This window comes from Carcharhinus amblyrhynchos, chromosome 11 (assembly GCF_965287045.1).
Source record: "Carcharhinus amblyrhynchos chromosome 11, sCarAmb.v2.hapA, whole genome shotgun sequence".
Taxonomy (NCBI): Eukaryota; Metazoa; Chordata; class Chondrichthyes; order Carcharhiniformes; family Carcharhinidae; genus Carcharhinus; species Carcharhinus amblyrhynchos.
In genome coordinates, this window is record NC_137334.1 from 33,328,142 (window position 1) to 33,904,857 (window position 576,716).

The following is a 576,716-nucleotide window of genomic DNA, read 5'->3' on the forward strand; positions in this document are numbered from 1 at the left end:
GAGAAATTGGATTGAAATTGCACAAAATTATTCCTGTAGCCCTCCTACAGCGGGCACAGAGAGGACACCATCATTCCTTCAACATGTCGAGATGCAGATTCAACTCCAGGAGGTGAAATTGTTGTCCATCTTTTGTTGTTGCTAATAAGACTCTCAAAAGGAAACGGACACCTCAAGCTAAGTTTTCCCAGCCAAACCTTTTCCATTGGTGGCAACTTAACTCATATTCGCAGTATGAAAGGGTACTTTTAAGTTTATTTTGTTTTCATTAGTGCCAAAAGTAGGCTTATATTAAGAACGTTACTGTGAAAATCCCCTCGTCGCCACACTTTGGCATCTGTTTGGTTACACTGAGGGAGAATTTAACATGGCCAATGCACCTAATCAGCACATCTTTTGGAGGAAACCAGAACGCCTGGACGAAACCCATGCAGACACGGGGAGAAAGTGCAGACTTCGCACAGACAGTGACCCAAGCCAGGAATCGAACTCTGGTGCTGTGAGGCAGCTGTGCTAACCCAATAGAGATCTGATTCTTGTAATTTTAGTGCCTTTTTTTGGATCTCGGCTGTATAGTACAGACTAGTGAAAGCATTACAATTCAACTTAAAGTAGGATAACCCATTTATATTTCATAGATAACAAGTCTCACAAAAGCAAAACATGCAAATTAGTGTAGATCGAAACTAAAATGCTAACTGATGATTTAATATCACATTTTTATTTGACAATGTTTTTTACACTCATTTCATCCTGTATTGTCATGCTGCATTTTTAAGATCGTTCGGGTCTGCTTACTTTTAATGCTACATGTCTTGAACTAATATAATAATCCCCTCACTATTGATTTAGATGGCAACATTTCAATAGTGGTTTTGGCCATTTTTTCTTTCATTTCAAATAAGAGCAGAGAATAATAAAATGTTCTGTCTCAAATTATTTACTTTGAAACAGACCCAACATTTTGCCCAAGGTTGTTTTCTTTCAGTTCTACGCATGAGAAATTTAAATATGTTATTGTGTCAAGAATTTACTCAGTTAGTTCAATTTTTCACACATCAGTATGTTTTTTGGTTTTAAATATGACATTATTATTCATAATAAGATGGCCGGAGAGAGGATGAATAAACACGAATGAAAGCAGATAATTTCTTAAGTTCTCCTCCTGTTTCTTAGCAGCATTAGAACTAAAGGAATGGCATCAAAATCTTTTCCAAAATCTCTTGTATAAATACAAGTCGAGACACATTTATACTCTTAAAGTTGAGGTAGTTCTATAAATATTTTAGAAGGAGCCAACTGAGCTGTATAAATATTACCTACCCCCTTGTTAAAAGAAATCAATTAAAACACATTTATCCTGGCTTAGGTAAAGAATGTGCTTCAGAACAGTTACTGAGTTTGTGGTCTGTTTATTTTTTTGCTGATCTTTGCATTTACTGTCTGGACTTCAGACAATGCCACACGCTCATATGTTTTGACTTACTGGTGCTTCATCTCTATAATTGTTGCAAAGGAAGACATAGTAAAAACAAGCAAAGCAATGGACAGAAACTGTGGTTCATTTCTCACTACTTACGGATGGATTAGAAAGGGAGAAACATGTATTTATGAAGCATCTTTCACAACCTCAAAATGTCCCAACGCGCTTCAAAATCAGAAAGTATTTTCAAAGTGTTGTATTGTAGGAAATGCAGCAGCTAATTTGTACACTGCAAGGTCCCACAGACATCACTAAAATAATGACTGGGAAATTTGCATTAATGATAGAGTTTGAGGATGCTGGGCAGAATTTCAATGTTCTTTTTTGAAGTACTGCTGTGAATTCTTATACGTCGTCACTGGATATTTAGATGGAGTCTCGGTTTAATGTTTCCTCTGAAAGATTGTATCCCTGACAATGCAGCACCTCCCTCAGTACCCCACTGGATTGACACTTTACATTCTGGGTTCAAAGCACTGGATTGGATTCTTCATCTATGATCTTTTTAATTCAGGGGAAAGTGCTACCATGCAGCTATGGCTGACTCCCTGTTTAAAAATATATAGTATTGGCTTTTGGTTGACTTGTGTTTTATGCTAAAAGAAACGTATCACGCAAGATACTGCATAGATTGAAAATGAGAATTGTTCAGGAGGTCAGCAAGCAGAACATTAATTTTGTTTCTCACTCTGCAACTATTGTCCACCCTGCTGTGTATGTTCAGCACTTTCTGTTTTAATTTCATTTATCCGATCATGTTGTCCTCACATGGATTGGTAAAAAAGGGAGCAGCTGATAAGAATCTGAGACTGATTTTGGAAATGATAACTGATTTGTCAATGCATGACATAATGGAAGAGTAACAGTTCATGCCTAACTTCTCGATATAAAATCAACAATGAATGTTGCTTGGTTATCCGCTTGTTGGCAGCAACTTATTGACTTGGCTGAAGAATTGGTTAAGTAGAAGCCAGAAGGTAGGAATTATGTGTATTTACTCCTGTTAGCAGGATGTGTCTAGTAGTGACCCCCACCCTCCCAAGTGACCAGTATTGAGTGCTTCAACTTTTCACTACATTTATCAATGACTTACACAGGGAAGTTTATTGATGGTGCTAAGTTAGTTGGCCTAATGATTAGTGTAGCAAGTATCCAAAGGGACATTGATAGTTTAAGTGAATGGGCAAAATTGTGGTTGAAAGAAGTTTAACACGCACTTTGGTCGTAAGGAGGATAGATCAAAGTATTTTCTAAATTTTGGGAAACTAGGAACTGTGGAAGAGTGAAGATATTTACTGGTCCAATTGCAGAAATCTCTAACAGCCAGTGAATAGGAACAACATTCAATTTAAAATGTTTAATGGAATGGTAACTTTTATTCCAAGAAGGTTGGAATACAAGGAGCTGAAAATTTTGCCGTAGTCGTGTGACACTCTGGTTTGGCCACGTCTGCAGCCATGTGCAGGCTTGTATTCCCCGGACTTTGGATTATTGCGGGATGATCTGATTGAGGTATTTAAGGTCATTGATAGGCTAGACAGAAATAAACCATTTCCTCTTCTGGAGTCTAAAATAAGAAGGCATAAACTTAAAATTAGAATGAGGTCATTCTGGGAGCACTTCTTCACCCTAACAGCTGTGAAAATATGGAGTACACTCCTAAAATGTTCAGCCTAGATCTCTTGAGAATTTCAAACTTGCAATTGTAAGTTTTGTCAGGTAGTGTTTTAAGGGATATAGAACCAAAGAGGGTATGTGGAGTTGGAATATGGATTAGCCATCACTTAATTGAATAGCGGAACAGGTTTGAGGGCTGAATGGCCTTCTCTTTTTCGTATATTTCTTGGATGAATCCAACAGAATGCGATTCTGAGATATCGTCCATTTAATGAGAGATTGAGGGATGGAAAAGCGTGCTATGCCGAAGAGCCTTAACAAAGTGGAAAAAAAAGCTGATTATTTAAAGAGCAATGGTCATTATAGTCTAATAGAGCTCTTGTGATCGATTTTCCAATCCTCCCATTGAAGGTCATTTAAAATAAAAATAAACCTGAGGGAAAATAAGAACAGTTGCTTTTATACAGTATATGAACTCTACAGCACTGCTGTGCGTATCTTTATTTAAGTTGAGTGATAATGCGACATATATAATTATATAATTCATTTAAAGTACTCACAAGTTCTTTTAATGCTTTCCAGGCAATTAATTATTTTTGAAGCGCTGTTATTTTGTCAACAAATGTGGCTATTAAATTTCTCACAAGAGGATCCCAAAAAAGGCCAGTATATGAAGTAAGGGTCTGGCTAGTTGACTATTGAAGGTATAGTTTGAAGTATCTTACAAAGAAGTATCCTTCAGTAGAGACATAAGGTGGGAATTTCCGGCTACGTCGTCCCAGGATTGGAAAATCCCATCCGAGGTCAATGGACCTTTGCATAGTCCGTGTCCCACCTGCTAAGATTCCAGTGGTGGGAGCACAGGAAAATTCCATCCATGATCCAAAGCAGTGCATAAAGTAAATGTGGGCATCAAGTATTAAAAAGATAATTGTGTTTGGATTATAAAGAGAAATGTAGCATGCCATCCCTCAGATAGGTGTGTGTTCACTAAGAATGCAGCTGGGTGACATTAGAGTCCAGATGGTGCTTTGGGAAGTTTCCACAAGCTCTAGCCTGTTGGAATCCTGCAGTAATGTACAGATATGGTTGAAGAATAATTCATCAATCAGTATTTGATAGTTTGCATTTCCTTATCTGTCGAAACAAACTACAGCTCCCCAGGTATTTGCTGTCAGGGCAAATGTTTGATGTGTTCACCTACAAGTAGCTCAGCTTTGTTTGAGCATTTAAGTAATGAAATAAGATCTCCCTTTACAAATTTATGGAAAAATATAGTTATTGCTAAACGGTCAAATTGCCACTGGGTTAAATAATTACTATAGTGAGAGCAGGACAGCCTGGAAATGTTCCTCCTACACCCTTAAGCATCACAAGGCCAGAGTGGTTTGTTCAATTGACATGTTAAATTCATTCTGTTGCTATCTGAAGAGTGATCAATCTGAGATATTTTCAGAAAATTAAACAGAATCAGCAATGGAATTTGTATTAACTATATTAGATAGGAGAGTGTGCATTTGCTGACGTGAGTAATATTAGGGGGTGCAATTCACCCATTTTAATCTAAGTGCCCCTGCTGAAGGGACAGAGAGAGTGATTCGCACTTCTGCTGGCAGCAGAGTTCACAAGCCACTCTTGTCTATTAAATAGGCTAGTCCAGCCCCCATGTGAAACACATGGATTCTTTACTCCAGTGATGGCTCATTCGCTGAATGAGCAACCAGCGGGAGCAGCTTAGAAACACCCCCTGCACACCCCACAGCCACGTGACCAGGGAAGATAGCCAGGAGGAGAGCAGTGATCAAGGAGAGGAGAGCCACCCTGTTCCCCAGGAGACGACCTGCTAATGTAGTGGCAGAAACCTGCGAGGCGGTGGCTGAGACTGTCAGCAGCAGCAGCCTGACCCAGAGGAACACGGTGCAATGCAGGAAGAAAATTAACAACCACCTCAGAGCTGCAAGAGTGAGGACCCACTTATCCTCCCCCCTCTACTAAAACCGCCACCATGTTACAATAAGTCTTTCAACCGCCTATCCTACCAGGGTACACCCCATTTCCCCCACTTCTCAATAATCCCCATCATAACCCTCCTCATTGATCCCTATTATTCTCCCACCACTTATTCCCATCATTTTCAGTGCTGCACCGCACCCCACCCCACCCCATCTACGGAAGTAGGACCATCCAGGACAGCCAGCATTCAGTAACCAGCCGTCCCGAAGGCAGAAGTCGATCCTCAGGGAAAGCTCCTCCCATCACTGTTACAGATGCAGAATCAAAGCCATGTTTATCAGGGGAGAGTGTCCAGAACCTTCCTGCAAATGCAAGGTCATCTGGAGAAATCTACCAGCCTTCTGTTGCAGGAGATGGTGCCAGCATTGTGAACATAGAAAAACTACAGCACAAACAGGCCCTTCGGCCCACAAGTTGTACCAATGATATCCCTACCTACTAGGTTTACCTGTAACTCTCAGTTCTATTAAGTCCCATGTACTCATCCAGAAGTCTCTTAAAAGACCCTATCGAATTTGCCTCCACTGACACACCATTGTGTGTGCAACCCAGGGCAATACTGCAAAGGGGTGGCCTCAGAGGAGAGCCAGCGGAAAACCGTCCGAGCAGAGACCTAAGATTTCCAAGGCCTGGTTCACTGTACTCTCCATTGCTGAGGGCTAAGTCAGCATTTCCAACATTCTCATAGCATATCAAAGTTCCAGGTGGACATTGAAGCAGCACCTAAGAGCTTAGCCCAATCACACCAGACCACTGAGGATATCACCCACAATGATCAGGCTCCAGGACTGGCATCATTAGATGATGTTGAGGCATCTGGACCTCATTCCACTGCCCCTCCGTTCCATGGAGTGACCCAGGGGCCACTGGGCATCGCGAGTCAGGGGGAAGTGCTGGAGCACAGTGGGGCCTTCCGCCAGGAAATGCCAGGAAGTCTTGAGTCTTCTGAATTCTTATCTCCTTAGTTCAGCACATTTACTGGGGTTCAGGAAGAACACAATGATGTCACCATAGAGTCATAGAGGTTTACAGCATGGAAACAGCCCTTCGACCCAATTTGTCCATGCTACCAAGTTTTAACCATCAAGCTAATCCCAATTGCCTGCATTTGGCCCATATCCCTCTATACCCATCTTACCATGTAACTGCCTAAATGCTTTTAAATGGCAGAATTGTACCCGCCTCTAATACTACCTCTGGCAGCTCATTCCAAACACTCACCACCCTTTGTGTGATACAGTTGTATCTCTCTCCTCTCATCTTAATCCTATGCCCCCTAGTTTTAGACTTCCCTACCTTTGGGAAAAGATGTTGACCATCTACCTTATCTATGCCCCTCATTATTTTATAAACCTTGAAAGTTCACCCCTAAGTCTCCCACACTCCAGGGAAAGGACCACCAAGTCCTGGTGGCATCCTAGTAAATCTTTTCTGCATTCTTTCTAGTTTAATAATATCCTTTCTATAATAGGGTGACCAGAACTTATACACAGTATTCCAAGAGCGGCCTTACCAACGTCTTGTACAACTTCAACATCTGTATTCAATGTTTTGACCAATGAATCCGAGCAAGCCAAGTGCCTCCTTCACCACTCTGTTCACCTGTGACTCCACTTTCAAGGAGCTATGAACATGTACCTCTAGATCTCCTTGTTCTATGACTCTCCCCAATGCCCTACCATTAAGTGAGTAAATCCTACCCTGATTCCATCCACCAAAATGCATTACCTCACATTTATCTAAAATAAACTCCATCTGACATTCATCAATCCACTGGCCCAATTGATCAAGATCCCATAGCAATCCTCAATAATTTCTTTACTGTCCATTATGCCACCTTGGTGTCATCTGCAAACTTACTAACCATGCTTCCTAAATTCTCATCCAAATTATTAATATAAATTACAAATAACAATGGATCCAGCACTGACCCTTAAGGCACACCACTGGTCACAGGCCTCCAATCTGAACAATTGCCCTCTGTCTTCTGTCATCAAACCAATTTTGTATTCAACTGGCTATCTCATCCTGGATCCTATGAGATTTAACGTTATGCAACAACTTACCATGTGGCATCTTGTCAAAGGCCTTACTAAAGTCCATGTAGAGAATGTCAACTGCATTGTCCTCATTTACCTTCTTGGTTACTCCTTCAAAAAACTCAAATTCTAGAGAAATGATATTCCACTCACAGAGCCATGCTGACTGTCACTAATCACTCTTTGCCTCTCTAAATGCCTGTAGACCCTGTCTGTCAGAATACCTTTTAACAATTTACCCACTACAAATGTGAGGCTCACCAGCCTGTATTTCCCAGGCTTTTCCCTGTAGCCCTTCTTAAACAAAGGCACAACATTTGCCACCCTCCAATCTTCAGGCGCCTTACTTATGGCTGTTGAAGATTTCAATATTGCTGCTAGGGGACCTACAATATCCTCACTAGCCTCCCACAACGTCCTGGGATACACTTCATCAGGTTCCAGCTATTTATCTACCTTGATGCGCTCCAGACTTTTAGTATCTCCTCTGTAATATATATACTCTGAAGGCATCACTATTTATTTCCCCAAGTTCTCTAACATCCGTGCCTTTCTTGACAGTAAATACTGATGAGAAATATTAATTTAGGATCTCACCCATCTCTTGTGGCTCTGCACATAGATGATCTTTTGATCCTTAAGAGGCTTTATTCTCTCCCTAATTATTTACTTCCTCTTTATCTATTCGTAGAAGCTTTTAGGATTTGCCTTTGCCTTATCTGCCAAAGCAATCTTGCGTCCCCTTTTCGCCCTCCTGATTTCTCTCCTAACTCTATTCCAACACCCTTCATACTGTTCAACGGATCTGCTTGATCTTAGCTGCCTGCGCATGTCATATGCCTCCTTCTTTCTCATGACCAGAGCCTCAATTTCCCTAAGCACCCAGGTTCCCTACTCTTACCAGCCTACTTCACCAGTGACACCCGGAAGTCAGCTGGACCCCTCAGTTCCAGGCCCGCTAGTGACCGCCCACCAAGGGCATCACAGGCATAGAACACAGTGGGCTGCCTCCACTTCCGAGGTGCATTCTGGGGGAGCATCTAGAAGGAGCGGGAGACTGTGAGAATTGAAGAAGTTGCAGAATCACTGAGTTAGCACGGGTGAAATATAGAAGGGTTAGTTATGGGAAAGGGGGCACCGAACGTACATTTTCACCATTTAAACATTGTTCACCTTCAGCCTGAGTACCATTCACTTGGTGCAGTCACCCTCATTAGTGGGGGATGATGGGGCAGTGTTTCTCTCTCTGGCTCAGCACTCATCATCTCACAGGCCCAACGGACAAGTAGACGGCCATACGAACCAGAATTAGACATGCACCATGGCTTTCCTCACATCAAGTCATCATCAATCTCATGCCTTGCAACCAGACCCACTGACACTGCCAACCCAGGCCCAGCACCCTGAGGGGAGGGATAGGGACAAGGTTTGTGGGAGACAAGCATTGGGGGGGTTGGGGGGACAAGGGTTGGGGGGATAAAGAGTGGGGGGGGGCAACAGTGGGGTCAAGGGTTGGAAGACAAGGGGTTTGGGGGGACAAGGGGTTGGGAGGAACAGACAAGGTGTTGGGAGGAATGGACATGGGGTTGGGGGGACAGACAAGGAGTTGGAGGGGAGATGACAAAGAGATGGGGGGAGGACAAGGGGTGAGTGTTTCAGAGGAAGGCAGGGGAGGGCAATGGAGGGTCAAATCCATGAAAGATCTGCAGTCACAGCGGGTGGTGGGGATTGAGCTGCTGGACATGGCTCCTTTCAGGTGGCAAACTGGAGCCAATGAGAGCCTTCCTGGCCCTGTGGCCCTGTACATTCTGTCTGCCGCCTGTCCAGCATCCTCCTGGTACTCCTCCTCGGAGACTGCCTGTTCCTCCTCACTGTTTCATCCTGCTGCTGTGCAAGATTATGGAGCACGCAACAAGCATTCACAATCTTCACCACCATCTCTGGGCTGCACTGCAGAGCCCGTCAGACTGGTTCAGACATCTGAACCATATCATTAGAAGGCCAATGTACTGCTCAATAACACTCCTGATGGCAGAGTGATGGTCCCCTGCCCTGCTCCACGGACCCTGCAGAGACATCATTGACCACAACATCAGGGGCAGTTGTGACCCTCTGGGGAAGCTTTGCTGCACTGAGTGACACTGGTACTGGTTCCAATCTGATTTTTCCATTGTGCCCTTTGGTAAGACCCAATAAGTTTGTGGGAATGTTACTGCCATCCATTGGGATAAGGGTGAGACATGAGGGAGCAGCTAACTTGCAGGGGCAGTGAGCATCATCCTTTATGGAGTTTCTCCTCTGTGTCTCAGTGCTGAGACTATTTCTGTGATATGAGTTTTCTGGCAGCATTTCTTTCAGCTGCTTCTGGACTGCCTGACCCTTGCGTGCATTCACCTTTCCAATTCCCCTCCCTGATCTGGTGTGGGAGTGTGAAACGAAGGGGGTTCCATGAGGTGTGCCTATGTCCAGCGCTCATGTAGGGTTTGAAGGAAGAGAGGTCCTGGGTCAGTGACACTTGCTGTGCGTGAGGGGAGTTAAGTCAGGGCTGGCCTGGGTTTGGGGGTTTCTGCATGAGGACATGATTGTGCCAGACTGTGAGGGGTTAACAGGTCCAGGTATGTGGGAGTGCAGATGTCCTGGGTGCGTGGCTCCCATGGAGACAGCAGGTCAAAGTTGAGATTGGACACAGAGAGGAACCAACACTTTTGAAATTCAGATGTCAGTAGCTGATGTGGATCGAGTTAGCTGCAACACTTCAAAGAATCAATGGAAGTGGTCAGGCAAGGCTTCCCCATCCCAGAGGGGACCCCCTGAGATCACCCATTTCCCTCCAACTCAAAAATAGTTGCCCCTGTTGAGATGGACTCCCAAGCAAGACATACCTCCCAGCTCCTCCTCAGTGGCCTTGTTGCCACGTCCCCGCTTTTCAAGAGCAACACCAAATTATGCCCGTGTGCCACCTGGCAGCGAAGGTGGGTGAATATCACATGGCCGCTGCATCTGGTGTCAGTCACACGAATAGAGTCATAGGGGTTTACAGCATGGAAACAGGCCCTTCGGCCCAACTTGTCTGTCCCGCCCAGTTTTTACAACTAATTTAGTCCCAATGGCCTGCGTTTGGCCCATATCCCTCTAAACCCATCTTACCCATAGAACTCTCTAAATGCTTCTTAAAAGACAAAATTGTACCCACCTCTACAACTGCCACTGGTAACTTGTTCCAGACATTCACCACACTGAGTAAAAAAAATTGCCCTCTGGACCTTTTTGTATCTCTCCCTTCTCCCCATAAATCTATGCTCGCTAGTTTTAGATTCCCCTACCTTCAGGAAAAGATGTTGACTATCTAGCGGATCTGTGTCCCTCATTATTTTATAGACCTCTATAAGGTCACCCCTAAGCTTCCTATGTCCCAGAGAAAAAAATCCCAGTCTATTCAGCCTCTCCTTAAAACACAAACCATCAAGTCCTGATAGCATCCTAGTAAATCTAATGACATGGAGATGAAGGTACTTATATAATTTTCATGTTGCAGCCTGCTCAGGTGGGAACCCGAACAAGGCTGGCAGTGCAGGCCGGGTGAATCTCGATTGCCTTGTAGGTTGAAAATCCTAACTTTTGACCAACGCCCCATTCACCAGAGCATGGGGATTCCTGCTGGCCATTTGAGGAGGTCAGAGAATCATCCCCGGGGATTGTTAAACATAAATGAATTATGCCCAAAGCCACTAGCCTACTTGTTTCCTGTAATCTTTCAGGAAGGTTTCAGATTCCAATAGCCTAGATCAAGCCAAGGTGCCAGGTTAAATTTACACAATTACTCTGACTGTGCTGACTTGGGAATGTTCTTATTTACCTTCCTAGGCACACAGACACTAATAGATAGATTTTAAAACCTTATTTGTATCTAAATATATTTAGTTTATTAAGAAATTGATTACTGTACATCAATGAAACAGTTGATTTTTAAAAAGTCTATGACAAGTGATTTTATCCTGGGTTACTGGACATTTCTAATAAAAATACTTAGTTTTGCTGATAAACATATTTGGCAGTATTAATAAAACTGCACCAAATCAACACTCTACTCCTTTCACATCATCTAATGATAATTTCTGCTGATTGTTGCTGTGATTTTTGAGGTGTTCTCTGTGAAAGATGACTCACGAGGGAGTCGGGAGCATTCAGAGGATGAGGCCAGTACTGGAGATTTGAGGTCTCAGCCAGCCCATGTACACCTAGCAGAGCAAGTTAACATGGGTCTCATTGTTATTATAGTAGCAAAACTGCCCACAGTTCAATGTAATAGACACAACAACTGCACTGTTTCATTATGAGCTTATACAAAGATGTAACAAAGGTGTCAGATAAAACAAGTGTGGAATTATAACATCAGAATTTAATTATGTTTTCAGCTTAAGTTTACTTAATGACTTTTAGTGTCAAAATATATCACTCTATGAGGCTGAAAGGGCATGTGGGTGGTCTCCTGTCAGGTGCCTATATGTCACAGCACCCTTTAGAAAGTATGTAAGAGTAACCTGATAAAAGCTGTTCTACCCCAAACCTCCTGCCTCAGGCTTGCCCTCTCTCTCTCTATTTTGACATACCAGCAGGCTGACATCCTGGAACTGTATCTCAGCTTTCCGTAATAGTACAATTACAATAACGTTGAAACGCTCTGGTGTCCCAACACATTTTACCAGTGCAGTGGTCTTCATCTGATATCTTCACAACATGCATAATAATTGGCACTTATCCTGGTGTTAATATGAAAACAGTCAATGGAAATAAATTGCTTCAGCAGATGTTGGCTGAAGCTAAAGTGAGCCTTGCAATCGCCATCTTTACTGCATGTTTTTATGACTGGATTAAATTTGTGAGGTGAGAGCAAATGAAACTATTTTGAACAGATGAATAATATGGTGAAGTTCCAGACTGCTGCTTATCTGACTAAATTAACTTCTCTGATTTTAAAAACGCTGCCTGGACTGGAGCTGTTGATTAGGTTGGATATATTAATGTAACTTGAAAACCCACCCACAAATGTAGATTTATTCAGCCATTACCAGCATGAAGAGAATGTTATACTGCTTAATGAACAGTTTTTTTAAATATAATTTTTTTGAAATTTCAAACCATTTTCCTGAGACAGTATTTCATGTACTTGGCTCAATAATCTCAAATCAATACCACTTCCAGACCAGCTTGGTGAGTGCTTTTCCATATTTTCTGTACTTTGTAAATGGAAAATTATTAAAGCGTAACATAGTTGAAACCAACAACTGTAACTATGTACATAAATTTGGGTGAGATTATACTTGGCCAAGAGAAAATGGATTGAGCTTTATTCCAGATAGAAAAACAAGTTTCACATAACAGTCTATGCACCAGATGCATTTACCATTGAACTCTTCCAGCACTTTCTGTTTTTATTTCAGATTTCCAGCACCTGCAGTATTTTGCTTTTGAGATCAAGTGTAGTATCGACATGCTGCACTTGGTTGAAGTCATTAGGTTACATTTCAGCTTCATTTGAAGCAATTTTTTAAAGCGGCATCTCGGCCATTTGGCTAAGATGCAAATAAGATCAAGCCCTGGAGGAGGAGCTACACCTACTCCAGTCAGCTTGGATCATGTAGATCAAGCCCAAGACAGGAGGTGAGAGCCCTGTCTTGTCAGCTTGGATCGGGAATGTCCCAACTTGTTGGGACTCTGAATTGGGTTTAATTTGACTTGATTGGATTGGAATAAAGTTTAAAAAAAAATTTTGCTTTTGCGATTTTTTTTTTCTCTCTGCAGCTTGTGTGGAAAGCTTTGCTTGCTCACGGCGAAGAAAATCTTGTGTTTTCCTTATGTCTTTGGAAAGAAGTATGACACTAAAGGTCATTCGGAATTACAAACGATTGAATTTCAGAAGATTGGTAAATTCCCTCTGATCATGTTTCAAGACCAGTCCATTTTAATGTGCTCTGGATTAAAGTTGAGAAATTTGTTCAGCTGCATCTGTTGTATCCTTGCCTCCCCCCAGATGATTGTGCCAAACTTCCCCTAAAGATCTCCCTGCTCTAACTCTGAACTTGCACATTTCTTCATGGGCAGCATGACGGCACTGCTGCCTCACAGTGTCAGGGACCCAGGTTTGATTCCTGGCTTGGGTCACTGGTTGTGTGGAGTCTGCGTGTTCTCCTCGGGTTTGCATGGGTTTCCTCCAGGTGCTCCAGTTTCCTCCCATGGTCTGAAAGACATGCTGGTTAATTGCATTGACCATGCTAAATTCTCCCTCAGTGTACCCAAACAGGTGCTGGGCTGTGGCGAGGAGGGGATTTTCATAGTAACTTCAATGCAGTATGAATGTAAGCCTGCTTGTGACTATTAAATGCACTTTCTTCTCTCAGGTCTTCTCTAAGCTCACCTTTTCAATAAAATCCATCTCTTACTCCATAGATCCCATATCTCCTATACTAAATGATACTGTTAGTGGCTCTTTCACCTCAAGTACCCCCGTCTCCCCATCTTAAACCCTCCAAAAATAAACAAACATTGACGCTCTGTAATAATCTTACTGAGGCCAATCTTCCGTCACCAATCACCCTTTTATTTACAGTGACATCTGAACACCTTTCATCAGTGACAGAGTATTGCCGGCCTGAGTGGAACTAGCTGGTATTAAACCCTCCTGCTGCTCCTTCCCTATTGGACAAGCCTCCCACTCACCTAATAGGGGAGCTGAAATTCAATGAAGCCCATGGAGAAATCTGTTGACGATCTCCTGTGACATCATAACATCCCTCCCCCCTCGAGTCTGTTTCTTCCCCCTCACTCCCACCATGGGGAGGGCCTTCTCTGCCACACGTTGATCGGCCTGGGATTAATGGGAGGCAGGACCAGATCATGGGGTGTGAAGTGGATCGGAGACCTTCACTTCTGTAAAGTGATAGCTCTTCTTGAGGTCTCACTTTGGAAGGGGTGCTGGTTTCTTCCACTTCCATTTTGGAATCCCAATCCTCATCAGCTGGAGGGGCAGGCATAACTCCATTCGAAACCTATGGCTGATAAATGAGGCCTGCACTGGCATGGGCTCCCTACTTCAGGGAGCGCCTTAATAATGCTGCTTGGGCGATTCCAGTCACTGTCTGAGGAGTAGTCCTGTAGTCAGATAAAAATCGCACCAGTTTGGTCTCTATGGATGCTGCAGGTTGCTTCTTCATGCCAAGCTTTAAAAGTCTGCACCGCTCATTCAGTCAACCCATTCAATGACGGGTGATAGGGTGTTGTCCTAACACGCTTGATTCCATTGGAAAGCATGAGGGTGTGAAACTCAGCGCTTGTAAAGGCAGTGCCATTGTCAGGAACCAGAACTTCAGGAATCCTGTGTATGCAGAAACTTGTCATAGTTTCTCAGTGGTAGCAGGGGCGGAGGTAGACTTCATATGATGTATCTTCAACCAGTTGGGGTAAGCGTTGACTGTAATCAGGAAGATGGAGCCAAAAAGGGCCCAGTGAAGTCTTCATGCACTCACACTCAGGGACTATCAGGCCATTCCCATGGATGTAGGGAGCAGTTTTTGATATTCTTGACATGTCTCACACTGCCTAACCAAGTCAGTAATGCCTGTACAAGGCTGGGCCACCAGACATAGCTCCTGGCTACCGTTTTCATCTTCAGAATCTGGGGCTTGGTGTTCCAAAGGGTTAACCTTTGTATTCAGACTATGCAACGAGCCAGTAAATGGGAGGTTAACTGTTTGGGGCCACTGCGCATGCGCAGAGCTCCAGAACTGCCAAACTCTGGCGCGAATAGGCCCCGCCTCCTGGGTTTTTAATGAGATTCACGACTGGGATCTCTGCAGCGCACAGAGTGCGGAGATTGAGGTGAGGTGCTGAATTGACAGAACAGTTGCGATTTAGAATAGTTTTCTCACTAATCAGCACTTTTGGGAGAATCACCCCCCCCGCCCCACCACCATATTTCTTAACATGACATCTCTGTGCATCATGCAAAAAAAAGTGCCTTATGTTGTAAGTTCCTTAAGCTGTATTCTTTTTTCCTCAATGATCATAAATATCACAGTAGTCCATTAAAATTCTCGCACGCTTTATATTTATTATATCCTTTCAGAACAAATTTTTGAATGCACAGCCTTAGGCTTGTCTCATAATAATTTACATTTATGTATGTGCAGCACTTTTAACATAATAAAACATCCCAAGGCGCTTTGTAAGACATGACGAAACAAAGTAATAAAATGACACATAAGAGATGAATTATATCACAGAATTACAGAATTGTTGTGGTGTAGAAAGAGACCAATTTGGACTATTATGTTTACACTGACTCTTCAAATGAGCATCGTGACTTAGTGCCATTCTCCTGCCTATTTCCCATACCCCTGCACATTGTTTCTATTCAATAATCGTCAAATATTCTCTTGAATTGAACCTGCCTCCGCCACTCTTCCAGGCAGTACATTCCAGATCTGAACCACTTTGCATTTTGGTCGTTAGAACCAGGGCAGGACTTACTCAGTTAATGGTAGGGCATTGGGGAGAATTTCAGAACAAGGGGATCTAAGGGTAAATATTCATAGCTCCTTGAAAGTGGAGTCACAGGTGGACAGAGTGGTAAAGAAGGCATTTGGCATGCTTGGTTTCATCGGTCAGAACATTGAATATGGGAGTTGGGATGTCTTGTTGAAGTTGTACAAGACATTGGTAAGGCCACACTTGGAATACTGTGTGCAATTCTGGTCACCCTATTATAGAAAGGATATTATTAATCTAGAAAGAGTGCAGAAAAGATTTACTAGGATGCTACCAGGACTTGATAGATTGAGTTATAGGGGTCGATAAAATAATAAGGGGCACTGATCAGCTAGATAGTCAACATCTTTTCCCAGAGGTAGGGGAGTCTAAAATTAGAGGGCATAGCTTTAAGTTGAGAGGGGAGAGATACAAAAGTGTCCAGAGGGGCAATTTTTTCACACAAAGGGTGGTGAGTGTCTGGAACAAGCTGCCAGAGGTAGTAGTAGAGGCGGGTACAATTTTACCTTTTAAAAAGCATTTAGATAGTTACATGGGTACGATGGGTATAAAGGGAAATGAGCCAAATGCGGCAATTGGGATTAGTTTAGGGGTTTAAAAAAAAGGGCAACATGGACAAGTTGGGCCAAAGGGCCTGTTTCCATGCTGTAAACCTCTACGACTCTATGACTTGCTGTGTGAAAAAGATTTATCTCATATCACATTTGCTTCTTTTGCAAATCACTTTGAATCTGTGCCCTCTTATTCTCCATTCTCTTATGAGCAGGAACAGTTTCTCCCCATCTACTCTACCCAGCACCTTCTTGAAGGCTCCGATTAGCCTTTTCCTCTCCAAGGAGAATAATTCCAACTTCTCCAATCTCTCCTCATCTTTGAAGTTTCTCATCCCTGGGACCAATCTTCTAAACAACTTCTGCACTCTGTCTAATGTGTTCACACTCTTACAAAAGTATGGTGCCCAGAACTGTACACAAGGGGTGGGATTTTCCAGTTGTTCCTGCTGGATCTTCTGGTCTTACTGACAGCGCCCCATCGCTGCTGGCACCCTGGGTGTGAACTGGAAACTCCATTATGAGTGGAACCAGAAGATCCTGCCTTTGGCCAATGGAGGACTTCCACCCACACCACAAGGCATGTCACGGGAGCATGGAAAACCTGCCCAATATTCCAGTTGAGATCTAACTAGTGTCTTCTACAAATTGAGCATAATCTCCTTGCTCTTGTCCTCCATGCCCTGATTAATGGAGCTTAGGATACTGTAAGCGTTATTCACTGCTCTCTCTACCTGTCTTGCCACCTTTAATGATTTATACACATTTACACCCAGCTCCCTCTGCTCCTGCACATTCTTAAGAATTGTATCCCTTATTTTCTATTGTCTGTCCATGTTCTTTCTACTAAAGTGAATCACCTCACACTTTAGGGGGAGATGGTGGCCTAGTGGCATTAATGGTATTATCGCTGGACTATTAATTCAGAAACTCAGCTAAAGTTCTGGGGAGCTGGGTTCGAATCCTGCAGCCCCAGCAGATGGTGGAATTTGAATTCGGTAAAAAATATCTGGAATTAAGAACCTACTGATGAGCGTGAAACCATTGGTGATTCTGGGAAAAACCCATCTGGTTCACTAATGTCCTTCAGGGAAGGAAATCTGCCATCCTTACCTGGCCTGGCCTACATGTGGCTCCAGAGCCATAGCAATGTGGTTGATTCTCAACTGCCCTTGGGCAACTAGGGATGGGCAATAAATGCTGGCCAGCCAGTGACATCCACATCCCATGAATTAATTAGAAAAAAAGCTTCTCCATATTGAACTTCATCTGTCACCTATCTATCCCTTCGACCAACTTGCCTATGTTGCCCTGGAGCTCTGCACTGTCCTCCTCCCAGTTTACTTTGCTTCAACTGCAATCATCTGCAACTTCTGAAATTATTTTCTGCCCACCAAGATCTAAGTCATTAATACATATCTGGAAGAGCAAGGGTCCCAATACCAACTCCTGAGGAACCCACCCACAAACCTTCCTCCAGCCTGTGAAATATCCATTAACCACTTCTCTCTGCTTCCTACTACTTAATCAATTTTATACCCACATTGCTACTGCTCCTTTTATTCTATAAGCTTTGCTTAGAAGTCTATTGTGTGGCACTGTACTAAAGAAGTCCATGTACACCACATCAACATCATTGCCCTCGTCAACCCTTTCTGTCACCTCTTCAGAAATTCCAACAAGTTAGTTAACATGGTCCCCTCTTTTAAAATCCATGCTATCTGTTACCAATCAGTTCTCGCTTTCCCTGTGACGATTAATTTTATACCGAGCAATTGTTTCTAAAAGCTTTCCCACCACCAAAGTTAACCTGACTGGTTTGTAATTGCTGGGCCTATCTTTACAATCCTATTTAAAACAAACGGGTAACATCTGCAATTTTCCAGCCATCTGACACCTCCCTTGAGTGTAGGGAAGACTGAAAGATTATGACCAGTGCCCTTTCAATTTCCACACTCCTTCAATATTCTTGGATGTGTCCCACCTGATCCCTGCGTCTTATCAACTTTAAGTACTACAGTTTATTCAATACTTCCTGCTTATCAATTTTCAACCCTTCTTGTGATAGACTTCCCTCCCCTGCCACCATGACCTGGATAGTTTCCATTTGAGTAAAGACAGTTGCAAGGTATTCATTTAACACTTTAGCCATGTCCCTGTCTCCGTGTAAATCCCCTTTTTGGTCTGTAATCAACCTAACTTCCTTTTGGCCAGCCTTTAACTATTAATGTGCTGAAAGAAGACTTTTAGCAGTATAGAAGTCACCCAACTATTCTCCAGTGGTGGCAAATGTTTAGTATTGTTATTTCCATTCCTAGCGATACTGTTGTGGAAAGGTGCACCTTTGGCAGTCAGCCTGGTGAGGTGGAACTCAAATATGTTCTTTCCTTATGTTGGTTCCCTCACCACCTGCCACAGACCCAGTCTAGCAGCTATTCCCTCTAGGAGCTGGCCAGCTTGGTCCATACTGATGTACTGAGTCGCTCTTAGTGATGGATACTTAGTGATCCGCACCCAGAGTACATTCCGTACCCCTGGCACCCTAAGTGCCAGGGCATGGAGTAGTTCGACATGGAGCAGTACTGATTCATCGCTGAGAAGGGTTGGTATGCTTGCCCATGTTTGGCCAGGTGCCATGAGACTTCATGAGGTCCAGAATCGATGTTCAGTGTTCTTCTTATTGTATACCACTGTACCACCGTCTCTTGCTAGTGGGACCGGGCATATCCAGGAATGGTTACGGTGGTGTCTGGGGTGTTATCTGTAAGGTATGATGCTGTGAGAATGATTGTGTCAGGCTGTTGCTTGACTAATCTGTGAGACAGCTCTCTCAATTTTGGTACAAGCCTCCAGATGTAGTAAGGAGGACTTTACTGGTCAACGATGGGTTTGCCATTGTTGTTTCCAATCCCTAGGTTGATGCCGTGTGATTGTCCAGCTTCATTCATTTTGTTCCATTTGTAGCAATTGAATACAACTGTGTGGCTTGCGAGGTCATTTCAGAGGGCACTTTAGAGTGAATCGTATTGCTGTGGATCTCAAGTCATGTTTTGACCAGACCAGTCAAGGAGGGCAGATTTCCTTCCCTGAAAGACATTAGTGAACCAGATGGGTTTTTATGACAATTGACGATGGTCATCGGTAGACTTTTAATTCCAAATATTTTATTGAGTTTTTAAAAATCCCACCATCTGCAGTGGTGGAATTCGAACATGGGTCCCCTGAACATTTCTCTGGCTCCCTGGATTAATAGTCAAGTAATAATATAGTTGTGCTACTCTTCCCTGTGATCTTATGATTTTGCACTTCTTTGTCCAATTCACACAATAATGGAAATGTTGCACATTATTTGGTGCTTCATCAACTGACATGAGAAAAATAAATTCAAATTACAGAGACATCTAAAATCTCCTTGTATATTCAAGCAAAAATGTTATGGCTTGTTAACTGTCCTGGTTCAAATCCACCATTTCATAAGAGCTGGATGGTGGATAAAATTGAATGCCGAGAAGTTTATATGTTATAGAAGTGCATACTGGTAGGAAGAGGGAGGAGAGCCAATATGAACAAAATGATACAATTTTCATACAATCATAGAATCCCTCCAGTGCAGAAGGAGGCCATTCAGCCCATCAAGTCTGCACTGATCACAATCCCCCCCAGGCCCCTCATATTTATTCTGCTAATCCCCTGACACTAGGGTCAATTTAGTACGGCCAGTCAACACATCTTTGTGGGAGGAAACCAGAGAACCCACAGGAAACCCACACAGACACAGGGAGAATGTGCAAACTCCACACAGGCAGTGATCCGAGGCCAGAATTGAATCCAGGTCCCTGGCGCAATGCTAACCACTGTGCCGGCATGAAGGGGCAGAGGAATAGATCCACTTGGGATGAATATAAACAAATTTCTGAACATCTATGCAGGACATCTATGTTCATTAAAGAGGAATTTATTTCAGCATTTTAATAATTAGCTCAATTTGACAATTATTCTGTTCATAAAATTAAGCACAGCAATGGAATTATTACTTTGTGATATGCATTTAAAGATTATTTTCAATTCATAACCTTGTCTGGAACATTTGTGAGGTAAAAAGTATCAAAAATCTAGGAAATACCCGTCGCTCTTGCTTAATAATAGTTAATATTCATGATCATTGGAATAATTCTGGAATATTTAGCCAGTTATTGTTGCAGACAGGAGAGAGAGGCAACACTGACTTCTTCCCAGAGTCCAAATGAATATTTATCCCCCAACCAACATTCCTGAAGCCGATTATCAAATCATCAATTTCATTGCTGTTTTGGAGACTTGCTGTGTGCAAGTTGACTGCCGTGTTTCATACATTTACAACAGTGTTTGCACTTTCAAAATATTTGATGGCTGAGCAGCACTTTAGTGATGTCTTGAGCTTGTGAGCATATACCTTAGCATAAATACTGCCGATGGATATTGTTTGCACTAGAACATGAGACAAAATGGTTTGTTAGTGGAATGTCCTTCTACAATACCTTCACTGTAGCTGTTGACCACAAAAAATGTGTAATAACGTTCTCTAGCACAAATGTCACCACAATTGAGAACTAAGAATCATGCTCACTGGCTTTGGTATCGTAACTTAATATAAATGCTTTCTCCGAAACATTTTGAATGTCTGGTTGGAATTAAATGTGTTCCATAATTCATCAGAGCTTTATGTTCTAACTTGCTTACATTTAAACAATAATCCACAGATGGAGGATTATATTATTTTTGATTTATTTTAGTATGGAAGAATCCCTTCAGTGTAGAAGGGGGCCATTCGGCCCGTTGAGACTGTACTGACAATAGTCCCACCCACCCTGTAACCCCATGTATTTACCCAGCTAATCCCCCGACACAGTAAGGGTCAATTTAGCATGGCCAATCCAGCTAACCTATACATCTTTAGACTGTGGGAGGAAACCGGAGGCCAGAACTGAACCCGGGCCACAGTGCCATCATGCTGCTCTAAGAAGGGAGCACATTTTTCTTTGTAGAAAGGAATTTATGTTCATATAAATATTTCAGAATGGAATAGAGTTTAAGATGTTTTCAAGTTGACAAAGCATAGAGTAGTATTTGTTCTTAGCAGTTTAATATCTGATACGTCCCCTACTTGGAGGCCAAATATTAATTTTTGAAACAGGGCGGTGGGCACGGGGCTTGCTCCTTCCAACGCACGCATCGGCCTGGTTTTACAGTGCGTCCAAGAATGGTGCAGCCTCCTCTCTTTGGGTGGGCAGCATAGTGGCAGTGGGTGGCACAGTGGCACAGTGGTTAGTGCTGCTGCCTCACAGTTCCAGAGACCTGGCCTTGGGTGATTTTGTGGAGTTTGCAAGTTCTCCCCGTGTCTGCGTGGGTTTCCTCTGGGTGCTCCAGTTTCCTCCCACAATCCAAAGATGTGTGGGTTGGGTTGATTGGCCATGTGAAATTGACCCTCAATGCACTAACTAACCCTTTGAAATGCCATTTCTTGCGCAGCTTATTCTCACTAGGAGCATTGACTTCGGTTGGCGCAATCATATATCAGCTTTGTAGCTAGAAAACAAAACTCACAAGTATCACTGACAGTGGATTTTCCTTCAGAAGAGGTGTAATTTGTTTTATTTCTTGCTTGTGGAGGAAAGAGATTCAGAATAAACCTGAATAAGGGGCAACTTCTTTGGTGTGCCATCCTATCCCCAGTGTGACATCCCATGTGGCCATGACAAAGGTAAACTATCCCTGTCTTTATTGATCTGAATGCAGGCATTGACATTGTTGATGATGCCATCCATCTCCTACGACACTACCACTCTTATCCATCTGAGTGGAACATCACAAACTTGATTCCATTATCTCTTCAGTTGTAGCCAATGTAACCTGAAATGGCTTTTCTTCCAGCTTCTAATTTATATCCACATGCTGTCTCTTAAGGTCATCATCCAAAACACAGCATTGATTTCCTTTAGTTATAGCCTATTGAGTATCCCCGATTTTAATCACTGCACCATTGGTGTCTGTCTTCCTCTATCACAGCTTTGTATTTTGGAATCACCTTTCTGAACCTTTCTACCTCTTTCCTCCTTTAAAACACTCCTAAACACCTCCCATTCTTTTAGGCAGCTGCCCTCATTTCTCCTTACAAAGATGTGCGGGTTAGGTTGATTGGCCATGCTAAAATTGCCCCTTTAGTGCACTAGGATACTCAGGTTAGAGGGATTAGTGGGTAAAATATGTAGGGATATGGGGGTAGGGCCTGGGTGGGATTGTGGTCGGTGCAGACTCGATGGGCCGAAGGGCCTCTTTCTGCACTGTATGATTCTATGATTCTACGACTTGATGTCAAACGTTGCTTTATCATACTCCTGTGAAGCATTTGGGACGCTTTGTTCAGACAAGATATAAACATAAGTTGTTCATAAATTCATAAAATATAGGAGCAGGGTTAGGCCTTTTGGCCCATTGAGTCCGCTCTGCCATTTGATCATGGCTGATATGCTCCTCATCCTTATTTTCCTGCCCTCTTCCTATAACGTTTCAACCCATCACCAATTAAAAAGCTGTCTAACTCCTTCTTAAATTTACCCACTCTCCCAGCATTCACTTTGGGGTAGCGAATTCCACAGGTTCACAACCTTTTGGGAGAAGAAGTTTGTCCTCGACTCCATTTTAAATTTGCTAGCCCTTATCCTAAGACTATGATCTCTCCTCTTAGAATGCCTCACAAAAGGAAGCGTCTATTCCACATCGAACTTATCCCTACCTTTTATCATCTTGTATATCTCAATTTGATCTCCGCTCATTCTTCTAAATTCCAGAGAGTATAGGCCTGAACTCTTCAATCTCTCTTCATACAACTAACCCCTCGTCTCTGGAATCAATCTAGTGAACCTCTTCTGAATTACATCCAATGCCACTAGATCTTTCCTGAAACAAGGGAACCAAAATCATCCACAATACTCCAGGTGCTGCCTCACCAGTGCCTTGTACAGTTGCAATAAAACTTCCTTATCTTTATATTCTATTCCTTTAGCTATAGATGCCAGCATTCCATTCATTTTCTTTATTGTCTGCTGTATCTGCATGCTAGTTTTCTGTGACTCATGAACAAGGACACCCAGTTCCCTCTGCACTGGAGTACCCCAAAGTCTTTCCCCACTTAGATAATGATGTTCAGATATTATTTAGATGTTGGCCGGCAGCAACCACTACAGAAATTTTTCTATTCATTCATGAAACATGGGCAGAATTTATGGCCCGTTCCAAGTCACCCTTGAGCTGAATGGCTTGCTAAGCCATTTCAGAGGGCAGTTGAAATCAACCACATTGCTGTGGCTCTGATATCACATTTAGGCCAGACCAGGTAAAGATGGCATTTTCCTTCCCTAAAATAGTTGGGTTTTTCTGACAATCAACAATGGTTTCTTGGTCATCAGTAGAGATTCTTAATTCCAGATATTTTTTATTGAATTCAAGTTCCTGCCACGGTGGGATTTGAAACTAGGTCCACAGAACATAAGAGGCGATTCTCCCAAAAAAGTTCTAAGTGCAGAATTCAAGGGAAAACTGGTGTAAATTACGATTGTTTTCTCAGTGGGAGTTCACACTCAAATCTCCCACACTGTGCAATGCAGAAGTCCCAATTGTGAATATCATTAAAAACGCAATTGTGAATATCATGGGGTGGGGCCTATTCACGCCAGAAGCTGACAGTTCCCGGCCTCTGTGCATGTGCAGTGGCATCCTCCCAATCGCTGGCCAGCTCGATTGCTGGCCAGCCCAAGATCCCTACAGCGCTGCCTCTCCAACCACCACCCCCCATGGTCTGATCGCGGCCCCCACAAGCATTCCCGGGCCAGCCCCAATCCCCACCCTGTCCAGGAGTGCCCTAATTTCCAGTCGTCCACTCCGCCCCCCCCCGCAATAATGATCATCCCCACTCCCTCCACCCTGGCAGACCCCCCCACCCTGGCAGAGGCAGGCCCCGGGCAGACCACCCCCCTCCCCGCTCCCCCCAGTCTACCCCCATCGCTGGCCTCGTTCCAGTCCCGACCGATTCCCATGCAGAGTGGCAGCGGGATCCTCCATCCCTGCGGATCGCCCCCTAGCTCCTCTCCCAGCAGATCCCACCTGCTAGGTCCCACTCCCTTGGCACTGCCCCATGCCCAGTGGGCAGTGCCAAAGTGTCTCACGGGCATTGCCACTTTGCCCCTTGGGCAGTGCCAGGGGACAGACTGGCACTGCCAGGGTGCCCATGCCCAGGGGGCATCATCCCTCCACCACCCAATCGCTGGTGGGCCCCGATTGTCCCCTCTTCACTCCAGCGGGGTCTCCTGCTACTTCCCTGAAAATGAGGGGACGAGTTTAAATCCCACCGGAATGAGAAGTTATTGAGCCTGGAGAATTCAGTCCCGGGCCCAATAATCACATTAAAATAAGATTAAAGATAGATTCATGTCGTTAGTGTGCTTAAACTGGACCATCTCGAGGGCAACATGACAGCTCAGAGACTATCTCTGTTGCTGTGCGGACACATGGATTTGGGCCTGTGTCTGTGGGAGTTTGCACGTTCTCCCCGTGGTTGCGTGGGTTTCCTCCGGGTGCTCCGGTTTCCTCCCACATCCCCAAAGATGTGCTTTTAGGCTGATTGATTGGGTACTAAATTGTCCCTAAATTGGACCTCCCTGATCCTCGCACATTAGGCGTAGACTAAAATCATGAATAGGTCACTGAGACAGTGGGACGGCGGCGCGGGCTCGTTGGGCCGAAGGGCCTGTTTCCCATGCTGTGTTGTTCTTTGTTCTTTGTATTTAAATCACTTACTTGCTGTTCCTGCTGGTTTCCAGCATGGTCTCAATCACACCAGATATCAAGCACTAAGAGATGCGCATGTGGCAGGACCAAACATGTAAATCCGCGAATCAGCCCATATGCGATTCTCCTGGCCTGCCGCACTAAAATATTAGCACTACCGGATAGGAGATTTGCTCCCATGGAGTAATAGTCTAGCGATAATACCACCAAGTCTTCGCCACCCCCTAAATGCTTTTGTTTTGTAGTGACCTCAAGCTATGGAACTATGGCAATTAGAATTTGGTAATAATTTTAGCTCGAACACAGGTTAAATCTCACAGTGGAGTGCCTGTTTGTTTGCGTAATGGCACTGTTGTGTTAATCTGGCTGGTGGGTGGACACGCAGCTCAGGACTGGTGTTCATGCATGGTGAGGTAATTGTCACAGCGCAATGAGTCCAGGTGGACAGCTATCAATTTACATAGGCTGGGCACTTGAGTATAGTACTTCAGCATTAAGTACGCAATACTCTTCTTAAAATTTCATGGGTTACTGACTCCAACAGGACCAGAAAATTAAAACAAGAACTCTTGAGCAGTTTGAATAAAAACACTGACTCAAGCAGTCAAGGGAAATATTTGAGCTCTAACTTGTAAATAGTGGTTACATTGTTTTTTGTTACTGGAGACAGTTCTCGCGCCAATGGAAAGCCAATAAAAGTATAATATTTTCCTGTGGGAATAAGACAAAATCCTTTCCCTTTGTTGAATAAATGGTGGATTTTGCTTATTTTAAGAGTCAGTATGATGAAAAATACTTAATTGTATTGTACTACTACTTCAAAGCATTTCTCTGCACTTCATATAATTAATTACTTTTGAAGTACTGTGAATATTTGACCAAATATGGCAGCTATTTTGCACAATGAGTAGCTTCCAGACAGCAATGAATGATTAATTTCGAAAGATATCATGAAAGCAGGATAAAGATTATATTATTTCCTTTTTAAATAAATATAATTTACCACGGAAACAATTAATTGCAGAATGAGCTATTGATTTGTTTATTTATTAAAACTAAATACATCAAGACAAATTAGGCTTTCCAAACAGTAGTATGTAAATATTTAATGCAATTCTATGAAATATTATTTTCACGGCAGTACTAACATGCTTATTTTAAGAGATTGATTGCATGCACACTGAAAATGGGGGATGCAAGAATTTCTTATGATGTTGAAGGTTCATTCAGTGGATCCCATAAAATGGCAATTATTGCTAAACATAAGATGCCTACACCTTGGGTACCTGTCAAACTAAAATTGAAGCTATTGCATTTTATGCTATATGTTGGTTGTAAATGAAATTAATATTTAAAAAAAAATTATGTATTAGTGTCACAAATAGGCTTACATTAACACTGCAATGAAGATCCTGTGAAAATCTCTTAGTCATGACACTCCAGCACCTATTTGGTTACACTGAGGGAGAATTTAGCATGACCAATGCATCTAACCATCATGTCTTTCGGACTGTGGAAGGAAACCAGACTGCCCGGAGGAAACCCACACAGACACGGGGAGAACATGCAGACTCTGCACAGACAGTGAGCCAAGCCAGAAACTGAACTGTTAGGCTCTGTCTTTTCAGAGTTGAAATGTTGATTGCTACATGAGGCCTGGGGCACATACTATTTCCAATGTTTCATGCTTCTGGAGACACTTTCTTGATCATGACTTTTTATTTGGAGACTTAGCTGCTACCAAGAAATGTCAACAAGAAATCTATTCGTGGCCTTGCTTGTTTTGGAATGTCACGGCTTGTTGTGAAGCAGTGGTGTGTTGTATGAACTTTGTGTGCCAATTTAGAGGACCTGTGTTTTGAGGTTGGCTAGTCTGCTAAAACTTTCATAACCAATAATGTGTATATCTATCAAGGTGAAGTGTTAGGCTCATGCTTGTGAAAGCGTTTGTGCGTGGGTACATTTTAAATGCGAAGTGTACCATTCTGACAAATACCATGCAAATATAGCACAAGTTTAAATAATGGGGTACTGAAATAATGGCCGGAACCTCCCAACCTCACCCGTGGCTGAGATTCTCTGGTCCTGCTGCTGTGAATGGATATCTGTCTGAGCGCCAAATTTCCCGTTCTAGCTGGCAGCAGTGTCAGGACGTACAAGACTGGAGAATTCACCCAATTTCATTTGTAATTTGAAAAAGAAGCTTTTTTTTTATCAAGAGCCCACCCTGTTTCATGAATAATTAATGAATGTCACCCTGCTGTGGTGGTCAATATACATGTGGTACATTCTTGACACAGTGGCTGACTGAAACCATGTCATGGATTTTCTCCAGTTCCCTTCCTGAATTCATTCAAAACGTTGGCTTTGAGAAGTCAGATACCTTCAGTTTGTTACAGCCACTTGCAACCTTTGTAGTAATGGGAACACATTTTCTTAAGCGGTTATAACACCAAGAAATGTAGTTGCACGTATTGAAGTTCTCCACAACTTTTTACAATCTTTGGGGTGTAATTTATGAATGATGAATCTGTATGAACGTTATTTAGGGGTGGCACGGTGGCACAGTGGTTAGCACTGCTGCCTCACTGTGCCAAGAACCCAGGTTCAATTCCGGTCTCAGGTCATTGCCTGTGTGGAATTTGCATGTTCTCCCCGTGTTTGTTTGTTCTGGATACACCAGTTTCCTCCCACATTCCAAAGATGTGTGAGCTGGATTGATTGGCCATGGTAAATTGTTCCTTAGTGTCAGGGGGACTAGCAGGGTAAATACATGGTGTTAACGGTTAGGGCCTGGGTGGGATTGTGGTCGGTGCAGACTGGATGGGCCAAATGGCTTCGTTCTGCACTGTAGGGGTTCTATGATTTTTGGTGTAAAAGTCACAGATGGAATTTTTATACCCATGCGACTGAATCAATTTTTGTAGTTTTTAACCCTTTTTATACTGGTACATTTTAATTTTGTAACATATTTCGGAATGGTGCAAAGCATAATTAGAAACCTGACAGTCAATGAGAAGCCTTAAATGTATCCTGGTGTCTTGCTACCATAAATGTTTTGCTATGTTAATACTTCTATAGGTGATATATTGGAAAAAATTCTCAATTGTGGCTACTCGTTTTCAAAGTATGGGCAACTAAATTCAAACTCTTTTTTAATTTACCATCTTAAACCTGGAGCTGAATAGAATAAAGTCTCCTGACTTCAGTGGCTGACGTTGCAGAGTTGGAGGAAGCTGGAATATTCCCCCCTTGTGGGTGAGCAACCATTCCATTTTTATCGCAACGGATCATTTCCACTTGCCTGAGTGAGTGGGTGGGGGTGGGGTTGGAAGTGTTAGGTGCTGTGGTAAGGTCAATATTGAAGGACACTATCCTGGCACAATCACCAGGATTGCCGCCTGCGGCATTTCAGGGTGTGTTAATCTGAAACTGAAGTAGGAGCATTTTCATTGAAAGTAATGAACCCAGCCCGTATAAAGTGGGTCTCAAAATATAGCAAACCAGACTGAAACAGCATCTGGTATGTGTAAATGAGCTACGTGCATTTTATCACAGGGATGTGTTTTGTGGAGGCCTTCACAAGCTTTGGGAGCTTAATCTCCAGAAGTAACAATGTGAGTATTTCACAACATGGTATCTGTCTCAGGTCTCCTAAACATGGCATAAATTTATTTTTGGGTGAAGGCATGAATGTATTGGATGAACATGTCACAAAACAGTCCTGATTTGTTTTCAGCTTTGTATAATTAAATCAGTTTGCACATAAAAGTATGACTAAACTTGCATATATATCACGCTTTTCACAATCTCAGGATGCTTTCTAGCCAATGAAATAAATTGGAATGTGGCAGAATGTTTCTTTTGCTCATAATTTAAAAAGCTGCTAATTTTTATTATTGAATCATAGGTTAAATTGTAAGCCAAGTATTGTGAACATGTCAACACGATCCAATTATTAAAATATTATTAATTGCTCTCTTGTAAGTAGATAGTTTCTCTTAGCCTACTCCAGAACTCACACACCATGTGCTACCCCACAGGATATTCACACATTTTAGACAAAATGCCAGATGCTGTAGGGGAGTTGGAGACTGTAACATGATCTGTGTTTTACTGACAATTTACAATGATATCTGGTAACTCTGTCAATGGTATAAGACATTCCCTTTATACAGAGGAATGAATGACACTATTCACTAGGTATTAAATACAATACATATGATTATTGTCTTATTCCATTCAGGATTGGAAACGAGGATGGATCAGCCCAATTCATTCATGTTTAATAACCAGTGCACTGCAAAACTCATCAAGTAACTTAATACGTGCAACATAAAGTTAGTAACTTATGATGTGATTTTATCCAGCGTATGATCTAACAGAATCTCGAAAGCTGCCAAAGCAAAGGAAAATATCTTTTTATGGAAAATTTCTAAAGCAAAAAGTCTGTAGTCCCTGAGCATGTTCTAAACAGCAGGAAAAAGCACTTAGTTTCTTGAGTGTTTGCCACACACACTATTAAACGAGGAATCTGTCAGACTAAATCCCTTTCCACAGCTGGAAATTTAGGTTTACTTTATAGAATAGTTGTTTCTGTTAGTGGTTTGAATGACAAACTCTTTTCACCTGATTGGAATAAAACATCGCATTGAAAAGCTGAGTATTTTGTTCAGATCCTGCAAGATCCACTTTAACTAGACAGACTATTGTTTTCTTATCGCGTACATCCCAAACGTTCTGGTGGAATTAGGAATAGCTCTGTTTAGTTATCTGGATCCTTCAATTCAAACTATGACTGAGCCTAATATCCTGCTTTCAAATTTCTTTTTCCTGTTTGTTTTTCAAACTGCTGCTGGAAGCAATGACTGTCTCCCACATTTGTTGCTCAGCAACATCCTGCTGCACGGCAGAGATATGTGTCTCGTTTTTGGCATTCACTACTAATTGAAATCAGACATCTGGCTCCAGGAAGACTTCACCAAGTGTACAAACTCTTGCTTTTGTGCCACTGTGCTATGCAATGGGTGGCTCTGCGGCTGTTCACTCAAGGAGTGAAGGATAGGTCAGAGATACCTTTCAGTACAAGTAAGTCAGAAGAACCTCAGCCTGAAGATTTCATCCAGAATGTGCCCCATATTATTTAACAATTCCTCATGCAAACTGCCTTCCCAAACCTCAAGGCGATGAGAATGGACTGCAGTCAACAATCTCAAAAAGTTAATGACCATCTTTCTTTTAAGTAACTTTTATTTGGAGGTTGGCGATCAAATGCCACATTTGCTTCTTGGTATGTTTGATCCTGGTTATTTCGTGGTTACTTTTCCGTTTTTCATTTTTCATTTATGTTTATGGTCATTGACTAAGAATGAGGGGTCTGCATTTAAGACTCAGACGAGGGGAACGTTTTTCACTTGAGTGTTGTAAAGATTAGAATTCTCTACTTCAGAAGGCCGGTTATATTCTGTCATTGCATTTATTCAAGGTTTAGGTAGATGGATAGTAAAGGAGTCAAGCTGTAGGTGGATGGTGTGAGAAGATGGAGTTGAAGTGGGAGATCAGTTATGGACTTACTGAATGGTAGAACTGGCTTGAAGGGCATACAGGACTACTCCTGCTCCTATATCTTATCTTCTTAAGTTCATGCTGCAGTGTAAGGGGTTAATTCTAAGAGTTGGTGCAGACTCGATGGACCAACTCTTTCAGCCCTGTAGGGATTCCATGGATTCTAACTGTGTAATATGCTATGAAGAAACAGGATGGGTGGGATTTTACGGCCTCGTTCATCCCAAAATCTTGAAATCCTGCTCGAGGTCAACAGACTTTCCCTCTTCTGCCCCTCGCTCGCTATGATTCCCATGGCAGGCCGGACAGTAAAATTCCAGCCAATGTATCAACACATGAAATGATGCAACATCTCGTGACCTTGCTCTTTCTTGTTGAAACTTACAGTAAGACACAGCTCACAGTTAGAGATGTTACAATAAAGTTAACATTTTCCCTATGATAATAACTCCAGGAGTTGACTGTAAAGGAACAGTGCTTTATTGCACATAATAAAGTAAGGCAAAAACCATAAGCCTGTGGCGAACACAAACAGGTCCCAACCAAGACAATGGGTTAATGGACTTACTCAGTGGCCTCCTTTATACAGGGCTCGATATACAAGCTTCACCAGGTTAGTTAATTACCAGTCCCTGGGGATCCTGTATTCAAGGAATTCTACAGGGAGGTCAATAAGTGAATCCCCCTGCATATCACAGGAGTTATCACATTTACCTCAACAGAATCTGTACTCTGTGCTAGCACAATGAAACCAAGAATATCATACCGGCTTAACCCACATCTCACAACACTTCCCTCTATGGTGCGGTGAGAATCAAGATTATTTTGCATTGATATGAGGCAGCACTGGCAATGCTACCAGCTCACTTAAAAATTTACTGTATTCATAATAATAGGGGCTGGGGGGGCTGTGGGGAGGAGGAGGGTGGAAATGGGTGGCGTTCATTTGTTGCCAGAAGACATCCAGCATGATGGAAAATTCCACAAACATGTTGACCCCAATCACAAAAATGGTACAGGGGTGATTTTAGTGCCCCTGGCATCAAACAGTCACTTGAGAACAAGGATCAGAGATAATGTTATAACATGTTTGAGTTTATTCCACATTGTTGTACACCTAACTAGTGTTGAAAGGGAAACCTTTGACGATGATCCTCTTTGTATACAATTTAGTATGTGCTATATTTACACTGCATCTAGGAGTCATTGGCATACATGCTTTTTTGCAGGTCTGCTGTAAAAATACAATAATAATGCTTAATATCCTCTAGGAAGGGTTAGGCAGCAGCATCATCTTAGAAGGTTTCTTGCAAGGCCAATAAAAATATTTTATTTAAACATTCATCATTCCCAAAAGTAGTTTAAATGATTTTGTTACCCCTTATCTACGTTATACAAATACCTTTTTCAGTTTGTGAATTCATGGTATTGCCAAAGTCTGGTCAGATACATCTTAGAACCACAGATCATAGAATCCCTACAGTGCAGAAGGAGACCTTTCAGCCCATCGAGTGTGCACTGTCAACAATCCCACCCAGGCCCTATCCCCGTAACCCCATGTATTTACCTTACTACTCCCACTGATACTAAGAATCAATTTAAGCATGGCCAAGCTAACCTGCATATCTCGGGAGTAAACAGGTGCACCTGGAGGAAACCCACGCAGATATGAGGAGAATGTGCAAAGTCCACACAGTCACCTGAGGCCAGATCCAGGGTCCCTGGAGCTGTGAGGCAGCAGTGCTAACCACTGTGCCACCGTGCCACCTGCTGGCCTTTTTGGACTATTGGGAAAACTGCCTGGAAAGTAGTAGTGACTCTTGCTTATCAGACTAACCATCTGAAGTTTCCCTGGGATTATTTCTTGAAAGGGTACTCAACACTTACAATCAATCATTCCTTCAGAATTTTCCTGAGTGCCCAAAGATTGGGTTTTCTCGAGGCAGCCTGAGAAACACCACTTGCATAAACGTGAACATCGCCGTTCACATTCTCAACTAGAAACAAAGAAATGCAGCTTTGTTTTCATTTTAGTTTGGTGCAGGAATGTCACTGCAGTCCAGTAAAAGTCCATTTCCTGTGTAGGCTGCAGTTCCCTTGAGGGTATCGTCCGAAGCAGGGAGTGAATCATCATAAATCCTTCACGCCCCCATTTGAGGCCTGAAGATCTTAGAGTAACTTGAGGAAGCTCTTCTTCACGAGAATCTGTTCTTTTTCTTAACTCTCTCTGGAGTTGTAGACACAATCCTCATATCCGTTTTGAAGTCTATCAGGAGTTTAAATTCAGCAACAAGGCAAGCCTCGTTTTCATGGCATTGACGAGCAGAGCGCTGGGGCATTTTAAACATTTCATTTTCTAACTCTGTACAATTTGATTTGTCCTGAAACCTCTGCAAAATTTCTGACTTTGCAATTGCATCGCAAATTAAAATGTGAACTATTTTTTGTTTAAATAACTTGGCGAAAAGTTACCCAAGCTTTGTGGAATCCTCATAAATGCATGTTCGGTTTTCCATGGAATGTTTGTGTCAAGAACTCTACAAACTGTGCAAGCAAATTTGAAAACCTTTTCTCATTTCATTGCAATGTACTGTACAAATCATTGTGCCATGTACAGGAAGTCCTTGGTTTCCGGAAAATGCAGCATTATGCAAGACATCGTGATGTAAATCATTAGCGCAATATTATAAATGGGGTTACATTCCTGGGGCATGCTCTTGGAATGTACAATTCCAAACCAGCACATACATTATTTTAAAACTCAAAACGTAGAAAACTTCAATAATAAATTTATTCAAACATTTGAAAGCTGAGAAAAGCTGAAACATGAAGTTAGATACTTCCCAAGTGCAAAGGTTTGTCTCACGCTTAATTGTTACAGGAGAAGGGCTCTTGGAGGCTGGGTGGGCCTCTGGAGGGCTTATGGAAGTGCCTTTTTGAGGACTTGCTTTTCTGAGATATTGTTTATGTTCACTTAGGAACTGAGCCCTCTGTCATCTCTCTCTTTTGCTAAGTACATTCTTTGCAACATTCTTTGAAGGGTTCTTTACAGTGGGGGTTTAATCTTTTTCTCCAGTGACAGCTGTACTTCTGCTGTCTTTGTTTCCCTGTATTATGCTCTGTTTGCTCTTGAACTATGCTCTCTAGCAGGATCCTATATCGAAAATGGCCATTGCCTCTTCAAGCCCTATCAAGGCATCAACAAGTTATTTTGAGTGGCACAGCGGCGCAATGGTTAGCACTGCTGCCTCACAGCTCCAGGGACCCAGATTCAATTCTGGCCTTGGGGACTGTCTGTGCGGAGTCTGCACGTTTCCCCCATGTCTGTGTGGGTTTCCTTCCATTGTTCAAAGATAAGCAGGTTAGGTGGATTGGCCATGTTAAGTTGTCCCTTAGCGTTCAAAGATGTGTAGGTTAGGGGGATTAGACATGGTAACTGTGTCTGGTTATGGGGATAGACGGGGGGTGGTGGGGGTGGTGGGGAAGAGACGGGGAATGAGGGGGGGCAGTCAGGGTAAGGTACTGTGCCAGACAGTCAGTGCAGACTCAATAGGCCAAATGGCCTCCTGTACTGTAGTGATTCCATAATTCTATGTCCTGCTTAGCTGTTCTCGTTCATCCTCCTCCTCCTCTACTGCCCTCAGTTGTCTCATTTCCTTCAGGTCCTGTATGACAGGCGACACTGCAACATCCTCAGTTGCTTGCCTAGATCCACAATCATCTCTCGGATTTTTTTTCAATAGCTTTCTTTGATTCTAAAACAATCTGGCAACAATTCCCTCCATACTCCATGTAAGCTTATCCCTTGCCAGAAATGTTATCGATGGTGTGATGATAATGTAGTTATTCCAAAATTCCCTCAGGTTAGTAGCATCATTACCTTCAGTTTCCTTGATGCCTTGTCCTAAAGTTCTTCTGTGGTAATGAAATTTGCAATAAGCCCTTGATCTATATGTTGAGAAAGGGAGGTGACGCTAACTGGCAGGAAGATAATTTTAATATTATCATGTGGGTCTCCAGGGCCAGACAAGGTGCCAGGAGCATTGTGCAGATGGAACAATGTTTTCTTGGAAGATTATTTGCTGAACAGTAATCCCTGACAACAGGACCAAAGTAGGATGGAAACAAATCTTCAAAAATTGCTTGGGTTACCCTTGCCTACATGTTTGCCTTCCACACAACAGGTAGCCTGTTTTTTAAATAGCCCTTCATTTTGGGAATGGTATATAAGTGTCAGCTTCACATTAAAATCACGTGCTGCATTTCCATTAAACAGCAATATCAGATGGTCCTTTTCTTCTCTTGAAATGTCTCGCAAGTTCTCCTTTTCCAGGATCAACCTATCCCATCAACATTAACACTTGTTGAGACTGCCTTCACTCTCCTCACTTTGGCTGGAATTTTACCGTCCCACCTATCACGGGAATCGGAGCAGGTGAGGGGCGAAACATGGGAAAGTCCATTGATATCGGGTGTTTTGACAGTTTGGGGATGAGTGAGGCTACAAAATCCCATCCTTAATGTTTTAATGAAGGGTTCAGCTTCTTTCTCATCAGCACTGGCAACTTCCTCACTTAATACGATGTTATGCAAGTTAGCCTGCTTTTTGCCTCTTGCAAACCACCCACAATTAGCATTTAATGGTGCTATGTTTGAACTTCCAACATGTTTCTCTTAAAATCATTGTACAAACTCCAAGCCAACTCCAGGAAAGCGTCTCCGGAGCTGCGGTCTTCCCTACCTGGGCCTCCACTGACCAGACCTCTGTCTCAGGCGCTGAGGTTTTCTTCCGCCAGCTCCCACCAACCAGGACACCATTCCTGGGGTTGGGGCCTTCTCTTCCCTGGCCTCCACCAACCTCTCTGATGTGGAGAGCTGTGACCTTCTGTAGATTCCAAGCATTGCACCACCCCCCCCACCCCCCCACGCCAGTTCCAGAATAGCCTCACACTCCTTAAAATCAACTGCCACTGCCTAAAAATTACAAATATTGCCCTTTTACATTTACGTGCAGGTCTAGAGATCCTCCGACCTCTGAAGAAAGATGCCAACTTGACAGTGACCCTGAGGATCCCAACAGGCTTCTACAATCACCCCAATATCCTAAATATCAAATCCCAATGCCTAAAAATTACTAACGCAGGGGGCCACAATACATAGACTTGGCCATCAGCTCAATCGCGACCCCAGAGACGTCATCCACACACCGGCCTTCAACCTGCACATGCCGGCGTGTAGTCTAGATATCCTCTGATCTCCAAAGCTCAACCGCAGCCCGACTGCGACCCGGAACGCCTAACTGCGCAGACCCGTCAACTGATGTAGGAACTTCAAGCAAGGCAACAATTTCTCCATTCACACACTGGCCCGAGCGAACAACACCATTTGACACAACTATCCCCTGAGCACTGCAAACTACCCTCACCATCTCCCAGGTCCGAGAAGAAGCATTCACTCCAGGAAACATAGAAAATGTACAGATCTGCAGGTGAGAGTGAAACAGTGTGGTCTCAAGGCCCCTCTCCCTAGCTTACTTGTTGCAAATGTTCAATCTCTGGAAAACAAGCTAGGTGAACTTTTCAAAGAGAACTGAGGGACTGCTGTGTGCTCTGTTTCACAAAGAGACTGTATGTTTTCCCTGTGTCTGCATAGATTTCCTCTGGTGCTGCAATTTCCTCCCACAGTCCAAAAGATGAGCTGGTTAGGCGCATTGGCCATGCTAAAATTCTCCCTCAGTGTACCCAAACAGGCACTGGGGTCTGACAACTAGGGAATTTTCATGGTAACTTCATTGCAGTGTTAATGTAACCTTAAACTAAAGTTTCTCCAACCCCTGGTTCTGTGGTTACTGTAGTTGTGCATGCTTCCTTAATGGAAACCCGTCTCCCACAGTTTCATTAGTTATCTGTAGTGGGGAGAAGAAAAACCCCTCTAGAGACAAATGGGAGAAGAACATCCAGCAGAGGTGGCACAGAGACTTCACCAAGGAGCGTTCTGGGAGAAGTCACTGCAGTCACCCTGAGTGGGGGGAGGAAGAACTGGTGTCAAGGAGTGGGACAGATTTCCTTGAAGGGGGGGGGAACTTGCTAGAGAGGTTAGGGAGGACTTAACCTAATATGGCAGGGGGCTGGAAACATTTGCAAGGATTCAATGCAGGGGTAATTAAAAATAAGAGCAAATTAAGAACATTAAGGAAAATAAGGAAAGTGATAGGCAGAGAAATCAAGGGCCAAAGTCAGATAAGGATCGAGTAAAAAGAACAGTAGGAAAGAGAAAAGAAATGTTAAAAATGCCCACCTTAAGGTTTTGTACCTGAAAGCTTGGAGCATTTGAAACAAAATGGGTGAATTAGTTGCACAGATAGATCTAAAGAGGAATGATATAGTTGGCATTACTGAGATGTGGCTCCAAGATGAGCAAGAATGGGAACTGGAGGACTCTTTAGTGTTTAGGAAGGACAGACAGAAAGGAAAAGCTGGTGGAGTTACATTGTTGATTACAGATGATACTGTTATGACATTGAGGAAAGATATTAGCTTGGATGATGTGGAATCTGTATGGGTAGCGTTAAGAAACAGTAAGAGGGAAAAAGCATTGGTGGCTGGTATATGGATCACCAAACTGTAGTAGTCATTTTGGGAAAAGCATTAGACAGGAAATCAGAGACGCATGTGTTAAAGGAACATCTGTGATTTTAGGTGACTTCAATCTGCATATAGATTGGGATTAGTCACAATACAATACAGGAGGAATTTCTGAATGAATATGGGATGGTTTTCCGGAGCAATATGTTGAGGAACCAACAAGGAAGCAGGCGATCTTGGGCTGGGTGTTGTGCAATGAGGAAGTATTAGTTGGCAGTCTAGTTGTGAGAGAACCCTTGGGGACGAGTGACCATAATATGATAGAATTCTTTGTTAAGTTGGATAATGATGTAGTTGATTCTGAGATCAGTGTCCTGAATCTCAATAAAGGTAGCTGTGAATTGGCCATGATGGATTGGGAAATATTACTGAAAGGAAAATCAGTGGACAGGCAATGGTAAGCATTTAAAGAACAAATAGGTGAACTCCAGAAGTTGTTTATTTCTGTTTGGTGCAAAAGTTGTAAGGGAATTGTGACCAAACCATGGCTTAAAAGGGCAATTAGAGATTTTATCAGATTGAAGGAAGAAGCAGACATATTAGCAAAAAAAAGCAATAGGCCTGAGGATTGGGAGCAGTTTAAAGTTCAGCAAAGAAGGACCAAGGGATTGATTAAGAAGGGTAAAATAGAGCATGATAGTAAACTAGCGGGGAACATAAAAACTGACTGTAAATGTTTCTATAGATATGTAAAGAGAAAAAGATTGGCAAAAAACAAAAGTAGGCTCCTTACAGTCAGAAATGGGAGAATTCATAATGGGGAATAAAGAAATAGCTGAGGAATTACATTTGTACTTTGTTTCAGTCTTCACAAAGGAAGACATGAATAATGTACCAGAAGTGCTGAGAGAAACGTGTTTCAGTGAAGAGCTAAAGGAAATAAGCATTAGTAGGGAAATGGTTTTGGAGAAATTGATGGAATTGAAGGTGGATATATTTCCAGATCCTGATAATCTTCATCCCAAAGTATTTAAGGAAGTGCTGTGGAAATAGTAGATCCATTTGTGGTCATTTTCCAAAATCCATTGGACTCTGAAATGGTTCCTACAGATTGGAGTGTAGCCATTCAAAAAAGGAGGTAGAAGTAAAACAGAAACTATAGACCAGTGAGTTTAATGTTGATACAGGGGTAGTTGCTGGAGTCTATTATCAAGGATTTCATAACTCAGCATTTGGACCGCAGTGGTGTAATCAGACAAAGTCAGTGTGGATTTACAAAAGGGAAATCGTGCTTGATCAATCTATTGGAATTTTTGAGAGGTGTTCGAGGAGATGGATATGGTTTATTTAGATTTCAGAAGGCTTTCACTGAAGTCTCACATAACAGATGGCAGACCTCTTTACTATGTAAAGTTAGAGCACACGGAATTGCAGTTAATGTTTTGAGATGGATAGAAAGCTAGTTAGCAGATAGGAAGCAAAGAGTTGGCAAAAGTGAGTATCTTTCTGATTGGCAGTCAGTGACTAGTAGGGTTCTGCGGGGATCTGTGCTTGGACCCCAACTGTTCATATGATATATTAATGGTCTTAAAGAGGGAATAAGTGTATTATCTCCAAATTTGCAGATGATATAAAGTTGAATGTGAGGGTGAGCTGTGAGGAGGATGCAGAGGTGATTCAGTGTGATTTGGATAGGCTGAGTATGTGGGCGTATGCAAGGCAGATGCAGTATAATGTGGATCAATGTGATTATCCACTTTGGTAGCAATAATAGGAAGACATTATTACTTGGATGGGTGTAAATTGAGAGACATGGATATACAAAGAGACCTTGGAGTCCTTGTGCATCAGGCGCTGAAAGTAAGCGTGCAGGTACAGAAGGATCTAAAGAAGGCAAGGGTATGTTGGCTTTCATAGCAAGAGGATTTGTGTATAGGGATGTTTTGCTGCAATGCTATAGGGCATTGGTGAGGCCATATCTGGAATAATGTGTTCAATTTTGGTGTCCTTATTTGAGGAAGAATGCCCTTGCTTTGAGAGAGTACAGCAAAGGTTTGCCAGGCTGATTCTAGGGATGGCAGATCTGTCATACGAGGAAAGTCTAAGTCAATTAGGATTATTATTCACTGGAGTTTAGAAGAGTGAGAAGGGATCTCATAGAAACTTATAACATTCTAACAATGTTAGACAGAGTAGATTCGGAAAGAATGTTCCCAATGGTGGGGGAGTCCAGAACTAGGGATCATAGTTTGAGAATAAGGGATAAACCTTTTGGGACTGAGGTGAGGATAGACTTCTTCACCCAGAGAATTGTGAATGTGTGGAATTCACTACCACAAAATGCAGTTGAGGCCAAAACATTGTCTGATTTCAAGAAGAAATTAGATATAGCTCTTAGTGTTAAAGGGATCAAGGCATAGGGGAAATCAGGATATCTAATTTGATGATCAGCCATGATCAATATGAATGGCGGAGCAGGCTCGAAGGACCAAATGGCCTACTCCTGCTCCTAGTTTATATATTTCTATGTGGAGACGTGCCGGTGTGCTGTGACATACATCACGAATAAGCAGCATAGCAATACAAGTCAGGCTACTAACTTAAGAATGAAAATAACATGAAACAACATTGCACAGGATGATATTAAATGAAGATATCCTGTACTTAAGAACAAAAGAAGGCCCAATCAAAAGGTATGGTCACAAACTTCACGATTTTTGTCAAACATACTGCAGGCCTAGTGAAAGTTGGTGAACGATTTGGTTATTGACAAACTATGTTCTATAGAATTACTCCAAATTTCACTCTGGGGGTTGGACGGGTGTGGGGAAAGGGATGTGAATGACAGCGGAAGCAGATAGAGATGGCCATGGTGGGAGGCAAGTCCTCAGATGAGCTGCTTAGAAGGTCTGCCTTTGCTCCCTAGTACTTTGTCTGAATTATTTCAGAAGCTATTAGGCACTAGTCTTCATCGCCCATATCTGCCCACCCACCATCCATGGATGCCCTCTTACCCTCTATGCCATCTCATGCCACCACTCATATAATCTCTTATATGCTCCATGTCAATTCATAACCCCACCCACCCCCATGCTCCATTATACATCCATTTTACCTCCTTAGTCACTCAGTATCCACCAAGAAAAGCTTCTGGAACAATGTGGAGATGAAAAATAAATAAACTTCAAACAATCTAATGTGGATCTCATGCATGCATACTTCATAGTTAAAAACTGCCATTCATAAAATCCATTCAAAGCTTTTAAATCCCAAATGGCTAATCTCTTAAAGAAACAAACAAGCTTCCAATTAGATCCCATATGAATGGCAACTAATTCTTTAATGGTCTCTTTAAACTGTCAATCAAACTGTGCACTCTAAACCCTCTGTTAGATAAAAGAGCTTTTGGAACTCAGCCAAGCATTCATAATTATATAATTTTCTTGAGAAAATGTCAACAAAGTTCTACTGAAACTGCATGATGAGATGCTAGTGTTTTCTAACCTGTACCATATGGTCTTTTCCACTTGCCAAAATACAGTCCTGGGTGTTAAAATAATGTGCCTATCTTGATCACTGAGCCGACAATGAAACAGAATTTAGTTGGAGGTTACATTGTTCTTGATAGTAACGAAGAATAATGCAGATTTAGCTCTTGTTGGATCTGGTTGTTTATCTGTGTTTGGGTCAATCATTTCCCCCCGACAGATGAAATAGTGGGTCATATCTGGGAAATAATTCAATTACTGAGCGCAAGTATTGTTGAATCGTCGAAATAACCAAAGAAAAAAAGTGATGAAAGGAAGAAATAACTAAGTTACTGAATAAAGGATAGAAGTCTGGTCTGGAATTCTCTGGCTGTTCATGTCGGCAGGATTTTCCGTCCCCGTTGGCAGTGTAGTCCTGTCCGTTGGCTTTCTGTCTGCGTGGGGTGATGCCATTGAGAATTCCCATTGACAGTGGCGAGACCAGACCACCTTGTCACTAGCAAACAACACGCCACCTCTGCCAGCTTTAGAAAATGTGGCATTCTGTGAGGTGAACCCGAATATCTCATTAACTGCTGGAAATAAAAAAGACGCATTAGGAAAATCGGAATATGGGAACAGGAGTAGGCCATTCAGGGAGGCCAGAAATCTCAACCCTTACGTTTCCAGCAGCAATATTCCTCTGTCATAATTTAAATTTCAACTTAAACCAGCTGAGCTCAGCGGACTGTGTAGATAGACAGAAACTGATTTGACTTAATCCTTGAGTGACTCAGTAGAATTTAGTTTGACGAAAGCTCCAAAAAATCGCGCAAGCCACGCCAGAATGTTTGAATTTGAACGTCAGCGTTGGTTTGAAAATATATATGTTGTGTTTGTACTTTTCCATATCCTCTCACCTATTTATTCAGATTATATTCATTGGCTCAGGACGAAAAGCACACCAGTGAATGGGCCAAAACCTACAGGCATGTATTCAACGACAGAGATTGCGGTGAAACATCTGCAGCATATCTGGTTTGATTCGTGGTGAGGATGTTCCCTCCCAGTGCAGCTTCACATTTTTGCCAAAGATGGAATAAACAATTTTTAAATCCAGCGACAGACAGTTCAATTCTTCTAATCGTTTTGATTCTCGCAGAAGTCTCTATTTTTTTTCCCCTCATCCATTTACCATACCTCTTAACAGATGTTATGATTTGGAACATGAGTCAAGACCTCTTTGTAACGCTTAAGTTAGAGATCTCCGTTGCCTGTCAAACAGTTTTGCAATGAGTCATGCTATCCTATTACCGATCATAGATCATAGAACCCTACAGAGCAGAAAGAGGCCCTTCGGCCCATCGAGTCTGCACCGAACACAATCCCACCCAGGCCCTACCCCCATATCCTTACATATTATACCCACTAATCCCCTCTAACTTACACATCCCTGGACACTAAGGGGCAATTTCTTAGCATGGCCAATCAACCTAACCCGCACATCTTTGGGCTGTGGAAGGAAACCGGAGCACCCGGAGGAAACCCACGCAGACACGAGGAGAATGTGCAAACTCCACACAGATAGTGATCCAAGCCGGGACTGGAACCCAGGACCCTGGAGCTGTGAAGCAGCAGTGCTAACCACTGTGCTACCGTGCCGCCCATTTTTTTATCCTAACTTTTTTTCCATTGATGAAAAGTTATTCTCCTTATATCATATGTTTATGTAAAAATGTTTAAGGGCGCCTTTGAGTGTTCAGTTAGTTAGGGTTTCTTTTTGATCCTGCAGTTCTTGTGCCATTCACAGAGAGATGGCTTATGTAGCAATTTGTCAAATTGTACACTATTTATCAAACATTCAAGATGGAGTCACTGATGTTCCAAGTTTAAGCAGTAGTTCCAGCAGAGTGCTAGTAATTTAACAAATCTTAAGGCTAGTGCTGCAGTTTATTTACTGTACAAACCTTAATGGCTGACTTTTTCATATTGTTTCTGTGGGTGAGACTTCCCAGGTCCGCCTGCCCCGAGTCCAGAAATTCCTGCCTGAGGCCAACGCACTTTTCCATTAAATTTCCCACCCACTGACAATTCCCGCAGCAGACGGGACCAATTAATTTACCCCATGTCTGAGCCTGGGATGATATGGTCATCCAATGGTTCCTTCAGAAAATATGGCATTCTGTAACGTAAACTAGGACCATCACACGGTGGCACAGTGGTCAGCACTGCTGCCTCACAGCTCCAGGGACCCGGGTTCAGTTCCCGGCTTGTGTCACCGCCTGTGCAGAGTCTGCATGTTCTCCCTGTGTCTGCGTGGGCTTCCTCTGAGTGCTCTAGTTTCCTTCCCTATCCGAAAAACATGCTGATTAGATGCATTGGCCGTACGAAATTCTCCCTCACTGTACCCAAATAGGCACTGGAATGTGTCTCCAAGTGCTTGGGGGTCTGCCGCATTCTCCACTACCCTGGCTCTCTCCTCAAGGAACAGCCCTTCCAACCAATAACACCAGGTCTTTGATGAGGATCTTGGGCTGGGGGTGCTGGATAAGGTGAGGAAGAGGAGGAAAGGAGGAAGCATCTGGGACCCCCTCACTCTGTCAGGATGGCTGACTAAAACTCCATTCATCCAAAATCTTAACCCCACATCACAGTTACTGCCACAATTCTCCTAGTCTCGTCACCCTTATGGACCCTGATAGTGTCCTCTTGGTTAAATCCTAAAATAAATGACACCAGAGGAAATACCATTCCATATCATATTTATCCAACCACATTTCTGACATTGTATGGAAAACTGAACTAACCGCCTTTTACGGTTCTCTTAACTACCTGTCTTGCAGGTGCCCTCGCTGAGTAGTCCTAACCAGTGTTACCCTAATGCTCGCAGCACGGCTGGTGGGTGTCCTTACAAAACAGCCTTGAGTGACTCTAAGCTGAGAAGGCCTGGCTCCAACTTACACCATCTTGGAATGGGGGAGAAGGACAAGAGATCTGACAGAGTGGCAGTGGGAGGAGCATCAATGCAGCTATTCTGAGAGAGGTCAATGGAATCACTGCCCCTTTGATGGCATCTCAGTAATCTGCTGGATGGTTACAGACAGAGACCATTCATCCCACTTGCATACATGCTAGCTCTTTTTTAAATTCATTTGTGGGAATAGGCCCACCTCAGGCTGACCAACATTTATTGCCCATCCCTAGTTGCCCTTGAGAAGGTGGTGGTGAGCTGCCTTCTTGAATTGCTGCAGTCCATGTGTTGTGGATTGACCCACATTCCTATGAGGGAGGGAATTCCAGGATTTCGACCCAGTGATTGCAAAGGAAAGGTGATATATTTCCAAGTCAGGATGGTGCGTGGCTTGGAGGGGAACTTGCAGGTAGTGGCGTTCCCATGTATCTGCTGCCTTTGCCCTTTGGGATGGAAGTGGTTGTGAGTTTGGAAGGTGCTAACTAAAGATCTTTGGTGAATTTCTGCAGTGTATTTTGTAGACAGTAGTGTTTGTGGATGTGGTGCCAATCTCCCTGTTCTTACACTCAACCTTGGAACACCTAGATAACAAGGACACCTATGTCAGGCTCAGCCTTCAATTATTCCCACGAAACTCATCTCCAAACTCTGTGGCCTGGGCCTCAGCACCTCCTTCTATGCCTGGATCCTGAACTTCCTAACTTACAGACTACAATCAGTAAGGATAGATAACAACATCTCCTCCACAATCACCCTCAACACCGGTGCCCCACAAGGCTGTGTTCTCAACCCCCTACGATACTCCTTATACATCTATGACTGTGTGGCCAAATTCCCCTTCAATTTGATTTTCAAGTTTGCTGACGACACCACCATTGTGGGTTGGATCTCAAACAATGATGGGACAGATTACAGGAATGAGATAGAGAATCTGGTGAACTGGTATGGCAACAATAATCTTTCCTCTATAGCAACAAAATGAAGGAGATTGTCATCGACTTCAGGAAGTGTAAAGGAGAACATGCCCCTGTCTACATCAATGGGGACAAAGTAGAATAGGTCGAGAGCTTCAAGTTTTTAGGTGTCCAGATAACCAATAATCTGTCATGGTCCCCCCATGCTGACACTATAGTTAAGAAAGCCCACCAATGCCTCTACTTTCTCAGGAGACTAAAGAAATTTGGCATGTCAGCTACGACTCTCACCAACTTTTACAGATGCACCATAGAAATCATTCTTTCTGATTGTATCACAGCTTGGCATGACTCCTGCTCTGCCCAAGGCCACAACGAACTATAAAAGGTCATGAATGCAGCCCAATCCATCACGCAAACCAACCTCCCATCCATTGACTCTGTCTACACATCCCACTGCCTCAGCAAAGCAGCCAGCATAGTTAAGGGCTCCACGCACCCCGGACATTCTCTCTTCCACCTTCTTCCGTCGGGAAAAAGATATAAAAGTCTGAGGTCATGTACCAAATGACTCAAGAACAGCTTTCTCCCTGCTGATTTTTGAATGGACCCATCTTGCGTTAAGTTGATCTGTCTCTACATCCTAGCTATGACTGTAACATTACATTCTGCACTCTCTCGTTTCCTTCTCAATGAACAGTATGTTTTGTCTGTATGGCGTGCAAGAAACAATACTTTTCATTGTATGTTAATACATGTGACGATAATAAATTAAATCAAATCAAATTAAAGCAAATCAAATCAAGTGGGCTGCTTCGTCCTGGATGGTGTCAAGCTTCTTGAGTGTTATTGCACCCAGCCAGGCAAGTGGAGACCATTCCATCACACTCCTAAGTTGTGCCTTGCAGGTGGTGGACAGGCTTTGGGAGTCAGATGGCGAATTACTTGCTGCAGTATTCCTAGCCTCTCTGATGGAGTAACTCAGTCGATCACTCTCTGTAGCCTCACACTGGCAATCCAGCAAATTCATTTTTCTTTGGATAAATATTCAATGCTCTTTTGAAAGCCACAATTGAATTAGCATCCCTCACATTCTAGATCATACCTATTCACTGTGTAAAGACATTTCCCTTCATGCTGCCTGTTTCTCATTTGATAAATGTGTTCTGTGTTGCATCAGTTAACTTTTCTTTTGCATGTCTGTCAGGGAGGGGAATGATTTATATATATACAATCTCTGTTGATATCGTGGGAGATTTGTGTCTGATCTTGCCTGCATTCATCGATTTAGCCCAAATATGTTCTTATAATAAATTTCCCACATGGATTAGAAGCTTTAAGTAAAAAGGAGTATGTAAATTTCAAGAATAATTCTGCTAATTAAAGGACTTGTCACTTGAAAAAAAAAATCCTTGTCAGGCCTCATTTGGAGTATTGTGCGCAGTTCTGGTCGCCTCACTATAGGAAGGATGTAGAAGCTATTGAAAGGGTGCAGAGGAGATTTACAAGGATGTTGCCTGGACTGGGAGGCATGCCTTATGAAGTTAGGTTGAGGGAGCTGGGACTCTTTTCCCTGGAGAGACGAAGGTTGAGAGGCGACCTGATAGAAGTTTACAAAATGTTGAGAGGAATAGATAGGGTGGACTCTCAGAGGCTATTTCCCCGGTTTGAAATGGTCACTACGAGAGGACACAGATTTAAGGTGCGGGGAGGGAGGTTCAGAAGTGATGTTAGGGGTAAGTTTTTCACTCAGAGGGTGGTGAGTGAATGGAATCGGCTGCTGTCAGTGGTGGTGGAGGCGAACTCGCTGGGGTCTTTTAAAAGACTTCTGGATGAGTATATGGGGTTTAATGAGATTGAGGGTTATAGATAGGTCTGTAGGTTGGTAGGTGATGATGTGATCGGCGCAACTTGTGGGCCGAAGGGCCTGTTTGTGCTGTAGTGTTCTATGTTCTATGTTCTATGATTCTGCTGGAGGTCTGCCGGCTATGCGTGTCAGATCCTGGGAAGACATTTTCCTGTTCTTGGAATGTGCCAAATTCTCACGCTTCATGTTCAAACTATCTGAATTTGGAAAGCTGTCCGTGTTAATCCTTAACTCCTAGAAAACATCTCAAGGCGATGCTCGAAGAGAGAATGTCCGGGGTGCGTGGGGTCCTTAATTATGCTGGCTGCTTTGCTGAGGCAGTGGGACGTGAATACAGAGTCGATGATGGGAGGCTGGTTTGCGTGATGGATTGGGCTACATTCATGACTTTTTGTAGTTCCGCATGATCTTGGGCAGAGTAGGAGCCATACCAAACATCTGTCAAAGTATGAAGCAAGACTGATCGTGAGATGGGAAAACATTATTGGCCTTGGAACATTCTGATATCCTCATTTTAAATTGAACCAGGATGCTGCCCATTCCAAACTGGTGTCCTCAGGGAACACGTTGGTTTCAGGCCAATGTAATATTAGACAGAGACTGCCTGGCTAGGAGCAAGTTGCCTCTTGTGGGTGGCATTGATTGTGGACAGTGTGGGTCCTTGGTTCAGTGGCCAGGGTTATTTGTATGAAGAAAAATAATTTTTCTACCCACCTTTTTTAGGGCCCTTTTTTTTAGTAACAGGTTTTATTGGACAGAACTCCCATGGCCTGTACTTCACCTACTGGGCTGTGTGAATGCTTTTCTTCAGACACCAGAGTTCACATTTAACAACATATCAATAAGGCCCCTGTCAGGTAAAACCAGTGAAAGGGTGGAAAGCCCAATAAATCTACTGCTTCGAGTTAAGATTGCAGATTATCCGCTTATTGCCAAACGGGAGAGTGAAAGTCTTTTAGCTTGATATACTGAATTTAGAGTTGTATTTAATATCAAACATACTTCTTAAATCTCCATTAAACTTAAAATAAACGTTCAGGATGATTCAGAATCACCAGCATAATTTTAATGGAACACTTCAGCAGAATATACATGGAATACAACCTTACATTTCGAAAGTAATGAAAACCCTATAATGGATCCTAGGAGATGACAAATAATGCCACACCCCTTTTTCATCTGCTTGTCTATATTGTGATTATATAAATCGTGTTGAGGAATTATATCCCAGAAATATTTGGGGGAAATCTATTTTTTTCATAAAGATGTCTGAATGTGTGCATCTGTGTGAGCCCAATGTGTGATTGCAAATGAAGCAATTCACAACCATAGTCAACCAGAAGTGCCGAATGCATGTTTTATATCAGCCTTCCCCTGAGGTCCGCAGCATCAGAAATACCTGCCCCCAGCCGAAATAATTCACTCCACGTGCTGGAAACAACAACCGCTCTAGATCCTGGCACATCCCTGCTGAAGGCTTGTGCTGTGGAACTAGCCAAGCTCTTCCAGCTCAGCAATAGTACTGACTTCTATCTACCTCGGGTTAGAATTGCTCAGGTTATATATCTTGCCCACAATGGGACTGCCCAATTACCAACCCATCAACCTACTCTCAATCACCAACAAAGTGACGACAGGTGGGGTCAACATTGCTATTGGGTGGGATATAGTTCACAATGACCCGCTCGCTAATGCTGAGTTCTGCCAGGACCACTTGCCCCACTCATTCTTACAGCCTTGGTTTAAAAATGGGCAAAAGAACTGCATGCCGGACGTGAGGCGAACATAACTGTTCACCTCACATCTGACTTGGTGTGGCATCAAGGAACCTTGTAAAATTGAAGCCAATGGGATTCGGGGAAAAAAGCTTCACTGTTTGGAGTCATGCTTTGCATGTAGGAAGATGTCTGTGGTTGTTGGAGGCCAATCAGCTCAAATGCAGGACATTTTGATTTGGTTTGATTTATTAGTGTCACATGTATTAATAAACAGTGAAAGGTATTGTTCCTTGTGCGCTATATCACAGCATACCGTACATAGGGATGGTAAGGAGAACATAGAACATAGAACATAGAACATTACAGCGCGGAACAGGCCCTTCGGCCCACAATGTTGCGCCGACCAGTCTTATTTTTTAAAAAAAACATTGACCCTCTAATCTAAACCAATCCCTTTTCGTCCATAAACCTATCCACCAATCTCTTAAACGCCCCCAAACTAGGCGCATTTACAACTGCAGCAGACAGGGCATTCCAGTCCCTCACCACCCTCTGGGTAAAGAACCTGCCCCTGACATCCGTCCTATAACTACCCCCCCTTAATTTAAAGCCATGCCCCCTCGTGCTAGATTTCTCCATCCGAGGAAACAGGCTATCACCATCCACCCTATCTAAACCTCTAATCATCTTATATGCTTCTATAAGATCCCCTCTTAGCCGCCTTCTTTCCAGTGAAAACAACCCCAAATCCCTCAGTCTCTCCTCATAGGTCCTCCCCTGCATACCAGGCAACATCCTGGTAAACCTCCTCTGCACCCTCTCCAAAGCCTCCACATCCTTCCTGTAATGTGGGGACCAGAACTGCACACAGTACTCCAAGTGCGGCCGCACCAGAGTTGTGTACAGTTGCAACATGACGCTGTGACTCCTAAATTCAATCCCCCTACCAATAAACGCCAAGACACCGTACGCCTTCTTAACAACCTTATCTACTTGATTCCCAACTTTCAGGGATCTATGTACACATACACCTAGATCCCTCTGCTCCTCCACTCTATTCAAAGTTCTCCCGTTAGCCCTATACTCAACACATCTGTTATTCCTACCGAAATGGATTACCTCACACTTCTCCGCATTAAACTCCATCCGCCACCTCGTGGCCCAGCTCTGCAACCTATCCAAGTCACCCTGCAAACTTCGACACCCTTCCTCACAATCTACCACACCTCCGACTTTGGTGTCATCAGCAAACTTACTAATCCACCCAACTATACCCTCATCCAGATCATTAATAAAGATTACAAACAGCAGTGGCCCCAAAACAGATCCCTGAGGCACACCACTTGTAACCGAACTCCATGATGAATAATTACCATCAACCACCACCCTCTGTCTCCTATCTGCTAACCAATTCCTGATCCAAGTACCTAAATTACCACCAATCCCATACATCTGCATTTTCTGCAGAAGCATACCATGGTGAACCTTATCAAACGCCTTACTAAAATCCATATATACCACATCTACTGCTTTACCCCTATCCACCTCTTTGGTCACCTTCTCAAAGAACTCAATAAGGTTAGTAAGGCACGACCTTCCCACTACAAAACCATGCTGACTATCTCTAATCAATTCATTACTCTCCAAATAACTATAAATCCTATCCCTAATAATTCTTTCTAAAACCTTACCCACTACAGAAGTAAGACTCACTGGTCTGTAATTCCCAGGGAAGTCTCTGCTCCCCTTCTTAAACAATGGGACAACATTCGCTGTCCTCCAATCTTCCGGTACTATACCAGAGACCAACGACGACCTGAAGATCAGAGCCAGTGGCTCTGCAATCACCTCTCTTGCCTCCCATAGAATCCTAGGGTAAATCCCGTCCGGACCAGGGGACTTATCTATTTTCAACCCATCTAGAATATCCAACACATCCTCTGTATCAACTACAATACTTTCTATTTTACACCCCTTCACCCCAGTGACCTCCTCAGCTACATTCATATCATCCTGCGTGAACACCGAAGAGAAATAATGGTTCAATGCCTCTCCAATCTCTTCCGGTTCCACACACAACTTCCCCCTACCGTCTGTAACTGGCCCTAATCTTGCCCTAACCAACCTTCTGTTCTTGACATACCTATAGAACGCCTTAGGATTCTCCTTAATCCTATCAGCCAAAGTCATCTCATGCCCTCTTCTAGCCCTTCTTAACTCCCTCTTCAACTCCCTCCTAGCCAATCTAAAGCTTTCTACTGCACTACCCGAGCCCTCAAGCCTCATCCGAACATAAGCCTCCTTCTTCTTCCTAACCAACAAATCAACTTTTTTTGTGCACCACGGTTCCCTAGCCCTACCAATTCCTCCTTGCCTGACAGGGACATACCTATCACAGACCCACAGTAGCTGCTCCTTGAAAAAACTCCACATTTCAGATGTTCCTAGTCCCTGCAATCTCCTAGTCCAATCAATGCTTCCTAATTCTCTCCTAATGGCCTCATAATTACCCTTCCCCCAACTAAAACTACTGACCCGAGGTTCATGCCTATCCCTTTCCATCACTAAGGTGAACGTAACCGAATTGTGGTCACTATCACCAAAAAGCACACCAACTTCCAAGTCTAGCACCTGGTCTGGCTCATTGCCCAGCACCAAGTCCAATATAGCCTCACCTCTAGTTGGCCTATCTACATATTGAGTCAAAAAACCATCCTGCACACTTTGAACAAAAACTGACCCCTCTAACGAGCTAGAGCTATAGCAATTCCAATCAATGTTAGTAAAGTTAAAATCCCCCATAACAATTACCCTATTACTTTCACTCCTAACCAGGATCGTCTCTGCAGGATGCAGAATGTAGTGTTATAGTCATAGTTTTGGATGTAGAGAAAGGTCAACTTAGTATATGGTAGGTCCATTAAAAAGTCTGATGGCAGCAGGGAAAAGGCTGTTTTTGGTCCTCACTGCAGGGTTTCCACAGTGCTGTGTCCTGGGCACAAACATCCTCAGCTGCTTCATCAAAAACTTTCCCTCCATAATGTCAAAAAGGGGATGTTCCCAAATGTTTACATAGTGTTCAGTTCAATTTAAGATAACGAGGCACGTAGAATACTTTGTTAACAACTGAGCTAAACGAACTGTATATATGCAAACCTGTTCCTGGAGCCTGGCCAAACTTGCCACTGACAGATCCAGTCAGCAGGCAGCTGAGGGAGTTGTCCAGCCTGCCCCTCTACCAGGGCTATATTTACGGCCTAGTGTCCCCAGGGAGGGAGCACGCAGTATATATCGACACCATTGAGGCCTTCCTGGTGGGCATCGCAGGGACAGGATTGTATTCTCAACCCTGTTAATCACATTTCAGTTTGATGTTTTGATTCTCTGGTAATTTGTTTTTTTGTTTGATGCAGTGTCCCTTTAAAGGGCTGTGCTCTTGATTTGTCACAGACTTTGTTTCATTTAATTTAACCGTTTCAACCTAAAATAGTATTGTCCATGTAACTTAGGTTGTTGCACTTCTGGATCCTAGGTTCAGGAAGGCAAAACTGCTCATTACTTCCGTGTAGCCATAACTGTTTGATTAGAATCATAGAATCCCTACAGTGCAGAAGGAGGCCATTTGGCCCATCAAGTCTGCAGTGGCACAATCCCACTCAGGCCCTAATCCCCTTAATTTACTCATCAGAGATGCAATTTGTCATATTGGATTCTGAATTCTCTGCAAATGGTTGGTTTATTTGCTAATAATGTTTGAGGTGTGCATGTGTGGCTAATCCACTGTGGGGGGTGGTTACTGCTGCCTACGGAATCCTACCCAGCAAAACAAATTCAAAAACTGAACATCAGTCCATTAATACATTCATGCCACAAACCTGAGTCAGATGTAATTTTCCCAAATAATTTCTACTGTTAAGGTATTATTTCTTTAAATGATTCACGCAAAAAACGATAAAGAAAGTGCGCAAAATGCAATGCTGCCACATGTTGAAGCACAAGAGGGAACGGGAAATGTGGGTGAACATGAAATGGATCATGTCCTTCTGTCTTTGGCTCTGTTAACCCAGTCAGGATATGTCTTGTAGACTGCGTCACTAAAGTGGGAATTGTAACTTGATTCCATGATTTGCATTTTTGGCAATGTTTCAACACCATTTCTTTTGGACTATTTGTAACTTTGGTCTCCAAAGTCCAGTCTTGCACAACATCAGAATATTGGTGGCAGAAGTCAATGGATGTTACGTCTGCATCTTGGAGATAGTGGGCGTATTTTATCGTTTTGATTCTAAGTGCTGGGCGGATTTGAAATTGCGAGTGTTTCCGATCCAATTTTTAGATGCGCCCTCAAGCGCCCCCTGTACACACTCTGCCTGTAAAAATATCAGTGAGTCTGAACTGCGCTGCAGAAATCTGTGGATGGGGGTTCAATGGGCCCAAAACCCTGCAGCTCATGTTCCCCTGCCACATTGCTCCCAGGCTGGATAATACCTCCCCCTGGTCCCCACAGATATTGCACAACCCCACAACATTACTGACCCCCTTATATCTTACCCCCTCCGCCACCCAGATCAATCACCCCCTTTCCCCCTCCAATCTCAGGCAAAGTGAGAGCGGTTCTCCTTTCCCCCCCCATCGATCTCAGGCAGAGTGGCAGTAGACCTCCCCTTTCCCCCTCATTGATCACAGGCAGAGTGGCAGCAGAACCTCCCCTTCCCCCCCGCCCCCAACTTATCTAAGGCAGAGAGTTGTTAGACCCACCTTTCCCTCCCTCCCCCACCACCGATCTCAGGCAGAGAGCTGTCAGACGCTCGGCACTCACATCCTCACACTCAGGAGCGCCTGAATTAGGCTTTTGTGGAGCATATCTGTTTTGAGCTGATTCTGGATGGGCGAACGCGGTAGCAAAAGGGGAAAGTGCTGGTAAAGTCAGGCGTGTAGCCCATTAAGTCAATTTAAGTGCATGCAAATGCACTTCAATGGCCATCATGCTGTTTTGGGCACAGCCCTGATCGTGGCCATTTCTGGGCCTTGGTAAAGGGGGAACCAGCGCAGAGGCAGGCTCAGATCACACTACTCGCCTCACGTCTGACTTTTCCAGGTTATTCCGCCTGAAAATGGGCACAACTTGATGGTAAAATCGTGCTCAGTGAGTATAGCAACAGAATAAAAGGAAGCGATTTATATCAAGTGAAGGAAGAAATTGAGCTGGTGGTTTTGAGTAACTTCAATATATCAGGTAGCACCCGCCGTGGGATAGTCGAAAATCTATGGATTGTAATCGTGATGGTAACACTGGGATTGTGTCTTTGAGCATTGACCCTGCAGGACTTACTGTTTTAGTAAAATGGCACCAAATTAACATGGGCTGGGCTGATGTGAGGACCACATATCATCTGCTTTGATTGAAGTGAACACCTTGTAAAGCAAAGAATTTTCAATAAGCTGTGAGGCCTCTTGTGGTTGAATTCCCAGAAGGTTTACACCTTCTTTAGACTCACCCTTTTCTCCTTTACTTGTCCAGTTATCATTTCATTTTGCCTTGTGGAGCCACTCCTTTTGTTAGTTTTTACCCGATCACAGCCCTTCCTCGCTCTTCCTTCCCTAGTCTCTTTACATGTTTAAAATCTGTTACATCTCCAACATGTCAATGATGTATGAAGCATCAACTTTTATTTTTCTCCCTCGGGAGCTGCTGCCTGAACTGCTGGGTATTTCACACCTTTTCTGTCTTTATTTTGAATTTCCAGCACATGTAGCACTTTGAGCCCTCGCCAATATTTCAATTAATTCACACCATTAACAAAAAGTATTTGGCTATTATCCAGGTGCTGCAGCGAAATTGTCTGCTAAAATTCTTACAGCTGGTTGTAGAAAATCCTGCAGGAAAACAACATTAAAAGAAACCTGCAGCCTTAGCACTATTAAGGTTTGTGGCTAAGACTCCTTATTGCAGAAAGCGGAAAATTTTTGAAATAGTTTAATTACTACTGGGTGCTGTGTGCTGATTAGTTGCTGGGCTAAAAATATTTGTTGATAGAGCTGCTTTCACAGTGCAGTGTACCATCCTTACTTTTAGTCTTCCCCTTCAATCCAGTTCCGTTCTGGGAGATTCATAGAATCATAGCATCCCTACAGTGCAGAAGAAGGCCATTCAGCCCATCGAGTCTGCACCAGCAACCCAGGCCCTATTCTTGTAATCCCACATAATCCCCTTGATACGAAGGGGTAATCCCACCCAGACCTGTTCTCCGTAACCTCAAGTATTTACCTGGTAATCTCCTTAACCTAAACATCTTGGGACGCAAAGGGGCGATTTAGCATGGCCAATGCACCTAACCTGCACATCTATGGAATGTGGGAGGAAACCAAAGCACCTGAAAGAAACCCACGCAGACCCTGGGAGAATGTGCAAACTCTGCACAGACAGTGTCCCGAGGTTGGAGTTGAACCCGGGTCCCTGGCGCTGTGAGGCAGAAGTGCCAACCATTGTGCCACCTTGCCACCCTCATGATTGTGACAAGGTGCACCCATTCTTTGCATCCATTCATGTGGTCAATATGGTGGAGGCAATGGGGAGACAATGGCCTAGTGGTATAATCGCCAGAGTATTAATCTAGAAACTCAGCTAATGTTCTGGGGACTCAGGTTCGAATCTTGCTATGGCAGATAGTGGGATTTGAATTTAAGAACATAAGAACATAAGAAATAGGAGCAGGAGTAGGCCATCTAGCCCTTCGAGCCTGCCCCGCCATTCAATAAGATCATGGCTGATCTGTCGTGGCTCAGTTCCACTTTCCCGCCCTCTCCCCATAACCCTTAATCCCCTCACTTATCAAGAACGCATCAACCCGCGTCTTAAAAATATTTAGCGAGGCAGCCTCCACCACTTCAACGGGCAGAGAATTCCAGAGATTCACCACCCTTTGAGTGAAGAAGTTCCTCCTCAACTCCGTTCTAAACCGCCTCCCCTTTATCTTGAGGCTGTGCCCCCTAGTCCTACTGTCTTTTTTGAGCGGGAAGAGTCTCTCCACCTCTATCCTATCCATCCCATTCATCATCTTATACGTCTCAATGAGATCTCCCCTCATTCTTCTAAACTCTAACGAGTACAAGCCTAGTTTATTCAGCCTCTCCTCATAGCTCAATCCCCTCAACTCCGGTATCAGCCTAGTAAACCTCCTCTGCACTCCCTCCAGGGCCAAAATATCCTTGCGCAGGTGCGGCGCCCAAAACTGCACACAGTACTCCAGCTGCGGCCTCACCAATGCCCTATACAGCTGCAGCAAGACCTCCCTACTTTTATATTCAATCCCCCTCGCTATGAAGGCCAGCATCCCATTCGCCTTCCTGACCACCTGCTGCACCTGCAAGCTGGGTTTTTGCGACTCATGCACAAGGACCCCGAGGTCCCTCTGCACCGTCGCCTGCTGCAGTTTTTCGCCCCGTAAGTAATAGTCCTTCCTACCATTCTTCCTACCAAAGTGGACCACCTCACACTTGCCAACATTAAATTCCATTTGCCATTTCCTGGCCCATTCGCCCAGCCTATCTAGATCCTTCTGCAGACTCTCCACACCCTCCGCACAATTTGCCTTTCCCCCAATCTTGGTGTCATCAGCAAATTTCGACACCCTGCACTCGGTTCCCTCCTCCAGATCATCTATATAAATGGTAAAAAGCTGAGGCCCCAGCACCGACCCCTGGGGCACTCCACTAGTCACCATCCGCCAATCCGAATAGCACCCGTTGACCCCCACTCTCTGCCTCCTATTTGACAACCAATCCTCTATCCACGCTAACACCCTACCCCCAACTCCATGTCCCTCGACCTTCTGCAGTAACCTCTTGTGAGGCACTTTGTCAAACGCCTTCTGAAAATCTAGAAAGACCACATCCACCGGCTCTCCTCTATCCACCGCCCTAGACACATCCTCATAGAACTCCAGTAAATTTGTCAGACACGACTTCCCTTTAATGAAACCGTGCTGCGTCTGCTCTATCAAGCAATTCCCTTCAAGATGCCTCGCAATTTCCTCCTTAATGACAGATTCCAACATTTTACCTACCACAGACGTTAAACTAACCGGCCTATAATTCCCCGCCTTTTGCCTGGCACCCTTCTTAAACAACGGCGTAACATTAGCCGTTTTCCAATCATCCGGCACTTCCCCGGAATCCAGCGACGTCTGGAAAATAACCACCAAGGCATCCACTATCACCTCCGCCATTTCTTTCAGAACCCTCGGATGCATTCCATCCGGTCCTGGGGACTTGTCCACAATCAGCCCCTCCAGTCTGTCGAGCACCACCTCTCTAGTAACAGTAATGTCATTAAGACCCTCCAGTCCTACCACCTTTCCATTGCTAACACCCGGCAAATTATTCACGTCCTCCTCTGTGAAGACAGAAACAAAAAAGTTATTCAAGACCTTAGCCATATCCCCATCCCCTACCACTAGCTCCCCTTTTAATGGAAGATACCTGGAATCAAGAATCTACTGATGTCCATGAAACTTGTTGATTGTCGGAAAAACCCATTTGGTTCACTAACGTCTTTTAGGGAAGGAAATCTGCCCTCCTTACCTGGTCTGGCCTACCTGTAATTCTAGAGCCATAGCAGTGTGGTTGACTCTCAACCGCTCTCTGGCAACGAGGGATGGGCAATAAATGCTGGCCAACCAGCGATGCCCATGTCCCATGAATGAATAAAGAAAAAGATCACGACAAATGGGGTGAACATTCAAATTGTGTTGGACAACTGTCAAAGAACAATCTTGAGCTTTGGGGCCATTCAATGTAAATCATACTGTTGGGAAATACACTATATTTTAACAAGTGTTCTGTTTATCAATGTTATTTAAATCTTGCCAAATAAATCTCTGTGTATATCATGGAACAGAGTTCAACATTTGAAAAATGCAATCTGAACCATCAAAAATGCAGATTTACTGAAAAGGCAAGTTGTCTGTTTTATTTGTCTTTAGCTTTTGTGCGATTTGCATAGTTTTTAAGACACAGGATCAGAATTGTTTTCATTCCAAAGTGTTGCTCAAACTAAAAAAATGTCAAATCCCCGTGGATTATTGCCAGATGGCAAATAAATACCTTCTTCAGAAAATATAAGGGGAGCTTTTTATTTTTCATGTGTTTGCTCAGTAGGAGAGAAATCTTTTGCTGCTCCCTTCCCCCCCCACCCCCCCATGTTGTGTTTCGCAGCAGTGGGGGCATTCCACCATTGGCTGTCGGTGGGGTTTTCTGCTGTCAATGGGGTTTCCCGTTGTTCACACCCTTCATCCCTGGGGAACCCATGGTAGGTTTGGGGTGGGGAGGGGGACAGGGTTGGGGGGGGGGGGTCACTGTCGGTGGAATCGGAAGATCCTGCCGCCGGGAATGTCAGAAAAATCCTCATTTTTAAAACATCGCTTCCAGCTCACCTCACCCGTCTCTGGGTGTGATTCACCTGATTTGGCTCCAAGTGCCCATGCCAGTGGGAAAATGCTTCCCGCTGGCATTAGCAGAACCTGTGAGCTGGGATTCACCCACCCGATCGATGCGAATGTTTGCGTTGTGAGTAACGCGAGGGCCAGCCCAGCTTTTCAAAAATTGGAGTGCCTTCTAAAAACGGCTGGGTCGATCTCAGCATTCAGAGAGAGGCCCCCCGCTTTTTGCCCCACAACAGAAAAGGCTGCCCCGTCCCTCTCCCAGGAGAGAACTCCAACCCCTCAGCACAGCGGAGAACCATACCTCCCCCTCCACCGCAAAGGGAATGGGTCATGCCCCCCACCCCTCCCCCCATCTCCATGCCATGTAGTCATGGGGAAGACCCCAGTTTCCCCCCCAACAAAGACTCTGATAAAGGCTCCACTCAGGCCCCGAGCCCCTACGGACCCCCTCTAGATCCCCACCTCCAGGTCCTGCTCTTTGGCAATGCAAACTTTGCACTACCCCCTAGCACCCTAGCATTGGTACCTCATCAGTGACACCCTGATCTAGCTCGTTGGGCTCTGATGGAGATGAAGGAGGCATGTGGTAAGTTCTCTGTGCAAGTGCCCCTCAGCTGCTGCCTGGCTGCCGAGTGAGGGTTCCCCATAGGTCTTGGGTTTGGGGAAGCTCAGGCTGGGGGCAAAGGGTTGACCTTTTCAGTGATTTCAAAAGCAACACTGAATGAAAGAGTTCAGTATCATCTACATTCATTACAACAGAAACATTCATGCTCCAGTTTCATTACATATGTGGGAAATGACATCATCTTTGAATTATTTATAAAGAGATTTCAATGTTACCTCTCGTACCATTTAAAATGTTTGAATTTTTGAGTCAAAAGGCAGGATTTTCCAGCTGCATTGGTCCCAAAACGGAAAATCCTGCCTGTGGTCAACAGACCTGTGCATGGTCTGAGCCTCTGGCTGCTACGACTCCTGTGGTGGGTGAGGTGGGAAAATTTGGCGTATCAATGAATAACATTTTAAAAATCAGTTTAATAATGGCGTACAATCAACATGGTACCATTTTAAAGGTTACTACACTGGATAAGAGGTCTTGTTGTTAGGGTTGATATGTTAGAAAGAATGGGGGATTTGCCATTGAACACGTTCTTCAGATGCTGGCGTTGCTCAGACTGCCACACAACGTATCAGCGGGAGACACATCTCCACCGATGCTGGCTGCCCCGCATCTATTTAACATTTAATTGGGTGTTTAATTCGTTGTGTGTAAGACTTCCATCCCCATTGGGTGAGAAAGTCCCATCTTAGAGAGCTGCTGACAGCTCTGTGGACCCAGCAGTGTCAACTTACAGCAATGGGCACTCCAACCCTGCCAATTACCCCTTTAAAATGTAGTCATTCTGCACAGCCTGGTTTTTTTTTCATCTTATGGCACCTTTAATTATTTTAGCATGGACGCACACTTGCATTAATTATCACCAAACAAGGGCCAGATGGTATCTCTCACGTGAATGCTCACACAGCTTCCCAGGAACATTGCTTCATACGTCCATTGGAATGGAGGAGGACAAGACAATCTGACTCACCGTTTAACTTCTGTGATTTTAGTGTAGCCATGATCTAGAAGCATGATCTGAAGCTGAAGGTGCAGAGGGACCTCGGGGTCCTTGTGCATGAGTCGCAAAAACCCAGCCTGCAGGTGCAGCAGGTGGTCAGGAAGGCGAATGGGATGCTGGCCTTCATAGCGAGGGGGATTGAATATAAAAGTAGGGAGGTCTTGCTGCAGCTGTATAGGGCATTGGTGAGGCCGCAGCTGGAGTACTGTGTGCAGTTTTGGGCGCCGCACCTGCGCAAGGATATTTTGGCCTTGGAGGGAGTGCAGAGGAGGTTTACTAGGCTGATACCGGAGTTGAGGGGGTTGAACTATGAGGAGAGGCTGAATAAACTAGGCTTGTACTCGTTAGAGTTTAGAAGAATGAGGGGAGATCTCATTGAGACGTATAAGATGATGAATGGGATGGATAGGATAGAGGTGGAGAGACTTCCCGCTCAATAAAGACAGTAGGACTAGGGGGCATAGCCTCAAGATAAAGGGGGGGCGGTTTAAAACGGAGTTGAGGAGGAACTTCTTCACTCAAAGGGTGGTGAATCTCTGGAATTCTCTGCCCGTTGAAGTGGTGGAGGCTGCCTCGCTAAATATTTTTAAGAAGCGGGTTGATGGGTTTTTGATAAGAGAGGGGATTAAGGGTTATGGGGAGAGGGCGGGAAAGTGGAACTGAGCCACGACAGATCAGCCATGATCTTATTGAATGGCGGGGCAGGCTCGAAGGGCTAGATGGCCTACTCCTGCTCCTATTTCTTATGTTCTTATGTTCTTATGAAGCTGCCCTGTCCGTCTGTTCAGTGCAGGCATCCTCTGCACACTCCACAAGACTGAGTAGTGTTCTTTGGAAATTATATGCTCATGCAACCCCACCCCTCTCTCATAAAGAGCCCAGCCTTATAAAAGGGAATGTTTCAATAATGCACTGTGTGTGTTTTTCACCATTGAAGATGATCTTATTGCAGAGGAGAGGGTTCTAGGCTTTATATCACAATCTTGGATGCATTCTGCCAAGAGGAGGCCATGAAGATTACTGTGTATCTTCAGGGGTCAGGAAACTCTTTAGCCTGGCACTGTAAAGGGTGGTGAGGATACTGAATGCCCACAACATGGCACCATAAACATGACAGCACTACTGAAACATAGTTCACTGACGTCAATGGCTGGTTAAGGTGAGCGGATACATCTGAACAGCACATCCAAGATGCACCACATCACCCATATCTCACACAACAGCATACCCTGAAACTCAGGAATCATTCTTGCAACCCCATTCCCCCCAACACTAAACCATTCCATCATATCAGTCACACATACACCACTATTGCCTTGGCAATCCTTCCGTTAATCAGGTAGCCATTTCACCCAACCACATTGCCACATTCTACCCTCTCTCTGCAAGAGAAGGTCACCCACAATAGGCAGGAACGTCACAGGACCAAAGGTGATATCTTTCTCTGAGAATCATGGAACAGGCTGCTGGTGTGACTGATACCATCCTGGGTTAGAGTGAGTTGCTGCTTTGCGCACCTTCAACTTCCACTAACTCTTCAGCCTCAACCTGAAAGGCGCCTTGAAGTGGAAAATGAGGGAGATGCTGTGGTCTTCCTAATATCCTCACTACCTGCCTTCCCTCACCTCTACCCGCCAATCTACTTTTGTGCTGTCAGATTGTCCCAAACTGCCGATTCTTATTTATAGGAATAGTTTATAATTTATAGTTTATTTATTTTTATTTATAATTTATAGGAGTAGTTCCAAAAGGTGAGAGCAAGAAGAGAACTCAGAAGAAGACACATTATCATTTGACTTAACACACACAGCTGCAAGCTCAGATACTGGCGCCATGCACATGTTCGAAGCTGGCATAGATCCAGACCTGCGCATGGCATGTTACTGGGTATGAGTGGGCCGCAGCCAGGATAGGGGGATAGGTCACCTCTCATACAAACGCTGTGGAGGGTATGGCCAGGACTAAGTTCTGCTGCAGAGACTTGGATGAAGATGTCATTGGGGTGGATTACATGAAAACTTTAATGATGACGTACTCTGAGCTGCATGGTGCACTAACGGACAACCTTCCGTCACTGGGATGAAAATAAAATGCTGCGCACGCTGGAAATCTGAAATTAAAACAGAAAGTGGTGCTTGTGGCCATGTACCTGAATACGTCACCAGCAGGGGGCAGCAAAAATCAAAAATTTACTTCCTTCATTGGTGCTAATGACGTCGTGCTGGATGAAGATGTTGATTTAGTGTTTTTGCCGTTAATTTATATTGTGTGATATTTGAATTGTTTTATTTCCTGGGGATATACAGAGTTGATACACTCCAGATTGTGAGGGCAATTCTCCCAGCCTGCTGTGTTGCTCGGGCAGTGCAGCGGGCCGGGAGATGTCAGCGGTTTTACAGGATTTATGCTGGGTGCTATAGCTTCTATGCATCTCCCATGATAAGTCATCCGGTCTACGCTGATTTCCATCTGAATTTCCATATGATTAGCAGGCCAGGGATGGTATTCTCCGGGCCCGCTGGCACCTCCCGCACGCCGGGAGTAGTTCCCTCCAGCTACATTTCCAACTGCTTCCCATGAACAGGGAACAGGCCTCTGATTCTGCTAGAGGGAATAGAGGCCATTGAGGCCCCTCCAAGGGGGTTTGATATAAGGAGGGGGTGCCCCTTGGTGCCAGGCAGGCACTGCCTGCTGGACACCTTGGCAAAACCACTGGGCACCAGGAAGGGGTGGGATTAGAGGGGATGGGGCTAAGTGAGGGGCAGACCTAATGGGGCGGGTGATTATGGGGGGAGGGACCCGCTGCCATCTGCAAAAGGATCGGTGGGGGAGGGAGTGAGTGAGTGAGGGCTTTCAGGCCTGGCTACCGGGTTGAGGGTGTTGGGGAGTCGGGGCTGCTGATAGGGGGGGTGGGGTCAGGACTGCGGCAGGGTAGAGGGCAGCACTTACCCAGGGGGGCAGGGAGACAGGGACTGGGGGTGGTTGGAAGACCAGCGATCAGGGGCTTAAAGAGTTGGCCAGCAATCGAAGGCCAGTGGCCAGGAATGCCAACGATCATGAGACCAGCAATGGGGGGGGCCACTGCGCATGTGCTGATCTCTGTGCTGACAGATCAGTGCATGTGCAGTGGCCCACTCAGTAATACGCTGCTGGCTTCTCGGGCGAAGGTAAACCTCACTTCCTATGCAAATCTTGCTGAGACACTCTGCAAGTGCTCAGAGTGTTGGAGATTCACTCTGATAAGTACACTAAAAAAACTGACGGGAATTACTCCCATTTTCTCGCATGCTGGGTATTTAGGATTTTTTTTTGGTGAATCCCAGCCTATGTGTACACATTTTATTCAATGCCTGAGAACACGTGCTCCCTCAGGCTTACAGCAACTTGCCGACAGTTTAGTTTATTTTCCTAAGTGAACACTCCCAGGCTTAACTGGTTAGCACTGCTGCCTCACAGCTCCAGGGATCCAGGTTTGACTCCCAGCTTGAGTCACTGTCTGTGTGGAGTTTGTGTATTCTCCCAGTGTGTGTATGGGTTTTTTCCAGTTCTCCGGTTTCCCTCCCACAGTCCAAATGACATGTTGATTAAGTGCATTGACCATGCTAAATTGCCCCTTAGCATATCTGAACTGGCATCACAGTGTGGCGACTCGGGGATTTTTACAGTAACTTCATTGCAGTGTGAAGGTAAGCCCACTTGTGACACTAAGTACTTAAACAGTAAGCATTCAACAGACATACATAATCAAGCATTGAACAACTGAACATGACAATATTGACCAAGTGGGTGTTGTCTTGGAGTTTGGAGAGTTGGAAATGGATACACTATTAGGGAATATTGGTCCATGTAAGGGGAGGTGGGGACGGGGAAATTCATTTCACATTAAGTGAAGTCTTGCGATGCGCACCCTCTTCCTCTGTTCAGTTACATATGAGGCATGCCTCCCTTCCTCCTCCTCCTCCTCTTTCTCCTTCTCCTTGAATGCTTTTTGGATCCCAAGAGGTAATGGCTGAAGCCTCATCATTGCGAGGTTGTCGGGGATATGGTACCCTACCACAGGCATGGGAGCCTCTCAGGTGTGTGCTGCAGAGAATTCTGTGGCATTGTGTTTGATCCATTGCTCTTGAAGTCTTCCTAACCTTGGTGATGGAAAGGACCATGTGTGGAGTGAGCAGCCCTTGTCACTGAACAAGTATCTTATTATCTTAATTTGAAGACATCTGTATAGTAGGAAAAGTGGGAGAGGGATTTGAAATTAGTGAAAATGCTAACAACAGAGTTTAACTTTATTTTCCCAGTTATAAAGTTGGTTTAACTTGTCCTGATGTAAACATTTCATAGCAACCCTACAGTGCGGAAGGAGGCCATTTGGCCCATTAAGTATACACCAACCACAATCCCACCCAGTCCCTATCTCCGTAGCCCCACCTATTTACCCTGCTAGTCCCCCTGGTGCTACGGGGCAATTTAACATGGCCAGTCAACCTACCCACGCATCTTTGGAGTGTGGGAGGAAATTGGAGCACCTGAAGGAGACCCATACAGACACAAAGAGAATGTGTAAACTCCATACAAACAGTTACCCAAGCAGGGAATCAAACCCGAGTCCCTGGCGCTGTGAGGCAGCAGTGCTAACCACTGTGCTGTAATGCCACCTGCTAATGTCAGCAATAAGTGGCATTTTAATATACCAGGGAGTGAATACCAAATAAAATGCTAGGGAATAAATTGTACGATAGTAAGCTACTAGAAAAGCTGAGTGGAAAATTAACCACTTTTTGAGTAGGTTTGCTTGTTAGAAGTGAATGATGTGGAGTTGGGGGGAGGGGAGGGCATGGGGAAGGGAGATGCAAACTTTGTGCATTTATCTGGACAGTGTATAACCTACTTTTTGCTCCTAAAACTTGCACACCAATTTTTTTTAATACTACGGGAAAAATGGATAAAATTAGAACCCTAAAGTGAGAAGACAACCATGCAATTGCACCCAGTCTCATAATACCAACTGCTCATTTTATACATGCCAGGAATTTCATACAGGTCTCAGCCCTCAGTGAAGCAGCTTTTCCAAAGGTTGGAAATGGCAGAGGTTATCCCATTGCTAATCCTAGCACTGCTTGAAACACAATTCCTCTTTCTCTCTTTGTCATTCATTATTCCTTTTGAAAGTCTCTTTTCGAATTGTAAAATGCCAGATATTCTAGATAAATATTTTCCATGTTGATTTAGAATGGAAGGGTGGGGGCTGAGTGGGGTGGGGGGGGGCGTGCCCTCCTGCTACTTGAGTATATGTGCTTGAATCATTTTAGATAGCAAAGCCAGAGGAAATATATTTCACTGAAAGCCTAACATAAACATCTTGGGATCCAGCTCCAGTTTAGTCACTGCCCTTCAGAAAACACCCTTTGACACGTCATTTCAAAAGGGCGCACGACATGACACTTTCAGGATAAATGCACATCTCCCTTCACCACCCCCGTCCCCCAGCCCCTCCCCCACTCCACATCATTCACTTTTAACAATGTGTGGGGGAAGGTTTGATTGATCCTGTGGTGAATTATGTACAAGTTGAATGAGGCCTCATTAGATTAATAAACAGTTAAAAGGTCAAAGTCGGACTGAACTGCTAATTTTTTATGCTTGTGACTTAGATAAGCCTTTGACACTAAAGTTTGAAGTTTACAAGTAAGTTTACATTAGCACTGCAGTGAAGTTAAATATTGCCTTTCGTTCGAGGATTTAGTAAGTTTGAATGAATTTTTCAGATTTTGTGCATCTAGACTGGGTAATATGGGCCTTTATAATGAAAGGCTAAGAATGACAACAATCTGTACCTGACTTATTAAAAACAACCTTTCTTCTCACAGAAGCTGCAGTGTAACACACTCAGTCGCAATGAGATTCTACAAGACTTGAGCTCAGAAACTCACTTATACCATGAGAATTTTATCTTAAAAAGAGAATAATCAGATTTAAAAAGCATTGATCTAATCTATTCATTTCACTTGTGGCCATTATATTCAGGAGATTGAGAAGAGGTAAATTAAGAATTCTTTGGTAGAAGGAACAGTGCCATAGAGTCATAGAAGTTTACAGTGTGGAAATAAGCCCTTCAGCCCAACTTGTCCATGCTGCCCTTCTTTTTAACCACTAAGCTTTTCCCAATTGCCCACATTTAGTCCATATCCCTCAATACCAATCTTACCCATGTAACTGTCTAAATGCTTTTTAAAAGGCAAAATTGTACCTCCTCTACTACTACCTCTGTCAGCTTGTTCCAGACACTTACCCTCTCTGTACAAAAAAAAGTACCCTTTTGTATCTCTCCCCTCTCACCTTAAACCTTTGCCCTTTAGACTCTAGTTTTAGACTCCCCTACCTTTGGGAAAAGATATTAACTATCTAGCTGATCTATGCACCTCATTATTTAATAGACCTGTATAAGATAAGTCTCCTATGCTCCGGGGGAATAAGTCCCATCCTATCATGATCTCATACTCTATATTTTATGATGTTCTGTTATGCTCAAAGGAAACTCCTATGAATCCAAGTTAATATCCCCAAATCAACTTCTACTAAACTCGATTCCATTTTTGGATAGAACTTAAAATTAACAGGGTATGGGTACTTTTTAGGAAAGCAACATAAACTGAATACCTTGACCAAGTGTTCAAGTTTGGAATAGTCACCATAATACAGTTACGATTCTTTAAATAGATTGATTGGTCTTTGGGAGGCTTGAAGAATCTGAGGTGAACTGTGGTCATTTCCAACTGTGGTTATACTACAAGGCTGAGAGGTTTTCAACCAGTGCTTCTTTGTAAAGTTACTCAAAATATTAATTTAAAGCACTGTGGATTACTATATTCATCAGACATTTTCATATTCATCAAACAAGCTTTGGAGAGACTTTGGAAAAACAAGCTTGTTTCTAATCTGCATCTAAATCTATGAAATCTATAATTTTGGATATAGTTTGCCAAGAGTTATACTTCTTACAGAGTATTGTCCATCTTCCAGTATGTGGAAGCTGGACAATACGGGCAGGATTTTACAGCCTCACTCTTCCCAAAACTATAAAATCCCACCCATGGTCAATAGACCTTGCCATTGCCCGCCTCTTACCCTCTCCGATTCCATGGCAAGTGGGATGGTAAAATTCCGGCCCATATTTCAACAAGTGTACTTCGCTCAACACGGTAACAAGCAGGGAAGCAGTCGGTGAGAAACCAGCTTGTGATTTTTGGTTGAATATACTAAAGCTTGTAATGTAATGTTACAAAGTGCACTCAGAATCAAAGGTTGTTGGCTTCAATTGAACAGGCAGTACACTGATATGAGGGAGGAGGAGATAGCACCACTCCAATCTATCTTGCTTTTTGGCTCAAATAACCATGGATATCAAAACTGCAAAAAGTAATTGTGATTTTATAGAGCTTTTTACAACCTCAGGATATCCTAAGGAGCTTCATTGAAGTACACTTTGAAGTCTATTTGCTCTTGATGCTTTGGAAACACAGCAGCCAATTTGTGCACAGCAAGCTTCCATAATAGCATAGTGAGAATGGCCAGATAATCTGCTTTAGTTCTGTAGCCAAACAGGCCAACTAAAATGGCGTTCTGTAAAGCACTCTGGGACAACTGGGCAAGAAACTAAACCGACAGGCTGCAGTTTAAAGACAGACAAACAGGCTGCAACCCTGATGAGTGAATACACAGGATATGGGCCATCTCCAGGATGAAAGAGACTTTCTGATCACACTGGGTTGTGTGCCAGACGTAAAGGCACCGTGAATCCTTATTTAGGAGGAAGGTATGTGACCTATGTGCCTACAACACCTACAGGCACGGCCGCTGGGGACACACCCAGAGATCGGTGTGGTAGCACCTGATTGGACTCTTATCGATCAGGGTGATCAAGTCCTGATCGATTGATTGGCAATGGCCAAAAAAAGGGCATGAAACCAAACGGGGCATAAAGGATGCTGCACAACCAGGAATCTCTCTCTCTCTCTGACCCCACAAACAAGCTACAACGACGGAGAGCCACCACACCTGAGAAGGGAGGAAAGAAAGAAGACCAGAGCCAGGGTACCACACCAGACTAAAGGACCAGACTACGCAGACAACTACCAAGGCCAGTGCAGAGATAAAGGCCACTATCTGTTTGGGGACTTGTCAGTCACGCAAAGTTAAGTCAAGGTCTTGTATTGTACTTGAATTCTAGCATTTTCTATAAGATAACTTATTGTTGGTCGGGTGGTTGATTATTGATTGTGTGGGTTTAAATAAATATTGTTTGTACTAATAAGATGTCTACTCAAAGTTATTTGTCCATCGTATAAGGGTTAGAACAGGCTGATTTTTACAACAGTTCCTACAGAAAAGAGAAAAAAAAATCCTTTGGTGTGACTACCAGGAAAACTATTTGAAGATTATACCCAGTAACATTTATGGAAATGTGCACATTTGCTGAACAAATGGCTTGGCTGCGATGATGTAAACTGTTGTCGCAGCAAATTTATTCAGATCACAGCACGGTTGTAGAGATTTGTTTAAAAGCCTACTTTTTTTCTCAAACAGAAAGAGAAAGGACAACAGAATCACAGAATAAGAAAACATTTGACAGAGTGAGAAGGAGTGGGCCAGAGGAATGGAAACAAAAGAATAAATGGAGAGGGAGAGAGACAGACTTGGAGACTGAAACAAGCAGCAGAGAGACTTCAGCATTACATTTCTTTTTTCCTTTCCCGTCTGTGGTAAACTTCAGGAAACCAACTTATCGGATATAAAACATCTGAAAAATAACATTACAGCAGGAGCTTGCAGCAGAACGGTTTCTCAACACCATGGGAAAATGTGACAATACGTCAGGGAAAAAGAGTAGGAATATCACATATTCCAGTTTGTTACTGACAGAGTGAATTTTGGTTTCTAAAGTTTCATCAAGGAGGAAGCACTAATTCCACATGGGGTCATTGCTTTGGTAGCTAAATTACTCAGTGAGCATGGAAACTAAGGTTTAAACTTGAAACCATCTGAAGTGGTCTGTTCCTGAACCATTTGGAAATATGCAAGTTTAGCCCAGCTTAGGCTATGTTAGATATGAGCTATCTAGATATAAATAGATATATAGCCCATAGAGCTTGATGGTTTCCTGCTTGAATCTTTCTATATGGCATGCAATACAATTTCTTAAAAGTGTACTCAAGACTCGCCCCTGGTCTGGATCAGTGTCTGTATTCTTAGTAGTCGCTGTTTGAAAATAAATATTCATCTGTCAACAGCTTTCATTTAAAAAAAAAGTACTGTTGTCTGTTGGCAGTGAATCTGATCTTTGATCTCGTGGTATGTATGCATGCACTCCACAGAGGCCTTGAATGCTTCTGGGCCATTAGCAATTGAGGGGAGACTGTTTAGTTCACTGGCCAACATCAATATTTAATCTTTAGGTAGTCCTATAGTGAGGTTGCTGGGTGGTCTGAATGGTGTATCAAAATGGTAATGTCTTTGATAGTGATTTCAACTCTCTGACTGAGTTCCAGTGAGATAGCTGCTCTTATCTGGTTGGACATTCTGAAGTGTTTTGGACAATGTTAAATCTCCTCGTCGTGGTCATGGTTTGACTCATGAGACTGGTCCTAATTAAACACTTGAAAGTTTATGATATCGCTCAAAGGATAAATGATGTGGGAAATGAGAAGGTACACAGCTGCAAGGGAGCATGTGATTCAGAGGGTGTGACGGTTATATCAGAGGAGAGGGAGACTTACTCTGCGTCTGACCTGTCTTACTGATTATGGCTGTCAGGCCTCAGGCCTAATATCTAGATACTCCATCTCACGCACTATTCAGTATGTCCAGTCTCACATTCACCTCTCCCTCCTTCCACATGTCTCCAACTATTCGTCCATGCTAGGCGCAGCACCCAAATACAAACAATAATGTTTTCCATCTCTCTTACAACACAACAGGAAGAAGCAGGCAAGAAACAAAGGCAGACAGATGCACTTGGACCTTCTGAGCCCTATGGCCAAAAGGATGCTCCACATTTTGTGTAGCTCATTGTCACGGAGAATGTTCAAGTTGTGCGTCCCTGCTCTCTGCCCCTTCTCATAACCTAGTCCATGTACATCCTGCTATTTGGCGTGAAGAGATAGCTGCACGTGTTGTGAACACAAACCTCTTGCTTTCCACCTGACCCCCTTCCTCACCCAAATATTCCCCTTCTGCATTCCTGCTTTTGGACACTAACGGCCTGTTCTCTGGCTAGCCACTTGTAGCTTCTTGTGTAAGAGCAAGGACTGTCTCTGAGGAAGATGCATCTCTGCTTGATATGACAGACACAGCTACTGACACTGTGCGTACCTCAGAGGCGCATACAGAATCAGAATCTGCACATGGTTAGTCACTGGGCATAAGCAGGCAGCAAGCAGACCCGGGGATTTAGCTGTGTGTGTGCCAGCTTGTGGGAAGATGAGATGACAGATGAGTTCTGCAGCAGGGGACTCAGTTGAGGACATTTTCGGGATGGCTGTACAAGGGAATGCTGCTCAGGATGTACACTGAGATGTTTAGTGCATTGACAGGCCTGCCAAACAGTCTCCTGTCACTGCCCAAGAACATGGAGGAGTCCAACTCCAACATGGCAGAGGGAATTGAGCAGAGCTTGGAATCCACCTTTTCCATCATTGACGTGTGGCCAATCCCAGAATAGTAGTTGCAGTATCTGTTAGCTGATGTCTCAGTGTCTACTACAGCGCAGGCAGAAACCGTCTGCTGTCTTAGTAACTATGGTCGTGCTTGCGGTGGTGCAGGCACAGGCTACTGCCATCATGGTTACTAATCTTGGTGTTCTAAGGATCGTAAGAAGTCTCACAGCACCAGGTTAAAGTCTAACAGGTTTGTTTGATAGGAAACGACGCAAGCTTTCGGAATGCTGTTCCTTCGTCAGGTGAGTGGAGAGTTCTGATCAGAAACAGGGCATATGAAGGCACACATGAAGAATCTTGCCAGCCTCCACAGCAGTGGATAATCTGGATCTCTGAGGTGCCGTCCTGGACTAGTGGCACTCTGTTATGGAACACAAACCTGCTGTTCTCTCTCAGGGTGACAACATTCGAGGTTCACCCTTGCCATTTTGCCAGTCAGCCTGTCTAGGCTGTTGCCTCCCATGCTGGGTTGGTGGGGATCATAGCCAGGCCCTCAAGGGCCAGAGCACCCAGACCATTTACTGTCTCCCTGAGTGAAAGTTAACAGTCATCCACTGGCCATGCTCCATCCACTGGGGTAGCACTGCACAGGAGCAGGAGAATAGACAAAGATAAGCATTAAGGTGAGAGTTTCCGAAACTGTGGATCAAAACTTGCAGCAGGGTTGTGAGATGAGATTTTGGAGTTGTGAGCTCCAAGACAGCAATAACTCCTTTAAATGCCAGCATTTTTTTTGTTAGTGGGCATGGCATATTTTACTGCTATGAGGCTCACTTATGGCTACAACAAAAACCTGTAAGTGTTTGCTTTTTTTGGAGAAACCCTGCTTTTACATCAACTCCCACACTGAAATCCTACTTCCCCACCCTCCCTTGAAAAGATCTAACACCCTCTTGCCTAAGGACTGAAGCTTCCCTCCCCCACTCAATATGGTAGCATTTCCCTCCTGTTCAAACAACAATTCACAGGCGGAAAGTTCAGTACTCGATGTGTTGAATAAAATTGTTTTGGAAACGTGTGTGTCAGTGGCTTTTATTTCATTGCTTAGGCCAAGAGGACATTATTGATGGGATGTAGAGAATGGTTTAAAAGGTAGTGAATTGTGAGTGATGGTGACTATGGAATGTGCCTTTGAGAAAGTGGAAATTTAGTAGCCACTCATGGACAACCCACCTGGAGAAAGGGAGACCTGGATGTCTCTTCTCTTCCATATCCTCTTCTCAATATGGCTTCAGGAAGTCTGATGATATGGCTCCATCCAATAGTGAGGTTACGGTGGAGATGGAAGGGCACCATCAGCTGCTGGCGGGTTCCTCCTGAACAAGCCAGGCAGCGTAACCATTGCTGGAGGACGCTGATGGTTTGCTCCATGATGTAACTGGTGACAGCACCTTCTTATTCTAGGGGACATTGTCCTCTTGTGACTGGGTGGTGTCCTGCCATGTTTCTTAGCAGTACCCCTCATCTTCAATCAACCAGCCTCTGGTTCATCATGGTGGCACAAAGATTGCAGAAATGGCTGACTGCCTCAGGTGAAGGCCTCACTGCAGCTACCAAGATAGGCAGTCACCAACCTGAAGTTTGGTGGAGTGATATCTTTTGACATTGCTGTACCTATTACACATGGGGACCACAGGGCCATGTGCATGCAGTCAATGGTTCCCTTCATCATTGGGAATCCTGTCACCCTGGCAACACCATATACCTGCTTAATGTGCCTCTTTCTAGTTGGAGAGGGTTCCTTTCCCCTGGTAGGCAGGACCTCTGCTACTTCCCCAATGAAGGTTTGAAGGATAAACTGTATTGCTGGGAAACCTACCACAATGGAGAGGGGTCACATTTGTAGAACTGGAAGACCCTGCTGGTGGGAAGGGCTAGAAAGTGCTGGCCACAGCTTTAGAATTTGTAATATCTTCAAGCCTGTACTTGGCAGGATATTAGACTGTGACATCAAACATTATGAAGAATCGTAGCCACTCATGATCTCTGATCAATCATCTTCCCTTGGCCCTATCCCTGTAACCCTACATATTTAACCCTGCTAATCCCCCGAACACACAGTAAGGGTCAATTTAGCATGGCCAGTCCACCTAATCTGCACATCTTTGGACTGTGGGAGGAAACTGGAGCACCCGGAGGAAACCCACGCTGACACAATGAGAATGTGCAAACTCCACACAGACAGTGACCCGTGGCCAAAATTGAACCCCGGTCCCTGGCGCTGTGGGGCAGCAGTGCTAACCATTGTGTCACCGTGCTGCCCATTGGCCCACACATTTCCAGTCAGACATTGAAAGCATCTGAAACATGCACAAGAGATCCATTGGAAATTTTGATGTAAGCACAGACCTGGTTCTTACGTGGGACGTTTATCTTTCCAGTTGAAGGTTTTGCACAGATCCAATTGTTCTGTGATTGACCAAGGAGAGGTGGGCTGTTTGTGCTGTACTTACATGATTTTTAAGTGGGATTTCATAGCAAGTAAAAAGCCAGCAAAAGTTTAAGTAAATCTGCTGGAGTGTCAAAGCATGCGAGAATCCATTGCAGGTTCAGCCCCGCTCTCCACACCCACCCATTGATTCTTGCCTTGACCACCTAACCTCCCATTACCCGACACCACCACCCTCCAAATACTTCAACTGATCATCCGATCCCCCTGTTACCATTCCCAACCACTCAAACACCGCCACTCCTGGCCCATCCGAACCACTTACCTTCCACTCTTACTCTCTGTTAAAGTGGCTGCGACTTTTACACTGACCGATTTATAGCAGCAAAAGTCATAATACTTCCCTCAGAACTACTGCCCTGCACTGGAAGGAGTCCAGGAGCTGCTGTGCTGCATATTTCTCACCAGCCTAAATTGGAAGCCTCTGGGAGCTGAAGTGAGAAGTGTGCAGCTCCAGGCTAATTTATGTAACAAGGAGAAGAGCGGCATTCCAACTATAATTGCCACTTCACAGGCAATTTGGTCCAATTACCTTTCTGAAAGGCATTCAAAAGGTCATTTATATTGAATGGGGTCATTCAATTACTAATAATTTGTTAAAATAGTGAATGTAACTCCTTTATTTGAAAAGGAAGGGAGCTGGAAGTAGAAAATTGCAGGCTGGTTAGCCAATGGCAGGCCTCTTCTGCTGTGGCGTTAAACATATCATCGAGTGCAGAAACCTCGCCCATAAACTTTACCCACGACGCCATCCAGTGTCCAAGCTTCCGGCATGCACTGTATACCCATTTGAGTTCCTTTACCGTATGGTGCGGCATGTTCTAAGTTTCAAGTTTATTTATTAGTGTGACAAGTTGGCTTACTTTAGCATTGCAATGAAGTTATTGTGAAAATCCCCAAGCCGCCACACTCCAGCGCCTGTTTGGGTACACTGAGGGAAAATTTAGCACGGCCAATGCATCTAACTTTCGCACTGTGGGAGGAAACTGGAGCATCCGAAGGAAACCCACGCAGACACGGGCAGAACATGCAGACTCCACACAGACAGTGACCCAAGCTGGGAATCGAACGTGGGTCCCTGGCGCTGTGAGACAGCAGTGTTAACTACTGTGCCACCGAATGTTAGCCATGCCAGCAGCAGCCAGCATCAGTGCATCCAGCATTTTTGGAAACTCTATGCGATTGTGTTACGGAGCTGAATATTTCGGTTCTAGCTTATCTGCATATTTTAGATACAAAGGTCCTTCCACAATCCAACCAAACTTGACGCAAAAGTCAGCATTCGATCACACTTTTCACACCAGAGCAACCTGATTTTACTGAACAATATTGCAATTTTGTCAACCAATTTTATATTATTATGTGATAAGGAAATATCTGTGAAATATTTTAAAATAACATAATTGCATCAAATTCATTACAGCTTGTTTTTCCTTGTGATTTAAACATTCTGTTCAATTAACTGTTTAAACATTTCAGTCCCATATGAGTCAAAGTATCGAATTTGATATTTTCAGTCTCCAGTTGTATGAAGCTAGACCAGAAATGAAATTTGGTGGAATATTAAAGATGGAATTTAATACTTTATCAACTCAATTTTCAATATCTGACAAGAGCAGACTATCTCATAAAGACAATCACATGTCATTATGTCATGAACCCTATCCCGCAGATGTTTGTACTGCATTAGAACCCTATCCCACAGATGTTCGTAATGCATTTTTTACACCTCCTAATATATTAGAATGAGTAAATTTCATGTGTGCATATGTCATCGTTCGTCAATAAATGCAAAACTATAGGATTATTCTGAGTTGCTATCTGAAACTGGCCAGAACTTTCCAATCTGCAAATTTTTGTGAAGAACAATTTCATTCTGACCTGAGCCTATATCTGTTGAACAATAATTCGACTTTCCGACCATAAAGGGTCACATTTAGACCTCAGTAAAATACATTGCGTGTTCTGTGGTGAAACAATGCTATCATCTAGCACCATGGCTAATTCCCTAGTGACTCTGCTTAAATTATCTGAAATGTTATTGGAACACAACTCTGATTGAAGTCAGTTTGGGTTTTACCTAATGAACTGGAACAAACTTAGAACTGCAACTTTTTTTGAGGACTTTTGTTTTAGAACATCAAACAGTTATAAAAACGCACAGGCCGTGAAATTTCTACAAGGGGTACTGGAGAATGAATATGAATTCATTTGTCTGGAATTTCATGAAACATTAGTTTGGCATTAACCCCAAGTTCATACCTCCCACGGAAATAGCAAGAGATGAATTTCAAAGTGTTTGGCTAGGAATACCCCATGCTGTAAGTTCAGTGACATAAAGGATTAGTATTGATATATTGATATTCTCCAAGATGGAATTTGAATCATGATACTTAAAGTATCACATGAGTTTCTAATCTATCTTGCTTAAACAATTTGCGGAAATTTAAATCTGGAGCATTATTGATTAACTCAAAAATGAGCACATCAATATTAAATTTCAATCCTTTGACTCTATTTTGAAAGATAAAATCATAGAATCCCTACAGTACAGAAGTAGGCCATTCCCCCACAATCCCACCCAGTCCACATCACCCCATGCATTTACCCTAGCTAGTCCTCCCGACATTAAGGAGCAATTTACCATGGCCAATCCACCTAACCCACACATCTTTGGACTGGGGGAGGAAGCCAGAGCAGCTGGAGGAAACCCATACAGACATGGGGGGAATGTACGGACTCGGCACAGACAGTGACCCAAACTGGAAATTGAATCGTGTCCCTGGCGCTGTGAAGCAGCAATGCCAACCATTGTGCAACGGTGCCACCCCTAAATAGGGGAGGAATTTCTGTTTATGTCTGTGTCAGGCAGGTTTGATGACAAGAGTGGCAAATCAGCAGGAGGTCCAAACTGCCATTCATGCCGACATAAAGGCATGGTGTGATTGCCCCTGCACCCCGCACCCCTCTCCCTCCAGTGACATAATGGGAATCCTGATGTTCAATGTCAGGAAGCCCATTGCAATAAATTTCCATGTAATTATCAGGCCTCTGTGTCTGATAACCCCCCTTTGCCACATTACATAATCCATTCATGTTAGTGTGAGGGTATGTTGAAGTGAGCACCATATGTCTCTCACAGCGTGCACCCGGTGGGCAGACCTCACCAGCGGAGTTCAGGTTCATGCATTTCTCAGAGGGAGAGAGTCATGCCCAGGCACTGCCCCCTGCCACTGTAGAAGCACAAGTTTGTCCAACCTCTCCTCATAGTTAATACCCTCCAGACCGGGCAACATTTTCTGTACTCTCTCCAAAGTCCTTCTGGTAGTGTGGCAATCAGAACTGTATGCGTTATCCCAAATGTGCCCTAACTAAAGTTGTATACAGCTGCAACATGACTTGCCAGTTTTTATACTCTTATGCCCTAACTGATGAAGGCAAGTGAGCCATATGCCTTTTTGACCACCTAATCCGCTTATGTTGTCACTTTTAGGGAACTGTAGACTCTAGATTTCTCTGAATGTTAACATTTCTAAGCGTTCTATCATTTACTGTATACTTCCCTCCTGCGTTAGGCTTTCCAAAATGAATCACCTCGCATTTGTCCGGATTAGATTCCATCTGTCATTTCTCCAGCTTATGTCTATTCTGCTGTATCCTTTGGCAATCCTCCTCACTATCCAAAGCTCCCCAAATCTTGGTGTCATCTGCAAACTTACTAATCAGACTATCTATATCCTCCTCCAAAACAGATGATCGGGTTCCAGCATTGATCCCTGTGGAACAATAATGGTCACAGATCTCCAGTCAGAAAAGCATCTTGATTTACTTATTTAAAAGGCTTATTGTTTGTGTCACCACTTTTAGTGTTTTGTGTATTTACATTCTCAGAGCCCTTTATTCTCCACATTAGGGAGAGGCAGTGGTGTAATGGTATTGTCACTAGACTCGTAATCCAGAGACCAGGCTAATACTCTGGGGACCCAGGTTCATAATCCCACCATGACAGGATGGTGAAATTTGAATTCAATAAAAATCTGGAATTAAAAGTCTAATGAACACTATCAAATCATTGTTGATTGTTGCGAAACAAAACCCATCTGATTCACTAATGTCCTTTAGTGAAGGAAATCAGTCATCATAACCTGATCTGGCCTACACACAACTCCAGATCCACAGCAATGTGGTTGACTTGTAAATGCCCTCATGGATGGACAATAAATGCTGGAAGTAGGTGACGTTATTTTTCTAACCAAAGTACGATGCTTAACTGATGTTAGAACTCATTACCCAAATAAAGGCCCATTCTACAAATTCATTCATGTTCCAATACAGCTTTAACACTGGGATCTGCTTGACAATGCACAACATTGGCCAGGTATGCCCTGCCTACATAAAGCAGGGCAAATCAAATCTGGCCAAATATGACCTTATCAGACTACTCTCAGCAAAGTGGTAGGAGGATTTGTTGACAGTATTATTGAGTGGCAATGATGTGCAGTTTGGTTTCCAGTGGGCTATTCAGCTCAGGCCTCATGACAGCCTTGGTCCAGACATGAATGGAAGATCTGAATTCCAGAGTCGAGGTAGGAGTGACAACCCTTGCCATCAAGGCCACATTTGACTGAGTATGACATCAGGGAGATCTAGCTAAATTAAAGTCAATGTGAATCAGATGGAAAACTCTCCACCGAGTGGAATCATACCTAGCATAATAGAAAATGGTTGTTATTGTTGGAGGTCAATCAATTCAGGCCCTGGACATCGCTACAGGGATGGCCCTAGACCCAAACATCTTCAGCTATTGCATTAATGACTTTCCTTCCATCATAAGATCAGAGTGGAGATGATTGCTGGAGATTGCACATGCACAATACTATTTACATCTCCTCAGATACAGAACCAGTTGGTGCCCATGTGATGCAAACCTTGGACAATCATCAGTCCTGGAATGACAAGTGGTAAGAAACTCCTGTGCCACACAAGTGCCAGTCAACGACTATCACCAACAAGAGAGGATCTAACCATCTCCCTTGACACTAGATGGCATTATTGTTGCTGAATCCCCTACTATCGACATCCAGGAAGGGTTAATATTGACTGGAACAGCTATACTTTAGTTACAAGAACAGCTCAGAGGCTGGGAATTCTGCATTGTATAATTCACCTCCTGACTCTCCAAAGCATGCCCACCATCTTCAAGACACAAGTGTGATGGAATAATCTCCATTTATCTGGATGAATGCAGCACCAACAACGTTCAAGAAATTTGATCTCTTTTGATCTCAGCTACTTTCCACGGTAGCAAATTCCACTTGCTGACCACTCTCTGGGTGAAGAAGTTCCTCCTCATTGCTGTCCTAAATGGCCGATCCTACCTTCTCAGACTGTGACCCCGGGATCTAGACATCCCCCCATTGGGAACATCCTTCTTGCATCCATCCTGTCCAGTCCTGTTAGAATTTTATATGTTTTTATGAGATCCTCCCCTCATTCTTCTGAACTCCAATCCTAATCAACTCAACCTCTCCTCATATGTCAGTCCTGCCATCCCAAGAATCAGTCAGGTAAACTTTCTCTGCACTCGCTCCAGAGTGGTCCTCAGATAAGGAGACCAAAACTGTACACAATGCTCCAGCTATAGCCTCAATGAGGCCCGTATATTTGCAGCAAAGACATCCCTGCTTCTGTGGGGTCATATTAGCCACTCTCCAATCCGTAGGAACCGTTCCAGAGTCTATAGAATTTCGAAAGATGTCCACCAATGCATCCACTATTTCTCAGCACCTCAAGTACTCTGGGATGTAAATTATCAGGTCCGGCCATTTCTCTACTAATACTAATCTTTTTAGTTCCTCCCTCTCACTAAATCCTGCGTTCCACAGCATTTCTGGTAACTTATCCTTTTGCGAAGACAGAACCGAATTAAGTATTAAGCTGTCAACCTATACCTTGTTCTCCATTACAAATTCTCCTGTTTCTGACTGTAAGGGACTTCACCAATCTTTCTGTCCTCATTTACCTATAGAAACTTTTGCAATCAGTTTTCCCTGTAAACTTACCCTCGTACTCTATTTTCTCCTTCTTAATCCACCCCTTAGTCCTCCTTGGTCCTCCTACAAGATGAAGGCATGTAAAATCGCCAGCTCCAATGCACTCCTCCCTGATGAGCTCAATGCATTCTTCCTCCGTTTTGAATAAGACGTCAGTGAGAACATGCCCTCCACCTCGGAAACCTTGGATGTATCAATAAGGTCACCATTGCAGATGTCAAAGCAGCCTTCTCACAGGTCAATCCACTGAAAGTGATGGCTTTGTCTGTATGTTGTGCAAGAAACTGTACTTTTCACTGATATACTATTATATGTGACATAAATAAATCAAGTCAAATCAAATCCTTTGCTGAATTCTAAACTGTTCCCAATCCTCAGGTCTGTTGTTTCTCTTGGTCAGTTTGTATGCCTCTCTCTTGAATCTCACATTGGGCCCTATTTTGTTATTTTGATTCTCAGTGCTGGGCAAACTTGAAACTGGGAGTGTTTCAGATCTGACTTTTAGATCCGTTTTCAGGTGCCCCCACACTCACTCTGCCTGCAAAAACACCAGCAATTCCGAATCGCGTTGCACAAGCCTGTGGTGTGGCTTAACGCACCCGAAATCCTTCACCTCCAACTTTGCACGTGAGGGAAAGACAAGATAGTGTGCGGCTCCCATGCTACATCACTCCCGGGCCAGATAATGCCTCCTCCTGGCCCCCACACACATTGTCCCAGCCCCACAACATTACTGACCCCCTTATCCGCCCACCCCCTCTGTCACCCAGACCGATTGCGGGCCTATCCCTCCTTCCCCCTCACTGATTTTAGACAGAGAGGCACTGGACCCACCCTCCTTGTTCCTCACTGATTTCAGCAGACCCCACCTCCCCCGCCCCCCCCAACCCTCCAAACTCAAGCAGAGAACCATCAGACACTCGGCACTTACCTCCACACTAATAGGAGCGTCCGAATCAGACTTTTGTAGAGCATGTCTGTTTCGTGCTGATTCTGGGTGGACGAGACCAATGGCAAAGGGGGAACTGCTGATAAGGTTGGGCGTGCAGTCCATTGAGTCAATTTAAATGCACGCAAATGCATGCAAATGTGCCCAAAAATGGATGCAAGTTGATGGTAAAATCGGGCCCATTATCTTTAATTTCCCTTGTAATTCATGATTTGGTTACTTTTCCAATTTTACTTTTGCACCAGATAGGATTAACAATTGTAGTTCTATGTACTCCTTGAATGTTTGCCATTGCCTATCCACTGTCTTCCCTTTAAGTAAGGTTTCCCAATCTATCAGAACCAACTCGGACCTCATATCACCATAGTTTCCTTTATTAAGATTCAGGACCCTAGTCTCAGAATCAATTACATCACTCTCCATCTTGATGAATATATTACCATAGAACCATAGAACCCTACAGTGCAGAAAGAGGCCCTTCGGCCCATTGAGTCTGCACCGAACACAATCCCACCAAGGCCCTACCCCCATATCCCGACATATTATACCCACTAATCCCTCTAACTTACACATCCTTGGACACTAAGGGGCTATTTCTTAGCATGGCCAATCAACCTAACCTGCACATCTTTGGACTGTGGGAGGAAGCCGGAGTACCTGGAGGAAACCCATGCAGACATGAGGAGAATGTGCAAACTCTACACAGACAGTGACCCGAGCTGGGAATCGACCCAGGACCCTGGAGCTGTGAAGCAGCAGTGCTAACCACTGTGCTACCATGCCGCATATTCTAGCATTATGGTCATTCATCTCCAGGGGTCTTGCACAACTAGATTGTCAATTATTCATTTCTCACTACACAATGCTCAGTCCAGAATGCCTGCTCTCCAGTTGATTCCTCAATGTATTTGTCTAGAAAACTAGCCTGTACTCACTCCAGAAATTCTGCCTCTATGGTATTGTGACTAGTTTGATTTTCCCAATCTATATGCAGATTAAAGTCACCCATAATGACAGATGTTCCTTAATTGCATGCATCTCTAATTTTCTGTTTAATGCCTGTAGTAGGGCAGAATCCAGTATTGGGGCAAATGCAGGATACGTATGCAACAGCAGGAAAAGGAACGTTTAAGAAAGGGTTAAAACACAGGGTCCACTGTAACTGCAGGCAAACATATCCAATTAACATCTCAGATTACCAACACAGTTACTTCAGAGGTGAGATCATTTCAAGGCCTTAGTGAACAACGTAGGGTCGATACTCATCAGCAAGTCTCCACTGGGTCTAGAGAAGCCAATTTTCCTAGAAACTGGGGAGATGGGATGGTTATAACACCATCAAAACCTATTCATCACACACATTGTTTTGGCGTCACAGAACAGATAGACAAGGAAAGCAGGACACAACCGATTAACGTGAAGTACCCAGGGCAATAGACCTGCCTAATGTGATCAACTATAATTAATTCAAGCTATTCATATCAATGATATTTTGTATTACAATACTCTGGACCCCAGAGGACGGTATAAGTAATGTGTACAGCCTTTGCATCTTCAGAGTCAACCTAGATACAGATTGGACTTCACTGGGTCCGGGCTGGTTCTCCCTGATGCATACGGTAATAAAACTGTTTTACTGAAGTCTGGCACGGACTCAAAAACTCCTCGTTTTTCCCTCCTACAATGCCATTCCCAACATCACCACTACAGTTTGGGTGTCCATATACATTTCCTACTAACATTTTTTGCACCTTTGTATTTCTTTGCTCTATCCATATAAATTCCACATTGTCAGAGCTAATATCCTTTCTCAATATGCTGTTAATTTCCTCTTTAACCAGCAACTTGACTCCACCACCTTTAACTTCTTATCTGTCCTTCCTAAATACTGAACACACATGGATGTTCAGTTCTCATCCCTGGTTACCCTACAGCTATGTCTCTGTAACCTTGACTACATAATACCTGATTACACCTATTTGCATGATTAACTTATCCACTTTATTGTGAATGCTGTATGCATTAAGTCACAAATTCTTTAGGCTCATCTTTTTAACATTATTGGTCCCATATCCATTATTTTTCATTGAGGCTGTGTTTGAACCAGTGGTTTCTCTGCCTATCACTTTTCTTATTCCTATTTTTGTCTTTGGTTTTTGTCCTTGATTCCCCATCCTCTGACTCCTTGCACAGGTTTCCATCCATCTGCCATATTAATTTAAACACGTCCTAACCACTCTAGCAAATATCCCTCCTAAGACATCAGTTCTGGTCCTGCCCAGGTGTAACCCATCCAATTTGTACTGGTCCCATTTCCCCCAGAACCAGTCCCAGTGCCCCAGGAATCTGAAACCTTCCCACTCACACCATCTCTTCAGCCACATATTCATCCTATATATCCAACTATTTCTACTCTGGCACTGGTAGTAATCCTAAGATCATTACCTTTGAGGTCCAAGTTCTCAACTTTCTTCCTAACACCTTATATTCCGCTTTTAGGACCTCATCACATTAGTACCAATGTGTACTATGACTGCTCCCTCCAGAATGTCCTGTAACTGCTCGAGGCATCTTTGGCCCTAGCACCAGGGAGGTAACATATCCTCCTGGAGTCTCGTTTGCAGCCACGGAAACACCTATCCACTTACAACTGAATCGCCTATAACTATTGCATTCCACATTTTTTACTCCTCCCCTCTACAGCAGTACCAACCTTGGTACAATGAATTTGACTGTTGCAGCTTTCCTTTGCGAGGTCATTACACTCAACAGCATCCAAAATGGTATATCTATTTTTCAGAAGAATGAGATTCCTGCACTGCCTACCTCACCCTCTCGCTCTATCTGGTAGTCAACCATTCCTTTTCTATATAGGGAATCTTAGCCTGCGGTGTGACCACATCTTTGTATGTGCTTTCCGCGATACACTCCTCCTTGCAGACGCTCCACAGTATCCCTAGCCATCCTTCCAGCTCTGAAACCTGGGCTTTCAGGAGCTGCAGCTGGAGACGCTTCCTGTGCACATACTGGCCCTGGGCACTGGAAATATTCCTGGCTTCCCACATGGAGCATGAGGAGCACACCATGGCTTGGAGCTCTCTTGCTATGACTTACCCCTTTAAAGTAAACCTTTGAAAGATGCATGATATCAGATTATATTCAATTCTCTAGGATCCTTCTTTCTTGGTCTTTGTTACTACTGAATACAGCCTTAAAAATTATAAGCTACAAAAATCACCTCTGAAACTATAGGTGATAAAAATTTTAAATACCGACCAAACCTTTCCCATTATTTAGCAATTAGCCCTCTCCCATGTGTCCACCACGACTGCAGCAGGGTAAAACTACTCTTTCATGATTTGAAAATTAGAAAGTGAGGAGAAAAAGCCAAAAGAACTTCTTTCCCCTCTGCACCTAATTCCCACTCAGCTCCAAATTCTGATACGTACACTCATTCTGGCTGTGTCTCACTCCAGGCAAGTGTTCTCTCCCACTGCTTGTGTGCAAAGCTCACTCAGTTCTTTCAAGCTTCTTTCTTAAATAGAGCTGTGATGGGCTGAGATAACTCACGCACCGTTTAAACTTTGAAAGTATTCACATCTACTGAGGCCCTAATCAGGCGTCAGATGATTGATAATTAACTGCCACTCAGCTAGCTGGATCAGCTCGTCATTGACCTTTTAACTAGACTACTGAACTTACAAGGGAAGAGATAGGCCTACTAATTCAATTCAATTCCCGCTCAGCTCCAAGTTTCTGATACCCACATTCACTCTGTCTGTGTCTCACTTCCAATAGGTGTTCTCTCCCACTATTCGTGCATAAAGCTCATTGCAGACCACTTGATTGGCACTTCTTCCACAACTTTAAACGTTCATTGCCTCCAATATTGGAAGGAAGTAGCAGTAGTCTATACCATTGACGTAGATGGACCTTACTGGGGCAGCTTTCAGGGGGAGGCTAATGAACATGCACACAGAAATGTTGGGTGCATTTGCTGGCTTGTCAGGCGGCTTCCCATCACTGTCGATGAGTATGGAGGAATCTGTTCAAATTTTCCCTCTCTGCAGCCTCTGTTCTACATCCCTTTACTATAGTCCCATGCCTCTCGTGTGGGGATGCGATGGTGTAGAGATATTATCACTTGGCTATTAACTCAGCTAATGATTCGGGGACTGGGTTTGAATCCCACCACGGCAGATGGTGGAATTTGAATTCAATAAAAAATATCTGGAATTAAAAATCGTGATGACCATGAAGCCATTGTTGATTGCCAGGAAAAACCCATCTGGTTAGGGAAATAAATCTGCTGTTTTCACCCAGTCTGAGCGACATGTGACTCCAAAGCCATGGCAACGTGATTGACTTTCAACTGCTTTTGGGCAACTAGGGATGGGCAATAAATGCTGGCCAGCCTGTGACACCCGAGTCCCATGAATGAATATTGAAAAAAGTAGGTCATCAAGTGCTTTGCTTTTGCTAATGGGAATATAATTGCTTACTGCCAAATCAAGGAACTCATGAGAACATCTTCCAAAAACACTTCACAGTAATTTACCAGTAAATTGGTTGCCTGACCTTTTAAATAATGCTAGTGCTGGCCTTATTTCCAGCTGGGCATATGTTCTAAATTGAGTGATGTGTAAATATGGCGAATGGATATGAGTGCTCCACACTTGTGAATAAAGACCAAATTAGCTGGAGATTGAGTGACTTCATGATAACACTGGTTGCTAAGCTTCTAGCCCACACAGCGTATGTGAGAGCTTTTTCCAGAATTCGATTTGATTTATTATTGTCACATGTATTAGCATACAGTGAAAAGTATTGTTTCTTGCATGCTCTGCAGACAAAGCATACCATTCACAACGAAGGAAACTAGAGAGTGCAGAATGTAATGTTACAGTCATAGCTAGGGTGGAGAGAAAGATCAACTTAGTGCGAGGTAGGTCCATTCAAAAGACTGATGCCAGCAGGGAAGAAGCTGTTCTCGAGTCGGTTGGTACGTGACCTCAGACTTCTATATCTTTTTCCCAACAGAAGCAGGTGGGAGAGGGTATATCCGGGATGTGTGAGGTCCTTGATTATGCTGGCTGCTTTTCAGAGGCAGCGGGAAGTGTAGACAGAGTCAATGGATGGGAAGCTGATTTGATGGACTAAGCTATATTCGTGACCTTTTGCGGTTTCTTGCAGCCTTGGGCAGAGCAGGAGCCATACCAAGTTATGGTACAATCAGAAAGAATGCTTTCTATGATGCATCTGTAAAAGTTGGTGAGAGTCGAAGCTGACATGCCAAATTTCCTTAGTCTTCTGAGAAGGTAGAGGCGTTGGTGGGCTTTCTTAATTATAGTGTCACAATGGAGGGCCAGGACAGGTTGTTGGTGATCTGGACACCTCAAAACTTGAGACTTGAAGAATGGGATGCACCGTGTGCCACGACAGAAGGTACAGCGTGCCCCACTAGGAATGTCTTTGGCTCTTATAGCACATTGAGATGTGCTACGGATCCAAATTTTGCAGCATTTACCTTTGCAGCCAGAGGCAGAAATAGTTAAAAAATATGAAACAAAGTCATGTGAATGTTCAGTCTGTTTGCAAGTTTGACTTCTAAGGCCAGGTTTTTGGCAAACAGATGGTATGGTGTTTCTTGTCTGACCTCCACAATCATCAAAGGCCATTTTCCCTTTGTTCTAATCATATTGAAAAACCACTGCTTTATTTAGGAATTTGAAGTAGTTTAAAAAGCCCCCAAGTCGAAATACTTTCATATATTGTACCAATTAGCATATATTTCACCCAGCTTCCTATCCGAGCCAAATTCTTAAAGCAAGCTATAGTTTAAATCAATGCTAAATATATATCCCTGTATCTATCACAGATACAGATTGCTTTAAGGGTTTGTCTTGGACAGGAAGTGTGATAGCTTAGCACTTCTGGAACTTTCAGACGATGGGGAAACATCGTCTCAAACATCGCTGAGGTAAAAAATTTAATTTCAGTCTAAATTGGAAGAAACAAAATATATCGTAATAATTACAGAGTAAAACACGGCTTTGAAATAATTGTGAATTGCTGATTTAATGACGACAAAAATCACATTGTGCTATCCATCATTTCAAATGATAGGATCAATTGAGGTTAAATTTGAAGTGAAATTTGATGTTATACACAGCATATTAACTAATCTGATACCTTTTTGTATGTCGTCTAGTGTTGTGTGGTTTGGAAACAATCCAGACACTTATTTTCAAGGCCCCACCAAAAATATTCCCACAGCAAACTCTCGCATTCTGTGAACTTCACGCATAAAGTATCTGGAAGTGCAGCACAATAGTGATGAATAATACACACTTTCTGCTGCTTAGAAGGTCAGCGAAAACAGTAACTTGGACCCCTCCAACTGCTATATTGCGTTTCTGGGTTCACCAATCATGAATCAACTTCCTAAAGAAATAAAGTTAGTAGAAATATGGATTGGAAAGTTGTAGAAATAAGGAACAATTGTGCTTTGCTTATCTACAAAATACGGTTTGAAATAAAAATTGTTTGGAATCTTCAGCCATGTTTGAAACTTGGAACAAAGGCAGGCAATATCCCGTTTCCTGTAAAGCCAGATGTAACTCCAAGTTATTGGCAACACAGTATTATCTATCTGAAGAAAATCTTGCAAGACTCTGCGATGGGGCACATGATGGTGCTGGCTCTATTACAGTCATGCGATCATCATTAAACATATAACATAACTATGGACGAGGTAATTAACACTTACTCAGCTGTTCACTTGGACACAGTTGGTCTGGTGGTCTGATTCTTGCTTTGTGCACTGCAATTAAATAGTTCACAAGAGGTCCTGGGTTCAAATTCTGAATGTGGCCTTTTGCTCTTTTTCCGATTCATAGAATCTTAGAATCATAGAATCCCCACAGTGCAGAAAGAGGCCATTCAGCCCATTGAGACTTCACCGACAACAATCCCACCCAGACCCTATATCTGTAACCCTGCATATTTACCCTGCTAATCTCCCTGACACTCAAGGTCAATTTATCATGGCCAGTTGACCGAACCCGCACATCTTTGGACTCTGGGAGGAAACTGGAGCACCCAGAGGAAACCCACACAGACACGAAGAGAATGTGCAAACCACACAGACAGTAACCTTATTGCACGGAGTTTACTGGTCCATCATTTAAATAGTTGGTGATGTAGATTAAATCAAATACTGAAAGAAACACAACTGCAAAAGTATCTCGCAATAACCCAATTAAAGCAGCCAAAGCTTGCTAACATTTGGAAAAGAAATATTCAGAAAATGATTGTCCACAATTTGGAAAATAATGGGTGGGGTTAAGTGCCAAATTTGAATGAAAACTGGAGTAAATCCCGCTGGTTTTCTCAGTGGGATTTTCAAAGTGAATCTCGCACCCTCAGAATGCCATGTATCCCATTAGAAATCAGGGAACAGTGCCCATTCCCGCTGGAGAGGCCAGCAGCATAACCTCCCTTTGTCACTATTCCCAAAGTACAGGATGGCGGCAGGATTCCCCCAACCCCACCTATCTCCCCCAGAGGCTCCTACCCTATAGCCTCCAACCCTCTGGCCCTACCCTCCTGGCACTGTCTAATGCCTAGTGGGCAGTGCCAAGGTGCCTCCTGGGGCACTGCCAGGGGCCCAGGCTGACAGTGCCAGGCTGGCAATGCTCGGGGGGGGGCACTCCCTTATTCCCGACCCTCTGGGGGCTCGCCATGGCCCCCACTTTACTCCAGTGGGGTTGGGGCTCCAGCTGCCTGCTAGTGGGGAGCTGTTGTAAACCCCGCTGGAGTAAAACACTCCTGGTTGGGAAGGGGGGGTGGGTTGGGGGAGGGGCGGGGGAGATGCTAGTGGGCCTGGAGTCTTCAGTCCGGCCCCGCTAATGAACTGATGACGCCGGAAATCCGGCGACAGGAGGTGGTTGGAGACGAGCGGAGGCTGGGGCGCCCAATGGGAAGCCCTGTTTGACTCTCCTGGCCCGCTGCGCTGCTACAGCAGCACGGTGGGCTGGGAGAGCTGCCCCCAACATTCCCGATCCATCATAGAGGGTTAAATCAGTAGTGGCGTCTCTTTGATTGAGAAGACGCCCCCTCGGAGGTTCAACAGGGTCTGCTGAGGAATCTGTGAAAAAAGTAATCATACAGGCCATCCGGATAGAGTGGGTTTCATGATGCCAAATGACTTATATTGAATTACATTGTTGGTGTGTGAGAAATGATGAAATCCATTTCCAAGCACCCCTCAGAGAAATCATTCTCAAAGTGAATGTAGGTCAGACACAGGGAGTGATATTAATGCCCTGATTCTACTGCCCACATTAACCAGAGAAGAACATCCCGCTGGGAGCACAGGGGTGCTGGATTCACCTTTTAGTTTCGTGAGCTCTGTTTTCTTTCACTGCAGCCGAGTGTTTGTCGGGATTTCAGCTCCCAGTGACAAGGAGTTTTCTGAACTTTGTAAGCGACAACATTTATCACTGACATTCTGTAAACTATTGAAGGGAAGAATGCTTTTGCTGATCCACAGTTGTTTTTGAATAGGAGCCTTCGCTATTGGTGTCGTCATCAGTGGTAAGAAATGATAAAATCAACTTTATTTGAGAAATGAGAGATACTCATTCAATCTAACGTGTCTGTTGTGGTCACGTGCATTCCTATTTTATTCCCAACTCCAAATGTAGGGATATAGGAATTTGCCAACCTTCTGAAGGTAAAGGCCCTTGATGAATGGAAGGTTTTACTGGGAGCGGGTCTTTAGCATGGTCACGTGAGGCTCAGGTTGGTAGCATTCCGGCTTCTGTGTCACAAGGTAATGGCTTTCAGTCCCACGGCAGAGACATGAACATAACAATCGAATTTGACACTTCAGTGTGTGAGGATGATATGTTAAATTGAGACCCTGGGCCCGAGTTTACCATCAAGTGGGCGCAAAAACTTAGTAAAGTTGCTTGTGAGGTGAGTAGCATGATCCGCGCCAGTCTCCGTGCCAGTTCTCACTTTACCCCGATCAGGTCCATGCCCGAGTGGGCACAGTTGACTTCATGAGCTGCACGCCTAACTTTACCAGCACTTTCCCCTTTACCACCGCGTTTGCCCATCCAGAATTGACACAAAACAGACATGCTGCATAGAAGTCCGATTCGGGCGCTCCAGTTAGTGAGGAGGTGGGTGCCTAGTGTCCGATGGCTCTCTGCTTGAGATCAGTAGGGGGAATGGGGGAGATGGGTCCGTTGCCATTCTGCCAGAGATTAGTGGAGGGAAAGGAGGGTCCGCTGTCACTCTGCCTGAGATCGGTAGTGGGGAGAACGAGGGAGGGGCCCGTGAACAGTCTGGGTGGCAGGGGGTTGGGGGGGATAAGGGGGTCAGTAATGTTGTGAGGGTGAGGCAATGCCTGTGGGGGGGGCCAGGGGGAGGCCCAGAAGGGATGTGGCAGGGGAGCAGCATTCTATCTTTTTTCTCTGCACACGTGCAGTTGGAGACTCCGATCAGAGCTGCAGGATTTCGGGCATGTTAAGTAACGCCCATAGGCTTGTGCGACTTCATTTAGACTCGGTGATATTTTTGCAGGCAAAGTGTGTCGCCTGAGAACGGGTCTGAAAGTCGAGTCTTAAATATTCACAGTTGCAAGTCAGCACTTAGAATCAAAATGGTAAAATCGGGCCCTCTGTGTGGGATGCTCCAGCTGTGCGCATGCTGAGGGTTAACACAGCACGGCAAGTACTCAAATCCTTCAAGTTTTTAATTACTTGTACACTGGTGAGAACACAATGCATTGCAAGGTGTTCCGTTGATACATACAAACAATTTAACAGTTATAACAAATGAAGAATGAGCAACTTTCTAATCCTTCATTTGCATACATATCTACCAATTGTAGCATAGTCTTTTGCCCTCTGTTATCCAATAGAAAATTGTCTGCTGCTAACCCTTCATTAGCATAATATGTCTCCATTTCTTGCTATTTGGTATTTTTTTATGGAATTGTCTTGCTTCCCATCCTGTGGCCAAGGCTGGAAGCAAGATTTATGGAACTAACACAAGGTTTTAGATTGAGTCGATTATCCCGAGTACATAAGTGTGGCTTCACTGAAGGCCTCATACGCTGATAAGCATTTTCCACCACTTAACAGAGTTTTTTTGACAATTACCAAACTTTAATTTTCACAATTGTTGTAACCTAACATCCACACGCGCCCCAAGACCGGAAATTTTCACCCGAGCTCAAACTGAGCTTTAAATGGCCTGCCAAATTTCCTGTCTCAGCCACTATGGTCTCTGCAATGGGTGACACCGGAAAATTTTGGCTCGGTGGGTTCTTTCAGGCAGATGTAACTATCCCCTCATGCTATTGTGCAGAGGGGAAGGGGTCTTCCCCTTGTTGTACAGCCCAATATTTATCCCTCAATCGCTGTCAATAAATATATTGGGCAAAATCTTACCAAAAAATGGCAGTGTTAGTTCCGATGAGAAAAATCATGTGTTTCTTTCCTGATCTCGCCACACTCTGTCACAAAAATCAACTGGATGAGTTTCATGCTGTCAGGTAGAGAAGTGGGGCCTCAACACACTGCCAAAGCTGGCTGCACTGAGATCGAGGTGCCGTGTTTAAAGGGTGTCCTGATCAGAGCAAACAATGACCTCCATCTGCCAGGTCACCAAGGAAAGTTTTGGGACTCTCGGCACCCCACCCCCCATCCCCTGATCGAAGACCCTTCCCCCCCCCTTCACCAACCTGATCGGAGCCAGCAACACCCCCCAACCACCGCCCTCACCCTTCCGCTTGAATATCAAACACTTTGCTCCCCAAGCCCCCACCCATACAGTCAATGCTGGCACTCATCATTCCCCACCCCGCCCCCAACCACCTCTCCCCCTCCCCCAACCTTCTAAATGGCCATCACCAGCATCCCCAGCTACCATGTCTGCACCCCACCCCACCCCCCACCATCACAAATAAATAGATCCTCCCTTCTCCATGAGGCTCCTATTGAGGTCTGCCCTATTAATGCCCCTTGGCATATGTTGCTACAGCCAAATTGGCATGGGCATGGTGCCAACATGGCAGTGACAAGGAACAGTGCCTGTGGGCATGGCCAGGCCATTGCTTGGCTATTGCCCTCTTCCCTGGGGATTTTACTCACCTTTACACTCATGGGGGAATCTCTTGGCAGGTTCCTGTCTGGGTGAACCTGTTGTGAACCAATGTGATGTCGGGTCAATATTTGAAGGGGTTGGGGAGGGGGATTGGGGGCTGGCATGCTTAATAACATGTCTTGCTCTCTTTTCTACACTCTTTCTTCAGACTTGGTGGATTCCTGATATGTCACCTCTTGTTGTTGTTGGAAATCTGTTGTTTCGGAAAGGATGACTCTTGTTCCTGAACTCTAGTTGTCCTGGACATCCAGACATGGAATTGTTATTTTTTTAGGCAGGGTATAAAGCCACATTCACAGCTTTCTGCCCCATTAGCAGTTTAGACAGTGCTAATCCATATCGTTCTGGAGTGGACCTTTATGTTCAGAATGCCATTGGAAAATCTTTATTCTTCTTTAAAGAGGGTATGAATAGTATGGGGCCACTTCCTGACCTGCTATTGGATCGGGGATACTTGGGGGAATGAGTGAAATGTACAATCCATCATTCTGGGCAAAATGGTGAGTCCGTCATTGGCGAATAGTGGGCCATTATCAGAAACCACCCGGTCCTTAATACCGTGTGTTGCAAAGATTTTACTCAAAGCCAGAACAACCGACTCAGTTTATAAATTATTTATCAGCCATTATAAGGAAGGATTTCTCGTTGTAGATAAACAGATCCATTCCCAGCCATTCCCATGGTCAGGGAAGGAATTGAAGGGGGTTCCCCTCTGGTCAGGTCTATCCACTACCCACACCATTCAGAAATGATTTCTTCTGTAGATATCAATATTCCCAGTCCCACACAGCAGACTGGGCTCTACTTTTATTATGCCCATGTGGCCCTGCTGTATTCTTTCTGAAAACTCTGGCTGCTGTAAGACCGCAAACACTGGCCTCGCATCAGCCACCAACACATTATCAATTATATTAAAGTGCTTCCTTTGATTGAAGTAGGTTTACATCACTGTTCCGCCGGGACACTGCTGGGGCCAACCTTGCAATGCAGCACTGACAAATAGCAACGCAGTCCTCATCCTGCATCTGCTCCAGGCACATTTGTTGTAGCAATTGTGCTGCCACTGAGTACAGGACTTGATCTTGTTAAATAGGCTGATATCCTGTGGTAAGGGATGGTTCACAATGGCCCTGGACAATGTCTCCACAGTCAGCAACAGCTTGTCATCAACTTTGCTTTGTAAGCCAAACACACTAATCCCGAGTGGAATCTCTGGATTCTCGGAGGCATTCTGGTGAGTTCCTTTCCAACAATTAATGAGACTAATGGCTTGTGGCTCTTCTCATTTATGACTTTTAGTCTGATGATATGTCAGTGGATTTCTCATAAGCCATCGTGACTGCAAGTGCGTCGAATGCTTAACTGCATGTCTCCTTTCAGCTTCAGACAACACCCAAGATGTGTGACATGCCTGTCCATGGCACCCATATGATTATTCTTGAAACAGGATTGTTCCCAGTCCTGTGGGTGATGCAACTGCGGTGGGCAGTGATGGTTGTAATGAGATAAGAAGTGTGGTGAGAGGAGCATGTCTTTAACCTGAGAGAATTCCTTCTCCTGATTTCCCAACGCTATGCTTAATTCTTCATCAGTCTCTGTCTGAAAGGCTCAGTAACTTGCTTTACATTTGACAGGAACTTTGCCAGCTAATTGACCACACCAAGGAATTATTGAAGATTTGGGATGGATACTAGGGTTATTTATTAGTATATTTATGCCTTTGTTTGAATATGTACTGTTCTACTTCAGATTTCTTGTTTGTTATTCATTAATAGTTATATTAAAATATCGAGTGTTTTGAAGTTGAATAACACACCTGCAATAGTCTATGAAAAGTTTTATAAAAACGTTTATTCACTAAATTAAGAGAAGTTGAAGCAGCTGAACTTTGAAATCTGAAATTGTATGTACCTCAAATCTTTATCAAGCATTTTTAACTAAAATAAAATAATTTACTTAACCTTAAAACAGCAGTTCTTGTCTTAATTCAGAATGAAGGGTATGAGGGAAAGGGGAAGGTAGGAAGTTTGCAGATCTCAATTTAATAATGATCTAGCAGTCAAGTGTAGCAAGCAGGGGATCCCTAGCTGCCCTGGTGGTGGCTGGAGCCTATGTCCCCTCAGGTGCTCCATGAACTTGTCTGCATTCGGTCTACATTGCATTTCTCCACCTCCTCCATTTCTTGCATTAAGTCATCTTCAGGGTGAAAGGCCAGTCCAGCCTGGAGGGCAATGTTGTGCAATAGACAACGTGCTACTGTAATCTTGGCAATTCTTGCAGGTAAGCACTGTAAAATTCCCCCTGACCTGTCCATGCAACGCAAAAGTGATTTTATGATTCCTATTGCCCTCTTCACAACCTGTCGGACTGCTATATCTACACGCTTATTTTGTTTCTGTGTTTCATTGGTGGTCTCCTGAAATGATATCATAAGCCACGTTCTCAGTGAATTTACCCAGTGGCCATTTTTTAATCCCTGGTGATATCCTCACGATCTGGGGTAACCTTGAGTTCCCCAGGGTAAATGAACTGTGGGTCTTCTTGTTCCTCTTCTTGTTGAGATTTCTCAATTCCATTGATGGCCTCATGTGTGAAGATTCAAGCTGAGGTTTTAGTTCTGTACATCTTCCTGAATTGTCCAAACCCAGATGTCTGCATTCACGTTGAAGATCTTCCTTTGGGCACCACATGCTATGATTGCATTCAATGAATGGAATCCCTTCCCGGTTACAGGACAGACAGCCTCATCTATTGGTGCCTTGAAGGCAACACGCATTCTATCAACAACCCTAATCATTTTGAGGGAACCAGCAGTCTTGGGGAATGTGAGAGCCCTCTCCTGTATCCTCGCAGGGGCATGTCGAAACAAATGAGTTCTGAAGCCTGATGAAAAATTCCTTCCATTATCTGGTGAGTGCAGGTCCTCATCAGATAATGGAAGGACCTGCACTCCTGGGAAATATCACCCATGTCACCAGTTCTGTGTTGAAATGACCGCATATAAGTAAATTCAATGCTGTGGTGAGTTTCACTCTCACTGTTCAGGCGTGCAGCATTTTAAGCCTGGCTTCAGGTCATCCTTTGACATATCACAGAAGCATCCTTGCTGAAGCACAGTCTCCTGAAATACAACTCCTCGGACGTCATTTCATATGATATCCTTTGCCCGTACACTCTCTGGGGTGGGTTACTGATCTTCTTCATCAGTAGGTGGACATGTTGCCTGACTCATCTCTGATGGTCCCTATGCCTGCTTTGCGCCCTCAACATAAGTTTTACTTTTATTTATCAGAGTCACAAGTAACGTTACATTAACACTGCAATGAAGTTATTGTGAAAATCCCTAGTCGCTACACTCTGGCATCTGTTCGGGTACATTGAGGAAGAATTTAGCATGGCCAATGCATCTAGCCAGCACCTTTCAGACTGTGGGAGGAAACTGGAGCACCCAGAGGAAACCCATGCAAACATGGGGAGAACATGCAGACTCTGCACAGACAGTGACCCAAGCCAGGAATCAAACCCAGATCCCTGGCACTGTGAGGCAACAGTGCTAATCACTGTGCCACCGTGCCATCTCATAGTTGCAGTAAGTAACACGATTGCAGTAAGCAAAGAGCAGATTTTGAGATGCTTGGGGGTGAGCTTGTCTTCAGACCAAGATTGGGTTCTGCACTGGATTTGGTACTACCTGGTAAGGAGATAGTTCACATCAGTTTACAGGTGGCTTGCATATGTCATCTTAAACATTACACTTTTCGAGAGCATTCCAGCAGCTAAATGACATAAATAGATTTGTAACAGTAAATTATAAAATGCTGCAGCATTCCTTGCCACGAGTATCAGGTGTAACTTTTAAGAAGTTTCTAATGGTTAGCATTAGATTAAAGAAACTCCTAAAACTAAAATACGCTATGCCGTATTAAAATGCGTTCTAATCACATATATCACTAAATAACTTTAGCTGAAGCTTAGTTGAAGAGATTTTTGAAACTAGAACCCACTTGCTACATATGGAAGCAATTCTCTGAAGTATAAACAGCAGAAATTTGGAAAAAATAGGAGAAAAACATTTCTATCATTCTTACTTATTCTGCATAGTTACATAAAATTTGAACATTTATGTAACAGAAAAAAATAGTTTTCATCCACCTTCACACGGTACGGTAGCACAGTGGTTAGCACTGCGGCTTCACAGCTCCAGGGTCCTGGGTTCAATTCCTGGCTCGGGTCACTGTCTGTGTGGAGTTTGTACATTCTCCTCGTGTCTGCAAGGGTTTCCCCCGGGTACTCCGGTTTCCTCCCACAGTCCAAAGATGTGCGGGTTAGGTCGATTGGCCATGCTAAGAAATTGCTCCTTAGTGTCCAGGGATGTGTAGGTTAGAAGGGATTAGTGGGTATAATATGTAGGGATATGGGGGTAGGGCCTGGGTGGGTGTTCGGTGCAGACTCGATGGGCTGAAGGGCCTCTTTCTGCACTGTGGGACTCTATGTTCAATCTCTCCAACATCGCAGCTTTCTCTCTTCACTGCTGCTGGGGGGTGGGGTTTTTTTTTCCTTCCTGGAGATTAGGGCGCCCTTTATAAACGGCACTCCGATCTCTGGAAATCCGACATTGCAGCTCTTTCAGGCCCCACCTCATCTGTACAGACTGCATGGGACTTGCGTCCTAAGTGCAGCACAATATGGTGAGAAAGGTTAACAATTTGTGGTAATTTATAATTGACAGGCTGCTTTTCTTGCCTTGTCTGGCACTTCCCTGCCGAAATTTTCCAGCCCCTCCCACCACCAGGACATTCCACTCCCGCCGAAGCCAATGGTCATTTGAATGGCTTGCTACATCCACCGTAGGAAACTGATATGGTGGGAGCAAGGAAATCCCAGTCACAGACTCTCCAGAGAGGAATAAGTACTGATCACAGTCAAACATGCAAAGCAACAACAGATCCAGTGCTTACGGTAAGATGGCGTCTGTATTACATTTCAAACAGGTTGTCTGATAATGTGGTGAGAGATCTTAGTGAATTACAGGATGAACAGCCTATCTCCTGAATCAATGAGATTTAGAGATTGAAAAGGAAACAAGATGAATTAGAGACAAATAAATGCTCAGATAAAAAGGGAGGAAAAGGAAGATTAGATTAAGAGAGGGAGGAAAAAGAGATAGAAAGGAAAATTAATAATAAAACCTGAGAACGAATTTAATTTTAACAATTTCCTAGAATATTTCTCTACTTGCAGGAGTAAGTGAGAAGTCTCACAACACCAGGTTAAAGCCCAACTTTATGTGGAATCACAAGCTTTCGGAGTGCTGCTCCTTCATCAGGTGAGTGGAGAAGTTGGTTTCACAAATAATGCATATATTGACAAAGACACAATTGCAAGTTTTAATTGTTTCCTTAATGGGTTGGAGAATGAGTGATGTTTCAGGAGAACAAGTGTTGTCTTTAAAGGGTCCTTACCCTTCAATTGCAGTCTTAACTGTCTATGGGAAGTTTAATTCATAGAATCATACAGTGCAGAAGAGGCCCTTCAGCCCATTAATTCTGCACGAACACATGAGAAACATTTGCCCATTGCTTTGAGTGTTATGACATGCCAAGTTATCATACAGGTACATTTTAAAGGATGTGAGGCAACCCGCCTCTACCACCCTCATGAACACTTCCATGTAAAACTACTCCATCCAAACTGTATCACTTCACGCTTTTCAGGGTTAAATTCTATCTGCCACTTATCTAGTCACTTGACCACGTCATCAATATCTTCTTGTAGCCAAGACACTCAGCCTCACTCTTAACCACCCAGCCAATCATTGTGTCATCCGAAACTTACTAATCCTACCCCCACGTATAGTCATCAGTGTCGTTTATATAAATGACAAATGATAGGGGATCCAGCACAGGCCTCTGTGGTACACCACTGGACACTGATTTCCAGTTACTTCACACAGACAGTCACTCAAAGCTGGAATTAAACACCAGTCTCTGACACTGTAAGGCAGTAGTACTAACCAATGTGCCACCATCAAATCCAGATCATGCTTTGCCTCTCCAAGTGGAGAAAGATGCTCTCCTTCAGAATTTTCTCCAATAGTTTCCCTACCACTGATGTGAGACTCACTGGTCTGTAGTTCCCTGGCTTATCTTTATAACCTTTCTTAAATAGCAAAAACCACATTAGCTGTTCTCCAGTTGTCTTTGTTCAACACTCTACCAAGATCCTCTGACTGCACCCACAGATTTCCCTCTTGGTTCCTAATAGGCCCTATTCTTTCCCTGGTTATTCTCATCTCATTGATATAATTGATCATAATTATTTGACACTCACAGCAAGCAGGCAGTGAGTTCTGTTTTCTGATGCTAACAACAGAGTGGTAGAAATCATCCAACAACTTGTGGTGACTCACAGCTGACAGGACATCAGTTCACCACAAGCTGCTGGACAATTTACACGTTAATAATAGTGTGATCAATATAACAGCTCAGTATTCTGCCAACAAATTCTAGCACAATATTAACTTACTAATTTGCGGCGATGTAGTTATTTGCCACTTAGTAATATATCGTAAAGCTGCCCTTACTACATTTGGTATCTTTGTAAATAAGTGTGCACAAGAAAAATGCAATGATTAATTGTGACTGCCCACTCCCCTTGTCCTTAGGGCCCCCTTGACTGAGACTTGCAATTGACTGTTAATTATAATGCTGAATTATGGGTAGCTTGGTGTTATGAATTCATGTTCATTGGGTAGTAAACCAAGACATTTTTTAACCCATTTTATTTATGAGTCATCAAAGAAAGTCTGTGTTAGATTTGAACCCAAGCCCCAGATGTTAAAAGGACACCCTTCCACATCACGCAATCCTCTCTTTCTAAATGATCTTATCGGGGGATTTCATAATCTTAGTTCTGCCGACACAGTCTGCCTCCTGAACAATGTACCTCTATTCTAAATTAAGTATAAAGGCGCTCGTGTCAAAGGGGGAAAGTATGGTTCAGACTGTTCTTGAACATTGTTGACAAAATGTCATGTAGGAAACTAAAAACAGCATCTATAATTTCTACACCGCAAGCAGAATCACACGTAATTTTGGCATTGTCTAATAAAAGTTCACAAAATATTCTTTAATTTTAAGGGTATCATTTTGGTTCTGTTGCTTTTGAATTATAGTACTTTTCAAGGCAAACCTTACTAATTTTCTTTGGAACCAAAAAGAGTTAAGATGTGCCTGTTGGAAGTGTTCAAAATTATGAATGGTTTCAACCACCTAAGTCAGAAAAAAAAACAAGTCATTCAATTGCTGACTGCTTTTCCTCTGGCTTTTCCTATTTGTTTTGAGCACTGTTCATTGGCAACATCTTTAAGTTCCAAAGAAGTGCCCACATTCCCAAAACCTTGATGCGCCAGAAACACCCACTTTACAGATGCTGCCTGACTTGCCGAGTGTTTTCAACTTTTCTGTTTTTGTTTAAGCTAAATGCCCACTTGATTTTGGGCCAGGAAAAATTGAGGACTGTCCAACGTTACCTAACTAAATTTAACTCAAAGAAAGTGTTCGATTATTTTGCATTTCTCCCCCTCCCTAAGCTTACTTTTGTTGGCCAATCAACCTTTCAGAGGGAATTAAAAGTATTTCATTTTCTTTAAACATTTCTTTTATATCGAAGATAATGTTAATATTTTTAAAAATAATACCGTATAATCTAAACACTAATGCAGATTTTCACAGTAACTTCATTGTAGTGTGAATGTAAACCTACTTGTGATGGATAAATAAACTTTACTTTTGAATGTAGGGTACTCAGTCATGCACCTGAGAGGGATTACATCTGTTGCTATAACATTTGGCGAATTAACATGTAATTTGAAAAGTTCTAAAGCATATTAACAGGTAAGACATTCAAAGTTATTTATTGTAATTGTCTTTGGTGTATTCCTTCAAGGCTTCCCTTAGTTAATCAGTTATCACTTCCTAAAGGCTTAAGTTTATTTTGTTGTTTATGGTCTCGGTGGATTGCTCCAGCAAGCCTGTCCATTTGAAACTCATGGCTACAAACTCTGCTGGCAGAACTGAGCCTGACTTCAATAAGCAAAGCCATGCCTGAGGCAGGAGACACTTATGAAAAATAGAGACATTTATAAAGAATTGGGTTAGTTTTACATGACAGTACACCAGGAACTCATACATCAATCATTTACGATCCATATAATGGTGGGGAGATCAATCAACAACAAACAGCTCATATGGTCTTAATTTATACTGCAAGGATACTTCGATGGCATTCTCTACTTTTCCCTCAATTTACTAATTTGAAACAGAGTCATAAAATTAAAAAAAATACCTCTGCCCATATTTGTAGTCAGTCTGGTTTCATCAATTGGCAAAAACAAATATATCTCAAATTAAAATACCAACAATGGAACTGAGGAAGAGAAAAAGCAGTAACTAAAAAAAGTGTTAAACCAGTTTTATTAACATAATTATAGAGAACGCAATGAACAATTTATCAGGAGAAATCCTTTAATGAGTCTTATTGTATTAAAGTGAGGGCTTTTCTCAACAAATGGAGTGAGAAATGTCATTGCTATAACCAGCCGAAAACCGCAACAATGGTAGGACGCGGTTGGGATGTCAAACATTCGGGTGGCGAGAGTTCTTTATAAATTATTTAGAAGTCACTTTTGACAAAGAATACAAAGCTGAAGAGAAATTATGCTATATGCTACAGTGTTTTTGTGGAAGAAGTGCTTGCATTTATACAAAACTTGTAACATAGTGAAATATCCTTCAATGAGTTACTGTCTTTACGAAAAGTGTTGGTGAGAAATACTTTGTTGTTTCTTTATAGATGTGTAAATATAAAGTTATTGAAAAAAACCCCTTGTCCTTGTTCAAATAGGAGGTATGCTAATACTGTTACTTATATACAGTAGGAAAAGTGCACAATAAGATGTTTAATTTGGCTATCCATTCAATAGCCTCCTGAGATGCCAGGTTGTGGAATGAAGTAAAATGCATGCCCTGTGCAGATTTGGTTCACAGCACCAGGTTAAAGTCCAACAGGTTTATTTGGTAGCACAAGCCACAAGCTTTCAGAGCACTGCTCCTTCATCAGGTGGGTGGGAGTTCTGTTCACAAACAGGGCATATAAAAATACAAACTCAATTTACAAAATAATGCTTCCAAACCATTTAACCTGGTGTTGTGAAACTTCTTACTGTGCTTACCCCAGTCCAATGCTGGCATCTACACATCAGATCTGATTCAGCATAGAATCCCTACAGTGTAGAAGGAGGCCATTTGGCTCATTGAGTCTGTACTGACCCTCCAACAGAGCATCCCACACAGGTCCTATCCCCATAACCCCATATATTTACCCCTCTAATCCCCCTAACCTGCCCATCTTTAGACTGTGGGAGGAAAGTGGAGCACCCAGAGGAAACCCACACAGACACATGGAGAATGTGCAAACCCCACACAGGCAGTTACCCAAGGCCAGAATTGAACCCAGGTCTCTGACGCTGTGAGGCAGCAGTGCTAACCACTGTGCCACCGTGCCAGCCATTGCCCATTGTTTTTGAGCAAAGTCAAAGCAAGGGACCTCTGCTGTTGTGCCAGGCGTCAATTATGTCTCATGAAGCCTGTATCACTTTAAAAGCTTCCACAACTATTTAGCATTGGAGGATCAATACATTGATCTCACAAAAGAGTCTATATCAGGCAATGCTCTTTTACAATCCCTAGAATTATCAGTATTGATAAAATAGATTTTGTGGGGTTCTTTAAAATATTTATTCTGATTAATGTTGTGCCCCTACGATCACAGTAATAAAATAGTTTTCACTTTCTTTTAGGTTCTGTTTTCAATTCCACGCTCGATATTTTAATCAGGGCTGGCTTAAATGCTAATTGATGATGCCAGCCATAATATTAGTCATCATAATTTGAGGGAATACTCGGAACTATGCCAACACAAATTAATTATTCATAAATATAGCACTAACTGTTGAGTGGATTTGGATTCTCAAATTACATTGGAAACAAATATGGGGAATATCAAGGTGAAGTCAGCTTTATTGAATGAAGCTTTAAGGGGACTGCAGTTTGGGCTCAAAGCATTTTGTTCTGGGTTCAAAGTCACATCCAAGCATTCTGAATAGATGCTTGCCAGGTTTTTATTTTACTATATTGGAGGAAGTGGAAGGAAAGAGGAAATTAATTGGCATTTGCCCAACTACTCGATCGCAAGACGAAGTCTTGCTTGAATAGTAAATGATAAAGTGCTGAATTTAAATTGTAGATGAATACTTTGATTTCATTAAATAGTCGAGACTATGAGTTGACAAAATCAAACATGGTGTATTTTTAAACCAAAGCGTCAGATCTGCAAAGCAATTTCAATTTTCCAGAAAAATATTCAAAATACTCTTCGCTCAGTACAGAGGACAGATGTGGCCACAATCTTTAGTTTGTATTTTACTGAGCCTCGCAGCAAACTTTCAATTTGGGATCAGGCAGAAGATGCCCAAAAGATGCATAGAATGGCCTACATCTTAGTTTGTGTGCCAGATACAACCCGTTCCTGATCACCTCCACAACCAACTCCTCTATAATGAGCATGGTCAAAGTGATCTCCTATGAACTCCATATCATTCCAGGCTAGAGGTATCCCTGCAGTGTCCCTGCTTTACCCTTCCACCCCAGAGTTGGAAATTCGGGGCAGAAATCTCCTGGGCCCAAAGCACCTGCTGTTCTGACTCCCTTCCTTATCCAGGCTGGAAGGAGGCTAAAATAGATGCTGTGGCCTCCAAACAAAAATGGGCCTCACACCATAATGTGATCAGCTGGAGAATAACATTTCAGTCTCCAAGAAGGACCTGGGCATGAGGATTGCTACATTAGAATCCTGTTCCCTCTTATATGCGTAGACTTGAAAAAGGCTGCCAAAAGCTATACCCCACGGTCCAGGCCTAACAAGGTTCCCACTTAATTTCTTTCTGAGGAGAGATTCTGCTATCTTTCTTGGAATTTTAGATAATTGATGGAGCAGATCTATAACACTATATGGTACTGTCAACAGCTAAACAACTAGTTCGGTTAACAAATGTGTTACGGCCTCTGAACAGACAGATAACTTTTGAGAAGAGATCTGGGATGTGATCTTACCAGCTTACCATGCTGATCGATTAGTGCCGTGAGCCAGTTAGATAGGGCGAGAGGCGAAAAATCAAGTTCCCGTGCCTGGTTTCTCATCTCTCATCATCATCGTCAGCCCTGTTTTACCAGTGAAATCAGCCTCGCATCCAGAAAGGCCTGGGTGGTGAATAGCAGGGAGGCAATTAGAGGGGGCGGAAGGTGGGGGCCATGTACGTGGGGAGGGGGAACTGGCACAGGAAGCGATCAGTGGTCCTGATGTCCATGGGGGACTGGGTGACGTGGAGTGATAGGAGATCTCAAAAAAAAAAGTTACTGGGGGTAATCCAAGAAAATGCAGAGTCACATTAAAAGCACAATCGAGGGGTCAAAATGTTACAAGGCTCAAGAAGAGTAGCTGAGACTAAACACACTTATAAAAAATTTTGGTCCAGAACTTCTTGGCTCCCCAGTATCGGATCTGGGTGGTGCACCACAGATGCGGTGGGGAATCACTCTTGGACGTTCCCAGGTCAGGATTTGCCTGGCAAATGTCCAGAAGCACTAGCTTCCTCTGGACAATTGTTCTGGGCTGGGAACCATTTAATAAAATCACTCACTTTGAGTGATTCTGCCAGTCTTACACCAGTAATTAATCTGAAAGAGTTAAAGAGAACCACTTCTAACTTCAGTGTAACTATTTTAAAGACCCAGACTCGTCCCCTGGGGGGGACACCGCACACAATCCTGATCTCCCCCCCACCGAGGGCTTCCCCACACACTCCCAACACCCCCCCGCCAAACAAGGCACACCACCCCCACATATTCCACACCCCAGAAACCACACACCCATGTGGGATTCCCCATACCCCCTCGAACCAACATCCAACCTCAAAGCCCCCCCCACCCCCACTGACCTGATCCCAACCCAATCCCCACCCCACCGATCTGATCCAACCCATACCCCCCCAATATCCAATTCACACCACCTCTCACCATTCCAAAACACTCTGATGTTTGACCCCCCCACCCCTCCCCATTTCCCATGATGCCCGAACGATGTCTGGATAGATACTTCCCTTCTCTCTGGCCTGTTATTTACAGCGTGACATTTAATCTCACCCGCTTTACGCAACTAGTGCTGTAAAAAAGGGGGTGTGACCCCTTCACTTTTCTTTTGCTGGAGTCAGGGACATTCCTCACTGCTGGAATCCCGCCCAATCTCAGTCAGAAAGGTTGGACGAGACAGGCACTGAAGAATGTTAATGTGGTTAAGCTGGTACAGAGTGGCAAGCTATGGCTGGTTGACCCTCTGAGGAGGTTGTAGCCTATTCTTTCACTATCCTAGCAACAAGAGGGCCATCTGAGAAAACATGACCACCATAAGAGCCAAACATTGATTCAAAGCTGCATAAAATTATAACCATTACATGTATAGAATGTACAACTCAAAAACATACCATTCAGTCCAACCAGTCCCTGCCATTTATTCACCATTTGAACCGCCTCTCAAACATCCTCATTCCTCATAACTCTCAATTCCATTCTCTTTCATATGTTTATGTCATCTCTTCACCGTTCATTTCAATCATATCCTGCGATAGTCAATTCTACATTCTCGCCACTCTCTGGATAAAGAGGTTTCTCCTATAATCCTTATTGTCACACTTATGCCTTAAGAACCATAGGAGTTAAATCTGAAATTTTGATGTATAAACTCAAATGGACACTTTTCTGTTGAACAGAATGGAATTGAGATGTTAGGTGGCCTTAGTTTTCCTGCTAATACACATTGGACTGCCAAAACCCTGAATTACTCGGCACAGCTGGACAAGACTAAATGAAAACATTAATATGCAAACAACCTTTCCGGACATTCACATTCACACTCACCACACACACACACACACACACACACACACACACACACACATTCTCACTTACACACACACACACATTTACTGCCACACACACAGAAATCCTCACTCACACACACACACACACATTCTCACTCACACACACATTCTCACTCACACACACACACACATTTACTGCCGCACACACAGAAATCCTCACTCACACACACACACACACACACACACACAGACACACACACACACACACACACACTCATTCTCACTCACGCACATACACTCATACTCAGATACACACCCATTCTCACTCACACATGCACACCCATGCTCACTCACACACAAATCCATGCCTCACATATGCACACATTGACTCCTTTCTCAGATGCTCACCTCTCTCCAAGACCTGAACCCATCTCTGCTCCTTTCCTGAAGACCAAATACCCTCCATCCCATTCCCCCTGGCTCCATTCCAGAGGCTCAAAACCTTCTGGCAGGCTCTTATCTCCAATCCGTCACAAATCCAGCCCTCCTTCCCTGAGGCCTGAATCCACCTCCCCCCAAATTTCAGCTTCTTGTAAGCCCCACTCTCACTTGCTTGCAGGCCTCAGCCTCACCTCCTCGCAGGCCCCGCTTTCACCTCCTCGCAGGCCCCACTCTCACCTCCTCACAGGCCTCACTCTTCATCTCCTCACAGACTCTACTCTCACCTCTTCCCAGGCCTCACTCTTTCCTCCTCCCAGGCCTCGCTCTCTCCTCCTCCCAGGCCCCACTCTCACCTCCTCGTAGGCCCCACTCTCACTTTCTTACAGGCTCCACTCTCACTACCATGTAGGCCTCACTTTTACTTCTTGAAGAGTCATCCAGACTCAAAACTTTGGCCCTATTCTCTCTCCATAAATGCTGTTAAACCTGCTGAGATTTTCCAGCATTTTCCGTTTTGGGTTAAGATACGAGCTAAGCAGGAATCAAGCAATGAAATCTGGGAATTGCTTGTTGGAACTTAAATGTACTCCAACCATGACAGGTTGACTACTGGAACTTCAGGGGATTTATGAGTTTGAATTTTAATGTTCGTAATGTTAGGAGAAAGCAAAATCTCCAAGTCTCCTCTATTGTTAAGGAAAAAAAAATTCGGACTAATATTCTTATTTCCCCATTTTACTGATGTTCCATATTAAAGAATACAAGACCGGTTCAGACTGTTTCAGTGTTTTTTGCCTTCTGCATAAGGTTCTGTGCATTCGTCCAAGCACCCTAATCTGATCGCAAGACCCTTACCAGAGCAGAATTCACCCAAGACTGATTTATTCCAGTGTAACTCCAGCGTAACCAGAGCCTAATTTTGGCTGGTGCCAGGGAACTGGTTGAAGAAACTTATTTTAAATACATTCACGGGGTACATTTAAAAAAAACATCATTTTTTTGAATTCATTTCCAGGCTGCGATGGATTCTGGTGTGGTCTGTTTGTTTTTCAATAGTCATTGGAATTGGGGGTGGGGGGTGGGGTGTTGAGAGTGGGGGAGTGGGGGGATGTATAAGAATCTAGCTTTCTGTTTGCAATTCTAAACCCAAGATAACACTCCAGTAACACAGCGGATATTGAAGCTAAGAAATGATTGCATCTTATAATTAGCTAGGAATGAAAAATGCATGAATTGTATAAGGGAGTGACGCCTTACTAGTTAAGGATTCAGAATACAGTCTGGGTTTAAAGCTGACTTTCAAGCAGAGATCCATTTCGCTGCAAGAACATCTTCTGTTATCTTGAACCAGGTCATAAATATTTGAAAAATGCTGCGAGTCGCCAGCAGACTCCTGACACAAGAGAAACATTGGCGCAAAGGAGATAAATGGATGTGAAAGTACAGCTAGCTGTAGAAGGAAAAGGTGAATGTAGGTCACTAGTAACTAGAATGCTCTGATATTAAAGGGTCTGTGGACTCCATCTTTTATTTAATATTAAAACAGCTTTCTAATATCACGGCCTTAATTCTCTGATGTTGTATGCCCCACCGCCACTGTCAGCTAGGACTCAGCCAAATCTCCACTCAGAGCAGCGGGACTGGAGAATCCGAGCCGTAGACGAGATCAGAGACTCCCCGTCCGTGTTTCCAGCAGTAATTGATTCCGACACTCAGAGTGGGATTTTACTGGACGTGCTTGCCCCAAGGTTGGAAAATCCCACCTGAGGTCAAAGGAGCTTTGCATGGTCTGTGTCCCGCCCACTATAATTCCCGTGGTGTGCGAGATGATAAAATTCTGCCCTTAGTTTCAATCGTTGAACTTTACATACAGAGGAAACTATGAAGTGGAAAGGTTGTCGCAACTGCATGAGAAACCAAACAATGTACAAATCTAACTTGTGCTTAAACTTGAGGGAAATTGGGTTTGCCTGTGTGCAAACTTTATCAATTACAATTCCCAGAGAAATTGAACTGTTATACCGTTATGTTATTTCAATGTCATTTAGGAATTAAAAGTACATGCCTATGTATGCATGAGTAACCAAGAGCCACTTCACTCACTATTGCACTGCACTGTGCATTGAACTGACCTTATGTCAGCCCGCAACATATGGAGTGATCAGACAAATGTTTCTGATGAAGTTCCAGGGTTTGAGTTTAAAAATGAACTTTTAATAGAACAAACCCCTCAAACCTGGCACGTGCCTTTGGAATGAATTTGATCTGGCCCATAAAGGAACCTGCAATGTTGCAAGCCCTCCCACCAGTAAGCATGTTTACTCAGCTATTATGGCCAGGATTCTCCAACTTTGTCTCCAGCTGGGATTCTCCAGTCCCGCTGCTCTGAGTGCAGGTTTGGCTAATTACTTCCAGCTTCTGGGAGCCACAGGATTTAATCTGGTGGAGGCAGGTGTCTGTAACTTATAAACAAAATAAGCTCTGACTTAGATTGAGAAAAATCAACCCAAAATAGCGTCAGAGGGAAAGAAAAAAATTGAATGACTGGTGCATAACTAAAATAGCAACTGCTGCAGCAATGAACACATGTTTAAGGCTGGGATGGGCAGATATTTGTGCTAGAATTCTACTGCTCAGCACAACATGGAATCAGAGTGTCTGAGGGGCGGAAAGTGGAAATGTCCATTGACCTCTGGTGGGTTCTTGAGCAAGGCCATAAAATCCCACCCTTGGTCTCTGAGGGAATTAAGGGACATGGAGCATGGGTGGGAACATGGAGTTGTAGGCTAATATCAGCCACGATTGTATTAAATGTTGGAGCTGGCCTGATAGGCCATATAGCCTACTGCTGCTCCTATTTCTTCTGCTCTTGTGTTTATAGCTCTAACTCAGGATGAACTGGGGGGATGATGCAGTCATAGAGGCATTTGCACAGTTGAAGCAAAACATTTGACAGCTTTCCAAAAGATGCTAATGAAGAGGAATGTGTCGGCTACATGTCAACATGAGAGCAAAGTTTAGATTTGTTTAAAGCAAGGAAATAAGTGAAGGATGACAGTAAAATTAAAAACAGCATTTTTGAGAAATCCAGACAAATTCTTGGCCAAAATCAAATCATCAGATTTACTGATATGAATTTCAAAGCCAGAGGCTGGAACCAAGTGAGCCTCTTGACAATTTCTTCATGAGATTGAGGAATGTAGCAGCAAATCTAAATTCAGAACATAAGAACATAAGAACATAAGAAATAGGAGCAGGAGTAGGCCATCTAGCCCTTCGAGCCTGCCCCGCCATTCAATAAGATCATGGCTGATCTGTCGCTGCTCAGTTCCACTTTCCCGCCCTCTCCCCATAACCCTTAATCCCCTCTCTTATCAAAAACCCATCAACCCGCGTCTTAAAAATATTTAGCGAGGATTTCAAAATTCAAAGAAATTCAAAGAAATGAATGGAAAGCTGGGAGAACAGTTTATCTGGAGCCCTGCACACCTTTTTTTAAATTAATTTGTGGTACATAGGTGTCAATGGCTGGCCAACATTTATTGCCCATCCCTAGTTACCCTTGGAGGGCAATTGGGAGTCAACCACATTACTGTGGATCTGGCGTCACATGTAGGCCAGACCAGGTAAATGGACATCAGTGAACCAGATGGGTTTTTCTGACAATTGACAGCGGTTTCATGATCATCAATCGATTCTTAATTCCAGAAATTTTTTATTGAATTCAAATTCCACCACCTGCTGTGACAAAAGACTCTAATTTCCCAATCATTGGGAAAACACGTGCAGAAGAAAGAAAGAAGATGGTGAAGGAATTACCAGAAGCAGAGCAGCACGGGAAACGGGATTGAAAAGAAACCATGTATGCGTACCCTGGAAGGTGGTGATTAATTTGAAGATAGAATGGACATTGGACCACTATTACTACAAGAAAAGTGTGAACTGTCAGTTCTTCAGGAAAATAAATTTATACAACCATTCAGTTCAAGCAAAAGGTGAGAAGTTAGTTCAGAACCTTAAATCTTACGTTTTATATCAGAGCGCAGGGTAATGCTCAGACTATACCAGATTACCCTGAAACAACTGAAAGACAATGATTATCTAAAGAAAGATATCCAGAAACTGAGCAACCTGATGGCTTCTTGCAGAACTGAGCTTCGAAAACTAAGGTTGACCCAAATCAGAGAGACATGCAGAGGGAAAGACATTTATTGTGTATCACTGAAAAAGATGGTTCTGTTATCCTGGGTTGAATAGTTGTGACAGCCCGGGGCTGATCTTAGTAAAGCATGAGATAGAATCATAGAAACCTACAGTGCAGAAGGAGGCCAGTTGGCCCTTCAAGTCTGCATTGACAACAATCCCAACCAGGTCCTACCCCTATAACCCCACATATTTACCCTCCTAGTCCCCTCAACACTAAGGGACAATTTCACATGGCCAATCAACCTAACCCACACATCTTTGGAGTGTGGGAGGAAACAGGAGCACCAGAGGAAATCCACGCAGACATGAGGAGAGGGTGCAAACTCCACACACACAGTAATCCGCGGTCGGAATTGAATCCGGAAATCAGGTGCTGTAAGGCAGCAGTGCTAACCATATGAAGGAGGCGTGGCTGAGTGTTGAATGTTGTATGTCCATTGAAGAGCATCCTCTGATCAGGAGGAAGAAAATGACTGTCAGAATCGCAGAGCCTACAGATGAAATAAATTCCATCGTTCTGAGAGATTACGTGTAAAGCCAAATGAGTGGGTTGCAGTCAGATATTGAAATTGTCAATGTCAACATTGAAAGATATGAAAAGGTCTTGACAAGGTGAAGAGCTGATTGCAACAGTTCAAGCAGTTAAAGGAGATTTCCAGAAACGTTCCTCGTTCCAAGATCATGGGAGCGATCTTATCTTCTCGATTGCACAAGACACGAAAAACTGGGTTCGTGCCCAATTTCTCACCTCTCTAGATGGATTGCTCCCAAGAAGGAGGCGAGGTTAATTATAACGTTTAAATCAATTGAAATGTGGATTTAAATGTTATTAGTGAGCCTGGGTCACAATTTTGGGGCACACTTGCCTTAGCAGCCTCACCGATGAAGGTTCTCACTGGCGAAGATTATGTTTGGTTCCCAGCAATGGCACCTGTTCTGATGGCCTCATCAGTAGGAAGTCTCACAGTAGGACCAGAGGTCATTGAAGTCTCCTAGGTGGTTGGGGACGGGGAACTGCGCCCCTTCTCGGGACCCTGGCAGTGCCAGCTGACAACCTAGCACTGCCACCAGGCACTAGGCAGTGCTAATGGAAAGGGGCCTGAGGGCCAGGGCCTAAGGGGAGGGAACATGGCCTAAGTGGAGCCAGGCATAGGGCAATACACACTCTGCAATGGGGATTGACTGCAACTGGCAATTGACCGGGCTGGGCTGGGGGTGTCAGCAATCGACCAGGCCGGAAAGGGCGGTGGTGGGTGATCATTTGGGCTGTGGAGTGATATCCAGGAGTTGGGGGGGGTAATTGGCTGGGGAGGGAGGCAGCGATCCTGGGGTGGATGGGGGGGAGTGGTGGTACAAACCTAATCTGGAGGGGGGAGGTGACTGGCAGATTTCTCTGTTCTAAGTGAAAGACCAGGGGGAGCTGCGCATGTGAGCTTGTGCCCTCTACTGTAAGCAGCTGGCTTTCAGGTGCGCTTAGGCCCTGCCTGCTCTCCCTAATGGCGGGAAACAGATTGTGCGTCATTTTTTGCACTGGGTGGCATAAGATATAATTTATGACTTTGCTGGAAAAATAGTTCTGAAACTCTCCCATTTTCACACCCATTCGACGCTTAGAAGTTTCTTGGTATGATTCCTCGAAGTGTCAGAACCAGGGAATAAATTTGCTATTCTGGACAGACTGAAGGCTGAGCCAGACATAAGCTAGCAAGCTGAAGAAGAGACACTGCAAGCTGAACGGTCAGCAGAGAAGACGTCCAAGAGAGAGATCTGAATCTCAGCTTTAAAACTTTAACAGCACGTTTTTCAAATAGAACAACTGGAAAAAGGAGAGAATGACAGTGCTGAGTTCAGGCAGCGATTAGTGAACTCCAGATGCAGCTTTATCAGTTGGGGAATGATTGATTTACTTGGCAGCACTCGCAAACTGCGAGAGAAACGCTGGAGAGTGTGAAAGGGGAAATATGAAATGCAAGAATTCAAGCAGAGTAGGCACTGCAGGAAGCTGAAAACTGGTTGAAAACAGGCACAGGGGGTGATTGGAAGGGAAGCAGAATCATAACATAGAGAATGACATGGAGGCCAAGGACCAACTGCAGTGCGTTAGATAGCCTGGAAGAGGCACAAAATTTCACCACCTAAACTAGGCTGTAACTAATGGCTTTTACAATTAGAAATGAAGCTGAGAGTTTTAAAGTGTACCGTTTAAATATAAAATGCAATTGTTAATTTTCTTTGATTCAGGTATCATATATAAATAACATCAACGATTGGAACAATCACGTTGATATGTAGAGGCGTTATTTTTGAAAGAAAGAGAGATGTTATGTTGTTATATTATTCCAATCTGATTTCTCTTCTTAGGTCGCCCCTGGGATTGAGGATGTCTTGCTTCCGGTCCGGTTTGATAAATCAAGTGCACAATCTGCAGGCTCTGCCACATATAGGGCATGTGATGTTCTGAAGGGTCAGGCAGATGAGGTGTTTGGAAGTTTTATGCACCCTCTCTGACTCCTGGACGTCACTTCTGAGTGCTCCTACTGAAATCTCTGGATGTGTTCAGTGCTTCCTGAATAAATCTTCTCTATTTTAGTTGGGCATGAGCCAGGGGCTTCCATGAATCTGCAGGGATACTTGAGCTCTTCAGGGATGCTTTGAGTTCATTCCTAAAGTCTTTCTGTCATCCTCCTCAGTGTCTCCTGCCATGACTGATCTCTAAGGAGGATAATTGCTCTGGGAGTCTGGTGTTAGACATACAAATGGCATGTTCCAGCCAGTGGAGCTGGTTATGAGTGGTTAACACCTTAATGCTGGGCATGTTATCTGGGCAGTGGGCACTGCTGTTGGAATGCCTTTCTTGCCACTGCATTTGGAGGATCTTGAGAAGGCACTGTCAATGGCACTTCTCCAATTCTTTGAGGTGCCTGCTGTAAGTTGTCCAAGTTTCCAAAACATATGGGAACAGGGGGATCACTGCTGCCATGATTGTAGTCACAAGTCTGCGACCTGGTCCTCAAATACTCTTTTTTGTCCGTCAGCCAAAGGCTGAGCTGGCACTTTGGAGCCAAAGGTGAATTTTGATGTCTGCCTTTGTTGAGGGGAGGTTCCCAAATTGTAGACTGGAAACTTCAACACACCTCAAGCAGCATTCTCATAGGTAGATGAAGACTGTAGAACAGCATAAAACCTCTGACGTAATGGTGGGTAGAAAGAGCACAAGACATTCAACGACTCATGGACGTCAATGATGTATGCAGCTTCTTCAGCACTAGCAAAACAATCTCAAGGGCTCAAGGGCTGACCCCAGTGGGAGTCAAGTTTGAAAGGGAATGCATTAAGGACAGGGAGACAATTGGCATTCACTGGAGAGATCATTTTGAAGAACTCAACAGAGATTGTCTTTGACTTGAATGCCCTCAATTCCATTCTGTGGCTCCTTACTCATAGAACCACCGTAATCCCTATCTCTCTGAAGACTGGGATCAAAGAAGAGCATATCACTGCAGCGACTCTCTTCCCTGGAATGCAGCTTACTTATCGAATGGACAGTGAGCTATTTCATCTTTGACGACTCCAATCAAAATCTAAGACCTACTCAACCTCGGTCACTGAACTCCAATCCGGTGATGATGCCACTGTAAGCCTTGTGTTGGTTATGGATGTCCAGAGAATTGTCAACGCATTTACTGAGGCATACGAGAAATGACACTCAACATTCAGAAAACCAAAGTCCTCCCAGCTCCTTTGATTAGGATTCACCTAAAAAATATGGAACACTTCTAGCACCTTGGAGGTTGACATTGACAATGAGATCCAGCATCATCTGAAATCCACCAGTGCAGTCTTTGGCACTCGAGGAAGTGAGAGTTTGAAGATCAATAAATCATGGCCTGTGATGTGAAGATGATCCCTTCCTTACTGTGTGAGGCTGAAACATTGATAATGTATAGGAGGCACCTCATAACACTGGGTCTACCTGCAGAAGATCTTATATATGAAATGGGACAACAGTTACACCAGCATCAGTGTTTTCTCATAAGCAGACACCACGGACGCACAGGCTACGATCATCTGCCATCAGCTTTGTTGCGTTGGTCATACAGGTCGGGATTTGTGGCAAATGCAGCCATAAACAGTGATATGGATGCAAAATTCCATGAGAGACCAAAGCAAGATTCCCGCCAGTGGAATCTTGTGGCACAATTGTCCCTTCCCTCTGTCATTGATATAATGGGCTTCCCACCCTGGAAGTTCAAGAACCTCATTTTAATACATTGACATGCCTTTATAGGGCTTCCCCCCAAATTGGCATTTCCCTCGTCACGTTGACAAAGCTTAGAACAGCTCTAGAGCAATGTGAATTAGGTGACAAGACCACGCCAGGAGCACACAGGTAAGTACAACCCCCAGGGGGGAGAGGAAGATGGCCTGACACTTCCCCCTCACACGCTCCCCCTGGAATCCCTGTGTGCATGTGGGAGTGGGTTCGCCATTTTTGCTTTCCCAGTGATCAGGACTCCAGAAAGCCAACTTGGCTGGCTTTCTCAGGGCCCTCCCGATCATTGTGATGAAGTGGGGCACGCCGCGAGGAATTTCCTTCTTCAAAGTGCTGGACAATACGTTGAGGAAAACTGACTATGCAGTTGTCGAGCTACACTTTCCTTGCCTGGCACTTAGAAGAAAAATTGGACAACACTGCTCATTTTGATTTGATTTATTATTGTCACATATATTAATATACAGCAAAAAGTATTGTTTCTTTCATGCCACACAGACAAAGCATACCATTCATAGAGAAGGAAACAAGACAGTGCAGAATGTAGTGTTACAGTCATAGCTAGGGTGCAGAGACAGATCAACTTAATGCAAGGTAAGTCCATTCAAAAGTCTGACAGTAGCAGGGAAGAAGCTCTTCTTGAGTAGGCTGGTATGTGACATCAGATTTTTGTATCTTTTTCCCAAAGGAAGAAGGTGGAAGGGAAAATGCTCAGGGTACGTGGGGTCCTTAATTATGTTGGCTGCTTTGCCAAGGCTGGGAAGTGTAGTCAGGGTCAATGGATGGGAGGCTAGTTTGCGTGATGGACTGGGCTACACTCTTTTGCTACAACCTTTTGTAGTTCCTTGTGGTCTTGGGCAGAGCAGGAGCCATACCAAGCTGTGATACAACCAGAAAGCATACTTTCGATGGTACATCTGTAAAAGTTGGTGAGAGTCACAGCTGACATGCCAAATTTCCTTAGTCTTCTGAGAAAATAGAGGCATTGGTGGGCTTTCTTAACTATAGTCAGGGTCCATGTTCCCAAAGCAGGTTTTCTGTCTACATTTCTCATTGCTTTGGAAAAGCAGCTGCCATAATTAAGGACCCCATACACCCCAGACATTCTCCCTTCCATCTTCTTCCATCAGGAAAAAGATACAACAGTCTGAGGTCACGTACCAATCGACTGAGGAGCAGCTTCTTCCCTGCTGCCATCAGGCTTTTGCACTGAGGACCTACCTCGCATTAAGCTGATCTTTCGCTACACTTTTAACTATGACTGTAAAACTACATTCTGCACCCTCTCCTTTCCTTCTCTATGAATGGAATGCTTTGTCTCCTAGTAAGACTTGCTGAATACAAGCTCCCTGGTGATTGATAATTAACTAACCAGGTGGAGCTCGAATATCGAACCCTATATAAAGCAGGACTCTGAGTGAGTCCATTATCTTTTAGTCCTAATTGGGACCTGTTGTATTCACCACAGGCTTGTAGTTTTTGTTTATTTTGTTTTGTGCAATAAAAATACTCTTCCTTTACAGGCGATTCCTGGAGTTACAATAGGCACTGTATCCAGTCCCTCTGCACTAGACTCCTGGCATTAATCACCACATCTATCTGGTTCCATTGCCTTTGCAGCATTTGTCTGGAGGCATCCTGGCCAAGGATTTTATAGCATGCAAAAAACAATATTTTTCACTGTAGCACAGTAGCACAGTGGTTAGCACTGTTGCTTTACAGCTCCAGGGACTTGGGCTTGATTCCCGGCTTGGATCATTGTCTGCGTGGAGTTTGCACATTCTCCTTGTGTCTGCATGGGTTTCCTTCAGATGCTCCGGTTTCCCCCCACAGTCCAAAGATGTGCGGGTTAGGTTGATTGGCCATGCTAAAAATTGTGCTTGGTGTCCTGAGATGCGTAGGTTAGAGGGATTAGTGGGTAACATATGTAGGGCCTGAGTGGGATTGTGATCAGTGCAGTCTCGATGGGCTGAAGGGCCTCGTTCTGCACTGTAGGATTCTAAGATTCTATGGCTAATACGTGTGACAATAATAAATCAAATCTAATTAAATCGTCCCCAGCTCAGTCAGGGTGGACTCACTAGAGGAAGACAAAAGGAGCACTTCAAGGATGTGCTTGAAGCAACATGAAGTGCAACATTGACATCAACTCCGAGGAGACTAATAATTTGGATTGAATCAGGTGGCTGAAGTGTCCATGGGAGAGATTCCAGCATTTTAAGATCCAAACTGAAGAGGAAAAGCAGCAAAAAGAACACGTCGTGACCTGAACTGATAACAGACATTGCACATGGTAACAAATGCCCTGTGTGGAATAAGGTCTGCAGATCCCAAATATTCCTCATCTGCCATCTTCGGATTCATAGAAGCAATCATCCTCGCTAGCGAAGGATAGCTAATAACATTAGTTCACACAGGGAGCATCTGCTTGAACTATGCAATCTGCAAATGCCCTCTCTTAAACATACACAGCAGAACATTTCAGCAATAGGAAGGGCCACCCACCCACATCCAACAAACACTCGTGGAATTAGCAATGACTTCCAGGTTCTTGCTGAGTTTGTAGAAGTGGTTTATCAAAGTTATTTAAAATGGTCAGACACATGGGGAGCGATGTGACATATGCTGTAGGATATTGTCTTGGCTTAGAAGCTGTGATCGTTGAATGTGTGTGCAAACTGTGAGGTGTAGGTGTGAGGCCCCGCAGCAGTGTTAAGTACATGAGGGTGCGGCAAACAGATGAATGTTAGGTACGAGTCCCGACTAATAGAAGTTGTTAATAAATGTTTGATGTTGGTGTAGTGCATTGAACGTTGTGTGAGGCTAGTGATGCTGTTGGTGGGATACAACACTGGAAGAGAATTGACTGCCCCTGACTGTTCATGTGAGGGTGACTGAACTTCTTGTGGCACTGTGATAACCCGAATGACTTACATGGGGAAATCACTAATTAGTCTTCCAGTAGGACTTGCTGAATATAAGCTGCCTGGTGATTGCTAATTAACCAACCAGGTGGAGCTCATATATCGAGCCCTGTATAAAGCAGGACCCTGAGTGGGTCCATTATCTTGGGACCTGTTGTATTCACCACAGGCTTGTGGTTTTTGTTTATTTTACTCTTTCTTTACAGGCGATTCCTGGAGTTACATTAGGCACTGTATCTAGACCCTCTGAACTAGATTCCTGGCATTAACCACCACATCCATCTGGTTCCATTGCCTTTGCAGCATTTGTCCGGAGGGATCCTGGTCCAAGATAAATAGGTGACACAATTCCTCCTCTCTATCTCTTGCAGCAAGGCCTCTAGTGTGGCATCAGAAAATCTCGACGCACTTTTTCTGTCATGTTGTGCCAGGCTTGTGACTCCCATGACAAACTCATTTTAAGAATGACTTCCAGTTCTTGTTCCAGCCAAAATACACCTCCCCTTTCCATGGTGCAGATTAGCTTTAACTTGTGCTAGCCTTGTAACATACTAGACACGAAAAATCATTGGCCAGCAGGATTAAGGAAAATCCCAAGGCTTTTTACACATACATAAAGAGCAAGAGGACAGCCAGAGAGAGGGTTGGCCCACTCAAGGACAGGGGAGGGGATCTATGAGTGGAACCAGAGGAAATGGGCACGGTATTAAATGAGTACTTTGTGTCAGTATTCACCAAAGAGAAGGACTTGCTGGATGATGAGTCTGGAAGAGGATGTGTAGATAGTTTGAGTCATGTTGAGATCAAAAAGGAGGAGCTATTGGGGTTCTTGAGAAACATTAAGGCAGATAAGTCTCCAGGGCTTGATGAGATATACCCAGAATACTGAGAGAGGCAAGGGTGAAATTGCTGGGGCCTTGAGAGAAATCTTTGTATCCTCACTGGCTACACAAGAGGTCCCAGAGAATAACCAATTTTGTGCCTTTGTTTAAGAATGATCCAGGTAATTACAGGCCAGTGAACCTTACGTCAGTGGTAGGGAAATTATTGGAGAGGATTCTTTGAGACAGGATTTACTTCTACTTGGAAATAAATGGATATAATAGCGAGAGGCAACATGGTTTTGTGAAGGGGGTGTTGTGTCTCACAAACTAGATTGAGTTATTCGAGGAAGTGACAAAGATGATTGAGGGTAGGGTAGTGAATGTTGTCTACATGGACTTCAGTAAGGCCTTTGAAAAGGTCCCTCATGGCAGACTGGCGCAGAAGGTGAAGTCGCAGGGGATCAGAGGTAAGCTGGCAAGATGGATACAAAACTGGCTCGGTCATAGAAGACAGAGAGTAGCAGTGGAAGGGTATGTTTCTGAATGGAGGACTGAGACAAGTGGTGTTCCTCAGGGATTTGTGCAGGGACCTTGGGTGAAGAAATTTCTCTTCACCTCAGTAACAAAATAAAGCCCCTTATCAAATTATGGTCCCTAGTTCTAGATTCCCCATTCATCAGGAACTTTCTGAATGGGCAATTTAGCATGGCCAATCCACCTAACCTACAGAATTTTTGAATATCGTTGGACATTATTATCTTGAGTTTTGTAGATTGTGAGATGATCTTATTGAGGGTTTGTTAAATGACAAGTGAAAATCTTGAAATGGGGAGGACACCAGACCAGAGGGCATAATCTTAAGATTAGAGATGAGTTGTGATGTCAAGAATTATTTTTTCATGCAAAGAGGAATGGAAATTTGGAACTCTTCCTGAAAAACCTATGGACCCTGGGTGAAATGAATGTTTAAGACACAGCTCAGTCGGTGTTTGTGAGGTAAGAGTGTCAAGGGCGATCGATCAAATGAAGGTAAATGGGTACATATCTGCTGTCATCTGACTGTATGTCAGAGCAGGCTCAGGGAGTTGCATAATCTACTCCGTACTTTTTAAACAAAACCACACAATAAGCTGCCAATAGCCAGCAGCAGCTTGGAAAAAAATAATATTTCTTCAAGTATTTCTTGAAATGTTTTTGGCTTCCATCTTGCTTTCTCCACTAAACTGTATTGAAAATAAATAAAACTGCTCAGGGATAAAAAAAAAATTAAATACAGAGCTAAAGCCACATTTTCTTTTGCCTAAGGGTCACTTATTTATGGCTTTCACAGAACAATGGACAGCATCGTGTCAAAGCATCAGGAAAAACTGGATTTTCAATCGTTCAGTCTCATGAATGAGTGGCCTTGACTTTACCCCCTACAACACTAGTAATATCATTATTGTTATAAAACTGAATCCCAGCCTCAGCATGAGTAACACTGCCGGAGATTTGCAAATATTTATTTATGTAACTATAGTGTGTGAACCCTAATAATTATTTTCATCATATACCCAGCCAATGGGTGGAAAAAGCGCAATCTTCTTTCCAGGAAACAATAAAAATTATTTATTTCAGCTTCTTAACATTTTTCTCGCAAAGCTTCTGGCGAAGTCTGCTTGTGGAGATGAATGTCTTTCCCTCGCTCCCTCATCTCCCAAGAAACCTACCGTTTCGTTCAAGGTGGCAGGAGATGGGATCTTCCCGCCATTATCAGCAGAGGGTGGGAAGTGGACCAACCGCAGCATGGTTTGTGGTGGCAGAAGGTGGCAGGGTCTTATGGCCCTGCTGTTGTCAACAGGATTTCCCACTGAACGTACTCTTCGGTGCCGGGAAACTCATGGTGGAGGTGCGCTGTCCGTGGGACCGTAAGATCTTGTTGTCAGTGAGCGGCACATTGTCTCCTGCCACTGTGAACTACACCACGGAGGGGATCCCATTCAGCGAATCACTGTGAGTAAATCTGTCGGTGGCATGATAACTATCTCTATATCTTATATAATGTGCACCACAGGAAAGATCCCTGGTCCACGTGGAGGGTGCGGATTGCAGCCAGGGCTGTTGTGGGATCGCTATATTTAATACCAGATTTCACAGGACTGGGGAAAACAGGTGGGTTTTTCTTGTCCTGTTCACACATTCCTTGATCCCTGCCACAAATCCGTCTCCCCGGATAGGATTAGGCTTAGTTACGATGACTCCCATTGTCAAATAGCCTGCCAGCACCGCATGACGAACCGTAGCCTGGGCAAAGTGTCTGCGGAACTGACCCAACTCCCCACCCCCCGCCACCCGCTCTCCCCCTCAACTCCCCCCCCCTCCACTACTGTCCTCACCAGCATGAGATCCCAGTTTTACTGAGAGAGACGTATAAAAGAGAAATGAATAAAGTCAGCCCCCAGTTGTAGTTTACTTTTAGAAAACATTGTGAAAAGCAACTACCGTTGGATTTCCACCTATTAATTAATACACATCTGCAAAGCTAGCAAACAGCATCATGAACGGTCTAACTTCAGCTGAGCTCTGCTACCTGGCTCACATGAGAGAAATGAATGGGTGGGACCGCACCAGTTTCTACTTGAACAAAACTGTTCTTGTTTCAACAGGAAAACGCTCTCTTATTGCACTAACATGCTCGTTAATATATCTCCACCAGCCTACTGTAACTCAGCACAGCATTTCTGAGTTACTAACAACATGAGCATGGATATCAAACAGTTCTTTTACCCAATAACATTTGATGATGGATGAACCTTTTGATTTACTGCAGCTTCAGTGATGAAGGATTGAGTGCATGAAGGGGCTTCTGTTAAGGATAAACAACGCGTGCCTAGCAACCTGCTATCACCCTAAGGTGCTGTATTGTTCTTTCTTCAGTTAACGCCTCACTGTATTTCGCCTTACCCTGGATTAGACAGCACTGAAAGATTGAAGCATCCATATTGATTAATTTAATCTGATATATATGATGAGTTGAACTGTGGAAGTTGGCCAAGTTTCGTATTTGTTATAGTTGGCTAACTGATGAGCGTAGGGTTGAAAACGGGGCACGAATCTTAATGGTAAAACAATTCAAATTTCAAACATTCCATTCAGGAGAAATCATAATTTGTTTTCCTCAATTTTTCATGCGACATTAAAAAAAAATTGTTGCTAGTTAATACCCGCGTTTGATTTCTCCAGCAAAAGGAACTTGCTGCTTCATAAAGGAGTTGAAATAATTGATCCAATTAATTTATTTGCCAGTGAAACTGATTGGCTTCAAATACATTTGAAGGGCCACGGTGGCACAATGGTTAGCACTGCTGCATCACAGCGGACCGGGGTTCGATTCCTGGCTTGGGTCACCATCTGTGTAGAGTCTGCACATTCCCCTCGTGTCTACATGGGTTTCCTCCAAGTGCTCCGTTTCCTCCCACAGTCCGAAAGACGCGTTGGTTAGGTACGTTGGCCATGCTAAGTTCCCTCTCAGTGTATCTGAACAGGAGCCTGAGTGTGAGTACTAGGAGATTTTCACAGTAACTTCATTGCAAAGTTAATGTACAGTAAGAAGTCTCACAATAACAGGTTTATTTGGAATCACAAGCATTCAAAGCGCTTCTTCATCAGATTCACGTGATGAAGGAGTAGCATTCTAAAACCTCAGGATTTCAAATAAACCTGCTGACTTTAACCTAGTGTTGTGCCCACCACAGTCCAATGCCAGCATCTCCACCTCAGTGTTAATGTAAGCTTACTTGTGGCAATAAAAAAATAAACTTTGACATTGAACTCCTTCAGTACAGAGGAAGGTTGACTTTTTGAGCAATGATATAAGTAGAAGTAAACTTTACAACTGTACATGTGTGGCTGTGGCACATTATAAATAGATTTTTATGCTTTATTTAATTTGGTGGGGTTTTGCTTATTTGCAAAAACTCTGAAGATTTTGCTTGATTTTAATTCCATTAGATATCCTCACGGTGTGAGTTACAATCTTATCATTGTCAACAATTTATTTGATATAGTATACTTATAATTGTCAGGAGTTTCTTTAGAGTTTCTTCTGATGGACCACAGTAAGGTCGGCAGAAGGTAAACCATGGGATTGAGAAAAACAGGTCAGTTTTTCTCTTCCAGTTCAAGGATTCACATGATGGCCCAGTGGTATTACTGTTGGACTATTAACCCAGAAAGTCAGCTAATGTTCTCGGGATCTGGGTTCAAATTCTGCCATGGCAGGTGGTGAAATCTGAATTTAGCCATAAACATCTGGAATCAAGAATCTACTGATGACCAAGATACCATTGTCGATTGTTGGAAAAACCTATCTTGGTTTACTAATGTCCCTTGAGGCAAGGCAATCTGTTGTCCTTACCCGGTCGGGCCTACATGTGTCTCCAGAGCCACAGCAATGTGGTTGGCTCTCAACTGCCCTCTAAAATGGCCTAGCAAGCCGCTCAGTTCAAGGGCGCTTAGGGATGGGCAATAAATGCTGGCCAGCCAGTGATGCCCATGTCCCATGAATTAATTAAAAAAAAATTCATATTCTGGTGGGTGATTGACAGAAAACAAACTCTCCCAAAATAAATTTCCTGGGGAATGGCTCTGAAATTCTGGGATTGGGAAGGGCAGAGATTGACATTTGCATTTACAACTTGTCTTGAAATCTGCCATATTTGGTCAAAAATGCTCTCTGGTAGTTTTTTAAAAGATTCATTGGATGTGGGCATCGCTGGCTTATCCATCATTTATTGCCCATTACTTCAGAAGAGGTTGCTGTGGGCCTGGAGTCACATGTAGACCAGAACCTTGTTTTATTCCACTTTCCATCTTTTCTCCTTTACCACCATCTTTGCTCCCCCACCCCACCCCCACTAGGACCTGTTAGCAGTTCCAGGTTGCCCATTCACACACTGTTTACCTTTGTTCTGATGTGGGTATGCCAGCGTTGGACTGGCGTAAACACAGTAAAAAGTCTGACAACACCAGGTTTTATGCCAACCGATTTATTTGATAATAGACTCACAAGCTTTCGAGGCTTCCCTCTTCGTCTCTTCGTTTCGAGGGAAACCTCGAAAGCTCGTGAGTCTATTATCAAATAAATCGGTTGGACTAAAACCTGGTGTTGTCAGACTTTTTACTACCTTTGTTCTGCCATGAACACATTCTGATCTCTTAATTATTAGCACCCTTCTTAGCCACGATCATCACCATTTACGTTCTCTTTGCCCACGACATCTTTACAAATCTCTCCCTAGCCTCCACCTATCGTTGGCCCTCTATCGAGCCCCAACAGCTCTATTCCCAGTCCTCACCTCAACAATATACATCTCATCATATTTCTAGTTCACTATAGCTCTGATGAAGTCCTCCAGGCTTGAAATGTTGGGGATGATTTTGATCCCACACTCTCTGTCCGTCGGAATACTGCGTGCGCTCAATATCCAGACTCGGAAAGCGTGATTTGCACTGGCAAAATTCCCAGTTCTGATCTTTTAGCCTCCTTGCTGGCAGAGAAGAGTAAAACACATTGTGGGATCCCAGGAAGCTCACTTCATAATACTCCGCGCCATTTACAAAGGTTCACCCAGACATGAACCTGTCATGAGGGTCTATCTGAGGGCATAAAGGTAAGTATAGCCCCACCCAGGGGAGCGGGATGAGGCTAGGCAGTCCTGGCAATGCCCCCGGGCACTGCCAGATTGGCATCATGCCCATGCCAACCTGGCAATGCCAGCGTGTGCCAAGAGGCAGGCCCTAGTGGCAGTCTCATGGAGGAGGTGGAGGACTTCATTCAGATTTGGTTGTAGGCTGGGAGCGGATGGAGGAGCAGGGAATGCTGATGGTGAGGGGAGGGGAGTGTGAATGTGGCTGAGGGTGAGCGGCCAATGAGTGGGGGAAGGGGGCAAAGGGTGCGATGATCGGGGGCAGGAAGGGGCCAATGACTGGGGGGAGAGACCGATGATCAGGGAGGAAGTGTGGAGGTGGGGGAGACAAGTGCCCACTCTGATCGGGGTGGGGAGTGGAGCCTCTTGATGCCCTCTTGATTTTTTTAGGCAGAACATTTTAAGATCAGGCAAGAAGATGGGTACGTTTCTGTCCAGAGGAAAAGGTTGATTTTGTCATTGGAAACAGCACTCTGCCATTTTTTGGTAAGATTCCCCCCACCTTAGTTTGGTTTTCCACAGAAATTATTAGACCTGCTGAGATTTTCCAGAGTTTTCTGATCTGTTGAGGGTTGGATTGCTCATCCAGATTGCCTGCAGGTATCTGTGAAAGGCATGCACAGTGTTAATCGACAAGCATTTAGTTACATACACCATTACCTGTGGAAACACTTGCCCTAAAGAGAAATGAAGGGTTTTGTATCTGAAGGCTGCAAGGTGGGATTTCCATTGAGAATACCGGAGAAAGAGGAGAAATATCAGCAGCAAGAGATTGTAAGGAAAAACAAAGATGAATCAAGCACTCTATCTTTTTGATTCATACGTGGGCGTCGCTGGCTGGTCATCCTATTTATTGCCCATCCCTAGTTGCCCAAGGGCAGTTGAAAGTTAACCACATTGCTGTGGCCCTGGAGTCACATGTAGGCCATTTAAGGATGGCAGATTTCCTTCCCTAAAGGACATTAGTGAACCAGAGGAGCTTTTCCGACAATCAACATTGGTTTCATAGTCATCAGTAGATTCTTAATTCCAGATTTTTTTTAATGAATTCAAGTTCTACCGTCTGCCATGGCAGGATTGGAACCTGGGTCCCCAGAGCATTAGTTGAGTTTCAGGCTCAATAGTCTTAGCGATAATACCACTAAGCCATTGCCTCCTCTCGAGGACAGTAGTATCATTGAGTAATACACATCTCACAGGAAGTATTAACAAGGGGAACTTTCCAACATCTTTCTGGGGGGCTGTTTTACATGAAGCTGTGCTTCGTAAAGACATAGAAAGATTTACGATATAGAAGGAGGCCATTTGGCGATGTCAGTCAAATAAGAATTATTCAGCCTAATCCTACTTTCCAGCTCTTGGTCCATAGCTCTGTAGATTTTGGCACCACAAGTGCATGTCCCCGGGTTGGATTTTATGGCCCATCCCACTGCGATGTTGGGGGGGGAGGGGAGATTTTCTGTTCCCATCGAATTCAACAGAGTTTAGGACGGCTCTCTGCAATTTACAGCCCCACTCCCACAATGCAGACATCAAGTTCCACTACATATGAGTTTTTAAATGCAATGAGGGTTTCCATCACCATCACCCTTTCAGCCTATGAATTCCATACTGCCAAAAATCGCCCCTCAGATATCTCCTCATCATTGCAATTACTGCAAATCTGTACCTCCTGGTTACTGACCTCTCTGCTTGGGAAAATAATCTTTCCTATCCACTCTATCCAAGCCTTTTATACACTTCATTCAAATCTCCCCTAAGGATCCTCCGTTCCAAGGAAAACAGCCTCAGCTTGTCCAATTGTTCCTTAATGTTAAAATTCTTCATTCCTGGCACCATCTTGATAAATCTTCCCTGCATCTTCTATAACTTTGGAAGAGCTCTGCTTATTGCTGCAGGCAAATCTGCAATTGAACGTCTGCAGTACACACTCCGGCTGTGCAGGGAAAGTGACCACCACTCTCAACTTTTCCCTGCCAGGCTTACTTTAGGGAACCACGGGAGGTTTCTGTTAGATCAACCAATTAACTATAGATTCACATATGATGGAAGTCACTCTGTTTGCCAGGTCGTAATTGTTTCGGACAGAAAGTGGTTTCTCCTCTCACTATCTGTCTGTAAACGGGTATTTTTTAATGTTTTATAAATTGTAATTTTCCCAAATCTTAAACTATGAATAAGTTGCAAAGCAAATTTGAGGTACGATAAAACAAAAACATTTTTTTGATACACAGGCACATATGCAGGAGAGGGGTTTTGCAATGCCCACCCCTTTTGCATTATACAAAACAAAGTTAAAGTTTATTTGTTAGTGTCACAAGTGGGCTAACATTAACACTGCAATGAAGTCACTGTGAAAATCCTCTAGTTGCCATACTCCGGCAACTGTTCAGGCACACTGAGGGAGAAATTAGCATGGCCAATGCACCTAACCAGCATGTCTTTCGGACTACCTCCAGTGGAATAAAGCAAAGGAAGCAGGTTCAGGGCCTGACCACAATAAAATGCAAGTTATTGTTTTACAGGAGTCAAGAATAAGAATTCTAATGAAAGTTTCTTCAAAGGGGTGGTTGGTTTACTGTTGCAGGATAGTTTGTTTTTCCAGAAGTGAGACTTCCATGTTTGGAGAAGGCATGAACAGTTGAGTTTGTCTTAAAGGTACAAATTCCAATGTTCCATTGTTCATAGTTTTGGTGAGGGACCTGAGTTCTTTCTGCTGCACTGGATTGATGGTAACTTTGCGGACAGTGCAGGCTGCTTTCTTGAAGCAACTGTTTCATTAGGAGGTCGAACAGCAACTGACTATAAGACCCAAGAGCTGTAAAGGAGCTCAGACAGTTCAAGTCTTGGCCAGGTGATCCTGGTTTCAGGTTGTTAAACAAGGCCCTCTGATTGAAAACCATTGCGTGTTGGAACAGGTAACGTTTAGCCTGTTAGCACCAGAATGGAGACTAGGAGTTGTAAACTGCTGCCTTTGCTTACAGCTAGCTGAGGAGGATTTCACATTTCTGCTAAGTCATTGCGTTGGCTTGGTTGGAATGTGCATATAATGCGAGGAGAATTATATTCCAAGACTTTTGTTAGCTGTCAAACTGCTCAGAAACTTCCAGAAGCTAGCATGTAATCAGCAAAGCCATCTTGCCAGCCCAGCAGTTGTCTATTTTGAAGAACAGAGGAAAAGATAATAATTCTACCAAGTAGCCGGGCTGATTTCTCCCCATTTTGACTTTGCCTCAGCCGTGTATGGAAGAAAACAGCTGAGAAATAGACAGTTCCTCTATGTTAAGAATGCGTAAACAGGGTTCATGTTCAAATTAAATGTCACCTGTTGTCAGTGAAAAGAATCAACTTGGACAATGGACATTTCAGAGAAATCTTTAAAAACGTTCACACTCATAAGAACATAAAAACTAGGAGCGGGAGTAGACCATTTGGCCCCTCAAGCCTGTTCTGCATTCAGTAAGATCATGGCTGATCTTTTTGTGGGCTCAGCTTCACTTTCTTGCCTGCTCACCATAACCCTTAATTCCTTTACTGTTCAAAAATTTATCTATCCTTGCCAATTGAGGTAGCCTCAATTGCTTCACTGGGCTGGTAATTCCACAGATTCACAACCCTTTGTGTGAAGAAGTTCCTCCTCAACTCAGTCCTAAATCTGCTTCCCCTTATTTTGAGGCTATGCCCCCTAGCTCTAGTTTCACCTGCCAGTGGAAACAACTTCCCTTCTTCTATCTTACCTATTTCCTTTATAATCTTATCTGTTTCTATATGATCTCCCCTCATTCTTCTGAATTCCAATGAGTATAGCCTCAGTCTACTCAGTCTCTCCTCATAAGCCAACCCTCTCAACTCCAGAATCAACTTAGTAAATCTTCTCTGCACCCCCTCCAGTGCCGGTACATCTTTTCTCAAGTAAGGAGACTAAAATTGTACAGAGTACTCCAGGTGTGGCCTCACCAGCACCTTACACAGCTGCAACATAACCTAGTTGTTTTTAAACTCCATCCCTCTAGCAATGAAGGACAAAATTCCATTTGCCTTCTTAATTACCTGCTGCGCCTGCAAACCAATTCATTGAGATTCTTCCACAAGGACACCCAGGTCCCTCTGCACAGCAGCATGCTACAATTTTTTACCGTTTAAATAATAGTTCATTTTGCTGTTATTCCTACCAAAATGGATGACCTCACATTTACCAACATTGTACTCCACTTATCAGACTGTTGCCCACTCACTTAGACTATCTATATCCCTTTGCAGATTTTCAGCATCCTCTGCACACTTCGCTCTGCCACTCATCTTAGTGTCATTTGTGAGTTTTGACACACTACACTTGGTCCCCAACTCCAAATCATCTGTGTAAATCGTAAACAATTGCGGTCCCAACACTGATCCCTGAGGCACACCACGAGTCACTGGTCGCTAACCAGAATCAGCAAAAAAAAAGTCATTTAGCAACTGCCACACCACTGCCTGTAGACTTATGCAACACGAAGCAGCCATAGAAAGCAGAAAACATTTGGAGAATCATAGCAACAGCCAAAAGAAATCAGCCAGTATATAAGAACATAAGAACTTAGTTCTTAAATAGTGGCTGATTTCTTCTGGCTGTTGCTATGATTCTCCAAATGTTTTATGCTTTCTAATTCACCTGAAGCCAAGACTGATACTACATCCTCTCAATGAATTCTGCAGACTTGTGTATGAGACTGAATTTGCTGGATCAGCTGACACTGCCTCATGCGTTCTAAATGAATGTGCCTGATTTCCTTCCGGGTCATGGCCAATGACCTCGGACACGGGACATCCTGCCCTCCAGCACTGATTGGGCAGAATACTCACTCGCTTTAGGCCTTGAGGCTGCGAGACCTGTTTTCCAACCTGAATTTGTATAGTTGTTGTTTTTTATGGTCACGCTGTGGAGATGCTAGCGTTGGACTGGGGTGGGCACAGTAAGAAGTCTTACAACACCAGGTTAAATTTCCAACAGGTTTATTTGGAGTCACAAGCTTTCGGACCACTGCTCCTTCATCAGGTAAGTGGAGAGATATGTTTCACAAACAGGGTGCATATAGACAAAGACACAATTGCAAGATAATGGTTGGAATGTGAGTCCTTACAGGTACTCAGGTCTTTACAGGTACAGATAGTGTGAGTGGAAAAAGGGATAATCGAGGGTTAAAGATGTGTGAATTGTCTCAAGCCAGGACAGTTAGTAAGATTTTTCAAGCCCAGGTCAAATGGTGGAGGTCTAACCTTTGTCTATATATGCTGTGTTTGTGAAACTTACCTCTTCACTCAACTGATGAAGGAGTAGCGCTCCAAAAGCTCGTGATTCCAAATAATCCTGTTGGACTGGTGTTGTGAGACTTCTTACTGTTTTATATGGTGTTCTTAAATGGGGGGCAGAAGGCTGCCTGTTTCTGAGTACAAGTCCTGTCCATTGCGACTGACTACTTTATGCAGCCCAATGAATAGGCTTATCCCTCATTTTCCAAATGGAATATGGGTACATTTCCAAAATGGTACATCGTGTTTTGAATGGCAGTGACTTCCTCGCGTGGAATGGAATGTTCCTTGGGCAGTTCCTTGTGGTCAGAATGTTCCAGCCCTGGGCTCATGCTCTGGGAGAGATTCTGGCCTCAGTGCTCTTGGGCTGTTTGGTCTCTCACATCGGTTGCATTCTTGGACACGCATCTCCATCAAGGACGGTCACCTCAGCACTTCATTGTACTGCAAGCCCACGGATAACCTCACAATGCTCCTCTGCTCCAGCTTCCACCCTAAACATGTTAAAAAAGCCATCCCCTACAGACAAATGATTAGAAATCACTGGTGAATGATAGTTCTTTTATAATCTTATTGAGCCACAATACAACAATAAGTGCCAATTTAAACAAGTAAAATCTGAACAGCTAATAATAATAACAATTTTGAGAAAGTTATTTCTTTCTGACACCTTAACTTCTTTTTCTCAAAGCTCACAAATCAACTGTGTTTCAGGAATTTTCTTTTTGAATTTAAAAGTCGATGTTTGGTATTAAGCTGTTCCAGGAAGAAACTGCAAGATGTATGTTTTTCAAGCACTGGTAATAGGTAAAGGGTCACATTTAATTATTTTGTTTCTGTGGTCCCGTATATCTGATGCTAATTGAGGCATTGCATGATTAAATGCATGGGTTGGATCTCATTTTTTCCATAGATTTGTTCGGGATTTGCTCAGATGAGGAGGATCGCAACAGCCACCTTCAGACGCTGAAAGATGCCCTCATAAGAGTAGGATATGGCGCTCGACACATTGATCGACAGTTCCGACGCACCACAGCAAAAAACCGCATCGACCTCCTCAGAAGACAAACATGGGACATGGCGGACAGAGTACCCTTTGTTGTCCAGTATTTCCCCAGAGCAGAGAAGCTGTGATATCTTCTCCGGAGCCTTCAACATGTCATTGATGAAGACAAACATCTCGCCAAGGCCATCCCCACACCCCCACTTCTTGCCTTCAAATAACCGCACAACCTTAAATAGACCATTGCCCACAGCAAACTACCCAGCCTTCAGGAGAACAGTGACCACGACACCACACAGCCCTGCCACAGCAACCTCTGCAAGATGTGCTGGATCATTGATACGGATGCCATCATCTCCCATGAGAACACCATCCACCAGGTACATGGTACATACACTTGCAACTTGGCCAATACTGGCTGCCTGATACGCTGCAGGAAAGGATGTCCCAAGGCATAGTACATTGCAGACGCTACGACAACGGATGAATGAACACTGCTCGACAATCACGAGGCAAGACTGTTCTCTCCCTGTTGGGGAAAACTTCAGCAGTCACAGACATTCAGCCTCTGATCTTCGGGTAAGCATTCTTCGAGGTGGTCTTCACCACACACGACAATTCAGAGTCGCTGAGCAGAAACTGATAGCCAAGTTCCGCACACATGAGGACAGCCTCAACTGGGATCTTGGATTCATGTCACGCTATCTGTAACCCCCATGACTTGCCTGGGCTTGCAAAATCTCACTAACTGTCTTGTCTGGAGACAATACACATCTCTTTAACCTGTGCATAACGCTCTCTCCACTCACATTGTCTGTACCTTTAAGACTTGATTTCCTGTAAAAACTCACATTCCAACCATTATTTTGTAAAGTGAGTTTGTGTCTTTATACGCCTTGTTTGTGAACTGAAATCCCATTTGCCTGATGAAGGGGCAGTGCTCCAAAAGCTAGTGGCTTGTGCTACCAAATAAACCTGTTGGACTTTAACCTGGTGCTGTGAGACTTCTTACTGTGTTTACCCCAGTCCAACGCCGGCATCTCCACGTCATGGTCTCTCACACACGCAGAGAGAGGGAGCCGGGTTAGCGGGCAGTCACTCTCATCGCCCTTTACCGCTTAGAGTTTGTGTTCCATCTTACAAAGCACTGATTCATTCTGGGAAAGTGCCACTGGTTCAAAAGAGGGTGGCAGAACTTTGCTTTTGAGTGGAACATAAGAGGAATTCACAGGTGTGAGAGGAATTTCTTTTCCCCCCAAAAAATAGCATATTGATTTAATTGTTCCTGTCCATATGTGACCTCCTGAATACTTGTTCGCCAGGTGGAAATTCCGCCACCTTCTCTTCTAGTGAAATATCAGAAAGATTTCAAGGAAGCTGCTTTGAAATCTGATACAGTTTGATTTTTAAAAAACTTCCATGCCAAGCCACCCATTTTCCTTGATATCACTTCTGCCAACTTCTCTGTAGATTTCCAACAGAGTCAATATTCACAGGTATCAGATAGATGTCCTGCCTCATATCACTTTGCTCTGTCCATCCAGAACCTGGGAATTCCCTTATTTCCCTTTCTGAAGAAAAAGAGGTTATTATTTTTCAGTAAGGTCTAGTCCTGCCATATAATTCTATTATCAGGGGTACAGTAAATATAACAGCCTACAATTCCCTTTTCCTGTCATGTGATAGGCACAAAAACATTTGAACTGCGGTTACAAAGCTTCCAAGAACAATGCGTCAAATAGATACCATTTTGCTCCCCATTTTTGTACAATTGTACCTCCACCTGAAAAATGTGTGATTCGTATTTTTTTTATAGTTGTGAAACACCTTAATGGATAAGTTAAAGTCTTTTGTAACATTTGCTGAGTCAAATGCGGCATGTAACAGAAAGATATATTTAACATATACTCCGTGTATTTATGCAAAAGGAAACAGCTGTGTTGTTTGCTCTTTTTGAAACACCAGGTGATTTACTTGCCAGCCCGCTCCGTGGAGACACTAATTCAGTGGGTGGAAAAGTATTTATGATGTTGAAATGTTGCCACTAAAAGTAAATGGTGAGACAGTCAGCCAACACAAACACGTCTGTAGTTAACATCACGGCTAGCAGTTTTACTTCAATTCATGGGAAGGAAATAGTGATCCACTACAACTCTGGCTGTATCGAACCTGCCAAGGGTCCTGTCATCTGAGACTGTGGCCGTCTGTAGGCCCACTGGTTCAGCTAAAGCAGTGAATCACATTTGACTGATCATTCCTACCGAATATTTCTCACTTGTTTGAGGTCCAGTTTTGTACTTTTTTCTGTCCCAAACGTTTAATTTGCCATGAATAAAGAGATTGTCCGACCGACGGAAAGGTCATGAATAAACTTGTGCGCCGGCATTAATATTTGAAAACGACGTTCGCAAGAGAGCAAAAGTTATCCATAACAGCACTGTGGATGTACCTACACAACGTGGATGGCAGTGGTTCAAGAAAACAATTCAGCAGCACCTCTTTGAAGGCGATTAGGGATGGGTGACAAATACTGGCCTAGCCAGTGATCTTGTGAAAGAATAAAAAGTACCATAATCAAACTTTTGCAGTCATTACCTAACAGTCAATGCACTATGTCTTTGAAGCAAGACAACTTTTTTTATTATGAATTCAGGGGCTGTGGACATCGCAGGCAGGGCCAGTATTTATTGCCTGTCCCTAACTGCCCTCCACTTCAGAGGTATTTGAGAATCAACCAATTTTCTCTGAGTCTGGAGTCATATGTAGACCAGACTGGGTGAAGACGGCAGATTTCCTTCCCTAAAGGACTTAAGTGAACCAGATGAGTTTTTCCAACGATCGACAATTGTTTCATGGCCATCATTCGATTTTAATTCCAGATTTAAAAAAAAATTGAATCCAAATTTTACCATCTGCTGTGGCAGGATTCGAAACCAGGTCTCCAGAGCATTACTCTGGGGTCTCTGCATTACTAGTCCAGTGACAATATCACTACACCACTGCCTCTCTTATAGTTAACTAATTAATGCAATCAGGTTGATTCTTGGAAAATGAGAATAAGAACATCAGAACATAAGAAATAGGAGCAGGAGTAGGCCATCTAGCCCTTCGAGCCTGCCCCGCCATTCAATAAGATCATGGCTGATCTGTCGTGGCTCAGTTCCACATTCCCGCCCTCTCCCCATAACCCTTAATCCCCTCTCTTATCAAAAACCCATCAACCCGCGTCTTAAAAACGTTTAGCGAGGCAGCCTCCACCACTTCAACGGGCAGAGAATTCCAGAGATTCACCACCCTTTGAGTGAAGAAGTTCCTCCTCAACTCCATTCTAAACCGCCTCCCCTTTATCTTGAGGCTGTGCCCCCTAGTCCTACTGTCCTTTCTGAGCGGGAAGAGTCTCTCCACCTCTATCCTATCCATCCCATTCATCATCTTATACGTCTCAATGAGATCTCCCCTCATTCTTCTAAACTCTAACGAGTACAAGCCTAGTTTATTCAGCCTCTCCTCATAGCTCAACCCCCTCAACTCCGGTATCAGCCTAGTAAACCTCCTCTGCACTCCCTCCAAGGCCAAAATATCCTTGCGTAAGTACGGCGCCCAAAACTGCACACAGTACTCCAGCTGCGGCCTCACCAATGCCCTATACAGCTGCAGCAAGACCTCCCTACTTTTATATTCAATCCCCCTCGCGATGAAGGCCAGCATCCCATTCGCCTTCCTGACCACCTGCTGCACCTGCAAGCTGGGTTTTTGCGACTTATGCACAAGGACCCCGAGGTCCCTCTGTCAAGCAACCAGTCAGAAAAGTGCAGCACTGTTTATAGGGAACCTGGAGCCTGCGTGAACAGGCCGAGCAGCTGTTTATCTCCGTAACACATTAGATTAAAGTATTTTTAATGAGCAGCCTAAAGTCTGAATAAGTAATAATCATTTAGAATTAACGTCAATTCAGGTACAGATAGTGAAATAAAGTGAGTGTATGAAAAACTGGATTCAGATACCAGGATTTTATGCGACCCAGCTGGTAGGAGCAGGTGGGACAGGAAGTGAGCAGCGATGGCCCTCCTGCTCTGATTCCTATTTCCGGAGCCATATCTGGTTGGCTGGCCAACGAATGGTCTTAGATAGCTGGCTGGTCATTCATTAGTTGAAAGTGGGGACCTAGGCATTGGCCACAGTTGTCAGTTGACACAGTTGGATGTGCTGATACCATGTTTAAAGGGCTTTCTAAAACAACCTATTCAGTAGGCTGTGAACCTTCAGCTCATTTGCCTGTTGCACATCAGCCCATCAGTCTTAAAAGAAGTCGTGAGAATGGATGCACTTGTTGACATGGCAGACAAACGGTCAGCCCCATGGTTCAGTGATAACTCCACGTGTGTTTTCGAGGATACTCAGGCAAGACTGCGGGATCATCTTCCCCAGGGAAAGAAGGAGGAGACTTCCCTACTGTGTGCAGTTTTGGGCGCCGCACCTGCGCAAAGATATTTTGGCCTTGGAGGGAGTGCAGAGGAGGTTTACTAGGCTGATACCGGAGTTGAGGGGGTTGAGCTATGAAGAGAGGCTGAATAAACTAGGCTTGTACTCGTTGGAGTTTAGAAGAATGAGGGGAGATCTCATTGAGACGTATAAGATGATGAATGGGATGGATAGGATAGAGGTGGAGAGACTCTTCCCGCTCAAAAAAGACAGTAGGACTAGGGGGCACAGCCTCAAGATAAAGGGGGGGCGGTTTAGAACGGAGTTGAGGAGGAACTTCTTCACTCAAAGGGTGGTGAATCTCTGGAATTCTCTGCCCGTTGAAGTGGTGGAGGCTGCCTCGCTAAATATTTTTAAGACGCGGGTTGATGGGTTTTTGATAAGAGAGGGGATTAAGGGTTATGGGGAGAGGGCGGGAAAGTGGAACTGAGCAGCGACAGATCAGCCATTATCTTATTGAATGGCGGGGCAGGCTCGAAGGGCTAGATGGCCTACTCCTGCTCCTATTTCTTATGTTCTTATGTTCTTATGTTATTCAAGCAAGCCTGAACAGAGGTCGCAGATGAGGTCAGAAGCCATGAGGTCATCTGGAGAGTCTGGCTTCAGTACCACAAATGAATCAACTGTCTCTGATCTTCAAGGGCGTGTACCCCATACCTTGGGTCACTTGTGGAGTTTAACAACTGGAGAAATGTAAGGATGTGGTACTGGGCAGGGAGAGCCCAGCATGAAGTTGATAATGGGTTGAGATTGCAGTTCTCCCATAGGAAGGAATGGCTGCAGCTATAGCGAGGTGTGCAATGTCAAACACTACTGACCTTTGCAAGATGGTACAAAAATGGCCTCACGCCACCTGCATGCCACTGCAGGCAGAAGCTAGCCTGTAAGCCGTTTAGATGTTGTGCTTGCTCCAGTGCAGTTAATAATATTGCTCTTCCATATTCCCACACGACAAGAGGGCCCGAAATGTCAAGCAAGAGCTCAGATTGGCTGTGGAGACCTAATCCTTGCAATCCTGACATCCATGGTAGAGGAAGCTCTAGCGCTGGCAGGCCCGTGTCTCCATCACTGACAACGAAGTGAGGGTTCTGTTGCAAGAGAATGAGTAACCTCATAAGGGAGAATGAGGTGAACACGAGGGAGTTTTTTACAGCACATTATGTGTACGCTGACCTGAGCAGCAGTAGATTTATAGGCAAATGTCTGGAAGAACAAAAACATTGTTCTCTCATGCATCTAAAGCATAGGAAAAGAGAGTGTGAGGTTTGTGAAGACCTGGCTGAGATTCCAGAAGATACTCTTATCCTAGCTTGGACAGTGAAGAAATCATTGAAGAATTAAGTGTTGCCATTTCCCTCAGCTGCACACAATGGCCTGCTCCATTGAGAGATTGGTGATAACCCTGGAGAGCCCAATCAGTGACTGGCTGGAGATATGTGCAGACCTACAGGCCTTGTCCATGAGTTCAATGGCGAGAGGCGGACTAGATGTTTGGATTCTCCACCAACTCCTCGTCCCTCTCTGATCAGCAAGAAGGTAGAAGGCAGGAGGGACAGTTGCCTTCTGCATCAGTGGGCTCCTCTGAGTGTGCTCCGAGTTTGGATAGCATATCCTCAGCCCCTTGACAGACACCCTAGCTCCATTAGCCTTGTTGATGGAGAGGGAATCAGCATCTGTGCAGGAGTTGCTCATCATGGCGGAGTCTGAAATGCCTCAAGCAGTCTGAGGATGGCCAGCAAAGTTATCCCAGGCCGTGGGAGAAGCAAGATCGGCAGTCTGCTTCCTGCACAACTGACACCGTGTTGGAGCCAACAAGTGTAAAATAAGGTTTAAAAAAGCACGAGATGAACTTGGGCCTCATGGGTTACTCATGGTTTTACTGATAATGTTTAATAATGTATGTAATAACAGTCTTATATGCTTCCAGAAGGTTCTCACCTATTCTGGGTGGCTCTTTGGAACTACCGTGGCCCACCCTCCAAGTCTGTTTAGCATGTGTAACCATCTTTTGTCCATTGCAGAAGTACCAGATGACAGTGGGCGAGGGGTTTGAGATTGTAGCAAAGGCAAATGCCGAAAGTGTGGATGGCAGCAATGGGAAAGAATATCTAAATCAAACGTATATACACATTCCCTGAGCCTCCCTAGCACCAATATGATGGGCCACCTCATGTTGATCAGGATATTGAGGCATTGACTTCTAGCTCTGAAGAACAGTCCTAAGAACTCGAAATGTTAACTCTGGCTCTCTCTCCACAGATGCTGCCTGACTTGTTGAGTTTATCCAACATTTTCTGCCTTTATTTCAGATTTCCAGCGTCCACGGTATTTTACTTTTATCATCTTCCTCCTAATGGGAGGAAGCTTAGCATTCCACCGTACATCTTCAGCAACCAGAGACTCCTTATTCAGGTGCCAGGTTATGCAATAGGCGGCAGACCACCACAATCTAGGAAACCCTTGATAGAGCATATTAACGTGCCCCCCCAGAACGAGTCAGGCTTCTGAATATCAACGGCAGGAGACCAATGCCCTGATTGATGGTGGCTCAGGTTGGTGAGTGGTTCACGTTGTAGTGTTCCTCTATCTTAGCCCAAAGGTTTAGCACTGATATTTATAGACATCTCTTTAATGGGTAGTCTTTATTGCCAAGAATCTAGCCTTGCAGGTGTTTGAGGGGTGGGGAGAGTAGGAGATGAGCAACTTGGGCAGTTTGGAGTGCTTGAGTATGTAGGTGTCCAGGGTAATGTGTAAACACTGGCAATGATCACAGCCCAGTTACATGTTGGCAGAATGGAATCCCTTCCTGGTAATGAAGGCTGCTAGTTGGCTTGTGGAGTCTCGATGGTCCCAAGCAGGCAGTTAATCTATCACACCTTACACCTGGGGGAATCCAGTATAACTCTGACCCCTCTGGCTGTCTTGTCCTGACAGCCCACATCACTTCAGTAAAATATGTACTGATTGAGCTTCCTGAACAGGGAACCTGTCATGACTTTGGTGCATTGCTATATGGCTTATTGAGGGATGTTCCTTGTCTCCAATGACCCTGGAAATATCCAGATGCTTAGAAATTTAAGGCCTTGTTGGCCACTGGCCACCAATTCAATCAGAGCTCACCGCTCTGTCCACAAACCCTGGATATTCTTCTCTACAACAGCCGTCTGCTCACAATTTCATCGAGTCATAGAATCCATACAGTGCAGGAGGTGGCCATTCAGCCCATCGAGCCTGCAACAACAACAATCTGACCCAGGCTCTATCCCTGTAATGCCACATATTTACCTGCTAATCCCCCTGACAATAAAGGGAATATGTTCTATGTTCAATTTAGCATGGCCAATCAACCTAACCCACACATCTCCGGAGTGTGTGAGGAAACTGGAGCACCCAGAGGAAACCCACACAAACACAGGGGGAGCGTGCAAGCTCCATGCAGACAGCCTTTGAAGGCCGGAATTAAACCTAGGTCCCTGGAGCTATGAGGCAGCAGTGTGAACCACTGTGCCATCTCATTTGCAGCCTTCTGCCACTTCCCCATTGCGAGATTGCCCCTGCAGGTAAGCAGGATCTTACCCTTGGTTCTGACCTGTATGCCTGCTCGTCCATTGATCATTTTGAAAATGCGTGCACTGTCCCATAGGAACATAGGAATTAGGAGCGAGAATAGGCAATTTAGCCCTTTGAGCCCGCTCTGCCATTCCTACATGATCATGGCTGATCTCCATCTCACCCTACCTCCATTTCCCTGCCTTTTCCCCAAACCCTTTATCCCACTTATGGTCAAGTATTTATCTATCTCTTTCGTGAATCCATTGATTGAATTTGCATTCACTGCATTCTGGGCCAATGAGTTCCACAAATTTACAATCCTCTGTGAGAAGTAGATTCTCCTTACCTCTGTCTTGAACCTCCTCACCTCTTACTCTACAACTCTTGTCCAGAAGGGGGAACATTTGGTTAACATTTAATTATCAATTCCATTGAGCATTTTATATATCTGAATCAAATCCCCCTCATTTTTCTGTACTCCAGCGAATACAAGCCCAAGCTACTCAATCGATCTTCATACAACAGCCCCTTCAACCTGATATCAATCTAATGAATCTCTTCTGAACTGCCTCTAGTGCCATCACATCCTCCCTCGAAGAAGGTGCTCAAAACTGAACGTAATACTCCAAGTCAGGTCTCAGCAATGCCTTATACAATTGTGACAAACACTTCTCTATTTTCGTATTCTAGACCCTTTGCAATAAATGCCAAGATTTCATTTACCTTCCTTATAATATTCTGCACCTGCATACCCACTTTCTGAGATTCATGAACAAGGACACTCAGATCCCTCTGCACAGCCACCTTTCGAAGTTGCTTCCTATTTAAATAGTAATATGCCCTTTTATTTTTTCAGCCAATTGGGATCTGACCCATACAGCGGTGTCGTCAGCAAACTTGAAAATCAGATTGGAGGGGGATTTGGCCACACAGTCATAGGTGTATAAGGACTATAGTAGGGGGCTGAGAACACAGCCTTGTGAAACACTGGTGCTGAGGATGATCGTGGAGGAAGTATTGTTGTCTACCTTACTGATTGTGGTCTGTGAGTTAGGAAATTCAGTTGCAGAGGGAAGAGCTGAGGCCCAGACTGTGGAGTTTGGAGATGAGTTTCATAGGAATAATGGTGTCGAAGGCTGAATTATAGTCAGTAAATAGGAGTCTGACATAGGTGTCTTTGGTGTCTAGGTGTTCCAGGGTTGAGTGCAGGGTCAGGGAGATGGCATCTGCTGTGGACCTGTTGTGGCAGTAGGCAAACTGCAGGTTGCAGGCAGTCTGGGAGGCTGGAATTGATTCGTGCCATGACTAGCTTTTCAAAGCACTTCATAATGATGGATGTCAGAGCCACTGGACGATAGTCATTAAGGCACACTGCTTTCCTTTCCTTTGGTACTGGGATATATATTATATTGCCATCCATAATAGCGATATCTCTGTCACCCAATTCCAGAAATGTTTAAGGTGAGAATCTCTGGCCTCCCACCGCGAATTTCCGACTAGCAGGAAGCATTGCATTGTTCGTTAGCGGCGGAATTCCCTGGTTCCGCCACTGTCAATGGGAATTCCCATCAGTTTCTCCTCACACTGGTGGGAAACCCGCAGGCCGGAGAATTCTGGCCTTAATCTTATCAGGATTACTCATCAAAATGTTCTGTTCCATTTTACTTCAATCTTCCCACCAGTCTCAAAAATTGTTTATCTTGCTCATGGCAGTTTAACAAAGCCTCACATGCAATCCAATGAGGGTCGACTAACTTATTTTCCAATAGTTCAGAATCCTCTATCCGACTCATAAACAAGGCCTGCGAAATGAATCACAATGTGGTCTGTGTGAGGTAGCTGCCATCATGTTTAACTGTCTGGCCGTACTTTGAAACTTTAAATGTCACTGTTGCAGCTGGATGCTTTATCAAAGTCCATCTGTCAAGGGAATTTTCTCTCTCTTTAATATTAGAAATTCATGGCTATCCTGGAAGTAGTAAAAAATACTCTCATATTCATTTCAATCTGAGGCCATAAAAAAGCAACTCAATGATTGATACCAGATCATCCTGTGGAAGAAAGTAATTGTGTTCAGAGTTAGGACATGTTAACATTTAATGCGTCCAAACGTTCTGTTTTTTTTTTGTTCTCTCCACTTTATGAAAATCCGATCATCCCAATCAGTCGCCCCCCCAAACAGCAGACTTGTAACCTACTATTCATCCAGCACTTACTTAATCCCCATTTTGAAAACGTTGTGTGCCTATTCTTAATGAATGTTCGTGGCAGTTGCATTATTTCCATGCAGAATTATTTCATCTTGTTACATTCCCAGACTGCCGAATGCATTCATAGAAAAAGAATGTTCGGGTTTCCTGTCTCTGCACTAGGGTTGTATGACTCAATTTGGGACTGTCTAGTCATGCTCATCGTTCACATAACACAGTTTTTCCTTCTGTAAACTCTCCTGGTACATGGTGAGAAAAGACAGCTGAGTAATTAATTGTGGTGTGAGCTGTTAAAGAGCAATCTTCATTTATTAGTGAAGTGTGCTTGCTGTCCAAAATGTATAACTCCTGTCATGGAAGTGACGCAGTGTACAAAATGAATTATCGGGCAATACGCCACAGTTTGATAGAAAGTACATTCAATTGTTTCAGAATTAATTGTTTGGAAAGCACGGTGGCACAGTGGTTAACACTGCTGCCTCACAGCACTGTGGACCTTGGTTCAATTCTGGCCTTAGGTAACCCTGTGTGGAATTTGGATGCTCTCCCCGGATCGTCAAGTTTTTTCTCCAGACGTATTTCCCCCCACAGTGCAAAGATGTGTGGGTTAGGTTGATTGGCCATGCTCAATTTCCCCTTAGTATCAAGGAGATTAGCAGGGGAAATACGTGAGGTTACAGGGATATGGCTTGTGTGAGATTGTTGTCAGTGCAAGCTCGATGGGCCAAATGGCCTCTTTCTGCGCAGTAGGGATTTTATGATTCTAAGAAAGGTTATTTTGGGAAGATGCTGAACGGAAGGACGTAACTGCTTTGGAGAGTGCCGAGGAGATTTACAAGAATGTTGCCAGGGCTTGAAAATTGCAGTTACAAGGAGAGATTGGATAGACCACTGTGGAAATAAGGGATGTGAATGTGACTATTCAGAGGAAGAACGGGCTGATAGTATCAGCACACCTGTGATAGCTTCTACCTTTATCAAAGAATATCAAAAGAATCTTTTGGACCAACCCAGAAATTACAACTTAGAAGCATTTCCAAAAAGTGAAAACAATACTTATGAATGGACAGAGTTTACAGGCTTGATGCATTACATTCACTATTGACATGACAGCCACTACCAACAAACCTAATAAGTTACACATGGAGACTGGATTCATACATACACCCAGAAATTGCCCAGTTTTCCATAACATATGCAAAGCATGTGGCAGTAGAGGGCACTGGAAGCGCCAATGCAAGAAGCCAAACCCAGAACAGCTAGCTCTACAGCATGACGGCACACAGTCAGTTGCAAGACGGGTACAACATTACAGTAAACGGAACATACCAAATATCATAAACAGTAAATCTACAAAATGACCAGCCAGGCTACAAGGGTGGATGATTTGAATGACCAGAGGATTACCACACATTGATGTAGAGATGCTGGCATTGGACTGGGATAAACACAGTAAAAAGTCTCACAACACCAAGATAAAGCCTAACAGATATATTTGGTAGCATGAGCTTTTGGAGCACTGCCCCTTCATCAGATGAGTAGAGAGTTGGGTTCACAAGCAGGGCATATATAGACATAGTCTCAATTGCAAGATAATAGTTGAAATGTGAGTCTGAACAAGTAATCAAGTCTTTACAGGTACAGACAATGTGAGTGGAGAGATGATTAAGCACAGGTTAAAGAGATATGAATTGTCTCAAGCCCAGGCAAATTGTGGGGGCTATAGGTAGCGTGACATGAACCCAAGATCCTGGTTGAGGCCGTCCTCATGTGTGCAGAACTTGGCTATCAGTTTCTGCTCAGCGATTTTGCATTATCGTGTGTCTTGAAGGCTGCCTTGGAGAATGCTTACCCGAAGATCAGAGGCTGACTGCTGAAGTGTTTCCCAACAGGAAGGGAACTCTCTTGCTTGGTGATTGTCGAGCGGTGTTCATTCATCTGTTGTCTCCCCAGTGTAACATGTCTTGGGACATCCTTTTCTGCAGCGTATCAGGCAGACAACGTTGGCCGAGTTTCAAGAGTGTGTATCACGTACTGGTGAGATGATGGCAAGTCTTGCAGAGGTTGCTGTGGCAGGGTTGTGTGGTGTTGTGGTCACTGTTCTCCTGAAGGCTGGGTAGTTTGCTGTGGACAATGTTCTGTTTGAGGTTGTGCGGTTGTTTGAAGGCAAGAAATGGGGGTGTGGGGATAGCCTTGGCGAGATGTTCGTCTTCATCAATGACATGTTGGAGTCTCCGAAGATATCATTGCTTCTCTGTTCCGGGTAAATACTGGACGATGAAGAGTACTCTGTCCACCGCGTCCTGTGTTTGTCTTCTGAGGAGGTCGGTGTGGTTTCTCACTATGGTGCGTCGGAACTGTCGATCATTGAGTCGAGCACCATATCCTGTTCTTTCAAGTGCGTCTTTCAGTGTCTGTATGTGTCTGTTGCGATCCACTTCATCTCAACAGATCCTGTGTATACGGAGGGCTTGTCTGTAGGTGATGAGTTCTTTAACATGTTTAGGGTGGAAGTTGGAGAAGTGGAGCATTGTGAGGTTATCTGTGGGCTTGTGGGACAGTGAAGTGCTTGATGGAGATGCGTGTGTTCAAGAATGCAACTGATTTTGGAGAGTGCTCCACGGTGAGTCTGATGATGGGATGGAACTTGTTGATATCATGATGTCATCGTTTGCTGTGAGTCCAAAGGAAGAAAATGTTAACGATGTATCTAGTGTATAGTGTCGGTTGAAGGTCCTGTGCAGTGAAGAGGTCTTGTTTGAACCTGTGCATGAAGATGTTGGCACATTAAGGTGCAAATTTGGTCCCCATGGCAGTTCCGTGTGTCTGGATGAAGGACAGGTTGTTGAAGGTGAAGACATTGTGATCCAGGGTGAAGTGGATGAGTTATAGAATTACATCTGGAGATTGGCAGTTGTTGGTGTTGAGTACTGAGGTTGAGGCAATGGCATTGTCGTGGGGGATGCTGGTGCAGAGTGTCGAGACATCCATTGTGACAAGGAGTGTTCCTGGTCCATGTACGCCCACCTCAGTAAATAGTTCCCAGTGCTGCAGTATTCAAGCTGACATTGTGATTCGTTAGGCCTCTTAGTCCACACGGGCATACATAATAACTGGCGATGAGGCGGTGTCGCAGCTGACGTATTCCACTGCTGTTTTGTTCTGGCAAAGGGGGAGGAGATTGATCATTGCCCCGGGACATCAAAGAACGGCGCTGAATAAAGAACCGTAGTGTGGTGACCCCGTGAAGAACAGGTAGGAGTGATCCGACTGCTGTTACTTTAGTCTGAACAGTCTGTTCAGGGGGCAGGTAGGATTTGCCTGGGAGCTGGTCGATAACATCACAGGAAGCGGGCACTAAGGGTAATCAGGCTGTGGACTGCAATTGGTAACCGCAGAAAGAAGTTTTTGGGCCTAGACTTGTGTTGAAGGTTCAACAAATGAGGAGCATTTGAAGAACTTGGAAAATTCCTTAAAGACATTGCAGGAGCAGGGCCTACAAGTCAAGAGAGATGAATGTGAATTCTTCAAGGACTTCATTGAAGACCTGGATCATGGCAATGGGTTACACAACGTGTCTAAGAAGACGTAGGCGATCATGAAGGTCCCAAGACCAGACAATGTATCCCAACTGACGTTGTTTTTGGGATTTATCAATTACTACAACAAGTTTGTTTCAGATCTGGTGACAATATTGAAACCGATGCACCATTGCTGTGGAAAGGCCAGCTGTGGAAGTGCACAAAGGAATGTAAGGAGGCCGACCAGGAGCTAAAGCAGGTTTTGAAGAGATCATAAGTGCTAGTTCACTACAACTCAAAGTTAACACTGCAGCTTGCATGCAACACCTTTGAGGTTGGGGCTGTCCCATATTGTGCCAAACGGGGAGGAAAGACCCATCGCATTCACTTCTAGATCATTGATGAAAGCTGAGGAGAAGCATGCTGAGGTGGAATAAGAAGGCTTGGAAATTGTCTTGGGTGCAAGAAATTTTAATATTTCCTTTATGCTAGGCATTTTGTGCTTCTAATAGACCATAGACCATTAATCTCAGACTTTGGACCATACACTGAGATATCATCCATGGCAGCAATGCCATTGCAAAGATGGACATTGGTGCTGTCAGCCTGTTCAAATGAGACCTGGTATGGTCAGTCAGGGGAACGTGGTAATGCAGACGCTCTGTCAAGGCTGCCTGTGCCTGGAGATAAAGACACGTCTGGATGGAAACTGAAGGTAATATACTTGATAGAAAGATTATCTTTCAGTAACCACTAATTAGTTGCGGACAGCCATCTGCAATGATCCAATCATGAGCCAAGTAGTGGATTGAGTCCTAAGAAGGAGGTTAAGTAACAGAACTACCTGGAGTTGTGGCTGTATGTGTCCCGAAGATGGGAGTTGTCCGTATTGGATGGATATTTAATATGGGGCATTTCCCCCATAATTAAGAGGAAAAGTGCTGGGACAGGTGCACCAAGGGCACCTGGGGGTGGTGTGAACGAAATAAATAGCAAGAAGCTATTTTTGGTGGCCGAATGTTGATGCATAAACCAAGGAGTAAGTGGTATTGTGTGAATCCTGCGCTTTGGTGCAGTGCTGCTCTTGTCACCTCTTCATCCATGGAAATGGCCCCACTCACCATGACAGCAAATCTACGTTGACTTTGCTGGGCCAATTGAAAGACAGATGCTCTTTGTGCTAGTGGATGCCCACTCCAAGTGGCTGAAGATTGTGGTTATGAAGTCCACATTAGTGGAGTCAACTCTAGACAAACCCAATGAAATATTTGTCCTGTATGGCAATCCAGAACACGTGGTCGGTGACAATGGAGCTCAGTTTGTGGCACAGGATTCTGCTGAGTATCTGGAGCACCACGGAATCAGCAATGTGAGGTTGGCGCCGTATCACCCGGCGATAAAAGGTCTGGCAGAATGACTTGTTCAGACTCTGAAAGACTCTCTGAAGTTGTCGCAAGGGGAGGAGTCGCCTAGGCGGCGGATAAATAAATTGCTGAGAATGTACCGCAATACGCCAAACACGACAATCCAATGTTCGCTGGCTTCACTGATGTTCAACCAAAAATTGGCCTGCTGCGGCTGGAGGAGACCCGAGCAGTGGTTGAGTGGAACCAAGAGGGACAGATGACTAGAAGGGCAGGAAGCGTCAAGTTGCGGACTTGCTGGAGAGGGGCATAGGTTAAAGAGATGTGTATTGTCTCCAGACGGGAATGTAAGTGAGATATTCAAAGCCCAGGCAAGTCATGGGGGTTACAGATAGTGTGACTGCCCTGTCTCAAGACAATACACATCTCTTTAACTTATGCTTAATGCTATCTCCACTCACATTGTCTGCACCTTTAAGAATTGATTGGCTGTAAAGATTTGCATTCTAATTAGTATTCTGTAAACTGTGTGTGCCTTCATATGCCCTGTTTGAAACCAAAATTCTTCACTAACCTGACGAAGGGGTAAACCCCGAAAGCTTGTGAGTTTACTATCAAATAAACTTGTTGGACTTTAACCTGGTGTTGAGAGACTTCTTACTGTGTTTACCCCAGTCCAACGCCGGCATCTCCACACCATGACAGATGAAGATGTCAGGGGAGGGTGGTGGAAATGGATGGGACAAAGGTAAAATTTTGTAAAGGGGAAGCAAAGGGGGAGAAAAGGGAAGGGAAGGGAAGGGGAATAAAGTAGGGGAAAAGAGTAGGGGGAGAAAAATGAAGAAAGACACAATAAAGAAATAAAAGATAGAGATAAATAAAATAAAATGAAAACAAAAGGTAGAGTAGAGCAAACCATCTGAAATTATTGAATTTGATGTTAAGACTGGAAGGCTGTAAAGTGCCTAGCCGGAAGGTGAGATGCTGTTCCTCCAGTTTGCGTTGAGCTTTACTGGAAGATGCAGCAAGCCAAGGATAGGCATGTAGGCATGTGACTGTGTTAAAATGGCAAACAACCGGAAGGTCAGGGTCCTGGTTGCTCAGCAAAGCAATTATCCAGACTATGCATTGTCTCTCCGATATAGAGGAGACCATCTATGGCTCATCTTTCATTCCCTCCCCCTGCAGTATAAATATCTCCCACTTTGTATTCCTTTTAGCTTTGACAAAGTATCACCTGGACTCGAAACGTCGGCTCTTTTCTCTCCTTACAGATGCTGCCAGACCCGCTGAGATTTTCCAGCATTTTCTCTTTTGGCTTCAGTTCCAGCACTTGCAGTAATTTGCATTTATTCCCCATAGACACACTGGGGAGGATTTTCCATCTGCACCAGCCCCAAAACCGGAAAATTCCTCCCTAGGTCAATGGACTATTGCATGGTTTACCTTCTGCCTGCTACAATTCTTACGGCAGGTGGGACGAGAAGAGTCCCCCCTCCCCATTATGTCCATGTGAGCTGTCTGAAGGGGCTTTATGTTGGGGACTGTAGTAGTTTTCAATGCTCTGTATAAATATTAGTCATTATATGTAAGTATGTTCCCCCTTGTTTTGTACATATATGTTTTCAGTTGAGAAATTTTGTATTTAAGGGGGTGATATATGTGTGTGTGTGTGTGAATATATATGTTTATATAACATAGAACATTACAGCACAGTACAGGCCCTTCGGCCCTCAATGTTGTGCTGAGCTATGTCCAATCCCAAGATCAAGCTATCCCACTCCCTATAATTCTGGTGTGCTCCATGTGCCTATCCAATAACCGCTTGAAAGTTTCTAAAGTGTCTGACTCCACTATCACAGCAGGCAGTCTATTCCACACCCCAACCACTCTCTGAGTGAAGAATCTACCTCGGACATCCCTCCTATATCTCCCACCATGAACCTTATAGTTATGCCCTCTATAGTAACAGCGACATCCACCCGAGGAAATAGTCTCTGCACATCCACTCTATCCATCCCTCTCACCATCTTATAAGACTCTATTAAGTCACCTCTCATCCTCCTCCGCTCCAAAGAGAAAAGCTCCAGCTCCCTCAACTTTTCTTCATAAGACCTACCCTCCAAACCAGGCAGCATCCTGGTAAATCTCCTCTGCACTCTCTCTAATGCTTCCACATCCTTGTTATAGTGGGGTGACCAGAACTGAACACAATATTCCAAATGTGGCCTCACTGCTGGGGAGGTAATGAAGCAGATACGATAGTGACTTTTAAGGGGCATCTTGACAAATACATGAATAGGATGGGAATGGAGGGATATGATCCCCGGAAAGATAGGGGGTTTTAGATGAGTCGGGCAGCATGGTTGGTGCAGGCTTGAAGAGCCTCTTCCTGTGCTGTAATTTCCTTTGTTCTTTGTTCGAATATTTCTCCAAACTTGCCATTGAAACGGACACGTGTCGGTACATTTGGGAAAATTCTTTCAGGAGCTCACGACATTCCGCACTCCATCGGGGAAAGACAATTTGCTATTCGAGATTTAAGCCAAGATCTTTTTTAACAACACATGGACCGTATCACTTGTGAAATTCCAGGTTGCATCTGCACAGCAGATGATAATACTACCGTTGGCCAAAGCAAACAAGAGCCCATGATTGAAATGTTCACCTCCTAATGGAGACAGCACGTCGAGAGAAACTTGTGTTCAATAGCCAAAAATGCAGCATTAATGCTCACCAGATCAGCTTTTTTGGGTCAACATATTCAGGCACTGGCATCGATCCTGTAACGAGCAACCTGGAGAAGATTAGCACAATGCCCAATCCAAAAATCGAAAATGAATCTTCAACATTGCTTAAGTTTTCTTTTGCCATACATACCAAATTTTGCATAGAAGACAACGTCACTTTGAGAACTTCTGAAAAATGAAGTACATTTCTCTGGCTGGAGGATTATCAGCAGAAGTTTGATCTCAAGAAGTTATTGACTCAAGGACCACCGACAGTTCACTTCTATGACTGAGCACAGGAAACTACACTGGATGTTGATATGTCAGTGAAAGGCCATGGAGCACAATCCTACAGAAAGGGATGTCTCTCACTTTTGCCTCAATAGTCTAGCCTAGTCAACTACTCGTCAAAATACAAGGCTATGGATGCAACACACACTACCAGCCAACTAGTTCAATATTTCCATCAGATAATATATTCTGTTGACCCAAGTGTTATGCTGTGCCTGTTATGGCACCGTCAAGAGATTTGAGGGTTTGTTAGGAACAAACGATATTTATTGATGGGAGGTACTTAGGTACAGGAAGGTTATGCAGCATGAAGCCTGCCTGGGGCAAAGCCTACTTTACACATTTACAATATTTTGCCAGATATCAAATGCCTGAAAGAAGGCTCTCTCTCTGGTATGGTCACTCGCTCTCAATTCCCATTGGTCTCTCAAGTCAGGTGACTCACTTCTGCTGTACGATCTTAAATAAATTGACACCACATACACTACCAACCTGTCAAAAACTGCAGATATTTCCTTAGATCTGCAACTAAATCGCATTGATACCAAAATAGAAGGCATCTTATATATCAATATCTTGAATCTCGGGCAATATAGAGGCCATCAAGTGCAATAAGAAAAGTTTAATGATTCCCAGATACAATGATGGTTGGCCAGGATGTTCGAGAATCTCTAAGTCCATTTTGGCTTTCTAGGGATGAACTTGGGATATCCGAGGTATTATCTTCAAAGGCAAGCAAGTCCTTATTCCAGAATCATTTATAGCTGACAGCATATAACAATCCTATCAAGCACGTATAGGGATAGACAAGCAGGAGACTGAGTAGAGAAACGATATACTGGTCAGAGATGAATAAAGATATTGAAACAGCAGTGAGAGAATATGAGGAATGCAGTCATCACAAACAGCCATCATTACCATACTCCATGGGTCAGCAATGAATCCTTCAGCATCTATAAAGATAGTTTCTTGGTTGTGACTGACTGTTCTTTGAAATACCCATTATCCAGCAGTTACATGATAACATCCAGCGCACCCATTGCAGACACGTAGAGTGGAATTTTCCCATACTTTTTAGAAAGTCAGGCAAAAAGGCCATTTTCACAGTACTGCCTCCCACGTCCCTGAAATAAACTGAGGGAACAAGCGATATTCAGACTCTCTTAGCCACCATTTAAGATGGCCGTTACCATAATAAGGGGACAAATTTCTTTCAGGGCTCAATGCAGAAGTTGGATAGCAGTGAGCAGACGTGCCCCATTCAGTTAGTAGAGCTTTCGTATTCTAACCAACAGCCCTTAATCTGACGACTGGAGGTGGCCAACTAAAAAAATGAGTTCCTCACATTAACACAGCCCAACTATGGTTTGATTTGTCCAATATTGTTTTTCTTCCATGTATGCTGCACACTGCAGCTGTGAGAGGATGGATCACTGCCAATGAGGCCCAGGCCCAAAATTAGGGATTAGAATAAAGCTGTTTGCTGGAATTATCTTGCTGAGGCCCAAGGCTCAATTTTGGCCAAGCTCTGGCATAGAACTTCTGGAGGGTTCGGTGAAAGTTCTGTGAAATTACTGACCATTCTGTGCCCAAATATACAAGTGGTTGTCCTTGTTTTTTTTTCCCAGGAATGCGAAAAGACTTTTCCTCCCAGAACTGAACTGATTTACTTTTTGCATCTGTTTATTATTTTCCCACTTTGCTGGTCATAAGTATACAATAAAAAGAATATCCTTTATATCAAACGTTTGGAAGAATGAGATTGAGGGAGGGTAGCCATCAAATAAAAGTCACAATAAAAACATCCTGAGGGTGGGATTTTCTGCTCCCCCCCCACCCCTGCAGCAAGTTTTCCGGCAGAGGAGGTGGTTCACCTTTGGCTGCTGGGAGATCTTCCAGTCCCGCCGATAACTATGGCATTTTGTGCGGCTCGTCCATCCTGCCACTGGGGACTGCCGTGCGTGTGTGTGTGTGTGCGTGGGGGTGGGGGGTGGGGGGGGGGGGGTGCGGGAGCGGTGCGGGGGCGGGAGTCACCTTTTTCGGGAGCCGAAGATCCTGCCGACGGAAGGGTCAGGAAAATCCACCCTGTGAATGTGCATATTTTGGAGGTTGCTTGCGTGTTCTATACCAGACCTATCTCCACAATCTGATGAAATAATCTGGCAGCAGATTCCACGAAACATCTCTGATGCTTTATACTACAATTATAAATCAAATTTATATTCTTTTAATTTAACAAATAGCCTGTGATATTTATTTGTTGCTTTTGAATGAAGCATTATCACTGGACATTTATGTGATGAGGATAATTTCTACAAATTGCCTGTATGAATTAGGGGGGACATGGATAGTGGCTCCCTGCAGGAAGTTTACTGACACAGGAGGTGGATAGTGAGAAGAAGAAAGGCTTATTAAAAGTGTACAAGTGAACTGCACAATGATAAATGGAATAAATATGAAGTGTGAATGATTCACTACCTCAAGATTGTACATAGACAGGGATCATTGCTGTGGCACAGTGGTTAGCACAGCTGCCTCACAGCGCCAGGGACCTGGGTTCAATTCCAGCTTTGGGTAACTTTCTATACAGAGTCTGCACATTCTCCCATGTCTGCATGGGTTTCCTCCTGATGCTCTGGTTCTGTTCTGAAAGACATGCTTGTAAGATTCATTGGCCATACTAAATTCTCCCTTAGTGTACCTGTACAGGTGCCAGAGTGTGGCAACTAGGAGATTTTTACAGTAACGTTATTGCAGTGTGAAGCCTACTTGTGACACTAATAAATAAACTTAAATTAACTTTATTTGTAAGGAAATGAAATGAACTTCTAAGGAGAGACATTCATCCTCTGTCTTGGCTCATGCACTCCTCTGAACACTTTAGTCCTACCAATATAAGGCCTCCTCTGGAACACTGGTGCCAATGGCTCACCCCAGGACATTACAGACAAGAGGATCTACAAGCATGGCAGTTGGAGCATAGCTGCAGATCTCTGAGGCTAGTTCTCTTCAGGATGTTTAAGCATACAGTGTAGCCAGGGAGAAAGACCTACACTCGAATTTTCACAAGCCCTGCAAATAGCCCAGGGGGTAGGTAAACAGGAGTGTTTGTGTTGTCTCTTCACAGACTGTGCACTTGTTAGGTTGAATACTGTGAGAACTCCCCTGCTCAATGACTCAGCAGATCTTAAAACTGTCCTAAAACATTCTGCATAAAATAATTTGCACGCAGCAGTTATTGTGAACTAAGTTCACAAACAGGAATAATTAGGTAATCTGTCTTTGGTGGTGTTGGTTAAAGGAGGAATGTTGGTCAGACCACAAGGAGAACTCCCCCGAATCTTCAAATGCCTTTGTATTTTTAGCATTCAGCCGGCAGATAAGATCTTAGTTTAATGTCTCATTCATCGATGGCAACTCCAAAATGTGGAATTCTTCCAGTATTACATGAGGGGGTGGGAATTTCTGTTCCCATTCATGGCAGGAGTCATCGCATATGGGATGGAAAATTTGACGGACTAGCTGACTTTGGGTGGGAATTTCTGATCTCACAGCTGGTAGGATCAGACAATTCCAGCCTAAGTGTCAGCCTAGGTCACTTAAGCCTTGGAATGGATTTCAACCCACAATCTTCAACCCACAGTATAACAGAGCTGCTAGTGAAGCTATGCTCACACCTTATAATTCTTACTGGAGATTAGGAATGAAATTGTGTTATTTGTACTTATCAGATAGTCACAATCTCAAATTCCAGAAACTTTAATATTACATGCCTGAGACTTCTACTGATTTTCAGGTGTTAAAGATTCACAACTATTATGTAAATTAAAAATATTTAATTTGATAAACAGTAACTGATTAGGCCAGATCTTTTACTAATGAAATCTTTAATCAATCCGGTGTTGGCAGTGGGATTGAAAGCATTAGCTCTTTGATGTCTGATGGGCAGATGCTCTGAGGCAGGGAATGCGGCTTATAACGTAAAACTTATTCCTTTTACACTTTGCTTCCTCGCAGATTTTGATGGATTTGAATGAAACACCATGTTTTACAATGTTTTTTTGTGCATGTTTAATGCAGAGATTGGTAAGGTCACATGAGGGTAATGGGGTGGTGTTAGTATGCAAAATGTCTTCAGGGACCTGTGCTTTATAACACCACCCAGCACTGTGGCAGAGTGGTTAGCACTGCTGCCTCACCCCTCCGGAGACCTGGGTTTGATTCCTGGTTTGGGTCACTGTATGTGTGGCATTTGTACAGTCTCCCTGTGTCTGCGTGGGTTTCCTCCGGGCACTCAAGTTTCCTCTTACAGTCTGAAGATATGTGGGTTAGGTGCATTGGCCATGTTAAATTATCCCTTAGTGTCCTGGGATGCATAAGTTAGAGGGAATAGCAGAGCTAATGTAGGGTTATGGAGCTGGAGCCTGAGTGGGATTGCAGACTTGATGGGCCAAATGGCCTCTTTCTGTACTGTAGGGATTCCAAGATTCTATGCGAAAGGAGTTGGAATGTTGACTATAAACCAAGGAAAATTTGTTTGTGATGGAAAGAGCAACTCATCGGTTGGTGAAGAACTATCACTGGTTGCAACATGATAGTGTTTGTCCTCAACAACATTTTTTTTATTTTAAACAAGTTATAATCTTAATGATGACAAGGAGAACAATATATAACACAATCCATATAGGCAAATGATTTACATGGTGATGTAATTGAGATTATCCTGAAGAACTTAATGTAAATAAAACAGTACTTGACCTGTTCCAGTGAATGTCATTGGTATAAACTGGAAGATTTCACTTAAATCTTCTTAGCAACTTTTCTTCTACTTGTCTGAACTTCCACACTGACTGATTGCAAGCCCCATATTATTTAATTGTTGTTTACATTAACACTAAAACACAACTTGACAGGATTTTCAGAGGAATATAATTAATTCGCATTTCTTTGTTTTCTTTCTTTTAACTGTACTTAATCAGTGTTTTCCTTTCCTACAGTATTAGGGCGGGATTCTCCGATCTCTTCTACACCTGACCCACCAATGAGAATGGAGAATATAGCGTTCCAGCCAAAACTCCATTTACGTTAAGAACGGAGATTCCCAGCCGTTTTTGGTACTAATGTTTAAATTAGCTTTGCACAACCTATATATTAATTCTTACTGCCTTTTGTAATTATTTATCTCTCTTTTGTAATTATTTTCTATTTATTGTATGCAGGATAATTTTAATGTAAAAGTTTATTTATTCATCATAAGTAAGGCTTACATTAACACTGCAATGAAGTTACTGTGAAATTCCCCTAGTCACCGCACTCAGATGCCTGTTTGGATCAATGCAGCCAACAAGCATGCCTTTCAGTCAGTGGGAGGAAACTGGAGCACCCGAAGGGTATCCACGCAGACACAGGGAGAACGTGCAAACTCCACACAGACTTTTTACCATAGAAGGGGGCCATTTGCGCCTATAAGTCTATACTGACTGTCTGAAAGAGCATCTCACTTACCCCTACCCCTACCTGTGTAACCCTACACAGTTACCAGTTTGCACTGAGTTTATGGGCATGCCTGGGTATGTGTGCAAAGGAAATCCATGTCTGTGTTTAAATACATGTCAATTAAAACAAACTAAGGGATTGAATTCATTTGGACACACTAACAACTGTTGATGATTAAAATGAACAAATCAGAAGTAAAGTCCAACACAGAAAAAAACACATCAAAGTCCCCAATTCTCCAGACCATATGGAGCATAGTGTTTTCAAACTAAAATGGAGCAAAGGGAGAAAAGATAAGAAAATTACAAAAACAAACCAGGGAGTTAAATGATAATGAAATCAGTCAAGTTAGCAAGACAATTGTTTTAAAAAAAAACATCCAATGCTAAATAAGATTTATTCTATGCCAGTTTTGGAAGTATTAGAAATAAATATTGACATTTGGAGAAATGAACATGTCTACTTATGACACAATGCAAAATAATATTTGTAACAATGTAACATTAATCAATCAGAGAATTTGCATGAGAACCTTCACTGAACATCACTCAGTAATCCAAAGACTGAGCCAAGGACTGTTGATGGTTGGGAAATTGTCAACTCTTGCCCTAAGAGGAGCTGGATTGAAGCATTGCACTTTGGCAGACTGATACTTCCACAGCACACTTCATATCCACTCCTAACCAAAATAGTTGGCTAAACAAGTGGTTTCCCCCAGACTCTGACTTTGGCCTTTTTCACAAGGCAGCTCAGGTTTCAATATTGCACTTCAGTTTTCTGGGCCAAAGAGTAATAATAATGTGAATGCTGTTGTGGTGCAATGTCTTACGCCAGTCATAATACCATTAACTATTCACTTTGCCGATGAGAAGCTACATTAACTTTCTGTTAGTTTAAGATTATGCAACCAATTGCAAGGGTAACGTTAGTGTATTGAAAATACCCACGTAATGTCATTTTGCTGCATGACCTGGGGCTTCCTTTGAGGAACTTTTCAGATCTTAATTCGCTCACGATAAAATTAAGAGAATTGAAATTACAGTTGCCAACTTTTCCGCATTTTGACAGATAAAGAGGACTAGCCAATAAAAAATATTCTTCTGGGTAACATTCATTATGAAGGTGCTCCATATGTGATTGGTCTCCATCATGGTTCTTTAGATTTTAAAGATTTTAGCATTGCTGATCCATAATTTTAACCCGAGATATCTGAATTACCATTGCATAGAAATGTTAGAGTAAAGGGCAATGCCAAACAGAACTGAGTGAACTGTGCTGGGTCAGAATGGATTTCTTCTAATGAAATGCTTCATAGCATTTATCAGTAAACTTACAGGACAAAACTGTCAAAAATTAAGCCTTTTATTGCACTCAACATTAAATTGTAGGATTTTATTGAATTACATAATGTTATGCCGCTTTACACCAAGATTATTTTACAAAATCACAAGTGTGATCTTATCTGCGATTCATGCCACACTCCCGAGGTCAGAGAATTTGGCAGCTAGCCAGATTTTCATTCACTACAGCGGGATAGCAAAAGAGCCCGCCAGCGTGAATGGTGATAAGATCTCGGCCCATGATTACATTGAAGTTAAGCACACATAAGGATTTTGACACCACTGTCCATGGGTCAGAATATAACTGGGGGTGTTGTGGGGAGGGGATGCAGATGGCTCACCCTGACCCTCAGAAACTGTTGGCATTGAGCTGATCTGCTGCAGATGGGTTAAATGGGGACAGTGTGGGACTTCCGCCCCTCACTTGGGAATAGATAGGAGGCCTCGTCCTTGGGGGTCGCCAACCAATTGGATTGGCCGAAAGTTCCATCAGCCCTGATGATGCCTAGAGTTCATTGGCGGGTGCCGCCAGGAATCCAACGAGGAAAAAGAAGAGTTCCCCAGTCGACCCAGGAAACAGAAAAGTCCATTGTCATGAGCAGGGGTGGGTAAGGGTGAGGGCGGGGAGCAGAGGGATTGGGTGTGATTGTTTAATACAGCAGGCAGGCAGGAAGAACAGGAGGCTTCTATCTTAGTAGGGCAGCTCCTGAAGATAGAATCCAACCTTCTTATCTGCCTTTTGGAAAATTATTTTAAAAACTGGACTGCCCACTACTGCCTGACTGCCCACAACAACCATGGACAATGTATTATTAGAGGCACTTTGCTTGGTAACAAGATCAATTGACAACTGATTATTTATCTGAACATGACGATGGTGTGTGTGTGGGGGAGAGGGGGGGGTGCGAGGAAGATGCCAAATTCAGAACCCACCCACTCCTCATATTATGAGTTCAGGGATGGGTGGGAATTTGGTGGATGGGCACACCTAACCTATCGAGTGTGGCTCTCCACCAAAAACAGGCCCAGTGGGGACACGCAAAATGCAGCCCACTATTTTTTGCTGATCAAAATTAAAGTTTTGGGTGGGGTTGCTTAAATTCTTAACATGTTCTCCCTTCAGGCTCTCCATGTTAAGAGGAACTTAACATATTCTCCCTTCCTCCCTTCTGGGTGGAATCTTTCTCGTCATACTGAAGCAAATTTGAAGGTAGGACCAGGAGCAAGATCAGAGGGAAGGATTCCCTCCCTCCACTCTGACCTTGCCTGACCATCAGCTTGAGCAGTGAAAGGTGCCAGGCTGCACATTGGATATGGGCCTCTTCCCCCATGGGTCATGTCCATTGGTGGGACCATTGGGTAGGCTAGCCTTCCAATGCCTTCTCTGCCATTTGTAAAACTATGGTTGGAGCAGGAGGGTTTGGCACTATGGATGTACCTACACCTCAGGCACTGCAGCAGTTCAAGAAGGAAGCTCACCGCCACCTTCTCAAGGGCAATTAGGGATGGTCAATAAAAGATGGGGTCTCGTCAATGACGCCCATATCCTGTAGGTGCATTTGAATGTTTCAAGGAGGGGGCCCCATCAGCAGTAGGCCTGACTGGTTTAGCCTTTTTTCAGGATGCAACTGCACTTTGGTGCTATGCAGATGTGGCCTATCACCTGACAGCACCTATGTGCATCTGTGTGCCACCCTTGCAATGGAACGATCAGGAGTGTTGCAGCCTCATTGGCCATCTCACTGAGCCTGCATTTAGTCATTGGCCTGGCTTGTTTAAGTCTCTATGAGGATAGCCACTCCTTTATACAGGTAGACCACAACCTCTCTCTAAGTGTGTGCACAATCAAAGGGAACTCTGCCAAATGTCCATACCTTTCCCTTTATTGCTTCACGAGCACTCCCTTTGTTAGTGTCCCTGGAGGCTCAGTATCTCTGAGCCTGATTGAGAGTGTCTCCATCTTGCAGCCATGTGAAACTGCCTTCATTGGATTGCCTGCTGCCTTTTGCTGTTCCTCTGGTATTGGCCCTATGCTTTTAGGAAAACATGTGCACAGTCTCTGCGTTTCTTCTTTTGCAGTTTTTTTATTAGTAACAATTCTCAAAGTCTGCATTAAAGATGAAAAAACAGTTTGGGGTTCACATGAATGCTGTTTTTCATGTATTAGACATCTCTCCATCCTTATCTTGGCCATGGTCGTGGGAAGTTCTGTGTAGAGACTTTTTGATTTGATTTAATTTAATTTATTATTGTCACATGTATTGAGATACAGTGAAAAAAGCTTTGTTTCTCCTGCACTATAGACAAAACATACTGTTCATTGAGCACATTGGGGGGAAGGAAAGAGGAGGATGCAGAATATAGCGTTACAGTCATATCCAGGGTGTAAAGAAAGGTCAACTTAATATATGGTAGATCCATTCAAAAATCTGATGGCAGCAGGGAAGAAGCTGTTCTTGAGTTGGTTGATACACGACCTCAGACTTTTGTATCTTTTTCCTGATGGAGGAAGGTGGAAGAGAGAATGTGCAGGATGCCTGGGGTCCTTGATTATGCCAGGGCTGCCACCTCCTCCATGGGCATCAGGGTACCAATGTGGCTACTTCACCCCAAAAATGCACCAAAAAATATTTGAATGTGAAAGCCTGATATGCTTATAAAAACCATTGACATGCAGTTATAATATCTATGTCTATCGTATGTTAAATACAAAATTGTCATGCCCAGTGCAGTATGTCTGATTCTGGGCTTCAACCAACTAATTTTGTATTTTAAAATTGGACACAAAGAAGGATATAAGGAATTTCAAAATTATGTAGAGCATTGAAATTTAAATCTTTTCTTCATAAACAACCTGGGCATGTTTCTGTGACCTGTTCTAGTAGACTAATGTGTGTACTGAATCAAGAATTACGAAAAGGCCTAAAGGGGTTCTGTTTTCCTTTAAAAGAGCAAGAGATCAGCAATAAAGATGTGTCAAGAGGCAGACAGTATTTGCTCTCTGTTCACCTTTACCTGTGCTGCGAAAAGGATCATTTAACCAAACCTTCAATATTCTTTTTTAAGGACTCTTTTGCATAGACATATATGCCAGAATTCTTCCATGAAATTGGAGTGGGTGAGGGGTGGACAACGGAAATATCCGTTGACCTCGGGTGGGGATTTCTGGTCTTGGTCAAGCAAGACTGTAAAATCCCGTCCATAGACTGGGATTTTACCACCCCGCCTGCTGCGGGAATCAAAGCTGGGGAGGGGCAGAGCATGGGAAGGTCTGTTGACCTCGGCATGATTTTCCAGCTTTGGAGCGAGCGAGGTCGGAAAATCTCACCAAGAAAGTCAGAATATTCCAGAACATGGATCTCAAAACCTTGAAAATCTGAGCTATTGTATGGAGTGCTGTTCTTCAATAACTGCATGTTCTTTTTTCCATTATCTAAGTTTGAGAGATAATTGTGAACCAATGATTTATCCAGGACTCGAGTCATGATTAAAAGCTTTCGGTTTAACAGGGCAAATTAATTATCAGCATTGTTAGAAAAGTAGAATTCTAGTGGTGGAACGCATTCTGCTTTCTGTCACAATGTCCAGAATCCTTGGATAACGACATATCTTTGCAGAAAGCTGTTAAACAGTTAGAACGAGTAACCAAGCCAGTAATTTGGTTCTTCCTTGGTCTCAGAATTACGAAAGAAAATGTTCAGTTGCTAAGTTCTCCATTCATGACTGATCTCTGAGGAATGTTGCCGAGCTCTTTGCTTATGTTTCCATCAACTATTGCTCTACCTCTTTACATTTTTCCTTTTAACCATTTTCAGTGATACTCATCTTATTTTTCAGTTGTCCCAACATATGGGGATGAACTTTGTAGTTAGCTAATTTTTTCCGTGAACTGAACATTTGTTACAAACCACTCAATTTGTCTTCCACCTTATTCATCATTGTCTAGGAATTCCAGAAGAAAAAAAATAGAAAGGCATTTAGCCTTGAGAATTGTGAAATTGCTGCACTTTTGAGGTTATCATCATGAAATGGCAGCGATGTTTCTTCTTCATCAACCCCACTGCTTGTTCAAAACTTATTATCCCTCTAGCAGCAAATGAAGATGACAGAGGCCGTTAACAATGCTAAACTCTTTGCCAGAATTAGCAACTGACATGGGATACCCAGCTTCTGGGTACCACATGCTTATTCATGCTAAGTACAGGCAACTTGTGTGAATCCAGAAGTATGAAAACCAGGACTTTATGCTGGATTGTTAATAATAACATCAGCAGGAAAGCAAACTTGAAAGAGGTGGAACCAAGAAACAAAATGCTGGAAAATCTCAGCAGGTCTGGCAGCATCTGTAAGGAGAGAAAAAAGCTGACACTCTAGTCTGGATGATCCTTTGTCAAAGCTAAAAGGCATAGGAAGTGGAAGATATTTATACTGCAAGGTGAGGGAATGAAAGATGAGCTGTAGCCACAAAGATAAGGGAAAAGGGAAAATGAATGTAGTTTTTAACTGCTCTCTATCTTTCGTTTCTCTTTGTCTTGCTTTATTTTTCTTTCCCCCAGCCCTTCCCCCTATTTTGTTCCCCTTTTCTTTCCTTTTCTTCCCCTTTTCCCATTTTTCTCAATTTTACCTCCCCCCCTTCCTCATCTTCATTTGTCATACCTCACTGTCTAATTTCAGCCTCTCTGTCTTTTGGCCATTCACACCTTCTATTCTCTCTATGGACTGCCATTAGCACCTCTTAACCTCTCCCCTTATTTTTGTTCAGATTCCAGCATCGGCAGTACTTTGCTTTTATTTGAAAGAGATGGATACGTGTTAGTAAATGAACAGCCAGGATAAAGATTGACGAAAGTTAAGAGCAAGAAATTGGTTTGTCCCCATGTTCAGGTGTGGGGGTTTACCATTTGTGATTGACTTGCATCTAGTCTATACTGAGAAAGGCAGCATGTAAGTCTCATTTGGCTTACTCAATGATTGAAGTTGCCTACAGTTTGTGCTGCTGACTGGCTAAACTCTCAATGGAGGTCCAGAATCAGGCATCAGAATCATGTGTTCCAATAAGCTTACATTTCACAAAGGGAACTAGTTAGCTCAGTTGGCTGGCTGCTGGCCAGCGATGCAGAACAACAGCAACAGTGCGGGTTCAATTCCTGCAGCAACTGAGGTTGTTCATGAAGGTTCTGCCCTTTCAACCTTGCTCCTTTCCTGAAGTGTGCTGATCCTCAGGTTAAATCACGACTATTCAGTTCTCCCCCTCAAAGGGGAGGGCAGCTTATAGTCATCTGGGACTAAAGCAACATCACTTTACACTGTGAAGGGAGCTGGCCCCTCCAACAAAGAGTGACACTGATGGAAAGGAAGCTTGTGGTGAGACTCTCTGCAAATATTGGATGTAGACATCTCAAATGGAGCAAAGGAAAGAAAGATGGCTGTCAGCTCCTCAGATGAAATGTGGAGTCTTTCGTCCAAGAAGACTGGAGGAGAGAAGCCATGTTTTGTGGGGTAGCCCTTGGGCCTTCACGGATCACCTTCAGAAGGGAAACAAGAGCAAGTGGCCCACAAGTCAATTCCGAAAGACTTCTCCCAATAACCCTTGTAGCAGGGCCAGTAGAAGTTTAATGTACACGGTCACATAGATGGTCAAAGTCAGTGGTACACTTCCACATGGAACCTCTTTCTCATCAGAAAGAATTTAACACCAGGTTAAAGTCTAATAAGGTTATTCGGAATCATGAGCTTTCGGAGCAGTGCCCCTTCATCAGGTGATTCCAAATAAACCTGTTGGACTTTAAACTGATGTTGTGAGACTTCTTACTGGGCCCACCCCAAACCAATCTCCACATCACCAAAACACCAACCTCTCACGTTGCTCAATGCACCTCACCCTCATCACTCAGCTGTCAGCAATCCCTAGGGCTCAGGGCATGTGTCCAACATCCTGACATTCCACTCCATCCTCATTCACTTAACATTGCTGCCAGCCTTGGACCCTCCTCTCACTGCCTCCATAGTATCTCCAGCTATTCAACTGTGGCAGGCAAATCGCTCAAACACAGTGCAACAGAATCACAGACATACTTCTTGCTCTGTTACAAGTCAGGCTGGTCCCTAACCTTTGGCTTTTCTTACATATCAAGCTCAAAAAAGTGGGTATGCAGATACAGCAAGTGAGTAGGAAGGTAGGTGAAATGTAGGCGTTTATTGCAATGGGACTGGGGTATAAAATTAGTGATGTTCAGGTACAGCAAGGCAGGTCATTTGTGACACTGCGACTGGAGTACTGTGTACAGATTTGGTCTCTTTACTTAATGAAGGATATGCTTCCACTGGAAGCATATCCAGTGCAAGATGATTAGCACTGCTACCTCACAGCGCCAGAGACCCAGGTTCGATTCCAGCCTCGGGTCACTGTCTGTGTGAAGTTTGCACATTCTCCCCGTGTCTGCGTGGGTTTCCTTCGGGTGTTCCGGTTTCCTCCCACAGTCTAAAAGATGTGCAGGCAAGATGAATTGGCTATGGTAATATACCTCTTAGTGTCCAAAGATGTATTGGCTCAAGGGGTAAATACACGGGCTTATGGGAATAGAGCCTGGTTTAGATGACAAGGGCGGGTGGGTACAGAACCGATGGATGGAATGGCCTCCTTCTGCACTGTAGGAATTCTATGAACTCTACGATCATTCCCTTGACAAATGCCAGGCTGAGCAGTGGGTAGAAGGATTGTGCCCTGAAACCTTTAATGGGTAGCAGAGTGTTCAATTGTTTGGTATTTAATTATTTGTGCCTGGTACCTGTTCTGTGTTCTCTGTGTGTGATTAGTTAAGCTTGGGATGAGGAAGAGAAACTAAACTGAAGCGAGCAACTGGAAGCATGGCAACAGACATTTTAAATCTTGGAAGATGTATAAACTGGAGTGTAGCACCTCGACATATTCCCAAGGTATCCAACAGGTAGGGACATCTCCTTCCTCCTCTGTGCAAACCCTCTCTCAGCAGCCCAATTGCAATATTGAGTTGCAGACCCAGATGATCAGAAACTATTTGTCCATTCAGCTATTCTGTGGACTATTCCTAAATCTCCTCTGTCTTCACTGTCAGAATGCAACACCACTCCCTTCCAAATCTATCTAGTCACCGGGGCCCCTCTAAGACGCATCACACAACACTCACTAACTTTGACAGAGCAAAAGTAAGCAATGCCATGAACGGAGTGGGTCCCTTATGTTAACTAGGATTGGTTTGCATGGGGTATCTACAGGACCTACGCTGTCCAAGCTTGTAGAACATGAACAAATCACCCAAAGAGGTTTGACTTCACAAGCTGCCTGCAGTTAAATTGTCTGACGTACACTGCACAGTGAGAAGTCTCACAACACCAGGTTAAAGTCCAACGGGTTTATTTCGTAGCAAACACCACTAGCTTTCGGGGCTCTGCCCCTTTGTCAGGTGAGCACTTGACGAAGGGGCAGCGCTCTGAAAGCTAGTGGGGATGTGGGGTGGGTGGTGGGGGTAGGGGTGGTGGAATCAGCCTGCCGGGGTTGTCGGGACTGTGGGGGGAGGTTGGAGCCGTGGGGTGGGGTGTGGGAGGGTGGGTGGCTGGGGCTGCCGGTGGCAGTGGGGGGTTCGGGAGATAGGGACTGCCAGAGGTTGGAGCTGGCCCGGAGTCGTCTGGGAGGCCAGCAGTTGGGGGAGTGAGGTGGGTCGGAGGGGCAGCAATGCGGAGCCATGGGGCTGGCCAGCAGTAGGGAGGCCAGCAGCGTGGGGCTACTGCGTGTGCAGCAATCACTTCTATGACAGATCAGTGCATGCACAGTGGCCCACTCAGTGCTCTGCTGCCAGCGTCTCCCACGGGAATAGGCCCCACTCACTGGTTTTTTGTGAGATTCACACCAGGGCACTCTGTAATGAACAGAGTGTGGGAGATTAGTTTTGAAAATTCCACTAAAAAAAAAGTGGGATTTACACCAGGTTGTATGTGAATTCGGGAGGTAGAATTTTTTTTGGGAGAATCCCACCCTATTTTTGGTTTTGACTTCTTATAGTTTAGGGAGCTGTACCAGAAGGAGTTCCTGCAGTTAAGCTGCAGATGCATTTCAAGTCAGACACAATGGCTTTGTGCGGTGGTTGTCTCACAGCAGAGTAAAGTGAAATTGTATCATAACTTTACATTTTGAAGCACTTTGAATGTGGAGACTGCCAAGAGGAAGGACATGACATTGTTTGTTTACAGCATTGTTTCTGTGTGATTTGATTTGATTTATTATTGTCATATGTATTAGCATACAGTGAAAAGTAGTGTTTCTTGCGCACGATACAGACAAAGCATACCATACATAGAAAAGGAAAGGAGTGCAGAATGTAATGTTACAGATCTGTACATGAACAGAAAGCTGACCAACTGAAACTGGAGAAGGAGTAGGCAAAACTGAAGAGAACCATAATATTTGCTCCTGAAAGAATGTTTGTAAAAATAAAGCTGACCCTTTAGACTGCTGGGAGATTAAAAAAAACCTGTAAGAACAAACTAAGGACCAAGATAATGCCCATATATAGAGGCACAAAACATATGTGGGCCTGAGGCACAGGCTCTGGACATGAGTAATTTAGGTGCAAGGTCTCTAATATTCAAAAGGGGAGTTCATCAATCATTTTATAATTTGTTCCTGGGACATGTTGCAATGTAGTTGTGCTCATTATGTTAGAAATTTAACCTTCAGGACATTTGTAAGGTGGGTGAAAAGCTAACAGATCCACTCAACAGATGTGTCTTCAAGTATTTATTAGGTTGCTCGTGTGGCGGTTGCTAATGATTCAATCACGGATTGGTGGCACAGTGGTTAGCACTGCTGCCTCATGGCACCAGGGACCAGGGTTCAACTCCAGCATCAGATCACTGTCCTTATGTGGTGTTTACACATTCCCGCCATGTCTGAGTGAATTTCCTTCGGGTGCTCCGGTTTCCTCCCATAGTCCAAAGATGTGTGGGTTAGGTTGATTAGCCGTGCGAAATTGACCCTTAGTGTCAGGGGGATTAGTGGGATGAATACATGGGGTTACAGGGATAGGTCCTGGATAGGATTGTTGTTAGTGCAGGCATGATGGACTGAATGGCCGCCTTCTGCACTGTAGGGATTTTATGACTCTATGAGTCATTGTTGGTTTTGTTGTTAAGGAAAAACATTTTTTCTAAACAACCAAGGCTTCTTGAAATATTTGTATCTGTTGGACTCTTTACCATGTTTATAATCTTGTTGTATGGATGTAAGCCATATTCAAAATGTAATCTCTGCAGTTCAGAAACACCACCGGCTGGGTTTTATGCTGAGGATGGGCTCCCCTCACTCCAGCTTAAATCTTGGGGTGAGTTCACTTCTCTCCACTTTAATTTTTCAGGCAGTGGCCCTTTAATTAAAGGCCAATTGAAGATTGGCAGCACAGCAGCATCAAGCAGAGGTGGTGGCCACTGCTGGTAATGCAGGTAGGTCGAGGATGTGGCATTCATCACTGGACCTGGACATTCAGTTAATTCAGAGATTTTACAGTTGCCAGGCTGACAGACCCCAGGAAGTTCCCGGAAGGGGAAGTGGAGGCCCAGGGTGGAAGCATTGTCCTCATTTTACTAACTATTGACTTGGGGGGGTTATACTGCCAGACTGCATATTGGGTGCAGGCCTCTGGCACCAGTTACATTGGAGTGATGGCAGGATGATGTCCTTAATTGGGTGTTGATTCACCACTTAATGTCTTCAGTTAGACGATAGGCAGGTGACCCATCCAACACCTCCCCGGCCACTTGGAAAGTCACAATGGGAGTGGGGATGGGTGTACTTGTGGTGGGCATGCCACTGATGGCACAGCACTTTAACTTACAGATCCCTCTGCTGCCTCCTGCCTACAGATAACCTGTATGATGGGGGCTATGCAGGGGGCATGCAAGGGGGGTCTAGTGGGGAGTGGTACCGGGGGAATCATGTAGGATTGGAGCATGAAGGAGGGGGACGTGTTGGTTAGTCGTAATACATGGGGGATGTCAGAGGGCCGATACTGGTGATCTGTGTCAAGGAGAGGCAGTGGGGAAATATGCCACTGATGGGTGGGGGTTGGTTCTGACATCCGTGTACAGGACTCCTAACAGTAACCATATGGTGCGACAGAGTATAAAGGAAGAGATCGTGGAGACTTGTCAGTGGGAGCTTGTCAGAAAGATACGATGATAATCGTGGGGAATTTTAATCGCCTGGAAAAGTCTGATGGGTAAAAGTAACCAAAGTGGGATGTTCCTGGAATTCTTTCAGGATAGTTTCTTAGAACAGTGCGTTCTGGAGCCAACTTGAGAGCAGGCTATACGATAGCTTGTGTTATGCAATGAGATTGGATTAATTGATAACCTCACAGTGAGGCTGCCTTTGGTAGCAACAATTGTAATACACTTGAATTCAGATTGAGGGAAAGAAGTGTGGGCACAAGATTAGTATTTAAATAAGGCCAAATATGAGAGCATGAAATCAGAGCTAGTGAATGGGATGGCAATTTAAGTGGTCGGACAATAGAGATCCATGGCAGACATTTAAGGGGATATTTCAAAATACACAGAATAGATACACTCCAACAAAACAGAAAAATTCCACAGGGAGGACTCACGTCTGTGGTTAACATGAAAGTTAAAGATAAGATTACTCTTGATTTATTAGTGTCTTAAGTAGGCTTAAACGGCAATGAAGTTACAGTGAAAATCCCTTAGTCGCCACACTCCAGCTGGCATTTCTTTGGGTACACTAAGGAAGTATTTAGTATGGCCTACGCACCCAACCAACACGTCTTTCAGATTGTGGGAGGAAACAAGAGCACTCGGAGGAAACCCAAACAGACATGGGGAGAACGTGCAGACTCTGCATAGACAGTGACCCAAGCCGGGAATCAAATCCAGGTCCCTGGTGCTGTGAGGCAGCAGTGCTAACCACAAAAATAGTATCAAACTTAAGGAAAAAGCATTTTAGCATTATAGCAGGTCAGAAGACTGGACAGAATATAAGAAAGGTAGCAAACAATGATAGAAAGATAGATAAGAAAGTAAGCTGTGAAGAATACATGAGGAGGCTACCAAGGGATAACTGAGTGGGCAATGATCCAGCAAATGGAGTATAATGTGGGAAAACCTAGAACGAGGATCACTTCTTAAAAAGCCTTTCAAGACAGAGATGAGGATTTTTTTTCTGAGGGTCATGAGTCTTTGGAACTCACATCCTCAAAAGGTAATAGAAGCAAGTCTTTGAATATCTTTAGGGCAGAGGTAAATAGATTCTTGAAAAGCCCGGTGATGATAGGTTACAGGGGGTATATTTATTCATACATTTATGACATGATTTATTTAGATTTCCAGAAGGCCTTTGACAAGGTGCAGCATAGGGAACTGTTAAATAAGTTAACAGCCCATGGTGTTAAGGTTAAGATCCTGGCATGGATAGAGGATTGACTGACCGGCAGAAGGCAGAGAGTGGGAATAAAGGGGTCTTTTTCAGGATGGCAGCCGGTGACTAGCAGTGTCCCTCGGTTGGTGCTGGGACCACAACTTTTCACAGTATACATTCATGATTTGGAGGAAGGAACTGGAGCACTGTTGCTAAGTTTGCAGATGATACAAAGATATGTAGAGGGATAGGTAGTATTGAAGAAGCAGGGAGGCTGCAGAAGGACAAGTTAGGAGAGTGGGCAAAGAAATGGCAGATGGAATACAATGTGGAAAAGTGTGAGGTTATGTACTTTAGAAGGAGGAATGGAGGTATAGATTATTTTCTAAATGGGGAGAAGCTTAGGAAATCAGAAACACAAAGGGACTTGGGAGCCCTTGTTCAAGATTTTCTTAAGGTTAACGTGCAGGTTTAGATGGCAGTTAAGAGGGCAAATGCAATGTTAGTCTTCATGTCGAGAGGACTAGAATACAAGAGCAGGGATGTATTTCTGAGGCTGTATAGGGCTGTGGTCAGACCCCATTTGGGCCCCGTTTCTAAGGAAGGGTGTGCTGGCCTCGCAAAGAGATCAGAGAAGGTTCACAAGAATGATCCCTGCAATTAAGAGATTGTTGTATGAGGAATGGTTGAAGACACTGGGACTGTAGTCATTGGAGTTTAGAAGGGTGAGGAAGGATCTTATTGAAACTTACAGGATACTGCGAGGCCTGGATAGAGCGGATGTGGGGAGGATGTTTCCACTAGTACGAAAAACTAAAACCAGAGGGAACACCCTCAGACTAAAGAGACAATCCGATAAAACAGAGATAAAAAAAAACAAAGAACAACCCAGCACGGGAAACAGGCCCTTCGGCCCAACAAGCCCGCGCCGCCGCATCACCCTACACCTATTCTACCCTGCGTGTCTACGAATAGAACCCCTGACTTAGCCAGATTCAGGGGAGAATAGTGTCAATTTGGTAAAACCAATCAGCCTAAGAGCACATCTTTGGGGTGTGGGAGGAAACCGGAGCGCCCGGAGGAAACCCACGCAACCACAGGGAGAATGCACAAACTCCCACAGACACAGGCCCAAATCCATGTATCTGCACAGCTAGCAGTGCTAGTCACTGAGCTGTTGCGGCGCCCGTCTACCGGTCCAGGATCAAGCACACACACCGACACGAAGTACTAGGCCACTCCCGGAACCTCCAGGAGCAGCCCACGCACGACCCACCGTGTGCATGCCCCTCGTTTGACAACGAGGTGGACCTCCACCTGCGGAATAAAAGACAAAAACGTTAATCACAAGCCTGCCTTTCCGGTCTCTCCCGAGGTTCTAACCCTTATTTAATAACCCCTACCATAACCCTCCATCCTCGTTTCACTCATGTGCCTATCTAACTGAACCTTAAACGAGTCCAATGTTCCCGCCTCCACCACCCTACTCGGTAGCGCGTTCCATACACCCACAACTCTCTGCGTAAAGAACCTTCCTCTCATATCCAAATTATATCTCTCCCCCCTCACCCTTAAATCATGTCCTCTTGTATTTGTTACATGATGAGGAATTTCTTCAACCAGAGAGTGGTGAATCTGTGGAACTCTTTGCCACAGAAGGCTATGGAGGCCAGGTCACTGAGTATCTTTAAGACAGAGATAGACAGGTTATTGATTAATAAGGGGATCAGGAGTTATGGGAAAAGGCAGGAGAATGGGGCTGAGAAAAAATATCTGCCATTATTTAATGGTGGAGCAGACTTGATGGGCTGAATGGCCTAATTCTGCTCCTACGTCTTATGGTCTTATGATTCACAGGAATGTGGAGTTGAGGTTAAAATCAGATCAGCCGTGAACATATTGAATGGTGGAACAGGCTTGAGTGGCTTACTCCTGCTCTTAATTGGTATGTTAGTATTCTACTGGGAAGATAGAGGAATTGGATGGAGTGCAGGACCCTAGAATTGTAGCAGAGTTCTTGGTGGTTCATAGGACTGGAGGAGTTTTCAAAAATAGGCAGGGTTTTGAACATGAAATTGAGAACTTCAAATAGGAGACACTGATGGACCTGAATCCAAACAGACAAGAAACAGTGATGAATGGTGAATGGGATTTGAAGTGAGTTTTGGATAAGTTTAAATTTATGAAGAGTGGAAGATGAGATACCAGCCAGCAGAGCATGAGATTAGCCAAGTCAAATTATAATGAAAAATAATTTTGTTATTTACAATCATTGTTTGCTGGAGCAGACGAGGAAGGAGCATCAGAGAGAAAGCTAAGACTTTACCTGTTAAAAACCTGTTTAAAATAAGTTTAAAGCACTTTGTTCTTTGTAGAACTGTTTAAAGCATTTACTTATTGTATTTACTGCTTTAAGAATTGTGAGGGAGTGATTATCAGGCAGTTGTGGCCCATCAGCTTTAATTATCAAGTGTCCACACGGTGAAGCCTTACATTGTTTGCTGGAGCAGACGAGGAAGGAGCATCAGAGAGAAAGCTAAGACTTTACCTGTTAAAAACCTGTTTAAAATAAGTTTAAAGCACTTTGTTCTTTGTAGAACTGTTTAAAGCATTTACTTATTGTATTTACTGCTTTAAGAATTGTGAGGGAGTGATTATCAGGCAGTTGTGGCCCATCAGCTTTAAATCAGCGCCAAGTTTAAAAGGAGGCCTGGTGTAGATAGCGGGCAGCGTCGGAGCGGGCAGCGGAGTGAGAGGGAAGCAGAGTGAGCTATTAGGGCTTAATATCAAAAAGGGCTGGAAGGTAAAAAGGCCAGGTGGAAAGAACAAGGAAAAAAAAAAAATTTTTTTTTTTTTCAAAACTACTACAGCAAAAAACAAGGAAAAAATTTTTCCCACAACAAATTATATTGAATAATGGAGGGACATGTGATGTGCGGTTCCTGTATGATGTGGGAACTGGTGGACCCCAGGGTCCTTCCCAGAGACCATGTCTGCAGTAAGTGCAGGTTGCTGGAGGAGCTCCAGCTCAAGGTGGATGAGCTGGCCTCTGAGCTACAGACACTGAAGCTCATCAGGGGGAGAGAGGGTGTCATTGTCAATGGGGTGCAAGTGACATCCACCCCCTCTAGACTGTCTAAATCTAAGGGTCAGGAACAAAAGGGGGCTGCTGGGAGGAGGAAGGGGGGTGAGGAGCGGAGGCCTCAGCCTCTTAATCTGCATAACAGGTTTGAGGTTCTTGCTTCCACTCTGGAAGAGGACGAGGCAGGTGAGGTTGGTGAGCAAACTGCACACGGTACAGTGATGCAGCAGGACATAGGCAAAGAGAAGGAGAAAAGGAACGTAGTAGTGATTGGGGATAGTGGGGTGAAGGGTATTGACACTGTCCTTTGTCACAATGACAAAGTGCACAGAAGGGTGTGTTGTCTGCCTGGTGCTCGGGTACAGGATGTCGCAGCTGGGCTGCAGAGGAATCTGGAGTGGGAGGGTGAGAACCCAGTTGTGGTGGTACATGTGGGTGCCAGCGACGTAGGCAAAGTGCGGACTGAGGATCTGGGGAGGGAGTATGAGAAGCTGGGAATGGAATTAAAAAGTAGAAGCGACAAGGTGGTCTTCTCTGGGCTACTGCCTGAACCGAGTGCAGACGGGCGTAGGGTTGACAGGATAAAGGAAGTGAATGGGTGGCTCAGGGATTGGTGTGGGAGGAATGGGTTCGAATTTATGGGGCATTGGCACCAGTATTGGGGTAGGTGGGACTTGTTCGGGCGGGATGGGGTTGGTCTGAATCGTGCTGGGACCAGAGTGCTGGCGAATCGAGTAAAGAGGACTGTAGACAGGGCTTTAAACTAATTAGGGGGGGGGAGGGTGCGAGGGTAGGTGATGTTAGGAGGTCTACAGTTAAGGATAGGGTACAGGTAAGGGAAGAGGCTGAGGATGTCCCAAGTGGTGGCGTTACGGCAAATAGGGTCCAGAAGAAGGCTGGGATGAAAGCGCTTTATCTGAATGCACGAAGCATTCGGAATAAAGTGGATGAGCTGGTGGCGCAGATCGACACAAATGGATACGATCTGGTGGCCATTACAGAGACGTGGCTGCAAGGTGACAGGGACTGGGAGATGAATGTACAGGGCTATCAAGTGTTTAGGAAGGATAGGCAGGAGGAAAGAGGGGGTGGCGTAGCTCTGCTGATTAAGGACAGCATCAAGGTGGTAGCAAGGGATGATATCGGAGCCAAAGAGCAGAAAGTGGAATCGTTGTGGGTGGAGATTAGGAACAGCAAAGGGAGGAAGACGCTGGTGGGTGTCGTCTATAGGCCCCCGAATAATGATCTGGAGGTGGGGCGGGCTGTTAACGCGCAAATAAGTGCGGCGTGCAGGAATGGGACGGCAGTAGTTATGGGGGATTTCAATCTGCATATTGATTGGTCGACCCATGTTGGACGAGGTGGGCTCGAGGAGGAGTTCTTGGAATGCTGCCGGGATAGTTTCCTGGAACAGTGTGTGTTGGAGCCGACGAGGGAGCGAGCTATCTTGGATCTGGTGCTATGTAATGAGGCGGGTAGAATTAGGGACCTTGAGGTGAAGGATCCTCTTGGAGAGAGTGATCATTGTATGGTGGAGTTTCTGTTGCAGATGGAGGAGGAGAAAGTGGGTTCCCGGACACGTGTCCTTTGTTTGAATAGAGGGGAGTATGGTAGGATGAGAGAAGAATTGGCGAATGTGGACTGGGGGAGCGCGTTGGAAGGTAGGTCTGCTGAGGAGCAGTGGAGGATCTTTAAGGAGATCTTTCTTGGTGCTCAGCAGAAATTTATTCCGATGGTTAAAAAGGACAGTAGGAAGAGAGGTAATAAGCCGTGGATAACGAAGGAGGTGAAGGAAAGTGTTAAATTAAAAGCGGAGGAATTTAGAGTAGCTAAGAGCAGTGGGCGAGAAGAGGATTGGGAGAGGTTTAAATGTCAACAAAGATTGACAAAAAAGTTGATAAAGGAGGGTAGAAGAAGCTATGAAGCTGGGCTAGCGCTTAATATAAAAAAGGATAGCAAGAGTTTTTATAAATATATAAAAAGGAAGAGGCTGGCTAGGGTGAACGTTGGTCCCTTAGAGGATGAGAAAGGGGACCTAGTGGTAGGGGATGGGGATATGGCTAAGGTCTTGAATAACTTTTTTGTTTCTGTCTTCACGGAGGAGGACGTGAATAATTTGCCGGGTGTTAGCGATGGAAAGGTGGTAGGACTGGAGGGTCTTAATGACATTACTGTTACTAGAGAGGTGGTGCGCAACAGACTGGAGGGGCTGATTGTGGACAAGTCCCCAGGACCGGATGGAATGCATCCGAGGGTTCTGAAAGAAATGGCGGAGGTGATAGTGGATGCCTTGGTGGTTATTTTCCAGACGTCGCTGGATTCCGGGGAAGTGCCGGAGGATTGGAAAACGGCTAATGTTACGCCGTTGTTTAAGAAGGGTGCCAGGCAAAAGGCGGGGAATTACAGGCCGGTTAGTTTAACGTCTGTGGTAGGTAAAATGTTAGAATCCGTCATTAAGGAGGAAATTGCGAGGCATCTTGAAGGGAATTGCTTGATAGGGCAGACGCAACACGGTTTCATTAAAGGGAAGTCGTGTCTGACAAATTTACTGGAGTTCTATGAGGATGTGTCTAGGGCGGTGGATAGAGGAGAGCCGGTGGATGTGGTCTTTCTGGATTTTCAGAAGGCGTTTGATAAGGTACCTCACAAGAGGTTACTGCAGAAGGTCAGAGGACATGGAGTTGGGGGTAGGGTGTTAGCGTGGATAGAGGATTGGTTGTCAAATAGGAGGCAGAGAGTGGGGGTCAATGGGTGCTATTCAGATTGGCGGTTGGTGACTAGTGGGGTGCCCCAGGGGTCGGTGCTGGGGCCTCAGCTATTTACCATTTATATAGATGATCTGGAGGAGGGAACCGAGTGTAGGGTGTCGAAATTTGCTGATGACACCAAGATTGGGGGAAAGGCAAATTGTGCGGAGGGTGTGGAGAGTCTGCAGAAGGATCTAGATAGGCTGGGCGAATGGGCCAGGAAATGGCAAATGGAATTTAATGTTGGCAAGTGTGAGGTGGTCCACTTTGGTAGGAAGAATGGTAGGAAGGACTATTACTTACGTGGCGAAAAACTGCAGCAGGCGACGGTGCAGAGGGACCTCGGGGTCCTTGTGCATGAGTCGCAAAAACCCAGCCTGCAGGTGCAGCAGGTGGTCAGGAAGGCGAATGGGATGCTGGCCTTCATAGCGAGGGGGATTGAATATAAAAGTAGGGAGGTCTTGCTGCAGCTGTATAGGGCACTGGTGAGGCCGCAGCTGGAGTACTGTGTGCAGTTTTGGGCGCCGCACCTGCGCAAGGATATTTTGGCCTTGGAGGGAGTGCAGAGGAGGTTTACTAGGCTGATACCGGAGTTGAGGGGGTTGAGCTATGAGGAGAGGCTGAATAAACTAGGCTTGTACTCGTTAGAGTTTAGAAGAATGAGGGGAGATCTCATTGAGACGTATAAGATGATGAATGGGATGGATAGGATAGAGGTGGAAAGACTCTTCCCGCTCAAAAAAGACAGTAGGACTAGGGGGCACAGCCTCAAGATAAAGGGGGGGCGGTTCAGAACGGAGTTGAGGAGGAACTTCTTCACTCAAAGGGTGGTGAATCTCTGGAATTCTCTGCCCGTTGAAGTGGTGGAGGCTGCCTCGCTAAATATTTTTAAGAAGCGGGTTGATGGGTTTTTGATAAGAGAGGGGATTAAGGGTTATGGGGAGAGGGCGGGAAAGTGGAACTGAGCCACGACAGATCAGCCATGATCTTATTGAATGGCGGGGCAGGCTCGAAGGGCCAGATGGCCTACTCCTGCTCCTATTTCTTATGTTCTTATGTTCTTATAATGAAAGCAAGGATGAGATTTTCCGCAGTGGATGGGCTATGACAGGACAGAGGTGTGAGGTGATCTTTGTCATGGAGAAATATGAGGTTAAAAGTGTAACTTAGGGTTAAAACATCATGCTGAGGCTGTGAGCAATCTGATTCAGACAGAGAAATGAAGGGTTGGAATTAATTATGATAGAATGAGGTTTGTGCAGAGGATAAAGACAATGGGTGGCATTTTCTGTCCCATCCCACTGGCAGGATCTTCTGTTCTTGCTGAAGGTAATCCAAAGGGCAAACTGCCTTAGGCACCAGTGGGACTGAAGGATCCTGCCGATGGGGAGCCACCTTACCACTGCAAACCACACCACAGATGGGCCGTTCAACTGGAGAAAATTTCACCTCATTCAGGATGATGTATCGGACAAGCTGCCTGAGAACACAAAGGCAGTGGAGGGCCTGGCAGAGTTAATGGCAGGGGGTTAGAGCTGGGTGTTGTCAGCATGCATAAATAGAAGCTCATGTATTTTCACTGGTAGCATGTAGGTGAACAGCAGAAGAGGACCAAGGATAGATCTGTTGTGTATTCCAGCAGTAATTGAAAGATGACAGGAAGAGAAGCCATTTTAAGAGATTCTTTGGCCATGATTGTATCAATAGGAATTGAACCAAGTGTGTGCAGTCCACTCAGCTGGGTATCTGAGGGATGAATTGGATGTTCTCCTTAAAGGCCACAGGTAGTGGCCAGGGCCACCCAGTGAGAAGGGTGAGAAAAGATCGGGTTCCATGATCACAGTCCCCATTTGTGGCAGAGTTTGAGTTCAGTTGCAAGGACAGGAACATTATTGGACAGCAGGAAGTTGCATGCAAGAAGGGTATGGATTTGGACAGTGGCAGCATGTTCAAGGACTTTGCAGAGTGTTGTGACAGGCCCCTTTAAGGGATGTAAATTGGTAGGGTCATGTGACCTGACCAATGGGGAACCAGTGCAGCAGTCTTGGTGCAGAGTGCTGGCTTTTGCCAGAGAGTTGGAATTGTCAATGTCGCGAAAGTACTTAGTATTCATCTGCTGGTAAGTAAACTGCTATAGTTCATTATATGAACTGGTGATTGCCAATCCTTCCAATTATTACATTGGCGATGGGGTAAATCAGAATGACTCTGTTTACAGCAAGGAATTCAAAGAGATCATCATTGCAAAACGAATCAGATTTATTCAAACCTGTAAAACAGGCAACAGGTTTACCTTTTCTTTGGGAAGTTAGAAGCTTTTGACTTGACCATTGAGGACTGGGTGTAGTATGTGGAACGGTTCAAGTGTATTTTCAGGGCTAGTGAAGTAGAGGGGGAGGACAAGAAGAAATTCGTTTTACTTCCTGCATGTGGGACCCAGACATATAACTTGATCCAAAATCCCTGGATGCTTCTGAGATGAAGACATTTGCAGAGTTTGTTGAGCTAGGAAAGGAGCATTATCACCCTAAAGCCTCAGCAACACTGAAAAAATATAGATTTAACTTAATGGGAGGGCCCCATGGTAAGACCGCGTCAGTCTTTGTATCAAGGCTGGAGCAGAGTGCAGAGCACAACAAATTAAATACTGGACTAATAGAGACCCATTGTTATCAAGATTAAGCATATGATAATACATGGATGGCAGAATGAGAGAGCTTCAGAGGAAATGAAGCCTTATAAGCTCAGGAAGAATGAGCTCATTTGTGAGGATGGTGTCACCCTTTGGGGAGTGAGTGTGGTTGTCCCCATTCCTTGATGTGGAGATACCGGCGATGGACTGGGGTGGGCACAGTAAGAAGTCACACAACACCATGAAGGAGCAGCGCTCCGAAAGCTCATGATTCCAAATCAACCTGATGGGCTTTAACCTGGTGTTGTGAGACTTCTTAATGTCCCCATGCCAGGAAGGGAGTTATTGTTTGAGGAATTGCATAGTGCCCATCTGGTTGTGTTGAAGATGAAAATGTGAGTGAGAAGCTCGGCCTTTCATCGATTCTGGGAGCTTTGCATCGCCGCTGACATAAAACGGGCTGTCAAAGAACGTGACCAGTGCCAGTTCCAACAAAAGCTCCTGTCTACAGCCCCTTGCAGCCAGGGAATAGTCAGACCGGCCCTGGGTAAGAGTTTGCATGGATTATGTTGGCCCATTTATGGGTATGATGTTCCTTTTGTTAGTGCCCACCCATTTGAAATGGATGGGGATATTCAAAATGAGGTCCACAATTTGACACGCCATAATCGAGAAGCTGCATTAATGTTTCGCCGCCCATGGCAGACCAGAGGTACCTGCTTCAGGCACTGGGACAGTGTTCACAAGTGTTGAGTTCCAGATGTTCAATGGAATGAAACATGTCCTTACAGCCCCTTATCAGAGGGTGGCGGGGTCTGGATCTCTCTGTCTAAAAGGGTTGTAGAGGCAAAAACCATCGTCACTCTTAAAAAGTATTTAATTATCAGGTGAAGTGTTGAAATGTACAACAGCTGGAAAGTGACAGTAGGTTACATTGTTCTACTGTTGACCAGAGTACTACTGGAATGGACAGAATGGTGGTAAAGTTCACCAGTCCCACATTAACTCTTCCTCTGCCCTCTCTTATACTACAATAATGTCATTTAATTCTGAGCATGGGACTGTTACCTGAGCCCAGGCGACATAGCAAAGGTTTTATATGACTCTGTTACCCTGCCCTGGCCAACATTTGTTCCTTAACCAGCACCTTTAAAACAGATTATTTATATATCCATATAATTTTTCCTTGTGGGGTTATAACTTAAACATGTTCAATTGGTTATAAGTGCTTCCATGCATCTTGAGGTCTGGAAAAATTCTTTTTCTGGCACACACCACAAGACAGTCAGGCCCATGGTGTTAAAAGATCACTGTTCACATACAGAGTTAGTTCACATATGTATATTGGTCAGTTACAAACTAAAACAAATTTCTATCAAATGTAGGAAGTGAATAATTCCGACCAAAAGGTGATTCTATTAATTAGATAGATTTTTCTCCTGCAATAGGGATATTAATAAAAACATAAGAACATAAGAACTAGGAGCAGGAGTCGGCCATCTGGCCCCTCGAGCCTGCTCTGCCATTCAATAAGATCATGGCTGATCTTTCTGTGGACTTAGCTCACCATAACCCTTAATTCCTTTACTGTTCAAAAATTTATCTATCTTAGCCTTAAAAACATTTAATGAGATAGCCTCAACTGCTTCACTGGGCAGGGATTTCCACAGATTCACAACCCTTTGTGTGAAGAAGTTCCTCCTCAACTCAGTCCTAAATCTGCTCCCCTTATTTTGAGGCTATGCCCTCTAGTGCTAGTTTCACCCGCCAGTGGAAATAGCTTCCCTGCTTCTATCTTATTTATTCCCTTCATAATCTTATATGTTTCTATAAGATCGCCTCTCATTTTCAGAATTCCAATGAGTATAGCTCCAGTTTACTCAGTCTCTCCTCATAAGCCAACCCTCTCAACTCCGGAATCAACCTAGTGAATCTCCTCTGCACCCCATCCAATGCCAGTATATCCTTTCTCAAGTAAGGAATCCAAAACTGTACACAGTACTTCACATGTGGCCTCACCAGCACCTTCTACAGCTGCAACATAACCTCACTGTTTTTAAACTCCATCCCTCTAGCAATGAAGGGCAAAATTCCATTTGCCTTTTTAATTACCTGCTGCATCTGCAAAGCAATTTGTTGAGATTCCTGCACAAGGACACCCAAGGCCCCTCTGCACAGCAGCATGTTGCAATCTTTTACCATTTAAATAATTGCCCATTTTGCTGTTAGTCCTACCAAAATGGATGACCTCACATTTATCAACATTGTACACCATCTGCCAGACCCTCACCCACTCACTTAGATTATCTATATCCCTTTGTAGGCTTTCAGCATTCTCTGCACACTTTGCTCTTCCACCCACCTTAGTGCCATCTGCAAATTTTGACACACTATACTTGGTTGCCAAATCATCTATGTAAATCGTAAACAATTGTGGTTCCAACACTGATTCCTGAGGCACACCACTAGTCACTTATCGCCAACCAGAAAAATACCCATTTGTGCCCACACTTTGCCCACTATTAGTTAACCAATCCTCTACCCATGCTAATACATTACCTGTGACACTGTGCACCTTTATCTTATGCAGCAGTCTTTGGTGCAGCACCATGTCAAATGCCTTCTGGAAATCCAGATACACCATATCCACAGGTTCCCCATTGTCCACTGCACATGTAATGTTCTCAAAGTTTTCCACCAAGTTAGTCAAACATGACCTGCCCTTCATGAACCCATGCTGCATCTTACCAATGGGACAATTTATATCCAGATGTCTCACTATTTCTTCCTTGATGATAGATTCAAGCATTTTCCCTACAACAGAAGTTAGGCTAACCAGCCTATAGTTACCTGCCTTTTGTCTACCTCCTTTTTTAAACATTGGCGTCATATTTGTGTTTTCCAACCTGCGGGAACCACCCCAGTGTCCAGCGAATTTTGGTAAATTACCACTAGTGCATTTGCTATTTCTCCTGTCATCGCTTTTAGTATCCTGGGATGCATTCCATCAGAACCAGGACACTTGTCTACCTTTAGCCCCATTAACTTTCCCAACACTACCTCTTTCATGATAATGACAGTTTCTAGATTCTGCCATAGCCTTCTTGTCATCAATTTTTGGCACGTTATTTGTTTTCCACTGTGAAGACTGGCACAAAATACCTATTCAATGCCTCAGCCATTTCCTCATGCCGCCTTCTCATCCTCTAAAGGACCAATGTTTATTGCGAATGAATATTACATAATTCGCACAGAATCACTATCAGGAATGTTTGCAACATTTATATGATAATCAATCAATACAAGTGCTATGTTAAACTGAAGGTAAAGCTGCTGTCAAAGATTTTCCAGAATATCCTACATCATTCTATTAAGAATAAATATTTGATTTGAATTATTATTGTCACATGTATTGAGATACAGTGAGAAGTATTGTTTCATGTGTGCTATACAGACAAAGAATACCATTCATAGAGTATATAGAGGGGAAGGAAAGGAGATGATGCAGAATGTAGTGTTACAATCATAATTAGAGTATAGAGAAAGATCAACTTAATGCGAGATAGGTCCATTCAAAAGTCTGATGGCAGCAGTGAAGAAACTGTTCTTGAGTTGGTTGGTACATGATCTCAAATTTTTGTATATTTTTCCCAATGGAAGAAGATGTAAGAGAGTACACCCAGAGTGTATGGGGGATTTGATTACACTGCTGCTTTTCCAAGGCAGTGGGAAGTGTAGATGGAGTCAATGAATAATTCAGACTGATTGGTGCAACCCTTGCAGTTAAATTGAAAAGCTGCCTTTTATTTTATCACTGTCTTGATCTGAGGAGTTCAGGGACAAAGATATGTCTCCTACTCCAGGGATGGCTAGAGGAGGCACAGCAAGTTCATGTCTCTGGTCTGAGAGGCATTGCTCAGGAGGTCAGCGTAGCTGGTAACTGTGCCCATAGCATCATCCAGTGCAGGAAGAGAATGAATGATCTCATCTACTCCACCAGGGTAAGTCATCTCTCAACTCCCTCCAATACCAAACTCTCATCAGGTAACAGGGCAGGGTAACCTCCCCCCCCAACCCCCCATTGACTCTCATGCACTCAAATAGTGACTCTTACATACCAACACTCATTCTCTCACGGAAAATTTTCACATCACTAGCATCCCATCTGTTATATTGCTCCCACTCCATCCTCTATCCTTCTGGGAGGACTCAATACACACAGGGGACATTCATTTAACTCAACCTCTGCTCCCTCCCCTCTGATCACATGCCTTCTTTTGTCTTCATGCTGGTGCAAAACAAGTGTAAGAGACCGGGGAGGAACAACTGAGATTATTGCACTCACCAAATTTAAGGAGGCCACAGCTGAGATTACTGGGAAGGACAGGGATAACTCCAATGGGGAAAAGGAGATCAGCCTTTCCCCTACAAGCCATTATGGACCACAGCTCCATCACTTCATCACATCCTGACAATCACAGTCACATGCAGTCTTATGTCGCTTATGCTCATGAACTGAGGTGCTAATCTCTATTTTCAAGAGACAGTCGAGCAGCAGTGGAAGTCCCCAGACCACATGTGTCACAGAGCTCACCCACACCCTTCACCAGCAGAGAAACTCACACCTCAGTTTTATGGCTGATGCAGCCTTGTCCCCGAGACACTAGCGCACGTATTGAGGTGATCCAGAAATGTGACTTCTGGACGTCTCTGTGGAGTGAGAAGGTGTAAGTGAGATAATTTACCCAAAATATCTCTGTTCCGCTCTCTGAAGTGGCATATTAATGACCTATCATTGGCTCAGAGTCAATGGACACAATTATCCATTTCTCTCCAAAGTGCTAATCCAGTGAGAAAAACACCATATTTTCCAGCACTTTGATCAAAAATGCTCCAGAGCCTACCCCACCGATGATGTGAGCTTTCCAGAAATCAAGATGCCACCTCCAGTATTTCATATAGATACAAAGAAAAGCCTCCCTCACATTGATTCAGAGATCCCTCCCCATATAAATGGAAACCCCCCCCCCCACTGATCTCCGCAGAGGAATGCCACCCCCTGCAGTACCCTGTCCCAGGGGCAGTGCTGGGCACGTGCATCTCTTCCCTGGGAGCTGTACTTATCTCTGTGTCTCTATGCTTGATTCACATTTCTCCTGACCTATTATAAACCTTGCCGTCATGTTGTCACGTGGGTGAGGGGGAAATTCAAATGTGGGGGGAGGTACGATACAGTGGAGAAGCCCACTAGTAACACAGTAATGTACTTAAATGAAGTTTCTGACCTTCCTGAGAGTGTTATGTTGCTGGTGGGGCTTGGGGACCATCATGCTCTGAGGTTCTTGTCCTTGGTCTCTCATGAGATTTTTCACCCACTGGTTAGGTGCATTGACCCGAAGAGGTGCCAGAGTATAGCGACTCAGGGAATTTCGCAGTAACTTCATTGCAGTGTTAATGTAAGCCTTACTTTGACTAATAAATAAACTTTAACATTATCATTGGTACCCATGTTTGCCACAGGCGTAAAATCCTGGCCAATGGATAGAAGCTCTTGGCCAGTTGAGAATGGTACTTACGGTGAATATGCGCCTGGCCAAGGCCTTTAAGCTCCTCAGAGTACCCATTGCCGTGTGGACTAAGGAAAACTAAGGTCTTCCCAAACCACACACCTCCAACCTTAGTCCCCCAACCCCTTACTCCTGTTCCAGAGACTGTGCATCCCTCTCCAGTGTTATATCCCTTTAACGCCATTGTTAGTCAGTGTTTCGTACACACTTGTTGGCCTCCAGCAACAAGCCCTTGGCCTTCCCAATGTTTTTCACTGCTTGTCATCCTCCTCCACCTCCTTGCCCCTCTGTCTTCTACTGTGCCCCTTGCCCTTTAACCCCCCCAACTGGTGTGGCCCCCAACTGTCCTTGCACAGTTTTCCATTCCCTTCATTCCTTTGCATTCCCTTTGTCATCCCAAGCCCCAATTGAAATTCAAGTTTATAAAGTTTAGAGGTTATTTATTAGTGTCACAAGTGGGCTTATATTAATACTGTAATGAAGTTACTGTGGAAATCCCTGAGTCACCACACTTCGGTGCCTGTTCAGGTACACTGAGGGAGAATTTAGCACGGCCTGTGCACCTAACTGACACTCTTTCCAACTGTGGGAGGAAACTGGCGCACCCAGAGGAAATCCACACAGATGCAGAGAGAGCGTGCAGATTCCACACAGACAGTGAGCCAATCCGGGAATTGTACCCATGTCCCTGGTAATGTGAGGCAGGAGTGTTAACCACTGTGTCACTGGGTAAAGGCTGCATGAGTCTCACAGCACAGTGGCATCCTTGTGAACTACAGTATCATGTACTGAGAGCAAATGACCCCTGCACTGCCCAAGCCTGGATGCAGTACTGATCAGCATCTGAAAGTGGGGGCTGCATAACTCCCATAGCACAGTGGTATATCCATATAGGCAAAGAGCTCAAGGCTGCCAAGCCTGCAGCCCCAGCACTGCATCAAACACAATAGAAGTGACATAGCAGCGCGAAAGGTAGGTCATATATGTTGCACTCGCCTCAAAGTCACGAGTGAACTGAGGTCCGACATGCGTACACCATCCAACCTGTGTACAACACACTTTCAATCTGGTTTGAGGTCACCATCATTTCCTGCTGGTGTGACATGAGGTGGGAAGATGTGATGGGCGAGCAGCTGTTTTAATAAGGATTCATGAGATGTAAATGGATGCAAATGGCATTCATGCCACGAGGCAGCAGGATAACTGACCCGCCATTAATCCGCCATTGGGAGAATTACAGACACTTCCACGTTGACGGATTTCTGACTTTTTGTCTGCTGCTGGATTTTCCGTCTCTGCCCACCATGAATCCTACAGGAGACGGGATGGGGAAAATGGGGAAGAGCGCACCAAATGATCTTTAAAACTTTTCACCTAATTCCTTCTTGGTCTTTTGAAATCTAACTTGAAATCAAGCATGTATAATTCATAAATGTTTCTAAGAAGCTATCCCACTGATGAATCTATTTGTTAGATTCTCGCCACAGTGTTTTAAACAGAACCAATGTCTGCTTCCCTATTTAACAATGTGGGTGTGTTGTTCGGTAAACTGGTATCAATCAAATACAAGCCTGAACATTAGAGGGCCAATCTGAGGCTCTGGTTTCAGGGAAGAGGCAGGAAAAGGGAGAGTTGCCAAGAGTTATCCCATTTAAAAGCTTTCCCAGCAGAAGGAACATTGCAGAGTTTCAGCCGGGCCTGGTGCTGAAAAGGAACAGGAACACACTGATTTGATGTTAGCGAATTGATACTCTACCACTGCTCACACAGACTCTCATGTCTGATATTTAGACATGGGAAACCTGGTGCATATGGGAACTTTGCTGCTTTTTGCAATAGCACTGGCACAATTAAGACTGGTCAAAAATCAGGAGGCTGAGACAGAAGTCGGTAAGTTATATGTTTCACAACTACTTTTGTGGTCACATTCCTTACAACAGCCTTTTTTTAATCACAGTATGTTCTTTGATGTGCGTTGTACAATGTGAGGAAACAATGTTTTGTATAGCAGCTGTGCACCGTTCTGTCAAGGAGCTAGTTAATTGAAAGTTTCACACAGCTGAAAATTGACCCAGTTAGACTGCATGTTATCCCGTGTGAGAAAAATAAGTGGCAGTAAAACAGATCAGAATTAACAAAACATCTTCATGCGAGGTAGTGAGATTCCAGTTAGATCCACGAGAAAGCCTTACCCTAGCAAAGTAAAATTGAGGTCATCAGGAAATGACAATTGTGGAATAGCAGGAATGATGTTTGGTTAAAATCCAAATGTTTGCTTTTAACAAAAGTTTATCAAATCTTTACGCTCGTGAGCATCTGAAGTTCACCACCCCAAGGCGGAGCCCTCAGCATTTCACTGTTTTTTTCTGTCTCTGATAATGTAAAGGCAGCTTCCAAGTTGCAATGGGGCTGATTAAGAGCCAGATGGCTTGTTTGCCACGTTGTATAAATGATCAAATGCATTAGCTTTTGCTTTATGTTGCACTGACAGCATCTGATCCAGTCCAGACCCTTACATTAGATCTTGCCAATCCCAGTGCTATGTCATCCATTACTGGCTGGTGAAAAAAGTCTGGCATTTAAGTATCTCACTGCACATGCTAGATATTTTCCCCTTACAGGGAACTGTTAAGAGACAGTTATATAATTGAACTGCATAGTTATGTACTTGTGGGTTCACTTGATTTATTTTTGCATTCATTGATATTCTGACTTTGGAATTTACATTTGATATAGCAACTTAAGGCAAACTTTTCTAAATAGCACTTGAAGGGATTATAATGTTTTTGGTGTCACTGTTACTATTGTCATTGTGAAGAATATGTCAAAATTTTTTATGTGATATATGAGGCATCAACATCAAGAAGAAACAGACAAATTGGTCCTCAAAGCACATTCGGATGTTACGTATAACAATGTAGTTTGCCGGTTGGGTTCACTTTTTCATTTACAACTATGTAATGTTAATAACACAGTGAATCATGTTGCATGCATCTTAAGAATTGGGGCCTTAATGCAACCCTGAACCTGAAAGTGTGCTTCATTGTTTGATATTTTTCAAAGAGACTGGAACATAGCTTTTGCCATATCTTTATTGTGGATCTTCATTCCATAGCTTGAAAAGCCAATTAAATGCATAATATGTACATTTATGAAGTTGTTTCTGTGAGGAAACCTCCATCACTTGGTTCACTGAGCACTGATGCTGTTAAAAGTAACACATGCCCTTCTTAATACTCAAGTGCTTCCTCACCATACAAGAACGCCTTAAATTACTTAAAGACCATCTGCATGTTGGTATGCTCCTGGGGGAAAAGCTTATACAAAAGATCCAAAATCTGTTTTCTATTCTTCTCCACCAACCAAAAGCCCTTAAATGAATTGCTTGATTAACTTATTCCACTGTGATATATAGCCATGGGGAAATAGATTACAGATCACGTCATTGAAAAGCAGACTTGCCAAATAAAATCCACATCAAACATAATGTTCCTCTTATGCTTTTGCTCAGTTTCCAACAAAGCATTAATGAGCAAAGATTAAAAGAAGTCAAAAGTCACAGACCTAGTCGGAAATAGAATTCAAAGACTGAAATGTTGTAGCAGGAGTGGACTCACATAATGCTTTCTTGCTTACACAAAACAAATTTTCTTTCAGAAATGGACAACTGCTGGATGGGAAATGTTTCGTTTATAAATGAGTTTTTGAAAAATGTTAGCTTTGAACCAAGCCTGACAGTTGGTATTCTTGCAGTTTCAAACGTGTGTTAATCAGCAATGTATGTTCTTGAAGTAATAATGTGCATGTTGTGTTGGATGGAAGATTTCAAAATCTTTTTCCTCGCACACTTGGCCGCATGGTTTGGTTTTTGTAGAGGAGAGATTTTACAATCCAGATTTGTTAAAGTGAGAACAGCTTATTGAATAGCCTCTGATCCTCCCAGAAACTTTCCTATTTCTAATACCAAATTCTGATCCAACGGCTGAAAGTATTGTGCAGAACATTTGCCGAGTTTATAACATGATGGGGGAGTGGGCTTTTTCTTTTGGTGGTCACCCTTTCACAAAAATCGTTCTATTTGTTTTCAATGGGCTGATATGATAAAGAAATCAAAATAAGAAGTCTACCATCCATCCATTGACTGTAGATTGCTGGATGATACTCTTCAGGGGTTTAGTTCAATATTAGCTGGGGTTGGATGTGCTTTGAATGTGTGCCTTGCGAGATAGAAGTACAGTTGCAAAGGGTACCATACTTGCAAGGAGTTTAAGGAGTTGTTTGTAGCCCCCTAGTGGGCAACTTCAATGTACAACTTGAAGAAAGCATATTCCTCAGAAGTGTCTCCAAAGTGGCCATGACCTGGAACCATTTCAAAATCAAGTACTACAGTTTACAGCACTTATACAGCACTGGCATTTTACATAAGCCTTTTATATTCTATCTAATTAAGGTGATTGTTATATTACTAGCAGCACGGTGGCACAGTGGTTAGCACTGCTGCCTCACAACGCTAGGAATCTGGATATCTGTGTGGGGTCTGCATGCTCTCCCTGTGTCTGCATGGGTTTCCCCCGGGTGCTCTGGTTTCCTCTCACAGTTTGAAAGATGTGCTGACTAGATGCTAAATTCTCCCTCAGTGTACCTGAACAGTGTGGCAACTAGGGGATTTTCACAGTAACTTTGTTGCAGTGTTAATGTAAGCTTACCTGTGACACTAATAAATAGACTTTTAAACTCTTCTCCTTAAAATTGAAATGAGTTTATACCAAGAAGAAGTAAGACGTCTGATTATTTCATTTATTATAGTTCAAACTTGTCACTTATGTTTCAAAGAATGAAGACATTTGTGTGGTGTAACTACTCTTATAAGAAGTTATGAAACAGAACAGATGATTTGACTGATAAGAATGAAAATATGTTCCCTGTGAAGGGTAGCTGGTTGCTTCCTGAGCTTTATATTTGATAAACAAAATATTATTTAATGAAACCAAAGAATGTAAATGTTTTTGGAATTCTTCTGTCACTTAGCACTGAATATAAATTAAAAACATGAAATACTTTAAATGGTAAATGGAAACAGGCGGGACTTTGTTTAGAATTAAGCTTGGGAGGATTACATTATGCATTTGCGTGGGAATACTACAACACAGTGATAATATTCAGTGTAACTGTACTGTTTTCAGTACAATTGAACCCTGATCAATGCAGAACTGATTTTCTGGAAATGTTATGCTTGGATTAGGGTTCTGTTTGATGATGACTTGTCCCAAATGGAAGAAATTGGGAGTGGGATGGTTATGATTGGATTCAGCGTTACTTTATCCAGATGCCACTAGAAGTGGGATGGCTGACTTCTAAGGAGAGAAGAAGGTCATAGCTTAAATGTGCAACTTCAAAACAAAGACAAAAAATGACACAAGCTGGGGAATGGAACTCAGCTAAGTATTCTTCTTCTAGCAGCTACTGCCTGCACCGCTGCTGGCTCATTTTCCATTCCCAGTGCCTGTGGAAGGGTAGGCAAAAGAAGTAGGCCTTAGGCCTTGTGCTCAGTCTCTGCCTCCTCAGATTGGAGAAGAGAAGGTGGGTAGCAAGGTCATGCAGGATGTTAAAAAAGACAAGTGCTCATTTTCCTTGGTTTAGGGGTGGAGATTTTTAATGTGGTTACATAAATGTAGTTGCAATCCTCACAGGAGTGATTGGATATCTATTTTGGTTCCCCATTCACAAGGCTCTTCAAGGGCAGGCCGTCGCATACCCGTACTAGCTCCACTGGGTAAACCCAGGCAGGGTGGAGACATTGAGGGCCGAAGGGCCTGTACTGCGCTGTTCTATGTTCCATGGTGAGCAAGGCATGTGTGGGGGTGGGGATCAGGAGCAGTCGAGTGGGGAAGAGAGACAAAAACCTGCTCTTTAGGTTTCTTGGTCACTAGTTTGAATGAGCATCCTCAGAAAAAGGCCTAAGGCCTACATCTTTTGCCTACCCTTCCACAGGCACTGGGGGTGGAAAATGAGCCAGCAGTGGTGCAGGCAGTAGCTGCTAGAAGAAGAATACTTAACTGAGTTCCGTTCCTCAAAAGAACCTAAAGAAGTCAAGAAACTAAACATAGTTTTTTAGTGCTTTGCTTGGGCCTCTACTGCCCAGGGTGTGCTTGGATTGCCTGGGATCTCCCCCCTCTCTTTACCTTTACTGGGACCATTATTGGTTATGAATCATGCTGCATTTACCTGCTGGCTTGACATTATGGTTGGTCTGGTTTGGATGGCCTAGTCTATTTAAATGAGGCCTGAGGTTTAAAATTGTTTGGGTCCTAATTTCCAGATTTATTTATTTAAACTCAGTTCAACTTCTCAAACTGTATTGTTCGATTTGAACCCACTTTCTGCCAGTTCTCCAAGCGCAGTGATGTCATCACTATACTACCATGCACTTAAAACATATAGTGGCACAGTGGTTAGCACTGCTGCCTTACAGTGCCAGGGACCTGGGTTCGATTCCCGGCTTGGGTCACTGTCTGTGTGGAGATCGCACATTCTCCTTGTGACTGCGTGGGTTTCCTCTGAGTGCTCTGGTTTCCTCCCACACTCCTGTTGGTTGCGTGCATTAGCTGGGCTAAATTCTCCCTCAGTGTACCCGAACGGGTGCCAGAGTGTGGCAACTAGGGGATTTTCACAGCAACTTCATTGCAGTGTTAATATAAGCTTACTTGTGACACTAATAAATAAACATTTAAGCTTCATAAACTAGGAGCAGGAGTAGGCTACTTGGCCCATCAAGCCTGTTCTACCATTCAATAAGATTATGGCCAATTAGATCGTGTCCTAAACTCTACAACCCGTCTACCCGCTGTGACTCCCTTGTTAGTCAAGAACCTATCTACCTCTGCCTTAAAAATATTCAATGTCCTATCTCCAGTGTCTCCAGGGAAGAGAGTTCCAAAGACCCGTGACCCTGTGAGAGAAAAAATAGTTCTCCATCATAAATGGGAGGCCCCTTATTTTTAAACTGTGTATCCTAGTTCGAATCTTACCCACGAGGGGAAACATCCTTTCAGAATTCACCCTGTGAAGCCCCATGATAAACATGATATTCATTATAATACAATATGTTATCTCGAATGCTTATTCCATATGTCAGGTTACAATAAATGACCCATTTCTACGCTACATGAAATATCTCTTTAATCTCATACATTGAGTATTCTGGAGAGATTAACAAGCAGTTGAGATATTAATATGATCTGCGCATGTATAAAGAAAAAAAATCACTGCAGATGTTGAACATCTGAAATAAAACAGAAAATGTTGGAAATACTCAGTAGGTTTGAAAGATATTGTGAATGATACTTTTCAGGAGTTTAGTTTAATGTTAGTTCAACTAAAGCTTGATGGCTTTTTATCAGGACACGCCAAGTATCATGTCACAGTAGGTTTGCAGAATGATGTCTTACCACTTAGAATCCCTACAGACTTTAGGGATGCTTAGACTTTATCACAAGTTTTAGTTATTTTATAAATCACCTTAAATCTATTCTCTCTCGTCCTTGCTCATTTTATGCAACTGTTCCCACTTGTTAAAGGATCAAGAATTAGAGAGCACAGATTTAAAATGATTCGCAAAAGAAGCGAATGTGATGTGAGGAAAATTTTTTTCGGATCTGGAATGAGTTGCCTGGATGTGAGGTTCAAGTGAGGCATTCAAGAGGGCATTAGATGATTACTTGTATAGAAACAATACGCAGAGGCACAGGGATAAGGCAGAGGAATGGCATGATGCCATATTGCTCATTTGGAGAGCCGGTGTAGACAAGACGGGCCAAATGGCCTCCCTCTGCACTGTAATGATTCTGTGAAGCTGGTAATATCACTCAGAGTGTAAGAATGATTGGTGCAGGAACTGGAAAAATTCACAGTATGGCAGAAAAGGATCCCCATCAGATCCTGTGGCAAATAAGGTATCTCAGTATACTAGCAACTGTCTTTGCCATTAGTGAATGAAAGCTTATCGTGTTTTTATGACATTCTTCCCCGGGCAGTAATCAAACCATTAGCGCATTTTATATAGACTAATGTCTCTTTTACAATAATGACAGAGAGCTACTATACGACTGCCTTAAATGCTTGTCTGCTCTTTTAGCAACTGTATGTTGTAGTTTAATCATACAGTCCCTATGGTGCAGAAGGAGGCCATTCAGCCCATCGAGCCTACATCGACCACAATCCCACCAAGGCTCTATTCCCATAACCCCATCTATTTACCCAGCTAGCTCCCTGACACTGAGGGGCAATTTATCATGGCCAATCATCCTAACCCGCGTACCTTTGGACTGTGGGAGGGAACCGGAAAACCCAGGCTAAACCCACGCAGACACAGGCAAAATGTGTAGACTCTACACAGACAGTGACCCAAGCTGGGAATTGAACCCGAGTCCCTGGTGCTGTGAGGGCAGCAGTGCTAACTACTGTGCCACCATGCTGCCCTGTTGGGGAAGAATGGGAGGGTTCTCTAACTTTGACCCTTGTGGAGCCTACTCGAGAGATTAATGCTGACACAGGATAGCAGATTGATAGCATTTCCGTCACAGGGGCAAGGATTTCCAAACCTTTGGAGCTAGGTGCTGGATATAGATATCAACATTAGTTGCAGATTGCAAAAGATGATTCAATAATCCCAGTCCCACGCATTAAAAGTGAGACCCTGCTTTGTACACAGGAACACAACACGCGAGGCCTCATATCCCTCTTTCCCTTCCTCAAAGTGGGATTGCTTTGATCGCCCTCATAATCTCTTCGTGTTCCAACAACTTTAGTTCCTCTTTTCCGTTTCATCTCTCCTCTTTCATCTCTTCACATCTGTGTTCACAGGAGAAAGGATTAAAGGAGGGATCAAATTCATGAACCTTTCCAGGATCTCAGTGATCTGGAATGGGGAGGAAGGAGGCAGGAGGACAGAGACTGGGATTTTGTCAGGACTGGGGGGAAAAAAGAGATATTTCTCAATTGGGCAACTTCAACAAATGAGGGAGGAGCCTTTCCAAATCTGTGGATTTTAAACAGCATGAAGGTGCCTGGCTTTTGCACAAGGAATCGCCCGGGGCCTTATGAGAGGAATCATCAAAATTCCAGGGCTGTGTTTAGTCTGTGAGCTGTCTCTTTGTCTTTATATCCCTGAACTTCATGTACACAGTTCATAGCAAAGTAAATGTGTAAAGTCTGCAATGCCTCACTGGTGTCATTATTACAATTACAGGTAGAATTTTGACCCCCAAAAAACAGATGGGTTGGGGTCACGTGAGAAATTATAGTGTTAAAAATCTTAGAAAAGCCAGCAAATACCGAGAGATAAGGACCCTTGGAATGCACAAACCAACCTTTGCCTTGTCTAAAATTCCTAGACGTTGAAAAGGCTATTTCCTTATTGGGTGAAGCTGCCCAATTGGAAATTGTCTTAGTCCTCCAAGGCTGACAATGTTAAAGGCATATTCTCAGAGATGTGCTAAATCCATCACATCTGCCTCGCTAGACCAGTGTAATCATACAATCCTTCCACTCGTAATTACCCTCACTGCTGCATCTATTTCCCCTCTGAAGCCTCTGATGTCTGCTTACTGCCGCATCCCCATCCACCACCCAACCCCCTCCCCCAACGGCTAGGATCTTCAATTTTTGTTCGCCACTAAGACTAATTTCTACCACCGCCGTCCCCCCTCCCCCACCCCCCACCAAACTGCCACCTTCATCATCAGCACTCTTCCCTCTCTACTATCTTCACACCCATCTGCACACCACTCTCCTCCGCCTCCTTGCTTAGGCCTTGGGCCTACTTGGCCCAATAGCCTCCTCCTCAAGTATTCCCGACTTGACTGGATGTCAAGCATGTCAGTCAGGCTGAGCCCCTGGACGGGAAACCTGTCAGTGCTGTCACATCCGTGCTGTGGATTTGGAACTGTACAGCACGCAGAGAAACAGCAAATTCCCGGTTTCTCGCATGTCACAGTGGGTCAGAAGTCCACCCTTCTGTAGCCGGAGAACTTCATTTGCCAAATAGAGTTTTACTGGGATGTTGCACAACATTAGATTAATTTCACTTTGTTTCTATTCGGGTGAACATTCCAGTGACAATTGTGAGCATGTTCCGGCAGAATGGAAGGTTGGGTTCAAAGAACGAGCGTGAGACAATAATGAACAATGAACCGGCCTTGGTGTAAGCAGTGGTCAAACAGTTAGGACTGCTGTTGTTGCCAACAAGTCAGTGACTTCTCTACACACATTCTATGGAGCGAAGCAATGCTAGTATCAATGTATCACCGAAGTGGATGTTGTGCAGACAGGCTTGCTTAAGGGACATATAAAGCTCAGAATAGAACATAGAACATTACAGCGCAGAACAGGCCCTTCGGCCCACGATGTTGCGCCGACCAGTTACAAAAACAATGACCCACTAGCCTATACCAATCCCTTTTCGTCCATAAACCTATCCAGAGATCTCTTAAACGCCCCCAAACTAGACGCATTTACAACTGCAGCAGGCAGGGCATTCCAATCCCTCACCACCCGCTGGGTAAAGAACCTACCCCTGACATCCGTCCTGTAGCTACCCCCCCTTAATTTAAAGCCATGCCCCCTCGTGCTAGCTTTCTCCATCCGAGGAAAAAGGCTATCACTATCCACCCTATCTAAACCTCTAATCATCTTATATGTTTCAATAAGATCCCCTCTTAGCCGCCTTCTTTCCAACGAAAACAACCCTAGATCCCTCAGTCTCTCCTCATAGGACCTCCCCACCATACCAGGCAACATCCTAGTAAACCTCCTCTGCACCCTCTCCAACGCCTCCACATCCTTCTTGTAATGCGGGGACCAGAACTGCACACAGTACTCCAAGTGCGGCCGCACTAGAGTAGTGTACAGTTGCAACATCACACTGCGACTCCTAAATTCAATCCCCCTACCAATAAACGCCAAGACACCGTACGCCTTCTTGACAACCTTATCTACTTGATTCCCAACTTTCAGGGATCTATGTACACACACACCTAGATCCCTCTGTTCATCCACACTATTCAAAGTCCTCCCGTTAGCCCTATACTCGACACATCTGTTGCTCCTACCAAAGTGAATTACCTCACACTTCTCCGCATTAAATTCCATCCGCCACCTCTCGGCCCAGCTCTGCAACCTATCTAAGTCTCCCTGCAGACTATGACACCCTTCCTCACAATCTACCACACCTCCAACTTTGGTGTCATCAGCAAATTTACTAATCCACCCAACTATACCCTCATCCAGATCATTAATAAAAATTACAAACAACAGTGGCCCCAAAACAGATCCCTGAGGCACACCACTCGTAACTGCACTCCATGATGAATATTTACCATCCACCACCACCCTCTGTCTCCTATCTGATAGCCAATTCCTGATCCAACTTCCTAGATTACCCACAATCCCATACATCTGCATTTTCTGCAGAAGCCTACCATGGTGAACCTTATCGAACGCCTTACTAAAATCCATGTATACCACGTCAACTGCCTTACCCCCATCCACCTCTTTGGTCACCTTCTCAAAAAAATAAGAAACTATAATTCAATCCAGTGTGTTCACCCCTTGCTCAGGCCGTTTAAAATTCATTATTTATTGGACTCTTCCCAATTCACTTGATTGCGAAAAGGACGGATTTGGCAAGCTGCTCCTTACTGTCCCCCAGCCCTCCTCCCACTGATTACCTACCCCGGGGGTGAGTTGGGGCTCTCCCGTGACCCTCCCCTTCCACAGAACCAAGATAGAGGGCTGGGATTTGGGGAGAGGAGAGGATCTGCTGGCTTTCTGCTCATTTTGTTCATCTCAAATTAAGGTTTTAGAGATATCCGCTCTAAGGCGCAACCATGGAAATGATGAGTTGAAGCCAGGATGTCATTATCCATCCTAAATTCCATTATTTCCGCTCAAGAGTCCATTGATCTGAGGGCAGCAGTGAAACAAAGCAACAGCTGAGGAAGATTGATGCTGGAATCTTAATGATGAATTGCTGTGTTCCATCATGCTGTTAGAGTCTCATTATCTTAGCTTGGACTTGGGCCATCTTTTGTTGCTCTTGATTTTGGAGGCGTCCAACTTCATTTGAGCCTGCCTTGCGGTGCTGTGTTCTGTTGTTTGACAAGATTTGTTGAGGCTCTGTTGGAGCAGCAAGAGGAACGGGGGGAGAGGTCAACCTCTGAGACTACACCACAATGTCTCACGGACATTGAATCACCAGATAATAGGAGAAATATTAGCTGGCCAGATGATTAGGTTTGAGAGATGAGTAAGGTAATGTGACCAATCATTTTTATTAGATTGCTGGGTTTCCACAAGTGCTTGGTGTAACAGATTGCCTGTAGGAGTCCCTAGAGTCAATGTGGACCAACAGGCCCTATACCCTCTCAATGGATGAGAATTGTTGTGTGGCTTGTCTTTGACTGGCTCAAATGTGATGGGCTGAAAGGCCTTTTTCTGTGCTGTCTACCTCTACGACTCTAATATATAAATAGACAGTTATCCATGTATATCAATGCTCAGTGTGCAGGGAGATACCATGATTCATCAAACCTCCAATCTGCTTTCCATCCCTGCCACTGTCCAGAAATGGCTGTTAGCATGTCACTTGTAACTTTGATATGTGTTGGTGTCAAAGGTAAGCTATTCCTCATCACCTTTTTTGGTCATTTTGCAAGCCTTCCACTTGGTTGATACACGATCCTCCTACTAAGCCTGTCCACAGCTGTATAGTTCAATAGGACTGCACTCACCTCGTTCCATTTGTACTTGCAATGTCTTCACTTGCTTCTCCCTCACCCTTACCTTGAGTTCCCTGAGATTATGCTTGGGTTCATCCTATTTCTCATCTGCCTCTCGCTGACATCTTCTGAAATCAGGAGGCACAATGAGGACACCCAGCTACACCTCACTACAGCTCTCTCAACCTCGCCAATCTTCAGATCTGTAGGAGCAGAAATTCCCTCCAACTAAATATTGGGAAGCTTGAGCAATGGCTTTTGGTCCCTGATCTAAACTCTATTCCCCAGCTATTAATTCCATCCCTCTCCCTGTCAACAGTCTGAGGCTAAAACAATCTGTTCACAAACTTAGTGCCATATGTTATTCTGAGATGAGCTTCCAAACACATACTTGTGTCAGTAAGGCTATAAATTTTCACCTCCTTACCATTGCCTGACTCATCTGCTCTGAAACTCTCATTCATGCCTTTTCTATCCTTAGAGTTTGATTATTTCAATGTGCTTCTGGCTGTTCTCCCAGGTTCTATCCTCTGTAAACTGAGACCCTTCAAAAATCTGCTGCTCATGCCTTAAGTTGCACCAAGACCTATTCCCCTATCACCCCTTGATTTCCTGACTTGCATTGACTCCCAGTCAAACAGAATTTTGATCTTCAAACGATTCTCCTTTTTTCAAGTCCCTTCATGGTCTGTTATGGGGCTGTCATGATGTTTCTCTTGTCGTAGTTAAAACTATCGTTCTCCTCAAGTGTCAAACAAAGTCATGGAGTGGTTTAAGATGATTTATTATGACAATGACAGGATTCTGATCGGATCTTTAAGTAGTCTCACAACACCAGGTTAAAGTCCAACAGGTTTATTTGGTAGCACAAGCTTTCAGAGTGTCGCTCCTTCGGGTGAGTTGTGTTCACAAACAGGGCATATAAAGACACAAACTCAGTTTATAAGATAATGGTTGGAATGTGAGTTTTTACAGGTAATCAAGTGTTAAAGCTACAGGTAATGTGAGTGGAGAGAGGGTTAAGCAGAGGTTAAAGAGATGTGTATTGTCCCCAGCCAGGACAGTTAGTGAGATTTTGCAAACCCAGGCAAATTGTGGGGTTACAGATAGTGTGACATGAACGCAAGATCGTGATTGAGGCCGTCCTCATGTGTGCAGAACTTGGCTATCAGTTTCTGCTCAGCGATTCTACGTTGTCATGTGTCGTGAAGGCCACTTTGGAGAACGCTTACCCGAAGATCAGCCTCTGATAGCCAAGTTCCGCACACATTAGGTTGGCCTCAACTGGGATCTTGGGTTCATGTCACACTATCCGCAACCCCCTGGACTTGCAAAATCTCACTAACTGTCCTGGCTGGGGACAATACACACCTCTTTAACCTGTGCTTAACCCTCTCTCCACTCACATTGCCTGTAGCTTTAAGACTTGATTACCTGTAAAGACTCACATTCCAACTACTATCTTGCAAATTGAGTTTGTGTCTGAATCCACCCTGTTTGTGAGCACGACTCCTCACTCACCTGAAGAAGCAGTGACACTCCGAAAGCTTGTGCTACCGAATAAACCTGTTGGACTTTAACCTGGTGTTGTGAGACTTCTTACCATGCTTACCCCAGTCTAACGCCGGCATTTCCACATCAAATCTTTAAGACCTGCTGTAGTGCCGAATTCAGAAAGAGACAAGCGATTATAGTTTCAAATTCGATTACAAGTAATAAGCATACAGCTATCAAAGTACAGGAGTTATCTCTATCCATTCACAGTTATTGATTAAGATCACATCATGCATACATAAGGGTTTGGTGTCCAGTTATAACTTGTGCATGTTTTCCTAATTATATCATCAAGCAATGGTAATGATATCTCTGATCAATGGTATGCATCAACTTCCCTTTGCATTATTTCTTGTTCTAAGCATGAGCGGCAGCTACAATCATCCAATTAAATGATCCTTGACTCTCATCTGGGTCTGTTTAAATTAAGATCTATGGTTTGCACACAGCTTTTCCTCTGTTATTGAGATACAGCTTGTAGCTTAAGTGATTTTTTATTTTTTAAAAAAGCTATCGTTATTTATTTACTAATGTCACAAGTAGCTTACATTAACACCGCAATGAAGTTACTGTGAAAATATCCTAGTCGCCACACTCCAGTGCCTGTTCAGATACACTGAGGGAGAAGTTAGCATGGCTAATGCACCTAACCAGCACTCTGCCCAGACTGTGGGAAGGAAACCGGAGCACCCAGAAGAAACCCATGTAGACATGGGGAGAACGTGCGGACTCTGCACAGACAGTGACCCAGCTGGGAATTGAACCCCAGGCCCCCAACACTGTAAGGCACCAGTGCTAGACACTGTGCCACAAACTTGCGTGATTATTAACTCTTTCATGGTCTACCTCTGTAATTTTCTCTGGCCCCACAACCCACTGACATAGTTACTCCTATGAAGTGTGATCAGACTTTTAATTAGATTAAAGGCTCTTTATCAATATAAGGTGTTTTTGTTGTTATCTTTTGGTTGGGGGGTGAGGAGGAGGTGAGGGGGGTGCTGTTTCTAGATTGTTTATGCAGCTTTTCCAAAATCAAGGAGAAGTCAATGACAGGCTTCTTGGCGATATAAATTATTGAGTCTGAGATTATTGAGAAGGTCCAGCTTTGCATTGGAAGAACACTATATAATAAGTCTCTCAGCCACTTCAGTCTGAATGAGACAGACCTTTGGGATATTCAAGAGAAGATTCAGGTGAAGAGAGAGGTCTGGAAGGCTTCATCCAGTATGTTTCCAATGTTATCTTGTGAATTAGGAATCTTTAACACTCCGCATGGTATCTTTCTTCATTCCATTGCCAAATTCAAGAAAGACACTGAGCATCGATAACCTGCCTTTAAACATTCTTGTTCTCTGAGACTCCTGTTTTGCAATTGATTCCAGGCTGTTCTGCATTGTTGGGAAGCCTCTCTGATATTGTAACACTGGTCCTGGCTACCAGCCTATGTTTAAAAGCACATTTTTGGAGATGCTGTATTTCCATCCCTTCTTCACAGCAGGACCTGTGAACTCATCATGCAGATGTTCTTCGGCTCAGACCTAACATCTCCTTAACACCTGAGCTTGGACAAAGGGTCATCTGGACTCGAAACGTCCGTTCTTTTCTCTCCTTACGGATGCTGCCAGACCTGCTGAGATTTTCCAGCATTTTCTCTTTTAATTTCCTTAACATCTCTTTCGAAATGCCCTTCTCCACTTCCACCACCTCCTCTTCCTAGTTTATGAGTTGTGCAAGTGGGCCAGTGCACACTGTCAATCCACAATTCGACATATAGCCCCCGGTTTGCTAGAAAATGGGAGTAAATCTCATGGCTTTTTTTAGCGCGATTTCCAGAGTGAATCTCCGACACTTAGTGCGTCAGGGAGTGCCTCAGCTGGATTCACTCTGAAAATCAATGGGTGAAGCCTATTCCCTCCCGAGAGGCTGGCAGCATAGTGCTGAGTGGGCCACTGCGCATGTGCCGATCTGTCAGGGGAGACGCTAATGGGCTCTGGTGCTGAGCTAATTATGTTGGAAACCTTTATCCGGGAGACTCACATAGGTTGTGGTGCCCAGCGGAAAGCTTGTGAAAAGCCTCCATTGATGTCTCCCGACCTACAGCACCACTCCAGCAGCGCCCCCTTTGTTTTTATGACTCCACACCAGTGGCATCCAGCTAGCAAGATATACTTTGTCCATGATTCATGGTGATTTGCTTGGTATTGTCCTCTTTGGGGAGTGTCTATATTGCTATATTATAATGTATGAGACCAGGCAGTGCAAGTTGTGTGGAGGGCGGCCATGGGAAGGGAGGGATAGTGGCCAGGCAAACATGGAAGAGATCATTCAGGCTGTCCAGGTCCTCTTTAAATATGATGGCTGGTTCCTGCCTGCCCTCTCTGTGAGAATCACCAAACTCCTCACGGATGTATACATAATAACAAAGAACAAAGAGCAACACAGCACAGGAAACAGGCCCTTCGGCCCAACAAGCCCGCGCCGCCATTTTAACATTGTATGTGCCCCCTTCTACCTTTGTCTACGCCTATTGGACTCCACAATAAAGGAACCATAACCAGGTTGAGGGACAACTAATTTAGGGACAATTTGTTAACACCAATCAGCCAATAATGAACTGAACGGTGCAGGATCGCTTGTCTCCGCTATCCTGCCATCTCATGGAGACTATTCTGCTTCTGTGCCCACTCTAGACTCCAGAACAAAAGATTCCGGCCATTGTCTTTGCTTTATTTTCCAATTGTTACCAATCATATCCATCCTAATACAACAGCAAAATACTCTGGATGCTGGAAATTTGAAATAAAACCAGAAAATATTGGAAATTCTTATCAGGCCGTATCTAGAGTTTTTCCAGCCCTGTGATTCATCATCAAACCGAAACATTAACAGTTCCTCAAATGCTGCCAGACCTCCAGAGTACTTCTATCTTAATCTTGCAATGTATAAAGTGCTTTTGCAACTTGAATTTCCCTTTGTTCATTTGTCTGTGGGTGTTTTGGCTGCCACTCCCAACCTAAGCCCATCATTTGTATTTCCTTTTCTTGTCTTTTGTGTCTCCTCTGTGTCCCTTTTTGTTGCCATCATAAATCCATTCTAAAATTCTCACCCTGAACCTCTCTGCCTTTCTACCTTAAATGGATGGCATGGTGCCACAGTGGTTAGTACTGCTGCCTCACAGCACCAGGGACCCAGGTTCAATTCCTGGACTGGCTCACTGAATGTGCAGAGTCTGCACATTCTCCCCGTGCCTGCGTGGGTTCCCTCTGGATTCTCCGATTTCCTCCCACAGTCTGAAATACGTGCTGGTTAGGTGCATTGGCCATGCTAAATTCTCCCTCAGTGTACTCAAACAGGTGCTGGAGTGTGGCGAATAGGGAACTTTCACTGTAACTTCATTGCAGTGTTAATGTAAGCCTACTTGTGAGACTAATAAATAAACTTAGAGTTAGATGTCCATTAAAATCTATCTCTTTGACCAAGCCAGCCCTTATTGCTTTTATGTTACTCAGTGTTAAACGTTGTTTTATAATGCTTCTGTGAGGCACCTTTAATCTTTTGTTACATTTAAAGGCACTGCATAAATTCAAGTTGGTGTTGTTCTTGCAATTATTTGCACTTTCTTCTGATTTGATGGTGTAAATGGTGACGTGGGTCCAAAATCTCGCAATCGTTGGGAAATGAGATTCTCGTCATCAAGATTGCATTTCCAATCCCCTTACCCATGATACAATGAGTTTCCCCCCCCACCACCTGCATAAAAGGGTGGGATCCTCATTTCCATAAATTCCAATAAATTTAAATATAATTAAAGGGTTTCTTTGTAATATGTTTTCCCTTCACTGAATATTAATACTTTGCCGACATCATGTCATGTTGGCAAAGTTCACAACAGGTTTATAAAAACTTGAAGCACCAGCGGTGCAAAATATAGCCCTCATGGAACATGCTCATGTTAGTATCCTGGTTGTGGTCAGGGGCAGGCCCTCTGTAGAGCTCCATTAGGGGGTGCGCCCCAAATACTTCTGGGGACGGATACCTGTGTGGTGATAATAGTTGGGAGGGGAGGTTGCATTGTCCTAATGCTAGTAGATGGGTCAACTGTGTCATAGAATCCCAATAGCACAGAAGGAGGCTATTTGGCCCATTGAGTCTGCACCGACTACAATCCCACCCTTGCCCTGTCCCCTAATTCTCGGGCAATTTGGTATGGCCAATCAACCTAACCTGAACACCTTTGAAGTGTGGGAGGAAACTGGTGCACCCGAAGGAAACCCACGCAGGCATGGGGAGAATGTGCAGAATCCGCATAGACAGCTACCCAAGGCTCGAATTGAACCCAGGTCCCTGGTGCTGTGGGTGGGGTGGGGGGGGGTTAGTTTATTTTTAATCACAGACTTGGGCGGGCGCGGGCACAGCCCCCTGATATCTGTGGAGCTGGCAATGCCAGGTCCATCAAGGCCTGCCTCACTAGTGTGATGGTGGAAACCAGGCCCCAGATTCTCCGTGCACAGATTCTGGAGAGAAACCTCACTTGTGCAGCTGGGGAGCTACTTGCCGGTTTTCTCACTGAAACTGATTCAGCCCATTAGTTTTGTTATTGCTTTCACTCCCAGACTGATTTATTTGGCAAATAAAGTAGTATTTGCATCATTATGCTCTAGAGTTCCATCAAGAAAATTATTTTTCAAAGAGCAGGGTTCACCAAGAATAAACATATAATTGTGGAGTACCAGAATAATACTTGGGGGAGGTGATGGCCTAGTGATATTATCGCAAGCCTATTAATTCCAGGAACTCAGCTGAAGTTCTGGGAACCTGGCATCGAATCCCGCCACAGCAGATGGTGGAATTTGAATTCAATTTAAAAAAAATCTGGAATTAAGAATCATGATCATGAAACCATTGTCTACTCTCAGAAAAAAACCCATCTGGTTCAGAAATGTCCTTCAGGGAAGGAAATCTGCAGTCCTTACCTGGTCTGGCCTACACGTGACTCCAGAGCCACAGCAATGTGATTGCCTATCAACTGCTATTGGGTGACTAGGGATGGGCAATAAATGCTGGCCAGCTAGCGACACCCATGTTCCATTAGTGAATAAAAAAGACAGGCACTTTGTGTCTGTTTCACCATTCAACAATAATATTGCTGATCTTCTATGTTAACTGCACTTTTCTGACTGATCCTAACATCCCTCAATACTCAAAAAAAAATGATCTCAAAGAACAAAGAAAGGTAAGGCACAGGAACAGGCCCTTCAGCCCTCCAAGCCTGTGCCGATTATGGTACCCTAACTAAACTAAAAAAGACCTTCTGCCCTTACTTGCTATCCCTATCCCTCCCTATTCATGTACATATCCAGATGCCTCTTAAATGTTACCAATGTGCCTGCCTCCATCAGCTCCTCTGGCATCACATTCCAGGCACCCACCGATCGCTGTGTGAAAAACCCCCTCCGCACGTCTCCCTTAAACTTTCCTCCTCTCACCTTTGAACTTGTGCCCCTTTGTAATTGACACTTCCCCCCTTGGTAAAATGACTGAACATCCAGGGTAGACAATTCCAAAGATTAACAAGCCTCTGAGTGAAGACATTCGTCCTCATTTCAGTCCTAAATAGCCAACAATTTAACCTGGGACTACGAACTCTAGTTCCAGACTCTGTAGTCAGGGAAACAGTCTGTTGGCATCTACCCAATCACACTGTTTATGAATTTTATACATTTCAATGAGATCACTTTTTGCTTTCCAGAGAGTATACGCTCATTTTACTCTGTCTCTCCTCATAAGTCAAATCCCTCATCAGGTGAATCAATCTGGTGAACACTTGTTGCATCCATTCGAAGGCAACTATATCCTCCCTTGGGTAAGGAGACTAAAACTGTGCATAATTCATGTTGGCTACAGGTTTATGTTGTCTATAGGTTTATACCTCTATGTTTGAAACTGCAGCATCAGGGATAATATTAGTCTGTAATGTGTAAAGCAGAGATGCATGGCAGCTTGTTGCGAACATACTTGCATTTGAGATCATGAAATTTATTCCTGATTTGAATAGGACACAAAGTTACTGTTCTGACAGCTCATTCAATATGAGCCTGACTGCTGTGTGAGATCTCCTCTCACCCACTGGGGAAGGCAGTGGTATTAGTAATCTAGCGGCCCAGAGTATTGATCTGGGGACCTGAATTTGAATCCTATCATAACAGATAGTGAAATTTGAATTCAATAAAAATCTGGAATTAAAAGTCTGATGGCAACCACGTTGTGCTGATTGTCAATTGCTGTAGAAACCCATCTGATTCACTCAGTAAGGGGATCTGTCATCCTTACCTGGTCTGGCCTACATGTGATTCTGCCTTGCCTGCCCGAGGCTCTTAAAATCCTGCCAGAAGACAGTGAAGAATGCTGTTCTGCGAGCCTTGCCTGCCCTGATTCTGGTACAATGCTGTAGGTCTGGACTGGAAATGTGGTTGATTCTTAAATGCCCTCAGGGATTGGACTAACTATGCCCAATGACACCCACACCCCATGAACGAATATGGAAAAACATCCTTCCTGTGCCTAAATTTCAGTCAAGAGAATAATTATGTCTCTTCCCGAGAGGTTTGATGCTATCGCCTCACCAATTCCTTTAAGAGACGTGTCTTTAATTTTCAGCCTATTGGCCCAATTTACATTCTTGTGTAGCTTTAAGAGCAATCCAGCATTTAATTCCAAAATACCTCCTCCATCCATGCATTTTCCAGATCTTTCTGGCATTCTTAACCATTGCTAGCAGTTCGTATATCTTTTACCTCTTCCCGCAATATTAAAATGAGCTGAACCCACAATTATTAGTAGGGTCAGTGCTGAGGAAATTGAGAAGGTATAAACCTTGCCTATTGTGCTTCTGGCATCTAACTTTAGGCATGTATTTTTGTATTGGACCCACAAGTTTGAGAGACTTGAACTTATGATGACAATAACACAATTTTTTTGCCTCATAAAGGGGAAGTACAGTTGAGCAGTTGTAGTTATTTAAACATTTCTTGTTTCATTCATTTTATATCATAGAACAAGAAAAATTATAGTACATGAACAGCCCATTTGCCTCCTCCAAACCTGCACCAACCATGCTGCCCGACTTAACTAAAACACCCTACCCTTCCCGGGACCGTATCCCTCTATTCCCATCCTATTCATGTACTTGTCAAGACGCCCCTTAAAATTCATTACTGTACCCGCTTCCACAACCTCCCCCAGCAACAAGTTCCAGGCACCCATCCCTCTCTGTGTAAAAACTCTGCCTCATACACCTCCTTTAAACCTTGTCCCTCGCACCTTAAACTAGACCCTCTTGTAATTGACTCTTCCACCCTGGAAAAAAGCTTCTGACTATCCACTCTGTTCATGCCGCTCATGATCTTCTATCAGGTCTCCTCTCAACCTCCGTTGCTCCAGTGAGAACAAACCAAGTTTCTCCGAACTCTCCTCATAGCTAATGCCCCCCCATATCAGGCAACATCCTGGTAAATCTCTTCTGTACCCTCTCCAAAGCCTCCACATCCTCCTGGTAGTGTGGCAACCAGAATTGAACACTATATTCCAAATGCGGCCTAACTAAGTTCTATAAAGCTGCAACATGACTTGCCAATTTTTAAACTCAATGTCCCCGCTGATGAAGGCAAACATGCTGTACGCCTTTTTAACTATCTTCTCCACCTGCATTGCCACTTTTAGTGACCTGTGTATCTGTACACACAGATCCCTTTGCCTATCAATACTCTTAAGGGTTCTGCCATTTACTGTACATTTCCTATCTGTATTAGACCTTCCAAAATGCATTACTTCACATTTGTCCAGATTAAACTCCATTTGCCATCTCTCCCCCAAGTCTCCAACTGATCTATATCCTGCAGTATTCTCTTACGGTCCTCATCGCTATCTGCAAGTCCACCAACCTTTGTGTCATCTGCAAACTTACTAATCAATCCAGTTACATTTTCCTCCAAATCATTTACATATATTACAAACAGCAAAGGTCCCAGCACTGATCCCTGAGGAATGCCACTTGTCACAGCCCTCCATTCAGAAACTCACCCTTCCACTGCTACCCTCTGTCTTCTTTGACCGAGCCAGTTTTGTATCCACCTTGCTAGCTCACTTCTGACCCCATGCGACTTCACCTTCTGCACCAGCCTACTATGAGGGACCTTGTCAAAGGCCTTACTGAAGTCCATGAAGAAAACATCTACTGCCCTATTCTCAATCATCTTCGTCACTTCCTTGAATAACTTGATCAAGTTCGTGAGGCATGTCACCCCTTCACAAAAGCATGTTGCCTCTCACTAATACATCCACTTATTTCCGAGTGGGAATAAATCCTGTGTCGAAGAATCTTCTCCAATAATTTTCTTTCTACTGATGTAAGGTTCACTGGCCTGTAATTACCTGGATTATTCTTGCTACCCTTTTTAAACAAAGGAACAACATTGGCTATTCTCTAATCCTCTGGGACCTCCACTGTAGCCAGTGAGGATACAAAGATTTCTCTCAAAGCCCCAGCAATTTCCTCCCTTGCAATTTCCTCTCTCAGTATTCTGGAATATATCCTACCAGGGATTTACCTATCTTATATAGTTAAGTGTAATAATGCACCTTACATTCAACAGGGTGGTAGGTTGGCACAGCAGATGGCATTGCTGCCTCATTGTGCCAGGGACCTGGGTTCGCTTCCTGGCTTGGGTGACTGTGCGGAATCTGCACATTCTCTCCGTGTCTGTGTGGGTTTCTTCCGGGTGCTCTGGTTTCCTCCCATAGTCTGAAAGATGTGCTGGTTGGGTGCATTGGCCATGCTAAATTCTCCCTCAGCGTACCTGAACAGGTGCTGGAATGTGGCAACTGGGGGATTCTCACAGTAACTTCATTACAGTGTTAATGTAAGCCTACTTGTGAGACTAATAAATAATCTTCAAACTTAAACAAGAAGAAAGACAGACTTCACAACAAAGAAACTGAGAAGACAAGGTCCAAGAACAATTTTGAATTTATTTTAAACTATTGATAAACAGAATAACTTCCAAAGTGGCTGAAACCTGTGCTTATGTGCTGTTTTCCTGCTTGTAATTGCAAGGCTTTTTTAAACAAAAAGTGCTGTAATAAGCTGGGGAGGATGACATAATTCTTTGCAGCTTGAGTTATGTTATAAAACTTTCCAGTGAATTTTGGCTCAGAAACAAAACATTTATTATGTTTATAGGATCCAAAATTCTCTGGAAAGTTTTATAATACATCTGCAGAACATAAACTGGCCACAATGTGATCCCAGAATGCATTGTATGTCAGTTGAATGTAGGCCTCAATATTGCCCTGAGGCTGAGAGGAAGCAAGCAACTGTTCTGAGGGTGGGAAACCCTCAGTGTGGTCTAATTTAAGAGCAGGATCAGATTACTTGTTCTTGTCTCTATTTCCCGGCCACAGTTAGCCAGACCGAGAGTGGACAGCGTGATCAGAAGGATAACTGATGGAGGAGTTAGGAAGCTTTGCGCGTAGGGTAGGAATGGAGGGTGGAGGGATGGAAGGTAATCCTGTGTCAGCTTATGTGGCAAGGATGAAACCGTGATCGAGCAGGTGATTTGCGCAGTCTAGGCTGGATCAGAGATCAGACTGGCCAACGGGTTTAACTGAGGCATCACCTGACGAACTTTTTCAAAACCATCTCGGCCTTTTGGCTAAGACAAATGTCAGATTGAGCCCAAGATGGGGGGGGAGGGGGGGGCAGCAATGCCTCATCTTGTCAGCTTGGATCTTGTTTGACTCTATCATGGCGGCTATGAATTGGATTGAATTTGAATTTGAATTGGTTTTTGAGGAGGCAAGGAGATGGATTAAGGACTTTTCTTGTCCACTCTTGGCCTTGCAACTCTGAGAAAGAATAATTTTATTTTAAAACAGCGGGGTTTTAAGGAGGAGGGGAGAAATTGGAAGGGCTAAGGGGAGATCGGAGGTCACAGCACAGCAGTGAGTAAGGGAGGGAGAAAATGATCAAATAAGGACGAGAAATGAAGGAAGGCGGAACATCATGGCTCGGGGTGCAATGCTAATCATTGGTTAGGGTGGGGGCAGTGCAGTGGGGGTGAAGAAGGTAAGCTGGACTTAGTAGCTAAGTAGAAAGATACTTAGCAGCTTTATCCAGCAGAATGTGCCTGCCTTTAGTGGCTGAGTTTTCCAAGGTTCAGGCAACACAGACAATGAGATATAAATTTAAAAAGGAAATTAAATTGGTGGCACAGTGGTTAGCACTGCTGCCTCATAGCGACAGGGACCTGGGTTCGATTCCAACCTTGGGTGACTGTGTCTGTGTGGGGTTTGCACCTTGTCTGCGTGTGTTTCCTTTGGGTGCTCCAGTTTCATCTCACAGTCCAAAGATGTGCGGGCTAGGTGGATTGGCCAGGCTAAATTTGCCCGTCATACCAGGGGGATTAATAGGGTAAGTATGCAGGGTTACGGTGACAGAACCCAGGCAGGTGTAAGTCAGGCCATTTGAGGTTGGCCTATTGGAATATGAACTCCCTGATTGAAGACTCAATTGATGGGCCAACTGGAATTCTTTTCCTTGGATTTAACCGGGAGTGTCAGTTCCTCTGGCACTCCCAAAGATAGACTGCTGACTGATAGCACTTGGCGTACTGCTTTTGGAATTGTTAATAAAGGGATTTTGGTGAAGGGACTTCTGCCTCCGAAGACTTATTACAGTGGGATTATTGTTGGCGCAGGCTTGATGGGCCACATGGCCTCCTTCTGCTCTGGAGGGATTCTATTATTCTAAATCTGAGGCATGCAACTCATTATAATATTTTAAATAACCAGCCTGTCTCTCGATCCCAGTCAGTTGGAACAGGGTGGCTTCAAGGCACCTTGGGGTCTGGTTTGAGAATTTGAAGTTTTATATCCTACCCCACTCATTATTGTGGGCCAAAAATAGCCTAGTAGTAATTGCCAACTATGCTTTCCTCAAAGGAACACTATTTATAAAGCTTGACAAATATATTATTTGCTATCAGATATCTGTGAGGTAAAATTATTTCTCATGAAATAATTAATACAATTGGAAAATGATATAACTGTGACATTGTGGCTTTAGTCTTTGACAAACTATCTTCTGTGCACCAAAACATAAATCTATCACTTTATATATTGTTGCTATCTCAGTTGTAGTTTATTTAATTATTAGCTTAGAAATGAAGGTTTTTATATTTTTCAGAGAACCATTCTACACCGCTCTACAGTGTTATTTTGCATCCTGTACTCACTGAGGAGTAAGATAGCAATATGAATACTTTGATGATAGGCAAAGATATTTTAAAAGCTGAAAAATTGTTAAAATTACGTTTGTCTAACTTTACATTCAGAAGGAATGGCACTTATTGTCATCATCACTTAATTCTATTGGCTTCCTCTCTTTTGTTTGAACATCTGGTATTCCATATCCAAATCTTAGTATTTGTTCACCGTTTGCACAATAAGAACTGGATCTTCGTAACAATGGAGAGTCTTTCCATCATTGCCAAAATGGCCAAGATCCAGAAGACACACACCTGAATTATGGCACCTACTTTTGTTGCAGTGGCGGGAACAGGGCCAGGTTGGGATGTGTACGCATGTTTCACAGAGGCAACTACCCTAATAAAATGGCAGCTATCTTCAGTTGGGCTAGTTTTCAATAGCCAGGAGTGGGAAATGTACTATCTGTAGATTAGACATGGGAGGAGAGGTTGAAAATTTACAGAGCCCCTTTGAAAGGTGGGGTTAACCCTTTTTGTATATAGTTGCAGGACACTTTTAACAGAGGTCAGATGTCCTTTGGGGGAGGTTAGGTACCCTTTGGGATTGTTAAAGTGGGCATGAGTGTGCATAAATGCATTGGGACTGTGAAGATATTTGTCAAGAAGAACTGTCAAAACTTACTGTCAAAAACAAATATTTAGCTGTCAAGACATTTAACACTTCTGCCCTTTAAAAAAAACTGTGTCCAGTTTTTGGCTGCAATTTAAGTCTGCTTGTTGACATAAGCCTGAGGGTTATCATTATCGGATTTGTGCTGGATGACTAATTTCACAATCCTCCATTAAAACAGCAGGATGCAGTTTGATTGACAGCTGTAAGTGGTTATTGATTCATTGAATTGGGACCATAAATTACAATCCTTATTTTTTTACAAGGAATTAAGCAATTGAATGAAATGTTTGTTCTTATAAGGAATTATTTGGTTGAAGGGATGTAAAAGTGGTGATTAGGCTTTTATGAATGATAGTGTTTTAAAAAGAAGTTTGCAATAGACGCTTTGAAATTTACTTTATTTAATCTTAGTATGGCTCTTGAGTTCTGCCCAAGGTGGATACTGAATGAGTTGGCATAGTAGGTGTAAGGGCTATGGGTGGTGGTGAAAGAAAAAGACATGGAGGATAAGGGGAGTTATGGAGGATGGGCTGGGTGGCATTCATAGGTTGGCATGTAGGGAATGAGGGGTTATGGAGGTGGGTGGAGGGCATGAGGTGACACGGAGTGGTATGGATGGAGCATAGGCAGCATGTCAGGCTAAAGGGGTGTAAGGGGTGAGGGCTGTTTTTCTTTTACTTTAACTTTTTCTAAAAAACCGTGGGCACAATGTTGGTGCACAATGGTAACCCTTCCACCCAGCCTGCCTTCACATTCAGCAGCCTCCTCACTCCTTCTGGAGTCACCCGGCCTGACTTCTAGTGAATTCCACCAGCTTAGAATTATAATCCTAACATCCCAGGTACTTAATCTTGGGTTGGGTTTGCAGAGCTGGGAAATGTCCCAACTCTGTTTCCAAGAGCAAAAATTCAGTCCATCAAAATGTAGAACACATAGCCCACCAGATGTTTGGTTAAGGGGCATTTTCCAGTGCTGTTGGGTACGTTTTCTATTCATCATAAAACATTTGTCATTCATCACAAAGAGACATTAAGTACAAATATGATGTCCTGCCATGTCAGATGTGGTTCAGAAATGCCTGAGAACAATATAGACAGTTGGGTTGTCACGGTCAGTAGGCGTTGTGGATGATATTATATGGTTATCTATGGGAGGTCTGCTGCCCAATCTTAAAAATAGCAAGAACATAAGGAAAAATGGAAGAAACCAGGAAAAGTTGGTCATATTATTATCATCAATATTATTAGAACAACTTGTTCAAAAAACATGAAGAATGAAACTAGCATATAATCTCAGAAGTTAACATGTTGGTTTTGAAACCAAAATAAGGAAGGTTGCATGATTTTTGTGATTAGATCAATGAATGAGTTATGAATAATTAATTATAATACACATCTAATTAAAACGTGCTCATTTTTATCAATTCTTTCACCATCCTTTACTATCAGACGAACATGAGTAATTTTGTTTTACGTTGATAAAAAATTACAAGACATTTCAGGAATGGGATTTAAGAATGGCGCACTAAAGTTGTAGTCAAAGAAAATGAGAAAGCGAGGGGATTAAGGGTTATGGGGAGAGGGCGGGAAAGTGGAACTGAGCCACGACAGATCAGCCATGATCTTATTGAATGGCGGGGCAGGCTCGAAGGGCTAGATGGCCTACTCCTACTCCTATTTCTTATGTTCTTATGTCATAGGAAATTGTATTACATTTAGTAAATACTTCTGCTTACTTACTTATTGTCTGTTCACAATGCTGCTGTACTGCAAAATTAGTTTCAACTGTTTCACAAAATTAATGTTGCTGACATTTGCCTGGCCATTCATCTGTCCCTTTACTATGAATAGCTGGAATATAACCCAGCACAAATTCCCAAGTGAAATACTTGCTAACTGAGGATACAAATGTTTGATGAAAAAGTCAAGGACTGACAAGTGTTTATTAAACAACATCACTATGTATACAACATAACATAATTGGCAGCACTGTGAGGCACAGTGGTTAGTACTGCTGCCTGACAGTGCCAGGGACCCAGGTTCGATTCTGGCCCTGGGTCACTCCCTTTGTGGAGTTTGCATGTTCTCCCCATGTCTGCATAGATTTCCTTTAGGTGCTCTGGTTTCCTCCCACACTCCAAAGACGTGCGGGTTAGTGTGATTGGCAATGCTAAATTGCCCCTGAGTGTCAGGGGGATTAGGGGAGTAAATATATAGGGTTAAGGGGATAGGACCTGGGTAGGATTGTTGTTGGTGCAGGCTCGATGGGCCAAATAGCCTCCTTCTATGATTCTATGCTTATACAAAATGTTCCACAGAACATTTTAATGAATTGAAAAACTGAAAGTCATGGCATTAAATTCCAAGAATCGCAATTAACAAAAAAAAAGCCTGCATCTGAGATTTCTTTGCTGTTGTTGGGGCAAAGCACATGAAAATGAAGTGTTAGCATGACTGCTAATAATTATTAATATTAAAAATCCATATTCCTTCCTTTCTTTCATTGATTTGCTTCCTTCTTGAGCCAAGGCTTCTTGTGCCTATGTTTTATTTTCCCCCTGGGAAAGAGCCCAAATTAAATACCTGTTTCCAAACTCAAGTGGTGATTGGTGTATGGAAATGGGCCAGAATAATTTGGGCAATGATTTCCTCTTTCCTTTCTACAAAGAAATCATGATGCCTTTTGAGACGGGAATCAAAACTTCTGTCTTTATGATTTCGAAATGCCCTGGCCCCTTAAACATGTTACAAAAACTTTATCTGCAGGTAAGTATATCACTGATAAAGGGTTTATTGTGAACTTTGGCATTAGTTTTACTGTCATGGGTAACTATTATGTTGGCATCTCATTCAGTCAAAGTTGACCATCCTCAAACGATCTGCTTCTACAGCAAAGAAAGGACATTCTTTGTGATATTCATTCTATATTTACCAACCATGTGTATTTGGTTCTGAATGTGATCTTTGTGTAATGAGTTTGCAAAATAATATCATTGGTGATTGTTAGCAAGAATTTGCTGAGAAGATCTGCGATAATTTTGTGTCCTTGGAGAATTTTAATTCTTGTACCATATTAGCACCCTTTAGCTTTAGTTGCTGAGTACATTTGCAATTATATTTGAATAAGAAGCTCACCTTGCTCTGGCATCTTGTTATATTTCTACAATAACTGGAGAATGTGGTGAATATCCATATTTTCTGTGGAGCAAGGGATTTACTACCATTAATTGGTTAACCAGGACTGTGCTAATTAAGCCGTGTAGAGCAGTGAGCAGGGTTGCACGTAGCAATTCACTGGAGATTCAAGATCCAGTTTTAACCCTGTTTGCCAGGCTTCATTATACATGCAAAAGCATAATGCTATGGATTCTGTTCATCTGTGAAATAAAAACCGGAAATGTTGGATATACTCAGCAGATCAGACAACATCAGTGAGAGAGAGAAAGAGTGTTGATCTTTTAGCTCTGTGACCTTTCATCAGAGCATCTCATAGCCAGTCCTCCTTTGAATGGCCTTCCCCTCCCCTCATCTGACCATGCTAACATAGATTCACAGAATCCCAACAGTGCAGAAGGAGGCCATCTGGCCCATTGAGCTGTTTAATAAACACTTGTCAGTCCTTGGCTTTTTCATCAAACGGGTATATCGTCTGGACTCATAACAATCCCATCTAGGCCTCTTCCCCGTAATCTCCATAATTTACCTTGCTAGTTCCCCTGACACTAAGGGGCCAATCAACTTAACCTACACATCCTTTGAGTGTGGGCAGCATGGTGGCACAGTGGTTAGCATCGCTGCCTCAGAATGCCAGGAACCTGGCCTTGGATGATTTATGGAGTTTGCACATTCTCCCCGTGTCTATGTGGGTTTCCTTCAGGTGCTCCAGTTTCCTCCCACAGTCTAAAGATATGCGGATTTGGTGCATTGGCCATGCTAAATTGTCCCTTAGTGTCAGGGAGATTAGTGGGGCAAATATGTGGGGTTACAGAGAGAGGGGCTGGGTGGGACTATTGTTAGTGCAATGGACTGAATGGCCTCCTGTTGCACTGTAGGGATTCTATGATTCTATTCCGTGAAACTGGAGTACCCGAAGGAAACCCACACAGATATGGGGAGAGCATTTAGACTCCACACAGACCATGACCCAAGATCGGAATTAAATCTGGGTCCCTGGTGCTGGGAGGCAGCAGTGCCAACCACTGTGCCACTGTGCTACCCCACCTTCCCAGATCCTCCCCTTTATCAACCGCTTACCTTGCACAGGAGACCATTCTCTCTGCCAAATGGTGGTGATCCACAGCTTCCTGAAATCCTGCGTGTTGGCTCATTTTCACAGGTTTTGGGTGGGAGGCTGAAAAGTATATGTTAAATGAAACCTGATTGTTAAATAGCCAGATTGTTAAATGGTGCTGGCACTGTTATGAACGCTCCCTGGTCCTCTATCTCAGCCAGAATTGAACTTGGAACTTTAGACTGATCGTGGAAATGGCTGTTGATGATGAACAAAAGAGATGGATTCAATAAAATCTCCAGTTCAGCATTCTCCTGATAATCTGGGTGAGAGCAGGTATTTGGTTGTATGGAAATTACAGATGACAACTGGCCTTCTAGTGCATTAGGCTGTGATCAAACTGAGCTATTAACATCTACTGAGATCAGCTGAATAGAACTAATGTATGTGAATATACAACTAGAGATCTAGATAGGAAAGTAGCACAAAGTAAGGTTGTGTTTTCTAAGTCATAGACTAAATATATGTGAACAACACGAAATGTTCTACTTTAATTCAAACATTCTCAAATGTGTGATTATGTTTTTTAGACAAATGATCTAACAACCCTACTTAATTTTGGGAAAGTGCTCTAACATTGAAATGATGACACGAGTCTAACAAAACTAATCTTCAAACAAATACAAATATCCATGTGCCATTAAGATGGGCAGTTAGCCCTTTTATTGAAAACTATTCATCTTTAATTTTTATATTAGGATGATGATATTCTAACCTACAGCCAGCTTGTTACACTGGTTTTATTTTGTCATGAATTTGTTCTAAATTTTGCTGATTTTTAAATCGTCCTCTTGAATTCTTCAATTTGTAACCATTACTGCAATGAAGTCTCTATGTAACCTGCTTTATGTTTACACTGCCAAAGAATCATAGCTTAAATCTGTACCCATTTAATCCTAGTAATCAATGAATTAGTTGATAAGGTAAATTGGCATTTCATAATAAAGCAATTGGAAAACTAATTGAATCATCGACAGATCTTTTGTTCGCCTCAGAAATCAAGGCAGTTGTCTTTTGAATCTGTTCATGGGTAAAAGCTGCAGATGTTTGCAGGGATTGTGTTCTCAAAGCAATGATGAGGTGAACAGGGTTCACTGATATTTATGTGTAAATTGGACAGAAGCATCTGGTGCCCGCACATGTGCAGAAATCCAGAAGTTGTCTAACTTATGCTGTTCTGACAAAGGAAGGACAAAAATGGCATCTTGCCATCTGATTCACCATTGAATAGTGTGAAGTTACTACATAGAAAGAGACTAAATTTGCCAAAATAATGGGACTTGTCAAATTCAGTCCAAGTATACCCTATTCATACTAACCTCGGTAAGTAATAATTATGGCCAAACAACCCCTCTGTTAGGAACATGGGAATTAAGAGCAGGACTAGGCACTTTGAGCCCACTCTGCCATTTAACATGATTATGACTGATCTTATCCTGGTCTCAACTTCACTTTCCTGCCTGCTCCTTATTGCCATTTATCTCACTTTTCATCAGAAACCGATCTATCCCTTTCTTGAATCTGTGGATCGATTCTGCCTCTATTGCACTCTGAAGCTGTGAATTGCTCAATTTGCAACCCTCAGAGAGAAATAGTTTCTCCTCCTCTCAGTTTTGACTACACCTCATCTCATGTCTATGATCTTTTGTTCTAGACTGTCCCACAAGGGGGAATCATCTGTTCAACGTCCACCTTATCAATCCCCTTTAGTATTTTATATGCATCAATGAGATACACCCCCGCCCCACCTTCTATTCTTCTGAACACCAGGGAGGATAAGCCCAAGCTATTCAACCATTCCTTTCATCCTTAGAATCAATCTGATGAACCTTTCTTTGATCTGCCCCCAATGCCACCACATCCTTCCTCAGTAAGGAGATCAAAACTGGACACAATACGTCAGGTGTGGTCTCACCAACATTCTATACAATTGTAACAACACATCTTTGGTTTTATACTTCAGTCCTTTTGCAATAAGTGCCAAGATTCCATTTGTCTTTCTAATCATATGCTGCACTTGCTTACCCACTCTCTGTGATTCAGATACCCAGATCCCTCTGCGTGGACACATTTTGAATCTGTTTCTCATTTAAATAATAATTTGCTCTTTTATTTTTCTGGCCAAAATGGATAACCCTGTAGTTAACCACATTACACTCCACCTGTCAGATTCTGGCTCATTATTGTAGCCTACCCAAATATAAACTATTTCCTCATCACAGCCTGCTTCGCTATCTATTTAATATCACCCACGAATTTTGCTGCGTTACACTCTGTCCCTGCTTGTAGATATTTATACAGTTGAGGTCTAAGAACTGACCTCTGCAGCACCCCAATAGTTACAGCTCACCATCCAGAGACTGACCCATTTCTCCGGACTCTCTGCTTTGTCAGTCAGCCAATCTTCTATCCAAGCCAATGCTCTACTCCCGACCCCCTGGGATATACCCTTCTGGAGCAGTCTTTTATGTGGCATCTTGTCAAATGCCTTCTGGAAGTCTGGATATTTAAAGTTTACGTATTAGTCACAAGTAAGGCTTACATTAACACTGCAATGAAGTAACTGTGAAATTCCCCTAGTCACCAAGGTACAGTGCCTGTTTGGGTCAGTGCACCTAACCATCATTGTCTTTCAGACTGTGGGAGGAAACTGGAGCACCTGGAGGAAGCCCAAGCAGACACAGGGAGAATGTGCAAACTCCACACAGACAGTGGCCCAAAGTAGGAATCGAACCTAGGTCCCTGGCGCTATGAGGCAGCAGTGCTAACCACTGTGCCACCATGCTGCCTGTAGATATGGCACATCTATAGGCTCCTCACTATCTAACCTTGCTGGTTACATCCCCAAAGATCTCCAGAAAATTTGTCAAGCCTGACTTACCCTTCATGAGACCATGCCTACAATGGTGGATTGAGCTTTGTCTCTCCAAATGTTCAGTCATCCCCTCCCTAATAATTGACTCCAACAATGTCCCCATCACACAGGTCAAACTAACTGCTCTACAGTTTCCCACTTTTTGCCTCTACTTTTTTGAATAAGGGTGTCATATTAGCATGTTTCCAAACCACTGGTACCTTTCCAGAATCCAGGGAATTTTGGAATATCATAATGTATCCATTATCTCTGCTGCCATCTCCATTCAGGCCCTGGGGTGCAGGCTATCGAGACTTACCTGCCTTTAATCCCATTATTTTACTTAATATCTTCTCCCTAGTTACAGTAAGTTCACCAATTTCCTCTGTGGTAACTGTGACTGAAGATACACATTTACAAGTGTGGAGTATCATTCCTTCAGTATTTAATTATTGCTGAAGAAGCTGTTATTTTCAAGTTTTTACAACTTTGTCTTTATTATCTCTCTGACTTAGCCCAATTTTTCATTCCCTGGACTAGAATTCCCCATCCCGGGTCAGAACGGAAGGTGGAACGGAAGGCAAGAAAAATGGAATAATCAGTTTGCATGCTAAACTGCCACCTCTAACCTTGATTCTGATAACTTCCCTGAGGATGGAGGGGGCACAATGTTGGGAAGGAAAGTCAAGTTGCCTATCTTGTTAATTGAGCATGAGCTTTAGGGAGCTTATTAAAAGTTTGTCCTCTTAATTCCTGATATTTCCTTGGGATTGGGTGTCCATTGGCCAACTGCAGCCTGGCGGACCCAAGGGCAGCAATGCTGAAGGAGTTTTATTAGAAGCAAATAACGAAAAGTTTGGGCAAGGAAAGTACTGAATAATGATGAAATTTCAATAACCTACCTTTCCCTACTCTATCTTTCATTCCAGTTCTTCATTTGTCATGGGCACTTTCTCAACTTTATAAGGATGCTCACAGGGGATTGCCTGAGCAATGGCTGCCAATTCGAGCCAGAACATGGCCCACCTTGCTGGCCCCTCTCCTCCACTGCTCCGCCCTGATCACCCACAGCCACTAATGGTGTGGGAGACCTGTCTCTAGGGGTAATAAAAGCCATCCCAATGAAAATTGTGCTTCATCAAGTCTGACATCATATTCACACCCCACTTCCAGTGTCCCGCCTGCAATGGGAAAATCCAACCACCACCCCTCCACCTCTCTTTATTCACACAAGTTCCAGGTACCTTACAGAGAATGTTGTGCTTTGTGGATGGCTGTGTGAAAACCCACAGGAAGTCTGTGGGCAAGTTTAATGAATGGCTAATGTTAGTCGTTCACTGCCGGCACTTAAATCCAGCCCAATTATTATTTCTGAGCCCCCGTTTAAATCTCTTCTTTGATTGAACTGCCAGTTTGTGTAACTATAATAACTAGTTGCAGTAGTTCAAAGAACAGGCGTTGTAGCATAGAACATCGCCAGTGAGTCTATAGTAACATGGAAACAGCGTTCTGAGAATGCAGTGCTTGAAGTTTGCTTGTCCATGGTATGATCTCCCAGTTAAAAGCTGTTCCCATTTACCGCAATGAACGATGCTTTTTCCAAGCTGTTGCATGTTCTTTCAAGTCTGTAGAGGGAAAGAAAGGCAATTGGCAACCTCGATTTCTCTGATGGGTTTAGCAGCTGCAGACAGCTGCTCAAACATTCTTAAATCACTTCCAGTTCAACAGTAAAAAAACGATTCTGTAGGTTGGATTCTGTGTTCAGGTGATGTCATCCTCGGTACCGCAGCCAAGTTGCAGGGCAATTCCCGTCAGCGGGAGTTGCTGCCAGAGTTCAAACAGACTGACCCATTCCACCCGGAGGCACAGCCCACAAAGCCATCACAATGCCGGTTAATGGAAAGTGGACCGACCACCACTAGTCTCATTAACAAATGATAGTTTTGTTGAACTTGGTAGATTATCCAAGATGGTTGATGTAATATATTCTGCGTCATTGAAAAAGAGGCATCAAAAGAGCATAATGAGATGGAGAGAAATGGAAAACTCAAGTCTGATGGATCAAAACTCACCTCTGGGGAAAATTCAGCATTTCAATTTTGTAATGCGTTTCAAGTTCGTACATCTAGAGGGTATTTATGAGGACAAGTCTAGTCAGCAAATGCAGAGGCCTACAATCTCCAGATGCTAGGACGCTGTCGGTCTTTGGTTGCAAGGTATATCCAGTTACCTTTTGGGAAAGGGGGAATAAAACTCTGTATCCATGAACAACGTAATAGAAATGGACAGGGAGGGTAGAGGCGTATAGAAGATAGAAAGGAGCCAACATTTCTGAGCCAGAAATTACAAACAGATCAGAATTTGGGTATAATATTGGAACACACGTTTACAGTACTCTATTGCATAAAATAGACAAAAAAGCTGTTTCTTAACTGCAGTTATGTATGATGAATGTCTTGGCTGTAACGACTGGACGGTTGATTATTTTAGCAACATTCTTTGGGCAAGAATTCTCCCATAGGTGTCAGAACATCAATGTCACACTCCCAAGCCTACACATTGGCAGAACAACTGGTGGTGTAATCTTGTAGGGACCAGACTCCCAGTTGGCTGCTTTGTTCGATTAGGGAAGGTGGGCCGCTCTCCAGGCTGAAGGACTAACTAAAGCGCCCACAGCTTCGATAGCATCACCGGATGAGGCAGGTTACAAACTGCTCTCTCAGCGTGGAGACGCTCTCGCTGGCCAGTACGAAATACAGTAAATAAAAAAGCCCTGAAGCCAGTAGAGCTCCTGCGCAGGATTTCTCTCTTCAGGGACTTTCCTCCACGTAGCCCTGTCATGGGGCATGCAGCCTTCAGTTTGTGCATCGGCAAGGAGCTGCTCTGCTGGTGGGAAAGTAGCAATGAGACCGCAAAAAAAAAAATTGGTCTTAACTAGAACCTTTATTACCCTGATTGGCTGCCCACCTCTGAGGTGGGGTGGGGTCTGAGGGGACCCTATATGGGAGCCTTTGTCTGGTGGGGTCAGGACATACTGATGTGGTGTGGTGGAAGAGTTGGGGGGGGGTGCGTTGGTATAAGGGTGACCTGTTCTCTTGGTGTTGAAGGGGGAGGGGGAGGGAGGGAGGATGCTGGGGAGTTGGGTGCTCTCGCCTGATCAGCTGGGGTGGGGGGAGGGGAGGGGGGTGGGGAGATGGGGGCAGGAAGAGGACCTGTTGCTGAATACTGAGATTGGGGGTGCCCCTTACAAATGGTGACCTGATCTTTGAAAAAGGCGCAGCCCGCCTTTTTCAGAGATCAGCTGTGTTTTCCACAATGCATAACTTTGTGTCAATCCAGTGGGTGAATCCCACCTCACAGGTACTGCCAACGTCACCTGGAAACATAAGAACATAAGAAATAGGAGCAGGAGTAGGCCATCTAGCCCCTCGAGCCTGCCCCGCCATTCAATAAGATCATGGCTGATCCGTCGTGGCTCAGTTCCACATTCCCGCCCTCTCCCCATAACCCTTAATCTCTGGTTTTCCTGTTGGTGGGAGCACTTAGAATGCAAACAGATGACTTTTGTGCCCGTATCCAGAAAGCATCAAGAGAGGGATAGTCACTACTGATTTCTAAAGGGCTGGCCACCTTTAATGGACAGAGGATGTTGTTAAGGATAATGCAGTAGACAAATTGGCCAGGATTCTCCCAAACAAATTTGAAGTTCCCAGTATGCAGAAAAACCAGACTAATTCCCACCATTTATTTTAAGCTTACTTCCCAAAGTGAGTTTCTGACACTCTAAGCAATGCAGAGTGCCTCAGCATGGTTCACTCTGGTAAGCAGGGGGCCTATTCACGCCTGAGAGGCCAACAGCATTGCATTGAGCATGTCACTGCGCATGCACCAATTTGTCAGCATGGAGATTGGCACATCCGCAGTGGCCCCTCTCATTGCCAGCCTCCCCATTGCTGGCATTCTGAATGCACCCCTGAACCCTCAGATGCTGGGCTCCCGAATTTTCCCGGGCCAGCCCACATCATCTCCAGGCTAACCCAATCTCCCCGATTGCCCCACCAATCCTGATGACTGGCCCCAATTGCCCTTGCTTCATCCCTCCCGCATCAATACTTTTGCAGAATGGCAGCAGGTCCTGCCCTCCTCCACACTAATCACCATCCCAGTAGGCAGTGCCAAGGTGCCTGGCTGGCACTGCCAGGTTGGCACCGTCCAAGGGGCGTCCCCTTACCCCCAACCTCTGGGGAGGGGAGCGGTGGGGCCTCCGTTTCCTCCAGTAGGGTCCGATGCCTGATCTTCATTAATGGGTAGCAGTCATAAATGCTATTGGAGGGAACCACTCCTGGCAGAGATGGGGGGGAAGGGTGGTGGGAGAAATGCCAGCAGGCCCAGAGAATTTCTTCCTAGGCCCGTTAATCATATGGAAATGTCAATTTCCATGACATTTCCATTTGATAATCAGCTCATCGGCACAGAGTTGATGGTACAAAAAAACTTGCCGTTGGAGACACAAAGAGACCATGATTCCCAGCGGGAACCCTGTAGTATGGCTGCGATATGGTGCCTCCTGGCTGACTGCACTACACGAGCAGTGCAGCGGGTTGGGAGAATCGCCTCCAATAGATTTGCATTTTTCAAAGGCCTGATGAGGTACCGTGTCGTAGTCTCATGGTTTATGGTCAGAAACATGTAGCGGGTGATCTTAACTTCAATGGATGGGACGAGTCAGTAAGGTTGTGCCAGAGGCAAATAATCAGGTTCACATCCAATTACTCGACTCTCACAATCTTATTGGGCCCGAATATCCGGTTATGATCAGCCTCGCAGCCGAAAACGTCCAGAGGCTGATTTCAATCTTTAAATCTATTTTAAATATTGTGTGTGGGGGGTGGGGGGGGGGGGGGGCGGTGGGGACAGTGCCAGTTTGGCACTGTGCTTAAAGAATGGGCCCTGAAGGGGAGGGACTGGAGCCATGATGGGGGCAGGCCAAAGGGAAGGGGTAACTACGCACTCTGAAATGGGGATCGGTCGGGTTACAGTGGGGTTACAGATAGCGTTTGGCTGGCTGGCATTGATGGGGCCGGGGAGAGGGTTCCAATAAAGCAACTACCCAAGGGCAATTAGGAATAGGGGAATAAATACTGGCCTAGCCAGTGATGTCCACACCTTTGAATGAATGAAAACAAATGACTCCCTATGTCACTGTGTGTGTGTGTGTACTGTTCTCCATTCTCACATTAACCCTTACTCTGCTGAATTTATTCCCCCATTCCTTACACTACACATTTCACAATGGCAAAAAAAACTATCCACACTTGCACTCACCATAGGCAGCTACCTACAGCAGGCAAATGGCACAATCATTTGCTACTTCTTAAAGTCAGTTCTAAGGAGACACCCTTATAACACATTAAACATTGTCTAGTCCAGGAAGCGGCTGTATCATTCTCCTCATGTTTGATGGTAAAATAACTAACAGGACTATCAGCCTCAAAGAAGTTATCGTCCTGCCTGTGATATCACTTGAACTATGCACTACCTTGGGAGACAGCTGGCATTAGACCCTCCTCAAGATTGAGGCTCCAGTATATGCCATTTAATCTATTTACAGGCACCAATCTTCTTTCCTCTGCTGCCTGATACATACACTGCCATCAGTGTATGTATCATTGTGGCAACTGGAGCTTCCCTCCAGTTGCCACAATGTCAGACTAACAAGGCCAAGATGCAGTTTCTGTAACCACCTCCCTTAGTGGGCACATTGTGTTAACACCAGCATGCTCAGTTTCATCACTGGAGATTTATTGAAAGTTGGATCAAAATCATCCATTGACTCCATCTACACTTTCCACTGGTTCGGAAAAGCAGCCATGCATTAGTCAAGGATCTCACCCATCACAGGCATACTCTCTTCCACTTTGTTCCATTGGGAAAAAGATACAAAAGTCTGAAAATACATACCCCAAAGTGCAGTGGGTGCTGGGACAGTGAGTAAGGAAGAGTTAGACAGCTTTTTAATTGGTAATGGGCTGAAGGGTAATGAGTAGAAGTCAAAAAAATGGGGATGAGGAGTATATCAGCCATGATAGAATGGCGGAGCAGACTCGATGGGCCGAATGGCCTAATTCTACTCCTGTATCTTATGACCAGTTCAACAACAGCTTCTTCCCTGCTGTCTCATCAGATTTTTGAATGGTACTATTATTTATTAATCTGCTCTTTCTCCTCACCCGACCAGTAATTGCAAGACTAGATTCTATACCTCTCCTTCTCTCCTCCTATGTATCCTATGAACTGTAAGTTTTGTCTGTGTAACGCATAAGAAACAATACTTTTCACTGTAGTCCAATACATGTGATAATAAAAAACCAATTCAATTCTCCCATTCAGTTAAACATGCTCATTGTAGTTAACTCTGATTTATTCACCCGATTTTAAAATTGACAATTGGCCTTTGCCAAGAGGCAATTCTTTTTATACTGTGGCTGCAGAATTCAATCAGCCAGTTTAACAATGAGTGACGGGCACATCATACATCATGTTAAGAGACAGCAACAGCTGAATACAAGTCAAGAATCTTTTGTTCCTGATCCACCTTGGTGAATGAAGTGTAACCTTTATCATTGCAAGATATTTGGGAAAAATAATAACGTTGCCAAACGATTCACCATAAACTAGCCTATTTTGCTGTAGACAAGAGGCCTTTCATTATGCTTACATGCAGCCAATATGTAATTGTTAAAGAGGATACAAACTTAATATTGTTGTGCTGTTAGTCTGCCCAAGCATACAATGAATAATGAGGAAGCCAGTTTGAAAACCAACTGTTCTCTACATTTATTTTCCAATGTCCGGTAGTAACCATGGATCTTTTATTACCAATCAATTTAGTGTGAAAACATGTAAAATCATGTTGGAATTTTACAAGCCCTATGCTAGTTACGCAATTTTGTTACATTAATGATACATAATAAAACTACAGAGTTGACTATTTTGATTACAGCCACTTTTCCTTTAAGTCTGTTCTGTTTTATACAGCACTGTCAAGTGAGTTGCTTTTGAGAATCAGTTTTCTCATACACTTGTACTGATGGTATTTTTTACACTCGAGTCTAGATTTCCTGAATGGTGCCAACCCATTTGTAGTAAATGTATCAATCGCCCTGTGTCATAACTAAAGCCCATCAGTGGTTGGCTCTGTGAAGTGTTGCTGATTGACTGCAGGTGGCTTAGGTGTTTTCCATTCTGAACACGGGTCCTTGGATGTTTCCCAAGCATTGCTCAAGGCTCTGCTGTTTCTGATATTCATTAAAAAATCTGGCATTAAATTGAAGGAGTTGCTCCATAACTTGCCTTCTCAACATTTAGCATTAGCAGTCCAAATGACTGCAGAGCCACTTAAGGATGGCAGGTGAGACCTAATTCTACGATTACCACCCCTAACCCTGACAAACACGCTGGCAGGGTATAAGGGTATGTACAAGGCAGTCCTGACCATGCCATCTCCACTGTGGGATTGGGCATCTCTGAGACTTTTGTGAAGGTGGGCCAGGTTCTTCATGACTCATAGCTCATGGCCGCTAGGCAAAGTCGCAAACTGTAGTCTCAATTCATGAACCTTTTGGATGGTGAGTGCAAAAGGTCTTATCCATTCTCCCCATGCCCTATAAATTATCAGTCAGACAGATCATTAAAGAATCAATGATAGAGGCTTCAAATACTTAGCATGTTTTAATCTAATCCAAATAAACATTAAGATATTTCCTAACAAACGACTTATTATAATCACTTAAAGATGTCAATCAAATAAATTTAACATGAGGTTGCAGGGATAAAATGTTCTTTCAGAGAGTCCGTGCAGACCCGATGGGCCAAATGGCCTCCTTTTGCACTGCAGAGATTCTATGGTTTGAAACAATTTGGCCAGAATCTTATCACTGTTCAAGCTGATGGGATTTTCCCATCCCACCGCAGTGAACGGAGATTTGGCTGGCCGCCAAATTCTCCAACATCATTGCAGCGGGAGTGGACATGAGCGATAGGTAAGATTGTGCCCTTCATATCAATTGTCAGAAAACAATGCCTTGCTGAGCTAATGCTTTTATTGGTCTGGACTCACAGCCAAGCCTCATAATGCACTGAAGGGAATAAGGAGCCGAGAAGGTGGGTGGAGGTGTGAGTGAGTGTGAATGGCAAGGAATAAAGGTTCTTCTATGACTACTGGGCCTAAGTTCTAGAGAAGTGAAGTAGGCCTTCTAACCAGATAATCTCAGCACTCACCAGCCCCCCTGGCTGTTGACATTTTGCGGTCCAAATCCATCCTATTTCCACACCCCAGGAGCAAAAATTGTGTGTACTGGGCCTTTTTTTTTAGCAAGGCAGGTCTGGCAACTTGAGCTAACCAGCTTGGCAACCGAAATCTGGGTCTTGGGTTCCATTGCAAAAAATGCTAAATAATGGCCAAGGCTTGCTGATGTTTTTCTCTAACATTGGATTTTTCATTGTTTCAAAATTCACCTTGCTGAATAAAATAACGCCATCATAAATGTGCTGGCATAGAGTTTCCACTTTAGGCAAAGTTGGTGAATAGGTACAAATTGGTGGCATGTTAGAATGTGTAATTCTTTTCTGAATTAATGTCTTAATAATTGTTCCTTTATGTAATTAAACATGGTATTCTGGTGTAGCTTTATTAATACAGATAAAATAAGTTTTATGGAAAAAAATAAATATTTCTAATCACAATGTCAATTGACCGAATAGGAGTAACCTGATTTTTAGGGTAGCATTTTATGACCCTCTCGAGCTGAGACCAGAAAATCCCACCTAAGGTCAATGAAGCTTCCCATTATCCGCCCCACGCCCGCTCCGATTCCCGTGGTGAGCAGGGTGGTAGAATTCCGGTGTAAATGTCTGAAAGTGGCTTTCAAAAAATATATATTGGGGAACAGTAAAAAGTTTCTTAGTAAATTTAGAACTTAAAAAAAAATTCAAAACATGCCCATTTTTATCCTGTTCCCAAAAGAACCAATTTAATATTTAGTGTTTCCTCAAAAGCTTCAAGACGAACACAATTAGTGGTAACTCGTAATGGTACTAATTCATTCTGGGCCACAGCCAGTATTGAGGGTGCTGCCTGTATGACTTCTAAATTAGCACAAAAAAAATCACCAAAACCTGAATTACATAATTTGAGCTCAAAATTCTGGAGGTGATTCTCCCAGCCCATAGTGTTGCTTTAGCAACGCACTGGGCCTGGAGGCTCAAGCGGAGACTGTTTAGCTCGCTTAGCGCTGGGTGCCACGGTCTTGGCGAGTCTCTGGATTCCTGGTGCCATCAGCTCTGTGCCAGAGATGGGCAAAGAGCTGCATAGATTATGCAGAAGACTTGCATCCCATTAGCAGGCCCAGGACTGAAGTCTCCAGGCCTGCTAGAGTTTCCCCACCCAAAAGTGTTTCACTCCAGTGGGGAGCTGGTGGCCTGACCCTGCTGGAGTGAAGGGAGGCCATGGAGGCACTCCCCTCCCATGAGGTTAGGGGTAAAGGGGATGCCCCCTAGGCACTGCCAGCTTGGGAATGTCAGCCTGTCCCTCAGCAGTGCCTAAGGGACAGAATGCCAATGCCCAAAGGCGCGCCTTGTCACTGCTCACTGTTCATTGGGCAGTGCCAAGAGGGTGGGGCCTGTGGGGTGCCAATCAGTGGGGTTGTGGGGGGGGGGGGGGCTCCCACTGCCATTCTGCACTCAGTGGTGGCAGAGGGAGACCAGCAACTGGGGTTGGCCAGGTCAAGACTGACCCAGTCACATCCAGGGGCCTACTGATTGTGTAGTTGGGAGGAGGGGGGGAGCCATCACGCAGCCAGCAATGGGTGGTTGTTGTGCTGCTCAAGATTGGATGGCCGGCAGAATAAGGCTACTGCACATGTGCCAATCACAGCACATGCGCAGTGGCCTACTCAGCACTATGCTGCTGGCCTCTCCAGTGGGAATAGACCCTGCCCACAGATTTTTAATGATATTCATGCCAGTGCATTCTGCATTTATTTTGAAAATCCCACTATAAAACCCAGCGGGACTTACTCCAGTTTTTACTAAATTTGACACTGAGAATTTTTTTTGAAGACTCTCACTCTCCGTTCCTTTGTGTTGGTTACAACTATTTCAGTGGAAACACAGCATTAGAAAACTGCAGAATTCCACTTTTCAACTGACTCTAACATTTTTATAGGAACGTTCTCTTTCAGTATATATCCCATGTGGTCGCATTAAAACAGATATAGCAGGATATTGATCATCGCAGTGTGTGTTAAACCTGATTGTGAGCATTGTGTACAGGGATAAGTTTTAAGTTGTGGTTTCCAATGCATTTAGTCTGCAGTAGGACATTTCATTGTCCTGTTGCAAACATTGGGAGTGCTTTTACCAACGCGTTGCACCCTTTTTTGGGTGCGATGAGGTTGTAAAGTGGCGCCGGTTTTCACAACTGGCGCTATTTTATGAGCGCCGGATTCCTGGCACGGTCAGTCTCTCGCTGGAAATGGGTGAGAGGCAAGGTAATACATGTAAATTTATTTTAATGCTATTTTACATCTGCTTAGCCAGCTGGCGGTGAATTGTCTGGGCTTGGTCCCCTTTATGACCTCGCCGGGAAAGGTTCTCGCTGGCGAGGAATAGAATTGGGCAGTATCAGACTGGCAGTGCCACCCTGGCACCTGGGCACTGCCCGCCAGGCAGTGCCAGGGGCAGGGCTAATGCGGGGGCGGGGCCTGCTGTCACCCTGCAGGGATCAGTGAGGGTGGCGGGTCCACGATTGGTTGGAGGAGGGCGGCGGGCCCCCGGAATTGCTGTGGGGGGGTGGTGGAGAAACAGAGCTGTTACTGCTAATGTGCACATGCAGCATTAGAGACCTGCACATTCACACTACCTCCCTCTGCAAGTTTTCGGGTGCGTTAAGCCCCGCCCATAGGTGTGAGCAGGCCGAGTGCATATGGCGGCCTGAAAACGCACCCAAAAGATGGATCTGAAACTCTCCCTGTTTCAAATCCACCCAGCACTTATAACAAAAATGGTAAAATCGCCCACATTGGGTTGGCCTAGCTGCTATTTAATTTGACTTCCTATATATTTTAAACAGACTGTGATTTAAAATACAGAAACATGCATCAAATCTGGCACAAGAGAATCAAGAACAGTTTCTTTCCTGCTGCCAGACTTTTAAATGGACCTACCTTATACTAAGTTGATCTCCCCTATGTACTCTATGAACGGTATATTTTGCACATGAAACAATGCTTTTTACTGAATCCCAATACATGCGACAATAAATCAAAATTTGATTTTTCAGTGGTATTGTTGGTGAAATTAGGTGCTGAAAATGAGAGATGTTGGTAATGCAGAATGGATAAGATTCTCCATTTTCAGCACTCTCATTGTTGAGCACTCTTACGTTATAGTCATTCTGATGGCATATCCCTGATTTTTTTCATTTCTCTCTTACAAAGGGTGGAGAGAATGGATTGCACTTGTTTTGTGAGGCTGTTCAAGCAACTTCAATTACAGCATTCAATAAGGAAGTGCATTTGCCCTTGGGAGGTAAAGATATTAAGGCTCAATGAGAAAGGCCAGGAAATTGGATTAAAGAGCTGTCACTGCTTTAAAAAGTGTGGGAGCAGGCACAGTGAGTTAATATATCTGATGCTCTGATAAATCAGCCAAAACAGCAAGAAAAAATGCATGCATTACCAAAGTCCTCTTGTTCTCAATAATGTAGATTATAGTTGTGACATCAACTGCAACAGAACAGCTCTATGCTTAATATTTTGTTTCAGTTTACTTATCTTATTCTGGTTTAATAACTGTAGACCAAGTGAAAAGGAGATGATTTTATTCATTCATGGGACATGAGTGTTGCTGGCTGGCTAGCATTTATTGCCCATCGCTAGTTGCCCTTGGATTAATGCAACTGAGTGGCTTGCTATGCCATTTCAGAGGGCAGTTGAGAGCCAACCACACATTGCTATTGCTCAGGAGTCACACGTAATCCAGACCAGGTAAGGACTGCTGATTTCCTCCCCTAAATGTCATTAGTGAACCAAATGGTTTTTTTTCTGCCAATTGACGACGGTTTCATGGTTGCCAGTAGGTTCATCATTCCAGATTTTTTTTATTGAGTTCAAATTCCACCATCCACTGAGGTGGGATTCGAAACTGGGTTCTCGGAACATTAGCTGAATTTTGGATTAATAGCCTCGCAGTAATACCACGAGGTCATCACCTCCCCAGTGATTTGACTACATGATAGGTCACGTGGTGGGAGTTATCCCTGGGAGCAGCAGCAGAGCACAAGTGTTGAAGTAACTGCTAATCTAGCGAATGTCCTTGTTGTCAGTGATTCGGGAACCCACAATCTCTACACTAATCACTCCCTGCGCGCTATACCAAAACATCAGTGAAACCTCCCTCTGCCCACCATGCGGGTGCTCTTTGAAAATCTCTCTCAAAAGCATTTTACCACCATCTTCCTTCCCTCAAAAATGTGTTTAAAAACATCCATTCATTTGATCGTTCATCTTTAATCTTTTTCTATCTTTACACACTGCCGTAAAGACCATTGAAACATTCTTCTGTGCGGAAGCACAATAAAAATACACGCTATTGCTGCTGTTTTGGGAGTTCAAAGAAGAGAGGTATAAAATAGTAAACCCTGGCTAACATTATAATGCATTCTTTATTAAATGCCTCAGACAGTAGTACTACCGAGTTGGATACCAACTATTTTATTTCAAAAAATGCTGGCGTTGGCAAGGCCACAATTTGCTGGGATTACTACTGACTGTACCTCATAAAACCCTCGCCTTTGTTGGTGATTGGGAGAGGCCTTACTTCACTGGGGCTATTTTCTTCTACGACTGTTGCCATGGAATCGAGACATACCAGCAGCAATTATGTTATTACAGCCTTCTGAGCCCTTTGCCTTAAATTCTTTTTTCTACTGAAACATCTGCACAATAATTTGGGACCTTGGGAATAGGCTGGGATACTAAATGTTTAAAGTCAAATTATCAAATGGAGTAAGTCAGAATTGTGATGTTTCAGAGAGTCTCTGCTGGCCTGAAATATTGACGGGAGTACCATCTCACCCTTCGCTTTATATTGAAGTATTTCTTTGGTATTATTGACTCAGAACTATCGGAATCATTAATCAGTCACACAGAATTACTCTGGTTGAACAATTTAACTCGATTTTTCTCTCCGCACATCAACGATCTTTGAAGTTCAGCGGTTAAAGAGAACAAGGATTATGTCTAGTTTTTACTTTAAAATAACTTCTATTGGCTGAAGTGTCTCCACACAATAAACCATGGATGAATTTCCAGCTGTGCATCCTACTTTAGTGCAATGTACAGTTACATGATAAGTTTAGTCATCGTATGAATAGTCATCTGACAGCACATGTATCCTGCCTAGTGTTGAACCTGCTTGTCTCCAGCCCGTTGGGTTCAATGGAAGGAAATCGAGCAGCTTAAGTGGATAACGCTGTCCACCAACTCATTTCCTAAATGATCAAAATCAAGGTGAAAATGGAGTGTTGACTATTAATCAACCTGCCAATTCTTCAAAAATTCCCATGGCGAGCAGCAGTAAGAGAGGGAGTGATACCTGCTTGGCTATGCTTGATGTGGAGAGGTGCCTGTCCAGCTTCTGAAAGGCTAATTACAGGCAAATGAAGGAAAATGATTCCCCCATGCAGTGTATGGGATCAGAATCTCAACTGACTCCAGAGTAAAACACCTCCATTCTGGGTTTAGGCAACAGTGCAAATACACCAGGCGGGGTTTTCCAGCCCCTCCTACCCCACCCGTGTTTTACGATGGCGGAGATGGTTTTCCATTGGCAGAATCTTACAGTTGTACTGAAGTCTATGACAATTTGTGTGACTTGCCCGTCTCGCAGCTGGTGAAAGAGCTGCTGGGCAAGGGTGGTCACATTCAGTGAAACTGGAAGATCCCGTTGATGGGAAGGACCAGAAAGTACCACCCACAGTTAATTTCGTAGACTCCCCGCAGTGCAAAAGGAGGCCATTTGGCCCATCAAGTCTGCTGTGACCACAATTCTACCCAGATCCCTATTCCCGTAACCCCACACATTTACCCTGCTAATCCCCCTGAAACTAATTCAATTTAGCATGGCCAATCAACCTAATCTGCACATCTTTTGACTGTGGGAGGAAACCGGAGCACCCAGAGGAAGCTCATGCGGACATGGAGAGAACACCACACAGCCCGAGACCAAAATTGAACCCAAGTCCCTGGTGCTGTGAGGCATCAGTGCTAACCACTATGCCATGTGCTACCCACTAGTTGTGGGCGCAATGGGTGGTTAAAAATACCAACAATAAAAATTGTTTTAGTGCTCTTTATATTACATCAAATAAGCTATTAGGAAGTGTGTACTTTTGTCAATGTTATTTATTTTCCCCTTGGCCCCAGTATTGATTTTATCAAAGTTCATGAGATCAGATAAAAGTCATGTGATTTCATACTTGTCAATAGTTGTAGGTATATCTAGGATGTCCAGGTGGTGGCGCAGGAGTAATGGAGAGTAATGGGTATCTGGTTTCATGCATGGAAGAGTATATAATCTGCCTCCAAATTTTGGTGTCCAAGCCATGAACCACCTGCACTAATTGTGGGCCAAACAACAGTCAGTAGATCGAACGACATACTTTACCTCTCAAGGTGCCCCTGTGCCAATTTACATTGAGTTCTTCAGACAGCTCGGGACACAGAAACTCTGATGTTTGAAATCCCTGCCCCTGGACACCAGCTGCCCCTTATTTTGACAATGTCTTATATTTAATAGATTGAAGCCTCACCTCAAGGCTATCCTGGCATCCTCAGCATTGGGCAGGAGCCTGGCATACCTTGAAGTGGCCTAACCTATGATGGATCTGGTAGAATTCTGTGACAGGACACCACTAGAATGGCCACAGATTGTTACAGCCTTCAGCATAAATATCATTCTCTAAAGAAAAACCTTTTACTGTAAGACTGTTTGTATGCAATTTCAACCTGGCACTTTATTACGTCGAGAGTTTATTAACAATTGTTATATTTGCATTGAACTGGAAGACACTAATTAATTAAAATGCAAAGAAATTAATGGAACTCTGTGGAATCTTCAATTCCTTTCCCAAAGAAGGTTGTGGCACATTGGCACAGTGATTAGCACTGCTGCCTCAGAATGCCAGGGATCTGGGTTCAATTCCAGCGCTGGGTGACTGTGTGGAGTTTGCACATTCCCCCTGTGAGTTTGCTCCGGGTGCTCTGGTTTCCACCCACAGTCCAAAGATGTGCAGGTTAGGAGGATTGGCTATGCCAAATTGCCCTTTAATGTCAGGGGAAATCAGGTAAATACATGGGGTTATTAGGATAGGGTTGTTATCGGTGTTGACTCAATGCACTGAAGGCCTCCTTCTGCACTGTAGGAATTCTATGAGAAGTAAGCCTCCCAGAAGGATTTCAGTACATTGCCTGTATTTCTCCACATTTTCTGGCTTGGGTGATCAGTTACCCATTCACTGCATGCCACTGTGTACAGAATTGCTCCAACTTCTATTTACTTTTTTTGTCTGCTCCTCCATACTTGGTGGGGGAAGTATTCCACCATCGTTTACATCGCTGGCAATAATATTAACCTAACTTGGTGGACAGGAAACCTATAGGATCAGGGGAAATGTCAGAGTTACGTCCGACACAATTCTACATCCCAGTGAAATCAGTCAGAGCCTAAACTGACATCTTGCCTAATCTTTCCAATAGGTCAGGTTAAAGTTGCTCCCCTTGGTCTTACTTAGCTTTATTCCTAATGAGAAACAAAAGCTTTCTCTATTTTGTTTCGCTGAAGTTATATTAGAATCAATGCCACTCCTGAAGCCCCCATTTTGACAAAGAAATATGTTCCACAGTAGGAGTGAAGCCCTGAGGTAGATTAGAATTTTAAAACGCTCTTTAGAATGCCAGACAACTTAGCCACATCATCTTTTCCATGACCAACCCCTGCATCTAGAAGAAAAGTCAGCTGGGAGGAAATGAATTGCTTTGTAAATAAGACAAGTTGAGTTGCTCTTTGATTTTCATTCCTGGTTTTCTAAGCTGTGGTGATGAAACATACTCTGTGGTGAGTTTTGAGACAAGGACCTGAATCTTAACCCCAAGTCAAAATGCAATGAGCTTTACTTAAACAAGTAAAACACCCAGAGGGAGTTGTATAGCTACTCCTAATTCCAAACTGACTAAATTGGATGGTCATCTGATTAATGTTTAAAACTTTTCTCAGTTAGAATTGATGGGCAAAGTATAACTGATAACTGGACTAGTAAAACGATTAGCCAGATGTATTCTGTGGCAGAAATGGACAACAGATCTTTTAGACACCCGAGATAGAATCTAATATGATGTAAGCTGATCATTTAAAGCATATCGACACTAACATTTGTCAATGTTGGGTTTGAAGGTAGTGGGGAGATTGTAATGTGAACCCAGACAGGGAGCTCTAGTGGCTGAAAGTGGATCTTGGGGCTTTCTCTATCACGGCTGGCTGGATTGCCAGTGCCTACCACAGGCAGCCAACTCAGCAGGTGATCCGCACTGTGGGCACTCTGCCTCTTCAGCTGCACTTTTCAGGTAAGAATCCAAGTACAACAACATCACCAATAACTTAGGGCCAAGGCTGCTGAAAGCACGGCTGCCACTGCTTGAACTGTTAAAATCAGGGAGGTCAGAATTGAAGATATTAATCAAAGAGGAGGATAGTCAATTGTGCAAAGCATTGACTATCACAAGTACTTTGGAGTGGAAAAGAATTCTGCTGTTCCTCCTGGCTCCACATAAAATTCATGACTTTTCAAAGTCTTTCCACTGTTTCTGGTTCCTCTGCTATATCTATGCACAGCAGAGGTGAGTGCAATAGGCTTGATGTGTGCTCCATTCCTCTGGACCCTAATTTCTTAAGGGAACATAAAACATCTGTTGGTTTGTACTGCTATGTACCCGTCCTATTTTAGGGCAGACATCTGTAACATGACCTGAGTCCTCAGTCCATGAGTTGCAACCCATTGTGCAAGTTTTCACATCCAGAAAACGGCTATGGCAAGGTTACATTTTTACCCTGGTTTCTCTATAAAAATATACAGAATAGATGGCCTTGCTGCTGAATATAGCCAGTTTGGGGATTGTTTGTGGCAGCCTGCTTTTTTCATTCATATCGAGGGAGACGAAGATCAGGATGAATGCAAAGTACGTTGCTGACTGGTTTTGCCCTACATTGGCAAAGGCCATTGTTGGGCAGGAAAAGTGGCATTGAAGCTGCCAATGGCATAGCAGCTTTCTTCACCATATAGTGCAATACTTCAAAAAAAAGCTGAGGTCACAGGTTTCATGATGGGTGGCCACTGATTCACTCGCCCAACCATCAAATCAGATACTTGATCAGGATGCCATTCATAAAGGCCATCCCAGCACACAGCAAGCAAAACAGAAAACAATTTTCACCCTGGTGCACCCTCCTGGCATCAAGCTGGGACTACACTGGCACAACCCTTTCCTCCATAAGCACTGTACTCACCTCCCAACTCCTCTGGGTTTACCAGTCATTCTTCAAGCCGTAATGACAGCATGTCGCTATTGATGGAAATTTTTGACATGGGGGCGTGGGGTTTGATTTTGGTTTATGGGCCTGATAAATATATGTTAACTTATTATAACTGAATGTTAGGAAATATGGCTCGTCATTGTTGGGGAAAGGGGCAACCACTTTCTGGTTTGACATTGTCATGTAATGCGATTTGGGCCTTCTCGCCAGGCTTCCTGCTCCCATCACCGAACACGCCTGGTAAGAACAGCAGTGGAAAATCATGCCCTCTATTGCCAACTTGCTCCACTGCCCAAGACCAGTGATATCCCCATGGACTTGCGGTAGACAGAGGGGAACCAGTGGATGTGGTGTTTTAGATTTTCAAAAGGCGTTTGATAAGGTGCTTCATAAAAGGTTGCTACAGAAGGTTAGGGTGCACGGAGCTGGGGGTAAGGTGTTAGTGTGGATAGAGGATTGGTTGTCTAATAGGAAGCAGAGAGTTGGTATCAATGGGTGCTATTCTGATTGGCGGTTGAACATAAGAACATAAGAAATAGGAGCAGGAGTAGGCCATCCAGCCCTTCGAGCCTGCCCCGCCATTCAATAAGATCATGGCTGATCTGTCGCTGCTCAGTTCCACTTTCCCGCCCTCTCCCCATAACCCTTAATCCCCTCTCTTATCAAAAACCCATCAACCCGCGTCTTAAAAATATTTAGCGAGGCAGCCTCCACCACTTCAACGGGCAGAGAATTCCAGAGATTCACCACCCTTTGAGTGAAGAAGTTCCTCCTCAACTCCGTTCTAAACCGCCCCCCTTTTATCTTGAGGCTGTGCCCCCTAATCCTACTGTCTTTTTTGAGCGGGAAGACTCTCTCCACCTCTATCCTATCCATCCCATTCATCATCATATACGTCTCGATGAGATCTCCCCTCATTCTTCTAAACTCTAACGAGTACAAGCCCAGTTTATTCAGCCTCTCCTCATAGTTCAACCCCCTCAACTCCGGTATTAGCCTAGTAAACCTCCTCTGCACTCCCTCCAAGGCCAAAATATCCTTGCGCAGGTGCGGCGCCCAAAACTGCACACAGTACTCCAGCTACAGCCTCACCAATGCCCTATACAGCTGCAGCAAGACCTCCCTACTTTTATATTCAATCCCCCTCGCTATGAAGGCCAGCATCCCATTCGCCTTCCTGACCACCTGCTGCACCTGCAAGGTAGGTTTTTGCGACTCATGCACAAGGACCCCGAGGTCCCTCTGCACCGTCGCCTGCTGCAGTTTTTCGCCCCGTAAGTAATAGCCCTTCCTACCATTCTTCCTACCAAAGTGGACCACCTCACACTTGCCAACATTAAATTAGTGGAGTGCTGCAGGGATCGGTGCTGGGGCCTCAACTATTTACCATTTATATAGATGATCTGGAGGAGGGGGCTGAGTGTAGGGTGTCGAAATTTGCTGATGACACGAAGATGAGTGGTAAAGCAAATTGCATGGAGGGTGTGGAAAGTCTGCAGAGGGATCTGGGTAGGCTAAGTGAGTGGGCGAGGACCTGGCAGATGGAGTATAATGTTAGCAAGTGTGAGGTTATCCACTTTGGCAGAAATAATAGTTGGAGGAATTACTATTTAAAGGGCGAAAAGCTGCAGCATGCTATGGTGCAGAGGGACCTGGGGGTCCTTGTGCATGAGTCGCAAAAACCCAGTCTGCAGGTGCAGCAGGTGATCAAGAAGGCGAATGAAATACTAGCCTTTATAGCGAGGGGGATAGAATATAAAAGTAGGGAGGTCTTGCTGCAACTGTACAGGGTACTGGTGAGGCCGCAGCTGGAGCACTGTGTGCAGTTTTGGTCGCCGCACTTGCAGAAGGATATTTTGGCCTTGGAGGGAGTGCAGAGGAGGTTCACTAGGCTGATACCCGAGATGAGGGGGTTGGACTATGAAGAGAGACTAAATAGACTGGGACTGTACTCGTTGGAGTTTAGAAGGATGATGGGGGATCTTATAGAGACGTATAAGATAATGAAAAGGATAGATAGGGTAGAGGTAGAGAGATTCTTCACGCTTAGAAAGGATAGCAGGACTAGAGGGCACAGCCTCAAGATAAGGGGGGGCAGTTTAGATCGGAGCTGAGGAGGAACTTCTTCACTCAAAGGGTGGTGAATCTCTGGAATTCTCTGCCCGTTGAAGTTGTGGAGGCTACCTCGCTAAATATATTTAAGTCACGGGTAGATAGGTTTTTGACAGGCAAGGGAATTAAGGGTTATGGGGAGAAAGCAGGAAAGTGGAACTGATCCACTTCAGATCAGCCATGATCTTATTGAATGGCGGGGCAGGCTCAAAGGGCTAGATGGTCTACTCCTGCTCCTATTTCTTATGTTCTTAATGATCTGAAGTTGCTAACATCTGGTTTTGTGTCCTGTTCATATGTGTGATTCTAATCCAAACAAAAGGAAAGTTAAATTTCATTTTCTTCCGTCTTTTATTCAGTGCAAAATATTTTGTTTTCATTTAACTGGAACTGAAACTTGAACAAGAGATTCTCATCAGGTTTTATAAAGTGCCCAGCTGTTAGTCATCAATGCTACAAATTTATTAAATCCATTCCTTAGACATAAGGTTAATCTAATGTACTCACCGTCTGTTCCAAAACTTTTCTCGGTTTTCCTGGCCAACATTTTTCCCTTAACCAGTGTAGTTATAAAACATGAGATAAATTTATACAATATTTTAACAGAGGTACGTGTCTTCTTAAAACTTATCTAGTGCATTCTACAATGTATTTTAGCTAGTCCATATGTAATTATCAAAATCTTCTGGAAATGTATTAAGTTGCTTCCAGTTGAGACTTGAATTTTGTCCAGTTTAAAATAATGGCTAGAAGATTACCAGACCTAACATCCTAAGCAGTTATTGGATAGGCACATGGAGCACACCAGAATTATAGTGAGTGGGATAGTTTGATCCTGGGTTTGGACATAGCTCGGCACAACATTGAGGGCCGAAGGGCCTGTACTGTGCTCTACTGTTCTGTGTTCTATGTTCTAACATTCTAAAGCTGGCAACAAGGTACACATGCCCAGAGTTCACGGCTGCAATGGAACGTTCCTGTTTGCCACAGGCGCAAATTCTGTAATAGCCGCTAAATTTCTCAAGTAGCCAAAATGGGGATTGCACTGGTGAGATGCCCCACCCCCTCTGCCAGTGATGTAGTCAGGTTCCAAAATGAAAACAAGGAATGATGACCACACTGGGGGTGCACAGTACGGTAAAGCCCCCAGGTGGTGCAGGACATAACCAGGCACTGCTCATGTGACAGTGTCAAGGGTGGACCCTCCAGGGACCCCAGTTTATGGGGTTCCCCTTGTGTTTGGTGGGGGAGAGAGGGATTGGACTTTGTGAAGGGAATGGGTATGGTGCCATTGAGAGGGGGAAAGTAGTGCCAGAGCTGAGATGGGGATGCCCTGATGCCTTTGAGGGTGCAGGGGCCTCAATCTTTGCACTGGGGGAAGATGGGGGTGCCCTGATGTTTGCATGATGGGGTATGGGTTTCCCAAATGCATTTGGAGATAGGAGTTTGTGGCCCTTGTCCGCCAGGGGGATCCGGGGTGGGGTTGGGGCGTGCAGGGTGTGTTGTGGTGGTGGTAGAAGTAGTGAAGGAGGGGGGGGGGAGAAAGAAGGGTCCTGATCCCCCTGTTGGGGGTCCTTAAATTTAAATTTGGGATCAGGGCACCCATCCAGACATTGCTAGTGTTTTAGTGCCCCACTCCCCCAGCTTTTAAGAATTGCACAGAGTGCTGTTTTAATCAAGAGAGAAAAAACAGCTCTGAAGCCAACAAGTTTCATACAGTTTTTCCTCATGTGATCCAATCCTATGAAAATTGCAGCCCACGTGTTTGAAGATGCACAAATAATCTCTGGCGCTTGTTACAGGTTTGGGGTTGCTCTGAGATAACCTTTTGGGTACAGCATTGCTGCTCTAGCACAAAATGCACCTGATATCAAGTTATATGATGCATTACCCCAGGAGTGTAACAGTAGCAACCTTATGATTGGAACTGGATTATTTATGTCTGTTTTTTTGGGTATGACAAGCCCCTAGAGCTCCAAAAGTGATGACCACAACAATGTGTGCATTTTGGGAGTGTGTTATGCTAGGTGGCAGAATGGTGAGGGCATTACCAAGTGTACAGTCTCCAGCCACCAGAACAGGCAGATCCTGATAGCAACCAATATGTAACGATTTGATGTTTGGGGGGCAGGGGGGTACCATTTTGGAGACCAACATGTCACTTCTTAATCTTGCATATATCAGCACTATACAATTAGGTCATTAACCACCCACAGATTATTTGCTGATTGACTTCTTTTCATCTTTGTTTGAAGTAGTTCCTGCAGTTTTCTTAAGAAACAGCTACAAGGAATGGGATGGTGGTGCTGAAGGTTATGCTGTTGACTGCCCAGGCTAGTTGCTCCCAGAAATGGTTGCACAAGAGGTCACACAGAGCATAGAAATCTGCTAGAAGAGGGAGGAGACAAACTCAGCAGGAAATCATGGCCAGAATTCTCCAGCCGTTCACGCCAATGGGAATCTCTGGTCCCACTGGCAGCACACCCTTGCCAGCATGGGGTGATGTCAATGGGATTTCCATTGGCAGTGGTGGGATCAGAGAATCCCACCACTAACAAACAATGCACCACCTCCCACCAACAGGAAACACACAGCTGGGAGGCCAGGGAATCTCATGCCTTATCTATCCAGGCTGTTCACAGAGAAATTCTCCTCCCTCAGTGAGAAACAGTGGATGAGATGTTTGAGGGCACAACTTTTGTCATCAGCTAAACAGTGAGCAATTGAGTAGTAGGAGTATGGGGTGGAGAAGGAGGTAGCAACCTACACAACCTGTCCACTATAATAATTAATAACTACAATCCCAATTTCCCAGTCACCAACAGCTTCACACCTTTTATCTGTCACTAATCACCACCAAGTCCTTTCTCCCCACAATGGTAAAATAAAAGCTACCCAAGATAATTTATAAATGAAACTTGACAACATTGAGCAGAAAAATTACTAACTACCCTTGTCCATTCCCCTCATGCACATCTTCCATACATCTTTGCTTGTCCTAATACAATAACAATAGCTGCAACCTAGTTGGTGGCAGCTACTGACTTTCAGTACAACTTGTAGCATTCTTAGATAGCCTAGCCACACATTGTACCTGGGGTCATGGCAGCAATCTGGACCAGTTCTCTGATATGCAAAGGCAGTGGAGGAGTAGCAAGGTCAAATGCTATGACCATAGAATCCATATAACTCATAGCCACAGTGTCTGTGGGGTGCTGAATCTCACTGGGATCCAGGCCTTCCCTCTTAAAGCCACTGACTTTCACTAGGGTACAGCACACACTATCTTGAAGGCACTAGGTCTCACTTTGGAAACAATATCCTCTCCTAAAGATTCTGACTCACTGCAGAGTACAGACTTGCTTTAAATGAAGTTAGCCACTCAGAATATTAAGCCCCTGTTTAGCTGTTCAACCAATCAATAATGTGATTTGCACTGGGTGCTGAAATGAGCACGTTGTGCAATGTTGGCATGCTACAATTAGCAGATTAATTACGTCTTGTAATCCCCATGCCTGTTTTTGTGCTTTTTGCATATGCTTTCTCCCAATCTTTCTGAAGAAGGACAAAGAGACACTTGCAAGATGAGGTTAAATACATATCATTAAACTGCTTCACAGACAGCAAGTGGATGTAGAATAACAGATGTAACCAATCTTGATTCCACCAATTAACTTATATTCCTTTTTAAATAAGAAAAATAATCAACAATGTGCTGGTTAGTCAAAGCACTCGCCTTTTGACACTTAATGGTATCCACAAGGGCTAGTCGCATCTCTTTTTAGGGGGAGATTTCTTTCAGCAGGTTTTTATTAACTGATCTTTCAACACTTGAGTCTTTGTTCTCCTCATCCCTGTTAATGAGTTGGCCCTTGATTTCTAATTCCTCCCTTTTCCCGGTTGTCCAGAAGGGTCATGCAATTTGGTCTGCAGCTCTGGGCCTCTCCCTTTGACATCCCTCAGGGGCTTTGTGTGATCGCTGGGAGTCATGAGATGAGAGCGCTGCAGGGAAATTGGTCTCAGGCAATCCTGCAAAATGCACAGTGCAAAATGGTAGTTTGTTTTACAGTCCACTTCTATTTTCTTTTCCGGTTGCAATTTGTTCCACAATCCTTGACCTGTTTCACCTCAAAAATTCTTCAATTGCTCTCAATTGTCGTGGATAATGGTTTCAATGTTTACCTCATTAACATGTCAGCCCTCTCTCTCCCAGCTGCTCCCCACTGGAGGAAGATTTCTAACCTTAATGATCTCTCTTAAATTAAAATCAATGCCTCACCATTAATTAAATCTAATTTCTTTCTGTGGGGAACAGGAAACAAATTGGCAGACATATGGTTTGACAGTATTTCTTGGTTCTTGTGTAATGCAAATAAAAAGTATTCATGTTTTACCAATCAAGCATGATTATCCAAGCTGTTTTGATTAGAAAGAACATTTATTTAATCCATTACTTCGTTAATGTTTCTGGTGACTAATTTACAAATGACCCAAAATTTTATAGGGGGCAGGATTCTCTGATCCCATTCGTGGCCACCCTGCTGCCAGTTCAGCCAAAATACCATCCATTGTAACGACACTGTGGAATCCCAGCCGCGGACGAGCTCTGAGGTCTTCAGCAAGATTGTCTCACTGAGACTTGGTGGATTTCGTTATTCATATCTATTACTGCTACAGATTGTGGCATAATGGTAATGTCGCTGGACTAGTCATCCAAAAGCTCAAAGTTAATGTTCAGGGGACATGGGTTCAAATCTCACCACAGCAACTGGTATGATTTGAATTCATATATACATTTGGAACTGAAGGTTAATCTCAGTCACGATGACCATAAAACTGTCATTGATTGTTGTAAAAACCCATTTGGTTCACTAATGCTCTTCAGAGAAGGAAACCTCCGTCCTTACCTGGTCTGGCCTGACATATGACTCCAGGCCCACAGCAATGTGGTTGACACTTAACTATTCTCTGAAAATAGTCTAGCAAGCCATATGGCCATTAGGGATTTGCAGAAATGTTGAGCTTGCCAGTGATGCCCACATCCCATGAAAGAATTCAAAGAAAGATTCTAGGCAGCAGAAGATAATTGAATGAAATGGTACATATATGTTGCTGGGATGATGATTGACTGAAGGAGGGGATGTGAAATTATCCTTTGGCGATTAGAATCACTGGTTAAATTTTCCGGTCTTGGCCAACGCAGGTATCGTCGTAGGCAAAACAAACAATTTGATGGCATGTTTAAAAATCTGTTGTCTTTGGGCAGGAATTTCTGGTCTTGGAAAAATCAAGCTCCATGTCTTACTGTTTAAAAACTCTTAATGGATTAGCAATGTCAGCTACTGCAGCAACTGGCCAAAGAGAAGATTCTTCTTTTATTTCCTAATTATAAAATCTGAGGTTTTTGGTGTGGGTGAGAATGAATTTTGAGCATATCATAGAGAAGCTTGCTTTCATTATGTTTCCCATGTCCAAAAGTTCTGATTCCCCATCAAAAGATTTTTGCTTTATTTTCATAAAGGGTATGATAGCATTGCTAGAAACACAAATACTTCTCTGGCTGCGAACAATGATAATATTAAACTTACATTGGTTAGCTGCAATGTAAGATTCCCCTGTTGTCCTGGCAATGCAACCTCAATCTCCTTAGCCATCCTTGCTAAAGGATGAACATTTTAGATGCATTATGATATGGTGCCTATTTTAGGCCTTTTAGGATAGGAATTGATGGAATTCAGTGGGATGTGAAATGCATGAGATTTTAAGGAGCTGAATGACAGCTGAAGAACTAAGGTGCCGGTCCTGTTTAGCATTTTACCATATATGGCTTCCATTACTTTCATATGAATTGGCTTATTCAAGACTGGTGCAGGTTCTTACTGGTATGAGCTTGTCAATTCTGAGAGACACACATAAGTAGGTATGTATGTCCCGTAACAGCAGTTCATGACATTGGAAGATCAGGAGAACATTCACTGAAATATATGTGTTATGCAGCTGTAAACAAACTAGATTACATCCTGTTTAGCTTGGAGAGACATGGGAAAGAATAAACTCCAGCATATACATCTTTTCTGCTGTTACTGGAGGCTAATTGGCACCAAATTTATCTTGCCAAGTATAAACAATCATCGTTCATGTTATCACCACAATAACCACAGCTGGAAAGCACATTGAAGATATAGTGAAAAGGCTTTGAAGTTTGATATATTCCTCCACAGAGCCAAAGAAGGTTGTGTAGTGCATGTTCTATATAACTTCTGGAGGCTTCATAATCCCTGCACTATTAACATTCGTACAACGTAAAAATCTTTCTTTTTGTAATAGTCCTGGATAGATAGACAGACTCCTCTTCACAAATGTTTTCAGGCACAAATACAGAGAGAGTGATGAAGGTCAGTGCTTGCACAGCAGATGGAACCCTGCACATACCACTGGCAGAAAACACATTACATATACTAATGTCTTCCAGATGTCTTTGGTAAATGCAAAGCTATACTCATTAAAGTGAAAAGCAACTGTTGCTTGCTCCATCATGACACATACTTTATCCAGTCAGTTTTTTTTGGTTATGGAGGAACAATAAGTTCTTGGCAAATGAATATATTTTCATGCATAAATAATTGTTGACATGGTTTCCAATACAACGTAACTGACTGAGTTGAATATATATTTTTAAAAATATGTAAGTTATGTTTGATCTTTAGATGTATTTAATGTACACAAATCTGCAATATATTTTCCAACATCTGCATTATATTAAGCATAGAATTGCAACTCAGTTAAAACTAATTACTTTAGAAAATCTGATTAGTAGAGTCGAATGTACTATTTTTGGTAAATCATGAATTAAAACTCTTGTGTTCACAGGGCTAAGATGATGTGTCTTGATTTAAATTTACTGACTTGAAGGATATCTACACTAGTTACATTTGTATTCAGTGGTTCTATATGATATATCGGAAAGCATTCATTCTAAACCAGTTAACTATTTTATCCCTATATATTGATCTACGCTTCCTTTCTTTGCTCAGTATTAGCAAACTGAGCCCTTAACTTGCCTTCCTCCCTGTTCTCTTTATGACACATTTTGAAACCCCCTCTTTGACCAAGATTTGTTTCAATGCCATTTTAAAATTTTGTTCCTACAAATGAATTTTGGGAAGCTTTTCTCTGTTTAATGGTTCAATGTAGGTTGTATTATAGGAGATATTGGTCAGCTGACATTTTGATCAGAGAACCACTGAATTCTCTGAACTAAAAACCAACAGGTTAGTCTACACAGCAGTGGTCAATTTTGTTTTTTTTTAATTCATTTGAGGCACATGGGCATCGCTAGCTAGCCGGCATTTATTGCCCATCCCTAGTTGCCCTAGAATTCAGTGGCTTGCTACACCATTTCCGAGGAAAGTTGAGAGTCAACTTGTGGCTCTGGAGTCACATGTAGGTCAGACCAGGTGAGGATGGCATATTTCCTTCACTAAAGGACATTTGTGAACCAGTAGGGTTTTTCTGACTATCAACAATGGTTTCATGGTCATCAGTAGATTCTTAATTCCAGATATATTTTATTGAATTCAAATTCCACCAGCTGCCATGGCAGGATTTGAATCCGGGTCCCCAGAAAATTGGTGAGTTTCTGGATTAATAATCCAGCGATAATACCACTTGGCTATCGCCTCCCCAGTTGGGTCAAAGTTACCCATTAGGAGAATGCTAAGAAAGGGAGTTGTGATGAAGCTGAGAAGAGGAAAAGTGAGTGGACTGATCCTATATATATGTATATTTAACCCAAAGGCGGTGAGTACATGTAATGAATTGCCCACTGTGGCGACTGAAGCTGTTAACACCAGTCATTGTAAGAGATTTGAATAGACAACTTGGTAAGCAAACTTACTAAGGAATTTTAGTTGGGCTCTTGACACTTTTTAAACTTTGCGGCTAATCAGAAAGATCAAAGTGGCCATTGTTGTAAAATCAGCATCATACTGAATGTAAAAATATTGGCCAGTAGGATAAATTGTGCACAAAAACATTCATTTGAAATGTACTCTTTAATTTGCTGAGGTTTTCACAGCACAACCAATACTAATGATTTGGATGAAAATATATGGGGCATGGTCAGTAAGTTTGCAGATGACACCAAGACTGATGGCACGGTGGACAGTGAGGAAGGTTATCTCCAATTGCAGCAGGATCTTGATCAATTGGGCCAGTAGGCTGACGAATGGCAGATGGAGTTTAATTTAGACAATGTGTTTTGGTAGATTGAACCAGGGCAGAACTTACTCAGTTAATGGTAGGGTGTTGGGGGAGAGTTACAAAACAAAGAGATGTAGGGGTACATGTTCATAGCTCCTTGAAAGTGGAGTCACAGGTGGACAGAGTGGTGAAGAAAGCATTCAGCATGCTTGGTTCATCAGTCAGAACATTGAATACAGGAGTTCAGACGTTTTGTTGAAGTTGTACAAGACATTGGTAAGGCCACACTTGGAATACTGCGTGCAATTATAGTCACCCTATTATAGAAAGGATATTATTAAACTAGAAAGAGTGCAGAAAAGATTTACTAGGATGCTACCGGGACTTGATGGATTGAGTTATAAGGAGAGCTGAACAGGCTGGAGCTTTTTCTCTGGACCATAGGAGGCTGAGGGGTGATCTTATAGAGATCGATAAAATAACGAGAGGCATAAACAAGGTAGATAGTCAATACCTTTTCCCAAAGGTAGGAGAATCTAAAACTAGACGGCACAGGATTAAGGTGAGATGGGAGAGATACAAAAGTGTCCACAGGGGCAATTTTTTCATACAGAGGGTGGTGAGTGCCTGGAACAAGCTGCCAGAGGTAGTAGTAGAGATGGGTACAATTTTATCTTTTAAAAAGCATTTAGATAGTTACATGGGTATGATGGATATAGAGAGATATGGGCCAAATGCGGGTAATTGGGATTAGTTGAGGCATTTTAAAAAAGTAAATAAGGGCAGCATGGACAAATTGGGTGGAAGGTGCTGTTTCCATGCTGTAAACCTCTACTACTCTATGACATAACCAGAGATAAATGTGTGAAACCGACTGGGAAAAAAGACTAGCATTTCTCTGGTGCCCTTCCCAATGTTAATATGTCCCAAAGCATTCACAGCCAATAAAATGACGATTGAATGGTTGTAATAGAGGAAATGCAACAGCCAACATGCACACAAGTTTCCCCAAAGAGAAATGAGATAAATCTACAGTTTTATTGATGTTGGTCGAAGGAAGGTCGAAGGGAATACTCCTCTGTTCTTCCTTGAAATAATATCATGGATTCTTTTGCATTCATTTGAGAGGGCAGAAGCGGCTTTGTTTTAATTTCTCAGCAAAAAATGCTCCCTCTGCTCTGCCAATGCAGCACTACAGCAACACCAGTTTTATTCGAGTACGCTTATGTTTGGATTTGCTAAGACTTTAGAGCTCAGGCTCTGGACTTTTCCAGTAAGCTGAAATTCTCCCTTGACAGTCAATGGCAATACCATCACTGAATCCCCCAGTGTCAACATCCTGGGGGGGTGGGGGGGTGTTATTGTTGACCAGAAAATAAACTGGACCTGTCAGCATAAATATTGTGGCTACAAAGGCAGACCAGAGGTGGAGAAGAACTCAGCTTTTGACTCCGCGCCATCTACAAGACACAAGTCTTGAGTGTGTGGTGGAATACCATCCGCTTGATGACCTGGATGAGTGCAGCTCCAAAAATGCTCACGAAGAACCATCCAGGAGGAAGCAGCCACTTCATTGGCATCCCATCCTCCACGTCCACTCTCTCCACCACTGAAGCAGAGTGGCAGCAGTGTGTACCAAGTACAGGATGCACTGCAGCATCTCACTAAGGCTCCTTAAAAAAAACCCCTGGGTCAAATTCCTGGAATTCCCTCCCCAACAGCACTGTTCACGACATGGATTTGAGCAGTTCAAGAAGGCGGCTCACCACCACCTTCTCAGGGGCAAGTAGGGAGGGGCAATAAAAATGCCTTGCCATCGACACCTACATCACATGAAATAATACGCAATAAAATTATATTTGAATGGAATTATATAGAATGTAGCCGAAGCTACCTTTTATTGAGTTCTGCAGTGATTTCAACTGTGTGCCTGTAAGGGGCAGGAAGGCCTTGTGGTACAGTGGTAGCGTCCCTACCTCTGGCACAGGCGATCCAGGTTCAAGTCTCGCTTGGTAGCCAGATACGTGGCTAAACAGGTTGATTATCACAATTCAATCCTTCCAATATTTTGTTTTACGCAATTGTGGGACATGGGCATCACTGGCTGGCCAGCATTTATTGCCCTTTCCTAGTTGCTCTTGAGAAGGTGGTGGTGAGCTGCCTGCTTGAACACTGCAGTCCATGTACTGTGGGCTGACCTACAATGCTGTTAGGGAGTGAATTCCAGGATTTTGACCCAGTGACTGCGATATATTTCCAAATTAGGATGGTGAGTGGCTTGGAGGTGGAGACGTTCCCATCAGCCTGATGCCCTTCTCTTACTAGATGGAAGTGATCGTGGATTTGGAAGGTGCTGTCTTAGGATCTTTTGGTGAATTTTTGCAGTGCATCTTGTAGATAGTACACACTGCTGCTACTGAGTATCGGCGGTGGCGGGAGTGGATGTTTATGGATGTGGTGCTAATCGAGGGGCTGCTTTGTCCTGCATGGTGTCAAACTTCTTGAGTGTTGTTGGAGCTGCACCTATCCAGGCAAGTGGAGAGTATTCCATCAGTTCCTGACTTGTGCCTTGTAGATGGTGGACAGGCTGTGGGGAGTCAGGAGTTGATGTATTCCTAGCCTCTAAGCTGCTCTTGTAACCACTGTGTTTATGTGACGAGTCCAGTTGAGTTTCTGGTCAATAGTAACCATGAGAATGATAACAGTGGGGGTTTCAGTGATGGTAACACCATTTAAAGTCAAAGGGCAGTGGTTAGATTGTCTTTTATTGGTGATGTTCGTTGCCTGGCATTTATGTGGTACATATATTACTTGCTACTTGTCCGTCCAAATTTGGATATTATTCAGATCTCATTGCATTTGAACATGGACTGCTTCAGCATCTGTTGAGTCGTGAATGGTGCTGAGTATTGCGCAATCATCATCGAACGTCCCCACTTTTGACTTTATGATGGAGGGATGATCTGATGTGCAGGTTAGGTTGATTGGCCATGCTAAATTGACTGCAGTGTCGGGATTAGTAGGGTTAATCCATAGAGTTACAGGGATAGGGCCTGGGTGGGATTGTGGTCGGTGAGAACTCAATGGGCTGAATGGCCTCCTTCTGCACTATAGGAATCTATGATTCAATGATTGATGAAGGTGGTTGGGCCCAGAACACTATTCTGAGGGATTCCTGCAGAGATGGCAGGTGATAAAGAGTGGGAGTAGTTTCCTGGTCAGCCATACTGCAGAAGGCAATGGCAAACAAGTGGAATCATGGACCAATCCAATGGAAGACCATGGTTGCCAGCACTCTGAGGGCATGGTATCAGGATGCATATAAGGACATGCTTTATTCATGTTATTCAATGAATTTTTTTGGACATTTTCAAGTATGTTTTAACTTCATTGTGTATTGGAACTGTATTGGGAAAATTAAAGGCTGGAGAGGAAAAATGTGCAGTTGAAAAGAAAATGTTTTTATTGTAATGTATTCAGATGTACTGCCAGCTCCCTATCTTGAGTTTTGTTTCCTTCTTTTTGTAGCTTCCAGCGATTGGCATCCTTTGCCTGCCAATCACACGTTAATGTTGGGAGGGAGGAGTGCAGCCCAGCTTCCGAGCTCATTCTCCTCTCAGCCAGCCTTTTATAGCCCATCCCTGGAGATGCTTGTTAATAGAGTGATATACCCAGGGGTAGAGTTTTGTAGAGGCCTGATGGAGATTTCTACTTCCTCTATTTTTGGCGCAATCTCTAAATATACTGAAAGGCTTGACCTTGGCCTAATTGCGATCTGTAAAAGTTTGGTTAGCATCTTCAAGGCTATTCTGCCCCTTGTATTATGGCCTCCATTTTCTTTGGATGCTGTACCAGTCTTCCTCCTTAGTGGCGAGACCCTGCTTTACATTAGAATGTCAGCTCAGACAGAAACTAGCCATACCCAAACTTAGCATTGTGCTCTGATTACACTGTGCTTTGATTCCGCACCAAACTGGTCACCAAAACTGTCTTTCATATTGGAATATTGTGAGTTTATGCCTCTTTATTGAAACAAGGTGTTTAGGAACTATTTCTGCCTGCTGTTTTCAGATTCTTTCCCTACCACTCCCTAAATTTTTCTACTTCCTGTTTAACATCCAGCTCTCCCCGGGGGAAAAGAAAACTCTGAGATGTTTATCTTCATCATAAAACCATAATAAATAGGAACAGAAGTAGGCTGTTTGGCCCTCTCAAGCCTGCTCCACCAGTCAATAAGATTATGGCTAATACAACATTCATCACATCCACTTTTCTGCCTTCCCCTGTAACCTTTGATTTCCTTATTGATCAAAAATCTACCTATCTCAGCCTTAAATATACACAATGGGCGGGATTTTATGACCTCGCTCGAGTTGTCTGCTCCAATTCAAGAGGCGGACGGGGTGGGGTGGTAGAATTCCAGCGAACGACTCTGTCTCCACAGCTCTCTGTGGTAAGGAGTTCCAAATACACACAACCCACTGAGAGAGGAATTTCCTCCTCATCTCATCCTTAAATTGGAGCTCCTTTATTCTGAGACTATGCCCTCTGGTCTTCGACTTCCCATGAGGGGAAACATCCTCTCAGCATTTACCCTGTTAATCCCCTTAAGAATTTGATATTATCCTAAGCCGCAGCTATGTTTCCTTATTCCAGCTATCATATAATTGTTTTTACATAATAGAGTGTGCTGAGACTGAGGCAAATCACGAGTTGCATTTACTTGAGATGTTCACATCCTTTCTCCAATTGGGGTCAAATATGGCAAAAGAAACACTTGGATATTTTTACTGGAAATTTCTCATGAACTGAAACAAGCTCACTAAAACATAATTAATCGAGAAGCACGTAGAAATATTTACATAACCTCGAGAAAGAAGTATCTCCTAACGAAATGCAATTTACACAAAAGTTAACAAAGAGACAAGTGCAACAATCAGTGATCCAATTCAAAGTGAGTGGAACAAATAAACAGAAGGTATCAAAGAATAAGAGCAAACTAGACGTTTATCCCCAAAACGCTCCTTTGATCCTATTTGTTGACTTCTGTAACTTGACGTTGCTATGATGATGAATGCTTGTTACTCAGTTATTAATATGACATGACTTTCATCTCTCACTTCAATGGATTCTAGAGTCAGAATGCCATAACATTAAAACCAAACAATCAATACTTTATTTGCTACCAGTTTAGTGACTCACTTCGAAATTTCAATAGCTTAATTTGTGGATTTTTAAAATATTATTTATCCTCTAGAAACGTGTGACAGTGTGATGCCTGAATTTATTGCTGGTTGCCCTGAGATAGTGATGGTGGGTCTTTAAGTCTACAGTCCTCGCATTTATTGTGCTCCCAATATGGGGAATTTAGGACATTGACTTAGTGATAGTGAAGAAGCAGGGATATATGTCCAAGCCAGTGTGATGTGTGACTTGGTAAGGAATTTGAAAGTTCTCAATATGTTTTTGCTCCTCTCCTTCTCAGTGGTAGAATTTGCAGGGAGGGCGGCGGAGGGAGGGGTCTGGGGGGTGCTGCTAATGGTAAAGCCTTAATGAGTTGCTGTAATGTATACTGCAGATACTATGGGCACAGATTAAGTTGGAGCTATTGAGATGGCTGACAAGGGTATCAAGTTGAATAGTGTCAAGTGTTTGATTGCCATTGTGGCCGCACCCATTTGGGTGCATAGTGCAAAATGCAAGTGTAGGCTGCGTTATCTTCTCTAGTGCATGTTGAAGGCTGGCAGCAAGGGCATCTGTCTGTGAGGAGTTTGCATCTTCTCCCTGTGACTCTGTGGGTTTCCTCCGGGTGCTCTGGTTTTCTCCCACAGTCCAATGCGGGTCATGTTGACTGGCCATGGAAAATTACCCGTTGGTTTTGAAAGGTGTGTAGGTTAGAGTGGGTTACCGAGGTAAATATGTAGGATTATGGGTATAGGGTCTGGGTAAGATGCTCTGTTGGTGCAGACGTAATGGGTCAAGTGGCCACCATCTGCATTATAAGAATTCTATGATTCTAAGTATGCTTATGGTGAGTCAAATGCATTACAGATGAACTGATTCCAAGAAGTTGGCAATCAGCTGTTAGAAAATAGATCTGCTGGTAAATTCAAAATTCCTGGTTATACAAGTACTGAATGACCTGCTACAATATTTAATATTGCCTGGCAGTTGCATGGAGGTTCCTTGCTTACCTTCAGATGCATTCAGGTGAGGGATGATATTGGAATCCCAACTTGACATAATTTTCAGAGGAATCAAATAAAAGCATAAATGCTGGAAATTTTAAAATAAAATCAAGTCTGAAGACAAATCACATTTGACTCCAAACATTGGCCCTATTTTCTCACTCCACAGATGGTGTCAGACCTATTGAATATTCCAATCATCCTGTCATTTGAGGATTTGATGCTATTTACTCATTCAAGCCTAGCTTTAAATATTTGGACTTCTGAGTTCATGTATCTATGTTATAGCTCTGTGGCAAGGAATTGTTTGCACTGTTGGGACAAATACCTTTACTTTTCAGTCAGGATGGGGTGAGGGGGAGGGGTACATGCTCCATTGTTGGGAGAAGAAACTAGGGCACTTAGCTGTATTGGGAGAGAAATGGGGCTAAATCCCACAAATCAGGAGTTAAAATCAAAGTGAAATTTGGAATAACGTATTTTATTAATTGGCCAATTTACAGGAAGTAGTTTGTCATCTTCTACTGTATTCTAGGCCTTGAACATTCTATGGGTCTCACTTCTGAATTTCCACTGATTAGATGCCAGGATAATGCCGGTGTTCCAGTTGCCAGGTTCTGAGGGAATAGAAATGGTGGGGATTCAGATGAGAGTGCCATTCCTTTAGACTCATGAGACTTACTGGCCGTGGGGGTAATGTGAGTCTGCCCTTACCCACAGTGAAGATTTCCTCTCGATCATCTTTGAGGAAGATACCCGGAATCTGTTCCATTTCCCACCAATGTCTGTCATCATCCATCAAAACTTTGCTGCAGTTGGACCATGGAAAAATTCACATCCCCTTCCTACAACCATGTGCTTTTTTTCCAAATGGCTTCTAGGAGCATAGTACTGAGGGACTTTACTGTCCAGTGGCTTCAAGTTCAATGCAAACCTATTTCTGATTGGAATGGGATTGCTGGTACTCTAACTGTAATCTCTGAGTTCCCTAGATTTAGGAATTGTACTCCAGGTTGGAAATTGGCTCATGTCACTTCAAGAAGGGCGACAGGGAATTACAGACCAGTTATCCTGACGTCTGTGGTGTGGAAATTGTTAGAATAATTGATCAAGGATAGGATAACTGATCGCCCTGAGAAATTTCAGTTAATCAGTGCGGTGGCGGGGGAGGAGAGTCAGCATGTAGCAAAAACAAAAAGCGCTGGAGAATCTCAGCAGGTGTGACAGCATCTGTGGAGAGAGAATAGAGCCAACTTTTCGAGTCTGGACGATGCTTCCTCAGAGTCGGAGAGACGAGCAGTACTTCTTCAGCGTAGGCATTCCTGGAAGAGAACTGACAGTGAGTTAAACACTAAGATAAAAGCAAAATACTGCAGATGCTGGAATCTGAAACAAAAACAGAATATACTGGAAAATCTCAGCAGATCTGACAGCATCTATGGATCGAAAATAGAGGCAACATTTCGATGATCCAGACTTGAAACATTGGCTCTATTCTCTCTTCATAGATGCTGTCAGACCTGCTGAGATTTTCTGTTTTTGTTTTAGATTCCAGCATCTGCAATATTTTGCCTTTTTCTTATGGGTTCATGAAGGGTAGGTCATACTTGACAAACATCATAGAATTTTTTGAAGAGGTGACAAAGACAGTGGAAAGAGGCAAGTCAATGGATGTCGTTTATATAGACTTCCAAAAGACTTTTGATAAAGTCCCGCATGAGAGATTGTTAGCTAAAGTGAATTCCATGGAATTGAAGGTAGAGTGCTGACGTGAATTACAAATTGTTAACAAGAAATAGAGTTGCAGTAATTGGTTGGTACTGAAATTGGGAAGATGTAACTAATGGTGTCTTACAGGGATCTTTCTTGGGGCCACAGTTATTTACAATATTCATGAATGACTTAGATAATGACATAAAAGTATCTAGTACTCAAATATCCAAATTTATGGATGACGAAAAAGTGGGTACATGGTGTTGAGGATAGCATAAAACTACAACAGATATTGATAGATTGGGTAAATGAGCCAAGCTGTGGCAAATGGATTTTAATATAAACAAATGTGAGGTTATCCATTTCAGATCAAAGAAGGATAGATCAGGGTATTTTTTAGAAGGCATAAAGTTAAGTCCAGTGGCTATCCAATGAAATTTGGGGGTTCATGTACATAGTTCCTTAAAATGCCATAAACAGCTGCAGAAAATAGTTAAGAAGATCCACAGAATGTTGGCCTACATACCGAAAGGGCTGGAGTATAGGGATGCAGATGCTATGCTGCAGTTGTACAAAACCCTAGTTAGACCCCACTTAGAGTACTGTGAGCAGTTATGGGCACCACACCTTAGGAAAGATGTTTAGGCCCTGAAGTGAATTCAACGCAAGTTTACTCGAACGATACCTGGACTTCAGGGGTTATGTTACGAGGAGAAATTAGGTATTTATACTCTCGAATTCAGAAGGGTGATTGAGGAGTGATCTGATAGAAATCTACAAAATATTTACAGAGAAGGACAGAATGGATAAGGATAAACTTTCCACGAGTTGAAGGCTGCAGAACCAGGCACCACAATCTAAAAATTGTGACCAAGTAGTTGAGAAAAAATGTTAGAAAACATTTCTATATGCAGAGAGTGCTGGAGATTTGGCGGTGGAAGCTGGTTCAATTGTTAGGTTTAAGACTGAGATGGACAATTTATTATTGAGCAGGCATCTCAAGGGTATGGGCCTAAGTCGGGTACTTGGAGTTAGGCCACAGATCAGCCATGCTCTTACTGAATGGCATACTCCTGTTCCTATAAAGGGGATTGGGGTGGGTGGAGGGATTAGATTTGCATGGAGTGTATGATGGGCCATGGGTGGACGGACATGAGGTGGCATGGGTAGGCAGGAGTGAGACATGGAGAGTGTGGGTGGGTGGGGGTGTTGGGTGGGGGGGAGGAGGTAAAGATGTGGGGGGGGGGGGTGAGTGCTGTTTTTGGTTAAAGCCCTTGTGCTGCCATTGAATTGTTTCCAGGAGCGTCACGCACAATTCCCACACCACCCGTACCCACCCCAAAATAAAATTCCAGGTCAGGTTTGTGGAGCTGAGTATTCCCCTGACTGCGCTCCTGACTCGGGAGTGAAAATTCAGGCCTTACACAATGAACATTTTGTATGTTTGATTATTTACAACACCCAGTGTTTTCAGGCAAGGGAACAGCCTAACACATGACCTTTCAAAGGACCTCTGCTGCCAGCTTCAAATATGGCCTAGACATTTTAGGGTTGTTTCCCTCAAGCCAGGGGTAGCAGGGGTGTTCATCTTAGTTCCATACAAATACTGCAGGTGGGCTCCAGCCTGGACCTCCCCCTTCCCTCACACCCCTACCTTCATAAGACATTCCCCTCCAACCCACCATTTCCACACCACCCCAACCTCTCAGCACCCAGCCAACCCCAGCCCCTCGCACCTTCCCAGCACCTATCTGCGGGATGGTTTGTGTAGTATTATACCAGTTTGTAAATGCTCAACATACTGCAGTCAAACTGCAATGGAATGGAAATGAACTCCAGATGCCTGAGTGACCCTGTACTCCTGCTGGCCTGAACAAGCAGCGATGGATACATTCCAACTACTGTCTGGCCATTCTTCACCAGCAAAGCCAATTGTATTCTGTTCAGAAGTAAAGAATCCACTTCAAATACATGTCATTCAACCAGATAAAACTGGCTTCAGCCATAGATCACTGTGTTATTCAGATGAAGAAAAGTGCTGAAAAATAAAGGAAAATTGGAATTCAGAAATATTTAAGTTCATACAAATGCTTTCCAAAAACTTGCCCTTAGCTTCTCTGGACTGGACAGCTCTGAAAGAAAAATCTGATCTCGGGTAAACTTTCTCCAAGGCGACCTTCACGACATACGACAGCGCAGAGTCGCTGAGCAGAAACTGATAGCCAAGTTCCGCACACATGAGGACGGCCTCAACCGGGATCTTGGGTTCATGTCACACTATCTGTAATCCCCATGACTTGCCTGAACTTGTAACATTTCACTTACTGTCCTGTCTGGAGGCAATACACATCTCTTTAACCTATGCTTAATGCTATCTCCACTCATGTCTGCACCTTTAAGACTTGAATAGGAGATTAGCTGCAAAGACTCGCATTCTAATCAGTATTCTGTAAACTGTGTGTGCCTTTATATGTCCTGTTTCTGAACAGAACTCTCCACTCACCTGACGAAGGAACAGCGTTCCGAAAGCTTGTGGCATTTACTATCAAATAAACCTGTTGGACTTTAACCTGGTGTTGTGAGACTTCTTACTGAAAGGAAAAGACAGAGGGGTTTGTTTAGGTTTTTCGTGGAGTCTTCTGATGAGTTTTTAGATTGCATGGGGTTGTTTACTTGTAGATCACATCTTTGGAGAGTTTTAGGAAGGAGACATACTGACCTTTCAAATGATTATATGAAATGATATGGAAAACAGAGGCTGCTGGATTTTCTAGCTGATGACCCACATTGTCCAGTTTCTGCTAAAGGATATTTCTGTGTTATTGCTATTGCTGGTGAATGAAGATGGTGCTTACATGAGATTGGCACATAATGGTGTCATTGTACTAGTTAAAATGAGATTTCAGAGCCTGGTTTCTTGAGCTGACCTTCTCAGTAAATAAAAGTATTAACATTTGTAACAGAAATGATTAATAAAACAAAATATCAGCACTGTTGTGCATTAGCTAAATTAACATATTTCAGCATTTTTAAAAATTGATTGTAAATCACTTTATTTTCTAGATTGACAGTTCCTGAGTGCTGGGGCAGTGCCAGGTGGGCCCTGCCCAACCATGTCTCTGACCACCCAGGGGCTTCAAAGGCCTTTAACCTCTCCCTATCCCTGGCGTGGCCATCGTGCATAGTCTCCATTTGTGGAGCCAAATAGTGATTTGCTCCAGATTCCCGCTGTGCCAGACGGTGGGAGAATCCCGGGAAAAGAGGGAATCTGATTTGAAATGTGACAAAGCACCTTTCAATATACTAATTTGGTTCCTGCTCTCCTGCCCTCACCAGGTGGGAAACAGGTTACACCCAGGCACGGGAATCTCAAAGGGAATTCTCACTGATGCTAAACACCTCGCCCCCACCCACCCATCCGATTCTCCAACCCCACACAGTCCCAACATGATCAGTGCTGGGTGCAACGCAACTGGAATATCACCCCTACTATCTGATGTCCAGGCTTTACATGAGTCTTTACACATGATGGAAAGATCAGCCATGTGTCTTAGCCTTCTTGCCTTGTTCCTGTGATCAGCTGGACTGCCATACAACTATTTAAGCCTCTAATACAAGGGCAGCCCAATTCCTTTTTCTGGCAGAATTTTGGCTCTGAAGAACTTGTCTTTGATTTTTTGGGAAAGATTTAGGGACAGTCTGGCAGCTTTTTAAAATATTTATGCTTTCATTGGATGTGGGTGTAGCTGGCAAGGCCAACATCTGTTGCCCATCCCGAATAGTCCTTGAACTGAGTGGCTTTCCACACCACTTCAGAGGGCAGATCCAAGTCAACCACATTGCTGTGTATCTGGTGTCACATGTAGGCCAGACCGCAGGAATGGACAGCAAAATTCTTTCTCTAAAGGAAATTAGTAAATCAACGGGAATTCTGGAACATTTGATTCTTGAGAACTAACTTTTCAATCCCAGATTATGAATTGCATTTAAATTTTACCAGCTGCTCTGGTGGGATTTGAATTCTTAACTGCAGAATATTAGTCTGGGCCTCAGAATTACTAGTCCAATGACATTGCCACTTGCCACTCTCTTTCCCCTTTCAATGTATTGAAAATATCAGCAGAAATGGTGATCACTTCTGGTACTGCAGTCAGGCAATGAGGAGGTGAGTTGTGAAGTATTGGAACTTTGTCAGTGTTTGGAGGTCGTAGGTGCTGTGTGGGGATGGGGGCCAGGGTTGAGAGGCCATGAGGAGAGAGCAACATGCTGGGCAGAGATACACTTTGGCAAAACTTCTGTAGAGTACTGGGAGCCAGTTAAGGAGGGACTTCCCTTCCCATCACCAGCCTACATAGGGAAACTTGTCAGAATGGCATGGTTTCTTCCGCCGCTGGTTATGTTCTGGCAGTGATAAGAGGAGACCCATATATGGGCATTAATTACTACAGTTTGTTCACTGTTGGGCAGGTCACCTGACACCACTCCTGCATCTGGAATAATTACAGGGTGGTAGGGTAGGCAGTGGGCAGGACACCAGCTGGATTTAATGCACTCTACTCCTTCAAACCTTCAGTGGGGGAGCGTTAAATCCACCCCCATATTCCTAGCATCAAGCCAGAAAATTCAGATGAATAAATATTGTGGAAAAGGTTAATATTATTGAAAGGAATAGTAACAAAATGGAATTTTTGCAAATGGATTTTACATGAAACCAGTTACTTATTTTCAATTGCTAATATTCCCAAATACTCCCTTTAGTACATTTCCCTTATTATTTTCCATGGTAATCCTTCCTCCTTCAACAAACATACCATTTGCCTGCCTGATAGCTTTCGTGACCTGCACATTAACTTTGAGATTCATGTACAAGCACATTTAGACTCCTCAGTGCAAACATTCCCCAATCTCTCATGATTCTAAAGATTCTGTTTCCTTCCAATGGAGAGTTTCATACTTTGCCACATTGTTTTCCATCTTTTGTGATCTTCATCCAATCTATTTATATCCCTCTATAGTTTCTTTGTGCCCAGGTCACCACTTACTTTCCCATCCAAGTTTATATTGTCAGCAAACTTGGAATATACAAAGTCCACTCATTAAATCTCTGAGACAGATCTGATCCATGTGGTGCTGTATTAATTACAGTCTTCTGACTCAAAAACATTCCCTATCCATCTTACAAGTTAAATCCTCAAAACCCTCTAACAGATTTGTCCATTTCATAAATCTCTGCTAACTCTACTTAATCATAATATGATTTTCCAAGCTCCTATTATCACATCCCTACCAGGGGAGAAGAAGTGGCGACAAGCTCAGTTGGCTCGATGGTTAACATGTGGTTCAGAATAATGCCAACAGCACAGTGTTTAATCCCTGTTCCAGCTGAGATAGATTCCTCACCCAGCTCCAAAGTAAAATCATAACATAAGCCATGGTTCAGCAACACTTCCACTATCTGGAGAAGAGTAATAGACTCCAGCATTTTCCTACACTGGGCCTATTGACCCCATTTTCTCACACCTCCTTTCTTAAATAGCATTTTCTTATTTTGTGAACTTTCGATCTTGTTTGGCAATGACCTTAGTTTACTGAATGAAGGCATAAAGAAGGCCTATGGTGTGCTTGCCTTTATTAGCCAGGGCATTGAGTACAACAGTCTGGATGTCATGTCACGTTGCAGCTTTATAAAACTTCGGTTAGGCCGCACTTAGAGTATTACATTCAATTCTGGTTGCACATTAGAGGAAGGATGTAGAGGCTTTGGAGAGGGCGCAGAAGAGGCTTACCAGGATGCTGCCTGGATTTGAGGGGCAGAGCTATAAGAAGAAGCTGGACAAATTAGCATTGTTTTCTCAGGAGCGGTGGAGGCTGAGGGGAGACCTGATGGATGTCTATAAAGTTATGAGAGGCACAGATAGGGTTGACAGTCAGTATCTCTTTCCTAGAGCTGAAATGTCCAAAACTAGGGGGCATGCACTTTAGGTGAGAAGAGGAAAGTTCAACGGAGATGTGAGGGGCACGTTTTTTTACGCAGAGAGTGGTAGGTGTCTACAAAGTGCTGCCAGGGGTAGTGGTGGAAGCAGATAGGATAGGGACATTTAAGGAGCTTTTAAATAAGCACATGAATATGCAAGGAATAGAGGAATATGGATCAACGGCAGGCAGAAGGGATTAGTTTAATTTGACATCATGTTTGACACAACATTGTGAACCAAAGGGCCTGTTTCTGTGCTGTACTGTTCTATGTTCCAATAACATCTTTCTGCCATTCAAACTGAAAATACCAACAACAGCAACCAGGGACAGATCCATGCCACAATGTTACTGTAATTATATTGGGCATTAGTGGGGCTCATTGAGAATCCTCTGCTTTGATCTGATCTTCACTGTAGCTACAGCATCAACTTAGCCAAAGAACACCAGGCCTGCTATGGAAGAGATTGACTAATTGTACTTTTATGTCCTCATATGTATCTATATTTTGTGTGTGTGTATGCATGTGTGTGTGTGTGACAGCATGTGTGAGGCACCATACTGAAACCTCCATGACAAGAGTATGATGATGAACAATTTTCTTTACTTTAAAATTCACAAAAAGCTTGCTGCTAGAAATTATTTGAAATTGGGTCAAATCATTCTGAGGATAAGAATGCACACAAACCTCACACATATAGAAATCATGGACAATAATAAACATGAAACTCTCTCCATGACAATATTCAAGATAGAGATTGATATATTTCTATGCACCAAGGGAACTAAAGCATCTGGCATAGTCCTGGAAGTTGAAATAAAAGATTAGCCATGGTCTTGTTGAATGGTCAAGTGAGTTCAAAAGGCCAAAAGGTCAACTCCAGCTCTTGTTTCTTATGTTCTTATACAGAAAACCCGAAACAAAAGTTGAATTTCCTTTTAAATTTGCAAGGCACCAGTCAATAACTCGCGGAGAAAAACTGAACTACATTCCAGGTGTTACTTTATTTGAAAGTCAGTGAACTTGGCTGAGAGTCAGATTTAGATCTTTTGTCTAAACTTGTAACATTTGACTGTGAGCTCTAATATGCCACCCGGAAGTAGTTAATTATAACCAGTAAACGCACCTAAATTGCTGCCTGTGTAAAACCTTTGAGTCTTAATTATGTATTTGTGTTGGGTGCTGAATATAAGTGTCTGCCAGAAAATAAACTTTGGATTGACGCCTGGTCTGATCTTGGGTGGAGCATTTTGTACTAAATCATACTTTTATAATACCATGTGTTATGGTTCCAAAAAAAGTGCACAGTTATTTCTCAGAATGAGATGTTAGCAGGGTATGACATTTGGCAGTGGAGTTTCTGGCATCCAGCATGTCTATATTGAAAGATGTTGATAAATGTCTCATGCTGGCTGAATTACAGTTATTATCATAAAAAAAGATATATTTTAACATAGGTTATGCAATGTAAATGGTAGGATAGGAGGCAAAGCAGACAAAGTTCAAAATGAGTTAAAAGTTAGGGTTAGGGTTGGAGGGTGGAGGAAGGGTGACCAACCAGTTGTGATTCTTAGTATGCATTATGGTAGAGCGGTAACCCAAATGGAGAGCTTTACATTGGGAAGTTGCGAGAATAATAAGCACAAATTTGAGAGATGCCAACATGTTCAGGGACTTTGTAGATTCAAGGGAGATTGACAATTGGGCAGTTTTCAGGGTCAGTGGTGTCGAGGCAGGAAGTGGGATCATACTGAAGGTGACAGCTTTGAAAGGGGGAGGACAGTATCTTAGGATGAAATTCAGGATGGCCTAAAATTCTTTGGAGCTAATCACGTGCCTTTGAAATGTAGACAACGTAATGGTGTAGGAAATTGTAGCATGATGCCGCAAAAAGGAAATGAACAAATGATCGGTTTTAGTGACGTGGTTTCAGGATTATAGATTGGTCAGAACCATGGGGTCAACCCCCTCCAGCTCTTCTTTGAAATAATGCTTAGAGGATGGCACCTCCAACAGTGCATCTTTACCTCGGTGCTACACTAGAATATTGGCTCTGATTTTATGTCCCTGGCTCTTGAGTGGGAGTTGAATTGTGATTTTGAGATGAGAGTGCCACCAACCGAGACACAGTTGACATCTGGAGTGAAGAAACCAGAGGAATTCTCGTGAAGTGGGAGATCATACATTTTGGAAAAAAAAATGGCTAACAATATACTGTTAATGAAATAGAATTAGAAATGGAATAATGGCCAACCAGTAAGAAGACTTTGGGTGGGATGTTCCAGCCATGTGCGCCTGAAGACTGGAAATTTCCATTCGAGGTCAATGAGCGTTTACGTGGTCTGCCTTGCCCGTTGTGGAAACTTTCAGCCTATGGTTCTGTAAAAATCCAAATGAACAAGAACACAAGAATTAGAGGCTGGAGTCAGCTTTTGGGCCCCTTGAGCCTGCTCTGTCATTCATTAAGATCATGGCTGATCAGACTGTGGTCTTGAGCTGGACTTGCCTATCTTCTCCTTCATAGCCTTTCATCCCTTTTTGGTCAAAAACTCTATCAAATTCAAATCTTGAATATGCTCAATAATCCAGCTCCGTGCCTCATTGGTGAGGAGAATTTCATATACATTTTGATCCAGTGAGAGAAAATAATTCTCCTCATCTCTGTCTTAAAGCGGGAGACCCCTAGTTTTTAAACTGTGCCCTATAGCTCTAGACTTTCCCACAAGGGGAAACGTCTGCTCAGCATCCATCCTGTCAAGCCCCCTCAGGAACTTATATGTTTCAGTAAAATTGTCTCTCATTCTTCTGAACTCCAATGGGCCCGAACTACTCAACATTTCCTCATAAGTTAAACTCTTTATCCTGGGAGTCAGTCATTCGAGTGAACCTCTCTGAACTGCTTCTAACGCATTCATATCCTTCCTTCAGTAAGAGGGCCAGAACTGTACACGGCACTCCAAATGTGGTCTTGCCAAGGTTCTGTAGCAACACTTTTCTAATTTTATACTTGATTTCCAGATAGATTACAATGCAGCCTTTTGGGTTGCACAGGGTACAAATTAAAATGCTAATAATATGTTGTAAAAGCTTTGGTTAGTTTAGTTGGGTTTACTGTGCACAGCTTGATGGAACCATTATGGCACCATACAATGTAGGTTCAACAGACTTGCACACTAAGAATGTTTTTTGCTCTTCCAGAGGAAATTAAAAGAAGATTTTGACTGAGATTTTATTTAAAAAAAAGATTGTGAAGAACTTAGCTTGAACATAAGAAAGCTATTTTTACTTGTTGGGCAGTCAATGATGAGGAATCATGAAATTTAAATTTAAATTAAGGAGAGAAAAAAAGTGAGAAGAATTTTCTTTAACTCCTAAAAACTGTTGGACATTTTGTCAAAGGCAGTGAGGGATCATTGCTCCCTCAGGCCAATTTGCAGACCATTTGTATTGAATTATAGGGCTGTTGAATGTGAAAAATGCAATGGTGCAATGCAGCTTTGGAAGGTCTCTATTACAAAGAGGCTGTACAGGCACATTAAACAAAATAACTTCCCTCAGTTCTGTAGATTTCAGACCCAAATTCAACAATTACATGCTTTTCTTTTAACTCTCTTCTGGAGATTTTTGTGTTGTTCACTACTTTGGAATCTGTCTTTGCTCAATGTTTAATGAAGGTGCCATGTTTCCCCTTCTTGACCTCTCACATGGAGCACATTAGGTTTCAAACTGGCAAATCATTGCCCTTTGCCTTTTGGAAGGAGAGACTGCGGTGGGCTGGGTGCAACTGAATGATGCCAGTCTTATCAAAAGGGTACTTCTCCCTCTGCATCAGCAGAAGTGCAAATACTTGTATTTTTCAGGGCTGTTATGTTTGTGGGGATCTGCCTTTACCGTCACTGCACTAAGTTACAAGCTGACACACAGATTATCTCCACCAATACACAGCAGTGGCTATTAACATTACAGCCACCTAATTTTGCTGCTACAGAGCCAGTCCCAGCTTGTCATAAGGGGGCATCATTCACAATAGCTAACCAATGGTACGATTTAATCTCCTTCAAAAATGGCAATCAGTCACATTTCAAAAAGGCGCTGCAATTTAACAGAGTTGTTAATGGTCATTGATTGTACCCACACGATGCTTCCTTGTACAATGCTTTCAGGTGACAAGTGATGCAGCCCGATAATCAAGTTGCAATGTCCTGCTCCACATATTCTACCTGTAACTGTGACTGTCAATTTGTGTATTAACCTGATGCATTTATCTCTTGCTTAATCTCCGGGTGCCTTTAGCTCTGCATTGCTAGGTGTCAGTGAGTTCCTTCACCTTTGCCTGAGTTCCTCCAGCGTATCTCCAAAGGCTGCAGTTCTCTGAGTCTCCACAGGTCTCATAGACTTTTCATGTCAAGTAAGTTCAGTGATCAAGGGGTGGTTGTGATGATGCCTGCTTTGTGGACCTGTAATTCCAGCAGCAACAGATCCTTTCCCTCCCTCTCCTGACCATAGACATGTCTGGAGCGTGTATGAAATGTTAAAATGAAGATTTCCAGAAATGACTGCAGAGTTAGCACGCAAAATAAGAACATAAGAAATAGGAGCAGGAGTAGGCCATCTAGCCCTTCGAGCCTGCCCCACTATTCAATAAGATCATGGCTGATCAGGGTTACCTTCAATACTGGGTCACCTTCAGTGCGAATCGCACCTGATTGTAATATTTGTGCTATTTAATTTTTATCCAAGCATTCCCTCTCCCTCCCTTGAACCAGTGTGGCGTTCATCCAAAATAAAATGTTCCTGCATCTAATCTTTTACACATTGCTAATTAAATGAACGTTATTACTGCAGTTCCACAAATTCATCTGGCATTTTAAACATTCGCTGTACCACATCTCAAAACTTCATTTTTTGCGGCACGGTGGCTAAAGACACCCAGAGATTAAGCAAGAGATAAATGCATCAGGTTAATACGCAAATTGACAGTCACAGTTACAGGTAGAATATGTGGAGCAGGACATTGCAACTTGATTATTGGGCTGCATCACTTGTCACCTGAAAGCATTGTACAAGGAAGCATCGTGTGGGTACAATCAGTGACCATTAACAACTCTGTTAAATTGCAGTGCCTTTTTGAGATGTGACTGATTTGCCATTTTTGAAGGAGATCAAATTGTACCATTAGCACTGCTGCCTCACAGTGCCAGGGACCCAGATTCAAATCAGGCCTTGGGTGACTGTCTGTGTGGAGTCTGCATGTTCTCCCCTGTGTCTGCATGGGTTTCCACTGGGTGCTCCAGTTTCCTCCCACGTTCCAAAGATGTGCAGGTTAGGTTGATTGGCCTTGCTAACTTGCCCTTTAGGGTGTTTAGAAGAGTAACTACGTGGGGTTACAGGGATTGTTGTTAGTGCAGGCTCGATAGAACATGGAAAAATAGAACATAGAAAAACTACAGCACATACAGGCCCTTCGGCCCACAACTTGTGCTAATGATATCCCTACCTACTAGGCTTACCTATAACCCTCAATTCTATTAAGTCCCATGTACTCATCCAGAAGTTTCTTGAAAGACCCTATCGAATTTGCCTCCACCACCACTGACGGAAGCCAATTCCACTCACCCACTACCCTCTGAGTGAAAAAATTACCCCTGATATCTCCTCTGTACCTACCCCCCAGCATCTTAAACCTCTCTGGAATGGTTGCTCCTCTTGTAGCAACCATTCCAGCCCTTGGGGAAAAAAACCTCTGAGAATCCACCCGATCTATACCTCTCAACATCTTATCTCTATCAGGTCACCTCACATCCTTCGTGTCTCCAGGGAGAAAAGACCGAGCTCGCTCAACCTATCCTGATAAGGCATGCCACCCAATCCAGGCAACATCCTTGTAAATCTCCTCTGCACCCTTTCAATAGCTTCCACATCCCTCCTGTAATGAGGCGACCAGAACTGCGCACAGTATTCCAAGAGAGGTCTGACTAAGATCTTATAAAGCTGCAGCGTTATTTCCTGACTCCTAAACTCAGTCCCTCGATTGATGAAGGCCCGTACACCATATGTCTTCTTAACCACATCCTCTAGCTGCAAGGCAGATTTAAGAGTCCTTTGGATCCATTCGATGGGCCGAATGGTCTCCTTCTACACTGTAGGGACTCTAGGATTCTATGAAATCTGATCTAATACATGTATTAGTTTAATAATGAAGAAAAGCAGCACTAAAAAAAATTAAATAATTGGCCTGTTTCTCATTTATCCTGTTGATAGCCACATGGAAGGAACAGTCATTTCCTCAGTTGAACAGGAAAAGGAGTTTTTACTATGCAGCTCATCCAGATTGTTCCTGCAGTTGGTTATGATCACAATCCTTTCAGCCACATGAAACAAATAGTTCTTTAAAAGCAGTATAACACCAACTTTTACTGATGGAAAATGTGTTTCACCATTGTATTTTACCCTGGAAAAGAAGAAAGGAATGATGTTTCCTCTGCTGAATTAGCTCATCTCAGCCAACCAACATAAAGATGATTGACCTGCGTGCCCCTGGGCTAGGAATGGCCAATTAAGATCAACCAAACTATTTAGTTACACAAGGTTGTCGTTGCCCAGTCAGATTCTACGCTCAGCGGATGTTCACGCATGCACCCTTGCAGCAAGGGTTGCTGCCACTTTCTCCACACCCCATCGATACATCATGGTTTTGACACCTGTCTCACTGGGACCAGCAAACTTAGCACAGACCAAGAGTTGACTCTGAGACATTCCTGGTCTGCATGACTCTGGGATAATTTAGTTAGTTAACATGTTCAATTGGTAAAGGATGAGTAAGGAATATCAACGCGGAAGATAACAATGAAGTATTTTGATTTTAAATATCCCTCAATGAATCAACACTTGTTAAATCTTTTTAGAATTCCGTCTCCAAGCGGAAAACGATTCTGTGTAGATCTTATTGAAGCAAGTTAATTCCTTGACATACAACCAACTCCTTCATATAAAACTTGTTCAGCAATCTCTTTACATAGCGCTAATTCCACAAAACAATAATTCCATTAAATAATAATTTCATTTCTGAATAATATTGCTGATTGGGCCAACGTAACTCTGCTTGATTTGTTTTAGAGTGAGGTGGATGATTACTCAGCTTCCTTGCTCAATTCCTTCTTCCCTTTCTATCACAAACCATAACTGGATAATTGATTTGTTCTGAGGCCTCTTTGATCACTTACCGCGCGGCATTTAATGTGTGGAACAGCCCGAAGCCACCTTGCTCTCTTGCTTTTCTCTCTTTTTCCTTAAAGAAGCACTTTGCCTCTAGTCAACATCTCCATGAGATTGAAAACTGAGATCAGAAGCTGGAAATGGGGATTACAACCTTTAATCTTTAGTCCACTGCATGGTAGTAAATGCAGGAGGCTGGAGGAAGTAAATGAACTTACTGCTTGATAATAGTTGCATTAAACATTCATTTATTCACACTGCCAAATGCAATAACATTGATTATTTCAAACTATACTAGTTGAATTAAATTTTAAGCTAATGGTGGCATAGTGGTTAGCACTGCTGCCTCACAGTGCCAGAGACCTGGGTTCGATTCCTGACTTGGGTCACTGTTTGTGTGGAGTTTGCATGTTCTCCCTGTTTTTGTGTGGGTTTCCTCCGGGTGCTCTGGTTTCCTCCCACAGTCCTGGTTCCTCCCAAGACATGCTGGTTAGGTGCATTGACCCGAAGGCGTCGGAGTGTGGCAACAAGGGGAATTTCACAGTAACTTTATTGCAATGTTAATGTAAACCTTGTGACCAACAAATAAACTTTACTTTTCAAACAACGTTATTATACTTTACCGATGAATAATGCCACTATAAACTATATAACCATATTATATTAAAGATATGATTTCATTTGGATAGTTTTAAGACAGTTCAAGTCACTTCAATGAAGTAAAGCCTAAAATTAACTGCACATCACAAAATAGTGCAAGCAAGGTATGCGAATAGATATTTTACCTAGTGATAATTTCTCTTAATGTTATGCTGATAGGAACTAACATTCCTGGCCTGCTGTAAAGTTCAAGTAAAGCCCAAAGCAAATTGGAGAAACAACCAATTAGACATGTTACAGCCATTTAGACTCAATAATGAATGCAACAACTTGAGACTGTCAACTCTCTCCAGTTTGATCCTTTTTTTAAATAAAACATTGTTTTTTTTCGTCCCAAGGCAACCCTCACCCCAAAAGAGCCATCTCTCACTTGTTCTGTAATTTTGCTTTCACCGATCACTGACCTTTGCTCTCCTATTAATGGATTTTGCTATTTTACCTTTATGTCACAACCAGCACCTTCTATAGTCCACCACACTGCCATTAACACTACTTTTGTCTTGCGTCCAAAACCTCTTTGTGCAATCTCTCCTCGCTCACTCCTATCATAGACCTTCTATTTTGGTCCTCCTGCTCCTACCCCTCTGTAACAGTGTAAAATCCACCCCATTTCTCCCTCTCTTTAGCACTGAAAAAGGGTCGTACAATCTCAAAATGTGAACGCTGCTCCTCTCTCCACAGATGCTGCCAGATTTGTGGCGTTTTTCCAGCATCTTTGGTTTTTATTTCAGATTTCTCGCACCTGCAATACTTTGCTTTTACAAAACTGAATGGTTTGCAGGACCATAGCACTGGAAAGATACTTCTGCAGGAATTAATGTAGAATTATAAATGTGTAAAATGCTTGTGGCAGCGCTGTGCCAGATCAGAGTAAGCTGTAGAGCATGCTGCAACAAGCATGTTTTGTACTGCATTGTACAGTGTATATTTGGCTGATAAGATATTTAGTCATTCCTGTAGATTTGTGAAAGATTGGAAAACTTCTTTACTTAGTCCTTTCAATCTCATCCTCTAAGAAGTCATAGATTCTTATCATAATGTTTACCTTGTAATTAGACAAGAATAAAATCTTCCTCTATTCAAATATTTACCTTTATCTTTTGAATCCAGATGTTGGATCTGATGACTAGAAAGAACCAATCCCTCTTCCAATGCTCTAATCTGAAATTCCAATATCATAGAACACTACAGCACAAACAGGCCCTTCGGCCCACAAGTTGTGCCAATCATATTCCTACCTACCAAGCCTATCTATAACACTCAATCCCATTAATCTCCTTGTAAAATTCCTCTTGTTTTGCATCTTACTCAAAGATCTTGGGGCTGGAACTTTCTGGCCATTCATGCCGGCAGGATCTAGTCCCGCTGATGGCGCCTCCTTGCTGTGGCTTGCATGACAGTGAGGTGTGCATCCAATGGGAAACCCCATTGACAATAGTGGGACCAGATCGGCCAGCGACGGGTCACTTCTCGCTGCTGCAAGTCATGTAGTGGGTAAAGGATGGGAATTTGCAGCTGTTTCTGTCCATGGAGTCTTCTGGTCCCAGTGGGATCGGAAGTGTGGGCTTCCAGTTGGCGGAAGGTGAGAATAGCAAGAAACCCCGTTGACAGTGGTAGATCCCATCACTTGCCAATGATAGGCCACATCCATCGCTGAAAAAACACATTACGGAGTGGGAGCCGGATGTGGGGGGGCATGGAAAATTCTGCCCAATGAATTTGGGTATTAAAAGTATTTATTGCCTTTTTACACAGCCTCAGTGAAATGAAAAAAATACCCATTGTTCAATATGGTTGTGGGACTGTTGTTTCAAATGTACGTTATCAATTAGTTTGCAAAAACGATTTAAAGTCTGGAAATTAGAGTTATGCAGAGTCCAATGCAAGATAAAATGCTTTCAGATATTATCTTGAACCCAAATCTGAAGTATCTTTCCAATGCAATGCAAACCTCTTAAGATAACTTTTTCAACCAATATGAATTCCCTAGGGGTTTGATTTAATCTATAAAATGAACACAAAGTTTGTACAAAACGCACTTTCAGCTGCTGGGCCCAACATTCACTCCATAAAGAGTATCCTTTGAACCACTTCCCAAACACTGTGGGAGCCCTGTTGCAACCATTGAAAACTGCATTTACATTTTGAGCAAATCCATGTATCAATAGCGTGCTGACGAAGCATAAACTTTTGAACATTTGTGCGGCAAGTATAGTTGAAGATATAGAAAAACTCAAGAGACAGAAATTTGGCTTGTCAGTGCCTGCTTTTTGTGGATGCGCTGAGCGAGGCACTTAGAGCTCCAAAATGGAATCCATGGGACGCACGCACACTTGTGTGGCAAATCCTGCTTTTTTTTTTGTGAAGACATGAGCATATATTGGCTGATTTCTTCTGGCTGTTGCTATTTGTCTCCAAATATTTTTTGCTTTCTATGGCTGCTCTGTTTCATGTTGCGTAAGTATACAGGCAGTGATGAGGCTGCTGCCGAATGACTTTGCTGACTTCGAGGCTTCTGAATAATGTATTTGCTTCCAATCCTGTGCGCACTTTTTTTTCATAGATTGCGGGCATCACTAACTGTTCCAGCATTTATTTCCCATCCCTAATTGCCCTTTGAACTGAATGGCTTACCAGGCCATTTCAGAGGGCATTTTAAGAGTCACCCACATTGCTGTGGGTCTGGACTCACATGTAGGCCAGACCAGGTAAAGATGGTAGATTTCCTTCCCTGAAGGACATTTGAACTGGTAGCATTTCCCTTTGAAATGGAAGATGATTTGGAGAATGAGCAGTGGGCTTTCAGAAGGTGTTGGGCCCTATTTTACTATTTCGATTGTAAGTGCTGGGTGGATTTGAAACTGGGAGTGCTTCAGATCCAACTTTTAGACCCGTTCTCCAATGCCCCTATACACCCTCTGTCTGCAAAAATATCAGCAATTCCAAATCGCACTGCAGAAGCTTGTGGGTGACCCGAAATCCTACAGCTCCAATCGGTGCCTCCAACTGCGCATGCACAGAGAAACAAGTGATAGACTGCGACTCCCCTGCCCCACAGTTCCCGGGCTGGATAATGCCTCCCCCTAATGCCCACACACATTTCCTTACCCCAACAACATTACTCACCCCCTTATCTCCCCCTGCCCTCCATCATCCAGACTGATCGCGGGCCCCTTCCACCCTCCCATCCCCCCACCGATCACAGGCAGAGTGGCAGCAGACCCCCCCCCTCCCCCTCACTGGTCACAGGCAGAGTGGCAGTGGACCCCCCTCCCCCTCACTGGTCACAGGCAGAGTGGCAGCAGACCCCCCCCCCTCCCCCTCACTGGTCACAGGCAGAGTGGCAGCAGACCCCCCCCCCTCCCCCTCACTGGTCACAGGCAGAGTGGCAGTGGACTCCCCCTTACTCCTCCCAACCGATCTCAAACAGAATTGTTGGACCCACCTTCCCCCCCCTACCCTCCACCCTCCCCCCACTGATCTCAAGCAGAGAGCCGTCGGAATCACTTTCCCCTCCCCCCCCCACCCATCTCAAGCAGAGAGGCGTCAGACGCGCGGTACTTCCCTCCTCACAAACTGGAGTGTCCAAATTGGACTTTTGTGGAACATGTCTGTTTCGCGCCAATTCTGGATGGGCGAACACGGTGGTAAAGGGAAGTGCTGGTGAGGTTGGGTGTGCAACCCATTAAGTCAATTTAACTGCATGCAAATACATTTAAATGGCTGTCAGGCAGGGTCCCGCTTGTGGCCATTTTCGGACCTTGGTAAAAGGGTAACTGGCGCAGAGTCATAGATTCATAGAGATTTACAGCATGGAAACAGGCCCTTCGTCCCAACTCGTTCATGCCACCCCTTTTTTCAAAACCCCTAAACTAATCCCAATTACCCACATTTGGCCCATATCCCTCTATATCCATCATATCCATGTAACTATCTAAATGCTTTTTAAAAGATAAAATTGTACCCTCCTCTATGACTACCCCTGGCAGCTTGTTCCAGGCACTCACCACACTCTGTGTGAAAAAATTGCCCTTCTCAACACTTGTGTATCTCTCCCATATCATCTTAAACCTATGCCCTCTAGTTTTAGACTCCCCTACCTTTGGGAAAAGATATTGACTATCTACCTTGTCTATGCCCCTCATTATTTTGTAGACCTCTATAAGATCACCCCTTAGTCTCCTACGCTCCAGAGAAAAAAGTCCCAGTCTATTCAGCCTCTCCTTATAACTCAATCCGTCAAGGCTCGGTAGCATCTCAGTAAATCTGCGCTTTTTCTGGTTTAATAATATCCTTTCAAAAATAGGGTGACCAGAATTGCACACAGTATTCCAAGTGTGGCCTTACCAATGTCTTGTACAACTTCAACAAGACATCCCAACTCCTGTATTCAGTGTTCTGACCGATGAAACCAAGCCAACCGAATGCTCTCTTCACCACTCCGTCCACCTGTGATTCCACTTTCAAGGAGCTATGAACATGTATCTCTAGGTCTCTTTGTTCTATAACTCCCCCCCAAAGTGCCCTACCATTAACTGAGTAAGTCCTGTCCTGGTGCATTATCTGCCCAAAATGCATTACCTCGCATTTGTCTAAATTAAACTCCATCTGTCGTTCGTCAGCCCACTGGCCTAATTCATCAAGATCCTGCTGCAATTGGAGATAACTTTGTTCATTGTCCACCATGCCACCAATCTTGGTGTCATCTGCAAACTTAATAATCATGCCTCCTGTGTTCTCATCCAAATTATTAATAGAAATGACAAATAACAGTGGGCCCAGCACCCGATCCCTGAGGCACACCGCTGGTCACAGGCCTCCAGCTTGAGAAACAACTCTCTACAATCACCCTCTGGCTTCTGTCAAGAAGCCAATTTTGTATCCATTTAGAAACCTTACCCCTGGATCTGTTTGATGTTAAATCAGAAATGTGTACAAAAATGAGATTTCTCTGTTTAAACCATCAGGCTATGATGTAAATGCTCTTTCTATGAGACAAAGGAACACAATATGTTTTTGTGGATGGCAAGGTGGAAGGTGTGCTGGTTAGATGGATCAAAGGAGAAGGTTGTGGATGTTAGTGTGTGGGATGAGTAGGGTTTCTCTTGAATTGCGAGGGCTCTGGGCCCTGCTGAGGAGATCACAGAGAGTCAGATGCTCAGCTTACATGTTCCAGGTCTCATCACCTTGGGTCTACAGAAAACCAGATTATAATAGTTCATCGAGTAACTTTTATGTCCGAGTAATATCCTTACTTTCAGATAACACAGGCAGACCCAGACTGCGAAGAATCATTTAACTGATTACAAAGAAACAAAGAACAACACAGCACTGGAAACAGGGCCTTTGGCCCTACAAGCCCGCGCCACCCACTTTAACACTCAGTGAGTGCCTTATTCCAATCCTTCTTCTACTTACGACTTTTGTCTACATCTAGTGGACTCCACAATGAAGGGGTGCAAATTTAGGGAATTATATGTGCACCAGGTTAAGGGAGATCCAAATTAGGGACAATTTATTAACACCAATCAGCCTAAAAGCACGTTTTTGGGGCGTGGGAGGAAACTGGAGCACCTGGAGAAAACCCACACAAGCACGGGGAGAATGTGCAAACTCCCACGGACACTGACCCAAGCCGGCGATCAGACCCAGGTCCATGTATCTGCACAGCAAACAGTGATAGTCACTGAGCTGTCGTGTTGCCCGTCAGTTGGTCCAGTTTAAGCGACATGAAGCACTAGGCAACTCTCGAAGCAACATCCTAGAGCATCCCTCGCACGACCTATCACGTGTATGCCCCTTGTTGGCCAACAAGGCAGACTGAATCACCTGTGGGTACAAAAAAGAGACATCAATAAACATACAACAGCCTATCCAGACATTCATGGAAGATCCCCAATTGCTCCAAGAGACAGGTGAGCCTTAAAATTTGTTGAACGGCCGATAGGAATCTATTAATTCCCAGAAATGTCCTGAGGCTCTTGATCCTCAACTAGAACATTCTTTTGTATCCCTCCATCTCCAGTCTGCTTGTGTACCTATCTGGGTAAGTCTTAAGCAACCCTAGTGTGTCTGCCTCCACCACCCTACTTGGCAGTGCATTCCAGGCCCCCACAACCCTCTGTGTGAAAAATATCCCCCTAACATCTGAATTATACCTCGCCCCTCTCACCTTGAGCCCGTGACCCCTCGTGATTTTCACATCCAACCTGGGATAAAGCTTCCCACTGTTCACTCTATCTATACCCTTCATTACGGGAGGATTGTTCACACAATGGCATCTGTATCTGCATCTGAGATACAGGGAGGTCAAAATGGACTTATCCCAATGGAAATTGAAGAACATTGTAAAAGGGCAAAACAAGGCAGGGAAAATGCTTCCAGATTTGTTGAATGCAGTATTGGAAGCCTTGGTGCAGGATGTGAACAAGAATAGAGAGATCTGAAGTGCAAGTTTAAATTTATTTATTCGTGTCACAAGTAGGCTTACATTAACATTGCAATGAAGCTACTGTGAAAATCCCTTAGTTGCCACACTCTGGAGAGTGTTCAGGTACACTGAGAGAGACTTTAGCATGGCCAATCCATCTAACCAGCACTATACCTAGCCATTTATATTAACTTCCAGCCCCTGCTGCAATAAAAATGCACCTTCTCTTAAAGAGGTGCAGTTTGGTTTTAAGGGCTTCTTCCTTTTCTATTGTCCAATGTTTGTCTTATGTTTGTTTCCTCAGGACTGAGGCTGAGTAAAGCAATATCTTTTTAAATGATCAGACGTTAAAGTACTTAATTTCAGGACAAATTCTTTTCATCTTTTGGAAAGCATTCAAGTGGGTCAAAGGCTCTACACTGGGAAACAAATCAACCTGTACCTAATGTTCATATCAGCTGACAATCTGAAAATCCATTACATCTTCATAAATTAAACGATTGCTTCTCCTGCAGACTAGCCAGTTGTCATTGTGCCAGGTTCCTCATTCAGACCCATAGATGCCTTCAGTACAGTTTTAGAAGGGAAAGAAACCCTGTAGAGTTATCTAGTTATTTAGCCATTGCATTTTCTAAAGAGAAAGATTTTATTTTTTAAAAAGGACTGTAAAACAGTTGAACCAAATTCATTTGCAAGCATTTTACTCAGGGGAAACAATACACTTGCTGCAAGTAAACTAGTCTACTTCAACACAAGTGCCACATTTCAACTCAAATGCAAACAGACTAAAGCGGCATTGCTGTCTCCTGAATGTAGAATGGAAATGTGGATGATTTTGTTCACTGTTGCCCACAGGGCTCTCAGTCAAGGCAGTCTATTACTTGTTCTCGTTTGTCTGAGCAGTGTAACTTTCACTATTTATCTAGCCTGCTACATTATAACACGGGCTGTGGGAAGGGTCAGTGTGGAAACACATTTGACAATGTTTGTAGGAGCTTCCTCTTGTTTGATCAACTTTCTCATCTAGTATTGGACTCTATCACAGATTTATGGCTATATTCACATGGTAAGTCCAGGTTGGGTGTTTATTCCTTCTAAAACCTCATCCAGATCTGACTGGAAGAGACTCGCGAGTTCAGTCATAGCCTTTTTGAGAAATAGTTATTAATAAAGCTCAGAGCATTCTCAGCCATATTAATAAGGGCATGGGGTACAAAAGGTGGTATGTTCAACATAAGAACATAAGAAATAGGAGCAGGAGTAGGCCATCTAGCCCTTCGAGCCTGCCCCGCCATTCAATAAGATCATGGCTGATCTGTCGTGGCTCAGTTCCACATTCCCGCCCTCTCCCCATAACCCTTAATCCCCTCTCTTATCAAAAACATTATATATAGAACATACGTTCAGCCTCAGCTGGAGTATTATGTCCTGCTCTGGGCATCACACTTTAGGAAGGATGTGAAGGCATTAGAGAGACTGCAGAGAAGATTCATGAAAGTAGTTCCAGGGATGAGGAATTTCAGTTATGTAGACAGATTGGAGAAGTTGGAACTGTTTTTCTCAGAGATGAAAAGGTTGAGAGCAAATTTGCTCAATGTTTACTGAATCATGATGGGTCTAGACAGAGTGGATAGGGAAAAATTGCCCCCATTGCTAGAACGAGGGAGAACAACAGAGCACAGACTTAAGATGATTAGCAAAATAAATAATGGAGACATGAGGGCAAATATTTTCATGCAGCAAGTGTTGGGGATCTGGAAGGCACTGCTTGAGCATGTGGTGCAGGCACATTCAATTGAGGCATTTAAGAGGAAATTGGATTACTATCTGAAATGGAAGTATGTACAGGACTATGGGTAGAAGGCTGGGGAGTGACACCAGATAAACTGCCTCTTTGGAGAGCCAGCACAACCATGATGGCCTAATGGCCTCTTCTTGTGCTGTTGCTATTTTGAGATTCTGTATGTATAATTCCTTAAGGTCCAGATGCGAGCATCTTGGATGGGATTTTCCGGCTGCACTCGCCCCAAGCTTGGAAAATCCTGCCCAAGGTTAACAGATCTTTCCTATGGTGGGCCAGACAGGAAAATTCTGCCCCTTGACTTTGGGGAAATTGGATGAAAATTTTAGGCAGAGACTTTGCAAAAAAAATTATTTAGATCTTTATCTAAATGATTGCGGTGAACAAAAATATGATGCTTAACATCTTAAGTGCTGAGTGCATTGGATACAAATAACCCATGAGCTATGTGGTGAAGTTTGCTATTTACCTTTTCGTGCGTATTATTTCCCCATTCAATGAGGAATAGGTTATATGTACTGACTGTCTTGCACTGCACAAACACCAGCTTATTGATGTCTTGGGAAAAATGTTAATAATGTAACAAACAAATTCACTCCCTCATGCATTCAGACACACCCACGCAAGATGGATTCTAGAGAAAAGCAGGCATTTAGGTTATTAGCAAAAGGAAATATAGGAAGTAAAACACATGATCAAATCTCAGTCCTTATAAAATGCATGTGTAGCAGGTCTGGGTGGGTCCTCTCTTATGGTTCTTCAGATGAATTCAAGTTAGAAGCCCCTAGATCTCCAGACAAAGTTGTGATCGAGTTTTGTAGAGGTGAAGATTTTTAGATGAAAAGGAAATAGTCCCCTTTTTTCTCACTGCCTGGGTTGACTGCTTGATAGGCAGGGTTCTATTCTTCCCACTGGAAGATGGTTCCTCTTGTCTTGTTGATTTGCAGATTGAAGTGTCAGTCCCTGGTTCTGGGAGTAAAAAAATTGAGGTCTGAAGTTGGTTTTGGTCATATGATCCCCATGGTCAATAGTTCCTTTGTCTACCTAACTGGTTCAAAGTTAGAAGCCACTGTAACACAATAGGCTTTATATACTTACAGTTCACACCTGCTTGTGATAAATTTGTTCCTCTACACCTTTCTTTGTCAAGGGTTGAATTTGTAGACATTGCCTCTAGGAGGGCTTTTGATATTGGTTAGTTTCTGTTTCATGTATAAGACAGTAGGATTCTTCAATGTTTATTCAGTGAGAGATCTTTAGTGAACTGACCAAGATGTCTGCCTCCAGAGGCTGTCTCGTAGCATAGTCACATGTCTATGGAAAACCAGAGGTGTTAGTCAGACTGATTACATTTCAAAATCCAAACAATTTCCAGTCAACAGGAGGTGTAAATGTATGAGTGATTTCATTGTCACGAATGTCTATTCAAGGGATAGCATTCCACTTGATGTCATTTACATTGTAAGATTTTCAGGAGCTTGATCAGGCATCAGTTAATCCTTTGTACAGAAATCACAGAGGGTCACCTGAGCCTTGACAGCCATGTTTAACCAGGATTGTCCATATGCCATGTTGTTCTTTTATGCTTTTGAAGTGAAAAATGCCCATTATCTAAATACACTCATAGGCATCTGAAATAAGCTTGGTAATGTTTACAGAACAGAACAATGCTATTTGGTTCTTCTGGCTGTGCTAATATAGTTCAAAACTAAACTCACTGCGAGGTGTACATCACTTTGAATCTTCACAAACTTTAAATTATCAAAATAAGCACATTCTAAGAAGAATCATGAGGTTTTGACACTTAAAAATTCCATAATTATTAAATACAGAGCATATGGGAGTCTGACTATTACAGTCATCTCCTGAAGGTTGCAGCAATCTGCCATCTAACCCATGTGGAATTAATTGTAAACAATCTATTTGCAATGCAGTGAACAATCAAAACCATTCTGCCTCACACTGTCAGATTCTGCTGAATGTCTGTTGTGAATCAAACTGATGGATCAACAAACTCCAGATTCGGTTACCTCTTCACCTGGACAGAGCACATTGCTTACTCCCAATGGTTTGCAATCAGCAACTCTCACTTTCATCTTCGTACCATTAGTGCAGACAGTCCTGTACGGAGATTCTCCAATCTCATTCATTCCCAGCTGCTACCAGTGAGAATGGAGAATTTGGCACTCAGCCAAAACTCCACTCAATGCAGTGGCACTGGAGAATCCCAGCTGAGGGTAAGGTTGGCGGTTTTTGACGCCAGGTAGTCAAACATGATTCACTTTGAACAAATCCATGCTAACCTTCATTTCTCTGAATGCCAATTAATGTTGTCCCATATAATTACATATTTCCCTACTGCCGATGTTTGGCTGACTGATCTTTAGTTGTCGAACTGAACCTCTCCCCCTTTTTTTGAACATGATCTTGTGTGTGTGTTTTCTCACCTGGCATCTTAAATTACACCCCAACATCATGGGATGTGAACTCATTCCTCTCGTACATTCCACTGGAGGCGGCCTACTCCAGTGTTTTTCAAACTTACTTTCCAGCAACCTGCTTTTACAAAATGGCCACCACTTGTGACCCACTACCCAGACAAGCTGCAGTACTGCTGCTACATTCACAATCTAAATGGGATTTACAATACATTTAAAAATACACCTCCTACCTTTTTATTTCATAAAGTGTATTTATCTTGAACTGTATCAGGCAGTACTAAGCTTTTCCTCCTAATGCTGGTGATGTCATCACCTGAGTAGAGAGATGCTCATTGTCATTTGCGTTTGACAAGCTGCTCGCTATAAATAGAACATCTCGCTTTTCTTTTGAACAGGATCAGAGAACACCTCGTGATGTTTCGAACAACATCACAGAACACCTCACAATGTTTTGCAAAGGACCACAGGACATACCATGTTTTTTTAAACAGGATATTCGATGTCCCATTTTCAACATCATTGCGGCCCACGCGCAGGTCACGACCCTTACTTTGAAAAACCCGGGGCCTACTCTAGGCTTCCTACCAAGAAGTACAAATTAGCACCCGTGCAAGACATTCCTGACCGATCAGCTCTTCTCCCACGCAGAGAGATGCTAGAAACTCTGTTTAGGATCTCCGGCCTCACTTTCCCAAATTTGGGTGGATGCAAAAGTACTTGGTCGAAAGCAATGTTAAAAAATGTGGTGTGTACAGAAATGGGAGGAGATCGAGTAGAATAGGTTCCAGACCTAATGCCCGCTGCTGGCCTCCCAGTACCAGTAGAAAATTGAAATAAAGAGAAAGGAAAATCTTGCTTTATAGATCCCACGCTAATACTAGAAGCTAAACCAGATGTTCTGCTGTTGGAGCCAACATTTATTAGTTAAGGAATGAACCGACACCTAAAAATAGATCGCCTGGCCATTTATCACATCACTGTTGCAATTGCCAACATCATAAAAGTCACTGCACTTCGAAAAATAATTTAAGTCCCAAGTGATTTTCACCCAGATATCCAAAATAATCTGGGTGGAATCAAATGAAAATCTGCAAAAGATGGCAAAAGTTGAAGTGTAAGTGAATTTTGCCCATAATTATATCGCACTTAATTACTCATGATCTTTTAGTCTTGTCCACAGACCTTTCAGCTGAAGTAGAACTCACCCACAAAACAGGTCACATTGCCAGATAGGAAAGGCAAGTTTCTGCTGATTGCGCTATGTGGTTGGGGATGGGATCGCTGTAGGGGTGGGGTAGATATTGTGGAAGGTCAGCACATTATGTATCCATGCATCACGTTATGATTAGATTCTCAAGGACACAGGCACCCATCCCATAGTCACGTGAATCTGGCACCAATCACCTCAGGAGTAAGAAACGGTCAAATGAAGCTACGGAGCTGCCGCCCTCCTATGGGAACATCGATCAGCTGTCAATTTACTGTGTGAAGTGTTCAGAACAAAATAAAAACGTTGCTTCCCTTCTCCAGCTTCACTCTGAAGGGGATTTGTTTTTCCTTGGCTTTGGAACAATTCCACCCTTAGACCTCATGGACCATGGACATCCTTCCAGTAGGTAAGAGGACTTGTGGTAGTGTCCCTACCTCTGGATCCGAAGCTGCGCACTCAAGTCCAACACCAGGGCTTGTTAACCACAGAAGGAGTGATCATAATGTGGTTCAATGGGCTGATAATCCACTCAGGAATTTTTCCATCACTTCCTCCACTATTCCCCAAAGGGTAAAAGCTGTGTGTGTGTGAAGATATACTTTACAAAACCCTTCCAGTTTGGATCAGTTTAATTGTGCTGATTCATGGGACTGATGTTAATTTGGGTATATTTGTGTGGCTATATTTGTATGTAATTTGTGTGGAAACTTGGCCCTGATGAAAGCAATGCAGTGTTGGAAACATTTTAGGTGCAATTTGTCAATTGAAGCTCCAGGCCACAATGTTCCTTTGGGGTGTTACATATTGTGGATTAATGATATGTCTTATTGCTGGAGTGTGGCATTCTTGACATTACCAAATTGTACCAAACTCTGAGAAAGTGGCAGGAAGCAGAAGATGTTATGTGAGATTCTGAATGCATATTATTTCAACTTTAAAAGGTTGGCTGTTAAAAATTGCTTTAATCTCCTTTCCATTAATTTCAACTGGTTGTTTTAAGATATTTCAGAATGAACACTTTCCCAGAACATGGATTATACGCTACACATGACAACCCATAACAGCCTTCCCCTACACTATGACAGCCCATAACAGTCTGTCTCTATACCATGACAACCCATAACAGCCTGCCCCTACACTATGACAACCCATAACAGCCTGCCCCTACACTATGACAACCCATAACAGTCTGTCTCTACACCACGACAACCCATAACAGTCTGTCTCTACACCACGACAACCCATAACAGTCTGCTCCTACACTATGACAACCCATAACAGTCTGCTCCTACACCATGACAACCCATAACAGTCTGTCTCTACACCATGACAACCCATTACAGCCTGCCCCTACACTATGATAACCCATAACAGTTTGTCACTATACCATGACAACCCAAAACATGGCCTATCCCTACACCATGACAACCCAAAACATGGCCTATCCCTACACCATGACAATCCACAACAGTCTGCCCCTACACCCAACCCAAAACATGGTCTGTCCCCACACTATGCTAACAAATAACACAGGCTGTCCTTACACCATGACAACTTGCCCTGACACATGGCAACCGATAACACAGTCTGTCGCGCACCATGGCAACACATAACATGGTCTGTCTCTACATATGACAACCCATAATACAGTCTGTCTTTCACCATAACAGCCCAATACAGTCTGTCCCTATGCCATGACAATCCATAACATGGCCTTGCATCATGGGAACCCAAAACATGGCCTTTCTCTACACTGTGATAGCCCAATACATGGCTAAATCCCACACATTGTTACTGTATATTCTGTCCCTCAGCAAAATGTGCTCCAAATGGTGATAATTTGGCGTTGGGTGGGTGGGAGATGTTGGGGGGGTTACAGAGTTACAGCGCCTTAACAATCAGATTAGGGTGTGCAGGAGCAGAGGGACCTGGGTGTATAGGTGCATAGATCATTGAAGGTGGCAGGACAAGTGGAGAGAGCAATTAATCCTGTGTTTTATTAATGGAGCAAGGACATTATTCTGTGCTTACACAGACTATAGTTAGACCTCAGCTAAAATATTGTGCACAATTCTGGATGCCACACTGTAGGGAGGATGTAAACACATTGGAGAGAGTGCAGACGAGGCTTGCAAGAATGGTTCCAGGGATGAGAAACTTCAGTTACGATGAAATACAGTCATTCCTTCCCCACTGATTTCATTTACTCATTTCTAGCTTCTTTTTCATCTTAGATTCCCTGAGATTCTGTCTTGAATAGCATGATACCTCGCATATATTCACCAGCATTGTCATAATCCGATACTTCATTTCTGTCATATTCCTTTCTCCGTGAATTTAAAATGATTTTAATTGCATAATTGAAGAGTAAGAAGCAGTGGAATCAACACCAACATTTAATGCTACAAAATTTCAATTTAACCGTTTGCGTATAATGAACTTGCTATAAAAGAATTGAAGCAAAGATACACGTAGCAAGTTAGAAATGGAAGAAATGCATCAGCAATCAACTCATTCTCATGACAGAGCATTGACCCGCAGAGAACCCCAGTCCCAATTCCAATATCCACTGACGGAGCATTTTCTTTTTGTTATTTCTCAACTGCGAGTAGTTGGAGATTTGATGAGAATGGAGAAGGAATGGCTTCAGTGTTCACCAGTTAGCTTCATGGGAATCCATCTCCTGTTGGGTAATATTTGGAAATGGTGAATGTGTAACATGAAAAGGAACTCAACTATTGCAGTGTTTTCCTGGCTGGACTCCCATTTCCATAAACTTCATCTTGTTTAATCTCCTAACCTGCACTAGAAATGCAGGAACAGGGAGCAGAGAGCCAGTTGTGTGCAACAAAGATTAATAGAACGTGGACTACTTTCAAGATAGTTTTCTTCCAAGTACTATAATGGTAAAGATATTATATCCAGAAGAACTGGAAAATACCCAGTTTTTTTTTTGAGGAATCTTTGAAGCATAAGTTTAATTTACTGATGTGATGGTAGCAATTTGATAAATAATTTAGTGATTAAAGTGACAGACAAAGAGACAAGTATAGAAGAACCAAAAGACCCTGCACCATCTCTATCTCCCTGCAGGAAATATTTGAGATGGAAGTATCTGCACTTGTCTGGTGAAAATTGTTACATTCGGATTTAGATACTGAAACATGTAGCTCACAGGACCTGCCTCAGCAAAATGTGCTCCAAATGGTGATAATTTGGTGTTGGGTGGGTAGGAAATGTTGGGGGGGGTTACAGAGTTACAGCACCTTAACAATCAGATTAGGGTGTGCAGGAGCAGAGGGACCTGGGTGTATAGGTGCATAGATCATTGAAGGTGGCAGGACAAGTGGAGAGAGCAATTAATCCTGTGTTTTATTAATGGAGCAAGGACATTATTCTGTGCTTACACAAGACTATAGTTAGACCTCAGCTAAAATATTGTGCGCAATTTTGGATGCCACACTGTAGGAAGGATGTAAACACATTGGAGAGAGTGCAGACGAGGTTTGCAAGAATGGTTCCAGGGATGGGAAACTTCAGTTATGAGGATAAACTGGAGAGGTTGGGTCTGTTCTCCTTGGAGAGAAGAAGGCTAAGAGGAACTTTGATGAAAATGCTCAAAATCATGAGGGGGATAGACAGAGTAGATTGGGAGAAACTGTTCCTATTCATAAAAGGATCAAGAACAAGAAGGCACAAATTCAAAGTGATTTACAAAAGAAGCAAGTGTGATGTGAGAAAATACTTTTTCACACAGGGAGTGGTTCGAGTCTGGAATGAACTGCCTGGAAGTATGGTGGAGACTGGTTCAGTCAAGACATTGAAGAGGGCATGAGATGATTAACTGAATAAAAACAAAATGGAGTATGGGGAAAAAGAAGGGGAATGGCGCTAACTCATAGGCTGGAATTTTACCACCACGCCCATCCTCGAATTGGGATAGGCGCGGCTCGCAGAACGGAATTCTCCATTGGCATTGGATGGAATTTTATGAGCTTCACTCGAGCGAGGTTGTAAAATACCGGCCAAAATGTTCATTTGGAGAGCTGGTGCAGACATGATGGGCCAAATGGCCTCCTTCAGAACAACGCTATGATTCTGAAATGGCGATTCAAGAATGATTTTTATTTTCAGGTTCATAATTTACATTCATCTGGAATTACACTTGTAATTCATACGTTTAAATTACCTTCACTTTGTACTTTGTTGTATTTTAATAATTAATTAGAGGATTTCCAAAGAAGATGATCCAGTTTTAATCAGTTAACAACAACTCCTATTTATACCTAATCCATGTCTGTCATTCCAGTTCCCAACAGTTGAAGGAATGGATTCAGTCAGTTTACTGAGGCTGAATTTGATTAAGTTTAATCATAGTGTGCTGGCAACTGTACATTGTAAAAAATGGCAAAGAATGTTTTAGAACCTTAATTTAGAAAACCTGATTTAGAAATCTACAATTTGAAGCTATTATGGTAATTGTGCTTTAACCCTTTAGGGCATTGCAAAAGAGGAACAGACTCTCTGTAAACAGCTGTTAATGATGTGGTAGGGCGCAACCGATCAGTTCGGTTTACGAGAAACATGAACACAGACTGTTTTATCACTTTGATCATACAGCTGCAGGAGCAACGTTCTCACCTTTGGGACTGGCTGACTTATTAGCCTGACTTTGGCTCTGTGATAGGATTCTTGTCCCTGAATCTGAAGTTTGATTGTGTGAATTTGTCACACTATACGGACAAAAACATACCGTGCATAGACTACATAAGGGACGTGGAAAGGAGAGGGTGCAGAATACAGTGTTGCAGTTACAGATAGGGCGTAGAGAAAGTCAGCTTAATATATGATAGGACCATTCAAAAGTCTGATGGCAGCAGGGAAGAAGTTGTTTTTGAGTCAGTTAGTATGTCTTCTTGGACTCTTGTATCTTTTTCCCAATGGAAGAGGAGAGTATCTCTGGGTGTGTGATGTCCTTGATTATGCTGGCTGTTTTTTCGAGGCAGCAGGAGGTGTAGATGGAGTCAATGGATGGGAGACCAGTTTGCATGAGCTACATTCACAACACTTTATGGTTTTTTAGCTGTCTTGGTCAGAACAGGAGCCATACCAAGCTGTGATACATCTGGAAAGGACGCTTTCTATGGTGCACCTGTAAAAGTTGGTGAGAATCATAGCGAACATGCCAAATTTCTTTAGCCTGCTGAGAAAGTAGAAGCATCGGTGGGCTTTCTTAACTATAGCGTCGAGGGACTAGGACAGATTGTTGGTGATCTGGACACTTAGAAACTTGAAGCTCTTGACCATTTCCATTTTATCACCGTTGATATAGGAAGGGACATGTCTTCCATCTGAAGTCAATGACTATCTCTTTTGTTTTACTAACACTGAGGGACAGACTATTGTCATTGCACCATTTCCCTACACTACAGCAGTAATTACACTTCAAATATATTTCATTCATTGTGAAGTGAATTGGAACATCCCATGTGTCACAAAAGTGAAGTGTGCTCTTATAAATGCAAATTCAATTCTGCTTATAGCTGAGTTTAGAATTTTTTTTAATACATACAGTCACCGGCATTCCAATTAAGTTACATAGCAACTAATTGCTGGGAAAATTCCACATAAATCCTTTGCTGTTCATCAAGGACAGAAGAAACCAATAAGAAATAGCAGGAATGCTTTCCCTTTTCCAGAAAATACAAGATGGAAATTTGTATACGGGACATGATGTATAGCCTAAACATCTCTTGGACAAGAGTCAATTTTCTGATATTTACTGCAGCGCTGCCTTTGCTTAAACATAACATTAATTTGTTCATTGCAGCATAATAGCTAATCTACTGCAACTAGATTGCCTGAACATTTTTTTGATAAGGATGCGTTCATTGAGCATGCCAGCAAGTTTCTAGATTGTGTGCTATTTCACAGTTAGTATCCTCCACAAGAAAGCTGGTGAGTTTGAGATTGCCTTGCAAACCTTGCTTCATATATGTGCACAAGCCTTGTTATCTTTAGCAGTTGGTTTGGCATTATCATGATCTGCTTGTTATAAACTATGAATGGAAAGTCTTCATGGCTTATAAACATTCGGTGCAGGTGCCCTCCAGAGGATTTGGAGTGTAAATTGGCAGTTGAGTTTTGTGAGTTTTCTATTATTGCTAAAAGAGTACAGCAAATCCACCTCCAAGATATTGATATCTGTGACCCATTTGGGTGGACCTGTACATAAAGTTTGAGTTTCTGTCTGTACCTGTTAATTATCTCGCAAAGTACAAGAGCTTGACTTCTGTACATAGAACAATTGCAGCCTGATACTGACTGGCAATTTAAGAGCGAATGACATCCAAACATAAATGTAATTTTACAAAAATATAAATGGATTTCATTGCTGTCATCCTTACCTATTATTCCATTATCTGTAAAGAGCTAGAAATTAGTTAGCTAAAAACTAACTGCTATGCATACATGTTCCTGGAACCACTCTTTACAATTGCCCTAGAGTCCCATGTGAAGTACAACAGAACCAGTTCAAACTGGCTGTTCTCTTGTGCAAACCATTATGATCTTTCCGATCTTTCTAAGCTTAAACTCTGATCATTAATAACATCTAGGAAGCAAAAGACATTACAGAAAAGAAAACAGGAATTTGTTCCTACATTGCGAAAATATTCCTGAGAAGATAAAGGCAGAAACTGAACACTGGCTGAAATAGTCCGTGAACTTCATATGTTACGTGTGGGCGGCACAGTAGCACAGTGGTTAGCACTGCTGCTTCACAGCTCCAGGGTCCTGGGTTTGATTCCCGGCTCGGGTCACTGTCTGTGTGGAGTTTGCATGTTCTCCTCCTGTCTGTGTGGGTTTCCTCTGGGTACTCTGGTTTCCTCCCACAGTCCAAAGATGTGCGGGTTAGGTTGATTGGCTATGCCCAGTAGTGTCTAGGGATGCATAGGTTAGAGAGATTAGTGGGTAGAATAATGTAGGGATATGGGGGTAGGGCCTGGGTGGATTGTGTTTGGTACAGACTCGATGGGCTGAAGGGCCTCTTTCTGCATTGTAGGGTTCTATGATTCTATGGAGTTATAAATGGTGGTATTGTGATTGACTTCTGTGGTAACACAAATGGTTACTGCCATCGCCAGATATAGCCAGTTGCCTGTAATAAGCGTGGATAGTGAAAGGAGTGGGAACGATCGGCTCGGTTTTAACTTTCAGAGTTAATTACAGTGGGGGATATTATATAGCGTGATTGGAATAGGTATAATATTTTTACAGAGCTCGACATGGTAGATGCAGAACCGGGGACACAAACTCAGGATGAGGGGCAGACCATTTAGCACTGAGATGAGAAAGAACCTCTTCACTCAGAGAGTGGTGAATCTTTGGAATTCTCTGTCCCAGGGGGCTGTGGAAGCTCAATCCTTGAATATATTCAAGACTCAGATCAATAGTTTTCATTAAAAGTATCATGGGATATGGGAGTAGTGCAGGAAAATGGGTTCACGTAGAGATCAGCCGTGGTCACACTGAATGGCGGAGTGTGCTCGATGGGCTGAATGACCTAGTCCTGCTCCAATTTCTTACCCCTGCTGGAGTCAGCAGCAGAATCTGTAAAGGCTCTCGTGGTAAATGGGCAGACAAAATTAGAAACAGCATTGGACACATCCTTTCTGACACTGACTGCAAGATTTAGGCACAATCTATTGAGGGACTATTGTTAAGTCATTTCTACATTTTGGATAGCACATAGTTTGGAGGATGTTGCAAATCAGGAAGATATTAGATCTTGAAATGACATCATACATTGTGTGAAGACAGCTGTTGAGCAATTTATTGACATAATCTCAACTTCTCAGTATCTTTGCAACAGCTTTAATTTTTCTCTGTAACTTGTAATTGTCAGAAGGAAAGGATTTATTCTTTCTTGTGACATTTTTGTCAACAATGGCTGCTAAATATAACAGGAAATAATGCTCTCCGTACACTGTTTAGAGTCACTGCAATGAGATCAGACCAGATTATAAAGTGAAAATTACTCTGCGATTGAGATGAAAAATTATCGGGTGCTGAACTCTTATACCTATTCCAAAAATAGTTATTTGAGATTGTTTGTGGAAACCTCGAGTGGATTGTAAATATTTATAGAAAGAAACACAGGATAAACATTTGCTGTTCCACTCAGGTGCGGCATTTAGTATACCAGTATACAACACCAATGAGAGCTAGGGAAATAATTTGCCTTTATTTTCCCAGAAATATTTCAGTAAAATTGAGGGACCCAGGCAGTAATTGAATGATTTTTAGTAGGTGCAAAAATCAATTAAATTTATCACCGGATATTTGTCCCAAAACAATATTTGCCCTTGTGGGAATCACAGCTTTTAAACCATAACGTAAGATTGAAGAACATAGAGAGACAATGTAAAATAAAGCATAAAAATCTGAAAGGGATGCAGGAATAGAGGACATGAGTACGTTTGCATAAATCACTGAAAATGCAGGACCAGTTGCAAACGTAGTTAACAGGACATTCCTGTAAGGATGAAGGATAAGTATGGCAAATTTTGGGAACCTTGGAATATGAGAGATATTGTGAGCCAGTCAAAGAAAAAAAATAAGGCATTTGTCAAAGCTAGGAGGCTGGGAACACACAAAGCAAGTGTGGAATACAAGGAAAGTAGAAAGAAACTTTAGCAAGGAGTAAGAAGGGCTAAAAGCAGTCATGAAAAAGCATTGGCCAGCAGCATTAAGGAAAGTCCCAAGGCTTTTTTATACATATATAAAGAGCAAGAGGGTAGCCAGGAGAGGGTTGGCCCACTCAAGGACAATGGAGGAAATCTATGCATGGAGCCGGAGGAAATGGGGCAAGGTATTAAATGAGTACTTTGCGTCAGTATTCACTGAAGAGAAGGACTTGGTGGATGATGTGTCTGGGAAAGGATGTGTAGATAGTTTGAGTCATGTTGAGGTCAAAAAGGAGGAGGTATTGGGGTTCTTGAGAAACATTAAGGCGGACAAGTCCCCAGGCCCTGATGGGATATACCCCAAAATACTGAGAGAGGCAAGGGAGGAAATTTCTAGGGCCTTGAAAGAAATCTTTATATCCTCTCTGGCTACAGGGGAGGTCATGGTATGGAGATGCCGATGTTAGACTGGGGTAAACACAGTAAAAAGTCTCACAACACCGGGTTAAAGTCCAACCAATTTATTTGATAGTAAATCCACAAGCTTTTGGAAACACTGTTCCTTCGTCAGGTGTATGGAAAGTTCTGATCCCGAACATTCCACACACCTGATAAAAGAAGTGTTTCCAAAAGCTTGTGGGTTTACTATCAAATAAACTGGTTGGACTTTAACCCGGTGTTGTGAAACTTTTTCCATTGAAATTTCCATAGAACCCTACAGTGCAGAAAGAGGCCCTTCAGCCCATCGAGTCTGCACTGACCACAATCCCACCCAGGCCCTACCCCCATATCCCTACATATTATACCCACTAATCCCTCTAACCTACGCATCCCTGGATACTAAAGGGGCAATTTCTTAGCATGGCCAATCAACCTAACCTGCGCATCTTTGGACTGTGGGAGGAAACCGGAGCACCCAGAAGAAACCCACACAGACATGAGGACAATGTGCAAACTCCACACAGACAGGAGAGGTCCCAGAGGATTGGAGAATAGCGAATGTTGTTCCTTTGTTTAAGAAGGGTAGCAAGACTAATCCAAGTAATTACAGGCAGGTAAGCCTTACATCAGTGGTAGGGAGCTTAATCTGAACAAATGTGAGGTAATGCATTTTGGGAGGTCTAATATAGATAGGAAATATACAGTAAATGGCAGAACCCTTAAGAGTATTGATAGGCAAAGGAATCTGGGTGTACAGATACACAGGTGACTGGCAGTGGCAATGCAGGTGGAGAAGGTAGTCAGGAAGGCATACGGCATGCTTGCCTTCATCATCTGGGGTACTGAGTTTAAAAATTGGCAAGTCATGATGCAGCTTTACAGAACCTTAGTTAGGCCGCACTTGGAATATAGTGTTCAATTCTGGTTGCCACACTACCAGAAGGATGTGGAGGCTTTAGAGAGGGTACAGAAAAGATTTACCAGGATGTTATCTGGTATGGAGAGCATTAACTATGAGGAGAGGTTGGAGAAACTTGGTTTGTTCTCACTGGAGCAACGGAGGTTGAGGGGAGACCTGATAGAAATCTCCAAGTTTATGAGAGGCATGGACAGAATGGATAGTCAGAAGCTTTTTCCCGGAAGAGTCAATTACTAGGGGGCCTAGTTTTAAGCTGCGTAGGGTAAGGTTTAAAGGAGATGTACGAGGCAGATGTTTTACACAGAGAGTAGTGGGTGCCTGGAACTCGTTGCCTGGAGAGGTAGTGGAAGCGGATGTGGTAGTGACTTTTAAGAGGCATCTTGATAAGAATATGAATGAGATGGGAATAGAGAGATATGGTTCCCGGAAGGGTAGGAGTTTTTAATTAAGTCGGGCAGCATGGTCAGTGCAGCCTTGGAGGGCTGAAGGGCCTCTTCTTGTGCTATCATTTTCTCTGTTCTTTGTTCTTAATAAAGCATAAGAAATTCTCCTAGCTCCCAGCTGTTTGTTTTTTGCTGACAGGAGATAGCGGCTTGTTTGCTAACGGTGGGATTCCCTTGTCCTGACGCTGTCAATGGGAATTCCCATTGATGTCACCCCATGCCAGCAGGAACCTGCAGTGGGGGAGGAGGGGGTGGTGCGCTGCTGGCGGGACTGGAGAATCTTGCCTGCATGAATGGCCAGAGAATTCTGACCATTTTACCTGAGACTTTATTAATAGGGGCATGCAGTATAAGAACAAGGAGGCTATATTGAACAAGTGTAAGACAAAAGGCCACCCTCTTCTGGAACATTGCCTCCAATTCTGGGAGTTGCACTTGAGGAATGATATGAAGGCACTGGAGAAAGTGCAGAATAGATTAATGAGAATAGTTCCAGGGATGAGGAAATTTAGCTGTGAAGAAAGATGGGAGAAGTTAGGATTATTTTCTTTGGAGGGGAGAAAGCTAAGAGGAGACTTGATAGATATTTTCAAAATCATGAATGGTCTGGACAGAGTAAATAAGGAAAAAGTACTCCCACTTGTGAAGGATCATGAACGAGAGGGCACAGGTTTGAAGTAAATGGCTAAAGAAGCAAAAGTGAGATGAGGAAAGTCTTTTTCACTTAGTAAGTGCTTAGGATCTGGAATGCACTGCCTGAGAGTGTGGTGGAGGCAGGTTTGATTGAGGCATTCCAGACTGCTTACCGAAAAGGGAGAATGTGCAGGGTTATGGGGAGAAGGAGGAGGAGAGGCATTAGGAGTATGCTCATTCAAAGAGCCAGAACAGACACAATTGGCAGAATGGTCTCCTGCACTTTAACAATTCTGGATTCTGTGTCAATTTTATAGCAACTGGTTTGAAGATGGAACAACAACTATAAATTATGTGTCTGACTGGCTTTCTGTTGCATACAATTGACAGTTCCATTTTAATTTATGTTGTCAGGTTTTTAAAATCTGGTTCTTGGAACTGTTTATGGAATGTTTAAGGAGAATCAACTGTTCCGTATGAAATTTCCAAAGAGAAAATATCAGTTTGAAACCATTCAGACTGATATCAGCATTAATATAAGAAATGTAAGGAGAATAATCACAATGTATAAGTCATATAATTATTCTTGTTTGTTCAATAAATTAGCTGATTGCTACAATCTCATAGAGATCAATAACTTTCAAAGAAAACAAGGAACTTCCACTTAGCTGGACAGATGACGACATGATTTCACAGTTTAAAACTTTTACTCTAACATAAGACTTAAAGAATGAGTGACTAAACATTGAAGTTTTAAAGAGACATTGAGTAAGATTTCATGAAAAGAATTCTAAGCAGCGAACGAAAATGGGGAAGTTTCAAGCTCATTTTGGGCGAGTTTGAGAATGCAATCTTATGGCACTTAGTGTGAATAATGTGCTGGGATGTGGTTCTCGCCAGTAGGGAGTGGGGTGGAGCCTGAGTTTGTTGGAGAAGCTGCCTGCTGAGCTCTAGGGTGCCATTACACAGATCTCCGAGTGTGTTGGGAGATCATCTGCCCACCCCTCCACCACCCACCCCACTGAAATTGGGACTCCCCCCCCACCCCCCCATGGACATCACCACCAACCTGCTGACTGGTCCTTCTACAAAGCTCCCTTCCTCCCTGATTGCTAATTACTCCCCCTTCTGCAGATACCCCGTCCCTCTCACTGACCTCTCCCTCTTCTGCAGATTTCCTTCCTTCCCTCACTGATCGAAGGGCCTGTTTCCCGTGCTGGGTTGTTCTTTGTTCTTTGATCATTTCCCCCTTCTGCCAAGTTTCTTCCCATTCACCAAATGCCCTCCCTTCTGCAGAGTTTCCTCTCTCCCCAATTCCTTCCTCTGCAGTGTTGCCTCCCTCCTACCTCTGTAGAGCTTCCCACTTGTCTCCCCCCGCCACCCCTGTCATGGCTCTATCCCACTCTGGCACTGACCCCACTCTAATTCTGGCCCTTGGCACTGCCCTGACAAAGTTATGGTGGGCAGTGCCATGGTGCCAGGCAGGCATGGCCAGGCTGGCACTGCCCCATAGGCACAGCTCAGCCCTGTCTCTGATCCCCTTAAATAGCTTAAATAGCATCCGATTTCCCCCTTCCTCCCCAACCCCTGACAAGGCCGTCATATCTGGTTCCTATTGGTGGATACCATATGTGATTCTCATCGGGAAGAACCTTGGCTGGTGAAGTGGTTAAGGTAAGTAAGTCCAGATGGTAGGGTCCAGGAGTCGGTAGTCACATTTAAATAATGTCATTAATATTTAAATTGGCTTCCTCCTGGGCACAAAGTTGATTCTGCTGGCAAGACAGTGCTGGTAAGATCAGAGGAAGTGAAAAACTGGGCACGAACCTGATTTTTCACTTCCCACCCAAAAGTCAGGCGGGATGAGGTCGTAAGATCATAGCCATAGGGTTTAGGTGGAGGCATATAGATAGATATCAAGTATATGAGGGTCATAGGAGGGTGGGGCATGAGTTGGCATGGATGGGGTATAGGGAGTAAGGGGTAGTGAGAGGTGGGGACTGGAGGGCTACTTTTGTGCAATTAATTTGTTGACAAAATACCAGAGCACCAAGGCAGGCATTCCACGCATACCATTTCAGTATCCATCAGCCTTCAAACTCTTTCTGGGGTTGCGTGTCACGATTCTCATTTCCGATCAGCATTCAGCACACATCCTCGCCAACCTCCCCACTGGAATCTGAACTTCCGGGGCACTTTTCTCCACGTTGGGATTGTGGAGTCGGGAATGATCTTGCATCTGCACTCCGTAACAGGGAATAAAGATTCAGACCTCATGCTCTATCCATTGTTGGCACACCCATTAAAGTTGATGATTGCGTTGCATGTGTGATACAGTGTGAGTGCAGGACCCAGAAGTTATCTGAGAGTGATGTGCCTGATCCCAATTTGAAAATCCAGCTCCAGAGTTTCCCCCTTGCCTGTCACCTCTTTTTCCAGCTCCCCTCATGTCCGTTGCTGTTGCCAGCACCATTAGCTTACCTGCACAGCTGGAGCGCATTCCCTTCCAATAATTCTCTCATTTCCTGCCTGGTTAAATGTACATTTCAACGCCACACCAAGACTTACGTTGACTTTAATGCCGCCAACTCTTCCAAGATAATTGCAGCGGAGGCTGCCAAAGGAATCGTGGGAGGTGCAAGCATTCTGTAATCAGAAGGCCATGGTTAGCACTGAGGGAATTTTTTTTATGTCCGTACGAACCAAGACGTGGAATTGTGGAGGCAGAACCAGGAGCCAGCAGACCAGCTCAAGTGCTGAAAATTACAGTCATGACTTTTAGGATGGGGGAGTTTCTTCTCAACATTTTGGCTAAGATTAAGCATCAGATCAAGCCCCAGATGGGGCGCAATGTCTTTTTTTTTTGTCAGCTTGGATTTCATATGTCCCTCTCGTGGGAACCATGAATTGGATTCAATTGGATTTTGAATACTGTTTTTGGAGCAAACAAAGAATGGATTTAGGTTTGTCTGGTCCACACTGAGCATTACCTTTGTAACTTTAAGGATGCGGTAAAAGAATAGAACAAAGGGTTTCTCTTTCCACCATCTTTAGAGTGGGCGGTGACACACCCCCACTGATACTGTCCGCCCTGAAGCAATATTATAAGAACATAAGAACATAAGAAATAGGAGCAGGAGTAGGCCATCTAGCCCTTCGAGCCTGTCCCGCCATTCAATAAGATCATGGCTGATCTGTCGTGGCTCAGTTCCACATTCCCGCCCTCTCCCCATAACCCTTAATCCCCTCGCTTATCAAAAACCCATCAACCCGCTTCTTAAAAATATTTAGCGAGGCAGCCTCCACCACTTCAACGGGCAGAGAATTCCAGAGATTCACCACCCTTTGAGTGAAGAAGTTCCTCCTCAACTCCGTTCTAAACCGCCCCCCTTTTATCTTGAGGCTGTGCCCCCTAGTCCTACTGTCTTTTTTGAGCGGGAAGAGTCTCTCCACCTCTATCCTATCCATCCCATTCATCATCTTATACGTCTCAATGAGATCTCCAATTATGCTCCAATGAGCATTCAGTGGCTTCAATTAGGAGGTAGTCCTGCCTTAGCGAGCTGCCAGTCGATCTGATTGGCCAACAGCTCTATAGTACGTACAGCGCCAGAAGCTTCAGTGGCTAAGACTGGAACTGCCAGCAGTCCCCACAACCAAAGTCCGAGGATTCCTGGACCAGGTAAGATTTGGGGGTCTCTGGGTGGGGAGGGAGGGAAGGCCTAGGGGATGGAAGAAAGGCATTATCATCTCTGTGGAGAGGTTGGTGAAGGAAGGGAGGTCCTTTGGCTACCAGGCCGTAAGGGGGTTGGGTGTGGTAGGGGTGGGGGCTGTTGATGCAGGAGCTCTTTCCTGCCTGAGGCTTGAACCTGATTAATTTTTGGGTGTATGCCACAGGGTCCCACCAGCCTGAAAATGGAGTTTGGGCAGGAAACTGCCCTGAAGTGGTCAATAATTGGCCACTTATGGGCCTCAACTGGGGCAAGGACAGGAAGGCTTAAAATTACATAGAGGTCAGAGCCAGTGGGAAGCCCATCCGAGGAATATTATGCTCACCCATACCTACAAATCTGCTGGCAAGTGGGTGAAAATTCTACTCTACATGTTCTATCTAAGGGGCCATTGGACATAAAGTGGGTATATGCAGGCTTAATAACAAAAAGCTTACGAACTACAGATGTAACAATAATAGAATAATTCAAATTCAAGATTACAACTTCTTCCAGAGTGTCCAGATAAGGGTATTTTAGCTCAGTGTTTAACAGCCCAAGGAAATTATTCCTGATTTCAATTCCTGTTTCAAATTAAACTGAGTGCTGACATCTGGATGCTGAAGTTTCACTCCAGTTTTAGCTTGTTGAAGCCAAAATGTTCAAAGTGCCAAGTGTGTTTTAAACATGACCAATATTAGGTCAAAGTCGGTGAGTTTTGATACTTTTTAAGAACAGTTCTGTTTCCAGGTTGCAGACGACCTGCCAATACTTATGCATTTTTCTTTACAACGATCACAAAAGCGATTGATACAGGATGCATTTTAATCAAACTCGCCTTGAAGTTATGAATAAATACGATTAAAGGTTCCAAGCCAATCTTTTAATGAAAATTGTAATAAGTCTTCGGAGGCAGAAGTCGCTTCATCAAGATCTCTACAATTCCTATAGCAGTACACAGAGCGCTATCAGTCAGCAGTCCCAGAGGAACTGACATTCCCGGTTAAATGTGAGGAAAAGACTCCCTGTTAGCCCATCAATTGACTCCTTAGTCAGAGAGTTCATATTCCGATAGACCAACCTCAATGGCCTGATTGAAGTCATTGCAAAGATCAGGTTCCTAAAACATACAAAATGAAAGGTTAACAACACCTAAGGAAGCATAACAACTGAAGGAGGTAACATACTTAAGAAGCATCAAAATTTGTTGACTTTGTCTGAATACTGGTGATGTCCTAAATCACATTTGGCACTTTGAATATCTTGTTTTCAACCTGGTAAGACTGAAGTGTAACATATATATACTCTTCAAAATAATTTGGGATTAAGTCAAATAATGATGAACTTATTGTTAATTGTTGTTAAAATCAATCTGGTTCACTAATGTCCTTGAGGGAAGGAAATCTGCCATCCTTACCTGGTCTGGCCTACATGTGACTCCAGATCCACAGCAACGTGATTGACTTTAAATGCCTTATGAAATGGCCAGTAAGCCACTCAGTTCAAGGACACTTAGGGGTAGACAATAAGTGCTGCCCCTGCCAACAATGCCCACATCCCATGAATGAATTTGTTTTTTTAAATTAAGTTTTAATACCTGTGGATACATTCTAGGTCTAAATATTTGTTGCACTATAAGATGCAAAATTGTGTGCAATTTAATCAGATGGATATGTGAATTTTTGTTAAATAGATGAAACTATATTTGTTTGTTTTTATAAGAACAACATAAAGCACTGTCAATCATTGATGTGAAAATATTGCTTCATTCACTCCCGCATTCTGTTTTATTTTTGTTTTAAAGTGGAAGCTAACATTTTTTGAGGGATAGGGAATTTTCACGGTTCCTGATCAAAGAGGAATTGAGCACTCTTCACTTTGAGTAGTCAGGATCAGATGTAGCACAAGGAGATGTGGAATTAATCTCTCTCTCCTCTGCCTCATAAGTATGCCTCAATCTTAACCTCTGCTGCACTAATTATAGAATCCCTATCGTGCAGAAGGAGACCATTTGGTCCATTGAATCTGCTCCGATCTTTTGAGGACCACCCCACCCAGGCCCAATCCCCTGCCCTATTCCAGCAACCCAACAAATCCACCATAACTAATCCAGCCACTCCACACACTAAGGAGCAATTTAGCCTGGCCAATCCTGCACACTTTTGAAGTGTAGGAGGAATCTGGAGGATCTAGAGGAAATCCATGCAGACACGTGGAGAATGTGCACCTGGCATGGCAGACTGCTTCCATGATTATCGGTGAGTTGCCTCTGCAGTTGCAACCGACAGTCACCTGAGGCCAGAATTGAAACCTGGTGCTGTGAGAGAGCAATGCTCTGTGGTGGAACGGTGGTGGAATCACTGTGCCATCGTGCTGCATTTTCATCAATCATCCTGTGGTAAAACTGCTAAATGGATACTTTGGTGCTGCAGGCCTTTTGAATTTACTGTCCACAACAATTAAGATTTTCTTTATAAATCAATCAAAGAATACAAAGTGATTGAAAGTAGAATTTTATGATTTTTTTTGTCACAGTATATGCCATGAGTGCATGTGAATGTTGATAATGGATCTATACCTATGATTAAAGATACTATCCAATAGCGTTAGCACCATTTTAATACTGTCTCCTTATCTTAATGCATGGTCAGAAATCCTGGCCTTTAACAAGGAGACAGCTGTATTGCCTCCACCTGGGAAGGAAAGTGCAAAAATGCAAGAGCTGAAATATGTTGGGGATTCTGAGCAAGAGCAAGGGAGATCATTCTACCATTTACCAGGATTTTATAGCAGCAAATCATTGAGGAATTACCAACTGTCCCAAAGATTTCAAATACATTTCTTTTAAAACGTGTGATTTCACTTTCATCGTGTTCCCCTTCCCATTTAGGACCACGTAGGGAAATTATTCATCATGAAATGTTATATCATGTTTGGAGCAAAAGATAATTCATTGTGTATGTTTTAACTCAAGTAATAAAAAATCCTGGCATGTTTGAATCCTAATGCATATGATATCACTGGCAATTTATCACTGTTGATTAGGTTTTAAGTGCATTGGGCCCAAAATGCGCCGTTAAAATTAAAGCACCACTACTATTTAAAGTGTAAATGCTCAGCAGCTTTAGCCTAGGGACCAGGAAGTTGCTGTCAGATATCCACTGCTCTCTTATTAACTTTGTCAAAATGGACACCTTGCTGATGACTCCCCTTTCAAATTCATTGGGCATTAAGTTACTTTACTTTTACTGTAGATGTGGTAAACTTGCTACAGTAAGTTAATTCAAATAATTTCTAAGTAAAAGTTTAACGATGACACTGTCAGTCAGACTTTCTGGCACTGAAAATTAATAATTACGCATGTAGAGTTTAATTCCTTCAGATTTTAATTGCTGTTGGAGAGTTTTTTTAAAATATTAAATTAATGTTTTTTTTCTGCCTCTTTTCCCCTCTCTCTTCACCCAATATTCCTTTCCCTTTCTTTATTTCTCTTTTTAAACCTGATTTAGCATTGTATTCACCCATTCTAAAGAGTCAATTTTAACTCTATGGAAATAGGTGCATTTTGAATCGGTTAGAATTGGGCCCTAAGTTACCTGATAGGTTATGCAGATATACAATTGGTCGTCTTGTTTACTGTGGGGCATGATGCCCTGTAAAGAACATCATACCTGAAGTTGGCAGTGTAAATCATCATGGAGATTAAACATGTCAGGATAAGTTGAACTAACAGATGGTGCCATATTAAATATATTCTAACTGATGCATCCTTTGGTTCTGTCTTCATAAAAGAGGATGCAAATGACACAAGTACCACAAATGTTGGAGAACACAGGGTGTAATGAGGGGGAGAAATTGGAAGAAGTCTGTATTGGCAGGGAAATGGTATTGGGGAAACTGATGAGATTAATGGCTGATAAATTCCCAGAGCCTGATGATCTACATCTTAAAGTACTTAAGGAAGTGGCCCTGGGAATAGTGGATGCATTGCTGGTCATGTTCCAAGGTTCTGTAGACTCTGGAAGTGTTCCTATGGATTGAGTGTCACTACTGTAAGCCCACTATTTGAAAAGGGAGGTAGAGAGAAAACAGGGAATTATAGACTAGTCAACCTGACATTATAGCAGTGAAAATGCTGGCGTCTATTATGAAAGATTTATTAGCAGAGCACAGTGGCAGGATTGGATAGAGTCAGCATTGATTTATGAAAGGAAAATCGTGCTTGATAAATCTGCCAGAATTCCTTGGGGATTTAACTAGTAGAGTTGATGAGGGGGAGTGAGTGGATAAGGTTTATTTAAACGTTCAGAAGGCTTTTGCCAGGGTCCACGTTAAAGATTAGCGTGTAAAATTAAAGCACATGAGATTGTGAGTAGCGTATTGAAATGGACAGAGAAGTTGTTGGCAGACAGGAAACAAAGAGTCGGGATAAACAGATCTTTTTCCAAGTGCCAGGAAGTAACAAGTGGAGCACCGCAGGGATCAGTGCTGGGACCCCACCGATTCACAATGTATATTAATAATTTAGATGAGGGACCTAATCTCCAAATTTGTATATGACTCCAAGTTAGCTGGGAAGATGAGCTGTGAGGAGGATGCAGAGGTACTTCAGTCTGGTTTGGACAAGTTGAAAGAATGGGCAGATATATAACAGACACCATATTATACAGATAAATGTGAGGTTATCCATTTCAATAGCAAAAACAGGAAGGCAGATTATTATCTAAATTGCTATAGATTGAGAGAAGGAAATGTGCAACTCAATCCAGGTGTCCTTGTACATCAGTCGCTGAAAGTTATCGTGCAGATGCTGAGAATGGTGAAGAGAATTCCCTTGCCTTCGTAGCGAGAGAATTCAAATACAGGAGCAAGGATGTCTTGTAGTTATACAGGGCTTTGGTGAGGCCACACCTGGAATATTGTGTGCAGTGTTGGTCTCCTTATCTGAGGAAGGATGTTCTTGCTATGAGAGAGGGCAGCAAAGGTTTACCTAGTTGATTCGTAGGATGGTAGGACTGAAATATAAGGGGAGATTGAGTTTGTTAGGATTATATTCATTGGAATTTAAAAGAGTAAGAGGACATCTCATAGAAATGTAGAAAATTCTAACAAGACTACACAGGGTAGATTAGGAAGGATGTTCCCAATGGTGGAAGAGCCCAGAACCAGGGGCCGTGGATATGGGGTAAAACATTTAGGACTGAGATGAGGAGAAATGTCTTCACCCAGAGAGTGGTGAAGTTGTGGAATTCTCTACCAGCAGTTGAAGCCGAAACACTGTTTATTTTCAAGAAGGAGTTAGCTATATCTTATCGGGCTAAAGCAGTCAAAAGATATGAGGGGAAAGTGGGAACAGGTTACTGATTTGGATGATCAGCCATTATCATAATGAATAGAAGAGCAGGCTTGGAGGGCTGGATGACCTACTCCTATTTTCTATGTTTCGATATTTGTTGACCAGCTAAAATCAATCTTTAAAAAAAAGTTAGAAGTTTATTTATTCATCGCAAGTAGTCTTACACTGACACTGTAATGAAATTATTGTGAAAATGATCAATGAATACTATAATGGCCTTCCATAATTTAATATGTGCATTTCATGCAATATTCCTAGTGACTCCTTAAGGTAGTGGAAAAGATGGAGTGAGGTCCTTATTGACTTTTAATTGGCCACTTAAAGGCCTCAAGAGGCCCAAGGGCAGGCAAACATTTTACCTACCCACCCCTAATATAGAAGACAGGCCAGGAGATGGTAGGAAGGCAGAGGGGCATTTATTAAATCTCTGAACATAAAATGTACACCTGATGCAAGCAGCAATGCGATTGACTGTCACCTTTTAGAACAATGGGCAGGATTTTCCACACAAACTGCTGCATCTTTCACAGTGGAGGCAGCCCGCAGTTGGCCAACGGTGGGGGAAGGATCTTCTGGTCCTACTGTTGTCAATGGGGTTTAATGTTGAATGCATTCTGTGCCACCAGGAAACTCACCAATTCCAGCCAATGTTTGGATTATCATCAAATTCTTAAAATTTTAGACTATTTATTAATACCTTGTGCAGCCTTTGACTATTTAATTACAGACACAGCGCGAGAGAGACAGGCAGACAGCACGAGAGAGACAGGCAGACAATTATAGTGATAGCTGGATGGTTCATGGTTTGTAACTACTGTCATCTCATCTACCCAATTTGGTGCCTTCAATTAATCAATTAAAACTTTCTTCCCTAAGTTTCGTAGGATAGAATCCCTATAGTGCAGAAGGTGGCCATTCGGCCCATTGAGTCTGCACTGACCACAATCCCATCCAGGCTCAACCCCTGTAATGTCACTTGCTTATGCTACTAACCCCCTGGCACTAAGGGGCAATTTAAAATGGCCAATCAACCTAACCTGCACATCTTTGAACATGGGAGAAAACTGGGACATTTGGAAGAAACCCACGCAGACAAGGGGAGAATGTGCAAACTCCATACAGACAGTGACCTGCAGCCAGAATTGAACTCAGGTCTTTGGCAGTCCGAGGCAGTAGTGCTAACCAATGTGTTTCCAAAGGATAGATGCTGGATACATTTTCAATGGAAATAGCGACACTTCAAGGCCAAGTAACTTCTTTAGAAAATGCTGGAAAATCTCAACAGGTTTGGCAGCGTCTGTAAGGAGAGAAAAGAACTGACATTACAAAGGTTTGACAAAGGTCATCTGGACTTGAAACGTCAACTCTTTACTCTCCTTACAGATGTTGCCAGACCTGCTGAGATTTTTTCCAGCCTTTTTCCTCTTGGTTTCAGATTCCAGCATCTGCAGTGATTTGCTTTTCTCAAACTAACTTTTTTATTTTGCGGGGATAACATTTTTAATATAAGTCCTGTCAGAAATAGAATGGAGCATTGTAAGGCAAACAAGATATCCTGGGGTACGTGATGAGCATCGGGAAAATGAAAATCCATGAGGAAGACAACTTGTCAAGGATAGATGATGTGGGATGTAAAGTTTAATGTATTTTCTGGAGATTTCCTTGATTTGCTTCTGAAGGTCCAGTGAGATACTACATAAAAAATATTCTTCAGGAAGTTGAATGGGGCAAATAGAGTCCAGGGGTGAGTTCATTATGCTTAGTCTGCAGGAGGAACGGGCTCAGTGAAAGGAATAACCTTTCTTATCGTTCTGCTCCATTTTTTATCATCTTCTCTTGATGTAAATTTAAATTTTTTATGCCTCACATCTGGTCTGAATTTGTGGAAATAATGTTTAAATTTCCACGTTAATGAGACCTTGTTATTCAGCTGTTGGGAATTCTTTCCTCTGAGCTTCTCGGCTCATTCAACTGAAGACCCCCACTTTCTACTCTTTCCAGATTACTGACTGGAATAATATATATAGAGGGTCCTTGGCTCCAAACAAAACATGCGTTAGTGGTGAATCATGCATTAAGTATGCATATTTTTTAACTCTTTAACCTTCCAAAGGCAAACATATTCAGACACAAAGAAAACCCCCTAGCTTTAAAATGTCTTCTGCCTATTGTGAGCTTTGCCATCTACATTATGGGCTGAATTTTACAGTTGACCCATTTGATTGTAAAATAAAATGGGAAGCCTCGCCTCTGCCTTCCTACCATCTCCTGGCCTGTTGCTATATTAGGGGCAGGTAGGTAAAATGTCTGCCTGCCCTTAGGCCTCTTGAGGCCTTTAAATGACCACTTAAGAGTCACTAAGGGCCTCACTCCACCTTTTTCTACTACCTTAAGGAGTCACGAGGAATATTGCATGACAATCTCCTTCGTTTTGTTGTCCTTGAGCGAGAGATTATTGTCATCGCACCAGTTCACCAGTGGAGCAGAGGCTCTGGCTCATGGACTCCTTGGATCAACGCTGCCAAATAACAGGAGACAGTGAACCCAATGCCTGCCCCCTTAAGGTTAAAAGCAACTTTTAGTGCGGTGTTCGAGTGGGCCAGGGGTGTCTTTGCACCGAATTAGGACACTAATCACAGCTTCAGCTTTTACTATATTTCTGCTCCTGCCTGCCTTTTGTAAAGGCTCATTAAACAGGGATAATGATTAAGGGGTGTGTTTGTGTGCACGTGTGTGTCTGTGTGTGTTTGGCACAAATCTAAACGAGCACATTAAATAACAGCATTCTCACAAAGTGCTTTCCAACACATGTTTGTATTTATGTGGTGTATGGTATGTGAAATACACAGACTTTAATATTTATAAACCGAATGTTACCATGCTGTTTTACTGCTGCTCTGTTTCTTCTGATGTCTGGGGTCATGCTCATTTTCGGAAGTTAAAATGGGGTCACATTGGAAAATAGTTTGGGAGGTACTGGTCTAGAGGGTACACGGTTGAGGCACCTCCAGAATTTGACGGGTTTGATGCAGGAAGTCTTGTAACACAGGGGTAGTGTACATACCTCAGGGCCAGGAACTCTGGGTTCAAGTCTCCCATGAGGACTCGTTAGCTGCTGAAGAAGCATTTATACCATGGCAGCACAGTAGCACAGTGGTTAGCACTGCTGCTTCACAGCTCCAGGCTTGGGTCACTGTCTGTGTGGAGTTTGCACATTCTCCTCGTGTCTGTGTGGGTTTCCTCCGGGTGGTCCAGTTCCCTCCCACAGTCCAACGATGTGCAGGTTAGGTTGATTGGCCATGCTAAAATTGCCCTTAGTGTCCTGAGATGTGTAGGTTAGAGGGATTATTGGGTAAATATGTAGGGATGTGGGGATAGGGCCTGGGTGGAATTGTGGTCGGTGCTGACTCAATGGGCCGAATAGTCTCTTTCTGTACTGTAGGGATTCCATGATTCTAATTGGGTTGAAAATGTGCCTGAGAATCCTTCCACCATCCTCGAACCTTCTCCAAAGGAAACAAAAGTGTGCAAAAAGGCCACAAAAAATGGAATTGATGCGAAGTCCCAGTCTTATGCACTTATTCTCATTGTAAAAACACTTGAACAAGCTATACTTTGTTGAAGAAGGTGCATCTGGGTTTTAACATTAACAAACTTCATAATTACAAATATTTGAAGGTACACATTGCATTATGGCTGGAGCATTGCAGGAGAGGGGCCGTTATACTATCTGCGGTGGGAAGAACCCCTTTCGAAATACCCTCCCCCCTCATCCCTCCACCCCCCACCGTGGCGATGGAATTTGGTTCACGACATTGACGCCTTATCAGGTCGAAAGGTCCTGGGGCCATATTTATAGCCTGCACTATTGCTTCCACCTTTGGCCGGACTCTGTTCCATCTTTGCCTGCCAGCCCCTCTTCCCTTCCTCGGTCGACCTCCCATGCAGCTCGCGTTGCCACCACCTGGCCTCAAGCATAGGCTGGCATTTACAGACACTCCCCAAAGGGGGCACTGCAATGACAACTCACCGGTAACCATGGAAGCAGCCTGCCATGCCAGGTGCACACCACTTACGTGTGGTACTGGCTGGCGCTGCTGAGACTACAGAGCTGCTAGCCAATCTGATTAGCTGGCATCTTTCTGAGGCGGGGGTGGGATTTTACGGCCTTCCTCGAGCCGAAAACGTAAAACCCTGCCCAAGGTCAACGGGCCTTCCCATTATCTGCCCTTCGAGCCCAGATTCTCATAGTGGGCGGGGCGATAAAATTCTCGCAGTGGGCGGGGCAATAAAATTCCGGCCAGGATCTTTTGCCTGATGAGGGGCAGAAGTCCTGCCTCCAGCCAATCAATGCTGCTCAGAACATTAAATGGCTTTGGGGCTGTTGTGATTGGTGGAGGTATTTACGATGTTGACTCTATATGTGGTATCTGTTGCGAAATCCCGCCCATTTAATGCTAGATATAAAATTCAGGATTGCATTTGTCTTTTTGAGATTGTACATGCTACCATCTTCAACAGCCTGTCTATCTACATAACACAGTCTCTAGTCTTCTTTTGTATTTAAAAGCTAATTATTTAAGATATACTTTACCCCCTTATTCTTACCTCCAAACTACACAAATCTGTATTTGCCCTCAAACTTTCAAATATCTAAACCAGATAAGAGAGTAGTTGTATGGGACATCAATGGTGGCCATACATGGTGCTGGTCATTTATTCCAGTATTTTATAAGCTTATTTTCATTTGTTTCAGCACATGATAGATTCAACTCTTTGGGGACAATTTTGAGCCCACGTTCTCCAACTGCGGGAATGGAGGCGCGCAGTCAAGATTTGAAAAGCGCCATTTGCATTGGCAAATTTCTGAGTTCCAATCTTACTGGCCCCTCACCGGTGGAATGATCTGAAACATGCTACAGGGCCACAGAAAACTCATTTTAATACATTATCATGTCATTAGCGAGCACTCTCTTCAGGGCTTCTCCCTTCACTGGACGTCCAGTAGGCACTGGTGTGACGTCACGACAGCCCCCATTTGCAACAGCTCTACATAAGCATAAACCTGGTACCTTCACCTCCGAGGGAAATTTTGGAAGTGAGCGCTCAGGCAGCCAGCACCCGCCATTGTGTGCACAGCTCAGGGGGCATCAGAGAGGACTCAGGGAACACAGATAAGTTCAACTCAGGGCCGGGGGTCCCATAATCACACCAATTCAGGGAGAGGGGTCGAGAGGGGTCACTTGGAGGCCTTACCTTCCCTTCATGTTAGGGTGCCCCTTGCACTAAAGGCTGCTAATGCTTCCTATGCCCACTTTGCTGGGTTCCTGTCCATATCACAGTTGAGGCAGTGCCTTTCCTTAGTGGGGGCTGGTAAGAGGGTGGATGGGACATACACTCCCACCCTCACACTCTACAGAGATGAGGCACCAGGTGAGCGCAGTGTTTCCCCCAAGCATGAACAGACAGGGTTTAGGTTCTGTCGGTGAACAAAGTGAAATTTAATGCCAAACTTGTGTTTTTCCTCTGGGTGTTCTGGATTCCTCCCACTGTCCAAAGATGTTCAGGTTAGGCTGATTGGCCATGCTAAATTGCCCCTTAGTGTCCCAGGATGTGTAGGTCGAATATTGTAAAACGCTTAACAGAGCTAATTGAATGTTACGATGCAATCTGGAATATTATAATTCTGTGCAAATACTCCCAATGGATATCTTCACCATATGGAAACCTATTTCAGAAATGATGGTATGCACTGGCCCATGATTGTTCAACCATTCATTTTGATGATTGAAAGGCTCTTGGGACAGTGTGCATCAGATTCCTGACATGCAAACCCAGCATGTGGTAAACTCCACACCGTAAGGACGCACTTCTAAACTTTTCCCTGGCAAACCTATGAAGTCATGCTAAGGCTTCTTAATGCATTGGTCAGATCATACTTAGAGCACTGTGCTCAGCTTTCATTGCAACATCTGAAAAATAAATATTCAAGAACACACACACAGAACATTTCAATCTTTTTCCCATCTTGGCAACAAACCGGCATCCTGCTATTCGTGATTGCGTGAGAAAATTGGGAGAGTGAACTGAGTCAGGATCATATTGTTTGAGCCTGAGACAATGTCAGTGTGACCAGAGGATCTCCTTACTTTTATAACTGTGATGAAAATGCATCCATTCAAGCCCCATTTTCAGAATATGAGAAGTAACTATTTCTTTACTGAAATCAAGTGATTTTAAAAGCAAAAAAAAATCCAGAACCCTGCTAGCCTTGTCTCCCAGTTTTCTGTCATGCTATGGATGGTTGTCTATTATGTGGCACTGGGCAGTAGGGTGAAGCTGACAGGTAGCTGAGTGTGGGACTACTGTTCTTGACAGAAGTCTCATTGGTACAAACTGCAAGTCAACAAAACAAATCTCATTAGCGAGCACTCTCTTCGGGAGTTCTCCCCTCACTGGATATTCAGTGGGCGCTGGCATGACATCATGCTGCCCCATTTACAACAGGTCTATATAAAGCATAAACTTGGTGCTTTCACCTGTGACGGCACAGTGGTTAGCACTGCTGCCTTACAATGCTGGGGACCCAGGTTCGATTCCTGGCTTGGGTCACTGTCAGTGTGGAGTCTGCATCCATCAGTGCATTCTCTGCATGGGTTTCCTGCCACAGTCCGAAAGACGTGCTAAATTCTCCTTCAGTGTACCTGAACAGGCAACAGAGTGTGTTGACTAGGGAACTTTCATAGAACTTCATTGCAGTGTTAATGTAAGCCTACTTGTGACAATAATAAACTTTTAAAAAATATGCTTTCAAAGTAAATAGCCTACAAGCTAGCAGAGGTATCACGTGATATTTTTGAAATATAAAATTAACATCCTAAATGCAATCCATTTCTCAAAACGCAACATCTGTGAGCTGATGATGTTTTAAAAATCGGGTGTGGAAATTCCAAAACCTTTGAATAAAGTGACTGAATTATAAAATTGTGCTAACCTCAAACCAAGGAGCGTAATTATGAACCCAATAGAAATTCGGACTCTCTCATCTCCATGGATTCCATCAGCATCTGTGATCTCTCTCCTCTTAGCCCTTTTGTATAGCATAAACCGCTAGGCTCTTATTAAAGAGATTATTCAATCCTTATGGAAAATCCAGATCGACTTTCAAAAGACAGCAAACCATTCTGAACATATGGAACTCCTAAAAGAGGAAATTCCATGGAGATGAACTTTATGCTAATGATTAATTGTCTTCTGATGCATTTTAAATGCTACTGCACCAACATTTCAATCGCTTATAAGATTATTTTTGGATTTTTTTTGTGGGCAAGCGATTAATGGCCCTTGAGACTGAAGCACCCAGGAGCTATTACAGGATCAAAATTCGTTACATCCTTATTGCATTTTTTCATTTCAATGAGATAAAGAAATACTTCTGTTGATCTACATTTGGAGTTTAGGTGACACATGCTGAGATTGGACAGGCTTAAGTTGTTTTTGTTGGAGCACAGAAGACCGAGGGATGACTTGATTGAGGGTACAAGATTATGAGGGGCTTGGACAGACTGGATAGAGAGCAGCTATTCCCCTTAGTTGAAGGGTCAATCACGAGGGGACAAAAGTTCAAGGTGAGGGGCAGGAAATTTAGAGGGGAATGTGAGGAAAAACCGTTTTGCACAGAGGATGATGAAGGTCTGGAATGCACTAACTGGGAGGGTGATAGAGGTGGGTTGCCTCACGACCTTTTAAAAAAAACCTGGATGAGTTCTTGGCACGACATTACATACAAGGCTATGGGCCAAGTGCTGGGGAGTGGAATTAAGTGGGAGGTCTTGTGTGCCAGTGTAGAGCTGATGGGCCAAAGGGCTGCTTCAGCACTGTATGATTCAATGATTCTACACGTAACTTTTTTTTAGGACCTACCCTTTCTCTCGGTGTGAGTAAAGCTTTCCTCCTTAAGTTACAGTCTGACTCATGAAGAAACACATATGGGCGCATATAAGTTGACAACTTTCATCCTCAGCTGTAGCTATCCCTCTGACATTCCTCACTAGTGAAAGCAAACAGATGGCACATGTAATGGGTGGTTGCTCTGCCCATGTCAACATGGGAAGATTAACCCCATGTTGTGAATCCCCGATTAGACACCAGATAGAACCACGCACTTCAATAACTTGACTTCAGCACGCAAAGGTGAAGACATTTTGTGATAAACATTGTTACGTGGGAAGCTCAAGGGAATACTCACATGCACTGTCAATCCAACCCCATTCTCTCCAGAGTGAAGTACTATAGGGAAAAAATCTCTGGGAAATGTTTATTTTCTCAGCCCCACAGTCCATCAGGCGAGACCCAGGACGCAACTTTCTGAAACCATCATCTCAGTTAACTCACCTGTCTTTTGTAACATTTGGTTTTTTACCAACACCGTGGGCCAGATTTTCACTCTTGTGTTGGGACCTTGGTCTTGGGAACCTTTCTACAGTCAGACAAACACAGCGGGTGGAATTCTCCCCCAAGATTTCTAAGTGTTGAATTTATGTGAAAACTGGAGTAATTCACGCTGGTTTTCTTCGTGGGAGTTCAGACTAGAATCTCCCACACTCTGTGCAAAGCGCGAATACCATTAAATTTCAGGGGGTGGGCCTATTCCTGCTGTAGAGGTTGAAATTAGTGTGCTGAGTGGGCTGTAGCACATGCACCCATCTGTCAGTGCACGCACTGCCAGTGATCGCTAACCAGCCCCGTGACCCCCACAACGATGGCTCTCCGACCCCTCCCCCCTCCATGGCCTCATTGCCATTTCCAGGCGCAGCCCGAACCCTCCCCCCCCACCACCCCTGCCACTGATTCTCCCCTACGGTTACAGCCCCCCCATCCCCTCCACCACCACCACCCCCCCCCCCAGCATACCAACCACCCACCTCCCCCCCCCACCCCCCCACCCCCCCACCCCCACCCCCCATCCAACAGCATGCCATCCTTGGGCAGTGCCAGGAGCTCAGGCTGGCACTGCCAGGATGTCAATGCCCAGGGGGGTACCCCCCCCTCCTCCCACCACCGCCTAAACCTCTGGGGGGGCCCTGATTATCCTTTCACTCCAGCGGAGTCAGGCCACTAGTTCCCTGAAAGTGGGGAACTAGTGTAATCTCCACTGGAGTGAACCGTTCTGGTGGGGAGGGGGGGAGCTGCCAGCTGGCCCGAAGATTTCAGTCTCGGGCCCGTTCAAGTTATATTCAAATAACCATTTAAATGGTCTTTACGCCTCCCCGCTGATTTCTGGCATGGATTTGACACTGCTGGGAATCTGGCACTGAGAGATGCTAGTGAGGCATGCATGTGCATGCGAACCTGTGAATTGGCTGACACGATAATCCCTTGGCCCGCTGTGCTAGAATATTGAGTCTTGATTTTTTAGGTCTTCAGGAGGTCACAGAGATAGAAGAGAGAGATATGAAACACAATAAGAACATAAGAAATAGGAGCAGGAGGAGGCCATCTAGCCCTTCGAGCCTGCCCCGCCATTCAATAAGACCATGGCTGATCTGAAGTGGTGGTGTGGATATGCCGGCGTTGGACTGGGGTAAACACAGTAAAAAGCCTGACAACACCAGGCTTAAGTCAACCGATTTATTTGATAGTAAATAGTAAAAGCGAGTGAATTTACTATCAAATAAATCGGTTGGACTTAAACCTGGTGTTGTCAGACTTGTTACTGATCTGAAGTGGATCAGTTCCACTTTCCCGCTTTCTCCCCATAACCCTTAATTCCCTTGCCTACCAAAAACCTATCCACCCGTGACTTAAATATATTTAGTGAGGTAGCTTCCACCACTTCAACGGGCAGAGAATTCCAGAGATTCACCACCCTTTGAGTGAAGAAGTTCCTCCTCAACTCTGTTCTAAACTGTCCCCCCTTATCTTGAGGCTATGCCCTCTAGTCCTGCTATCCTTTCTAAGTGGGAAGAATCTCTCTACCTCTACCCTATCCATCCCCTTCATTGTCTTATACATCTCTATAAGATCCCCCCTCATCCTTCTAAACTCCAATGAGTACAGACCCAGTCTATTTAATCTCTCTTCATAGGCTAACCCCCTCATCTCTGGTATCAGCCTAGTGAACCTCCTCTGCACTCCCTCCAAGGCCAAGATATCCTTCCGCAAGTGCGGCAACCAAAACTACACACAGTACTCCAGCTGCGGCCTCACCAGTACCCTATACAGTTGCAGCAAGACCTCCCTACTTTTATATTCTATCCCCCTCGCTATAAAGGCTAGCATTCCATTCGCCTTCTTGATCACCTGCTGCACCTGCAGACTGGGTTTTTGCGACTCATGCACAAGGACCCCCAGGTCCCTCTGCACAGTAGCATGCTGCAGCTTTTTGCCTTTTAAATAATAATGCCTCCTACTATTATTTCTGCCAAAGTGGATAACCTCACACTTGCTAACATTGTACTCCATCTGCCAGGTCCTCGCCCACTCGCTCAGCCTATCTAGATCCCTCTGCAGACTTTCCACACCCTCCATGCAATTCGCTTTTCCACTCTTCTTCGTGTCATCAGCAAATTTCGTCACCCTACACTCAGCCCCCTCCTCCAGATCATCTATATAAATGGTAAATAGTTGAGAATTTTCAATCAGAATTTTCAAATCGAGGCATTGCTGAGCTGGGAGCCAATATAAATCACTGAGTACAAGGATAAGAGCTAGCAAAGCTATCAAGTGTTAGTTTTTTTAGTAGGAGATCACTATAATGCCAACAATATCGTACTTGCCTATTATGCTTCAAAAATTTATGGGTATAAAATTCTGTCATTATATTTTCTGAGTCTGTGGCTGGGTTTTTTTTTTTAGCCCTTTCACCAAGCGCCCCCCCCCCCACACCGAACAGTTAATAGCCATTTGCATTGTTTGCTGGTCGAGCCGCAGTGGGGTGCCACTTTCGGTGGGACCAGAAGATCTTGCCGGCGGGAAGTGCTGGAAAATCCCAACCTCATCAACAGCACACTGAGCATAATACAGCAAAGCTACACGGACCTGTATCGCAGAGGCTTCACCGAGAGGCTTGGACTGCTTAGAAAGTTCAGAAATTGTAATCATTGTAATAATGGAAAAAATTATAATGCTATGCCTTGCCTCAAAAATATTTCCGCCCATTAGCAAGGTTTGGAATTGCCTTGCCTGAAAGAAATGATAGGAATGTCAACCAAAACCCAAATTTGCAAATAATCCGTGTGTATATATTTTTATCAAGGGTCAATTGTACATCACTGAGTGGGAAATTTTGCTCACGAGTTTTACTCCTCATATTCTTGAAATAAGGAGACACTGGTACCATTTATAGCACCAATTTTGGACAAGTCAACTGGAACTTCTCTTGGTGTATAAAACAGTCTTATTATATCCTGCAATTATTTTTTACAGCATTATAAATTCATCACCCATACAGAATAGTTTCTCTGGGAATGAATTACCCTCAACGGCACTTCCAGGTTAATATTCCAAAGGTGAGGCAAGTGATTTGACTTCCAACTTCTGCCTCAGCCCTGGCCACAGACCAGGAATTGGGAATTCTTATCCCAGTCCGAAAACTTGAACCCTGGCATTTAGAACTGATCAATTCAATAGGAGGTTTCTGGCACTGTCTAGTTTCACGCTTTTCATTATAATTCAGTGAAGAGAAATCAATGGAAATGAAAGAAACTGCAAATGCAGGAAATCTGAAATAAAAACAGAAGCTTCTGGACAATACTCAGCATGTCAGTCAGCATCTGGTGCGAGTGAAACCAAGCTCCTGACTCAGGTCAATGATCTTTCATCAGAACTGGAAATAAAGCATTAGCGCAGCGGGTCGGAAGACTCCCATGGCAGCTGATTCGTGGGGTTTGTGCGAGGTTCGTGCCCCGCTTGCATCTCCCAGCACCGGATCTCCGGCAGCACCTGGTTCATACTAGAAATCGACAGGGAGACGTGGAAATGATCAAATAATAATGTGCATATAATCTAAATGAGATTAGCGGGTCTAGGACTGAAGTGTTTGAGCTCACTAGCACCTCCATGGAATGGAATGATATTCACATTTGGAAATTCTTAAACAATCCCCTACATTGAGAAGAAACTGAAACATTACTACTTAAATAGGTTGCCCAATTCATAAATAGAAGTCACTATATGATTCTGCTTTTGATGAAATTAAATAAGAGTTTAAATTCCTAGTGATCAACTTAAATGAATTTTGCAACAAGATTTAAAGTTTTTAGTCTTTTACTGTAACAAAGAGCAACATTGACGAAATACTACTCAGGCAGCACCTAATGTTCTAAACTACAGAAAAGATAACTCTTATTAATGTGTTAACATAACCAATAACTATATGTTAATATATACAATATACAACATGCTCGCCACAGGATTACAGTCTTAACAAAAAAACCTGAACATTTACTCCAAGCTTCTGAATGGTTCACATTTCCCTGTTTCACTGAGTTGTAAAGTCCAGAAACCATCCAAAGTTCTCTCATCCAGTCCGCTGAGAATTCCCAAACTGACTTTCAGCAGAACGTCCAATCCAATGATTTCTTCTCCTGGCCTCGCCAGGACAAATCTCCACATTTTTTGGTTTGCTGTGGGATTTGTTCCTTCGACCAGAGACCATCCTCATTCTGCATACAGCCTGGTAGCTCACAGAGGACTGGCAGGCTTCCTTCCTCTGCTGACCACACCACTCCAACCTTTCCCTCACTTACTGTTGCTCATTCTGTTCAAATCCTCTGAGATGGAAAATCTGTCCTCTGTCAGCTCAGCTGTTCCTGCCTTTGTTTTCAGTTTTGAACATTTTGCACTTTGCTCTCAGCAAATCACAATCTGGGTCCCTGGTCTCTGTAGGACCAAGCTCACAGGCTTTTCATTGGGCAGAACCCACCATAGATCACATGACATTTTTCATTATTCCATTTTAGCATTGATTAAAGAGACAGTTTAAAACATAGCAATCTTTAAAAAAACCTTGTATTCTTCACCTTCTATGTTCCTTCTCCCCTTTGTGCTCTACGAACGGTATGTTTTGTCTGTATAATGTGCAAGAAAATATACATTTCGCAGTATCCCAGTACATGTGACAATAATAAATCAAATCAAATATTTATAATTCTTCTCTTTCATAATGGACCTTCCAGTGTTGAAATCTTAAATGGTTTTACCAAAATAAAATTGATTTATTTGTAGATCTAGCTTCCTTTCCTGGAAATAACAGCAAAGTTTAGAAAGTAACAGCGAAACTTCTTCTCTCACAGAGTGCATTTCTAACAGTATATACCTGCCTCTGTTTCTGTTTATGTTATTTTTAGGCAATCAAAAGAACATTGCGTTGGAGGGCTTTCTACAAATTAATGCAATAAATAAACAATAAAATCCTTTTTCCAGTAGCGGTATGTATACTGTCTGTGATTTGTGTAAAGCAAGTTGAATATTCCAAATAATTTCCCTTCTTTTTTTTCCCTGTTTTCGTTAGATCCTTTAAGCTGCACTCAATACGGCACCTCCTACCAAAACAAAGATGTCTGGAAACCGGAACCCTGTCAAATCTGTGTGTGTGATGAAGGGATAACACTTTGTGATGAAATCACCTGTGAGGAACTGTATGACTGTGATAGACCTATAATTCCATTCGGAGAATGCTGTCCCATATGTCAATCTAGTGAATCAGACCGATATCCTGAAAGTAAGTGACCTGCATTGTTTTAAACCATAAAGATTATTAAACATTTGGAATTCATTTTTCTGTTATGCGCAAGGGATACTGATGTGGAAGCTGAGAATTCTAAAATTTCCTTCTGCAAGCATATTCTGTGATCAACAGTATTATGTACACGCATAGACTAGGGTTGGGAATGTTTTGGACTTTTAGCCACTCTCCACATTTTCCCATCCCACCGCGATGATGCAGGCAGGACCAGAAAAATCCCACCCTCAGAGTTTGAAGTTCCTCTTCAAATAATTGTGCAGTATCTCTGGCTGGAATTTTCTCAGCCCTTTGGAATTGGACATAGCTGAGGGAAGGCTGGCAAAAAGACACAGGTATTTGTCGTGAGAATGGCTGATACTTTCCGCCATAGTGCCCTTTTGCCAACGGCAGGAAAATTAGCGGCTTGAATGCCTCCTCATGGGAGACCTGTTGGTGGGACTCGGCAAACTCTTTGTGGGATGCAAGGGCAGACCCTCCCCTCTCCTTATTTCATGACAAAAACCACCATTAGTGCTCAGCAATCCCTCTTCCCCTCCCCTCCAGTCACTGTGGCCCTTTGCCTGGTGCCAGGATTCTCAAACCCCACTAATGTGTCTTTAAGGACACCAGGCCTTTGAGGCATCCTTTCCTTTGCCTCAGCAATGGACACTGCTGCTGGTGACACTACTGCTATTAAGCAGGCAGCTCTTGGGTCTGAGTCTTTGCTTGTGGCAGGATCTTCCAGTCCCACTGCTGTCGACGTGGTTTCCCATTGTTTGCACCCTCCGTTGTCAGTGTGCCCATGGCAGTGGCTCACCGTCGGTGGGATCAGATGATCCCACCAGAGGGGATAACCAGAAAATCCTGCCCTAACTTTTATTAATTATTGGTCCAAAATAAATGATCATCAGCTACCATTTTGTTCACTCCCTTAATCTAGCGATGCTTCTTTGTAAGTTGACACCCCCAGCGACATTACTTGCTAAACCACTGACCTTTGCATCATTGGCAAACTTGGTTTACGCTGCACTAAGGGTGTGATCTTACCTGCCGTTCACATCACACTCCCGCTACAGCAAGCTCGGAGAATTTGATGCCCATCCAAATCTCTGTTCGCTGCGGTGAGATGAGATGTGAACGGTGATAAGATTCCACCCTAAGTCTTTAAAAAATAGTTGCGGTTCCATGGTAGACCTTACTGGATAGCATTATGAAGGAATGATTTAACATGTAGATATCTTTGGCTTGTGTTCATACCAAAATCAATACTAGCATTGTTTTTAGTGGACTTTGCAATTTCCCCAAGTATGCAGAGTAATCTATATTCTATACCCCAGCTAGAATATGTTAGAAAGTATTGTTAATTATATTAGTGGATGAATATTTAAAATAGCCCATGGAACCATAGAATCCCTCCAGTGCAGAAAGAGGTCATTTGGCCCATCAAGTCTGTACCAATTCTCCAAAAAAGCATCCCACCCAGGCCGTCCCCTCCCCCCTCCTTCCATTCCCTCCCCTCCCCTTCCCTTCCCTCTTGCCCTCCCCTCCTCTCCCCTCCACCTTATCCCATTAACCCTGTGCATTTTCGATGCCTAAACCACCTAACTTACACATCGTTGGACACTAAGGTGTAATTTAACACAGCCAATTCAGCTGACTTGCACATCTTTGGACAGATGACATTGTGCTATTAGCCTGATTTTGGGTGTCACAATGTGCGTGGGTGACACAGTGGTTAGCACTGCTACCTCACAGTGCCAGGGACCCCCGGTTCGATTCCTGGCTTGGGTTTGTGCGGAGTCTGCTCTTTCTCCCTGTGACGTGCTTGCTAGGTGCATTATGTTGTTCAGAGAGGTTGGATAAGTTTGGGTGGTTTTGGTTGGAGCAGAGAAGATTGATGGGCAACCTGATCGAGGTGTACAAGATTATGAGAGAAATGGACAGACTGAATAAGGAACAGCTGTTCCCTTTAGTTGAAGGGTCAGTCACAAAGGGATACAAACTCAAGGTGGGGGGCAGGAAATTTAGGGGGCATGTGAGAAAGAACTTTTTACTCAGGAGATGGTGACAGTCTGGAATGCGCTGCCGGGGAGGGTGGTAGAGACGATTGCCTCACAACCTTTAAAAATACCTGGATGAGCACTTGGCACATCATAACATTCCTAGCTATGGGCCAAGTGCTGGTAAATGGGATGGCCATTAGGTGGGATGGGAGATGGGAGGTCAGGTGTTTCTCACGTGTCAGTGCAGGTTTGATGGCCCGAAGGGCCTCTCGTCCACTATATGATTCTATGATTCATTTTTTGCCAAGATGAAACATTAGATATTGACCTGATACTGATGACAATTAATAGACCTATCTTATTGTGTGCATGTTCATCCTCTTCACATCACAATATCAACCACTTCACCTTGAGCAGTACATATAAGCCCCAGTGGTCAAATTTTTTTATTCAACTGTGGGACATGGCCAGCAATTTTTGCCCATCCTTAGTTGCCCTTGAGAAAGTGGTGGCGAGCTGCCCTTCTTAACTCGCTGCAGTCCATGTGCTGTGGGTGGACCCACAATGCTGTGAGGGAGGGAATTCCAGGATTTTGACCCAGTGACTGTGAAGGAACGGCGATATCTTTCCAGGTCAGGATTAAATAAATTACAACATTTCTCTTCTTCTGGAACAGTTGCCTAAGATGGCATTGTTTTGTAAGCTCAGCAGAGGGCACCTCATGCACTGGTTGTAGTACTAAGGTGATTATAAATGGTGCATAGGAAACAACATTTCCCCATAACATACCTTTTAAATCAATATATTAGTCCATTCAACAATGGTTCACAAATAATTGCCTGTATTCTGTGTACAATCATTAAAATTTAAATGCCAACCACTCAATCCCAGTGGAGAACCTGTTCTAGTTCTAAATTAAGTCTATTTCTACAGTTTATTATCTGGAGAATTATTGATTGGATTATATGAACAAAGAAACAGTTTATCTACAGGATAGTCAAATGTTGCAATAATTCTATGTGCCAAATATTTAAATTATAAACAATGGTTGGGAACTTACTTTAAAAGTCATGCTACTTGTAACCCCCACCATTTTGCCTGGGTTTGCAAAATCCTACAAACTATTCTGCCTTGAGACAATTCACGCCTTTTTAATTTGTGATTGTCCCTCTCTCCAAGCGCACTGTTTGTACCTGCAAAGACTTGACTACCTGTAAAGACTTGCATTCCAGCCATTCTTCACATTCCAATCTGTTACTATCTTGCAATTGTGTCTTTGCCTATATATGCCGTGTTTGTGAGCTAACCTCCACTCACCTGATGAAGGAGCAGTGCTCCGAAAGCTCATGATTCCAAATAAACCTGTCGGACGTTGACCTGGTACTGTGAGACTTGTTGCTGTGTCCACTCTAAAAATGCAACAATGCGGGAGACAAGCCTGCAACATGCATTTGAAAATGAAGGCTTGAAGTTGGCTGGAGACTGTGAGCATCAGGCTGCGTCTCTCTAATACCAGTCTGGCACCACAATGCAGTTCACCCATTGGAGCCTTTGAAAATTCAACTGCTCTAACATGAAGCTGGCCTGAGGGTAAGTCCAACATGGGGCTCCAGCAATGGATTGTGATAAAGCTGGTGTTGCTGAACCAGCATGCCTGCATGGAGGAAAAGGCAGGTTTCCAAATGCGTTCGAGACCAGCTGGCAGGGAAATGAAGTGAAGGAAATTTCTGAACTTTTATCATTAAAATTGATTCTCCCCGATTAATGGAAGGGAAACATTTACTGTAAGTAAAAATAGAACTAAGACTTACCTATTCCTCCGTTGTCTCCAGTGGCTCAGATTTGCGGAACTCGGCATCAGAGTTCGAAAGCAAGCATTATGTTCAAGGTGGGTGGTTCAGGAAACCAACTCTTGCTTTAGGCTGGCACACACTGAGCAGTTCTGGAGAAAACTGAGCGTAAAAAATTGGCCCCCCAACTTCCATTGCTCATTCGGAACGGATATGAACCATTTGCTCTCCATCCCTCCCTCAGAACATAACATCAAGAGCATTTCCCTTGCTTGCATTCCAAAATGTACTACATTAAAATTTATTTGTCTCAGTCACAAACATTCCCATAACCAAACATGAATCTTTGATATTAAAAGAATATGTTTCTAATATGAACCATTTTTCTTTTTCAGTAGGTAGAGGAGAAAAGGTAAGAACATTTTGTAAATATTCTACTGACATAAAAATAAATATTAATTTTGCAATTGTAAGAAGATTGCGATGCGTAACTTCTGTTTTAAAACATTGGATGTAACATCTGTCTCGGGAGGGTAGTGCAGAATGGGCAATGATACACTCTGTCATAGACTAAAAACTGGTTGTAAATGAGATTTGCTGGTGTCCACTTTATGCTATCACTCAAGTCAAATTTCATCACATCGTATTTCGATTTCCAACATCCAAGAGACTACAAAAGACAATCATGCATTTGTTGTTTAGGATAGAAATTGAAAAGGGGATCGGGCAAAGTTTGTGAAAGTATTTTTTATCACAATAATGTTGCCTGCATGAAGATAATTCGATACCAGTGGTGATCATTAATGGAGTCATTTGTGCCAGTTATTTTTTTTTTATTCACTCATGGGATGTGGACATTGCTGGCTGGGCCAACATTTGTTGGCCATCCCTAATTGCTCTTGAGCTGAGTGGCCTTTCAAAGACTATGGATCTGGAATCGCATGCAGACCAGATCAGGTAAAGAAGGCTATTCCTTCCTAAGGAAGTCAGCAAACTAGATAGGTTCTTCACAATTCACAATGACTTCATGATCATCATCAGATTTTGAATTTTAGATTTTTATAGCCACGGTGGGATTTGAACCTAGGTCTCTGGATTACTAGACTAGTGACAATGCTACTATGTAATTGCTTCCTGTAATTGTTCCTCTACAGCTGAATATAGGATTTGGTAAAAGATTAACATTTAATGTGCCCAATCATTTGCTCAGAAAATATCACATATTAAAGTTATGCACCATTTTCAATGTTTATTGAATTTGTGCCTGTTGGACTCTCTCTGTCTTCGTAAATATGAGTGTCAGTGAAGAAATGACTCTTATTACTTTCTCACACTGTTTGATGTTAAAATATTGGCTGATATTTTACGACCTCGTAAAATCCCGCCCAAGGCCAACGGAGAATTTCTGTGAGCCACACCTGCCCTGATTCTGGAGCGGGCCATTAACTCAGAAATTGAAAAGGAAAGATAAGAATGATTAGAGGGGGCAGCAGACTTGCAGCCTGACTTGTAAACATGGAGGTGTAGGGTCACATTAAAAATCCAATTAAAAATCTCAGGCTCATCATACAATAACACCGGTAGGTAAAAATTATGTTCCAGTTATGTATGAAAGGATTACAACTTGCAGATAAAGTACTTGTGGAAACAGATGGTTCTTCCAATCTGAATCAATTCTGCTCTCTCCAACAGGGACAGAAAGGTGAGCCAGGTGAAGTCCGCAGAGTAAGTGATTTAAAATGATTTATTTTAATGCTTTCCTGGCTTATCCATTTTTTGGCCTGTTTGATACATTTGTTTTTGTATTATGTGACACATTTCCGAAGCTATGCAGTTAAATACCTAGAGCAACTCTTTAATGTAAACAACAACAGAATACTTTAGTAACTTTAATGGAAAAAGAAGAATGAGAATTTCAGACACAAGTAGAACTGTTGATACCTTCTACTGTCACTTTGTGGCCTCTCATTGATTCTTTCCATGTTTATCAGGTTGTTGGAATACGAGGACCTCCAGGTGCAGCAGTAAGTGGTACCTTAATATCTTTGTGCTCTCCTAAGTATTAATCGAAAATTGTACATAAAATCACATCTGAGTATTAATCTTCAATAAATCAGATCAACAAAAATATTAACAATTTAAAAATGTGTGTCAAAACTTTCAAACTGGAGTGCTGTAACAGTGAATAGTGCATGTGCATAGATCCCTGAAAGTTGGCACCCATGTTAATAGGATTGTTAAGAAGATGGTGAGTTAGCTTTTATTGGTAGAAGGATTGAGTTTAGGAGCCATGAGGTCATGTTGCAGCTGTACAAACCTCTGGTGCGGCCACACTTGGAGTATTGCATACAGTTCTGGTTGCCACATTATAGGAAGGATGTGGAAACATTGGAAAGGGTGCAGAGATTTACCAGGATGTTGCCAACTGTGATGGGAAGGTCTTATGAGGAAAGGCTGAGGGACTTGAGGCTGTTTTCGTTAGAGAGAAGAAGGTTAAGAGGTGACTTAATAGAGGCATGTAAGATAATCAGAGGATTAGATAGGGTGGACAGTGAGAGCCTTTTTCCTCAGATGGAGATGGCTAGCATGAGGGGACATAGCTTTAAATTGATAGATATAGGACAGATGTCACAGGTAGGTTATTTACTCAGAGAGTAGTAAGAGCGTGGAATGTCCTGCCTGCAACAGTCGTGGATTTGCCAACATTAAGGGCATTTAAACATATGGATGATATTGGAATAGTGTAGGTTGGATGGGCTTTAGATTGGTTTCACAGGTCGGTGCAACATTGAGGGCCGAAGGGTCTGTACTGCCCTGTTATGTTCTATGTTCTATGAAGTCCAATTTTAAGCCTGATTTTTGCATCAGATAGAGAAAATAGTTTAACAAAATAAAGATAATCATTTGTATTTTACTTTCCAATTCCCTTCTCAGGCCCAGTGGTGCACTAAGGCAGATCTTGTCTGTTTCCATTGTTAGCAATTCCCAGAACAGGTTGCTAGACTGTTGCCAGGGGCTTATAGCTTGAGGGGCACCAATCCACATCAAGCATGGCTGATCAGGGGTCTGTCCCACTCTTACAGCCAACCATTAACATGTTGAAAAGGATTTGCAGGTTGACACTCAACCTGTTTGATTGCTTTACGAATGCATCTTCTTTGGCCATCAGGACCTGGGTTGGGAGTCGAATCCGAAGCTTCTAACTCAGGGGCAGGGACATCACCCACTGCACCACAAGACTTCCTCAACTTTGCTTCTAATATATTCTAATTAATTGAAATTTCTGATCGTGACTTTGAGCCCAGTCGAATTTTTGTCTCTATTGCTTGGTTCTTGCAACCATGCTGCTTACTAAAGAACTCTGGATACATGCATGTTTGGATACATGCATATTCAGAGTTGTCAATATCAATTACATATTGAAACATTAGACAATGGGGTAAGGGAATTTCTGTTCTTCAGACAATTATTCTAAGGTCAGATAGGTTTACCAAAGTCCCTGGAGTTTGACACCATACTGCATTTACACCTCCCACGTGATAGTAAGGTAGCACATTACATCTTTCCTGAATATTAGTTCCATTGAAGCCAGCCCTGCCCACAAATCTTAATGGCCCATCCTACACCAAAGTAATGAGCATCGCGTGTTTCCACTGTGACAAATTGGTTCATGGAGGGTTTTATGTACGTGATAAAACAAATGAGTTTGAGTGGTAACTTGAACCATATCTTCACTGCTGCAACCCTCAGCCACTTCAAGTGCAATTTATGCTCATACTGCTGACCGCACCCAAAGCAGAAACCCTTTGAAAAATTCCTTTTACTGTACTGGATTTTTTTTGTGTAGATTTCTGGAGCCAAAGGAAATTCTTGACTATTTCCTTTGCCTGGCCTTTTCAGAGACAGTTTAAGAATCCTTGGAACCCTGGTCACCAGGAGTAGTCATTCACAACGTTCTACAGTGCACAAATCCTTTAAAACACAGAAAGGTTAATATAGTATGCACAGACTGCAGTAATACTACAATATACTGCATTTAAATAAACCTGATCCAGTTTGCATCAGCTTGAACATATGATGGAGACAGGGAACAGCATGAAGCAATTGTACAAGACATATTGATGGTGCAAATGGCTCATCTAGAAAGTGGAGTACGAAGATGGTAAACAGGGTGGTAGCTGTAATATTTGGGAGGGAAAAGGTGACTTTGAAGCTATGGTGCCCAAAGTTCTTCTTCATATGGAATTTCCTTATGTTATGTCTGTATTTTACAGATTAGTTGATCACAGATTAATTTGCTGTTATTAATTATTAACTCATTACCATTGTAACATGCATCTGGTAGGGTGGCAGCAATTTTTCTGTGTATTGATCAGTTTTACCCTGGGTTCATGTTTGATTGATATCCTCGGCACGTGTCCTGTGGACCATGTATTAATTGGATCTTTTGGAGAATGATTGCTTCCAAAAGACCATTGAACTGCAGTGGAGCATTCAAAAATGCACCAACTTGATGCACAGATAACAGAAATGTACAAGAACATGCATTCGCTTGAACATATAATGGAGGTAGAGAACACTGGAAACAATTGTACAAGAAGTATTGATGGCACAAATTGCTCATCTAGAAAGTGGAATATGAAGATGGTAAACCAGGGTGGTAGATATAATATATTTGGAAGGGAAATGGTGATTTTGAAGTTATGATGCCTAAAGTTCTTCTCTACTTGGATTTTCCTTGTTTTATGCCTAGGTATCTTACAGATTAGTTGATCGCAGATTAATTTGTTGTTATTAGTTAATAACTTATGACTATTGTAACATGCATCTGGTAGGGTGGCAGAAAGGGAACCAGACTAATGTCAGTCCTTTTCTCATTTTTCTTTTCCTATATGTTGTCCTCAAAATGGAATTTATTGTAAAAAGAAACTTGTTTATTTTTGCAGGGACCACCAGGTTCACAAGGACCGAGGGGCCTAGAAGGGCCAAAAGGACCACCCGTGAGTAATGATATGATTCTTTTCAACCCACACTCTATACAGAACATGTGATTTGTATCATAGCAAATAGCCTGAAGTGACTCAACCATGACTAATAGTATGCTCCAGAGAAGCTGGTAGGATTCTTTTCATATCCAATATCACATTATGAAATGACAAACTGCAATTATCCTAATATTACAGACATGACTTTAGAAGAGATCAAGAAAAATAGAAAATCATTTAACAATAGGTTTTCTTGGTTCATCCCATGGTTGATTTTGTGCACAAAGCACCATAGTGGTTGGAAATTGACAATTTGTTTGCTGTAGCTCAAGGATAGAGTGAATTCATATGAGAGGAGAGAAAGCAAACCTGGGAATTTAATCAAAGCTTTGCAACTTTTCCTAACACCTTCATTCATTCTTGGAAAACACTTTGTCTGTAGGGCGTGCCTGGTCCACCTGGAAGTGATGGCGTGCCTGGAATTCCTGGAGAACCTGGCCCTCCTGGTCCACCAGGGCACCCCACTCATCCTGGAATGCCTGGTGTAAGTATTTCCAAAGCATAAGCTTTGTCTTTGAGGGTGCTCTGAATTCTATTAACAGCTAATTTAAGGCTATTAGTTAGGCTCCTATTGTCGCTCACTTACACTTGACGGAAGCTACATATATTTGTACTCGGGGAACTGTCAGCTGTAGACATAAGAAATCTGTCATTTTTTTGAATAAATCCAACAATGAGAGACAGTAGATGCTTGGTGTATTATCCATGGCAATGTCTCATCCACTCAGAGCCAACTTGCTAACCAATCAGAATGACTTTTCTCATACAGTGTAAATTGTTGTTCCCTTTGAAATTATGACTGTCACAAGTAGGCTTACATTAACACTGCAATGAAGTTACTGTGAAAATCCCCTAGTCGCCACACTCCAGCGGCTGTTCAGGTACACTGAGGGAGAATTTTGCATGCCCAATCCATCTAACCGGCACATCTTTTGGACTGTGGGAGGAAACCGGAGAGCCTGGAGAAAACCTACTCAGACATGGGGAGAATGTGCAGTCGCTGCACTGACAGCGACTCAAGCTGGGAATTGAACCCAGGTCCCTGGCTCTGTGAGGCAGCAGTGCTAACCACTGTGCCACTGTGCCTCTGTGTCTGTCATTTAAAGGTGAGGTCCTGTAAATAATGGCCTATTCTTTCCTTCCAGTCAAGTCATCTCTCTTTTTTTGTGGCCTAAACACCCAAGATTCTTATTCCTAAAGCACTTTAAGAGTCTGTATTAATAATCAAGTGTTAGCAATATGTCCGTAATTATAACAGTTACAAACTTTTGTGTTCCAGATCACATTTCCAACATTCTGAACATATCTATTAACAAATTAATTATTCTTTAATTGTCTCACAATTAAGGCTTTTCTACTTAACTAACCTAGCTGACGTCCAATAATGCGGGTTTAGTTTTTCTTTCAAAATGGCTTCCGTCAATTTTTAGTTGAAAATGCTCAAGGACATATTAATTCAAATGACAAAATAGTAGTCATACTAAAACTAGTGATTTTGAAACTACCAACAGTGTGCTTAACTGTCAAACCAGTTGGGTTTCTAGTTTCTATAAATTGCTATTCGTGGATTATGTATCAGTTTTTTTTCACTTGTTTTATGCAGCCAACGTTCACTACATTGCATTCACTTCAAACAATGCTATTACATGTTGCTGCATTTTTCACACCAAACCACCTGATAGTCACAGAAACTTTCCACATTGGCATTTTTTTTCATCAGATTGTACTAGTTTCTAGTTATGGGGGATGGCATTTTTTGTTGAATGGAGTTAGAGCCCGATTGTATAAAAGTCGATCGCATGTAAAAGTCATATGATTTTTAGGCTGAAACACATTGTTTTTCATGTACCTCATGTGTGACCAAAGAATAATCTCTATTATTGCATCTAAAAGCTCAATTCATCACTCGTTAGAGCGATTACACATCCCATAATTCCTCCAGCTTGTACTTGTCAATGAAGGTGAGAAGAATATATGGAACTGGTTTTGACTTTTTGGGGGAGAAGCCATAAAAATTGGAAGACAATGATGAACAGTGCACTTGGGACTAGCTTAGGGGTTAAAAAACAGGGGTGGTATGGACAAGTTGGGCCGAAGGGCTTGTTTCCATGCTGTAAATTTCTATGACTCTATGACTTAGAAACAGGATATGGTGCCCAGCTTCCAGAAAAAGCTTTATGTAAATAAATCCCCAGTCTTGAATCCTCTTCAATCATCATCCTTGGCCTTTCCGCACAGCAAAAGGAAGACTCAAGCCTTGCCAATTGTCCCCTTCAGAATGCTGAGTCAATGCAAGCCCTCTGCATTTAGGTCAAGGGCTGGCAGCCGTCAGAATGACATTTTTAAACAGCCCTTCCCTTCCCTTGGCTTCGAACAGTATTTAAACCGCAGATCCAGCTGATAGTGCTGCTTTCTTTCCCAGGGTGTGGGAGTTGGCGGATGTTCCTTAGTAAAAACACACAGAATCCCTTCAGTGCAAAGAGAGGCCATCTGGCCCATTGAGTCTGCACCAACTCTCTGACAGAGTATCTCATCCAGTCCCATTCCCCGTAATCCTACATATTTACCATGGCTAATCCACCTACTTGTCTTGGGACACTAAGGGACAATTTAGCATGGCCAATCCACCTAATCTGCACATCTTTGGAGTGTGGGAGGAAACCAAAGCACCCAAGCAGTGGAAACCCATACAGACAAGTGGAGAACGCGCAAACTCTGCACAGTGTGTTCACGCAAACCGGAATTAAACCTGGGTCCCGGGCACTGTGAGGCAGCAGTGCTAACCACTGTGCCACCGTACCACCTCCCGGTTTTATGCACTCCCTTGCTGCTGGGAAATGTGCAGCAATGGTTTGCTGTTGGTGAGGCTACAAGATCCCGCAGTCAGGAACAGCTTGAAAGTTCCGGGGGATGTATGTATTTGTAGCATAATGCAAGGAGCGGTCGTCTTACAAAATGCTCCTGGAGAACCATCTTAATTCTCAGGAGGTCCAACTTCTTGCTTCTTGGGTCAGTGATATTGGGCTCCTTTTCAATATGGCGGCTGGATATGATGTCACCAGACCGCCCCCACCGGCACGGCGTGCTTTGCAGTGGCATAGGTGGCCCGCCATTGATTGGCGACGGAAGCTTTTAATCCCACCACCATCAACAGGTTTTTCCCTTTGTTGGCACCCTCCACTGCCAGGTAACCTGTAATGGAAAGGGGGGGAGGAGGGGTGGGTGGGGGGGATGGTGCCCTTGGCAGGTTCGGAAAATCCCGCTGGCAGGGACAGCTGGAAAATTTTGGCCAAGAGAACAATGGCACGCACTGTTTATCTCATGTCGGACACTCATAACATACACATAACAGTCATTTTAACTTATTAAGCCTTCTTACTCAGTGTATTTGACTATCATTTTATCATTCGGCTGTCATCCCTGTTCACTGTAATATGCAGCAGATTTTAACTCCTCCTTGCCCTCTTACAGCAACTTATGTCTCAGATAGCTGGCGGTGATGAGAAATCTGGTTTGCGTGGCCATTTAGGAATGGTGCCTGGATCTATGGTAAGACAGTTTTTAAAAGTATTTTGTTGCGTGTTCAGTACATGATAGGACTGCTTAAATTATGGCACAGAATGCAACACACTGTCTGTTCTGTGAAAATAAATAAAACTCGCTATATCAAAAATATATATTAGTTAGCTCGGAAATTGGAAACAGCACTTGTATATCTTACATTTTGGGCAGAGTGTTACGTCCAGCAAAAAAAAACAGCGTGTTCCCCTCTGGAGAAACATGTCAGTTTTTGTCTCCAGATCTTACAACACTGTAAAAATATCAAGGAGGCATGTTTCATGCCATCATGTAAAAGAGCAGGGCCAGCAAATCCCAGCTGCACTGAAATCAGGCATTGTGTTTAAAGGACACCCTGATCAGAGTAACAATAAACTTCTCTCTAGCCCACCACAGAGATCTCAGGGGCAAACTCTCCCCCACCCCCAGTCCCCCGAGATGAATAAAGCTGACTTTCACTTCGAACTCCCCAACCCAATCGTTGGCCCCTCTCCAACCACCTCCTCCAACTTCCCAGTCATTGTCCCCTTTTCCTCACCACCCCCCCCCCACCGAATACAGGACCTGTCCCCCTCCCACTGATCATTGGCCCCTTTCGCCCTAGCCTGCTCCCACCTCCCCCCTTGCCACTCCAAATAGCCAGGGCCAGCATCTCCCGCTCCCCCATCCGCTCCTGCCCATCACCATAGACAACTGAATTCCACTCCACACCCCTCACCCCACGTGAGGCTCCCACTGGGCCTGACCCTTGGCAAAGGTTGGCACTGTCAGGGTGTTGTGCCAATGAGGAGTTCAATAAATTTTGAAAAAATAGTCTGTAACATTAGCTTTCCAAGTAAATATTCAAGAATCACAATGAGCAGAATAAAACAATTTAAAAGTTAATATATTTTCTATCGTGTTCGGTCACGTCCAGTTCTTGAGTACTATGTAGCCTGCTAATACTCAGAAATGTTACCTGAGATTCACATACACGCTCGTATTAGAAAATGTGCTGGACACAATCTTGCCAAAGGAGTTTGAGTGTGTGCCTAATGACTGCCAGCAGCATGCAGAGCAGATTATGAAGGCAGTTAATGTGCACTGATGATTTGATACCATTGTTGCCGGTTTTGAATGCCTCACTCCACCTATACTCTTTCCTAATCTTGCTTAACTTAACATGATATTAAAAAACATAAAGGATCCACACCTCCATTTCCTGGTGAACAAGCCCATATAAATGAAATGAAAATACAAGACATATACCCTTCACTATATTTTTGTGGTTTGCTCCCATTCAACACTGGTGGTTTCAGCAGTCTAGCATGGATGTTTAGCATTGTCAGTCAGTGATGCTTGTACTGTCAGTGCAGCAGGAATAATTTTTTACAACATTATTTTGAAGGAAATTTTATGACTGTTTTTGTTTAATACGGGGCCTATAGACGTCCCAAAGAGGAGATCGTGAGACTTGTATGATTAACTGTTTATTTTTGTTAGAAAATGCTGGAAATTCTCAGCCCGGCTGACAGTATTTGTGAAGACAAAACAGAGCCAATGTTTCAAGTCTGGATGACTCTTCATCAGAGCTCTGTCATCCAGACTTGAAATGTTGGCTCTCTTCTCTCTCCACAGATCTGCTGAGATTTTCCAGCATTTTCCATTTTTCTTTTAGATTCCAGCATCTGCAGTAACTTGCTTTTATCTCACTGTTTATTTTTGTTTGTCTATTAATTTGTTAGTTGGTCTAACTATTTACAGATCTCAAGTTACTGTCTTGCACTGTGCTGCTACCATGTAGACTGATTGCTTACACTGTGTTCTCTCTGAGTTGTTCTCTCAGAGCCTATTACATTGTAACTCTACACATCATACTGTGGGTGCTGTTATTCTCCAGTCCCATGCTAACCCTTGCTCTACCAAGCACCTTTATGTTACAATGGCATGAAGGCACTACAACCCTCTCAGTTGGAAAATTCAAGCTGCAGTGTCCCAAATCTCCAAGGTTGGTTAGAATATTCACATAGTACACTGAAATCGAAATGGATTTGGAATCACAGGATTTGGAGACGAATTAATTACATTTGAATTACAATAAAAACTGGGGCAAGCCGAACTCCTACATTTGGCCCCTGCCACAGGATGGAAATGACTCTTATCAAAGTCAGAAATGACATTTTATGTGACTATGACAAAGGTAAACTTTCCCTCCTCAATCCCTTACCTTAATCCCATCTCAGCCATCTCAAGATGAAACCCCCATCTGTGCCTTTGTTACTTCTCCACTCAGCTGTTCCAGCGCATTCCTGGCTACTCTCCCACATTCGACCCTCCATATACTTGAGGTCATCCAAAACCCTGCTGTCCATGTCTTAACTCGCAGCTGTTTCCGATCACCCCAGCGCTGGCTGGTTTTAAGATTCACATTCTTGGTTTCAATTTTCTCCAGAAGGGGATTCGATGATTCATGGCTTTGCCCCTTGCTATCCCTATAAATTTCTCCAACCCCAAAGCCCTCTGAGTTACCTGTGCTTCCCTCATTCTGGCCTCCTGTACATTCCCAATTATAATTGACCCTTGGTAGCCATGCATTCAGTTGGTGAGGCTTCAACCTCTGCAATTCCCTCTGTACAACTCTTCCCCTGTCTACCTCACTTTCCCCCTTTAAAGCACTCCTTTAAAATCTACCTTTTTGACCAAGTTTTTGGTCCCTGATGTCTCCTTCTGTGGCTCAGTGTATAATGTGTCCTGGTGAAGACTTTGTTTTACAATGTTCCTGTGTAGCTCCTTGGGAGGTGCAATGTTAAAGATGCCATATAGAGAGAAGTTGTTGTTGTAGTCATTTCTCCAGTTAGTCATTACTAAGTATCATAATTAAATACGGTTACACATGAATTTTTGAACTTAAGTATCAGAAAATCCCAATATCACTCAAATTTCTGAATCTAAGTGTGATGCAGGAAACAACTCGTTACTATGCGTTCAGGGATATTCTCTCCAAACCACCAATGGAACATATGTCTCTGACACAATGGCTGGAATTTTACCGTCCCATTCGCCATGGGAATTGGAGTGGATGAGGGGTGGAACCATAGAAAGGGCTGCTGACCTCGGGCAGGATTTTACGTTTTCAGGACAAATGAAGCCATAAAGTCCTGTCCAATAGTCTTTAATCTGCCCTAAATAAACACACCTCCTGAGTTTGTCCTGGAAATGGTCGCTATGATGTAAAGCTAGTGGATTTCCCTGAAAATTGGATTAATTGGATGAATCCATTATCGAGCAGGTGGTTCGCCCAGGCTAGGGTAGGGCCAATGATCAGGGTAGCCAATAATGCTCAACTGAGGCAATTTTTCAAAGCCATCTTGGCTTTTGGGCTCAGATCAAGTGTCAGATCGAGCCCAGGATCGGGTGCAATGCCTCATCTTGTCAGCTTGGATCAAGTTTGTTCCTCTCTCATGGGAACCAGCTACTGGATTCAATTTGTTTTTCTTGGATGGAATAACAATTTACAAACAAAAGAATCCATTATCGTCATAAGACAGACTAATATAAACCTCCTGCATTAACATCTTATCTGTTCATTTTGATGTACCAACTAATTTAGTGTCTTGCGATCAAAATTATATCAGTGCAGCCCAGAATGGAAGAGACTGACTGAAACGGCTTATCCTCTAAAGGAGCCATTATCATTTATCTCCTGCGCTCCTGTTAAATTCCTACTGGTAGCAGAGTCCATTGCTCTCTTAGAAGACTGACAGAGAAATAACCCAAATGAAAAATTCTGCAAAAACACTACCTTGTGTGATAAACCTCCACACAGAATCAATACTCATTTCATTTGTTTCATCACTATTTATGACTTTTGCTTTCTTTTCTAGGGTGAAGTAGGCCCAAGAGGAGCTCCAGGATCCCCAGGACCAGCAGTAAGCATTTTTTGTATTAATCATTTCAGTGTATTCCAATCAGGGATTGGATGGGGCAGCAATTTATGCTTGAACTGTCATGGATTCACTAATGTGAACTAAAGTTGAATGAGATTTGTTTGAAGTTATTGGGTCAGATTTTCCAGCCCCCGCACCTCCTCCCCACCTCCCCTCCCCCCCCCCAACACCTGCCCACCCCCCCACCCCCCGCACGGTGTGTTTTCCAGCGGCGAAGATGGCTCACTACTAATCGCCAGCAGAGCTTCTGGTTCAATTGTGATTGGAGAATGAGGGTAAGGGTTTGGAGTGTTTGGGTTGTTAGGTGTGTAGGTGGAGGTGTGGGTAGAGTGGGGAGGGTGTGTTTGCGGCAGCAATGTGAGGAATGTGCTGCTGCTAGATATGATCCCGGGAAAAAAGGGATAACAAGGGGCAGAATTTTCCAGCCCCTTCTCTCTGGAAGGACCTTCTGGTCCCACAGATGTTGACCTGCAACCCTCCTATGTGGCTTCCTAGAGATCGGCGCACAATGCAAAATGCCATTGACATCGGCGGGACTGGAAGATCATGCCACCAGCCAATGGCGAGCTGGCTTTGCTTCCGGAAAACACGCTGCGGGTTTTGGAGGGAGGGGTGAAAAACCCTACCTGGGGCATCAAGGCCAGGAAATTTCTGGAACTACTTCTTCTCTGTTGGTGTGAGGCCACCAGCAAAAACCAGATTTACATACACAGCGAAGTAATGGCAGCAGAAATGGAAGCAGCTCTGAGGAAGCTCTTAGTCAAAATGATATTATCTTCCTGTGGGTTAAATGGACCAACACAATATGAGTTCTCTTTTGTGACTGCTCTTCACAATATTTCACTGAATTATTGTTAAGTTAATTGCTTTATTGTTTAATTGTCTAGAACTTGTAACTGTAGACATTTGGGTCTCAATTTCACTCTAACATGTTGTCCTGATGTGAGGAAACCTTTTGCAAATGGTGGACTTGACCCTCAGTTGTCTTAAACATGCGGCTAAGTGCTGGGCAGCAAGACCACTGGGGAATCGATCCTCGCTCCAAAACAGGAAAAGTGCCTTCAGCGGCTTACATGCCTGGTAAATTTTGCTGTCAGATAAAGCAGCCAATTGGCCTCCACTCCCGCAATCACCCATGCTGGGAAATTCAATTTAAAACACATTTGCAAGTTGCTGGCCAACACTTCACAGCTCCTCCAACCTGAAGGAGCAGCCCCACAGCCTGCTCGGGAAATACATTCAATAGAACCATGCAAAGGAATGTCACAAACTGATTTTAACAGGCCCAGTATTTACCCGTTTCCATGTAAGAATTTGATTCACCTTAATACTTCAGTCTAAAAATAGCTGCAAGTATTGAAAATTTTTCTTAAAATAAAACAGGAAGCACCAGGAATTACATAAACATTGAAACACCAAATCTATGCTGTTTCCCTGAGGACTCAGGTGACCTGCTGCCAGTTATGTTGGGAACTAAGGATAGACAATGTTAAGGAAAGACATAATAAAGATGTTCAGAGCAATACACAGTTTTGACATGATAATAATTGGCCTATTAAGGGTCTCAATTGGCCTAAAGGAGGGTGGGTCACCCGCCACCTATCCAGTGGGGACAGAAGGATAATGGACACATCACCTTATAGAATCCCTACAGTTCAGAAGGGATCTTCTGGCCATCGACTGTGCACCAACTCTCCAACACAGCATCCCATCCAGGTTCTATCCCCATAACGCCATGTATTTCCCATAACCTACACATCTTAGGACACTAAGGGACAGTTTAGCATGACCAATCCACCTAACCTGCACATCTTTGACCTGTGGGGAGGAATCAGAATGTTTGGAGGAAACCCACGCAGACAAATGTGTAAATTCCACACGCTCATCCCAAGACCTGAATTGAACCTGGATCCTTGGTGCTGTGAGGCAGCGGTGCTAACCACTGTGCCCCACTCTGCTGCCCTAGCATCCTACCCAATTTTATATTTCCCCGATACCCCAGTCTGCACCTGGGATGGGCGTAAAGCTGGCCTGCGACACATTTAGTTGGAACCAGAAAAATATTTGAAAAGAAAGAAGGATGCAGCAAAAGAAGATTTGAGTCAAAGATCGGAATTTTCTCATCCCCCATGCCACAGGAATTGTAGCGGGTGGGACACGGACCATGCAAAGGTCTGTTGACCTTGGGTAGGATTATCAGGTCTTGGGGCAAAAGTGGCCAGAAAATGCCAGCCAAAAGCTTCAGCTGAAGGACTATTACTGACATGGACACAAAAGCCTCCTTCTGTGTGGCAAATTCCATATGATATCTGTTGACTATAGAATCATAGAGTCCCTACAGTGCAGAAGGAGCCAAATGGCCCATTGAGCCTGCACTGACAGCAATCCCACCCAGGCCAACCCTTGTAATCGCACGTATTTACCTGCTAATCTCTCTAACCTATACATCCCTGGACACTAAGGGGCAATTTAATATAACCAATGCACCTAACCCGCACGTCTTTGGACTGTGGGAGGAAACCGGAACATCCAGTGGAAACCCACGCAGAGACGGGGAGAATGTGCAAGCTCCACACAGATAGTCATCCAAGGCTGGAATTGAACCCAGGTTCCTGGAGCCGTGAGGCAGCAGTGCCACCATATTGAATCTTTTCCCTTATCTTACGCTGAATGTAACCACGTGCGGTATTTTGTAAATATACATTAGCCTTGTCTTTAAACATGCTTTCGTTTTGCTCCTTTCCAATAGGGCCCTAAAGGCTTGCCTGGCCCACCTGGGGAACCTGGTGACTTGGGAACAATGGTAAGCCTTCAAACATTGTCATTAAAATGTGTACCATGCAGTGGGAGAACTTTGAAACCACTAACATGACACGTAACCAACATTGTAGCATTACGAGTACTTCAGATGCTTCTGTAAGTGAACGCAGCTGTCTTCCAGCACTGTGGGTAATACTTTTCTTTTCTGTTAAATGGCAGGGTGCAATTGGTAACCGTGGTCCTGAGGGACCAATTGGAAAACCTGGTGAAGACGTGAGTAGATTTAAAAAAAATACATTTATTCAATGCCTTACTGGTTTGCTCTCAAAGATGAAATAAATTCCACAATGTGCCAGTATCATTATTCCAGCTGGTGCACCATTTCCCAGACGCAATAAATAATTTGTGCCATCTCATGCTTAATGGTTGATGTTGTGAACAAAGCTTCACAAGCTAGGGTAAACTGAACTATATGGAAAAGAAAAAATAAACACCAAAGAAGCTTTGAAAAAAGCACATTTGGTGCTGCTAAACAAGTCAAGGTTTGTGGTGCTCTAAGTCACACTCCTGAATGGATATGTGATACATACCGAGCCATGTTTTATTTTTGAATCAGCTAGGATGGAGTCAATGGCCGGAATTTTACCACCTCGCCCGGCCCAGAATCGGGGAGCTTGCAGAACACATTCTCTGTTGGCCTCGGATGGCATCCTATGAGCCTCAGGTGGAGCAGTAGTAAGATTCCGGTGAACTTGTTTTCAGACTTACAGAACCGAAAACACAGTGGTGTGAATTTCCTCAGAGATTGTCCACAAAAATTGTTGGAAGATCCACAGAAACCTAAAAAAAGGGATAAATACAGCCCAGAGTTGGAATTTTGCATTCCCATTTGCCTTGGGTATATTTGGTGACAGGAGCACAAAATCTCACAAGAGGCCTAAAACAGTTACCCATTTAGCGGGAAATCTTGTCATGATCCCCCTACCAGTGACATAACAGAATTCCAGACATTCAGCGCTAGGAACCAGATTAGAATAAATGTAAATCTAATTATCAGGCCTCTATCCTGATAAATACTCTTCCCCCCCCCCCATTACATTATCTGTTCACGCTGGCAAGAGGGCACGATGTGAATTATGACTGCCCATCCACAGTGTGCACCTATTGGGCAGAACCCACCAGAGGGCTCAGCGGGTGAGTGCATCACTCAGGAGTGAGAAGATCACGCCTCGGAAGTACCTGGGCACTGCCCCTGACGTTGCCTCTGATGCTACTGGGGGCAGTACTGGGGGGTGCGTTGAGGATGTGTGTTGGGTGCTGGCCCAGAGGGGGGAAGGTGTGTGGGTGCAGTGTGCATGGGGGAATGGAGGGGTGGTGAATGGGGAGGAGGGCATTCTGCTTTAAATTTTTTGTATCAAGCCGGCTTTTGAAAAGGGTTTCTGATCTTTAAGTTGCAGGCGGGGTGCATTTAATCAGAGCCTGCGGGTGGGCCCCACAACATCAGGGTCCCAGCATGATGTTGTGGGACTCACCCTTGGATTTTATTTTATTTTAGATTTCCTCATGATATGGCGGACAAAGTTGCCATTGTGGCCGACGGTTGCAATACTGCAATAAAAACAGAAAATTCTGCCCCAAATCTCTGTTATTTTTCCAGGTTTCTTGGTCTCTTCCACTCAATTGCCAATGGATGATTGTGAGGTTCCCTCCTACATGAAAATTCACCTTCAATACATACTTGAAGAGTCCGGAGAATATTAGAGTGGGCTGGTGGATAGCTTTGAAGGAATGTTTTAATTATAAAGCAAATATAATGAGTGAAGCTATCCACTCTCATTAAATACCGTGAAGTGACGATTATATTAATCTATGGACTAAATTTCTTTTATTTCCAAAGGGTGATTCTGGAAAGCCAGGGCGTGCTGGTGAGCAGGGATTCACTGGACAGCAGGTAAAGGGGCCTGTCGATTTTAAAAAGTGGCATTGATCACTGGAGCCTGATAACCACAAAATCATTGAAATCAAGCAGCTGGGGCCACATGCAGAAATAGGCCCAAGTGGAGGAGGGATGGCAAAAAAAATGGCCGCCGAACAGCAACGGTGCAAGTCACGTCTTTGTTTCCACCGCCTACCATTCGTGTAAAGTGTGGGGAAGGGTGTGAGGGAGGAAGCCCCCCCCCAACCCGACCTCACCTAATGGGTCACCTTGCAGGATTTTCGCTGGGGCTGGTAGGTGGCTCCTGCAGGCAAGAAGAGGTGGGAACCAATACAAATGTGGGGCACAAGGACAAGATTCTTCTTGACAAGTACGTTAGTGGATTTAAGAATGGCATTGAAGGCATGTTCACGTTGAGGGAGGTCATTAGCTTTGGAGCGTGTGATAGAGCCAGAACAACAGATCCATATAAGAGGCATGTTTTGGGTTGTCATTGATTTTGATTGATTCTCGGTTGGGGAGCTCATCTCTGCATTTTTACGTGCCAGCAGCAAAGGCTGAGACTTGTTGTTGCCAAGGAACTCTTGAAAAGAGGTAGACAAGATGGACCCTTCAGCAGGCCTGCTCCGAGTCTGCTCCCATCTTGTTACCCATCTTGGGATTTCTGATTGAAATGGCAGGTCCAACTCCAGCCCAAAATGGGGCCTTCCACCGGGAAATTCCCAGTGACAGATGTAGGTTTGTGATGCAGAGCCATTCCAGCCTCCCAATTTCCATCTCTGATGCCAAAAACTGATCCCTTGATATTAGATTTAACTGCAAAGAAATGTTTCATGACTTTCAATTTAATAGATCTTGATCTCCATTCTTTATAAAAATAAAAACCCCTGCATTGGAGAAACAACTAAAAGATAGGTGAGCTAAATAAGGAATTAGTTCTAATGAAGCAATACATTAGATTGGTGGCAAGAGTCGATATTTCCATTTTTAAAATGTTGATATCAATAATACCCATAATCTTCACAATCTATTTCATGAGGTTACCAGGAAACGGCACAGTAGCTGAAGTAGTGACCACAGTGATTAGCACTGCTGCCTCACAGCCCCAGGGACCTGGACTCGATTCCTGGCTTAGCTCACTGTCTGTGTGAAATTTGTATTTTCTCCTCGTGTCTGCGTGAGTTTCCTCTGGATGCTCCAGTATCCTCCCACAGTCCAAAGATGTGTGGCTTAGGTGTATTGACATGCTAAATTATCCCTTAGTAGCCCAGGATGTGTAGGTTAACAGGATTGGGAGGTAAATATGTGCGGTTATGGGGATAGGGCCTAAGTGGGATTGTTGTCAGTGCAGACTCAATGGGTTTCTATGATAGCCAGTGGAGTTGTGCCTTGGATCTGGATCTACACAACTAATTTAACAGAGATGGTTCTTTTTGGCAACGTTTAAGTTACAAGGAAAGATTGTTGCTGATGCGGGTAGATAGAAAGGGCTGATAGGGCCATGGAAATTGTGGGAAAAATCTTACATCCTCCTTTCTCCCTGAGATTAAACTGACATTAATCAAAAGGGACCTATCACTGGCCAATTGTAGCTGTGGCCCATCTTGGGCTATACTCCCTGTAAGTATACAAATCGGCATCTTACGCATTCAAAAGGATACAAGGGAATCCCAATTTGGCTGTTATCTTACTGGCTTTATAATCCAGGGAGCTGGACTAAGACTTCAGACAGATGAGTTCAAATCCCACCACATAGTGGAATTTCAATTCAATTCATTACATTAATCTGGGGAGAAGCAAAAGTTAGTCTCGGTAATAAAAACATAAAATATCGAATAAACTCAGTGGTACGTTGGCACAGTAGTTAGCAGTCCGCCTCACAGCGCCAGGTACCTGGGTTCAATTCCGGCCTTGGCTGACTGTCTGTGTGGCATTTTCACATTCTCCCCATATCTCCGTGGGTTTCCTCCGGGTGCTCCAGTTTCCTCCCACATTCCAAAAATGTGCGGCTTAGGTTGATTGGCCATGATAAATTGCACTCTCCTGTGGAGGGTGAGTGGTGGTTGGAGGCCGCACCATTGAATAGTGAAACAAGTAGGCCGAGAGATTGAATGGGTTGCACAGTACGAACCCTTAATTGAGGGCACTTATTGGAAGACTTTTCACAAGGTCATGTTTGAATAATGTAGACAACACCAGCAGGTCTAGTGGCCCTAAATCCTGAGCGTTCTAACTCTTAATGGCTGGGGGGTGTGCGCAGAGTTTCACTCCTGCATTGAGAAGTGGGAGAGAGAATAACGGGCACAACCAAATGAAGCAGGAATGCAAGAGCTAGAGCAGTAGAACCTCATGATGTTGCAAGGGGATGTGGACTAGGAGGGCACATAGGAGCAAGAATAGGAGCAAGGAGCAGTCTAATGCCCAATTGGATCTCCCAATTGGTGAATCTTCACGGCGTTAAGCAGTTAACAGATGCCATCATGGAAGCGAGGACGGGGCAGTACGTCAGATATTGCACCAATGAGGCCAGTCAAGCTGAGAGGGTGATCAGATTCAGGGTCATTATTGGCTTCCCTCAGGTAAAGGGGTAATTGAGTACATGCCTGTGGCCAGCAGGTCTGCAACATAGCCTGGAGCCTTTGAATACAGGTAAAGATTTCACTCACTGAATATTTAATTAGTTTGCAGCTATCTCCCCGGAAAAGGGTCTTGCAGATTGGTATACAGTTCACGGGAAGTTGTTTTGATATTTTTAAATAGTCCCAGGTGTCTCAGCTCTCCTGTCCAGCTGAATGCCCCTATGGGTGGATTCTTGAGCCTCCAATGTGAGACTAGTCTGTGGTTCATTGTGGACAATGATTCCTGGTCATGCCCTATCCTTGTGCTGACCAATTTGCTTCACATCTTATGGCACTATTTATGACCTGCAGGCTGCTATGATAAATGCCATTAGATTGTACCTGGTCATTGACACGTTTCTGGTAATGTATTTAAGCCGTGACTTTCTCAGTGACCTCCAGCCAGGTTTTATTTGTGGACCATGCTCACCTCCTCTCCTGTCTCCTGGGACCAGCACCTCTCTCCATTCCTCCGCCACATACATACCTCACTAAATACTGGAGTTCTGACTTCAGCCTTTCCTGTTTCTCTTGTTCAGCTTCTCCTCGTCTTTTTTATGCAGCTATTACTGGCTGCCCGTTAAATATGGCATCTTCCTCTGACATGCTGAAACTTCCTCGCACCCGCCACAACCTATTGGCTTGTTCTCCCCGACTGTCAGTTGTTAATGAGCTTCAGATGAGAAATGCCCAAGGCTGGCCCGCTACCCACCATTTGTGGCCACGCAAATTTGACTCCATTGTGGTGAATTCTTTTTAATTGGGAACATCCACCCATCACCTTTATCTAATCTGGTCTATTTGTGACTCCAGTTCCACAGCATTGTCATTGGCCCTTAACTACACACTGGAAGGTCTCTCAAGCCACTTGATTGTATTCAAGATGGCAGTTCACCACCACCTTCTCAAACGCAAGTAGAAAAGGGTCATTAATGCTCCCCTTGCCAGCCACACTCTCAACCCATGTAAAAACAAAAATAAAACTATATCCTAACTTACGCAGCTTGCAAATTGCTTGACGGGACAATTTTTGTCGTTCAATATTCATTGACATTGATTACAATATCGTATTTGTGACCTTTTAAAAGAACCACAGGTACCTAGAACTGAGCTAGCATTTTTTTTGTCCAGCTAATTAGGTGCACTGAGGGCTGGCGAAGAAAGATATGGGAGAGGGCTAAATCAATAATAGAACTTCCATTAATCGAACTGGAACCAACCTTGATGCAATAGTAACACATTTTGTCTCCAAGTAAAAGGGTTGTGGGTTCAAGCCCCTTTCTTTAGATTTGAGCACACTATCTGCAGTATTAAAGGAGGGCTATGCTATTGGTATGCCATCTCTTCAGTGAATCAATGAACTATGCTCCTATTGGCAAACATGGGTATAACAAATCCTACATTGACATTGGTACTTGAGTGTTATCTTGGGCAATATTTATTCCAGTCAACATCATTAATGGTTATTTGGTTGTCTATCTTGTTGTTTGTGGGACCATGCTGTGCCCAAATGAGTTACAAATCTCTCTACACTCACGACGGAAGCAATACATTTGCTGTGAAGCATTTTGATCATAAGAATTGCTATATAAACGCAAGTTTGTTCTTTTCAAGATGACCACGAGTCCAGAAAATATCAGCAGTTGCATTTTTTTCTCCTTCTTGATACATAAACAACCTGACTGACTATGTGTTTTCTTGGACATTAATATGTTCCTATGGTTTCAGGGTTCTCGAGGTTTCCCAGGTGCCCCTGGTCTGCCTGGCATCAAGGGTTTGAGGGTAAGTAAGCATAATACAAGCTTAATTTCACAGTCACAATACATCCGTTGACATAGCGATAAGTGTGTGCTGATATGCTACAATAGATTAGCTTGATAACCCATTCCGTAAGAGAGTGATTTATGTATTTTCAACATTTGTTCAAACAACTGATTTTGTTAATATTAAGTATTTGATGGAAAAACTTTAACTGATGATCTTTTGAAAATTATCTTTCACAGGGACACATGGGCCTGAAAGGACATAAAGGTGAAATTGGAGCTCTAGGCCAGAAGGTAACAATTTAACATTAATCTGGCTGAACTGCGCATCTTGTTCACTGAAATTACAATGCAGATCATCAAAGTATGCAAGGGCAATGGATTTGTCTAAAGTTCTTCCCCCACTATTTTAAGAGTTATCAATCAATTTGTTACATTAATAGTGAAGGATTTTAGCCAAACAAACATTTAAGCATTTGTGCATTGGTATCACACAGCAGTTCTGAGGGCAGTGTCCTTGAAACCACATTGGCAGAACATTGCTTAATGTTCTGTTGTACAACGTTTTGACTACTAGGCATTAATATTCCTGAGGAAAATAACCCAATGTTCTGCAGAATGTCAGTTAAAGTTAATACGGTATCTATTCTCCAATCACACAAAAGAATTGTGTTGCTCTTCATTCAATTAATGCAGCAAAATGCCTTTCAACGGTGAGTCTTCAAGAGAAATATTCAACAGAATATTTGAGAAAAGTACATTTTCCATTCAATTGTCTTAACTTAATTTGCAGAAAACAACACTCTGTTAAAATTAAATCTTAGCTGGTAATCAAATGAAGGGATTGTGAGTGAATGTGTTTTTTTTCTACCTTTTGTAGGGTGACCATGGTTCTATTGGTGCAATGGGTGCCCCAGGTTCAAAGGTAAGTTTGCTGTTATATAAGTTTTAATAGAAGTAGGAATTTTATTCAAAATCGGCTCCCTTTCATTTTTTGTAAGAGCTTTCAACTTTTGAATGTTTCCCTTCAATTCATCATCCAGGTCTAGCTGTGAGGGAAATAACTCGGAAGAGCTATGGGGATAGAGCAAGGAAACAGGACTGATTGGATTGCTCTACAGCTTGATGGGCTGAAGGGTTGCATACTGTGCTGTAATGACTGCATGACTGCAAGTTTGCCAGCACTTTGGTGATGGGTTAAGAGACAGGAGATTGTCACAGGAAATCAATGGGCAGAGATTTCCCATCCTGCCCACCACACAACGAGCAGGACAGAAAATTTGGTGGACCATTTAAAGGCCCGTTGACCTTGATATTGGGGTGCATGTGGCTGGAAAATCCCACCCAATATCTTCCCACCACTGTGCCATTTTGTCAGAGACAGGAAGATGGTGGATTGGCCTTCCATCGGGAACCCAATTGAGTCACTTGAATGATGGATCAAGGACCACTTTTTCCCTGTCAGAAAGACCTTGCGCTGCTAGGGGAAACCACCCAGTAACATCCTAGTGAGATGCAGGATAATGGGGGGGGGGGGGTCTCGTTTTTGGGCATACTCTGGCACACAGATGACAGGCCAGTGGCAACCGCCACTCCTGTGGCAATATGCTTCGAGTGGATCACAAAATCCACTCCCCCCCCACCCCCCCCCCCCCCCCCCAACCCAAACACCCCTTCTTATTTCTCTTTGAGGGTGCCTTGATCATTGAAGTACCCTCACTTTGTACCTGTAACATCAGCAATAGCCACCAGTAGGGGTGGTGCCGCTGAGCTGCCAACCCACTAATTGGACCAACAAAACTCCTTAAGGTGGACTGTCATCCTTCATTGAGAGGTACAAAGCTAAGGAGTGAGCTAGATGAGGAAAATAAATACTAACTACATTACTGCAGATGAACAATGGAACATTCATAAATAAAAGGTAGTAACAACGCAGAATAAATCATACCATTAAAAACAAGGTGAATCGATCAAATTTCAGGACACTGTGGATAAATAAAGAGGCTAAAACAAATAAAATGTAGGAAAGACCCTGTAATAATGCTAAAGATAAGAGATAACAAGAGAAAGTAGGTTATAAGAGGGATATCAAAAGTAAGGAGGTAGAATGAGGCAAAGATCTCAACATATATTTCAGATTGGTACTATCATTCAACAAATATACCAATTAAAAGAAAATTATTAAATATTAGGGGGAATTATACATGGTAGAACTAAGATTTATAGGTCTACTTATCTCGAGCCAATATTTAAGTTGATGGCTTCTATAGAAAGTTCAATGGCACTTTTCTGAAGTTATTGAAAAATGGTCAAAACAAAAAATAACCCTCTACCTTCACCCCCAGCCACCCATATACTTCCTAGTCTCCATCCATCCATGCCAACCTAAGTCACCATGTGCCCCACTCATTTCCTCATGCCCCTAAGGTTATTCAATTTCTCCTTGATCACCCTCAATGGACCCCCATGCTCGCTGTGCCAAAATATGCCCACCACTCAACCCAATGGTCGTTTATAGCCCCTATGCCAACTTTTGCCAACACATGGCACCCATCCATGACCCTTTGCCCTTACACTCTCCATGCCAATTCACCTCTATTCTACAACCACTTGGAGATGTCAATCAAACTGTTCATTTAACAGCCACCCCACTGTGATAATGTTAGTTTATAAAAGCAGTCCTGCAGCATAAATCCTATAATGATAGCTGTCAGGTTTAAGTAAACAGAGTGACATATCAAGCACTAATTTTTGTTAAACTCCACACTTCTTTAAAAATAAAGCCCAGCAGAGTTAAATCTCTTGATAGTTTTGACAGTTCCAATAAACTTTGATAGTTCCAGTGAGAGTTTTGACAATTATTTGACAACTTGACGAGTTCCAGTGAGTTTATGATAATTGTCTACATTTAATGATCCCAAAGAGAACCTGATCTGTCCAAAAGGATGCTCTTCCTTTGCCAAAGGGTCCCAATCCATCTACAAAGGAGTACCTTATATCGGCAAACAAATCCGCAAGTTTCAAATCTGTTCTTCATTGCCAGGTTTAATCTGCACACTTTGGGCTTCAAATGTCTGCATCACCAAAATCACACATGGATGGAGGCAGTGGCTGATTGTCATGGGCAGCTGCCTCCATGAACCACAGATGTGTGAGTTATAACCTACCCCCACTCCGCGCCCCCCCTCCCTGCCAACTACAAAAACAGCAGAAGCTGGAATCGGGGTAGGAGTTCCAGATTTGGGTTTCTGAAAGCATTTGCACACAGACAGTGAGCCTCTCTGCCAACGCAAAACTTCAAGCCTAAGGCTCCAAACACTTTTAACAATTTGTGTTCATTTGACAAAGTGATTTATTCAGCATATTTCACTGATATATGCAATGAATTGTAACATCTATTGCCCAGCAGTATATGGCTGAATATTTGAATTCATTTAAAATGGTATTTAAAGGTTTACTATTGTCGGGTAGAACATATTCAAAAACGTTTACAGCAACATCATTACAATGGCCGATGACACATGTTGATGGGAAACGATTGTACTTGCTAGGAACAAGTTCTGAAGCTGCAGCTGCAACCAAAAATAACTTATGCAGAAACCTTAACCCATTCATGATAACATAAGTAATATAGGTCTTCCACTGACAAAGAACAGTACAGCACAGGAACAGGTCATTCGAAGGCTGAAAGACCTGTCCTCAGATTGCACCGAGCCTGATTTGCCATAATAATGTTCATTTCACCAGAAAGAATGGAGAAAACTGCACATAAGTAGAAAGACGTCTGCTTGTTATTTACTTGAAAATTCATGCAATCGTCCATAATAACTAGGGTGGAAGCCATGACTGTAGGAAACTATTTCTGCCATTCTTGCTGGGATTCCTTCTGGAACGTTCCTGCAGTGGAAGCTATGATAGGAGGTTCAGACGCTCAGTGGGAATTCCCCTCCACATTGCCCATGGTATCAGTGATGCCTCTGTACAGCTGTGAAGTTGAGCATCCCAGTAAAAATGTTACCTATTGCAAAGTAAAATAACAGACCATGTTCTCTTATCAAGCTGCACGTAAGAATGAGGCATCAAGAATAAGTTTGAAGCTGCTCTTCACTACTTGCGGAGATAGATCAAAGATCATAGAACCCTACAGTACAGAAAAAGGCCCTTTGGCCCATTGAGTCTGCACCGAACACAATCCCACCCAGGCCCTACCCCCATATCCCTACATATTATACCCACTAATCCCCTCTAACCTACGCATCCCTGGAAACTAAGGGGCAATTTCTTAGCATGGCCAATCAACCTAACCCACACATCTTTGGACTGTGGGAGGAAACCGGAGTACCCAAAGGAAACCCACGCAAACATGAGGAGAATGTGCAAACTCCACACCGACAGTGACCCAAGCCAGGAATCGAACCCAGGACCCTGGAGCTGTGAAGCAGCAGTGCTAATCACTGTGCTACCGTGCCGCCCAATGATGCTGCCATAGATGTTGGTGTACAACACCTAACCCCTGAGTCTGATATCACTGAGTTTCAACTAAATCAGCAATTATCCTTCCTGAAATATCAGATCTGAGGGAAGCAAACCATACCAGAGGAATTGAATTTTTGGTTACCTTTGTTGATAAGCTAGTTTTTAAACCATAGACTGATTAAGGTTATAAATTTTTCTTACAGGGTCCTCGGGGTCTCTCAGGTGAAAGAGGTCGACCTGGACCTCAAGGCGCACCAGTGAGTACATTATTGGAGTTAACTTTTACTATTCAGACCTCAGTTAAAATCTCAATTGCTTTGGTTGTTCTGATCAATTGTGAGACTCTTATTGTATACTTCCTGCTATGTACTGAAATGTTAAATTTATTAGAATTTAGGTTAATCCTGGGTCAAAACTACTGGATAATCTTGGTCTCTATACACTTCCTAATGAAATAGATTAGCAGCTATAAACACTGGACACAACTATAACTCATCTGCAGGAAGTGGGCTGTGTAAGGTGGATGGTGAACACCAGAATTTCTGGGATAACGGTGCCTATTTTAACCTGTCTCAAGAGGTTTTATACCAGATAGCCAGCAAGATTCATGGGCTGTTTGTGTCAGGCAGACAGCAGCTGGAGAGTGGATGGCAGGTAAGTGCAGAATCATTGAGGGATCGAACAGTGTGGGGGTGGGAGAGTGCAGTTGGAAATTCCTTCCACCGTGTTGCATCTTTATGATAAATGCAGCAGATTTCTCTGCAGTTTAAGTGTCAGGGGTTCAACACTAACCACACTAGCTGTCATCTCAGGGGAGCCTTTCATCTTTACCAAGGGTGAAAGGTTAAATTATCATGGGGAATCTCTTGCCTGCTGTAACTTTGGTGGAAGATTTGTGGTTATCCCAGACACCGTGTTACTGTTATTTCTCTGGGGTTTATTACATTTTGTCCCCTAAAGTTACTGAGAACAATGAGGAGAAGACAGTTGAAATGATTGCTATAAGTGGAACTATCCTCTCGTTGTGTTAAAATCTCACTGAAATCAGCCCAAAAATCAATCAGATTTCAAATCGATAGAATTACTTCATATTTTTGACAGAAACGAGAAAATGAACTATTAAATATTTCTGTAGCCCTTTCCCTTTTCACTATGCAATAGCTGATATCCCTATGTATCGATTCATGAGGGTCATGCTTTTCAAATATTGAACTCTGAATGAATCACCTATTAACGAGATGAAACGAATGAATAAAAAACATCAACAGTGCAATTCACCGTGAAAGGACTAAAGCACCAGTACTGCAGTCAATATGTGTTTCACCTTCTTATGATTCAAACTTATGTGACGTTTGAAAGATATTTTAGCAGTGATCATTGGTGTGCTCTGCCTTTCTGAAGTCGTTCAGAACTTGGCGAGTATAGTTTCCCATGTTACTGCTGATCGCATCAACTTTGTTCAGTGAGTGGATCTGATCCAGGGGTTGCAGAGCAGAAAGTGTCTAATCCCAGCCAGAAAACTTAATTCGAGCATTTTGCTGCCAACAACTATCTCCTCAGCACCTGTTCAGCAGATCTTTCCTTTGCCAGTTTCTCTACAGATTACCTTGGACCATTTCCCTATTCATAAGAGCGTATGTATGGAAAGAGGCTGCAGTTTTGTCAGTATCTATGCAGGAGACACCAATGTAGTTTCACACTCCTCAGTGAGCAGATAGATAGATCGGTTCACATGAATAAGATTCTTTAAACAAACTCATCTCACCCTCCCAGAATATGAATCCTATCATCTTCCCATATCAGACAGAAAGTTACTTTAGAGTTTTGTCTAAATGTTGGGAGGAATTGATAAAACCATTGTAAAACATTTTTGGCTTTGTCTTGTATCCCACTAGGTAAATCAACCTGATCCCTTTTGATCCCGGCATCTGAAAATTAATTTGAAACCAGATTGCGTCAGTGTTTAAATTTAGTAACCTCTTGATATGTTTATATAGAAAACATTTCATTCGAAAAATATTTTCTCTTTTTGGCTAATTGTGGCTGAGCTATAGGCTGGAATTTTGCTGTCCCACTCACCACGGAAATTGAAGTGGGTGAGGGGCGGACCATGGGAAGATCCGTCGATCTCGGGTGGGATTTTCCGGTTCTGAGGCGAGCGAGGCCGCAAAATTCTGCCCATCGTATCTGTTTATCTTAGTGGCAGCACAGTACATGTTATTGCAAATAGATCCCCAACAATCCAAATTTTTGGGAAGTTCGGCCAACTCCTGAATCATTTAAATATGGCAGCAGGTTCTGATTCTGGGAATCCTGCCCCCATTCCTGGTTACTTTCTCAGTTATTGGGATGAGGGTGGGCCGAAGCTCTATACCCCTGACCTGGCTGGCTCTACTGTGGAAGTGACCATCTCATTGTCTCCTGCAACTTTCGTGGTGCTGGGCCTGTTTCTCCATAGCCCATCGTTCACAGCCCTTCAGAAGAATGATGAAGCAGAATCTGGATTCAGGAATGTTTTGAAAGCTAAGTTCAAAAACTTACTCATATCAACTCCATGTCCCTTCCATGGTCCCCATGCCCTTTGTGCCATCCCTATGCCCCCTCCTGGAACAAAGTCCCATGGAAGCAGGGTGGTCTTTCTCACCAGCGCCCACATTCAGCAACAAAAGGCAATTCAACGGACACATTTAATGATGGTATGGTGAAATATGCATTTTTTAAAAAAGTGCTTTTTGGCCAAACTGTTATTTTCGACATTACGGAAGGGATTTTCCAGTCTGCCTGCCAAAGGAATCATAGCAGGCAGGGTTTTTTCTGTGATGGAGAGCAACGAGATTCCTCGGTGGTTGTCACATACTTGCCGATTGCCCTTCCTCTTGTAAAGGTGTATGATGGAAGCATCCTTAAGTTCCTGAGGAATGGATCCATGCTTCCAAAAGGACTGGAACAACTCGGTGAGCTTCTCGATAAGTACAGGACCAGCAGCTTTGTAGATCTCTGCGGGTGTGGCATCTGCCACTGGGGCTTTTCCACTGGACAGCTGGCTAACAGCTTTCGTGACTTCGGCTACTACCAGTTGGTTATCCATGGCGCTGTTGATATTGACCTCCATCACAGGAAAAACCCTCGCAAGAATCCTGCTAAATCGTCTGGTCACTCATCTGGAGCTGGCCTGCTTCCAGTGTCAGTGTGGCTTCCGCAAAGATTGCGGGACTATTGACATGATATTTGCTGCGCACCAACTTCAGGAGAAGTGTCAGGAACAGAATCACGAGCTCTGCACAACCTTTGTTGACCTTGCGAAAGACTTCGACACTGTTAGCCAACAAGGCCTATGGAGGATCATGTCAAAGTTCGGCTGCCCCCTGCCAAATTCATTCAGATGGTATGCCAGTTCATGATGGCCAGAGTACCGGATGGCGGAGAATCCTCTGAGGCACTCCCAGTCACCAATGGCATCAAACAGGGCTGTGTGCTCGCACCCACACTGTTCAGCGTGATGTTTGCTGCCATGCTGAATGATGCCTTCCAGGACAGTGTTGCTGGAATCAGCTTCAAGTACAGAGTGGATGGGAAGCTCTTCAACCTGAGGAGACTTCAAACTATTACCAAAGTGAAAGAGCCTGTTCGGAGAGATTTCCTCTTTGCCGATGACTGCGCCCTGTATGCTGGCTCAGAGCCAGAGATGCAAGTCAGTGTGGACAAATTTTCCACAGCTTGTGACAACTTTGGACTCACCGTCAACATTAAAAAGATCGAAGTCATGCACCAGCCTGCTCCTCGTGCACCGTACACAGAACTCATAATCACAATCAAAGGGCAGAAACTACAGGCAGTGGACCAGTTCACTTATCTTGGTAGTGACTCCCAAGCAGTGACTATTGATCCAGAAGTTAACTGCAGAGTAGCAAAGGCAAGCTCTGCTTTCGGTAGACTGCGCTCCACTGTATGGGAACATCGAGGAATCAGCCCAGCAGCAAAACTGAAGGTCTATAGCACTGGGGTACTCGCTATCCTCTGCCTGTGAAACGTGGACTGTGTATCGACGGCGTGCAAGGCAGCTTAATCATTTCCACATGACTTCTTCGCAGAATATTACGCATCAGATGACAAGACACCGAAGTTCTCCCTAGAGCACGTCTACCATCAGTCCACACACAGTGCTGATGAGAGTGCAGACCCAGTGGGCAGATCATGTCATCTGTATGTCAGACAAGTGCATACCCAAGCAGCTCCTTTTTGGGGAACTCTCTGCTGGAAGACGCTCGCATCAAGGGCAGAAAAAACATTTAAAAAACTCAACACTCAAGGCCTCCCTGAAGTCGCTTGACATTGACATGAAGAGCTGGGAAGTGTTGGCACAAAACCGCCCTACCTGGCCCTGCCTCATCCACAAAGGCTGTCAAGCTCATGAAGAAAGGTGCATTGCTGAAGCACAACTTAAGCGTGAGCTGCGCAAGTCCAGGGCCACCAGCACAACAAATACAGTGTCTACACAAGTCTGTCCAGTATGTGCCAGGACATTCCATGCCCGAATCGGCCTGATCAGTCATCTTCAGACGCACCGCATTCAGCCTCAAAATGACCAATGCTGTCAAGGTCCTCATCGACGCTGATGGACAAACAACAGCGGGCAGGGCAGAAAATTAGGCAGATCATGCAAAGGTCCATTGACCTCAGGATGGGGATTTCTGGGATGAGTGTGGCCGCAAAATCCTGCCCAAAAAGTTTTTGTTAGAGAAGGACAGAAAGGGAAAGAAAAACCTAAAATCGTACCAAGAGTTGTGGCCAAATTGGACAAAACTACAAATTAAAATTTCCCATTATAAATGTGGAAATAAACATTTCTAATGGAACAGACTTCCACAAACCAATGAGAAAGGCATAACAATTGGTAATTTATTACGTTATCTCACACTGACAGGAAGTGCGTACACGAGGTTTTATTATAGATGGATATGTAGAAAATGCATATTATAGAAAAATACTTTAAAATTCAGGAAGGTGATATGTGTGCTCTTCCCTCCCCTCAGGGTGTTCGTGGTGCTGTTGGTGCACCGGGTCTGCCTGGTGCTATGGTGAGTTACATTTAATTATTCATCATGAGGTAACACATAATGACTTTTCTGCTCTTATTCTCTCTTTAATATCTTTGTTTTCTAACCATTAGCCTCAAAGATCAGTAGGCCAGTGTACTTTTGGGTTAAATTGAAAATGGCTTGGGCCTATGATGTCAGCTTTGTGCAAGTACACAACTCCTCTCGTGATTTCTTGCATATTGCAGACAGACCACGATGAATGCGACCCCCCCCGCTCCCCCCCCCCACCTTCTCCATCCTCCTTCCCCTCCCCACCCTCCGCCACAACATCAACCATGTCTAGAACTGTTGGCATAAACTTGTCTTACTTTCTTGATTCAGTAGCCTGATTCTATCACCCCTGGAATGGAAGCAGGGTCTGGTAAAATAGCAGGGATCTGCATCAGGACAGCTTGAGGCTGCGGGCCTACTAGGAAGGAGGCTGGCTAAGTTGTGGAAAGACAGCCTGCTCCATGGAACTGAGCCAACTGTTGTTTATAATAAATTTCCCTTTCATTCTGCTTTGATTTTATCTTAAATCCTTACATGTGCATTGATAGAACTTCCCATTTGGAAAACACGGTGCGGGATTTTCAGCTGCCACCTGTAAAGGGGGCAAAATGGTGAGAGTGCCCCCACTAGTGCCAGCCTCAGGGAGCCCAAAAATGTATAATCCATTTACAAAATAAACCATTTAACATGGCTTTTACTTTTTTATTATTGTTGAAATTTTAATAACTTTTTTTTGAACAGGGTCCTATTGGTTTAATGGGTGCACAAGGCTTCCCGGGTCAGCCTGGTACTAAGGTAATTATTAAACCTTGTTATTAACCCTCTTTAAGGGCTGATAGTGATCGTTTAGTCAAGTAAAGCTTGTAGGTCCATGCACTTTCTTCATCCTTCCCTTTTCTTCTCTCATGGACGTGTGTCCACTTCAAGAAACTGGTCTTAAAGTCATTTTTTTTTCAAATGTATTTAATATGTGATGTGCGTTGGAATACAGAAATATTTAGTGCATACTGTGTTGCAAAGGTATAGATGTGTTCAGCTATGAAAGGTGCACAGTGTTTTACATTCTTACTTTCCAGTCATTGTTATCATCAAGGAGGAAATAGCGAGGCATCTTGAGGGGAATTGCTTGATAGAGCAGACGCAGCATGGTTTCGTTAAGGGGAAGTCGTGTCTGACGAATTTACTGGAGTTCTATGAGGATGTGTCTAGGGCGGTGGATAGAGGAGAGCCGGTGGATGTGGTCTTTCTTGATTTTCAGAAGGTGTTTGACAAGGTACCTCACAAGAGGTTATTGCAGAAGGTCAGGGGACATGGAGTTGGGGGTAGGGTGTTAGCGTGGATAGAGGACTGGTTGTCAAATAGGATAAAGTCTGACAACACCAGATTTTAGTCCAACCTATTTATTTGATAATATACTCGCAAGCTTTCGGGTTAGCCCCTTCGTCAGGTGAATGGAGAGTTCTGGCCTCAGACAGAGCATATAAAGCACAGACAGTTTAGAGATTACTGATTAGAATGCGAATCCTTACACCTAACCTGCTGTTCAAGACCTGAAGTGGCTGATAATGTGAGTGGAAGGAGCACTGATCACAGGTTAAAGAGATGTGTATTGTCTCCAGACAGTACAGTAAGTGAGGTTTTGCAAACCCAGGCAAGTCACGGGGGTTACAGATAGTGCGACATGAACCCAAGATCCCTGTTGAGACCGTCCTCATGTGTGCGGAACTTGGCTATCAGTCTCTGTTCAGCGACTCTGCGCTGTCGTGTGTCGTGAGGGCCGCCTTGGAGAATGCTTACCCGAAGGTCAGAGGCTGAATGCCCGTGACCACTGAAGTGTTCGCCAACAGGAAGGGAACAGTCTTGCCTGGTGACTGTCGAGCGATGTTCATTCATCCGTTGTCGTAGCCACCAGGCAAGACTGTTCCCTTCCTGTTGGCGAACACTTCAGTGGTCACGGGCATTCAGCCTCTGACCTTCGGGTAAGCATTCTCCAAGGCGGCCCTCACGACACACGACAGCGCAGAGTCGCTGAACAGAGACTGATAGCCAAGTTCCGCACACATGAGGACGGTCTCAACAGGGATCTTGGGTTCATGTCGCACTATCTGTAACCCCCGTGACTTGCCTGGGTTTGCAAAACCTCACTTACTGTACTGTCTGGAGACAATACACATCTCTTTAAACTGTGATCAGTGCTCCTTCCACTCACATTATCAGCCACTTCAGGTCTTGAACAGCAGGTTAGGTGTAAGGATTCGCATTCTAATCAGTAATCTCTAAACTGTCTGTGCTTTATATGCTCTGTCTGAGGCCAGAACTCTCCATTCACCTGACGAAGGGGCTAACCCGAAAGCTTGCGAGTATATTATCAAATAAATAGGTTGGACTAAAACCTGGTGTTGTCAGACTTTTTACTGTGTTTACGCCAGTCCAACGCCGGCATACCCACATCATGTCAAATAGGAGGCAGAGAGTCGGGGTCAATGGGTGCTATTCGGATTGGCGGTTGGTGACTAGTGGAGTGCCTCAGGGGTCGGTGCTGGGACCTCAGCTATTTACCATTTATATAGATGATCTGGAGGAGGGAACCAAGTGTATGGTGTCGAAATTTGCTGATGACACCAAGATTGGTGGAACGGCAAATTGCGCGGAGGGTGTGGAGAGTCTGCAGAAGGATCTAGATAGGCTGGGCGAATGGGCCAGGAACTGGCAAATGGAATTTAATGTTGGCAAGTGCGAGGTGGTCCACTTTGGTAGGAATAATGGTAGGAAGGATTATTACTTACGTGGAGAAAAACTGCAGCAGGCGACGGTGCAGAGGGACCTCGGGGTCCTTGTGCATGAGTCGCAAAAACCCAGCTTGCAGGTGCAGCAGGTGGTCAGGAAGGCGAATGGGATGCTGGCCTTCATAGCGAGGGGGATTGAATATAAAAGTAGGGAGGTCTTGCTGCGGCTATATAGGGCATTGGTGAGGCCGCAGCTGGAGTACTGTGTGCAGTTTTGGGCGCCGTAGTTACGCAAGGATATTTTGGCCTTGGAGGGAGTGCAGAGGAGGTTTACTAGGCTGATGCCGGAGTTGAGGGGGTTGAGCTATGAGGAGAGGCTGAATAAACTAGGCTTGTACTCGTTAAAGTTTAGAAGAATGAGGGGAGATCTCATTGAGACGTATAAGATGATGAATGGGATGGATAGGATAGAGGTGGAGAGACTCTTCCGCTCAGAAAGGACAGTAGGGCTAGGGGGCACAGCCTCAAGATAAAGGGGAGGGCGGTTTAGAACGGAGTTGAGGAGGAACTTCTTCACTCAAAGGGTGGTGAATCTCTGGAATTCTCTGCCTGTTGAAGTGGTGGAGGCTGCCTCGCTAAATATTTTTAAGACGCGGGTTGATGGGTTTTTGATAAGAGAGGGGATTAAGGGTTATGGGGAGAGGGCGGGAATGTGGAACTGAGCCACGACAGTTTAGCCATGATCTTGTTGAATGGCGGGGCAGGCTCGAAGGGACAGATGGCCTACTCCTGCTCCTATTTCTTATGTTCTTATTATGTTGAATCATTCAAAAGACATGTTGGGCTGGAACTTCCGATGGGGTTAGGATTGAGTTGGGTTGCCACCCCAAATTTAATTTAAAATCCAAGCAACCCTATCTCGCTTGGCTTTCCGACTCAGGCTGGACTGGATCTGTGCAGCGTAACCCCTCCCTGGGGTCAAATGTCAAGGGGATGTCATGTCACAGATGAGAAGGCCACATGCCTTTTTTAACGCCACTAGCTGCTGTAAACCGGGTAGATTTAAAGATCCGACTGGTTTACAGAAGTTTGAGAAGACAAATGAATGAGGTAAGTGGTTGGATTGGTGAGGGAGGGAGGGGGAAGAAGGAAAGGGGGAATCGATTCAGACTTGGAGGGGTTAAGGGGGAATCTATTCAGACTTTGGGGGAAGGGGGAATTCACTCAGACTTGAGGGGGGGGAGGGTGAGGGGGGAAGGCGGAATCCATTTAGACCTGTGGGAGCGGGAAGGGCTTGGGTTCACCTTGGGTAGGTGGGGGTTAGAGTCTCTATGGGAGTGGTGGGGAACCCCGTGGGGAAGTTCCAGTCCAGGTTTTCAGTCCTTTGTGAGTAGTTAGTTGGAATTTGGGGAAGAGGTAGCGGCAGGGAAGGGGACAGTCCAGTGATGAGCCAAATTGGGGTCCTTTTGGGGGTGTCAGTGTGAGTCTTTGCAATAGTTACTCAGATGTTAGAAAGATTTTAATACTTTTAACTTCTGGGTAACTAAAGATATAAAGCAGTTAGATTTAAATTGCATTTTTGGATGGTTCCCAGTGCAGGTCAATTGCCCAGAGGAAGTTTCCACTTCTCATGCAATTGCCATGCAAAACTTATCTGGGAGTGTCTGGGGTTGGAGCGGGTGGTTTTCCAATGCATATGACGTCTTGGAGCTCTGAAGTTATAGCCCATGAAATCACGTCTACATTACTGACGTTTGAAATTTTGTGCAAAATGGATGGATAGTAAAGGCTGCTGCAAAATATTTTCCTGAAAGAGAAATAAATGGAATGGAGATCTAATTTGGAAATTATATGGTAGGATTAGTTACAGAGGAAGCAATTCTCCTGACTGACTTGTTTTGTTTTCCGTGCCAGACAGTTTGAGTGAATGTTTTCCAGTGATGATCATACAGCTTAATTTCAAAAGCGTCTGTTTTTTTTTGATTGGATGTGTCAGCTTGATGCAGTTAGTATCACTCTTGCATCAGTAGAATCAACCAGCTGCGGGTTCAATCCCTACTTCAGAACTTGAGCTGGAAACCTGGCGTGACACTCGACTACACCACTGAGGGAGTGTAGATGTGTTGTCCTTCAGATGAGATATTACATTGAAGCTCAGCCTCCCTGTCTCTGTGACGTTCAGGAAGACAAAGCAACGCCACGAGAAACAGATTAATTTGGCATGCAGTTAGTGGGATCTTTCCGTGTGAAAATTGGTTACTACATTTGTCTCCATGAGCACAAGAAAATGATTTGTACATCCTAAAAACATTTGTGAAAATATGTTAAATAAGTGTGAGATATTTCTTCTAGAGATTCATTAACTTATCCTTTGGTACGAACCTCAGTCAACCCTGTGTCTGTTCATTTAGCTGAAAGCAACCCAATAGAATCTTACAGTTAATTTATACAGTGGGGCTTCTAATATTAAAACAAATTGGATAATTACTTGGAGATGAAGCTAGCCACATGGAATTTTAGCCAGCAGTGTTAGACCACCATGACTTCATAGCAGATGTGGTACAACTGCACTCTGAAAAGTACAGTTTAAAATGTTTTTTATTGCGAGCATGCTCTCTAAGTATCGGTTACCATTTTAGTTAGCAGTTGTTTAATTTGCAGTTGGATGCCACTGAGCTTTGCCGACCTAGAGAGTGCTGTTGGATACTAGGGCATTGGCAGCACTGCATTATGCTTGAGCAGATATTGGTCCAAAACTGGCACTGAGGAATATCTGTGCCAACGATAAACATCAATGGCAGGATGTTTTTACCATAATTAACAAAAACTATTGATTCCCTAGAGGTAGAATAATTTTAATAAAATCCTTTAGTTGGAGATAGAATCATCATGGATTCATTGGAACACAATCTGATTTTAACCTACCCCACAGAAGGGAACAATGAAACTAGGTTTTAAAATGTGGGCCAAGCAGGATGTTGATTAAAAGGTTTGGCCTGATGATGTCAGGACCACTGGACACGGCGATGTGCAGCAAGGAGGCCAACGTAAATATTTGAAATAATTCTTTTGTGAGGAACAGGAGAGTTTTCCCTGGTTACATGATAAATCATTGGGCCTCCCAAAGTTCCCTCTCCGTCTCTGTGCCAGCACTGCCAATGGAAATACCCCACAGGCTGACAGCTATTCCCATGGGGCCTGGAATTCTCTGGCTTCTGTCCCAGGCTCTACTGTACTGACCATCCTTGACATCTCTCCCATGGGAGACAGTGCTGCATTCTTTAACACAGGTCACAGAGTTCAAAAATGCCCAGACCTCTGGCTGAATTCACTGAGGGGGCTTTCCTCTTACCTCAAAAACTCTCCCCCACTGCTCCAAATGTGCTTCAGTTTAAAACTTCAAATACAGATATTGATGTTAACGTCTTTTTGCTGCAGCCAGTTTGTATTAAATCTAAAGAATAGTACATGACGACGTTCGTTCTTGGTTTATTCATAGAATCTCTACAGTGTAGAAAGAGGCCATTTGACCCGTCACCGACCACAAACCCACACAGGCCCTATCCCCCGTCACCTCACGTATTTACCCTGCTAATCTCCGTGACATTAACAGCCAATTTCGCATGACCAATCAACGTAACTCACTTTTGGATTGTGGGAGCAAACTGGAGTACCCGGAGAAAGTCCATGCAGATATGGAGAAAGTGTGCAAACTCTACACAGGCAGTGACCCAAGGCTGGATTTGAACCTGTGTCCCTGTGAGGCAACAGTGCTAACCTCTGTGCCACTGTGCTGCCCTTATTGCAGAAGAGCTGCATTTTATGCACTCAGCAAAATATCATATATTCCCTAAATATAATGATGAGTTTAGATATTCTGGGAATCTCACCTCACACCAGTGATGAACTGCCTACATTATATTCCTCATTACCTGATTAAAACAATAAGGATAGAATTTGATATGTCCTGGTTGGGCACGTGCCCAGCCTGGAGGAGTGTAAAATAGTGCATGTTGATGTGTGATGTGCATCCTGATGTTATCCTGCACTCACACTGGCATTTGAGCTGGTGGGCACAGGCACACAAGATCAACATGCCGACCAATAATTCTGGAGCCAATTGAAGGGGTCATCTGCCCTATTGTCTGAAATATTACATTGCCCATGCAATTTTTAGGTAGTCGCATGGGCAGATTAGGCAGGCGGACAATCTGTTTTTCAATTTTTCTCAATCACGGACAGGATGTGGGGGCTCATACTGAAAGCGCCTTAAGGTTTGGGGCCCCTCCTCTCCAAGCCTGGGAGCTCTGGATCTCCACCCATGCTGGCCTACCTCCAACGCTGCAATCACCTTCCTCTGACCTCCCACCTCCCCCAACCGTAGCACACTGGGGATTGATCCCAGGAGTCAGTTTCAGACAAAGTGCTGCAGTACCTCTTCTGGCCACTGCAGCACAGAAGGGTTGAAGAGGTGACGGTCAATCAGATTGGCTGCCAGCTCTTCAAGGTGTGACCTCCTTCCAAAAGCAGATGGAAATCTGATCTACTGTCAATCAACACTCAATTGAACATTAAATGGCAGTGGGACTCTGAGAGAGTTGGCAGGAGTAATGTCAATGGGTCATTATACGCCAACACCCGCCAACCTAAGAATTCTATCTTAAGAATATTTACCACCAAAGCACATAGCCATTAATGTTGAAATATAACTTTTATTGGCAATGAGTGTTCACCTAGCCCAGCATATTTAGTTTAGTATTCAGCTTCTACTAAAAGTAGTCAAATTCTAGTGTATCTCTTTTGTATAACAAGTACTTGAACACATTAGAAAAAAGAAATTGCCAATGACAATTACTCTTCAGCTGTACTTAATCCATCAAAATAATTAGGAGCACAAAATCAAGGATAGAGAATGAATGAGGATACGTTTATCAATATCTTAAATTGAATTGACTAACTATTTGCCTGTTTATTGTGTAATTTATGTTTTTGTTCCATCATGCATGCACAAACAAAACGGCCACTCAATTTGACAGGTCTCTTTTCTCTGGTAATTATCAATTCCTCTTTTACAAAATGAGCAGAGTGATTTCATTGCTGTTGGGGGTGCTTGCTGGATGCTGGTTGGCAGCTTTCCTACTTGTGTGCAATGAAAATGGTTTTTTTGAGGAGTTCATATTTTGGCTGCCTAATCCTCAGCAACCAGCCAGCTGTCTCTTTCTGCCCATATTGAGTGGGCAGCTGAATAACCAAATTGCAAACATACAATAGACTGGATCTCCTCAACGGTTCAGCTAAATTCCTCCTTTACAAACCAATCATGTTGAAGTGGACTATCCTCCTCCAACCTTGATCACGTTTTAAAATTCCCACTAGAGTCGGGAAGCATAAATTGATACTTGCTACTTGCTCAACTGCACTGCGCTTTCTATGCCAATGGGTCATTTTGCACATTGTGGTACAGATTTTTGCTCTCAAATGCGGATAGTGTGAATCGGGATATTTCCCAGCTAACCCGTTTTCGGGAGAAAGTATCCAATGACAGGTTCTTCTCTCTGGGGTTAGTTAAAGAGTTAGGGCACGGGATGGAGCCTCTGGATGTAGATGGAAAGTGGCCACAGACACGACTGAGTGCCAAAGTGACTCAAAAGCCTGCCTCTATATTCTGGGACTTTGCCCCAACTGATTTGTTAAATATTAGGCTGCATGCCCTATCTATGCCACTTCATGCAAACCCATGTCACTACCCATCTCCAGTGCCCCTCATACCCTCTACATCAACTATTGCCTTCAACTCTCAATAACTTCTCATTTCCTCCATGGCAACTCAACGTCCCAACCACCCCATGGATCCTTAAATGTTCCTATGCTAACTTAGTACCAACTTCTACTCATCCAATACATAGAAAACTAGAAAATAGGAGCAGGAGGAGGCCACTCAGCCCTTCGAGCCTTCTCTACCATTTGTTCTGATCATCCAACTCAATAGCCTGATCTCGTCTTCCCCCCCATATCCTTTGATCTTTTCATCCTAAGAGCTATTCTTCTGTATAGCCCCATGCCAACTAAATGCCAACTCATCCAGTATCCACCATGGGCATACTTCAGTAGCCATGTCAAGATTTAATAAAATGAAGGTCTAAATACCTATTAGTACCTTTGCTGACCAAAAGTACACTCCATTCATGAAAACCCATTCAAAACATTTAAATTGCTGTCGCAAAAATGGTGTCTGTTTGATCTTGGCCCTAGTTCAGATGGCCTGGTTGAGATCCACTTTCCCTCATGTGTGTTACTTTCCCCATGCCTTTCCTGCCCTGATGCAAATTGGATCTGTTGGAAGTGGAGACCGGACTTCCTACTTGGGGATTTTTCCACCATTTCGGAAGTTCCATGAGCCTCGCAAATATCTGGACCTGTAGATGCAAAGGCAATAATACAAATGGGGAATAAAATAAGAAATAGATATCTGGCTACCTTTCACACTTTTTTAGTATTACCAAAGAACTGATATCTTATGCTAAAATTTTAAATAGCACTTGGATGCCATTAAATGGGATATTGTAAACTATTAGCTGTGAACGTTGACTAGTAATCTAGAGGACATATATTCAAATACTTTTGTGATAATTTGGGGGCTAGCAGCAGAAAGTAGCCTGGAAAACCACTGATTGAAATCCAAAGAATTCACTGAAGTCCTTCAGATAAGAGATCCAGCCACCCTTGTCCTGCTTGGCCCATGTGTAACTCTTGTCTCATATCACATGGCTGACTGTTAATGTCTTCTGGGTCTTAAGGGCCAACAAATGCCATCAAGTCAATGCAGACTCAATGGGCCGAATGGTCTCCTTCTGCACTGTACGATTCTATGATTTTCTAATAGAATAATATGGAGTTGGGAGTAGCACAGTGACATTATTATAAACAGACACAAGAGTCAAAGCAGCATTTGAGTTTAACAGTGCCATTAAATAGGGGAAACTGCTCATTGCAATGAGTTGATATTTTCAGTGAATATCTTGGGTTACCTAAAAGAACTGCTCTTCTTGTGTGGCAATATTTGGATACATGCAATGCTTGCTCCTTTTACCATCATGCAGAATAGAACAGCTTGGGTGAAGGAATCATTTATTTTCCTTTCTAAAGTCTGGTCAAGTGTTCATTGCTATTTGGACTAATTGGAGAATCAGACTAAAGAATTAATCATAGTGCGTGGAGTGTAGGAAAACATTAGCTGTTTTGGCAGGGCTGACGGCGATGATTCCTCAGTGATTTGACAAACAAGAAAACTAGCAGCCATTAAACTTCACATCATTATTGGGGCTTTTCCATGGGGTGAGCAGCTGTCAAGGCAATGCTGCCTTCAGTCTCTTCAATACCGCAGATTTGGGTGCAGATGTTTACTCTGTGAAATCATTGACACACTGGAAACATAAGCAAATTTGGCTTATTTAGTGGGAAAGCTGAGCAGCATGCTTAGCTGCTCAAGAAACAGTTTCCAGCTGTGAACATGATACCTTACCATGACACTTTTAATAAATGTTTCTTCATCTCCCAAAGCACCATTCCAGAAACATTCTGGTAGCTCAAGTGAAAAAAAGTCTTTGTTCTTCTCTCTCTTACCTAGTTTTCCTGCAGTGCTTAATATCCAGCAGAATGTTTGTTTGGTTGTTTCCTGTAACAAAGCCCCTCACGATTATTGGCTTGACCTAAACAAAGCCCCTCATTATATGAAGGAGCCTTTGGCTTGACTTACTATTCATTACAAAAACTTTCTCAATGTAACAGGGGAATGCTGCTAGTCCACTTAACTCCAACTGCAGGTAAATAGCCAACTGGATGTCACACCACTGTTCAGAGACCAAAGCTCTTACCTCTTTTTATTATAATTTTATGGGTCTTGAAACCATAACCATCCCATTCTTAGGCAAGAACCTTACTCAAAGCCCTACTCGATCTGCAATACATATACATATAATATATATCGCTTCATTATAAAGATAGGTAAAACATTAGATGTAGCTGACTTCACTTAATACCTGGCCACTTACTTTGAGATGACTCAGTCAACTGGTCCTGTGAACAGTAAGAGTTTTGTGATATTGTTTACAGCAATGATTGAAGGAGTAAGTACAGACTTGCGGGTGATTGAGCAATAAATGTAGTGAAACCTACTAATCGACGATCAGAGTGACTGGTCTTTGGTGCTGATCTCCAAGATGAAAATTGAAATATTCTAAATTTAATGCATTAGGGAGAGTGTTCAGGATTCTCAATGGTACAGTGAGTAAGTACACTGTTCTGTACAACTGAACAAAGTAGATGAGGAGAGTTACCTATTTGGTCCCTTATCTCTACTGAATTAACTGATTTTCGAGAAGGCAATGGCTTAGTGGTATTTCACCAGACTATTAATCCAGAACCTCAGCTAATATTCTGGGGACCCAAGTTCAAACCCTGCTGTGTCAGATGGTGGAATTTGAATTCAATAAACAATATCTGGAATTAAGAATTTACTGATGATCATGTAACCATTGTCGATTGCCGTAAAAAGGACTAATGTCCTTTAGGGAAGGAAATCTGCCATCCTTATCTGGTCTGGCCTACGTATGACTCCAGAGTCACAGCAATGTGGTTGACTCTCAACCGCCTTCTGAAATGGCCAAGTATGCCACTCAATTAAAGGGCAATTAGGGGTGGGCAATAAATGCTGGTCAGCAGCAACGCCCATGTGTAAAAAAAAAATTAAATGGATAGCACTGGGTTGGGTCAGAATTAAAGGGAAAATTTTCAACAGTTTGCTTCTGATTTAGCATGAAGCATCATGGAAGGCCATTGTCTGTGAAACTATATCCACCAATGAGTCAACACCTTCAGAGAATGAAGGACTCAGAGAAAATATCGGAGAAATATTTGTTAAAAAAAACACACTTTTGGTTAAATGCCAAATGTACTTAAAAGTGCCAAAGAGTAGGTGGAGAAACTTTAATTTTTGCATGGGCTTAATTCTAAATTATAGAAATTCCTTAGATTGTTTGGAAAAGTTTCAATTACAAGGAATATTTTGATATCACATCATTGGGTAACTTACTTACTTAGAATTTTACTTAGAATTCAGCTCATCAGACAGAGCATTTTACACAGACATATGCCCTGCCCTATCCTGTAACTCCATGCATTTACCCTGCTACTCCCCCTAATCTACACAATTTAGGACACTAAGGGGCAATTTAGCCTGACTAATCCACCTAACATGTGCATCTTTGGTCAATGGGAGGAAACCAGAGCACCCAAATCTCAAGCAGATACTGGGAGAACATGCAAACTGCACACACACAGTAACCCAAGGCAGGAACTGAACCCAGGTCCCTGATGCTGTGAGGCAATAGTGCTAACCACTCTGCCACCATGTAATCGAGTGTTGTAATATTACAATAATATTTAATTTTCAATTAATTAATTTAATTTTCATTCATCCACCACTCCAATCTTGCTTATCTTTTGTCATGATTTTATTCCATTTCTGGTCACAGAGTTGCAAAGTGTGAAGCATAGCTGACTCCACACGTTGGAGTTTAAATACATTTATATACATATAACTTATTCAAGTGCCTTCATTTGTTATACTTCAATGATCTATAATATCTTTTTAAAGTAACATTTTATAATGGGAAAATATAAATTCCATGGAATCGGTTGCGATGGAGCATTAATATTCAGCCCTGGAATGATTTATTACATTAGTTTTGGCAGTCAGGCAATGGAGAAAAAAAGTAACTAAGGGATTCCAGACATGATCACATTGGATGCGGCGAGGACCAGCTTGAATTAGTTAGCAAGGTCGTTTTTGCCTTTTATGAGAGTCAAGAGTACATACATTCTGACAGTTTGATAGAGAATATTGAGAGGATAGGTGTTAATCCTTTAGGTGATTATGTTTTAGTATTTCAGCTATAGGAGCAGACAATCACCATTTGACCCATCGAGTTTGCTCTGCTACTCAATGAGATCATGACTGATCTGATGTGATAATCCACAAGTCCACCTTCCGTCCTTATCTCCATAATTATTGATTCCCTAACTGATTAAAAATCTTATCTACCTCAATCTTGAACATATTAACCACTCAGCCTCTACAGCCCTCTGCAGTTAAGAATTCCACAGATTCACTACCCCCTGAGAGAAGAAACCTCTGCCTTAAATGGGTGACCCCTTATCTGACACTCTGCTCCTAGACTCTCCCACAAGGGGAAACAACCTTTCAGCATCTACCCTGTCAAGCCTGCTGAGAATCCTATGGCTGGGATTTTCCAACCTCGCCTGCTGCTGCTAATCTCTGGTGCCATTGCTCCAAATGGAGCTTTGGCCAAGTTCCAAATTCTCCATTCTTGTTGGCAGTGATGGGAGGGTGAACAAAATTGTCCCCAGTCCATGTGTTTCAATAAGATTGCCTCTCATTCTTCTAAACTCCAATGAGTACAGACCCAACTGAAATACAGTATCAATAGTCTCAATGCCCAGTAGCGAATATGGATATTTTAAGCAAGTTAATTACTTCCCTTGAAATACCTCAGATAGAAGTTTTGACACAGAAACATTGAACAGTAGCACAGAGAAGAATGTTAGGTTGAAATTTAGTGCCAGGAAGTGTTGTTGCTTAATTCATTAAAATGAAAAGGAATCACTTCCTGATGTCACTCTATATCAATGAAGGTTGTGTAAACAAATGGAATTAGACATGAATTTCCCTGACAGGAGAGATTGCTGCATGCATGTAACTTATAACTTATATCTTATAATTTTTCAAAACATTTAAAACCCGTGGGAGCTTATAAAGAGTAAAATAAGTTCAACCAGTGCTTTGGCACTTTTAAAAAACTTTTCCAGTTATAGGATGGCCTATCTTAGAGGCTCTCATCTCATACTGCCCGGCTTTAACACTGTCCAGACTCTAACCAAAGTTATGCTGTCACCTTCAACAGAATTTCTCCACATGAAGTTGCAATATAATGACATCCATCCTTGTTATTGCAAGCGGGTTTAGAGGGAAAGTCTATTTGATAATATATAGAAAGGTTTTTTTGATGAAATGTTCTTTGCAGTATTACTGTAAGTTATACAAGGGAGCTATAATATAACATAACACAGTCTAGATTTTAATGCTGCCTAGCCAGCAGGAATAGCTGGAAGGATAAGTATATTGATGATTGACTGCTCCTGGTTGTATCTGCATCCCTGCAATTCTAACTGAAGAGTTTCCAGCAGCAGAGATACCATTCCACTCAGACAATGGAGACCTCATTCATTTTAAATGTTACCAGTGAGATTGAAATCAGATTCGGATGGGCTTTTACCTGGCAGGAATACTCAGCCTGGAAATGAAATCTAGCTGGAGACATGATTTTCTCCAGAAGAGGCTCAGGCCGGTTCAATTTTCAACATTTCTTTAAGGTCTCCTTGTTGGCCAAGAGGAGCAGGAGTATTCTAACTGGACCAAACAAAGAATCATTTAGCTTTCTTTGGCTTAGGTTTACCTCAGAATCTCCTAATCACGATTGCTTTGGGACCCCCAACCCTCTTCCCTAAATCGCCAATTACATTATGCAGGCCGCTGTTCACATGAGTGCTCTGTAGCTTCCAGCTGTATAGGATCCAAATCCTGCCATGGACCATCTCCCCATTCCTGCTGCTTTCAGCAGGGGTGCTCATTGGAGTGTCAAATTGAGGCCTGGAATCCACAACAGCAGCAAAATGCCTTTCCCATTTAGCCAGGCCCTTGCATGTGGAAGAGTTAGCATGAATGCTAAGTATTCATCCCAGGGCAATTGGGTGGGCTAACCTGACAAAACTTCAAGCTACAAAGTATACTCTAAGGTGAAAGTCCAAACTAGACAGTTTTTAGTTTATTCAGCATTGGTTGTATTTATTATTGCATATTGGTAAAGAACTGGCTGTAATTTTGCTCATTGTAAGTATCTCTGATCAGTAGGAGTCCTTGGGATTTAAAATTGACTATGAGGCACAATCCAGAAATAATATCAATTCATCATTTTGTGCCTTTAAATATATTGATACCAGTGATTGTAGCAACATAGAAACAAGGAAAATAGGAGCAGGAATAAACCATTCAGCCCTTCAAGCCTGCTCTGCCATTCAACACAATCATGGATGATCCTCTTTTTTAATGTCATACTTCAGCACTCTCCACATACCCCTCAATCTATTTCGAGTGTAGAGATATATCAATTTCTTTCTTAAATATATTCAATGATTTGGTCTCTACAGACTTCTGTGGTAGAGAATTCCAGTTCACCATCCTCTGAGTGAAGAAATTTCTCCTCATCAAAATCCTAACTGCCCTATCTTGTATCCTGAGACTGTGAACCCTTGCTCTAGAACCCTCAGCCAGAGGAAACAACATCCTTGCAATTGTAACAATCACAGAATGACCTACTCATCTTCTATTCTTTTTTCTTCATTTGTTCTTAGGGTGGACCTGGTCCAACAGGTGTTCGTGGACCTGAAGGACCCCAAGGGCAACGTGGTTCGCCTGGTCGCCAGGGTACACCAGGACCTGTGGGCATCATTGTAAGTCTGAAAAGTATACTGATGCTCAAAAACTTGATCCATTGTGGACATCCGATCATATTTAACTGCCTTTTTTTATATGTAGGGACCAACTGGTATAGATGGAACTCTTGGTGTCAAAGGCCCATTGGTATGTTTTCTTAAGTTATTCTAATTTGCCACTTCTAGTTAAGAAGCCAACTTGATCAGTGAAGAATTAAATAAACTTGTTAATATAGCTGGATTAAATAAATTAAATACATTAAATACTAGTTTCTTTCCACTGTTTTAATTATTGTTCTGTTATTTTAATGCCTTCTATGTTTAGTTCTGCTTTCCTTCTAACAAGCAGTTGATTCTTCTTTTTTCTATTTTGTTATTTTTCTCTGGCACAATGACCTTTCTCATACTTGCCATTGTTCTTTCCTTTGTTTAATCTGTTGTCCTCAAAAACAAGCAAGTACATGTTGGAAACACTGCTGCAATTCTCTAAAATTTCATACATTGAGAATGTTTCCCATCATACATGAAGAACTCCAAAGTGCCTTGTCGCAATTTAAACACATTTCTGTTTTGGAGGTGCACTGTACAATTTTCCAATTCTATTTTGATATAGGATTGCCTATTCTTTTGAGAAAATTACTTAATGTCCCATGTTAATTTGGGATGGGAGGACAGAGAGGATGCAGCAGGGAGGAAAAATGACCGATAGACTGTAATCTGGATAAATGTGAGGTCTTGCATTTCGCAAAGTCTAATGCAGGAGGGAAGTGAAGAGTAAATGGTAGAACCCTTAGAAGCATTGACGTATAAAGGGACCTTGGCATACAGGTCCGGAGTTCTCTGAAACTGGTAATACAAGTGGATAAGGTGATCTGGAAGGTGTATGGCATGCTTGCCTTCATTGGTCGGGGTATAGAGTATAAAAATTGGCAAGTCATGTTGCAGCTGTATGGAACTTTAGTTCGGCTACCTTTTGGAATATTGCGTACAGTCCTGGTCGCCACACCACCAGAAGGAGTTGAGATTTTGTAGAGGGGGGTACAGAAAAGGTTTATCAGAATGCTGCCTGGTTTGGAGAGTATTAGCTATGAGGACAGATTGAACAAACTTAATTTCTTTTCACTTGAACATCGGAGGCTGAGGGGCAACCTGGTCGAAGTTTATTAAATTATGGATAGAGTAAATGGTCTTTTCCCCAGGGTAGAAATGTCAATTACTAGGGGAAGTTTAAAGGAGACATAAGAGGCAAGTTTTTTTACACAGTGTGTGATAAGTGACTGGAATGAGTTGCCAGAGGAGATAGTGGAATCAGATACAATAGCAACATTTAAGAGGCATCTTGACAGATCCGTGAAGAGGCAGGGAATTGAGGGAAATGGACCACATAGAGGCAAAAGCTCTTTAGTTTAGAATATCATAATGTGTCAGCTCAGACTTGGTGGACAGAAGAGCCTCTCCCAGTGTTATACTTTCTTTGTTCTTTGACACCACACTGTTGTCTATATATGCTTAAAGAATTTGTTATTCTGTTACCTTCAAATCTAATGCCAAGCCAATGCTAAAGGGGTAGAGTTTTTACTAGTTCCAACAAATATAGCACTTTTTTAATGTGATGCTACCTTTCTCCTTTCAGATTTGGGAGACAATGGTGTACTGGTATTGAAATCCAGATAATATTGTGGGGGTCTGGGTTGAAATTTCACCATGGCAGATGGTGTATTTGAACTGAATTTTAAAAAATCAAGAACTGAAAAGTCTGATGATGACCATGAAAGAAGTGTCACAACACCACGTTAAAGTCCAACAGGCTTATTTGATAGAAAAAGCCACCAGCTTTCGGAGCGCTGCTCCTTCATCAGGTGAGTGGGAGTTCTGTTCACAAAAAGGGCATATAAAGACCAAACTCAATTTACAAAATAATGGAAGGAATGTGAGTCTTTACAGGTAATCATGTCTTACAATGTGGGTGGAGAGAAGGTTAAGCCCATGTTAAAGAGATGGGACATCCTTTCCTGCAGCATATCAGGTAGACAATGTTGGCCGAGTTGCAAGTATATGTACCGTGTACCTGGTGGATGGTGTTCTCATGTGACATGATGGCATCCGTGTCGATGATCCGGCACATCTTGCAGAGGTTGCTGTGGCATGGTTGTGTGGTGTTGTGGTCACTGTTCTCCTAAAGGCTGGATACTTTGTGGCGGACAGTGGCCTGTTTGAGGTTGTGCGGTTGCTTGAAGGCAAGAAGTGGGGGTGTAGGGATGGCCTTGGCGAGATGTTTGGTCTTCATCAATGACATGTTGAAGGCTCCGGGGAAGATATCATAGCTTCTCCGCTCCAGGGAAATACTGGACAATGAAAGGTACTCTGTCTGCATGTCCCATGTTTGTCTTCTGAGGAGGTCAGTGTGGTTTTTCACTGTGGCATGTCATAATGAGTCAAGCGCCATATCCTGTTCTTATGAAGGCATCTTTCAGCATCTGACGGTATCTGTTGCAATTCTACTTATCTGAGCAGATCCTGTGTATGCAGAGGGCTTGTCCATAGGGGATGGCTTCTTTAATGTGTTTAGGGTGGAAGTTGGAGAAGTGGAGCATCGTGAGGTTATCCGTGGGCTTGCAGTGCAGTGAAGTGCTGAGGTGACCATCCTTGATGGAGCTGCGTGTGTCCAAGAATGTAACCGATTCCGGAGATTAGTCCATGGTGAGTCTGATGGTGGGATGGCACTTGTTGATGTCATCATATAGCTGTTTCAATGACTGTTCATCATGAGTCCAAAGGAAGAAAATGTCATCGATGTATCTGGTGTGTAGCGTTGGTTGAAGGTCCAGTGCGGTGAAGAAATCTTGTTCAAACTTGTGCATGAAGATGTTGGCATATTGAGGTGCAAATTTTGTCCCCATGGCTGTTCTGTGTGTCTGGATGAAGAACTGGTTGTTGAAGGTGAAGAAATTGTGGTCCAGGATGAAGTGGATGAGTTGCAGGATTACCCTGTGCTTAACCCTCTCTCCACTCACATTGTGTGTACCTTTAAGATTTGATTACCTGTAAAGACTCGCATTCCAACTGTTATTTTGTAAATTGAGTTTGTGTCTGTATATGCCCTGTTTGTGAACAGAACTCCCACTCACCTGATGAAGGAGCAGTGTTCCGAAAGCTAGTGGCTTTTGCTACCAAATAAACCTGTTGAACTTTAACCTGGTGATGTGAGACTTCTTACTGTGTTTACCCCAGTCCAATGCCGGCATCTCCACATCATGATGACCATGAAATCATTGCCGATTGTTGTAAAATCCCACTTGGTTCACTAATGTCTTTTAGGGAAGGAAATCTAGCACCCTTATCTGGTCTGCCCTACATGTGACTCCAGACTATCAGAGATGTGGTTGACTCCTTGACTGTCACCCCCTGAATGGCTGGAAGGCCACTCGGTTCAAAGACAATTAGGCGTGTGCAATAAATGCTGGGTAATAAACGCTGACCCAGCTAGCGATGCCCAATCCCCAAATAAATGAGGAAAGTGTGATTTCTAGCCACTTCAATCAATGGAATCATCTGGCACCAGGCAATAGCATCATAACTGGATCTGTTTGGCATCCAGACATGCAGACTCAGTAATCAAATCAAATCGAACCCGCAGGAAATATTACAATTGCAGAGCACATTCAAACCATCAGCTGTTGACAGGTTTGTCTTTATCTCCCTCAGCCATTCCAGCAATGATTCCCATTATGCAACTTTACCATTCTTTCAATCAGAATTACATTTTTTTATACTTAACGTTTAATCTCATTGGATGAGATTCTCCAGCCTCCCAGATGCGCGTTTCCCAGTGATGGCGGATTGTGTGTCGTTTGCCGGTGGCACTCCACGCGGGGCCAGAGAATCCCACTGGAATGAACGGCTGGAGAATTCCAGCCATTATTTTAATTTAAATTTTAAATCTTAACATTATTTTAATCAAAGGGCTGAATGGCCTACTCCAGCCCTAATTACACAAAATAGCAAGTGCGTGCCTTCTAATCTACTAGATGCACTGCAGCAACTCACCAATGCATTTTTGACAACTCCTTCCAAACCCACAAGCAACGAGTATGAGGTTAAAATAAAGTCTATTACTTTATTTTTACATGAAAATAAATCATTTGCCAAGCAAATGTAATTTATGTCTCCTATAAAAGCCAAGTACTACCTCTCCTGTATATACCTGTGGTCAGGTCCTCCAGGCTCTTTGCTCTAAATACCAGAGATGGGATATATATTTTTGTTTCCTTTGTTCCTAATCCAAAACGTGGAATTTGTTTGACAACCCCTCCAACTCTATGTACATTGTACCTCCTTTGATTATTATGTCCAGCCTACTACTATGCTGATTGCCCACATATTAAAGGAATAGATTTTGCTTGGCAGCCACTTTTGACATGATTGAATCCTTTACACTGTTCCGCTACTTTTTTCAGGAGGTCGAAATGCTATTAACATAGCAACTGATTCTGAAGGATTCTCTTTCTTGCAGATAGATTGGGAGTGTGTGAGTCAAAGTTGGATATTGCTTTCATCCTTTCTAATATCGTAGACCACCCCTACATTAGTAAAATGTAACTCCCAAGATGATTTTTCTGTAATTGCTTTAAGGTTTCTGCTGGTTGCGTTTACATGAGTGAAAAATTTGTTTATTATGTTCAGCTTGTTAATGTGGGACATTGCTGAGCTAGAATGGTTGCCATGTGAGCTTTCATAGCAATTGCTGCACTCCCAATTATTTTTTATTCTTTCACCAGATGTGTGCACTGCTAGAAAATCACCAACTGCCTTTGAGAAGGTGATGGTCAGCTGCCTTCTTCAACTACTGCTATCCACCTGGTGTAGTTACAGCCGTAGTGCTGTTCGGGAGGGAGTTCCAGGATTTTGACTCAGTGGCAGTGAAGGAATGGTGATTTAGTTTCAGGTCAAGATGATGAGTAGCTGGGAGAGGGGGGCTTGCAGATTGCTGTGTCTCCATGAATCTACCTGTCCTTCTGGGTAGTTGAGCTTGTAGGTTTGGAAGGAGTTTCAAAGGTGCGTTGATGAGTTGCTGTAGTGCATCTTGTAGACTAGAAGGCATGCTCTGCAGCCACTGTGGAGAGACTGAGTGCTTAAGTTGGTGGACAGGGTATGACTCAAGACAATTGCTTTGTCCTGCATGATATTAAATATTTTGAGTGTTTTTAGAGCTCATTCATTCAGGCAAAGAGAGATTATTCTATCACATTCTTGACTTGTGCCTTGTAGATGATGGATAAGCTTTGGGGAGACAGGAAGAGAATTGCTCACCACAGAATTCCCAGCCTCTGTCCTGCGCCTTTAAGCACAGTATTTATATAGCTAATCTAGTTCCGCTTCTGTTCAGTGGTAACACCAGTGTGTTGATAGGAGGAGGTTCAGTGAAAGTATTGTCATTAAATGTCAAGGGGAGGTTGTTAGATTCTTTTTCATTGAAGATGATCATTGTCTGGCACTTATGTGATGTGAATGTTGTCACTTATTAGCCTAAGCCTGGATTTTGTCCAGGTCTTGTTGCATATGGACAAAAACTGCTTCAGTGGTTGAAATGTTGCAAATGGTACTGAACATTGTGGCATTGCCGAAAAGCATTCTATTGATCGTATGATGGAGGGAAGGTCATTGATGTAATAGCTGAAGATGGTTGGGCCGAAGAAACTCCCATGAGAAATTCCTGCAGCGATGTCCTGGCACTGAAATGATTGGCTTCCAATAAGCACACCATTTTCTTTTGTGTTAGGTGTTAGTCCAATGAATGGATAGTTCTCCCCTTGATTCTCATTGACTTCAGTCTTGTCAGGTCTCCTTGTTGCCATTTGGTTAAAGGTTGCTTTGATATCAAGAACTCTGTCTGGAGTTTGCTGTTTTGGCCAAATCTGGCTCAAGGCTGAATTAAGGTCAGGAATTGAGTGACCCTGGCAAAACCAAAACTGAGCATCAGTCAGCAGGTTATTGATAAGAAAATGCTTCCTGATAACATTGTCAATGCTGCCTTCCATCATTTTGCTGATGATTACAAGGAGAAAGATGGGGGAATAATTGCTTAGATTGAATTTGTGCTAGTTTTAAGGACAGGACGTATATGGGCAATTTTCCATATTGCTGGATAGATATCAGTGTTATACTGAAACAGCTTGGCTAGGGGAACGGCTAGTTTTGGAGCACGAGTCTTTTGTAGTATTTCTAGAATATTGTAAGAATCTATAGCCTTTGCAGTAGCAGTGCCATCAGCCATTTCTTGATATATGGAGTGAATCAAATTGGCTGAAGACTGACATCTTTGATGCCGAAGTTCTTAGGATGAGGCTAAAATGGATGTCCACTCAGCACGTCAAGCTGAAGATAGTCCAAGTATGACTAATTGTAGGAATCTCATAGAGACATTGAACTAACTTGTGAAGCACAACATTCACATTCTTACCTATTGATAGATTTTTTTTATAATTGATAATAAGTTAGAGGCTCAAGTCTCCAACAAGTAGTATTTTCCTTTTTTAGTTCCCCCCTTCTTTGTTTCCAATCTTTGAAGTATCATGACCTTATTGGAATATTTCAGCACAAGTAATGCTATTTAACAGCATATAGGACACCCTATCCAAGGAAATGATTCTCAAATTCCCCATGGAGAGAATTCCAGTCATTTGAAGTGAATATTCATATGCAAATTATTATCTTGTTGTCTGCCCCACACAGATATTGCTCTAGAATGATTTTGGCTTAAACCTGATGTAAATAATGTCCTGAATGCTTAAGACAAACTTTTGACACCAATTTAGGAATTAAGCCATCTAAAATTTGCATTGTTGATTCCAAAATGTGTTCATGAAACAGAATTCTCGAGAAGTGAGCACGAACCTTTTCACAGGATTGTTGGAATTTTCAACATAAATGCCACCCTCTCTCTGCAGGCTGTCTTGCCAATATAAACTGCCCTATTAGATTCCTCTCTCCATGCTGCTACAGCCTAATTTACAATAATAAATCAGAGGAGTTCATGAAATTCTTTGTCACCAAGATTATGGCAATCTGATCAGTTGCTGTGGCCCTCACTCTCTCTAGACAACCAGTCACCTGCACTCATCCTCTGAGTCCCCGTTTGCTCTACCTCTCAACTTGCGCCTTTTTTCTAGTTTCCCTCCTATCTCTTCAAACACATCTTGTCCATGAGAGCCATCTCCCTGCTGTCTTGACTCTATTCTCACTAAAGCACGCATCAGCCAAATTCCCTTCCTACTCTTGTGTGAGCTGACATTTTTTTTTAAGAATGTTTTTATTGAAAGTTTTCCATTTTACCACAAAATGCCAACAAACCTCAAAAATCCATTGCAGCACAGAGTAATCATTTTTCTGTATGTTTATATGGAATAGACCAACAAATAGTCATACAAATGGTTTGAACTATCAATCATTGCAATCATATTCGGCCTGCGTACAAATAAAAAAAGATACCAGAAAGACTGGGGGATCTCAGAAAAGTAAGAAGTCTCACAACACCAGGTTAAAGTCCAACAGGTTTATTTAGTAGCACAAGCCACAAGCTTTTGGAGCACTGCTCCTTCATCAGGTGAGTGGGAGTTATGTTCACAAACAGGGCCTGTTGTGAACACGACTCCCACTTACCTGGAAGGAGCAGTGCTCCAAAAGCTAGTGGCTTGTGCTACCAAATAAACCTGTTGGACTTAAACCTGGTGTTGTGAGACTTTTACTGTACTTACCCCAGTCCTACGCTGGCATCTCCACATCATAGATCTCAGGATAACAAGATAAAACATAGAAACTCAAAGCAGGAGTAGGCTATTTGGCCCTTTGAGTGTGCTCCACTATTCATTTTGATCACGTCTGATCATCAAAATCAATATCCTGATTCCACTTTCTCCCCATATCTCTTGATCTCTTTCGCCCCAAGAATCAAATCTAATTTCTTATTGAAATCACACAGCGTTTTGGCCTTGTCTACTTTCTGTGCTGGTGAATTCTACAGTTTCACCACTCTCGGGTGAAGAAATTTCTCCTTACCGCAGTCCTAAAAGGTTTACCTCTAGCTCTGGACTCCCCAACATCCACATGCTATCTTGGGGAGAGGTATGACTCTCCTCTTACCAACAAGATAAAGGAAACTCTTACTATAACTATTAGATTAACTATAACAAGTCAGAGCCTACATCAGTACCTCACCTACGCGGATAAAGAGAGAGGGGCATCAGGATTATCCAACTGATGCCATTTGTGATCTTTCAGCGTACACTTTCGCAGGAAGGATGCCAGGAACAACATAGCATTACCTCACAAGAAATAGGGCACTGTTCTACCGAGGGGGCCCAATCCTCAAAAAGGTGGACAGACTGGAAGTTTCTATATAAGACCACAGGGAAGAGCTGACTCCTCCAACCAGCCCAATCTCCAACACTAGAAAGTCTTCAACAAAGCTGAACCAAAGCACCGGACTCTGGTCCAGCGGCTAATAGGATACTACATCCCGAGGGGGAACTAATCTCAGGGAAAAGAGCAGTCCAGAAGCCCCAGAAGGGGATGACTTGCAGAAAGGCAACTTACTCCCCTGCCCAACATAGTCTCCGTTTGACCCAAAAAAAAACACTACTGCCCTAACCTACTTATCAACACACCAGAATAAGGGCCAAGAATACTTGTATTAACTTATACATTAAACAAAGTAAACTACTCCTGTCTCCAGGCACCCCAGATGTGCCATTTAGGCCCCACTAACAATGGAATTCAACCCATTTCCTCTCAGCAGAGAATCTCTGAGAGCCAGATAACATTCCCAACTAATCAAGGAATCACTGTAACTACCTGCTTAGCCAAGTCAAAAAAGAAGACAACCTAACTTGGCTAGATGTCCAAGTATTAACCAATCATGCTTGGTGTACACCAATACATAGTTCTTCCAGTCTAACAACACCAGAGATGCCAATAACAAAAGAAAAGAACCCAGTCTTTTCCAGGATGCATGATCTATCTGTACCTTCAAAGGAAACAAGAAAGGATTCCTTATTCCCAAAATAATGGAAATACAGAACAAAAACCCAACCCCAATAGTTCTAATGGGGATTTTCCTCACTTGCAATGAAGGCTTATAAGGCCATAACAACCATTTCTACTCCAAACCACCTACCCATCTCTCTGCTCTGGCATTCCTCATCTTATCTAAAAAATTAAGTGAAAGGTAATAAAAATTGTACTCCCTTGGTGTAAGTGCAAGAATTACAGCACATAGGGAAAAACAGGTAAAGACTGCACAATCCTCATGTCTTAAAACCAAATCAGCAAACAATCCCCAAACAAGGAAATATCTCCATATTGAAAACACTAAAACACAAGGTTTAGCACTTGACACAAGGCCAGAACCAAGGTGGCCGGCAGACCCTCCTATTTGCCCCGTGCCCCAGTATCAATCATAAAAACCATGAGTGAATGCAATCGGCCATGTACATTAGACTACTGTCTCTTCCGCAGTTGGAGCATGCGATGGATGAATACCATAAAAAAAAAGACAATCCTGATTTTTGCCATATAACAGGATAACAGGTGACAAATGCCACTGTGCTCGTATATCATACACCCTTGTAAAGGACAATCACCGGAATTGTACCGCTCGACATGGGAATCGGAGCGGGCAAGGGGTGGAAAATGGGAAGCTCCATTGACTTTGGGCGGGATTTTCCACTCTTGGGTTGAGTGAGGCCGTATCACATCTATACCCGCCTTGCTTCCAGCAAGAATGGAGAATTTGTCACTCAGCCAAAACTCCACTCACTGCAGCGACTCTGGAGAATCCCAGCCTCAAATGAGGGTAGAGGTTTTTGGTGAATATTGTATAAGCACAAGGGACGAATGTTCAAGGTTGATGATGAACTGCAGGATAATATGACCAACAGCAAAGCTTGAAAAGGCTCAAGCCATGACAAGATCATTAAGCAACATTCAGAATCCATCCAGAGTTTTACTCTGCATCTCCGCCATGTCATCATCCCACAGCCTCCGTGAAGAAAAACCCCGGTGGGTGGTGTGGGCCCAACATGTCCGACCGCCTCCAAAACTTCCCAATGAAGACTGAGGACAGTGGTCAGGATCTTTGACTGACCCCACGTCTCGAAGACTATATACAATGTGCTCCATTGAACTTGTGATGCCCAATCCTCAAAGTCAGACTTTGAAAGCACAGCAACCAGTTCTCAAGTTCGGCTGGGAGTTCATCCCCAGCTCCCCTCGGGAGACAGGGCACATGAATACCCCTTCTCCAGTCCCATCTGCCCAAATCAGCCAGGATGTTCAATATAACCATGCAGCAGGATTTCCAAGGACTGAAAGTGAGCCTTCACCGGGGAACCTGCCCTCTTGATGACAGGATTCGCTTCTCCACTTCATGTAGGATATCTCGCAATTCATCAATCTGAGCACCAGAAATCTGTGCAGGGGAGCTGGGACCGTTGTCCACACCTTCACACATAATGGCAGCCATCATCTCGATGCCAACAGCATCACCAAAGCGTGAGCCCATTCGCCAGCGAAACCACCTGTGCAGAATAAGCCGTCTCCAACTACCTTAACCAAGAAAGGATTTTCTTCATTTATTCTGCTTCCCTTTGCCAAAATTCAGCCAGGGTCTTTACACTTCAGGATCAGCTAATTATGAGTTGTACACCAGGATGAAAAAATGGATTAAAACATGAATAATGCCAGACCTTGTGAAAACACAGTTGCTCCCATGCTTACATCAGGTGACCCCCAAGTTGACACTGCTAACGGTTCTCTCTGCTCATCTACTCTTCTCCTGTCCTTCAAATCTACCATTATCAACTTTCAACTAAGCAAAACAGTCCTTGACCCTTCCTGTCCTTGAAAAATATTATCCCAGCTCCTCCCTTTGCTCTCCAAATTCTTGAGTGTGCTGGTGTCTCCCAAATTCATGCTAATCTTTCTCAGAAATCCTTACCTGAATCTCTTTAATCAATGGCCCTTACTACTGTATCTCCATGACTATGACAAAGCTGAACTATTCCCCTGGTTTTCTGGATTTGTCTTTGACATAATCGATTATATCCTCCTCCTCCTTCTCTAATACCTCTCCACTTTAACTGGCTGGGTAAGACTGCATTCTCATGGCTCTTATCTGTCTAATCATAGCCAGAGATTGACCGGCAATACTTTTCTCAGCTCCTTCTCTGCTGCCTCTGTTATCCTCTCTGTGAATCTACCCATGGCCACTCCCTGTGTCTCGCCTGCTTGCTGCCTCTTGGTTGCATCACCTGAAAATGCAGCATCAATTCCCACATGGATGCTGGTGACACCCAGTTGACTGTCATCTCTCTCGACTTCTTCACTCTCTCTTCACTCCGTCCGACTGCTTTCCCAACATCCAGTACTGGGTGGACAGAAATGTCATCCAATTAAATACAGCTTGGGTACACTGCCACTTACCTGTTCCCCTGGACTCCATCACTGACAGTGGCAACTGTCTGAGACTGTTCATAGCTTGGTGTCATATTTGATTCCAAGACAAATTTATAACAGTATCCTCACACCAACATTCCTATTTCTTATTTAAAAGGTGCAAGAATAAAAGTGAGTTAAACAGCCATTCTGTCAAATGAAAGGATCTGGAGAATTACAGGAGTTGTCAATCTAGAAAGAAAGTTCAAGAGCAATCAATGTCTATTCCAGTTTCTGAGTGTATCCAAAATGGATCATTGCTACATAATGATGGGTTTTGTGACCTTGTAGGGACAAACCAATGCTGGCTCATTTGCATCTCACCAGCAGAGTGTTTTCCTCAATTGATGTTTATTCTTGCTGTAAAAGAGCTATAAACCTATGAAACTTGTCCAGCAGAATAACTGGAGCTTCATGATGAAACATCTTTTTTTATTCATTCATGGGACATGGGCATAGTTGCCTGAAGGCAATTTAAAGTCAACCACATTGCTGTGGGTCTGGAGTCACATGTAGGTCAGACCAGGTATGGTTGGCAGATTTCCCGCCTTAAAGGACATTAATGAACCAAATGGGTTTCCCTGACAATTGACAATAGTTCTATAGTCATCAGTAGAGTCTTAATTCCAATTTTTTAATTGAATTCAAAATCTGCCACTTACAGTAGCGTGATTTGAACCCAGGTCCGCAGAACATTAGCTGAGCTTCTGAATTAATAGTCTTGTTTTAATACCTTGCCCTAACCCATCTATAGCCTTATAATTTTCTGGGAGAGGCAAGCAACAAAAAAGCTCCAAGGATCATGCTCGGAAAGAATACACAGGGAAATTTCTCTCTGACTACTAACTGGACTTCCCCCCCCGTCAATATCCCATCCACCCTCCCACCCCAAAAAAAACCCATCCAGTTGCTGAAATCAAGTGAGATCAGTGTCTCAAAATCATAGAGCCTCTTCAGTGTTGGGATTTGCAACAGGCCTGTTTGATGCCCCAAAATCTTAAAAACCTATCTAAATAAGATGAGTCATTGTTCAAGCATTTAATGTACTTCCTTCCATTGCACAGGGCTCTCCAGGAACAAGTGGTGCTGCAGGGTTTCCAGGGCCTCCTGGATCCACTGGCCCTAGAGGGAACACTGGGCCTACTGGGATCAAAGGTCAAAGGGTACGGGATTTATTTATTCAAATAATACAATATCATATGCCAATTTTAGCATCAATTTATTACCTCTTTCTCTAGAGATAAAATGAAGTTCTGTGTTAAAAGACTTTGGTGGCATTAATGTATGCATTTATGTTGTATAAAGGGGCAAACAAATGCCTATATTCACTATTCAGTTTACTTTTTTGCATTGAATAATGTTTATAAAATAGGACTACTCCACATCACCATGAATAAACATTGTGGCATAAACTAACAATATATTTGCAGCATGGCGATCACATATCAATTGAAAAAAGTCATTTAATTCGTGAAGGTTCACCATCAGATTTACCTCAGGATCTCTGGCAACAAGTGGTTGAAGAGTGTGAGGTCTGACTAAACCCCCCCAAAAGAAATAGAAAAAGAAAATTCTGGAAATACCCAATGAGTCAGGTAACATATCTGGAGAGGCTGGAAGAAAGTTAACAAATCAGGTTGGTGACCTTTCAACAGAGCTGGAAAAAGTTCAGAGATGTAGCCCGGAATGTTCCAGCCATTCATGCCCCAACGTCGCGTCAGGTGAGGACGGAGATTTGGGCACACAGCCAAATCTCCATTCACAGGACCTGACAATCCTGCTGGCATCATCGGCCAGACGCTTTTTAAGCAAGAACAGAGGTAGAGAATCATTACAAAAAGAAAATACTGTCAATACTACAGACCTGATGTAAAAACAGAAAATGCTGCAAATGCTCAAATCAGGCTGCATCTATGGAGAGACATCTCATCTGACTTTCAGAAGAATGGGGAAAAAGTTAGAGATGTAACACATTTTAGTCAACTGCAGAAACTGAGAAAGAAGGGAGGGATGTGAGAACGAAAGGGAAAGTCCATGATAGGGTTAATGCCAGGACTAATTAAATGTCAAATGGGATGATGCTGTGTAAAAATAAGTTGTGATTTAGAACAAGTCAAGTATTCCATAGTTTATTTTACAGAGACAACATGCAATGTAAAATCAAAAACTGACAAACAGGACACTATCAAACCCAATATCTATGACAATTTCTTCCAGCAGGGATTAAAATTTGCAAACCTGGGGCACCCATTATATCAGAATGTTTTCTCAGCAGATAGAGAATGCATTGGCTGAAGTTTCGGTGAGATTGTATTGTTCTTTTCTGCACCATTCACTCAAAATCAGCCAGTCCAGTGCAAAAGATTGCAGATATTTTAGCCCAGGTTACATCTAGTGCAATCTGAGTTTCCACCTTCTTTTGCGCTGGTTTAAAAATTGAACTAGGAGTGGCCTTGCCCATTAGACTGGGCCCAACTTCAGCGAGTTAACTAAACCGATGAAAATGAAACCTGAGTTATTCTTGATATAGGATGTTGGTAGGTGAATGAAGGTGGGTTAGTGAATGGAGCAGTGTATGAGGCTAATGGTTCATTTGTGATGCTATGGCTCTTGATAATGCATTCACTGACCTTGACCACTCGAGGTCATTGAACATCTTGCTGTGTTGCATCCAGGCTTCTTGCATTGAGTGCTTTGGCTATGTGCTTTCACTACCTTCTCTATGGGTGTCTGCAGGGCCACCTTGCCCTCTGTGGACAGAGGATCTCTCTCTTCCTAATCACTTCATGCAACAGGTCTCCAGGCCTGCATTAGAGAACTGTATGGCCCACTGTATGCCCATTTGATTCCAAGACAAAGCACTATTTCTCAGAGTTCTTCCTGCCTAGGCACTCCTTTGGAACCACTTCCAGTATTTGCTAAAGCCTGAATGCATTTTTAAGGAGTGCAGGTTAGTTTTAAGGAATGCATGCTAGCTTTACATGAGGCGAGCCTCAAGTAAATGCTGTCCCCCCTCCCCATATAGTAATGGCCCGTACGGCACTCAAAGAATTGAGCGGTCAACACAATGTTGCCTGAATTGTAAGGAATGCAATGGTCGGTGCAGGCTTGGAGGGCCTATGCTGTAATTTTCTCTGTACTTTGAATAGGTGAGGATTAACCTGCAATTCCATGTATATTTGTGGGGGCAAACGAATTTGTCCTCACGGAATCCTAGAGCATTGAAGGAGATCTTTCACCCCTACATGGTTGTGTTGGCAATCTGGAAGCGTTAATCACTTAATCCCATTCACTTCCCTTGCCCGTTCCTTTCAAAATGTTTATTTTACAAAGATTCCACTTTAAAAAGCCATAATGGTTTCCAAAACTGTTCCTGACAGGGTCTTTCATGCCCTAACAAATCTTTGGCTGGAATTTTCTGACTGTTCACGCCAGCGAGATTTTCCCATCCCGCTGCAATGAATGGAGCTTAGGCTTGTCGCCAAATTCTCTGTCTTCGCAGCAGTGGGGAGATCAGGCCCTTTGTCTTAAAATTAATTCTCCTTCATTGATTTTGGTAGAGTTCCTAAATTTATGCTCTCCGTTCGTTGACTCACCAACCAACAGAAATCCTTCAGAATTCTCAAAGCATGGATATGTTTTTACGATTATGGATGTAATTCATTCTATTACATAGAACAGCATTGACATGTTGGGCTGAAGGACATGTTTCCATGCTGTATATCTCTATGACTCTAATAGAGGATAATAAATAAATCGATGAAGAGACATGTTCTTCACAAGTTACTGATGAGTTATTTCACTGATGCTCACAATATTGTTTCCTTCTTTCAGGGAGAGCCAGGACAATTAGGCTATAAGGGAGAACGTGGATCTAAGGGCGAGCCTGTAAGTTGCACTATCTTCCACTATCTTATTTTGTTGTAAAGGGGCAAGGGATATTATAAAATGGAATCAGAAATTGAGCATATTTTTCATTTTTTTTACTCACCTTCCTTTATTTCCCCTCTCTTCAATCACCCATCAAATATATCATTGCTATGCAATTCAGCAAAATTGGAGTAAAGATTGTGTTTTGTTTCTGAATGGACAATTTATTTGCAACAAAGTTAGAGAATGAGAAGCATCAATTACCTATGTTGGAACGTGATAGTGTAGCTTTAATGGTGATGTGGCTATAATATAGACTGTACAGGAAATTAGATATTCTGAGCTATAACATTTCTAGGATAGAAAATATTATTATCAAAATTCTGGTGCTGCAATTCAAAGCCTCATGCCCTGTTGCTAAAAAAATGTTTCCCCTGGTTCCTATTCCAAATCTCTTTAACTAAGGGCAGAAATTTTCTGCAGCCCTCCTCATGGTGTGTTTTGCTGTGGCAGAGGAAACCCACCACTGGCTAGTGGCAAGATCACCTGGTCATAGAGTCCTAGAATTCGTACTGTAAAGAAGAAGGCCATTCAGCCCATCGAGTCTGCACCGGCCACAATCCCACCCACATCCTATCCTCGTAACCCTACTTATTTACCCTACTAATCTTCTGATATTAAGGGACAATTTAGCATGGCCAATCAACCTAAATTGCTTATATTTGGAGTGTGGGTGGAAACTGGAGCACTTGGAGGAAACGCACACAGACATAGGGAGAATGTGCAAACTCCACACAGACAGCGACCCAAGCCGGGAATCGAACCCGGGTCCCTGGCACTGTGAGGCAGCAATGCTAACCACTGTGCCACTGGTCCCATTGCTGGCAACAGGGTTTCATTGTTCTTTGTAGCCGGGGTGGGGAGGGGTGGTGGGAGGAGTGTGGATGCGGAGGGATTGTTATCAGCAGGGCCAGAAAATCCCCCTGGCGGGTACAGCTGGAAAATCTCACCTTTGGTATCAGTGTCACCTTGAGCTGTCAACCACACTATCTATTCATTTTGTCACTTTAAAGTCGAAATTGCAAAGAGAAAGGTTTGGAGAAATTTCATTTGGAGTGGATTGTTGCAGTTGGGATGTTTACCAAGGCAGGTGGTTGACGCAGAGATTATTGTTTTATTTAAGGAGAAATTAGATAAATATTTAAAGCAGAGAAAGATACAAGACTTTGAGGTGAATCATGCAACAGAGAAGGAGGCTTTTTGACCATCAACCCTGTGCTGATTCTCTGAAAGATTAGCCCCATTCTCCTGTCCTTTCCTCATTTCACTGATTTTTGTTTTCTCATTTTTAGATAGAAATTTATTTCACTTTTGAAAGTCACTATTGAATCTGCTTCCTCTACCCTTTTAAGGAATGCATTCCAGATCATGACAACTCAGTGAATTTGAAGAATAAGTCTGTGTCTGTGTCCTCTGGTTACCAAACCCTGTCAGCAAGAACAGTAGCTCCCTCTCGTCTCTAACTAAATACCTTATAATTGTGAACACCTCTATTAAAAGTACCCCTTAACTTTTGACATTCTAAGAAGCGTATTGCTGATTTATCTGGAATCTCGACATGATATCATTCTGATAAATTGCCTCTCCAAGACTTGGGCTGGGATTTGCCCCAGTATTAGCAAAGGCCAATATCAGGCAGGTAAAACAGCTTTGAAGCCATCAGTTGCCTTGACGGATTTCTCCGCCACATAGTGTGGTACTTTGAATAAAATCTGTTAGTCCTGGGTCCCGTGATGTATTGCTGGCAAGCAGCCTATAATTCACCCCCCCCTCCCTCCAGCAATGCACAGAGGCATAGAATCCTATTGTGGAGAAGGAGGCCATTCTGCCCATCAAGTCTGCACTGACCACAATCCCACCCAGCCTCTCTCCCCATAACTCCATGCATTTACTCTAGCGAGTCCCCCTAACACAAAAGGGCAATTTAGTATGGCCAATCCACCCAACCCGGATATCTTTGGAGTGTGGGAGGAAACCGGAGCACCCAGAGAAAACCCATGCAGACATGGGGAGAGTGTGCAAACTTCACACAGACAATGACCTGAGACTGGAAATGAACCTGGGTTCCTGGCACTGTGAAGCAGCAGTGCTAGCCACTGTGCCACTGTACTGCCTCTGAAACCTGATCTGGGATGCCATTTCTAAAGGCCGCCCCAGCACACAGTGAGCAAAGCAGTTCACCCAGACGTCCCCATTGGCAACCCCCCCTACCCCCCCACCCCCCACCTCCCACCTCCTGGCTCTACCCAGGCATCACCCTGGCTTCAAGCTGTTCTGGCCTCAGAATTAGGACAAGTCTCCTAGAAGTGATCATGTCAAGGTTGCACTTAGCTTCCCAACCTGCTCTTTACATTAAATTCAACTCTATGCCTCTGTTTATAAAGATAGGTCATGTATATTTTTAATAATGTCAACTTTTCCTGCCACTTTCAAAGGTTGGCATATGTCAGCACCCTCTTTAAATTTATACCACCCAGTTAACACTGCTTATAGAAGAATCATAGAAGCCTACGGTGCAGAAAGAAGCCCTTCGGCCCATCGAGTCTGCACCAACCACAATCCCACCCAAGCCCTTATCCCTACATATTTTATCCACTAATCCCTCTAATCTACACATCTCAGGACACTAAGGGGAAATTTTAGCATGGCCAATCAACCTAGCCCACGCATCTTTGGACTGTGGGAGGAAACTGGAGCACCCGGAGGGAGCCCACGCAGACACGAGGAGAATGTGCAAACTCCAGACAGATAGTGACCCAAGCCAGGAAGCGAACCCAGGATGCTTCTCATCAATCCTTCTTTCAAATGCATCTCTTCATGCTTTTCTGTATTAAATTTTATTTGCCATGTGCCTGTCCATTTCACCAGTCAGGGATTTCATTTTGATGAGCTATTTTAAATCACTTCAATCTCGTAAGAAGGATCAAGTCTGCAAGGGATTTTCCTACATAGCCTAAGATATGAATGTACATCAAAACATTACAAGGTAATGCAATAGGTAAATTACTATTTTGCTTAGAAATAATCCAAAGAAATGGTGTAAACTGATTTAGAATTGTATTACCTATCTGACCTATTCTTCTCTGATCCATCCAGGGTCCACCTGGTCCACAGGGAGCTCTTGGCCCAATGGGTGAAGAAGGCAAGAGAGGACAACGTGGTGACCCTGGCACAGTGGGTCCTCCTGGTGCAGTGGGAGAAAGAGTAAGAACATGAGGAGAATTACATTATAGCTGAAACGTAACTGAAAAATATTAATAATGTTTGAAAAGTCCTGTAAAACCCTTTGGAGACTATCAATAAGATTATCATCTAACCAGGATGTGTGTTTTTAAATTACTAAATATTGCACTGTATTGAAAGATATGGTACTTAAGGTGGCGTATCAATAATTAGTAGACAGTTTGATGGGTGTCAGCTATGTATTTCACTGAATTATCACTGAGGGATCACTGTTGTAATGGCGACATTCAATCACTGTGACTCAGGGTGAGGCAACAGTGAAAATCAGTTAGAGTTCCTTTCCCGATCTTCATCAATGTGCACTAAAAAGTAAACATTTGGGCATTGGTGAGAGCAGAATTAGGACAGACTGTGACTCTCAAATTACATTACCCATGCTTGCCAATGAATCATAGGTTCTTGGGAATTCTACCAAGAGGCATTGCCTATTGATCTGAGTTGGAGCAAAAATGGGAGGATAAAAGAGAGTGTGAAATTATCTATTCACTGTCAGTCATTTGTCATTAAATTCAGAGTCTTTTTTAAATTTTAACTAGGGTCCTCCAGGAAATCGGGGTTTCCCAGGTCAGGATGGGCTACCTGGGCCAAAAGTAAGTGCATAATTGTTATTTTTTTTAAAGCAATTCAACGTTCTTAGAAATGCCATTATTAAGATTGGAAACTCTTAGAAAGGACTTTTTGTCAATACTAATGAAGGATATGACCTTTACATCATAGGGTGCTCAAGGTCATCGTGGTATAACAGGTCCTGCAGGTCCTAAAGGATCACCAGGTGATCCTGGTCGCCCTGGTGATCGTGGCCTCCCAGGTGCAAGGGTAAGAATGTTTACTTGGATTTGAATAGTAACAGTTTCACTTTGATTAGTGGTAATTCGAGGATACTATATATTTACTCAGACTGGTTGCTAACTTGCTTTTCTATACCCAGTTTATCAAAGGCCAGTTCAATAGCTGGTGTAGAATTGGTAATTATAAATATTGCAAAATAGGAACACAAATGCCATGGAAATAATATCCAAAGAAAAACTGCCACAACGTGAAATGCCAATTTTGAATAGGTTTGACAATTTATTGGAATACTTTCATTCAATTCTAATTTTTCTATCGTGAATTGACATCAGAACGGGAATTGAAAATGTAACACTGAATCTTTCTGTTGTATTTAAAATTGCAGTTCAAACTCCTGGCATTTTTTTGCGTTTCATTTTTTTGTGAGTTTAGTATTCTTCGACATAGAATTAAAATACTTGTTTGTGGGGATTCGGGAAGATTCAATATAGTTCATTTTCTGTTGATACCCAATCTTATTACACATTACTTTTGTGTAATACACAACCAAACTTGTATAACACAGGTAGTCTCTGATGGGTCGCTAAGAATGTTAAAGGCTACAGGTTTTTAGTCAGTAAGGGAATCAGGGATTATGGGGATAAGATGAGAAAATGGAGTTGAGGATTCTCATTTCAGTTTAGTTGTGATCTCTTTGACATTTATGTCAATAATGCCCATTGTTTGGTCATGATGGGTGTTGGTTTTAACCCAAATTGCATCTGAGAAGCATGCGCACCCTTTTGGGGAGAGTTGTGTTGGACCTAACATTCGTTAGAACCTTGGCATAGACAGAGTGAACCTCCACCCAAAATACGCAGACTGAGCTGATCATAACATCATTCATCATGCAACCTGATCTGACACTGCTGCAATTTTGCAACTTTACACTCAGCTAACACTTCTTAACACCATCTGCAGGGTGCCATAGACTGCATCTGGTTGCCACATGTCAACTCTGCCCTATACCACAAGCAATAAGGAATCGGTTTCCTTATGCCTAACTGCTGTGTGATCCTAGGAAGTGAATCACGCAGGTCATTGCCTGGCATCCTGAGCTTCATAATGTCTTCATTCTCCAATAGCAGGACTTCTGGTCCTAGACTGTCCCACAAGGGGAAACAACTTCTCAGCATCTACCTTGTCAAGCCCTCTGAGAATCCTGTATGTCTCAATATGACTGCCTCTCATTCTTCTAAACTCCAATGAGTACAGGTCCAACTTATTCAACCTCCCATCATAAGAAAATCCCTCCATGTCCGGGCTCAACACAATGAACCTTCGCTGGACTGCCTCCAATGTCAGTATATCTTTCATTAGATAAGGGGGCCAAAACTCTTCACAGTATTCCAGCTGTTATCTAATTAGTATTTTGTGTAGTTTTAGCAAGACGTCCCTAATTGACCTTTCCCAAAAGGCACATAGCCTCTCCAAAATGTTCCTAGACTTTCCAAAGGATCTCTCTAAAATGATACCCTACTTCTCCAAAATGATTCCCCCACTTCCCAAATAATCCCAGCAGCTTGTGGCCTTCTCCTGCAAAATCTAATGTCCACAAGTGTAAAGCCCACAAACTAGCTTCCTTTCTGAACATCAGATGTGCAAACTACAACCCACACCTATTCCTCCCCCCCCGATCCGACACCCCCCACACGCCCATCTTTACGAATGTCAATTCTGAGTCCTGATTGATGGAGCTTGTTGCTGACTGAGCGAATGTGTTGTGGCCAATGGTGCAGTTGGTAGGAAGTGGCATTAGACAATGTATTCACTAACCTTGACCACTCATCTGAGGTCTTTTGATTTCTTATGGCATTACATCCAGATCCTTAGGGCTTGATACCTGACACTTAACTGCGTGGCTATTTACTTCCACTGCCATCTCAATCTGTGTCTAGAGGACCTCCTGACCCCTGTAGATATAGGACATCTCTCCTCATTTTCATTTCTCCTGCAAAAGCTCCATACAATATCTGAAAACTATGGAGTCTCTCTCTGCTATGTGGTGGAATTTTCCTGTCTTTCCCTAAGTCAGGATTTGTTATAGAATGACTTCCAATACCTGCTGTATCCACGGCACAACTCCTTGTTGAAAGACACTGAATGGCTTTAACTGGTGCAGGTAAACCTTAACTCATGCTAGCCCCCTCATGATTTTGGACCAAATCCTGAAGTGCAGTCATTCAGCAGCACAGCTATCACACACTGCACTCTGCGATAATGTGAACCAGCAAGTACCAGAAAGTGGGCAGCACAGTGGCACAGTGGTTAGCACTGCTGCCTCACAGCACAAGGGTCCTGGATTCAGTTCCGGACTTAGGTGACTGTCTGCGTGGAATTTGTACATTCTCCCCATGTTTGTGTGGGTTTCTTCGGGTGCTCCGGTTTCCTCCCACAATCCAAAGATGTGCGAGTTAGAATGAATGGCCATGATAAATTGCCCTTTAGTGTCAGGGGATTAGTAGGGTAAATATATGGGGTTATGGGGACAGAACCCAGGTGGGATTGCTGTTGGTGCAGGCTTTAATGGGTCAAATGGCCTCCTTCTGCACTGTAGGAATTCTATGATTCTATTATTCTAAGTTGACACCCTGCCTGAAAAGCATTGAATTGATGTGGGTTAATCATGCATTCCCACCCCATGCCTGTTTTGGTGGGGATGGGGAATGACTGGACTCATCCCCCTGCATCTCTCTGGAAAATGTAATTTAATATCTCTGATATAAAAAGGGAGTTCTAAAGTATGTTTCAGAATACCAAGATGATGATGAGCCAGAGGACAAAATACATAGAAACAAGAATTGCTAGGGACAAGATCCCTTCGTCTGCTCTTAATGAGCGATTAAAAAAGCACTGGATAGTGTCCAATAATTAATTAATGAGAGGAATACAATGCAACAGCACAGAAAATCAGATGTATGAGCATGGATGAGCCTATAAGGCATAGCCAAGCCTTATTTTAATTAGAAACTCTTTTGAGAATTTGCAAATTAATTCCTGCTCGATAATTTTATCGAGTAACAAACCTCATTAACTCCTGGCAATAATATATTCACTGAAATCAGAGAGGTAGGAATGGTTGTGATAAATATATTTATATTAAAGAAATTCTTCATTATTACTTTTGGACTAAAAATAGTAATGCACATGACTGTTATTGGCAAACTTGTCACACGTTTATGGGTTTCAGCTGCATTTGGTTACAACATTTCTGTGAATATTTTAATCGTAAATGTTAACCAGTAAACTGATGTAATAAGTTTTCTTTAAAATTCTAGGGCCTTACAGGAAACCCAGGAATCACGGGTGCAGAAGGCAAACCTGGAGCTACGGTATGTATTCAGATTGGGCAATGATTTAAAAAGGAATGATGGATCATAGTGTCATCAGATTTATTTTTGTTTTGCTTCACTTGAATTGACACTGACTGTTATTTTGACATGTAATAATTCCTGAGGGAAAACTTCTTCCCAGTGTCTTGGCCAACATTCTTCCTTCAACCAAAAGAACAAACATTCTCTGTTTGTGGGATCTCTGTTTGTGGCACAACTCGGTTGCGACATTTGTACACATAGTAACAGTGAGCAGTCCAAGAAAAAGTAATTAATTAGGTGCCAAGCACTTGAGATGTCTTGGGGAGCAAGTCTCAACTCACCAAGTGCTGAATAAGACATTGTGTGAAGTCAAGTTTGTTTCTCTTTCTGTATTGTGATGTTGGCCTCTTGGGATTACGAAATAGCGAGCTAAATTTTGGACTTTGCATGTTCTCCCTGAGTCTGCATGGGTTTCCTCCAGATGCTCCAGTTTCTTCCCATTGTCCAAAGATGTGTAGGTTAGGTGGCTTGGTCATGCTAGATTGCTCCTTAGTGTCCAAAGATGTGTAGGTTAGAGGGATTAGCTATGCTAAATTGTACCTTATTGTCCAAAGATGTGTAAATTAGAGGGATTAACCATGGTAAATGTGTGGGGGTGGGTCACGGGTTGGCCAGGGTAAGATGATCTGTCAGAGAGTCGGTGCAGACTCGATGGGCCTAATGACCTCCTTCTGCACTAGCGGGAGTCTATGAAATTGCCAAAAATTACATTGCAACATTATTGGGTAAATGATAGAACAAAAACTGCAAAATGCCCAATTCCTACTGTTGTTTCACTGATGACATTCTTGGGTTCAGATTTACTCATGCTTACTGTCTTGTCAGCACATTCCCAAAGAGTAGTAAGTACGGAAAGAAGATTAGAGTGATGTGAAAATTGTAGAATATTAATGATTCTTATTTTAATGAATGCAGAGTCCTTTGATGAATTAGATTCTGAATGCAGTCTCATGCAAAGTCCGACCACTAGATTGTTCTTTCTTGTGAAAACGTTACCCAGTATGATAGGTGCTCTTTGATGCAGTTAAGATTGTTTATCGGAAGGAAACAGAAAATATAAACCCTCTCCTATACACTTCCTGCTGTGACAAACAGGCATTTAGTTTGTTTTTCATTGGTAAAACTAGAACATGAGGGATAATATCTAATAAAACCAAAACAATTCTTCTACTGTGGGATGAAAGCAAAATACTGCGGATGTTGGAAATCTGAAATAAAAATAGAAAATGCTGAATAAACTCAGCAGGTGTGGCAGCATCTGTGGAGAGAGAAACAGAGTTAACGCTGGCATTTTACCAGCCTGCCCACCACGGGAATCAGAGTGGGTGAGGGCTGGATTATATGAAGGCCCATTGACCTTGGATGGGATTTTATGGTTTCGGGATGAGCAAGGCCATAAAATCCCACCCAACGTTTCAGATCTAAATGATTATTTTACAGAACTGAGGTAGAAATGCACAGAACTATACTGTAGGAATTCTACTATAGGAATTATTTATGATTTTCACCTCCCCTACATTGGGGTTAGACTGGGATTCATGGACTTGAATCCACATTTTGAAAAAAAGCCCATGGGCACACTATCTCCAAGGGTTACATGAGAAGTTTAATTGCCTAGTTGACCAGCCCTTCCAAGTTTGTTAAATCTTTAGATGCTTTCTTTCCATTAGACTAGAACCTGTCAGCTCTAGCTCACTGCAAGTTCTAAAGCTATTGTTGCATTCTTTGTGTTCTCATTTTCTTTGTGATTTTCCCATGAACATTTTAATGATCAGTTCTTTCAGACAGATCGATGCCTTTGGTTATTTTTCTTTCTTGCATAGGATGTGAGCATCATGGCAGATTTCCTTCCCTGAAGGGCATTAACAATCCCGAATGGATTTTTACAACAATTGATAATGGTTTTGATCTCACCTTTACTGAGAACAGCTTTCAATTCCAGGTTTTGTAAATTGATTCTAAATTCCATCTGCTTCCTTGTGTCTCCAGACAATTGGATTATTAGCCAATGACACGGCCACTACGTCACCATCTCCATCATGTTCATGATTACTTCAAAGTTCAGTGGTTACTTCATCATGTGTGCCACTTGTTGAGATTTACTGGCATTGTATCTCAAGACTGTAATTTTCTTCTACTAATCCCACAATAGCCATAAATCGCTAATTGCCTCATTTGCCAGATAGGGCTGGATTTTCATTACCAACATGAATTGCTCAAGTCAGGAATTGTTAGAACCACCTCGATATAATGAGCCCCATCTCAGGCAATCTTTGCACTGGGGGAACAGGGGCAGGAACAAGCCCAGAAGCAGATGACTGGTGGCTACAGTAGACATTGAATGTGGAGGCAGGTGGGTTAGAAGGCCCTCCTCAGTTCTCTGGGATTTTGCCCCTGTTGTTTAAAAACTGTAAGGCTGAGTCACCCTCACTCCCTCATGTCCATGCCAACTTGTACCCTCCTCCCCCTTTGTCCCATGCCCAACTAAACCTCTGGTCACATCCATGCTGACTTAGACCCCAATGCCACCTCTATAGCCACTCACTCAGTATCCACTAAAGGCAGACATCAGCAGCCTTGTGGAAGCAAATTCTTACAATCTAATTCTTCTGACTTTAATTCATGAAACCCATTCAAAGATTTTAAATCCTCTCAAGCCATCAATCTGTTAAAAAATGACAAACAAACATCAATTCAGTAACCAAGTCAGGCAGCTAATCCTTTAATGCCCTTTTTAAATTGTCAATAACAATGTGAACTCAGCTCCATCCCCTCCCCCACTGAAATGTGCTTTTTGAGCTTTTGAAACACAGCCAAGGATTCACAACAGTCTTGGCTACAATAACCACCATCCTTAAAACCTATCAACAATTAACATTTTTGAAACTGTAGGAATTGACTGTGATATTTTTTCCTAATCTATACCAGATGGCCTATCAATCAAGGCAGTTTTTAAAAATACTCTAACTAGAAGCTGCAGCCTGTTTTTTCCCATGTTTAAAGGGCTGGGAATTTCACTGACTTCAGATCATGACACTTAAACAAGCCTTTTTCACTCTTCAAGATTATGTGTGTCTACTCTGTAAATTTAGGACTTCTACCATGTAGGTTAAACCCTTGGAACAAAAGAAAAATATATATTTCAATCCTGCACCAATTTCAAATGTCCTTGCTGAGTTCTCAAATTATTTCTGCCTATTTAATTTGTTAAGTCTACAAGAAGATTACAATCTCCCACAATAATTGCATTATGTTTGTGACAAGCTCCTCCTGTTTCTTGATTCATATTCTGTCCAATAGTATTGTGGTTGTTAAAGGGGATATAAACTACTCTCAACTGACATTTTCTGATTCTTGTTGTTTCTAATTTCCGCCCATAATGATTTTATTTCCTGTTTTTCTGAGTTGAGATCCTTCCTCACGACTATCCTTATTTGTTAATAGTAAGGCTGCCCCACTCCCAAGCCACTATCTCGCATAACTTTTTCCACTGTCCTCTTGAAAAAAGTACCCCGGAATATTTGATTCCCAAATTTGCAACCATCTCTGTACTATGATTATTAGATCAACCCTTTTCCTTTCTATTTTTGCAATTAAATTGTCTCTTTTATTAAATGTTTCATGCATTCGACTGAAGTGCTTTTAATTTTACCTTTCCAGATATCATCATATTCACTAATGCACTACAATCTTCAAAGATTTGTCATACTCTACTTATATTTACCAACATGCTACATTTCTCTGTGACAACTTTTCTCTCTACGTTTATATAATCCCCTCACATAAACCCATTAAACCCACCCCTGCCCTTTCTTACATTAAAGTCATATCTACATGAAACCATATACACTACACCATTTGTACTGTACGTCTTATCATCCTTGGTTGCGGTTGTGCACACTAACAAACTGTCAAATATAATTCTCATATTTCTGTATTAAAGATTTGCTAGGTTATTAATAAGTTTTCTGGAAATGTTCTGATTTATTAAAATTAATGAAATGAATGCTGCGTAAGTTAGGATTTACTTACACTAGAATTACTGTTAGTTTCAAGGCATTCTTTCACGACTGAACTAAACTGAACCATGGGTTGGCCGGAAAAAGACTAGGTGGGAAACCTGGACCAGTGCATTTGCCACTGCTTGCGAACCAGACACTGCTGTCCACGTCTTCTGGGATCTACTGAGAAATGGGCGGTGGCCAATGTAATAAGTCTTTGGAGGCAGAAGACCTTTCACAAAAATCCCTTTATTTACAATTCCAACAGCAGTACAGAGTGCTATCAGTCAGCAGTCTACCTTTGGGAGTGTCAGGGATGCTTGCAGTTAAATACAAGCAAAAGATTCCCTGATTAGCCCATCAATTGGCTCCTTAATCAAGGAGTTCATATTGCAATAGGCCAATCTCAGTGATCTGACTGAAATCATTACACCCCATCTCCCCAAGAACTTGGAGGAAGAAAGGACATGCTCCCTTTTTACAGCACTGGCTGTCTTATTCTGGTAAATATTCGAAGGTCCTGACTTTTAGTCTGAGAGTGGGTGGGTGGGATAATTCGGTGAGTTGGGTAGCCCGGTCAGGGTGAGAGTTGATCTAGTCGCAGGAAGACAGGGATAATCAGGTGGCTGGAAGGTAGTTGAGGGGTAGGTGAGTTGGGGGCTGATTAGTTGTTCATGAGGGTAGTCGGATGGTGGTTGATTTGGGGAGAATGTTGTGGAATAATTAAATCTCTCTTGGGAAAGTAACAAAGTAAGTTGTGCAGATGTATTCTCATTCATTCAGCAGGAGCAGGAAATTGCCTATCGGAAATTTGAACTTTCCGTGCAATTTCCATGTATGTCTATACCTTAGGACTTCTTTAGCGTCGTACTGTGTATCTTCCGTCATGTGTGTGCCTGCAATGATCTGGAAGATTTGGGGCAGATAGAGACAAACAAAATAATTAAAATAGCGCATCTTACACAAAGACCCAAGTAATTTGTCATTTCTTTTGTCATTTTCTTTTACTTCCTTTAATGAACTTTCTTAGTGACTATGAAAATACTGAAGGAAACAGCTAGGCTTCACAATTAAGCAAAATCTTTAACACCAATGCACAGAGGAAGATGGAACTTTTCACATCCTGAGAGCTCCTGAACTTTCACACAAGATTTTTTTAAAAATAGACATAGGTTGAAAATAAAGTAATTCTTCAACTTGTCGTAATGAAAGGGGACAGACTGTTTTCCTCTCCTCCATTATAGATTAGTGAACAACTTCTGAATGCTTCTCCCTTGCCAGTCAGTCAGCCATGTGATCACTGTGCTTAGAATTAGGTCACACATTCTTAATTTAAGCTGCATAAAGCAGTATGAATTTTCAGCTATACTCCAATTACCAAAACCAGTGACTTTGAAAAGCTCAAATTGATATAACATTTTTCACAGTTGCACAAATAAATTTTAGTCAAAATAAATCCACGCCAGTATATTTAACTTAAATTTGCCATTCAAGTGTTTATTGTAGTTCTGGTTGAACAATCTTAAATTGAAATTAATACATTCAATCAACCATATTCACACCTTCATGCAACTTAGAAATAGATTCCAGTAATGAATTACAAATTCAAAGTTCCACATTTTATGTGATATTCCCAAATCACGAGACTAATTAATGTAAGCACAGTTTACAATCAGCTTGAAAATGAAAAAGAACATGACTGATGCGTTGCGCAAGTAATGCATAAAGTTATAGAATAAAAGTGCCAGAGCAACCAACTAACAAGCTCCAACCTACATCTGTGGGAAAAAGCATTCATTAAAAATGTTTCCAATATCAAATACAAACCCACCGAGAGTTAAATGGCGTTGGATCTGTTAACAGTATTGTGGGTGGTCCTGACACAAAAGAGAAATATAACACAGACAATTTCTTTTCAGACAGACTTTCATTTGCAAGTCAAAGAAACTTGACATGTTCGCATGCACCCTCAAGAACTTATAACAGACTGCATTTCCTTTCTTGAAATAAAAGCAGAACATGTTGAAAACACTTGTATTTCTTTCTCACTGCAACTTCATCTTTTGCTGTGGCTTTTTTTAACTGGTTTATCTTTTTCCGAACCTTTGTTACACGTCAACTGTCCTATACAGGCTTTTCTCTTATGGAACTCATATAAAACTTTGGTATGCTGAGGAAGATGTTAACTCTTGTTGATATTATTTCCAGGTTCTTCTGCACAATCTCTTTTCTTTCTGTGATGCACAGTCTCAAGTCCCCTTTCTACGTAATTCCATCATTATTTGCCCTCACATTCAGCTTTTCCAGGTCCTCCACAGTAACTGGCACGCACAGCCCTAATCTACTATTATATTGCTTGGGTTGATAGGTGGCAAGTGACATTCATACCACACAATATAATGGCCATCTCCAACAAAACAGAATCTATCTACCTCCTTCTAATACGCTAGGCATTCCCATCATTGGAACCCCACAATTAATATCCCAGGCATTAGTGACCCAAATTATCCACAACAAATCGGACAATATTGTTAACAAATTGTCATAGAAAGTCATAGAGGTTTATAGCATGGAAGCAGGCCCTTTGGCCCAACTTGTCCATACCACCCTTTTTTTAAATCCCTAAGCTAATCCCAATTGCCCGCATTTGGCCCATATATAGACCCATTTATATACATAAACTCTAAAGATCTTATCTGACATGCTGTTGTTTATCATGATACTGATTCCAGTTGTGCAGAGTACATGCCATTTATGAGATAGCATCACAATCATTGCACTTCTTATTTATTTCATTGTTCCTATTACCAGGGTCCTCCAGGTGAGGAAGGACGTCCAGGCTCACTGGGACCAATAGGGTTAAGAGGCCCACCTGGTTCCATGGGTTTAGTGGGACCAAGAGGTAACAGTGTAAGTAAAAATTTTATCATTTTATGCGGGTTATGTTGGCATGAAACATCACAAAGTTACTCGATTGAATTTCAGTCAAGAGTCATTAGCAAGATAAATGTGAGGGGCTAAGGGAATGGGACCTGGGTAGGATGTGGTCGGTACAGACTCAATGGGCCAAATGGTCTCATCTGTACTATAGGGATTCTATGATTAACTTTAATGAGTGAAAATCCAAAAGCCTTGTGATGGCCTATTTTGCACTGTGCCAATGGGGAGCTTGTTGTGTGTGTCAGGACCTGTCGCTTCCCACTTCCAATCAATGAATATCAGCTAGCTCATGAAGAAAAAGCACAATTATGATCAATCCTATTAAATAACTTGGCAATTATGTAAACATTAAGTGGAAACCTGTAATGCAGTTCTAGATTTGAATCTTTAACATGGGGTTATAACAATTGCAGAAAACAAAGCCCAGGAACAAAAGTTGATCCACTTGTGTACCTGTGCAGTAATGGTGGCATTCTGCTACTACAGTTGTACTTCGTCTATTTTGTGAGTTCTATTAATATCCTTGTACTTTTACTATAGGGTGATCCTGGTAAGACAGGTGAGAAAGGTCCTTCTGGTGCCCCAGGTCAGCGGGTAAGTAATATATTCTTAATGATTTACAGAATATGCTCACAAAATGCTACCATAATGGTGTTAAAATAATGGCCATTCATTTTTGAATTCTGTTTCTTTTTCCATTCTCATATTAGGGTACGCCTGGCAAAGATGGGGAAGCTGGACCTCAAGGTCATATTGGGCCAACAGTAAGTATACATCTTTGCAAGGGATTGTGCATCCACGTACCTTTAATGCAAATACTGGGTAGATATCAAATTTGCTTCTAAACAGAAATCAGTTCATCACTTTTCACAAAATCAAAGCTGTAGTTCTCTTGCCAATATAGTAGGACAATAAAAAATTGAAAATAATATATCATTCTCTTTGTTTTAAACTAATGAATGCAATGACTTTCTTATAAATGCTGCTTTACGAATAGATGCTGTAGTTTTCTTCAGAATGATATATGCTATTAGAACATGATGTTTATCATTGTCCTCTTAGGGCCTTACAAAATAACTAATAGGATATGAATTTTTCAGATGAGGTGTTTATTTTTAATAAATATGTAAACAATCTTGCTGTTCAAACATTCGATGAAACCAAATAGGACCTATTTTACCAAAAGTATACATTTTTCTTAATGCCACAAACTCTTAATATTTGTAAGAATGACATGCAATCCAATTTCAGGAATACTGGGGATGATTCTCCTAGCCCACTGCACTGCTTGAGAAGCATAGCTGGTCAAGAGACATCAGTGCTTGTTCATGGGATTCCCGCTGGGCATCATGGCCTCCGCGCTTCTCCCAGGCAAAGATTTCTGATGTAATCAGCTCTGCATTGAAAATCAGCGTGGAGCTGATTATCATGTGGAATTGTCGTGGCAATTGACATTTCCAAATCATTAGTGGGCTCAGGATGGAATTCTCTGAGCCCTCCAATGCCTCCCCACCTCCTGCCAGGAGTGGTTTCCTCCAGCGGGCTTTACAACTGCTCCGTACTAATGAAGAATAGGCAGCCTGACCCTGCAGGGAGGAAAAGAGACTATTGAGGCTCCCCTGGGAGGTCGGGGATAAGGGATGTGCTCCTTGGACCGTGTCCGCCTGGCACCCTTGCATTGTCCTAGGGGCACTTTGGCACTATCCGCCAGACACTGGCAATGCTAAGGGGGCAGGGCCAGAGGGGGCAGGGCAGGGCTATTGGGGGATGCAATCGATGGGGACGACAACCCACTGCCAGTCTTCACTGGGACCAGAGGGACAGAGAGGGAGTGAGGGCGATCGGGACTGGCCATCTGGCTGTGGGGGAGGTGGTCAGGGCTGCTGGGGGAGTACGGTTGGGACTGTCAGGGTTGAGATCGGGTCTGGCTGGATGAGGGGGTCAGACATCAGAGCTGGTCATCAGGATCGGGTGTTTTGGCGGGGGGGGGCGGGGGGGGTGGGGGGGGGTGGGGGGGGGGGGTGGGGGGGGTGGTGGGGTGGTGATGTCGCAACTGTCCAAGAAGAGGCTAGCCCTTGGAGGTTCGGGAGGCCAGTGATCAGGGGGCGGGGCAGTCAGAAGGCCAGCGATGGGGGTTTGTGGGTTTGGCCAGCGATTGGCCTGGCCAGCAATCTGGAGGCTGGCAATGTGGGTGGGGGAACGCACTGAGCATGCGCCGATCTCAGCACTGAAATGTGCTGGCATATTGAAGTGGCCTGTTCAGCACTCTGCTACATGCCTCTCAGATGCGAATAGGCCCCGCACCCTATTTTTCAGAGGAGATCCTCCGAGAGTACTCTGTGATACACGGAGTGTCAGAGATTCATTCTGGAAATCACACTGAAGAAAACCAGTCGTATTTTCTCTCATTTTCCTGCACGTTGGGGACTTTGAATATTTTTGGGAGAATCCCGGCCATTATGTTTCCAAACAGCTTTTCCACATACCCTTTCAAAGGAAGCATGTGACCCATTTTAAATAGTGCACAAAATCAATCATCCTTCTGATGTGTTTTTGGTGTTACTTTTCTCAGGGTCAAGCTGGAGATAGAGGAGAACAAGGCCCTCCTGGTCCACCAGGATTCCAGGTATGTAGAAGGAATCCACTCTGTTGGCAGTTCATTGTATAATTGTGGGGTCCTCCACTAAATGCTTAAAATGTGTAAAACAGTATTTAAAACAGAATAGTTCTACAAATTGATCAGGCCTAGATTTGCATTCTATAAATCTTGTCAGCTGTGGTTCAGTTGGTCACACTGTCACCATTGACAGAAAGTTGTGGGAATAAGTTCTATCCTTGGAGCTTTGTACAACAAGCTAGATGGACACTCCCGTGCAGTACTGAGGGAGTGTCACATGGTCAGTGACTTTATTAGATGAGACATTAAACTAAGGTCTCTCAGATGGATGTTAAAGATCCCATGGCGCTATTCAAAGTAGAGCAAGAGTGTTTTTCCCAGTGGCCCTCACTCCAGATCACTACAATAGATGATCTGGTCATTGCTGTTAGTGAGATCTTGCTGTGCACAAATTGGCTGCCATGTTTCATATATTACAAAAGTCACTGGTCTTCAAATAAGAGCTTTAGAATGTTCATTGGTCATGCAAATCTTTCCTTTCCTCTTGTTCAGAAAATATCAACCAACTCATCGCAAATGTTTAACCTTTCAGCGTAAGAATCTTTTACAAACAAGTATTTGCTTAACAGAGTCTGTAAAAATGTTGGTTATTAAATATATTTGATGAAATCCATTGGCAGTGATAACCAAGTTGCACTAACTGTGATTTTAACTTACACAGGGTTTGCCTGGACCTCCGGGTCCTCCTGGTGAATCTGGCAAGCCTGGCAATGAGGTAAGATAAGATCTGATTCAAAATGATCAAAGAAAATCATCCTCTACATGATCTGCAGTGCTACCTGGTACACTCCCATGGGCGTACCCTCTTGAGAGGTGTGCCCACACAGGCATACCTGTGTGCACCAGAAGGAGCTGTGTGCATGCAATCCTGGTGTCATATAGTCCTATTGGCTAGTGACATTCCACATCCTCGATCCATTGAATAGGTTTGTGTATCACTTCACAGTGAACAAGTTCTGTCATTGAAAATGCACCCTGCGCAAATGCTACTTAAAGGGCCAGGCACCCAGCATGGATTTACAAAAGGGTATCTATTAGAATTCTTTGAGGATGTAACTAGTAGAGTTGACCAAGGAGAATCAGTGGATGCAGTTTATTTAGACTTTCATAAGGCTTTTGACAAGTATCAGACTATTATGTCAGATGAAAGCACAAGGAAATGCAAGTAATGTCTTGAGATGGATAGAAAGCTGGTTAACAGATAGGAAGCAAAGAGTTGGTATAAATGGGTCATTTTCTAATTGGCAATCAGTGACTAATGGAGTTTCGCGGGGATCTGTGCTAGGACCCCAACTGTTCAGATTACATATATCAGAGGGAACTAAATATATTATCTCCAAATTTGCAGCTGATAAAAAATTGGGTGGGAGGGTGAGCCATGAGAAGAATGCAGAGATGAGGTGGACAGGCTGAGTATGTGGGCATATGAATAGCAGATGCAGTATAATGTTGGCAAGTGTGAGGTGGTCCACTTTGGTAGGAATAATGGTAGGAAGGACTATTACTTACGTGGCGAAAAACTGCAGCAGGCGATGGTGCAGAGGGACCTCGGGGTCCTTGTGCATGAGTCGCAAAAACCCAGCCTGCAGGTGCAGCAGGTGGTCAGGAAGGCGAATGGGATGCTGGCCTTCATAGCGAGGGGGATTGAATATAAAAGTAGGGAGGTCTTGCTGCAGCTGTATAGGGCATTGGTGAGGCCACAGCTGGAGTACTGTGTGCAGTTTTGGTCGCTGCACTTACACAAGGATATTTTGGCCTTGGAGGGAGTGCAGAGGAGGTTTATTATGCTGATGCCGGAGTTGAGGGGGTTGAGCTATGAGGAGAGGCTGAATAAACTAGGCTTGTACTCGTTAGAGTTTAGAAGAATGAGGGGAGATCTCATTGAGACGTATAAGATGATGAATGGGATGGATAGGATAGAGGTGGAGAGACTCTTCCCGCTCAGAAAGGACAGTAGGACTAGGGGGCACAGCCTCAAGATAAAGGGGGGGCAGTTTAGAACGGAGTTGAGGAGGAACTTCTTCACTCAAAGGGTGGTGAATCTCTGGAATTCTCTGCCCGTTGAAGTGGTGGAGGCTGCCTCGCTAAGTATTTTTAAGACGCGGGTTGATGGGTTTTTGATAAGCGAGGGGATTAAGGGTTATGGGGAGAGGGCGGGAATGTGGAACTGAGCCACGACAGATCAGCCATGATCTTATTGAATGGCGGGGCAGGCTCGAGGGGCTAGATGGCCTACTCCTGCTCCTATTTCTTATGTTCTTATGTTAATGTGGATAAATGTGAAGTTATCCACTTTGGTAGCAATAATAGGAAGACAGATTATTACTTTAATGGGTGTAAATTTTGAGAGGTGGATACTCAACGAGATCTTGGTGTCCTTGTGCATCAATCACTGAAAGTAAGCACGCAGTTACAGCAATAAAGAAGGCAAATGATTTGTTGGCCTTCATAGCGAGAGGATTTGAGTATAGGGATAGGCATTTTGCTGAAATTGCATAGGGTTAGGTCACACCTGGAGTATTGTGTGCAGTTTTGGTGTCCTTGTCTGAGGAAAATGTTCTTGCTATAGAGGCAGTACAGAAAAAGTTTATCAGGCTGATCCCTGGAATGGCAGCTCTGTCATATGAGGAGATACTAAGTCGGTTAGGATTATATTCACTGGAGTTTAGAAGTGTGAGAGGGAATCTCATAAAAACTTATAAAATTCTAACAGGATTAAACAGGGTAGATTCAGAAAGAATGTTTCCAATGGCGGAGTCCAGAATTAGGGGTCACAGTTTGAGGATAAGGGGTAAACCTTTTAGAACTGAGGTGAGGAGAAATATCTTCTCCCAGAGGGTGGTGAATGAGTGGAATTCACCACCACAGAAAGCAGCTGAGGCCACAGTGTTGTCTGATTTCAAGAAATTAGATATAGCTCTTGGGGCTAAAGAGATCAAGGGATATAGAGAGAAGGGGGATCAGGGATATTGAATTCAATGATCAACCACGATTAAAATAAATGGCGGAGCAGACAGCTCGAAGGGCCAGGTGGCCTACTCCTGCTTCAAGTTTCTATGTTTCTATAGTTAATGAACTACATTAGATAAGAAACCATGAAAGTGCTCATTTCAAAAGTGCTGTGATGCACAGGGGCTAAATTAGATTCCGATGCAACTTTGAGCAATACTAGAAACCAACAAACTAACATTTCCACTTGAGACCCCGAGTATAATTCTGACCTATGCGACCCTGTGGAATATGGGAAGATCCAGTTGAACAGTACTTTATACTCAGTGTCAATGTTCAAGTACGGTTGCTTCATAGCAGCTCACTTTGGAAGCATTGTATTCTATTCCCCACAATGAGGTATGAAATTTATGAATGGCGCTGATAGAAACTTCTTTACTGGTCGAAGCCAATTAGAGATCACACTGTCATTGAATGGGGTTAGGTCTGAGCAAGAAATGCCTTTTTCTTCAATTTCAAGGATGTATATTCACAGACAGCATGGTAGCACAGTGGTTAGCACTGCTGCCTCACAGTGCCAGGGACTAGGGATAAGAACATAAGAAATAGGAGCAGGAGTAGGCCATCTAGCCCTTCGAGCCTGCCCCGCCAGTCAATAAGATCATGGCTGATCTGTCGTGGCTCAGTTCCACATTCCCGCCCTCTGCCCATAACCCTTAATCCCCTTGCCTATCAAAAACCTATCAACCCGCGTCTTAAAAATATTTAGCGAGGCAGCCTCCACCACTTCAACAGGCAGAGAATTCCAGAGATTCACCACCCTTTGAGTGAAGAAGTTCCTCCTCAACTCCGTTCTAAACCGCCCCCCTGCTTTATCTTGAGGCTGTGCCCTCTAGTCCTACTGTCCTTTCTGAGCAGGAAGAGCCTCTCCACCTCTATCCTATCCATCCCATTCATCATCTTATATGTCTCAATGAGATCTCCCCTCATTCTTCTAAACTCTAACGAGTACAAGCCTAGTTTATTCAGCCTCTCCTCATAGTTCAACCCCCTCAACTCCGGTATCAGCCTAGTAAACCTCCTCTGCGCTCCCTCCAAGGCCAAAATATCCTTGCGTAAGTGCGGAGACCAAAACTGCACACAGTACTCCAGCTGCGGCCTCACCAGTGCCCTATACAGCTGCAGCAAGACCTCCCTACACTTATATTCAATCCCCCTCGCTATGAAGGCCAGCATCCCATTCGCCTTCCTGACCACCTGCTGCACCTGCAGGCTGGGTTTTTGCGACTCATGCACAAGGACCCCCAGGTCCCTCTGCACCGTCGCATGCTGCAGTTTTTCACCATGTAAGTAATAATCCTTCCTACCATTATTCCTACCAAAGTGGACAACCTCACATTTGCCAACATTAAATTCCATTTGCCAGTTCCTGGCCCATTCGCCCAGCCTATCTAGATCCACACTGGATCAATATTGGCCTTGGATAATGTCTGTGTGGAGTTTGCACAATCTCCTTGTGTCTTCATGAGTCCCCTCTGGGTGTTCCAGTTTCCTCCCACAGACCAAAGATGTGCAGATTAGTTTGATTGGCCATGCTAAATTGCCTCTTAGTTTCAGGGAGATTAGCAAGGTAAATAAGTGGGGTTATGGGGATATGGCTGAAACAGCTTGATATGGGTCTTGCTCTGCTGAAGATCACAAGAAACCACAAAAGGTCGTGAATCCATCATGCAAACCTGCTATCCGTCCATTGACTCTGTCTACACTTCCTGCTGCCTCGTAAAAGCAGCCAGCATAATTAAGGACCCCACTCACCCCAGACATATTCTCTTCCATCTTCTTCTCTCAGTAAAAAAGTACAAAAGCCTGAGGTCATGTATCAACCAACTCAAGAACAGCTTCTTCCCTGCTGCCATCAGACATTTGAATGGACCTACCTTGCATTAAGTTGTTCTTTCTCTACACTCTAGCCACGACTGTAACACTACATTCTGCACTCTCTCATTTCCTTCTCAATGAACGGTATGCTTTGTCTGTATAGCGTGCAAGAAACAATACTTTTCATGGTATACTAATACATGTGACAATAATAAATTAAATCAAATCAAATCAAAAGGGCCTGGGTGGGATTGTGTTCAGTACGGGTCCGATGGGCTGAATGGCCTCTTTTTGCACAGTAGGGATTCTATGATTCTACGATACATCAAGATTTCAATTATATGGTTACACGATGAACATATTATGCACTTCAGGTAGTTGTCATGTCTATACTGGTAAAAGGCAATTGAAAATGTTTGTGCATTCTTAATGTCTGGGTTCGGTTGTGATGCGCAAATGAATGAGTGGCAATTTGCTTTATATAGCGGGAACACGAGTACATTGAGTTTATTAATAGAATTCTTCAAAAAATATCAGATAGAAAAATGTCTACAGACAAAAGCATAATTCATGGACAGAGTCTAAATTTTGTGATTAAGGAACAAAAGTCCAATCCTTGTTCCATTTTCTCCTAGAAAGGGAAAACTTTTCTGTTTCCTTAATTGAGATATTTTAGATATAAAAACAAACAACTTAAAAATAACTTAGGAATGTCTTGGATAATGACCAATAAAATGAATGAATAATAAATAATTTTAACATTCCAAGTGAGCCAGCAAAAGGTAGAATGGTCTACGTGTAATATGTACAAATCCTCTTCTAGCCATTAAGGACTAACGTAATGGGAAAAGCAAATATCCTGCAGGTAGGTAAAAGGTCCTCTCTGATACACAACAACTTGCACAAAACACCATCTTGAAGGCACAAGACAGGAGGGGATGGAATGAATCCCATTTGCCTAGATAAGTGCAGCTCTAATGGAAATCAAGAAACTCAACACCATTCAGAACGTCACCGGATCCTGAGCATCCACTTAATTGGTACTCCATCCACCACCACCTTAAACAGCCCCTCCCTGCACCGCCGATGCACAGTGGCAGCAGTGTGTACCATCTACAAAATGCACTGCAGCAACTCTCCATGGCTCCTTCGACAACATCTTTCAAACCTGTGACCCTACCATCTAGAAGGACAAGGGCAGGAGATGCATGAGAACACCACAACTGGCAAGTTCCACTCCAAGTCATTCACCAACCTGACTTGGAACCATGTAGCTGTTCCCACATGTTCACTGCATCAAAACCCTTGGACCCTCTTCATAACAGCAGTGTACATGTACCTACCCACAATATACTGCAGTAGTTCAAAAAGGTGACTCAACACCACCTTCTTGAGGGCAATTAGGGATGGGCAATAAGTACTGGTCTAGTGAGCAATTCCGGCATCTCCTAAACAAATAACAAATTACATTATTTCGGGTCTTAAAAGAAACATGAGCAATTTCAAGCTGCAGTTCTGAAAGTCTAAGGAGTAAAATATTTTGTTTGATTTTACAGAGAAGAATAATATTAGAAAATGCTATGTTGTAAATGCAAAATGTTGATATCCTTTTGTCTGAATTTATCTCTTGACAGGGCATCCCAGGTGACCTTGGTCCATTAGGCCAGTTGGGTCCAAGAGTAAGTACAATTGCAGCTTACTGTAAAACGTGTAGGAAGTGATTTGCGATAATAGTGCACGGCTAATATTTCACAATGAATTATTATAGGGTGAACGTGGAATTCCAGGAGAACGTGGCTTGCCTGGCCCTCCAGGTCTTCAAGGACCAAGAGGTATTCCGGGTGCTGCTGGCAAAGATGGAGCTAAGGTATGGTTAAACATTGATTATATCAGCCAACTTTCACTCATCTTCTCACTCTGACTGTACATCTTAATTGGATGGGAAGCAGTTTGGGATATTCAGGGACATGGGAGAGTTCAGTATAAAGAACAAAGAACAGTACAGCACACAAGCAGGCCATATTGCCCACCAAGCCTGTGCCGACATGTAACACCTTTCTAAACTAAAGACCTTTTGCCTCTATGCAGTCTGTATCTCTCTATTACCCGCCTATTCATGAATCTGTCAAGATGCCTCTTAAACATTACTATCTATTGTATCTGCTTCCACCACCTCCTCTGGTAGCACATTCCAGGCACTTACCAGTCTCTGTATCTTGCCTCTCATTTCCCCCCTTTTACCTTAAACCTACGTCCAGAGTAATTGACATTTCCACTCTGGGAAAAACTCTCCGACTGTCCATTCTATACATGCCTCTCATAATTGCAGGTTTTCCTCCTGACTTGCTCCACTCTTTCCAAGATAACTTTAACTTGTACCAGAGAAGCCCACCGATATTACTAATGCTTCGTATCTCACCCAACTGCTCAGTTTCCATGTCTGATTCCAGTAAACGATTTGCACGAGGCATCAATAGCTGAGCTCAATCCTCTCCTACTTGATGTTAATATACCCAACCTTACCACTATAGTTACTAGAGAAAGTTTCCTGAGATCTGGAATCCTTGCTGATATTTATTTTCCAGTCTGAGTCCAGGGATGCTGAGGCAATTTGTTGAACCCCTACCTCACCTGATGAAACAATTCAGAACAGACCAAGGCTTAAACCTTGCCCTTTGTAATCAGTACCACTACGAGCTACGTCTTGACTCACAGTGGAATTGGAAATCACTTTCTTACTTGTCATGAACTAATTTTAATTTGAAAGGGATCATTACACTGGTCTCAAGATAACACGTTGGCAGAATAGGCAGTAAATGTTTAATGTGAACCATAAAAATTCTGTCAAATAATTGTTAAGTAACTACTCTGTTAACTGACTTGTAAACAATGACTCCAAAAGTTATTCTAATATCCTAACAATCAGCACCTCGTTTTGGTGATTGTTTCCATGATTGTAGGGTCTTCCTGGACCTACAGGAAATCTCGGCGATCCAGGTCCTCCAGGTCTTCAGGGAATGCCAGGGGAACGAGGAGCTTCTGGACCTTCAGGTCCTAAGGGAGAAAGAGTAAGTAAGCAATCTCTCACATTGAATGTATGCATGCATATTTAATTCAAACTATTTGGTGCCCAGTTCCTGTCTCATTGCTTCTCTTCTCATCTGACAGGGTATTGGAGGTGAGAAAGGATCTGAAGGCAGTATGGGTAATGAAGGTGCTCGAGTAAGTAAATTCTTCATTTTACTTTTCTTTTATATTTAAAACTAATTCAAGGATGTTAGCAGTTACCTACTCATCATCTCAACTGAATTGTGAACATCTGTACAAAAAAGGAGTATAATGAAATGTATTGATATAGCTTGGGGCCAGGGTTGTGGTGGTGGGAGGGTGATAGGAACAAGACCACCTCACCACTGTGTACAGGACTCTTCCTTACAGCCGCTGGGATCATTTCTGCTTGCTCCTTCCTAAGCTGCTAATTGCAACTGGTGGCAAGACATGAGCCCTTTGTAGTCAGCACCACAATGAGCTTGACTCACTGTGGAACTAGAAATCACCGCATTGGTCTCAAGATGACACCATGGCAAAATAGTTAATAAGGCTGGAATTTTACCATCCTGCCCACCACAGGAATCAGAGTGGGTGAAGGGCAGATAATGGGAAGGTCTGTCAATCTCAGGCAGGATGTTATGGTTTCGGGATGAGTGAGGCCATAAAATGCCACCCTAAATCTTTAATGTAGAGCATAAAAAGTCTACCTAGCAATCCAATTAAGTTGTTAAGTGGCTACTCTGTTAATTGATGTGCAAGCAATTACACCAGAAATTAAAACAGATTAAACTTGAGCGACCAAGGGGGTTGTCCGATCCAACTGTTTGTCTCTCTACCTTGGCTACGTTTGCAGCCCAGGTGACCCTGGGGAGGAGCACGCAGAATCCACACGCTCCATTGAGGCTTTTCATGCCCATTGGGCTCTGCAGGGATTGGAGTGTATTATTGGCCTCTTTAATCACATTGTGGTTTGATGTTTTAAGTTTCCTTTATGCTTTGTCTTTTGTTTTGGACAGTTCCCTTTTTTTCGGGAGTTGCCCTTCTTGTTTTGTCCCTGAATTTGACTGATTTTGTTCACTTGTTTAGCACAAGAAGAAATGCACCAGAAGTTATTACATTATCCTAACAATCAGCCTTTCATTTTGGTGATTGTGTTCATGATTGTGGAATCCTCAGTGCATTTTCCTTCACTCTGCTTTTGAGAATGCTGCATCCTTGGAGTCACCATGTGGAGGCTAGATGATAGAGAAATGGACCGACAGATATATTAATATTGAGACAAAGTAATGTGGAAGGACATTCATATGAAGTGTAAATACTCTGATCGATTGAGCTGAATGGCCTCATTCTATATTATAAATGTTGGTGTAACTCTGTGAAGTGTTGCTACTGGCCCCCACAAGGAAGAAGCAGTTTATCTTCCCACAGTTGAACCCAGACTGTGCAATGAAAAAGGAATCCTGTCATTGAATTTGGCAGAACAAATGAGAAATCTTTACAACCACATTTTCCTGAAAATCCCCATGCCATTTTCTCCACCGCTCCCCTTTCTCCCCAAGTTCAAATAAATATTGACACCAATGTTGCTACGAAGTCTGCTTCAAAGGGAGAAACCTCCAATGCCTTGTTGGTTGTTATCTACTATGATATCAAATGGTATCACTTATGGTATGACTTATTCTTCTTTCCCACAGGGTCTGCCTGGCTCTCCTGGTCCACCTGGTATTGCAGGTCCTGCAGGGGATAAGGTAATTAATAATCAAAATTACTTTGTGTAAAATAATATATAAATTGCACCATCCTCGTGATCGTTTCTGTTACAAATTAAGTAGGCTAGTGTAAGACATTTAAATAGTGTCACTCCCCTCTAAGATTTGGACCCCACACTAGGTATCGATGACACAACACAAACTTTGTTTACAAATTTCCACTTCATGTGGAAAGCCTTTATTAACCTATCAAGCGATAATATATACATATAACAGTAGCTGCTTCGTAAAACATGCGACCAGGAACTAATTCCTGGGTGCTCAGTCTGCTGACTGAAGTCTTCCACATGACTTCCCGTGTATGATCAAGTCACGTTTCCCAGGCTGTAGTGACAATGTCCTTGTGGGCTGTGCCTTTATACCTCTTTTTGACTCTGATCCCTCGACATATAAGGAAATATCTCGAATCGGGTCATCCGATTCAGTCTCAGCGCCTTACCAATTCCATCGTGCTTGTGCAAGATCACCTGCATGTGGCCATTTCCTGCTGTCAGTTTGGTAGGGCTGAGTGTTCCCGGGTGCATGACAGAAATGGATGTCATATCTGCATCTTGGTAAAGGATGAAGAGAGCCATTGACACATGCTCAGAGAAGCCACTGTTTGTGAGAACTGTTGTGGACTGACTGTCTGATGGTGTAATTAGTTTGGGTCACCACCTTAATGAAGAAGGTCTTGTGCCACAGTCTCTGTCTCAAAGCCAGAAGCCTCAGGCTCGGGTTCTACCTCAGGACATGATAGTTAAGGAGGGTGTAAGACTCAGTCAAACAGGTTGAGTATCAACCTGCAAAATCCTTCCAGCACACACCAATGGCAGGTGATAAGAGCTGGATAGTGAGACATGTTTGATGCACAGTGACACCCCTCAAGCTATAAGCCCTGGAGACAGGCTAGTGTTCCAGGATAAACCTTGCTATGGGAAGAGATGGAAGTCTGTCCTGTGCACCACTCGGTGGTGGAAAGAGAAACAACAACAACCACTTCAATGACATGCCAGCGTGTGTGTACCTGTTCAGTTAAAATTATCTTTTTCTTAATATGCCCAATATGAGCCCCAGAATTCTCCCTTTGCCTTGATGTCCTCCAGACTCCATGTTCATACCTCAAGGTGAGCCACACCCACTGGTCCACACTACAACTGGTTACTTTTGACTGACAAACAGAAACACAAGAGATATTGAAAATGCCTGACTAGGCCTGAATATTGAATTTATTGTATTTTCATCTTATTTATGGTAACTTTTTCTTCTAAACACAATGTAGGGTGAACCTGGCTCTATTGGACCTCCTGGCCCTCTGGGTTCCCGCGGATCTCCAGTAAGTGAAATGTATAAATGTGAAATGTTTCAGAAAAAAGTGCAATGGAGATTGGAATATTACCTTGTTCAACACTGGAATCTGATTTCCAACATTTTTAATCATTAGCTAAAATCCACAAAGAAACAAAGGCAGCACTCTCCATTAGACAGAAACAACTAGTTATATGTATTATAAGTGTGGGACAAACTGAGGAAGCAGGCCGCTATGACATATCACTATTTTGGCCGTCCAAACTAAGCCTAGAAGGATGGATTAAAAATCTCTCTTCTTCCTCTGGTGGGTACCATAGGTGAACCCTATCATTAATGGTGTGGTGATGCAGCATTAGACTAGGGTAGGCACAGGAAGAAGTCTCACAACACCAGGTTAAAGTCCAACAGTTTTATTTGATAGCAAGAGCTTTCGGAGCTTTCTACATTAATCATTAATGGGGTATGAGCACACATCACAGATATGCCCCCAAAATCCTGACACTAACCAATTCTGTAAACTTAACTTTGAGAGGCCCAAAACTAAATGCATGACACATTTGTTGAAATATTGAAAGATGATTTGTTCTAATGGCTGTGTGTAGTAATCTTTCTAAATACATTCTGGTGTCACCACACATGTGTAACACAGAGGGTGGCATGGTGCCACAGTGGTTAGCACTGCTGCCGCATGGTGCCAGGGACCTGGGTTAGATTCCCGGCTTGAGTCACTGCCTATGTGGAGTCTGCATGTTCTCCCTGTGTCTGCGTGGGTTTCCACCGGGTGCTCTGGCTTCCTCCCACGGTGTGAAAGGCGTGCTGGTTAGGTACATTGGCCATGCTGAATTCTCCCTCAGTGTATCCGAACAAGCGCCACAGTGTGGCAATTAGGGGATTGTCACAGTAACTTCACAGTAAGCATGAATAAATAAACTTTTTAAAGTAGCAGAGGAAAGAACATGGAAAAGAAAGACATAATGACGATGAAGCACTGCTAATCTTGGATATAAAACATATATATATTATATGTATACATATACAAACAGATAACTTGTCAAGAATTGGGTAAAATGTTTTGTAGAAAAGGCTTGTTGAAGAATTAGAATTCGATTTCAGATTTGAAAGTATGTTTTCTGGATTTTGAGCTCCCACCAAGGCCAAAAAATTAATTCATGGGATGTGGGCATTACTGGCTGGGCCAGCATTTATCAACCATCCCTAATTGTCTTTGAACTGAACTGTTCGCTAAGCCATTTCAGAGGGCATATGGGGGTCAACCACGTTGCTGTGGATCTGGAGTCACATATAGGTCAGATCAGGTAAGGAGGGCAAATTTCCTTCCCCAAAAGACATTAATGAACCAGTTGGGTTTTATGACAATTGACAATAGTTTCATGGTTCTCAATAAGACTTTTAATTCCAGATTTTAATTCAATTCAGATTTCACCAGGTCCCCAGAATGTTACCCTGGGTCTCTAAATTACGAGTCCAGTGACAATACAACTCCACTACCAGCTCACGGAGAATGGAAGGCAGTAAAAGTAGTGCCATCAATCTGAGTACCAGTTCCCATGCCGCATCCTGATCCTGGACAATTTTCTGGGAGGTAGGATGGAGGGGAGAAGGTCGGCAGGGCTTTTGCCTGGATGTGGCAGAAAGCTGATTAAACTGAATTAACATCACTTAAAGCCAATTGTAGGAGGCTGTTAAATCTCTCAGTACTGAGATGTCTCCTGAAGAACTACTCCGCAGTCTGGTGTCAGAGAACACAGATCTTTATTCAGTCCACTCGCTGCACACTCCAAACATTGATTGCCTGCTCAGGGCAGTTCCCAACTAGCTCATCTTATATGCCAGTGGCACGATAGCAGGGGCGGCACGGTAGCACAGTGGTTAGCACTGCTGCTTCACAGCTCCAGGGACCTGGGTTCGATTCCCAGCTCGGGTCACTGTCTGAGTGGAGTTTGCACATTCTCCTCGTGTCTGTGTGGGTTTCCTGCAGGTGCTCCGGATTCCTCCCACAGTCCAAAGATGTGCGGGTTAGGTTGATTGGCCATACTAAAATTGTCCCTCACTGTCCTAAGATGCTTCGGTTGGAGGGATCAGCAGGTAAAATATATGAGGGTAGGGCCTAGGTGGGGATTGTGGTCGGTGCAGACTCGATGGGCCGAAGGGTCTCTTTCTGCACTGTAGGGTTCTATGATTCTTTGATGAGATCATGTGACCAATTCTCTTGGGGCTAAAGGGATATGGGGCAAAGGGTAGGATCAGCATATTCAATTTGATGATCAGCCATGATCAAAATGAATGGTGGAGCAGGTTTAAAGGGCTGAATGGTCTGCAGCTCCTTCTAGTCTTTATATTTCTATTCTCTTAAAGAAGCTATGCCCCAACATACGTAGTAGAGACTTACTGACATTTCCCAATTAGTCTTCAGTTTGTTAGAAGTAACCAGGATTAGGAAGTGCCCTCCCTGCAGCAGAGCAGGAGATGAGCGTAACAGGCAGGTTTAGATGCTTTCCCTGCCTCCCTGGGTGTAGCTACACTTTAGAGGGCTTCTGGAACCTACTCCTCCACTCAGAATCCCCCAGTGGTGACTCAGCTGCGAAGGCTATTTTATGTTTTAAATTTTAAAAGGTTGGCGAAAAGGCGTCCCCATTTTGAAGCATATTCTCCCTCACGTTTCTTGAATGGCATCCTTTTACTGCTTTAAAAGTGTAAGGCCCCCTCGCTGGCTCTCCAACGTCAGAAACCAACCTGCCGTGTCTGATTGGATAGCACACCCAGCTTCTGGTTATCAATAGGCCACTGTGGGAAAATCACAAGGAGTGACAATTTCTCTCAGTGCATGTTTCTGACCCATATTTGGGCCTGACAGATATCCCGGAGTATTGAAACCTTCTGGAAAACCCAGGCCTCCACATCAAATTTGAGTCCATCCCCATAATTCTACAACACCTAATAATAGGGGTGGCACAGTGGTTAGCACTGTTGCCTCACAGTGCCAGGGACTTGATTCCTTGCTTGGGTTACTGTCTGCGTGGACTTTGCACATTCTCCCTGCACCTGCATGCGTTTCCTCCCACAGTCTGAAAGACGTGCTGGTTAGGTGCATAGGCCATGCTAAATTCTCCTATAGTGGATCCAAACAGGTGCCGGAATGTGGCGACTAGGGGATTTTCACAGTAACTTCATTGCGGTGTTAATGTAAGCCTACTTGTGACACAAATAAAGAAACTTAAAGTTAACTTAGTTTTTAGCTGCTCTATCACTTCCAAAATGCAGACAATTTACTTACCTTGGTTGGTTATGGTTGCCCTGTTAATCTCAGCAGATTGGTTTAGTTACCATGAGCTTCAATGCTGCACTGAACAAGCATGAAGTTAAAATGGGAAATTTATATTGTCACAATTATTTTACACCCTGGTGTAGTCTGTAGAGAAAAAAATATATTTTATGTTTTACAATATTGAGATTTCTAATGATTATTAAGAAGTTATATACATTTCCAAGATTTGAAGGTTTGGTATGTTCATATCTTACCTATATTTGAATTGGGGAGATTATGGCAAATGATTTGATGTCCAAAGATGTGCGGGTTAGGTGGATTGATTATGCTAAATTGCCCCTTGGTATTGGGGAATAGCTCGGGTAGACACATAAGATTATGAGGATAGAGCTTGGGTGTGATTGTGGTCGGTGTAGGGCTAAATGGCCTCCTTCTGCACTGTAGGGATTCTATGATTCTATGATTCAAATATCCATGGATCCGAGACCAAATAGGAAGTTGGGACTGAGAAGAAAAGACAGATAAAACTCTTTTCAAACAAATAAATTGTGGAGAGGTCGTTAGCAAAGGCCTTTGAAGTGAAAAGTGAAAATGAGCTCAAGAGGCAAATCGACCAAGTTCTAATGAAAGCAATAAATATGGTAAGGACTGGTAGATCCTAGAATCGTTCAAATAATAACCGGGTGCAATTCTTGTACTTAAAACTCAATAAAATGTGTTTTAGAATAGCACAAACTTTAGGATCAGGAAAAGGTTATGTAATAGACGCTTATAAATCTCAAATCATTCTGTGAAGTTTTGTGATAGTGAATTCCATCATTGTTTTTCAGGGTTCTCGTGGTGAGACTGGTCCCACTGGTGCTGTTGGATTTGCTGGACCACCTGTAAGTTTCCTGTGACGGAAAAGTTCACTTTAAATAACATGCTTTCTTTAAGATACTTTTCTAAAGACAGTTGCATTTGTGAAACAAATGACACATCAATCACATGTATTCAGTTACGTGGGTGCGCATTGACAAAAACAAATGGAAAACATGAAGGTTGATATTGTAAACATTAGTAACAGCGTGTACTCATTCATTTATACCTCCATGTTATGGGGATGAACAACATGAAACTGTGGAATGGCCAGAGTGTGCTTTTATCAAGCAAGATATCCTAGCCTATATAGTAATGAGTGGATTGGGATGTCTAACCAAATAGTGGGATAGTCTCAATTCTTGCTTTTCCTTGTTATGTATTCAGCTTGTACCACTAGTAAACCCATATATCAAGGATTTGTTAAATATGAAAATTAGGGGAAAATCTAATTGGGAAACTGTACTCATATTGGTGGGCTATTGTAATTCAATAAATGGAAATATTATCCGAACCTACTGCTTGGAAAACTATAACTCTGGTATGAGCGTAATTACATTGTGAAAAATGTATAACTCATGCATAAGGTAATCTTGTTCTCTACCTTCTAACATAGCTCCCTATTAAACTACCTGATTTCATTTGAAACAGGGCACTGATGGACAGCCTGGAGGTAAAGGTGAAACTGGTGAGCCTGGTCAGAAAGGTGATGCTGGATCTCCAGGACCACAAGGTCTAGCAGGATCCCCTGGTCCACCAGTAAGGAAGTTACTAAAGCATTTACTAGCATGAAATGAATAATTAGTAGTTGTTTATGATCATGGATAACGTACTGTTCAACTTAACATTTCCCAATTCATTTCTTAGGGACCTGTTGGAGTCCCAGGTTTAAAAGGTGGACGTGGTACCCAGGGACCACCTGTAAGTATGATCATTTGAATTTTGTGGATGAGATTCTTTGGCTTCCCCGCAGTGAGTTTCCCAGTAGCGAGAGGTGGCTCGCCATTGGCCAGTGGTGGGATATTTTGTGAATGGGATCTCTTATTGAATCCGCCCACACCACCTGGGAAACCTGCGGCAGCACTGTGCCATTGGCAAGACCAGAAGATCCTGCCGTGTGAACAGCCGGAAGGTCTCGCCCTCTATCTTTTTTCAACTTCTCGCTTATATTTAATATTTCAATCCATCGCTTCTTTCGTAGGAAGTGTCTCAAATGTATTTAACAAGAAAGTTGAAAGAAAAGTTTTGAATTTTCAAATGCCTTCTTTCAAATGCACTTCACATTCAATGAATTACTTCAAAGTGGAGTTACCATGCATGGGATTTTCCATCCCTGGCACCAATGGGCATTGTTGCAGACGGGATGGAAAAATTTGGAAAGTCAGTGGCCATCCAAATTTTCCACACCCAAAGACAGTGATGCCTGCAAGTGTGGGGATGAAAATTAATAGTCTGTGAATCCATACTTCCCAATAATTTTAAAATGTACTCAATGACCTGGTCATAAACAATGCTTGAGAATTTTAATGGATGCAGGCATCCAAACATCAGTACAAAGTAGATCACATTGGTTGCAATGGGTGACATTGGTAACAATGTACTTGTTATCCATCCTGAGAAGGAGGCTTCTTGAACTGCTGAAGGCTACTTGATGATGGTTCTCCCACAATAGCTCTAATTAGTGATTCCCAGGACTTTGACCCAGTAACATCAAACATGAACAGCATACATTCAAGTTAGGATGTTGTGAAAGTTGGCAAGTAATTGCAGACCACGTGACTTGACAGAAGTAAACCATCCCCCCTACCGCCTCATCATTCCTCACCTATTTGCAGCCCTTGATATGGCTGATCACACTAGCTACGTCTCTCCACTCTCATCTAATCGAATGAGACTGCTCTCACCTGGTTCCATTCTTATCTAACAATTGTGAGGGTATCACTCACAATGACTTCTCTTTCTGTCCCATGCTGTTACCACTGGTTGCCACGCCACCAAGGATCTATCCTTGGCCCCTTCCTCTTTCATATCTACCTTTATCTTTCAGCAGCCAAAAGCATAGCATTAGTTATGACTACAGCAGACCACAACTTGACCTCCAATTAGTTGAAAATTCCCTCTAAAGACTTCTTTTTTCAACATCCGCAGTATTTTGCTTTTATATATTTTTTCAACCTGTTGAGTAACAAAAGTTTAAACATGGATAGGATAAAATGTTAAATCATTTTTACACATCAAACTAAGCTTCATTGCTATTAATCATACTGATAATGTGGCTGTTCTCAAATATTCCAACCCATATATACCAGAGTGAGAATTAAAGAAAATACTATTCACCTGTATGAGGCCAAGTCTGTGGATTTATCTTGTTAATTCAAAAATCTTTACTTTTTTATTACTGACATCAGCACTTTTCCTGAACTGTTCACCAACAATTAAGATATATGTTATCCTAAATATAAAAAGAGTCAACCAACTCTGCACACTTTACAGTTTAGGATTTTTTGAATGGTGAGGTTTTTGTGGAATGTTAACTCGCTGGAGACTGGATTTCTTCCCCTCTCTTGCGAAAAAAATCCTGCCTCAGGGAGCTGCCGGTTAGTCTGCCTGGCCAAGCACTCTATAGTCCCAGCAGCGCCCCTGGGAGTGGTGGCCATTGCTGGGACTACAGGCTGTCCCAGGATTCTCAGACAAATGTAAGTTTGGGAATCTCACGGTGAGATCGGGGGTGCGGGGGGGTTGGTGGGAGGCGGCTGAAGGCAGCCCTGGTTGGAAGTGTGAGGAGGATGAGTGCCATGTTGGAAAGGTCAAGGGGAGAGATTATGGGGTCCCTTTATTGTGAAAAGGGCTCAGTGATGGAGGTCCTGCTCCTTTGCTCACCTGAGGCCCAGGCAGCTTATCTGCAGGCCTCCCCCCACAACACATGGGTCACTGACCTCTTTCCGCTGACTCTACAATTGTGAGTGGGTGGGGGACAGCCTTAACTGACCAAAAATTGATGACTTAAGGGAATTAATATGGGTAGGGGTTGTCTGATTTCCCTAGGCCTCACCCAATCTCCGTCAAACTTTCACCAGATCAGGATCAGGCAAGTTCAGAGAGGGCCACCTGGAGAATTATGTGGGCCTGCAAACTCACTTTTGGATGTAATTTTCTGAGTATTGATATAGTTTGACTTTCTTATAAAATGGTCAACTAACATAACTGAATTCCTTTGGTCAGGCACTATAGTTTCCATTATCATTATAGCGCTCTGAATATCAGATAAATTGGATGAAAAATGCCATTCAGCTCACCCACCCAGCAAAGCTGATAATCACAACAGCAATTCCCTCATAAATGAATCCTCAAAAAACATCACACTTGAACTGAGCTTTCATCAGTTTGAACCTGTGAACTACTGCCCCATTTGGGTTGAAGTGGCACTCGGGATTTCCCTGTTCTATAACAGTTGCCATCCTACACAGTTCATTGTTGTTCTGTGCACCATCTTGTGCCTTGCAGCTCAAAATTAAGACTGAACTCAAGATGTTAATTTGAGTGTAGCCCATATGGTTTCATCAGCCTTGCTGTCCTGCCTTGTCTGGGCCTGCTAGGTGTTTAAGTATCTAGATCTCACCTAGTTTAATGCCATCCAGAGTTGGTATACTTCTTTTATTCCCAATTTCACAATTATTGACATCTCATCTGTTACCGTTCTTCCCATTTATGGACTTTTAGGATCACTGCATAGAATTTTGGTTCATTTAAAAATGACAAAGATATTAACAACAGATTTCACATAGTTATCAAAGCACACTCAGTCTTGGCTATAACTTATCAACATTTCCCTCTGTAAATAGGGTGCCACTGGCTTTCCTGGACCTGCAGGTCGAGTTGGACCACCAGGAGCAACTGTGAGTAAAGATTCCCCAGGGAATAACTTTTAATTGGTTTTCTTGTGGAAAATGCCAATAATAAACACTGTACATAACCTTCCCAGAATCAAGAACAGAAAATGCTGCAGGCTGCAAGTCTGACAGCATCTGTGGAGAGAAAGGATTGCCAACATTTCGACTCTGGATGACCCTTCGCCTGAGCTGTGTTTTTGTTTCAGATTCCAGCATCCGCAGTATTTTGATTTTATTCTCCTTAGAACAATTCTTGACTTTTATTTATGCTTCATTTTCACACAATCATAAAAACAGCTCTGATGAAAGGTCTGGACTTGAAAGGTTGGCTCTATTCTCCCTCCACACCTGCTGAGATTTTCCAGCATTTTTCTGTTTTTGTCACAGCAACAATGTAATGATTGGTATTAGCTTCAATCACAACTTAATGTTTAAAGGATGTTCCTTGGAGCTGAACTCGGTTCAGCTACACATGAGGCTGTTCGAGAAACAAAATGATCAGGTACCCTTACTGGAGGGAATCAAGTTACTGTGGGCTTTAAGTTATGGATCTAAGGTTAAATCTCGGGTGACAGGCTAGAGTAATGTTAAGACCATCATAATACAAAATTGCTATCTTTTAACTCAGTTAATCTGATGACACGTGACTGATGGAATATGAAGATTTTGGTGACATTTTTCAGTTTATTACCTAGAAGCAAATAACACTGCTGAAGAAAGGATTCTTGCTAAACAGAATGCAGTCAGCAGTGTGCCAGCGTTGGGTATCCCATACATCAATCCCACCACTTTGTGATCTATATCCGTATATATCTAATAAAATTGTAACTTGGAGCACAAATAAGGAGTAATCGATGCAAAATAAGAAGTGAATCTTTCCTCTCTCTTTCCCAGGGTGATCCAGGTCCTATTGGTCCATTAGGTGCTCCTGGAAAAGAAGGTCCTCCAGGTCTTCGGGGTGACACAGGTCCACCTGGAAAGACTGGTGATCCTGGCCCTTCTGGAACACCGGGAAGCCCTGGTGATAAAGGTGAACCTGGAGATGATGGTCCAACTGTAAGTACAATTAGACTTTAGAAAAATCATACACTCAAAATGGATTTGTATAGACTCGATCTCATGACATTATAAACATTGCCATGACATTAATATTTCAGCAGTTAGAAATAAAATCCTTATTTTGTTTGCTTTTTAGCATTGAAGCGGATCCATTCTGCAAATAGGCAGAATGTGCGTAAGATGTATTTCCAACATTGCACACACATACACACACAGCTGAATTTTAACTTTTGGACTAAGTGCACGATTAAAGTGTGAAAAATCTATTTCCTGACTCAAACTCACCCATTTATGGCTTTATATAGACTGGAAGATGGGCTTGCATCCAACACTCTCTGAAGAGGCAGGTTTGATCTCAATTAGACCTCGAGTCAAAAGTTTTCAATTTTAACTCTGCTTCCTGTGGTTCAGGAATCAGGCAGCTTTATCAGGGCAACGACTGAATTCAGGGAGTGATTATTCTACCTCCAGGATCCAAGTGCTTGCCTGATTAGCCTCCATGTTCAGTCACTATTCCCCTCCGCCCCATGACCATTTCCCTCCTCATATCGCAGCAACAACCCTGATCTTCCCACCAGGCCCCTGTCGCACTCTGACATGAGGTTCCGACCCTCCCCACCCCCACCAATCATCTCCATAGGCTCTGCCTCTAATAGACCCCATCCTCTCTGGCCCCACCCCTTTAGCATTGCCCAATGCCCAGTGGGCAGTGAAAAGGTGCCTCTTGAGCATTGCCAGTTTGCCCCTTGGGCAGTGCTAGGGGGCCAGATTGGCACTGCCTAGAGGGCATCCCCCCCTTGCCCTTGATCTCCTGGGGATGGGAGGGGGGAAACTTCCATTTCCTCTGTTCTTTCCAGTGGGGTTGGGCAGCCTGTATTCCCTGGTCGTGGGGAGCTGTTGTAAACCCTTCTGGAGGGAACGACTCCTACCCAACCCATTGTACTTCTACAGCAGCACACCAGACTGGGAGAATCACCCCCAAGGTCTCCAACCCACCTGAAATTTGACTTCTCCAACTGCCTGCGTTGTCTAATTTCCATCTCACAGACGTTTATTTCCTGAGATGGTGGTGAAGGGGTAATATCCCAAGACTAACAATTCAGAGGCCCAGGCTAATGCTCTGAGGGACATGGGTTCAAATTCCACCGCAGCAGCTGATGGAATTCAGATGCAATGACAAAAATCTGGAATCACAAATCTTGTCTCAGTCATGGTGACCATGAAACTATCATTGATTGCTGTAAAATTTGGTGTGGCATGGTGCCATGCTAAATTGCCCTTTAGTGTCAGGGGGATTAGCAGGATAAATATGCAGGATTGCAGGGAGGGGGCCTGGGTGGGATTGTTGTCGGTGCAGGCTCGATTGGCCGAATGGCCTCCTTCAGCACTGTAGGGATTCTATGGTTCCCTCTGCCCTGGCATCACCATAAGGCCTCAGATTTACTACCAGCTGTTTGACTGCACTCTCCACCACCACCACCACCACCACCCCATTCCCTCCCCACTTGGCCACTGCAAAATCCAGTGCCACTCCACCCATCCAATAGAGGACCCACCCCCATTCCGAACCCCCTACTTTTTCTGTCCCGATTGAAGTGTGCATCTTCTCTCCCTTACTAGGTTCACCTCCTGCCTCCCTGCATCCATGATAGATCTATCCCTGCCGGTCCCTGGCGCAAACTTATCTATTGCCATGGACCTCACTGGCCAGCTCCTCATCCGAGGTTCGGGTTGTTAATCGGGGACTAAGTCTAAGCTCAGTGATGTTGTGATGTGTGTCAGAGAATCCCGAATTGTGGGTTCCCCAGACTTTCTGACTAGCTGCTCCTTTGGGAGTGCAATAAATAAAACAAAAAAACCCCTTAATCTCCAGAAAAGTTTCATTTATCAGTTGCTTTTTCTTGTTACCGGCACCATAATAAATATGTGATTAATAAATATTGAACAGACAAGTGAACATGACTGCTGTGAAAATGTTTAGATTCTTTAACTATCTTTAAAGATTCTTTAGCCACCTAAATCCCTGGCATTATAAAATTATCTATTTAGCCACTTAAGATGTAGCAATAGGAAAGAAATAACCACCTATAGTGCTATTTACATGTATTATTTAGGGAGCTCATAAAATACAGATTTTTGCAAACAATGATCATCTCTTGAAGTGCTAGAAATCTAATAAAACAAGAGCTTTTAGTCCAGCTAAAAGTGTTTGAAAAGATAAAATTAAAGGAAGCATAAGCATAGAGAGGTTTGTTGTTCTAAAAGAGGAGGGACAAAGCTTCCCATCTTTCATGAAGAGGAGATTTGATGAGCATTGCCAATGGGTCCTGAGGGAGAATTGTAGAAATATAATGCTCAAAGATATGTAGGTCATATCTTGTCATGTTCATGTCGGTTAGCATAGGATGTCGAGAATAATCACCAAAGGAGACGTGAAAGATTGGTGTAGCTTCAATGAGAATATAAAGAACGGGGACAGAAAGAGAAGGATGCCAGTTCGAGAACAAAATGCCAATTCCAGAACAAGGTACAATTCCAGGATGAGATGCCAAGTCAGAATCACAGAGTTCTCATTCTATAATTTGATAATTTAAAACATCTACTTGGTGGTTACATTCCAACTGAACATATTAGATATGTCAATAAGGATTAGTTCATGCCAGGCTAGATTCGCTTTACGTTATGCGGCACTTCTGAAAGACTTTACTTGCCGTTCATGCCACACTTCCACTGCAGCAAAGTCAGAGAATTTGGCAGCCAGCCAAATCTCTATTCACTGTGGCGGGATGGGAAATCCCACCGGCGTGAATGCTGGTAAGATTCCAGCAAATGGTTCTTTGAGTAAAAAAGATGAAAATGCATTGCAGTAAAGCAATGAACAGTTAGCTTAGATCTGATGACTTAGAATAGCACTGCCTCCTGTATGAGCTCAGCAATTAAATAGACGTAGGATGGATCACTGTGTGAGCTGGGCCAGAGACTTAGAAAATAAATGATTTGCTTTGAAGTAATTTCTTGATGAAAAGAAGCAGAGGTAAACACATGCACGGGTTCATAAAACACCATCGTCAAGATTTAGGGATTAGTTTCAACTGCGGTGTTAAACACAAGGAAATTTTATTTTGGTTGTACTGGCCACTCACATCCATTACCAAAAGTTGTAGTCTACAGTCAACATGGTGACCCTGAATTTCCTTAATCTCTTCACTGTCAAAATTACATCAAAATTTATGTCGATTCTTCCCATGGGAACTCGTGTCCATATTTCCTGCACAGATACCGAAACGTAAAGATCAGTGTGAGACAAGAATCATATTCAGCAGTATCAATCAGAGAGACTAGTGAGTGGGTTGCTGTCTTCAACCACAGTACCTCACTTTCAGGCACTTGCCTCTCCTGCTGTTATTCTGTAGAGCAGGTGTGGGACCCTTTGCATGGTTTGCTTTAGTTGAAAGACTTAATTTTAAGATTTTTCTGCCTATGTAACTAATTATGCTAAGCTTTAAAGCTAACTTGGCCACATTTGAAAACTTACCTGGGAATTCTGGGATGAGCTTAGAAATTGCCTTCATTCTTTGAAAATATAATGTTAGCAGAAATGACTAAATGAAGCTTTTCACAGCTACAGCTGCCAATTGTTTATGAAAGTTAGGGGCCTAGTTTGCACCAGCAATTTCAATAACACAGATAAAAATTTATATATTGCAGTAATAGTTATCTGTTTACTTAGTTTAGCTGAATGCAAGGTTTGAGTTCAAGTCTGTACAGGGCCTGGCTGTGAAATCAGTCCCCAAATTCTCTTGCTCTCTCTTTGCTTTTGTAGTATTACTTATAAGTTTTATTCAATAAAGAAAATTATCTTAAATCAGTCCCCAAATTCTCTCGCTCTCTCTTTGCTTTTGTAGTATTACTTATAAGTTTTATTCAATAAAGAAAATTATCTTAAATCCATACCAAGTGCTGCCCATGTCTATTCTAAAGAATGAATGAACCCCTACAACAGGGATATACTCATTGGCATGACCATTCCAGCTGCTGAACGTTTTGCATGCAGGAGGGAGAGGAGGTCTGAAAACTTTAACATTTTAGTTCCGTATCATGGTGAGTTCAGATAAAATATAAAAAAGAAAATGCCGAAAAAAAATCTCGATCAAACTCCAGAAATCTCACTTGAGCCTAAATTAAGTGATTCTGCACCTCTCAGTCTCTAAATTTGTGTGTGTAAATTTCTACAGCATGATGGTGTGAATGCAAAAAATCTTTGTGAGCTGCTCTTTTGCATGTGAGCAGCAAAAAGATTTAGTAGGAATGAAAGTTCAAGGAAATTTGTACTTAGTCGTGTCTTTATGTAATGGCATTAATCAGCTTTGCATACATTTTCTCAATAAAAAATAACATTTCACCACTCTTAAGCCATAGTTACATTGAACCGTTTGTGCTGATTGGAAGCAGTGAGCTACAGCTGTTTTGGACAGTGTTCCACAGGGTGTTAGCTGCAGCTGGAACAACCATGACAACCCTGCTTTCGTACTATAGCTATTTCTATAATGGTGCCTTAATTGGTATCTCTATGATCTGTCTCTGTTGCAACTTATAGGGCCCAGATGGTCCTCCAGGTCCACAAGGTACAACTGGACAAAGAGGACTTGCAGGCCTGCCAGGCCATCGTGGAGAAAGAGGAATGCCTGGCTTGCCAGGCCCTGCTGTGAGTACTACTTCATTAACCTCTTCATTCCCTTTAATGTTTTAATTGTTGGTACCACACTCCTGAAACTATAAATATATAAAAATAAAACTATAAATAAACTGTATTTTGGTGAGACAACTGCGATAAATTAACGAACTTCAGCTTGCTGCAGTTATTTAACTCAGAGGTCCTCACTTTCAATGCCCCTACATTGAAAATCTCTCGATTATATCAAATAGAAAAATTCAAACTGGTTTACATTTTGGCACTCTTTATGCTGTTGCTTAGCAGGAACAACGATAAACAGATTTCTCAGGCATAACATATTGGCATACGAAGTAATTATGGGAATGTGTCGAGTTAGTGTTAAGCTTACTCCAATTTTGTAACATTGACATTCATATCAAAGCCTTTTTGCTTACCACTTAAATTCAAATAGAAAATGGTGCCTTCTCAGTTTTAGTGCCTGTAAACATAAGTACTGTTAGATGAGAAAAGAACAAGTTTTATCTGAAACAAAAGTGTAAGGTCCATGAGTTCACCTTCTGCCATCCTGGTGGTTGCATGATGCAATGATAATCAGAGCACTCATTCTCTATCAATTAGTTTACAACAGAGCCAGACATGTGGCAAAGAAGCCCCAGTGGTGAGACTATAGATCCAAAGTAACTTGTTCATTCTGAACATTTTGCGCTTACCACTGTAACAATTCTATGATTCTATGTCCTATCTCAAATTTCTAATGCAGTACTGCACTTTCCACAGTTAGTATGGAAGCAATTATAATATTTATCAGGCATAACTTTTAACCACAGGCCCATTTAATTTTTTTTTGACCAAATGTTTGCAAAATTGCAATATTTTAATTACTAATAATTGGCATTGGAACATTGTTTTTGGCAATTTTGCGTTCTCATGTTACCCAAGTCCACTGTAATGTAAATGTTAACCTTTATGTGCACTTGATGAAGTTGATTTTTGCACGCTGGATCTGCCTCATGTCTGTGCTCCTCTAATTCTGGCCTCTTGCACATCTCTGTTTTTACTAACTCCCAACACCAGCTTAAAGCAAGTTGATTGTAGCAAATGCCACAAGCTTTCAGAACACGCTGTTCCTTTGTCAGGTGGGTGGGAGTTCTGATCACAAACAGGGCACAAAGACACAAACTCAATTACATGCATAATGATTGGAATGTGAGTCTTTACAGCTAACCAAGCCTTAAAGGTACAATGTGAGTGGAGAGAACATTAAGCACAGGTTAAAAGGATGTGTATTGTTTCCAGACAGGAAAGTTAGTGAGATTTTGCAAGTCCAGGCAAGTTGTGGGGGTTACAGATAGTGCAACATGAACTCAAGATCCCGGTTGAGGCAGTCCTCATGTGTGCGGAACTTGGCTATCAGTCTCTGCTCAGTGACTCTGCACTGTTGTGTGTTGTGAAGGCTGCCTTGGAGAACGCTTACCTGAAGATCAGAGGCCAAATGCCCGTGACTGCTGAAGTGTTCCCCAACAGGAAGAGAACAGTCTTGCCTGGTGATTGTTCATTCATCCATTGTCGTAGCGTCTGCATTGTCTCCCCAGGGTACCAAGTCTCGGGACATCCTTTCCTGCAGCGTACCAGGTAGACAACTTCGGCTGAGTTGCAAGAGTATGTGCCATGTATCTGGTGGATGGTATTCTCACGTGAGATGATGGCATCTGTGCCGATGATCCGGCACATCTTGCAGAGGTTGCTGTGGCAGGGTTGTGTGGTGTCGTGGTCACTGTTCTCCTGAAGGCTGGGTAGTTTGCTGTGAACAATGGTCTGTTTGAGGTTGTGCGGTTGTTTGAAAGCAAGAAGTGGGGGTGTGGGGATGGCCTTGGCGAGATGTTCGTCTTCATCAATGACATGTTGAAGTCTCCAGAAAACAGACCATTGTCCACAGCAAACTGCCCAGCCTTCAGGAGAATAGTAACCACGACACCACACAACCCTACCACAGCAACCTCTGCAAGATATGCCGGATCATCAACATGAATGCCGTCATCTCACATGAGAACACCATCCACCAGGTACACAATACATACTCTTGCAATTCGGCCAACGTTGTCTACCTGATACGCTGCAGGAAAGGATGTCCCGAAGCATGGTGCATTGGGGAGACCATGCAGACGCTATGACAATGGATGAATGAACACCGCTTGACAATCACCAGGCAAGACTGTTCTCTTCCTGTTGGTGAACACTTCAGCGGTCACGGACATTCGGCCTCTGATCTTCGGGTAAGCATTCTCCAAGGCGGCCTTCACGACACACGACAGCGCAGAGTCACTGAGCAGAGACTGATAGCCAAGTTCCACACACATGAGGGCAGCCTCGACCGGGATCTTGGGTTCATGTCACACTATCTGTAACCCCCAGAACTTGCCTGGACTTGCAAAATCTCACTAACTTTCCTGTCTGGAAACAATACACATCCTTTTAACCTGTGCTTAACGCTCTCTCCACTCACCTTGTCTGTACCTTTAAGACTTGATTAGCTGTGAAGACTCACTTTCCAATCATCACTCATGTAAATTGAGTTTGTGTCTTTGTGCCCTGTTTGTGATCAGAACTCCCACCCACCTGACAAAGGAACAGCGTGTTCTGAAAGCTTGTGGCATTTGCTACAAATAAACCTGTTGGATTTTAAGCTGGTGTTGTGAGACTTCTTTCTGTTTTTACCCCAGTCCAACACCGGCATCTCCACATCTTTAGTAACTCCACCACTGGCAACTGGGCCTTTTGTTTGGGAAGTTCCTATTGTTTTCAAAGCTGACTCCATATTGATAACATGTAGGTTTGAACACACTTTTTCTAATTGTATCAAATGAGAAATGAATCCAAAATAATAGATGTCTGTGGGTGGGCCAAGGTGTGAGTGGGGGAAAGAGGGATGGTTCAGTCGCCTAGATAGCTATCATGTGGCTGAGAGGAACAGTAACATCACAAGGTTCAGCTGCTATGTGGGCTGAGGTACAGTTGGGGCCCATCACCTCACCTTCACATCATCAGACTCAGCAACCATTGGATAATCAGGGATGCACCCTGGACAAGAGGAAGGATTGATATCTAGATTGCAATCATTATATTCAACTGCAATCTAGCAAAGCTTGATGTTGAAAAATAGTAAAAGAGAATTATGTTTGACTATGTTTCATTTATTCACACAGACATAGAAAGAGAGAAAATAGGGCTGTAGACAGTTCTAAGCCTAATTCTGCCCATTTCCCCTTTCCCCTAATAATACCAGGTTACAAGGTGAATCACAAATTACAGCACAACAGGAAACCATTTGGCCCATCATGTCTGCACCAGCTTTCCAAATAAGTTAATTCATCCAGTGCCATTCCTCCATCTTCACCCCATTAGCAGAGATTGATAGATTTTGATTAACAATGCAAAGGATTATGAGGATATTGGGTGTAAAAGGCACTGAAGTGTCAAATCAGCCATGATTTGACATTTCAAATCATGGGCTTGATGGGCTGAGTTGCCTCCTCCTGTTTTTTTGTATTCCTGGATGGCACAGTGGTTAGCACTGCTATCTCCCAGCGCCAGGGACCCAGATTCAATTCCAGCCTTGGGTGACTGTCTGTGTGGAGTTTGCACATTCTCCCCACGTCTGTGTGGGTTTCCTTCGGGTGCTTTGGTTTCCTCCCATACTCCAAAGATGTGCGGGTTAGGTTCATTGGCCTTGCTAAATTGTCCCTTAATGTCAGGGGGTTGGGCCTGACTGGGATTGTTGTCAGCACAGGCTCATTGGGCCAAATGGCCTCCTTCTGCACTATCAGGATTCAATGATTTTATGTTTCTGCCCTTCCTTTTTAAGATAACAGTCTAATTCCCTTTTGAATGCCTCAATTGAACCTGCCTTCACCATACCCTCAGGCGGAGCATTCCAGTCCCCATTCAGTCGCTGTGTGAAAAAGTTGTTCCCCATGTTGCTTTTGCTTCTTTTGCCAGTTCCATTAACTCTGTGTCCTCTCGACTGTTTGGTGTTCTTTTTCATAGCCAACCTAAACCTTGCGGTACAATGATCACTACACCTACCAGAAGTCAACAGACAGCTCAAAGCTGTGTATTTTTTGAGGAGCAGTCAAGTTAGAGAAAAGCTCTTTAAACACTTCCAATTTGCAATCACTCAAAGTAAGCTCATGTTCTCCCACAGCTGTTATGGCGAGAAGATTTCAGATTCCCATTCTAAACCTCTCCTTCTTCCTTTCAGACACTCCTTTAAACCCACCCCTCCGACTAAGCTTTTGGTCATCTGCCCTAATATCGCAATTGGCTCGGTGTCAAAATGGTGTTTGATTGTGCTCCTGCAAAATGTCTTGAGATCCTTTGCATTATTAAAGGCAGTATATGAATACAAGTTGTTGTTGTTTAATATATTCCACAACTTATGTCCAAAACAAAATTACAGATACCCATGCGTTAGCTAACTGTCTATTTTACCTTACATAAAATGACTAGAATGTTATCTTGACTGTCAAAAAAAAAAGATTTGTTGGCGAATGTTGGTAATGTATCTGTGAAACATATATATGGATATCTTATGTTTAGCAGCTGAATCAAGTTCACAACCTAAGCTGGCAACTTTTTTTATTGATTGGAGGAGTGAAAATATACTGGATGGAATTTTACATGTCCTCTTCAATGCATAAGCCCATTGCCAGGAGGTGGGTTCAGGATGGCGCCAACACTGTGCCCAATGGTGCCAGCACATGCCCTACTCACTACCTCTGGTATTTACCAGCAGTGGAGGGTGCATCAAGTGGCCTGTTTGCTAATGGGTCAAATGAGGCCCTAAGTCTTAGAATCATATAATCCCTACAGTGCAGAGGGAGGCCATTCTGCCCATTAAGTCTGCACCAACTCTCGCTGATAGAGTACCTTACCCAGGTCCTTTCCCCCATCCTATTCCCGTAACACCACACATTTACCATGGATAAACCACCCAACCTAATACCTTGGGACACTAAAGGGCAATTTAGCATGGCCAACCCACTTAACCTGCACATCTTTGGACTGTAGGAGGAGACGGGGCACCCGGAGGAAACCCACACAGACACGGGGAGAACATGCAAACTCTATACAGTTACCCAAGGCCAGAATTGAACCCAGGGTCCTTGGCGCTGTGAGGCAGTAGTGCTAATCATTGTTCCACCGTGTCACCTAAGTCATCAATTAGTGGCTATCAGGGGCCACCACCTACTACCAGTCGTATTTTACCTGGCAGGTGCCTGGCCAAGTGGGCAAGATTGGCAGCTTTGTTTACAGCTTGGATGGATAGGGGTGTGCTTCCTGAATGGGAACGCCCACCCCGCCTCTCCCCCACTATGGTTCTACCACCTCATGCCCAGGAGAACCTGGTCCCCCAGCCCCCTTGTAGCCAGGCCTTGTTGAAATCTTAGACTTACCTCTGTATCTGAAAGTGGAGTTGAGATTACAGTCAAATCAGTCATGATCTTATTGAATGGCAGAGCAGGCTCGAGGGGCCAAGTGGCCTACTCCAGCTTCTAATTTGTATGTTGCAGCTTGGGATAGTGATACTTCACCATTCATTATGGCAAACTCTTTGTGCAATACATAAATCTTAACCAAGATAAAATTTGGAATTATAGAATCCAGACAGTGCAGAAGGAGGCCACGCGACCATTGAGTCTGCACTGACTCTCCGAAAGGACATCTTCCTTTGATCCACATCCACATTACCCCACACATTCACCATAGCTAAATCCACCTAACCTACACATCTTTGGAAACTCAGAGGCAATATGCTTTGGCCAATCCACCTAACATGCACATATTGTGGAGGAGTCTCCAGATCTGAGAGTGGAATATAATAACATTCATGGGTCTGGTGGTACAGGGGCTCATTTAAAAGGAGACTCATTTCCTACATCTGGCAAGCCACTTAAACCTCGCAGCTTACATGTAGCCCGCAAGTTAACAAGAGCTCATATCTATGAACTGCCTTTGGATGACAATTGTCCAAAAAAACTCGAAACTGGCCAATATGATTCACTCCTCCATTCTGACAAGCATGCTGTCTGATATATTTATTTGTCCTAATGAGATTTTGACAAAAATGATAAGTAACACATTAATAATCTCAGTTTTAATTACATTTTGTGAGAAAAATATTTTAACACGTTTAAAATTTCAGTCTCTTTGCATTTAGTTTTGTAATTTAGTTTACCCAAAAATGTAATTATTGAAAATTGTAATACTTTGTGTTATCCACTCTGTTGTACTCCAATAAAATTGACAACAATGTGACAGATTTTGTTGGATTTTCAGGGTCAGCCTGGGAAACAAGGCCCGACGGGATCTCCTGGTGAAAGAGGCCCCTCAGGCCCAACAGGTCCTCATGGTGCCCGCGGCCCACCTGGTGAAGCTGGTCAGGATGTAAGTAAATATTCGCACTGCTTGAATCTTAATCTTTAAACACGTTTAAACTTGTAAAGTTCCAACTATTTACCACATCCATTCTTTTGAAAGATAAAAGAAAGAGTTGGATTGACATCTAGCAGCTTTCACCACCCCAGGACATCCCAAAGTGCTTTACATCCAATGAAGTACTTGTGAAGCAAAGTCACTGTTATAATGGAGGAAGCTTAACTGCCAATTAATGCACAGCGAGACCTCATTAACAGCAATATGATAATGACCAGATTATTTTAGTGATGTTGATTGGAATAACTATAGACAGAGTGGGAAGTTCTCCACTGTTCTTGCTATGGGATGTACTATAGAAAGGCCAGATAGGGGACTGTAATTTCACCACATTTCCTGACTTGGCAGACCTGATTCCATGGAAACAACCCATATACATATGATTTTCACTCCATGAAGAAGGGCTGGGGGGACTGATGTTTGAGAAGACAAAATTGAGTCAGACCTGCCCCTGCCAGAGGCAGTTAAATGTGGCCATGGAAGTTGGAGAGTGCCAAGATAAGCTGGTTAGAAGGCCGGTTTCAGTTCTTGGAGCCTTCAGTCCAGTTTTATAAAACTCTGTTAGGGTCTCACTCCTCAGCAACCTGCCCACCATGTCCCCTCATATGCTCAACCCAGTTCCATATTCCCTCATTCTCCTCATGCTAGCTCCATGACCACTTGTACCCCAAAAGCCACCTCCATGTCACCTTATACCCCTTTTCCACCTCCATGCCAACTCATTCCCCCATGTCACCTCCATGCCATCTCATGCTCCCATGTCAACTCATACTCCCAAGCCATCTCCATGACCACTCAACCCCATGCTATCGCCGTGGCCATTCACACCCTAATGCCAACTCCATGCTATTTAATAATATCATGCAAACTCCATGGTCTCACATTCTTACTCATGCAAACTACAAAACAACTCACCCAGTATTAACTATGAACAGACCTCAGGAACCATCTGGAGTTGAAAATATTAAACTTCTAACCACCCAAGAGAATTCTCACTCATAATCTAGCTACATAAAAAACTCTCATTCATGAAATTCATTCAAAGATTTTAAATCCTTCAAAGAGTCAATCTGTTGTAAGAACAAGCAAACTGCTATTCAGTAATCATATCAAAAACATTTAATCCTTCAATAGCCTCTTAAAACTGTCAATCAGAAGGTTAATTCAGCATCCCGATGAGCTACGTTGTTTTGGAGCTTCTGAAACTCAGCCAAGCATTCATACTGAACTCAACTGTAAGAACAACTCTTGAGAAATGTCAACAAGGATCTCTATTAAAACTATAGAAACAGATTATAATGATTTCTCAAAATATACCAGATGGCCTGTCAATCAATGCAATCAAGCAACATGCATTTGTTTTTGTACTTCAGATGAAAACTGTAGCTTGGCCATTTTCATGTTTAAAGGGCGAGGGATTTAAATAACTTTAGATCCTGACACATAACATTCTTTATTTGCACTTCAGGAATGCTTATGTATTCCACATAAATTTGTGACTTCAATACTACTGCTAATGTCCTTCGACTTCTGAAAATGTGGACTGTTTTAACTTGGCATTAATTTCAAATGACCTTGCTGAGTTTGGGTTTCCCACATGTGTGACTCAAGCCCTGTCCCCTTCTTCCCAGCGTGTCAGCAAAAATTGTATCTGCTGGAATTGGGATTGGGATTTCTGCAGCTGACCATTTTTAAAGGCCTCTAGAGTTGATCCATCACTGCAAAAATCTGGCCCAGCGTCTCAGTTTAAAATCTCATCTGATAGCATTCCCTCAGTACTGCACTGGGAATGTCAGCCTGGGTTATAGACTCAAGCCTTAAGAATTGGAATTGAACCCACAGCCTTCTCACCCAGAATCAAGAATGCTACCACTGACCAGCAATTTAGCAACTGGAGGATGTGTTATATATTGTACTTTTGATAATTAGTTGTTCTCTTTTCTTCTTAGGGTGTGCCAGGAACCGATGGCACTCCTGGACGTGATGGTCGTGCAGGGGAGCCGGTAAAACGAATAAATTCCAAATTAAATGATAAACTCTAGCAAGCTTCTGCTGTTATATTTTCACTGTGCACGCAAGGTCACATGGAAGAGTCTGAGACATTTTTTACTGCACATTTTCATATTCTTCTGTTAACCAGCCTTGGATTTTCACAAGCATTTGACACAGTGTCTGCAGGCAATTTTGTTCCACAAGTTTAGGGCTCAGAGGGTTGTGGATAATATAGGGTGGATAGAGACTTGGTTAAAAGCCAAAAAAGAATGGGATTGAACAGTTCATTTTCAGGTTGGCAGAGAGTTATCAATGGAGTGTTGCAATGATCAGAGCTGCAGACTCAGTTATTTACAATCTACATCAATAGAAGATGAGCCTAAGTGTAATGTATCCAAGTTGGTACAGTTGGGAAGGTAAGCTGTGAGGAGAACATTTGATTTGATTTATTATTGTCACATGTACTGGGATACAGTGAGAAGGAATTGAGTTTAGAAGTTGGGAGATAATGCTGCAGCTTTATAAGACCCTGGTCAGACCCCACTTGGGGTACTGTGCTCAGTTCTGGTCGCCTCATTACAGAAAGGATTTGGAAAGCATAGAAAGGGTGCGGAGGAGATTTACAAGGATGTTGCCTGGATTGGGGAGCATGCCTTATGAGGATAGGTTGAGAGAGCTCAGTCTTTTCTCCTTGGAGAGACGAAGGGTGTGGGATGACCTGATAGAGGTGTATAAGATGATGAGAGGTATTGATCGAGTGGATTCTCAGAGGCTTTTTCCCAGGGCTGAAAAGGTTGCCACAAGAGGACACAGGTTTAGGGTGCTGTGGAGTAGGTACAGAGGAGATGTCAGGGGTGAGTTTTTCACTCAGAGGGTGGTGGAGTGGGTGCGTGGAATCGACTGCCGGCAGTGGCGGTGGAAGCGGATTCGATAGGGTCTTTTAAGAGACTTTTGGATAAGCACATGGAACTTCGTAAGATGGAGAGTTACAGTTACGCCTAGTAGGTAGGGACATGTTCGGCGCAACCTGTGGGCCGAAGGGCCTGTTTGTGCTTAGTTTTTCTATGTTTCTATTGTTTCTGGCAAGCGAGACAGACAAAAACATACCCTTCATAGAGTACATAGGGGAGAAGGAAAGAACAGGGTGCAGGAGATAGTGTTATAGTCATAGCTAGGAAGTAAGTTTACTCAACTGGGGCTGAGATTTTAAAAGGACTAGGAGGTCCCAACACAAGGCAGGCGGGATTTGAAGATCAGCGATCCGAAGGTTTCTTCTGGATCCTAATGCTGCTGGGACAATTCTGAATTCTGAATAGGGCCAGTGTAGAGGAGGAGGGAGTGACAAACATGTTTGCTGCCAATTAATGACTTCTTGAGCTAATTAAGGCTCTCGTTAGGAGACCTATCCATTCATATTTGGAAATATCAAATTGTATCCTGGTGAGCTCGTGCGAGCTGATGCACACTTGTCAGGTTTGCCAAGGGCCAATTAAATCTCCGTGCAGGTGATTTTATTTCCAGTCTGGGGGCTGAACTCATGCTGGTATGAGTGGTGCTGCTAATCATTCATGGACACTTTCCACCTCGTTGGATCTCCTGCCTGTATATTAGCTGCTCTATTGCATCAGGCAGGCAATTCCCAGAGGGGTTTGGCATCTCCAATTGGGCACCAGCTCACTCCTGGTTAAGTTGCCCATTTAAAATAATATAGTGTTAGCCATGCAGATCAGGTGTGGGGTCATCTGGATGAACCCACACTGAAAATTTGGCTCGAAGCATTGGCAAAGGGATATAGATACGTTAATTAAGTAGCAAAAAGTAAACCAAATATTATGAGAAGATATGGATTGCAGCACAGACTGCAGCGGTTCATGGAGGCAGCTCACCACCACCTTCTCAAGGGCAATTAGGGATGGCAATAAAGGCTAGCAAAGCCAGTGACTCTCATATCCCATAAATTAAATTTAAAAAGTAATAGAGCATGAAATGGTGTGAAATTATTCATTTTCTTAGGAAGGATAGATATACAGAATATTTTCTAATTGATAAGAAGGTATTAAGAATAATTTGGGTGGCATTATATATAAAACACAGGAAGATATCATGCATGTAAAGCAAGCGAAATGGAAGGCAAGTGATCGGTTAGCCTTTATTGCAAGAGGGTTTGAGTAGAAGAATAAGGACATCCTGCTGCAATTGTACAGGGTTTTGGTACAATCACACTGAGAGCACTGTGAACAGTTTTGGTTTCCATACCTAAGCACAGATATACTTGCCTTAAACAAAGTGCAGTAAATGTTCACTAGATTAATTCCTGGGATGAGAGAGTCATCCTACAAAGCCTGTTTGAACAGAGCAGGCCTGCATTCTGGAGTTTGGAAGAATGAGATTTATTCTGATTGAAACATAAAGGATTGTGAGACAGCCTAACAGGCTAAATGCCGATGGAATATTTACTCTACTTCTCTATCCCAGAGAGCTGTAGAGATATGGAGGTTGGGCAGAAAAATAGAGTTGAGGAAAGGTCAGAGCAGGTTTGAAGGGCAGAATGGCTTACTCCTGTTTCTATTCTCATATCTTCTTATGTTTTTGTGCATAGGGTGATCGTGGCGATCCAGGGCCTGCAGGTGTTCCAGGTGTACAAGGTGGTCCTGGGGCTCCAGGTCCCATTGGTCCAACTGGAGAGGCGGGTGCTAGAGGTGAAACAGTAAGTTTCCTGTTTAAATATTTAGCTGCAGTTTTTTTCCCCCTGACTGCTTTTCCCTGGCAGGAAGGACAGATCACTGTTTTACTCTTTGCTCCAAAGAGAGGAAAATGGCAGCATCTTAAAACTACATTATGGTCACATTGTCACTTTATTAACATTAACAAATGGAAGGGAAAATAGTCTGAATTCTCTATCAAAATATTACTGATAATTTCATGGATAGTGTTGATCAAGAATTGACAATAACTGTAGATCAGAAACCTTGGCTGCAGAATGATTACCACTAAAACCACTGAGCCATTGGCATACACATGAATAAAGATGATGTGGACATCCCTGTTTCTTTGTTGAATGGTTATCCCATTAACCTAACACTAGTACAATCCTCGACTTTACCAACCATTGATCCTCTATGGATAAGTCAGTTTAGAGTCTATTACTTGCATTTTTTTTTGCATAAAATGGAAGTTTCACCTTAATTAATTGCCATCATAATATGTGTTCAGTAAGTCTACACGTTGTTTTGAAGTTGTGACCTCAAGGCCGGAATCTTCCACCCCCTGCGGAGGCAGAAGTTACTTGCTATTGACTGCTGGTGGGAACTCCCTGTCCTGCTGAATTCGGTGGCTGTTGTTTGTGATGGCCCCTGGGGAACCCACCTTGAGGGATTGCTTTCTGTGGGACCCACTGGCGGGAAGGTCTGGTAAATTGCAGCCACAGTTTGGGATACATGTCAAAAAAAAACTGCACAGAGGAACCTGAAAGGAAACATGAATTAACTGCTGTCTAAAATTATGGGGTAGATTCGAACTTTCACCAATGAGTGGGGAACAGGCTGATTGGACTTCCACTCCCATTATGCATATTCATTTTCCTTTCTATTACACAGAAAAGGAGGACTAGATGGGTTTGAAAACAGGCACTTAATGCATTACCACCCAATGGCAAATATTACAAACAACCTTATTGAGGGTGATCTTACTGGTTTGTCATGTTGCTCAATTGAGGTGGTGAGCCAGTAAGATTGTGCGAAAAGCAGAGGTCCTCACTGGCAAGGTTGACATGTGGTCCCCCACCAACGGACTAGACATGGTGGCCTCACCAGTGGGACTGGAGGCAATTAAGGCCTCCTGGGCAGTCTGGGACAGGGATATGCAGTGCCCCTTGGGTAATGCCAGCCTGGCATCTTAGCACTGTCAATTGGGCATTCTGGCACTGTGAGCCTGGCACCCTGGCAGTACCCACCATGCACCCTGGCAATGGGCAGTGGGCAGCGCTAAGGGATGGGGCCTAAAGGGAGGAGAGTGCCTGAAGGAGAGGCAGCGCATGGGAGCGCCAGGACAGTGATTGACCAGGGGAGTGAACGGGCATGGTGATCAGCCAGTGGGGGGGGCGGGGGGGTGGTGGTGGTGGTGTATAATCAGGAGCAGTGATTGGAAGGGGGGGCCATGATCTAGGGGATGACGCAGGGGTGCAATCTGGGGAGCAATTGGAGGCGTAGGGTTGTGATGTCCAGGGGAGTGGGGGAATAACAATCTCTCAGTGCGTTGTGTATTCTTGACATTGCACACTGGGAGGTCAGGCGCATGAGCAATAGCATCCTCTAATGTCTGCAGTCAGATTCCTGGCAAGAATAGACTCTGTCCACTCCCCTTACTGGTGAAAATCACAGTTTGTCTCATTATTTTTTGAGCTATCATTAGATTTGATATTTTCTCTTGCTGAAAAGAAAGGTCTAAAACTCTTGCGTTTTCATGGCCGTTCAGCACTTAGAATTTTTTTGGTAAGATTGTCCCATTGTGTTTTTGAAACTTCCCTTCTATTTGATGTATACATCCATTCAGTAATGCCAATATTCTTGAATGAAGAAGTTTATCTATGGTAAAGATAACTCTTTCTCTCTCTCTTCCTCAAAGGGTTCTCGTGGTCCATTGGGCACCTCTGGTCGAGCTGGGGGACGTGGACTACCAGTAAGCTGTTTCACTTCTTATTTACTGTTTGTACAATGAATGCGGGGTTTGATTTATATTCTATCCAGATGCTGTTTCCATTGGTCCAGGATTCATGAAATGTAATTTGATATTACTGACCTCTGCAGTCTCAGCATGCATTTAAATCAAATGCAATCTTCAATATCAGGCAGAATATATTTGCTATCTCTGATTTGACCATGAACATATCACACTTAAGGGGGTGTTTAGAAAAATGTGCATTTTTCACGTAACAAAAACAATGGGCTAAATTTAATGGCTGTGGCAATCCATAGGCTGGAAAATTGGTGATAATCCAGCTATTTCTAGGAACTCTAAGGGATTAAATACCAATCAGGCATTTAACTACCTTCCATCTGGGTTTCTGTGCCTTTAAAGGCAAATAGCATTGCCTCCAAGAGCTGCGGGCCAAGCGGAGAGTTGGCAGCCCTTCATATCCAACAAAGAGCATTGAGTGATCTCTGCTAAGAGTGTAGCAAGCCCCTGAGCAGCAGCCATGAAGCAGGCTTGCTGGGCCCAGACAAGGGGGCTCTCATTGGGGGGGCCCAGGGATGGAGTGGTGTATTTTTTAGTTGGGGTGACCCATGCCACCAGGGACACAGAGTACCTGAACTAGAGGGCATCCCCATCTGAGTCAGCAGGGAGGACGCCAGAGTATACCCACGTAGCAGATGGTGCCCTCCTGCCCGCTGCTGGCAGTGTGGTGGTAGAAGGATGAATTGTCTACTTAAGGGTCTCAATTAGTCTCCAAGTTGGAAGGCTGACCTCAACTTTCTCTGTCCCTGACTTAAGTGGAGGAGTCCAGGAGGTGATGGGCTCCTGCAAACCCAAACCTTCCCATCTGATCATATGGCTTCCTCCAAGCTCCCAGCCCACTGGCTGCAGAGGTGGGGGAGACATTATCTTACACCCAATGTGCCTGGTTATGACAAGAATACAAATCATTTCACCTTTGAGACTTGTGTGTGAGGCTGAGGTTGAGTGGTAGAGTGCTGGTCACATCTATCCGCTGTGTTTCAATAGTCACAAAACAGTGGAATGAAAGTCTATTCTATCTGAAAAATATCATGGTTTTACTTAGATCATATTAATCTCGTGTTGGAATTCTGCAGCAGTTTTGGAACAAAATTACAAACAGAAAACCATGAAAATGCACACCTGGCCTGGCAGCTTCTGTGGAAAAAGACAGGCAGAGTTAACCAGCAGGATTTTCCTGTAGGCATGGGCAGGAATTTTGGCCTTCTCCAAGTTTTTCTATCTTGCCCATGATGGTGCCCACCACTGGCGGGATTGGAAAATCTTGATCAATGTTTCAGGTCAAGGATCAGGCCAATGATCATCGAATTGGAACATTAGCTCTGTATTTCTCTCTATGTACCTTGCCAGTTCTACCGAATGGTGGTTCCAATATATTTTGTTTTTATATTTCCACAATCCTTTGCTTTTGTATTAGTGACGAGCCAAAATGTTGGTTTATGAATATTCATTATGAGAGCTAATGTATAACATTTATTGGCTAACCAGGTCTTTGCCATTCACGTGAAAGGAGCTGATTATGAATGAACAGCCTTTCACACAGTGCCCACTGCTCTTCTTTATCAATTAAATAGAAATGAGAATCGGGCAGGGTGTAAAATACAATTCCAGTTCACTCTCAGCTAATTGTGCGCTGCTGGCAAAGACCAATACTATTGTTCTTTAGGGCACATGTAATTAAAACTGATGTTGAATGTAAATTGATGATTATTTAAATAGCAAAATCAATAATAGAACAAATGGAAAAAAATTAGCTCAAATAAAGAGCACAGAAGTAAAGTATGAATCTTCTCATTCAAAGATGCTTTCAGGGTCACGAGCAACCCCCTTGAGCTTTCATATGATTCAAAGATTTGTCCTGAAATTACAGCAAGGTATACAATTGCTTCTTGCAGCATTTCAAATTACTCGAATTCCTGTTTCATTGAGGGATGGACACACTTATCATAAATAGGTTATTGCCATTGCTAATGTAGTGGATATGAATTTCAGGTGGATGCATTAAGCTGTTTTTAAGAGATATTCCAATGTATGTATAAAGCTATGCATTTGTTACAATACTGGAAAGCAATCAATTGGTAAGATGTAAGGGGCCAAAAGCATATTTCTGAATAAAAATCCCCAAATTCATGCTACTTCCAAATTGGTAGATTGTAATAGAGAAATAGAAATGGAATTATTTTCTTCTGTCCTTTTTTACCTCAGTCATATGAAAAAAGTTACACTTTGGGCACGATTAGTGACCCGGTTGTAAATTGCACTCAGAACGGTGCCAATTTTAACAACTGTTTTCTTTTTTCTCGAGTTTATGCTTAAACTCATTTGCATATTGTCAAATGGAAAATCTGCCATGGATCAGTGCAATTGGACAGCATTTTAGAGCATAATTTAAAAACAAGTGTGCGTTTAAAAATGACTCCTTCATGTATTTAGCCATCTGATTAATACAGTTTAATTGCATTCGTTGCAAAAAATAAGTATTTTTAATCACCTGTGAGTAACCTGATTTTTAAATTGAAAATGGGTGGCACAGTAGCACAGTGGTTAGCAATGTCACCTGACAGCACCAGAGATCCAGGTTCAATCCTGGCCTCGGGTGACTGCGTGGCATTTGCGTGTTCTCCCATGTCTATGTGGGTTTCCTCCAGGTACTCCAGTTTCCTCCTACAGTCCAAAGATGCACACGTTAGGTTGAGTCACCATACTCAGAGGGGTTAGCAGGGTAAATACATGGGGTTACAGGGGTAGGACCTGGTTGGGATTGTTGTTGGTACAGGCTCAATGGGCCAAATTGCCTCCTTCTCCACTGTAGGGATTCTGTGATGCTAGAAATAAAGAAATCTATACAGAACTATTTATTCATTGCATTTGGTTACAATAGTCATTTTCTTAGTAAAATGTTTTAAAATGTAAAAAGCTTCAGCATCAGTCACTGGAAGAAGTGCACACTTACAGCAGGCAGTAAAGAAGGCAAATAGTATGTTGGCCTTCATAGAGAGAGGAATAGGGATGTTTTGCTGCAATTGTGTAGGGTGTTGGTGAGGCCACACCTGGAGTATCGTGTGCAGTTTTGGGTGTCCTTATCTGAGGAAGAATGTCCCTGCTATAGAGTACAGCAAAGGTTACCAGGCTGATTCCTGAGATGGCAGTTAGCACTATATTCATTGGAGAGTAAAAGAGTGAGAGGGGATCTCACAGAAACTTTTAAAACTCTAACAGGGTTAGACAGAGTAGGCTCAGAAAGAATGTTCCCAATGATGGAGGCGTCTGGAACTAGGAGCCATAGTTTGAGAATAAGGGGTAAACCTTTTAGAATTGAGGTGAGGAGAAATTTCTTCATCCAGAGAATGATGAATGGGTGGTATTCGCTACTACAGAAAGAACATAAGAAATAGGAGCAGGAGTAGGCCATCTAGCCCTTCGAGCCCGCCCCGCCATTCAATAAGATCATGGCTGGTCTGTCGTGGCTCAGTTCCACCTTCCCGTGCTCCCCCCATAACCCTTAATCCCCTCGCCTATCAAAAACCTATCAACCCGCGTCTTAAATATATTTAGCGAGGCAGCCTCCACCACTTCAACGGGCAGAGAATTCCAGAGATTCACCACCCTTTGAGTGAAGAAGTTCCTCTTACTCCGTTCTAAACCGCCTCCCCTTTATCTTGAGGCTGTGCCCTCTAGTCCTACTGTCCTTTCTGAGCGGGAAGAGTCTCTCCACCTCTATCCTATCCATCCCATTCATCATCTTATACGTCTCAATGAGATCTCCCCTCATTCTTCTAAACTCTAATGAGTACAAGCCTAGTTTATTCAGCCTCTCCTCATAGCTCAACCCCCTCAACTCCGGTATCAGCCTAGTAAACCTCCTCTGCACTCCCTCCAAGGCCAAAATATCCTTGCGTAAGTGTGGCGACCAAAACTGCACACAGTACTCCAGCTGCGGCCTCACCAGTGCCCTGTACAGTTGCCCTGTACAGTTGAAAGTAGTTGAGGCCAAAACATTGTCTGATTTCAAGAAGAAATTAGCTACAGCTCTTGGGGCTAAAGGGGCCAAAGGATGTGGGGGGCAATAATCAAGATATTGAATTTGACGATCAGCCATGATCAAAATGAATGGTGGAGCAGGCTCGAAGGGCTGAATGGCCTACTCCTGCTTCTAATTTCGATGTTTTTATGTTTTGAAAGGTGCCGTTGGTATCCTTCAATCAAGAAAAAACTAAAATCTCTTGAAGGCTCACACATCATTGCAATTAGTAGAAACTTGCATTGTGATTCAATTCGATCTGGGCGGGGCCATTTTACTTTAGGGGCAGGTTTTTGGTGTGATCTTTATAAAGTTGAAACAGAAGATCACTGAATAGAATCTATGCTTGTATCAACCAATGGCCGATTTGACCAATTTTGTGCAAATTTCACTGAGCAAAAGGGTGTATCCTATTCCAGTTGCTCAAATGTTATCAAATTATGCTGGATTTTATTATTAGGGAGACTTATCTTCTTCTTTTTGGATTGACTTCCATAGGGTCCTCAAGGTCCCCGTGGTGACAAGGGTGAAAATGGAATTCAGGGTGAACGAGGTCAGAAAGGTCACCGTGGATTTACTGGTTTGCAGGGTCTTCCTGGTCCTCCTGTAAGTAACTGAACACCTAGTAATCATTATTTCGCATCACCTCAAAGGAGATTTTACTGTGTAAAATTCATTTGTATTTAATATAAAGCTTTATCTTACTCTATAATATTTTCTTTGTATTATATTTAAATTGATAAATATAGTAGGTCATATCTTTCTGCTTTTATTTGCATCTATCTATGATATTCCACCCATTGAAATGAATGGGAATTTCGGAGTATTAAATGCAGAAATAGAAAATCCTGGCCAGGATTCTTCTACTATTCAAAGGATTAACCAAATCAAATTCTATTTTCTCTTTATTAGGGTCCATCTGGCGAGCAGGGTGGTCCTGGAATTCCAGGGCCTTTTGGTCCAAGAGTAAGTATATTTCAACACCTACCAATTCAATAGCACAACCAGAGTTCACCAGTAATCATCTTGTGAGTTTCCTTAACCATGACTCAGAATTTCCTCATAACTTGTGGTACGCTGGCATTTCTGTTCCAAGGCATACAACTGGGATTTTTAGGATATTTTGGCACAATTTGGACCCAGGAAGTTTAAGGCCCAGAGTAGTTACCAAATTTCCTATTTGAATCAAGTCCATGGGCCAGAACTCTACCACCTCATCCCCCACAGAATCGGAGTGGGCGAGGGTCCTACAACGGAAAGTTCAGTTGAACTTGGGCGGGAATTTCTGGTCTCGCCCAAGCGAGGCTGTAAAATCCCGCCCGAATTTTATCTATATATATATACATATCCTATAAAACTCCTTTCTTTAAACTTTGTCATAAGCTAATGCCAACGGTGACAAAAAAATGTATGAATTAATCAATTTGTGTGTTGTAATCAAATCAGTATAACACAGGCAAATAGTAGTATTGTTGTATGGTGTACATTTTCCAACTGTGTCTATAAGATTATGGTACTAAAGGTAGGCAGTCAACCACTTGTTAGTAATTTTAAGATTGTTTTTCAAAAAGCAACAGTTTATGTATTAATTAATGAGTAAAGAGTATACGGTCTGTGAGAGCAGTTTATTGATCTGAGAGGATGAATGGAAGGCTGGCTCAGAATGCGTTGATCTCAGTAGCTTGTGCCGTCTGGTTGAAGTGTTAGGGAACCCTTCTCTCGGTCTTTCTCCTCCATGTCTTGTTCATCTTCCATCTGAAGACAAAGCATAATGATGACTGCCAGCGGAGCAGGACTGCTGCTGATCCCTGAGCACTTGTTCATATATCATTTTTCTTGGGGCTGATAGCTTTACCCATTACCAATTCCAATCCTCCTGACCAGTGGACACAGGACAAGTACCCAGGATGCCAGTGTGATCACCCCCAGCCCCCACTTCCAATCGTCACCCTGCTTGGAGTCAGCTTTTTAGTTTCTGTCATGCTGAGGGTTGTTTCTTTGCCTCTTTCCAAGCACTTACTTAGATAAGGGGGTTACACAAGCAAGACATCATCCTACCAATTTAGAAATTTCAACAGGGGGTTTCCTGAATTAAGTGAACCTAATGTTTCCAGGGACTGTTTCGAAATTGTCTTTCAAGAATGAGAGAGTAAATACTTTGTGAGCTAATCTCATAAGAATTCTATACCATGCAGAAAGTATCATGTACTAAAGGCAATCATTTCTTACGGTTTGGAGCAGAAGCCATCAAAGGCGGCATGGTGGCACAATGGTTAGCATTGCTGCCTCACAGCTCCAGGGACCTGGGTTCGATTCCCGGCTTGGGTCACTGTCTGTGTGGATTTTGCGCATTCTCCCTGTGTCTGTGTGGGTTTCCTCCAGGTGCCCCGGTTTCCTCCCACAGTCCAAAGATGTTCAGGTTAGGTCGATTGGCCATGCTAAATTGACCCTAGTGTCTGGTGGATTAGCAGGGTAAGTATGTAGGGTTATGGGAGTAGGGCTTGGGTGGGATTGAGGTTGGTACAGACTCGATGGACCGAATGGCTTCCTTCTGCACTGTAGGGATTTTATGATTCTATAAGTTTCTATTCACGTAGCATCAAATTCCTGTATTTTGTTCATTATTATTAAAGGTGGCACGGTGGCAGAGTGGTTAGCATTGCTGCCCCACAGTGCCCAGGACCTGAGTTCAATGCCTGTGACGGTCTGCGTGGAGTTTGCACATTCTTCCTGTGTCTGCATGGGTCTCCTCCCACAATCCAGGTGGATTGGCCATGCTAAGTTGCCCCTAAGTGTCAGGAATTAGTGGGGTAAATATGTGGGATTATGGGGATAGGGTCCTGGGTGGGCTTGTTGTTGATGCAGATTCGCTAGACCGAATAATCTCCTTCTGCGCTGTAAGGATTCTATGAATTCTTGTGTCCTAGTATCTGATTTATGTTGCTGCAGCCTAATAAAAATGTTTTTTGTAATGGTAATGTTTTTACCTTTGTGTGGCTGGGACCGTGTTGTGAAAGTTAGCCCTGAGGTCTCACTGAAGTGGCTCAGAGTTGACAGGAACATTTGCTAACCCTGTACTTCAGTTGAAAGTTTCAAGGACATTCACAATTCTGCAATGTGTCATTTTCTTTTAGGGACCTCCTGGTCCAGTTGGTCCTCCTGGAAAAGAAGGTCACTTTGGTTTCTCTGGGCCTATTGGGCCACCCGGTCCACGTGGATCTCCTGGAGAAACTGGCCCTGAGGTAAGTGTGTACAGGAATGCATCTCCTCAATATATTTTACCTGGCCACTCGCTTACTGACCTCTTTGCTGAACCATAAGCTAAAAGCTAATTGAAAAACACCAAGGAAGAGAATTTGCAATTAGCATTAAGTTCTGTAATTGTAGTTAACATAAATTATATTTACGATGGGTCGAATTTTGCCCAGATTTTAGAGTTGTCTGTAACAAAAGTGAATGATCAAATGGTGTTAATCTTCTGCCTGGTGTATCACAGAATATTTAAAAGTCCCCTGATTGGAAACTTCCTGAAAGACCACGATAAAGTTAATTTTAACATTCAAATTGCTGGTATTATCTGGCTGTATTGCGTAAATACATTAGAATTTTGAGGAATCTGGCATTTAATCCCAATTAGAATTTGGTTCAAGTATCAAGTTGACTCAATGATAATACTTCCACTTGAACCAGAAGGGCATGGGCTCAGCTTGTCCTCTGGGACTGGAGCAAGTAGATCCACTTTAGCAGAGTACTCGGAATGCTGCAATTATCATCATTTGAGTGAGATGTTAATCTACCTGCTCAGATAGATATAAAAGACATTATTAAAAGAAAAGCCTGTTGATTACTATTTATCCCTCACTGCTCTTTTGGGGTTTTTTGTGTGCGATTTGTTTGCTGCATCAATACAAGTATCAATTCAGTAGCAAGCCACTCCAAGTCATTCACTACGCTGACTTGGAAATATATCATTGCTCCCTCATTGTTGCTGGGTTACAATCTCGGAACTCCCTCCCTAACAGCATTGAGGGTGTACCTACACCACAGGGGCTGCAAGCGTTCAAGAAGGCAGCTCCCAGAAGCAATTAAGAGTGGGCAATAAATGCCCAGTGACACCCGCATCCCATCAATGATTTTTAAAAGAATGTAGAAGCTGCGAAATATCGTGGGATATTTTGAAGTTGTGAAAGATGCAATACAAATCCAAAGAGGTAAATTTTCCAGTCCCGCACTCCACGGGAATCATTGCGGGTGGGATGGAAAATTTGACGAACGTTTAACGGTCCATTGACTTCAGGTGAGAATGTCTGTACTTGGGGCAGTAGCGACTGGAAAATCCTGCCCAAACGCTGGAAATTTCTTCACACCAGCAGGGTTTTCACATCCCAAAGTAGGCAACGGAGATTTGGCTTGTTGCCAAATTCTCCAGATTTGCTACAGCGGGAGAGTGGCGTGAATGGGTGCCAAGATTGTGGCCCAAGTCTTTTTAATAATAAAATTAAAGCTAATGGGCAGAATTCTCTGGCCGCCCTTGTCCAAAAGCTGGAAATTCCTGCCCCACTGTCAATGGAGTTTCAGATTCACCGCAACACACAGCGAAGATTTCAGTGGCGGGTGACATGGGAGAATTCCGGCCAATATCTCTCTGTGTAAACTAAGCGTAAATATAAAAGCTCAAAACTGATTCTTCAATTTCCTGTTAACAGGGTCCTCCTGGTGAGGAAGGGCCACCTGGTCCTCCTGGCCCCCCAGGTCCTCCCACTGCTGCCTACGAGGATATTGTGGGCCGTTATGAGATGGAGCCAGATACTTTGGATATATTCAATGCCGACGAGACCTCTGATAATCTTCCCAAGACCTCAGGAGTGGACGCTACCCTCAAATCCCTCAGCAGCCAGTTAGAAACCATGCGTAGCCCAGATGGTTCTAGAAAGAACCCAGCTCGCACATGCCAGGATCTTTTATTCTGTCACCCAGAAAAGAAAAGTGGTATGTATTTGGACAGGAAGTATTCTGTCCTGTAAGAATTTGGATAATTCTTTCAGGAAACAGTAAACATTTCTTTTTGACAGAAAACCCAGTGACCACTTAGCACAAAGCTTTGTAGGCTGGGTGGATGGTTGGGCTTCTGAAAAATGGACTTAAGAACATAAGAACATAAGAAATAGGAGCAGGAGTAGGCCATCTAGCCCTTCGAGCCTGCCCCACCATTCAATAAGATCATGGCTGATCTGTCGTGGCTCAGTTCCACTTTCCCGCCCTCTCCCCATAACCCTTAATCCCCTCTCTTATCAAAAACCCATCAACCCGCGTCTTAAAAATATTTAGCGAGGTAGCCTCCACCACTTCAACGGGCAGAGAATTCCAGAGATTCACCACCCTTTGAGTGAAGAAGTTCCTCCTCAACTCCGTTCTAAACCGCACCCCCTTTATCTTGAGGCTGTGCCCCCTAGTCCTACTGTCCTTTCTGAGCGGGAAGAGTCTCTCCACCTCTATCCTATCCATCCCATTCATCATCTTATATGTCTCAATGAGATCTCCCCTCATTCTTCTAAACTCTAACGAGTACAAGCCTAGTTTATTCAGCCTCTCCTCATAGCTCAACCCCCTCAACTCTGGTATCAGCCTAGTAAACCTCCTCTGCACTCCCTCCAAGGCCAAAATATCCTTGCGCAGGTGCGGCGCCCAAAACTGCACACAGTACTCCAGCTGCGGCCTCACCAATGCCCTATACTTGGTGGCCTTTGGCTCAGGCTGGGATAATCTAACTCAACCTGATTATAGTCAGTCCACTCCCTACACAGAAAGACTGGGAATAGGGCACTGAGAACCATCAGACCATTGGCTGCTCGCCAGCTTGAGGGTAGGTGGCAGCAAAGGGGTCGTTTTTGATCTCTCAGAAGAGAAGGGATAAGTCTGGGGAAAGGAGGGCCACAGCTTTCCTTGTGGGACACAACTGTGCAGTCTTGCTTTTCCACAAAGGAAAGTGTTGAACATTCCTGAAAACTTTTTCTGATGTGCAGTCCTGCCTCAGCCTGTTGGGAAAGCTATGGTAACTTCTGCACTCAGATTCCAGTTGAAATATAATTGGGATCACAAAGGAGCAATAGCACTCTACTTTGATAAATCATGAAAACCCCTTCTCCTTTAGGCGTGTGCTTGATGCATCTTTGGATTAAGATTAGATTTATTTATTAGTCATAAGTAAAGTTTACATTAACACTGAAATGAAGTTACCGTGAAAAGTAGTGCAGAAAGATTGAATTCTGAGAGGATCAGTAAACTACTTGTTTCCAACTGCCCATTCTTCACAAGGTGGACAGGGCTAACATCAGTATCTGCCTTCTATATTGGAGGTAAGAAGTCTCACAACATCAGGTTAAAGTCCAACAGGTTTATTTGGTAGCAAAATTCACTAGCTTTTGGAGTGTTGCCCCTTCGTCAGGTGAGTGGGATTTCTATTCACAAACAGCGCATATAAAGACACAAACTCAATTTACAAAATAATGTTGGAATGGTTTAAGGCTTGATTACAGACAGTGTGTGGAGTGAGTGTTAAGCACAGGTTAAAGAGATGTGTGTTGTCTCCAGCCAGTTAGTGAGATTTTGTAAGCCCAGGCAAGTCATGGGGGTTACAGATAGTGTGACATGAACCCAAGAGCCCGGTTGAGACAGTCCTCATGTGTGCGGAACTTGGCTATCAGTTTCTGCTCAGTGACTCTGCACTGTCGTGTGTTGTGAAGGCCGCCTTGGAGAATGCTTACCTGTATATCAGAGGCCGAATGCTCATGACTGCTGAAGTGTTCCTCAACAGGAAGAGAACACTCTTGCCTGGTGATTGTCGAGCGGTGTTCATTCATCCATTGTCGTAGTGTCTGCATGGTCTCCCCAATGTACCATGTCTTGGGGCATCCTTTTCTGCAGCGTATCAGGTAGACAACGTTGGCTGAGTTGCAAGAGTATGTATCGTATATCTGGTGGAAGGTGTTCACACGTGAGATGATGGTATCCATGTCAGTGATCCAGCTCGTCTTGCAGAGGTTGCAGTGGTAGGGTTGTGTGGTATTATGGTCACTGTTCTCCTGAAGGCTGGGTAGTTTGCTGTAGACAATGGTCCATTTGAGGTTATGCATTTGTTTGAAGGCAAGAAGTGGGGATGTGGGAATGGCCTCGGCGAGATGTTCGTCTTCATCAGTGACATGTTGAAGGCTCTGGAGACGATGTCATAGCTTCTCCACTGGACGACTAAGGGTACTCTGTCCACCGTGCCCTGTGTTTGTCTTCTGAGGAGGTCGAAGCAATTTTTTGCTGTGGCGCATCGGAATTGTTGATCAATGAATCGAGCGCCATATCCTGTTCTTATGAGGGCATCTTTCAGCGTCTGGAGGTGTCTGTTGCGATCCTTCTCATCTGAGCAGATCCTGTGTATACAGAGGGCTTGTCCGTAGGAGGTGGCTTTTTTAACGTGTTTAGGGTGGAAGCTGGAGAAGTGGAACATCATAAGGTTATCTGTGGGCTTGTAGTTCAGTGAAGTGCTGAGGTGACTGTCCTTAATGGAGGTGCGTGTATCCAAGAGTGCAACTGACTCCGGAGAGTAGTTCATGGTGAGTCTGCTGGTGGGATGGAATTTGTTGATGAGGTCATATAGTTGTCTCAGTGATTGTTCACCATGACTCCAAAGGAAGAAATTCTATATTGGAACACAGCAACAGGAATAGGATATTCATCACCTTGAGTCCATTCCACCAGAAGCTGACATGCTGGAAATGATAGAAGTACCAAGCTATTGTGTAGATACTTCTGAGCGAGATTGTTTTCCTTATGAATTACAATACCAGTAATATGTAATCCAGTAAATGGTGTGGAGATGCCGGCGTTGGACTGGGGTAAACACAATAAGAAGTCTGACAACACCAGGTTTAAGTCCAACCAATTTATTTGATAGTAAACTCACAAGCTTTCGGGGTTTGCCCCTTCGTCAGGTGAATGGAGAGTTCTGGCCTCAGACAGAGCATATAACAGCACAGACAGTTTACAGATTACTGATTAAAATACAAATCTTTACACCTAACTTGCTATTCAAGTCTCAAAGTGGCTGACAATGTGAGTGGAAGGAGCACTGATCACAGGTTGTGTACACATCTCTTTAACCTGTGATCAGTGCTCCTTCCACCCACATTGTCAGCCACTTTAGGACTTGAACAGCAGATTAGGTGTAAAGATTCGCATTCTAATCAGTAATCTGTAAACTGTCTGTGCTGTTATATGCTCTGTCTGAGGCCAGAACTCTCCATTCACCTGACGAAGGGACAAACCCCGAAAGCTTGTAAGTTTACTGTCAAATAAATCGGTTGGACTTAAACCTGGTGTTGTCAGACTTCTTACTGTGTTTATCCAGTAAATGGCCCAGAGTAACAACAGTAACATCTTTGGCTCTTATCCTAGCGGGATATTGATCAGTATTCAAAGCAATATTAATAGGTATGTTCCAATCGATATGTGGATATTGTGAAAAATATTTAGTGTGCAAACTAGTAAAATGCATTTGTATGATACAGTCGGAATTATTTCTGCACCATTTTTTGGACAATATCCCTTTGAAATGTCACAGACTAAAAGAGAGTCAGAGAAGACTATCATAGAGTCATCGAATCATACAGTGCAGAAGGACACCATTCGGCCCATCGAGTCCATACTGACCACAATCCCACCCAAACCCTATTTCCATAACCCTACGCATTTACCCTAGCTAATCCCCCTGACACTAAGGGGCAATTTAGCATGGCCAATCCACCTAACCCGCATGTCTTTGGACTGTGGGAGGAAACTGGAGCATCCAGAGAAAGCCCACGCAGATACGGGGAGAATATGCAGACTCTGCACAGTGACTCAAGCTGGGAATCAAATTCAGGTCCCTGGCACTGTGAGGCAGCAATGCTAACCACTGTGCCATCCACCATCCTTTAAAGTTTGAAGTCATGCCGAAAAGTTTATAAAACAGGAGTTGTTTACATTGAGGAAATTAATATTGGTTGAAATTTTCCTGCCCTTCCTGCTGGCGGGATCTTCCAGTCCCGCTGATGGTAACACCCCCCCGCCAACCCCATCCCTCCTCCATGGTATGTTCACTGGCGGCAGAGGGTTTGGGCACACAAAACCCATTGATATAGGCAGGCCCAGAAGATCCCACCCTGGCCAATGATGGGCTGAAAATCCTGCTCATTTACTGGAATTTTACCGCTCCATTCGCCATGGGAATCGGGGTAGGTGAGGGACGGACCATGGGAAGATCCGTTGACCTCGGATGGGATTTTACAGTTTCATAGAACATTAGAATATTACAGCGCAGTACAGGCCCTTCGGCCCTCAATGTTGCGCCGACCAGTGGAACCAATCTAATGACCCTCTAACCTAAACTATTCCAATGTTATCCATATGTCTATCTAATGACCATTTGATCGCCCTTAAAGTTGGCGAGTCCACTACTGCTGCAGGCAGGCCATTCCACGCCCTTACTACCCTCTGAGTAAAGAACCTACCTCTGACATCTGTCCTCTATTTATCACCCCTCAATTTAAAGCTATGTCTCCTTGTGTTAGCCATCACCATCCAAGGTAAAAGGCTCTCACTGTCCACCCCATCTAATCCTCTGATTGTCTTGTATGCCTCAATTAAGTAACCTTTTAACCTTCTTCTCTCTAATGAAAACAACCTCAAGTCCCTCAGCCTTTCTTCGTAAGACCTTCCCACCATACCAGGGAACATCCTGGTAAATCTCCGCTGCGCCCTTTCCAATGCTTCCACATCTTTCCTTTAATGTGGCGACCAGAACTGTACGCAATACTCCAAGTGCGGCCACACCAGAGTTTTTTACAGCTGCAGCATGATCTCATGGCTCTGAAACTCAATCCCTCTACCAATAAAAGCTAACACACCATACACCTTAACAAACCCCTATCAATCTGGGTGCCAACTTTCAGGGCTCTACGCACATGGACACCGAGATCTCTCTGCTCATCCACGCTACCAAGAGTCTTTCCATTAGCCCAATACTCTGTGATCTTGTTACTTTTTCCAAAGTGAATCACCTCACACTTTTCCGCATTAAGCTCCATTTACCACCTCTCAGCCCAGCTCTGCAGCTTATCTATGTCCCTCTGCAAACTGCAACATCCATCTGCACTGTCCGCAACTCCTCCAACTTTAGTGTCATCCACAAATTTACTAACCCATCCTTCTACACCCTCATCTAGGTCATTTATAAAAATGACAAACAGCAGTGGCCCCAAAACAGATCCCTGCGGTACACCACTAGTAACTGAACTCCAGGTTGAACATTTCCCATCAACCATCACCCTCTGTCTTCTATCAGCTAGCCAATTCCTGATCCAAACTGCTAAATCACCCTCAATCCCATGCATCCGTATTTTCTGCAGTATCTTACCATGGGTAACCTTATCAAATGCTTTACTGAAATCCATATACACCACATCAACTGCTTTACCCTCATCCACCTCTTTGGTCACCTTCTCAAAGAACTCAATAAGGTTTGTGAGGCACAACCGACCCTTCACATTCTCTCCGTACCTGCATGGACAAGTACGCATGCAGATACGGAGAAAATCTCCGTATGGGATGTCGTCCCACTCAATGGATGGGACTTTACTACCTTGCTTGGACGAGATCATAAAATCCTGTCCAAAATCAACCAAGTTTTTCATTATGCGAGTGGTCAAATTCCGGCCATTGAGTCTGTATAGCTCCCCTAGTGGTCAGCCACATTAACCATTGAACGGCTGAATCGGATGGATTCAAGACATTTCCATTTTAGTCCTTGATGTGCACTGAAAACAGAACCTTTAACATGTTAAGGGGCATTTCAAATTTGATGGATCTTGAGTTACTTGTAACATGAGCAAAATGAGCAAAGAATTGTAATCTTTTGAAAAAAGCTTCCCATCAGAATGATTAAATATTGTGCAATTAGTTGTTATTAAAGGAACCAGTAAGTATTTGCTTCAGAACCAAATTTCAGGTTAACACAAGTACAGTACTACACCAAAGAAGAGTTATACACACTCAAAACATTAACTCTGTTTCTTTCTCCACAGACGCTGCCAGACCTGCTGAGCTTTTCCAGCTTTTTCTGTTTCTGTTTCCGATTCCAGCATCTGCAGTATTTTGCTTTGATGCGTTTATTAATATGAGCTGTAATTACAAGGTCTAAATACTGATGTTCAGGAACACGATCAAATGAGTGAAGGGATTCGTAAGGTCTCAAAAGCCATTAAATTAATTTTAATAATTTATCAAAGAAATCTTTATCTTCACTACCTGACTGTAGGCTCAACCATGCAATCCGAAAATCAGAATAGGTATCATCACAGTTATAAAATTCTGCATTAAAAGTCTCAGACCCGCTGGGACCATTGGAATAAATGTCAGATCAAAATTGATTTTTTTATTCATTCTTGAGCTGTGAATGTAAATGACACAGCCAGCATTCATTGCCTATTCCTAATTCCCTTGTAAAGGTGGCAGTGAGCTGCCTTCATGAACAGCTACAATCCATGTGGTGTAGGTACACCCACAGCGCTGTTTGGGAGAGCTTCGGGATTTTGATCCAGCAACAGTGAAGGAAGTCAGTGAGTCGGAGGGGAATCGTAGCATCATAGGAACCCTACAGTGTAGAAGGAGGCCTTTCAGCCCATCGAGTCTGCACCGACAACAATCCCACCCAGCCCTATCCCACACATTCACCCCGCTAATCCCCCTAATCTATGCATCCTGCGACACAAATGGGCAATTTAGTATGGTCAATCCATCTAACCCGCAAATTTTTGACTGTGGGAGGAAACCGGAGCACCTGGGGGGAAGACCTATGCAGACACGGGGAAGATGCAAACTCTACGCAGACAGTGAGCCAAGCCAGGAATCAAACCTGGAGCTGTGAGGCAGCAGTGCTATCCACTGTGCCTCCGTGCTGTCCCAAACTTGCAAGCCCTGGTGCTCCTATGAATTCGCTGATCTTGTCCTTATCAAAAGTAGACATTGTGGGTTTGGAAGGTGCTGTTGAAGAAGGCCTGGAAAGTTGTATTCAGTGCATCTTGTAGATAGTACCCACTGCTGCTACTCTGCGTCAGTGGGTGAAAGGAGTGGATGTTTAAGACAGTGGATCACGTGAGCTGCTTTGTCCTGGATGGTGTCGAGCTTTTTTGAGTGTTGTTGGAGCTGCACTCATCCAGGCAAATGGAGAGCGTTTCATCACACTCCTGAATTGTGCCTTGTAGATTGTGGACAGACTGAAGAGTCAGGAGGTGAGACACTCACTGCAGAATAATATATATTCTCTTAAAGTGAAAGTCTCATGCTTTGTGCATCTCTCTTCTTGGATTCGCTTTAAGATTTTCCTCTTGAGAGGGGTTTATCTATCTTCCTTTAGAGAATTAAATAAAATATGTGAAGGCTGTGGCAGGACAAATTAAATGTGAGCTGCTCCGGTAAGAAGGCCAGTTGAGAGAAATGGTCTTCTTTTTCAAGTTTTGTAATGTCTGACACAGCCTCAAGATAAGGTGGGGTGGGGTGGGTGGGGGGGGGCGCCGCCGCGCAGTTTAGATCGGAGCTGAGGAGGAACTTCTTCACTCAAAGGGTGGTGAATCTCTGGAATTCTCTGCCCGTTGAAGTGGTGGAGGCTGCCTCGCTAAATATATTTAAGTCACGGGTAGATAGGTTTCTGATAGACAGGGGAATTAAGGGTTATGGGGAGAAAGCGGGAAAGTGGAACTGATCCACTTCAGATCAGCCATGATCTTATTGAATGGCGGGGCAGGCTCGAAGGGCTAGATGGCCTAACCCTGCTCCTATTTCTTACGTTCTTACGACAGGCACATGTATGAGAATAGGACAGTGCTAACTTCATGTGTAAAATTGTTGGCGGTTACCTTTAAGTACCTCGATATCTGAATGTGGATATGTTTCACAGGGGAATACTGGATTGACCCTAACCAGGGTTGTGTTGAGGATGCTATTAAAATATACTGCAATATGGATACTGGTGAGACCTGTATTCTCGCCGACCCAGCGGAAATCCCACGTAAAACCTGGTGGAGCAAAAGGAATGGCGATGATGGTGGCCTCTTATGGTTTGGTGACTCCATGAACGGTGGATTGCAGGTAAGTAAAATGACACAGCACATCATGGCGCAACAAATATATTTTCCATTCGTTTTGTAGCCAGGATCAGAACAAGTGAAAACATTGGCCCAGATCTTCCAGTTTCCAAATCACCGGAGATCAGGCAGAGGCCAAGGTGAACGGCGGGACTCCATGGAAGTGTTGATGGTCCGGCCTCCGTGGAAATTGCCTCCCCCCCGACGCTCAGTTACTCACACTGACCTCTTCCTGAACACTGCCGTGTGTGGTTTTTGAGGATTTTATATTCTTACAGTTCGGGGGTCATATCCTTCAGAGTCCATTGATAAGTATGATTAATGAAAGTTAACCTCACCAGTTGAGATCAATATTCTGGATAATATAAGAGGAATAGTTGTGAATATATCTTAACACTGCAAAGGAGCACTGTCATTGCTGAGATATAGAACATAGAACATAGAACATTATAGCGCAGAACAGGCCCTTCGGCCCACGATGTTGCGCCGACCAGCTTTTTAAAAAAAAAACAACACTAACCCACTAATCTAAACCAATCCCATTTCGTCCATAAACCTATCCACAGATCTCTTAAACGCCCCCAAACTAGGCGCATTTACAACTGCAGCTGGCAGGGCATTCCAGTCCCTCACCACCCTCTGGGTAAAGAACCTACCCCTGACATCAGTCCTATAACTACCCCCCCTTAATTTAAAGCCGTGCCCCCTCGTGCTAGATTTCTCCATCCGAGGAAAAAGGCTATCACTGTCCACCCTGTCTAAACCTCTAATCATCTTATATGTTTCAATAAGGTCCCCTCTTAGCCGAGGTTTGTGACACTTCACCATTTGCTTTACCTCTTTTTCAGAAGCACATTTTAAGAGCTTTATTTGTTACACATTTAACACTTAGAATGTATTTATTTTTCCATATTTTTAAATAAATGATTCCATGTAATTGAGTAGCAAAATGTGAATCTACACTGACTGAAGAGAGAGCAGAGATGTGTTGTCTTATGCAAAGTTCCCTGAAGTGTAGCAATTCACAGCAAGCGAGCAACATTGGAGAGCATCAGGATTGAAGATGATCAAACATTTTATTCAGTTATTATAAAGGAAGAGTGATATTTGTTTGGTGTAGACCCACTGCTTTTTTAAAACAACTGTAAGCATAAAATCATTGCCACAGGACACACTTTTAACAGGCTGTTGCAGGTTCCTGATACAGTGAAAGCACGACACATTTTTATTATTCATTCACTGAGTATGAGCATCGCCAGCGAGGCCAGCATTTATTGCTTGCCCTATTTTCCCTTGAGCTACCTTGCCGAATACAACTGAGTGGCTTTTTGGTTATATAATCGGTAGGTCTGGAGTCACATGTGGCCAGACTGAATAAGGAGGGAGGCTTTCCCACCCAGAAGGACATCAGTCAAGGAGACTTTTGTTTTAAATGACAATCAGTAGCTTCGTGGTCCCCATTACTGATGGTAGCTTTTTATTCCAGATTTATCTTAATTACTGGAATTTAAATTTCAGTGGTGACGAGATTTGAACTTTTATCCCAGTCAGTCCAGGTCTCTTGATTACTAACCACTATGCTATCATTCCCTACAGAATAAAATCAGGGAACAGCCTGTTAATATAGTGGGCAGAGAAATACAGAAGTCTTTTGCCTGCTGGTATCTGACATTGAGATTTCAGAACCATTGCAAATAACCAGATTGGAACTCTCCCCCGTTGTGAAGCATGGAGTGAGAAAGAATAAAAAATCACCACCTTGTGAATATTTGGAATGAATGCTCTTTATTTAAAAATAATATTCATCTGGAGACATCTTTCAGCCAGCAGATGGTGATATTGGACTGTATGAGATTTGCAGCACTACTTTATGTAGTGCAACACTGCTCCCTAGTGATAGAAACACAACACTACAGGCTTGGGTAAAACTGAGAAGGTTTATCCATTGTACCTTAAGATACATTCCCTTTGAAGGAATACTTCACTTCTATTATTACTACTTCACTTCTACTACTCCTAATTCCTAATTCATGCTTTCATTAAAATTTACAACCACAATTTTCTAAATACAGTGATTTTCATTAAAATTCTGCTCAAATACTTCACCAAGTGGAGAAAAATCCATATTCCCTGTAAGGTGGATTCTGACTGTGTTCAGTAGAAAGTTTTCAACTCCCAATTATAACGGCAGTTTGCTTCACATTCACCAGCCTCCAAAGGTACCCTAGTTCATTAAAATTTGCCACTCAGGTGCAGCTAACAATTTTTTTCATCCATCCCATAATTGCTCTTGAACTTGCTAAGCCACTTTAGAACCACATTGCTGTGAGTCTTGAGTCACATGTAGGCCACGCCAGGTAAGGATGGCAGATTTCCTCCCCTAAAGGGCATTAGTGAACCAGATGGGGTTTCATAGCAATTAGCAATGGTCATCATAAATTTTTAATTCCAGATTTTTATTGCATGCAAATTTCATTATCTGCCACAGTGGGATTTGAACCCAGGTTCCCAGAGTATTTCCTAGGCCTCTGGAGTACTTGTCTAGTTGATGAATACAATTACACCATCATCAGTACTTAACTTGTTGGCCTTCACCACAAGGGGATTTGAGTGCAGCAATAAAGCACTTGCTCGATGAGACCTCCCTTGGAGTACTGTGTAGTTTGGTCTCCTCATCTAAGGAGGCATACCCGTCACTGAAGGAGTGCAATGGAGGTTCACCAGATTAATCTCTGGGATAGTGGGATTGTCCTGTGAGGTAAGACTTGGGGATACTAGGTCTGTATTGTCCAGAATTTCAAAAATTACAAAGCTCATTGAAACTTTCAAAATTCTTATAGGAGCTGGCAGGGTGGATGTAGAGGAGATGTTTCTCTTAGCTGGTGAGTCTAAAACCAGGGGACATAATCTCAGGATAAGAGGGAGGCCATTTAAGACTGAAATGAGGAAGAATTCCTTTACATGGAGGGTGGTGAATCTTTGAAATTCTCTACCCAGAGAAAGGCTGTGGAAGCTCAATCCTTCAGCATGTTCAAAACAGAAATTGATAGATTGTGCAGACTACCGATATCATAGAGGTTTACAGCATAGAAACAGGCCCTTTGGCCCAACTTGTCCATGCCACCCTTTTTTTTAAAACCCCTAAGCTAATCCCAATTGCCCGCATTTGGCCCATATCCCTCTACACCCATTGTACCCATGTAACTATCTAAATGCTTTTTAAAAGACAGAATTGTACCCGCCTCTACTACTACCTCTGGCAGCTTGTTCCGGACACTCACCACCCTCTGTGTGAAAAAGTTGCCCCTCTGGATACTTTTGTATCTCGCCCCTCTCACCTTAAACCTATGCTGTATAGTTTTAGACTCCCCTATCTTTGGGAAAAGATATTGACTATCTAGCTGATCTGTGCCCTTCATTATTTTATAGACCTCTGTAACATCACCCCTCAGCCTCCTACAGTCCAGAGAAAAAAGTCCCAGTCAATCCAGCCTCTCCTTATAACTCAATCCATCAAGTCCCAGTAGCATCCTAGTAAATCTTTTCTGCACTCTTTCTAGTTTAATAATACCCTTTTTATTATAGCGTGACCAGAATTGCACGCAGTATTCCAAGTGTGGCCTTACCAATGTCTTGTACAAGTTCAACAAGACATTCCAACTCCTGTATTCAATGTTCTGACCGATGAAACCAAGCATGCTGAATGCCTACTTCACCATTCTGTCCACTTTCAAGGAGCCATGAACATGTACCCCTAGATCTAAATCAATGGATACAGAGATAGCATGGGAAAGTGGTGTTCAGCAGTCATGATCTAATTGAATGGTGGAGCAGATGTGATGGGCTGAATGGCCTACTCCTGTTCCTGTGTATACAGTGTATATTTAATGTTGCAAAACATTCCTTGAATCATTTGCTGAAACTGCTCTTTACTTCTCCAGTTCACTTACGGTGACAAGCAACACGCCCCGAACACCGTCATGATCCAGACAACATTCCTCCGCCTTCTGTCCAAAGAAGCTTCCCAAAATATTACCTATCACTGTAAGAACAGTGTTGCTTACATGGATGACCAGGCTGGCAACCTTAAGAAAGCATTGGTTCTTAAGAGTGCCAATGACATTGAGATCAAAGCAGAGGGAAACAACAGATTTAAATATGCCATACTGGAAGACGGCTGCACTGTAAGTATTAGGAGTTGACTTATTTCAGTAACAAGGATGTGTAGCAACAAGTTATCAATTCCGTGGAGGGAAATTGTAACTTCCAAATAGGCAGCTTTGTTCAGATGGGTGGTTAAAGCGCTAAAACTTGAACCCTGACCCCAACTCACTGCCAATCTGCCCAATTCCTGTTAAGATGGAGGTAAGGCAGGGCTGTGAGTGGGTAGCCAATTGTTCACAAGAAATATGTTGTCAATTTAAATACTATAACAAAGCAGTATCGTATCAATTCACTATTTCAAGTTGAACTCCGAGGGTAAAGGAAGGTGGGGATTGCTGGAGCCAGAGGTACATTCCTTTCAGTTTACATACAGGGTCCTGCGTACCTACCTCATAATTACCCCCATAGATACCCTCTCCCCCCCACAGCCCTTTCGATCTGCTCCTGACCTTTCCCTTATAAAACCTCTGATTCCCACCCCTCAGTCTCTGATCTCTCATCACTCCCCCAAACCCAACACAGTCTCCAATTTCCCACACTCAACCCCTCTGATGCCCATCCCTGCCTCTGATGCCCATCCCTGCCTCTGATGCCCATCCCTGCCTCTGATTCCCTGCCCCTGACGCCCGTCCCCGCCTCTGATTCCCTGCCCCTGATACCCTGCCCCGATACCCATCCCAGTCTCTGATACCCATCCCAGTCTCGACACCCATCCCAGCCCCTGATACCCATTCCAGCCTGATACCCATCCCAGCCTCGGATCAGCAAGGCTCTTGGCTTTTTATCTTTCACATATCCCAATTTCTGATTTTCCTCCCCACCCTTCAATCTCTGTTCAAAATGCTCCAACATATGAGAACTACTGGCCCTTACCACCTGCTCCAACCACCATCACTCCCCTGTAAAACAAAATGCCTCCTGCCTTCAAAGGCCACGAGTAGAATCTGTACAACAGGGAGTCCAGAACCAGGGCGTCACAGTCTGAGGATTCAGGGTAGACCATTTAGGACGGAGGTGAGGAGACATTTCTTCACCCAAAGAGCGGTGAGCCTGTGGAACCCAATACCGCAGGAAGTTAATGCTGGAATGTTGAATGTATTCAATATATTGAATACATCCAGAATGTATTCTGGATATAGCGCTATGGGTGAACGGGGTCAAAGGTTATGGGGAATAAACAGAATTAGGCTATTGAGTTGGATGATCAGCCATGATCGTAATGAATGGCAGAGCCCAAAGGGCCAAATGGCTTCTTCCAACTCCTATCTTCTATGTTTCTAACAGCCAATCAGTCTCCCAATCTGCAAGGCTGCAGTCTGGGTAACAGATAAAGAACGAGTTTATCAGATCCTGCTGTTAAATTTGTCAAAACCTGCAAGAAATCTCTTTTTTTTCCAGGTTTCCCAACCTCTCCTGCTCTCTCCATTCCTTATCTCAGACTGAGATTAAATAATGACAGATTTGTTTACAATAGCTACACTGTGTCAGGGCACAGTAGATTTTTGCTGATATTTGGTGTTTGTTCACATGAGAGATTAAAGTTCCTATTAGATATCAGAATTACTACTTTCATCTGATGGGTTAAACATTTCATTGTTTTTCGCTCTCTCTCAAAAGCAAATTATCAGCCTTTAATTTGTGGTCAGAGATGAAATGACAATGATTGTCACTGACCTTGAAGAAAGCTTCACTGAGAGTCTAGCAATCTCTGTGAAGAGAACATTATCTCTCTCCCTCTTGACTGCAGCATTGCTTTTGTGAACTTTTTATTTGGTTTCTAACAGCAGGAGAAATGAAGAAGTTGATTGATTTCACCATTGTGGGCTCAGTCAGGGAGCACCCACAATGTAGCCTATAGTGACTGACAAATCGCTGCTTCATGTCTTTGTTAATTTGCACTTGTGCTAAAATTCTGAAACTGTGCTCAGACGCTGACCCCCAGAGTTTATGAGATAGCTTCCTGGCGAGATTAGGTTCTGGACCTCCCCCTGCTGGCAAGAATTACATTGTGGCTTTTTTTTTGGATGAAATGACGGAAGATTTCATTTTTCAACTGGCTGTGAAAAAACAAGTCTGAAACTCTTCTGTTTTCACGTTTGTTCAGCACTTAGAATTTTTCCCAAAAGATCACTCCTTATGACCCTATGAAGGATAGTGACTATGTAGCAGTGATCGATATAAACATTACTGTCATATCACATTGCAAGTGGCATGGTTTGCCACAGTAGGTTTTTTTATTGTACTGATTCACCTGAGTGTGTTTTCTCTGCAGAAACATAACAATAATTGGGGCAAGACGGTCTTTGAATATCGAACGCAGAACACAGCCCGCCTGCCAATTGTGGATATTGCGCCTGTGGATATTGGTGCTCCCAATCAGGAATTTGGCATTGAAATTGGCCCAGTTTGTTTCTTGTAAAATAAAAGGACTTGGAGACTTTGAAGACATTCCTGGACTCTTGAATTAATAGCTGATCCAATCAGCACTGTATATATAAAGTACTTCGAATTTCCAGCCCTTCACAACAATTATTTATTGTTCATATGAACCCAGTTAGTAAAATTAAGATGTGATTAAAAACTGTGGAAGATTCTGGGCAGTTTTTAGTTTTATTGGGTCTTACATGACAGGAATGAAAACAGTAAGATTTTCACTCTAAAACCTAAAGAAAGAGATACAAAATATAGTGTTCACCTCTAAGAATGTTCCATCTAATAGTCGTTGGGGATAATCTGGTCCACTGACCTGAAGCCTGGATTGGAGTTCAGGCTACACATTTGTATCCCAGGCTCTCTGACCCACACTTCCTGCGAGCACTGCCCCCTGGATGTGAGTGTGGAATCTCTCCTTTTATCTCCTAAATAGAATATGCTCCGATATCAAGCTTACCTACCGCACGTTTAAATGATGTAGTTTAACAAAAAAAAAGGCTCCCCACGTTTCAGCTACCTCATCTCTGTCAGAAGCTAGGATACAATGGTGCTTGTTTTTATTAATTTGTTCTCCAGGTGCTATATTTCCAGGCTTCCTTCTGTGTTTGTTTACAAAAGAAACAGGAGACAGAGGAAAGAAATGATGGTGCTAGTTATAAAGATCCCATTCCCTGCAAGCTTTTGATGAAGTAGCAATAAACCCACAACATTACTGGCATGTTGTTGTTCATTTTGATATTACTGTCGTGTCAACTTCTTCGAGTGTGAATGATGTTCCTGATCTCTCAGTACAATTAGTAATAGTGAAGTCTGCATGTCTTGAAGAGTTAAAACATGTAGGCAAGTCCATTTTGCAATGTTTCTTTCTCTATCTCTTCAACGATGTTCTTTAATTCTCCAATAAAAAGGACCGTTTTACAAGGAAACCAGAAATACTTTTTGGTTGAATTGATTGATTTCCCCACCGTTCCCCCGCCCACCGGCTCTCACCCCTCTGCCCCGCCAGTAATGATTGCAAACTCATAAACCTCCGTGGCTGTCTGATCATGGCATTTGCTAAGTGTCTTTCACTCCAATCTGTTGCACCGCTTTTAAGCAGTATTGGTCTAATCAATATTACAATGAGTCCATTAGATGGGAAGGCATCTTTGTTAACAGTGCACAGATCTCCAATTTATTTTAAAGTGCTGGGGAAACATCCAGCATCCAATACAGAGAAAATAAAATATAATTTATGAAAAAAATTGTATTTACATCAATAATATCAAACTGTTACAGGTTATATTCAAGTACCAGATTTATTATCTTTGCTATGACTGATAGGGTGACCCCAGTTATTTTATTTGCATGATTATTTCTTTGACGTTTCAATGGTTTGGGTCCTTACCTTTTGCACATTGCCTTTCGAAATGTTACAAGAAAAGTGATGACAGGACCTGTATTCAATTGCATGACTAATCGGTCGATTCAGATCGCAAAATGCTTGTAGTTGGCCATTCTTCTTGATTCATTATTTTGTAAGATTGCGCTTCTTCATAAATGCTATTTTCTTTTCATTTCCCAACATGTTTTCCTGCTACTTGTTTTACATTGTGGTAACTTTTTTTTTTGCTTTAATTTTGGTACGCTTTTAAACAGCATTGATTTGACTTAAGGCTAACTGAAGGTATATTGTAACTCAAATGCTTCTGCAACATGTTATTTGAAAAGGTTTTTGTGCTAGATTAATGAGATGGAATGGCAATTTATATTTCCAGATGGCTCGGAGTTATTATATCCATGTGTTTTTCTCTTTATTCTTAGCCACAGAAATCACTCCTGTTGGAGACTTGTATAGCACTTTGCCTGCGCTTTAATGGAACTGCTCTTATGTAACAGTTAAAATGATTGGGAAAATTAAATGTTGAAGCAATTTTATAGTGTTTAAACTTTTATTGTGTTTACTAATGAAGTAAACACTCAATAGAACAAAGGGTTAACTAGTTTGCTTTAACTAAAGAAACCTGGTTTATGTGGGTTGCTTGTTCTAATGTTAATTTAGGTTTAACTGGACATTCTTGCACTTGGAACACCCAACAAAATCTGAATGCCGGTCCATAAAGAAGAAATATTTACTTTTTATGTAATGTTTTATCACATCTCAGAATTTTCTTTGCATTTTAAAGAATGCCTTTGGAGTGTAGTGTTTAATGTTATGTAAACAATAGTGACTACTGTTTCTGTTCCCTGTTTATAGTGCTGTACATAAATATCATGAAATGAGGAGCCAGTTGCCTGCTATTTTGTTCCTTTGACATGAGCTGAGATCTATGCCTCAAACAGGCAGTCATGATGTGGAGATGCCGGCGTTGGACTGGGGTAAAACAGAAAGAAATCCCACAACACCAGCTTAAAGTCCAAACAGGTTTATTTGTAGCAAAAGCCGCAAGCTTTCGGGACAGCCTGTCCCTTCGTCAGGTGACTGGGAGTTCAGGCAGGGCAGAAATGATGAGAAGGGTTAAATTAGTGAGCTTAAGTACACCAATCCCATTCATGTTGGTTTAACCTTTCATGGACCCAAATCATTCCAATGATGAGGATCCCACAGAACGCACACTGGATGCCTTTTGATGTCCCCACTTCAACTGAACTGTCAGTCAGGGAAAGTTCGTGCTGTTGGTTGTCAGATCCATGAATGGAGTAAGTAACTGACCAATATAGAGACCAGACTGTCTCCTTTTGGCAATCGGTAGAAACCAGGAGAAGTGAGGGGAAGCAAAAATATTAAAATACTAGAAAATCTCAGCAGGTCTGACAGCATCTGTGGAGAGAGAGTAGAGGCAATGTTTTGTGTCTAGATGAGCCTTCATCGAAAGGTCATTTGGCTCAAAACATTGGCTTTATTCTATCTCCACAGATGCTGTCAGACCTGTTGAGATTTTCCAATATTTTTCTGTTTTTGTTTCAGATTCCAGCATCTGCAGTACTTTGCTTTTATTATAGAAAGGGGAAGCAATGGCCGAGTGGTATTATCACTAGACTATTAATTGGGGTCAAACCCCACCACAGCAGATGGTGGAATTTGAATTCAGTGAAAAAAAAATCTGAAATTAAGAATCTACTGATGACCAGGAAGCCATTGTTGATTGTCAGAATAGTCAATCTGGCTCACATGTCCTTTAGGGAAGGAAATCTGCCGTCCCTACCTGGTCTGGCCAACATGTGACTCAGCCACATCAATGAGGTTGACTCTCAACTACTCTCTGAAATGGCTGAGCAAGCGATTCTGTTCGAGGGCAAATAGGAATGGGCAATAAATGCTGATCAGCCAGTGATGCTCATTTCCCATAAATTAATAAAGAAAAAAGTACTGCCCCCCCCAAGCCTCAGAGAAATATTTGCCTCTCTTCCTCCATCCTTAAAAACAATGTAAAATTTCGACCTTCTAACCCCTCACCTGCCCTCTCCCCTAGCTGTATGTTTATGGCATGAAGCCTTGCTTCCATTAAATTTGGGGTCTGTATCCAGAATCCCTGGTTATGTCCTCCTCTCACTATTTGCTGCTTGTTCCTGGTGGCCAGACGATCAGTCTGACCATCGGGTGGAAGTCTATTCGAATGGTGCTGGCTGGATTCCTCTGCTACCTTTCTGTTAATATTGAAGCCAGCCAGAAAAAGCTGCTTTTTTTGTTGCATTAAAGATGCCTGATGCTGACGCTGGAGCTCCCAGTACATGGGTCACGTGCAGCCAGCTGCAATCTAAGAATAGATTCACAGAGATTGGCTAAAGGTGACATATTGGATTTTTCAAGCTGCTAATCTTGACAAATCCTGCAAAGTTTACTGAAGGGCTTGGATTCAGGGCTATGAAGCCTGTATTTTAGGAATTAGAGCTGGGAGTAGCTGAAGAGTAGATAAGCAATTGGCAGCATGGTGGCATGGTGGTTAGCACTGCTGCCTCACAGCACCAGGGGCCTGGATTCGATTCCAGCCTTGGGTCACTGTCTGTGTGGAATTTGCACATTTTCCACGTGTCTGCGTGGGTTTCCTCTGGGTACTCAGGTTTCCTCCCACAGTCCAAAGGTGTGCAGGTTAGGTTGATTGGCCATGCTAAATTACGCCTAAGTGTCAGGGGGATTAGCAAGGTAAATATGTGAGGTTCCAGGAATAGGGCCTGTGTGAGATTGTGGTCAGTGCAGACTTGATGGGCTGAATGGCATCCTTCTACACTGTAGGGATCCTATTCCATTCTCTGGAATTCTTTCTTCCCAGTAACAGTGCCAGTTTCTTTTCCATCACTTCCTCATGCTTGCCACAAATCTTATATGTTGATCTATTGATTTGTATCAGATTTATTTATGTCATTATGCATCCTGTCTACTGGACTGGTAATCCAGAGACTAGGATGTGTAATCCAGAAAGGGTGGCATCAAATCCTCCCATTGCAGTGTGAGAATTTGTGTTCACTTTGGAGAACTTAAAGTTCTACAAAAATGTTGTTGCCTCTCAGCTGCCCTCTGGAATGGCCAAGCAAGCAGTTATGTAAAACTTCAGAAGTTTGAGAGAAAGGTCTGCTCCCTTTAGTCAATAAATGGTAGCATTGTCATCAATGTTCACATCTTAAGAGTAAATAATGAAAAATATGAATCTGTGGCAGCCAAGATGCGTATCGATAAAACATAATAGATGAATGTTTTGAAATTTAGGAGGCAGGGCATTTGGTTTCTTATCAAGATAGGAATTCAGAGGTTTGTCGTGTGGAATGTTTTGTACACCAAAGTCAGGCATTTGCAGGTTATGATCTGGGATGCAGGATCACATAGTGGACACTGTTCATCACTCCTTAAAACAACAATGGAATTTACTACCCGTATCATCTCTTTGAAACTCAAGCATCTGCATGAAGTGAGTTTGAACTCAACATGGTTCTATTACTCAAGGATACCGTGAGGCTCTGATCACTCTCCTGCTTGATTTCTTCCAATACCAATGACTTCCTCCACTCACCAGCCTCCTCATCCAACTATTGACTGATTATTTTATTCTGCAGCTATGGCTGTAATTCTCTGGTCTCTAACACCCCACCACCACTGTCAGTGAGAATGGAGAATTTGGCGCTCAGCGGGACTGGAGAATCCCAGCTGCGAGTGAGGTCAGAGAATCCAGCCCCTGTAGTGCAGAGTTTCAATAGACAACATAGTGGCACAGTGTTTAACAGTGCTGCCTCACAGCGCCAGAGACCTGGGTTCAATTCCTGGCTTTTGTTTGCATGTTCTTTCCATGTCTGCGTGGGTTTCCTCCGTGTGTTCCAGTTTCCTCCCACAGTCCAAAAGATGTGCCGGTTAGGTGCATTGGACATGCTAAATTCTCCCTCAGTGTACCTGAACATGTGCCAAAGTGTGATGACTAGGGGATTTTTCACTCAACTTCATTGCAGTGTTAATGTAAGCCTACTTGAGATACTAATGAATAAACTTTAAACTTTATTACTTAGTTGAGGTTTCTACTGTAAGCGAGTGATATTATTATATGAATGCAATATAAGTAATCGTGCTATGTCAACAACCTCTTTTGGATCATACACCCTTACTATAGCTGAATTTGTTCCTTTCCAGTTCAGTGGCTTAACTAGTTCACCTTGATTGAATAATGGGATCAAAATTAAGGATTTGCGTTCTAAGTAATAGGGCGAGATTTCTCACTGACCATGTCAGTGGGATCCTCTTCAATTTTCTGGCTGAAACTGCCATTTTGCCAAGATATTAGAAGCTTCCGCCCAACATTCCTACCAAATAATCACTAGCGACAGTCTTGGGTAATAAATTTTCTATGATTTGTGAAATCCAAGATTAATAATTTCAGTACAAATGAAATGGAAGCATAAAATTGGATCAGTGAACCTCATTGCAGAAGCACATCTGTTTCAGTGAAGTATGGAGAAATGTAAACAACTGAGGTTATTTTGGAGAAGTTGGTGAACTGATGACAGGAAATTAAATATATTTTCAATTATCACAAAAATAACAAAGCCATCAGGTCTATTAACCTTTGGTAAAATAAGAAAAATTAATTATCGTGAATAAACTTGAGTATTTGAATAATAGTCTAGAAATATCAATCAACATAGATTCAAAGAAAAAATATTTTCTGAACCAAACTTCTTAACTTTTTTGATGAAATAACATCATAAAAAGACCAAACTTTCTTGTTTTCGATTAACACAGTGGGTTAGAAATCATTATTCCCTTGTCATTGACTCTATCCATCTTAGTGGGCAAGAACCAAGCTTTGTGAAACCTTAGTGTCACGTTTGGTTTCTTGGTCATCTTCCAGCCACATATTCATTAGGTACCGATACCACCTATTTCACCTCTTTAAAGTCTCTCACCACTGTCTTGCCTCAGCTCAGCTGTTGCTGAAACCCTTATGCACGCCCTTGTTACCTTAAGACTAGATTACTCCAGTGCTTTCCTGACCAGCTCTTTATCTTTCAGCCTCCATAAGTTTAAGATCATCCAAAACTCTGCTGTCCACATCCTAACTTGCACCAAGTCCAGTTCTGTTATCGCTTTGTGCTTGTTGAGCTACATTAGATCCCAATGCCTCGATTTTAAAACTCTATTGTTTGTTTTCAAATCTCTCCAAGGCTCTACCTCACTCCATCGTCCTAATCTTCTCCAGCCTTGCATCCCTCTGAGATATCTGTACTCCTCCTATTCCGGCCTCATGAACAAGCCCAATTTTAAATGTTCCAGACTGTGCCTTCAGCCTAAGATCTGGAATTCCCACCCTAAATCCTCTATCTCCCTAAATCTACTTCCTTAAGGGTTAATCTTTTTAATGTTGTCACCTGCTGGTTGGCTGCTATGAAATGCTGCAGGATACTTTACAACACTAAAGGTGATACATCAATGCAAGTTGTTATTTTTGTAGAATACAGGGGTGTCCAGGAATCTGGGAGAAGGATGTGAAAAAGCAAATATTTGTTGAGGTAGATGTTGAGTGTGGGGTGAAGCACCGAATAGTCTCTGTTGGTTGGGAGCTTTACTGCTATGAATTTACATTATAACATTAATGCAAGCTACATAGATTCATGCAGGCGAATAAGGTTCCTGCTGCACAGGAATCACAATTTGAGAGCACTTGTTTTGTAATAGGAAATGTTACTGGTATCGATCCTAGTGGTGATGAGGCAGCTTTAATCATCGTCGAGCAGGTTTATTATGTTACCAGAAAGATTGCACTTCAAGGCACAATTATTTTTTTCTAACAAATTGCAACAATTCCAATTGCCTGTCCGTTTGAATACAAATGATTTTTACATGACACAAACCAACAGGGTATCTATAGAATTTGTAGCATGCTTGGTTTCAGGAATGGTGTCTTAGATTGAGGCGCCAGTGTTATTTTGATGCCTAATTTAGTTATTTATTAAGTAATTAAAATAATCCAGGAGTTAAATCATAATCTAATCACTTATTGATTTCGTACTGGATTTCACTAATAAATCACCCCAACAGCTCCCAGCTATATCTTTATTGTTTTGAGTTGTCAAACTGAGTTACACATTATGTCAGTTTGGCTTTTGTCTGGTACTAGTTTCTTACCTGTAAATAAATTTAAACTGGTAATTTACTCTGACAAGGTGAAGTTTCATAGCGAGTGTTCAAATATACTGGAATTTTACCGCTTCGCCCACACAAGGCTCGTAAGGTGCCAACCGAGGCTAATGGAGAATGTCATTCTGCGATCCTCGTCTGCCCCAATTCTGGGGCAGGCGAGGAGGTAAAATTCCAGCCTACAGTCTCCAGCAAGTGGTCTCTAATATTACACAGTTACCTCTGAATCAACGGAGTTTGCAGGGGCCAGTAGCTTAGATTCCTTCACGGTTCAATTGGACAAGTGCCTTGAAGAGAAAAGTATTATTTGTTGCACTGCTGGACATCAGGAACATGAATGAAAGGAATTTATGATATTTTCTGTCTGTGAAATGTTCTGTTTCTGTCCTAGGCTTATCTAACTTGTACAACGTATAATCGTGCAACATAGGAAAGCCACTGGAGAGAAAATTTTAATTGGAGAAAGATGGCCAATTGAAGAATTTCAGTTTTCCTTTGGAGAAACTGGACCAGAAATAGCCCCAATTCTCCAGCCTGCATTCCCAACAAGCTCTGATGATCACAGCAAGCTTGAGATCAATGAATCCCCACCTGAGGTTTAGTCACGATGGATCATTTTGATCTACTTGGAAACAATTTCCATGCTCTTCAATGGGGCAATGATAATTTTGTTCTTTTAATTTCTCTGGGGACAACTTTCTTCCTGTCTCCTGAAAGTCTAATCATCGGCTGGCACACTAACTTTGATGGTGCCACTTTTAAAGTTTCTTTATCTATCAGCATCCTTGGCTACATTATATTCTCTTGAGGTTAAAAAGCACTTCATTAGGATGCAATAGTGTGAGAGGAGGCTTGAGCACAGCATAAACATCAGCAAAGAGCTGTTGGACAACACTTAAAGTTTATTTATTAGTGTCACAAGTAGGCTGACATTAACACTGCAATGAGATTACTGTGAAAATCCCCTAGTCGCCACGCTCCAGCACCTGTTCTGGGGGAGAACTTTAGCATGGCCAATGCATCTAACCAGCATGTCTTTCAGACTGTGGGAGGAAACTAGACTACCAGCGCTGACCCCCCCACCCCCCCACCATCCCGAGCGTCCAGATGTCCAGCCCACCCACCCTCACCCCGGCAGACCCTCCCCTTCCCTCCCAGGGTCAGCCCCCCCAACTCGGCAGGCAGGCAGCCCCCCAGCCCGCCCCAATCACTACCCACCCTCCATCCCAGACCAATCGCCATGCAGAGTAGCAGCGGGACTCCCCAACCCCACTGGTCACCCTTAGACCCCACCCACAATAGGTCCTGGCCCTTGGCACTGCCTGATGCCTGGTGGGCAGTGCCAAGGTGCCCCCAGACATGAGTACTTTTCTCCTTGAGCAGTGCCGGGGGCACAGGCTGGCACACCAGAGTGCCCATTCCCAAGGGCATCACCCCCACCCCCAACCGCCTGACCCTCTGGCGTGCCCCGATTGCACCCCTTCATCCCGATGGGGTCTCCCACTAGCTCCCCAAATGTACAGAGCTAGCCTGAACCCTAATGGAATGAAGTACGCCTGACAGGGTGGGAGATTCAATTGGGACCTGTAAGTACACGATAATTACATTGAAAATACATTTAAAACATATTAAAAAAAAGATTGAAATGACTTCCTGTCAGTTTCCAGCGTGGTCTGGTCTCTGATTGTTCTCCGGCTCTGGGAGATGCACATGTATTCCCAGTGTATGCACAAATCCCAGAACAAGGCTGACGACACGCATCTCCCACCCCGAACCACCAGAAAAATTGCGGGTCAGGATGGGAGAATCTCCCCCAATGTTACTAACAGATATTTGAGATAATGTATGCATGGATCAATGGATCTGACACCTGTAATAAGTCTTCAGAGGCAGAAGTCCCTCCGCTAAAATCACTTTAATTAAAATTCCAACAGCAATACACAGAGTACTCTCAGTCAGCAGTCTACCTTCGGGAGTGCCAGAGGAACTGACACAAATAAATACTGGGACACTCCACTGCAGGCTGGACAGCTGGTTAAGATGGTGGCAGACCATGGGCCACAGATTGTACAAATGAAAGCTCCAACATATTTCTCTGAATTCCTTGAAAATAGTGTTAAAAATTTACATTGGCGAAGTGGTTCCATCGGTAAGCCTGTGTTGACATATATACAGAGGGAGGATTTGTTCTTACACATAATCAAAGGAAATTATTAGGCATTAATGGCTGGAAAAGATCTGACTAAAGTGGGCCAAAGTAAACTTAAAGACCAAAACAGAACCAGGCCTGACCAAAATCCCAAGAAACGCGCTGCTTTTTTGGACAGTAGTCTGGGAAATATGAAGGACATCACAGTGAAGTTGAAGATCAGAGAAGGGAGTCCAACAAAATGCTTTTGAAGGCCAGGTCAGTACCCAATGCAATCTGACTGAAGGTTGAGGCAGATTTAGAATGACTGGTAAAAACAGGAGTCCTGGAATCTGATAACGTTAGTGAATGGAGTACACTAATGATACCATCTATAAAATAAATGGGTGCGTATGGATTTGTGGTGACTTCAGAGTAACTATTAATCTTCCACTTTGTGCACTCTACCCTTTATTAATGATCTGTTTGCAGGTTGGCTGGAGGCCAATATTTTAACAAAGTCAACCTAAGTCAAGTATATCTGCAAATGAATATATATCAGGAGTCACAATTCCTGATGATTGTGACACCTAAGGGATTATATTGATACAGAAGATTACCATTTGTCACGACTTCACCTCTGACCTTGAGCAATGGACGAAATTTTAAGTGGGCTAAGCAGTGTCCGGTGTTACCTGGGTGACATTCTGGTTACTGGAGACAAAGAGTATCTTTGCAACCTGGATGCAACTGTTCAAAAATTAGAGGATTATTGATTGAAAGTCCATAAGAATAAATGCAAATTCTTCCGGTTCTCAAATGAATATTTGGGACATGTAATCAACTCCAAGGATCTTCACAAGTCTCCTTCAAAGGTTAAAAACAATACTGAGGCTCTGGCGTCTCAGATTGTTAACCAACTTTGATTTTTCTCAGGATTACTAAATTACAATGGAAGGTTTGTTCCAACCTCGGCAGAGGGTGTGATTTTAATCTGGTGTTATGAGACTTCTTACTATGCCCACCCCAGTCCAACACTGGCGTCTCTACATCATGGATACATGAATAGACAGGGAATGGATGGATATAAATCATATGGAGGTAAAAGGTTTTTAGTTTAGGAGGGCGTCATATGTCAGTGTGATGGACCAAAGGACTTGTTCCCGTGCTGTATTGTTCTTTGTGCTAAGAAATGAGCTGCACCCTCCTGAAAACCTGACAATAACAGAACCGATCAGGGAAAACATCTCAATTGTAAATCAAAAACCAGGTCAACCTCAGGTCACAATGTCAACTTGGTTAAAACAACCACTGATGACATTCACATGCAAGAAACTTCCTCCTCACTTCTGCTCTGGTCTTTTTGCTAATTATACCATGTTCCTGCCCTGTGGTTACCAACCCTAAAGCCAGTGGAAGCAGTTTGGTTTTATCTACATTATTAAGAACTTTCAGCGCAGATACTTTCTGAGCTACACACACACACACGTATACACACAGACACACACACACATGTATACACACAGACACACACACACACACGTATACACACAGATGCACACACACACACTCACACGCACGCACATAAACACACACACACACGTATACACACAGATGCACACACACACACTCACACGCACACACATAAACACACACACACATATACACTCAGATGCACACACACACACTCACACCAATGCACACACAGAGACACACGTGTACACACACAGACACACACACATACTCACACAGACACACCCACACACAGACACGCACACAGACACACACACATACACAGACACAAAAGAGAAAATGCTAGAAAATCTCAACAGGTCTGGCAGCATCTGTAAAGAGAGAAAAAAGCTAACATTTCGAATCCAGATCACCCTTGGTCAAAGCACACACATACACACATGGATGCACACACACACACACTCACATGCACACACACACACATGTACACACACGGATGCACACACACACACTCACATGCACACACACACACACACATACACACATGGCTGCACACACACACACACACTCACATGCACACACACACACACACACATACACACATGGCTGCACACACACACATACACATACACACATGGCTGCACACACACACACACACATGCACACATGCAGAAACACATAAGAAATGCTGATTTGTATTGAAATTACCCAGAGTTTTTATTACCCGTGATTTCTTGCTGGTTTTTGACCATGAAAAAAATCACAGGTTTTAAGTCATTAATGACAAGCAACTTCGTGTAAGCAACATCCTTAGCAATTTTTTTTTGTTTTCATTCCAATTCAATCCAATCAAGTCCAATTTAGAGTCCCAACAAGTTGGGACATTCCCGATCCAAGCTGACAAGACAGGGTTCTCACCCCCTGCCTTGGGCTTGATCTACATGACCCAAGCTGATTGGAGTAGGCATAGATCCTCCCCCAAGGCTTGACCTCATTTGCATCTTAGCCAAAAGGCCGAGATGCCACTTTTAAAAATTGCTTCAAATGAAGCTGAAATGTAACCTAATGACTTCAACCAAGCACAGCATGTCAGAAACTGATAATACACTTGATCTTAGCCAAAAGTGTAAGCAACATCATTAACAATGTTTTTTGTAAACGGTTGCTTAAGCTTTCTGATTGTGGTGTCAACGCTAACTTGTTAAGATGGTTTACTTACACCTTTACGATGTTATGACTGGAAAACCTAGGGCATGTGTTTCATATCTATAACATCAGGGGACACTGTGGTACGGAGCTAGACACCCACAGAGTGGAGTGTGCTGCACCTCCAGCCTCTCCTGACGTGGCCTGGTCCCATTCTGAGAAGGCCGCTTGCATAGGCCTGTATGTCCAGAAACCGCTAAAATGATACTGTTAGGATATCACCCAACCTGCTGGATGATTTGATGCTCTAATTGAGAATATAAAACATTCAACATATTTGCTGCTGCATGGGCAGCATGGTGGCACAGCGGTTAGCAACATTGCCTTACAACGCCAGGGATCTGGGTTCGATTCTGGCCTTGGGTCACTCTCTGTGCAGAGTCCGCACATTCTCCTCGTGTCTGCGCGGGTTTCCTCTGATGCTCAGGTTTCCTTCCACAGTCCAAAGATATGCAGGTTAAGTGGATTGACCATGGTAAATTGCCCCTTAGTATCCAAAGATGTGTAGGTTGTGGGGATGTGTAGGTAGGGGGTAAATACGTAGGGTTATGGGAAAGGGCCTGGGTGGGATCCGCTGTCAGAGAGTTGGTGCTGACTCAATGGGCCAAATGGCCTCCTTCTGCTCTGTTAGGGATTCGATGAAGAGGAACCCATTAGCACTAACAGTATTTGAAGGCCGAGACACATTCTCTGGAGATACTGTGGTGCTATTGCGGTATAAATTTCCAAGAGAGTGTTGTCACAGGGAGGGCAGAGGGTGACCAGTAGCTGCACTGGTTCAGCAAACAATAGGGAGTTGAAGAGGAGGTTATGAAAGGAAAAGATTTGCATGATGCCCTCTGCCAAGTGGGAATTTCTGCTCTCAAATGGTCAATAGTATTTAGAATTCTCTCTCAGAGTCCTGCAGAGATTGGGTCATTATGTATGTTCAAAACTGAGTTGGTCTGATTTTTGATTGATAATTAAGGATTATGGTGAACAGACACAAAAGTGGCATTGAGGCTACAATCAGATAAGCCTCAGTCTTATTGAATGGCAGCAGAGTAGGCTCGATGAGCCAAATAGCCTGTACATTTCAGCTGACCTTATGAATTGAACTATTCCATGCATAAGATGATGAATGGTATGGATAGGATAGAGGTGGAGAGACTCTTCCCGCTCAAAAAAGACAGTAGGACTAGGGGGCACAGCCTCAAGATAAGGGGGAGGCGGTTTAGAACGGAGTTGAGGAGGAACTTCTTCACTTAAAGGGTGGTGAATCTCTGGAATTCTCTGCCCGTTGAAGTGGTGGAGGCTGCCTCGCTAAATATTTTTAAGAAGCGGGTTGATGGGTTCTTGATAGGAGAGGGGATTAAGGGTTATGGGGAGAGGGCGGGAAAGTGGAACTGAGCCACGACAGATCAGCCATGATCTTATTGAATGGCGGGGCAGGCTCGAAGGGCTAGATGGCCTACTCCTGCTCCTATTTCTTATGTTCTTATGTTCTTATCCAAACAGTGACAGGAGATTATCCAGCAGGCCAGTTAATACAGCAAGCGCCTCAGTAAACATCCTCATCAGTGTTTCCCTGTATGCCACCTCATCAAGAGCCTCGCCTGAGTCCCCTATTGCAGAATACATCTGCAAGCTTGCCCCCTCCCGATGAGATCACCCTCCCGAGTATGATGTGTTTGGGTTGCTGGCAGTTTCTGGGTGGCTGAGATCAGAAAAACTGAAAGGGGAAATATGGACTGAGGGAGGAGAGGTGGGCAGAAAAGCAAGAGGTCAAAATTCACACCATTTGCCGCTTGCTCATCTTACTGGACAGCAGGAGAAAGGTGGGACAAACTGTCACTCTCGATCTTTTCAAAGACATTGGAGGCCACAGCCTGCCCTGTGATGCAGAGAATCACATCCTCTGTAGGACTGAGGAGATGCAGGCATTCTTGCCCACCACCAGAGGGCATATGATCAATGATATTGCACTGTGTTCAGGTGATGTGCCTTTCATAGGTAAATAGCTGGAAGGATATGAGTGAGATGAGTGAGAACCCGGCATCATTGGAATGTGCCTGAGAGTGAACTAGAGTATCTGGATGTAAGGCATGAGTCCTCAGTATCGAGGACAACTAACAGACAATTGATGGAGATGCATTAAGTAACAAGTGAGGCTGATGAGACACAGCTCCCCTCTTTAAGACTATCTTTAAGAAGAGAAGATGAACTATACCGTGGGCGGGATTTTCCAGCCTTAGACGAGCGTGGCTGGAAAACGTGCTCAATGGACTTTTGTATGGTCCATATCCTGCCCACTATCATTCCCGTGGCGGGCGGGACAGGAGAATCCCACCCCATGTGTTGACAGTATACGCTGCACAATCAACTGAGGAGTGCTCAGACAGCCAGAAGTATGGGCCCTACTCAGATTTATGCTACAATGAGCTGTGTGAGAAGGCAGCGCCGAATTTGCATTCTGCTTATCTCCAAGGCAATGGGAGCATGCAGGTTACAAATCACAACTGCTGCCTTCACAAAATGATGAGGACAAATTTCTACTCCCAGACTGTAATGGTTAAATTCTGATCTCAAACTGTCATTCTCTATTTTACCTTTCACACATGAGTTGTCCCTTTACTTCCATATAAATGACTTATTAAGCTGACCGGGTGTATTCAAGTAGTTACTCCCAATAGTTTTATCTTTTTTCCCCTCAATACTGATTGTTGCCTTGTGCATTCTTACCATTTTCTGGTTTTGTTCTGTTCTAATCTTGTTTTAAATCATGGGCAAACATGCAGATATTAAAAAAATGTCTGTGGTATCGTTGAATATCTCAAATGAATATTCATCAATTAATGATCTTTTGAGCATTGGGCGTCCCTCACAATCTTTATAATTGAGTAGTCAGAAATTTGCATATACTCCATAATGAACGTTGATAGATATTACTTGCGAATGCAAGATATTTACATATTTTCATCAATTTTAAACAATTGCTTATAATTACTCCTGCAAAGCTTTACTCAAAATATTCATGGCTTTCCATTGATATTGTGCACGAACCTTGTCATGAATTCCATTAACCTGAAGAGTCCCATTTGATATGAATAGGTGTTTTGAAAGAGATTAGAAGCTGTTGTGAATACTGATCAACAGTACTTTGAAAATTAATTATGAGTATGTGGTTATTTTGTTGAAAATGTGGAAAAGTTCATATTCCTTTTGGTAGCTTGAAGGGCAACCGTACAAAGCTGACTTAAATGTGAAATGTCAATATTTTCATTCATGTGTACCTTATTATTGGTTCCCGAAAGGAACAAAGAATCGAATGATAGGGAAGCACTTCACTCTTTCATTCTGGTAAGCAATATTGCACCATCTTTAAAGCGATAATTAACTTATCTGTGAGAAAGTTCATGAATGTTTGAACGTCCCTGTAATGACTTCAATTAGGCCATTGGGGTTGGCCTATTGGAGTATGAACTCCCTGATTAAGGATCCAATTGATGGGCCAATCAGGGAGCCTTTGCCTTGTATTTAACTGGGGGTCTCAGTTCTTCTGACACTCCCAGAGATAGACTGCTAATAGCTGGCACTCTGTCTACTGCTGTTAGAGTTTGTAAATAAAGGGATTTTTGCCTCCAAGGAATTATTACACTTCTGATTTTACCAGTCTTTCCCAGAGGAAAAGGAGGCCAGTTCACAAGGATAGGGCACACAGCCTGGTTGTTATTGGTTATGCAGCCCATATTACTTTTAAGCACGTTTTTTTTAAGCACAATCTGGCAACTTTAGTCAGTTTTTTCCAGTGCAATGTCACAAATGACCGTGCTTACTGAAAGAAATTTCATAATTAGATTTAACTAGGCATTTCTGGGTTGCAAATCCAGTGGCAGAGTTCGTAGGGTTAGGTGACAATTATAGAATAGAACCCTACAGTGCAGAAAGAGACCCTTCGGTCCATTGAGTCTGCACCAAACACAATCCCACCCTGGCCCTACCTCCATATCCCTACATACTTTACCTGCTAATCCCTCTAACCTACACATCTCAGGACACCAAGGGGCAATTTTATCATGGCCAATCAACCTAACCCGCACATCTTTGGACTGTGGGAGGAAACTGGAGCACCCGGAGGAAACCCATGCAGACACAAGGAGAGTGTGCAAACTCCACACAGATCCAGGAATAATCTTGGTAAGTTGTTGCAGTGAATCGCATAGATGTTATACACTGCTGCCTCAGTGCTGGAGATGAGTTGGGGTGTAATACACTGAGTTAACGAGCAGGGTGTTGATCAAGCCACCTAACCCAATCTGAATTTTGTTTTGTCTATTTTTTTTTTGCTCAGACTGGACCTGGCAGACCCGAAACCATCCCTTTGCTTGCTCCAAAAACCAAATTCAAATTGAATCCAATTCATGGTCCCCACAAGAGAGACACATAGGGGGGGAGTTCTCCTAACTCCCAGCCATGTGTTTTTGGGCGGTGGTAGGTGGTGCATTATTCATTGGCAGTGGGATTCTCTGGTCCCACTGCTGTCAATGGGATTTCTCACTGATGTTACCCCACACCACTGTGAAACCCATGGTATGGGGTGCTCTGTCAGTGGGACTGGAGAATCCCACCAGCATGAATGGCCAGAGAATTCCTCCCACAAGATCCAAGCTGACAAGAAAAAGCATTGTGCCCCATCTTGGGCTTGATCTTAGCCAAAAGGCGAGAAGCGAGATCAAGCTTGCTGATCATTGAATCTCCCCTGCACTGTTACTATGGTTGCACTAACATAGACAATTAATGAATGTTCCATTACACCTCCTTTTAAGTTGCTTTTCACTAGAGTTCCTTGGTGCAACACTTGGAAAATGCTACTTTGATGAATAGAGCCATTTTATTTCCATTAAGCTAAATCTTTTAAGAAAACTGCAAAACTAGGATTTCAGAAATAGTATTTTGTATGTATCCTGTAGAATGAGAGTATCATTTCAGAGTTTTGCAAATTATATACGTGCAGTATCATTGGATATCTTTCCATAGGGAAATCTAAACTTCAGTTGATCTTGTATCATGATTAAAAAAGCTGATTGCTTTTGCTGAGTAATATGTTATCAGTTTGAATTATCTTTCCGAGCTCTGAACTATAATGGGTTAAAAGAACAGTTCTGGTTCCCAATGATTTAAATATAACTGTTCCTCGGTTTCTTTTTTCTGAAATAGCAGACAGATCTTACAAATGCAACACATTGGCCAGAATTTTCCAGCCATTCATGCCCCACTGCCACTGCAAATGAGGACAGGGAATTTGGTGTTCAGACAACTCTCCATTCACTGCAGCGGGACGAGAGAATCCTGCTGGCATGATCGGCCTGAAAATTCCGGCCATTATGGGTTTAGCTACTATCAGAAAAAAAAATTTCAATTGCTTTAAATGTAATCATTGCATTTTAACCAGTAAATGTTTGCTGTCTCAAAGTGATCAATATAGTTAGGAGGAAGCTTACATTGTGTACATCTATTTATAAGGAATACTGGTCTGAGCTTCTTGTTTCTAAACTGGGGGGTAAAACAATTACATTATAGAATCCTCTGTGTTAGTCAAGAATTTAAGGATAGATTTAGAATACATTGGGGCAGAAATAGTACTAATTGAATTGTGACAAAGAGCGTGAACACAAATGGAAACTTGCAGTGTCTTTTCGTGCAGTTAACTCGACAGCAAAGATGGTATAGAATTACACTGAATATACAGAAGAGGAATAAGCCATTCAATCCACGCCATCCTCCACTCATCCTTTCCCATCACTCCACATCTCTCTATCGGCAGCACCCTCTATTCCAGTGGTGGCAGCCTGCACCACCAGGGACCACATGCAACCCATCTGCTTTCTGATGCGGCCCGTGAAGCATTTTGTTGAATGTTGCCAGCGAGCAGGGTTGCTATATTCCGCTCGCTTCCAACTGCGTAATTTTTTTCCTACCGGTATGACAGAAGTGATATGCGCATAAAGCAAGGGCAATTGAAGCGAGGTGTGTGTTGATAAAACACAAGATTAACTGTGAGAGCGGTGAGCTCCCTCGGCGTCCAACATGTAAATATTTGCTTTTGCTTTTATCGTTTGAAGTTGATGCAAATGATTAAGCATTTTTCATGACTCGTTATGAAATATTTGGTATGTATTAAATGCCAAGGGAGCATGAGCTTCCTCGGCGTCCAACGTGTAGATATTTGCTTTTGCTTTTACAGTTCGAAGTTGGTACAAATGATTAACTATTCTCCATGACTTGTTATGAAATATTTGGCACGTATTAAATGTATTCATGGGGCCATGATTAATGAACCAGCCTGATTTCAATGTACGGTCCACTGAGATGGAGGAGGACTGCTCATATGGCCCAGGTTGCCCGTCACTGCTCTACTCCATTCTCCTGAACATGCTTAGCCAGCCTCACCACCCCGCACCCTACCCCCCAACACCCTCCCCCAATATCATAGAATCATCATGCAGAAGGAGGCCATTTGGCCCATCAAGCCTGCACCGAGAACAATCCCACCCAAGCCCTGTCCCTGTAATCCCTTATTTGCCCTGCTGATTTACCCTGACATTAAGGGACAATTTATCATGGCTAATCAACCTAACTCGCACATTTTTGGAGTGTGGGAGGAAACCGGAGCACCCGGAGGAAACCCACGCAGACACAGGGAGAATGTGCAAAATCCACACTAACAGTCACCCGAGGCCAGAATTGTACCCAGGTCCCTGGCACTATGGGGCAGTAGCATTACTCATTGTGCCACTGTGCTGCCTGCAAATACATCTGTATACTATTCCCTTCAAATATTCCTTCTATTAACGTGTCCCAATTTCTCATCTGTCAGGGAAAAGATGTTTCTTCTGAATTTGATTTCCTGGTGACCATCTGATGTTGATAATCTCTGGTTTTGCCCTTCCCTGAGTAGTGGAAACTCGGTGTTTAGTCCACCAAAACCTTTCATTGGGCTCCAGCCCTCCTCCAACAGTGGTGATCCCTCCATGCCTCCCCCAGCCTGGCAGACAGCCCCACTGAGCCCCCTCACCTGGGAAGCAGATCCCCCCCTGGCAGAGCCCCCTCACTGACCACTCTCTAAGAGGCAGGAACCCCACCCCCTCACCACCAATTCTGCCTCCATCACTGGACTCCCTCCAATCTCTATCGGTCCCAATGCAGAGTGACAGCAAAACCCCAACCAATAGCCCCTAGACCCCACCCACAATATGTCCCATCCCCTTGACACTGCCCACAATAGGCCCTACCCCATTCCCCCTTCCCTTGCCCCTTGGCCCTGCCCCCAGGCCATTCCCCCTTTGGCTCCACTCCCTTGGTACTGCTCGATGCCCAATGGGCATGGGAACTTTGCCCCTTGGGCATTGCCAGGGGACATAGGCTGGCACTGCCAATGTGCCCATGCCCAAGGGGCACAACCTCCCCAGCTGCCTGACCCCCTGGTGGCCCCGATTGCCCCCCCGTTCAATTTGGCAAGTTCTCCCACTAGTTCCCTGCAAGTGGGGAGTTCCTCTAAATCCTTCCAGAATGAAATACTCCTAGCAGGGTGGGAGATGAAATCGGGCCCAGAGAATTCCGTGTCAAGCCTGATAACGAAATTAAAAATATATTTAAAAAAAGATTTAAATTACTTATCTCTCTTCCTGCGGGTTCCAGTGCAGTCCCAACTGTGCCTGTTCTCCGGTTCTGGGAGATGCTCACACATCAGAAACGCTTGCATGAATCCCGGAAAGCAGCCGACATGCAATTCTCCCATCCTCACATGCCAAAAAACATGTGTGTCGGGATGGGACAGTTGCCCCCACTAATTAAGCTGAAACGTAAACTGATACCATGGTGGGATCTTATGGCCTTGATCATCCTGAAACTGTAAAAATCTGCCCGAGATCAAGAACCTTTCCATGGTCCCAACCTTGCCTACTCTGACGCTCATGGGGGTGAGATGGTAAAATTCCGGTCCTTATTTCTAATACTCACAATACAAATATCAATTATTTAAGATACCACTACTTCCTAACACTATAGTGATCCAAACTGTACACAATATTTCAAATGTGGTCCAAACAAATTTTGATAAAAGTTTTGCGTAACTTCTCAACTTTTCAGTTCTACCCCTCTATAGTCCATACAGATCTAGTTTCTTGGTAAAGTTTTAAAATTAGAGTTTATTTATTAGTGTCACGAATAGACTTACATCAACACTGCAATTAAGTTACTGTTCCCTAGTCACCACACTCCAGGACTTGGATAAAAGGTTTGACAAAGGGTCATCTGGACTCAAAACATCAGCTCTTTTCTCTCCTCGCAGATGCTGCCAGACCTACTGAGATTTTCCAGTATTTTCTCTTTTGGTTTCACACTCTGGTAACTGTTCAGATACACTGTGGGAGAATTTAGCACGGCCAATGTACCTAACTAGCACATCCTTTGGACTGTGGGAGGAAACCGGAGCACTCGGAAGAAGCCCACACAGACATGGGGAGAACATGCAGACTCTGCAAGACAGTGACCCAAGCCAGGAATTGAACCCAGGTCCACAGTGCTGTGAGGCAGCAGCGCTAACCACTGCAACACTGTGCCACCCACAACAGTACTTGACTATTGCTGATAAAAGAAACAGATTGTTGAAGCTGACCAAACCTTTCTCGCAAAGAAGCTACTTGTGCAGTCCGCACACGTTGCGATCACTTGCCAACTCATTCAGTGAGTGTGTCAAACTCACATTTCTTTGCTAGAATTTTTAAAGTGGCAGCTAATAACTGAATACTCGTCAAACCTTTGGTTGGTTGTATTGAATGCATATCTACCCAGTATGATGTTCTTTACTGGCATGCATATGTGCTTGAATTTTTCCAACAATATTTCAGGATCCCCCTTTTCTTCCTCCATTTGAAAAATAAAGGGTTGAATTTCTTGACTGCCTCGACCCCCATTAAATTTAAGAGAGTACACATTTGTAACTTCCTTGATTTAGAACATAGAACACTACAGCAGAAACAGGCCCTTCGGCCCACAAGTTGCACCGATCATATCCATACCTACCAGGCCTATCTATAACTCTGAATCCCATTAAATCCCATGTATTCATCCAGAAGTCTCTTAAAAGACCCCAGCAAGTTCACCTCTACCACTACCGACAGCAGCCGATTCCACTCACTCACCACCCTCTGAGTGAAAATCTTACCCCTGACATCTCCTCTGTACCTGCTCCCCAGCACCTGAAACTTGTGTCCTCTTGTAGCAACCATTTCAGCCCTGGGAAGTAGCCTCCGAGAATCCACCCTATCTATGCCTCTCAACATTTTATAAACCTCTATCAGGTTGCCTCTCAATCTTTGTCTCTCCAGGGAAAAGAGACCTAGCTCCCTCAACCTATCCTCATAAGGCATGCCTCCCAAACCAGGCAACATCCTTGTAAATCTCCTCTGCACCCTCTCAATAGCTTCCACAACTGATAGGCCAGCACCACAGTAGAAACACAACTCTTGCTTGAATTTTGTCCAGTTATCTGCAATGTTTTCATCAAACACGAGCGGATCAATGCGGCAAATTCCCTGTGTCATTCTGCCGATTCCTGATGCCATGTAGAAGTGCTGGGCTGCAATAACTATTGGCTAGGGACTAACAACAGTAAATGTTTATTGACAGCTACTGAACAATTCTTACATTCTGTGACTCAGTCAGTGTTCCAGAAGAATTCCCATGCTCCCAACACGTGTGACCCCTGTTGTTCCCACATCATGCCAACATCACATGACTACCTGGTCTACATTGACTGATTGTTATATTTTTGGTTTTTATGGTTTTTTTTCTATTTTCTCCTTTATTAGGAATCCAATTGCTTTTCAAACCAGTGAATTTTGACTGATTTACAATTCTCTGGACACATTCTTTCAACCTTCTGTACAAGTATAATCGCTACGTATGAGTCCCCTGGCATTACACCTTTTTATATTAAAATGAAGTAAGATCAGGTCATTACTGAAGTAAACATTTAATTTGCTAATTTTAAATTTGTGTTAAATGAAACGGGCTTTTTGAATAAAGCCAGTGGCAATTGGTCTGGAATCTAACAGCTCAACAGCAATACTAATATCTGGAAAATATCGATCAGATTGCTTTGTGAAAATGATGGTAAAGTGGTTGAATTCAAATGTCACGAACTTTTGGTAAATAGTAACACAGTCTCACATGAAAAATAATAGATTCTCACCTCAGAAATGGGATTGAGAATAATTTATTCAGAGAAAGTTGGAAAGGAACATTCAGCTGTTCGAGCCTCTTCCATCAATCAATTAGATCACGGTGAATCTATAACTCAACTATTTATCAGTCTTTTCTTCATATCTTTTGATTGCCTTATCTGAGAACAATTGTCTTTGTTTTGAAAATGTCAATTGACAAAGCATCCAAAATCTCTTGGGGAAATAAAATATTTTCACTCTCCTTTGTGTGAAAAAGGGCTTATAATTTCATTTATAAATGCTCTAGCTGAATTACGTTCTTTTGTTCTGATTTCCCCAACGGAGGAGTGATTTCTCGGCATTACTCCTACTTTAGCACCTAAAGACCTCAATTATATTCTCGTTCAGTCTTCTAAATATAACAGCATGCCCACCAAGTTTATGTCCCAGTTAAGCCGTGGTTTCATTCCAACGGAACAGCTTATGCACCTCCTTATGTTGTGGTCTGGGCAATTTAATAGGTCTTCGCGATCGCATGGAGATTTCTTTTATATAAAATCTTATTAATGCAGCTAAGATACTGGATAAAGAAAGTTACCTGGAAAATGTATTCAGATATATCAAAGCAGGAAGATAATTGGATTTTCCAGTCACATCCACCCCGAGGCTGGAAATTCTCATTTGAGGTCAACGGACCTTTAAATGATCCATCAAATTCTCTGACCCACCTGCCAAGTTTCCTGACCAGTTGGAACTGGTCATTGCCTGGCATTGGTGGTGTGAATGTTATTTGCCACTTATCACCTCAAGCTTAACTGTCTTGCTGCATGTGGGCACAGGTTGCTTTAGTGCCTGAGGAGTTGAGAATGGACGAAGTGAACAGCCACAGTTCTGACCTGATGTTGGAGTGAAGGTCATTAATGAAGTACGTATTGAATATTGTTGAAAAGAACATATTGCCAGAGTTCTTCATGTTGCACTCATCAGGACAAGTACAAGAATACCAAATTTCAAGCAATCACAATTTACACTACAGGAGAAAAGGATTTTGGTTGGCAAATTGACTCTGATTAACTGATGTGTTGTCATTGGAAAAAGCAATGGAGAAATATAGGTTTCCTAAGCCAATCAGTAATTTAAAAAGACACCAAGTTTGAACATATTATTTTTATTTGGAGAGAATTGATCCATGTGTACATCTATTTATTGTCAAGGGCCTGTTAGCTCACTCACTGCAGATGATAAATAACTGTGTTGGAGTCAAATGAATGTCTCCTTTGCTTTTAAATGAAGTGGTATTTTAAACACAGTTTTCTTTATGCAGCTATATAAATTGAATAGTTTTAATCATTATTTTCACACTACTTATGGATAGTTATATACCTATCCAACACCCAGCCAGCTTGGATGTTTTTGCAATGCCTTTTTGAACACATAATATAAGTCTCCAAATTTGGAGACCAACGAACAGTAACATAGCACAAACAGCAAGCTCACAGTACCGTCCCCATGTTAGTCTGAAGAGCTGGAGCTGTCATGAGGGCTAAAGTGAACCCTAAAAAGTCAATAATTACATGTACAGTGATAAGGAATGTTTTATGGACTCTATAACATCCAGGGAACAAATTTTTAAAACCATGTAAATATTATAAATAAAGAAACATGAAGAATTAATTCCATCTGCATCTTTCTTCTTTAGGTTAAGAAACCCATGAGATAAGGTCCACTTCCATGACTCATTCATCAGGAGGTCTGACTGTAGGGTGGAACAGTAGCACAGTAGTTAGCGCTGCTGCTTCACAGCTCCAGGGACCTGGGTTCGAATCCCAGTTTGGGTCATTGTCTGTGTGGAGTTTGCACATTCTCTCTGTGTCTGTGTGGGTTTCCTCCGCATGCTTTGGTTTCCTCCCACAGTCCAAAGATGTGTGGGCTAGTTTGATTGGCCATTCAAAATTGTACCTTAGTGTCCAGGGATGCATAGGTTAGAGGGTAAATATGTAGGGATATGGGGATAGGGCCTAGATGGGATTGTGGTCGGTGCAGACTTGATGGGCAGAAGGGCCTCTTTCTGCACTGTAGGGTTCTATGATCTATGATTAACTATCACAGCACAAAGAAGCGAGGGCATAGTGCACGTAATAACTTTTGCTACCTTTCTTTTATAAGGTAAAATTGGAACAAACTGAGTTATGGCTGTTTGATAGTAGAGAACTTTAGTATTGCTGAAATGTTGCCAAAGCTTTGCAAATTACCAAATGTAAAGGGAACAGCAATTTATACTCCATGGGGACAGAGTTCTGATTTGTTTGCAAGTGGACTTTAATTGGTAGAGGTGTTGCCATGGAGAATGCGCCAGTGAATTGCTGACTGGCAGATAACCAGGGGAGTATACTTTGGTCAAAAACATTACCCTGGGGAATGAACCAAAGAATGGCTGTCACCTAGTTTGTTTAGTGGAAAAGGGTACAATGTGTGTACATGTTCTTTCTGTTCACAAAAGATGGGGCCTATGACAATTTCTAAGGTTTGGCGCTCTGCATTCGGCTTGGTTTGATAATAATCAAGTCAACTCCGGATAGAAGATTATACCTTTATTCTTTTACGACATCTGAGCTAGTTTTCCTTAGGGTGGGCAGGCATCAGTGGTCCCGCACACCCAGGCAAAACTAAACTCTTTTGTTCTACTTTTCCAAACATTTATCCCAGTCTGTAGGCAGGCTTCCAGAGCATTAGCCCATTACAACTTGTCCCCGACTCTTTCACACCAATAGAGCGGTGGTATAGCTGCATGCACAGTTCATAAAGTTCTAAAAACCAATCAACTCTGTACACACTTTCATCGCAATAAATCCTTACACGACAGTTAAAACACTTGGACTAGGTATAGCTAGACTACAGAGTGTGATTAATTGCACTTCTGCATACGTGCAGGACAGCATGAGATTACAAACTATACAAAAACCTTATGGCTTTTATATTCTCACCTATGCATTAGTATATATAGCTTTTAGCACAAAGGTGTGAGCCACACTGTGAGCCCGACCAATAATCTTAAATTGGTTGTCAGATCAATTGTTAACACACTTAGGATTGTTTAGCAAATGTTTCCCAATCATGGAGATAATCTCATGTTGGACACAATGGGAGCAATTTTACCAAAAAAATTCCAAAGTACCAAATGAGCATGAAAATGGAAGAGAATGACGCCGATTTTTTTGGGCAAGTTAAAAATCTAATCTTACTACACTCAGAGCAAAATATGAAGCAAAATCTATTGCCTACAAGCAAGAGGAAGGGGCAGGACCTAAGCACACCCAAAAGCTGTCAGATGACACCAGATGGTGCCATTGTACATGTGCAAATCTCTCTCTCTCTTCTATGCAATAGCAACCAGGATCAAGGAGGGGGCAGCAATGGCACAGAGAGAGATCTGTCAGGCGCCCAACACTGGATATCACCTGCCTCCTCTCACTATCGCTGGCTTCCCCCCCACCACGCGTTCTTCCCACCCCACCAGTCATTCTACAGTCTCGGCCCAGCCTGGTCCATTGCTGTACTGCCCCAATCCTGGTTTCAGAGTGCATATCTTAACTCCCCCCTGATCCTAGTTGCAGCATGCTCAGCATCCCCCCTTCTGCCCCATCCCCATCCAGCCCAACCCCCCTCCCATGAGACCCCACTCCTTAGCACTGCCTGGTGGGCATTGCTATTGTACCCAGTGAGCAGTGTCAGTGCTAAACTGACACTTCAAATGCCAGGCTGGCATTGCCAGGGTGGCACTATGCAAGAGACAATGATCTCCCTTTAATGGTCTCTTATCCTACTAGTTAAGCCATCATGACAGGTTCATGGGGACCATGTGCCATTGTCACTGGTGAGGACCTTTACAGGTGAAACCGCTAAGATCAGCCCGGATAATAACATCTCAAGCGCACTTGTAATGATTAAATCTGTATTTAAGTAGATTTAAATATTGAGATCAGCCTTGTGCCCAATATCGGGCCCAGTGAGATCATAAGAGGTGAGAAATTGGGCATCAACCTGATTTTATGTCTATCTCGTGATCTTACCATGCGCCTTGCCCATTGACTGGCAGGACAAGAAGATAAGATCTCCCCCAGAGTTTTGAGTTTTGCAAGCGTGGGCAGTTGGGAATTATCTGTACCTTGCCCATTGCGAGCAGTTGAAGGGACATACTGTTTGACATGGTCTGTCAGTCTTTGGGATGTACAGCCTACATACCGAGCATCATAATGGCACTGAAACTCATGTACTACATTACTCATTTGTATAATAGGCAGAATATCTTTTTGCCCTGACCTCAGCATCCTGCTAGTGGTGAACTGCATTCGTGTTGCTACTGTGTGGCAGCAGCATGAAACATCTAACTTCACTGGTTATCGAAATGTTTGAGAAATCTTCCTCCTTCAGGGTAATCTGAATTATACATTTACACAGAGACTGTGACAATAATATTGGGGTGGAAAGGAGACCTTTGCATTCTGTAATAAATGTCAATACTTAGTTTCCTTTCCCCATTGACCTTTGACATGTGGAAGAGTAACAGCAATCAGTGTCAGAACAGTGGGAGGCATTCAAAGAGGGGCTCAGAGTAATATGTTCCCACAAAAGAAATGGGCGAGACAGTGAAATCTCAAACTTTCTTGGTGTCAAGGAGTCGACAGCAATAAAAAGGCAAAACTGGAAAACTTACAGCAAACACCAAGAACTCAATGTTACAGAATGTCGAGAGGAGTATAATAAGAGGAGGGCTGAAATCAAAATGGAAATGAGGAAATCAAAGGGAAGGCATAAACACACATTGACAACCAAAACAAGGAGGACCCAAAAATGTGTTATCGATGCATTAAGAGTAAGAGGGAAGAATAAAAGTAAGGAAAAAGTAAGGCCCATAAAAGACCAAAAAATATGTTGTGCAGTTCTGGTCACCTCGTTACAGAAAGGATATAACTTCACTGGAAAGGGTACAGGCGAGATTGGAGAGGATGTTGCCAGGACTGGAAAGTTGCAACTATGAGGAAAGATTGGACAGGCTGGTATTATTCTGCTTGGAACAGAGGAAGCAGAGGGGAGATTTGATTGCAATGTACACAAAATGTGGATAGCATGGATGGGGAGGGGGTACCTACTTTAGCAGAGAGGGCGGTGACTAGAGGGCATAGATTTAAAGTGATTGATAGAAAGATGAGAGGGGAGATAAGGGAATTATTTTTCAGCAGGGGATTGTGGATGCCTGGAGCTCACTGCCTGAAAGGGTAGGAGAGGCAGAAACCCTCAACTCATTTAAAAAACTCCTCAAGTGCCGTAAACTGCAGGGCTATGGACTAAATGTTGGAAAGTGGGATTAGGTTGGATAGCTAACATGATCGGTGAGGTGGACCCTTACAATGCCGTAAGCTTTCTCTGATTCTAAGACAACGTAAAGCCCTGAATCAGGAAAACAAATGCAAGTTAGATGCCAATGACTTAGAGCGCAGTCGTTTCTCTTCGAACTGTGTTGATGACAGTTGGTGTAGCAGTACCTTCACTAATGCCTATGCATCGTTGGAGTAGCTTATTTCATCACTGCTATTGAAGGCTTCAGTGCCTACTGAAGAGAAATTTGTATTGTAAATTTTTGTATTGTCATTGTTGTGCCAGTATGAGGTTTTGAACAGAATGCCCCAAAATTTCACACTATATATTGAATAATAAATATGAGTTTACTTTGATAGATGGTTAATAATAATTGCAGCTTTTTGAAGAAAGAAATGGGGATATCTAAGTCAACTGTATTACCAAATTGTAAAACCTAAGGAATAAAATTGGGTGCATCAATATCTAATTGCGCAATGATGCAACATTTTCAAAGTTCTGTAGATTTATAAGACCTGAAAGTTAGCAACCTTGTTAATGACAATCATATTAACTGCGTTGTTTACTGTTAATGTTGTGTTTTGGTTCAGGAAGCTCAACCTTCATGGATTTTGTGAGAACTTTTACCTCAGTTACAATAGAACGAACAGCACTAAGTCTCAATGGACTCAAGTGTACAGCCACAGTGAAAGTGAGGGTTATATGCAAAAGATCTCCAAGGGTGGAGTTTACTTGCAAATCAAATTAAGATTTTACTACTTCTATTTGGAACAGGAACATAAAAACTCCATCATCAGGCTTTGTGTTCCAAGCTTAAAGAGGAAAACTGGATTAGATTTCTGGCATCTGATCAATGGTTAATCTGCCAGACTGAATCAATCTACGTATAAAGGTTTATTGTATACAACTTTGATATCAGTTATGATCTGCAGTGATAGGAGAAAACAGGGAAAATGGATGAAAATTGACCATAAATCCATTAGGAATTGTATTTTACTGAATGTAACCTTTCCAATCTTTGTTCTGTTGCTAGTAATATTCTGTTGCCTCTCTCAGTCAGACATAAACAAACGCCACATAAATGTGATTAGGTACTGAAACAGATTGTGTGCTGATTAACGACTGATGGTGTTTTTTTTTTGGATGAAACTAAATTGGCAAAAATGTCATATTAAAATATCAAAGTTCAAAGTTGATTCATGAGTTGGGAAGGAGTCACATTTCAATTGTAATTTCTTCAGTGCATGTAACGTGTTATTTCCATAAAGAACTAACATTTGAACTAGTTTTTTTGATATATTGCCATTGACCAAACTGAACTGCATAATTATGTCTCAGTTAGTCTATGTCCAAAAGTTTAACAAGTAGAAATTGCTTCCTTAAAAATGTCTGTAAATAATTTATACTCTCTATGCAATTTAAGTTAATCACAGTTCAGTAATTAGATCTTAGGCCATTAGTTTCAGTTTTAAATATCCATCTATCGATTTTGATTGCATCAAAAAACTTTGTCAATATAACACCGATTCAAAAAATAGCATGCAAACCAAGTTCAAATTCTCTTCACCCTGGTCATCCGTCACCACTGAGTGTGTTCTTTAAAACATTTTTGCTTATTTTTCCTGCACCCCATTTCCCCTAAAATAGACAATAATAATTGTTATAGGCAAATAAAAAACTTTGGGGGCTTAGTTTGACTGTGGTTCCTGTTTATTTTGCTCTGAATCCATATCATTAACTAATCAAGCACAGTGAGCAAAGATTAGTTACCAGACTCACTTAATCTAATACAGAATAATAAATAAACATTTGGTCAGTATGGCTGGGATTTTCTGGCCCTTCCACCTGTGTGTAAGACTAGACACTTTCCAAATTTTCCTGTCCTTCCGGTGATGATGCCCAGGACCAGAAAACCCTGGCCTATGACTGTCTTGGAAAAACGATCTCAAAAAAGACAGTAGGACTAGGGGGCACAGCCTCAAGATAAAAGGGGGGCGGTTTAGAATGGAGTTGAGGAGGAACTTCTTCACTCAAAGGGTGGTGAATCTCTGGAATTCTCTGCCCGTTGAAGTGGTGGAGGCTGCCTCGCTAAATATTTTTAAGACGCGGGTTGATGGGTTTTTGATAAGAGAGGGGATTAAGGGTTATGGGGAGAGGGCGGGAATGTGGAACTGAGCCACGACGGATCAGCCATGATCTTATTGAATGGCGGGGCAGGCTCGAAGGGCTGGATGGCCTACTCCTGCTCCTATTTCTTATGTTCTTATGTTCTTATATGTGTGCATGCATTTAACACTACTGGCAACATGAGGAGCAGCAGGTAAATGGTACCATCATGTCTGGAACAACAATTTGATGTCAGTGCTACCACGCTTGCAATCCACATTACAGTCAGATCTCTGACTTGAACTCACTCAGAAAATATGCAGCATTAAACATATTTAGGCGGGATCATAAACTACTTACAAGTTATAGGTGCAGGATTATTTCTTCTGACAGCTGGTAAAATTGTATGTGTTTTTTGCAGGTTTCCTGTATTTGGTTAAACTTGACGATGGAATAGATTTTTAACCATTTAAAATCTTGTGCTGAAATAAGTTTTTTTTTCAGACTTGGGTAGGGCTGTTAAGATTCCTTCTGGGAAATTGCCATGTCGACAAACATGATGAGAGATCACACAGAGCAGGACAAACTTCTGGATGAGGAAGGAGGAAGGGTCAAAGTGTTCCGAGCAAGTGACAAAATCTGCGGAACGATTTAAGGAAGCAATTCTGTTAACTTCAATGAAAACCATTCATTGGGATCTTTGCTTCACAAGAGTGGTTCATAGAATCATGGCATCTTATAGCACAGGTCATTTGTGTCATTATGTCAGTGCTGGTTCTTTGAAAGAACAGTTGTACTAAATACTCCACAGCTCACTTTTTTTCAGTAAGTTCCTCATCTTCAATTATCTGTCAAAAATCACTTACAAAGTTAATTGGAATCAGTTTCCACAACTTCTTCATCTATGCAATTCCAGATGCTGACAACTCTGAGTGAAAAAAAATACCCCTGTAGCTTTTACGCCAATGGCTTTAACATTATGGGAAGGATTTTCCAACACTTCCTGCTGATGGGACTTTCTGGCCCCGTGATAGGCCAGGCAAGCCACGCGAATGCCATAAACATTGGTGGGACTGCCAATGTCCATGGCATTTGGATCCCGCTTCTGATCAACAGCGAGCCACTTCTGCTGCTGGAGAAACCACCATCGAGAGATTGGAAAATCCAACCCCACGACTTCTACTTCTTGAGAGAATAATTTTTCCATTTCTCTCTCATCACCTTGGAAACATCTATCAGGAGTCCTCTAACCTTCTTTTTCATGGAGAACTCAGTGTTTGGATAGAGTTTATAAAACCTTTCCCTGGAATGGGGGAGTTTAGTAGCAGCAGCTGATGAAATAACTGCCGAGATCTCCTCAAAACCAAGATTTCTTATTGCTGCTAACAACCCGATAAACCTTCACTTTGCCCGTTCTAATGCCTTTATATTATTCCTTAAACATAGAGCCCAGAACTATCCGCAATACTCCAGCCAACTCCTAGCCAGTGATTTATAAATTGACAGCATGATCTCTGAGGTTTATAAAGGAATAAATGATGCAGACTTGCATCTTATCTACCATATTGGTAATATGGATGATCACCTGAGTCAACTAGAACAGGTATTGCCATTTTCCCTATGGACCAAGAGAAATATCAAATGATGGCCAATGTGGCTCTCTATATTTTTAAGGCCCTCCCCCTGCTGCTTGTCCCCACCACTTAGACTAATACAATTCTGCCCACATTGCTGCAGGCGAACTACATCTGCTCACTGGTTCAGTTTGTTGCTGGTTTCACTTCAGTGCAAAAGAATGTCTAGCAACCAACACAAAATATCTGTGTGGAGTTTGCACATCCTCCTTGTGTCTGCATGGGTTTCCTCCCATAGTCTAAAGATGTGCAGATAGGTTGATTGGCCATAGTAAATTGCCCCTTAGTGTCAGGTGGATTAGCAGGGTAAATACATGGGGCTACAGGGGTAGGGCCTAGGTGGGATTGTTGTTGGTGCAGACTCGATGGGCTGAATGGCCTCCTTCTGCACTGTAGGGATTCTGTTCTATGATTTTATGACTCAAGACAATGATTTGGGCTCAGATTAAGCTTTTTTCAGAAGTGGATGTTTGTATACATAGATAGTTATGCATTTTCTGTATTGGCAATGATGTAACATACAGTTGTACCTCAGATACACTCACACAGAGTGGCAGAAGGATTCGTGAATAGCATTTGCTAATACACAGTTCATCTATAAGGCATCGTAATCACAATCATCAGCTGAATTAAGAAAGGTTGCAAAGCATAAATCGACTTATTAACAAGCAGTCACACAGGGTCAGATTAGTTAAAGGCAGAACACAAACAACTAACAGATAATTGGCCAGAGAACTGTATTGTTAGCAGTTTTAGTATGCACTATGTTAAAAAAACAACCAAATTCCTTAATGACAGAGTGAGTTACAGCTTCCCTCAATAGGATACATTTTTTTTAAGTTTTGGATGCTGTTGTTTCAAGTGACTTGCTGGGCAGAAGATGGGCCAATAATACTGAGCATCTCAAATTTCAGATGCTACATTGGTAGCGATATTGCAGAGGGTCAGCAAGACGAGTTGCCTCACTTCTCAACTTGGAAATGAAGGATACCAGAATCATACTAGAATCACTACAGTGCAGAAGGAGGACATTCAGCCCATCAAATCTACACCGTCTCTGACAAAGTATCCCACCTAGGCCCTATCCCCATAACCCCACACAGTTACCATGGCTAATTCACTTAACCTACATATCGTTGGACACTAAGGAGAAATTTAGCATAGCCAATCCACCTAATCTACACACCTTTGGACTGTGGGAGGAATCAAAGCACCCGGAGGAAATCCACACAGACGCTGGGAGAACATGCAAACTCCACACAGTCAGCCTTTTAAGGCCAGAATTGAACCCAGGTCCCTGGCGCCGTGAGGCAGCAGTGCCATCCACTGTTCCACCATGCTACCCAACTAGGCCCAACTGAGCTTGTATGCCTTGAAATGGAACTCCAGGATTACTGGTGCCAATATCACTGATTTTTTACTGGAATTTGAAAATTTTGAACTTTTCTTTCCTACACTCCAGGGAATCCTCTGGACAGGAAAATAATGACTTCTATTTGCAGGAGGTTATGGACAGAATCAATTCATTAAATAGTTCAAAAGGCCAATAGGAAAATACATGGAAAACAGCTAATAGCTTCATAAGACCAGCCAAGGTAAACAATATTTCATTTGCCTTCTTCAGCATTCACTTGAGCTCAAGGGTGATTAACTTCCACTCTGGTTCAATGGGTTCTGAGTTGGCTGACGGACCGGTCAAATCTCAATTTGAAAACACTGCCACAAGTGGGTCAGGAATGCTTGAAGGGTTAAGCAGATGATATGTTTGGAGATTTGTGTGCTCTCTCTGCACCTCGCTTTCACCTCTGCACATTCCAGTTCCTCGATGTCAGGGTGGCATGGTGGCACAGTGGTGAGCATTGTTGCCTCACAGCGCCAGGAACTTGGGTTCGAGTCCCGGATTGGGTCACTGTCTATGCGGAGTCTGCACGTTCTCTCCTTGGCTTCCTCCAGATGCTCCGGTTTTCTCCCACAGTCTGAAAGATGTGCTGGTTAGGTGCATTGGTCATGCTACATTCTCCCTCAGTGTACCCAAACAGGTGCCGGAGGGTCGATTTTCACAGTAACTTCATTGCAGTGTCAATGTAAGTCTATTTGTGATACTAATAAATATACTTACATTGTTTTTGGTGTCTATCCAAATGAACCTCCGTTATTGTGGCCAATCGCGAGCTAGGGACTGAGTCATTGATGGGTGAGGGGGGTAGAATCCATATCCCTACAGTGCAGAAGGAGTCCAATCAGCCCATCATGTCTGCATCCGCTCTCTGAAAGAGCATCTTACCTAGGACCACGCCCCAGCCTTAGCCCCATAATCCTGTGCATTTACTACGACCAATCCACCGAACCAACACACCTTTGGATACTAAGAGGCAATTTAGCATGCCCAATCCACACAACCTTCACATCTTTGGAGTGTGGGAGGAAACCAAAGCACTCAAAGGAAACCCACACAGACACAGAGATAATGTGCAAACTTAGAACGAAGAGACCTGGGGGTACAGGTTCATAGTTCTTTGCAAGTAGAGTCACAGGCGGACAGAATGGCGAAGAAGGCATTCACTATGCTTGGTTTCATTGTCAGAACATTGAATACAGGAATTAGAATGTCTTGTTGAAGTTGTACAAGACATTGGTAAGGCCACACTTGGAATACTGTGTACATTTCTGGTCATCCTATTATAGAAAGGATATTATTAGACTAGAAAGAGTGCAAAAAGATTTTCTAAGGTGCTATTGGGACTTGATGGTTTGAGGTAGAAGGAGAAGCTGGATAGACTTGGGCTTTTTTCTCTGGCACGTAGGATGCTCAGGAGTGATCTTATAGAGACCTATAAAATAACAAGGGGCATAGATCAGCTAGATAGTCATTATCTTGTCCCAAAGGTAGGGAAGTCTAAAACTTGAGGCCATAGGTTTCAGGTGAGAAGGGAGAGATATAAAAGGGTCCAGTGGGGCAATTTTTTCACACAGAGTGGTGACTGGAACAAGCTGCCAGAGGTAGTAGTAGAAGTGGGTACAATTTTGTCTTTTAAAAAGCATTTAGACAGTTACTTGGTAAGATGGGTATAGAGGGATATGGGCCAAACGCGAGCAATTGGGATTAGCTTAAGGCAGCACGGACAAGTTGGGGCTAAGGGCCTGTTTCTATGCTGTAAACCTCTTATGACTCCAACACAGCAACCCAAGGCTGGAATCGATCCTGGGTCCCCGGCGCTGTGCGGCAGCAGTGCTAACCACTGTGTCACCGTGCTGGGTAATGTTCGATCTCTTCAGGAATGCTTTGAGGACAGCCCAAACTTATGTCTGCTTTCTCTCAGGGAGTCTTCAGCCATAACCAAGATCTGAGTAGAGAAGTTATTTTGTGAGTCTGGTGTCAGGCGCGGGAATAGCGTATCCCACCCAGTGGAGTTGGTTTTGAGTAATTAGTAGTTCAATGCTGGACAAGTTGCTGCTATATTACCTTTCTTGCTGCTGGATTTGAAGGGTTTTGAGAAAGCAACACTTTTATTACATCTCCAGTACTCTGAAGTGTCTACTGAAGCAAATAGGCTTCAGGAATCACTGCTGCCTGGTAAACATTACTAAGATTAGATCTCAGTTCTAGATTTTTTGAATTATTTCATTGAGTTAAAATTCCACCAACTGCCATGATGGGATTTGAACCCATGTCGCCTGAGGAATAACCTGGTCTTCTGGAGTACTCATCTAGTGATTTTTCCCACTATGTCACCATATGAGAGGGTTATGAGGCTAGAGGAGATTACAGAGAATAGGGCCAGATCATGGAAGGATTTGAAAACTAGGATGAGAATTTTAAAATCAATTGTAGCAGGGCCATTTTGAGGAGAATGTCCAGTGGATAGGCTAGAAAAAAATGTTCAACTTTTCATCTTCATTGCATGTAGGAGTGAGTGAGAGGCCTAAATGCTTAGGCCCTATCAGTACTCTGGATGACAAAGCTGACATGAAAAAGCCAAAAATGAAAGATAAGGAAAAATATCCAGGCTGAAGCCAGCTTCCAGTTTTAATGGGTGTTTTATTGACTCCCACCAGGCAACTGACAGCTCGGTGGCACTATGGTTAGCACTGCTGCCTAACAGCGCCAGAGACCTAGGTTTGATTCCAGCCTTGGATTACTGTCTGTGAGGAATATGCATGTTCTACCCTGTCTGAATCATAGAATAGGATCATAGAATCCTACAGTGCAGAAGGAGGCCATTCAGCCCATCGAGGTTACACCAACCACAATCCCACCCAAACCCTATCCTCATACCCTCATGTATTTATCCTAGCTAGTCCCCTGGCACTAAAAGGCAATTTAATATGACCAATATACCTAATCCGCACATCTTTGGAATGTGGGAGGAAACCACAGTGTGGGTTTCCTCTGGGTGTTCCAGTTTCCTCCCACACTCCAAAGATGTGTGGGTTAGGTGGATCGGCCATGCTAAATTGCCCCTTAGTGTCAGGGAAAAAGCAGGGTAATTATGTGTGGTTAAGGGTATAGGGCCTGAGTGGGATTGTTGTCAGTGCAGACCCGATGGGCCAAATGGCCTCACTGTACACTATAGGGATTCTATGATTCCGTATGAAAACCAAATCAGTCACCTCACTCTTTGTCAGCCTAAGAGGTGGGATGCAAATAGAGTAATAGAGTCGTAGAGGTTTACAGCATGGAAACAGGTCCTTCAGCTCAACTTGTCCACGCCGCCCTTTATTTTCAAACCACTAAGCTAATCCCAATTGCCCGCATTTGGCCCATTTCCCTCAATACCCATCGTACCCATGTAACTATCTAAATGCTTTTTAAAAAATACAATTGTACCTGTCTCTACTACTATATCTGGCAGCTTGTTCCAGACACTCAACACCCTCTGTGTGAAAAAAGTGCCCCTCTGGACACTTTCGTATCTCTCCCCTCTCACTTTAAACCTGTGCCCTCTAGGTTTAGACTCTCCGACCTCTGGGAAAAGATATTGACTATCTACCTTGTCTATGCCCCTCATTATTTTATAGACCTCTATAAGGTCACCCCTCAGTCTCCTATGCTCCAGAGAAAAAAGTCCCAGCCTATTCAACCTCTCCTTATAACTCGATCCATCAAGTTCCAGTAGCATCCTAGTAAATCTTTTCTGCACTCTTTCTAGTTTAATAATATCCTTTCTATAGTGACGAGAATTGCACACAGTATTCCAAGTGTGGCCTTACCAATGTCTTGTACGTCCCAACTCCTGTATTCAATGTTCTGACCGATGAAACCAAGCATGCTGAATGCCTTCTTCACCGCTCTATCCACCTGTGACTCCACTTTCAAGGAACTATGAACATGTACCCCTGGATCTCTTTGTTCTATAACTCTCCCTAATGCCTTACCATTAACTGAGTAAGGCCTGCCCTGGTTCAATCTACCAAAATGCATCTCCTCACATTTGTCTAAATTAAACTCCATTTGCCATTTGTCAGACCACTGTCCCAGTTGATCAAGATCCCTTTGCAATTGAAGATAATTTTCTTCACTGTCCACCATGCCACCAGTCTTGGTGTCATCTGCAAACTTACTAACCATGCCCCCTATATTCTCATCCAAATCATTAATATAAATGACAAATAATAGTGGGCCCAGCACTGATCCCTAAGGTACACCGCTGGTCACAGGCCTCCAGTTTGAACAACACCTCTCTACAACCACCCTCTGGCTTCTGTCAAGAAGCCAATTTTGTGTCCATTTAGATACCTCACCCTGGATCCCATGAGATTTAACTTTATGCAACAATCTACCATGTGATACCTTGTCAAAGGCCTTGCTAAAGTCCATGTAGACAACATCAATTGCACTGCCTTCACCTACCTTCTTGGTTACTCCTTCAAAAAACTCAATCAAATTTGTGGGACGTGATTTTCCACTCACAAAGCCATGCTGACTGTCCCTAATCAGTCCTTGCCTCTCTAAATGCCTGTAGATCCTGTCTCTCAAAATACTTTCCAACAATTTACCCACCACAGATGTGAGGCTCACTGGCCTGTATTTCCCAGGCTTTTCCCTGTAGCCCTTTTTAAACAAAGGCACAACATTTGCCACTCTCCAATCTTCAGGCACCTCATCCGCGACTATCAATGATTCAAATATCTCAGCTAGGGGACCTGCAATATCCTCCCTAGCCTCCCACAATGTCCTGGGATGTAAATAAGAGTAAAAATCTAGCAAATCAGCAATCATTGACTATAAAAGAGGGCTGAACAATGAGGAAAGACTTCAATTGAATTTGGTGAAAAAGAAGCAAAGGGAAAAGAATTAAGACATTTATATAACTCCCTCCATCTTCTCAGCGAAATGTTTCACACTCAGTTTGTGCTTGCAATATCAGCTAACACAGCAGGAATTCAATGATCGCAAAAATCTCATAAACCACAAGGTTTAAAACAAAAAGATGTTGAATGTTTTCAAAATGCACCAAGGCAGGAACATTTGATCATAATTGGACCAGCTTGTATTACGTTCCAGTGTACCAATTCTAATCTAAATGTAATCAAGTGGAAAGCTTGTCACAGTTCTGAAAGTATCAACTGAGTATATCAAACTGAAGCATTGAAAATATGCTTACAGCAATATTGAAAACACAGTATTGTCTTGTCAAGAAATAGTCAATCACCACCAAAAAAAAAAGCTCTACTGATAAGGCTTCCATCCATTGACTCTGTCTACACTTTCTGCTGTCTCAGGAAAGCAGCCAGCACAATTAAGGAACCCTAGCCACCCCAGACACTCTCTCTTCTACCTTCTCCCCTCAGGGAAAAGATACAAAGGTCTGAGGTCACATACTGACTGACTCCAAAACAGCTTCTTCCCTGCTGCCGTCAGACAGTTCAATGGACCTACCTTAAATTAAGTTGGTCTTTCTCTACACCCAAGCTATGACTGTAACACTACATTCTGCACCCTCTCCTTTCCTTCCCTATGAATGGTATGCTTTGTCTACATAGCGCGCAAGAAACAATACTTTCCACTGTGTACCCATACATGTGACAATAATAAATCAAATGAAATCAAATTTACAGTGTATGTTGCTTATATTAATTGCAATATTCATACATTCACTGGAGGGCACTGTGACCACTTAAAAGAAAATAATTGAACTAGAGATTATCCAGCAAAACAGCCCTTGCAAGTGATGTGTAAAGAACATACTTGGCTGAAAGAATTAACTGAAATGTTTAAAGGATTATTTGGCCTAATGCATTATAATTGTTATGCCGCATATATTTATGGCATGACAATTACAATGTCGTACTGTTATTGAACTAATTGTTATGTTTTAAAATCGATCAGGAAAGGCTGCAAAGGTGGCTACCCAATGGTCATGACTTATTTTGTGGATTGGAACCACTCTCCTGCCTCATGAGAGAGCATAAGGAATATTCTAGACTGATGTTGAATCAATGCCCTGGCTTGACACTAATCCAAAAGGGGATTATCAAATTGAATTGGTCATTCAAACACAAAAATACTAGCTGTCCCAAACTCTTGGGCTGGGATTTTACCATTGCATTGTACCATTTTCTGGTGTGACACCGTTGTAAAGTGAGACATAAAGTGATTAGCGCGATTGGCGCTAGTTTTTGCAACCGGCCCCATTTTACAACAATAGAATTTCTGACGTGGCCAGCCTCTCGCTAGAAATGAGTGAGGGACAGGCTAATTTATTGAAATTTATTTAAACAAGCACCTCAATGTCATTAGCGAGCCTGGCGCTCAATTCTCCAGGCTTGCCTGCCTTTAGAACCTCGCCGGGAAAGGTTCTCACTGGCGAGGAATAGACATTGTCCCCGTTGGCCTTACTGGTGGAACCAGAGGCCATTGAGGCCCCCGAGAAAGCTGAGGGCAAAGGGGTGGGGGGTACCCCCTCAATGGGGGAGAGGCCAGTGGGGCAGGGCTAATGGGGGGAGGGACCAATGGGGGGGGCCACTGGGAGGAGGGGGCCCACTGCCACTCTGCAGTCATCAACGATTGAAGGGGTTGAGAGCTGGTAACCTGTTTCTTGTTCTGCTGGGATATTGGAATTCTTTCCAGTTGGAGTTAAAACAGCCACCTGAGGATTTCTCAAAGGAAGATACAGATTTGAAAATGGTCACTCAAGTTATGGATTAGTGCTGGGACTTATCTTGTTTGAGGTATATATAAATAGTCTGGAAGAAAGTGTGGGTGGTCAGATTAGTAAGTTTGCGAATGACACAAAGATTGGTGGAGTTGCTAATAGTGCCAGGGATTGTCAGAGGATACAACAAGATATAGATAAGTTGGAGACTTGGGCGCAGAAATGGCAGGTGGAGTTTATTCCAGACAAATGCAAGGTGATGCATTTTGGAGAATGAAATTTAGATGTGAATTATACTATTAATGACAGAACCCTTAGCAACATTAACATACAGAGGGATCTGGGCATGCAGGTCCACACTTCTCTAAAAGTGGCAACATAGGTGGCCAAGGTGATTAGGACATGTGACATGCTTGCCTTCATCAGCTGGGGCATTGAGTACATTTGGAATATTGCATACAGTTCAGGTCAGCACCCTACCAGAAGGATGTGGAAGCTTTGGAGAGAGTGCAAAGAATGTTCACCAGGAAGTTGCCTGGCCTTGAGGGTGTTGGCTATGAGAAAAGGTTGAATAAACTAGGATTGTTTTTACTGGAAAGACAGAGGCAGAGGGGAGACCTGATTATGAGGGGCATAGACAAGGTGGATAATCAGAGGCTTTTTCCAAAGGTGGAAGTGTCAATTACAAGGGAGCACAGGTGCAAGGTGAGAGAGGGAAAGTTTAAGGGAGATGTGCAGGGAAAGCAGAGAGTAATGGGAGCCTGGGCATGCTGCCAGAGGAGATGGGTGGAAGCAGGCACATTAGCAACATTTAAGAAATACCTGGATAGGTAAATGAATAGGGAGGGAATAGAGGGATACAGACCGAGTAAGGGCAGAAGGTTTTTTTAGTTTAGTTAGGACATTGTGTTGGGTACAGGCGAGGTGGGCTGAAGAGCCTGTTCCTTTGTTGTACTTTTCTCTGATCTTTTTCTGGTTCTTTGATCTTCTTTCTCCACAATGATTTCAGAAGGAACATTTATCCAATATCTAGAACTGATTTTGATTTCAGGCCTGATATTGCCTCAGCCATTAACTTTTGAAGTACTATTCTCCAGACTGAAGGCTTTATGTCAAGAATTATTTTGATCAGATCCATTGACTCTGCTAGAGTGGTAAGCTTATTGTGACGCAAATGACATCCACTGTCCCTCAGTGGTCCCCTTCTGGACAGTCCCAGGTTGAGTTGATTCTGCTAAGTGCTCTGTAGTCATAATGATTTTCAATATGTCAGTGTCCTGGTTTTGTGAGTATTATGTCCTTATAGGGTGTTAGATTCCACAATTATGAGAGGAGGATTCTTTTCCTCTTGTAGCTCCATTGAACATGTGACTTGAAGCAGCCAGCTTTCTTGGGTCAACAGAAAGTCCATTTTAAAAATAGCAAAAGAAAAGTTTTGATTCGTGCATTTTTGGATTTCTTTGCATTTCATATCGATGGCACATTTTCCTGTGTACGAGTGTGTGTGAAATGAATGAATGAAAGCATTATTTTCAGGATAAGTGGGTGAGAATAAATAACCTTTATCTTAATACTCACAAAATGCCTTGTCACTGGAATCATTTAAGTGGAACACACTCTTAAGAAAACATGCATCTCTTACATACAAACATGCTGATCACAGACAGTGAAAGGAAACTCATGCATTCTAATTATTGATGGATCAAAAGTAAACTGGTATGTTAATAATATTTAATCTCTATTAATAATAAATTGTTAGGGCAAGATTTTCTAAGACAAGTTTCTACAGAAGTAAAGCTAAGGTTTGTTATGCTATCAGTTTAAGACAGAATATGCTAATGCATAAATAGCATGGGAATAAACCATGTAACCAGCAGATATTGTTCAGAATAATTTTCAAGTTTAGCCAGCAGTACGTGGTGCGAAGGAGTTGCAGTTTTACTTTCATGTGAACAATAGCTAATATGTAGTTGATTGCAGTCTTGGGGGAACCTCAAGAGTGCACCCTCTGGGAAAGAACATTTAACAGGAACTTTTAGATTTATACTAAATTTTCTGCTGAGCAACCTTGTACAATATCTTCAAATAATCTGAACCTATGTTTGATATACCAGTCCTGTGTGAGATCAGTAACTTTGTATAAGCAAACATAGAAATGCAACAAGGATTGAAGGGTGTGGGAAAAGGTGGGGGGGGGGAGGTGAGAGTGGCGAAGGGAACAAGGTCTGATTTTGAGTCATTTAGCAAAGCAGAACCATGGCAATGTTTTGCAATTCCACAATGACATTTGTGTCAGATTTAACAGGGCAGCACCATCATGATTGGAATTTTAAAAACGGCGTGTGTCCATTGTTTGCCATCAGCTTTGGCCCAGTCGTGCTCTAAAGGGATTTAACATCATGAGCTCCAGTCTCTTGCAGTGATTCCATTCTGCGTTGTGCTAGTTAAATTTAATTGTGCTCTGTATTATGATTAATATTAATTATTAAACATTTTCATGCCAGTAGTGGCTAAGCAGTAAAACACAGTGGGACAGAGAGATTGGCAGGAATATAACTTGAAACGACATCACAGGACAGGAAGTCACATTGGTGAGTATTCCAGCAAGCATTTAAATGTTACCATAATTTAATTAAAGTAATTAACTATTCAGTAAGACTTGATCAATCAATAAGCATAACACTAAAGCCAATTTATTCACTTAAATACAGTTACATTCAGTTTTCATTTAATTAATCAAATCTAGGTATGGTGTTAAAATTAAATAGCAAGAGATGCCAACATAAAAAGATCTTGATATTTTCAACAATTTAAAATCAGATGTATATAGCTAATAAGAGTTATTTAAAACATATAAGTTAACTCCCTATAAAATAAAGTGACATCTGCACAAAGATAGAAGCTGATTGGTGAGTAGCTGATGAAAATTTCTTATATTTATTGATGTTAAATCAGTTAGTAAGCTAATAAATTGAGGTATGACAATGTAACTCAGTTTTGTGAGATGCACATCCTGTTCCATGTGGGAACTCCTGGAAGTATCATTTATCTTGCACAATCACAGGAAGCATTGTTATCTAGAGGAGCTTAAACTCTGGGTTTTGGAGCTCTTCAGACTTCAGAGAAAGTCAAGTTACACCTCATATAGCAAAGTATAACCTTTTCAAGTGGAGTTATAGAGTAAAAGTGCAGTTTTTCAATTGTCCCATTGAACCATAGAACATTATAGCACAGAAACAGGCCTTTTGACCCTTCTTGGCTGTGCCGAACAATTTTTCTGCCTAATCCTAGGTTCAATGATATGTAGTTGATTGCAGTCTTGGGCGAATCTCAAGAATGCATCCTCTGAGAAAGCACAGAATCATTAACAGGAATTTCCAGATTTCTTCTGGTTTAACTGCGCGTGTGCAGACTCCAGAGGCTGAGGTCCACTTCAGGGACATAGTGATGGCAAACACTGACAGTTTTTCCTACATTAACACTGCAAAGCCTGGGCTGTTTGTAATAAAAATTTGATTCAATAGTTCAAATTTTCACCCACAATGCAACAAAATCCAAGAGCGTATTCAATTTAGTGCAAACTGAATGAGGTTATGATGAACATCCCCCAGTGGCATCTAGCAGTCCAAGTATTCCTCTGTTCAATACAATTATATCATTATTGTTCTTGTATTTCTTTCGCTATTGTTATTAACTGAGGAGGTTAAGATCAGCAAGACTTTGATCCCAGCAACTAATGGGACTGGTACTGATGTGATGTTCAGCATTAGAAACTTCTCTTTAAACATATAATTCCATCTGTGTAAAAGAGAAATGTTGATGGATTTTGTTTTTATAGATCTATGTTGTTCTAGTCTAGTTTTACAAAAACATAATAATTGCCTAAACTCGCCTAAACACAGGCACAGTTTGAGGTTCATACCCTGCCAGCTTTAGAGGTTGACCACTGTAAAAACAACAGCTAAAATGCTGCTTAAGACGCACTTGTTTACACAAGTTTAAACATCTTTGGTTCCTAGCTTATTAAATGGGTCAAGTCGATTTGAGAATTTGTACCCACCCTTGCCAAATTAACTTGTCGACGAGAGACAGAATGTTTCCTAAAGGACTTAATCAGCGGCCATCAATATAAGATATAAAATCCATAGTGAGGTGAGAAGAAAGATCTTCACCCAAAGACTTGTAAAAATGCCCCTATCACTAGGAGTGGTTGAAGAAAATAATAGATGCTTTTCAATTGAAAGCAGACAGGCATATGAGGGAAAGGGAAATAGATAGTTACAGTGGTAGATTTAGAGAGAAAAGATGGGGAAAGGCTCCAATGAAGCATAAACATCTGTGTGAACTGTTCATAATCATTACAGCGTCACACTCAGTGATTGTTACAGCCACGTCCTCCCCGATCATTGCAGCCTCCCATTGCTAATCGTTACAGTGGCACAATGCTTAGCACTGCGGCCTCACAGTGCCAGGGACCTGGGTTCGATTCTGGCCTCGAGTGACTGTCTGTGTAGAGTGTGCACATTCTCCCCTTGTCTGTGTGGGTTTCCTCCATATGCTCAGGTTTCTTCCCACTCTCCAAAGTTGGGCGCAAGGATAGTCCAGACTGTTTGGCTGTTAGGCCTGCAAGGATGCACTGATGGCATCAGTGCATCACAGGAGGGAACATTGTCATTCCTCAAGTCTTAAGTGAGTAATCAATGTGTCCATAGGAGTTTCACATTTGTCTGCTGCCCCCACTTCACTATCAGCACAGGCACACTATTCCTCCTCCCTGGCCAACTCAAATACTCTCTCCTCAAATTATGTGAGGGTTCTGAGCCCCTGCACTACTCCAGCCAGTTGTGCTTGATCACACTTGTTGAGTTTGCCCTGCAATGACACAAATAGAAGGTAGGTGGCAGTGTTGACATTTAAGAATGATGAGGCGTGGCAGGCATGGGTCTTGAGTGTGAATTGGGGTGTAAGAAGCATAGCAAGTGGGGGAGGAGGGCCTCCTTATAGGTGTTGGCAATAGTCGAAGCCATTGGGTGAAAGATGAAGATGGAAGTGGGAGCGGTATATGGGGGGGGGTCCAGAAGAAGACTGCGCGAGACTCATTTACCTTGGCTGAGTGCACAAAGTCATTCATTAACTTGCAGCACTGCAACCCTGTCCTCTTCTGCAGCGAACCAGGGCTGCCACTCCATCCTAGGCGCGGGTGTTGACCTTGGTGGGAGGCCTTTCTGGAGCGAGGGTAGAGTACATTCTGCTTCTGTTCCACTCCAATGAGAAGTCTGGTCTGGGCTCCCTCTAAGAAACCTGTATGGACTTCCTGGCTGCCTTTCCCTGCAGTCGCTGTAGAACAAGCATTGGGAAGTACTGGAGAGCTGTTTATGTACAGCTCCCCAGTGACTGGTGCGATTACATGGAGCCATGGGTGTGACATTATTCTTGTAGCCATAAAAACCTTTGTCAGTAAGGCTCAAATTGTGGCCAGTAATTATTCTGGAGCTGTCGATGAGATTTACTCCATTTTTCTCATTGAAACTGACTCTGCCAAATTCTGTTTGGATTGTCCTCAATAAGTATCAATGTGGATTAGATCTTGGGAGCCATGATGTGATTTCAGACTGAACTTGATCCTGTGCTTCCTGGATATCAACACACAGAAATGACAGACGGGGGGTGGGGGAGGGGAGGGGAGGGGAGGGGAGGTGGGGGGCGCTGAATAGGTATCAGGACAAAAGTCTTGACTACTTTTCATTCTTAACCCAAGAGTACTGAAGCTACTTGCAGTATTCTCATTGTCATCCTACTTGAGTTCAGCAAATTCATGAAGAAAAGTAACTTGGGATTTTTCCTGGTACGTCCCAATTACTCATTGGCTAAAGTTCCAAAGCAACTTGGATATTACATCACTTAATTCTGTGGTAAATATTCGCAGCATTAGCTGTTCCATCACAGCTGGGAATTGGGACACTGCTGGAACAATCTGTCTAATTTTGTGCTTTTACCTCCTGGGGTCCTGACGCTATGTCCATTTGGATTGTATCCTTTCAGGCGTCAGTTCCAAAAACATTCACTCCATAATCGTAGGAAATTCCAGGGAAGGAGATAATTTTGTGGCTGCATCAACTTTTTGAAAATTACTGACATATCCATAGACATGCTGGTTAGGTGCATTGGCTGTGCTAAATTCTCCCTCAGTGTACACAAACAGGCACTGGAGTGTGGCAACTAGGCAATTTTCACAGTAACTTGCAGTGCGAATGTGAGCTTACTTGCGATAATAAATAAACTTATTTTGTCCCAGGTCCATTTAATCTTTTTCTCCGTCAAAGATTCACCCAATTCCTTTTAAAATTTATTGACGAGATTTCTCTGGCCATTTGTGGCCCGCTAGAATGGAGAATTTGGTATTCAGCCAAATCTCTGTTCACTGCAGCAGGACTAGAGAATCCCAGTTGCAAGTGAGGCTGGAGAATCCTGTCCATCATACCTGTTTTCTGTGGGACATTCGAGGGAGAATTTTCCCAACCCCTTAGAGATGGGTTTGTAGACAGCAAGGCTAGGAAAAAATGGTGGAAGCCAGTTTTGAATGCTTACATACCTCCCCAGGAATTTCCCAGGAGCAGCTGGGAGCAAGGCCAACAGTCTGTTCCACTGAGGTAGGCAGCCACTTAAAGCCAAAACTGGCGGCTGTTTTCCAAAGTGACAGTGGAATGACTGCCAAGTATGGAGGCTGCCAGCATTGTAAAGGTGATTTCTCACTGGGAGCTGGACAGGCCAACAAACGTTCCATTGAGTGGCTACATTACGGGGCTACAAGGATCCAGGGGTAACCACAAGAATTCTCATGGAGAGAATATCCCTCCACCTTGAGCCCCTTCTCGGTACTTGTCTTCTTTTATTTCAGCTGAGGGAAGTGGCCTTTGTGAGCACCTCTACCGTGAGGCACCATTGAGGTTTTCCCTCTTCTCCAGCAGTGCTCTCCTCAGATGTTGCTGTGGATCCTCTCCCTGGGTCTTCCACTTCGGTGGCCTGTCTACCATCCTTAATTGGATAGCGAATGCAGCAAATGTGTGCTCGGGATCCCAATATGGATCCAATATCAGAGCTCCGGTGCCCATGGAAAAATTCCAGCCTTAATCTCCCAATAATTCACTGCATATATTGACTCTAAAAACACACTTTTGCTCTCATGGTGATGAACTCAATGTTATGGTGTGTTGTTACCAACAGACTGTACAATGGCAGTGCTGTTCATTCATTTACTTCATCAAAGTCTCCCAAAAATTTATCCAGTCTCTTCTCAACTAAAATCTGTCATTCCCAGGAAACATCTTGCTGCAGCTCATATGCACCACTAATCTTAACCACATTACATTTCTTGTTTTCAGTTTAATACTATCCTTAGCATCTGTGATTAACCATTATTGATTTTTCCCTTTCCTAGAAACCTTCTTTCTCACTGGGATATATATTTGTTATGAGTAATGAACTATTTTCATTAATGTCTACTATTGCTGATCAACTATCTTTTCTATCAATCTCCATTCCCAGTCCGCTCCTGCTAACTCTGCTCTCATTCCCGAATAATTATCCATATTTAAGTGTAGCAGAGCTTTTTCTGACTCAAGTTCCTCAATCTCAAACTGATCGCTAAATTCTACCATGTTAAGGTCGCTGCTTCCTGCGGGATCTACTTAATCTGAGATTGTTTATTAAAGCTGACCCATTACGCATTGCCAAATCCAAAATAGCCTGTTTAGTGGCTGCATCCACAATGTATTGGTTTAGAAAACTGTCCCAAATACATTATATGAATTCTTCCTCATGGCTACCTCTGTCAATTTGATTTTCCCAATCTACGTGAAGATTAAAGTCACCCATGATTAATGTACTGCCTTTTTTTAACATGCCCTTATTACTCCTGCGTACTGTGGCACAGTGATTAGTACTGCTGCCTTATAACCCCAGGGATCGATTTCCAGCTTGGGTCATGGTCTCAGTGGAGTCCACACGTTCTCCTCCTGTCTACATGAGTTTCCTATGGATGCTCCAGTCTCCTCCCACACTCAAAAAGATGTGCTGGTTGGGTGCGTTGGGCATGCTAAATTTTCCCTCAGTGTACCCAAACAGACGCCGGAATGTGGCGCCTAGGGGATTTACACGGTAACTTCATTGCAGTGTTAATGTAAGCTTACTTGTGACACTAGTAAATAAACTTTAAAACTTCCTGAGTTATTCTTCGTCCTACAATATAGATACTCTTAAGGCCCCTCTAGACTACTCTCACAGTGTCTTCTTCTCCTTGTTTTTCTTTACTTCCATCTGTGGGATTGGATGGCTGGAATTTTATTGCCTCGCCTGCCATGGGAATTGCAGTGGGCGAGGGGTGGAAAGGTCCATTGACTTTGGGTGGGATTTTACAGTTTTGGGGCAAGCGGGCAGTAAAATCTCACCTACATCTTCTGATTCATTTCTTGCTATTGTTCTTATTCTATCTCGTACTAACAAAGTTGCCCCACCACCCTTTCTTTCCTGTCTGTCCTGATGAAAAGTCACAAACCCCTGAATATTTCGTTTTCAGTTTTAATCACCTTGTAACCACATCTCCATAGATCATGGCTATCAGAGCATACCCACTAACCTTAATTTCTGCTGCTAATTCATTTCCGTTGTGCTCAATACTTTGTGTATGAAGAGTCATTAATTTTGCCTTCTTGCCAGTTTTTCCCTTTTTGACTTCATTTGTAGTTTTTTTTTATGTTTGTACACTCTGTCCCTTCCTACCATACTCTGGGTATCATTACCTGAATAGCGTCCTTGTGATGCTGTCATATTCTTCTGCTTTGCAGGCCTACATTTCGCCTTGACAGAAGAAGCACGGCTGCACCCCACCCCCCAACCCCCCACCTCCCCACCCTGCCACCTCCTCTATTTAGTTTACTAGCACTCTCTACTTCCCTAGTTATGCAGTTTGTAAGAACACTGGTCTCAGCATGGTTCAGATGAAGGTCATCTCAGCAGTAAACGCCCCTGCCCCAACTTTGCATGAAATTGATGCCAGTACCCCATGGGCTGAAACCCACTTATGCCACAGATGAAGGAAATATGAAGGAAATCCACATTTTTACAAAGCCTTTACTCTCTTGGGTTTCCCCAAAGCATATTGTAGTCAATTAACTACTTTTGAATTGTAGTCACTAATCTAATCATGGAATGATACAGCATAGCGTAAGGCCATTTGTCCCGTCTAGCCTGTGCTGGTTCTTTAATTGAGATTTGAAACTAATCTCGTTCCCCTCCTCTGGCCCCATAGCCCTGTATCTTTCTCCCACCAAGTATTTACTCATTTTGGTTTGAATTTTCATTAAAACTGCTTCCACCATTCTTTCAAGCAGCACATTCCAGATCATTGATTCATCCCAGATGTGTCTGAGTTGGTTCAGAGGAGGTTTGCTAGATTAGTAACTGGAATGAGTGAGTCGTCTTTTGATGAATGGTTGGACAGACTGGGCTTGTTTCGACTGGAGTTTAGAAGACTGAGAGGTGACCTGATTGAAGTATATGTCCTGAATAGTGCTGACAGAATGGACATGGAAATAATTTCCTCTTATAGTTTGGTCCAGGACTAGGAGGCATTGTTTTAAAATTCGGCGTCGTCATTTTAGGACAGAGATGAAGAGATTTTATTTTTTTCTCCCAGAGGGTCGTGTGACTTTGGAAGTCTCTGCCTCAGAAGGTCATGGAGACAGGATCATAGAATATTTTTAAGATGAAGGACAATAGGTTTTTGTTAGGCAAGGGAATCAGGTTATTGGCGGAAAGATGGAAATGTGGAATTTGAAACAACCATGATTGTACTGAATGCTGGAGCAGGATTAGGGGGCAAATTTCCCACTTCTACTTGTATTTCCTATGCTCATATCACAACTTGTTTGTAGTTAAATGTTTTCTCATGTCACTGGTTCTACTACCAATTGCCTTCAATCTATGGCCGCTAGTTACCAACTCCTCTGTCACAGCAAACATTTATTCTTTACATACTTTATCAAAACCAATCCTGATCAAATCTCCACTTAATCTTTTCTGTTTTCACAAGAAAAATTCCAACTTCTCTGATATTTCCACTAAGCTAAAGATTCTCAAAAGCAAATTACTGTGGATGTTTGAAATCTGAAATAAAACAGAACCTCTCTCCACTCAGGTTCTTCATCTCTGAGCCCATTATAGAATTTCCTCACATCCTCCTTAAAGTGTGGTGCCCAGAACTGAACACTGCATTCCAGTAAAGGCTTGACCAGTGTTTCATAAAGTTCCTTGCTTCTCTATTCTGTCCCTATACGAATAAAGCCAAAGATCCCTGTGCATTTTAATAGCTTTTTCAATTTGAAGTGAAGGCCATTTCCAACAGAAGACAAAGTAACCATCTCCCCTTGATAATCAAAGGCATTATCATCACTGAATAATATCCTATTCCCTCCTGCATCTTTCAACATTGACAGGAAACTGAACTGGAACAGCCATAGAAATAGGATGGTTTTAAAGTTTATGTGTTAGTCACAATTAGGTAGCAAGAGCAGATCAGAGGCTGGGGGTTCTGTGGAGGCTAACTCACCTTCCAATTTCCAAAAGTCTGTCCCTTAGCTGCGAAGGGCAATCAAGAGTGTGATGGAATATTCTCTACTTGTCTGGATGAGTACAGCTCCAACAACACTTAAGGAACTTCACGTAATCCAGGGTCAAGGATAGACACACCATTCACCACCTTGAACATTCTCTGGCACCACTACCCATGCACGATGGTAGAGGTCTGTGATATATAGAAGATTCACTGCCGCAACTCACTAGGTCTGCATTCCCTAACCAAACCCATTGATATTATTCTGCATGCAATAGTATTCATTTGCACTCATTTACAATGATCTGCATTCCGAAGCGATCTTTCAGTCATCATTAGATAGCTAATAGCAAATCAAGAGAAATCACTGAGCTGAAATGGAATCACATGGGGATGAAGTGCAAATGGTTGAGAGCTTCAAGTTTTTAGGTGTCCAGATCACCAACAATCTGTCCTGGTCCCTCCACACTGATGCTATAGTTAAGAAAGCCCATCAACATCTCTACTTTCTTAGTGGGCTAAGGAAATTTGGCATGTCCACTACAACTCTGGCTAACTTTTACAGATGTACCACACAAAGCATTCTTTCTGGTTGTATCACAACTTGGTACGGCTCCTGCTCTGCCCAAGACCACAAAAAACTACAAATGGTTGTGAACGTAGCCCAGTCCATCACGCAAACCAGCTTCCCATCCATTGACTCTGTCTACCCTTCTCACTGCCTCGGAAAAGCAGCCAGCATAATCAAAGACCCCATGTAGCCCAAATGTTCTCTTCCACCTTCTGTCAGGAAATTGACAAGAGTCTGAGAACATATACCAACCAACTCAAGAACAGCTTCTCCTCAGCTTCCATCAGACTTTTGAATGGACCTATCATATATGAAGCTGATCTTTCTCCAGACTGTAGCGAGGACTGTAACACTATATTCTGCACTCTCTCCTTTCTTTCTCCACTATGTACTTTATGAATGGTGTGCTTCGTCTATATAGCGCACAAGAAACAATACTTTTCACTGTTTCCTAATACATGTGACAATAATAAATCAAATCAGAGCTCAAACCATTATCAGTTACAAACATTTGTTTGCTTTCAAGGCAGTAGAAGTGTTGTACTGCGATCACTGGTGTTCAACTGACATGAAATGAAACTGAAACATCGCTGGCATCAGCAAAGATATTCAACTGACACTTCAAAGCTTAGCTTATAGGAAACTATTCTTGATCACAATTAACAAACATTAGATTTTTCTAAGACCCAAATGAGCTTATCATCAGTGCACATTCTCTGTAATGATTATTATGGGGGTGTATGAACATACCTGCCTTCCAATTTTTATGTGATTTGAACCAGGCCACATTAATAGATGCATATCCCAGAGGTATCTCAGATACCCTGGAAATCCACCAGGTAAGGACTGCATGAGAATTGCCCGAGAGTTTTAAACTTCAGATCGGCAATTACCCTTCACCTGAAGCCCTCCATAACTCCGAGGAGCAGGTGCAAGGGAACATGCGGTTGACCAACTGCTCTCGAAGGTGGGACTTTTGACCTAGATAGTCGAATTGCTGAGGGCATCCTTTGGGATCATGGCTGGACTCCTTCCAAACATTTTACACACAGGGACAGGGCTCACAGCACCTTGCACAATCCAGCCCTTAAAGTTTCCCCACCATCGGAGAAAGGCCAACAAGCTTGCTAAATTTATCTGTCTGTCCTTTTTTTAAACAAAGTGTAACATTTGAAATCCTCCACGTCTCTAGCAGAAGGTCTTGTGGTGCAGCGAGTAGGGTCCCTGCCTCTGAGCGAGAAGTACTGGGCTCAAGTCGCACCCCAGAACTTGATGACTGAGGAAGGTGCATTCATAATGTAGTTGAACAGGTTGTGTGTGTCAACTTGCAAACACTATCAAATACTCCAATGTGGTTGGTGGAAGAGCGGGAGAGACTCCTGGTAAGCCATGCTTGATGGAGGGTGGTGCCCCTCAAACTATAAGCCTCTGGGAATAGCTGAGAAATCAGTTCCTGTTTCTAGCTATGGAAACAGATGAAAGTCTGCCTTACTCCAGTATTAGGTACAGGAAGAGAATTAGATGGATGGACTCTTCTAGCACCAGATCCATATTTCAGGAGAACATTGTGACATAAGCCTCTACAATTCCAATCCTTACTTTCCTCATACATCCCATCCAGGCCATATAACTTCTCTGCTTTAAGGGCTACCAAATTTTTAAATTGGGTGGCATGGTGGCACAATGGTTAGCACTGCTGCCTCACAGCTCCAGAGACCTAGGTTCAATTCCTGGCTTGGATTATTGTCTGTGTGGAGTTTGCACATTCTCCCCTTGTCTGCGTGGGTTTGCTGTGATGCGGGTTAGGTGTATTGGCCATGCTAAAATTCCCCTTTTGTGTCCCGGGATGTGTAGGTTAGAGGGATTGTCGGGGTAAATATGTGGGGCTATGGGGATAGGACCTCAGTGGGATTTTTGCCAGTGCAGACTCGATGGGCTGAATGGTCTCATTCTGCATGGATTCTTCTATTTATCTTCATTCTATCCAATATCCCCATCTTTTCTTCCTTTACTATTTCACTGGCAACCTGCTTTTCTCAGACGATGATGGATGCCATGTTTTCATTTAATAATCTTAACCATGTCCTCCACAACCACAGGAAGATTTCAAAGAACAAAAACAGCCTGGGAGACAGGCCCTTCGGCCCAACGAGCCCACGCCGCCATTTTAACATTACCAGTCGCCCCTCCACCCATGACTCTTATCTATGCTTGTGGCATTCCAATTTGAGGGACAACTAATTTAGGGACAATTTATTACCTCCAATCAGCCTAATAGCACATCTTTGGGGTGTGGGAGGAAACCGGAACACCTGGAGAAAACCCATGCAAGACAAATTTCCCTTGGTTCTTACCCCACCAATCTTTTCATCCTTCCCAACAGGACAATTTAACTCAGTTCCCTGAGAACACTTGTAGAATTAAAATCATCCCTCTGTTTCTAATTACTCCTGATTAAGTACAATGAAAACTTGGTACAAAAAAATGTTGTTATTCATTCAAGAAGATGGGAAAACAGGAACAGTTACCGAGAAGCTTGCACAGTAAAATCTGCTCTCAATTACTGCCTGAAATAAAGGTGTCTGTGCCAGCATCAGATTACAAAAAAAATTATAATGTTTGGTCAAAAATATTGAGATGAGAAATGGATGTTTGCGACTGGGTGGGGAGATGGACTTTAGCAATAAGGGGCAAGGGAGTTCCTTTTAAACATCATTATGGATGGCAGTTTTAAAAATAAAGGATGAACGCATTGCATTAGAGGGTGCTATACTCAAAACAACAGGGACAACGCTGCTTGTCTTATGGCAGCTGTTTCTGAGGAGAGCTTCAGCAGATGTGATCTGGTCATCTGGACAATGAGGCTTTCATTTCGTTGACTCACTCAGCAACTTCCACGAAAACATATGTGGGCTTGATTGACAGCTATGTAAAAGTAACATGGGGAATTGGTGAAAACAAAAATGTGACAAATGTGCAGATCCAAGGCCAGATGAATTATTAAAAACATCCACATTGCATTATTATTTGATGAATAACATGCTACATTGTTTTTCAAGCTGTGACTTATATGCTACGGTTAATATAGCTACACGTGGACAAAATGGCCAAGCTTTTCCTACTGGGACTGCAATGTGGGGGAGAATATTTAAACTTCTGTTGCCTGTTAAGGGGAATGGAAAGGGAAGATTTAGAGGAACTCTTTCTGCTGGTTGGGAAGTCTAGGACAAGGAGGTTGGAATGAGCAGAATAGAGCCAAACCATTCAGGAATGAAATTAGGAAACACTTCTTCATACAAAGGCTGCTAGCTGTTTGGGCCTTTCTTCTGCAAATTGCATTTGTTTTTAGATCAATTGTTAATTTTAAAACAGAGATTATTGAATCATAGCAAACTTACACCGCAGAAAAAGGCCACTTGTCCCATCATATCGGTGCTGGTTAAAAAACAAGCCACCCAACCTAATCCAGTATTTGGTCCATAACCTTGCAGGTTACAGCACTTGAGATGAATACTCAGATATCTTTTAAATAAGTTAAAGAGTTGCTGCCTCTACTATTCTTTCAAACAGTGAGTTCCAGACCCCACAACCCTGTCGGTGAAAAGGAATTTCCTCACCTCCCCACTAACCTTTCTATCAATCACTTTAAATCTGTCACTGACCTCTCTGGTGAAGTGAATAGGCCCTTCCCATCCATGGTCTCCAGGTGCCTCTCAATTTTATACATTTCAATCAAACCTCCCCTCAGTCTAATCTATTCCAAACAGAATAATCCCAGTCAATCCAATCTCCCCTCATAGCTGGCGATTTTCCAGTCCTAAAAATGTCCTCAAAAGTCTCCTGTGGACCCTATTTAATGCAATTGCATCCTTCTTGCGATGAGGTGACTGTATATAGCACTTAAGTTGCTGTCTAACGAATGTTTGATATAGTCCCAGCAAAACCATCCTGTTCTTCCATTCTATGCATCAGCTAATTAATGAAAGGACCTTCTCAACCATCTTATCGACTGCTCTGCAACCTTCAGGACATTCACTCCAAGATTTCTCACTCTATTCTTCTCAATATCCTCCCATATATTTGGCAATCCTTTACCTTGTCTGACCACCTCAAATACATCACCTCACACTTCTCTGGGTTGAATTCCATTTGCTACTTTTTTGATTACCTTCCTGCAGTCCATAGCAACTATCTTATTGTCTACTGCAGGGCTAATTTTATGTGGCCTGCAAAATTCTTGATTATTCCCCCTCCATTTACACCTGAATCATTGATATATCGCTCAAAAAGCAGGGGACTGTGGCCAAATGGGCCATCTAAGATGGCGGTTTGCAAGGCCACCTCCAGGACAAAGGACACTTCCTGGTCAAACTGGGTTGTTTACCAGACATAAGGGCACCTTAATCCCTTATTTGGGAGGGAGTTATGTGACCTATGTGCTTCCAGCACCTACAGGCATGGCCATTGGGTACACACCCAGAGATCGGGATGGCAACACCTGATTGGATCCTGATTGATTGATCGGCAATGGCCAAAAGAGCACGAAAACCAACGAGGTATAAAAGTTGCCGCACAGTGGAAGAAGATCTCTCTCTCTCTCTCTTTCACAACGAACAACCCCACCATCAGCAACGACCAGCATGGAGAGAGCCACTCCACCCAAGAAGTTGATTTTGGACCTCATGGGCTTTTATTTGTCTAACCAGTCTGCCATGTGGGGCATTATCAAAGCCTTGCTACAATCCATGTAGACCACATCAACTACACAACCCTCATCACAGTGGAGAGATAGTGGCACAGTGGTATTTCCGCTGGACTAGTAATGCTGAGAGCCACAGAAATACTCTGAGGATCCATGTTCCGCTCCTACCATGACAAATGATGAAACTTAAATTCAACAAAACACATTTAATGACAACCATTGTTGATCTTCAGAAAAAGCCATAGTATCCTTTAGGGAAGGAAACCTACCATCGTTACCTGGTCTTAGAATCCCTACAGTACAGAAGGAGACCATTTGGCCCACAGAGTCTGCAATGACAAGTTCACCCTATCCCTGTAACCTCACATATTTATCCTGCCATTCCCCCCAAAACTAGGGTCAATTTAGCATGGCAAATCAACCTAACCCACACATCTTTGGACTGTGGGAGGAAACCAGAGCAGCCAGACAAAACCCACGCAGACACGGGGTGAATGTGCAAACTCTACACAGACAGTGACCGAAACCAGGAATTGAACCCAGGTCCCTGGTGCTGTGAGGCAGCCGTGCTAATCACAGCACCACAATTCCATCCCATACTGTGGCCTACCTGTGACTCCAGACTCATAACAATATGATTAACTCTTAAATGCTCTCTCCTACTATTTTTACAAAGAAAACAAAAAGGAATAAAACCAGAGGGACCACCAGAAACAACAATGTCAGCCCTGCAAAGTCCTCCTTATTAACATTTGGGAGCTTGTGCCAAAATTGGGAGAGCTGTCTCACAGACAGCCTGATATAGCCATACTCACAGAATCTGATCGTACAGATAATGTCCTACCAGCCGGGTAGAACTGGAAGAGGAGGTGATGCAATGGTATGCAGTTGGGAGGGATTGCCTTGGGACTTCTCAAAACCAACTCTAAAGCCTTATGACACCGCATCAGACATGGGCAAGGAAACCTCTTGGTGTTACCATGTACCACCCCTGCCTCCGTCAGCTGATGAATCAGTGTTCCTCCATAACTTGGAGGAAGCACTGCATGTGCTAAGGGCACAGAGTGTATTCCGGGTGAGGGACTTCAATGTCCACAGCCAAGAGTGGCTTGGTAGCACCACCACAGACCGAGCTCTGTAAGTCCTGCCAGACTGCAGCTGCGAGGGAACAAACAAGAGGGAAAAAGATACGTGACCTTGTCCTCACCAACCTGCCTGTCACAGATCTTTCTGTCCATGACAATACTGGTAGAAGTGACCACTGCACAGTCTTTGTGGAGACAAAGTCCTGTCTTCATATTGAGAATAATCTCCATTGTGTTGTGTAGGCACTACCACAGTGCTAAATAGGATACGATGTGGGGATGCCAGCATTGGATTGGGGTGGGCACAGTAAGAAGTCTCACAATGGCAAATTAAAATCCAACAGGTTTATTCGGAATCACGGGCTTTTGGAGCAATGAGTGACGAAGGAGAATGACAAAGGAGCAGTGCCCCGAAAGTTTGTGATTCCAAATAAACCAGCTGGACTTTAGCCTGGTGTAGCGAGACGTCTTACTAAATAGGATAGACTTTGAACAGACCTAGCAACTCGAGACTGGGCATCCATGAGACATTGTGGCCTCTCAGCAGCAGCAGAATTGTACTCGACAACAATCTATAACCTCATAGCCTGGCATTACTCCCACTCTACCATTATCAGGGAATCAATCATGGTTCAATGCAGAGTGCAGGAGGGCATGCCAGGAACAGCACCAGGCATCCCTAAGAGTGACGTCAGCCTGCTGAAGTTATAACAAAGGACTACTTGTGTGCCAGACAGCATAAGCAGCAAGTAATAGACAGAGCTAAGCAGTTCCACAACCACAGATCTAAGTTCTGCAGTCCTGCCACATTTAATAAAACAACTCTATGGAGAGGGGAGGCTCCACAAATATCCCCATCCTCAAAGATGGAGGAACCCAACAGATTCATGCAAAAGATAAAGCTTAAATCTTTGCAATAATCTTCAGCCAGCATTGCCCAGTGAATGGTCCATCCTCCGGAGGTCCCCAAGATCACAGATGTCAGAAATTCTCTGAATGGAGGGTTAATGATGAATCATTTCTCCCACTGCCTGGTGGCATTTATTTGCATCTCAAGGATACTCATTAAAACATCTGCTCGCTGATATCTCTTCAGGCCTGTCAATCTTGTGTCACACCGGTGGGAAATTACATCAGCGTCAAGCCCATTTGAAAAATAGTGATGTGCTCAAGACTTTGAGGAGAGTGCAACATACATACCTACCTACCAAAGCACTGTGCGGTTCCTGTTGCACTGAATGCCACTCTGTTGGGGCAAACTATTTCATGCCCTCCAGTCCCATGCCACGCTTCAGGACTCATGGACACTCCACTCCAACAGATCAACTTCCACGTGGTAAGAGTATGAGGTAAAGTGGGAAGAGGGGCGGGGGGTGGGGAATGGGGCTGGTGGCGGGAAAGGCGAGGATTGTAATCACTGTCAGAGGTGCAAGGAGGTAGATAAGGATGATGAGTAACGAAAGCCGGGGAAAGGCCGAGGGGAGGGAAGCCGGACCCCAACAAGGTTGCATGAGAAAGCTCACAAATAAGTGGGTCAAAGGAATGCCATTTAGTGGATTGGGATGCATGCAGATTCTTGATGGGGTGGGTAGATATCCATGTGTAGCTTAGGGGCCATGCAGGTAATGGGCAAAGTGGAAGGTTGAGAATATCCATCACAACATTGGTGAATGCCACGGTGGCACAGTGGTTAGCACTCTGCCTCATAGCTCCAAGGAACCGGGTTCAATTCCCAGCTTGGGTAGCGTGTTTACACATTCTCCCTGTGTCTGCATGGATTTCTTCCTGGCGTTCCAGTTTCCTCCCACAGTCGAAAGATGTGCATGTTAGGTGCATTGACCATACTAACTTGCCCCGGGATGTGTAGGTTAGAGGGATTAGCAGGCTAAATTTGTGGGGTTATGGGAATAGGGCCTGGATGGGATTGTGTTGATGCAGACTTGATGGGCCGAATGGCCTCCTTCTGCACTGTAGGGATTCTATGATTCTAAAATAACAACTGGATCCAGAACAGCTGCACCAATGGTTACAGGGAGATAAGGCTGTTCAACTTAAGTAGTGGCTGATAACGCCAATGCATCACCCTCAGACTCATGCTGGAGAGAGGTACAACACTACTCACAGCTCCACACTCCCTCATAGCACAGACCATAGGACTGCTGTAGATGTGATGCACATACTGGGACTACTCTGTGACTCTCTGCATTACACACCAGAGAGGGTTTCCCACATGATCACTCCTCGCTGCGCCTTTCACACTCCAGAAAGCCCAAAGGAAGGAGTGTGAGCAACATGACTGATGGTGGTGATGTGAAAGTGTCCATGAGATACATGTGATGCAGGTAACATTTCCTGCAGAGGATTTTGCCACTGTTGTCAGGACTGTGGGAGTTGGGATGTTGGAGGGGGGGTCTTGTAGAATATTCTACGAGATCCTCCAGCAACAACTATTCTTAGAGAATAGTTGCTGTTGGAGGAATCAGATGCCTGTAGTACTTTATAGTAACTTGGGAGACGGGGACAAAGGAGTTTGGGTGGGTGCATGGAATTAAGTCTCTGAGTTGTGTGGAAGATAAACACTAACATGGATTAATTGGACAGCCTGTTTTCCTTTAGGTGGAACCATTATACTAGACACACATACTGTAGAACACTAGATAATATCGTCAATCATAAATACTCCCAATGTGGAAATAAACACTTCAGCTCAATGAAAGGGCCATGACAAACTGAGTCAAAGACACCTCGCTACAAATACTGGAAATCTTAGCCTCCCAGTGAAGTTTAACATCGCCAAGTAACAAGTTTCATGTCATTTGGTTGCAACATTAAATTGAAGCTCCACTTGCCTTTGGGAATCAATGTAAGAAATCCTTTGAAACTATAACAGGGAAGTTTTCCGCAGTGCTCTGGTTAATATTTATTTCTCAATTATCATCACTAAAAGAAGTTATCCTGGCCATTATGACATTTCTGTTTATGGGACCCTGTTGTGTACAATTGGCTGCAACGTTACAACAATGAATGCATCTGAATGGCATTTATTTGACTATAAAGGGCTTTGGGATATATGGGGATTATGAAAAGTGCTACATGAATACTAACCTTGACCATTCTAAAATCCAATCCACCATGGACATTTATTTGCTCAGTCAATCTGTGATCAATTGCCTTTGAACTTTGAGCAGTTAATTCCCAACAGCTAAATAATCCCCACTGAGTAATAGAACATTGTTAGTTTGACATCTTAATTCACAGAGCTCTGAGTCATTGGTCGATTAAAAACATTTAGTTATTGATTCTGCTGTGGAGTGCATTCTCCATGTCTCATTCTCTAGGGACTCGATTTTACCATTGTGTTGTACCCGTTTATGGGGGCAAAAGCTTGGTAAAGTCAGGCATGAGGTGAGTAGGGCTATCCATGCCCGCCTTTGTGCCATTTCCCTCTTTACGAAGGCCTGAAAATGGCTGTGATGGGGACCAAGCCTACAATGGGCACAACGGCCATTTAAATGTATTTGAATACATTTAAATTGAATTAATAGGCTGCCTGCACAACTTTACTGGCACTTTCCCACCGCATTCGCCAATCCAGAATCGGCGCGCAACAGACATGCTCAATAAAAGTCCGATTCGGGCACTCCATCAGTGAAGGTTAGTGAGGAGGTAAGTGTACAGTGCCTGATGGCTCTCTGCTATTCAGAGATGTCCTTTTGTTGCTGCCACTTTCTGTCTTGGGTCAGTGGTGGCTCTGCGAGATGTGGGGGGTGGGGTGCTGTTGCTCAGCAGGGTCTCCGATGCCCAACTTATAGCATGGACCCAGGTCTCAGCACTGGCCTCAGGTCTTGAGGTGCTGCTGGGTCCTAGTGCACTCAGCACACTTCCAACTGAAGGATGTGCACAAAGCCATTGCAAATTGCACTGCTGCAGTTTCTCAACTTTTCAAGGAAGATGGTGGGGAACATGTGGCTGGGAGAGTTGGGGGGGGGATGTGGGGAAGCTGTGATTGTGGGGAGATTGTGGCTAGGGGAATTGGGGGGACTGTGATTGTGGGGAGCATGTGGCTGGGGGAATTGGGGGGGGCTGTGATTGTGGGGAGTGTGTGGCTGGGGGAATTGGGGGGGCTGTGATTGTGGGGAGCATGTGGCTGGGGGAATTGGGGAGGGGGTTGTGGCTGTTGATGTGCTAGGGGCACGTAGAGTTCCTTAACCTCTACATTTGTTCCCCTCCATCTACCACCACCCCCCCCACCCCCAAAGCCCGCCTTCAGTGTGACGCTATAGCTTTTGCAGTGCAACCAATAGATCTAGCTGTCCTGTTGGTTGCTGCAGGAGCTGAGAAGGAGGACGAGGAGGAACTGGATGAAGAATTGGGGGCACAGGAGGCCCAGGCCTTAGCACTTGCAGGACCAGAGGGAGACACCATCAGAGACAGGAGGTGGCCACCAGTCACCCGGGGATGGGGGTGGGGGTGTGGTTGGGGGGGTGGAGGTTGTGCAGGACAAGGAGGGAGCAGAAACCCCAGCAGTTCCGTGCACAAGTGTCATTGAAACAGATGTCGGACACTGTGTGCCGCCGCCATCTTCCACTCCAAAAGGAGATACCTGGCACCTAGAGGCGATGGGGGTGGGGGAGCAACCACTCTTGGTGGCTGCCAAATTGACAGTCGCTCGAAGCATTTATGCAACTGGCTCTTTCCAGACTCCGAGCGGAGATGTCTGTGGCATCTGCCGTGCACGTCCGTGTGAGGCAGGTCACTGATGCCCTGTGTGCCCAGGCTGGAGAGTTCATCAACTTCAACCTGGACCAGGTACAGCAGGAAGCCCAGGCTGCAGGGTTCACAGCCAATGCGGGGATGTTGAACATGCAGGGGGTGATCGACTGCACACACATCGCCCTCAAAGCCCCCTACAGGATCCGTGGAGAGATTCATCAATAGAAAAGGGGTCCATTCCTTGAATGTTCAACTCATATGCAACCGTAACATGAATATTATGCATCTCCGTGTAATACATCCAGGTAATGTGCACATTGTCAGGAGCTCCCGGAGGCATTCAAGGAGGAGCCCAGGTTGCGAGGTTGACACCTCGGTGATGTCAGTTACCCAATTTGGGCTTGGCTGAAGATGCCTGTGAGGAGGACTGTGTCTGAGGTGAAGACCCACTCTAAGGAAGCTCACGTAGCCACTCGCACGATAGTGGAGAGGTGCATTGGTCTCCTCAAAATATGATTCCGGTGCCTGGATCGATATGGCGGGGCCCTCCAATACAACCCAGTGATCTCTTCCTGCTTACTGATCATGTGCTGTGCCTTTCACAATCTGGCTGTTATTGGAGGAGGAGGAGGGTGCGGAGGCTGCCCAGCCAGGCGTCGCTGGGAAGGATGACCAGCAGGAGGAGGAGGAAGAGAAGGAGGAGGAAGATGAGGAAGAGCAAGCTAAGGAAGACCAGCCAGACGCTGGAGGGCTGGCAGCCCAAATGAGGTATGCGAGGGCAGCAAGGGAAGCCCTGATCACCAGGCAGTTCGCTCACTAGTGGGTTGTTCTGTGGATTCCATTCGCCACCCCACCTCCCAACATTCGTCCTATATCCTGCACATTGTCACACCAGTGCGGTGGGCCTGGGTACTCTGTGTTGGGGAGTTTTTTGGCAAGGCAGGAGGGTGATGATGACTCATTAAGCACCACTGTGATGATGTCCTAGTGCAAACTAGCCTGACTCCTACCTGAGATCCACATACACGCCGGGACCTGGGCCCACGTGTGTGGTGGGTAAGAGATCGGAAACCCCCATCAGGGCCCTGGGATGGGGAAATCACTCATGGGATCTGGAGAACCAATACCCTTCTTTTCTCAGCGACACAGCGTTTAGCAGTTGGGCCTCCCCAACTGACATCAACATGAAGCATCCCTCTGGCAACCATCAATGGAAGAAGATTCCTATTCGAGACAAATCGGAGACAAATTAGTCACAGGTTGTGGTGAAAAAACATTTAATTGCAATAAAAATGTTGAATCAAATGTTCTAACATAAAAACGTGTGAACAGAAACTGTTAAGGTGCTTAAATATCATTCCAACTCGTGAAGCCCTTCATCTGTCTCATCTCAGCGCAAATACAACTTCCTAACCTTACGTGGCCGACCACTATGTCCCAGCGACTCCCCAGAATGTATATCAGAGGTGGGATGGGGAGGAGGAGACATCTGCCTACCAGGCCTCATGGCCTCTGATGCGTATGGTGGGCATCCTCTGGAGGCCCTGGACCTTGAGGGCCCTGGCCTGCTTCCAGCTGACTGGGATGTTTCCATGACACCCTTTTCATCCCGCTGCCCTTGGGATGCCCCAGTATCAGGAAGGGGGGAGTTAAAAGGCATAGCCACAGCCACAGTCTCCTGCTGGAAGGCCCCGGCATTGACATTTCCTCCCTTGGGGTTCCTGTGGGCACCTGGGTCATTCCATGGGATGGTGGTGCTTCTGCAGTGAGCGCCAGAGCCTCCAGCATTGCCTGGCACTGCCAGTCCTGGAGGGCTTACCATGATGGTCAAGCCCCTTGTGAAGGCCACTTGAGTCGGGAGCCACCTCTCAATGGCAGCAGCAAGTACCCTCTGAGACTGGGCCATGCTCTACGACTCCGCAGCCGTGAGCCTCTGAGACTGGGCTGCACTCTGCAAGCCTTCAGCCCTGGCTCTCTGTGACAGGGCCACACTTCCAAGGTCTGGTGTCATAGCCTGCTGTGTCTCAGTGCTGTCCCACTGGGTCCCCTGCAAGCTCTCCAGCCTGTCAACCATAGGCTGCAGAATCTCGGGAAGCCTGTTCAGTCCTTCAGCTGTGGCCTGTTGTGACTCACCATTACTTGGAACCTGCCACTCATGGTGAGGATCTACCAGACGAAGGGGCAAATCCTGAAAGCTTGTGAGTTCACTATCAAATAAATTCGTTGGACTTTAACCTGGTGTTGAGAGACTTCTCACTGAGGATCCCCTGCCCAGGCTTTCTATTGCAGATGCCATCCTTGCAGTGTTGGCCTGGGAAGCACGCAAGGCAATAGCTGGTCCATCTGAAATCTTTGGGACTCCTCCCAGCAGCCTTGCAGTCGGTCCAGTGTGGCCGTCAGTCCTTCCTGCATTTCCTGGCTCTGTTGCTGCATCTCCACCTGCCAGAGGCCTTGGAAGATCCCCCCTCCATCCGATATACGTTATCAGACGTATCGTGCTTCCTGAGAGTGACCCAGAAACCTCAACACTAGCTGGGCCCACTGACGTGTCAGGATCAGGTGCAGCAGGTGGTCAGGAAGGCGAATGGGCTGCTGGCCTTCATAGCGAGGGGGATTGAATATAAAAGTAGGGAGGTCTTGCTGCAGCTGTATAGGGCATTGGTGAGGCCGCAGCTGGAGTACTGTGTGCAGTTTTGGTCGTCGCACTTACGCAAGGATATTTTGGCCTTGGAGGGAGTGCAGAGGAGGTTTACTAGGCTGATGCCGGAGTTGGGGGGTTGAACTATGAGGAGAGGCTGAATGAACTAGACTTGTACTCGTTAGAGTTTAGAAGAATGAGGGGAGATCTCATTGAGACATATAAGATGATGAATGGGATGGATAGGATAGAGGTGGAGAGACTCTTCCCGCTCGGAAAGGACAGTAGGACTAGGGGACACAGCCTCAAGATAAATGGGGGGCGGTTTAGAACGGAGTTGAGGAGGAACTTCTTCACTCAAAGGGTGGTGAATCTCTGGAATTCTCTGCCCGTTGAAGTGGTGGAGGCTGCCTCGCTCAATATTTTTAAGACGTGGGTTGATGGGTTTTTGATAAGAGAGGGGATTAAGGGTTATGGGGAGAGGACGGGAAAGTGGAACTGAGCCACGACAGATCAGCCATGATCTTATTGAATGGCGGGGCAGGCTCGAAGGGCTAGATGGCCTACTCCTGCTCCTATTTCTTATGTTCTTATGGTGAGTTGTGAGGCGGAAGCTGATAGACAAATGGTGCCACTCTAAGGTCCCTTCACCCATATCCCCCAAGGACTCATTTGAGCTGTCTTGACCAGGAGAGGCGGGGGCTGTAGCCAGGGCCTGGAGTCCAGAAGGCCCCGGGGCATTGGGATCTGTCCTGCAACACAGGACACAATGTTAAGAGCAAGGGAGGGAAAAGAATCCGGGATACCAAACACATGATTCACATTTCTCCATTGAACGTAGAACAAAAAAATTACATCACAGAAACAGACCCTTCGGCCCTCCAAGCCTGCAGTGACTAGGCTGTCCATCTGATTTGTTACCCCTGACCCTTCTGGGTACCATATGCCTCTATTCCCATCCCGTTCATATAGCTGTAGAGATGCCTCTCAAAGGTCACCATTATATCTGTATCTGTTTTGGGAGTCCCCCTGGCAGCGAGTTCCAGGCACCTTCTCTGTGCAAATAAGCATGCCTCGGAAATCTCCTTTAAACCTTGTCCCTCGCACCCAAAACTCGTGCCCCCGAGAAGTTGCCCCAAAGTGAGTGGAGGAATGACAGGTGCTCATGTCATGACAGCAGTCGCTGACACCCTGCATCTCCCCTTCCCTTGACAGCACCAGCACCCGCTCCTCAAAGTGGATGAGGATCCGGAGGTCTGGCTCACCATCCCCTGTCTTTGCCCTCTCACGGGTGTTATGGTCGGTCTTGTCCTGTGGAGATAGAAGGATGAATAAATAATAAATAGGTTGGACTAAAACCTGGTGTTGTCAGACTTTTTACTGAGATAGAAGGAGCCATGAAAGAAATGATGGAGTGACTCCTGCAGAGTATCAGGTGGTGTCCCTTAGAGGGCAAGAAGAGTGGGGCTCTTGGGGGGATAGGAAGGAGGCGCTTGGGGTTCAGGAGCTGGAAGCATGCAGGGTGCTGGGGATGGGAAGATCAGGGGGATATCTGGGGGAAGACACAAGATGGGGTTCACCACTCACCGTTGGTGCATGGATGAGTTCATTGACTTTTTTCCAGCACTGCTTCACAGTTCAGGGAGCCAGTGTCCTGGCACTGACAGAGGTGGCCTCCCAGGCCACATTTCCATCAGCCCCCTGTGTCTGCACCCTCTTGGGGGGAAGAGAGTGTTCAGCCTCGCCTCTGCTGCATCCAGCAGCCTTCCCAAGGTTGCGCTCAGAGAATCGGGGAGCTGGTCGTGCGCACATTTGCCTGCCTGTCCATTCTTGAGTTTTTAATGGAACTGCCCCTTGATAGGGCAGATCAGCTGCAGGCAGCTTGGCAGAACATTCCCACAAGTTCCATGTAGTTTCCTTGTTAACATTGAAGGGAAGGCAAGTGAGGACTTGTAGGTGCGCTGACGGAGGGGTGGCGGGGGAGTGGGGGATCAGTGCCTCAATGGTTGAGGACAGGGGGAGAGGGAGGGAGATGTCACACAGCCATCGGAATCTGAAGGAGATGGGGGCCTTGAGCAGGAGGGTCCAGGGTGGGGATGAGGGGGATTACCCTGCCTGATATCTCTAGGGTGGAGGGGGAGAAGGTGGATCTCTCAGCCTGGCATCACTGGGGGGGAAGGGGGGGTGTTCGCTGCTACCCTGCCTAAGATCGGTGGGGGGTAAGGGGGAAGGGTTGGGTGGGTGTGGGGGGATAAGGGGTTCAGTAACATTGTGGGGTGGGGCGATGTTTGTGGGGGCCACGGGAAGGCATTATTCAGCCCGGGAGCATAGTGGTGGGGGAGCATTATTCTGACGTTTATTTTCTGTGCGTGCGCAGTTGGAGGTACTGATCAGAGCTGCAGTGTTTCGGGCATGTTAAATCCTCTCCACAGACTTGTGTAGTGCGATTCGGACTCACTGATATTTTTGCAGGCAGAGTGCTCATGGGGGCACCAGAGAATAGGTCTAAAAGTTGGATCTGAAACAATCCCAGTTTCAAGTCTGCCCAGGATTTAGAATCAAAATGGTAAAATAGGGTCCTATATCTTTGTAATTACCTGAAGCTGTTGTAGGTAAAAGATACCTCTGAGACCAGTTGTCAGTTAAAGTATAGCAAGTTTACTCAAAAGCTTTTGGGAAATACACCCAGTACCTAACAGCGGTTCCCCTTATGTTAAACAAATACTCTTGTTCTGTTGGGACATTTGGATATTGCATCTTCAAAGGTAGTTTTCTGTACTCAAGTTGGGTTACACTGTAAAAAGTCTAGCGTGTGTGGGCACATTTACGTGAAGTGTTTATCTAAGACCAGTTGTATTGCAGCTGGCAACAAAAGAAACATTCTCTAATTTAAGACTCTAAGATTGTGGTTTAGATACAATTTTTGGTCTCCATATGCAGTGCAACCATGATTTTTCTGGAGAGGCTTTTTTGAAGTTGGGGGGGTGGGTGCAGAGGAGGGAGGGTGGTGGTGAGGGGGTGTGTGTGGTGGGATGGGAATGAGTTCAGGGCAGAGAGCCCAAAAATGTGAATTTAGCATGCATTTGTAGCTAACGAAAGAAGTTAATGTTTGCAGGAAACCAAAGGAATTGGTTTATAAGGTTGTCAGAAAAATATAGTAAGTCTGAAGATAGGGAGCAAGTTAGATTCCAGTAAAGTAGGACCAAAAACTGATAAGGAAAGGGAGAAGAAAATATGAATACAAACTAGTAAGAAATGTAAAGACGGACTTTGGAAGATTCTTTAGGTATGTCAAAAGGAAGAGATTAATCACTGCTAATGTGGGCCTGTGATAGGCAGAAACAGGGGAATTTATAATGGAAAATAGGGAAATGGTAGAGAAATAAAACAATGACTTTGTCCTCATGGAGGAAGATACAAAAATCTACCAAAGGACTAGGGAACAATTAGGTTTGTGAAAATGATGAGTGAAAGAAATTAGTCTCAATGACGAGATAATATTCAAAAGATTAATTAGATTGAATGTTGACGAATCCCTTGAACTTGATAAGTTAGATCCCAGAGTGTTGAAGGAGGTGGCTATAGAGATGATAGTTATCATTAAAAATTCTTCAGATTCTGGAAAGGTTCCTGCAGAGTGGGAAGTAGCAAATGTAACCCTACTATTAAAGAAAGGAGAAAGAGACAAAACAGAGGCCTACAGAGCAGTTAGTTTGACGTCAGTATGAGTGAAAGTGTTAGAATTAAATATAAAGAATGTGATAACTAGACACTTGAAAAATAATGATAATCGTAGAATCTCTACATTGCAGATGAAGGCCACTCAGCCCATTGATTCTCTGACAGAGTATCTGACCCAGATCCTCTCCCCCCACACTATCCCCATAACCCCACACATTTACACATCTTGGGACATCAAGGGGAAATTTAGCATGGCCAATCCACCTAACCTTTGAGCTGAGGGAGGGAAATGGAGCACCCGGCGGAAACCCACACAGACACGGGGAGGACATAAAATTCCACACAGTTACCCAAGGCCAGAATTGAACCAGATCCCCAGTGCTGCGAGATAGTAATGCTAACCATTGCGCCGAATCCACATGGAGTTAGCAGAGGGAAAGGGGAAGCAATGACATAGTTGGATTGTCACTGGATTAGTAATCCGGAGACCCAGGATAACGCTTTGGGGACCTGGCTTTGGAACCCACCATGGTAGATGGAGAAATTTAAATTCAATAAAATTCTGGAATTAAAAAATCCTGTTATTTCTTAGTCTAAGTGCATCACTAACTAATTTTTCTTTATCCTTAGAATTTTGGAGTCAGCCCAAGAAATAACTGATTCTGAATTTAATATGGATTTTCACAAAAGGAGAGTCCAGGTAGAGGATTCAATGGATATTATCTTTCTGGAAGATTGTGATCCACGTGGCTATCCTCATTATCCAACAGGCTACATGCATTGTTTACTCCTATCTACTTTCAGCCCACCAGCCTGGCAGTTGTCAAAATGATGGTCAAGTTCCCTAAGGTAAAACATTGGTTTTCTGTTTACATTGGATTCATAATTGCATCCTGGTTTCTGGAATATCTCCACAAATAATGCTTTAGGTTTTGTAATTAATTCCATCTGTATTCCAAGTACTCATACAAGCAAACAGCCACAATGTATCTGTGCGTAGTGAAAAGCGTAAGTTTTGTACATTCAAAATAACTCCCCAGCATTATCAAATGAATTCTCCCCCACTGCCTCGATCCCACCCTGTTATTCTCCCTATCTTGCAGTTATAGACCATGCACTAAGGATACAAAACAAGGGCTGGATTCTCCAACCTTGCCCACAGCTGAGATTCTCTGGTCCCACTGCAGTGAATGGAGAAAATGTTGAGCACTAAATTCTCTGTTCTCGCTGGCAGCGGTGGGGGGTGTGAATGGCTGGAGGGCGGCATGGTGGCACAGTGGTTAGCACTACTGCCTCATAGCGCAAGAGACCCGGGTTCAATTCCAGCCTTGGATGACTGTATGTGTGGTATTTGCAGGTTCTCCACCTGCCTGCTTGGGTTCTGCTGGATGCTCTGGTTTCCTCCCACGGTCCAAAGATGTGCAGGTTAGGTGGATTGGCCATGCTCATTTGCCCCTTGGTGTCAGGGTAAATATGTAGGGTTACAGGGATACGGCTTGGGTGGGATTGTTGTTGGAGCAACAGGCTCAATGGGCTGAATGGCCTCTTCCTGCTCTGTAGGGATTCAATGAAAGGAATCATTTTCCTTGTTGTCTTTCGCAATGAACACATCAAATGGGTTCAGGGCGAAGGAAACCTTATACTTGACAAACAAAACTTTTCAGGTAAAGTTAAAGCCCTCAAACCAAAAGTTGCTGCTTCCCAGGGAAAGCTTGACTTTGACTAGGAATTAAAGGAGATTATGGTTAACATTGTACACTCCATTGGTTACTCTTTAACTCTCTGTATCTCACCTTAAGAGATAACCTCTGCTGTTTAGAAAGGGTGCAGAACAGGACCCTGAAAATGGCCCCAGAAGTGGCTTATTTAGACCATGAGGAATATCACACAGCATTGCTTATTTCCTGGAAACTCAGTGAAATTAGGGAAAGCCAAGTATTAAATTCTTGAAGCAATTTAATCATCTTCGAAAATCAAATCCCATAAAATAACAAACTGACCATTAACTAAATTAGTAATTCCAGTTTGCTAAAATTAAATAATGGAAAACAGTTGAGCTACAACAAGTCACCCTTATGGTTGGCCAAAAGTAGACAAATCCATGTAATTACCCATTAACCCATGCAGGGAAGTCAGAGGCAAGCAGAGTGAAGGAAATAAGTGTTCAAAACCAAAGGAACCTGAACAATTAATTCATAAAATTCCTCAGAAATTGACAATATCAAGAGATACCTAAAGAAATTGAAGCAAAGAAAATGATTCCAATATATTTGAAGTCTTGCTCAATTTAATTTTGTGAAAAGAAAAATATGCTTTCATTCCAGTTAATGAAGGTGCGTTTCTTGTTTAAAATGAATCAGACTAAAAAGTGACATTAAAGTATATGGCATATGTCATTATGTTAAAAGAGAATGTTTTCAAATGGAAATGTGAATGGATTGTAATGCATCACTGGAATAACAAAATTCAAAAATTACCCTTTTAAATTCATTGTAAAATTCAAACATTTTAAAACCATTCCAGACTCAAAAACAGTTTCTTCCCTGCTGCCATCAGACTTTTGAATGGACCTATCTTGCATTAAGTTGATCATTCTCTACACCCTAGCTACGATTGTGTACAGTTTTGGTCACCTAGTTACAGGAAGGATGTAAATAAGGTTGAAAGAGTGCAGCGAAGGTTCACAAGGATGTTGCTGGGACTTGAGAAGCTGAGTTACGGAGAGAGATTGAATAGGTTAGGACTTTATTGCCTGGAGCATAGAAGAATGAGGGGAGATTTGATAGAGGTGTATAAGATTTTGATGGGTATAGATAGAGTGAATGCAAGCAGGCTTTTTCCACTGAGGCTAGGGGAAAAAAAACCCAGAGGGCATGAGTTAAGGGTGAAAGGAGAAAAGTTTAAAGGGAATATTAGGGGGGGCTTCTTCATCCAGAGGGTATGGAATGAGCTGCCTGAAAAAGTGGTAAATGCGGGGTCACTTTTAACATTTAAGGAAAACTTGGACGAGTACGTGGATGAGAGGGGTGTTGAGGAATATGGTCCAAGTGCAGGTCAGTGGGACTAGGCAAAAAATGGTTTGGCACAGACAAGAAGGGCCAAAAGGCCTGTTCCCGAGTTGTAATTTTCTATGGTTCTATGGATTGTAACACTACATTCTGCACTCTCTCCTTTCCTTCCTTATGTACAGTATGCTTTGTATAGTGTACAAGAAATAATACTTTTCACTGTATACTAATACATGTAACAATAATAAATCAAATTAAATTACTATATTCTGCATTCTATCCTTTCCTTCTCCCCTATGTACTCTATGAACAGTATGTTTTGCATGTACAGCTCGCAAGAGACTAAACTTTTCACTGTATCCCAATACATGTGACAATAGTAAATCAAATGAATTCAAAATTAAATTCCAATCTAATTGCTTGATATTTCTGCTAGTTCTTTTTACCAAAGGAGGCCAAGTATTTATTCAATTGATTGAGGTTTTATGTCAATTTGTGAGGAATTATGTGATTTGCTTTCTGGAACAGTTTTGATTTACAGAAATGTTTTCTACTTCCTTAGTTTTTATATAATGTGGGATTCAAACGCACAGGCTACACAAAGGTTAAAAGAAAACAAGATTTCTTTATTCAATTAGCATAAAGTTGTATAAACACTTGAGGGAAAGAATCAAACTATTTATAGAGAATGTTCAAGGTTGATGTAACTCTGACCGATTTATGGCCCCCACTGTTTGATGAAGGGACACATGAGGTTTGAACTACTGCTCCAGCTCCTCTTAATCATAGAATCCCTATTGTACAGAAGGATGCCATTCGGCCCATCAAGTCTTTACTGACCACAATCCCCGTAACCCCATACATTTACCCTGCTAACCCCCTGACACTACAGTGAATTTAGCATGGCCAATCAACCTAACCCTTACATCTTTTGGGCTGTGGGAGGAAACCGAAACACCCGGAGGAAACCCACGCAGACACAGGGAGAATGTGCAAACTCCACACAAACAGTGACCCGAGGCTGGGAATTGAACCTGGGTCCCTGGTTCTGTGAGGCGGCAGTGCTCCTATGCCACCATGTCACCCTCTTGGCTGCAGTCCTGCTCTCCTCTCTCTCCATGAGGCTTTTGGTCCCTCCTGTTGTTCATTTAAGGGTTTCTCGAGGACCCTGCAGACTCACTCGACCAACACAACTGAAATGATTTTACCCAAGTATCTCTGTGTGTATCAAGTAATGATGTGGGTATGCCGGCGTTGGACTGGCGTAAACACAGTAAAAAGTCTGACAACACCAGGTTTTAGTCCAACCTATTTATTTGATAATATACTCACTAGCTTTCGGGGTTCACCTGACGAAGGGGGTAACCCCGAAAGCTAGTGAGTATATTATCAAATAAATAGGTTGGACTAAAACCTGGTGTTGTCAGACTTTTTACTGTATCAAGTAAAAAAGACTACTTACATGAACCAGCAATCAGTGAAACAGTCACAAATTTATTTGAAGACAACAAAGTTAAGAACTAAACTTTACAATTTTAACTTTTAACAATTCTACTTTTAACTACTTGATCGTTTTAGAAACTTATATACCTCCCAGATACTCATTATTTTTGTTGGCCAGTTTGTTGAATTTTTGGTCCATTCCTTTCTCTCTCTCTCTCCAGTGGGAGGGCAAGCTGCTCTGGTCTTTGCTGTGTCCAGAGTGCCTTTTGATAGACTGAAGAGTGGGGATCAGGTTGAACGCTGCCAATTTAGGGCTCTTATACCATTCTGGCTGCCTTCAGGAACTTTTCAAGGATTTGACTAATCAGGGGTATCGAGTTAATTGGTTTTATCATCTTGAAACATCCTTACTGGTTTTCGATGGCTTGCTAATGGTGAACCCTCTGTACCTGTCTACTTTGGGACTGGATGTCTCAGTTTTGTCCAGAATATGCACTTGGTCTTTTGTTTTGCAATTCTGCCCCATATATCTAGTGGTGATTTGTTTGTCAGGAAATGTCTAACTGCCCTTTTACACTTGCTAATGTGTTCTGGTGCGTCTCTGACCTTGTATCTTGTAAAAACATGTCCCCAGACACTTGTCTCCATGTCTATGGACTGAGGTAATCTCAACATACTTTGCTTTTTGGCTAATTTCTGTGCCCTGTTTTTATTTCAGCTGCTGTGCTTGTACTTCTGGCCTCATGGCTGCTTGTAGTTGATTGATTTCCATTGATTCTATTGTACTTGAGCAGTCACGGGCTGCTACGTTCCTTCTCCTCCAGCTACGCTCTCCCCTGAGGCCCCAACTCCAGCTCTCTTCAGCCCATACCCCGGGCTTAGGCTCTATCACCGGTTTGCCCAGGACTTCAGCTCCTGATCTCACAGGAACCCCCGGGACCGACTACATTTCCTGTCCAGAGCATCTCAGGTTGACACCTCTGCTGGCAGGAGCCTAGTGTACAACAGAGAATGCCTTACACTGGCCAGGACCTGGCCTCTGGCCACACTCTGAAGTCAGACACCAACGGACAGCTCATACATCCCTCCACTGCACTTTGTCCTGCCTGGGGTTTCTCATCCCAGTGACGTTGCACATCACATGGTGACCGTTTATTAAGCAATCACGTGATCAGCAAAGTTGGACTGAGCTAAGATAGTGAGCAAATTCAAATCCACGTTTGTGGCAGCATTTTCTTCATGCATCACTAATCAGGGTGCACGCTAAGTGTTGGGGTGATACCTGGCATTCAATTGAGATGAGCTTTTCAACCCCTTATCTATACTGGCACTTCCAGTGGGATCCAGACTGTGTAATGGATCAACCACGAAAGGTCCAGGTTGGTCATAAGAAACATAAGAAATAGGAGCAGGAGTAGGCCATCTAGCCCTTCGAGCCTGCCCCGCCATTCAATAAGATCACGGCTGATCTGTCGTGGCTCAGTTCCACATTCCCGCCCTCTCCCCATAACCCTTAATCCCCTCGCTTATCAAAAACCCATCAACCCGCGTCTTAAAAATATTTAGCGAGGCAGCCTCCACCACTTCAACGGGCAGAGAATTCCAGAGATTCACCACCCTTTGAGTGAAGAAGTTCCTCCTCAACTCCGTTCTAAACCGTCCCCCCTTTATCTTGAGGCTGTGCCCCCTAGTCCTACTGTCCTTTTTGAGCGGGAAGTCTCTCCACCTCTATCCGATCCATCCCATTCATCATCTTATATGTCTCAATGAGATCTCCCCTCATTCTTCTAAACTCTAACGAGCACAAGCCCAGTTTATTCAGCCTCTCCTCATAGCTCAACCCCCTCAACTCCGGCATCAGCCTAGTAAACCTCCTCTGCACTCCCTCCAAGGCCAAAATATCCTTGCGTAAGCGTCATGTCTCCAGGGATCATGTAACACTTGCTGCTTCAGTAGTAGCTTCACTGCAGTAATCCCTGCATCTTCTTTCAGTACGTCTCCTCACCCTGGATATGACAACTGGGTTCACAGCGCACATGTCACTCCAGGGGAGGCTGTTTCACTGGATGGGGTCTCCATTCCTGATGTGGCTGTGGTTACTCAGTGCAATCTCATTTTGAAGTATCCAGTCACAATCCCATCACCACACCAATTGAGGGCCCACTCGCCTCTCCTACTGAATCCATTTAATTTTCAACAGAATAAACAACTTTGGGGTAAAAAGCAGAATTTGCATCGCAGTTTGGCTGAGTGGGCAATACGTGGATGGCTCGATAAACTGAAGTGCAGAGGAGGTTTACTAGGCTGATGCCGGAGTTGAGGGGGTTGAGCTATGAGGAGAGGCTGAATAAACTAGGCTTGTACTCGTTAGAGTTTAGAAGAATGAGGGGAGATCTCATTGAGACGTATAAGATGATGAATGGGATGGATAGGATAGAGGTGGAGAGACTCTTCCCGCTCAAAAAAGACAGTAGGACTAGGGGGCACAGCCTCAAGATAAAAGGGGGGCGGTTTAGAACGGAGTTGAGGAGGAACTTCTTCACTCAAAGGGTGGTGAATCTCTGGAATTCTCTGCCCGTTGAAGTGGTGGAGGCTGCCTCGCTAAATATTTTTAAGATGCGGGTTGATGGGTTTTTGATGAGAGAGGGGATTAAGGGTTATGGGGAGAGGGCGGGAAAGTGGAACTGAGCCACGACAGATCAGCCATGATCTTATTGAATGGCGGGGCAGGCTCGAAGGGCTAGATGGCCTACTCCTGCTCCTATTTCTTATGTTCTTTGAGTCCTGGCCACACAAACTAGTCACGGTGGAATCTTGCAAATAGTAAGACTGATGATGTGAGTTTTGTAGTGAAATTTTTCTCAGCATTGTGCATATTACTCCTAATTCTTGCCCTATCCTCCTGACTGAAACAGGATGGGTGCTGACACTTGGGCCAGGATTTTACAACCTCATTTGGGTGAGACGCGTAAAATCCCGCCCACGGCCAATGGAGAATTCCATTCTCCGAGCCTCGCCCACCCCAACTCCGGGACGGGTGTGCCAGTAAAATTCCGGCCTGAAAGTCTGGTTTATTTTCTTGATCTTCCTGCCTTCCTGTTAACTTTAATCTGCTGTGTTGGCAGGAGCCTTGACCCTAACCCCCACCACCCTCCCTTCCCACCTCTCACCAGTGAGGAGCTAAAAACCTTGGAATTCTTACCGACAGCTCGTCATTTTCCTCAGGAAATCACATAAATCAATGCAAGGAAATGTTCTCCATGTTCTGGAGTGTCGGCCTAGGTTATTAATTTAACTCTCTGGAGTGCAGCCAGAACCCAAAATCTTCTGACTCAATATTGAGCAAACGAAGCTCCTTTTGTGGTTTTGCCCACTATAATTTACCTCACAAGCAGCTGGTTTGAAATTGAGAGGCCTCCCATGGAAGAAAAGCTGAAATCATAGGGATTATAACCCTACTCCCCTCCAAGAATGGTCACGAGTTATAGAGTCATATGCCAGAATTCTACCGCACTGTCCACCATGAGAATCGGAGCGGGCAAGGGGCGGACAATGGGAAAGTCCATTGATCTCGGGTGGGATTTTCCAGTCTTGGGTCGAGCAAGGCTGTAAAATCCTGCCCATAAAACAGCACAATAAGAGGCCCTTCGGCCCATCATGCCTGTGCCAGCCATCAAATGCCTATCCCTTCTTTATCTTCTTAGAACATAGAACATTACAGCGCAGAACAGGCCCTTCGGCCCACGATGTTGCGCCGACCAGTTACAAAACAATGACCCACTAACCTAAACCAATCCCTTTTCGTCCATAAACCTATCCACGGATCTCTTAAACGCCCCCAAACTAGGCGCATTTACAACTGCAGCAGGCAGGGCATTCCAATCCCTCACCACCCTCTGGGTGAAGAACCTACCCCTGACATCCGTCCTATAACTACCCCCCCTTAATTTAAAGCCATGCCCCCTCGTGCTAGATTTCTCCATCAGAGGAAAAAGGCTATCACTATCCACCCTATCTAAACCTCTAATCATCTTATATGTTTCAATAAGGTCCCCTCTTAGCTGCCTTCTTTCCAGCGAAAACAACCCCAAATCCCTCAGCCTCTCCTCATAGGACCTCCCCTCCATACCAGGCAACATCCTGGTAAACCTCCTCTGCACCCTCTCCAAAGCCTCCACATCCTTCCTGCAATGTAGGGACCAGAACTGCACACAGTACTCCAAGTGCGGCCGCACCAGAGTTGTGTACAGTTGCAACATAACGCTGCGACTCCTAAATTCAATCCCCCTACCAATAAACGATAAGACACCGTATGCCTTCTTAACAACCTTATCTACTTGATTCCCAACTTTCAGGGATCTATGTACACATACACCTAGATCCCTCTGCTCATCCACACTATTCAAAGTCCTCCCGTTAGCCCTATACTCAACACATCTGTTATTCCTGTTATTCTTGTACTTGTTCCGTAGCCTTGCATGCGATGCCATTTCAAATACTCGTCTAAATGCTCCTTAAATGTTGTGCGTATTCCTGTGGTAGCATGGCCCGTTTAAGAGGGCATTCCTGAGGGCCATATGGTCAGGTTGGACCTTGTAGAGCTTCAAGGGGGGGGAAGCAGAGCCAAGCAAGTATGAGGGCACATATCGGGAAAGATCTTCAGTTGGAGTCAGGGAGGAGTCATGTACAGTCACATCGTTATTCTGTTAGATCCTATTTATATATTGTTTATCGTTACTTCAGCAATAATGATCTGAAGCCTCATTGAATCATTCTTAATTTATTAGACTGGGATGAGGAAAACCTTTGGGCATCGCAATGCTTTACTCGAGGGAAAAGGGGGTGGAACATCGAAGATAAAGAAAAACAAGATACAAGCGCATGTTAACATGCCTTTAATCAAGAAATTGGAACATTTTGACCTCAAATTAGAAAACTGGGGCCAGTATTTTAAGAGACTATGTCACGTTTTTATAGTGAATGAGATAACTACTGAAACAAAAATGAAAGGTTATTCTGCTCCCTATTTGTGGCACACTGACTTACAGTTTAATCAGAAGTTTAACATTGTCTGATGCTCCAGATACCCAAATGTTTGGCCGGATAGTTGCGCTGGTTAAGAATCATTTCAAGTGCTGACCCTCAATCATTATATTGAGATATGAGTTTCACTCAGCAGTCCGAGAGCCCGTGGAGACAGTCTCAGGCTTCTTGGCCATGTTGAGATGTGAATTCAGCCCAATTTTGGGAGAAATGTTGAGGGACTGTTTGGCCTGGGACAGCCTGATTATACAAAAGAGGTTGTTGGCAGAGGCAAAAGTTTCTCTGGAAAAAGTGATGGAACTGGCCCAAGCCTGTGCAGACCAAAGTGTGAGTGAATTACAAAGTGTGCCAAACTAACTGTTGAAATGGCTGTTGTGGAGACCAAACTAAATGCAGGTACTGAAGGGTTAAATATTATGACATAGAATCATAGATTCCTATAGTACAGAAGGAGGCCATTCAGCCCATCGAGTCTGTACCAACCACAATCCCATCCGGGCCCTATTCCTGTAACCCCACACATTTATCCTGCTAATCCCCCTGACACTAGGATTAATTTAGTATGACCAATCAACCTGCACATCTTTAGACTGTGGGGGGAGACCAGAGCACCCGGAGGAAATGCATGCAGACATGGGGAGAAAGTGCAAACTTCATACAGACAGTTACTCGAGGGCGGAATTGAGCCTGGGTCCCTGGCGCTGTGAGGCAGCAGTGCTAACCATTGTACCACTGCGCCGCCCAAAACTGAAATCAAATTCCACCATCTGCAGTGGTGGGACTTGAACCCTGGTCCCTCACTAGTCAAATGACAATACCACTACCCCACCACTTCCCTATATAATATTGAGTGTAGAAGCTTGTTTTCGGTGTGGGAGAGATCACTCCCAAGAAGCTTGCTGATGTGAAAATTATGTGTGTTTCCCATGCAATAAAAGCGGTCATTTATAAGCGTGGTGTAGACTAAAACTGTCGGGACAGAATGTATAAAAAACAAGCCCACAATGGTTAACTTAACTCCTGGTTGAGGAGTCTGCCAAGCAACTCGAATTATTTACCCTAAACCAGGTCCAAGTGGGTGAAGTGGCCCCTGTAGAGAAACCTTGAGGTTAAATGGCAGACCTCTTAAAATGGAAGTAGACACAAAGGCTGCGACTACAGTCATAGGGGAGCAGATATTTTGTTACCTTCAAAAAGGCCCCAGGCCATTGAGATTAAATGAGTCTGGAACTATATTGTTTACATATGCAGGAGAGATACTGCGGACTTTAGGAGCAGAAACAGTCACTGTGTCCGACAAGTAAGGTTCAGCACAGTTACCTGTCTTGGTCATTAAGGGGTACTGGCCTTGTTTAATGGGGCATCATTTGCTTAAGCAAATTAAGCTAGACTGGGAAGAGATATTGAAACTGTGAGACTTAGGGTTTCAGGAGCTACTATATAAATACTCCAAGATCTTCCAAAATGAATTAGGACATATGAGGGGAGTTAAAATCATAGAATCCCTACAGTGCAGGAGGAGGCCATTCGGCCCATAGAGTCTGTACCAACAGAATTCCTGCCAGCTCCTCTCCCCTTTAACCCTATGAAGTTATCCTGCTAATCCCCCTGATACTAAGTGGCAATTTAGCATGGCCAATCAGCTAACCTGCACATCTTTGGACTATGGGAGGAAATTGAGCATCCGGAGGAAACCCACACAGACACGGGGAGAATATACAGACTCCACACAGGTAGTGACCCAAGGCAGGAATCGAACCCGGTTCCATGGCACTGTGAGGAAGAAGTGCTAACTGCTGTGCCACTATACTGCCCTAAGCTAAAATATATTTGAATCTGGAGGTTTTTCCAAGCTTGTCCCATGCCTTATGCGTTTCACCATAAGGTTTAAGTTGAACTCAAGTGATTGGAAGATTTGGATATCAGAAAGCCTGTTCAATTTTCCGAATGGACCATACCATAGTCCCCACCCTAAAACCGGAATGGACTGTAAGAATTTGTGGGGAACTACAAATTGTTAATAGAGGAGCTCAATTAGTTAGATGTCTCATTCCTAAAATTGAAGAGTTCTGTACGCAACTAGCTGGAGGTTTAAAATATACCAAGCTGGACTCAGTCACACCTCCCAGCAGTTGAAATTGGACAAGGATTCAATGAGATTGGTAACCATGAGCACTCGCATGCGTTTATACCAATACACACACCAATCTTTGGGAGTCTCACCAACCAGCACTATTTTCTAATGAACAATGGAAAGTTTATTACAAGGCGTCCTGAATGTAGTTGTTTATCACAATGATGCTTTAATTATAGGAGTTTCACTTGAAGAACACAGATCAAATTCAGAAGAAGGTTTGAAGCGATTTAAAAAGCAGTCGTTGGCTTAAACAGGAGAAATGTACCTTCCAAGGAGATGAAGTTAAAAGCAAAATACTGCGGGATGCTGGAATCTGAAACAAAAACAGAAAATGCTGAAAAATCTCAGCAGGTCTGGCAGCATCTGTGGGGAGAGAATAGAACCAATGTTTTGAGTCTAGATGACGCTTTGTCCGAACTGAGAGCAACGAGAACCAGCATTTATACTGTGGGGGGACAGGGATGGAATGGGACAAAGAGAATTTAAATGAGGATACAGAAGGCTGAGAAGGTGCTAAGAAGTGTCCATTAAGTGATCAGAATGTGTGAATAGCAGAACAGAGATGCAGATTGTAAAAAGACTACCTAATTACCTATTTAGGTTTTAGGACAAATGCAAGAAGTTTGCACCCTTTGGAATGCAAAGTAAAAGCCAGAAAAGAGGTTTCACAGCCAATAAATGTTTCTGAATTAAAATCATTTCTCAGACTGGTAAACAAGTATGGTAGGTTTCTACAAAATGTATGTATGACCTTAAGCCCATTCTATGTATTGGTAAAGAAGCATCAATGGTGGAAGTGGGGAGAAAACCAGAAAGAGACGTTCACAAAACTCAAACAGGCTCTGAAGTTGGCATTATTGGTGTGCTAAGATCCAGCTAAGCTCTTGTTGGTGCGATGCATCTCCATACGGAGTGGAAATAGTTTCATGCCTGGTGGAATGGAAAGGCCTTTGCCTCAAGAATGTTGTATGAGGCGGAAAAGAAATATTCCCAAATCAATAAGGGAAGTTTGGCGATAACATACACTGTTAAAAAGTTCCATCAGTATATTTATGGTCAGCATTTTACAATTATTTTTGACCACAAAATGTTGCTGGGCTTATTTAGAGAAGATAAACTAGTAAAGTTTTATTTCAAGTTCATTTATTAGTCACAAATAAGACTTACATTTACCATACAATGAAGTTACTATGAAATTCCCCTAGTTGCCACACCCTGACACCTGTTTGGGTCAATGCATCTAACCAGCATGTCTTTCAGAACGTGGGAGGAAACTGGAGCACCAGGAGGAAACCCGCACAGACATGGGGAGAATGTGCAAACTCCACACAGACAGTGACCTAAGCCAGGAATCGAACCCGGGTCCCTGGCGCTGTGAAGCAGCAATACTAACCACTGTGCCATCATGCCACCCATAAATACCACTAATAGCTTCAGCAAGGATGCAGAGGTGGGGTCTCTTATTGGCTGTGTATTATCAAACTTTTCAGTATTGCCCAGGAACACAGATAACAAATGTGAATGTGCTCACATCAAATCGATTAGTGGAATGTGCTATGCAAACTTTCAAGGCCTCAGTGAAGCAACAAGTAGATAGGCCAGCTTTCTGTTGTTGTACAACACCATACCAAATGTGACCACAGGAGACACGCCAGCCAAGTTGCTAATGGGATGTCATTTAAGGACACAGTTAGATATGATATTTTCAAATTTGGCAGGGATGGTGAGGCTGGGCAAGCCTCTAGGAAAGAGAATCACAACTCAAAGAAGAAAGACAGAATCTTCCAAGATGAGAATTTAATGGTCAGAAATGTTGCAACTGGACCAGCATGAGTGACTGGGAAGGTTGTGAAAAAGATAGGGCCAGTCTCCTATATTGTACAGATGCAAGGATGTCAAACCAAGAAGAAACTTGAGGAGGAGAGTGGCATCTGATACAAGGGATCAACAGGTGACTCCAGCAGCATTGGTAGATCCGTAAGAACTGGGAGTGGAGTTCCCAGCTGTAGATGTAAAACCAGAACACCCAGTTATTGGAGTAAGGGAGAATACAGCAGACACCGAGGACGATCTAGTCACTGGGTTGATGAGTTTGGCATTCGCTTCAGCCTGACCTGAACTTTTCACATTCAAATGAGCATAGATTGGAGTTGAGATGTTTTACAAGATTTTGGAAGCTATTGGATCAATTCAACTTATGACATGGTCAGGGGGTGGGGGGAAGTGGGCGGGGGGGGGGGAGGTGGGGGGAGGAGGATGATAGCGTGGCCCCTTTAAGGGTATATTTCCAGAGGGCCACATGATCAGGGTGGACCCTATGGAGTGTCGAGGCAGAAAGCCGAGCCAATCAGGTGCAAGAACATGTATCCCAGCTTGGAAAGAATTGGTCATTGGAGTCAGGGAGGAGTGCTAAACAGTCACATAGTTATTCTGTTGAAACCTATTTGTATATATTGTTATTTGTTGCTTTAGCAATAAAGCCTTAGTGTTCTGAAGCCTCATCGAGTCACCCTTGATTTATTATATTTCTCTATCTCTGCCACCCTTTCAGAGGTCCAGATTCTCATCACCCTTTGGATGATAAAGCTTTTTCTCAAATCCCCTCTAAACTTCCTGTCCCTTGACCTAATTCTAAGCCCCCCCACCCCTGGTTACAGGCCCCTCTACCAAAGTAAAAAGTTCTTTCCTATATACCCTATCTATGCTCCTCATAATTTTGTATATTGTAATTAGGTCCTCCTTCATCCTTCTCTGCTCTAAGCAAAACAACCCCAGCCTAACTAGCCTCTCTTCATATTTGAACTGCTCCAGCCCAGGCAACATCCTGGTGAACCTCTTCTGCATCCTGTGTCGCACAATCACATCCTCTCTATACTATGGCAACCTGAACTGCATACAGTACTCAAGCTGTGGTTAACAAGAGTTTTATACAGCTACATCATAACCTCCTGCTCTATACTCGATACCTCAGTTAATAAAGGCAAGTGTCCCATATGCTTCTTAACCACCTTATCTACTTGTCCTGCTACATTCAAGGATCTATGAACATGCACCCCAAGATTTCTCTGGTTCTCAACTTTCTGCAGTGTTTCTTGTGTATTCCCTTGCCTTGTTAATCCTCCCAAAATTCATCATCTTACACTTGTCAGGAGGTAGGAGGGGTGGATTGAATTTGCAATGTCCGTCCTCCACCCAACTATTTCCATTCTAACAGCGCTGGGTATCAGATTATCTAAATGACCCACTCTGGCGAGTCAGATCCGTAATACGATGGGGCAGATTTTGAAGTCGCAATAGTTGGGAACACTGAGGTGTTCATTGTTATTAAATAACCGAATGGAACCACAACACCAGTATGCACACACTTCACTGAAAACCAGGGCCGCGTATTTTCAGATGGTAGAATTTGCCTTCCTGCCAGAAGGAGTCAATGGCAAACGCATTGCTGTAATAATGGCTGTCCCTCAGCCGGTACTAGAGTGGAATTCTGCTCCTCAGTCAGGATGAGGTCCCACCTCGGAGTGCTGCTGCTGTTCCGATTGGCCTGTCGCTCTCTAGTCTCAGCAGCGCCAGAATCTGCAGTGGCCAGGTTTGGAACTGCGAGCAGTTCCCAGAATTGAAGTCCCAGGAGTCCACAACCAGGTAAGATTTGGGGGCTTCGTGCTGGGCATAGGCAATAAACCCAGAGGGAGTGGGTAGAGCAGGACAGCTGTATTGGTGGAGATGCTAAGATGGGGGTTAGGGGTAAAAATCACCTGCAGAGGTCTGACCTTTTAGCTTGATGTTAAAGGGAGGCCATTGATGGATGCACCCACTCCCTCCCCCGTTCCTACCTGAAGGCCTGAGCAAAGATTGTCAAGTTTTGGACTCCACCACCCACCCAAGCTCGTGAACTCTTCCTGCCTGCCTGAAAATTGAGCCTGGCTAAGTAACAGCCCTTACATGGTCGTCAGTTGGCCACTTAAAAGCTGAGGAGGCAAGGGGATGGGGTGCTGGCCTAGGCCTCATCCATTCCACTGTAAGATTGCAGAGAGGGCAGGTCAGGGCTCAGTGAGATGGCCATCCAAATAAAATACTGCTCAACCCCTGCCAACAATCCTGTCGGCAGGGAAACAGTAAATTCTGCCCCAGAAGATACTGTGTGTTCCAGAGGAGCCACCACCAGTGGACCCACCAACCTGCTTTCCATAATATTAAGTATTCTGATTTTACTGTTACAGCTGCTAGCTTCAGGTGCAGAACAAGCTTGGAAGCCATTTTTCTGTTGACAACAGCAGCCCCACAATTCCAGAAAGTTCCGGCAGCAATAGGAGTGAACCTTCAGAGGTGAATGCAGGCATTTTACGTGTTGACTGTTAGTTGGTAGGTACATTGAACTATGTAGAATGGCTTATCTAAGACTTAAATTGATTTAATTTATCTGACTCTTTTTTAAATCAAGATTGCAGTTATGTTTGAAAGATTTTAAGTGTAAATGATTGCTTTATCATCATCAATCAGACACCTTTGATGATTCAATGCAAGTTCAAAGTGACTTTGAAGAAAGTGCATCCGATCTTTTAAATTCTTGCTGATTAGTAACTTTGTAACATGAGTTTAAAATGAAGGCAGAATTTGACAAGCCCCTGCTGCTGGGTTTGCAGGTGGGAGATCCTGTAAAATTCTGGGGGAGTGGGGGGGGGGCTCCTGCCACTTAAGATTGCCCCACCCTGTCTAAAATGTTACAGGAGGGTAAACATGCCTGCCTCACCCTAATTGGCCTGAAGTATCCAAGTACCTGTGCCTAAGGGGTGGTGTTATGAAGGGAGGATGAGAAATTGAAGTCCATTCTGCAAGAACTGGTGCTTTAAATGTCTCCCCTAAACCTGTGACTGGATTCTTCTCATGCCAAAGTAGCAGGTAAGTTGTTTCTGGTCTGCTATGGCCCAGCAACTGCATCCATTAGAGGTGAATCTGCTGGTCTTGTGGGCCTGCACTGCTTCTGTACGTGAAGCCACCAAGAGTGGATCTATTGGGGTTATTTGTATTACTAGCACGCTGCTGCATACAGCCCATGTGTTTGGAGACAGTTATCATTCACTAAAAGCAATTTCACACCTCTCTGTGAGGTGCAGATAAGCCCTTTGCAAGCTCTTAGTGAGTCCTGTCTCCAAAGACAACTGAATTTTAGGGCTACTTGATTGTGTATCATCCTAAACAACTCACCCAACCATCAATAGAAGATCCTTATTTCATAGCAGTTTAAACCCGAAGAGAAAATCAAAGTTACAAATACTTCCAAATTCTCCGCCAGAATTTCAAAATGAATTTCTTACATGAACTCAGATGGTTACAGTCCTTCTTTCTGATGTGGCCCAGAGAAATAAATCTTCCCCATTGATTGGTATGAAGTTCATATTCCAAATTTGTCAAATTTCCCTGCCCTCGAACTGAAATAATGTTAGTATTTCTTTGACCTTCGCCTAGGAAGTGTGACAATGATTGATGACTCCCTAGACAATAAAAACACTGCAGTAAGTGGATGTATCATTACAAACAGTAACAGTGCATGAGGGAGTGAGAAAATTAGACTGAATCAGTAATTTTACCAGAAAGGTTATATTGCATCGTGACCTCACAAAATCATAACAATCTCTTCCCTTAGTAAACACTCAAATGCCCATAATACTCAATCCTGAAAGCAATCAGCACAGGAGATTGGGATCATGCTCCAGCAAATTACATTAACCAGTGGCATCAGATTTCTAATCCATCTCTGTCACTCTCTTGACACATAAAATACCAAATAGTAAGGAGGTCAGATGTATCTTTTGCCCATTTCAAATAAAAACATTAGACTCTCTACCCATGACAATCTAATAAACTTACCCATCCATAGTGCACTCACACATCAGTTATCCTGAGGTACAGCCTGACTACTCAAAATTTCAATTTATTTTAGACAAATCTTTTTGTTACAATATTGCTGTTTTGAACGATTACTCTGTAAATAAATGCAAAAAGCGCTGGAGATGCTCAGCAGGTCTGGCAGTATCTGTAGAGAGAGAAACAGTTCAGGAGAAGCATCAAATTGGTTTTGAAACATTCAACTCTGTTTCTTTCTCCATAGATGCTGCCAGATCTGTTGAGATTTTCCAGCAGTTTCTGCTTTTATTTCCAATCTCCAGCTTCCACAGCATTCTGCTTCCATTTTAATAATCTCTACATGTCACATGATAAAACCTCACGCTACCTGTTAGTTATAAGGATAAAGTAAATGGAAGCAAATGTGACAGAGGAGATGAATTTGAATTATCAATGCTTTTGGACGTGTTAGATCCTTTGGATAATTATTCAGTTTTCTAATTTTTCCAACACTGCTACACAGGGTTAACTTACTTATGAGTTTGGGGGAACAAGTATTTTGCATATTTACAGTGGGTCAATAAAGTAAAAACTTCAGCTGTAATTCTGTTTGTTCCTCTCACAGGGAAAAAACAAAGGAGGCAAAATATTTAAAGTCAAGTTTCTATTTTTGAGCCAGTGAGATTTTCCAATAAAATAAATGATTTAAACAGAGGAGCACATCCCCAGGGGTCTGTCCATAGTTTTTGGATTTCTAAGCAGGCCAACTTGTTATTGAATGCTGAGGTATAGTCAATTCTAGCTTTTCATTTCAAAATTTAACACATGAAGAATACTACAACTAAGCACTAATTGAGTCAAAATAAGATATTTGAGAAGATTAAACAGTAATGCAAATAGGTGTCAAGAAACCAATCAACCTAAGCCTTTTTCAACTGCACAGTGGCACACCGGTTAGCATTGCTGCCTCACAGTGCTAAGGACATGGGTTCACTTCCCAGTTTGAGTCACTGTCTGTGCAGATTCTGCACGTTCTTCTGTGCCTGCATGGGTTTCCTCCTAGTGCTCTGGTTTCCTCCCACAGTCCAAAGACTTGCTGGTTAGGTGCATTGGCCGTGTTAAATTCTCCCTCAGTGTACCCGAACAATTGCTGGAGTGTGCTAACTAGGGGATTTTCACAGGAGCTAAATAGCAGTGTTAATGACAAAAAGGAAAAGTCATCAAGACGCAAGTATTTTTTGTGTGGTCAATGAAGTTTTTGTTGATTAGTTTGTTGTTTGTAGTTTTGTCATTAATTCCACCATATCAGTATGTTCTCTGATCATTGCAATTCAATAAATTGTGCTTTTTCTCAGAAAATACTTTTTCTCAATTCAGAAAATCACATTGCCCACAACTAAGGATCAGAAATCAATTCTGAGAAGAGAAGGACAAGCAGTGCAAACATCAAACCCTTTTCAACTTGCCACAACAGTTCCCAGCAACCGAACCTCTTCCTGCCTCACTGCCACATTCCATGTGCTGCATTCCACAGGCAGATATGCTGTTGTGCTATACTAAACATGGGAGCATGAGTGAATTAGAAAATTGGGGCTCATGTTCAGTTCCCTGGGTTATCTATAATGTTGTAGCAACAGGTGAATGTCAGTTGGTGGCACTATATCCCAAAACTCAATATTTTATGACGACCTTCTCTGATTCTCCCGGATGAATGTGGGAATTTTAAATGACTGAAATTGTCAGTATTCAAAATTTACATCTATGGATTCATTAATGCCCAGGGAATTTTTTTGATTACATATTTGGGCATATTAAGTGGATCTCTATAAAAATAAAAGTTGTCTTTGTTTGATACAGTATTGTAATACTCTAAACCTGTAATATTGCCAATCAGCCCAAGAAAAGCATAACACTTCCGATCTATCCAAAATCTTGTGTCATTGCAGACCACTAGACACCCCTCAGAAAAAGTTGACAAGAGGTTTCTGCACCTTTTTTGAGTCTGTTGTTGAAAAAAAGTAACAATTCAAATCAGGAATTTCTGGAAGTAAATTGAATTTGGGACTATGGCCAGAATTCTCCCAAAGTTCCCAACATGTGGGAAAACAAAAGTATTTCTCACAGTTTTTAATACCGTAATTACCGGAATGAATTTCCGGCAATCTGAGCAATACAGATTGTTTCAGTGAGATTCACTCTGGAAAGCAAGGGTGGGATCTATTCCAGCCCGAGAGTCTTCCGTTCCCCGAGCTAGCCTCGACCCCTGAACCTCCCCCCGTAACAGTCCTGATACCGCTGTCCCAAATGGCAAGCCTTAACCCTCTGTGGCACCCTCACCACCTCCCCCGATGACTAGCATCCCCCCCCCACCCCCACCCAAATGGCTAGCCCCAGTAGCCCTCAATCCCTCCATCCCCCACCAATCGTCTTGCAGAGCAGGTTCCTCCCCCCAACCAATTGCACTCCAAAAGTGCAATTGCACTCCATCCCACCAATATGCCCCAACCCCCTCTGCCCCCACCCCTTTGGCACTGCCTGGTGCCCAGTGGGCAGTGTCAAGGTGCCAGGCTGGCACTGCCCAAAGGGCTTCCCCCTTACCCTGCAAGGTGCGTTCAGTAACCTCTGTCACCCCGGGGGGGGGGGGGGGGGCGGGTGCCTGCCCCCCATTATTGGGGAGCACTCGTAAATGCCACTGGTGGGAACCACTCCCAGCGGGGGGGGGTCTGGGAGAATATCGTCCTGGGCCCACTAATCAGATTGAAATGTTCATTTCAATATGATATTCGGCTCCATGCCGATTTCCAGCTGATTATGCTTTAAAAAATGCAAGGGACACACTCGACCAGAACCTCGCAGCAGGCCCCTCGCTGCTTCAGCAGCACAGTGGGCCAGGGGAATCCTGACCCATCTGGCAAATTGCAGCTCAATTCCTGTCATTGCTCGATGGGTTGAAAAGGAGAAAGGTGGAAATCAGAATGGGATAGTGACCAAGCAAGAAGAATGCCTAGCAAATCAAGTTATAACGCATCTGTGGAGTAAAGAAGGTACAAGCTAAAATAAAACTGAGATGGTAAAGGCTAAGTATATTAATGGAGAACCCAGTTTGGCAGCAGAAGGAATAGTTAGGAGAATGCTATCATTTTTGTTTTCATAAACACTGATTATTTACTTGCAAGATAGGTCTTTGGGGCTTGTAAGTGTAGAAATTAGAAGTAGGAATAGGCCAGTTGGCCTTTGAACCTACTCTGCCATTCATTTTGATAATGGCTGATCATCAAATTCAATATCCTGATCCCACTTTTTCCCCCTATCACTTGATGTCTTTAGCTCCAAAAGCTATATCTAATTTATTTTTGAAATCGCACAACGTTTTGGCTTCAATTACTTTATGAGGTAGAGAATTTCACAGATCTACCACTTTTTGGGTGAAGAAATTTCTCCTCACCTCAGCCATAGAGTCATGGAGGTTTATACCATGGAAACAAGCCCTTCGGCCCAACTTGTCAATGCCACCCAGTTTTTACCATTAAGCTAGTTCCAATTACCCACATTTGGCCCATAACCCTCAATAACAATCTTACTCATGTAATGTCTAAATGCTTTTAAAAGACAAAATTGTACCTGCCTCTACTACTAACTGTGGCAGCTTGTTCCAGACCCTCATACTCTGTGTGAAAAAATTGCCCCTCTTGAACCTTTTGTATCTCTCCCCTCTCCTTACATCTATGCACTCTAGTTTTAGACTTCCCTACCTTTGGGGAAAGGTGTTGACTATCTATCATATCTATGCCCCTCATTATTTCATAGACCATGACAAGATCACCCCAAAGCCTCCTACGCTTCAAGGAAAAAAGTCCCAGTCTATCCAGCTATCCCTTTTAACTTAAATCATCAAGTCCCAATAGCATCCTAGTAAATCTTTTCTGCACTCTTTCTAGTTTAATAATACCCTATCTATAATGGGGGTGATCAGAACTGTGCACAATATTCCAAGTGTGGTCTTACCAATGTCTTGTACAATTTCAACAAGATGTCCCAACTCCTGTATTCAATGTTCTGACCAATGAAACCAAGCATGCCGAATGCCTTCTTTACCACTCTGCCCACTTGAGACTCCACTTTCAAGGAGCTATGAACCTGTACCCCTAGATTTCTTTGTTCAATAACCCTCCCCAACATCCTACCATTAACGGGGTAGGTCCTGCCCCGATTTAATCTATCAAAATGCATCACCTGGCATTTATCTAAATTAAACTCCATCTGCTATTCATCGACCCAATTGATCAAGATCCCGTTGCAATCCTAGATAACCTTCCTCACTGTCCACCATGCCACCAATCTTGGTGTCATCTGCAAACTTACTAGCCATGTCTCCCAAGTTCTCATCCAAATCATTAATATAAATGACAAATAACAGTGGACCCAGCACCGATCCACGAGACACACCACTGATCACAGGCCTCCAAACCGAAAAACAAACCTCTGCAACCACTCTCTGTCTTCTGTCATCAAGCCAATTTTGTATTCAATTGGCTACCTCACCCTCGATCCCGGGAGCTTTAGCCTGATGCAACAACTTATCACGTGAAAACTTGTCAAAAGCCTTGGTAAAGTCCATGTAGACAACATCGACTACACTGCCCTCATCTACCTTCTTGATTACCCCCTCTAAAAACTTTTTTTCTCGGGTCAGAGGGTCAATTGCTCGAGGGCATGGGTTGGGAGTGAGCGCAGAAAGTTTAAAAAAGATGTAAGCAGCAAGTTTTTCACACAAATGGTGATGAGAGCCTTGAATGCGCTGCTGGAGGAGTCATGGAAGCAGATTCTGTATAAACGTTCAAGAGGCATCCGGACAGATCCATGGATAGGCAGAGAATAGAGGAATATGGACCATGTAGAGGCAAGAATATATTAGAGAAGCATCTGTTTCAGCACAGATGTAGTGGGCTGAAGGGCCTGTTTCTGTTCTTTGTTCAATCAAATTCGTGAGACATTATTTTCCGCTCACAAAGTCATGCTGACTGTCCCTAATCAGTCATTGCCTCTCTAAATGCCTGTGGATCCTATCTCTCAGAATATCTTCTGACAACTTATCCACTATATATGTTAGACTTAGTGGCCTTTAGTTCCCGTGCTTTTCCATGCTGCCTTTCTTAAACAAAGATACAACATTTGTCGTCCTCCTATCTTCAGACACCTCAGCTGTGGCTGCCTTAAAATGTTTACCCCTTATCCTCAAGCTATGACTCTGAATTCTGAACTCCCCCAATATCGGGAACATTCTTCCTGAATCCTGTCTAACACTGTTAGAATTTTATAAGTATCTGTGAAATCCTCTCACTCCTCTAAACTCCAATGAATTATACTCAACTACATGGTCTTTGTTGAAAAAAAATTCTCTCATATCAAACTTATATGGCAGGTAACGATGTTTCACATCAGTTAACAAATATGAAAATCACCACTTGCTATGTAACCATACTTTGGTTTTAAGAAGGGTTAACATGGCCGTGAGATCTTTGATCTGTGGTTTTATTGACATGATTACATGCTCACTGCGCAGAATATCATTGACAGATAGCTCACAGGGAATTGGGCTGCTTACAGTGCAATACTTTTTTGTGCGTTGTGTTTGATGTTGGATAGGGAGATTGGCTAATGGAATATTGAGATAGAAAAATAATGACTTCTCAGCTGTTTCCAAATGATGGCTTGCAGCAGTGTCTGGATCGAGATTGTTTTTACAAATGGAACTTGTAAAGTTGGACTGAGCTTATCCATGTACTTGTTCATATTTAAGATCTTGATAACCTATTCCACAAACATTTTTCCTAGAAACTCAGAATTAAAGTAGCCTAGGGATGAGAGAATATGCAACAAACAATCTGTCTCAAAGGGGATGAAATAAATTAGACCCCCAAGAGTTTAAATCTCAACATTACTTGTTTTTTTTGAATAATTCCACTGTTGACCTTTTGAAAACTCCAGCTTTTCCTGTGTTATATACGTGGCTGAGAGCCATAAACACCTGAAGCTCACAATGTTTTGAACCAATTTAATTAGCTTTGACCTGAAAGGCTGGATTCGTTTTGGAAAAGTGAAATATTTTAAGTTGTGAACATAAAATTAATTATTGGCATCACAGCAGAAATTCTCAGAGCTAAAAAAAAAGATTAGTCCATTAGTAAGTATGGGGATCACAATGCACAGTAACCCTTCTGCTTGGCTCAGGTCATAGCATCCCCACAGTTCAGAAGGAGGCCATTCAGTCCATCAAGTCTGCGCCGATTCTCTGAAAGAATATCTCATCCAGGTCCACTACCCTGCTGTATCCCTGTAACCCCACACATTTAACATGGCTAATCCATCTAACCCACACATCTTGGGACACTAAGGGGCAATTTTACCACATAATTTGCACAGTTTTGGAGTGTGGGGGGCAACTAGAGCACCTGGAGGAAACCTACACAGACATGGGGAGAACATACAAACTCCACACAGACAGTCACCCGGGCCAGAATTGAATCCCGGTCCCTGGTTCCATGGGGCAGTAGTGATAACCACTGTGCCACTGTATTGCCCCCCCAGTGCCCCTGTGATGTCCCAGCCTCATTAGAATCATAGAATCCCTACAATGCAGAAGGAGGCCATTTGACCCATTGAGTCTGCACTGACTCTCTGACATGGCAGGTCCTTGCCCCAGGCCTATCTCTATAACCTCACACATTTGCCATGGCTAATCCATGTATACACATCTGCTCTATATACTGTCGTGGTTGACACCCTCACTTTGTGTATAGTTTGCACATCCACAGTCCAAAATGTGCTGCTGACTGATAGCAGTGAGGCCAGGTGTGAATGTGGGGGTACCACAACAGTGAGCTTGTACTCTGCTAATGGCGGCCTGTACCTCAGAAACAGAAGATGCTTTTAGAACACAGCCAAGAGTCTCCAAGAGTGTTGTAGAGAAAAAAAGGAGGCTACTAATGTGGCAGAAGTCCAGAGAGAGAACTCCCATGTTCTTCTGACAGCACTTGTCATCTCAGCCACGGAGTAGAATCTGATAGACATCACCACAGCTTTCATTGCAGGACAAGTACAAGTCAACCAACATTTCAGAGGTTGAGTGGAAGCTCAGATTGAGGTCATGTGATTGATGCTTGTTGCCATGCAGACAGCCAGCAAGTGCCTTTATCTTTTTGCCTGTCAGCCAGCCAACCTGACTGCAGGTGCCTATGCTGAGGTGGAGCAGTACAAAGCCAAGCCCTCATGGTCTAAAGTAGCTCAAGAACTATAACTCTAAACCAGCTACAACTACAACTCTTAACTGCAAAAGCTTCTTTTCTCGGCTACTGACCCCGTTCTACTCATTTATCACATAGTCACGTGGCCCTGTCAATCAGCTTCCCAAAGAATATTTTGTGTAAACAGAAGTCCATTAGCTCCTGCAAAGTAACAAACTCCTATCTAAATAGAATAGTCATCCTGCTTTTACATCATCTGAGGTAAATGTTTTCCAGGCAACTGATTGCCTAATATATAGATATGCTCATTGCTATCTCTAAAAACACGCATTGGACAAAGACCTAAATTGGTTGAATCTATGTCTATCAATGACCTCAGAAAAAAGATACTAACTGACAATATTGGGAGAACTCACACATCATTGTCCATGAAGAACCATGTGCAACTCCCTATGGATTGCACAAACTAAATTCAAAGAGAGCTATACAAAGGCCATCTACATTTCATAACCCAGGTTGGCCAATAGGAGTCTTCCCAACTGCTAAGATAAAGGGCTCCCCACACTTCCTTTCAATTCTTACTTGTTAATTCATTTAACAATTCTGGGGACCCAAATCAGAGACCTACATCATTTGTCAAATACATATGGAGAGATTTAACATGTGCCTCTGGCCTGCCGAACCAGTACCATCACCTTGCTGAACTGCAAAGTTTTAGTCTGCCTTTTTACCATTTGGCTAACAGCTTCCCAGACAAGAAACTTTGGCCCAAGTTGGATATCTGGCCCCATCTACATTGCTTCTACTCGAAATTAAGTACCTTTGCCTACAAGACTGACTCATTTCTGTATGCCAATCTCACAATGTGAAGTCAATGTCACCAAAAAATGGAATTATCCAGCATTGACTTTCAACCCACTGAGCTCCATGAAAGAATACCTTCTTAGACTTTGATTCTCGACTCTAGAACCCATGTGAAATAGTATTAACTGTCCGTGTGGAGTTTGCACGTTCTCCTCGTGTCTGCATCGGTTTCCTCCGGGTGCTCCAGTTTCCTCCCACAGTCTGAAAGACGTGCTGGTTAGGTGCATTGACCCGAATGGGCGCTACGGGAATTTCAGGGTAACTTCATTGCAGTGTTAATATAAGCCTTACTTATGACCAGTAAATAAATTTTAACTTTTAACTTTAACTTATTTCTTTTCACTGTGGTGTCTGCGCTGTATTTTTTTTCTCTCTATCCCTCTGCTTTCTGTATGATTGCAAAGGAGACAATGCTTCGACCCTTCCACATTTTGAGTGTGTTGCAAACAATCTAACCCTTCGAATTCATTCTATCTTGAATGAATCACCTCCCACCCCCCATCCATAACAATTATATGTCTTATTGGAAGCGTTATTGAATAAAGATGGTGTAGAATGATCAGTTCGTGGTGTCTTTCATTTCAGAACCTTGGCTAAAGGTGCTGTGGTTGTCCACAGCAGAGGGATGAAAGAGTGAGGAATTGTGGAGCAACGCTGATGTGAGGATGAGATTTTGGAAATATAGAATCTGATTCACTGCTCGCGGACTTGCAACCTATCTGGAGTGATGGATGAAACAAACTGTAAAAAGCTGATACGACTTACTACTCCAGCAGTTAATTTGTTCATATTCCCTCTTCGTGTCCCATCTACCAACTAGCTATTACCTAGTTCCTGTCTTTCGGACACTGAATCTTATCTGTGGTCAGGATTTTACAATAGCTAATCTTAATTCTGCTCACATAACTCTGAGTGTGGCGTGTTATCTGCCAATTACTAATCTCCAATGAACAATCTTAATTCAGGTCACTGACAGGTTTGAAAGATGATTCTTATCTATGGAGTCAATACATTTCAGCAAGTAATCCCAGTTCTAATCACATAGCTAAAACTAGTTTAATCTGTTGATGTAATCATGTTTGACAAACTATTTCACTTCAAACATCCCATGGCACTCTACAATGTGCAGAAGGAAGAAGCATTTGACAAAGAAAATGTCTCCTTATAGTAGTGGCAAGTATTCAATGTTCTTTCTTTTTAACTCACTTTGAATTAATCGCTATTGCAATTCAAAATTGCCTCACCCTGCTATCAGCAGTTGCTTCAAGTATAAAGTTCTGAATTAGTTACTAAAATTGCAATATGAGCACATTTTTGTAGATTTAATTTCTTTTTGAAAGCCAAAGCAGAGTGTTAAATTCTGAAGAGCACTATTTCAGTCATGCATAATGAGATGGATGTTACTGGGTACAATTGGAGCTGTGATTCATTGGTGAACAGCAATGATTGTTAATGTTTAAACCAGAACGTTAACATTAGTTTTACACATTATCTCAAATCTCTTATCTTAGAATCCTTATAATATCGAAGGAGACGATTCGGCCCATCGAGTCTGCACTGACCATAATCCCATCCAGCCCCAATCCCCATAACCCCACATATTTACTCTGGTATTTCCCTAACACTAAAGGGCAATTTAGCATGGCCAATACATCTAACCCATATGCCTTTGGACTGTGGGAGGACACTAGAGCACCCAGAGGAAACCCATTCAGACACGGGGAGAATGTACAAACTCCACACAGGCAGTGACTTCAGGCCGGAATTGAAATTAACTGCTTGGCATTGTGAGGCAGCAGTGCAAATTAACTCAGTTTTGATTTACGCATATATTTCAACAAGATCCGATGGGCGTGAGATAAATATTCAAAAGAGTGGCAAAGATAATAGTGGCTGTTGATAAGTGCACGCTGCAAAACTAACTCGTGTGGTAATTTACAATTAGTTATTGCTTTCATAAACTTGTGCCTTTCAATTAAATCTTGGGGAGAATGTCACCAAAAAAATGACAGTGTTGAGCTGGCAACAAAACCGGAATGTTTTTCTCCAGGGAAGCTGATCTGCTTTTTCACCAGATTCTGCCACACACTGCCAAAAAAAATCAGGGGGATGTAATTCATGCTGTCATAGATTGGTGGAGGTGGTGGTGGGGGGACCCCCCACTGAGGCTTCAGCAGATATCCCCCCCTCACCCAATTCACTGCAATCATCAGTAACGTCCCCCCCCAGCCCAAACACCACCCCACCCCACCACCCCCCACCCCCACCCCTTACGAGTGAGGGTAATTCCTGCTTTTGGACAGGGAATGTTCAGGGAGCCTATGAAGCGGGGGGAGGTCAGATCTGGGGGGAGGGGTGGTGGGGAGGGGCAGGTTTTGCCGGTCTTTTGGGGAACAAAGATATCATCTTGGGGGAGGAGTTGGGGGGGGGCGTTGGGATTACCAAATCCCTGCCCCCACCCATTCTTTCCCTTCCCGCTTTTTAAGTAGTTGGTTTTTTAAAAAATTCTACACATTCCTGCCCTCCTACTTACACCAGCTATATTATAGCTTGAGCAGCATATTATCTGGGTCAGTTGACTATTAATTGCTTATTTTTAAATGCCTGGCAGGCTGCCGATTTCAGTATCTGCCCATGCACCGTATTATGGAGCTATCTCAAGGATGGGCTTGTCACTCATCATATTACACACGCCTGTCCTACTAAAAACATGCTGAGTGGAGGCTGTAAAATCCAGCCTGATATTTAATTCCAAATAATGATGTTGAATTCATGCCTCAGGGCTATGATATAATGTATTATCTGAAAAGCAGCACTCTGTCAATTCTACCCTAGAGTGTCAACCTTGACTACTAAAGTATAGATTTGAACCCTCAATCCATTGATTCAGAGGCTGGAGTACTACCAACTGAACCATGGATGACACCTAAGTACTGAATGTTTATTAGAATATAGAATGGGGACAATATTTCTTAGACTTTCGCTGTTATCTTACAGGTCAAATCGATGCATAACACAATGTTAACTTGCTCCTTGCTTTGGCATCTAGCTCAAATCCCAGTGTGTCCAGCTTCTTCCTTAAGTTACTTAATGCTTAGATTACTGAAGACAAATTTTGTGGCTTGAAAATATGGTGCATTACCAAAGAAATCCCCACAGATCATTGCATGATGCAGAAAATAATCATCCTTTGATCTATGGGAATTTCTTTTGTAACATGTCATATTCGATACCATTTGTCAAAAATATATTAAGGTAGGTGTGAAAGCCATCTTTCTCTATTGATCTGTTTTCACTTGGAGAAATGAAAAGCACGAGGAGACAGAAGATTAAGGCTGGACATTGAAATAGTCTGAAAAGGCTCAATCTCTGCAAAGTGAAAATGATTGTTAGGTTGAAACCTATCTCAGGCAGTAAGCCAAAATGGGCAAAAGCAAATCAGTAGCCCATTTCACATATTTATTTCATTAACATTTCTCATAGGGTGCAAACTAAGTCCCTGTTGTCTTGTTAACCTTTAATTAAAGTTCTATTACCATCTTCAGTGATTCTACAATCTTAACATCATATTGGGTAAAGTACTTGGGAAAAGTACTTAATTAGTATATCAGAAGTTTCTTCCTTCTACACTATGTTTTGTGTTCTCTGTTGACAGCCTCACATCTTGCCTTTGACCATTCTTTTCAGACTAAAATGATGTATAATGTTGTGGGGGTATTATGAATCTTGAGCTTGGGGCACAGTTTTAATGAAAGGAATCTTGAAACAGAGTTAAAGAAGAATCTCATTCAGAGGCTCATTAAACACAATGATCAATAAAATATTTTTATGCAAACACAACAGCTCTGTTGTCTCTAAACATTGAGGCAAGGGAGGGAGGAAGGGATAGATATGAGGGAGGTGGGGAGGGGGTGGGGAGGGGGAGGGAAGGGGAGGAAGAAGGTTTGAACATAACAATTTTACATTTTATGCGTTGCCTGATTCTTTTGTGCCTATGTCGAAGCCTTGGAAGAATTTCAGTTAGGAAGCCAGGCTAAAAGTATAATGTACCAGTGGGGGGTGGAACATGACTCCAGATTTTCAATCTACAATGAATTCTGCAATACCTATCAGAGAGATAGTTCATATCAGTTTACAGGAAACTTGCATATGTCATCTTATGGAATACACAAAGAATTTGAACTAGCCAAGTTGGATATTACCCACTGTAAATGTAGAGCTCATTTCACCGCAGGTCTCTAAGCATCAACATGGCATCAGGGAGACTCTTAAATTGGGATGAACAACACTGGTTAAAATATATAGCAAAATCTAAATGATTTTTAGCTGAAACTTATTCTAGACACCAACATTCATCTTGTTTTAGACAAACGTACTTTTTACTGGCGTTGGAATGTCATGACAAAGTTGTAAAAAAATTTTATACATCTTTCTTTCACTTTCTGTGCATTATATATTGTTTAAACATCTTTTTAAATTGTTAAATTATGAAGAATGTCTGTTGCCTCTACTCACTGCAGCTAGATCAAAAAAAGTGTACGGATAAGCAAGTGTAAAGACTCACCTATCATCAGCGCAAGTGACAGATGTTCAGGAGAGAACGCAGCACAGTGCTTCAATGCTGACAGCTTTACAAAACTCAATTCAAGGGTTCAACTTGTTGAGCTCCCAGCATGTATATCCACACACCAGGACTTCCATATTGTCCTGATGCGCATGTGCGCTGCACAATCCATTGAAGTCTGGATTTGGACTGGAAGTTACAGGCTGTTACTTCTAGAGCACTCACCTGCACCGATTCCATGGCGGGTGAGATGGTAGAGTTCCGGCCAGTGTTTTTGTTAGCAACTGTCTCTTATGACCACACCCTTTTCCCACTTTCCCATTGATATCCCACTGCCTTTCCCATTGTTGTCTTACTGCCTTTCCCATTGCTGTCCTACTGCCTTTCCCATTGACATCCTACTGCCTTTCCCATTGACGTCCTACTGCTTTTCCCATTGGTGTCTTACCGCCTTTCCCATTGATGTCCTACTGCTTTTCCCATTGATGTCCTACTGCCTTTCCCATTGATGTCCTATTGCCTTTCCCATTGATGTCCTACCGCCTTTCCCATTGATGTCCTACTGCCTTTCCCATTGATGTCCTACCGCCTTTCCCATTGATGTCCTACCGCCTTTCCCATTGATGTCCTACCGCCTTTCCCATTATTCCCATTGATGTCCTACTGCCTTTCCCATTGATGTCCTACTGCCTTTCCCATTGATGTCCTACTGCCTTTCCCATTGATATCCTACCGCTTTCCCCATTGATATCCTATTGCCTTTCTCATTGTTACCCTAATGCATTTCCCATTGATATCCTACTGCCTTTCCCATTTCTATCATAATGCCTTTCCCATTGATATCCTACTGCCTTTCCCATTTCTATCATAATGCCTTTCCCATTGATATCCTACTGCCTTTCCCATTGTTATCCTAAGGCATTTCTCATTATTGTCTTACTACCATCCGAATTTCTACCCTACCGTCTTTCCCATTGTTATCCTACTGTTGTTCCCATTTCTACCCAATTGCCTTTTCTTTTGCAATTCTTGTTCTTATTTCTTTGTTACCCCCTTCCACCTGCAGATATTATGCTTTCTAAATACTTCATTGCTGCACCTACTCTGCTTCTTTTTTATGGGGGCAGTATGGTGGTACAATGGTTTGCACTGCTGCCTTACAGTGCCAAGAACCCAAACTCAATTCTGGCCTCAGATCACTGTCTGTGTGGAGTTTGTACATTCTGCCTATGACTGCATGGATTTCCTCCAAGAGCTCCAGTTTCCTCCCTCAGTCCAAAGATGTGCGGGTTAGGTTGATTGATTATGCTAAATTGACCCTAGTGTCAGGGGATTAGCAGGGTAAATATACGGGGTTACAGGAACAGGCCTTGGTGGGTTTGTGGTCAGTGCAGACTCGATATGTCGAATGGCCTCTGTCTGCACTGTAGGATTTATGATGTAAACATTTCTTGATGATTTAGTGACATTTGTATTTTGACGCTGATCACTTGCATTCCAAAATTCTTGTTAGCTGTTACTGGTTTATCTACTACCAGTTGTAATCCATCTGAGTTTTGTTCTAAGTGCTATGTTATGTGTAAACCCAATTGAGATTATTATTCTTCTCTCAATCTTAACACCAGATGTGGTGCCTTCAAATGCTTCTTTAAACATTGCTTCCGCATAGATATTGGGGGAGACTGTTGATAAACAACACTCTTGACTAATTCTTGTTCCAATTACACATAGTTCTAACTCCTTATTGGCTATTCTCACTTGCTATTTGTTTCATATACAAATTTCAAGAGATTCATTCAGTTAACCCAATGGAATGCATTTCATAATTCACAAAACAAATATATACTTCCTGTCTGAACTCTATCTAAACTATTCACTCATCAATCTTATAATGCTGGTTGCCCCGCTCACCCCTGTTCCTCTCTGGAATCCAAACTGGCCATCTCCAATCTAGTCCTGTGCCGACACTCTTTGTTACAATTCTCTTCGCAACCTTGGATGCACGGACCATCAGATTAATTGCACAAAAGTTAGAATATTGCTCACTAGCTAGCTGAATAAAGAACTAATTTGTGACTTGTGTAGAGCTTGATTTGAAGTTTTGTTCTGTATGGATGGGAGGCATGGACAACACGGAAATAGGAGACCAAATTGGTGAACAGCTTTGAAATATGGGTTTGGTGGAGAGTGGAAAGGATCGGCCGGACTGTAAAAGTAACAAGTGCTGAGGAGAGTGAATAAAGAAAGACATTGGCTGAACATAAGTTGGAAAAGACAGAGGGTCTGGCAGGGTGCATCTTAAGAGATGTTGTTGAGGGAAGATTTCAAGGACATGAAGAAGAGGAAGGAAGAAAGGAAGGGAAAATCAATGCTGGCATGAATTGAAAATGGAAGCAACATATCGGAAAATGAAAAGACTGGCATAGCACGGAGAGATATGGAAAAGATTTTGAGCCAAAGACCTGCCTTCTGACAGATCACACATAATGTTCGTGATGATTAATGAGACAAACGAGTGTGGGAAAAGGGAATCGAGCATTATGATGGTAGTCTTCGATAAGGAAAGACAGAATGAGGCTCAAGTGGAGCATAAAGGCTGGATGGAGTGGCTGGGCAGATTGGCCTGTTTCTATGCTGTATGTCCTATGTAATTCTATGAGAGTGGAGTTCGTTGTATTCTAATTGATCAGAGAAAAGTAGGTGGAGGGTGTCTGTGACTTTGGCAGTATAATGTGTTTCCTCACAGTGCAGAGTGGTATTGACTGCACACACGTAACACGTGGGTGCTGGGTATCTGAATTCTAAATAGCGACAAAGAAGTTCCAATCCTGAATATGCAGCTGGCGTGTGATCACAGTGAGAACACCATGCCAGCAGTCATGATGGTTTTATTCTATGCCTCTCCAATGGTCACATGGCCAGCATGCAGATAATGAAAATTACATAACCACATGAAACAACATAGGTCATTGGAGTGCTACAGCCTCCTTCCTCACTTTGGGTCAAAGTCCATCCCCCTAACCCCTCTTGTGCATCTCCAGTATTGCATCAGAGAACCATGGAGCAAATTCTTTGACCTGTCACTCCACTTACACTCTTCTTAAAGGTCAGATGGTTTCCCCCCAGACACTTCCAGCACCTGCTGCAGCCAGGAGTTTACTTCTCTTTAAGATGGACAGGCTGGCTATAAGCAGTGCAGATTAACTTTAAGTTGAGGAAGGCTGATAGGGACGAAAGCTCCTTGTAAAGACATGCAGTCACTCAGCATGCATGTTGGACCATGTCACTAAGCAGGTAATATGTCATTTGTGTGCTTTTTGCAGTTCAATGTGTGGATGTGTATTAATCCTCCTTCAACATGCCCTCACTTGTTGTTGCCATGTGAAATTTTCCAACCATGTGATAAATATTACGTTTAACTACGAAGGGTTATGAACAAAGCCCAGTCCATCACGCAAATCAGCCTCCCATCCACTGACTCCGTCTACACTTCCCACTGCCTCAGCAAAGCAGCCAGCAGTCTGGATATATTGTCTTCCACCTCATTCCATCGGGGAAAAGATACAAAAGTCTGGTATCATGTATCAAGTGATTCCAGAACAGCTTCTTCCCTGCTGCCATCAGACTTTTGAGTGGGCCTACCATATATTAAGTTGATCTTTCTCTACACTTTAGCTATGACTGTAACATTACATTCTCTTTTCCTTCTCCCCTGTGTACTCTACGAACGGTATGCTTTGTCTGTATAGCTTGCAAGAAATTATACTTTTCTCTGTATCCCAATACATATGATAATAATAAATCAAATTAAAATCAAAGCTATCATGGATGAAGAAAGAAAAGAGCAACAATGAGTATTGAAAAGCTTATTTGAGTAATTTAGTTCTCTTTGTAGTAATTCCTGGTTTGAATTTGCTGTTTGAGTGCTTTTATGATATAATTTACTGCTGATGGAAACATTCTCTATCTGTCTAATGAATCAACCTGTTTTTGATTGCTTCATTGTTAAGTCATTAGGATACTTCAATAATATTTCAGCAAGATTAACTTTACAGAAAATAGTTATTTGAACCAAACCTTAGGTGGAATTTTATGAGATTGTTTTCTTAGTGTCCAGCTAGTGTGAAAACAGGAGAGTTGTTGATCCATTTTCCTCTCCCAATTTTAATCTTTGAAAATATGGGCTAGACTGTGTCTTGCCACAAGAGGCAGTGGGCGGTGTTTAACTCGCCAGATAACTCAGATCGGAACTACAAACTGCCCATGTGCAGGAAAACTGCTGACAGAGAAACTGCTGATGACTAACCGTCTTTCTCCCCTGCCCCCAATCATCATAGAGGCATAAATCCCACCTCCCTCCTCCAGCGCACCGGTAAGTGCTGTCTTGAATTCCCCTCCATGGGAACAAGGCAAACTGCATTAATCTTGCTGGAGGGCTCTAATGGGCACATGACTCACCCAAACTGGCTGCAGTTGATCTGCCCTTACTAAGGAAAGCTCCATAAAAACCCCAAGGATGGACAGTTAGATCCTTGGAATTATGACAGCAAGCATAGAATCTGCAATGCTCTGTGTATAGTTGTTATTGTTAATAAATGTTAACGTAAGAACATAAGAACATAAGAAATAGGAGCAGGAGTAGGCCATCTAGCCCTTCGAGCCTGCCCCGCCATTCAATAAGATCATGGCTGATCTGAAGTGGCTCAGTTCCACTTTCCCGCTTTCCCCCCATAACCCTTAATTCCCTTGTCTGTCAAGAACCTATCTACCCATGTCTTAAATATATTTAGCGAGGTAGCCTCCACCACTTCAACGGGCAGAGAATTCCGGAGATTCACCACCCTTTGAGTGAAGAAGTTCCTCCTCAACTCCGTTCTAAACTGCCCCGCCCCCTTATCTGGAGGCTGTGCCCTCTAGTCCTGCTGTCCTTTCTAAGCGGGAAAAATCTCTCTACCTCTACCCTATCCATCCCTTTCATTATCTTATACGTCTCGATAAGATCCCCCCTCATCCTTCTAAACTCCAACGAGTACAGACCCAGTCTATTCAGTCTCTCTTCATAGTCTAACCCCCTCAACTCCGGTATCAGCCTAGTGAACCTCCTCTGCACTCCCTCCAAGGCCAAAATATCCTTGCGCAAGTGCGGCGACCAAAACTACACATAGTACTCCAGCTGCAGCCTCACCAGTGCCCTGTACAATTGCAGCAAGACCTCCCTGCTTTTATATTCTATCCCCCTCACTGTAAAAGTAAGCATTCCATATGCTTTCTTGATCACCTGCTGCACCTGTAGGCTGGGTTTTTGCGACTCATGCACAAGGACCCCCAGGTCCCTCTGCACCGTAGCATGCTGCAGCTTTTCGCCCTTTAAATAGTAATCCCTCCTACTATTATTTCTGCCAAAGTGGATAACCTCACACTTGCTAACATCGTACTCCATCTGCCAGGTCCTCGCCCACTCACTCAGCCTATCCAGATCCCTCTGCAGACTTTCCACACCCTCTGCACAATTTGCTTTTCCACTCACCTTTGTGTCATCAGCAAATGTTCTTTGTTTGTTAATAACTGTTGGAGTCACGTTATTAGACCATGCCATGACTATCACAGAGGTATCACACTTCTGAGAGAAAAACACTCTGGACCTATGTTTAACCATTATGTCTCACATAATGCAAATTAGTGTACAGTTGTGCATCAGTTAAACTGACACATCTTTCTGGAGTGGATTCCAGGCTTAATGCAATCTTCTTTTAAGGAAGGCAACTTCTGGACTCATCTGCTGGACGTGAATAATGACAAATATTTATCTTGGTCAATCTGTGGTTGACGGATGACAAGCTGTTAATCTCCTGTGGATAAAATGAGATTGTGGGAATAAATACTAAAAATACAGATGTTTAATGAAATCAGAAAGCAAGGTCATTTAAATCACTGTCAAAATATTTCCATTCCAATGTGCCTCTCGATTAATCATTTTGAGTGAGGCGGTTAATGGCATGCCCACATTTTGAAATGCGTAATAGTCTGGGAGTAATTCATAACAGCATCAAAATTCTCGAGAAATGTATTTGAGCAAGGATGCTGAATGGAGTAGATGGGGCGGAAGTGTTGGTACATTGACAACCTTGGGCCAATTTCCATTTCCATTGATGATTCCACTGGCCTTGGTTTAAGATAATGGGATATGACCTACATCTGTAGCTGATTCACCTCTCTTCAGTCTTGCCTCATACATTCGAATCCTTAGCTATTTTATTTGACTCTTTCAAAACTAAAAGAAATGCTACGTTTATTCAACAGGAAAATGAATATTCCTCAACGCATCTATTTTTGTTTGTAATGCAAAGTTGGAACTAGGCAGGAGCGCACAGTGGCACAGTGGTTAGCGCTGCTGCCTCACAGGGTCAGAGACCCAGGTTCATTCCGGCTTCAGGCTCCTGCCTGTGTAGCATTTGCACATTCTCCCCATGTATACGTGAGTTCTTGCCAGGTTCTCTGGCTTCCTCCCACAGTCCAAAGACATACAGGTTAGGTAGATTGGCCATTGTGAGACTGTATGCCCTTAAATGTACTGGCATCCTATCCTGGGTAAACCCTATCTATTGCCCAGTGTCTGTCGGGATAAGCTCCGAATCCCCACCACCCTGAGTTGGAGTAAGGGGTTCAGTGAAAGCAAAGTGAAATTGTAAATTGGCAACTTAATTTAGTTGAATAACACCTTTCATATAGTGTGGTCAGAACATTAATATGAGATTTCCAGTTGTATAGACATGTTTTAACTCATTCAATGAGTTTACTTCATGTGGATTACATTTCACTATTCTAAAAATGAAATCATAAATAAGATTTTAACTTTTGAAAATGTTCTCCACATGAAGCAAAAATGGAATCAGTCAATGAAACTCCAATCAGAAAATCTGATTTATTATGTTCTCTTCAGTATTTGGTGCACACAAATTCTCAACTCAGAAGTCAACTTTACACTAATACTGGGGCCATAGAGGTTAATGAGTTTCCAAATGGCTATTGTACTCCTCGGATTTTGGGATTCAACTGTGATTATCGCAGGGTAAAGACCTGAATCCTTTCTTATCTTCAGAGGGATCTACAGAAGCATGTTGGAAAATAAATACAATAAGCAATTAACGTGGCTCAAATGTAATGTTTCACACTATGACTTTTTAAAGATCCCATTTCCCCATGAATCGCTCAATGCAAAATGTCTTCAGCAGGTATCATTTAAAAGTCAGCACGTGTTGCAAATGATTAATCTGAGTGCAAGAAAATGAATGACAAGCTTGCTCATCCATCCATTCCAGTTTCGAGAAATACAGTAACTGCACTCTGCGAGTAAAAATGAACTGACATCTATTTCATTATCTCTTTCAGACATGCCATGGAGCATTCTCAGTAGATGATTATTGCAGTCACTATCATTCGGCAAATGTCACATTAATTTTGAACATTGTAAGGCCACAGAAGGAGCAATGGGAAGAATGGGGTACTTGTCTTTTATCTAATATCGAATGATGAGAGCGTTTTGGTTAGCTGGTTGGAAGAACTCTGTGATCCTTGTTGCACAATGAGGTAACATCTGAAAAATCCAAATGACTCACTGGAGCAAACAGAGGGGCCTTATTTGAAGTTTTAGCTGAAGTACTGGAAGCAAAACACCAACACCACATCACTAGTGCCTTTAATGGTCTTCTGAACAAAGACATCAAATGCGACGCTGTGTCAAGTTGGTTAAGCAAGCGTGCCCTCCAAAACTAAACCTCCAGCAGGATAGAACTTTGAGGCCTGAAATTACTGATGGGGCCACACACACAAACACAAACACGCACACACACATACAGCCAACAATTGTATGTGTTTTAAGATGTGTCCACTACCTCACAGCATCAAAGTAAAATATGCAGGACACCCAAATGCAGTTCACAATGTTGAAAAAAAACAACTTGGCATTAAAAAGAAACTTTGAAAGAGTAATAAGTATTCCAAGGCCTTTCACAGAAGAACGATCAGGCAAAAATAGATGCCATACCAAACACAGAGATATTAGGGGAAGGGCCTTGTCACCAAATGCTTGACCAAAGTTACGAGCTTTAAAGATGCGTCTTAAAAATGAGTGGGGCATTGTGAAGCAGAAAGTTGAGGGAGAGAATTGGAATTCCAGGTTGTAAGTATAGAAGACTGAATACACTGATAGAGGGACGTGAAGGAAGCAGAAATGCAGCAGACATCAGGAGGAATAAACGGTAGCTTGATTGAAGAATAGAAAATGTAGAATAGTTTTGATAAGGTGGATGTGGAAAGAATAATGTTTCCTTTTCTGATTGAGTCCAGAACTAAAGGGCACTGTTTAAAAGTTAGGGGTCACCCTTTTAGGACAGAGATGAGGAGAACTTGTTTCTCTCTGACGGTTGTGCAACCTTTGAAGCAGAGAGTTCAAAGGTGGAAAGATGGGAACGTGGAATTTGAAACACAAATAGACCAACCATGATCTTATTGAATGCAAAGTAGGCGCAAAGGGTCAAAAGGCCTCCTCTTACTCATATTTTATATGTTCGTACATTTAGAAATATTGGATGGCCATTCAGCCCGAGTTCACCCCTACTCTCTGTGTCCTGTGTCAGACTGCAAAATGGTTGGGAATGCTTCATGGCATATATAACAAAGATGGCAGGAAAAGCTGGCCCCTGGGATCATGGCTGCATATAGCAGCAAATCCTACTGGTGAAGGGGACAGTGACTGTATGTTTTGCATTTCATTGATTAATGTATCTAAACATGCCATAAGAGAAAATGAGAGATTGAGAGAGAAGGGACCTTTAAATTTGTAGCCCTAACCAACTTTCTTTCTTAAAATCCATAAAGATAACATCCACTGCTTTCTTTTCCTCAGCCTCTTCTGTTACTTCAAGTTTAATGAGATTAGTCAGGCATTAATGTATTTTATAAGCCCATGCTGGCTGTCCCTAATGAACTCAAATCTCTTCAAGTACCTGCTGACCTTAATCACTCTCTCCAAGGAAATATTTCTTCTTGCTTCACTTTTGTTTCTTTTTTCAATTATTTGTAATCTGTACCTTCTCATTCTCAATCCTTTCCCAAGTGGGTACAATTTATCCCCATCTACTCTGTCCAGATCCCTGATGATTTTGAACACCTCTATCAAATTCCCCTCTACAGTAAGATTATCCCAATCCGTTTTATGGGTAATTAAAATCTCCCAATACCATCATTCTGTAGTCCTTGCACATCGCTGAGATTCCCCTGCAAGCTTGCACCACTATCTGTTATTGTTTGCAAGCCTATCAACTACCAGTCGTGTGATCAAACCCTTCTTGCTTCTCAACTCTGACCAAATGAATTCTATCTTTGCGTCTTTCAGGACACCTCCTCTTTTCACGATGACATTGCCTTCCCTAATCAGTACTGCTAGCACATCCCTTTTTCCCTGCTACATTTTTACTCAACACCTTGAATCGTTGAATATTTAGTACCCAGTATCACCATTATTAAACCGCGTTGCTGTTACTGCCACTGCATCACATTCTCACGCAACTACTTGTGCTTGTACTTCACATAATTCACCGCACTTTTCAATTTACATACAGGTACTGTAAACCAGTCTTCCTGTTCTTTGTACTGTTCCTGCATACACTCATATCTGATATGGAACAACTCCCTTCACTTCATTCATTTATGTGTGCCCTATCTTGAAGAAAGGTCCTTACAAACTGATGCTTCATCTTGAGTTGTTGCTGCCAGTGGTGGCTGGCCACTGCTTTCCATTCTCAAGGCTAGGGCAAGATCCCAAGTCTACGTAAGTTGGAATGGGGGTTGAACCTACACTGTTGAACTACACACTAGCCAACAGGACTAACTAACCCCCACTATCTACTCCACAACTATCCAACAATCTTACCCCTTCACACAACTAATTTCTCTTCCTACTTTTATATGTTGGTGTCCATCCACTTGGCTATTTAGTTCTGGGGTTATTGTGGTGCTACAAGGAAGGTCTATATAAATAGGGAGTGGGAGGGGATTTAAACAAAAAAGATGAACTATTAAAATTGGTGACTCTGGGTGCTCAGCAAATGTAGATCAGAAAGGACAAAAGTGATTGCAGATGAGGTCAGTTTTGGAAGGTAAGAAGCCAATGGGCAGAACTTGTGGTCTTGGTGGGGGGCATTTAATCAGGTGGGAGGGTGACTCACGGAGGTAGTACCACCTTCCCCTCTCCACCCTGAGTAAGTCTGTGATGGCAAGGCCTGTGGACAGCCTTCGCCAAGCCACCAATTACGATCCTTAAGTGGACAATTAATACCCAGGCTTCATCCTGTCACTGCTGGTATTAACCCAGCAGCAGGTAAGAGGAAACATAGCAAGCAAATCCTGGCATGTTTGCTTACAAGCTCCTAGAAGGGCCCCTCATTCAAAGGTAATTGATGCCTGATTAAGATTGGACATTGGGACAGGAAGGTCTGCTTTGAGTCACCTCCCTGTGGCACTTGGCAGGTGGGATTTCCACTCCTGGGATCCATAGTCCCGGCAGAAGGCTTGCTGCTGGCCTGTTAAGTGCCTGAGTGGCAAAAGATATGGCAAACCTTCTCGGAATGAGGCGATGTAACTTGTTTCGCCAGCTCTTCAGCTGATGCCAAAGACTATGTTGCCTCTACACAAATCTTTCTTATAGCTAATATGGGCACAGAAGAAAAGAACTTAAATAGTCAGCTACCTAATGTGAATGGAACTCAAGGAATCCGGTAAGGGACCAGAGCAGATATGTGGGATTTGAATTACTGTTCAGGGAATGAAAATCAATTTATGCTGTATGTGTCAAAGGCCTCTTTCCAAGGTGTCATTTCTATGTAAGTCTATGTTACTTGCAATAATCATTTGGTACATTACCCTACGGGTAGTAAACATGAGAATTCTTTTGAATATTAGAAATGCATTTCAATTAATTAATATTAAATATTTCTTTGCAATAAAGAGCTGTGAAATAAATAAAGAGCTAATAGGAGGCAGAGAGTGGGGGTCAATGGGCGCTATTCGGATTGGCGGTTGGTGACTAGTGGAGTGCCCCAGGGGTCGGTGCTGGGGCCTCAGCTATTTACCATTTATATAGATGATCTGGAGGAGGGAACCGAGTGTATGGTGTCGAAATTTGCTGATGACACCAAGACTGGTGGAAAGGCAAATTGTGCGGAGGGTGTGGAGAGTCTACAGAAGGATCTAGATAGGCTGGGCGAATGGGCCAGGAACTGGCAAATGGAATTTAATGTTGGCAAGTGCAAGGTAGTCCACTTTGGTAGGAATAATGGTAGGAAGGATTATTACTTACGTGGAGAAAAACTGCAGCAGGCGAAGGTGCAGAGGGACCTCGGGGTCCTTGTGCATGAGTCACAAAAACCCAGCTTGCAGGTGCAGCAGGTGGTCAGGAAGGCGAATGGGGTGCTGGCCTTCATAGCGAGGGGGATTGAATATAAAAGTAGGGAGGTCTTGCTGCGGCTATATAGGGCATTGGTGAGGCCGCAGCTGGAGTACTGTGTGCAGTTTTGGGCGCCGTACTTACGCAAGGATATTTTGGCCTTGGAGGGAGTGCAGAGGAGGTTTACTAGGCTGATGCCGGAGTTGAGGGGCTTGAGCTATGAGGAGATGCTGAATAAACTAGGCTTGTACTCGTTAGAGTTTAGAAGAATGAGGGGAGATCTCATTGAGACGTATAAGATGATGAATGGGATGGATAGGATAGAGGTGGAGAGACTCTTCCTGCTCAGAAAGGACAGTAGGACTAGGGGGCACAGCCTCAAAATAAAGTGGGGGCGGTTTAGAACGGAGTTGAGGAAGAACTTCTTCACTCAAAGGGTGGTGAATCTCTGGAATTCTCTACCCGTTGAAGTGGTGGAGGCTACCTCACTAAATATTTTTAAGACGCGGGTTGATGGGTTTTTGATAAGAGAGGGGATTAAGGGTTATGGGGAGAGGGCAGGAATGTGGAACTGAGCCACGACAGATCAGCCATGATCTTATTGAATGGTGGGGCAGGCTCGAAGGGCCAGGTGGCCTACTCCTGCTCCTATTTCTTATGTTCTTATGTTAAACTATACTTTGGAATTAGTTGTAGAACAAGTTTAAAGTTTCTTTATTATTGTCACAAGTAGGCTCAACACTGCAATGCATCTGTGAAAACCCCCTCGCCACCACACTCTGGTGCCTGTTCAGGTACACTGAGAGAGAATTTAACATGGCCATTGCACCTAAACAGCATGTTGGTCGGATTGTAGGAGGAAACTGGAGCACCCGAAGGATGTGGGGAGAATGTGCAGGCAGTGAACTAAGCTGGGAATTGAATTCAGGTCCCTGGCACTGTGCTAACCACTGTGCCACCGTGCCACCCTAATCCCACTCTATCAATGGTTTAGATGCGTTTAGACTCTTGACGCATGACAATATTAAATCTTCAGTTAATTGTACAGCTTTAAGCCTAGACATAGCCACACAACAGCAAATTGTATTTTACTGTCGGAAATGATATATCTTTCTCCCTGCAAGAAGAAACAATGGAATCAGTTTGCAATTTACTGGCAATGATTTCAATGGAAATGGAAATGAGATCTTTCCAAGTTGTTACACGGTCAATTTTGTTCATGAACAACAAGTTCAAACTCTACGCCAATCTCTTTTCAATTGATGCTCATTTTCAGCAATGGTCTTTTCCTGCCTATTGAATTTCAGGAGGACGCCATCCCTATGTCATGGTCTCTACAGTTCATGAGCTGGCCAGTAATAGGAGAAATGTGACCTGGAAAACAAGAACCATCTGAATCATAATCCATTAGACAGCTGTGAAACACGCCATCTTCTGAATGTTTAATCGATTGTTCGCATGATAGAAAATCAGCCTTCTGTAATATAAAGCAGACTTTGTATGGTATAACAGTGGAAAATGATTTTCATGATCATTATATTAGCGGACTAGACTAGTAACACTGTTTCAATGAGAACAAAGGAATGGCCGCACTTTGACCTACTTGAACTCAATATTTATGATTATCCACTGGTGGATTGACATGTGCATCTTTCAAGGATTTGTCACTTTACATTCTCCTTACTCCTTACTGGTGGCATGGTGGCACAGTGGTTGGCACTGCTGCCTCACAGTGCCAGAGACCCGGGTTCGATTCCCAGCTTGGGTCACTGTCTGTGTGGAGTTTGCAAGTTTTCCCCACGTCGGCATGGGTTTCCTCGAGGTGTTCCGGTTTCCTCCCACAATCTGAAAGATGTGCTGGTTGGGTGCATTGGCCGTGCTAAGTTCTCCCTCAGTGTACCTGAACAGGGACCAGAGTGTGGCAACTAAGGGATTTCCACTGTGAATTCATCGCAGTGTTAATGTAAGCCTACTTGTGACACTAATAAATAAAATTTAAAACTTCAAACTTACTTGTAGTGTGTTATTAAAATTAGTCCAGGACTTAATGTAGATACATTTGGGTAGAAGGTATTATGGTCCAATTAATCAGAATGCACCAGAACAAAGGGGATGGATAGAAAATGCTCCTCATTAAAGTATTTAGTCAAGTTTCTGGTACTGGGCACACATCCACTACCTACAAGCAAGTGGGCGTCATAGTGGCACAGTGGTTAGCACTGTTAATCTCATAGCACCCATCGAGGCCCAGATTCAGTTCCGACCTTGGGTCACTCCGTAGAGTCTGCACGTTCTCCCTGTGTCTGTGTGGGTTTCCTCCGGATGCTCCAGTTTCCTCCCACAGTCCAAAGATGTGTGGGTTAGTTGGATTGGCCATGCTAAATTGCCCTGTCGTGTTGGGGGGACTATCAGGGTAAATATGGGGATAGGTCCTGGGTGGGGTTGTTGTCGGTGCAGTTTTGATGGGACAAATTGCCTCCTTCTGCACTGTCAGGATTCTATGATTCTAACCTGCCCGAGGAAATGCATTAATATTGAGCCACCTGCCTAGAATGTCATATTATCCAGGAAAATGACATTATCTCCTTACAATTGATGTAAACGCTTAAAAATTCTTTTCAAATATTCTTACAAACAATTTCAGATTCCACAGACATTTTAAAGAAATTAAACATTTTCCTTCCTCTTCTGCTTCCAGGTTAAAGGTCATCACACCTCACAGCACTGGTCGCCATCTATGCTAAATTGCCTTTCAATGTCAGGGGGATTAGCAGGGTAAATAGATGGAGCTGAGGGGATGGGGCTAGGTGGGAATGTGGTCGGTGCAGACTTGATGGGCTGAATGACCTCCTTCTGCACTGTGGGGTTTCTATGTTTCTATATTGGGATTTACCATCATCGCTGGATCATCTTGGGGGGTGCATTATCAATTAAACTACGTGACCATCAAGTCACGTGGTAACTGCCCAGTGAGATTCACCAGTGAGTGGAAGTACTTCCACTCTCTTAACATTCAGTTGCTCTCTGATTGCTCATTTCCCCAGCAGCAGTCATGATTTCTGCATCCTCCACTAATCCAGGCTGCTGGAAATCATTATTCTAAACCCCAGAAATGGATCCTACAGGGCAAGGAATGCCTCACGAAAAGATGACTAGCTCGACTCACATAGAGACACAGAACTGAAACAACCAGAGCCATCTGCTCATCAAGACCATCATTCAGCCAGTAACCCAACTTCTCACAAAGTGTTTCCAGTGTCTAGGCCAGTTAGGTGGTGTCCTGCAATATACTCCTGCAAGAGTCTCACTCACTGTGGTAGCCTGCTTAACTCTATCACTGTAAACTGTTTCATAGGTTAACATTCAGGCCCATTAAAAAAGGAAACCAAGAACGAGGCTTTATTTCTAGAGGGATTGAATTGAAAAGGAAGGCAGTTACATATATTGAATCTTGATTAGACCGCACATTGTTCAAACTGTCATATTATCAAAAGGTTACTGATATACTGCAGAGATTGCAGAGAAGATTACAAGGACCAGAAATGCATGGTATACATGTCAGAAAAGGATTAACAGACCGGGTCTCTTTTCTATTGAAAAATTAAGACTCTGGGTTGGCCTAGTAGGGATCCTTAAAATGATGATCACATGGTTACAAAGAGAGCATTTCATCTTGTGTGGAACAGCATACCTTGAAGTCACCGATACAAGATGGCCATCAAGAAATCCAACTGGGAATTCAGAAGAAACATTTTCATCCAAGGAACAGTAAGAATGTGGAACTCACTGTCACAGAGAGTGGCTGCAACAGATATTACAGGAGCATTTTAGGGGAACCTGGAAGGAAAGAACACCAAAAAAAGACTATTGGTTTCAACTGATCTTATATACCTTAAGACAGAACACCATTAAAAACTGGGAAATAATGTTGGTACATGGGCCGAATGACCTCCTTCTGTACTGTAAGGACTCTACGATCAATGATTAAATATACTAGTCTGAATTGTTTTTCCTTTTTGAAAAGCTGGTCAAATATATCAGGGAGAAGGGAATAGAGGGTTATGATGATAAATTTAGATGAGGAAGAATGGGGGGGTGCTTAAGTGGAGCATAAACATCGGCATAGACTACAATCATAGAATCTCTACAGCGCAGAAGGAGGCCATCCCGCCCATTGAGAGTGCACGGACCACAATCCCACCCAAGCTCTATTCCCATAACTCCACACATTTACCCTGCTAATCCCCAAAACTAGGATCGATTTGGCATGGCCAATCAACCTAAACCACATATCTTCGGACTGTGGGAGGAAACCAGAGCACCCGAGCGAAACCCACCCAGACAGAAGGAGAACGTGCAAACTCCACACAGACAGTCATCTGAGGCCAGAATTGAACCCTGGTTCCTGGTGCTTGAGACAGCAGTGTAACCACCGTGCCAACTAGTTGGGCTGCATGGCCTATTTCTATGCCGTACATCCTCTATAATCCTCTGCAATCCCTTTTGGTCTCCAGTTCTGAGCCTGCACCTGGAAATTGAGGGGTTTTCCTGCCCCGGCTCCTAGGCCTCTGCTTCTTCAGAGATGTTGTGAAAACAAAGTTATCTGATCTTCAGTGTGCAGCCACAGCTATCAAACTGGCCACCCTGGTGACTATAAATCCAGTCTGCCACTGCTCCTACCCCAGCAGTCAATAACTGGCTCTGTATTAGCAAAGTGTTCAGCCTCATGGAAATCGGGTCTGGAATCTGGAGAATCTGACTTCCTTTTCCACACACATGGAACAAAAATCCAGCACTTCGTTTCATCAGCTTTGTCTGCAAGGAGTCTGATACAATGGAAACAAATATACCCTCAGCCCTGTTACCTTGAACTAGAACACCTTGGTTGCTTGTTGTTGCTGCGGTGAGTCAGACATATGGAGAGGAAGGAGCAGGAAAGCTGAGCCAAGAGGTGTGGGTGTAAAACAAGGAACCAGGGGAAAAGGAAAGTGAACAAGCTGGAAAATTTAACACATGCTATTAGAAGTGATATGAAAGTGATGAGCCAGAAGGAGAAAAGGCCAAACTAAACTATTGAAGATTTATTCTCATAATGAAAAAATGCCAATAATAAAACAGTAGCAAAATGACATACGATGTGAAACGGATGGAAAATGTAATGCTTCGGTTTATTGTGGTGATTGTCCCTTCAAGGGCAACACAGCAGTTTGAGGATCGCCTGGGTGACTATTCAGGACTCAGAGTGGGGAATCACCTCAGAGGGAGGAGATTCCTCCTGGGCAAAGGTATTCCAGAATTAGCTGCAAACGCCCTGCTGCTCCACATGACATGCCAGTGAATACCTTGTTGTTCACTAATGAACCATCTGGAAGTGCATCAATACACTTTTCCTTAAATTTAATAACAATTTGCCAATTCAGGAAAATGTGGTTTCTGGAACATCATTCTTCAGATGTAGAACTGCAGAGTCAAGCACTTCACAGGAAATCAGGATGCTTCCAACTTATTTCAAATCTCAGCTCCATAATAAAAGTAAGAGATCTCCACTTATCCTTTTAACTGGGCTACAGTTTTCAGCATTCAGGATCTCTGCCTGTTGTTGACCCACAGAACTCTCAATGACAGCACAAAATGTGGGCAGTCATATCAGATTCACTCCAATATTTTATTAAATGTTATTGGACATCGTGACATCCAGGCTAAAAAATCGGTACAACCAAATAATCTGTTTCTCTAACAATAATTTTAAAGAAAGTGATTAGGATAACGCAGACAACTTGAGATTGAAGACATCCTTTTTATTAAATTCAATTTTGTTTCAAGTTATGGTTTTCCTCTCTTGAAATTATATGAGTCACTTTTTGGTTACTAGGTCTCATCGCTTCCCCTCTTCTTTCCTTGACTACATCCGAGATAATCTTTGTCCTCTGCCAATGTACAATCTCATCTTCAATTCACACATCTGTTGTTGTTAAAGTTGCCTGCGCCCTGCACAGTTTCTCCCCATACCAAAGACATTTTCTTTTCTTCCTGACAGTTTAATTCCTTATATGTGGGGTTACCTGGATAAGGTGGGAGGGGGAGCCTGGGTAAGATTCTCTGTTAGAGAATTGGCGCAGACTCAATGGTGTCTTCTGCACTGTAGGATCTATGGCCCCTATTTTACCATTTTGATTCTAAATGCTTGAAACTGGGAGTGTTTCAGATCCCACGTTTAGGTCCATTCTCAGGCACCCCACACGCACTCTGCCTGAAAAAAGTATCAGCAATTCTGTATCGCACTGCAGAAACCTGTGGGTGAGGCTTAACCCACTCAAAATCCTGCAGCTCTAATTGGCACCTCCAATTGCGCATGTGCAGAAAAAATCTGATAGAATGTGACTTCCCTGCCACATTACCTCAGGCCGGATAATACCTCCCTCTGGCCCCCACAGACATTGCCCCATCCGCTCTGCCATCCAGACCAACCATGGGCCTGTTCCTTCTTCTCCCTCACTGATCTCAGGCAGAGTGGCAGCTGAACTCCTTTTCCCCCTCACTGATAGGCAGTGGTAGCAGAGCGCACCCCCCCCCACCCCCCTCTGCCACCCCCCCGCCAAATGATCTCAAACAGACAGCTATCAGAGAGCCATCAGACATTCGACACATACCTCTTCACTAACTGGAGCACCCAAATTGGATTTTTGTGGTGCACATCTCTTTCGCGCCAATTCTGGATGAGCGAATGTGGTGGTAAAGGGGGGAGAACCAGTAAGGTTGAGTTTGCAGCTCATTAATTCAGTTTAAATGCATGCAAACGCATTTAAATGGCCACCGTGCACAGTTCGGGTGCGGCCCTGATCGCGGCCATTTTGAGGCCTTGGTAAAGGGGGAGATGTGCGTGGGCCGCACTACTCGCCCAACTTTACCGAGTTTTCACGACTGGAAATGGGCGCAACTTGATGATAAAATTGGGCCCTATGTTGGCTTAGAAGGGGACACTTCTGTTTGACAGCCTTTCTTGCAACCACATTTGGAAGCTCTTGCGAACACACCGCTGATGATACTTTTGTTGTGCTTTGAAGTGTGTTCTGTAAGTCTCTGAAGTAAGTGAGAGGACAGGGATCTCAGGCTTGAGATCCTTATCTTCAAAGACCCTTTTTTCTTAGTTTTAATTCAATGATAGAATTATAAAATGGCTCCAGCATCGAAGGAGGCCATTTGATCCAACATGTCTGTGCTAGATCTCAGAGCATTTGGACAAAGGCTGAGCTGGCACATTAGAGGCAACTAAAAGTTTTGCCATCTAGGTCTGCCTTCAATGAGAAGAGGCGCCAACATCATGGAAAATCATCCACATTTTCCAGGATGTCACCGCATAGGGATGTTGTGCTGTGGGAGCTAGCTGGAAGAGAAACTATGTTTTCTGGGTGCTTTAGTGAAAGGCCAACTTTCTCAAAAGCTTCAGGGAAGGAGCTTAGGTTCTGTGTGGGTGCACACTCAAGTTTCATCTGCGCACTGGAATTCAATGAGTCACTTTGGACTGAATTTGGCTTTGGTGAAGGCATAATAGGTTGAACAGTTCCCTCTCTGTTCTCAAAATGATTTCCATGCCTGTGGGTAATTTTCTGGAGGTGAGGTACGGTATAGATGGCTGAGGAGAGAGTTGGTATGAATACATAGCCTTATTTGACTCCATTTTTAACCGAGATAAACCACTGCAATGGTTTCATTGCTGAGAATCTGGGGTGGCACGGTGGCACAGTGGATAGCATTGCTGCTTTGCAGCGCCAGGGACCCCAGTTCAATTCTCAGCTTGGGTCTGCGTGGAGTTTTTACATTCCCCCTGCATGGTTTGGCTCTGGTTTCCACCCACAGTCTGAAAGACATGCTAGTTAGGTGCATTGACCCGAACAGACACCGGAGTGTGGCGACTAGAGGAATTTCACAGTAACGTAATTGCAGTGTTAATGTAAGCCTTACTTTTGATTAATAAATGAACTTTATGTCCTCATGGAATAGGTTGGGGATGGTGACTAATTTCTGAGGGCAGCCAAATTTGAGTAGGACCCAGTATAAATCTTTACACTTGACAGAGTAAAGGCTCTCATGAGGTTGAGAAAGTTCATATCGAACAGTTGGTTCCACTCCTTACATTTTTCTTGGACTTGTCACATGGTGAAGACCATGTCTGTAATTTCTCTCACTGGGCAAAGTCTGCACTGCGACTCTGGTTGGAGCTTTTCAGCTTCTGAGGGGAGGCAAATCCTTGCAATGATCTTCTCTGTGGTAAACAACAAGAAGACTCCTCTGCAGCTGTTGCAGTTGGACTTGTCTCCTTTGTTGAATAAAGTCATGATCACAGCATCCTGGAGATTCTCCACAATGCACTCATCTCCCTCGATGAGAGACATGATGTTGTGCAGCCGTGCCAGGAACATTTCTCCTCTGTTGTTTCAGAATTTGGGCAGAGGCTTTGCAAATTTTCAGCTGTCGAATAGTTTTTTTCAACTTCACTCCAGACCAGGGTGATTCCAAAACTGAGCCAGGTCGGCTATTGAGAAGTGGAGTTGAGAGCGCTCGAGTCTATGACAAGCTCAGTTGAGGAGTTCTTCAAGTTGTTCTCTCCCGCAGTCACTGATTGCCTCCTCATCCTTCTGGTCACTAAGTGGAAGGCTCGCTGGGTGTTTAGGCCATCGATCAGCTTAGCAATGTTGAGTAAGCCAAATGTCATTGGTGCTGTGAGTTATTGGACCTCCTGTGCTTTTTCTATCAGCATTAGATCTTTGTGTAATGCTGTAGTCCCACCATCAGATGCCTGCAAAACTGCTGATTTCATCTCGTCATGTAGTGAGGTTTCTAGCCTATGGAAGTTTTGCACTTCCATTTGATTAGGCGCTGTATGTTTTGGTCATTTTCATCAAACCAGCCATGTTCTTTCTTCATAGGACCTCTCCATAGGTGCTTGTTATGGCTTACTCTGAGGTGGCACGGTGGCACAGTGGTTAGCACTGCTGCCTCACAGCGCCAGGGACCCAGATTCAATTCTGTCCTCGGAACACCATCTGTGTGGAGTTTGCACTTTCTCCTCATGTCTGCGTGGGTTTCCTCCGGGTGCTCCGGTCTCCTCCAACACCCCAAAGATGTATGGGTTAAGTTGATTGACCATACTAAACTGACCCTAGTGTGGGTGGATTAGCAGGGTGAATGTGTGGGGTTATGGGAATAGGGCTGGGGTGCGATGCGGCCAGTACAGACTCAATGGGATGAATGGCCTCCTTCTGTACTGTAGGAGTTCTATAATTCTAGGTACTATGGACATATCTGGCTGGGAGGTTAGTGAGGTGCTGAGAAGGCCTTTCTTGGTGTGGTGGGAACTTGGAGGCCTCAGATGTTAGCTTTTAATGTTCTCAATCTATTAGTACGCAGTATAATACACAGCAAAGACTGCTTTCACATGCAAATTGAATTTGAATACTCAGGCAGTATAAAGTATGCTATGTCAATTAGCAAATAATCAGTCCCTCACTATTGCCATTACACTACATTACATCCTAGATAATAGTTGCCTTTTGCCAATTTGTAATCTCATCTTCAATTCTCACATCTGTTGTTGCTAAAGCTTTCTACATGTTGCTCAGCTTCATTCCATGCCAAAGAATCATTTTCTCGCCAATAGGTTAATTCCCCATACCACTTCTCATGGATAGACTTGCATTCTGATTGTAAAACAGGGAGGTTTCTCCCATGCCTGACATGTGTTCAGTTCATCAGTATATTTTATTTGCTAATTGACATAGCATTCTTTATACTGCCTGAGTATTCAAATTCAATTTGTATGTGAAAGCAGTCCTTGCTGTGTATTATACTGCGTACTAATAGATTGAGAACATTGTTGCTTACAATGCAGATTTTCAGGTTGTGTTGTGGACAATACACAATGGGAGCTTGGCTCTGCCACTGAGTCTGAGTCTAAAAGCTGTGCCTCTGTTTCCAATCCAGGAGGGGCACATATTACCAAAGCTGAAATACTAGGGAAGCGGGGGTGGGTGGGGAGGTGGAGATTTTGCAGCTGTGTTCACCATGGGTGCAAATGGCGATGTGGGTGTTTAATTCCATGAGAGTCAAAAGACAAAGTTCACGCCACAGAGATCCTGTTTCCTAATTTTCCACTCCCTTCATTGGTACCATATCAAGGTTCCCGCCCTTTCAGTTTGTTACATTTTAATATATTAATGTATTCTTATAGAGCTTCCCAGCCATCTGATCGCCCTCTCACTAAATATTTGACACATCGACAGGATTTACAACACTGATATTAGGATGGGAATCAGTCAAGGGGAACTGTCCAAAGATGTCAAGTTAAGTACAGCCCTAGGTCAAGGGAGAGGGGCGATGGTTGTTGAGGGGAGGGCGATGGCTGTAAAGGGAGGATAATGGTTGTAAAGGGAGGGTGATGACTGTAAAAGGAATGGGGGGTGTTGGATGTGAAGGGGAGGGTCAATGGTGTGAAGGGGAGGGTCAATGGTGTGAAGGGGAGGGTCAATGGTGTGAAGGGGAGGGTCAATGGTGTGAAGGGGAGCGGTAATGGTGTGAAGGGGAGGGTCAATGGTGTGAAGGGGAGGGTCAATGGTGTGAAGGGGAGCGGTAATGGTGTGAAGGGGAGTGGCAATGGGTGTGAAGGGGAGGGTGATAGGTGTAGAAGGGAGGGGGGATGAGTGGAAAGGGGAGGGGAACGGATGTAAAGGAGAGGACTGGTATGAAAGTATGTAAATGGGTGTGAAGGGGAGGTGGATGGGTATGAAAGGGAGGGGGATGGATATGAAGGGGAGGGGGACTGTGAAGGGGAGGGGGATGGATATGAAGTGGAGGGTGGATGGGTGCAAAGGGTGGTGGATGTAAAGGGGGGAATCGGTGCAAAGTGGGAGGGGTGATGTCTGTGGAAGGGGAAAGTGCCCACAATACCTTTAGCTGCGGGGGGTGGGGGGGGTTGCGGTGTGCATGTGGGAGAGGGTCAGTGTCCTCCATGTGGCTGGGAGGAGTGGGGGGGTGGAATATATCTTCAACATAGATCAGGGCTCCTTTAAAGACAGTACATGATCTCTCTGGAGCTACCCTTGCCAGCTCTATCAGATCCTGCCCTGCCAGAGGGATGGTGTAAACCATGACCCCATATTTTCTATGCACTAAGTGCCAGTATATCAGCTTTGAAAACTCGCTGTGCCTCTGGCGAGATATACAAGCTGGTTTTCTCTCTGAGCCTGAATTTTGGGAAAATTCCATACACTGAGTGAGTGATACACTGTCTTCACAGTGCCAGGGAGCCGGGTTCAATTCCCAGCTTGGGTTACTGTGTGGAGTTTGCACATTCTCCCCATGTCTGCGTGGGTTTCCTCCGGGTGCTCTGATTTCCTCCCACACTCCAAAGATGTGTGGGTTATGTTGATTGGCCATGTAAAATTGTCCCTTAGTGTCAGAGGGACTATATCAGGTAAATACACAGGGTTTTACGGATAGGACCTGGGTGGGATTATGGTTGGTGCAAACTCGATGGACCAAATGGCTTCCTTCTGTTCTGTAGGGATTTTATGCTGGTGCAGGACAGGAGCTGGTAATAGGACATAGCACATGTAAAGGGCCTTACCAATCACAATCGGTTAGAGGATGAAAGAAGCATGTGTATGGAGGGTTGCATCATCAAAACAGATGCATTGGAATGTAAAACATGGATAAATGGAATACAGTCCACATAGAAAACAGTGTGAGAGAAGGATATTCAACGACACTGTGAGAATTAGCAGTCATATGTTTGTCAGTAGCTAATCCCCAGAAATAAAGGCACAGATGTTGGCGAATTTCTGCATTAGGAACTTTCATGGACCTCCCTATGGCTGTCCTTTTATGGGAAAAGTGGAATATTCTACTCCTAGTCAGGTCCCTTGCACATCTCTTCTGCAGGTATATTCATGACAGTATCAGGGACATTTTCTGCTCTTGCCCCGAATTGAAATGTTCATCAACTTGCTTCCAATTTCTACACTTCCTTCAATTTCACATGCTCCATCTCCGTCAACTTTGTTAGCTTTTCTGGCCTTAGAGGGGTTAACCAATATCCATTCTAAACTAACTGGCTTCAATAGCCATACTGACAGATATCTTTGCACCCTGCTTCTGGATGCTTCTCAGGCTCTGTTGCATTTGTTCTGACACCACCACCTTCACAGCAGAGTTTCTGCTTTGTTTTTCTTTTTCTTCAACTGAGAATATAACTCCAGCATTGTTGGCAAAACGCTCAACTGTATCCATTTAATTCTGCATATTTCTGCTTATATCCATTTTCCCTGCCTCCCAAAGCCACAAATTGCCTTGTCCTCACTTTCCACTCCACCAATCTTACATTCAATGGATTAGCCTCCTTCATTTCCACACTTCCATTATAATACCATCACCAAACATATGTTTCCCTCACTTTTCAGTGTCTTCAAAGGATACTGGTCCACTCTCCTAACATCCCCAACACCCACTTTCATTCCTAAGGCCCCTTCCCTGCGCAACATGTTCAGCTCTGCCATTATATAAAGTTATAGTTGCTGATAAAAAAATGCTTATCATCTGTACTGCTATCATCCAAGATCGTTGGTACCTTGTAACAATTTACTACTTCTGGGTTTTGAAAGTTTAATCAAAATAGTCTAATCTAAAACTGCAATTATCTGACTTGAACCCCGAACGTACAAAAGAAATTGGTTTGCTGGCAGAATAAATAGTGGCAATGCAATATAAAATCTGCATTTTTGTTGTGTAGCGGGTTTGAACTAAATGAGAAAAATTGCAGAGGAGATGGTTGATTAGGAGTTGGCAGGGTTGACACTTGCATGGTAATTGCGCGAGATTCTTTGCTCAGTTTCAGGCAAAAAGTTCAGTAGAAGAAGGTCATTAAAGGTTTTCTTTAGAAAGGTGCACAATGAAGCTTGCTGTTCCCGATCAATTTTCTATGAAGAGACTGTTTAAACCAACATTGTTATTACAGTAGATGTCAGGACTGACTGCATGTTTTATTTGGCAACAATAGTGGGAAATAATGATTTCAAGTTCTCACTGATGCATTAACTGACAACTCACTAAATACAGGGTTTGTGGTCCAAATAGGTTATATTTTCCACACCCGCTCTTTTAATTAATGTTTATACATTTATACGTAAACACATTACATTTATCAGCATTTGTAATGTGTTTGAAGTGGTCAGAACAATTTGATAGCTAAAGCAGAATGTCTTTCAGTCACCTTGCAATGGTCAGCAAACAGTTTATGTTAATTGATCCACTTGGGGGAAAAAGACCACATCATTCTACATTTGTTATATTTAATGCTAATTTAATATTTTAACTGTCAGTATTACTCCCTGGGAGCATGTATTTGAGTTCAAGTTGTCCATTCAGATATAAGAAATCCAGTTTGATGTTTTAGTATGCTGTACTCGCCAGTTTGTTTCCCTTCTAATTCAACATTGTTAATGCTATCCCTGCATAAAAGTTCTCAATGTTTTACGTACGTTCGTCACATTCTTCTGAAAGGAAATAGTTTCCACTACATCACAATTTGTTTGTATGCACTTTTGCAGATATCCCATAAAGCCTGAGTTGCAGATGCCACAAGTTTTGATTCCGTGTTCGCACTGGTATCGAAAATGCCATAACATACTAATTGGGAAGTGAGTGCCCATTATGTTTTCATTCAGGACATTCTGCAAAGCCTTGACAAATGAGAAGGAAGATTTTGCAGAAGGCAATGGTAATTAAAAGACTTAGGAGCTCAGGGCTAAGAATATTGGACTCAGGAACAGGAGGAGGTCATTCAGTCCTCCAAACCTGCTCCGCCATTCAATAAGGTTGTCGCTGATCTGTTGTGGTCTCAATCCCACTATTTTGTTTGCTCGCACCCCACCCCCCCACCCCCGTCCCACCACCATTTTGACTCCATTGTCTATCAAAAATCTATCCAACTCTACTCTGAATAAATTCAATGGCGGGATTTTCCACACAACCCACTGTGCATTTGGCAACAGTGCAGGGTGGTTCGCCATTGACCAGCGATGGAAACTTCTGGTCTCGCTATTGTTAATGGGCTTTCCCACTGAACGCACCCCTTGCTGCTATGAAATCCATGGCGGGGGTGTGCGGTTGGCAGGACTGGAAGATCCCGCTGGCTTGAACGAACAAAGGATCCTGCCCCATAGCTTAGCCTCCACTGCTTTCTGAGGAAATTAATTCCACAGATTAATGACTGTCAAGAGAAAAATATTCTCCTAATCTCAGTGTGTGTTCCTACTTCTAGTCTCTCCAACAAGTGGAAACATCTTCCCAGTATCTATCCTATTAAGACCTCTCAAGGTTAAATGTTTCAATGTGATTACCTCTCAATTTTCTAAACCCAATGGATATAAATGCAATTTGTTCAACATTTCTTTGTAGAATAAACCTTTTAACCCAGGAATGAGTCGAGTGAACCATTCCTGTACTCCTTCTAATAGAATTAAAACTATTTTTCAAATAAGGAGACAGAAATAATACTAGTATTCCAGATGTGGTGTGGGATTTTCTGGTCTTGTCCACCTCAAGCCCAAATTTCTGTCCCGTGACCATTCCCACAGCAGACAGGACCAGAAAATTTATCCCATGGTCTCACCACTGGCCCTGTACAGCTGCGGTTGAAGATATATAGATGGACAGGTAGTATTGAGGAAGCAGGGGGCTGCAGGAGGACTTGGACACGTCAGGAGAATGGGCAAAGAAGCGGCAGATGGAATACAATGCAGAAAAGTGTGAGGTTATTCACCTTGGAAGGAGGAATGGGGGATAGATTGTTTTCTAAATGGGGAAATGCTTAAGAAATCAGAAACACAAAGGGACTTGGGAATCCTTGTTCAAGATTCTCTTAAGGTTAATGTGCAGGTTCAGTGGGCAGTTAGAAAGGCAAATGCAATGTTAGCATTCATGTTGAGAGGGCTAGAATACAAAAGCAGGGATATACTACTGAGGCTGTATAAGGCTCTGGTTAGACCCCATTTGGAATACTGTGAGCAGTTTTGGGCCCCGTGTCTAAGGAAGGATATACTGGCCTTGGCGAGGGTCCAGAGGAGGTTCACAAGAATGATCCCTGAAATGAAGAGCTTGTCGTATGAGGAACAGTTGAGGACTCTGGGTCTGTCCTCATTGGAATTTAGAAGGATGAAAGGGATCTTATTGAAACTTACAGGATAATGCGAAAGTGGATGTGGAAAGGATGTTTCCACTAGCAGGAAAAACTAGAACCAGTGAGAACAACCTCAGAC

The 576,716-nt window shown here is 43.2% G+C and overlaps 1 protein-coding gene and 1 pseudogene across 1 annotated transcript; both read left to right on the forward strand.

The window, feature by feature from the left end:
- Positions 1–21,320: 21,320 nt before the first annotated feature.
- On the forward strand, positions 21,321–21,500 carry LOC145350402 (U2 spliceosomal RNA; annotated as a pseudogene).
- Positions 21,501–180,317: 158,817 nt separating this feature from the next.
- On the forward strand, positions 180,318–452,731 carry col5a2b (collagen, type V, alpha 2b). Its single transcript, XM_080198839.1, has 54 exons — positions 180,318–180,510; positions 307,329–307,538; positions 311,730–311,746; positions 313,027–313,059; positions 313,326–313,358; positions 316,281–316,334; positions 316,762–316,863; positions 319,851–319,928; positions 323,801–323,845; positions 326,613–326,666; positions 326,843–326,896; positions 328,521–328,574; positions 332,906–332,959; positions 333,181–333,234; positions 333,821–333,865; positions 337,620–337,673; positions 342,450–342,494; positions 343,248–343,301; positions 357,722–357,820; positions 357,906–357,950; positions 370,357–370,455; positions 373,127–373,180; positions 376,319–376,426; positions 377,002–377,055; positions 377,183–377,281; positions 380,572–380,625; positions 387,480–387,578; positions 388,149–388,202; positions 388,319–388,372; positions 390,181–390,234; positions 390,947–391,000; positions 396,747–396,791; positions 396,881–396,979; positions 398,073–398,180; positions 398,281–398,334; positions 399,858–399,911; positions 401,194–401,247; positions 405,339–405,392; positions 406,018–406,125; positions 406,234–406,287; positions 409,209–409,262; positions 410,151–410,312; positions 414,913–415,020; positions 421,327–421,434; positions 423,432–423,485; positions 426,074–426,181; positions 428,098–428,151; positions 432,728–432,835; positions 433,142–433,195; positions 435,364–435,471; positions 436,936–437,218; positions 445,212–445,402; positions 449,340–449,582; positions 451,835–452,731. The coding sequence occupies exons 1-54, from the start codon at positions 180,414–180,416 to the stop codon at positions 451,979–451,981; spliced, it is 4,476 nt and encodes a 1,491-aa protein (XP_080054965.1). The 5' UTR covers positions 180,318–180,413; the 3' UTR covers positions 451,982–452,731.
- The last annotated feature ends 123,985 nt before the right edge of the window (positions 452,732–576,716 follow it).

Excerpts from the sequence above, each read along its gene's own strand:
- col5a2b (XM_080198839.1), top strand. The coding sequence starts at position 180,414 with ATGGGAAACCTGGTGCATATGGGAACTTTGCTGCTTTTTGCAATAGCA. Across the intron at positions 370,456-373,126 it reads CTGGGATCAAAGGTCAAAGG|GGAGAGCCAGGACAATTAGG; the intron begins GTACGGGATTTA and ends TCCTTCTTTCAG. Across the intron at positions 406,126-406,233 it reads CAGGATCCCCTGGTCCACCA|GGACCTGTTGGAGTCCCAGG; the intron begins GTAAGGAAGTTA and ends TTCATTTCTTAG.